Here is a 575,841-nt window from a genome sequence, read left to right as displayed (position 1 = left end):
ATATAAGATATTATTTATATACTATAGGTGGTGAAAATAACATCAGAACAATTATATCTTAGTTATATTTTTCTGCCAGTACGCAAAAACATTTTCCTTAAAGTACATTGATGGATTTTGGCTGTTGATTTGGTCAAACATGGTGCTATTCGGTAATGGTAATAATGGAGAAAGGGGAGGATGGAAGTAGAAGAAATAATTTAAAAATATATATATAACCATAATTGCATCTCAAATTAATTAAATTTTACCAGGCATGTCTCTGTTCTGCTCTGGGCTACCCTTGGTACAGATATGCCTCTGTTTCATCTAGATTAAGGAATGATTTTTTATCTCCCAATCAATACTAATTTAAGTTTGATTTTAGGTTGGAATTTATATATATATCTACCAGTAAATAGGTGTACTGTATATGTATATATGTATACGTAGGTCTTGGCATATTCGGGTCTTTCCCCGTGTAAGATTGAAAGAATCTTACACAGGAAAAGACTTGAATACACCAAGACCTACATACTTATACCTGTGAAAATCTAAAAAACGTGTGTGTGTGTATACACACACACACACACACACACACACACGATAATGGAATATGTAGAGAAACAAAATACCCATAACTAGATTATTTAGGAACCTGGACTGGATAATAGATGATTATTATGACTTTATTGGGCATAATATATATACCGGTAGATGAAGTGAAGTAAAATCCTATGATAGAGAGTTTTTAACATATTTGTCACTTTAGTAACATTTCCAGTTTTTTCTTGTTTTCCAGGATCTTGTTAATATTTGTCTTTTAAAGTATTGCTTGCATTATACAGAGAAAGAGAGAGAGACCAAATTAAGATCTAATGAAATGACCAAAGTTATGGCTTGCCTATTTAATAAGAACTTAAATCCAAAAGGATTGAAATATTTCACAGATCATTGATTTATGATCAGTTGCTTAGTGCTTTGATTGTTCAAAGTTATGACTAACCTCAAAAATATTTATGGTAAAGATTGGAAATTGGAAGGCTGGGTCCCCCTGAGGTCACATGATCTCATTTTGGCAGTTAGCAACCAGCTGACATTTACGGGCAACATATTGCATTCTACAGTCACTACACTTCCCCCCGCCCCCCCTAAAAAACTCCTGTGTTTGCTTCCAGGCAGTAGGTTTGCCTAACAACCATTGTTTGCTTAATGACCACTGCATTTGTTTAGTGACTGCCTCAAAAAAAATGTAAAATCGGGTCAGTCATGTAATGACCCACTTAACCTTAATTATGGGCTCAAAGTCATAAATTGAGGGTTAACTACAGAACAACCATGTAGTATAAAATCTACCTATTTCTTTATATTTCCTCAGATAAAAAGGGCTTGGAACACATGTTGAGTTTCTTTAGTTTTTAATATTTATAAATTGCTTTTGTTGAGTGTTTCTTAATTTGGGACAAATTGATTTGAAAGATTTTCTCAGCCAGAAAATAACCGTTAAGTCAAGGTATTTTATTTTTATATCTGATTGCAATGTTACCTTTAATCAATTCAAAAATTTTGGTGACATAATATTGTAAATTTTTGAAATTCTCTTTTTCTCCTACTGAGTGATGAATTTAACTTAATTTCAAATTTAGTCATGGCTTTAGCTGTATAGGTTCTGATTGCTAAAAGAGGAAATGCCCAAAATTTTCATACTATTGCTTAAACATTCCATCTTAAGTATCAGTTCTTCTGACTATCAAGCTAAAATAATAATGATACAATTAATATCATAAGATATTATGGAATTGCAAGGGTACCTTTTGATTTGAATTGCTAATAATTTCCTCAATACTGTATATTTTATATTGTTGTAGGAATATTTATCTAAATAGTGAAACACTGTCATAAACTTGTTAATTTTTCAAAAGTTAGAAGTAGTGTTGGGCGAACCGAACCCGCACAATTCGGGTCCATACTGAATTTTTTGGTGTTTGGCATGCCGGACCTGAACCCGATTTTTTTTAAAAAATTGTGCTTTAGTTCGGCGTTTGTGCCGAACACCGCAAAAACCACCGCCCGGCTGTCATCTGCTGAGAAGAGGAGGAGGAGCCAGGCGCCGGTGGCAGCGGAGGAAGGCGAACACCGGGGAGCTGTCAGCCGGTCGGGAAGCCAGTCGGGAGGCACAAAAGGAGGTGGGGAATCCCACGAAGAGATTCTGGGGGCGGAGCTTTGACGTCACGTATACCAGCAGGTTGCTAAGGATGCCAAAGTGATCACTTCCAGGAAGTGATCACTTTGGCATTCTTAGCAACCTGCTGGTATATGTGACATCAAAGCTCCGCCCCCGGAATCTCTTCATGGGAGGGATTCCCCAGCTCCTTCAAAGGGAGGTCTTTTCATGTAAAAAAACCAATTTATTTTTACGAAAAAGAACACCGCAGCAGCGCTGCAAGCAAAGGGAGGTCTTTTCATGTAAAAATAAAAGTTTTTACTTTCACGTGAAAGGACCTCCCTTTGCTTGCGGCGCTGCTGCGGTGTCCTTTTTTGTAAAAATAATTTTTTTTTAACATGAAAAGACCACCCTTTGAAGGAGCTGGGGAATCCGTCCCACGAAGAGATTCCAGGGCTGGAGTTTTGGCGCCACGAACCGTTTGAGTTCAGGTTCGGCCAAATTTTGTGTAGAGTTCGTCCGAACTTGCAGAACCCGAACACCGTTAGGTTCGCCCATCACTAGTTAGAAGAGTATTCATAATTGTAGAAAATCCCTTGTGTATCACACAATTAGGGCATTATCATTAATAAAAAGATTTATAAATGCCATTTGTTTTTAATCCTTGTATTTCCAAACACATTCTGTTTCCTTTGTTAAGGATTCTAATGAAATCACAATAAGTGAACATCCTTGTTTAGCATCTCTTTTTGTCAAATTTTGATTTGCTTTGTTTTCCAATAGCTTTTCAAACTGATTTATTCCCATCCCAATCCATTAGAAAGCAAGATTAACCACCAATTATAATTTATTCAGCAAACTGTATCTTAAAATAAAAGTAAATAGTGGTTTAGTGGTATGTGAACCCAATCTTCTGATTATTTTCTTCTCTGATTCTATAAACAAAATGAGTATATTAAGTAAAACCTCTCTCTTCTTCCTACTGTTACATTGACGTTACCAGCACCTATTTTACTAAAATAAGCAAATTAATTTTGTGTCAAACTAAGATTTGATCTGGTTGGTTGGTTTTTGGCTAGCTAAAAAAAATGTATATGCTTAGATACTGCAGTATGTAAAGCATGTTTATAGCAATATATAAACTGTATTGTGGCTTATCCAGCGATTATTATAGCTAATGTACGTTATTGACAACTTAGCCCCTAACAAAAATAATAACAAATTAAGGTTTAGCATGCTATGCTATCCCAATTTATGAATGTTGGAAGGCATTCTATAGAATTAAATGTTATTTGGAGGGGAGCTAACAATGGGTTTGTTCCTTCAAACTATATTTCACTTAAAATTTTTATTGTAATAAATGTTCATATCTTCTGGGCCATTTTGTTATGTATATTGTGAAAAAGTTTGCTTGACTTTTGTTAAAATTTATTGATTGTTTGCTAATGCTCTTGTAGTATCCAATGTTTTGTTATGAAAAGTCATGAAGAATAATTTAAACTTTTTATTGGAAATAATTAGACATTTGGAGAGGCAAACAGAATGGATAGATTAAAGGAAGGACTCAAAGACAATTTTGCAAAAAGTCTTGGAAAGTCATGGACATAGGAAAGAAACCCAAAATTAAAAGATTTAAGAAAAGAATGGCGATAGAAAATGGAACAGAGCAGAATGTTCAGAATACATTTGATACTGTTTCTTGAGAAAAAGTTTTGATTTGCATAAATTATTCTTTGTAGTGCAAATCTTCCAATGGTAAAAGTGTAAAACTGAACATTTTTACTTCTGGAAATGTTTTTGTGGTACACCATACTATTTTTTCCAAGAAATTTCTAAACAAAACATCTAAATTATAAAATATGTAAAACCTGTGCATAAAACTGGTGAATACTTCCATTCTCTATGATAACTTGCAATCTGCTCTTCTTGGTCTTTATAGGTCATTGCTAAAGCATTGCTAACTGAGATTTAACGTTAAATATGTATTAAGGAACAATAATCCATTGATAAGTAAAATGATTTGCTTAATTCTGTAATGATCCATGTTAGTAAAAAATAAAGACAGTTCTCAGTAAAATGGACTGATATATAATTAGATAAAGTCCTGCTGTAATTTCGGTAAAGTTGACAAGAAAGTGACTAAATTTTAACTTATTTTATACAATTGCTGTATATCACTATATTTTCAAAAGGCAGAATATAAACAAATAATGTGTTTTTAATCATAATTGATTTTCACTGTAGATGTGTAGGTTACAATTTGGAATGCCTATCTTGATTATATTGACCAAACATCCTGCTCCTCTGTTATATTTAAGTTTAAAAGTTACCTGTTCTAATCTCTGTGTATCTATGGCAGTGTTTCTCAATTATTTTCTGTTATGCCCCCCCCCCCAGGAAGAAGTAAACATTTTGCACCCCGTACTCTCCACCAGGACGATTGTTTGCAATATTTGTCACGTTTACACTGAAAAAACTCAAGCAGCTTATCAGTGTGATTGGGGTGTAATGTGTTTAAATCAGTGTTTTTCAACCAGTATGCCGTGGCACACTAGTGTGCCGCGAGACATGGTCAGGTCTGCCGCGAAGCTCAGAGAGAAATAAAGCAAGAGAGAGAGAAAGAAAGACAGAAAGAAAGCAAGAGAGAGAGAAAGAAAGAGAGAGAGAAAGAAAGAGCGAGAGTGAAAGAGAACAAGAGAGAAAGAAAGCAAGAGAGAAAGAAAGCAAGAGAGAGAAAGAAAGCAAGAGAGAGAAAGAGCGAGCGAGAGAGAAAGAGAATAAAAAAGAAAGAAAGAAAGAGAAAGAGAGAGAAAGAAAGCAAGAGAGAGAGAGAGGGAGGGAAGGAAAGAGAGAGAGAAAGACAGAGGGACGTAGGGAGAGAGAGAGAAAGAGAGCAAAAAGAGAGGAAGGAAGAGAAAGAAAGAGGAATGGAGAGAGAGAAAGAAAAAGGGAAGGGAGAGAAAGAGAGAGGGACAAAGAAATAGAGCGAAGGGGAGAAAGAGAGAGAGAGAATTTTTTTGTCCAAACTTTTTTTAGCCGCCCCTCCAACCCTCGGTCAATGTGCCCCAGGGTTTCGTAAATGTAAAAAATGTGCCGCGGCTCAAAAAAGGTTGAAAATCACTGGTTTAAATGATGCCTTAATTTATTTGGCTTCATGCTGTCCGCTGCCAACATTTTTAGACACAGTGGATATACCAGTCTTTCATCGTCTTCCATTGTAGTCACAATGAAGCCAAGCGCTACATACGCTTTGTCATATTTCCTCGTCTTAGCTTTCGGGAGACTTAATGTTTGTCACATTATCTCCGTCTCTCTCCTTTCTTTTCATCCCTGTTAAATATTTTTTCATGGTGTCTCTTAAGGGTTTGTATCTGCACTTCATATCTCCTGCTCTGAGCTGTGTGCTATTGTTTGGTGCAAAAAACCCCTACTTCCTGCGGCCAAAAAAAAAGCATGTTCCCCCAGGTCATGCGCCCCACTGGCATCACTCCACACACACCCCCGGGGCCCACCCACTATTTGAGAAGCACTGGTCTGGGGTAAAGGCTACTTACTCATGTTTTTCTATTGTTCTAACTAGGTTGAAAGGTTAAACTAGCAATCATGAGCTCATCTATATGTTTGACATGATCTGTCTGTATAATTCAGAGGTTTCTTTATATTAATCTGTTACTAATTAGCTATCTTTGAGGTAAGTCAATAATTGTGATTGTGTGCACACAAAGTTTCTATAAGAATAAACGCAGCTGTCCAAGCTCAAAGAGACTTTCCAGAGAGAACTTCTTAGCTCAGAAAAGCTTTGCTCAGAAAGCATGTCGCCACATCTAAGATTACTACATAGATGTATTCATTATATAGTTCATATACAGTATTTTTCAAACATCCCTACTTTGGAATTTATCATTAGCACAGTTGATAGGGAAAGAACAGACACAGGAATCTTATTCTGATCAGAAACTTTATTTCAAAAAGTGCCACTGATAACTAGGAAATATGTACAGTACCGGCAAGTGAAATGACAGATAAAACCATTACATTTTGCAAAAGGTAAAATTACATTGAGAAAATCCTGCCCTTATGTAGACTATAGAAATTTTTCAGATGAAGATCAATAATGAGACACTGCTTAGGAAAATAAGATTTGGAGATAAGTGATCATGTATAGGTCCCAAGTGATTTGATATATTGATACAGTCATCCCTAAATGCAGCTTACTGTTGAGTAGATTTACGATTGCAATCTCAGTCTTTCAAAGATCGAATAATCTGAATCAATTTATTTTAATCCATAAATTCCTTGCCTACAGAAGGAATCCCCACCACAATTCTTGGCAATTGAGCTATTTTACTAATGAAGGTTTAGCCCCCTATTTTAAAATCACTGCAGTGATCTCTAGGACTGTTAACCGTAAAATATAATGTACATATCTATGATATGCCTAAATTGTCTTATGCTTTATGAGATTAACCAAAGGATTACAATATATTCTTTCTCATCAATAGTATTCTTGAGAGAACAAAATATTAGAGGAGACTGATTTATTTTAATCAGAAATTCATGAAAATCAGCATCAATGGCTGACCTAGCTAAGCCACATCATTATAGCAATATCTGTGCTTTATTCCCTTAGAGAAATCCAACCTTTTTCAGGCTAAAAGTGATTCTATCATTGAAGTGTGATTACAACAAAAACTAAATCTGTACCATAATTTATTTCATTTATTTGAAAATTTCCTCTTACCATCTTGAAAATTAAAGAGTGGATTGTGTTCTGTGTGAAGAAATTGTGTGCAAGCCATTACATCGAGATCGCTAACAACAGCAGAAATGTGTTTACGGCTGAGTTCACATCTCATGCTTAATCACAGCAGGCTTGGTTTTGGTTTTGCTATAATATTATTGTGAACACAGTCACCGAGTTGTGCAAAATGCACAAAACTGTACACATTAGCATATATGGCTCAGGCAAATGAAGCTTGTCCAACAAACTACAGCTCAGCATGATTGGGAATTTGGGAATTCATGGGGATCCATGATCATCTGAAAAGGAGGAAGTAACTATAAAGGAAGAAATAAAGAAAAATAATGTTGGTGTATATAAAGAATAATGTTGGGGGCTTATCCTAATAAGCTATTTTCCAGCTAGGAATCTCATTATTGTGTTATTTAGCTCTACACATGCTTTTTGAAGTAGAATTACCAATTTGGAAAAAAACTGGTCATTGATGTGTATGAAACGTATTGGAATGCATAATAATATGTATTCGTGAGTACTATCATAAGGACCAACTCTGGTTTCTTAAACAACCCTGTTGCCATAGTTTAAATGGTTATAAAATTAAATATGTAGTTTTAATCATGCACTACGCTAATAGTTGAAAATGCAAATTATCTGGATGGTTTCATAGTGAAAGTCAAGGAGTACAGTGAAAAACTAGGACAATTGAACAAAACTTAAGACAACAGGTTTATCAACCATTCTTATAAGGGACAACAGAGATATTGAAGTGATTGATAGTTTCTGCCTTTTAGAATCAACTATCAACAGTAAAAGAACAAGCAGTCAAGAAATGCACTGCAGACTAGCACTTGGTAGAGTATAGAAAAGATATTCAGATGCCATGATATATCTGTACTGACAAAGGTCATAATTGTGCCAACAAGGGTTTTCTTTGTGACGCTCTATGGAAGTGAAAGTTGGACTTTGAAAAAGTAGGAATAAAAGAGACCTTGCTTTTGGAGAAGATACTGAAAATACTATGGATTGCCAAAAACAAACAGATGGATCATAGAACAAAGTGACACAAAAATGTCAGTCAAGGCACAAATATCAAGGCTCAATTTGTTATATGAAGATCCAGCTTCTTTGGGAAGTCTATAGAAAGGAAAGCGAGAATTGTTATCATAGGATTGTCATCAGAAAAGATTCACTGAAAGACATATAGGGCCAGATCGGAGAATTGATCATATATCGGAGAAGGTCTATACATTTGGTGACCAAGAATCAACACTGATCTAGTGGCATGTAATCACGCAATTTTGATCAAGCAGGGAATCACATTTCTAAGAAAGTGACCAGACAAATAAAAAATATGTTTTCATGTAAATAAATATAGACCATATTTTTGCTTCTATATAAGATTACAGTAGTTAAATTTGGCTTTATGGATTTTTATCAGTTTTCCTAAGTGCTAAATTTAACTTATGGTTTAACTTGCATCTGTAGCTTCTAAAGCAGTTTGCTTTAGAAAAAGGAGGCAGCAACAGTTTTTGGCTGCAACTTTACAGTTTAAAACCTACCGTAAGTCTAATATAATTTCTAGCTATGGTTGCATTATGCCATGACAGTTTACAAAGTATCTCATCATTTGTGAGTGACTTAAACTTTTTTTTCTTATTTTGATCTTCATTAACAAATCATTTAAATTTACAACTTTAAGACAGAAGCAGTGTTACTGAGCATAAAACTGATATTTAAAAACTGATTTTAGAGTGGACAGAACTGATTGAGGTTATACTGCACTTCCAGTTATAAATCAAGATGTATAAAACCAGAAAGCTTTAAATCATATGGTTAGCCAGTAGCCCCAGATTTGGGGAGAGAGTGAAGGCATGAAATTCTGACAACAGTGTCATAGAACTAGAAGGGATTACAGATAATTCTCATTTAGCAAACAGCCCTCACATTTATAACTTGCAGGTTTGTAAAATATAAGAAAACTGAAGTAGAATTATAAGTAGAGTTTCAGTTTCACTTAGTGATTGCATCACCTAAACAACTGAGTTGCTGGTCTCAAATGTGGTTGCTAAATGAGGACAACCTCTATTATAGAAAACTCCCTAGTACTGTATACATTTTTGCCTTTCCCCCCACCTTGAGGTAGAGGTATTTTCAGAGAAAGCAATGGGTTTAATTAACTCTCATTTTAATTTACTGAGAAAGCTTTTGAGGCTCTGGTGCAAGGGTGTTAAGCTCAGGGCTGGCTCACGGAGCTGCAAAGGACCGGCCTGCAGTGCCTCTGCCAGCAAAAATGGAGCTCGGGATGTCTTCCCAAACTCTGTTTTTGTTGGCAGAGGGTTGCAGGAGACCATCACAGCAAAAATGGAGTCCAGGAGCCAGTTTTCACTGGTAGAGTACTTGGGACATCATAGGCACCCCTGACATGAGTGACGTCGAGCTGGCCATGCCCCCCTCTCCCCCCCTCGAGGTCAAACACAACTTTGATGCAGCCCTCAATGAAATCGAGTTTCCCAGCTCTCCTGTGGTGGAACCTAAAGGCATTTGGAAATAAGAATGATGCAAGATTCCTTTACAGTTAGCCAGCTTCCCGTTACTGTAATTAAAAAAGATAACAGCTAGGTTGAGAGCTCGTAGGCAGCATGGGTGATATTTGCAGGCACTGCATTTTTCTTCAGAGAAGGGGGCATACAAATCTAATGAATAATAATAATTTGTGATCCCAGCACTAAATTAAGTCACAGTGTGGCTCAGTGTAATATATGAACCCATGCATGCATTTATAGAGGCACAATTTTCAAAAAGTCAAGGATCTGGGTTGCCACACAGAGCCAAGGAAATAGTCATTTCCTACAATCTCTGAAATCTTGCTCTTCTATATCTCTGACAAAAAGTCATGTGCCATCTTAGACCATTTTCTGCAAATGATTTATTGGCTATCAACAAATTACTAACAGTAGATCTCCATAAATTATGGTAATGTATAGCATTTCATACAATCCGGAAATTATAGCAATAGATCTTCTACACACTTGATTAAGAATTTCAATCATTCATGCTTGCATAATTTCATGTGAGTAAAAAAAAAAATCACCTGCTCTTTCACTTTTACTCTCTCAGAATAATTTTTTTAAAGTCCTTAACCAGGGGATAAAATAATGTGTTGAAGCTGATCAGACTAAGGACGCTAGACAAATGAATACCTGGTGGGTAAGCAGATTCTTTTCTCTATTTCTCCCCAAAAACTAAGGTGCATCTTATACTCCGATGTATCTTCAAAAAAATACGGTAGTTTTTATCTTAATTGGCCTTCAAGTGACCCCTCCTTCATTTGTAGTTCTCCTCATGGTTCATGGATATTTATTTATTTACTAGTCATTTTAAAGCCTGCCTTTATTACTTTATAAATTATTCAAGGTAATGAATGTACATAATGTTCCTTCCACCTCCTACTTTGCTCACAGAAACAATCCTGTGAGGTGTGTTGGAGAGTGACTGACTGACTCTAAGTCAGCCAGCTGGCTTTCATGTCTAAGGTCGGACTAGAAGTCTTAGCCTCCTGATTTTTAGACCAATATTTTAACCACTACACCAAACTCTCTCTCTCTCTCTCTTTTTAAATCAAACAGGATCTGTTAAGGGGTGGGGGACAATACTCCCATAGTTATTTTCTTTGATGGAATTAGCAATTATCCACCAATTATCCACTAGTGCTTGGATTATAATGTTGACTGGCAATAAACTCTAAAAAAATTGCATCGTTTTTCCACATAAGTCTTCTTGCATCCTTAATATACAAATCTTCTTTTGGCTTTTGTTCTATTATTTTCCTCTGTAAGTGATTGTTAACTCGCTAAACACAGCATATTTTAAAGAGTTGTCCATTAATATCAAGTACTGAAATAGTATGGAACCAGTGGTGGTTTCTAAATTAGTTTGCTACCGGTTCGCACACACGCTCGCGACATTCTGCGCATGCACAGAGGTGTCCCAGGCTGGTGGGCAGAACATACCTAAGTCTAAGAACCAGTCTGAATCGAGAGCAACTGTATTGAATTAATTAGCATATACAGTATTTGTGGATGAGTACAGATTGGGGGTAGGTACGGAACAAAGTATAGTTTGAATTTTTCTGGGTCTCTTCTTCTTGGCCACCAGAGGTCAGTATGGTTCAACATAAATTGCCAAGATAGCCACAAATTTAACTTGTGGGAAGAGGACCATCTCTGGTCTTATTCTTGCCCATTATTTTACCATGTTGCTTGATTTCAATAAAGGCATTATCCAGCTGAAGTAGATAGTTATGATTGCTTTTCTATGGCTGCCTCCTATGCTTGTAACTTGTAATTTAGGGACATTGAGTGTTCTCAGACAGGAATGTATTGTGTGATTATTCTGCAGTTTACTCCTTAATGAATTTCCCCCCCTGTACAAAAAGATTGGAAAAGCAATGTAAAAAGCAAGAAATACAACAGATTAAATGTGGCAGTGCCTGGATACTTTATAAAATTATTTAAACGAGGAAAGGTGATAGCCTAATAAAAGCCTTGTCTAGATTGAAAGCATTTTCTGCGTTACAATCTATGGTTAACAGTCACTTTTTAAAAATTATGCAAGTATAATAAATATGCATTTTTAAAAAATTTAATTGAAACTAATAAAAACCAAAATAGTGACACAAGAAACAGTGTAGCATTTGATCATGTCTATTTTGTTTTCAACAGATTATGTTGTATTTATAAATTGTCATAATATATAGTTTTTGTTTTTAAGAATGATGATTGTATGATTGTCTAAAACAGGTCAGTTTATTACATTGCTACAACAAAATATTAGCTGTTATAACAAAAATCCTTAACTCACCATGTCTTGGGATAGCTTTTTTTTTCCTGATACGAAAAAAGACTAAGACTGAGAAGAGACAGAATAGAGATTAGGAAAATGTATGGGTGTTCACAATCAAACAATGGTTAGGATCATATACCATGGTAGCCTAAACCCTATTAATGAGGTCATATAACATGCTATGGCCAACAATGGTATAGTTTAATGTGAAGCCCTTGTTCATATTAAGATTTGGATAAGATCATAGATAGATTTCTATCACACTGTGAACTACAAGCTCCCTGATCTTATTTTAAATTACGTAGTCCATTGTGTATGAACTCACCCACTGAATGTGTTGGTTGGGGAAAATTCCCTATGCAACATAAAAATCCACCCCAAGGAATAATTCAAAGCAAATTACATGTGACAGACATCTTATGAAAGCATGCAGACAACATAAGAATCTGCAAAAAGTTATGATGATGCTAATCTCACTATATGTCAGAGCTGTTGGCCATGAACACAGTTCAACTTGTATAGTAAAAGTAGAACCTCATGAAAACATGCAAGTAGTTTTCATCAATTGGTTCCAAATTGACATAAACAGAATGGGTTCATTAGTTCGAAAACCAAATGGAGTAAGATAATAACAAGAGAATTACTAAATATCATCTGCTGTAGAACAAGATCTTGAAAGCTGTGTCTGTGTCACGGCAATCAACAAAGTGTTGGGTCAGTTGGGTATCAGCACTTGGGAATCCTTGGTCTTATTCAAAAATCAATAGTATAGCATCTGCACACAAGACTATACTTAATATCTTTCTAACATACAGAGGAAGAAAAGCCACCGGTGAAATAAAATGAGAGTGGCATGAAAGAGGAATCTTAGATTGTAAGACATTTTGTGAGACATATTTGAGGACAAGTTCTATTTATCCTACCCTTTTTAATACCCACTAGCAGCTTAGTATCTAATGGCTGTCATGGAGGCTGATGGTGGTGTTCATGCTATTTTCCAAACCACCAGAAAGCCAGACAAGGAATAATGGATGGAAGCTGATCAAGGAGAGATTCAACCTGGAAATAAGGAGAATTTTGTATTTGCAGTGAGACAGTCAACCAATAGGATAGCTTGCCTTCAGAAGCTGTGGGAGCTTCATCAGTGGAAGCTTTCAAGAAGAGACTGGACTGTCAGAAATGGTGTAGGGTCTCCTGCTTGGGTGGGAGGTTGAACAAGATGACCTTCAAGGTCCCTTCCAATTCTGTTGGTTCTGTTCTTTTATTTTGTTCTAAATCCCTTGATGCATAACTGAACAAGATCTTTTATAATGGATTGCAGTGTGTTCTTGTATCTAGAAAGAAAGATCATGGGCACTATTTCTAACCTTACATTTAAATGAGCATTCTTTTATTGTCATGCTTAATAGTGCAATTTCCTTCCACTCATATTCTGTCCCAAAGGTTAGCATACCCTACAGTAATTTGACAGCAAAGAATAACCAAATTAAAAAAAAATTTAGGGAAATATGAGTTAAAGAAAATAAATGTGTTGGCGTTTCTTTTAATCAAGGTAACAAAAACATCAGCTACAAAGAGAGTTATGCTTAATTATTCCTCATAATTCCTGATATAGATAGGACAAAGAGGAGACAAACAATAAATCAAATGAATAAAGAAAGATACAAAAGATCTCAAAAACAGCATCGGTTAGAAACTAAGATGCATGTATCTCCCCCACAAGAAGGAATATGTAATCTTGAAATATACAATTTACACAAGTTTACTACCCCAACTGGAATCTAGCTAGGGATTTATTAATAATTTTACCTCTATTTCAACAACACTGTCTAAGAGAAGGCATTTATATAATATTTATATATATATTTATATCAATGAAATTAAACTGTGCCAAAAATCATTTTATGTCTTCTGGAGATAGATTTCAGTACTGAAATTGAGCTACAGATTAGATACATACAGATTTCATTTACAAATTATTGTCAATTTTCTTTCGGTACGTATGAATTTCTATGAGAAAATCTCTTAAAAGAGCAACTTGCGGTTCAGCTGGATATGCAGTCAGAGATCTTGAGCTTTTCAAAATGAGAAACTATGGTAATGTTCTGAAGAGAACAGGGCACCCCCCCCCACCCAAGATTATTTATCAGTGTTGAATATACAGGACTAAATCAAATACTCCTTATATGTTTCTTAAAAGAGTTTCTGGAAAAAAGCCTTAGGGCATTCTGGTCTAATCAAGTCTTTCCATTCTTATGAAAAATCTTGGTTGTCGTTTTGAACTCAAGGCTCTTGTAAGCTAACCAAATTTATTTAAATAAATAGTTTGCTCACACAGATCAAGTGAGACTAAACAATAATGTATTGCATAGCTATAGAATAGCATTCCCTTTGTGTTTCCTCCAAGATCAAACAAGACTAGAGACAGTAATTAGCTTCGTTCTCATAGGAACTAAATTAGCTGCAGTGAAACACCTTTGAGGCTGAAACTATTTATTTATTGCTATTCTGGTCTAACTGCCAGTCTTAAGAACTTATCCAATTGATATATTTAAGAGAGAGCACACAACTCTATGATTTCTTATTCTCTATTTTCTCTTTCCATTTTTCTTATTCTTTCTTAACAGAGATAGATGATAGATGGATGGATGGATGGATGGATGGATAGACAGACAGACAGACAGACAGGAGAGGGAAGGAGGGAGGGAGGGTCAGGGAGGAAGGGAGGGAGAGAGAGAGAATGAATGAATGAATGAATGAATGTTGTATACCCACAATTTCTGCCCATTTCTGGCTAGAGGAACAGATGAGCAGATAAATGATATGCACTAAAAGCCATCCATGGTCATGGAAGAGGTCTGAGGGAAGAGCTAACTGGTATGTATCTGATGTATTCCTGACTAACCATCTGCTCTGCTTATCTTGTTGTCTGAACATATTGAGTCTTGTTGAAATGTTAGTAGGAATTTATTCTATATTAGGAAAATAGTTTTCTGTATTCTCACCAACAAAGCTTAGAGCAATTCAGGGCCATGTCTAATCTTGCAGTTTCCACTAAGAATTTTGGATCCACATTAAGGAGCTTCTACCGCAAAGATAATTATCAAGGTAAGGAAGTCATGCAATCTATCAAATGAGAACCTAAAGTCAGGGCAATACAGAACACCAGGACTTGTGCAGAATATAATTTCTTGCCTAAACACAACCATTCATAGAAGTTCAAAAAAAATTGCTGCCCACGAAAAAGATGCCTTAGCCTAACCGCTTGCCCTTCTGTGGTTGAGTACATGGAGGCTTTAGGAGAAAGCCTCACAAACCTCCACTAGGACAACTGAGCAATGGGATCAGTGGTGAATTGACTGACGGTATTAAAGTTATATCCCAAAGGAATGTGCATTTTTCATTGTGACTTTTCCTATTGCACTGTTTGAACACAATTCTTCCGCCTGTTCTATTACCTCCATCAGCAAATCTTTCAGGAAGCATCGTGTTGGAGCATCACACCATTTATTTTTCAAACGTGGCCATTCCCTTCTTCTACCAAAAGACTAGAGCAAGTGCATCTTAATGTGATTAAAGCATTGGCGCTACTGACAGCAAGAGACAAACATGCCCACCCCCACCCCACCCCCTTGGCTCAGGGTGGCCCTTCTGGCTCCAGGACTGTGCTAATGCTTCAGAGAGAATCTATTCCAGATTGGGGGGGGAAAACGAGTTCCTGAGGAGCCACCCTCAGCTTTCGGGCTTTAAATCAAGCGCAAGTGCAATCCCACAGGTGGGGTCCTCCTTTAGAGGTGGGTGTCTTCTTCAAACGCCTCCCCCTCTTCGTTTGTTTGCTTGTTAATTAGAACATCCCAGCTCTCTGGTCCATTAACAGCTCCCCCACCATTTACACTCGGCTTCTTTTCTTGCATCTCAGAGTGGCTATCGCTGGCTACATCCAAGGTGGGATTGTCATGGCAACCGTTTTCAACAAATCGTAGTTCTTCACCGTGTGACTGCAAGAGAGGAAACAGGGATGGGAGAGGAAAATGAAAAACCCCTTTAAATAAATAAAAAAAGCATTTGGGAAATAAGGCAAGCAACCAGGAAGCTTTTGTTTGGAAAATAAATAAATAAAAAAGAGCTTAACCCATAAAGGGACTCACCATGTTCTTCATTTTGGGCATGCGTCTCTGCCAACAGTTGTAAATCAGTCCCATGATAATGATGATGACACAAATTGAGCCGATAATAACCAGCACCACAAAGAGCTTCCCATAATCGCTGTGCGTCTGGCTGGGACGTGACTGGCAACTTGATGTAGTGGTATAGTTCTGGATTCCAATCTAAAAATGAATTGTTAAATACACTCAATAGTAAATTACTGCAATAGTAATTTATGTATTACATTTATATGCCTGCCATTTAACTATCAAGTGACTCTGGATGGCTTACAATACAATAAAAAAAACGGTATATGACAATTAAAAGGTTAAAAACATTGGGCACTAGAAGCTAAATGTGAGGTTTTTATAATAAACACACAGGGGAAAATCCCATTCTTGCAATGTCTTCAGTGATCCTAATTCAACTGAAATGGGGGAAATAACTGGTGAAGTGTATTGACATTTTATGGAACAACCTTTCTAAGATAAGATTGCTTAGCAACAAATTTATGGTCTGCTCAGAACCACATGAAGTCTTTTTAATTCTCCCTGTCCTTGTAAACAGGTTTCTTTAATTGGATTTTTCTATTTGAAATTCATGCTCTAAGAGTGAAGCTAATTTTAATTATATATGTATGTATGTATGTATGTATGTATGTATGTATGTATGTATATATTTGTTTTCGTAGATTTTCACATGTACAGGTATGATGGTCTTGGTATATTCGGGTTTCTTCCCGTGTAGGATTTGGAAATTTCTGGCGACGTTTCGACGAGGTCCCAGGGCCATGTCTAATATATGTATCAGATGTTTTTGCTGCAATATATATATGCTTCCTTTAGACTTTCAAAAATGTAAGTTTGAAATATATATATTTCAAAATTCATATATACAGTATTTAAAAAATTGACAGGAAAAAAAGCATATAACTCTTCCCTGGTACAAGTTGTGACGGAGGAGAGCCTATGGTCTAGAGGTTAAAACATTGCCTTGCAAGGCAGAGTCTGCAGGTTCAAATCCCAGTAAGGATATGGCTAGCTGATGAGAACAAATAGAACTATAAATCTCCCTTCCTTTTCAATATCAGCAAAAATATGTTGCACGCACGCACGCACACACACACACACACACCAGGCATTGGAGTAGGTGAGACAGGAGCTCAGCAGATGTATGGTGGAATTCTCTTTCTGGGTCTCCATGAGACATGGGCTTGCAGTTAATGTTACTGTTTCTTTTAATGTTTTACTGTTATGCTATCAACTATCCAGTATTATTGTATATAAGAAGGCCTGTTATACCCATCTCTTAAATACATCATTTTAATATTGTGAGCCAGAAAACATGTGCTATGACAAAACATTGAAAATAAATCAATGAAATTTATTCGTTTACATTTTAAACATTTACATTTTTAATATAGAACACTTTGACCCTGGGCGGTGGCCTCCAAGACGGTAAAGCCATCAAGTCATCTCCTCCAAAACTGAAGAAAGGGTTGAGATTGTGGAAGACAAAAATTCAGCAATAGAGCACCCTGCTAGATACCCAATATTAGCATTTACAGTTAGACTTATATATAGTGCTCTGTAGTGGTTTGGAGCATTGTCTGAGTTGTTTACAGAATCAGCATATCACTTCCAATAATCTGGGTCCTCATTTTACCGACCTCAGAAGGAAGGGAAGTTGAGTCAACCTTGAGCGGGTGAGGTTTGAGCTCCTGGCACTGGAATGCAGAGTCATATTGCAACACTGCATTCTAACCATTGCGTCACCACTGCTCACAGTATTACTCTTTGAATTATTGTTGAATATTTATTCTGGAAGAGACATTATGAACTCATCCTGGCTACCATAGTGATGCTGTCTTCTACATGTCCATTTGTACCTCCTTTGTGTGTTTTACACCAAGGCTATAGTTAGGCAAAGAGGTTTAAACCTCAGCTTGTAGACATTCTTGAGGAGTGGGTGTTTGGCAGTGTCACTGGGCCAGAACAATTGGTAATGTGATTTTATTGCAGGTATGCTGCTAGAGAGGCATATACTGTACTTCACGACAAGGACATTGTTTCCCTCTGGACATTGTTACAACAACAGCAAGTAAACATTTAGAGCAGGGGTATGAAACTCGATTTCACTTAGAGCAGCATCAGGGTTGTGTTTGATCTTGGGGGGCTGGAGTGAAAGTGGCCAATTTGATAACACTTGTGTTGGGGGCACTAAGTGCTCTGCCAGCAAAAACAGGCTCCCGAGTTCTATTTCTGGCTGTGGTGGCTTCCTACAACCCTCTGCCAATGAAAACATATCTCAGAACAACCATAATAGCCTCCTGCAGCCTGCTACCAGTGAAAATAGAGCTCGGGAGGACTGCACACAGCTCCATGGGTTCCATTTTTACTGCCAGAGGCACCACAGGCTAGTCTTCCATTGTTTCCAGGGTGGCCTTACAAGCCAGATCTAAGTGTCCCATGGGCCAAATCTGGCTCACTAGTCTTGAGTTTGACACCCCTGATTTAGAGAATCGGCCTTTTGAAGCAGTGAGGTTACAATCAAATCACCATTTCTTGAATGTTTTCAAGGTTCAAGGAAGTTAGTTGCTTAGTGTTAGCAAAACTTCAGAAGAGAAGGATTTAGGGGTAGTGATTTCTGACAGTCTCAAAATGGGTGAGCAGTGTGGTCGGGCAGTAGGAAAAGCGAGTAGGATGCTTGGCTGCATAGCTAGAGGTATAACAAGCAGGAAGAGGGAGATTGTGATCCCCTTATATAGAGCGCTGGTGAGACCACATTTGGAATACAGTGTTCAGTTCTGGAGACTTCACCTACAAAAAGATATTGACAAAATTGAACGGGTCCAAAGACAGGCTACAAGAATGGTGGAAGGTCTTAAGCATAAAACGTATCAGGAAAGACTTAATGAACTCAATCTGTATAGTCTGGAGGACGGAAGGAAAAGGGGGGACATGATCGAAACATTTAAATATGTTAAAGGGTTAATAAGGTTCAGGAGGGAAGTGTTTTTAATAGGAAAGTGAACACAAGAACAAGGGGACACAATCTGAAGTTAGTTGGGGGAAAGATCAAAAGCAACATGAGAAAATATTATTTCACTGAAAGAGTAGTAGATCCTTGGAACAAACTTCCAGCAGACGTGGTTGGTAAATCCACAGTAACTGAATTTAAACATGCCTGGGATAAACATATATCCATTGTAAGATGAAATACAGGAAATAGTATAAGGGCAGACTAGATGGACCATGAGGTCTTTTTCTGCCGTCAGTCTTCTATGTTTCTATGTTTCTAGTGAAACCATCTCCCCCCCCCTTTTTTTTTTCATGAAGAAACAAATTATGTAAAAAAGTTTGGGTTATATGTATCCATCTACTCAATTAATCACCCCAAAAGAAAATGGAATCGGACCAAGTTTGTTGTGATGGGAGAAGCTGGCAGGGGAAAAAAAAGAACTGAATTGGAAAATGGCCTCACCCTTCCTAGGGGAAAAGGAAAGAGCTTCAAATTCTCCATTCCTAAACCCTCCTTTCTTCTGAACACAGGGCTATAATCCAGGGGTGGGTTCCACTTACCCTCACCCCCAAATGGCCTCACATCACGACATTGCATCCCTTTGTGTGAATTCCATTCCATGCATACTCAGAAGGTGGTTTCAAATCAAAACACAGCTGAGGAGTTGCTCAGCTGTGCTTCGGGTGAAGAAAATAAAGGTTGGTATTAACCCAGGGGTGGGCAGAAAGGCTTTTTTCATAGCAGAGGGCTAGGAGAAGCAATCCAAACACTGAAAAAATTGCCTAAAATTACAAAAAAAAGATGGCTGCGTGCACGGATTGGCACAGACAGAACCGGATCCATGGCACCATCTTCACATCATGAGTGGATCGCTAATAGTTCGGGTGATCTGTTCCGAACCAGAAGGAACCCACCCCTGCTATAATCAAATGCATGGGAGGGATTGCAGAAACCAGCTCTGTTTTTTCTATTTGTTCAATTGAAGGCTCATTTCCAGTACACAGATTTTATTCCAAGTGACAATCTGCAGAAATGATATGTCATATTTAAATTCACAACATGAATTTGTCCTAATAATAGGCATTTCCAGACAGCTTATATTACTATAATTGGAGGGAATTGTGCAGCTAATTCAATTTCTGTCTCTTTAGTGGAGTTTTGGTAAACACGCAGGAAGGTTTCAGACTGAAAAAAAATGGACAGCCATTAGTACATTTCCATGCCTGAAGCAAAATAACCATGTAATGAAAATGTCACTTGGAAGTATCCAATGAATTCATGACTATTATATATTTATAGATCAAAAATTCTGGATATAATACTGCACGCCAATGTTTGTTTTGTGATGACATTTTTATCCAGTGAGACAAATTTGCTCTGTCTTATTTTAAAATATATTGAGAGATAGGTTTTGAGGAAGCAGGATTATCACCCTTGTACATCAATAAGCCATTGCTTTGATATTGCCCAAATGTCCAATGAGAACATTGTGCAAAGCCCTCTTATCTTCATATTGTCCCTTTAGAGCTTTCTAGATTCTGAGTGCAAAAACAAATTTCCATAAGGAAACACAACACACATCACATTTGGGTAGAGAATGAGAAGGCCAAAACAACGTTCAGCCAATGAGGATTTCCTACAGACAGAACAGAAAAATCCAATTAATGGAAAAAACCAGAGTATCAATTCTCTGTATACTGTGAGGAATCTAGTACCTAGGCTTAATTTATATATTTATTTTTATATCAGATTTAGAAACCCCCCTCCCCATCTCCATCACATATCAACTCCAGACTGTTAATGTCACATTAAAAAAATTCACAGTCTCTAATGTATTTGCTGACAGGTCCAATCAATTGTAATTGGTCAGATAAACAGAACCAATCTGGTACTTCTTCAATAAGACCATATCAGATCTCAAGAAATCATGGTAGAATGCCAGAATACAAACCCATACAGTCATTCACAGCTAATGAAAATGTAATCAGTAATCAACAAGCAGAAAAGAAGAAACTGCTGTGCATGGTTACAGGAGAAAAATCAATTAATTTACCCTATACAGTCTAGCTTCTCCTATAGAATTAAATAAGGTCTTACCTCAGCTAAGCTTTTCTGCACATCACCTAGTGCCAAGAGGACATCGTTTGTTGGAAGAACCCCTAGGAGATGAAATGTATCAGTTTTTTTAAAAATGCATTAATTTGTGGTACTCTTCTGCTTGATTTCTTGAGTAGAAAAATATGTCTACATGAAAGTATTATTTCCTGTTTAAAAGTAATACAATTGAGAACACTTATTTTCAATTTAGCTTACTAAATATGCTTTAGTATTCAGAAACAATGTTCACATCAGGGCTGTTGGTCTACATGGATAGAAAAACATTATAAGCATCCCATAGTCACTGTTATGAGAACCAGTGGGGACTGTAATTACTGTGAAATATTGATGTTCAATATAGTAATTTCATCATGTCAATTCTGCAGTTGTATATTTATGTCCCATCATCTGAAAATTGTTGCATTTAGTGATAACATTGTCTGATATTTCTTGTTTTTTGCACCTTCCCCATTTATCCTCTATGAATACACAATCATAAAAATGAATTCTTTGTAAACATTATGTAGGCCCACTTATTGCAAGCCTACCTCTGCATTAAAACTCCTTGAAATAAGCAACCATTTGCCATTTTAACGTTAACAATTGAGAAAAAGATGTTACGTCATTCTAGAATTTGTTTTTATCCATTCACTGTTTTCCTGAATAAGATGTAGATATTTTAATTTTGGGTGGCAGACCAAGAAAAAGCAAGAACCAATAACACATATCAACCCAAGAGAAATTGTTCTGCGCAAGAGCATCAGTACTGTGAAATGAAAATAAATGAACCAGAGTGCAAACTAGTTAAAAGCAATCACTGCTGGCATATGAGCCCTGATGAGCTTGCTTGGATCAGAACCATTTGTGCTCATAAAAACACAAACATTCTGTCACTATACCTCATTGTAACATTGAGTGGTATTTTTGAAGTACTGTAGTTCACTATTGGGGAGGTGAAGGGCTTGTTTTCTAGAGAGAAATGTAAGAATGGGGTCTGAAGAAAACATTTCAGACTAATTGGGGATGCCATTAATTCTCCATGGCTGGGACAGAGTTTGTAAATGCAACCCAAAATTTTACATACATAGAAAATTACATCCCAAACCAGGTCAGGCTATAAGATGTAGTCATCAAGGAATATCTTAGAAATGCTGCACGAACAAAAACATGTAGAAGAATATATTTATTTATGTATTTATTTATTTATTTTGTCCAATACACAATGAGGGTTTTAGTGGGTATATATCTATATACACATAGTAAAATACATGATGAAGGTTATAGAGGAGATACTCATAGTAAAATATATCTAAGAAAGAATAGAAAAGAAGATATAGTAATAGAACATATCAATGAGAGAATAGAAGAAGAGATATAGGAATAGAAGAAAGGTATAGGAGATATAGGAGAGCAATAGGACAGGGGACGGAAGGCACTCTAGTGCACTTGTACTCGCTCCTTACTGACCTCTTAGGAATCTGGATAGGTCAACCGTAGATAATCTAAGGGTAAAGTGTTGGGGGTTTGGGGATGATACTATGCAGTCCGGTAATGAGTTCCACGCTTCGACAACTCAGTTACTGAAGTCATATTTTTTACAGTCAAGTTTGGAGCGGTTAATATTAAGTTTAAATCTGTTGTGTGCTCTTGTGTTGTTCTGGTTGAAGCTGACGTTGCAGCATATGATCTTGTGGGCAATACTTAGATCTTGTTTAAGGCGTCTTAGTTCTAAACTTTCTAGGATGAAAGTAGGATGGCAATGATTTATATAATAACTGAAGAAGTTTGGAGAAAATATAACAAGTTTCTAATGCAAAACAGCAGGCAGAATCTTGTAAAAAATTAAAAAGGAAGAAATACTGTAGTTTGAAAAAATGACAGAATAAGAGTTAATATACTGATTCATGAAGCCCTGAAAGTCCCTTTCCGAAAACAGCCACTGCACTGAAATTTTAATTTAATTTAATTGGAAATACATGTGGAATAATTATAAAGTAAATAAGATTCAGGTGTTTATCTTTCTCAGCTATTTGTGCTACAGCATGACTCCTGATATAACATTCAAAATACAATCATAGTTCACACTTTTGTTATAAGGATGAGCTGATAAAGTTAGGCAGAGTGGTAGTACTGTACTTCAGTGACAGGGAAGCAGGGAATTTTCTGTACCAGCTAGGAAGTTGAAAAATATTCTAGAAAAATATTCTAGGAAAATATCCACAAATCTTTTCTATGGTGTTGGCACAAAAATTACATGGACATGGCTATAAAGTTAGCAGAAAGTGAGCTCAGTTTGAGAGAGACTTGACTTTATGGCATTCTATAAGGTTGAAACAAGTAGTAAAATGCAGGATCTAATCAGGTTTGGTCATGTTTAGCCCAAATTTTTGGACTCATGCTGGAGCCCATCTTCAAGGAACCTCTCTCTCAGAACTTCTCTAACTTTCTGCTAGAAAGAAGTTTCCTGATGCAGGATCCAATCTGGTTTGGTCACTGGGACCCTAATATACTAAGGCAGGTATATTTGCCTTCATTTGTGAAATAGTAAAATCCTGTTGAAATGATGTCCAGTTAGATGCTTTAACTGCGTGAGAGATATTTTGTATAGGGGAAAGATCAGAATTATCACAATAAAGGTCAGATACGCTTTATTTTTCACCAGAATCTTACCATGTTCTCCCGCCAGGGTCATCAACAGATGTTTGTCGTTCTCGTTAGGTTTGCTTAAGGAGATAATCCATTGACCTTGCAATCCATTGTCATATCTAGAGAAGGCGTCCTCCATTAGGGCCAGCAACCGGAGGCCTCTCTCCACTCGGAACTCTTCCTATAGCAAAAATAATGTTTTTTAGTCCCCTAAGTAAAAACAAACCGATTTCCTGAATACCACTTTCTCATCCAAATACAGTATATTAAAGAAAAAGAGATCTTCTAAAACCAAGGCTTTAAAAGACATCCATTTCCACTTTACTCCATCAACTTTATTGTTTCAAAAGGTGTGTTCATATATTCCCTAGTAGTAGTAGTGGTGGTAGTAGCGGTGGTAGTAGTAGTAGTAGTAGTAGTAGTAGTAGTAGTAGTAGTTGTTGTTTTAGAATAGAATAGAATTCTTTATTGGCCAAGTGTGGACACACAATAAATTTTTCTTTGGTGCATATGCTCTCAGTGTACATAAAAGAAAATTTATATTTGTCAAGAATCATGAGGTACAACACTTAATGACTGTCATAGTGGTCAAATAAGCAATCAGGTTATTTATTACTTCCATCCTAACTTCTACTATTCTTGAATTTTGTTATTTGTTGGCTGCAACAAATAGTATAAACTGGTTGAAGTTTATGTAAGCACACAATTATTAAATTCATTTTTGTCACCTGGTCATATATTTATTTATTTATTTATTTATTTATTTATTTATTTATTTATTTATTTATTTATTTATTTATTCATTTATTCATTCATTCATTCATTCATTTATTCATTCATTCAGTTTCTAGGCTGCCCAATCCCGGATTACAACAATCAAGATGATTGGGAGAGTTTCATTTCAAATGTCCCGGTGGAAGAAAAAAAATTATTCCCTTTTGAAGTATCCTGAAACCTCACTTCTTTATAGGTTTCAAATGTGGACAAAAATGCAAAATTACTAGGCTTGAGGTGCTGAAGGAAACACATAAGAATCTAACAAGACGTTGCCTTGATTGATGATAGAAGGACATATCTACCTACAACACTATTGCAATCCTTGGACGAAAGGAAAAAACATATAATATTACTATTTTTAAAAAGAGCAAGAGCCTCATCAATTGTACCCAGATTCAGGTCAAATAGAGATGGTCCTGTTCTTCTAAGATCTTGCACATCAATTGGCAAGGTCATCCTCACATCTATTCTGGCTCAGTTGCTGTGCCAACTCAAAGGCCACTCTAGTTATTAATATGAGCTAACACTACCAGTTGCTATGGAAACCTCAAATGCTTGGGGCTGGCAAAGGGTGAATGGGGAAAGACAAGGAGGAGCCAGGCCTGAATCACAAGGACCACCAGAACCTCAGCTCATAAGGCAAAACGTATGAACAGCAGAAGATAAAAATATGGGATAGCAGAGTAAAACAGGCCCCTTAAAGGAAAGGAAATTAGGCAAATACTAGTACTACTTCGTAGTAAGCAATCCCTAGCCCCCACCAGTAGAACTATTGCAGACATGATAGGCCTCCTTCCATCACCATAGACTGAGCAGTGAGAGTGTTATGGGGAACAGAGAAAAATGTGTTCCTGAGAAAAAAATAACATTTCCATTGATATGACTGAACAGGAAAATACCATCCCCTTTCTATAGAATTTGATGAATAAATAGCCAATGCATCTTTCTCGCAATCTCTAATTCAGAAATGTCAATATAAATAATGTAACACAAGGAGAGCTCAGAGAACTGTATTTCATCATGATATGAAGTAAAAGACTACATGCTTGTTCAACCAGAGCTGATAACTTTAAAAAATTAATGAAAATGGCTACAATTCCTTTTACCATTAGGCGTATATGTGATAGAAGAAAAGGTACATTCTATCCATTCCATTCCTGTTACTCAAAACAGAAACACTCCACTCCTTTAAATATTTTTGAAACATACTGCATTGGCAGAAAAGATTGGATGCAAAGCATGATCTCTTAATGCATTGTGCAGTAAACCTGTTTTGGCAAGGCCAGATTTATTTCATGGTATCATTTGAAATTTCTTATTCCCTTGATAGTCTCTGATATACATCTTTTAAAAGCTAATGAACATGTTTATTTTTATCGGTCTTGGAACACTGAAACATCCCAATAGCTGACTAAGCCTCCATTTGGATATAAATGATGCCATTTTGCCTTCCTAAAGATCAGAATTGTACTGGCAATATATCTGATACGCCTGTAAAATAAGAACAACTTAGCAGCCCTATTGAAAACCCAATTTAGACAGGACTAAACATATTTAATTTGTTTTTTCAGTTATTTTAAAAATACTGCGCTACAAATTGTTGAAGGACAGTGGGAATACTCATTAGCAAGACAGTGATCAGAAAAGTGTGGCTTAAATCCATTTCAAGAAATGAATTTAAGGAAGCATCTCAAACAACACCCCCCTCCCCCGCCCTACGTAATTCACCCATAGAAAAGGTAAGGCAGAAAAGAAGCACATTGAGACTTGCAATATTCGGTTACCATTGCTATTGCCATTCTGTTACCATTGCACTTGCCCAGGTTTGCCTGGTGCACCAGTTGCGGCCCTATTTGGACCGGGAGTCACTGCTCACAGTCACTCATGCCCTCATCACCTCGAGGCTCGACTACTGTAACACTCTCTACATGGGGCTACCTTTGAAAAGTGTTTGAAAACTTCAGATCGTGCAGAATGCAGCTGCGAGAGCAATCATGGGCTTTCCCAAATATGCCCATGTTACACCAACACTCCGCAGTCTGCATTGGTTGCCAATCAGTTTCCGATCACAATTCAAAGTGTTGGTTATGACCTATAAAGCCCTTCATGGCACCGGACCAGATTATCTCAGGGACCACCTTCTGCTGCACGAATCCCAGCGACCAGTTGGATCCCTCAGAGTGGGTCTTCTCCAGGTCCCGTCAACTAAACAATGTCGCTTGGCAGGACCCAGGGGAAGAGCCTTCTCTGTGGCGGCCCCGGCCCTCTGGAACCAACTCCCCCCAGAGATTAGAATTGCCCCCACCCTCCTTGCCTTTTGTAAGCTGCTTAAAACCCACCTCTGCCGCCAGGCATGGGGGAATTGAGATACTCTTTCCCCCTAGGTCTTTACAATTTTATGCATGGTATGTCTGTACGTATTTTTGGTTTTATAATAAGGGTTTTTAACTGTTTTAGTATTGGATTAGTACTATATGCTGTTTTATTGCTGTTGTTAGCCGCCCCAAGTCTGCGGAGAGGGGCGGCATACAAATCAAATAAGTAAGTAAGTAAGTAAGTAAGTAAGTAAGTAAGTAAGTAAGTAAGTAAGTAAGTAAGTAAATTTCAATAAAATATGTTTTAGGCCAATTCAGCATTGGTTTCTTAGTCTGGTCTACCTTATAGGGCTTAGTCTCATGTGTACCTCTTTCCTTTTAAGTGCATGGAATTCTATACAATTTTATTTTTTGATGTAATGATTCAGAATACAATGCAGAATAAAATAAGCATTTATTGTACTCACTGCAAAAACCTCATACCTTGGTCCAGTTTCAAGATACTGGTTTTAACGTCTAAAGGGAGGAATTACCTCTCCTCAATTTTATCTACCCATAAATTTGACTGGTGAAGGCAAGCTATGGGTCCTGTCTGCTAGGTAGGGAACTATACATGGCAGGTCCCAGGAAGTGGGTCTTTTGTGCTTTGGGAATATTCTGCATCCCTTTCTCCAGAGTGAGGTTAGCTCCATCCAATGTTTTGGAAGTCCCTCAAGACCTGTCTTTTCACTAAGCCTGTGGTCCAAGGGGACCAGTGATGTTCTATGATGGCTCCATTATTGTGTTTGATGTGTCTTGTGGATTTTTTGTATGACAATAATGACTGTTTTATATATTTATTGCTTTAATTGATGTACGCTGGCTAGAGTCACTTCATGTGAGATACATGGCTATATGAATTTTATAAATAAACTAATACTTTATCCTTACAGCCTCAGTAGTGCAGTGGTTAGAGTACAGTATTGCAAGCTACTTCCGTTGATCACCGGCTGCCAGCAGTTTTGCAGATCAAATCTCAGTAGGCTCAAGGTTGACTCAGCCTTTCCTCCTTCCAAGATTGGTAAAATGAGGACCCAGATTGTTAGGGGCAATATGCTTACTCTCTGTTAGCTTACCCTCTACTTGCTTAGAGAGGTCTGTAAAGCACTGTGAAGTGATATATAAGCAGTGATGGGCTCCTACAGGAACGGTCAGGAACGCAGTTCTGGTAGCAAAATTTGGAGCTCCACCCCAGAGCACCCAATTTGCACTGAAAGAAGTTGAAACAAAATGCATAAGCCATGCTCACAGTGTGGTAGTAAAAATGTTGGTAGCCCATCACTGTATATAAGTCTAAATGCTATGGCTATTGCTATTCGTAGAGTAGGATGATTGTTTGCATCCTCAACCCGATTAACCTTGAGAGACAGATATTCCATCCCTGGCACCTGTGACCTACTCCTGCTGGCTTACAAACAGAGCAATACAATAAATGTTCAGCATGAGCAGATTTCTCCTTCATCACAGATATAATTATCCCTCCGTGACTTATTATACTGAATAACTTCTTGCTCAATCACCACCACTTGATTATTAAACCTTTTGAACTAAATCTTTTTTTGTCCATAACTGTAAAAAGCATCTCCCTCATTTGTCAACAGTTCAAACTCCAGGAAATACTAAATACTGAAATGGCTGACTCGCTGGTCTAAATAATGTCTGGAAATGTGCTCGATAGCTAGCATATCAATTGATGAGAGAAAATAACCTGTTGCATTTTCTAGGTCCTGCTGTGCTTTGCTGCTGTCAGAAAAGAAAAGAAAACTCAATTTCCCTCCTTCCTGTTCTTTATATTAAGAAACAGAAAACATTTTGTCCTCTTATATGCCTTACCTAAGAAACTAGGACAAGGAAACAGCTTCTGCCAACGGAAACTGCCTATTTAAACAGCCTGTTTCCAAACTGGAGGAAAGATATAACTCTAAAGCCTACCGTGCCAATTACCAAAACTGCAGGTAGTTTACCAGTCTATCAGCAAACTTCTCATCAAGCTCTAACCTATATAGCTATCTGAATTCCATGTCTGGCTGTCACCTCGCTTCTGAAAAACAGCAGAAGGCAACTTATAAAATAAGTTTCATTTAATGGGAGGGGAGCACATTTAATCCATCCCAATCGTCTGATTCTCTCTCCTGAGTCAGGTGCAGATATTCTCCCATCCTAAGCCTATTTCACTGATGGTGAACCTATGGCACAGGTGGCACAAGTGGCACGCAGAGCCATATCTGAGGACATACGAGGCTTTGCCCTATATCAACTCCAGCATGCTTGTGTACCCTGGCCGGCTGATTTTCGGCCTTCTGTAAGGCAAGGGGAGGCCGTTTTCATCCGTTGGGCTGTTTTTCAACCTCCCCCAGCTTCAGGAAAGCCTCTGGAGCCTGTGGATGGCAAAAAATGACCCAACAGGCCAACCAGAAGTTCAGAAACCTCTAATATTCCTTTGTTTTGCTAATCAACTCATACAAAGCATACGCACGCAAACACATATAGATACACATACACAGCTTCTCCCATTCACTTTCATGCAGCATCATATGTTTCCTAATCCTAACATAAAATGTATCCCCCAAAAGTAATATTGTGGGCCTATTCAAAGTAAAGTATATATTGGAAATTAATGCTATATGCGCGGGACTATTTAATAGCAACATCTTCGTTAAGGGTATCATAGCAACAATCTGCCCAGAAATATTATATAAAACATTTATCTAAACCTCTTAATGTGCACATATTTAATTGTTTAGGAAATATTATGGCCATATTTTGTTAAATGCTTTAAAATCTACAGTAATGGAATGCTATATTTGCATACATGATATTAATAAATAAATCCAATGCAACATTCAAAATGTTGTTCTGGATTATGAAATAGCATTTTACTACTTGATGGAGATAACAAATCACTTTCATTAAGTATTAGTGAAAGGGAGGGGAAGTTGTAGATGACAGAGGCAAAGATTTAAATATAGAAGAAAGTGACTCACACAATCAATGTTATCTGACATGTTCAGGATGATGTAGTTTTTGCCTGCCAGGTTGCTCCAGTCCTTACAGATAATCTACCAAAAAAATAAAAATGAAGACCTTTTTGAGTTAACATAGAAATATTTTGGCAAGCAACATGACCATTAAAAAAAAAAAAGAATATGAAGTTTTATCCCAAATCAGACAACCAATTGTTTTATCCCTAATTTTACACTCTATCTGGTAGCATATTTCTCAGATCTGATGCGGATATTTAAAGGTGCTGATTAGTGTTCGGGTTCAGCAAGTTCGGACGAACTTCAAGCAAAATTCGGCCGAACCTGAACCGAACCTGAACTCGAACCTGAACGGGGAATCCCTCCCACGAAGAGATTCCGGGGGCGGAGCTTTGATGTCACCGGCAGGTTGCTAAGGATGCTAAGGTGATCACTTCCTGGATTTCATGGAATCCAGGAAGTGATCACCTTGGCGTCCTTAGCAACCTGCTGGTGACGTCAAAGCTCTGAATGCCGAACACGACCCCGAACTTTGCACAAAGTTTCAAAAAATTTCAGGTTCGTGTTCGGCATACCGAACACCGCAAAATTCGGTATGGACCCGAATTGTGCGAGTTCGATTCGCCCATCACCAGTGTTGATACAGTAGATGAATCTGAGAACAGGAGCCACTGTAGCTCCAGAGAGCTCAATAAGCTTAAGACATGGATCAATAACACAGGTGTGTAAAATTCAAACTAAATTTTGGGGCATTGTAAGGGAAAAGTATCTCCATGGGCCACATTGTATTTGAAGCCCAAGAAAATTACTTATACAAACTGGCATACACAATATAGGTGTTCAAAGTTTTGTTTGAGCACTGACAAACAAGTACAACGTTTGTGCTAGTAATATGTAAGCAGTCTGCATACAAATGAAAAATGAACTGAGTTACTCATCTGAAACAAAATGTTGGGGTGAAATCTCAGAGAATAGACTATATAAAAGCTAGTTGGCACAATACCTTCTTGAGGGTGAAACACTTCTATTCCAGTACCATATAAACAATATAATACATATGGATATATTCTTGTATGCTCTGTAGCACTTTTTTGGAACTAAATCCCATAGGTTTTCTACTCAATTGTCCTAGGTGTGTACATATATCTCAGTCTTTCTCTAAGATCAGATTATTTGAATCTTTAAAAATATAAAGAGTCTTCGGAGAGGGGCGGCATACAAATCTAATTAATAATAATAATAATAATAATAATAATAATAATAATAATAAATCTAACCTAAAGAACATCAGATGAATAAATACAATTAAGGTGGTCTTCATAGTATCACAATTACAATTACAATTAAAAGAAAAAAAGAAAAAATATTTCAAATATCTCAGTTCAGTTAATTTAAAAATTAATACATTAAATGGATCAATTAAGACAATAAACCGATTTTAAAAAACTGGCAATTTTTGCATCTATAATGAAACAATACATTCAACTGAATCAAAATAGTTGACATACCTACAGAAGTCTTACTGTTAAAGAGTTTTAAGAATTCTAGAATTACCGGTTCATGACTTTAAGCAGAAATGCTAACCTATCAATACTAGACTATTCTAAATATGTGAGTTTTATCATAGTTTTGAAAAATGTATCTCAACTACCCCAAATTAGAACTTGATAGCTTTTTATTAGCCAATTAATTAATTACTCAATTAAGGTTTTTTACAAAATTGTTTGTTTTACTGATAGGGAGGGCTATTATAACATTTGCAGTACAGTGTTCCCTCGATTTTCGCGGGTTCGAACTTCGCGGAACGTCTATACCACGTTTTTTCAAAAATATTAATTAAAAAATACTTCGCGGTTTTTTCCCCTATACCACAGTTTTTCCTGCCCCAATGACGTCATATGTCATTGCCAAACTTTCGTCTGCCTTTAAAAAACATTTTTTTAAATAAACGTTAATAAATAAACATGGTGAGTAATAATCTAAATGGTTGCTAAGGGAATGGGAAATTGTAATTTAGGGGTTTAAAGTGTTAAGGGAAGGCTTGGGATACTGTTCATAGCCAAAAATAGTGTATTTACTTCCACATCTCTACTTTGCGGAAATTCGACTTTCGTGGGTGGTCTCGAAACGCATCCCCCGCGAAAATCGAGGGAACACTGTATACTGATTTTCACATTTGTTTTAGTCATATTATCGTATTCACCAGCTTGAGAAGGTTTGGGCTTTAAAGATAATCTGGAAATTAAATATCAATTACAGTGGTCCCTCGATTTCCGTGGGGGATGCGTTCCGAGACCGCCCGCGAAAGTCGAATTTCCGCAAAGTAGAGATGTGGAAGTAAATACACCATTTTTTGCTATGGATAGTATCGCAAGCCTTCCCTTAACACTTTAAACCCCTAAATTACCATTTCCCATTCCCTTAACAACCATTTACTCACCATTATTACTGGTACTCACCATTGAATAATAGTGATCCTGATATTTATAAACATAATTATTTATTAACAATAATTATTTTTTTGTTATTTATTTGCAAAAATTATTAGTTTGGCGTGACATATGACGTCATCGGGTGGGAAAAACCGTGGTATAGGAAAAAACCGCAAAGTATTTTTTAATTAATATTTTTTTTAAAAACGTGGTACAGTATAGGCTATTCGCGAAGTTCGAACCCGCGAAAATCGATGGAACACTGTACTTAGTTTTAAGCCCCTTTATAGGAAAAAAGTTACACCTTTTTCAAATAAAATTTTGATCCTGCAAATCTGTGGCAATTTAGTACTATGGTTCTGGTTTATGTTTGTGTTGGTTATGAAAATAACCCCCTGTAAAGAAATTAACAGGCAAGTCATGCTGGATGAAGAATATAAATAACATAAAACCATGTTAAATGATTTGTTTCTCCCAGCCTTTAACAGGGGTTTCTAAGTTTAAATACTCATCACCCAATGGCCCCCACACAATTTTCTTACCTGTGTCAGACTCCAGGGGACTCCTGAGGCAAGCAGGAGATCTCTGTTTTGTGCTGTAAAACTCTTTTCCGCTGCAGCAGTTGTGATGATTGGCAGTTTTGTATCCTGACTATTCTGATTAGCAGCTGGAGTTGGGGTTTGTCCACTGGTCCAGTCCCAAAAATGGCTCAAAGAGCTGGGATCCCATAGGCTGTTAGGAGTCCTGGAAACGGTCTCGGTTACTTGGAAATTGTCCTCGTGAGAGCCTTCTAGATCTTCTCCTGTCAGTTCCATCTCAGCTGCAACTGTTCCTGACACTGGTTTTAGCGTCTCCTCCTGTGTTGTGGCCTTTCCTTCTGGTAGATCGCCTTCTACCGCAGCTACGGTTGCTAACTGTTCCCCTGCTATTTCTATCGCAGCCACTGAGCTCTCTTGGGTAATCTTGGGAGGAAGTTCTGAGACCAGCCGGGAGTCTGTAGTAGTCTCAGTTGAAAAGATGGGAGATAAGGGCAGGAGACTGGGCCCCATGCTGCTTCCCAAGTCAAAGCCTGAAGAAGAATAGTCATGCGCAGTTTCTTTCCCATGCTTGTTCGTGGCTGCTTCGGTCGCTGGACCCATTCTGCTGGCCAGGGTGGAAAAGAGGATAGAATATAAGGAATCCTCCTGAGGTGCTTTAGAAAAAGTTGTTTTTGACATTTGACTGCTTTGAGTCATTCCCTTTGACTGGTTGATTGGAAGCAATCCTTCTTCCTCTTCCTCCAGGACCCTGGTGGGAGGGGCTTCCGAGTCTGGATCAAGGGAATCAGAGATGGGATGAAAAGTGGGTTCTCCTTGGGGGTCTTTTGCCTGTGTTCCATTTTCTTTGGGCAAAGCTTTTTGAGAAGCAAGTGGAAAATTGTAATCTGAAAATAAACAGAGGAGGTTTCCTTAAACCACATAGCAGAAATTTAATCTAATTTATTTGACTTCTATGCTGCCCGGGGGACACAGGGCAGCTTACAACAATATACAAATAATACAATAGTAGAAAGAGTCAAATATTAATACTAAACAATAAAATCCCATTATAAAACCATAAAACTATAAATCAACAACATACATACCAATCAACACCATTCGGCCGTGATAAGCTGTTAACATCACAGCCCCCCAGGCCTACCGGCAAAGCCAGGTCTTCACAGCTTTTCGGAAGGCCAGTCAGTTGGAAGCAGTATGGACATCGGGGGGATAGTTGATTACATAGAACCGGGGCATCCACAGAGAAGGCCATCCCCCATGGTCCTGCCAACCTGCATTGTTTAGTCGACGGGACCCGGAGAAGGCCAACCCTATAGGTCTCTGGGAGGCATGTGGCAGGAGATGGTCCTGTAAATTCCACAAACACCCCCTCTTTAAAAAAATGTATCTTGAAAAAATTAAATAGCTTCTGCTTTTTTCATGACTCTGCAGGACATTTTATGAAATCTTAACTCAGGAGTAGTCATAAGAACATAAGAAGAGCCATGCTGAATCAGGCCAAAGCCCATCGAGTCCAGCATTCTGTGTCACACAGTGGCCCATTAATTGTCCTTGGGGATCTTGAGCAGAAAGAGAAGGCAAGACCCTCCCTTTCCTTTGACCCCCAACAAATGGTACTCAAGGGAATCCTGCGTGCCTCAACTAACATAGAGGCGGCACATGGACATCCATTTCAATAACCACCGATACACTTGGCATCCATGAATCTGTCTAATCCTGCCTTGAAGCTATCAAGGCTGACAGCTGTCACGATCTCTTCTGGAAGTGAATTCCATAAACCAACGACCCTCTGGGTGAAGAAATATTTCCCTTTATTTGTCCTCACTTTCTTGCCTATGAGCTTTAGGGAGTGCCCCCTTGTCCTAGTATTGTGTGATAGAGAAAATAATTTTTTTCTATCCACCTTTTCTATCCCATTTCGATCAAGTCACCCCAGTCCTGGAAATTGGAACAACCCCTGCTCCATTTATTTCCAAGGAAAAGGTCAAGATACCTAATGTGTTTTTTTTATCCTGTGCTCTGTTTAACCTCAGTTTCTCCTTCTGCCTCTCAAAATACTTCAGCAATTCTCCCCCATCCCCAGCTCCTTCTGGCAAACCTTCCCTATGAAATTTCATCTTAGTCAATTTTCTAAAATGGCCCTTTTGATCTACAGTGCTAGACAATATTCACAAATCAAACCTTTCCAAGTTATGTGCACATGCCCATTTTATTTAATCCACACTAGGCACACACCCTTGCTGTGATATTTTATCCTATCTCATATACTCGCTAAAATCTGGCCATTAAAGATATGTATGTTTTTTAAAAATTGTTGATTTTAAATTGTTCTGAGGGTTTTAATATTACATTGTATGTTTTATTCTTTGGTTATGAGCCATCCGTAGCCCATAATCCCTCGGGAGTTGGGCGGCATACAAATTAATAATAATAATAATAATAATAATAATAATAATAATAATAATAATAATAATAATAATACGCAAAGCGTTCTCTGCCTCTAATACAAAGCATATTGGTTGTATTATTTAAATGCTGGATGTGCTATGCTTTGTTTAATAATGGTTTATGGATTAAATAAAAACTGCCTGCATTTACACAATTTGAAGCATATGCTCTATTTTACATTTATTTTAATCACAGTGGTTGGATTCACACACACAGGGTGGAAAAGGAGCAAACCACATCTTGGTTCAGGGTGAGATGTGAGCTTAGTCTATGAATTACAATAGTTGTAGACAGCCTGCAGAAAAAGAGTCATGGGAACAATTTGCCTTAGTAGTCCTAATGTCAGTTACTCATTCACTTCAGTATTAAATATATTTGCTAAGAAGACATGAAACAGTAGGATCAGTAGAGTGTTTTAAAGATTGCAGGAATAGCGAATACCTAAGTATTTGGTGTAGAAGGGAATTTCGTTATTTTACGTTCACTCTGCATGCCTGATTCCTGATGTACAACTGATAATGATATAGTATTCACATAGCAGATAGGTGTAATCTCAGAGGTTACATAGAGAACAGCCTGCAGAGCCTATTTTCCACCTCACAGATTAATGTATTCATGTTCTTAAGAATAAACGTATCTCACATGGAGAGATGACTAAAACTTAAAAGTACCCCCTCTTGATTTTCGTATCTGTATATTGTTCCTACGCATAGTAAGTGTCTCTCTTCCAAGAGACACAAAGGAAGAAGAGCAAATCTTTGAATCCATTGCGGTGGGGGAGTAGCATTAAGCAGGTAGGAATGAAAAGAAGGACCAGGGAAGACATGATAGCAGTGTTCCAATATCTCAGGGGTTGCCACAAAGAAGAAGGAGTCAACCTATTCTCCAAAGCTCCTAAGGGTAGAACAAGAAGCAATGGGTGGAAACTAATCAAGGAGAGAAGCAATTTAGAGCTAAGGAGAAATTTCCTGACAATTAATCAGTGGAATAGCTTGCCTCCCTCAATTAACTCAGGTCACATTGTCTAATATCATCTCTGGATAGTGTTGTGGGAAAGACTTTCCAGATTTTGTAAACACCTGATGAAATGTCCTTAGTTCTCACACTGACATCTTGATGTCTGGCCCATGTTCTGTCTCCCACTCCTTCCTCCCCATAGTTCTTTGGCAAGCTGAGATGTAATAGTAGTGGCAACTTGACAGGATCTATAAAATATTCTGTTCTGGGATAAGAAACAATACGCAGAGCACAAAATGAGAAACAAGCCACAGAAATGAAAGAGAAATACAACTAGTTTATACTACTACTGTTCATTATAGTTATTCATATTTTGCTATCCTTGTAAATCATCTTGCTTCCCTCTTGTATATACAATACATTGCCTTCTGTTCTATCTTATGCAAATATCATTCTGTGCTAAACTACCCTCAGAATTCAGGCACAACCTTTTATTGCCTAATCTTTTTAGGGATAATGTGTGAAACAGTCCTACGACCAATACTCTGATAGGAAAAAAAAATACTTGCACTGTATTTTATGATGTGGCAATAAATAAAATATTTATTTCTTACTCCTGTACAGATATCTCATATAACACAGCCTTGAAAGGAGATGAGAGAACAGAATTAAGGAAAGAGAATGCCAGTATCAGATGTGGAATCCAGACAGGATGTTTAGGGCTCATATTCTAGTTTTAAGTGATAATATTTCTTACAATAATGAGTAATTGGCAGGTCCTGGTACGTCTTGCACTACATGAACCGTGTAATGAACTATATTAAGTATCCTCTTAGGAATAGTAACTTTACTTAAATCTTTCACCTAGGAATAGCACTTGGCTCATGATTGTATGTGGGGGGAGAGACTTCTTTTAAACGTTATTGTGTGTTTAAGTCTAGGTAAACAAGTCTGAGCATGCCAGTAGCAGCTGGGCAGTGGACCACTTGATATTAAGCTTCTTAGGTGTTGTCTTTCCACAGTGCTTAATTTCTTTGAGCCGCAGATGAAGATGAGATTAAAAGATGTGCACGTAATGTCAATCTGTGCTAAAAACATAGCTGCAAAACTAGAGGTAATGTCATAACATTAATTAAACCATTCTTATAAAAAGTAGCCTAATTACTTCTTCATAAAAAATGATTTTAAGGTGTATAGTAGATAAGGGAAAAAAAACCTGTTATGTACTCTGCATGGCATCAGAGCCGCCTAGAATACCTAAGGAGTTGGGTGGCATAAAAATTGAATAAATAAATAAATCAGGAAGGGCATCCTGCCTGTAAATACTCAGCTTCATCCAGTTACTCCAATTCTATCCTAAATTAAGGAATTGCAGAATAATAAAAAGTGAGGTAGGTATTGAATATTCCCGAAGGTTGGGAACCAAGCCAAGTACAGTATAAATTCCTGCAGTTCTATAGTTCTCTTGGTATTTTCCTGAATATATTAAGACTCAGAAGACTCAGATTTTTTGTGGCCTTCTGACAAATGGGGAAGCCAATTCCCTTAACAATCAGATGACTGCAGTGTTTCACTTAACAACTGCAGCAAAAAAAATTGCAAAAGGGGGCAAAATTCACTTAACAGCAGTCTTGCTTAGTAACAGAAATGTTAGGGTTTAACTGTGGCTATAATTTGAGGACTACCTGCACTAAGATTCAATATCCCATTGATAGGTTGGGGCTAGGCCCAGGAATCATCTGGCCTTGCCACTAAGAAAGTTAAAGAGCCTGCCTCATTAAGATTGCCATTATGCTTACAAAATTACTAATTCCTATGGTTTAGATCATTGATGCCACCATCATAGTGGAATTATTGCAATGTTCCAGACCAGTGGTAGGCAAAGTTGGGTCTTCTATGACATGTGGACTTCAATTCCCAGAATTCCTGAGCTAGCATAATTGGCTCAGGACTTCTGGGAGTTGAAGTCCACAAGTCATAGAAGAGCCAACATTGCCTACCTCTGTTCCAGACAAATACATTTTTATGTGCAGCCTCTGCTTCTCTTGGTTTTCTTATCTTTAGCCCAGCACAGCCTTGATTCACTGCAGAAAGCAAGATAATTCTCCTACGAAGGACCAAATGTCCCATTTTCACATGTACTTGCACCACTTAGGTCTAACACAATCGAAATATTCACCAGCAGAAGTAGCCAGTATTTGGAAAAATTCCACAACCCCCATGGAAACATTTAAATTTTTCTGTCAGTGAATTCGATACACACCTCTGTTGTACAAGGCAGCCTGCTTTCACATCTGGTTTTTGAAATTCAAGGCTTGATGACGCCTCTCTCCTTTCAACGGGTGACTCAGCAAAATGCAAAATAACCCCAGTTGGTTGCAAAAGCTTATACCTGACAGAAGAGAAGACCTTGAGACTGGGAGTGCGGGGGAAGAATGAAGGGTTTTGCTAGACTTAGCAAAGAGGTGCTTTCCCGCATCCAAGTTGTTTATAACAATTTATCCCAGTGCACAAGCCAGAAAATTTAGTTCATCTCTTCCTCAATGTCTCATTTTTATTTTGCATGAGATTTTCACTTGGATATAAAGAGAGGTAAAACAAGAGTCTTTTCCATCATTGCCTAATAGATGCTGGGGTGGCGCAGTGGTTAGAGTGCAGCACTGCAGGCTACTTCAGCTAACAGCAGTTCAAATCTCACCACCGGCTCAAGGTTGACTCAGCCTTCCATCTTTCCATGGTGGGTAAAATGAGGACCCAGATTGTTTGGGGCAATATGTTCATTCTGTCAACCGTTTAGAGAGGGCTGTTAAAGCATTATGAAGTGGTATATGAAGTCTAAATGCTATAATAGTACACCTAGGATTTCACTCCCAGGACCTCACTTGAGGCCACCATTACTCCTCATTAACCAACAGCACCACAAAACAAGCGAATTTGATGAGTACATGCATTTTTATAAAGAGACTTTTTATGTTTTCAATGTGTATTTTTTTGTCGGTGTTCTCTTATTTTGAACTCCTTTAGCCCAAGTTCTAGGTTACTGTAAACCACTTCTTAAACTTTATTGACCTAGATAGAATATTCGTTTCAGTCTAGGGTTAACACGCACAAAAACATTTATGTTAAATAATCTAATTATTTTTCATCCAACCCCCTGCCAGGACAATGAAAAGCTTCTCATATGTCTGGTGTGCTGGAACTCATGAATTGATTATTGTAATAATAGCACATAAGTTATGTGCTTAGAAAAGCCCAGTTGAAGTTTCTCATTTAGAACCACTTTTCATTCACTGTAAGATGATAAGCAGCGGGTTTCTAATAAATTTTTAAAAAGAAATCTATTGAATAATTCAATAAGTTGCATTAATTAAGAAAGTGAAATGTCACCGAGAAATAGAGTTAACTCGATAAAGTTAACTCCAAATCATTTTTGAAAGTTTATGAATAAGTTTAAAAAGGAACATACTTCCTTTCTCCCACAACTGATCAGTTTCATATATAATTTCCTATATAATTTATGCTGTCACAGTTGAACAAATTGCAAATTGTTGGTTTCTCAAAACACCAATACCTCTCCATGAATTTCTAAATGAAAACTATTAAGAAAATATTTGCTCCAGTTTAATGATGGCTCCCTTAGCTACCTGAGACAAAAGACTCCTTTTCTTCCATCAGAAAGTGTCTAATCAAATTGGTTGTTTAATATTTATTTCTGCATCTATGGACTTTCAAGCAATTTTTGCCCAAGGTGCTTTCAGTGGAGATAGTTAGGTTCATACTACGCTTTAATTATGGTGTGTTCCATTTATTCTAGTGCCCTGGTTTTAAACAGTGTTTAGGTTCTTAAAGACATCAGCCCAAACAAATTATTTTATTTTGCTCACTTTATGTACCTAGTCATTTATGTTGAACTTCAACTTCCCCTGTTTTCTTAGAGTGGTCCATGGAAAAACACTGTAGGAATGTTAGCCTAAACAATTGGAGGCCACCAGGTTGCTTGCCAATACTTTAATGGGATGTGTAGACAAAAGTGAGTGCAACTACTAAACCTACAATGCTATAATTTTGTATTAGCTATTTCTAAAGCCAACAGAGGCATGTAGTATATGCAGCAACATATATTTCTAATAGGAAGCAGATAGCTGAATTTATCAAAGGAAAAACAGACAAAGGAGATTTTGAGGTATTCAAACATGCATGATTGCAATACATTAAAAGCTTTTTAGGGAAGATGATGGTTGTACAACTTCCACATTCTTACATCCCACCCCACCTAAGTGTACTTCCTATATCATATGGGAGGGAGCATACTTTCAGGTGATAAGGGAAGAGAAGTTGTGGTTTTAAGGGTAAAAGCATTGCTAACAAGGCAAGCAGCCCAACTTTGAATCCTAGAAAAGTAAGGCTAGCTGATGAGAGCTAAATAGCTTGAAATAGATCTATTCTAGTCTCCCTTTATTTCTTTATCAGTTCTTGGTAAGTTTGAGTGTGTATGTGTGTGTGCGTAACATATTTTTGCTGATAAGTGAAAAGGGAGGTAGACTAGTATAGATCTATTTTGAGTTCTTTTGCTGTCTTCAGTTAGATATACCCTTGCCAGGATTTGAATCAGTAGACTTCTGCCTGAAAGGCAGGATATTAACATCTAGGTTACATGCTTGTCTCCAAATCAGCTTGTACAAGGGAAGAGCCATATGTTTGTTTTCTGTCAAATCATCCTGCTATATCCAAATATGGGAGGAAGCATCTTGCTTTACTTTTGCCTTATTTTTATTTTATTTAAAATAAAAACAATTTATCTGCCTTGGATATGGCCCCAGGTGGGGCTGAGAGGCAAAAGAAAATGGGAACTTTGGGAACGCCCGCCCCGCCCTTCTCGCAGTCCCTTTGCCGAGAGCACTTTTGTCCCGGGCTGTCAGCGAGAGGGCTGCAGGAGAGGCGGGGCAGGCGTTCTTCTCACACCGGAGGCAGGCAAAGGTGATTTTCAATGTCGGGCGTGGGGTGCGCGCGCTCCCCATAATAGCCGGTGAAGGTTTTTCTTATTTTGAATGTTCCGGGCAGGCTGGCAGGGGGATGGGGAGCGCATGCACCTGCGCGCCTGACATTGAAAATAACTTTCGCGGGCCTCTGCTGTGAGAAGAACAGAGAGAGAACGAGAGAGACTGAGAGCAACAGACAGAGCAAGATAGAGAGAAAGTGAGAAAGAGAGAGAGAGAGAAAGAGGGGGGAGAGAAAGAGAGATAGCAAGAGAGAGAGAACAAGAGAGAGAAAGAGTGAGTGAGAGAGAGAAAGAAAACAAGAGAGAGAGAGAGAGAGAAAACAAGAGAGAGAAAGTGAGAAAAAGAAAGAGAGAGCAAGAGGGGGAGAGAGAGAAAGAGAGAGAAAGGAAGCAAGAGAGAGAGAGAGACAGAGAGAAGAGAGGAAGGAAAAGAGTGAGAGAGAGCAAGAAAGAGAGAGAGACGAGAGAGGAAGGAAGAGAGTGAGTGAGAGAGATTGAGAGAGAGGAATAAAGCAACAGAGAGAGAGACAGAGAAAACAAGAGAGAGAGAGAAGAGTGGAAGGAAGAGAGAGAGAAATGCTAGAAAAAAGGGGAGAAAAAAAGAGAAATGAGATAATGATTGAGGCAGAGAATGACAGGAAAGAGAGAGAAACAGAGAGAAAAGTGACTCTTGATTTAAAGCATGGTAAAAGCACTTAAATAATAACAGAGAAAAAAACCCAGCCCTCACCTGTTTTTATTAATAGTTGTTTTTGGTTTTGCTGGTTGTTTTAGTTTTAATAGTAATGGATTTTGGTTTTTTTAAATTATTAATTTCTTTTAATAATAAAAAAGGGATTTGTTTGTTTGTTTGTTTGTTTGTTTGTTTATTTATTTATTTATTCTTCTATGCCGCCCAGTCCCAAGGGGACTGCCGCTCAGACAATATACTTTTCCGCCCACACCGGAAAAAAATTAGAGGGAACATTGCTCCCAGACTGAAATCTCCATAGATGCATTGCTTTCATTTGAACACATATCTCTTTCTAGTGCCAGATTAGAACCAGGCTGGGTAGAAACCAACCAAGATTAAATGAAAGCAAAGAAGGCAGTGGGGGCGACAGCAAGACTGAAGGTCACCTTCTCATGTTGCCTGGCCTGTAAATCAGGTCAAGATTGGGCAGGATAATCTGATAAACTCTTAAGGAAAGCTTGGATATGCTCACTCCTCTCCAACACATTCAATGGGCATCTCAAACGTGCCTCATAGGTCACAATTACATCATAACATTAAACTAACGTTCTGACTTCTGAAAAATAATATGAATGAATTGAATGTATACTGCTAAATAATAATAAATAATAAATAAATAAATATTTAAATAAATAGCAATCTATTTAATATCAATTAATTTATCCTGGTTATATTATTTTGTTTACTCAATTAATAGATTAAATGAGATTACTAGATTAAATTAATTGAAAATGTAACCGTGTAGTCCTTAAAGAAGCATTTAAGGATTCATTGAATGCATAAGAATTTATCTTCTAAAGCACAGGCAGAATGATATGGCAGGTAAATACTGCTGAATATATTATTTTGTGGTGGGTGGTTTTTTTTTTGCAAAAGAACATTCTAAGAGGACTTGAAGGCTGCTCACTCCTTCAAGAGTTAACTTTATTGAACAAGATAAATTTTGTCCAAGTAATTTCACTCAGGATAATGCTCAACTCAAGGTAAGTGAACCTAGAATGAATTTGCTGAGTTCCTTGATTAATCATCAGAATGTTTAGAAAAGTTATAAATGCCCACTTAATTAATATCAGGCAACAATGCCTCTGCCTTCGAATGTCAGTGGTAATGAAATAGCTTTCACAGCTTTACCTTCTTTAAGTAACTCTTTTGTCCACAGTGAGAGCTTTCATCGTTAACGTGTGCAATTTATTGTCAAAAAATATGATGATGGCTTTAAAAGAGGATTACCGTAAATGGTTTGACAAAGGAGAGGTCTGTCAAGGGCCATTAATTCTGAAAATGCATTGTTACCTCTGAGTTGGGAGTAGCATCCAGGGCCACAGGGGTGGAAAAAGAATTACATCTCCATCTCCTGCTTATGAACAGATTCATCTAGTTGGGCATTGTGAATAACAAATGCTGAAGTAGATGGTCCTTGGACTGATGCAAAAAAATTATCCCATGTTCTTTCAAAACCTCTAATGCCCAAATTCTTTCCTATTAAGATGATGATGATGATGATGATAATGATTGTTGTTGTTGTTGTTGTTGTTGTTGTTGTTAATTAATTAATTAATTTATTTATTTATTAGATTTGTATGCTGCCCTTCTCCGAGGACTCGGGTGGCTTGATTGGCACTTGATACAAAATTGCTATGTTTCATTTCCTACAAGGCTTCATCATGACATTGTGGTTATATAGAAACATAGAAACATAGAAGACTGACGGCAGAAAAAGACCTCATGGTCCATCTAGTCTGCCCTTATACTATTTCCTGTATTTTATCTTACAATGGATATATGTTCATCCCAGGCATGTTTAAATTCAGTTACTGTGGATTTACCAACCACGTCTGCTGGAAGTTTGTTCCAAGGATCTACTACTCTTTCAGTAAAATAATATTTCCTATTAAAAACACTTCCCTCCTGAACCCTATTTAACCCTTTAACATATTTAAATGTTTTGATCATGTCCCCCCCTTTTCCTTCTGTTCTCCAGACTATACAGATTGAGTTCATGAAGTCTTTCCTGATACGTTTTATACTGTACTTAAGACCTTCCACCATTCTTGTAGCCCGTCTTTGGACCCGTTCAATTTTGTCAATATCTTTTTGTAGGTGAGGTCTCCAGAACTGAACACAGTACTCCAAATGTGGTCTCACCTGCGCTCTATATAAGGGGATCACAATCTCCCTCTTCCTGCTTGTTATACCTGTAGCAATAGTATCACTATTGTCTCCTTTTTTATCAAAGGTTTTTTAAATTTTGTTTCCTGGTTGCAAATTTTTTCCAAAGCATTCTTTATTCCAAAGAATGGGCTGCATACTTATAAGTTGATTTACCTTTCTCCATGCAGATAACTATATGATATCTATTAGTATGGGGTAAAAATAATATACCGTACATTCGATTTGGCACTGAGAAAAATCTACAGGTTGGGGAGAGAGAATTGTTGAAGTCTGCAGGAATTCATTTTCTCTCCACTTGTAGCCCATAATAAGCACTCAGGACAACTTGTTTAGAATTCTAAAAGTATCTTGCTCTATTTGTTATTCATGAGTATTCCTACCTGAACTGATGGCAATGCAGTTGAAGATCCCTAAATGCTGGTTCAATTTATTTTATTTTATTTTATTTATTTATTTAAATTTGTCAAATATTTATTTGTAATATACATGAATATAACATTGTTTATATATATAAGTTGTGTACTGATAAGAGGGAATAATTGGACAAAGACGGTAGGCACACTGGTGCGTTTATGCATGCCCCTTACTGATCTCTTATGAATCGGGTAAGATCAACAGTGGACAGTCTAAGGGTAAAGTTTTGGGGGTTTGGTGACGAAACCACAGAGTCAGGTAGGGAGTTCCAGGCATCAACCACTCTGTTGCTAAAGTCATATTTTCTACAGTCAAGTTTGGAGTGGTTCACTTTGAATTTGTATCTGTTGTGTTTTCGTATTGTTGTGGCTGAAACTGAAGTAGTTGTTGACAGGTAGGACGTTGTAGCAGATAATTTTATGAGCTATGCTTATGTTGTGCAAAGACAACGCACTTCTAAGCTTTCTAAGCCCAGGATTTCAAGTCTGATTGCGAAAGGTATTCTGTTGCAAGTAGAGGAGTGGAGGGCTCTTCTAGTAAAGTATCTCTAGACACTTTCTAATGTATTTATGCAACAATGAATACAATTAGACAGTTTTAAGATGTTTTAAAATGGTCTGTGCGTGGCTCAGGCTCTAATTAAATAATTAATTAATTAATAATTAATTAAATAATTAATTAAAATTAATTAATAATTGGTGAACTAATTAATTAGTTCACTAATTAGTTCATTAATTAATTAGTGAACTAATTAATGGAATAGCTGGTGATCAATCAATTATTAATCAGTTTCATCAGTCATTAATCAATTATCTATCAATTTTATCAAATATCTATCATTTTCATCAATTATCAATAGTTTCCTAAGTTTCATAAATTATCAGACATCTAATATTAATCTATTATCAATCAATTTCATCAATTGACAATGAACAGTTATCAATTCTGGGAGACTTCAACATACAGGCCAGCCTGGTTAAAATAGCACAGGATTTCACAGGACTAACAGAGATCTTTCCAAATTCTTACCAGCCTGACATGAATGGCTGCCTACACTTTTTGGTTTTTGCTCTTTAGCTTTGGTTTAAACTTGCCTAAGTGACTTTCCTCTATAGAATAAGACAGAACTTCTGAGAGGCTCTGTCAAACAGGCTTAGGGAGAAGGACAGTCCAGTAGAAATATACTGTAGATCATTTTAAATACAGAATGGGCTAACAGGATGGCTCCTGTGCCCACTTTGCAGAGAACATTCAACGTTTTGATAATTATTCAAACTGAGACCAATGAAGAAAAATGGGTGCTGACTGAAACACAGGTGGAGGCAATTTAATCCTAGCAAAAAGTTCATTATCAAGCCAATCCAGGGCTAACAATGGAGGGGGGAAAGCCCAATAGTTCTTCTTTCTCATTGTGTCATGCTAAATTATCATATTATCCAGCCTAGCTTTTCCAAATGGTTTAGATTTCTTGGGGTCTAGTCAAACAGGTGATTTAGCAGAATCTTCAGTAGATCACCATGCTTTGTTTGCACAAAATTTGGAGGGGGAAAAATATCATAAGCATTTAGAATACACAATTCGGTCACAATTCAAGGTGTTGGTTATCACCTATAAAGCCCTACATGGCTTAGGGCCTGACTATTTATGGGACCATCTCCTGCCACATACTTCCCAGAGACCTATTAGATCACACAGAATCAGCCTTCTCCGGGTCCCGTAGACTAAGCAACGTAAGTTGGCGGGACCATAGAGGAGGGGCTTTTCTGTGGCCGCCCTGGCTGTATGGAACCAACTCCCCTCCAATGTTCACACCACTCCCACTCTACTGGCCTTTCAAAAAGCTGTCAAGACCTGGCTTTGCCGACAGGCCTGTGTGCGTGTGTGTGAATCTTAACATTAGGCATGGCTGAATCAAGTTCAATTGGTATGTATGTTGTTGTTAGATTGGAATTTTATTGGGTGTTATTTTAGTATATGGGTTTACAATGGGGTTTTATAGTTATTATTAATATTTGACTTCTTTTTATTATTGTATTGTTTCTGTATTGTTGCAAGCCGCCCTGAGTCCTACGGGGCTGGGCAGTATAGAAGTAAATTAAATTAAATTAATTACTTCGATTCTGCAACTTTATCAAGTCAGATGTTCTGTATAGAGGATGCATTGTTTGGATTCTTTTGAATGTATTTTATTCTATAAGGTTTGATGCAGTGGTGAAATCCTGCTGGTACACCCTGGTACAGGTGTAAACAGTAGTGGTGGCCGCATGCACAAAGGGTGAGAAAGCATGTGTGATGATGGTGCATGCGCGCAAAGCACGCACTTCTAAACCAGTAGGAATGGTAAGTAGATTTCACCACTGGTTTGATGATATCCATAGGCATATCATCAACACTTGCTCCTAAGGGTTTCTTTCAACAAGGAGAAGGTCAGCTGAATTTAATTATAAATTCCTCTTTACAAGAAGGAACGCTCCCCAACCCAGTAAAATAATTCATAATGAGACCACTCCTGAGATAATCATAATTATACCCAGAACATGTACATAATAACAGCAAAACTATACCTAAAATAACTTTCCTAGACAGTGTCCCATTTGAAAACTGATCAACCCCAAACATTCTTAAATGAAATGGAGGTTTAGATTCATTACCATCAGAATTTAGACCTGAAAATGGCACCAAAACAGATTTTGTTACCATGTGGAATGATTCTTTCTAAGAGAAATTTGGGGAATGCAACTCAGGTGACTCTACTTATTTATCAAAGGCTTCCAATACCATTGTTATTACCATATCATTATTTCAATATCATATTCTTCTGTACCACAATGATAAGGCTAAAGAGATACAGTGGTTCTCAACCTTTCTAATGCCATGACCCCTTAATACAGTTCCTCATGTTGTGGTGACCCTCAAACATAAGTCTGGTGCCAATTCTCCCACCAGAGCTTTAAGATGTTTAGCAGGAAGGTCAGAGGGACCCCTACTATAAACACTTGATTGGCCAGATTGCAAAAATATGTTCCAAGGCGCGAGAATAGAAGCTTTGGTTCCTAACACCATGGGAAATTTGTCTTTTCCTGTGGTCTTAGGTGACCCCTATGAAGCAGTCGTTCGACCCCCCAAAGGGGTACCGACCCCCAGTTTGAGAATCACTGGGATAAGGGAAAAAGCCTCCCACTTGAAACTCTAAATTAGTTTCCCTCTAAAAATGTATGATTTGAAAAGCTGTTTAAAAAAACTGAAACACCCCTTCTCCCGTTTTTTAACAACAAAAATATCTAATAAAACTTAGAAGAAAATAGTGAAAAGATGGTTACCTGCTGCAGGCCCCATATACACACTGGAATCATTGCTGTCTCCACCTTCTTCCCATAAATAGTGAGACTGGAGGACTTTGGAGTCTTCCTTTTCCTCACTGAAAAAGCCTGAACCAGGTGAGACTTGGAGGGCACCAGGACCAAAATCGGACTCCGATAATTCTAAGTTGGTCTGTTCACTGGAATCCAGAGACTTAAAGTGGGACAATTTTATGAAGTCTGCCAAGGAAGTTGAGCTCAGACCTTCAGTACTAGAATCTTCTGACGTAGCTAGACAAATGCACAGGCAACCTGTTAAAAAAGAACCACATCAGTTTTAGTTTGTTTGAACCTAGAAAGAAAAAGAAAAAAACTTTGCTGAGGGCCTCAAAAAAAAACAACCCCACGCCTCATATGTAGAAGCTATAAAATATCAGGCTGTGGAAAACTTTTTTAAAATTATTTTTATATTACTATGTTCCCAAGGTAAATGCACAATAATGATGATGGATATGCTATCTGGGAAAAAGTCATTCTCAAGTGGAAAAATTATATTGCATTTATAGCTGAGAAAAAATATATTGCTACCATGGAATCAATTTAAAGAGTTTTAAACAAAGCACAAACTCGGGCAACTCTGTATATGAACATTGAAATGTTAAAATGTTACCCATAGTTGCATGAATCTCTGTCTGTAGGATGGATGTAACCACATGCATTCAGATTTACATTTGCAGTTATGCCAATATTTGTATGTTTCTAATTCCTATTGATCATGGAAAATTAAACGGTATCAAAGTCCTAGTCACATTGCTCCTTAAAACAGCCATCTTACTGTCGACTTAATTTCAAAGATTACGCTCTTTTAAGTCTACACTTTTTTCTGCGACTAAAGTCTTCCTATGTTGGTGGGAAAGTCAGTATGTTTAGTCACTGTATCAGTGCAACTTCTAAAACCCAGTTTTTCTTTCCAAGATCATCCTCAATTATTATACTGTCAGTTAACAGTCCACCATTCATTACTATTTCCAAATATTCTACAGACAGACCTTTCATTAATTTAGCACTGTAATTCACTGTAAAAGAGCCACCCTTGAAAGCATTTTCCTTGACTTGAAAGGCCAAGTTTCCATAGATAAAGAATGCATGTAACTCCCTTTGCTGGCTGACTCAGATAGATAATGGATGGTGTGTACTATGCAACACTAGGAATTATAGCCTGACTCATTAGACACAGCATTGTTATCCAATATCTTAAAACCCTATATTTTGTTTTGCTGAATAAATTCTCCTTTAAAAAAAAATTAAATCAGCAGGGGCATTGGAAACCAACGCAATCTCTGGATTAGATTTAGTTGTATGTGAAGTCAGTGTAGGAACAGGAAAAGAATCTATAAAAGAATCGGGTGTCCAGTAATTCTGAGCACCTGAATAGTAAGAAGATGTTCATTTAGATTAGATTAGATTTATTGGATTTATATGCCGCCCCTCTCCGCAAACTCGGGGCGGCTCACAACAAGGTAAAAACAATACATAATAAGAAATCCAATACCCACCAATCCAATTACAATTTTAAACTAAAAAATTCATAAAAAACAACCCCGGAATATTAAAAAACATGCATACAATCAATCTAACACCAAAACAACATGGGCAAGGGGGAGATGTTTCAGTTCCCCCATGCCTGATGGCAGAGGTGGGTTTTAAGGAGTTTGCGAAAGGCAAGGAGGGTGGGGGCAATCCTAATCTCAGGGGGGAGCTGGTTCCAGAGGGTCGGAGCCGCCACAGAGAAGGCTCTTCCCCTGGGTCCCGCCAGATGACATTGTTTAGTCGACGGGACCCGGAGAAGGCCAACTCTGTGGGACCGAACCGGTCGCTGGGATTCGTGCGGCAGAAGGCGGTCCCGGAGATATTCTGGTCCGGTGCCATGAAGGGCTTTATAGGTCATAACCAACACTTTGAATTGTGACCGGAAACTGATCGGCAACCAATGCAGACTGCGGAGTGTTGGAGTGATATGGGCATACTTAGAGAAGCCCATAATTGCTCTTGCAGCTGCATTCTGCACGATCTGAAGTTTCCGAACACTTTTCAAAGGTAGCCTCATGTAGAGAGCATTACAGTAGTTGAGCCTCGAGGTGATGAGGGCATGAGTGACTGTGAGCAGTGACTCCCGGTCCAGATAGGGTCGCAACTGATGCACCAGGCGAACCTGGGCGAACGCCCCCCTCGCCACAGCTGAAAGATGTTTCTCTAATGTGAGCTGTGGATCGAGGAGGACGCGAACCCTCTCTGAGGGGGTCAATGTTTCTCCCCCCAGGGTGATGGACGGACAGATGGAATTGTCCTTGGGAGGCAAGACCCACAGCCACTCCGTCTTGTCTGGGTTGAGTTTGAGTTTGGGGCATTGGTAACCAACGCAATCTCTAGATTAGATTTAGTTGTATATGAAGTCAGTGTAGGAACAGGAAAAGAATCTATAAAAGAATCGGGCGTCCAGTAATTCTGAGCACCTGAATAGTAAGAAGATGTTCATTTATATAATGTTTATCTGGAAGAGAGTTTCCACAACTGACTCAATATTATTTTTGGAAACCTTTATTGCTCCATGTTCTTCTCGTCCTGCTCCCATTCCAATCATGTATCCCATCTTAGATCAATAAAACAAAATTAGCCAGAAGGAGAATAGCTTAGACAAAACAAAGGCTTATGAAAGCAGAAGTATGACAGAGACAACAAGCAACCCTAAAAGAAAAATCATTGCAGAATAAAGCAGCCGACATCTCTGGGCATCCCTGGAGATAGCAAACTTCGTCAAGTGTTATTTTCACATGGTTGAGTCAGTCAGGCACTCAGATCAAAACATTTCCAAATATACTTGATTATAGAACGTATCTTTGCAGGTCAGATTATATTTTGCTTCAGTGCACTTCTTGCTTAGTCTGCAAGGAAGCTACAAAAAGAAAAAAGGGGGTGGCAGAACTGTCTAGGATTGTTTTTATCCTCACCTAGCAGCTGTCACTCTGCTATTATTAGCACCTCACTCTAGCAGCATCCAGAAAACCCTGGAAGCAAGGAATAAAAACATTGGGCTAGGATTATAAACACGCATGCAAACTCATAATCATATGACTATAACCAAAGACACTAATCCTATCTGCCTGAGTAATGGAAGGGCAAACTATTATGATGCTAGGATCCTTTGATTTTCAAATTCAGTAGCACCAGTACCCATTTCCAATGACCTTCAAGTAAAAATGGAGTACCATGCACCCAAACAGCCATAAGTGGCTACACGATGCCCATATAATTGAACTTGAGCCATGACATAGGACCAGACTATCTCCGAGACCACCTTCTGCTGCACGAATCCCAGCGTGCTGTGAGGTCCCACAGAGTTGGTCTCCTTAGGGTCCCGTTGACCAAACAATGTTGGTTGGCAGGACCTAGGGGAAGAGCCTTCTCTGTGGGGGGCCCCGCCCTCTGGAATCCGCTCCCCCCAGAGATTTGCACTGTCCCCACCCTCCTTGCCTTCCAAAAGAGTTTAAAAACTCATCTTTGCTGCCAGGCCTGGGGTTTTTTAGATCTTCCCCCCTGACCAATGAATGTTTTTAGTATGATTGTTGAATGAATGGTAATGATAGCTTTTAAATTAGATTTTTTTAAAAGAATTGTTTTTCAATGTATTATTAATTGGATTGTTTACTATTGTTTTCTGTTTTTTGTATATGCTGTGAGCCGCAACGAGTCCCTGGAGAGGGGCGGCATACAAATCCAATTAAATCTAAATCTAAATCTAAATGGGAAGGACAGCGCTATTTGTTTATATTATTCTAGTATTGATACTAGTATCTAATCTAGTCTGGAAGACATGAATTAAGCTCAGGTCTTAGGGAAACCAGAGACATCTGCATAGTTTTCTGGACAGGTGTACAAAAGTACCTGGCTGTTACTGTCTTCCAAGAGTGAAATTCAGCAGGTTTTGACAGTTTCTGGAGAATCGGTAGCGAAAATTTTCAGTAGTTTCTGGAGAACTGGCAAATACCACCTCTGGCTGGACCCAGGAGTGGGGAGGGAATGGGGATTTTGTAGTATCCTTCCCCTGCCACGCTCACCAAGACACACCCACAGAACCAGTAGGGAACATTTTTGCATTTCACCTCTGCCGTCTTTCCAGATGTTTGTTCAATTTCCAGAGCCAGCCTACAACCCTGGGTTCTCTAGGAATATCTTATGCAAATACTAACCAGGAATGACCGTGCTTGGCTTTACATCCTCCAGTAACTGCCATCTGATGAAGACACATATAGTGGTTCACTATTACTCAGTTCTATTGCATAGTTTCATAAGATGCAAGTATGAGTCATTGTATTGTAATGCAGAACAAAAGCACACAAAACATAAATTCTATTACTGTTCATACACAATAAGAAAAAAAATTGCCATGTGTAAACATGGGACAGACCTAAGACAAATCTCAGATCCTTAATGCATATGCTTCTTTGGTAAATAATAGACTTGAAGAAATGATCAGTCTTTCCATTCTTTTTAAAGTATTACCATTTTAAATACAAACCACCAAGAGTTGTTGTGGTGGAATGTGGAATACAGTAAATGTAGTAAACCAGCAATTAAATATTAATTCCAATATAAGATCCTAAGAAGCTAGCAGCAGAGTTCAACTTTTACAATCTGTACCTTTACTGCTCGAAAAAGAATGAATAGTTGTCTTGAACTGAAGGAAAAACAGTCATTCTCTATTTTCTATTCTAATCAGATTTTATTTATATGAGATTAAATATAATTCTATTTCCAGTGAAGCACTGAATGTATTATACTCCTAACATAGTTCTGTTGAGTCTGATTGAGAATATTGAGAATTTCAATTCTAGGTCAAGAAGTAGTAGGAAAGGTATGTACGTTTAGAAAAGTTTTGTATTGTTTTATTCTATTAATTATTATATGACCATTAGCATTTCAAAACCTAGCTTAGAAACATGATTACTTGAAAAACAAATTGCAAACTTGACCTCAAGGATCTCTGTTTACATTTAAACAGATCCGCAGGGACCACTTCAGATCCGTTTGTCACTCTTTCTTTATTCTCCACGCCAGCCTTGTGGAAAGGACTAAAGTTGAATTAAATCCCAGACGCTTGTGATGAACTTGGCCTGCAGGAAAACTAATCCCATTAGTGCAGGAGATCAGGTCTCAGCAGTTTATTTAGCCTCATTTAATACTGAACTGTCTACCTAGTTTAAACTCCTTAAGATGCATGATCCTATTTACCAAGCAGACTACTACTGCATCTTGCTAAGATAAAACTATACTAATGATAACACTAAAAGGAATCATTATGGAAGGACTGTATAAACATTCAGCACAGGTTTCAATCTGCAGTTTTTAATTCAAATATTGATTTATCTCTAAGTATTACAAGGCTGGTGTCAGAGAAAAATACAGTATGTATAAATGTGAAAATTTGCTTTTGTTAAAAGCAACCATATTACTTGAAGCATGATCCAGGTATGATTAAATAAGAGGTAGGGTAAGATAAAATAAGAAGTAGCGAAGGTAGGTATCAGAGAAAAATATGTATAATTGTGAAACTTTGCTTTTGTAAAAATCAAAAATCTTACCTGGAGCATGATAGAAACATAGAAACATAGAAGACTGACGGCAGAAAAAGACCTCATGGTCCATCTAGTCTGCCCTTATACTATTTCCTGTATTTTATCTTACAATGGATATATGTTTATCCCAGGCATGTTTAAATTCAGTTACTGTGGAAGTTTGTTCCAAGGATCTACTACTCTTTCAGTAAAATAATATTTTCTCATGTTGCTTTTGATCTTTCCCCCAACTAACTTCAGATTGTGTCCCCTTGTTCTTGTGTTCACTTTCCTATTAAAAACACTTCCCTCCTGGACCTTATTTAACCCTTTAACATATTTAAATGTTTCGATCATGTCCCCCCTTTTCCTTCTGTCCTCCAGACTATACAGATTGAGTTCATTAAGTCTTTCCTGATACGTTTTATGCTTTATGATCCAGGTAAGATTAAATAAAACAAAGTGTTAATGCATGTATCTAATTGGACTATCCCAAAATGGTGCTTTCTGCGCCAGCAGTGGAATCTTATAATAACAATTTAGCCACACAGCTCAAACTCCTCACAAAGGATGCTATGGGAAAGGAGTACATATGTGACTTAATGCCTTTCATCTATTTAGGAGTCGTAGCAAGATTCTGACAAGGAAACTTTATTACTGCTTTAGCCGTTGTGGAAACGGCTCACAGAATTCAGCTGGCCAAGTAAGTGGGTGCAGGCGAGGTCAGTTCCCTCTGAAAAATAAGAATTGGGAATAGAGAGGAAATCAAAATTCCACCACTGGGGGCAAGAAGATGGGTATCAAAGAAAGGGAGGCTTGTTCCTCCGGCTAACAGCTGTGAGGGGGGGTGGAGAGACCGTTCTAAGAGGATGGCAGATGCAAGGGTATCTCCCAAGCAAGGAAATAGTAAGAGAGCAAAGAACAAAACTCCCAAGGAAATACTAGCCCTGCTGTGGAGCCAAAAAGGTCTGTCTGAAGGAACCACCTGTCAGATGGATCAAGACAGGAGGCTTAAGACTGGAATCATGTCAGGAGCCGGACTAGCCGAGGGCAGGGGAAAGCTCAACCCAGGAATCTATCGAATGCCATAAGGAAGAGAGAATCAGCAGAGGTTGATTAAAATCCGCAGAAGGAATGCTGTAAGATTTATAGCCAGAGTCTAGAAATGCTATCTGAACATCACAACTCCTTTGAAAAGCCCTCTGCATCATCAGGCCTAAATGCTTTGTGCTCAGCAAAAGAGCAGCCTGAAAAATCACGGTTTAATTTGCTAGCACTTCACAATGATTATCAGCTTCCTAGATTTATCATGGAAGAAAGCAAAAAGAAACAATCCAAGGAATTTTTTTTTTAAAAAAATGGTTTTCGGGAGATCTTTGATCTACGACCATTTATTTAGTGACCATTCAAAGTTACAACAGCACCAAATAAAGGGATCTATGACCATTTTTCACACTTAGAACTGTTGTAGCATCCCTGTAGTCACGTGATCAAAAGTCAGATACTTGGCGAGACTGTATTTATGATAGTTGCAGTGTCCTGGGATCATGTAATCACCTTTTGCAACCTTCTGATAATCAAAGTCCATGGGGAATCCAGATTCATTAACAACTGCAGGGATTCATTTAACGACTACAGCAAGAAAGATTGTAAAGTGGGGCAAAACTCATTTAAAAATCATCTCAATTAGCAACAGAAATTTTGGGCACAAAAGTACAGGAGGTACTTATGACTTATGACTGTGTGACTGTAACTTTGTTGTTTGTATCCTTACGATTTATATTGATTGTTTCCTAGTATGATTTGATTGCTTATTTGTACCCTATGACAATCATTAAGGGTTGTATCTCAAGATTCTTGACAAATGTATCTTGGTTTTATTTTTATGTACACTGAGAGTATATGCACCAAGACAAATTCCTTGTGTGTCCAGTCACACTTGCCCAATAAATAATTTTGTTCTGCACTGGTGTGCCTTTCGTCCCCTGTCCAATTGTCTTTCCTTTCTCTCACTTATCATATATATTTTCTTTCTTTCATATATCCTCTCCTCTAAGTTCACTTTACCTTTATATATATTACTACATGTCTATTTTTCTTCCTATGTATTTGTGTATTGGACAAATGAATGAATGAATGAATGAATGAATAAATAAATAAATAAATAAATAAAATAAACTTTGTGGCCTGATGGAAAAGAGGTCAGTAAAACTATGTGAAGCCCCTGATCTCTTGGTTGTCTGGTTTGGATGCCTCGTACTTATGAGACTATCAACATGGGTATCTTGCATACAATCCATTAAAACCGAACCTCTCGGCTCCATTATTGCAATGGGGCTATCCTTAAAAAGCATTTGGAGACTACAATTAGTCCAGAATGCAGAATGCAGCTGTGCAGAAGCCTTTGTGCATGCACAGAGAGGGTTTTTTTTAGCAATCTGCAGTGACTGGAGGCCCGGTTCAGGAGTGTGGACCACCGGTTATTGTTGCCGGTTCGGCGAGCAGTGGGAAATTTCTGCTACCAGTTCTGTAGAACTGATGCGAACTGGCAGTAGCCCATCACTGGTTGCTGGTCAATTCTGCTCCACCTGAGTGCTTTATATTAGTAAATAAATAAATAAGTCTCCATCACCACCTTCTGAAGAAAAACATTTCTTTCCTGTAATCTTTCTGTTTAAGTGGAACCATCTCTGCGGGTGGGGCAGAAATCTTAAAAAGGAAATAAAGCATGATGACAGTTGATTAAAAATAGCAACATCATCTGGTTGTCCCACGAATTGGGGAAGAAATTGTACACAGACTTTAAAAGGTATGAAGGGAAGCAGCCTTGTCTGAATTTTTTTCCTGTTCAGATGTCAGTTTAAAAAAATAAAATCCAGGAAAGTAAAGGAAATATCAAGAGTCATTGACGGTTTTGTGCAATGTGTAAATCCCATCATCTTGGCTTATTTGAGAAATCATAGGCTAAGATGCAGTGCAACTTATTAGTCTAACCAGGGTATATGCATCAAAACAATGTGAAGAGACTTCAATTGGATTGGGGAAGGTGCCTGACACAATGGCACAAAGTCCATTACATACAAGGCCGGCGGAGAAGCCGGCCGGGCTCAGCCCTCTCCCGGCTTCCCCAATTGCCCTTCCCCAGCAGCGCGGCTTGGCTTCCGGAGGGCCGAGCCACCCCCGCGATGAATCCTCCCTCCGCGGCTGCCATTGGGGCTCCCTGCCTGTCTGCCGGCCTCCCTGCCTTCTTTCCTCGCGGCAGGGGTGGGATGAAGGTGCGGGCCGCAGTTGGAGAAGCTCCGCAGAGGCGGAGTTCAGCGAGGTGTCTCTGGTCCTTTCACTCGCCTTGGCGCGCTTTTCCCCATTGCAATCGGGGTTGGAGAGTTTTTGGCGGGCGCCGCCCACCCCGCACCTCCATTTTTCAATTTGGCCGGGCCCCTGACGCCAGCCCCAGTAGTACCGGCCTATCAGTGGCCCTGATTACATACAAAGGAAAAGTATCTTCACAAAAAGGCACAATCAACATATGGGATCCATTGCCCTCCAACAGTGGGATTGCTTTTGAAAGTGTTAGGCAACATTGTGGAAGTTGTTTGTCAAGTTTGATTAAAGCATAATACCAGACAATATCTCAGTGGTACAATGCATCTAGTTATCATTCAAGATATCTATCAGAAAGTATTTGCAATATTCATCAGCATCTTCAGAAAACTGGAATGACATCTAAATGTTACATGTACTATGATGTATTTATACTGCATTGGCTGCCAATTGGTTTCCAAACTCAATTCAAAGTGTTGGTTATGACCTATAAAGCCGTACATGGCATCTGACCAGTTTACCTGCATCATCGCCTCCTGCTTCATGAATCCCAACGACCGGTTAGGTCCCACTGTCGGCCTTTTTCAGGTCCTGTCAACTAGACAATGTCATTTGGCGGGACCTAGGGGAAGAGCCTTCTCTGTGAGGGCCCTGACCCTCTGGAACCAGCTCCGCCCCTAACCTATTGGCCTCCTGTAAGAGTCTTAAGACTCATTTATATTGCCAGGCTTGGGCCGATTAGATCTTAAGCTCTGGCCAACGAATGATTGTATGGTTGTTGTACGAATGATTTTTAATATAGCTTGGAATTTTAAATAGTTATGCAGTTTTTAATTTAATTGGATTGATTTTCATTGTAATTTGCTGTTTTTTTAATATGTTGTAAGCCACCCCGAGTCTTCAGAGAGGGGCAGCACAGAAATCCAATTAATAAAATAAAGAGATAAATAAATTACACAAATGCTGCAACTTACATACTCATGTAAGACAACCTAACATGGACACAAAAATAGCGCTTCTGTGATGAGGTCCCTGTGGTCACTCAGTCTACAGGATACCCATAGCCCAGCCACAGCACCTCAAGCTAGTCTCTGCAGACAGAATTTTATCCTGATCAGATAAAACTGTTCTTGTTCTTTTACTGCCAGATGGATGAAAAACTGACCCAGAATTAGTGCTAAAAACAAATGATTTGCCAACCCACTGTTGCTGTTCCTCTGCTATTATCTCTTTCCTTTTGTATAGAAAGAGAGCAGAGGCGGGAAGAGATTCGTTTCAATCCCTGCTCTAGAGCTGACAAGAAGATGCACAGAATATCGGAGCAATAAAAGAGAAGGTCTGGTTGGATGAAAACTCCCCAGAGATTAAGATGACTTTCCACGGGAAAACCATTTTTATTACAAGGATATTGGGGACATATTGGAATACGCTGGGCAGTCTTTTCCCCGTTCATACTTTTCGCAGCCCATTGCAACTTCACACTCTCAAATCTGTGACTCAGCACAAACTTTCCACTTCAATAATTTGCTACCTTCCTTTCTGCAGTCAAAGCAGAAGCATCGTAAGTTATTTGTCTTGACAGGGAAATTGTACAGTGTGGATAAATATATGCTTATATCATTCTTGTAACAGTGCCAGTGCTCCTTTGGGGAGTGACATGCACACTCACAAGCAACAGGGTAAAAAAGTAGCGATCGTAGCTCCCATGGGGGACCTCCTCCCAAATTTAAAGCAAAATGGACCGATGTCAATGACTTTCTTTGTGCACACAAAGATCGGGTGCCACATTGAACTCCTCTGTCTGTTACTCCAGGATTATTGCACAGCATCTCGATCTTGAACTTCTCTTGCACTCCTTTCTCTACCTTCTTCCTTTTGTTGACTGTCTCTTATTTAATGGTAAAACATTCTGAATGCAGAATAAGGAAGCCCAGCAGAGCAATTCGTTCTAATTAGGACTGCAGAAAACATAGGCGAAAGGCCAGCATGCTTCTGATATAGTCCAAGCAGGGAAAAAGAGACTCCCCACAGAGATATTAGCACACCTTCATTCCCAGGAGCCCTAAATATTTTCTGACCTTGAAACCAAGAGGGGAAGCAAATGCTAGTTAATGATTCAGGATGTAGCATAGGGGATAATCACAGAGGCTTGTAGAAAACTCACAAGACTATAAATATGTTTGAAGGAAGGAAGGACGTTTAAAGGAATGTCACCCAACTCTGTCTACCTGTGTAGATGGAAGTTACTACAATGTGCCCATTTTTGTTTCCATGTATGAGGTGTGCACATATGCAACTTACCTTCTTTAAATGTAGGATTTTTTTTTATTTATGAAATCTTAGGAATCTAAGGAGAATGGGAACAAGGAGGAAGAGACAATGCCAACTTCAGCCCCTGATCTTTACAAAAGTAAGAAGGACTTCACATGAACTCTCACCAAAATTGTCTCAAGATGATTTTGAAAGGACCCTTGTTCTAATGCCACCAGGAATGACCTCTGGCAGCAAAGGAGAAGAAATGAAGACCGAATCTGTAGAACAGACAGACCAACCAGAATCCTAATGAGAGAGGAATCTGTGGAGATCAGTGTTAGTCCCAGGGCATCTCAAATTGCAAACAGAGTCTTTCTGGGTCACCTCACCTGCTGGTTTGCTGCCAGTCAATATTGGAAAGAGCTCTAAAGTAGCAAGTTCTAGCCTGACAGCTCAGTTGGATGGCAGCATCTGGCTGAGCTAAGCAATTTTGTTTAATCCCAGGAAATCCCAGGGCTGCAGACTAAACACAAGAAGTCCAAAAAAACCATTCTGAAGGGCTGGCAAACTATGGGACCTTAGTTAGAGGACATCATGAAGTTGCTATTTCTCTATTCAGGTGGTCCCTATTGATCCATAAATCTTTTTTTCAGGTGTGTCTATTTTGACTTATGTTCTCTCGTGCACTGCTCTTAGTGGCTTCAATATTCAAAGGGCTGAGTTTACAGGACAAGCCACGACAATGGTTTGCCACTGCACCATAAAACTAACGACATTAGAGGAAAACTAATTCAAGCCTTTGGACTGTGGCAATTTTCACTGGATATTAATTAGATCAAGAATTTAGGAAGCTTCAGATTGTGTCTGCTATTTCTCATTGCTATAATATTATGGGATCTAGAAGTCATTCTGCCAATGAGAGCCCATGGGAATTAAAAGAGCCAAAATACATTTTAGCTCCAGCAGATGAAGAAGTTAACAGCACAACTTTGAAGGAAGCAATTTCTATATTTGCCAAAATGAAATGTGGGCAAACAATTTTAATAGTTTTATTTGATAACATCACAATAAAACAGTCATGTGTGACAATTACCTTTGAGAGGATGACTATGACTACAATTATTAGCTAGCAGATCTATGCTACTAAAATGCAGGTGTCTACTGGGTGGCAATGGAGAGGTGATGGGGTAGGATATTTTTTTGTACCTATATTGTCATCTCGAATAAGGTTTTTCTGGCTATGTGCTGTAGAACATTACCATTCTGCAAGAGCTTGATTAAGTTTTCTGAAAGACCCTGGAAGTTAATTTGGATAGTGTCATTTTTTTAAAATCACCAGAGCTTTGACTCTTGCCTTGATCAGGGATTCCTTTTCTGAAAAAATTGAAGCCTTCTGAACTAGCAGTTGTTTCAAAGTTGTCTGGTAGGTCCACCTGAGGATCCAGAAACTACTTTCTTTCTTTCTTTCTTTCTTTCTTTCTTTCTTTCTTTCTCTTTCTTTCTTTCTTTTCTTTCTATTTCTCTTTCTTTCTTTGTCAAACATGTATAGGATAGTAGTTATTTGTATAAAGATAACATAAGTAAAAAGTAATGATAAAAGAGGACAATAGGACAGTCGGACAGGTACAATAGGCATACTGATGCACTTATGCACACCCCTTACAGACCTCTTAGAAAGGACAGGTTGACTGTAGATGACTACTGTCTTTTTAATTTTCAATTCAATGATTGAGCCTGGGGTTTATACATTACAGCATGCTAAAATATAATATAGTTTGCCTCTCTGGCTTAATGTATTTGTATGAAGTCAGATAACTGTAATTTATTCCATAGCTAATAAAGCTGCCCTAGCCTGTTTTGTGAACCTAGTCAAGACATAAACATAAGGGAATGATGCATTTTTAGGAAGACTTTATAAATAGAAAGCCATCTGTGGAAGATTTCAGACTTCTACTTGTACCTTCCTATTAAAAAAAAATATGAATTCTTCCTTTAAACGGAAGAGTTGGCACTTGTCTAAGAATTTGATCATAACCTGGACTGTGAATTCCTCATCTTTCTCTGCTCTCTTAGCATTTCCTGCCTTCTAAAGAAAGTATCCATTTCATATGTTATTGGTCTACCCATCAGCTTCAGTTACTTGCAGGCAATTTGAAAAGGACATTACGTTTATACAACACATCATCAACTGCTTTTAGTTGTTCTGTTTTTTTCTTCCTGTATATGAAAATACTTCATTTTTATAAGATCTACTTAATTTTATTAGAGTCCTCACCACAGTAGCCTAAGATTTGAAATTCAGAAGTAAAGGATGATGGAAATTCTTTTCTATAAAGCCATCTTAGAAACTTCCCAGAGGCCATTTTCAGAGTCTGCCTATAAACTCCAGGAAAAAGAAACTATGCAGCAAAATAGTTTCACCAGAAATAGTTTAGCGTTTCATAGTCCCTGTAGTTGGAGCCTGGAAAGTGCATTTCATTTCATGACCTCTTTTATCTTTACAAATGTTTACTGAGAAAAGTCAATGGTACCTCTACTTTACAAACCTGGAATCACAAAGAGAGTACAGTACTGTATATAACAGGTTACGATCCATTGAAGGAAGTCTAAATCTTACCTGACCTAAGCTGAGTTCTGGAACTTGAGTTTAATGCTTGGACTGACTTAAATGTGTATACAAAATATACACTGATGACTTCTATAGAATGATGCATATGCAGTGATGTCATCAAAGATATGTCATCATGTATGGTTTATATTTTGCTCCTCATTACAGTTTCAACTTTATGATCTGGAAGAGCCCTCCTTAAAATGCTATGGAACAGATATTAGATGTGCTGTTGGTTTGAGCTCCAAGCTTGGCAATTTATTTGCAAATGTTTCATCACCATTCAAGGAGACATTGTCAGTGCATTTTGAGTTGAGCTTGTCTATCAAAACACAGGTTTTTAAATATCTTTTTATGAGATGCAAATTAGTCTGTTGTTTGTTCAGATATTTCTGAATCATGGTCTGTTAAGATTAATTTGCATTTCATAAAAAGGTATGTAAAAACAGACCAGCACAACTCAAAACATACTGATGATGTCTCCTCAAATGGTGATGAAACGTCTGTAACCAAATTGCTGAGTTTGGCGCTCAAACCAACAGCCTAACTACCAACCTGAGTTACTAATATTGAAACACATTTCAGGTATTAACTATATTTGAAATTATCCATGCTGGCTAGGGATGAGAGGACTGTCATCCAACTCGGTTAAAAGAGTTAGATTTCAGACTAATCTGCTCTGACATCCCAGGAAAATATATACTCTTCCATGATCATGACAAGAATCAGCCTCAAATGGTAGTGAACAGTGGAAGATATATATAGGTCTAGCCCATTGAAGAGAAGGATGAGGGGGATACATGATAACTACATGAAACCGCTGGGTGAGATCATCCAAGGGCATGGGGTGAGGTATCATCAGCACACTGATGATACCCAGCTTTACATCTCCACCCAATGTCCAGTCAATGAAGCAGTGGAAGTGATGTGCTGGTGTCTGGAGGCTGTTGGGGCCTAGATGGGTGTCAACAGACTCAAACTCAACCCGGATAAGACGGAGTGGCTGTGGGTTTTGCCTCCCAAGGACAATCCCATCTGTCCGTCCATCACCCTGGGGGGGGAGTTATTGACCCCCTCGGAGAGGGTCCGCAACTTGGGCGTCCTCCTCGATCCACAGCTCACATTAGAGAACCATCTTCAGCTGTGGCGAGGGGGGCGTTTGCCCAGGTTCGCCTGGTGCACCAGTTGCGGCCCTATCTGGACCGGGACTCATTGCTCACAGTCACTCATGCCCTCATCACCTCGAGGTTCGACTACTGTAATGCTCTCTACATGGGGCTACCTTTGAAAAGTGTTCGGAAACTTCAGATCGTGCAGAATGCAGCTGCGAGAGCAGTCATGGGCTTATCTAGGTATGCCCATGTTTCACCAACACTCCGCAGTCTGCATTGGCTGCCGATCAATTTCCGGTCACAATTCAAAGTGTTGGTTTTGACCTATAAAGCCCTTCATGGCACCGGACCAGAATATCTCCGGGACCGCCTTCTGCCGCACAAATCCCAGCGACCAGTTAGGTCCCACAGAGTGGGCCTTCTCCGAGTCCCGTCAACTAAACAATGTCATTTGGCGGGCCCCAGGGGAAGAGCCTTCTCTGTGGCGGCCCCGACTCTCTGGAACCAACTCCCCCCAGAGATTAGAATTGCCCCTACTCTCCCTGCCTTTCGTAAACTCCTTAAAACCCACCTTTGTCGTCAGGCATGGGGGAACTGAATCACCTCCCCCGGGCATGTACAATTTATGCATGGTATGTTTGTGTGTATGTTTGCTTAGTAAATGGGTTTTTAAAAAATATTTTAAATTATATTTAGATTTGTCATGAATTGTTGTATCCTGCTGTGAGCCGCCCCGAGTCTGCGGAGAGGGGCGGCATACAAATCTAAATAATAAATAAAATAATAAATAAATAAACTCTCTTCCAGTAGTTGAGAATTATTAATTAATGAAATAGCTTGCCTCCAGAAATTGTGGGTGCTCCATCACCCATTAAAAATAGAGTGGATAAACATTTGACCAGGATGGTATAAGGTCTTCTGCCTTGAGCTGGACTAGAAGACCTCTGAGGTCCTTGCAGACCTAAGAATCTAAGATTCAAACAAAAGGAATCTCAAGGCCCAAGTATCAGTCCTTACAATCTATGGGCCTAATTCATATTTTGTATCTCACCATTTTTAAGAGGAAACAATACAGCAATCACCTCACGGTTTGACTACTGCAATACTCTCTATATGGGGCTACCTTTGAAGAGCCTTCAGAGATTGCAAATAGTGCAAAATGCAGCCACGCGAGCTATCATGGGTCTCACAAGATCTGCCCACATCTCAACATCATTCCATGAGCTGCATTGGTCTCTGGACACCATTCAAAATGTTGGCTATGACCTATAAAGCCCTACATGGCTTAGACCAGATTACCTATGGGACTGCCTTCTGCCTCATATATCCCAATGACTGGTCAGGTCCCACAGGGTCGGCCTTTTTCAGGTCCCATCAGCCAGGCAATGTCATCGGGTGGGGCCTAGGGGAAGAGCCTTCTCTGTGGTGGCTCAGGCCCTTTGGAACCAACTCCCCTCTGAGATTCATATTGCCCCTACCCTCCTGACCTTTTGCAAGGCCCTGAAGACCCATCTTTGCCAGCAGATATGGGGGTGTTTTTAAGATAATGGGGGTTTAAATTTTTTTTAGATTTGTAATATTAGATTTTTACATGTCTTGTATTGCATTTATTATGTTCTAAACTGTCCTGAATTGGTTGAGAAGGGTGGCATAGAAAAATAGATAGATAGATAGATAGATAGATAGATAGATAGATAGATAGATAGAATGATAGATAGATAGATAGATAGATGATAGATAGATTGATAGATAGAATGATAGATAGATAGAATGATAGATAGATAGATAGATAGATAGATAGATAGATAAAAACAGCAGCAACAACAACAACAACAACAACAACAGAGTTGGAAGGGACCTTGGATGTCTTCTAGTCCAACCCCCTGCTTAGGTAGGAAACCCTACACTACTTCAGACAGACAGTTATCCAACATCTGCTTAAAAATTTCCAATGTTGGAGCACTCACAACTTCTGGAGGCAAGCTGTTCCACTGAGAGTCTATGTTTTAGTACAGAATACTTTTGACTAAGAACTTCCAAATATCTGGGACTTGGAGAAGTTTCCAAGTTAGACTATGACATCTACAGAGGCTGAGTTCCTAATGTTTAACATTAAAGTGGAATATTTTAGAGCTAATTTCCAACGTATATAGTTATTTCTCTACAGATTTGCTCCTTCAGAAACATAGGAAATTAAGATGGAGTCTATACTGTAGATAAAAGTAGTTTAAATCAATATGATGACCAAAATGGCCAATTTGCATCTTTCCAAGTATATCACCCATAAATTTGTTAAAGGAACTGTTTCGAAATATTAAAAATTACAATCGTGCATAGCGAATTAAGATTATAAATTGAGGTTGTTTGCTCAGACATTTTTGTTAAAAGAAAGGTCACTTTTTTTTCTTGGAAAGATGTTATAAACAATCAAGTTACCTTGAAATGGAAGAGAAACCAAAGGTTAAAATTTTCTCTGTGTGGTACAAAATTACCCAATCTCCTAGACAGAAGTAAAGCAGCAATTTCAGCTCAACTATGGTACAGGAAAGTGAGCTACATCAAAGATTTCATTTCATTGTTTTCAAGGTAAATTAGTATATTCCATGAAACAAAATGAATATAAATTGACAGGCAAGCAATACTGGAGATTCATTTGACTACATTAATACTCAAATTGAGACATAGGTTCATGTATGTACCAATGCAATTATGGGTGTTTCAACATTATATGATATGGCTACAGTTTTCCAAATTGCTTTATAATTTGCCACTCCTTGCAGTCAGTTAATATATGTAGATAAAACTTGCTTGACAAGTGCCCTGTTTAGTATCTGTTTGAAGTGATGACAATGCTGAAAAAAGTAACTTTATGATTCAGTCCACACAGTAACATGATTGACATTCAGAGGATTCACAACAGCCTTTTGACAAATCTTCAATGGAGAAGGTGGTAATCAAATTGCAGGTCATGGTGACATGATATTTCACTTAACCACTGCAAGTGATTCGCTTAATGATTGCAGCAGAAGGGAGGTCTTAAGTTTGTCATGTTTTGCTTATCAACTGTATTATTTAACAAGAGATTTGCCAGTTCCAATTATAGCATATATAGCAGGGGTGGACTTGTGGACTTCACCTCCCAGAATTCCTTATCCAGTAAAGGATTCTGGGAGTTGAAGTCCACAAGTTTTAAAGTTGCCAAGGTTAGAAACCCCTGACTTATAGAACACTGTTTTCCCAGAGAGCATATAATATGTAGAATGACCCTTAAATTTCAAATTGCTGAAAGTTAACAAGTGTTTCAGTAAATATTTTTGATAGGCAGAGGTTTCAATTTGTGCAAGAAGAATAACACAAAAGACAGACAGGCAAAATTTCAGGTTTTCCACCTTAAGAAACAAATATTTAAAACAAATACTGTGATTATGATTTTCTTTTCTCACTGTACAATAAAGCTTAAACCGTGGAGCCCTTGGTGCTCTTTAGAGTTTGGTTATTTGCTTGCAGACATTTCATTTACCCAACTAGGTAACAACATCAGTGCAATTGTGAATGTACAGTTTGTTCCCTGTTTATATACAATAGCTTGCCCCCTCTGTGCTGGTGGGATTGGTGGGGTTTTCTCCTTGGTAGTTCCTCGATTAAGGCATTACTTTCTGCTTGATTATTTTTCTGGTATTAATCCTTTTTTATCTGGGTTTTGATTGGCAGAGAGGATATATTCTGTTTGGTTTTTAGTGGTTTTTTTAGTTTTTATTTAAATGATATGTAAATGTGGTTTGTCTTTGTGTGTCTATTTTTGGCTGATTCATCAGCCAAGCTTCTAGGAATTCCCTGGTGTTTTTGAATTCAGCTTGGTCTAGGATTTGGATTTAGCTTGATCCAGCAACCAACATCCAAATAAGCAGGGATTAACACCAGGCAGTCAGGCAGAAAATAATACACAAATCAAGGAACTACCAAAGAGAAAACACTACAGGCTGGACAAGCTATTGTATATTAACAGAGAGCAACCCCAGACTCATTAGCATTGATGACTTTACCTAGTCAGGTAATGAAATGACTGTTAGCAAACAACCAAGCTCAAAGAGCACCAAACCCTCCTCAATTCATTCCCTGGGCTTCTATTGTTGAGATGTTTCAAACAAAGGCTTTTACCTTACAGACACAAGTAATAATATGATCACACGTAAGCATTAGTTTGTTTAAGAATGAATAAACCACATTTGTCAATCCTGAAGCAAACCTGGCTGGGGCCAACAATGAGGGTTCAGGGCTGCCACTAGATGGGAAGGGTAGTGGGAGGAAAATAGTTAACTGGGATTTTGAAGTCAAAAGAAAAAGTTTTCCTATGGGAACCAAGGTCATTCCAACAGGTAGTTGGGAGAGGAGGAGCAAAGTAACCAAGCAACAGGCCAGCACTTCTACTGGAGCATGTGACTGAGGCCTTGGGGACCTTTTATTTAGGTGCAAACCACAGGAACTTTCAGAATCAGTCTTCACCAGTTGTACCAATACGATGTTGCCAATAAATTTGTTCTTTGAGGAATCTACCTGCTTCAAAGTTCTGCTTTCTATGGGTGCATATCTCCGAGACCGCCTCCTGCCGCACGAATCCCAGCGACCAATTAGGTCCCACAGAGTGGGCCTTCTCCGGGTCCCGTCAACTAAACAATGTCGGTTGGCGGGCCCCAGGGGAAGAGCCTTCTCTGTGGCGGCACCAGCTCTCTGGAACCAACTCCCCCCGGAGATCAGAACTGCCCCTACTCTTCCTGCCTTCCGTAAACTCCTCAAAACCCACCTTTGCCGTCAGGCATGGGGAAATTAAACATCTCCCCCTGGGCACGTTTAATTTATACATGGTATGCTTGTGTGTGTGTCTGTTACTATATGGGGTTTTTTAAATCTTTAAATATTTTAATTAATTGGATTATTTATGATTGTTTTCACTTGTTGTGAGCCGCCCCGAGTCTTCGGAGAGGGGCGGCATACAAATCCAAATAATAAATAATAAATAATAAATTACTTGGAACGCTGACATCACACAAGTAATAATGTGATCACACATCAGATATCACCATAAATAGTAAGTTTGTTTAAGAATGAATAAACCACAATTAGATGAGGTGGCATAGCATGTTAATTTACAAATATCATGTGCTCTCATTTAAGACAAGATTCATACAATCATAGACTTGAAAAAGGCCACTGGATTAACTCGCTGCTCAAAGCATCAATCAAAGAAACAGCCATGCATGTCATAAGAAACGTATATTGCTTTGAATCCCAAACGAAGAATGGCAGCAGACGTGGTTAAAATAGCCCAGGGAAGACATTGGAACAGGCTGGTCATTTGGATATGCATACTTGAATTTGGTGGCACACAGAGGAGGTTACAAATCCTCCCTCTGATCATTCTCAGTGTCTTCCTTTCTCTGTGTCTGCTTAACCCCCACTATTGCCACTGACCTTGACTTTTTTCTGTTTTCACTATCCTGTTTTCACATGTGTCTGGGGTCCATGCTCAAACCAAAGGCATTTATTTCAGCACCCCAAGCCAGCTCCTCCATGCCCAAAACATTTGGCTTGTGCATACAAATTAAGGTACACCAGATACATTATTGTGCAGACTTTGCAATTTTTCTGGGAAATTGATTCCACTAGAAAATTGTTAAAACTTTTTTTTAAAACGACCTTCCTCCCAACCATTCAGCTGGAATTTGGCATCCAGTACCTGAAATCCATTATTGTGAGTCTTTTATTCTAGAAGGAAAGTTAATATATTTTGACTTTTTTCCCTATGTGATGTCCATGTATTTGAAGAATGCTATCATATGAAGAATGCCCTTCAGTCAATCTTTTATAATCTTTTTACAAGCCTATGTGCACCCAGCTCCTTCAGTGAGCCATGCTGCCTTTCACTGAACCTGTTCCAATTTCTCTGACTCCTTCTTGAAGTATGGTGTCCAAAAGTGGATACAATACTAGACACGAAGTGTGATCAAGCTAGAATCAAGGGGAACACTTACTTCTCATTACTAGAAATTGATACTTTTGCTGTTGCAGCCTAAAATTATATTTTGCAGCCACATTATATTGCTAGCTCTTACTGTACATTCTCTTTGCAATTAACTTTTTCAGAAATATCATTACTAAACCACATACGGGTGTGCCCTATATTTGTTTATTTGATCTTTGTTTCCCAGTGAAGAATGTCACACTTGTCTCTGTTAAATTTCATTGAGTTTTATTTCAGCCTTCTAGGATAGTAGCTAATCCAGCTAGTTTTGTGCCATCTGTCAATCAGACAAACTTTTTAGTCACCTTTCATCCATGTTATTAATAAATATGAAGCTGAGGATCCAGATAATTCATTGTGCCTCCTCACTTTATATCAGTTTGATGAGGAGCCACTGATATCTGCATTGATATGTGCAAAACCCTTTTTGAAAATTACAGGGTTCAGGCAGTCTCCACATTAATATTCATTTAATTGTTATGCCATCCACCCCACATTTAGTTAGCTTAGCAATTTGTATGTCATGTGATGTTTCAAGCAGTTGAAATAAACCAATAAGCATCCTGACAATCTATTAAGTTAATTGATCAAAGAAATGAGACAAAGCTATCAGCATTTGTTTTTGATAAATCTATGCTGAGTTTTGGTAACAATTGCAAAATATTCATAGCATTAAAGATAGATCTTTTTATGATCTGTTTTACAATTTCCCCAGACGCCGATGTTTCACCAATCTATAGTTTGCTTCAACGTCCTTTCCCTCTTTCTCCTCTTCTACCAGCTATCTAGGATACATGAATGAAACCGAAGAAGTCTTTTTAAAAAATCATTTTGCTTTCCCTTGCATTTGTCAAGTCATTTTTAGCATTTGTTTGCTTGGTGCCAGCTCTATAGTTTCGATCCATTGTCTCTTCTTTTCAGATGTGTCTACTTTTCATTTTTAGATTTTTACAAAGCTTTTTGGTAGCCCCACTGGCTTGTGCTGCCTCTATTTTTCCCTCACTGAAATTAAGTATTTGTAAGTGTGCTTTTAGTATATCCTTTAAGAACACCCCCCCCCCATCTTGAGGTCCTTTCACCCTTAGCTTCTCCTGCCAACATATGTTATTCTTTACTGTTCAGTTTATTAAAATCTGGCTACTTTTAAGCCCACACATTTTTATCTAAGCAATTCTGGGACTTCTACTTATTCAGTTAAATCTTCCCTATTGATTGGCATCAGTGCCATTAAAATCTATGCGGATGCCACTTTTACTGAGACTTTTGCCCAATGCTCTGTGGGAACCTCTAGGTAATTTAGAAACCCTGCTTCCCATCTCAGAATGTTGTGCAAACCTAGCCACCATGGTGAAACAAGCCATGACTTAGCCTCCTAATGTCTTAAAAGTCGGATGTCATCATGGATTTGGGTTCCCATGAACCTTGCTTTTCCAATGGTTTATTCAAGAAGGTCAGGTTTCTGGATTAGGTCGAGACCCTGAACCCTAAATCCAATCAGATTGGGCATAAAACACGTTTATGTATGTATGTATGTATGTATGTATGTATGTATGTATGTATGTATGTATGTAGGTATGGTATTTATTTATTTATTTATTGGCTGGCTGACTGACTGGATTTTTATGCCTCCTGAATAGAATAAAGAAGAGTTTTCAGGGGAGAAAAAAAGTCTGACTGTGGCAGCCGGGAGGAAAGTAACTTCTTACAACCCTGAGGTGACAATCCTAGAGAAACCTCCAGGGAAAGAAATGCCTTTTTGTTTGTTTTAAATCGAGTTAAAACGAAGAAGTCCTTCCTCCCGGCGGGCTCCTCTCCCTCCCGCCCCCCTCCCTGACGAGAAAGCCTCCAGATCCCACTGAGGAGTCCCACCTCAGCCGAAAAAAGACCGACCCGCTCTCCCGTTCGCGCCTTAAAGGAGCCCGAAAGCGACGAGCCAGCGAGGTGAGCGGCGGCAGCAGTTCAAACCGGCCCAACTCCCCGCAGGGGACGGCTGGGAAACCCTCCCACCGCGCAGCTCCTTAAGACTCCATAGGCGGCGGCAAAGCAGACAGCCCGGAGCCCCGTTCTCAGCTCCGCGCTGCCGCTCGCCTCTTTGTCCAGGACGCTGGGCTGCCGAGCGACCCTCCGCCTCCTCCTCTTCCCGGATCGAGCTGAAAGCACCCCACGGCCCGGTGGGTTTTTTTTTAGGAAAATGATGAGGGAAAAGCTCACCCCAGGCCAGAAGCAGCCGCAGCGCCCGACGCCTCACAGAATTCATGATGCTTCCACTCCGGTGGCGCCGCGTTCCCTTCTTCTTCCTCCTCCTCCTTCAGTCGGACGTAGCTTCTGCTGCGGCAGCTGCCCGCGGGGCTCGGCCCCTTCTCGTTCCTGAAGAGCCCTCTCTCTCCCGCCGCTGCAGCAGCTCGGGCTCACACGGCATCGCCCCCGCGACACCCGCCCCCCTCTTTCCCTGGTGGTGACTCGCAACTTTGCCCGCAAACCCTCTTCTAGGTCCTCCCTCCCTCCCTCGGGGGGAGCTTCGAGCTGGAGGGTGTGGGCGTGGGTGAAGGGGGAAAAAATAATTTAATTTTTTTTAAAAAAAATCGGAGGGCTTTTACGTTTTCATCGATCAATTACACGAACGGCTCTGGTCCAAAGCCAGCAAATCAATGCAGCATCCCCGTAGCAAAATGTGCACATACAGTAATGTAAGAGGCTGCTGGCCGGTTCAGTCACTCGACGAAGCCATCGCGCGCATCTCTCTCAGACACACTCACTCCCCCTCTCTCTCCTCTCCCTCTCCCTCCCTTCCTCCCTCTTTCTTTCTCTCTCTGTCTCCTTCCCTCTCTCTTTCTCTGCCCCTCCCTCTCTTTCTCTCTCTTTCTCTCCCTCTCCTCCCTCTTTCTCTCTCTCTTTTCCCCTCTCTCTTTCTCTCCCTCTCTTTCTCCTTCCCTTTCTCTTTCTTTCTCCCTCTCTCTCCCCTGCCTCTCCTTCTCCCTCTCTCCCTACCTCCGCCCTCCTCTCTCTTTCCCTCCCTCTCTGTCTCTCCCTCTCTCCCTCTATCTTTCTTTCTTTCTCTCTCTCTCCACCACCACCACTCAGATTTTTTAAAAAAAAGATAGATGAAGGAAGGAAAGAAAGAAAGAAGGGCTCTGCGCGGCCAGCTGCAGCAATGGCTTGGCTGGGCTCCTGGAAGCGAGCCTCCACGCCTTCTCCGCCAGCCTCCACGCCCCCTCTTGGATCGGTGTGGCCGCTGCTGTGGGTCTCCCAGGTTTCCAAGATGCTGAAGTATGAAATCCGTGTGTGTGCATTGCGCAGTGGGCTGCAATTCTGGCCCTTCCCGGCTTTCAGGTTTTTTTCACCCGGGTCTTAGAGAGAGATGGTGCCGAGGATTCCGTCTTGGGCAACTTATGGGGGAACAACAACTAAAGCAAGAGGCAAAACTTGGTCTTTTGCCTGAGCGGAATCCACCAAGGCTGAGATCAAATGATGGCTGGATCACTTTGTATGGCGGGGACGATTAATGTTCTTTGTCTGGACGGGCAGGGCTAATTTTCCCATGGGGGGTGCTGTCTGAAGTATGCCCTTCTTTAATCCGCAGCTGGGGAGATTCTTCTGAATATTTGCCTCCATACAAAACTCTCCCAGTGTCACTGCAGACCCAGCAAGGGGTTTATTCTGAAGGAGTTTACTATAATCTAATTTTATTAAGAATGCAATATTGTGCATTGGGGGGGGCAGTTGAAATTGCAATTGATGTATTCAGATCATAATTACAATTGGCTTGTTCTCTGCCATGGACCCATGAAAAAATGTGATTGAAAAAAAAAGCTCCAAAATTAAGGTGTTTTATATATAACATTAAAAAATTGAAAGACAATCTTTATTGACTTAATCTCATAAAAGATTCAGATGAGAAAGAAAGGCTTGCAGAATACCAGTCTTGTCAGATATGTACAATGAAACGAAGGTTGAATACTGGTTCCCTGCTAAAACATCTGCTTCTAAAACTGGTACTTGAGTGTTCACATTTTTCCCTTGAAAACCCAATAAAATGATTCTGAACCTGTTGAAAGTTGCTGGCTTCTAATCATTTCTACTTTGCTCCAGCAAATTCTCCCCAAGGCATTTATTTCTATTTTGCTTCTTTCCTCCAAAACAATTCAGTCTCCTAAATCTGCTGAAGAGGAAGAAGATCTCCAGTGATCCTTTTGTATGTAAGTCAGAGCCATACAATTTCCAGAGTTCATGTAGATTGATCAACAGAGTTTTACAACTTGCATTTTGCAAAAGTCTGGCATGGAGGCGAGAGATTATACAGTATGTATCAGAGATTGAGGCCTACTATTCACAAAGATAATTTTGAAGAAAGAGGAATTAAAGAAACTAGAACAAAATAAAGCAGGGGAGATGTCAGCAGAGAGAAGTAGCTGAAATCTTTGAGATATATCAGCTAATTCCATGAACTTTGACCACCAATTGAATCCTAGGAGTATTTCATATTAAAATACCTCTAGCTAGGCCTTGGGTGCATTAAAAACACATTATCACTTAAGATTGGTGTGAATTGTTCTATGAATTAATTCATAATTTCAAAACAATCATTTGATACAACCTGTCGTGGACATGATTTTCCAGATACAGTAGTTGAATAGTTTGCATTAAAAATAACACCTCTGGATTAGACTATTGTTAGCTTTTCATTAATGGAAATGAAATTTCATTTGTACAAGATTCTAGAATTCCAGATGAGGCAAAATGTTGATCACCTGTTCCCATTGCAATACTCCATGCATTCTCCCATATTTCCCATATTGCTAATCTCCAGATATGCTAATATTACAACTCCCTCAAATATTTGAAAAATGGTTTATAACTGAAGTCTCCCTCCCCACCCCCACCCTCCAAATTATCCATAGGTACTTGGGCTTTATCAGGGGCATCCAAGGAGATAAAATAAAAATAAAAATGGTGGTAATTCCTGTGCAATGGCAGCTGCCATCTTGTTTCTTCATCTCACCTTAGACCTTAGATTGATGGGCTGCACAGTGTTTAATGTTTGAAAGTGAAAAGATAATCTGGAGCTCAGGTAACACTGTTGGCATTTTTTCCTATGCTCATGTGCAACCACATGAAAAGTCTTATTTGACATCAGGATGTCTGAAGGTTGAGTCATGGCAACTGGATGTATTTTTCTTCTTAGTTGGAGACTTTTTGTTGTTCACGCAAGCAACTTCATTGTCAGTCAGAGCGAGCTAGAGGTGGAGCTCTTGCCTCACAATCAGGAGGTTGTGAGTTCGATCCTAGGTAGAGGCAGATGTAAGGGTCTTCTGCTTGGGCAGGGGGTTGGACTAGATCAGGGGTGGGCAATTAATTTTGCCATGGGGCCGCATGAGAAATTGGAATGGTTGTAGAGGGCTGGATTAATATAATTAACTCAGTTCTACCCAATACTGTAAAGACCCAAACCCTGGCCTGACCTAAACACCCAGACCCACTCTACAGACCCCTAATTGTTTGCTTTATGGAAACACAGTGCACCACAATCACTGTGCTGGAGTGTTTGGGTGGTTTCTGTTCTCAGCTGCAGGAACCGGAGGAGTCCTGGCAGATGCAGTGAGCTCTTTCATCCTTGCACTGGAGTGGACCCCGACCTCTGTGGACCAGTCACAGATAGCGGGCAGGCCGGTCACAGACAGTGGGTGGACTGGATGCGGGCCGCGGGCTGCCCCTTGCCCAGATCTGGGCTAGATGACCTGCAAGGTCCCTTTCAACTCTGTTAATCTGTATCTGTTTTGGGGAGCATTGTCATGTATTTTGGGAAGGAAACCTCTGAAGTTGGCCCAGGAAGAGTTGGCACATTTCAATGACTCTCTCTCGGTAATCAACTTCATGCCCTACTTCAGTGGACCCCAAACTTTCTGGCACCAGGAACCAGTTTTGGAAGAAAAATTGTCTTCCATGGACCAGGGGGGAGCAGATAGTTTAGCACATAACCTAGATCCTGTGCATGCACAGATGAAGTTTCACCCACTTGCCTGCTGCTTGTGTGGCCTGATTGCTAACAGGCTGTGGACCGGTATTGGTTCCCCGGGGTTTGGGAACCCTACCTTATATGTCCTACATGTCTTAACAATTTATTCTCTTCAATCTGCTTAATCTGGAGCCCCCAGGTCCTCTAGTTGTCCTTCTTAGCTTCTAAGTCATCACCTTCCCCATTTTTCCATCCCAACCTAACCTAAACTGGCATGCTGTCGTTTTGATCTTGCAGTCTAGTCTTTGACTTTCATAGGTTCTGGTGCCCTCCAGATGTTTTGTGTTACAGCTTCCATCAGTTTCTGTCCTAGTATTTCTTAATCCAGAATGTCTAGAGGACACTAAATTGCCTACCCTAAACAGCTGATAAGGCCTTTGCCTTGCAGAGATTGTAAAATTGATTGTTCTCTGCTGATAGCCCATCTAGCATTGCTCCTGCTGACTGAGACTTCTGGCATTTGTAGTTCAGCAATGCTTGCAGAGCCCCCAGGCTTCCCATCTTTGCCCCACGGCTTATTCCTTTATATTTCAACATGAATGCTACTGACTGCAAGAGCAGATATCAATTGCATGCAGGGCAATGCTGACCTTGTGTGGTATAGCAGCTCCTTTGAGCCTCAGCCAAAATGCTTTCTATCAGCTTCTTTCCATTCAAGGCTCTCCAAATGACTGAACAAAAGAAGCACGAATCTAACCAACGTATCCATGATAGCTGGGGCCAGCTGCATTGGCAGGGAATAGAATTCTCAATGGGTATCCTCAAATTATTCAAATGAGAAAAAGCCATAAAGGAGAGGATGTGTATGTTTGGAGATCCGTGCTTTCCTAGGAAGTGTATAGTAAACAGGAACAGGAATACAGGAAACGATCTTAAATTAACCAGGCACTATCTCAGCATAATTTGTACTGATAGATAACTTCTATAGGATATAGGGGGCATAAATGGATAGGTGGGAATGAAACAAGAGAGTAAAAGCAACCGAGCTATTATGGATTCCAAGAATGAATGAGAATGGTAGCTATCTGGTAGATTTAGCTTTCCCTTTATCAGATAACAAGCCTAACTTTACCTATAAAACAGCTAAATTTTGTATCACAGCTATTAAAGCATACAAATGATTTGCCATAGGATTAGATTAGGGTAACAAAGAACAGCTATTAAACCAAGGGTGAATTATGTTATAAGCCATGTCATTAAAATTTTACGTATGATTTTAAGTGCTGTATTATTATTCTGCTATTTTGTTCTGCAATTCTCTCTACTATTCATTGTTTGAATATTTAATTTTACCTCCTAACTTTAGATACATGATTTAAGCATAGTTCTATTCATACATAGCATGAAAAAGTACATCTAAAAAGCAATGCTGATTTTATTGTTTATTATGAAAGCTTGAGAGAATTAGTAACAAATGCAAAAGGAATGAGAAGTTTGGCAAATGATACAGATTATTTCTTGGTGGTGGTTGTGTGGAATAAAATAGATAGGGGAGAAAAAGCAAAAATGGAAGCAAAAATGAAAGCATGAATGTTAGACTTGAATATGCCAGAGGAGTCTTTGCTGCCCGCAAGCCTACAAAAAAAATGGTACAGAGAATCTTGTGTTAACCAAAAGTTTGCATAACCTGCTAAGCAAAAGCAGAACCAACACTACATAAGGCAGACAAGATATCAGTTATAGAAAAGAACATAAGACCATAAGAAGAGCCATGCTGAATCAGGCCAAAGCCCATCGAGTCCAGCATTCTGTGTCACACAATGGCCCACCAATTGTCCATGGGGATCTTGAGCAGAAAGAGAAGGCAAGACCCTCCCTTTCCCTGGACCCCCAACAAGTGGTACTCAAGGGAATCCTGCCTGCCTCACCCAACATTGGATATCCATTTCAATAACCATCTATATGCTTGGCGTCCATGAATCTGTCTAATCCTGCCTTGAATCTATCAAGGCTGACAGCTGTCACAACCTCTTCTGGAAGTGAATTCCATAAACCAACGACCCTCTGGGTGAAGAAATATTTCCCTTGATTTGTCCACACTTTCTTACCTTTGAGCTTTAGGGAGAAAAGAAATTTTCTCTATCCACCTTTTCTATCCCATGCATGATTTTATACACTTCAACAAATCACCCCTTAAATGCCCCTTAAAAGAAACAAGGGGGAGGGAGAGAAACTACAATAAAGGACCAAGATCAGAAATACCTAGCAGCCACCCATGCCCTTAAAAAAAACCCCACATTTGACTAGAATAGCACAGAAATAATCAACCAAGCAAAAAGCAGAATAGCCAGAGAATTCCTGGAAGTGTGGCACTCAAATAGCACTCACTCAAATGATTCATCAACAGAATAATAGAACTAGATACAATTTACCACCAAATCAGGTGTAAAATCCAAACTATCCACAACAGACTGACAAGGTGGACCAATTAGAACAGTACTAACACGACGTCCTACTTGTAATGGGTTCTTCATCAAATCACCAAACACCATTCCCATAAAATTCAAACCCACCCAGATTATAAAGACAGCAAGGCAATCTTGACTTCTCAATTCTTGCATAAATGCAGTTTTGGTGAATCCCATAATAAAGTGAATTTTAATCAGGATGCTGCGATGGTTGTAGGTGTGAAAATGATCGTAAGTCACATTTTTTCAATGAATGTTGGCTTTATTGCCTTAAATCCAATGGTGAAATCTACTTATCTTCCCTACAAGGTGCAGAAGTGAGGAAGCATGCACTTTTTCACCCTCTGCACATGCATAGAAGGCTTTGCACATGTGTAGAGGGTTAAAAAAAGAAAATGGCAGTGTCCAGGCAGATGGGCGGAGCCTCATGCTGTCATGTTATTGGTTCTCTGAACCACTGGTGGCTGCTGCTACCAGTACGCCCAAACTGGGCTAAACCGGAAGCATTTCACCCTTGCTTAAATCTATGCTGCTTTATTTAATAAGAGCTCATGTTAAGACTTACAAAGTGGCGCTCAGGGCAGCAAGATGTGCATATCATGCCGCCTTGATTGCATCAGCGAAATCCTGCCCGGCCGCTCTGTTCAGGATGACCTGCTCCCTTCTCAACCAGAGGGGAGTAGGGGAACCCTTGCAGAGCAGTGCCGAGGACTTTAACTCATTTTTCGCTGATAAAATCGCTCAGATTTGGATGGACCTTGACTCCGATTGGATAGCAGTGTTGGCGGACAATCTGTTTGGGAGGAGTTTGACCTGTTGATACCTGATGATGTGGACAAGGCCATGGGAGCTGTGAGTTCCACCACCTGTTTACTGGATCTGTGTCCTTCTTGGCTGGTTTCGGCCAGCAGGGAGGTGACACGGAGCTGGGTGGACTGCTTTCTGCCGCACGAATCCCAGCGACTGATTAGGTCCCACAGAGTTGGCCTTCTCCAGGTCCCGTCAATTAAACAATGCCATCTGGCGGGACCCAGGGGAAGAGCCTTCTCTGTGGTGGCTCCGGCCCTCTGCAATCAACTCCCCTTGGAGATTAAGACTACCCCCACCCACCTTGCCTTTCACAAGCTCCTGAAAACCCACCTATGTCGCCAGGCATGGGGAAATTGATATACCCCTTAGCTACTATGTTTTTATATATGGTTTGTTAGGGTTGTGTGATTGTTTTTTATAATAAGGGTTTTTAAATTGTTTTTTAAACATTGGATTTGTATACTGTGTACTGTTGTGAGCTGCTCTGAGTCCTCGAAGAGGGGCGGCATACAAATCTAATAAATTATAATAATAATAATTATTGTTGTTGTTGTTGTTGTTATTTTATTGTAATTTGTTTTTGGTCTTGTGAACCCCTTAGAGTTTTGTGATATAGTATGATAAATTGTGATATAGTATGTAAATGCATAGGACTGTCATTGACAGAGGAACCCATTCTGTGAGACTGTGCCATTACTTTTAGAGTTTAGGAAAATTATGAGTTTGGTTACTATTCTTATGAGGAGTTTTGGGTTTGTTTTTTTTAAATTGCAATTTAAAATGACATGATTGTCATTTTAAACTGATAATTTTTTCAATTTTTCAATTTTTATGTGATCCGTTCAGAGTTTATGAAATTAAATAGGGTATATTAGTTAATCTTGGGATTATGCTGAATGGTTTAACAAAAAAAATGAATGTACTGTAAGTTTGAAAATGGCAAAATCCATTTTAGGGATCATTAGGCAAAAGATCAAAAATAAGCCTGCCTTTTGCAGATTTATGATCCTATTATTATTAGAATCCCATGTAGAATTCTGGTTAGTGCACACCATAAAAATCCCAGAGACCTGGAGAGTATGCAAAATATAAGAACAAGTGAATAAGTGACAGAATGCTTTTGAGAAAAGGTTAGAATGCTTAAGACTATCTGTCTAGAAAAATTGTGACAAGAAAGATGATCGATACAAGAGAGAAATACAATTTTTTTCCCTTTATCCAGTATTTAGTGAAACTTAATGCAGTGGGAAAAATTGAGTAGAGGTAGAAGAGGATGAGAAGAAAGCATTGTTGAACTTTGAAACTGAATACACCAACTGTAGCAAAGATCATTAATTTAGGGAACTTCCAAAGGGGTCAGTTATTTATTTACAATGTTTATTTTTTTAAATTTTCCCTTAAGTACAACCCTGAAATAAATTTAGAGAGCTTCATCAGCAATGCTTTTCCTGAGTAGGCATCTAGTTCCTGATATCTTTCAGGCTGAATTGCTCTCATACGTTACATGTAGGGCACCTGGGAGATGTTAAGAATTAAGATAGAACCACATTACATAAAGTCTGGAGGGTTTACATTCATTCCCTATTTTTTGCAAAGTCCAGTTCAAAATGCTGGAATAGTCTTTAAAGTACTAATGCTGTAAGCTTTACAAAGCTGAAGGAAGTTATATTTTCCCAGCTCATACTTGGCTGAGCCTTTAAGCCATTCCCCAAATGCCATTATTGGAAGCAGTGCATTGCACATTTCCAAAACGTCAGATATTTTCTGTGATCTAAGTTCTATCATAGAGACTGGCCAGATTTAGTTTTGTTTTTTGGCGTTAGTTGATAATAGTCAAGAACTGTTTTGAGGTGATGAACATAGAAGATAAGTTGAATTACCATTGATATACATGACTTCATATATCTCCACTGACATAATATGCACAGAATAACCTCATACAGTAGTGTAACATTTTGAAGTGAACTCTCCAGGGTCCTGAAAGTGACTGGCTCATTTTTCCAGTCTCAGTGAGTACCCAATCTAGATTTTCTAATTGTTGGAGTCCTCTAAATGTGTGAACTTGAATTCTGGCCATTAGTGTTATCAATGAGAATTCAGGGAATTAAAATCAGTATATCTGGATTCTGTTTTGTAATAATCCAGTAAAGATTGGTAAAGGCTGGCACATTTTAAATCTGACTTTCTTGGATCCTGATATAGAGAAAGAAACTTCAAATCATTTCCAGGTAATGGAATTACTCCTTGGTTTATGGATGAATAGGAAAACAGTCATATCAGTTTTTCCTTTCTATACATTTAGACATCAAGGAGAAAAATACGTCTTTAAAGAAATACATGCTAGCCCAACGTTTGAACATAAATAAAGGAAATCCTTGACTTACAACCCTAATTGGGACTGTAATTTTGCTTGTTATGTGATGAAGTCATTAAATAAGTCATTACAATCCAATTTACAACCATTTTTTACCATGGTTATTAAATTAGCCACTGTGATTGTTAAAGTTGATCCAACTTCCCTTATTGATTTTGCTTGTCAAAAGCTGGCTGGGAATGTTGCAATTCATGATCATGTGAATGTAAAACATGGCAACTATTGTAAATAGTTGGGCTGGTTGCATCAGAATTGCAATCACATGAATATAGGGATGGTGTGATAATCTTAACTTCGGATGGGCTCCATCCCAGAGCTCCACCCAATTTGCACTAAAAGATGTTGAAAGAAAATGCAGGGCGTCCTGCATAAGCTACGCCCACAGTGTGGTAGTAAAATTTTTGGTAGCCCTTCACTGGTCATAAGTCACTTTTTCTGAGTCTGTCATAACTTTGAACCAGAGGTCCCCAAACTTTTTACACAGGGGGCCAGTTCATTGTCCCTCAAACTGTTGTAGGGCCGGACCATAAAAAAAAAAACTATGAACAAATCCCTATGCATACTGCACATACCTTATTTTAAAGTAAAAAACAAAATGGGAACATACTAGTTAGAGGGAGGGAAGAAATCTGAAATGCATATATGTTTATGTTGTGTTTTTAATTTTCTTTTGTTAACATCTGATTGGCTATACAAGGTTTTCTTGGTTTATAGAAAAATGTATAAAGAAAGAAGGAAGCACTTTGGCATAATGCTTAATAAGTTAGAAATATAATTGGTGTTGTACTTTTTGAAGGAACATTAAAGAGAGAATTTAATTAAAAGAAAAGTATGTACCTGTGCTCCTGTCACTCACCCGTGGGCCAGATAAATGTCCTCAGCGGGCCGCATGCGGCCCGCGGGCCATAGTTTGGGGACTGCTGCTTTGAACCATTAAAAATGCATTTATAAGTTGAGGGCTACCTGTATAGTTACGAAATTTAAGTATATTAAAGAAAAGGGGAGGGAATGGACTGTGTCAGGGAAAGGAGGCAGCTATATAATCATTAAAAACGAATGATACAATATCTCAGAGATTTTGATTTATATAAAACTAAACTAAGACTTATTTCTAGGCCAATCTACAGAAGTAAATAGAATAATGGGGAAAAGGCAGAGAAGTGTAGCCAGAAACCACAGGATGCTCAGGTATCTTTTGAAAGCTTGGTGCATGTTCAGTCAAATAGTATTGCCACCCAAGTCCCTTGCTTTCTTTTCCAGTTTATTCTCAAATGAAAAACATTTTCATACAGTTGGAAGAATATCTCTATTTTCTCCCCACAAGGGTATTCTGAACTCCATTAGTGCATGGTAGTCATAGTAATACCCTTCATGGGGATTCTATAAATGTATTCATGCGGTAGGGTTAAGCTAAATCTGAATAATTCTTTTTAAATAGGGAAGCAAAATTAAAATTAAGTATTTTAAAATATTTTGTTCTACATTTCACAGAAATATTTTAAATAGCTTCCTACATTATAGGCCAGCAGCAGCTGCACAAATCAGTCAATTCCCACCTACACACCCTCAGCTAGGTTTCTTGTCAATTAAGCAGATAAACCAATGTGGCAGTGAAGTGTTGATTCTGAAGAATTACTACAGACTGTGTAGTAATTCGAATGTACCATCCCTCTGCAGCTATTTAAAACAGGAGTCAGCCACGCGATTCTGGGGCAAGATGTGACTACTTTAAAAAGCTGCAAACTGTAGTATGTTCCTGCCCACCCCAAGGCATCTTTTCCAATTGATTCCTGTAATACTGCAGTTTTAATGACCAGACATAAACTTGGTTTTGCTGACTTAGCAACTTTACAATTTTCTTCCTAATAAATGCAGTTATGAATAAATTCATAATGCAGTTGTTTTTCCCTGTAAAGCTTCAGGCCAAAATTGTAGTTGTGTGTGAAGGCAATAGCTACAAAAGTCGGCCTTTTGCTCAGTGTGTAGTGAAGAGTTTAAATCATATCTGTAGCAAGAAGTAGCAACTGCACAGCTGATGAAAAATACCCTGTGAATCATATACAAAATGTGGTATGGATTGGTTAAAAAGCCCCTTGGAGATCAAGGGGAAAAGTACTGAGACATTTTGCACAAGACGCAACACTGCTGTGAGATGCGGTTGTATATATTCAGCTTCAGGGCCAGATAAAATAAACACAGAGAAGTAAACACACTCAGCAAGGCCTGTCAGTGACCTTGCCTTATTAACATTTTATTCTGTCCTAATCACAGCTACCCAAGGACTTTAGGTCTGGCTCCTAAAGCAATTTCTACATATTTTAGGGATGTTTTTGTGAATTCAATAGATAGAGAAGTACTGTATTACAAAACCATTGGAAAACTGCCAGGTCACCCAAAGTGAATTGGTATAGCCTATTGGGTAGCAGAAATATTGGAAAATATTTCTCAGTCAACATGGCCTAGACCAGTGATGGCAACCATTTCCCCCCCCTCGGGTGCCCAAAGGGTGTGTGTGTGCGTGCACTAGTGTGTACCTACACCCATAATGCAATGCCCTCCCCCCATGCATGAGCACAACCCCCCCCTCGCTGCCCTCCTGCGCATACACACAGGCCTCACTGAAGCCTCCAGACTCCTGAAACCTGGATTATTATTATTATTATTATTATTAATACTTCTGCCGCACAAATCCCAGCGACCGGTTAGGTCCCACAGAGTTGGCCTTCTCTGGGTTCCATCGACTAACCAATGTCATTTGGCGAGACCCAGGAGAAGAGCCTTCTCTGTGGCGGCCCCGGCCCTCTGGAACCAGCTCCCCCCAGATATCAGAGTTGCCCCCACCCTCCTTTCCTTTTGCAAGCTCCTTAAAACCCACCTCTGTCGTCAGGCATGGGGGAATTGAAATTTCCCTTCCCCTAGACTTATAGAATTTATACATGGTATGCTTGTATGTATGAGTGGTTCTTTAAATTGGGGTTTTTAAGATTATTTTTAATATTAGATTTGTTTACATTGTCTTTTTATATTGTTGTGAGCCACCCCGAGTCTTCGGAGAGGGGCGGCATACAAATCTAATAAATAAATAAATAATTAGATTTCTATGCCGCCCCTCTCTAGAGACATAGGGCAGTGATGGCGAACCTTTTTCCCCCAAGGTGCCAAAAGATCGTGGGTGTGCACAATTGGGCATGTGCGAGTGCCGACACCCATAATTCAATGCTTGGGGAGGGCAAAAACTCCCCCGGAGGCTGGAAACAGCCTGTTTCCCAACTTCTGGTGGGCCCAGTAGGCTCATGTTTCACTCTCCCCAGGCTCCAAAGTTTTCCCTGGAGCCAGTGGAGGGTAAAAATGCCCTCCCCCATCTCCCTGGAGGCTCTCTGGAAGCCAAAACACCTTCCAAGAGCCTCTGTGAGAACTAAAAGCCATCTGGTTGGCAAACACATGCACGTTGGAGCTGGGCTGGGACAACAGCTCGCGTGCCAGCATGGTCTCTTCAGCCTTGAAAGACGGCGTTTAAGAGTTGACTTGATTGAAGTGTATAAAATCATGCACGGGATAGAAAAGGTGAATAGAGAAAAATTATTTTCTCCCTAAAGCTCATAGATAAGAAAGTGAGGACAAATCAAGGGAAATATTTCTTCACCCAGAGGGTCGTTGGTTTATGGAATTCACTTCCAGAAGAGGTCGTGACAGCTGTCAACCTTGATAGCTTCAAGGCAGAATTAAACAAATTCATGGATGCCAAGTGTATCGATGGTTATTGAAACGGATGTCCATGTGCCGCCTCTATGTTGGTTGAAGCAGGCAGGATTCCCTTGAGTACCATTTGTTGGTGGTCAATGGAAAGGGAGGGTTTGCCTTCTCTTTCTGTGCAAGATCCCCATGTTCAATTGGTGGGCCACTGCGTGACAGAGAATGCTGGACTCAATGGGATTTGGCCTGATTCAGCATGGCTCTTCTTATGTTCTTATATAGCTCCGTGTGCCACCTGTGGCACCTGTGCCATAGGTTCGCTATCACTGACATAGGGGAATGCCTCGCATGCTCTCAGATATGGCTCTGTGTGTCACTTTGTAGCATGTGTGCCCTAGGTTCACCATCATTGGCCTAGATATTAATATTGCATTCAAAATGCATGAATGGGACATATACTGTATACTGGATGGCATCAACACGATCTTCTGGTCCTCAGAACTGCATGCTATACAGGGAATAAAATTTTGAGCCTTTAACCTTATGGACTTCACTGAGGATACCAGATCAAGACTTCTAGGTTCAAATACAGGGTCACCTGGAATTGAGCACCGGGGGTAGGAAAAATGAACTCAGTTCTTGTAACAATCCAAGTAGCTCTTTCAGCAGCAATAGAGCCAACAACATATTGCTAAAAACCTAGGTCTGTACTTCTACTTTTCCAAAGAAAATATTTATCTACTAACTATTGTATCGCAAAAAAGGATATTCTATTTTAAAGTTTTTTTATTAGTCTACACAAGGCATCTGGCAATGTTGAACATTCTGGAAATTAAAGGTAAACCATTACGTTTACCGTTGCATATACAAACACTAGAGCTTATTAAGAAAAAGGTTAGAATTTCTACATTGCACCGATATGTAGGCTATGTTGCATAATTACCTCTCAAGGATTATCTCTCAGGTAGCCTTTTCTGCAATCCCCTTAAAAACAGATCCAACATGAACTACAAATACAGTAGAAGAGAATGACCATTCCATTGCATAGACTAGATTGGGTTGTGAACATTCAGAAGAACTCTAAACAGGAAATAATTTAAAGCACAAAAATGGAAATAAAATCTCTTGATTTGGTGATTTAAATCACGGGTAGGAAAACCTAAAGCTTGTTGTATTTACTTCTTTATTTACTAATCTCTCAGCACTAATCAACATCTAGTGCAAAAGAAACATTTTGCATTAGGAGGGAGATACAGATGTTGTGTCTTTAGCATTTAATATATGCTAAAAATCTATCAAAATTCAGGACAAATATTAATTACTGTTGAGCAACTCATTCCAGCTATTTTTCCAGAAGAAATCTTGATTCTGCACAAAATTTGGGCTTTAGACATTCACTCTTTCTGACTCTGGTTGCTAAAAAAACTGGGGAGAACCCAGATATTTGGTGAAGTGCCATCTCCAGCCAAAGCCGATATAAAAATGGATTTGGAAAGTTTAAGAGTTACACTGGATTTAAGTTATCTTTGTTTATTACAAAAGGAGTTCAAACAACAGAAGAAAAATGATAAACATTACCTAAAAATATATTGTTAAAAAACGCAGCGCTCATAGTGAAGCAGCTGATTTTGGAATACTGTATAGCCCTTTTTAAACAGCAAGCCAATTTCTCCCTTTATTTTTAAGAAGTTATTTTAATATCTTTGGGGATAATTTTTAGTAAATGTGTAAATATGGTAAATACTTTAGTAAATATATTTGCCCATCTTTATGAGAAAAAAACATTATTTTCAGGAATGTGTAAAAAATATTTACTTTGGAAAGATAATTTTTGCAGAACTGGGCTAAGCCTCCTCTGGCCTATGCTATTGAATGGCTTCTGACAAGATTTCGAGGTACTTGTGGCATGTCAGTTCCACCCAAACTAGTTTTTCACATCTTTGCTTTGGGCATAAAGCGTAACATAGTTCTAAAAGGAAGACAAAATGTGAATATCTACGAATCTTCAACATAGGCTGTTTTCAACTTTTCACACACAAGCACATGAAACAATAAGCAGGGTACAATGAGAGGGAATGGAAAGCCGCAGATGCTTCAAAGAGTACATGAGCACAGAGTTACTGCTTGTTGGAGATGACCCATTGGCCAGTGTCAAGTCCAATTTCCAAAATGAGGCCAATAGGAAACAATTCCCCTGGGGCTTCATCCAGCAAATGCAACAGCAGGTTTTGTTTTTTTTCTTAACCACAGGACCATTCCATTCTATTCTTATTCTATTTACAGGCCTTTCAGCAGAGCAATTTCCTACTTCTTTTCCAAAGTATATAAGGAAAAGCCTTGAGGATCGCCACGTGTTGCTGCAACAGAAGAAAAAGCATAGCTCTTAACTGCTTTTGTCTTCAACCGCTTGCAAAGTCATTGCCTCAGAAATTTTGCACAATTAATTTCCGCTTGACATCGCGGCTGAACTTGTTCGTCTTGAATAAATCACTATCGAAGAAGGCAGAAAGATTGTGGATGTTGATTTGACGGGCCTGGCAAAGAGAAAGGGAGAGGGACATGGATAGTTAAATGACAATCACACTTGCTGAGAGAAGTTGTGGCAGATTCTCTGCATTAAGATATATTACTCACTGAAATATATAATTTGGCCAAGAGAAAAGTTTACATATGATTATTAATGTGCAATATCTACTATTCACAATATCTCTGTGCCTGTCTAATTTGAATGACTGCCCATCTCACTTTAGCAATTCTAAACAGCTCACAACATATATAAACGCAATACAAAATGTGACTTTGTTTTATTGAATTTGGAATTGAATCTGGAAGATCTATGGACCAGTTTACCTCCGGAACCGCCTGCTACCGCACGAATCCCAGCGACCGATAAGGTCCCACAGAGTTGGCTTTCTCCGAGTCCCGTCAACTAAACAATGTCGTTTGGTGGGCCCCAGGGGAAGAGCCTTCTCTGTGGCGGCCCCGGCCCTCTGGAATCAACTCCCCCCGGAGATTAGAACTGCCCCCACCCTCCTTGTCTTTCGCAAATTACTCAAGACCCATCTATACCGCCAGGCATGGGGGAGTTGAGACACCTTTCCCCCAGGTTTTTTTATATTTATGTTTGGATGTGTTGTTTGCTTTTTAAATTTGATAGGGTTTTTATGTGCTTCTTAATATTAGATTTGTTTTCGCTAGAATATTGTTTTTATTGTTGTTGTGAGCTGCCCCGAGGCTTCAGAGAAGGGCGGCATACAAATCTAAAAAATTGAATTGAATTGAATGCTTTCTGATAGTTTGAGGGTCAACCAAATCTTGGGGGGGGGGGGGGGGGCACAGTGTTCCAAAAGGCAGATGCAGCAGCAGAAAAAACATACTTCCTGGACCTCGCAACATAATATTCCTTAATTATCAGAATTGCCAGCTTGCGTTTTCTATCAGACCTAAACAGGCTAGGTAAAAACAACTGGAGAGAGGCAGTCCTGCACATAAGCAATCTAGGTGACAATCATCTAGTCCAGGGGTAGGCAAAGTTGGCTCTTCTATGACTTGTGGACTTCAACTCCCAGAATTCATGAGCCAATCATGCTAGCTCAGGAATTCTGGGAGTTGAAGTCCAAATGTCATAGAAGATCCAACTTTGCCTATGCTTGACTTAGCCGCACCTGAAAGCATAATGAAAGCCAATACAGCTTGCAGAGCAGAGACTAACCAAGGTACACCCATAACTGTCCATGATGCCACATTCTGGATCACCTGCAATTTTTGGATATTTTTCCAAGGGCAGCCTCATCACAGTAGCTCATTACTTGTTCATTTGGAGGTGAACAAGGCAGATTGTTCTATTGAGTGGACCGTATGGGAAAATATATAATTAAATTGAAATAGATAATTTCCTCTTCCCAGGTAACACTGACATTTGAATAACAAACTGCCAGCATGCACTGCAATCTTCGTGTGTTTTTCACAGATGTGGGTCTAATCAACATCTCAAAATCCTGTTGAATGCAAAACTGCAGCACAGCGTAGCATAGTACATAACATCTATAAGAAAAAAAACATTTTTCCAATTTCTCTCCTTCCAGTGAGATCATTCCCTCTTCCTGATGTCCTTGTGATCACGAGCCCCTCAAAGCCTTTGCACTAATTTATCACATTTGAGGGTTCAGAATAATACAAAAATGTATTGTTTATGAAGTGAACAACTTTTGCCTGTTGTTCTAACATGTCATGCTTTTTTTTTTTTGCGCTCACTTATTCAAAGCTTAGAAAGGGAAACCCAGAATGACTAGTTTTAGTCTTGGTGCAATGTCCACAAAAGGAAATGATGTTCCATACCTTATCAATTAAATCTTTCTCTGGCACTTCAATGCTGTCCTGCTGGGCTCCATAGCGATTCCTCTGATACATCACCTGTTCTGACACAAGTTGCTTCAAAATGAACAGCAAGAGCTCGTTGTTATCCCGCCTGAAGGCAAGGTACCGGGAAAAAGTCTGTGTGCAACAAAGAATGAGAAGGGAGGTCAGGAATGAACCAAAAGCCAAACCAAAAAGTGTTTTCCCAGTTGCATTTGATTGGATTGGATTTGTATGCCGCCCCTCTCCGTAGACTCGGGGCGGCTAACAACAGTAGTAAAACAGCATATGACAATCCAATATTAAAACAGTTAAAAACCCTTATTGTAAAACCAAACATACACACAGACATACCATGCATAAAATTGTAGAGGCCTAGGGGGAAAGAGTATCTCAGTTCCCCCATGCCTGGCGGCAGAGGTGGGTTTTAAGAAGCTTACGAAAGGCAAGAAGGGTGGGAGCAATTCTAATCTCTGGGGGGAGTTGGTTCCAGAGGGTTGGGGCCGCCACAGAGAAAGCTCTTCCCCTGGCTCCCGCCAAGCAACATTGTTTAGTTGATGGGACCCAGAGAAGACCCCCTCTGTGGGACCTAACTGGATGCTGCTCCGAGCCCAGAAAAGAAGGCAGGCAGGGTGGGGCAGGGTGGCTGCATGAGTTCTTGTTATTCTTGGCAGGCGCTGCAATAGCCATGAACTTAAGCTGGCCTGGCCCGGTGTCAAAAAAGGGCCCTAATCACCGTAGCCTATGCCTACCTGACCAAAAACAGGCTCCACTGTATTCAGTGTGACTTACTCCCAGGTAAGTGGGTAGAACAGCCTTCCTCAGCCAATAGTTTGCTTGCAGCTTATAAATATTAACACTAACATTCCATTGGGGCCCAGATCAGAGAGTTGGGGAGGCGCGTGAAATGTTTACTTCTTCATGTTGTGAGTGCTCCTTGTCCACCTCTGAGGAGGATGAGCCAGGCCCATCTTGGTACCCTGGGCCAGTGGTGTTGCCAATTGATGCAGAGAGTGAGAGAGAAATAGACCTGGATGAACCGGAAGGACCACCAGATGCGGCAGATATGCCAATGACAGCAGAGTTAGACTTAGAGGAGGAGGAGGGAGAGGAAGATCTGGAAACTAGATGCCTGCTTTAGAAGAAAGATACAAGAATACTTGTATGGAAAAAGGAAATAGTCTGTGGCTTGTTAGTTCTAGGGAATTGTGACCACTTCCTATAGGTATTTAAGGGTGGTTTATGGGTAATTCGGGGTGGAGTTACAACGTTTTGCAATGGAGTCGGATGATGATTTGAGGTCTCAGCCAGGTTACGGTAGCCATCTGTTATTTCCTTGCTAAGAATCCTTGGAGAAAAAGGTGCCTTGTTTGCTGAAATTTGTGAAGTCTGTGAAACCAGAGAATCCTTATCTCACGGAGGAATGTGCCAACAGCCTAGCCATGAAACTGTTAAATCTTAGTTAGCCTCACTGAGAAACTGCCAAGATTTATCCCATGCATGCCTTTAGCTTGTAAAAATTAGACTTTATGTATAGAGACTGATTCCTCCTTTGTTTTCAAGCTGTGTAGGCTGGGATAGAACACTTCCTAACAGAAAATAATTGAGAAGCACTGATTTAAAGCAAGGAGCACAGAAATGATTTTGCCAAATACTGGGCATTAGAGGGGTTCCCCACCCTCCTACACCTGAGTTTTCTGGGGGAGGGCAGAAAGATAAAGAGTAAGAAATAGCCTTCAAATTTTTGGACCTTCTGGACATTTAAAAATGTTTAAGAAAGCAGGCAAAACATCATTAAAGTACTCACATTGTTTCAGCAGACAACTGATTCAAAGTTGCCTATAAGCTGCCTACACACAAATATACAACATATTTTTTCATTCATTGTATGTTTTAATCTTACCACTCCACCAAGAAGTTCAGGATAACGAGTATGGTTATTTATTCATATTTTAGTCTTCCAAACTAAGGTTGATCTGAGATCACTCAATAAACTCCCCAAAGAGTGGATTAGAAATTGATCTCTCTGATCACATCAAAGGCCTTTCAAGTTGGCCCAATTCTCATATTAACTTCAGTGTCTCCGGTATCCAACCCCCATCTCAAAAGCTATTTCATTCATCAGGAGTGCGGATGATAGGTCTCTTAGCCTATTCCTTTGCCATCTGGCAGCATTTTCCAGGATTCATTACTGGGATTCATTGAGGCCCAAGCAAGGCATTTACTCATCTCTTGAACAGTCCAAAAGAAATGCTTTGAAATAATGAATAATATTCTTGAGATTTCGTCATCTTCGAAGATCAAACTGCTAATATAGCTGACAGTCTTACTTGTCCTAAGGGACTCTTCATGGATATCTAGAGACCCTGGATATTTTTGGAGAATTATTATAATTTCTCTATCAATCTTCTCCTGCAATTTTGAGTTGACTAGGGTAGGTTTCCACATACTACACACACAATAATGAAAGAGACAACAGAAAGAATCTATAATAATTCTTGACAAATGGATATTTTCTTCTATGTACACTGAGAGCATATGCACCAAAGACAAATTCCTTGTGTGTCCAATCACACTTGGCCAATAAAATTCTATTCTATTCTATTCTATTCTTTTATTTATTTATTGTTAGAGTTGAAAGGGACCATGCAGGTCATCAAGTCCAACTCCCTGCCTGAGCAGGAATCCTAAAGCACCCCAGCCAGGTGGCAGTCCAATCTCCTCTTGAAAGTGTCCAGAGTTGGGGAGTTCACCACCTCCATAGGCAGGTTGTTCCACTGGTTGATTGCTCTGACCGTCAGGAAGTTCTTCCTTACTTCTACATTGAATCTCTCCATGGCAACCCCTCATATACCTGTATACAGCTATCATGTCCCCTCTGGCCCTCCTTTTCTCTAGGTCATCCATGCCCAGTTCCCACAATCTCTCTTCGCAAGTCTTGGTTTCAAGTCCCCTAATCATTTTGGTTGCTCTTTTCTGCACCTTCTCCAGAGTTTCAGTGTCTCTTTTGAAGTGTGGTTACCAGAACTGGATGCAGTACTCCAGATGTGGTCTGACCAGGGCGTAGTAGAGTGGTATTAATACTTCCCTGGTCTTGGAGTGTATCCCCCTGTTGATGCAGTGTGCAGTGGATAAAAGTGTACAGTGATCCCTCGATTTTCGCAATCTCGATCTTCGCGAAACGCTATATCGCGATTTTCCCCACCCGATGACGTCACTCTCTTCCTTCCTTTCTCATCTTTCTTTCTCTCTTTCTCTATCTTGCTTCTTCCTCTCTCACACTCTCTTCCTCCCTCTCTCATCTCTTTCTTTCCTTCTCTCTCTTTCTCTATCTCTCCCCCTCTTGCTGGCGGGCGGTGGGCAGCGGTCGGGCGGGGGCATCAGCGAGGAGCCGGGCTTTCCCCTTTGTGTGGGCGGCGGGGAAACCCCGATCTTCGTCTGCTCGCTGCTGCTGCAGCAGCAGCGAGCAGACAAAGATCGGGGTTTCCCCGCCGCCCACGCAAAGGGGAAAGCCCGATTCGGCTCCTCGCTGCTGCCGCCGAGCAGATCAGCTGCTGGGCGGCCGCAGCAGCAGCGAGCAGACAAAGATCGGGGTTTCCCCGCCGCCCACGCAAAGGGGAAAGCCCGATTCGGCTCCTCGCTGCCGCCGCCGAGCAAATCAGCTGCTGGGCGGCCGCAGCAGCAGCGAGCAGACGAAGATCCGGGTTTCCCCGCTGCCCATGCAAACTCCACCATCTGCGCATGCGCGGCCATGGAAAAAGGGCGCGCATGCGCAGATGGTGTTTTTACTTCGGCAACCCTACATCGCGAAAAATCGATTATCACGAGGGGTCTTGGAACGGAACCCTCGCGATAATCGAGGGATCACTGTATATGCATAGCACTGGAGTCCTTGATTAAAGCCAGCTCCCTGAATCCTCACTAGAGTTCTATCAAGCGTTAAGTTCTCATAGTACTTTCCCATCATCCCAAATAAAACCACCATCACTACGAAAGGCTCCACATCTCTGCGTACCTTCCGCATGCTTCTCATAACGCTAAACTTCTGTGTGTCGATGAAACTCTCCAGCATGACCCGGATGGCCATATTGACATCGTCCTCCACCACGTAATCCCGCAGGTGCATGCGAGCATGAGCCTCCGCCATCCGGATCATGGACTCTATGTGGCGCACTGTAATGGGGATACTCCCGGTTGCCTGCAGGAAGAAAAGGGAAAGGCCCTGTTGACTGATTCCAGCAATGCAAAACGGGCATCCCAAGAATGGCATGTGACAGGCCAGCATCCTTTTTATGCTCCCATATGCCCCACCTAAATGTGCCCTAAAAAGCAGCTGGGGAGCTTTGAAGAGGGATCAATGGATGCTTTAAAGACTGACAGGCTTAAGGCATCTACTCTACCTCTTTAAAACATCTGAGCTTACCCATAGTGGATCCCCAGCCAATTTTAGAGTGTGGTCCTTGTTCTGCCACACAAAGTGATTCAGAAACTGACCGAAATTGCACACCATTAAGTTACAGCCTGCCTTTCTACTCTGGGGAGCTGTTAATGCTGTATGGTGCTAATTAAAAACAAATAATGGCGCACAGGAGATAGTAAATGGGGGGGCACTAAAAAAAGGTCTGCTTAATAAGGCATCAATGATTCAGGGAGGACTCTGCCATCTGCTGGCAAACTAGTACATTGCACACATGATAAGGAATATGCCTCCTTAGGTGTTGTTCCCACTATTTTCTTTTGTTCAGGAATCAGGACCTTTCTTCCTTTGATCCTCGATCCAGTTCTCTCTATTAGACAAGTTGTCAAACCAAACCCCAAAGATGGGAGAACAAAGTCCAAAGATCAGGCTATATATTTCACACAACTCAAAGACAATTTTAGCAAATGTTATATACACTGATGCAATAGTTACTGCCAGATAGTTTGATGAACAATTGTATCTACCTTTCAGGGACAAATTAAGCAGTAAAGAATTCAAAAGAAGATAAAGACTTGCATATTCTTTGGGTGGGTTCTACTAAGGCCAGTACTCATTTATAGATTTGGGATCTTTTTCATGAACTGTAGTAATTAAAGGGCTGCTTCTAAAAAGAAACCAGATTTCAGATTTATTGGGACCAACATTTCTTCCAGCTCCATTTATCGCATTTTCAGAGTATAAGACGCACCGGAGTATAGGATGCACCTTAGTTTTTTGGGAGGAAAATAGGGAAAATAATATGCTTACCAGATATTCATCCTTAGTCTAGTCAGCTCCAGCACATTGTTTTATCCCCTGGTTAGTACTTTTAAAAAACCTTATTTGGAGAGAGTAGCAATGAAAGAGCTTGCAAGCCAGTGAGCTGGGAATATTGTTAGCACCTGGTTAGGGTTGGAACGAAACATTTGGAGCAAGTTGGAGCAATGAAAAAAAACCTATTAAACAAGTTTGGAAAATATTGGTTTGGAAAACATTCTTGACAAAGAGTAACAATGAAAGAGCTTGCAAGCAGGTAAGAGTTGGGAACATCGTTAGCACCTGGTTAGGGCTGGAAAGAAACGTTTGGACCAAGTTGGAGCAATGAAAAAGCCCCTGCAAAGACTTAGAGCTTGGAAAACATTCTTTGCAGAGAGTAACAATGAAAAAACCTGCAAGGTAAGAGCTGGGAAACTTGTTAGCATCTCGTTAGGGCTGGGGAAAAAAGCTTCGAAAAAAGCTACATTCAGAGTATAAGACGCACCCAAATTTTCAACCTCTTTTAGGGAGGAAAAAGGTGCATCTTATACTCTGAATAATACAGTAATGGTGAGAGGGGTAGTGATTCTGCAGGTGACAGTCTCACTCTGAAACATAGGATTTCCCACCTCCCTGGTTGCTTACCATGGATTCTTTCCTGAGTTCACTGTACATCCTGGCCACTTTGTCCTGGTCCATCTGGTTGAGTTTGGGATGGACTTTTTCCTTTGCGTAAATAATGTATTTCTTCAGGATCTCCTGTGGAATAGGCTCTACGCCATAACTGTTAGGGAGGATAATCTCTTGAGGATCTCCATTCACTTCATCCTTGTTGTTTGGGTGGTGCTTGATGTGGCTACTGACAACAAATCGAGCCAGCATCTCATCCTTCCAGAAAAAATTGAAAAAGAAAGAATAACATTACATTTGATATACTGATTTTATATCATTTACTATAAAATAATCTCAAAAGTTTCAGTTTCTCAGATTGCCTAACTCTTATTAAAAAACAAACATGTTAGCAATAGCACTTTTTTCACAGAGCCAGCATATTGCCCCCACAATTCAGGTCCTCATTTTACCCACCACGGAAGGATGGAAGGCTGAGTTGAGTCAACCTTGAGCCGGTGATGAGATTTGAACCGCTGACCTTCAGATCTACAAGTCAGCTTCAGTGGCCTGCAGTACAGCACTCTACCTGCTGCGCCACCCCAGCTCAAGTTGCGTTATATGCAGTTATAAAGTTGCTTAACAACAATCTCTGCAGCACCCAGTTATTGCACAATAGTTAAGGTGTTGTGGCCTTCCTATAACCAAAGTCAATAAGAAAGCCATCTGGAAGTTGCAAGTCCCTGGACAACAGATAGGTGAGTGGATGCTGCCAGGTAAGACAGGAGCAGAGGAAGAGGGGTGAGGCAGTTGCAGCGAGGTGTAGAGAGGGTGCATGGGGGTGCAAGAGAGGCACAGCGCAGGTGTAGTCCAGAAGAGTGTGCAAATAGCTGGCATGGTATGAGTACAATGTTGGAAGAGCATACAGATAGGGCAGTGATGGTGAATCTTTTTTTCCTTGGGTGCCAAGAGCGTGTGCACGCACTATTGTGCATGTGCGAGTGCCCACACGCACAATGCCTGGGGAGGGCAAAAAGAGCTTCCCCCGTCCTCCAGGAGGCCCCCTGGAAACTGGAAACGGCCTGTTTCCCAACTTCTGGTGGGCCCAGTGGAGCCAGGAGAGGGTAAAAACGCTCTCCCGCATTAGAGGCTCTCTGGAAGCCAGAAACGTCCTTCCAGAGCCTGTGTGACGCAAAAATCAGCTGGCCAGCACACACATGCGCATGGGAGTTGAGCTATGGCAACAGATTGCATGCCAGCAGATATGCCTCCGCCTGCCACCTATGCCATAGGTTCGCCATCACTGGACTAGGGAGACCAGCAACTTGCAACCTTCTCTGCAGTTTTCTCTTATTGACTTTTTGGGGAAACCAGCAGGAAGATTGCAAATGCTGATCATGTGATTGTGGGAGTGCTACAACCAGTCCTATGTGAGAACTGATTGCCAAGCACACAGATTGCAAACACACCTCATGAGAGTGCTGGGACAGCCAGAATATGAGGACTGGTTGTAAGCACCTACAAAAAGATATTGACAAAATTGAACGGGTCCAAAGACGGGCTACAAGAATGATGGAAGGTCTTAAGCATAAAACGTATCAGGAAAGACTTAATGAACTCAATCTGTATAGTCTGGAGGACAGAAGGAAAAGGGGGGACATGATCTAAACATTTAAATATGTTAAAGGGTTAAATAAGGTCGAGGAGGGAAGTGTTTTTAATGGGAAAGTGAACACAAGAACAAGGGGGCACAATCTGAAGTTAGTTGGGGGAAAGATCAAAAGCAACATGAGAAAATATTATTTTACTGAAAGAGTAGTAGATCCTTGGAACAAACTTCCAGCAGACGTGGTTGGTAAATCTACAGTAACTGAATTTAAACATGCCTGGGATAAACATATATCCATCCTAAGATAAAATACAGGAAATAGTATAAGGGCAGACTAGATGGACCATGAGGTCTTTTTATGCCGTAACACTTCTATGTTTCTATTCGTTCAGCAAAGTTGCAATTTCAAACTGATTCAAAGGTTGCAAGTCGAGGACTGCCTATATGCTTATCAAAGTGTTCCTGTGAGCTTTACTTTCCCAGGCTAGACAAGAGGTCAATGATATTAGCTAAATCCATCTTATGTACCGCCTTTCTTCATTCAGTAAGTATTAAAACGACAGGCCCTTCATTAACCTTCCTTAAGTCTAATGATCGGCAGAATCTACCTGAACAGGATCCACACTATCCCTGACCACACACAGGATATCAAAGCGAGATACGATGGGCTCGGTCAGGTCAACATTTTCCGAGAAAGTCAAAGAAGGGTCGTAGCGGCCACCTAGAAGAGAGAAAAGAAGCATTTTTTTAAAAAACCAAAACAAAACAAGAACATAAGAAGAGCCATGCTGAATCAGGCCAAAGCCCATCGGGTCCAGCATTCTGTGTCACACAGTGACCCACCAATTGTCCATGGGGATCTTGAGCAGAAAGAGAAGGCAAAACCTCCATTTCCCCTGACCCCCAACAAATGGTACTCAAGGGAATCCTGCCTGCCTCAACCAACATAGAGGGGGCACATGGACATCAATTTCAATAACCACCGATACACTTGGCGTCCATGAATCTGTCTAATCCTGCCTTGAAGCTATCCAGGCTGACAGCTGTCACACCCTCTTCTGGAAGTGAATTCCATAAACCAACGACCCTCTGGGTTGTTCTGTCTGGGTTCCCCCAGACCTCAACACCAACTGGAAAAAACAGCCAGACACTCTGGTAAAAGCCAAAAGTATTTTATAGCTGGAAAAAATAAACACAGAGGAAAACCTGTTCTTCCCAACAGACAGGCTATAATACGTTACAGCAGAGTCCTGATGTCCAGACAATACAGCAAGCTTCTTGCTGGCACACTCCCCCAAGGTTTCAATAGTCAAAGGCACAAACCAGGATTCCAAAACGCCAAAGTTCACAGCCAGGTCCCACGACTCTCAAAGATAAAACTCCACAAGCCAGGAAGGGTGGGTCTGCCTTTTAGCCTTTCCCAAGAGCACCACACCCAAACCCAGCTGTTGCCTCTTTAATGCTGAAAGTACTTAGCCAATTGATTTCTTCTCTGAGTAGCTCTTCTTTGTCGCAGATCAATTATGGCTTGTGCATTTTCCTCTAAGGAATCCAGGCTGCTTGCTGGGGAGAGCTCCCCCTGGTGGGACTCTGGCTGTCCTCCCTCTTCTTCAGCCTGGGATTCCTCCTCCTCGTCTGTCTGCACCTCCTGTTCCTCAGCCTCTCCCTCTGAGCTGGAAACCGACAGAAGATCAGCCGTTCCCTGAGGGGCCTCAGACGGAACCACAACATGGGTGAAGAAATATTTCCCTTGATTTGTCCTTGCTTTCTTGCCTATGGGCTTTAGAGATTGCCCCCTTGTCCTAGTATTGTGTGATAGAGAAAAGAATTTTTCTCTATCCACTTTTTCTATCCCATGCATGATTTTATACACTTCAATCAAGTCACCCCTTAAACACCGTCTCTCAAGGCTGAAGAGACCAAGGCGTTGCAACCTGGTTCCATAAGGGAGGTGGCTCCATTTCCTTGATCATACTTGTTGCCCTTTGCTGCATGCTCTTGCTCCTTTCAGGATCCAAAAGGCAGGAAGTGTAACGCAATATGTGGAACATTTTGCCATAGTTTGAGTTTTTCTTCCACGGGCCCCACATACCTATGGGGTTGGCAGCAGCAATAACAGTGCAGCGAGCTTGTAGAGATGTGACAATGCCAGCCTTGGAGATGGAAATGCTCTGCTGTTCCATGGCTTCGTGGATGCTGGTCCTATCCTGATCGTTCATCTGAAGAATAAGCAAAGGACATTAAAACTCCATTGAAACTTTTTTCTCCTCTTTACACAATGAACTAGTTTAAGTATACAGTGTTCCCTCGATTTTCACGGGTTCAAACTTTGCGAAAAGTCTATACCACGGATTTTCAAAAATATTAATTAAAAAATACTTCATGGGTTTTCCCCCTAAACCACGGTTTTTCCCGTCCGATGACATCATATGTCATTGCCAAACTTTTGTTTGCCTTTAATATTTTTTTAAAAATAAACTTTAATAAATAAACAGGGTGAGTAATAATCTAAATGGTTGCTAAGGGAATGGGAAATTCCAATTTAGGGGTTTAAAATTCTAAGGCAAGGCTTGTGATACTGTTCATAGCCAAAAATAGTGTATTTACTTCCGCATCTCTACTTCGCGGAAATTCGACTTTCGCAGGCGGTCTCGAAACACATCCCCGTGAAAATCGAGGGAACACTGTACAGAAACGGACAACTATGTAACTAAATAAGAACAAACGATTGTGAATACACTTAGCTCAGTGGTTCTCAACCTGGGGGTCGGGACCCATTTGGGGGTTGAATGACCGTTTCACAGGGGTCGCCTAAGACCATGGGAAAAGACAAATTTCCCATGGTGTTAGGAACTAAAGCTTCTATTCTGTCGCCTTGGAAAATATTTTTACAATCTGACCAATCACGTGTTTACAGTGGAGGTGTCCCTCTGACCTTCCTGTCAATCAGCATAAAGCTCTGTTGGGGGAATTGGTGCTAGACTTATGGTTGGGAGTCACCACAACATGAGGAACTGTATTAAGGGGTTGCGGCATTAGAAAGGTTGAGGACCACTGACTTAGCTGATATAAATCATAGATAGAAGGGAAAATGGTAAATTGGTGAAATGCATGCTTATGAAATGTAACCATGTTTAGTATGTTTGTAAATTGAATGTTATTTGTTTGTCTTATTTTAAATGTTTAATAACGACTACTTTTTATTGGAACCCCCCCTCCAATTAGCCCCAATAATAAATAAAGCAGAATTCAGATGTACACATTCAAAGCTCTTAAGAAGTTCAGTGCCTCTGGATATAGAAATATTATCAAGGACAGGAAATATCTTCCAGTTAGAATTGTTAATTCTGAGTTTCAAAGCAATTTTCTCCCATCGCATATTAACCGGCACTGTGCTATGTTCTTCTCCCCAAGGTATCCTCACTTATAGATTTCATTACATTAAAGAATCTTCGAACCAGCATCCTCCAAACCTATCAAATTCCCCCGCCAGCTTTAATATTCTGAGCAGTTTTGCCTCAGTTTATTTATTAATTAAATTTGTATGCCGCCCCTCTCTGCAGACTCAGGGCGGCTCACAACAGCAACAGAAAAACAGTGTAAAATACAAATTCAATAATTAGAAAGCTAAAAACCCATAATTTAAAAAACATTCACACAACATACCATACATAAACAGTATAGGTCTGGGGAAGATATTTCAATTCCCCCATGCCTGACAACAGAGGTGGGTCTTAAGGAGTTTACGAAAGTTCAGTTCCAGATCTCAGGATTGACTCCTTCTAGGTAGGTCCTAAAACTGTGTTCAAGGTCTTACCTAGAGCAACTTATACTGTTGGAATATGGAATCTGGCTTGATCAAATCAGGCCATGCCTCCAAGCCAATACTTGCCTTGTCGAATTCATCTATCAAGCACACTCCTCTGTCTGCCAGCACCAGGGCTCCAGCCTCCAAGGTCCATTCCTTGGTTACAGGGTGTCTCTGCACATAGGCAGTCAAACCAACAGCAGAAGCCCCCTGGCCGGTGGTGAATATCGCTCTGCTGGCTACTTTCTCCACATATTTGAGGAACTGAGACTTGGCTGTGCCAGGATCGCCACAAAGCAACATATTGATGTCTCCACGGATTTTGTGTTTTCCTCCTGTAGGGTTTTAGATGGAAAGAATAGTTGAGCCAAACTGCAGATGGCACAATGAGAATCTTAAGATTATAACTTCAGAGGCTTGAGATCAGATGGTCTATCGAAGCTCACCCAGTGATCATAAACCAGGATTCATAATGTTGCTCTGAATAAGGACTACTAGGTAATAAAGGAAGGGAATCAACTATATAGAAACATAGAAACATAGAAGTCTGACGGCAGAAAAAGACCTCATGGTCCATCTAGTCTGCCCTTATACTATTTCCTGTATTTTATCTTAGGATGGATATATGTTTATCCCAGGCATGTTTAAATTCAGTTACTGTGGATTTACCAACCATGTTTGCTGGAAGTTTGTTCCAAGGATCTACTGCTCTTTCAGTAAAATAATATTTTCTCATGTTGCTTTTGATCTTTCCCCCAACTCACTTCAGATTGTGTCCCCTTGTTCTTGTGTTCACTTTCCTATTAAAAACACTTCCCTCCTGGATATAAGAGAGCTGGTGGTGCAGTGGTTAGAGTGCTGCACTGCAGGCTAATTCAGCTAACTGCTAGCTGTAGTTCAAGAGTTCAACCACTGGCTCAAGGTTGACTCAGTCTTCCATCCTTCAGAGGTGGGTAAAATGAGGACCCGGATTGTTGGGGGCAATATGCCGATTCTGTAAACCGCTTAGAGAGGGCTATAAAAGCACTATGAAGCAGTATATAAGTCTAAATGCTATTGCTACTGCTATGACTGTTTCTGTTTTCACTGGAAGGACAGGGTTAAAGCATACCATATTTTGGTGTATAAGACGCACACCAAAAGTGGGTGAAATTTAGATGCATCTTATAGACCGAATACAGGCATTTTTACCCTTCTGAACCTCCTGCATGTCGTGTTTTTGCCCTCCTTGGCCCCCAGTGCTCTGCACAGCCCTTTTTGGCAAAAAATGGCCCTGCTTTGGGCTCCCAAGCCCTCCATGCATTGCATTTTTGTCTTCTCCAGAAGCACTCTGCAGGCCAAAAACAAGCATGTCTTTGGCAAAAACAAGGCATCCAGAGCATTGCAGAGTGTTTCTGGCAGCTGGGAAAGGCAAAAATGTGACGTGTAGAGGGCTTGGGAGCCCAAAAACGGGCCTGTTTTTTTGGTGGAAATGGGCCATGTGGAGCACTGCAGAGTGCTTCTGGGAGCCGCGGAGGGCAAAAACCCGACACATGGAGGCAAAAACCTATTTTTCTTGTTTTCGTCCTGTAAATTTAGGTGCATCTTACAATCTGAAAAATACAGTGATATTTGAAATAAAACTCATTTACGAATTTTAAAATATCTGTTTCTAAGAGAAGTAGTCAGATAAAGTGATATAGCAATATGAAGAAATAAACTGATTGAGAAATAGTCTGATTTATTAGTACTCCCCATCCCAGTAAATATTCATATTTTGATTAATAAGACAAAGGACATTAAAACAAAAAGAAAAAAGAAAAAGAATCTCTCCACCTCATTTCAGAATAAGGTGATTTCTGATAAAACTTGGTAGACGGAAAAGAAGGAGATGTGGTGTATGCATACTTTATAACATATATTTATTTACAAACTAGATAAAACTGGAGAAGCTTCATGTTTGAACTTTTTGGTGGTAAAGAATTGCTGTTATTTTCTAGAATAAATTACTAAAATGGAGAATAGCTTATTAATAGGAAAATGTGCAAGTGTAAAAATAAAAGTTGAATATCTTTTAAAACTTTTTCTCTCCAGGACTGCCTTCAGCCGCACGAATCCCAGCGACCAGTTAGGTCCTACAGAGTTGGCTTTCTCCAGGTCCTGTTTACTAAACAATGCCGTTTGGCGGGACCTAGAGGAAGAGCCTTCTCTGTGGCAGCCCCGACCCTCTGGAACCAACTCCCCCCAGATATCAGAGTTGCCCCCACCTTCCTTGCCTTTCATAAGCTCCTTAAAACCCACCTCTGTCGTCAGGCATGGGGGAATTGAGATATTCCCTTCCCCCTAGGCTTATAAAAAATGTATGCATGGTATGTCTGTATGTATGATTGGTTTCTTATATTGGGGTTTCTTTTTAAATTAACTTAAATATTAGATTTGTTTGTATTGTTTTGTTACTGTTGTTAGCCGCCCCGAGTCTGCGGAGAGGGGCGGCATACAAATTTGATTAATAAATAAATAAATAAAATATAATACAGGCATCCTCTCTAGCAACTTGAAGCTCTTCATCTAAAAGCAGCATTGATCACAAAGTGTCTTTGGTCAACTTACCTGGGTTTTTGGCTTCTCCTCCAAACAGGGCTAAAGCCAGCCCCCTTTTGATATCTTCATGTCCATAGATGGAAGGAGCAATGCTGGCAAAGATCTTGGAAAAGGAAATACACAGCAACATATTTATTAACAAAGACACTAAAAATGAAACAATACTACTACAATGGAAATCTATTAAACTTGAATGATTACACACCGTGTAGTTATTAGGCAAGTTGTATTTTGAAAGAATAATTTTATTATTGAACAACTATGGTACTCTTGGTCAATCCAAAATGTTAATAAACCTCAAACCTGAATATTTAAGAAAATAAAAGTGAGGTTTTGGCTTTCTTAGGAGAATATCTATGTGTGCAAAATTATTGGGCAACGATTGGTGTGCAGAATTATTCAAGCCTGAATTTGCAACAAAACGTTTGATGGTTCTCTGATCACACCCCAATATCTTAGCAATTTCAAGAGTGTTGCATTCCTCTGAAAGACTTTTTATAATTTTTGACTTTTCAGAGTCAGTTAAATTCTTTTTTGGCCCATTTGCCTTAAGAAAAGAAGCTGCCTAATAACTATGGACACAAATAACACATCTCCTGATACGCTTATATTCACTAACCCAGGGGTCTATAACCTGCAGCTCTCAACACGTGGCTCTTTCATCCCTGTTGCTCAAAATATGTGTCACAACTGCCAATGTGTGATACCCGCCTGGCATGCGATTTATTGAGCTTTTTGACCCATCTTTTTTTCCCCCCAGAGTTCAAAATATTTTTGTTCTTTTCTGTGGGAACCGAGTCCAAATGAGTGTTTTAAGGTTGCCAACCCCTGCACTAAGCATTTAAGTTTATACAGCTTGGAGGTGGAAAATATACATAAACATGATATGATCAAAATACCCACTTGCCTAATAATTCTGCACAGAGTTTATAGTAAAGTCCTGTTAAACCTACAATGACTGTCACCAGGAATCAGTCTGGGAAGTAAGAAATAGTAAGGCCTTGCCCTTTCAAGAATGCTTTAATTTCCCTGGCTAGACTATACCATGGGATTTTCTGGAGGTCTCCCTACAGGAGATGATTTTTAAATGGAGACTACGTATATCAGCTATGATTACATGCCAGCATTCTACAAAACAGGCAATAATTTGTATTTCTATTTGTATTTATTAGATTTGTATGCCGCCCCTCTCCGAAGACTCGGGGTGGCTCACAACAATATAAAAAGACAATGTAAACAAATCTAATATTAAAAAACAATATAAAAACCCCCCAATTTAAAGAACCACTCATACATACAAGCATACCATGTATAAATTCTATAAGCCTAGGGGGAAGGGAAATTTCAATTCCCCCATGCCTGACGACAGAGGTGGGTTTTAAGGAGCTTGAGAAAGGCAAGGAGGGTGGGGGCAACTCTGATATCTGGGGGGAGCTGGTTCCAGAGGGTCGGGGCCGCCACAGAGAAGGCTCTTCTCCTGGGTCCCGCCAAACGACATTGCTTAGTCGACGGGACCCGGAGAAGGCCAACTCTGTGGGATCTAACCGGTCGCTGGGATTTGTGCGGCAGAAGGCGGTCCCGGAGATATTCTGGTCCGATGCCATAAAGGACTTTATAGGTCATAACCAACACTTTGAATTGTGACCAGAAATTGATCGGCAACCAATGCAGACTGCGGAGTGTTGGTGTAACATGCAATTAGCTGGAAGAAATATATTGTTTTTCTATTACCAGTACTATGGAACTTTGATAAAGAAAAGCTAGTGCTGAGTTGCAACTGACACAGACTTTTTGAAAGTTTCCATTTCATAGGTGGTGAATGAAGGAAGCCAATGAGCAAGTCTTCTGAAGACTTTTGGGAGGAAACCTTCTGACTGACCCATCTTTGTAAAGGATTTTGTGGTTACCAACTAATGAAAACTATATATGTAGAAATAAGAAAGGAGAGAAGGTTCATCTAAACATTTAACACCCTCTCTTCAGTTAGGTTTTATTGATAGAGATTAAATTTTGGGATAGACTTAATTTAGTTGGATTTAATTGTTAAAGCTTACTGATGTTCTGAATATTATTATTCTTCTTTCTGGGAGACAGTAAGAGTCTATATAATGGAGGACAATAACAGCAATAATAATTTGTTTTAGTAAAAATGTAATGTTTTTACTAAAAAAACCTATTTGTCATGAAACTATTTGTTAAATGTATTCCGAGTATGGATAGTGTGAATCCTGTACATTAAAGTAGACAAAGCACAAATTGAACAGATCCCATAGTTATACTTTCACAGAAGTGCCTACAGCCCCTTGAAATCATCTGGGAACAGAAGGCAAACCGCTACTGCTATGGTAGTAAATCTAGTAATTAGATTCTAATAAACTAGCAATCTCTGGAGCTTTCATACTGTTGAACTGGAAACAAGAAAACCAGAATCTTGGATCTTGACTTTCAAACTCACCTTCTCGCCAATCTGCTCATCTTTGGACAATCCTACAATAACTTTCATGTCCTCATCTGTGAGCTCCCCAACGGCCACCTTATTATCTTTCTTGGTAATGTGATTGGCCAGGATCACAGTCGCAAATACTGGAAACCCATTTGCAGTATTCAAAGAGCCATCATAATTATTATGGTATATTCCAGTTAGCTCCTAAAAGACAAGATTTTATTTAGTCATTGGCACTGCATTAATTTGTATAATTTAGGGAGAAAGCAGACAAAAAGAGGGAGAAAGGAAGTGTTTAAGGAGCATGAACATAAGCAGACACCTCATATTTTTTGTGAAGTACTAATAGAACAAATAACTAATGATAGGTAGACCTCAAACTTGTGATCACAACAGAGGCTGGCCACCATGATGTTAAGTTGGGATGGTCATAAAGTGGGTCAGTCGCATGACCAAGCTGATTTTTTTTTTGCAGCAATTGTTAAATGAAACTAATGATTCACTATGGTTTTATGGAAAATTAGAATGCTGGGTTTTGGCAAAACTATCATAAAATGCAGTCACGTGGTACTATAATAATAATAATAATAATAATAATAATAATAATAAATAAATAATAATAATAATAGTAATAATTTATTAGATTTGTATGCCGCCCCTCTCCAGAGACTTGGAGCGGCTCACAACAATAACTGGCTAGAAATTATTATTATTATTATTATTGTTATTATTATTTATTAGATTTGTATGCCGCCCCTCTCTGTAGACTCGGGGCGGCTCACAGCAATGATAAAAACAATATACAATAACAAATCTAATAGTTAGAATCTAAAATAACAATAATACATTTAAAAAGTCTAAAAAACAAGAAACCCCAATACTGTATATAAAAAACATACATACTGTCACATCATACACACACAAAAAACCCACTACATAGACAGGGGGAGATGTTTCAGTTCCCCCATGCTTGACAACAGAGGTGGGTTTTAAGGAGTTTACGAAAGGCAAGGAGGGTGGGGGCAGTTCTAATCTCTGGAGGGAGCTGACTCCAGAGGGTCGGAGCCGCCACAAAGGCTCTTCCTCTGGGTCCCGCCAAACGACATTGTTTAGTTCACAGGACCTGGAGGAGACCAACTCTGTGGGACCTAACCGGTCGCTGGGATTCGTGCGGGAGAAGGCGGTCTCGTAGAAATGCAGCCATGTTGCCAAATGCCCAAGGTTGACCATGGGGGTCTCCCCAAGTGTCAACATTTTAAATGTGGGTTGTATGTAGCTCCCAGGTAGACCTGTTATAATGTTGAATAGTCGCCAAGAAACTGGACATAAGTCAACAATAACATGTATATTCTATGCCATTTATTGTTATGTGTTGGAAGCATTTCTATGTTATGGTCTTAGGATTTTTTTTTTATAATGCAGATAAAAAAACATTTTTGGATACATAGAGTACATTGATAGCAACGATAATTTATATAAAAAACACACACAGAGATTTATTGAAACAATTCTGTGAAAGATGCTAATTTTTTGGAACTTCCTTTCACATTTTTAAGTAATTAAATCCAGGGATGAGTTGACTGCTGAGAATCTCAAGATGGGGAGAAATGATGATCATGCAGATAAATGAAAAGGGAAGTGCAAGGAAATCAGACTGAAATGTGCTACACGCACAGTGAAAGATGCAGCCATTCTGGTGGACTTCAGAAAACGAAGTTGCACATAGATTGTGAGTTCAGGTTTCAGCTATGAAAGATAGCTGGGGGTCTTTGGGCCAGGCACTCTGTCTTAGTCCAATCTCCCTTACAGGATTGTTATTAAGGGGAAAATAGGAGGAACAAGGTCTGTTGGATACAGTATGGTTTGCAGCCTTAAGTTATTTGTAAAAATAATAGAAACATAGAAGACTGATGGCAGAAAAAGATCTCATGGTCCATCTAGTCTGCCCTTGTACTATTTTCTGTATTTTATCTTAGGATGGATCTATGTTTATCCCAGGCATGTTTAAATTCAGTTACTGTGGATTTACCAACCACGTCTGCTGGAAGTTTGTTCCAAGGATCTACTACTCTTTCAGTAAAATAATATTTTCTCATGTTGCTTTTGATCTTTCCCCCAACTAACTTCAGATTGTGTCCCCTTGTTCTTGTGTTCACTTTCCTATTAAAACACTTCCCTCCTGGACCTTATTTAACCCTTTAACATATTTAAATGTTTCGATCATGTCCCCCCTTTTCCTTCTGTCCTCCAGACTATACAGATTGAGTTCATTAAGTCTTTCCTGATACGTTTTATGCTTAAGACCTTCCCCCATTCTTACAATAAAATAATGCTTCTTCCAGAAGTAGATTTATTTTCATTAAGGCTGTTTCCTGGATTCTCTAACCAGGATAGTTTTTAATTTGTAGTCAATGTGCCTCAATCCATGATCTTTTCTGCTTTTTTGGGCCTTATACTTACAATCTCATCCCCTGGCTTGCAACTGTCAACCAGGTCAGCCAATAAAATAGCATCCTTTGATCGAGGAAGCCTGCCAGCTGCCACCTTTCCTGGGCTTTCCTGGATTTTGATGCGTTGATAATTTTGGTAGACTGTCTGTTGGGACATCAAACACTTGAAGTTAGGAATTTCATGGAGCACCAAAAAAACCTCCCTCTCCAACCAAAATTTTCAGCATATTCCTTAAACCAGTGTTTCCCAACCTTGGCAACTTGAAGATATTTGGACTTCAACTCCCAGAATTCGCTGGCTGGGGAATTCTGGGAGTTGAAGTCCAAATATCTTCAAGTTGCCAAGGTTGGGAAACACTGCCTTAAACAACTGAACACAAGATTCAAGAGGTTTATACAAGACTGATTTTCCTCACATCCATATGAAAAACTTCAGCTTAGGCAAATTTGTATTTAACTGCAAAAGGACAAACCTCAGCACCATCTGAATTACATAGAGCAGAGTAACCTATGTTTCAACTCACATCTATAAAAGTTTCACATTTTTTTTGTTTTGAATTTTGATAGTTTAATTTTGGCCTTGTAAGTCTCACGTGCAATTTAGCTGGGCATTAAATGAACCCATACCTTCCTCATACACATCTTTCAATCTAAGCTCCTTATGGAGTGAGTTCACTCAGGAACATGGCAATCCTGAGGTTTGCCATGGGTTCTGCTTTGTTGCCTCCAATTTTCATATTGGAGGCCTGATTTTCAGGCCTCAATCGGGCAAATTGATCCTATAATTTCATTTAATCTAGCTCTATCACAGAGATTGTATTGCTTCCTATTGTGATATGGCTGTTGTTTCCTTTCTCCATTCAGCCATTTAGAACTATTCAGAATATCAGTGCTCTTACAGGATATTATCTAGTATTTATGAGCACCTGGAAAAGCACTACAGTGATACCTTGTCTTACAAACTTAATTGGTTCCGGGACGAGGTTCTTAAGGTGAAAAGTTTGTAAGACGAAACAATGATTCCCATAGGAATCAATGAAAAAGCGATTAATGTGTGCAAGCCCAAAATTCACCCCTTTTGCCAACCGAAGTGCCCGTTTTTGCGCTGCTGGAATTCCCCTGAGGCTCCCCTCCATGGGAAACCCCACCTCCGGACTTTGTGTTTTTGTGATGCTTTGATTTCACTGAGGCTCCCCTCACTGGGAAACCCCACCTCCGGACATCCGTTGCCAGAAAAGCACCCGTTTTTGCGCTGCTGGGATTCCCCTGCAGCATCACAAAAACACGGAAGTCTGGAGGTGGGGTTTCCCATGGAGGGGAGCCTCAGGGAAATCCCAGCAGTGCAAAAATGGGTGCCTCGCTGGCAACAGAAGTCTGGAGGTGGGGCATCCCAACAGCAGCGGTGGGTTTGTAAGGTGAAAATAGTTTGTAAGATGAGGCGTTTGTAAGACGAGGTATCACTGTACTTCTTTGCTTGTAAAGCAGGGGATACAACCTAGACTCCTCAAGTAACCAAAACTCTTCCAAGACATCAGACAGTTGCCCTTCCAAAGGATCTATGAATTATGGCGTTTTAACTGTCTGAACAAAGATATGGTAGCCCTCCTAATATCACATCAAGCACATCAAGGACAGCTTACCTCTTCCATGTTGATTTCAAAGGGACCAAGTGATTGACACTCCGGGCAAGATCCTGGTTTTACTTCTTGGTTTTGAGACTGTGAGAAAGGCCCCAACACAAAACCACATTTGGCACAATTATACTTGACCATGCTGAGCTGGGGAAGGACCCCTGTACAGCTTGTCACAACTCCACTTGTCCGGATAAGCTGGTTTAGATGTAGTTGCCTATGAGTAGAAGCAGGAACAAGGCTCCAATATAAAGGATCTAAAATAGTTGAATTTTTTTTACATTTCTGCAAGACTTTGAGAAGCAAAAAGCTAATGAATGGAGGCCAGGAAGGGAATTTAAATCAATGGGAGAGGACACTTTTTGAAGGAGGGGAACCCAGTTTTCATATTCAGACATTCCCAGTTAAAAATGAGCTCCAATAAGTATCCACCTGAGATCCTGAGGACCAGCTGCCAGAGCAAATGCTACAAATTAGATCAGTGATTTTCAACCTTTTTTGAGCTGCGGCACACTTTTTACATTTACAAAATCCTGGGGCACACCACCCACCTAAATGACACAAAATGACACTCTAAGACAGTAAATATTATTTATTTATTTATTCAATTTTTATGCCCCCTTCTCCTTAGACTCAGGGCGGCTTACAACATGTTAGCAATAGCACTTTTTTTAACAGAGCCAGCCTATTGCCCCCACAATCCGGGTTCTCATTTTACCCACCTCGGAAGGATGGAAGGCTGAGTCAACCTTGAGCCGGTGATGAGATTTTAACTGCTGACCTTCAGATCTACAGTATTTCTACATGTATTTATACTCAGTGTGAAACTTGGGCCTGTTTTGATGAACACAAAAGGGATGTCCTGGCAGGAATGGTAGAAAGACACACACGAAGCTCTTCCTCAACAGTTCTCATTCTCTCCCTGTTTTTAGTTTTTATAGCAGTCAAGCTTGAGAAGCTCAGCTCACATAGATATGTGGTTGAAAATGGAAGCAATGTCAAAATAGCTTTGTTGGCCAGAATGGGGAACTCCTTGGCAGCAGATAACCAAAAACTGTCCAAAGGAAGATCAGGAAACTTTAGCCTTAAACCACGATCTTGTTTCAGTTCAATGAGTTCCTCTTGTTCCTTTAAAGTCATGTCTTTTCCAGCAACAGATGCTGAGCTGTATGGGTTCCTAACCCAGTCAAGGCATTCTGTGAAGTCTGAAGAGAAATAAAATGACAACTTCTCCTCAAGAGTTTTCAAATGTCTGCCAATCACCTCGCACATTGCAGCAGTGTAGCCATCATACTGTTTCTCGGTGAGCGGGAACATCTCAAGGTTGCCACGCTGCACATGTTGTTGCCAGAGCTTCACCTTTGAACGGAATCCGTTCATTTTATCAGTGCTTGTAAGCAGGTTTTCATTTCGGCCTTGCATCCGTGTGTTCAGTTCATTCAGATAATGAAACATATCAGCCAGGTACGCCAGCTTTGCACACCACTCACCACTTGCAAGCAGCTTTGAATAATCAGACCTCTCGTTGGTCAGAAATACTTTAAGTTCCTCTCGCAACTCATACACACGGGCCAACACTTTGCCGCGGGACAGCCACCGGACCTCTGTGTGGAGCAATAAGATTTTGTGTTCCTCTCCCATTTCTTTACACAAAGTCGCAAATAAGCGACATCTCAAAGGTCGCGTCTTCACAAAGTTCACTATGCGCACAACATCATCCAACACAGGAGCTAGATCGGCTGGTAAGGTCTTTGCAACGAGGGCCTCACGGTGCAAAAAACAGTGCGTAACAATAACATCTGGGTTTCTTTCTTTGACCCTACTTAAGAAGCCTTTGACGCGCCCGACCATGGCTGCAACTCCATCCGTGCAGACACCTGTGCAGTTTCCCCATGTAAGCCCGCTTTTATCAAGATATTCCGATGTGACTCGAAATATTTCCTCTCCTGTTGATTTTTCTGGCAGTGCCTTGCAAAATAGGAAGTTTTCTCTAATGGCTTCTCCATCCACAAAACGCACGTTGGCCAAGAGTTGACAATGTCCACTAATATCCGTTGACTCATCAAGTTGCAAGGCAAATTTCTTACTGATGTGCACCTTTTCCAAAACAACAGTTTCAATGTCCACAGACATGTCATCAATACGTCTGGCAATTGTGTTATCTGAGAGAGGCACTTTAGCTATCTCTTTGGCTGCGTTAGGGCCAAGCATCTCATTTACAATGGCTTTACAAGCTGGCAGTATTAATGTTTCTGCCAGAGTGTGGGACTTTTTTGATTTAGCTATGAGTTCAGCAACAAGGTAGCTAGCTTTGAGGGCGCTCTCGTTTACCTTTGTGGTTTTTCTCAAAAAAGGTGCCCCTTTCTCATTGTTTGTACGTAAGCGTACAAAATAGTCCATCGGCTTGTTTTGAACAGAAGGGTGTTTCGTTTGGAGATGGCGTTTAAGCTTGCTTGGCACCATGGCACTGTTGGATAGCTTCTCACCACACACCAAGCACAGCGGAATCGGTGTTGTCTCATCCCTGGTGAAAGTAAATCCTAATGCAAGATAGCTTTCGCTGTATTGCCTCAAGCTCACTATCTTGTCTTTTTTCTTTTGTCGACCACTCATACTAGGGCCTTCATCTGGGTCAGAATTTTGTCCAGGACCCTGTTCGGCATTTGCATTTTTCCTTCTCAAAAACTTCTCCATCACTGTCACTTGCTTGTCTTGCTGAGATCCAAAGCTGTCAGAAGAGTTAAATAAAAAAGGATAACCCCCTCATATATACAATCCCATGTAACATCCCCTTATAAATACAGTCAATCATCAATCATCCCTCCTCAAATTTATACCACTGTCTCATTTCTGTCTCCCCCCCCCCACCCTATATGTGTGTGTGTACTCAAACCATTTCCAAAACCAGGTGAGGGCTGGGGTTTTTTTCTCTTTTATTCTTTTCAAAAACAGGTGAGGGCTGGGGGTTTTTTTCTTATTATTTGGGTGCTTTTTACCATATGCTTCAAGAATCACCTCTCTCTCTTTCTTGTTTCTCTCTCCTCTCATTCTCTGCCTCAATCATTTTCTCATTTCTCCTTTTTTCTCCCCTTTTTGTTCTCATTCCTCTCTCTCTCTCTCCTTTCCTCTTCCTATCTGTCTCTCTTGCTTTCTTTCTCTCTCTCTTGCTTTCTTTCAGTATCTCTTGCTATCTCTCTTTTTCTCTCTTGCTTTCCTTCTCTCTCTCGTGCTTTCTCTTTCTTGTTCTTTCTCTCTCTGTTGCTCTCTCTTGTTCTCTCTTATTTTCTCTCTCTCTCTTTTTCTTTCTCTCTCTTAGTCTCTCTCTTGTTCGCTTATTTTCTTTCTCTCCATTGTTCTCTCTTTCTCTCTCATGCTTTCTCTCTCTTGTTCTTTCTCACTCTCTCTCTCTCTGTTGCTCTCTCTCGTTCTCTCTCTTCCTTTCTTCTCTGTGGAGGCCAGTGAAGGTTTTCCTTAGTTTGAATGTTCCGAGCAAGCTGGCAGGGGGATGGGAAGCAGCCCCTTTACTAACAGCCCGGGACGGGACTCTGAGAGGGGTGGGCGTTCCCACAGCGCTTGGAGCGGCTAGCGGCCGGATCGCCAGCGCCGCTGCAGCCACCGCTGTGGGAGAAGCCGCACCCCAAGAAAGCCGGAGAGGAGGACGGATCGGGCGGGCGGGGCAGCCACAAGTGGAAGCCTCAGCCCTGGAGCCCCCTCGCGCCCATGGCTTCTCGCCGCTGCCCCTGCCTGCCTGATCCGCGGGAGTGCTAATAGCACCGGCGGCGGGCAATAGCCGGGGGGGGAGGCTTCTGCAAGTGGGAGCCCTTAGCCCTGGGGGAAGGGGGCTTCTGCAATGGGAGCTCCAGGGCTGAAGCTCCCACTTGCAGAAGCCGCCACCCCCCGGCTATTGCCCGCCGCTATTAGCACTCCCACGGATCGGGCAGGCAGGGGCAGCGACGAGAAGCCATAGACGCGAGGGGGCCTGGGCAATAGCCGGGGGCGGCTCCTGCAAGTGGGAGCTCCAGGGCTGAAGCCTCAGCTCTGGAGCTCCCACTTGCAGGAGCCGCCCCCCCATGGCTGGAGCTCCCACTTGCAGAAGCCACCACCCCCCCCGGCTATTGCCCGCCGCTATTAGCACTCCTGCGGATCGGGCAGGCAGGGGCAGCAACGAGAAGCCATGGGCGCGAGGGGGCCCGGGCAATAGCCGGGGGGCGGCTTCTACAAGTGGGAGCTCCAGCCCTGGAGCTTCCCCTTGTGGCGTCGTGAGCTGCCGCGGGAGTGTTGGTAGCAGCAGCGGCGGCAGCGGGCAATCACTGGGGGGGGGGGCAGCTTCTGCAAGTGGGAGCTCCAGGGCTGAAGCCTCAGGCCTGGAGCTCCCACTTGCAGAAGCCGCCCCCCCAGGGCTGGAGCTCCCACTTGCTGAAGCCGTCCCCCGGCTATTGCCCCCCGCCGCCGCTGCTGCTATTAGCACTCCCCCGGCAGCTCACGATGCCACAAGTGGAAGCCTCAGCCGCTGCTATTGCCCTCCCGCCGAGTCCCAAGCTCACCTGCTGCAAGGAAGGCAGGCACGAAGAAGAAAGGTGCGAAAATGAAGGTGCAAAGAAGGAAGCCGGGAAGAAGGACGCTCAGCTTCCGGTCTCGGAAGCTGAGCTTCACGGCACACCTGACCATGTCTCGCGGCACACTAGTGTGCCGCGGCACACCGGTTGAAAAACACTGAATTAGATGGTATAATAATGAAGTATTGGATTAACTTCATCTATGCAAAGGCCAACCTCCCTTAGAGGTCATTGTTGTGGGTGGAAGGAATGCTACACAGCAGGGCTGTCAAACTTGCTGCGCGTGGGCTGGATGTGTCATGTGCTGCACACGTCAGGTTTTGTGAAGGGGAAAAAAGCTGCAATATGTCACTTGACGTCGCAATTATGTGAGTTTGACACCCGTTATGCAGATTACTCTGAATTCCAGAAGGAATGGCAGGTTATAAATGTAACAAACAAATAAGAATTAATAGCACTATAGAAATAGCATTTAGACTTATATACCACTTCACAGTGCTTTACAGCCCTCCAAGTGGTTTACAGAGTCAGCATATTGCCCCAACAATCTGGGTCCTCATTTTAATGACCTTGGAAGGCTGAGTCAACCTTGAGTCTGGTGAGATTTGATCTGCCAAACTGCTGGCAGCCAATGATCAGCAGAAGTAGCCTTCAGTACTGTAGTGTAACCATTGTGCCACTGTGGCTAAAAATATGATTTGACTACAAACATAGCAGCTTTATACCCAATCAATCCTCCCATGGTTTTGTACTCAGAAAGGGAAACCTTACTTTTTAAAAATAGAAACTTAGGAGATTACAATACTTCCAAAGCAACAAAATAATTTTAAGCATGTGATATAACTTTTCTTTCAGGATTTGGCAGAGGAACATTTAATAGGCAGTCTCTTTATTTTTGTCCTTGATGCAGTAGTGCTACAAGAGACCTATTTAATAGTTTATCATCTGGATTACTTACATCCTAATCAACTATGGGTCATAAATCATTAAACAGCCTTGATAGTTTTTGCTAGTGCTGCCAACCTCAATACTAAACTGCCTGCTTACCTAAGTGACCGTAACTCCTCCACCAGAGGTAGATGTGAGATGCGAACATGGATTTCCTGAGCAATTTGGTTATATTTAGGATACATAGCCATTACTACTTCCTTGGCTGCTTCATCAAAGATCTTCAACATTTCAGCTGGGGCTTCTGGAAGGAAGTAGGCAAGTACATGTTCCCGGGCAGCCAAATCTTCATAATTCACCACCACACTCTCGTTATTTTCTGCCAAGAGAAGACATTTTTTTAACCTAGGCCTATCACTGCAGAAATGCAAAAATCGGAGTTTGGGGATTTTGTCTAAAATATATTTGCAATCATTATATGGCAGCCCTTTTTATGTCTTATTTGGCTTACAGTATTTTTTTCCAAAAAAAACCAACTATGTTTTTTGTGTGAAAATAGTTCTACTGAAGAAATTTTATTCATGATGGCTAAGAAAAGTGAACCTTAAGAATAAAGGTATTACTATAATAGATGTGTTCCTTAGAAAACTGCTGGCCAATATTTTAGTAACTTAAACACTGGCATAATAATTTAAAATAATTACGTAGTTGTTCAATAACTCTTGCAGCACAATTCACCTAAAAAAAAGTATAGGGATGGAGACAAGAGAAAGTGCAGCCCATACAAGTGTAATTCTAACCATGGAAAAAAGAATTAAACTGAAATATTCCACACACATATTATATTTCTTCTGTAAAGGTGTCTTAAGTGGTTTGTTAGGATCCACCTGAATAGCACAAACAGGAACCTTAATGAAAAGTAAGTTAAAAAATATATATCTCAAGCAATGCCTAACATACTAAACCCATTATGTGGTTTGTGGTTTAACATGTTGTATCAATCCAGCAAATAGGGCTTGTAAACAATGGTTTGACTTACAATGTATTATTCTACTTTGAAAACTGGCTTAGTGCAGTTATGAAACTGGTCAATATGAGTCATCACCAGAAATATTTGAAAATAGTCCTCTGATGGTTTTCTAAACTACCTTTCCTGCATTTCCACAGTTGTACCTTTACACATGTCATTGATCCTCTCTTTGAAGACATTGTGACCATGATCATCCACGTGGGTCTTTAGGAAGTTCTTGAAGCGATGGTAGATCTCAAGACGGGGAGCTGCCATGGATACCCATTCTCTCACCGAATGCCCCTTCATGTCTTCCAGATTCTCTATGCTTTCGATCATGTCTTCCTCCTCTTCTTCCATACCTTCAGCAGCCCGTTCAGCTAGGCGCCTCTTCCTCAAAGGACGACCCTCATCTTCATCATCATCACTCTCTAGAATTTAAAAGGTGAGCAGAAGCAGAGGAAATAAAAAGGGATTATCAGACAACTGCAAAAACCTAGAACTGTTAGTGAAACTAAAGCAATTCTCTGAGATAGGATTCTCAGATGGATGTCCTCTCTTTTAATACCTTTCCGCAAACAATCACCTTAAACAATCACATTGGATTTCTACAATTTCTTGTTGAACATAATGCTCATGTCTTATGAGGCTATGTGTAACTTCTCATTGGGAAATTATGAGAATTGTATTCCAATACATCTAAAGAGTACCAGTGGAATCTATGGATCTTCTGGTTTAATGCTACTTCAAATGCCAAGCAATTTTTAATTTTTTTTTGCTACATTCTAAAAATTCAGTTTTTATTTTATTTGCTTTCATATTTGTTGTAATTTTAACATATTGAAGACTTTTGGTTAAGAAGAGCAATCCCATTCATATGTATTTATTAATCAAATTTATACACTGCTTATCTCATTATCTAAAGTGAGTTTGAGCGATTTACAAATTAAAGACTATTCCATTTACATATGAAAGTAAATAGTAAAATGATCAGCTATATACCCTGCATATCTCATAAGCAGTGGGGGATTGACTTTTATTAGTAAGAAATAAATCAGGTAGGTATTCAAATTGCTCATGACTTATTTGGCCAGATATTTTTAAAATTGCTCATGCCTTGGATCTTTATGGATGCCATATACTTTCATGTCTATATCCCCAAACCAAACAGAATCAATACATTAAACATGATTCCAATCTGGTTTACTGCCATAAAATTGTCCTTGAGCTATGGTAGCAACAAATTTCGATCACTAGCAATGCAGTTGTAAAGCTTAATGACCACATTAGACAACCCCTGAAGACCCAATTTCCATTGAAGATCATGGGGTCAGGCCAAAGTCATATTTTATTGAAGCCTCTGGCCTGCCACATTTAAATGCTTTATAATGTTTCTTGTTGTGGGGACTTGGCAGGGGTGGGGTGGCTGCATGCCATGACACATTCCTTTTAGGTTCTCAAGGTCAGCTTTTGCTCATCATCTGGCTGGAAGCTGCGGAGAGTTGCAGGATGTGCTGGCAGTAAGATACAAGATTCATTTCTTTTGTTTATTTATTTATTCGATTTTTTTATGCCACCCTTCTCCTTAGACTCAGGACGCCTTACAACATGTTAGTAATAGCTTTTTTTAAAAAAACAGAGCCAGCATATTGCCCACACAATCCGGCTCCTCATTTTACCCACCTCGGAAGGATGGAAGGCTGAGTCAACCTTGAGCCGGTGATGAGATCTGAACCGCTGACCTGCAGATCTAGCAGTCAGCTTTAGTGGCCTGCAGTACTGCACTCTACCCACTGCGCCACCTCAGCTCAGGTGATGGGCTTGTGGGAGGAGATGCAAGGAAATGAACTCTAATTTCATTGGAGATACCCCCGTAACTTTAGATTCGGGTTTCTCCAGTTGTGCTAACATGGCCGTTAATAAGCTGGAACTTTGAAGAAGGCGAAGCCTTGGATTTATTTTTCGAATGCTATTTGGAATACTAACACAGGGATTGTTAAGTCAGCACCTTCTCACAACTACTGGCTGTCAACAGCCAAAGTCAATGGGGAAGCTGGCAGGAAATTGAAAGCCTCAGATGGAGGCAAATGGCTACTGCCCCGGCCCTCTGGAACCAACTCCCCCCAGATATCAGAGTTGCCGCCACCCTCCTTGCCTTTCGTAATCTCCTTAAAACCCACCTCTGTCATCAGGCATGAGGGGATTGAGATAAGTCTAAGTCTAAGGAGAAGGGCGGCATAAAATTGAATAAATAAATAAATAAATATTCCCTTCCCCATGGCTTATAAAAAATTTATGCATGGTATGTCTGTATGTATGATTGGTCTCTTAAATTGGGGTTTCTTTTTAAAATTAACTTAAATATTAGATTTGTTTATATTGTTTTATTACTGTTGTTAGCCGCCCCGAGTCTGCGGAGAGGGTCGGCATACAAATTTGATTAATAAATAAATAAGAGTACAAGAATGAGAGGAAAATATAGTGCAAGAACAGTGGGAGGCTTCTGTCAGTGGGAGAGAGTGTGTGAGAGTTGTGGGGGTATTGTGGCATTTATTTATTTGATTTGATTTGATTTGATTTGTATGCCGCCCCTCTCCATAGACTCGGGGCGGCTAACAACAGTAATAAACAGCGTGTAACAAATCTAATGTTTAAAATAATTAAAAAACCCTTATTAAAACCAAACATGAGTGTAGCGAGGCTTCAGGAGGGTGTGCAAGTGAAGAAGGAGGCACAGCGTAGCGTGGTGGGAGAGGCTGCACAGATGGCCATGAAAATGTGATACAAGCACCGGGGGGGGGGGGGGGGGGGCTGGGGAGATTGCCCAGGTGGTGGAGACTATCATGAACAACTTTTAAATTTTCCTTCCAAGCTTCCCCCTCGACTTTGCTAACAGAAAACTGACTGGGAATCGTCATCATGTGACTGTGGGACACTGCAACTGTGACTTAAGGAAATGCATAAAGCAAGCCATCACTACCCATCCCTTTAAAAATGTACCATAAAGCAGTCCAGCCCGCATGCGGCCCAGGCCTCGACCCATCTCACGGTCCCTCTGCCTCATCGCACGTTCTGCAGCTTCTCTTTGGCTGGCAGTTAGCTCTTCCAGATCGTCATCGTTCAAGGCTAAACCTTCAGCTTCATAGACATCGAGTTCAGGGATAGGACGATAGTCCCTGGACAAAGCAAAAATCCGTTCATCAACCTACACAAGCATCCCGAGTACCTAGCTTGTTTTTTCAAAGCACCAGATCTGACATTTAAATTTGGAGATCATAACTTGTACAACACCCCCACATAGGAAATCCAGTGCATATATGGAATATATAGTGGTACCTCTACTTACGAACTTAATTCGTTCCGTGACCAGGTTCTTAAGTAGAAAAGTTTGTAAGAAGCAGCAATTTTTCCCATAGGAATCAATGTAAAATAATAATGTGTGTGATTCGGGAAACCACAGGGAGGGTGGAGGCCGTTTCCTCCCAGGAGATTCCTAGAGAGGCCCCATGGAGGCTTCTCCCCACCTCTTATGGCCCTGTTTCCTCCTAGGAGATTCCTAGAGAGGCCCCATGGAGGCTTCTCCCTGCCTTTTCTGGTTACAGTTTTGGAAGCTCGGGTTTGTAAGTGGAAAATGGTTCTTGAGAAGAGGCAAAAAAAAATCTTGAACACCCGGTTCTTATCTAGAAAAGTTCGTAAGTAGAGGCGTTCTTAGGTAGAGGTACCACTGTATGTGGATGAAACTAATCAAGGAGAAAAGCAACCTGGAATTAAGGAGAAGCTTTCTAACAGTGAGGACACTGTAACCAGTAGAACAGCTTTACCTTCAGAAGTTTATTTATTTATTTATCCCATTTATATGCCACTCACTCCGAAACGGACTCTGAGCAGCTAACAACGGTTATAAATATAATACAAGTAAAAAAAACCAGTAAAAACATCACTAAAATCACATATATAATTAAAAAAACCATACATACTAACAATCAATCTTAATTCCAGGACTGCCGGAAAAGCCAGGTTTTAACAGCTTTACGGAAAACCGGTAAGGAAGAGATAATGTGAATCTTTCGGGGCAGTTGATTCCATAGGGTCAGAACCGCCACAGAGAAGGCTCTTCCCCAAGGTCCCGCCAACCAACATTGTTTGGCGTACGGGACCTGGAGAAGGCCGACTCTGGGCCTTTAATTGCCACAGCGAGGTAGGTGCTTCATCACTGGAGGTTTTTAACAAAAGACTAGATAGCGAACTATCTGAAATGATATAGGACCGTGATGGCAAACCTATGGCACATGTGCTACAAGTGGCATATGGAGCAGTCTCTGCAGGCACACGAGCTGTGCTTCCTGCCGGCCAGCTGATTTTCAGGTCAAACAAGCTCAAGCTTTCTCCTCACTTTCTGTGCCCATGCCTGCTGTTTGGGAACGCAAGGCCTCTTCTCTCCCCCCCTCAGCTATATTTGGGAAAAGGAGGCTCCCCGCCCCCAGCTCTGTTTGGGGATGGGAGGCTTTTCCCCCTCATAGCTCCCTTCGGTGAAATGAAGCATTTTCTCTCTCCTAGCTCTGTTTGGGGAGGGGAGGCTTTTCCCCTCTCCCACCACTGTTTTGGGATGTGAGGGCAAAACAGGGTCACATGTGAATGCACAGTGGGTTGCGCACACCGGTGCAGAGGGTGGAAGGGGCATTACATTATGGGTGTGGGCACTCATAAATGTGCGACCGTGCACACACACACACACTTTCAGCACCCGAGGGGAAAAAGGTTCACCATCACTTGTATAGAGTCTCCTGCTTGAGCAGGGGGCTGGTTTAGAACAGTGTTTCCCAACCTTGGCAACTTGAAGATATTTGGACTTCAACTCCCAGAATTCCCCAGCCAGCATTCGCTGGCTGGGGAATTCTGGGAGTTGAAGTCCAAATATCTCCAAGTTGCCAAGGTTGGGAAACACTGGTTTAGAAGACCTCCAAGGTCTTTTCTGATTGATTAATTGAACAGCTGGCTTCCTCCCCAATCTCATCCTAAATGGTTATAATATTCCATTACAAGATTCATAGAATGCAGCTGGCCAGAAGTTATTACAAAGAAGAGAATTTCTCTCTCTCTCTCTCTGCACCTAGTGTGGGTGAGCCTCATTTTTAGATATTCCATTCTACAGAATTTATCTTATTCCAAAAAGGAGTAAGAAGTAATCTTGCTATTACTTCTTATTTCTTTCTGTAATCAGCTACAAGCCAACTTTTAGTATTGATGGATTATTTAGATAGCTTCTTTGCTTCTATCACATATTAAATAAATTTATTAACTATTTTAAATGGATATCCATTTCGTGAATGTAACTTTGGGTGGATAACAACATATTAAAATGATAAAATTTAACAGAATTAAAACAGTATTCACAGAATAAAGTTGAAAACATATTTTAATCGGTGAGCTATGCTTCTAATTACTTGTGCTAACACTAAATGGGATATATCAAAGAGACAACTACAGTGCAACTGTGAGTTAATAAAGCTTGCAATTGTACTGTTGAATGCACTGGAAAGAAAAAAAAGGTGGAAAAATATTAATGCTTACAATTCATCTGTACATGCAGCGTTACCATTTTTCCAACGTTCTCACGATGTTTATGACTCCATTTTCATATTTTTTCTCATTTGCAGCACTGATTTAATGTGGCCATTCAGTGTAGTAATAGTAATGTTCTAATACAAATCTCTGAAATACCACTTCTAGCATTTTCACATTTGTTTAATCCCAGATAGTATCATCACTTTTATTTTCCATTTTATTCACTCTGTAACAGGCTTTAACTCTCTTCATCTCGTTGCAAAGTAATTTGTTATTTCCATCAAATTTGCTATATACAGTATTCTCTCTCTTCTTTAGTTATTTCTTCCTCTGAGTAAATAAGGTGACACCAAACTGGCAGGAATAGCCAACTCTTCAGAAGATAGGTTCATGATACAGAAGGATCTTGACACACTTGAACATGGAGCGTTATCAAACAGAATGAAATTTAATGGTGAAAAAGTAAGGTTCTATATTTAGGCAAGAAAAACAAAATGTACAGGTACAGTATATGTGGTACTTTGCTCAACAGTAGCAATTGTGAGAGGGATCTTGGGAGTCCTAGTGGACAACCATTTAAATATGAGCCAGCAGTGTGCAGCAGCTGCAAAAAAAGGCAACACAGTTCTAGGCTGCATTAACAGAGAGATAGAATCAAGATCACATGAAGTGGTAATACCACTTTATAATGCCTTGGTAAGGCCACACTTGGAATACTGCATTCAGTTTTGGTTGCCACGATGTACAAGGATGTTGAGACTCCAAAAAGAGTGCAGAGAAGAGCAACAAAGATGATTATGGGAATGGAGACTAAAATATATGAAGAACGGTTGCAGGAACTGGGTATGTCTAGTTTAATGAAAAGAAAGATTAGGGGAGACATAATAGCAGTGTTCCAGTATCTCAGAGGTTACCACAAAGAAGGAGTCAAACTATTCTCCAAAGCACCTGAAGGTAGAACAAGAAGCAATGGGTGGGAACTAAATAAGGAGAGAAGCAACTTACAACCAAGGAGAAATTTCCTGACAGTTAGAACAATTAATCAGTGGAACAACCTGCCTCCAGCACTTGTGAATGTTCCAACACTGGAAGATTTTAAGAAGATGTTAGATAACCATTTGTCTGAAGTAGTGTAGGGTCTCCTGTCCAAGCAGGGGGTTGGATTAGAAACCTCCAAGGTCGCTTCCAACTGTTGTTATTATTATTATTATCATTAATGGAAGCACTAAAGTAGATTTAATTGGAGGAATACTGCAAGATATAAGGATATTTTAACTGATAAGGGGGAATTGAAATCTACCCAAGAATTGAAGAAACAGGATAAAGATGGATTGATATGAGAATGAAAATGCAATCAAGATATGATAATGATGTTAAAACAGAGGATATTAACCTTGAACAAACAGAATTAGTTGAAATTCTCACAGGAATAAATGAAAGATTAATTTTAAAATTGTATAATTATTTATTGTATATTAATTTAGAGCAAAGAGAAGTTTGGCAAAGTTCGGGTTCAGGAGGCTGCTGAGAAGCGCTGCCGCCCAGCTGTCACCATTTGAAACAGCCGGACGCTTCTCAGCGTTCTCCCGAATGCCGAACCTGAAAGTTCGGCAAAGTTCAGGTTCGGGAGGCCGCTGAGAAGCGCTGCCACCCGGCTGTCACCTTCCGAAACAGCCAGGGGGCTTCTCGGCATTCTCCTGAACGCTGAACCCAGAAGTTCGGCAAAAGTTCGGGTTCGGCGTTCAGGTTTGGGAGAACGCCGAGAAGCGCTGCCGTCTGGCTGTCACCTATGCAGAAGAGCCGTAGAGCTGTCGGTCGGTTGGGAGGCTCAAACGGAGTTGGGGAATCCCAATAGGGAATTCCAGGGGCGGAGCTTTGACGTCACGGAGACATCTTTCCTGGAGTCTCGGCGTTCTCCCAAACCTGAAACCGAACTTTTGCCGAACTTCTGGGTTTGGCGTTCACGGCGGCGGGTTCGTAAGGTGAAAAAAGTTCATAAAAAGAGGCAAAAAAATTCTGAACCCCGGGTTTGTATATCAAAAAGTTCGTATGACGAGGGGTTCGTATCACGAGGTACTACTGTATATATCTTATCATTCATATAATTATAACAGCAGGGATTATATTTATATTTATCCAGAGGAAAAACGTGAGTTTCCAGCAGATATACAGGATATGAGTAATTATTCAGTCATACAAAACAGATATTTTAAATTGAATTTAGTGTTTACTTCTAGAAATAGCATAGTCAAGTTAAACAGTCTGGCCATACAATTGTTTAAAAATATTTTTTTTTAAAAAAAGAAGAATACAACTGTATATTAAATAAATGAATATTCCAAATGAAGTGATCTCCACCTGATAATCAAAATAACCCAACATCCAATCATAATATTTGTGAAAAATAGAAAGTCAACAGGTTGGCTCAAACATTACATCAATCTTCAAATCGCAGGAATCCTGCACATTTTCTGACTGATTTGTGTGGAGAAAAATAGTTACTAGTTACTATTAGCAGGAAGCCAAGCAATGCAATTATAATCAACAAGTTGACAACGGAAGGTGATTTAATTGTTAGAGCACCAATTTGCTGATTTCCTTTTGCTGATAACAGCAATGAGAAAGATCAAGGTGAATGACAATGTGTGTGGAAGTATCCTGTATGTGAAATGCAATCCGAATTTCCTGCCACACCAATATGATATTTAATATTATAAGTATTAAATATAATTTTTACATTTGCCCCTTTAAAGTCCACCTGATTCGTATTGAATTGATGAAACAGGCAAGAAAAGAGAACCTATCTAGTTGGCCAGAGTAACAAATGTTTCATTCTAAAGTTTCATGTGAAAAACATGAACCAGGCAGGAGAAGACCCATACCTTTCCATTCCTTCACCAATCAACTCCTCTCCATCTTCATCCTCTTCATCAGGGAGTCCTTCTGTCCCAAGGAGTCCTTCAGACTCATCCTCGAAGGGCGGGAGATCTCTGCCTGGACTGGACGTAAAGGCCTCTCCTCGCCGAGAGTTCTGCACTGGGCTGGTAGCCATGTTCGACTCAGAGGAATCCTAACACAGCAGATAGAGTGCAAAATATACCGTGAATTTGGTTAGTACACAGCTAGGCCTCAATTTACAACTGTTTGTTTAGTGACTGTTCAGAGTTACGATGACATGAAAAATGAGACTTATGACTGTTTTTTATAATTAAGACCTTTGCAGCCCCCTCATGATCATACAATCAAAATTCAGACACTTGGCAGCCGGTTCATATTTATGACTTTTGCTGAGTCCTGGGCACTGTTTCCTGTAAGTTGCGCGCGTGAGTGCGCGCTCCAAAATACTCCCGCGCGCACCCTTTTCCTCGGTCGCACGCTCCCCATCCCCCTGCCAGCCTGCAGGGGGGGGGCGGGGGAGGCGCGGGCAGTAGAAGGGAGCCACGGCCGCCCCTGCCTCTCCATGGAGCCTCCGGCCCCCTCGCACTCCTGGCCTCTCGGCCCTGCCCCCTGCCCGCCCGCTCCGCCTCTCTTTCTCCTCCGCTGCAAGAGAGGCAGGGCAGGCGTTCTACTTTTCCGCCCACACCGAAAAAAAATTAGAGGGAACATTGGTCCTGGATTCTCTTTTGCATCCTTCTGACAAGCAAAGAGCAATGGGGAAGCCAGATTCATTTAAAGACCGGGTTTCTAACTCGTCAATGGAAGTGATTCATTTAACAACCGTGAAGAAACCATCCAATGGGCCAAAACTCACTTAATCAATGTCTCACTTAGCAAATGTCTCACTTAACAACATAAATGTTGGGCGCAATTGTGGTTCTAAGTAGAAGACTACAGTCGACCTCACCCCATTCATAAGAGATGTTGGTAAGGAGCGTGCATAAGCTCATCATTGTGCCTACCGTGCATAAGCTCATCATTGTGCCTACCATCCCTGAGTTACTGTCCTATTGTCCAAATTTACCTGTACCTACTTTGCTTTTATGTTCATATTAATAATAAAAACAACAAGAACAGAGTTGGAAGGGACCTTGGATGTCTTCTAATCCAACTCCCTGCTTGGGCAGGAAACCCTACACTACTTCAGACAGATGGTTATCTAACATCTTCTTAAAAACTTCCAGTGTTGGGGCATTCACAACTTCTGGAGGCAAGCTGTTGCACAAGAAATTTCTCCTTTGTTCTAAGTTACTTTTCTCTTTGTTTAGTTTCCACCCATTGCTTCTTGTTCTACCCTCAGGGGCTTTGGAGAACAGTTTGACTCCTTTGTGGCAACCCTTGAGTTACTGGAACACTCCTATAATGTCTCCCCTGGTCCTTTTTGTTAAACTACCCATGCCCAGTTCCTGCAACCTTTCTTCCTATGTTTTAGCCTCTAATCCCCTAATAATCTTTGTCGCTCTTCTCTGCACTTTTTCTAGAGTCTCAATATCCTTTTTGCATTGTGGCGACCAAAACTGAATGCAGTATTCCAAGTGTGGCCTTACTGAGGCCTTATAAAGTGGTATTAACCCTTCACGTGATCTTGATTCTATTCCTGTTTATGCAGCCTAGAACTTTTTTGGCAGCTGCTGCACACTGCTGGCTGATATTTAAATGGTTGTCTCCTAGGGCTCCAAGTTCCCTCTCACAGTTACTACTGTTGAGCAAATTTGTCAAAACGTGCAGAAAAGAGCAATATCTGCTATCTTGTACATATTTTGATAGATAGATAGATAGATAGATAGATAGATAGATAGATAGATAGATAGATAGATAGATGTTCTATTTTCCTAGGACTTAATTTGGTTCGAATTTTCCAAACTTGTCAATATGCAAAAGGAATAAAGATCATTTTCATTGAATTTCAAAACAGCGGCTCCTGAGAACATTTCTTTGTACTGCCATCTTCTAAACTCCTCCTGGGGTTTGACACGGGCAGCACAGACCTCCCAGTCATGGGCTGGTCAGGAATTTTGCACGAATGAAGGGAAAATGCCTAAAATGTCACTCTTCCTGCAAATTTCCTCCAGCCAAAAAAAAGGTCTGGAAAAGGTTTTAGATGCAGCTTCTAAAACAAATCAGCAAAAACTACGAAATGAGCAGCTAAAAGGTTGAAAACATACTAGACGATGCCAAACGACCCCCCCCCCCCCCAAAAAAAAACGGCCGACCAAAGGGACACAAATACAAATAATCAATACAAGGAAAGCACTTGCAGATCAGTTGCGAGAAGCTCTCTTACCGCCATTTCGTCTGCTTTCCGTGCTTCTTCCACCAACAGGGCCCCCCTGCAAAACTACAAACACCGCCGGAGCCTGAATCCCGCGCGGATGAAAGATCACGTGGTCAAAAGCCCGCGAAAGCTTAGGCCTCCTGACGCAACCCTCTTATGAATATGCAAATAGGCTAGAGACTTAGCGGAACGCGCTCTTATGAATATTAACGAAGGGGCGGGGCGGTCCATCGCTGGAGACGGAAAGACGGTGGGGAGGGAATCTTATGAATATTAACGAGGGGGTGGGGGGCTATAGGTTGGGAGAAGGTAGCTGAAAAAGAGGAAATGAAACGCGGCTCGAAGGTGCTGGGAAGTTTGCTCCGACGTCCTTGGTTAAAAGAAGAGTCCAGCACGCTGGAGAGCTTCGTGGGCTCTTGTAGGCCGGGAACGTTTATTATTTGTGGCTGCCTTCCAGCCGTGTGGAATGCAGTTCCGTTGCCATTTTCATTTCGCGGAATTGTTTTAGGCGCGCTTCTGCGAATTTCTTTCCAGAGGCGAAATAAGCAACGAGAGACGGCGCGCTGAGGGTTCCTTGTTTGCCTCCGTCAATAAAAGAGTTTGCCCTCGCTTAACAGGGAGGGATGCCAGCTTGAGGATGGGAGTACTTTTTTTGGGGGGGGGGGGGGCACCCTCAAAAACGTCGAATTCGCCAGAGTAACCCAGAATAAAAATGCACATTTGGAAGCTGTCTTTTTTTCTTCTTTTGCTTCGATTCCTCCCCTAATATAAAATAGAATGGAATTTTATTGTCCAAGTTTCTTTAATGTTTCTTTTATTTTTTACTAGTACCATTCATATGAATACTGTATTAGTACAGTATATGTAATGTTTCTTATTTTTTTCTTATTACTAGTATGTATACAGTATTAATATTATATCTTTACATGCCTCCAATATGTAATTGACAAAACAAATAAATAAAATTAAATTAAAAAGTGAGATTGGACACACAAGGAATTTGTCTTTGGTGCATATGCTCTCAGTGTACATAAAAGAAATGTTCGTCAAGAATCATGAGGCACAACACTTAATGATAGTCGGGGTACAAATAAGCAATCCAATCATATTAGGAAGCAGTAATTGTAAGGATACAAGCAACAAAGTTATGGTCGTACAGTCATTTGTGGGAGGAGATAGATAGATGAGAAGATTAATAGTAATAGTAATAGACTTAGTAAATAGTTTGACAGTATTGAGGGAATTATTTGTTCAGCAGAGTTTTGGGGGAAAACCTTTCTTGGGTCTAATTGTTCTGGTGCGCAGAATGACTGTATATGGGGTTTTAAATATATATTTTTAGTAATTTGTATAATTCTTTTATAGTCATTTAGATTTCTTTACATATTGTTGCATTTATAATGTACGCCGCCCTGAGTCGCCTCGAGAAGGGCGGCATAGAAATCTAATAAATAAGAGTCTTAAGTAAGCGTCTTAAGACTCACCTATGTCACCAGGCTTGGGGCAATTAGGTCTCAGCCCCCTGGCCAACGAAATGAGATATATGTTGTATGATTGAACTGGTATGATTGTTTTTAAATATTGGATTTTTAGATTGTAATTTTAAATTTAATTAGATTTACCGTTGTATTGTATTGTTATATGCTTTTAGCCGCCCCGAGTCCTCGGACAAGGACGACATACAAATCAAATCAGTAAATACGGTAAATAATAATAATAATACTGTAATAATAATAATAATAATAATAATAATAATAATAATTTATTAGATTTGTATGCCGCCCCTCTCCGAAAACTCGGGGAGGCTAAGTAAGTAAGTAAGTTAGCGGCTTGCCAAAGAAACCGGCTGCTTAACTTTTCTCGGCTTGCGCACCCAAGGACTTCCTCAAAGCCTCGGAAATAGCCCTGCCGGGGTGCGTGTTTGTGTTTGCCCCAGCCCGCGACTCCGCCCCTCCGCTCCCTTGATTGGCTCCTTTCGCCCCTTTTGTTTCGCTTTTTGAAGCCCGGCTTCTTCTTTAGGGGCCTCGTGATTGGCCGGCGACGCTGGGATCGAACGCTCAGGTCTTCCTCAGCCAGCCGGCAAGCGGGGAGGGGAGGAGGGGGGGCGGAGTGTGTTGGGCGGGGGGGCGAGCGAGGCTGCTCTTCCTCCGCGCGCCGCTCGTCATCCTGGCTGTGGAGGCTCCGATGGCGCTGCGCCTTCTTTCCACTGCGGGCGCCTGTCTTCTGAGCGGCGGCAGGAAGTGGATGGGTCGCCCGGCCGCGGCTTGGCTGTTTTAGCTCCCTCCGGCCGGCTTGTCAACGACGCCCCACCTCCAACCCTCCCTCCTTCCCTCCCTCCCGTATTCCGGACCTGGGACGGAGCCTTTGCTCTGTGGCTGCAAGCAAGCAGGATGGTCGGTCGAGAGCCCCGGGCATGAGCCAGTGCCAGCGAAAGCGGGACAGGCCTCCTCCTCCCTCGGGCTGCGAACGAAGGTAACAAGAGAGCTGCGGAGGGAGAGCCCGGCTTACGGCCGGAGGAAACGAAGACGAGAAGGGCTAGGTAAGGAGCTCCCTGGTGGCTCCTTTTTAGGTGGCCTTAATTTTAAGAAGCCCCCATTGGCCGGGCATAGGGGATTGACCAAGATTTCTCTGGGGGGAAACTTTGGGGCCGGGAGGAAAGAGCTCTCTGTTAAACAAGCAGATCTCCCGGGTTTGAAAGAAGGGGTTTGTAAATCCACTCCCCGTTTCCTCTCCCGGCACTTCTGGGCTAATCTTGAACCTAGTCTGCTTTTCTGGGAATGGTCCTGTGTAAGAAGGAATGGGGATCGTTCGCTGTATTGAAGATTTCGTGTGTGTGTGTGAGTGAGTGAGTGTGAGAGAGAGAGATCCCCCTTTGATGTGTTCCAGGGTTTTGAGTTAATGCCCCACTTGAACCGTTTTATTTCCTTGAGAGTCCATAAGGAGTTGGGCGGCTTAGAAATCCAATACATACATGCATACATACATACATACATACATACATACATACATACATACATACATACATACATCTTCAGAGAGAGGTCTGTGCATCTCTCTTGAGTTGAAACTCTCCTTCCTGAAATAGCATCCTTAGTTGTTGTTCAGCCTGGCTCTTCAGGACCCCATGGACCACACAATTCGCATGCATGGTCGTGGTCCAAAATATTTTGATGTCAACACTCAACCCAAGGCCCTTTTTACATCAGGAATGAATCTACAAGGGAAAAAATGCCTCCTCTTGTTCTTGTTCTCTCTGGTGATGTTTAGACAGAGATAGGTAACTCCTACAATCATTTACAAACATTTTGTTGTAAGCCGGCCAGAGTCCTTTGGGGGTTGAACGACATATAAATAAAATAAAATTTTAATCTGGAGTATGTGGAGTTTTCTAGTCAGAGATTAAAAAGTTGCCTCCTATCTCCACTAACCCATGCTGTGGCATTTCGTGTCTATTCCCTTCTGTAGTTTGGTAACATCTAGCAGCTTCCCATTTATGTTTACAATTGACTTGCTATTGAATGAGTGTTTAGGAGGTTGGACAAAATATGCTTTTCACTGAAGTTAATGTTCCAAAGGGCTTTCAGCGGTCTGCATGAGCAGGGGGTGTTTCTGATTATGAAGAGTTATACATTGTGGTAAGTTAAAATATAGTTAAATCCACAATATAAACTTTTTAAACTAATTAAGACACATAATTTTATCCTCTGAAATTGTAAGTCGGTTAAGATAATGTTGAGTAGCAGTGAATCAGAGGAGGCTCTCATTCTACTATAGGGATATAGATCTTTAATTCAGTCATAGATCTTTAATTTTGGTTTTGGACTATACAGATTCCTTTCAGGGCATACAGTGGACTGAATAATTGCTTGGGTTTTAGGCTGAGATTCAAAGGAATCCTGAGTTAATTTTATATGTAAATATCCCTTCTGCCATATTTTCTGCTTTTTTCCCTTTCTTACTACTGTACTCTACTTAGTTTTATGAAAGCTTGCCTTCTGTTGTGATTTCCAAACTGGTCACATAACTTTGCTAATATATTATGATCTAATTAATAATGAATTTCTATTGTTTTTCTGCTGTGGCAGTGCAGGAAAGGGGTAACAAATTGGAGGGACAGTATTGGCTGCTTTAGTTTAAATAGAAAGTTGTTTCTCTTTCATTTCTCTTTCCTTCTTCCTGCCTCTTTTTTCTGTACATAGAGATTGACTCTGTTGACAGTAAATCTTAACTGACATTAGGAATGTAAAAAGTAAATAAATTTGTTCCCATGATGGATTATCTAAATACCTGCAAGGGACATGTTCAAAGCAACCAGCAAAGTCTTTTCTTTCTAAAGAATCCCAGAAGGAGTTATTCCAGTCCATTGTTCATTATCATTGGTGCTGGATCTGTTTCCCACATTTTCTTTATATAGCTTTAAAAGCATTTAAATTAAAAATACAAGTTACTAATAAAAAGAGGGTATACTGTATTGCTATACTACAGAAATATTTTCCTTTAAAAAAAAGTTCTAATCTATTATGTAATGAACTAAATGGTGATTATTATTTTTTTTACTAAACTTGGGTGGGAAAAATCCATGAAAAACAAAGAAGGTATAAGAAATAACAACTGAACAAAATTATCCTCAAAAGATCTAAATATGTAGAAGAAAATCAAGCCATTAGGATGAAAAACGTTAGATTGTTGAAATCATATAATTTTCCCAGTTTCATTGTTATGATTCAATTTTTAAACAGAGAATTATAGGAAGTTTTCAACATACAATCACAATTGAGCCCAACATTTTTCTTGCTAAATGAGACATTTGCTAAGTGAATTTTGCCACATTTTATGATCTTTCTTGCAATGAGTGAATCATTGCAGTTGTTATGTTTTTGACAGGATTAACCCTGCTGTTCTGTTCGGGTCGTATGTGACCCGAAGCCAAGTTTGAGTCCCTGTAAAAAATTTTCCCTGCATATCTGAAACTTGAAATTTCATGACTTTTCATCATTTCAGGGGTTCTCTCTATGAGAATTTTTTTGGGGGGGTGGGGGGCTTAGTTTTTGCTGAGCAAAAAAAGTTCCTAATGTTATGTTCGGGTCACATACGACCCGGACCGAAAACACTTCATTTGAAGTGCTTATGTTTGGTCAATTTGAAAACTTTTTTCACTTGGAAAGTAGTCTGAACATTTCTGCACACAATGATATGAAAATTGAAATGAAAAAATTAATCCTTATTGGTTTATTTTGCACATAAATGTGCCCCCCCCCCGTTTTTGTGATTTTTTTTCAATTTATGGATAGTTTTGCTTGCAAAATCCATTCTATTTTACTGGAGTTGGTGTGGGATTGGTAGCTTGAACATTTCTGAATATAAGAAAAATATAAAGGAACTGAAAAAAATGATTCTTACTGGTTTTTTAACATCAGAAATAAGGCCTCCCCCCCCCCTCGGCTGCTTGCAATCATTTTCACTTTTTATTTTTTTATGCTCCAAATCCGAAATATTCTTTAAAATCTTAGGCATTCATTTACTCAATTTAACAATGCTGGTCATCAAAAAATATTTTTGGGGTGGTGGCTAATTGTTTTCTGGGCAAAAAAAAATCATAACTTCAAATCTGTTTCTGTTCGTATATGACAGGACCATAAATATTTTTTTTAGGTACTTGAATTTAATCTTTTTGAAAACTTTTTCAACTGGAAAACTAGTTTGAACATTTATGAACATAATGATATGAAAATTGAACTGGAAAAATTGAGACTTACATTTTTATTTTGATCAAAAAGCCCCTCCCCCCATCCTTTTTGAATTTCGTGTCAATTTATATTTTTTAAGGCTACAAATCCCTAAGGAATTTTCCCCCAAAAGGTTTGATATACTAAATTGAACAATCCTGAACATAAGAAAAATATAAATGAACTGAAAAAAATGACTCTTATTGGTTTATTGTTTTATACTCGAGTATAAGCCTACTCGAGTATAAGCCTATTTGAGTATAAGCATGGGGGCCCATTTATGAGCAAAATAAACCAATAAGGATCATTTTTTCAGTTTAATTTTCATATCATTATGTTCAGAAAGGTTCAAGCTACCAATCCCACACCAAAATAGAATAGTAAAATAGAATGCATTTTGCAGGCAAAATTATCAATAAACTCAAAAGTTTTGATATACTAAATTGAACAATCCTAAACATAAGAAAAATAGAAATGAACTGAAAAAAAATGATTCTTATTGGTTTATTTTTGAATATAAGACCATATCATTTTATACTCGAGTATAAGCCTACTCGAGTATAAGCCTATTTGAGTATAAGCATGGGGGCCCATTTATGAGCAAAATAAACCAATAAGGATTAATTTTCTCAGTTCAATTTTCATATCATTGTGTGCAGAAATGTTCAAGCTACCAATCCCACACCAACTTTAGTAAAATAGAATGGATTTTGCAAGCAAAACTATCCATAAATTGAAAAAACTTTCACAAAAACGGGGGGGGAGGCACATTTATGTGCAAAATAAACCAATAAGGATTAATTTTTTCAGTTCAATTTTCATTCCATTGTGTGCAGAAATGTTCAAACATGTTTCCAGGTGAAAAAAGCTTTCAAAAAGACCAAACATAAGCACTGCAAATGAAGAGTTTTCGGTCCGGGTCAGGGTGACCCGGGAACATAACATTAGGAACTTTTTTCGAACAGAACAGCAGGGTTTTAAGTGAATCTGACTTTCCCATTGTCTTTGCTTGTCAAAAGGTTGCAAAAGGTGATCACATGTCTCTGCAGCCATTATAAATATGAATCCATTGCCAAGTGCCTGAAATTCGAACACATGATCATGGGGATGATACAATAGTTGTAAGCAGGAAAAATAGTCATAAGTCACTTTTTCAGTAATGTTGCAACTTCAAGCAGTCACTGAACGAACTGGTGTCAGTTGAGAGTTCCTGTAGCTAGACATATGATGGTGAACCTATGGCATGAGTGCCACAGGTGGCATCGCTCCAGCTCAGCTCCACTGCGCATGGGGGCACGCCTCTCACTGGCCAGCCTGTTTTCAGGTCTCTGCCATGCATGATGGAGCGAGATACATGCGGGAGATGTGTGTGCATGCATGGGGAGCAGGGCACATGCGGAGGTCACTCACGCATTCACAGGAGAGTGGGGGGGTCGCATGTATGCATGGGGAGCGTGGCATGCACGGGTGGAGTGCACATGTGTGGGACACACGGGGGGTCATTATGGTTGCGTGCATGCTTTTGGCACGTGATAACAAAATGATTAGCCATCACTGACCTAGACTAGTGGTCACCAATCAGTGGTCCGTGGTCACTGGTGGTCCGTGAGAAAATTTTGGTGGTCTGCAGAAAAATTATTAACAGTTTTTATATTGCAATAAATACTATTTATCATTTTAAAACATTCGTATTAGTGGTCTATGGCAGTGTTTCCCAACCGTAGCAACTTGAAGATATTTGGACTTCAACTCCCAGAATTCTGGGGAATTCTGGGAGGTGAAGTCCAAATATCTTCAAGTTGCCAAGGTTGGGAAACACTGGTCTATGGGACTTACAATTCTTACTTTAGTGATTCCTGAGGTCCAAAATGTTGGTGACACCTGACCTATACTGAAAATTCTAACCTTTAATGCATACGGTAATTGCCTCAAAGGGTACAGGGTGATGATTTGTTTAAAAACTTCAGATATATTCTTCAGATATGGAGCACAGTATAATCGTGCACTTCAAATTTGTTTAAAGACTTTATATGTTTTGTTCCAATTTTTGAATCCTTTCCAAGGAATCCCCAACTGGAATTTATCTCTTTCAGGCTAGCTGCATATCTGCCTTATAAATAAATAAGTAAGTAAGTAAAAAAGAAAGAGAGAGAGAGAGAGAAAGAAAGAGAGAAAGAAAGAAAGCAAGCCACGATTCTCTCATTGCCCATTTTCCTGGTCAGTTTCCCCCCAGCTGAAAGCAGTATTTTTTAATTATTAATGAACCATGTGATGGTTTGATATTAATTTAAGGAATTTAGGTCGGAGTTGAGTGGTAACCTAGCTTTTCCTTTGGCTTGGACTGTCCACTTTTCTAGAAATAATCTTTAGGGGTTCTATCTAATGGTATAACTAGTTCTAAACTGATTGGAAAAAACTCAAGTACTGTACTAATCCTAGCATGACAGGAAGTGTGATCATTGTGACAGTCGCCTTAAATATTAGGACACTTGCTTGCACAAATTACAGGATGATTAAGTTGTTGACAACGCAAGTATTGACCTGAAATGGAACTGTATTATTATTATTAAGGCAGAAAGATCATCTCAAAAGGCAATCACTCAAGACCTTGGCATATACACGCAGAAGGAAAATAAACTCTAAGGGGGATGAACTGAGATACTGGAATCATAGAGTCAAAAGGACCAGATAGGCCATTGAATTTAATTTCCTGCTTAATGCAGAAATCCAAATTAAAGCACTCAAGGCAGATGTTGCCCTCTGAGAGCACACATCCAATGAAGAAAAGATCACTATTTCGAGTAATTGGTTCAATTGTTGAACTGCTGTTACTACATGGAAGTGAAATTAATGAGATGCCTAATGCATTGCAAACCTATCAGAAATGCACATTGTGCATGCCACATTTAATTTATTTTGCAATTGTGTTACAGTTACAGTGTGAATGGCCCTGGTATATTTCGGATATTAAAATTAAGCCAGTGGTGTCTCCCAATCTTGGCAATTTTAAGATATGTGGACTTCAGAATTCCCCAGCAAGCATCCTGGGAATTGATGTCTATATAGCAATAGCACTTAGACTTACAGCCCTCTCTAAGCACCCACAACAATCTGGGTCCTCATTTTACCCACCTCGGAAGGATGGAAAGCTGAGTCAACCTTGAGCCTGGTGAGATTTGAACTGGTGAACTATAGTCACCAGTCATCAGAAGCAGCTGGCAGTACTGCACTCTAACCATTGCGCCACCAAGGTTATATAGGTAAACTTCAACTTAAAACTGTTCATTTAGTGACTGAAGTTACAACAGCACTGAAAAAAATGACATGACCATTTTTCACATATAACCATTACAGCATCCCTGTGCTCATTTGATTGAAATTCAGATGTGTGGCAACTGGTTTATATTTATGATGGTTGCAGTGTGCCAGGATCATATGATCACCTTTTGCGACCTTCTGACAATCGAAGTCAATGGAAGGGCCCGAAATTGTGATTCTACATCTACCTGTATATCTTAAAGTTGGCAAGGCACTGAATTTATGGACGACCAGTAAAATATGCCCACTGGATACAGCTTGAAATGCATCTGTAATACAGTACTTCAAAATTCCTTCTGTTCCTTAAACCACAGCAAATGTACTTAGATGATAATCTTCAGATAGAGTACAATTGTCTCTAAAGCAACAAGTTAAATATTTCAGAAATCTTTATGGTTGCACTCTAAGCAGTCTTTCTATGGGTCACTATGAGATTGTTTCCAGCAAACATGCATAAGGTTGTGCAGTCAGTGTAATGAAGAAAGGATCAAAAATTCAGACTAGTTGAGCTTTTCTCCTTTTACTTATTGTTTGTCACACAATCAACCACATGTTCAGATCTGGGACTTTTATCCACTTTTCAAGGACCTTGGACGTTTGATGATGTTTTGTGGTATCATCGCAAGTTATATGTAGTTTTAGTGCATGATATGACTGTTTCATCGCAAGTTATATGTAGCTTTAGTGCATGATATGACTGTATGTAATTTTTTAATATATTGGGGTTCCTTGTTTTTAGATTTTTTTAAATGTACAATTGCTATTTTAGATTTTAAATTATTAGATTTGTCAATACATATTGTTCTTTATCACTGTTGTGAGCCGCCTCGAGTCTGCGGAGAGGGGCGGCATACAAATCTAATTAATAATAATAATAATAATATAAACTGTTCTGAGTAAAGCAAACATTTGCAATTGAGTGGTGAATCATCATCATCATCACAGTCAGACAGATATTTAGACTGGATTTGGCACTTTTATCCACCAATCGAGCCCTTCCTGAGAACCTGAAATAGGCAGATATTTGTTTGACATTGTTAAATACCACTGTCACAAAACATAAGCTGTCCTTCAGAAAGCTGCCTTTGCACAATTGCGTGAAGTTGATTTTATCAATAGTGATGGTGCTTCAGAAATTTGGTATTGCACCCAAGGCACCTATTACATTGGCTTTCTTCTGTCACACTTATTCCTCCTGCCCTTTGTATTTTGCAATTTTTCTCCTTTTTCTCTTTTCTAGTGATTCCAGGTATTGCAATATCTACTATCCAATCTTTTTTGGCTTTTTAAAATCGATAATTGTTAAGTCTACGGTATTACATGGCAATATCTGCCTGTTTGAATTCTAAAATCCCAGAGCAATTTAACTTTTTCTTCTTTTGTTACTTTGTTTTGTGGTCTCCACCAGTTCTTACTGAACAGATGCTTGTTGTGAGGCTGAAAGATTTAAGTCACGTTATCCTTGGATAAAATGAGGAAGTTCATTCGAGTGAGTGAGATATGAATGTCATGGTCAGATAAAAGACTTCCCTTTCTTTTTCAGTATATTAGCATGACTGTTTATTTCAAGAATTTATCAGTATGTTTCCTCTGAAATGGAGTCTGAGGGTTTTCAAAGAACATGTTTCAACTTACCAAGAAAATGTGACTCTTTAAACTGTAATTCTAGATGGAGAAAAATATAGAGAATGATGAAACATTTGCCCATATCATAAGAGCAGTAATCCATTTGAAATCTATTTCACTCCTTATGTACCAGCTTCATTGCTTTCTTATTAATTTCTGTGCAAAGTGTAAAAGTGTTAACTTGAAATATTTCTGGACAGTTTTTATCAGCTTCAACAGCAACAACACAAGAGCACACAATAGATTGAAACTTAATATCAATCGCTCCAAACTTGACTGCAAAAAATACGACTTTAACAATCGAGTTGTCGAAGCGTGGAACTCATTACCGGACTCAATAGTGTCAACCCCCAATCCCCTACACTTCTCCATTAAACTCTCCACGATTGACCTCTCCCGATTCCTCAGAGGCCAGTAAGGGGCGTATATAAGTGCACTGTTGTGCCTATCGTCCCCTGTCCAATTCTCTCTTCTTACCTCTTTTATCTTATATATTCTCTCCTCTCTATATATTCTCTTCCTATCCACTTCCCTTCTTTTTACTTCCTATCTTTATATATATATTCCTAATGTATATTCTCTCTCATATGTATTGTATATTGGACAAAGAATAAATAAATAAATAAATAAAATAATCAGAGAGCCAATTTTGTTACAGTAGTTAAAGCAACTAGCTAGGAGCCTCGAGTTCTAGTCCTGCCTTAAGCAGGAAGCCAGTTGGGTGACCTCCAGCCAATCATTCATTCTCAGTCCCAGGAAGCAGGCAAGTAGGGACCATTTCCAAAAAACTTTGCCAAGGATGCCCTCAGGGACTTTTCCAGGCAGTCACTAGGGATCAAGACTGATTCAAAGGCAACCCCTGGTCTTAAAATGGGTGCCTCAACCCATTGAGAGTAATTGGATTCTGAAATACTGTACCAGCAAATACCAGCACTCCTCCACTCGAAACAGAATACCCTATGAGACTAGACTTTCAATCCTGGGCCTAGAAAGCATAGAACTAAGACGCCTTAAACAAGATCTAAGTATTACCCACAAGATCATATGCTGCAATGTCCTGCCTGTCGGCGACTACTTCAGCTTCAACCACAACAACACAAGAGCACACAACAGATTTAAACTTAATATTAACCGCTCCAAACTTGACTGTAAAAAATATGACTTCAGTAACCGAGTTGTCGAAGCATGGAACTCATTACTGGACTCCATAGTGTCATCCCCAAACCCCCAACACTTTACCCTTGAATTATCCAAGATTGACCTATCCAGATTCCTAAGAAGTCAGTAAGGGGCGAGTACAAGTGCACTAGAGCGCCTTCCATCCCCTGTCCTTTTGCTCTCCTATATCTCCTATACCTTTCTTCTATTCCTATATGTATCTCTTCTTCTATTCTTTCGTTGATATGTTCTATTCCTATAACTTCTCTTCTATTCTTTCTTAGATATATTTTACTATGAGTATATCCTCTATAACCTTCATCATGTATTTTACTATGTGTATACCCATTAAAACCCTCATTGTGTATTGGACAAAATCAATCAATCAATAAATAAACAAATTGGACCCTTTCTGTCAGGCACTCTTCATCTTTTGTATTGCCCTGGGAAAAGTCTTTCAGCTTTTCCCCTATGCTACTTGCCACTGTTTTCGGGGTAAATGAGAAGTAGTTTGTGGTTCAGTGGGCCATGCAAACAAATAGAAGATTTTTAAGGGACCCCTAATAATTTTGCTGTTCCAAAAAGCAATTTTATAATCCAGTATGACTGTGTTCATTTGCTATTTTAAATATTGTTTTGCTTTTTTAAAACTTCAATAATTTGTGACTTTATTGTAAGTTTGTAATTCCCTTGGGAGAATAGATATCCTTCTGCTGCACGAATCCCAGCGACCAGTTAGGTTCCACAGAGTGGGTCTTCTCCGGGTCCCGTCAACTAAACAATGTCGCTTGGCGGGACCCAGGGGAAGAGCCTTCTCTGTGGTGGCCCCGGCCCTCTGGAACCAACTCCCCCCAGAGATTAGAATTGCCCCCACCCTCCTTGCCTTTCGTAAGCTGCTTAAAACCCACCTCTGCCGCCAGGCATGGGGGAATTGAGATACTCTTTCCCCTAGGCCTCTATAATTTTATGCATGGTATATGTGTATGTATGTTTGGTTTTTATAATAATGGGTTTTTAACTGTTTTTAGTGTTGGATTATTATTATATGCTGTATTATTACTGTTGTTAGCCGCCTCGAGTCTGCGGAGAGGGGCGGCATATAAATCCAATAAATAAACAAACAAACAAACAAACAAACAAATAAATCCTAAAATGTGGGCTTAATCAATCAAACATGATTCAGATGGTAACTGGAACTTGATTGTTGTATAGTACTTACCGTAGATACTTAACAAGCTGAACATTGTTGAGAAAAAGCAACAACATGTGAAGAGTTGTTCTTAACAAGCAATTGCTGACGATTGTTTTAAGTATATCTGAGAGACAATGATTTATACATATTCTTGCTGAAGAATGTGCTTTCTTGGAAACTAGACATTGCTATATTTGTCACTTTGATACAGTGGGACGCATCACTGGTTATTTTGGCTAGTGCTTGACTTAATCAGCAGAAAATACAAAGGAGACATTGAAATAATATTGCTGAAAGATAAACTGAAGAAAAAGATGGCAACTGTGTTGATTTCCTAGGAAAATGTTTAGATAAAATCAGTAATAAAACAGGTTATTAGGCTTAACTAAATATAATTAGCTTATGTAAATTAGCCTTTGAGTCTCTTAAAAATACGTAGGCCTGATTAATTAATTTTTATTTATGCAGTGCTTCAAAAAAAAGGAGAGAAAAGAAATTTGTTTGTAGATGCCCAGTCCACAAGAGACAGTAATTCAAGAAGCATTTTTTGATTCTAAAGGAGATTTTTTTTGGAAGCATTGACTTAATTTTTAAAGGTAAATGTAATGTAATAAAATATTTCCAAATGTAAAATGCACTTGGGAAAAAGGAATCCTCAATCTGAGTATTGTATTGGTAGTTCTGTGTTACCAAAAACTTCAGAAGGGAAGGATTTAGGGGTAGTGATTTCTGAGAGTCTCAAAATGGGTGAACAGTGCAGTCAGGCGGTAGGGAAAGCAAGTAGGATGCTTGGCTGCATAGCTAGAGGTGTAACAAGCAGGAAGAGGGAGATTGTGATCCCGCTATATAGAGCGCTGGTGAGACCACATTTGGAATACTGTGTTCAGTTCTGGAGACCTCACCTACAAAAAATTGAATGGGTCCAAAGATGGGCTACAAGAATGGTGGAAGGTCTTAAGCATAAAACGTATCAGGAAAGACTTAATGAACTCAATCTGTATAGTCTGGAGCACAGAAGGAAAAGGGGGGACAGATCGAAACATTTAAATATGTTAAAGGGTTAAATAAGGTTCAGGAGGAAAGTGTTTTTAATAGGAAAGTGAACACAAGAACAAGGGGACACAATCTGAAGTTAGTTGGGGGAAAGATCAAAAGCAACATGAGAAAATATTATTTTACTGAAAGAGTAGTAGATCCTTGGAACAAACTTCCAGCAGATGTGGTTGGTAAATCCACAATAACTGAATTTAAACATGCCATATATCCATCCTAAGATAAAGTACAGGAAATAGTACAGTATAAGGGTAGACTAGATGGACCATGAGGTCTTTTTCTGCCGTCAATCTTCTATGTTTCTAGGTAGAAACTAAATTAAATTCTGATCTTTATGTGTTTCTTTATATCAAAAATTGGCACTCTACTTTGAACATGTGCAAAGGTGTCTTCAAATAACTGAAATGTAAAAAATATTTCATTTCTGATCTTAATCACATCTTATGGATGTGTTTGTTCATAGCTGCATTATTCTACCTTATTTATTTCGACCTGGAAACAGTTTGCTTACGGTAATTAAAAGTAATTTCTGTTGCTTTAATAGTTGTTTTTCATTTTCAAAAAAGGGTAGGAGGGTGGGAAGGACTTGTAGTGTGGTCAAAGTCTAATCACTGTAAAGTTGTTTGACAAGTGTGGTTATGACCTTGTTTCGGTTGTGAATTCAGGGTGAAGTTTCTTTGTTTAAAACAGCCAAGGGAAAGAGGAATGCCATCGCTAGCTTTATGTCTTCGTTACATAGAACTCTGGAAACCTCTGTGAATAAAGTACAAGTTTAGCAATACGGGAAGCCAGTTTAAAGCCGGTGAGTTCACAAGACATAAAAAAAATAAGCTATGTATGGCTTTGTGTCTCCAGGGCCGCTGTTTACCTTTCCATTCCAGAATTGTTATAAGATAAATGTCTTATGTTAATTATAGTCTTCTGCTTCAGATGAAAAAAAAATCTAATCGCAGCTACTAGCCTGAAGTTGTTGGCTTGTTTTCATACTGAGTGATACCTGTGGCTTTCTGATTCAGCCATAATTAGGGTTCATGATTCCCAAGGGATGCTAAGGAAAGGGAGAAGGCTCATTCTGTATAACAGTGATGGCAAACCTTTTTTTCCTTGTGTGCCGAAAGCACGCGCGCATGTGCTATTGCGGACGCTCGAGTGCCCACACCCATAATTCAATGCTGCCCTGCCATCCATGCATGTGCACACAATCCCCCCACCCACTCCCCCATTTCGGATGAGCTTCAGATGAGTCCAGAGGCTTTCCTAGAGCCTGGGGAGGGTGAAAACACGTTCTCCTGCCCCCCAGAAGTCCTCCAGAGGCCAAAAACGCCATCCCAGGTGGCTGGCACGGACATGCATGCTGGAACTGAGCTAGGGCAACGGCTCGCGTGCTGGTAGATATGGCTCCATGTGCCACTGTAGCACGCATGCCATAGGTTCGCCATCATTGCTATACAAGATGTGTAATATACAGTGTAATATATACAGTAATATCCCAACAAGATGTGTAATATACAGTACAGTGGTCCTTTGACTTTCGCAGGGGATACGTTCCAAGACCGCCCCTCGAAAGTCAAATTTCCGCTAAGTAGAGACACTCCCTTCCTTCCTTCCTTCCTTCCTTCCTTCCTTCCTTCCTTCCTTCCTTCCTTCCTTCCTTCCTCCCTCCCTCCCTCCCTCCCTCCCTCCCTCCCTCCATTCCTGGTTTTACTTACCCCCAGAAGCCGCAGCGGCAACCTGGGGGCTTTGCTGCATGGCGGCAGGTGGCAGTAACGCTCGCCTTCAAGTGAAGCGTACCAATGCTCCAAGAATTAAAGAGGAGGGATCGGGAGACTGGGGCGTAAGTGGAGCTTTTATTTAAAGAAGCAGGACAGCTGGGGTGGGGAAGGAGGAGGAGAGTTAAAACGCACACTATTGTACATCGGGTGACCATTGGAAAGCATTCAAATGTTCAAAAAAAAAAATCACGGAGTATTTTTTAATTAATATTTTTTTGAAAACCCACGGTATAGCCTTTTCGCGACAGACAGACCCGCGGACGTCAAAGGATCACTGTATGCCCAAACTGGCTATTGGTTAAAAATAGTCTGCATCAGCCTTTCCGATCATAGTCCAGCATAGTTACCTTGATGCTGATCTCTTGTATGAAGAATTTTCTGTCTTTGTAATAGAAACATGAAAACATTTTTGTGGTAGAAACATTATTTATTATATTATCATTAATACCTTTATTTGTTAAAAACTGCAGCTTTTACCTACAAACTTTGGCTTTTTTATAGATGATATTGTTCCATCCTATTTTATTTTAGTAGGAGTTAAGGTTTATTTTCGTCTCCTCAAAGAGACATGCTAATCAACCACGAATACTGGTTTTATTCTACACAGCTAGATTGCAGCATGAAAAGCCAGAAAACACCCTGGAGTTAGTTTGCAGACTGCTGGTTGCTAAAGATTTATTTTTTCTTTATTGTTGACTGCCCTTCACCTATTTTGTTACAAGGTTAAGCCATGGCAAACCTTCGTTATAGAAGCTTGCAGAAAGAGACTTGATTCACATATGGTGCTAAGTCATATAATATGATTTCTTTGGTTTTCACTTCATATTATAGAGATCACCGTGGTTTGTAAACTAGCATATATTTTTATATTTATTAGATTTGTATGCCGCCCCTCTCCGAAGACTCGGGGCGGCTCACAACAATAATAAAAAACAATATTATAGCGAAACAAATCTAATATTAAAAAAGAAACATATAAAACCCTATTATATTTAAAAACCAAACAACACATACATACCAAACATAAAATATAAAGAGCCTGGGGGAAAGGTGTCTTAACTCCACCATACCTGGCGGTATAGGTGCGTCTTGAGTAGTTTACGAAAGGCAAGGAGGGTGGGGGCAGTTCTTATCTCCAGGGGGGAGTTGATTCCAGAGGGCCGGGGCCACCACAGAGAAGGCTTTTCCCCTGGGGCCCACCAAACGACATTGTTTAGTCGATGGGACCTGGAGAAGGCCAACTCTGTGGGACCTTATGACCTTATCGCATGTCATGTGATTCTCTCTGTTTGAGTTTATTCAGTCATTCCAAATATATGGACCAGCCTCTTATTTGAGGAATTTCTTTTATTTGACAAAGGTGATAAATGCATGGCTGGGAATAGATTAGGGGTAGATCGTCTAGGAGGAAATCAATCTATGTGGTCACTAAGACAAAAAAGACTTGATGGCACATAATCAATCTTTTATTTGAAAACTCTTTGTGCACTTCAGGATTTTGTCACAACTCAATAAGGCATTTTAAATGGTCTCCCTCTCCTAGAATTCATAAAGAAGGACACTTTATAAATGCCAAGCCACTATTTTACAGACATTATTTATAATCTAAACTTCTGAAAAAAAGCATGAACAGATAACAATTGTTACTTATTAGGTTCATTCCAAGGATCATCGTTCTAAAAAATGGCAAAAACAGATCCATATATGTCACGCATATCTGTCTGTCTGTCTGTCTATCTTTCTTATCTATCTATCTATCTATCTATCTATCTATCTATCTATCTATCTATCTATCCATCCATCCATCCATCCATCCATCCATCCATCCATCCATCCATCCATCTGATTTATATGCCACCCCTCTCTGAGGACTCGAGGCGACTTACAATTGCTTATGCAATTCCCAGAGCAAATGTAGAATATCTTTATTTTGCAGCTGTATAATGACAGCATCATTTAGAAAGAGGTGGGGAATTACAGATAGTACTCGACTTACTTAATTGAGGCCAACGTTTCTGTTGCTATGTGAAACACATATTAATTGAATCAATGCAATTGTTAAGTTAGTAACACAGTTGTTAAGTAAATCTGGCTCCCCTGCCCCCTGACTTTGCTTGTCAGAAGGTTGCAAAAAACTGATCACATGACTCTGGGACAATGCAGCCTTCATAAATACTAGCCAGTTGCCAAGTGTTCTAATTTTAATCAGGTGACCATGAAGACGGCTGACCATCAAATGGTAGCCATTATAGGGAATAAACATCTGGAGAATCCCAACTGATCATAACTCTTGCTTATCAGGATACCCAGTTGTCAAGATCTTACTTTCTGGTGCAGGTCTACCCGAGAACTCTTTTTACCTGGAATAACAGTCCAGAAAGTATTTAGGAAGCAAGTCAAGATTAAAACCACTATTTTTTGTTGAATATTTACCATCAATATTTACCACCATAAGATAAACTTAGAAGTTAATGAATATAGTTGATAGTAGGTTTAAGTGTCATTATAGACAGCACTATTTTGTTTTGTTTTCTTTTTTTAAACTTGTTGTATATGTTGTTCTGTTTATGGCTTTTGGTTTTTCTGTATTGTTTTTAAATGTATATATAAATTCAATTAAAATTATTATTTTTGTAAAAAACCACTATTTTGAACTGTACCCTGGAACGTGTTGAATGCCAATGTAGCACTGTAGCAAAAGGTTTAAAGGCAAGCTACCAACTTTATTTTGTACCACTTGCAGCTCCTGAAAAGACTTTAAATATAATATGATGTGGACCAAATTATGCTTATCTGTGAAGGGTATAAGCTTCCTGTTCCAGTCTCACCTGGTCTTGTGGCCATAGATGTCCCTAGTCTTTTGCTTGCCAAATGTTTTAGTCTAACTCTCCTGATCTACTAGCCAATGAAGTCAAAACACATAAGGAGTACATGATTGAGATTATCTCAGGGACCGCCTTCTGCTGCCCGAATCCCAGCGACAAGTTAGGTCCCACAGAGTGGGTCTTCTCCGGGTCCCGTCAACTAAACATTGCCGCTTGGCAGGACCCAGGGGAAGAGCCTTCTCTGGCGGCCCCGGCCCTCTGGAACCAACTCCCCCCCGAGATTAGAATTGCCCCCATCCTCCTTGCCTTTCATAAGCTACTTAAAACCCACCTCTGCCGCCAGGCATGGGGGAATTGAGATACCTTTTCCCCCTAGGCCTTTACAATACTATTATGCATGGTATGTCTGTATGTATGTTTGGTTTTTTATTGTAATGGGTTTTAATTGTTTTTAGTATTGGATTATTGTTATACGCTATCTTATTATTGCTGTTAGCTGCCCCGAGTCTCTGGAGAGGGGCGGCATACAAATCCAATAAATAAATAAATAAAATAAATAAATAAATAAAAGTTGATAAATGTTTGGATTAATAAAGGATAAAATTCTCTGTATTTTTTAAAACAAGTCCCTCATGTAGAATTGTTCAAGATTTATTTTATGATGAAAACATCCTTTTGGCTCTCCCTCTCTTCAGAACGGTGGCAGAATGTCAGCATTGGTGACATCAATACCATTATTTGAGGAGGATAATGCCACTTACTCATCTGCTTCCACGGCCGTGACAACAGCTGACATCCTGACAACACCTTTGTTTTTTAATGCTACCAACACTACTGTGCCACACAAATGCTTGGTGCTGCTGTATGAGGACATAGGCAAATCCAGGTGAGATTCTATTATCGATGGCTTCTGCTTCATCTTCTGAACAAGGTTGTCTGTATCACCAGAAGTGACATGGCACTATTTGAAAAAATGTATCTTTGTCTTATTTTTTTAGAGTTCGTTACTGGGACCTTCTGCTATTGGTTCCCAATGTACTTTTCTTTGCATTTCTCCTCTGGAAATTGCCTTCTGCCAGGGCTAAAATCCATGCCACTTCCAGTCCCATTTTTACTACATTCTACATACTGGTAAGTACAAACTTTATTTTCAGAGAACCTGGGGGATCTGGATATACTGCATTTTTTGGAGTATACGACACACCTTTTTATCCCCCAAAAGAGGGTGATTTTATTTTATTGGATTTGTATGCCGCCCCTCTCCGTAGACTCGGGGCGGCTAACAACAGTAGACAATCCAATATAAACAGTTAAAAACCCCTAGTGTAAAACCAACATACATACAGACATACCATGCATAAAATTGTAAAGTCCTAGGGGGAAAGAGTATCTCAGTTCCCCCATGCCTGGCAGCAGAGGTGGGTTTTAAGAAGCTTACAAAAGGCAAGGAGGGTGGGAGCAATTCTAATATCTGGGCGGAGTTGGTTCCAGAGGGTCGGGGCTGCCACAGAGAAGGCTCTTCCCCTGGGTCCCGCCAAGCGACATTGTTTAGTTGACGGGACCCGGAGAAGACCCCACTCTGTGGGACCTAACTGGTCGCTGGGATTCGTGCAGCAGAAGGCGGTCCCTGAGATAGTCTGGTCCGGTGCCATGCCTGGAAACCCTGGATGCATCTTATATGACCAAATGTAGCCCCACCCCCACCCTTTGGCCTCTGCCTCCCAGCAATTTACTTCCTTGCAGCAAACAGAACAGTGCCTGTTTAAGCCAAGCAACTTATTAGCAGCTTCCCAACCCTCAGCTGATTTGAGACCATGTGCTAAATTGAAATTGAAACTAGCTGCAAGGAGGCAAATTGCTGGGAGAGATGCAGATTTTTATTTTCTGCTGAACTGGATGCACTTATCTATAAATGTAGAATGTTCAAATTATTAGACTTTTTAAAATATTGCTTTATTATTGTCTAGACAACAAAATGAAGCTTTTTAAAATAAATGCTTTTGATCTGAAGAGGCCCAGTGCTATTGTATCTTCTTTTAAATAGCAGAGAATAACTATACTTCCAGAAATGTACATTTCTCCAATTCTTTGCTATTTCTATTGTTCAGGCACACACATGCATAAATACACAGCAAACAGTGTATATCATCTACTGTTTGTTGGGAGGCAGAATTTTTTCCCCTTGTTTTCCTCCTCCAAAACTAAAGCGCGTCTTATACTCTGAAAATACAGTATATTCACTTGGCTTCTTTAGGATTGGTGAAAGGGCTCAGGAGTTAGTAATGTGTCTCTCTACAAATCTTTTATTTGGAAATGAGACATTCTTGTGATTTAATATGATCATTTACCTGCTTGATATTTCTTATGCTGTTTCTGTGTCTTTTGTGTTTCCGGAAAATCTGACCTTTTAGAGAATAGCAGCCAATCTCCAAAAGGATAAATGGCTTTATTGCCACTTCTTTAGTTGTTAACTTGATTTGACATGGGCAGTCACATTTTGCAATTGAACTTATCTGACTTACGCTCTGTCCAGTGCCTGGCATTTGTTAGCTAATGTAATTCTCATTGTTCAAGGAGAGAACAAACTCCTTTTCTCTTTGACATACTTTCTCCTTGCAAAATGGCTCTCCCTTTAAATAACTCCAGATATTAACCAATTTTTAAAAAATGCAAGTAAGTTTGACAGCTCTATTTTTCTTCGTTGTTTTCTAATTTTCTTCCCTCCATCCTTCTGCTGGCCGATCTGTGGCAACGCCATCCAGTGTGGATGATAGAGAATGAAATGGGGAATTATAGGTCAGGAGCATGTAGATCATTGCCTTTCTCTGACCTAGACCAAGAGACAAATCAAAACCCTGACTGTCAGTATCATGGTCGCTTACCACTGACTGAGGGACAGTGGTAAGAGGGAATTGATAAGTCTGTGTTTTCTGATGTTCTTTTTTAATTGCACAATTTCTACATTGCCACATTTTAAGGCTATTTCTTGTTAACGGTTGCAAGGAGATTAGAGAGGAATTCAAATGAGGAGGAAAACATTTCCTTACCCTTGCCTTAAAGCTTCTAATTATTATTCTAAGTGAAAACTCAAGTTAACTTTAAAAAATTCTACTTTCTGTGTGATGTGTTTGTGAATCTCTCTCTTTGCCTCTCTGGGGTGTGTGTGTGTGTGTGTACTGTATTGGGATAATGCTTCATTATTTTGGCATTTGTGATACTCTCTCTTCCCATTTCCCCAAGCAGTTTTGTGTTTCTGTTCTGTAGTTTCCTTAGAATTTCTTCTTCAGAAAATAAGGAAGGAAGGGATTTGCTTGCCTCTTGCAGAAAGAGGATGATATTGTATTAGCATTTTACACAAGGGGGAATGAGGCATGTTTCTGCCAGTGGATAGGTGAAGCTATAGGGGCAACAGCTATCAAAGGCTGGTATTAACAGGAGGCTGGTATTTCTTACCTGCATGGCCGTTTTCATGCCTGCTAGGTATGACATAGATATGGCACATGTTCCAAAATTGAATATGTAAAACCTTGATGGTATAAAATTCCACTTAAAATACAAGAGCAAGGAATAAATTAGGACCTGTCTTCCTGGAAAAAACATTACAGGATTTTCTTAATGTTCTTTCTTCTCCATGGAAAGGTTATCCTGTTAGAAGGAACTCAGAAATCACCATCTTTGAACTCTGTATAAAATTCTGTTCACCCAGGAAAACTGGTCAAAATTGCAAATGACTTAAGTGCCAAAGCCCACAGTAACAATATCGCCAAAAAGGCTTCTAGAGTTGTTAACCTGATCCTGCGTAGCTTCTGCTCTGGCAATCTCATACTATTCACCAGAGCTTACAAAACTTTCACCCGACCCATCCTCAAATACAGCTCATCTGTCTGGAACCCATATTGCATCTCGGACATTAACATCCTTGAAAATGTCCAAAAATTCTTCACCAGAAGAGCCCTTCACTTCTCCACTTGAAACAGAATACCCTATGAAACTAGACTTACAATTCTGGGTCTAGAAATCTTAGAACTACGACGCCTTAAACATGATTGTCATATACTGTTTTATTACTGTTGTTAGCCGCCCCGAGTCTGCGGAGAGGGGCGGCATACAAATCCAATAAATGAATGAATGAATGAAAAATGATCTAAGCATTGCCCACAAGATCATATGCTACAATGTCCTGCCTGTCAACGACTACTTCAGCTTCAACCGCAATAACACAAGAGCACGCAACAGATTCAAACTTAATATTAACCGCTCCAAACTTGACTGTAAAAAATATGACTTTAGCAATCAAGTCGTCGAAGCGTGGAACTCATTACTGGATTCTGTGGTGTCATCACCTAACCCCCAACATTTTTCCTTAGACTATCCACGATTGACCTCTCCAGGTTTCTAAGAGGTCAGTAAGGGGAATACATAAGTGCACTAGTGTGTGCCTTCTGTCCCCTGTCCAATTGTCTCTCCTATAACTCCTATATCTTTTCTTCCATTCATATATCTTTTCCTCTATTCTTCATTGACGTATTTTATTCTTATATCTTTTCTCCTATCCTTTCTTTGATATATATTAATACATGTTTATTCTCTTTAACCTTCATTGTGTATTGGACAAAATAAATAAAATAAAATTAAAATATATATATAGGCTTTCTGGGAGAGGCTTGTCCTAATCCCAGACAAATGGCTTCTTATCTTGTAGAACAGCGCACGTGCCCAACCCCCCAAAATGCAATGCATGCTTGCCCCACACATGCGTGCAAGATCCCCCATGCATGTCCCACCCTCTGTATGCCCCCTGCCCCCTGCACATGTGTGTGTGACCCCCCCCGCCTGCTCCCCATGCAGGTGACACCTGAACGTACCCTGCCCGCTTCGCATGTCTGGCAGAGACCTGACAACCAGCTGGCCAGTGGGAATTGCACACACATGCATGACAGAGCTGAACTGGGGCAATGGCTTGCATGCCCACACAGAGGGCGCATGCCTACCACAGGTTCATCATCAGGGCTATAGAGTAAATTTAGAAGTAGTGGAACTCATTAAGGGAGATCTCAGATAATACTGAACTAAGCAACAGTCATTCCTTTTTTCTCTGCAGTTCTGTGTCACTTTCAAGTTTTCTTATACTTGCCGACCTTGTACAGTGGTACCTCTACTTAAGAACGCCTCTGCTTAAGAACTTTTTGAGATAAGAACTGGGTGTTCAAGGTTTTTTTGCCTCTACTTAAGAACCATTTTCTACTTAAGAACCCGAGCCCAGAAAAATTTCCCAGGAAATTTGAGAGCGGCACGAAGGCACAGCCAGTTTCCTGCCATTCCTCCTTTAATCCCGGCCATCTCGGGCTTTTCTGGGCTGCCAGAGGAGCCTTTCGGTGGTACTTAAGGAGGCTTTCGCAGTCCAGAGCTAACGAAGCATTTTCCTTTCTCTGGGCGCTTGGACAGGGAATAAACCTTTGCCAGCACCCAGAGAAAAGAAATGCTCCATTTGCTCTGGGCCGCCTCAGAGTCCCTCATTTTTTAAAAAAAAGTCTTAAAGTTTTGGGTTTTTTTGATTCGCCTCACCTCACCTTCTTCCTTCGGCAGTGACTGTCCTCCTCCTCTTCTTCTTCCTCCTCCTCCCACCCAAATTTGGAGCTTTAATTTCTTTCCTAATAGGTTTGCACACATTATTTGCTTTTACATTGATTCCTATGGGAAAAATTGCTTTTACTTACAAACTTTTCTACTTAAGAACCTGGTCACGGAACAAATTAAGTTCTTAAGTAGAGGTACCACTGTACTGTACTTACTTCTCTGCTGGATCTTTGGGAATGTCTGCTGGTATTTTTTTTTCCTGGCTTTTTGAGTAATTTCCTCTTTTTAAAATGGACTTATGAAACAGATTCCGTCTGTCTCCTTGCTTTCCAAATGCCCTCTTTGATGGCTTCTTGTAGAGCATTTTTGCCACTTACTCATTTACTCAGCGAAATGTGTGTGCTGCTTTTTTTCCAGGCTTGCGGTATTTGTTAACTGAGTACTGTATAATGGAAAATTTGGAAGTGCAGCTCTAGTAAAAAGCCACAGGTCGGAATAAGGAAAGGTGTTTGGAATCATATATTATTTAGACCTTAACTGAAGCTTAGCTGCAGAACCGAAATGACTTTACGGGACAGAACAAAGACGAAAGAGGCTTGGAAGGAAGACAAATAGGTAACCTACAGCTTAGTGATAAAAGCGATTGAAAAACAGGAAATTGAGGCAAACCAAAATAGACTTTGTTCTGCAACAAAATTGTATTGCTTTGGGATTGCAGGGATGTACTCACTAAACACAATTTATAAACATTGTGTGCAGGGTAAATGTATAACACCGCAGGCTGTAAAAATTATAGTGAAATATTTATGCAAGTGTCTACATTTGAGGTTAGTCAAATGTAACTTATTAGCCTTAACAGCATTTCTGGTCCTATAACATTGGAAGCGTTTATCCTGTAGGGATAGCATTCTGCAATGGCTGTGAGATTGCCTAGCAATGTAACATTTCAGTAGTGATTGGAAAGGCAGGAATATCTTAGAGAGAAAGTAGATCTATTTTATTGGTGCAGTATAAGAAAGGATCCTGTAGACATAGTTCCCTCTAAGCTGCGCAGTGCGCTATGGCGCAGAGGTTTTTACCTCTCAGCCCAGGGAATTTCAAATTTAGCGCGGAGGACTGACCTCCGCGCTGAAATTTGAAATGAGAACTGCTGCTGCTCTACAACATAGGGCAGCAACAGTTCCTTAGGAAAGGCGGGAAAGAAAGGGGCCGGCCAATTGCAGGCCGGTTTCTTCCCGCCCCTTAAACTCCGGATTTTCCCCTCCCCGGCCACGCCCATCGGCAGCCGGCCGGGCTCCCGGGAGGCGGAGCGTGTTCGGCCGTCGTGTCTTCGCCTCCACACGCCGCCTCCGCCCAGCCGAAAACAAAACAGCTCCAAAAGTCAGCCGGGCTCCCGGGAGGCGGAGCGTGTTCGGGCGCCGTGTCTTCGCCTCCGCGTGCCGCCTCCACTTGGCCGAAAACAAAACGGCTCCAAAAGTCGTCCGAGCGTGACCGGGCGCCGGGGATGCCTGAGAAAGCTAGGGGGTGCATGGCTGCTTCCTCTTCGCTGCAGAGCCGCCGGGCAGAGGCGAAGACAACAGCACCCTCCACTCTCTCTCTGGCTCTCTTTCTCTCTCTTTTTCTCTCTGTTGCCGGCGTGGTGAACGAGAGAGAAAGAGAGGGAAAGAAAGCAAGAGAGAAAGAGAGGGAAAGAAAGCAAGAGAGAGAGAAAGAGAGGGGGGAAGGAGGGAGAGGGAAAGACATGGAGGGAGGGAAGGAGGGAGAGAGAAAGAGCAAAAAAGAGAGGAAGGAAGGAAGAGAGAAAGGAAGAGGGATGGAGAGAGAGAGGGAAAGAAAGATGAAGGAAGGGAGAGAGAAAGGGGGAGGGAGAGATAGAAAGGAGGGAGAGGGGGGTAGTTAGATAGGGAGAGGGAAAAGGAAGGGCTTGGAGAAAGGCAGGGGGAGAGAAAGATAGAAAGGAAAGAGGGAGGGAGAGATAGAAAGAAAAGAGGGAGGGAGGAAAGAAGGAGGGAGAGATAGAAAGGAAAGAGGGAGGGAGAGATAGAAAGGATAGAATTATGGATGCAAGAACTTGCTCATGTGTGATAGCGCACGCCCACACTTCATTTATTTATTTATTTATTTATTTATTTATTTATTCTTATATGCCGCCCAGTGCCAAAGGGACTGCCGCTCAGACACTATACTTTTCCGCTCACCCCGAAAAAAAATTAGAGGGAACACTGCCTGTAGAGTCAACTTAGGAGAACTTAGGTGGTGGAGGGGCTCATTATATATTATAATATACAGTATACAGTGTTCCTTCAATTTTCACAGGGGATGCGTTCTGAGACCGTCTGTGAAAGTCAAATTTCCGCGAAGTAGAGATGCAGAAGTAAATACACTATTTTTGGCTATGAACAGTATCACAAGCCTTCCCTTAACACTTTAAACCCCAAAATTGCAATTTCCCATTCCCTTAGCAACCATTTAGATTATTACTCACCATGTTTATTTATTAAAGTTTATTAAAAAAAATTTATTAAAGGCAGATGAAAGTTTGGCAATGACATATGACATTGGGCAGGAAAAACCGTGGTATAGGGAAAAAACCCACGAAGTATTTTTAAATTACCGTAATATTTTTGAAAAACCATGGTATAGACTTTTCGCGAAGTTCGAATCCGTGAAAATCGAGGGAACACTGTATACTGGTACATCCTCATATACTGAGGAAGCTTCATTTCCATGAATATTGTACAAATGTAACCAACAAATGTCAACATTTTCTCTCTGTCTCATATATGTATGTATGTGTGTATATGTGTATATATGTATGTATGTATGTATACATATCTGTCTGTCTATCTGTCTTACCAGGAAAGCATATACAGTGTTCCCTCGATTTTCGCGGGTTCGAACTTTGTGGAAAGTCTATACCACGGGTTTTCAAAAATATTAATTAAAAAATACTTTGCGGGTTTTTTTCCCTATACCATGGTTTTTCCCACCCGATGACGTCATATGTCATCGCCAAACTTTCGTCTGCCTTTAATAAATATTTTTTTTAATAAACTTTAATAAATAAACATGGTGAGTAATAATCTGAATGGTTGCTAAGGGAATGGAAAATTGCAATTTAGGGTTTTAAAGTGTTAAGGGAAGGCTTGTGATACTGTTCATAGCCAAAAATAGTGCATTTATTTCCGCATCTCTACTTCGTGGAAATTCAACTTTCGCGGGCGGTCTCGGAACGCATCCCCCGTGAAAATCGAGGGAACACTGTATAGTGGTGTGCTTTGGTGAGTAAGGTTGAGCAAGGAATTTCCCTTAATTGACAGTGCTTTCTGAGTCTGTACATTCCTTGTGTGTATTCAGGTGTATCTTCATAGCCTAAAAGGCCTAAAGTGAGGGTTGGGAATTTTCTCAAGGGGCCACATGAGAAATTGGGCTATTGTGGAGGGCCACTGTCTCTCCACCGCCACCACTTCAGGCCGAACAGGGACAGCAAAGGGCCAGATGTGACCCATAGGCTGTGAAATACCTAGGTCTGGTCTAAGGAGACTTCCCCAAGTCTCATAACTGTAGATACAAGACATTTGTTGGTTGAGCCACAAGACTTCTGAGATTCTGGTCATAAATGCACTATAGACATCCTGTTATAAGTGGAGTAAAGTGCCATTGCCAAATTGTGACTGTGGGGCTGAAAAACTATCCGACATATAGTGAGAGAGCGCCAAAACTGAGCCTATAATGGAGACTTCGTTGATTTCCTGGCTGTAACAAATGAAGTAAAAACATTTATCTGTAATCTAGATATAGATATTTATAATGTATTAGACTTCTTATTTCATATTTTGTATTTTTATCTCTTGTGTTTTTAACGAAAATGTGATATGAATGTGCCATAGGATAAATAATAATAAAATAATGAGACACTGGTGGGCTTTAGCAAAAGTCAAGTTAGGTTTGAAAGCAGCCCAATTGCTTGGGAATTATTTACTGTTTATTTTTCCTATTTCTAAATCCTTTTGCATTTTTATTTTCTTTTAGTAGTTGACTTTTGGAGTATATCCAAGCTCAGAAGTTTCTTGATAACTTGTGGGAGTGACGGTTGATATTTACAGTATTTATTGTATTAGAATATAAAGAAGCACCACAGTGCTTTGAAATGTTATTAAGTTTAAAATAAAAAAGAGAATAAGATACAATACAAATCTAATAAATAAATAAAATAAAAAACCCTCAGCCATGAGGCATTTCTGTAGCCCTTAATGAAAAAAGAAATCTACTATAGGTAACCTGATGCTTATTTCTCTATAGCTTTCCCACCTACAGCAAGACATCCTATTTGTTATTTTCTCTGCTGTCTTAAGTTTTTATTTTTAGGAAGGTACTCTCAATGTGTTAGCTCTGTACAACACACTTCCTTAATTCGTAGCTATTTGGGGCCTGGATGGGTGTCAACAGACTCAAACTCAGCCCGGATAAGACAGAGTGGCTGTGGGTTTTGCCTCCCAAGGACAATCCCATCTGTCCGTCCATTACCCTGGGGGGGGAATCATTGACCCCCTCAGAGAGGGTCCGCAACTTTGGCGTCCTCCTCGATCCACAGCTCACATTAGAAAACCATCTCTCAGCTGTGGCAAGGGGGGCGTTTGCCCAGGTTCGCCTGGTGCACCAGTTGCGGCCCTATCTGGACCGGGACTCATTGCTCACAGTCACTCATGCCCTCATCACCTCGAGGTTCGACTACTGTAATGCTCTCTACATGGGGCTACCTTTGAAAAGTGTTCGGAAACTTCAGATCGTGCAGAATGCAGCTGCGAGAGCAGTCATGGGCTTACCTAGGTATGCCCATGTTTCACCATCACTCCGCAGTCTGCATTGGCTGCCGATCAATTTCCGGTCACAATTCAAAGTGTTGGTTATGACCTTTAAAGCCCTTCATGGCATCGGACCAGAATATCTCCGAGACCGCCTCCTGCCGCACGAATCCCAGCGACCGATTAGGTCCCACAGAGTGGGCCTTCTCCGGGTCCCGTCAACTAAACAATGTCGGTTGGCGGGCCCCAGGGGAAGAGCCTTCTCTGTGGCGGCACCGACTCTCTGGAACCAACTCCCCCCAGAGATTAGAACTGCCCCTACTCTTCCTGCCTTCCGTAAACTCCTTAAAACCCACCTTTGCCGTCAGGCATGGGGGAATTGAAACATCTCCCCTTGGGCATGTTTAATTTATACATGGTATGCTTGTGTGTGTGTCTGTTAGTATATGGGTTTTTTTTTAAATCTTTAAATATTTTAAACTTATTCGGATTATTTATGATTTGTTTTACTCTGTTGTGAGCCGCCCCGAGTCTTCGGAGAGGGGCGGCATACAAATCTAAATAATAAATAAATAAATAAATAAATAAATAAATAAATAAATAAATAAATAAATAAATAAATAAATATTTTCTTTCAGGTGTTTGTGGTTGCTGTGGTTGGCATACAAACCTAAATAATAAATAAATAAATAAATAAATAAATAAATAAATATTTTCTTTCAGGTGTTTGTGGTTGCTGTAGTTGGCATTGCTCGGGCTGTTGTCTCCATGACAGTCAGTGCTTCTACTGCTGCTACCGTCACTGACAAGGTGAGATCAGCTTTCATTTTACAGTAAGTGGTGGATCTAGATTTGATCCCTTCCCCTCTCCCATTTTCAAATTTAATACTAACTTATAATCAGATATGATAATACAGATATGCTCAAGTATCTGGCATATATCTCTTAAAGAAAAAGTTGGAATTACTAGTCTGATATTGTTGGAGAGATTCAGAGGTGGTTAAAATACAATCAGGGTACATTGTGGGTAGGAGGAATCCACTCAAAGTGGGCCAATAATAACTAATTTAGAACGAGTTGTTAATGCAATTTAGGGCTAAGAGAAACACTTGAAAGGAAGTGTCAAAACATGAAGTGCAAAGCTGAAGTTCATCCTCTTGAGTAATTGAAGCTAGAGGAAAAAGACAGCATTCCTGATAATTAATTAGGAGTTTATTGCTGCCTGAATAATTTGATAATAAGCACTTATAGTTGATGTATATGTGTAAAAAAGAAATTAATGTTGATACATCATAGGCGGATCCTACCAATAATTCTGGTATATTATTATTTAAATAAGTGGAAATGTGCTTAATACATTTATTTAAAAATGGAGAATTGGTGTCTTTTAATGTTCTAATTACTAATGCTGCACATTTAATGACCTTTGGCTTGCTGAATTTGTCTCTCTGATCTGTGTTGTCATCTCTAGATCCTATGGGAAATCACAAGATTTTTCCTTCTGGCCATTGAGCTGAGCATGGTGATTTTGGGCCTTGCATTTGGTAACAAGTCTTTCTTAATATTTTTTTCCTTTTCTATAAATTTAAATATTAGGTAGTAATAAAATGCAATATTAAGCAGAAATCGATTTATACAAGAAGTAGTATTTCAATATAAATATTCCCTACATTCAAAGAAGAACTAAATAAGTAGTAGATGACATCCACATAATGAGTCATTGTGGCACCGTGTTTAGATTGAAGTATTGCAACCTAACTCTGCCCACTGCCAGGGGTTCGATCTTGACTAGCTTAAGGTTGACTTAGAATTCCATCCTTCTGAGGTCAGTAAAATGAGGGACCACATTGTTGGGGGAAATATGCTGACATTGTAAATCACTTACATGGTTCTATAATTGCTATTGCACTTATACAGGTAATTGTAATTGCTGTTGTAGAATTAGATAGTTCTGCTATTACTATGCTATTGTTTTATTGAACATAAACAGTTTTAAGTTATTGATTCTGTTCCAATGTATTTCTGCTTAGTACATATTTTTATAAAATCACAAATTTTATTTATTTTGCATTTCTATAACATTGGCCCTCCTATTTACAACAATACTCTAGGTGTATGTTAGGCTAAGAGCCAGGCCTCCAAGTATCTGCTCTGAAATTTGAAAATGTACCCTACTCTTACAGTTAATAAGGCATATACTGTATATTGTAGGTTGCAGTGACCATCTATGTTTGTGGTTTGATGTAAAAACTCATTGTGAGCAATCCTATAATGCAACCAAAGTATTGGATTTCAGAAAAACAAATTTTAATGCAATGGGAGAATATTTAGATAATGAATTAAAGGGGAGGGATAAAATGGCAGGAGCGAGCATCCAGTGGACTGTATTAAAAAAGGCCATCTTAAAAGCCACTGGACTGTATGTAAGACAAATAACTAAAGGTAAAAGGAAGAAGAAACCGCTATGGTTTAGCAATGATGTAAGGGCTATAGTCAATGAAAAAAAGGCTGCCTATAGGAGGTATAAAGAGTCTGGAAGTATAGCTGATAGGGAGGTATATAAAATGAGACAGAAGGAGGCGAAACAGATAATATATGCTGCTAAAGCCTCAAAAGAGGAAGAAATTGCCAAATCTGTAAAGAAGGGGGATAAAACCTTCTTCAGATATATTAATGATAAGAAGAAGAAAAACTGCGGCATCACGAAGCTTAGTACCGGGAATAATACATGCATTAATGGGAATAAGGAGATCGCTGACCATTTCAATAGCTACTTCTGTTCAGTTTTCTCAAAAGACACCTTACAAAATAATACTATAGAGGGATATAGCATTGCTTCCAGCTGTACGGATTCAGCTCCAGTGATCTTAGAAGCCGATGTCTTAGAAGAACTTGAACGATTAAAGATAAATAAGGCAATGGGTCCAGATGGCATCCACCCCAGAGTTCTTAAAGAACTCAGATCTGTCATTGCTACCCCCCTGACTGATTTGTTTAACCAATCCTTGTTAACAGGAGAAGTTCCTGAGGATTGGAGAATGGCCAGTGTTGTGCCTATTCACAAGAAGGGCAGTAGAGAAGAAGCTGGTAACTACAGGCCAGTTAGCTTGACATCAGTTGTAGTTAAAATGATGGAGACTCTATTCAAAAAGAGGATAAATCAGCACCTAAAAAACAATAACTTATTAGACCCAAATCAGCATGGCTTTACTGAAGGCAAATCATGTCAGACTAATCTCATTGATTTCTTTGACTATGTCACAAAGGTGTTGGATGAAGGTGGTGCCGTGGATATTGCCTACCTGGACTTCAGCAAAGCCTTTGATACGGTTCCACATAAAGAGCTGATAGATAAATTAGTGAAGATTGGACTTAATCCCTGGATAGTTCAATGGATTTGCAGCTGGCTGAAGCGTAGACATCAGAGAGTTATTGTTAATGGCGAGTATTCTGAGCAGAGTCAGGTTACAAGCGGTGTGCCACAAGGATCTGTTCTGGGTCCTATTCTTTTTAATATGTTTGTAAGTGACATAGGGGAAGGTTTGGTAGGGAAGGTTTGCCTATTTGCCGATGACTCTAAAGTGTGCAATAGGGTTGATATTCCTGGAGGCGTCTGTAATATGGTAAATGATTTAGCTTTACTAGATAAATGGTCTAAGCAATGGAAACTGCAGTTTAATGTTTCCAAATGTAAAATAATGCACTTGGGGAAAAGGAATCCTCAATCTGAGTATTGTATTGGCAGTTCAGTGTTGGCAAATACTTCAAAAGAAAAGGATTTAGGGGTAGTGATTTCTGACAGTCTCAAAATGGGTGAACAGTGCAGTCAGGCGGTAGGGAAAGCAAGTAGGATGCTTGGCTGCATAGCTAGAGGTATAACAAGCAGGAAGAGGGAGATTATGATCCCACTATATAGAATGATGGTGAGACCACATTTGGAATACTGTGTTCAGTTCTGGAGACCTCACCTACAAAAAGATATAGACAAAATTGAACGGGTCCAAAGACGGGCTACAAGAATGGTGGAAGGTCTTAAGCATAAAACGTATCAGGAAAGACTTAATGAACTCAATCTGTATAGTCTGGAGGACAGAAGGAAAAGGGGGGACATGATCGAAACATTTAAATATATTAAAGGGTTAAATAAGGTCCAGGAGGGAAGTGTTTTTAATAGGAAAGTGAACACAAGAACAAGGGGACACAATCTGAAGTTAGTTGGGGGAAAGATCAAAAGCAACATGAGAAAATATTATTTTACTGAAAGAGTAGTAGATCCTTGGAACAAACTTCCAGCAGATGTGGTAGATAAATCCACAGTAACTGAATTTAAACATGCCTGGGATAAACATATATCCATCCTAAGATAAAATACAGAAAATAGTATAAGGGCAGACTAGATGGACCATGAGGTCTTTTTCTGCCGTCAGACTTCTATGTTTCTATGTTTCTATATTCTTACATTTCTTTAAAAAGAAAAACATCTTGAACCCTCACCCCACTTGCAGCAGTGTCTCTGTATATATTGCAAAGTTTTTTAAAATTAGATTTAAGATTCTTCTTTTCACCAAAATTTGAGCCTGCATCCAGTCTTAACACAATAATAACAAGCATAGGAATCCACCCCAAGATGACAATATTCAATCAGTAAGGAGGGTTAATATGTTGGGTCACAGCTGGAATAAATTTAACAATGAATGCAATCATTTTTAAATAAGGCTGAAGAAGCTCCAGATCCTGGCACTGGGCTTTCAAATTATCTAAGAGTTGTGATTAAAATACTGGCTCCACAATGTCTTTATTATTTCTAGAGATGTGCAAAATGTTTCAAATTCAAATCATTTCAGGTCGAAAATGCATTTTACACTTGGAACAGAGTGAGAACTTGTTTTGAGCGTGAAACACTTGCCAAAGGGGGAAACAGTCCATTTTATTCGTAAAACAACAGAATTTCCCCTGAAATGAGGCATTTTGAAACCAAAGAAGCAGAACGTATTAAATCCTAAACAGTTCACCCTTGAAATGTCTTACGCAGACCTAAGTATTTCAGATGCTAATTTCATGCCCTTCAATGAGCTGGGCCATAAAGCTTATCATTTCTAGCTGTTTTATGTTGTGTGTATATTAACTTTGTTAAAAATCAATAAAAACATAGAAACATAGAAGACTGACGGCAGAAAAAGACCTCATGGTCCATCTAGTCTGCCCTTATACTATTTTCTGTATTTTATCTTAGGATGGATATATGTTTATCCCAGGCATGTTTAAATTCAGTTACTGTGGATTTATCTACCACATCTGCTGGAAGTTTGTTCCAAGGATCTACTACTCTTTCAGTAAAATAATATTTTCTCATGTTGCTTTTGATCTTTCCCCCAACTAACTTCAGATTGTGCCCCCTTGTTCTTGTGTTCACTTTCCTATTAAAAACACTTCCCTCCTGAACCTTATTTAACCCTTTGACATATTTAAATGTTTTGATTATGTCCCCCCTTTGCCTTCTGTCCTCCAGACTATACAGATTGAGTTCATTAAGTCTTTCCTGATACGTTTTATGCTTAAGACCTTTCACCATTCTTGTAGCCTGTCTTTGGACCCGTTCAATTTTGTCAATATCTTTTTGTAGGTGAGGTCTCCAGAACTGAACACAGTACTCCAAATGTGGTCTCACCAGCGCTCTATATAAGGGGATCTATATAAGGGGATCACAATCTCCCTCTTCCTGCTTGTTATACCTCTAGCTATGCAGCCAAAGCATCCTACTTGCTTTTCCTACTGCCCGACCACACTGCTCACCCATTTTGAGGCTGTCAGAAATCACTACCCCTAAATCCTTCTCTTCTGAAGTTATATTTTTTTTTAAAAAATTCCAGCTTCAAAATGTATATATTGGGGGTGATGGGCATTATAGTTCAGCACATCCATAAATTATCAGATTTGGGAAGACTATTTCAGAGTAAGGTGTGATAGTTAGGCTTATGATTCATATATGGTTTGATAAAATCTGTATGCAAACCTAATTTGTCCTAGAAACTACCACCATCGTGTAATGTTCCCTGTAGATAGCAGGAATTAATCCTGTCCCTCCCTTGCGGCTCCCTGCAGGCAGGTGGAATACAAATAGGCTGCTTGTCCCATGGGCTGCTCTCCCAAGGCATTTGAATTACTCCGCTTTGATCCTTACCTTTTCATCCTGAGAATAGCTTGAAGAAATACTTATTTGGTGTTAGTTAGACAGGGTACATTACGTATTCTTTGCATGCACAAATCAATGTTTTCTAGCTTAGTGCAGCTAGATGGAGGATGAGTTGAAGGAGAAAACTCTGACACTCTTTGAAAGTATGTTGATACAACAATTTAAAGTTTACCAGTGTGTTGATTGTTAATGCTCATATCTTAACTTTATGCTGCTCATTTCTGCATCAGGCAATGTAAGGGAGAAGCTTGATATATGCAAGGTCAATATCGCTGGATTGGTCTGAGGCCCTTCTGATCTTCAGTTAATGGGCAATCTTGCACTATTTATTTATTTATTTGCAAAATATATTGGCCACCTGTATTAACATTGGCTTTTAAAAGGGCCAGTATCCCCCTTCCCTTCTTATGTGATACTTTCACTCACAACAGCAGTACTTATAATAAAAGGTTCATGAAGATTATTGGGATTGATTCATTATGGGGTTTTTTTTCAACCATGCGGTGTTTACTAAGCTATAATGGCCTGGTTTCCATACAGTGCCAAGCCAGAAGGGGTGGCTGTTCTCATTTTGTGACCCAGCAGGATTACACTGAGTAAACCTAAAGGCTTGCAATTCTCTGACCTGTAAATAGTTAAAATGAATGCTGGATTCTTGCATTTAAAAGCTAAAAAAGCACTGAGTAGATTGATGTTAGAGGCAGGGATTGACTGAAGAGTATGATCTTCATTCCATTAGGCCACCTGGAGAGCAAATCCAGTGTCAAGCGTGTCCTGGGTATCACCACGGTTCTGTCGTTGGCCTACTCGGTGACACAGGTAAGCATCATTAACACCTGCCTGTCTGGTTGATGCTCTCAAGGAAAGGCAATTCTTTGGTGCAGAATTCTGGGAGTTGGTTTAATGTGAAATAAAGCTGGAATCCACTTAAGATATATTTTGTGATAAGTTGGGAAGGGAATAATCTTCCTGAATGTTATTTTGAGTTCAAGAATCTCAAGTTGAGAAAATGCATTAAGCCAGGCTGTCAAATCCACTGCTCGCAGGCTGGATGTGTCACGCACTGGCCACACCCACATATGGTTTAGCGAAGGGGGGGGGGAAGTCATGATACATCATGTGATGATGTGGTGACATAGTGAGTTTGACACCCTTGTACTAAGCCATGATTAGTTTATGGACTAAACTACAGTACTCGCATACATCATGGTATACAAATCACACTGGCTTTGCATGAAGCACTAACTAAGCTTCCATTACTATATTGCCTTGTCTAATGCTGGTAAGAATAAAGCATCTAACATGAAAACCATAAGATGTTGAGAAGATTGCGGTGGAAACCAGCAGTTCTCAGGCCAGAGGTAGCAATTATGTAAACATACAATAAGCCTTTGATATTTTGGCCATCATGCATGGTGCCAGATATCCATTAATTTGTACAGTGTTATCCTACCCTTCTCCAGTTCTTTCTGCTGGTTTTAACTTGCACAGTTTTGGAGGCTACATTTTCTACAGGATTGCATCTGTCCCCTGAGTTAGTCTAACACTTTTGATCATGCCAGGAGAAGTAGCTAGTTGTTCCTTATTTTCAAGTGCTGGAGGCAGGGGTTGGGCAAACAATCTAAGTGGTTTTCCATGATGTGGCTGACTTTCTGGAATCATCTCCCATTATAGTCTGGATATCAGCTTCCGGAAAACGTTAAAATAGACTTTTTCTGGGGGACTTTGGGGTTCAAATTCCATATATTACATTTTAATATATTTATACGATTATTGTGCTTTGTTTATTCATGTGAATTACAGAGAGTGTAGTACAATTGTGGTAGGATATAAATCTGGAAACAAAGGTACAAATGACTAAATAGACTGTTTTGTAGGACATCATTTTTTCTGCCATAAAGATTCTTTTGCAGCTAAACTATGAGACTTCTGTTTGGTCTAGAAGAAACAAATACAAAAGTTGTAAAAGCAGGAAACCCATGACTTCTTGTCAAACCCTGGTCAAGGTTAGGGTTATGTTAAATATCTAATGTTACTTAGATTGTTATAGATGCCATTTTCTTGTACAATAACTATTATGGATTTTTTAAATTTTCACCAAGCAACATGGAAGTAATTTAAAGTAATCTAACAATTTAATGGAATCTCATTTGTCTCTGTCTCTATCCTGGGAATTAAATGCAAAGGATAACATTGTTCCACATACAGCAAATATTCCCAAACTTCCATATTCCAAAATAGGGCGAGAGATGGTGTGATGCAAAGCGCTAGCTTTTCAATGATGCCTCTTCGTCAAAAATGAAAATAAGAACATTTTTTGTAAACATTTACGGAATGTCCTTCTTCTCGTTGCCCCTTATCAATTTTCAGGGAACTCTGGAAATCCGTTATCCTGATGCTCAACTCTCAGCAGAAGATTTTAATATTTATAGCCACGGAGGAAGGCATTTCTGGCTTGCCAGCTCTAGTTTCTTCTTTCTGGTAAGTAATAAAGTAGGCATTTTGAGCACCAGAACTTTGGCATTTTCCTGGATCAGTATGATCGGTAATTCAAATTCCTTATAAGGAGGAGGTTCGTAAGGTGAAAAGTTTGTAAGATGAAACAATGTTTCCCATAGGAATCAATGGAAAAGCGATTAATGCGTGCAAGCCGAAAATTCATTTGCCAGCCGAAGTGCTCATTTTTGTGCTGCTGGGATTTCCCTGAAGCTCCCCTCCATGGGAAACCCCACCTCCGGACTTCTGTGTTTTTGCGATGCTGCAGGGGAATCCCAGCATTGCAAAAACACCAAAGTCCTCGAAACCCCACCTCTGGACTTCCGTGTTTTTGTGATGCTGTGATTTCGCTGAGGCTCCCCTCGCCGGACTTCCGTTGCCAGCGAAGCGTCCATTTTTGCACTGCTGAGATTCCCCTGCAGCATCACAAAAACACGGAAGTCCAGAGGTGGGTTTCCCATGGAGGGGAGCGTCAGAGGAATCCCAGCAGCGCAAAAATGGGCGCTTCGCTGGCAACGGAAGTCCGGAGAAGGGGCATCCCAGCGGCGGCAGTGGGTTTGTAAGGTGAAAATAGTTTGTAAGGAGAGGGAAAAAAATCTTAAACCCCGGCTTTGTATCTCGAAAAGTTTGTATGACGAGGCATTTGTAAGACGGGGTATCACTGTACCGTGTTTCCCTGAAAATAAGCTCTCCCCTGAAAATAAACCCTCCCCCGAAAATATTTAAATGCATGCGCAGCCAATCCCCACCATTTCCTCTGGTTAGGGTTAGGGAGACAGAGCTGGAAATCAGGCAAGACAGCAAGAGAAGCCCCATTTGCTCCATGCACCCCAAACTAATAAGACCTCCCCAAAAATAAGGCCAATCGCTTATTTCAGGGTTCAAAAAATATAAGACAGGGTCTTATTTTCGTGGAAACACGGTATTGTTATCTTATAAATACAATATATTGCCAAAGAAATTAAGGCAGGATCTTGGGTACTCTCTTTGTGGCATTAAGAGCTTCTACTGCTGTTTCTCTTCATGATAGGTTTATTCCTTTGTGATGATGCTTCCCAAAACTCCCTTGAAGGATCGTATTTCTCTGCCATGTAAGTCAACTTTTTTCTCTTTAAGCTCTTTAAGCTACTGGTAGTCTTATTTTGTCCAGTTCAGCAGTTTTAGGATTTCCATAGTTCCCAAAAACAGACAGCAGCAGCTGCTGCTGATTTGCAGGTTAAACCCAGGCATTTTCTTCTTTAAAGGTCTAGGGAAGTTTGTAGGTGTAGCTATAGTAGCACTGAATTTCTTTTATTTCATGTCAAGTGAAATATATTCTTGGTGAGAGAAGCAGCCGTGCCGCGGGTGTTTTCAAAAGACACCCCTTTTCCGGCCTTCAATTTTACAGTTTTAAACTGTGGTTATACGTAGCGCGAAATATATAATTGTGGTCTTTGTTAACTTTATAATGAAGTTATTGGCAGTTCTGTGTTGGCAAATACTTCAAAAGAAAAGGATTTAGGGGTAGTGATTTCTGACAGTCTCAAAATGGGTGAACAGTGCAGTCAGGCGGTAGGGAAAGCAAGTAGGATGCTTGGCTGCATAGCTAGAGGTATAACAAGCAGGAAGAGGGAGATTATGATCCCACTATATAGAATGCTGGTGAGACCACATTTGGAATACTGTGTTCAGTTCTGGAGACCTCACCTACAAAAAGATATTGACAAAATTGAACGGGTCCAAAGACGGGCTACAAGAATGGTGGAAGGTCTTAAGCATAAAACGTATCAGGAAAGACTTAATGAACTCAATCTGTATAGTCTGGAGGACAGAAGGAAAAGGGGGGACATGATCGAAACATTTAAATATGTTAAAGGGTTAAATAAGGTCCAGAAGGGAAGTGTTTTTAATAGGAAAGTGAACACAAGAACAAGGGGACACAATCTGAAGTTAGTTGGGGGAAAGATCAAAAGCAACATGAGAAAATATTATTTTACTGAAAGAGTAGTAGATCCTTGGAACAAACTTCCAGCAGAAGTGGTAGATAAATCCACAGTAACTGAATTTAAACATGCCTGGGATAAACATATATCCATCCTAAGATAAAATACAGAAAATAGTATAAGGGTAGATGGACCATGAGGTCTTTTTCTGCCGTCAGACTTCTATGTTTCTATGTTAACCTTCAAGTGCAGCGGAAGAAATGAAATGGATGAGTGCCGTTCAGGATGGTCTTTTGAGATCATAATAGGAGCAGTATAGCAGTAGGAGAATGAGCAAATTCAAATTATGTTAAAATTGCACATAATTAGATGGTCCAATCATAAATGGAAAATGCTATGAAATTGGCATTTTGTGCTCAAGTGCTTTTTAATGGTGGGTTTACCATGTTCCTTTAAAAAAAAATCACACAGTAAATGGTTGTTTCTGTCTCTTGTGTTTTTCCAGCAAGGAAGAGTTTCTATGTCTATGCAGGAATTCTTGCTGTGCTCAATTTAGTGCAAGGTATCGGCAGTGCTCTGCTCTGTGCCGGTATCATTGAAGGCTTATGGTAGGTATTCTGAAGTCTGATAGAGTCATAAAATCATCCGTCCATCCACCCACCCATCCATCCACCTCTCAGCTCCCCATCACCGGCCGTGCTGCTGCCATTTGCCCTGAGAGCGAGAGGCGAGCGGGGCGAACCGAGGTGAACAGCGGCAAGCGGGTGATGGGGGGGAAATGGCAGCAGGCAGCGGTGAGCGGGCACTTACCTATATGCCCATTTCCGGGTTCTTTTAGCTTCTGCGCATTCACGGAAGCTGAATCCCATACGTGCACGCACGTGTGCGCACATGCTCTCTTGCACGTGGGGTGGGGGAAGCAGGGGCACGCTCCCAGCCCGTTCTGGTAGGGCTGGGAACGGTAGCCCACAGCTGGATAACAGGTAAAAGTATAAACGTGATATGAGCACAGGAAATGGGTTTGAATAAATGGGAACAGTAGGGCAGGGATGGGGTGAAGTCCACAGGTTTAAGGTTACAGTTATGGAGTTTGATGAAGTAACAGCGGAGTCAGGTAGAGCATTCCAGGCATTGACCACTTTGTTGCTGAAGTTGTATTTTCTACCATCGAGTTTGAAGTGGTTTACCTTGAGTTTGTATCTATTGTGTGCTTGTGTATTGCTGCGATTGAAGCTGAACTAGTCAGTGTTCCCTCTAATTTTTTTTGGGGGGGGGCGGAAAAGTATAGTGTCTGAGCGGCAGTCCCTTCGGGACTGGGCGGCACAGAAAAAATAAATAAATAAATAAATAAACAAATAAACAAACAAACAAACAAACAAATAAAAAACCCACCCTGTTTTGTCTCAGAGAATTTCAAAATAAAATACTGTACTGTGTGTCTATAACAATGAGCTCATAATAGGGCAACTCTATCAATATCAAAATGCCACTTAAATAGTTGAGCTAGTTTCAAACTAGATTTTGATTTTCTTTCTCTCTTCCTTACTCCCATTCTTTTTCTTTCTCTTTTCCTTCCTCTCTTTTTTCTATCTGTTTCTCTCTCTTCCTCTCTTCCTCTCTCTCTCCTTCCCTCTCACTCTTTCCCTCTCGGCTTCTGGGCAGGTTTGGAAAACTCTGAGTTGATGATGATTTTTAAGCGAGCGATTGCTCACTGCTCAGCTTAGAGGGAACTATGGAACTAGTCATTGACAGGTAGGGTGTTGTAGCAGATACTTTTGTATACTACGCTTAGTCAGACCATAGGTGGCGTAGTTGTAGGTTGTCCAAGCCCAAAATTTCAAGCCTGGTGGCCTAAGGTATTCAATTGTGCGCAGAGGAGTAGAATATTCCTCTCGTGAAATACCTCTCGACTCGCTCAATTGTATTAATGTCCATTATACAGTGCGGGTTCCAGGCAGACAAGCTGTATTCGAGAACTGGTCTGGCAAAGGTTTTGTGTACCCTCGTTTGCAGTACAATATTACCGGAGAAGAAGCTTCGCAAGATTAGGTTAATAATTCTTAATGTCTTTTTGGCAATCATCAATTTTTATTGAAAATTGTCTGAAGTTACTGAGGGACAGCTCTTTTCCCATCCCCGTCGAGCCCCTCAGGAATGGCCCCATGGAATGGAATAGAATAGAATAGAATAGAATTTTTATTGGCCAAGTGTGATTGGACACACAAGGAATTTGTCTTGGTGCATATGCTCTCAACGTACATAAAATAAAATATACATTTGTCAAGAATCATGTGGTACAACACTTAATGATTGTCATAGGGGTCAAATAAGCAATGAAGAAGCAATATTAATAAAAATCTTAGGATATAAGCAACAAGTTACAGTCATACAGTCAACATGGGAGGAAATGGGTGATAGGAATGATGAGAAAAACTAGTAGAATAGAAGTGCAGATTTAGTAGAAAGTCTGACAGTGTTGAGGGAATTATTTGTTTAGTAGAGTGATGGCGTTGGGGAAAAACTGTTCTTGTGTCTAGTTGTCTTGGTGTGCAGTGCTCTGTAGCGACGTTTTGAGGGTAGGAGTTGAAACAATTTGTGTCCAGGATGTGAGGGGTCAGTAAATATTTTACCCGCCCTCTTTTTGACTCGTGCAGTATACAGGTCCTCAATGGAAGGCAGATTGGCAGCAATTGTTTTTTCTGCAATTCTGATTATCCTCTGAAGTCTGTGTCGGTCCTGTTGGGTTGCAGCACCAAACCAGACAGTTATAGAGGTGCAGATGACAGACTCAATGATTCCTCTGTAGAACTGAATCAGCACCTCCTTGGGCAGTTTGAGCTTCCTGAGCTGGCGCAGAAAGAACATTCTTTGTTGTGCTTTTTTGATGATGCTTTTTTGATGATGGGTTCTGTTTTCTGACACTGAATATGGAAGCCATAATTTCTGCCCTGGGCCCTTTTCTCCTTTTGATGGGGAGTGAATTCTGTTCCATAATAGAGAGTGATCACTGAAAGGCTGATTCCTAAACCCCAAGTCTTTTGCTTCTGTCCTTCTGTTATCTTTGTAAAGGTCAGTGGGAGGATGTCAAGACACTTGGTCCCTGTTGCTTTGAGCACTGCTTTGTTTAAGTAGGCTGAACCTATCAGTGAGTCAAAGATCCCTTTTATGTCACATGCAGGGGGAGCGCTCTTTGGAGCCTGGAGTAATTCATCTGGTGGCATACTACTTTTTTGTGGTTGCCATGGCAAATGCTTTAATTTCTCATCTTCGTCCTGGGAACATGTGAGAATCTTCTGGCAGGTTTCTTAGGCCATCAGCTCCTCCTTCCCTAGTTGAAACTGAGTGACATTGGAGCTACCCTGTTTCCGCGAAAATAAGACGGACCCCGAAAGTAAGGCATGTCAGAGGTGTTTGCAGAATTTGCTAATATAAGGCACCCCCCCAAAATAAGGCGTAGTCAAGTTTACATACGGTACGGTGGAAAAACATACGGTACCATTCAAAGCTGTTCATAGCGATAACGTAATTATATGGGGTCCCCTGCTGGCCCCTTCCATCGCTTTGTACCATCCAGTACAGCAGCTGTCTCACCGCCATTACAGTCTCCACTACAGTGCGTAGACTGTAGTTCCTCTGGTGGCTGGAAGCTGCAATAGCGGGAGTATACTGTTGTACCATATAAGTGCCGTCATTTGTGTTAGTGGGTGCCATACTGACAGGTACCGTACCGTAATCAGTGTACTGTACGGTACACTTTCTTTGGGGGTGTCAGCTTTTCTGCCTGTGAATTTGTCTTATTTGAGAAATATAAGGCACCCCCCGAAAATAAGACATAGCACAACTTTTGGAGCAAAAATTAATATAAGACAGTGTCTTATTTTCGGGGAAACACGGTAGGCACAGGCAGTCAATTTGATTTCAACTTTGTGTGTCTTTGCCTTAGGCCAACTTCCCAAACATTTGGCCAGTGAAAGTGACAAAGGGGAGACCAGGTTACGTCGCGCAAGTAGGTTAGGTCGCGGAGGAAAAAGAAGAGGAAAAAGTGAAACTCTCACAGAAGACCCCCTTTTTTTCCACTGTAAAAGAGATATTTATACATTTTTCCCATAAACGAATGATTCTTCCTCTTGGATTTGAGAACTGCATTATCAAGTACCCCAAGAGCATTGGTTCAGTTCTTATAGGAAGCCTATTTAGCAGACTCCTTTGTAAATTACACCACTTAACTACATTCTCAGTCTGAAAATTATGTACCACTTAATAAAACTTACTCCAAGTAGTAGTGAAGTTAGCAACTGCTTACTTCTGTTAAAGTCACAGAAACGAGTTAGCAGAACATGTGCAAAGTGCAGAGAGGCACCATTAAGAACCACTGTCTGCTTGGCTCAGTCTTATGGAAAATCCAGATTACCACATTCAGTTTATCCCTACTGTAAACACCTTGCTGTCAATATCCTGTACTGCAGATGGATTTAACGACTTAAAACTTAATCCATAAGTAAAGGCAGGATTCAGACTTTGCTTTAGACTCCTACACAAGTAAGGTTGTGTGCATGACTTCACAAACAAAGCTCCTCATGAAAAGTAAACCAGTAAACGAAAAAGCAAAAGGAACCCCAGACTTCCTTGCCATGACTGTGTTTGATTATTTAAAGCATTTATGTAGTCGCCCATCTTACCACAAACTCTGTTAAATGCAATGAACAGCGTGAACTGTAGAAAAATAAATAGTTTTTAAGGAATGGCATCTACTATTACCCAGGGAGCAGCTCCCCCTAGTTACAGAGCCTGCACCTTGGGACAGAATCTCTCCAGAGCTTTATTCTGCTAAAACCCACCTATTTCCGAAAAAGCCCTAAAATATGGCTTTTTCCTCAGCCTTACATTGGAGTAGCAACAGGTTGTGCACCATAGAGAAGATTGGTGTTTTCTTTTAATTTGTTCATTTCAGGTAATCATGTGTGTGTGTGTATTATATAATTTTTATAAAACACTATATAAACACTAGTCCAGTAGCAGTCCAGTCTTTTCTTAAAAGTCTCTAGTGTTGGAGCGTTCACCACCTCTGCAGGCAACCATTCCACTGGTTGATCGCTCTCACTGTCAGAAAGTTCCTCCTTATTTCCAGGTTGAATCTCTCCTTGGACAGCTTCCAACTGTTGCTCCTTGTCTGGCTCTCTGGCGCTTTGGAAAATAATGTCACCCCCTCCTCCCTGTGGCAGCCTCTCAAGTATTTGGAGACTGCTATCATGTCTCCCCTGGACGTCCTCTTTGCTAGACTATCCGTGCCCAGTTCCTGCAACCTTTCCTAGTATGTTTTTGTCTCTAGTCCCTTTATCATTCTGGTTGCTCTCTTCTGCACTTTTTCTAGAGTATCAGTGTCTCTTTTGTAGTGTGGTGACCAAAACTGAATGCAGTACTCTAGGTGTGTTCTAACTAGGGCATTATAGAACGGTATTGGCACCTCCCTTGTCTTGAAGTATATTCCTCTGTTTATGCAGCTCAAAATTGTGTTGGGTTTTTTAGCCGCCGCTGCACATTGTTGGCTCATGTTTAGTATGTTGTCCACTAAGACTCCAAGATCTCTCTCACGTTCACTGCTATTGAGAGTGTTTTTGCCCAGTTTGTATGTATGTTTTGGGTTTTTCTTATCTAATAATATATAATTTTAATAATAATAATAATAATAATTTTAATAATAATAATAATAACAACAACAACATAATCTTATAAATTATATATTATTTATAATATATAAATTGTGTTTGTGTCTGTCTCTCTGTCTGTGTGTTTGTGTGTGTGTGTGTGTGTATGTGTATACAGTGTTCCCTCGATTTTCGTGGGTTCGAACTTCGCGAATAACCTATACCATGGTTTTTCAAAAAATATTAATTTAAAAATACTTCACGGGTTTTTTTCAATACCATGGTTTTTCCTGCCCGATGATGTCATACGTCATCGCCAAACTAATATTTTTTGCAAATAAATAACAATTTTTTTTATTGTTAATAAATAATTATGTTTATAAATATCAGAATCACTAAGTGTCTTATTCAAAGGTGAGTACCAGTAATAATGGTGAGTAAATGGTTGCTAAGGGAATGGGAAAGGGTAATTTAGGGGTTTAAAGTGTTAAGGGAAGGCTTGTGATACTGTTCATAGCCAAAAATAGTGTATTTACTTCTGCATCTCTACTTCGCGGAAATTCAACTTTCGCTGGTGGTCTCAGAACGCATCCCCCGTGAAAATTGAGGGAACACTGTAGTTGGAAATTTTGTAAAGCCCTCCTGAAGTTATTTTTGGACAGCCTAGAAATTGGGTAAATTAACAAAAAGCTTAGACAAATGTGCAACTTTTTGAAGCCCTAGACACAACTTCTCCCCCTTTGCTGTAAGAGAAACCAGATTGTGCTTGTGTGGCATAAGAGTAGCATTCATTTACCCCCTAGTAGTTGGGTATAGATAACCTTACAGCTAGAGAATAATATTGTGATTTGTTTTGAGGATATTTTGATTTGGCAATTGCTGTGCTAGGATGTAAGAAAAAGAAGAGGGAGTGGGGGGAGGGAGGAGAGAGAGAGACCTGATAGCCCTAGGCATTATTGAGGGTAGGTTTAGTACAGTCATTGAACTGTGTTTGTGGCTCCTTTGTCCCCTAGGCTGTGCAAACACTGTGTGATAAAAGACTTTTTTGTGGGAAAACTCTGAAAGTATAGTAGGCACTCTGACCTTGACTGCCTGCAGCCCTTTGAAGGGAGAAGCCCAGCTTGGGAACTCTCTGAAATCATACTGTATCTTTATTAAGCTTTCCTTCTTGGCTTCTCTGTTGTCAAGGAATACAAGCCTTTCCTGAAGACTGAGCCCATGCTCAGCAGGGGCGGTTCCTCTCACCTCCTCCTACCGGTGGGCATTGTGATGTTTCGTGTGCATGCGCTACCTACACTAGTTCTCACGTGTGCGTCCCCTTGTGTGATTTTGCTTCTGCACATGCGCAGAGGGACGATTGTCCTTCCGCGCATGCTCAGAGAGACAAAAATTGGCTGAAAATATGAAAAAAAGAGATGGTGGCGCACACGGACCGGCAAAGATAGCACCAGAGCCATTGCGCCAAAATTGCATCATTGGCGGGTTACTACCGGAGTGGCGCACTGGACTGCACCGGTAGGGACCCACCTCTGGTTAGCAGTGTAGAAGCAGATGCTAAATGTTTTTGTGTTTTATCTGTTCACAGCTGTGTGGATGCCACCACCTTCCTCTACTTCAGCTTTTTTGCTCCACTCATCTATGTGGCGTTTCTGAAAAGTTTCTTTGGGTAAGCTTTTTCATTTGTTTTATTACAGTCCCTTGATCTTGGTTTTTTGGTTGTGTCTCCATGGAAATTTAGACTAGAGCACACAAATAACCTCCTCATTACACAGTAACTGAATTGAAACTCCCAATAACAGTAATGAGAACAGCAATTTTAAAAAGTGTACAAGTCATCCTCCATTTTCCATCATAGTTGGGACCAGAATTTACATTTCGTTATGGAAACAGTTATTGTGTGAGTCATGTATGATTTTACAACCTTTTCTGATAGTGTTGTTAAGCAAATTGCTTCAGTGGTTAAGTGAATCATGCGGTCATTAAATGCACCCCACTTCTCCATTGGCTTTGCTTGGATAGATACACTAGGATAGATCTATTTCAGCCTTATTTTGGCCTCATCAGCTAGCCATACCCACTGGGACTTGAACCTGCAACCTTTGCCTTGTAAGGCAGAAAATTATCCTGTAGGCTACAGTATCCAATCCCTTTAGCTAGGCACCAGGGAAGGGTTACATATTTTGTGTCGAATCACCCTGGTGTATTGAAGGAACATCACAGCTCCTTATTTGTCTCTCGGCCCAACCCAGGGCCATTTCCAAGGCAGTTAATTTTATTGATAGCCGACAATTCTATCTGTATGTGTCACATGTTTTTTTGCTGAATTTGAAAATTAAGGGAGACTAGGATAGATCTATTTCAGCCTTATTTTGGCTTCATCAGCTAGACATACCCACTGGGACATGAACCTGCAACCTTTGCCTTGTAAGGCAGAGAATTATCCTCTAGGCTACAGTATCCAATCTCTTCAGCTCTGCACCAGGGAAGGGTTACATATCTTTGTGTCAAATCACCCTGGTGTATTGAAGGAACATCACAGCTCCTTATTTACCTCTCAGCCCAACCCAGGGCCATTTCCAAGGCAGTTAATATATATATATATATATATTTAAAAACAGAGTAACCTGAAGTGAATCATTCTTTAATTAAAAAGTTAGAATATTTTAGTTCAGTTACACTGAAAATTTTAAAGAAAAGATTGGACAACCATTTGTCTGAAAATATAGGGGGTTGGACTAGAACAGTGATGGTGAACCTCTTTTTCCTCGGGTACCAAAAGAGTGTGTGTGTGTGTGCTGTCGCGTATGCACGAGTGCCCACACCCATAATTCAATGCCTGGGGAGGACGGAAACAGCTTCTCCCACCACCAGTCCCGAAGGCCCTCTGGAGGCTGGAAACGGCCTGTTTCCCAACTTCTGGTGGGCCCAGTAGGCTCCTGTTTCCGCTAGGGGAGGGTAAGAACGCCCTCCCCCATCCCTCCGGAGGCTCTCTGAAAGCCAAAAATGCCCTCCCTGAGCCTCTGTATGAGCCAAAAATCAGCTAGCCAGCACACACATGCATGTTGGAGCTGAGCTAGGGCAACCACTTGCGTCCCAGCAGATATGGCTCCGCATGCCACTTGTGGTACTCGTGCCATAGGTTTGCCATCACTGGACTAGAAGGCCTCCAAAGTCATTTCCAACTTTGTTATTATGTTATATAATTTAATATGTAATAATTTTAAAAGAAAATATAAGATGAAATAGTGACAAATGCAACTAATTTCTAAGTGCTGTAAATTCACGTTTTCCTTTATGCCAGTGGTTCTCAGCCTGGGGGTCGGGACCCCTTTGGGGGTCGAACAACCATTTCACAGGGGTCGCCTAAGACTATGGGAAAAGACATATTTCCCATGGTGTTAGGAACTAAAGTTTCTATTCTGGCACCTAGGAACATATTTTTACAATCTGACCAGTCAGGCGTTTACAGTGGAAGTGTGCCTCTGGCCTTCCTGCCAATCGGTTTAAAGCTCTGTTGGGAGAATTGGCACTAGACTTATGGTTGGGGGTCACCACAGCATGAGGAACTGTATTAAGGGGTTGCGGCATTAGAAAGGTTGAGAACCACTGCTTTATGTCAATGTTTCTCAGTCTTGGATTTCAAGTCCCAAAATTTCCCAGCCAGCAACATATATACTTTATTTTGCTCTGTGAAATGGAGACAATAAGGCCGTTACAAATTTTTTTTAATAAAGTGCAGTTTAGCTAAATTTGTGAACAGAATAAAGCAATTCTAATTCCCAGGGTTAGTAAATACAGTACCAGGAATTCTTTTTGCCAGTCTTCTAAAAGAATATCTATTGAATTTAGACTGCCATCTAGTGGCCACATGGAAGAATTGAGAAATACTGTACTTGAAATACCAGTCATTTAAATTGCTCTTAAATATTGCTGATCAACTATTCTGTCTGTTTTACGTCCAAGCAGATTTGTCCAATACTTGTATATTTTTTATAGTTAGCGTTTGATTTACTGGAAATGTATCTGTAGGATTGCTTAGTAAAAAGGAAGAGGATTCCTCATCAGCTGGTAATCTCACTATTAAAAGGGCAGAAGCTCAGCCTTTTTTCTGCTTCACACAGCTGTTCCTTGTAGCAGATAGCACAGGGAAATAATGCTACAGGCATATATAATTTTTTTTAAAGCTGAGCATTGTGGTAATTAAGTAAGGGTACAAAAAGGAGCATTCCGAAACAACATTTTCACTCTGTTGTTGCTTGAGGGGAGTATTTTAATTAATGAATTAATTCTAATTTATATAGCTGCCCATCTCATATTTAACTTTGGGTGGTTTTAATTTTAATTATAATATACATAGTGTGACTTTTAGGGCAAGCAAAGCCCTAAGTCTCTTTTATTACTCGATGAATTAGATGTAAGTACAGTGCTACCTCTACTTATGAACTTAATTTGTTCTGTGACCAGATTCTTAAGTAGAAAGGTTTGTAAGAAGCCATTTTTTCCCATAGGAATCAATGTAAAACCAAATAATGTGTGCGATTGGGAAAACCACAGGGAGGGTGGAGGCCGTTTCCTCCCAGAAGCTTCCTAGAGAGGCCCCACGGAGGCTTCTCATCACCTTTTCCAGCCCTATTTCCTTCCAGGAGATTCCTAGAGAGGCCCCACGGAGGCTTCTCCCTGCCTTTTCCAGACCTTTTTTCCCCAGGAGATTCCTAGAGAGGTCCCACGGAGGCTTCTCCTTGCCTTTTCCAGACCTGGTTCCTCCCAGAAGCTTCCTAGAGAGGCCCCATGGAGGCTTCTCCCTGCCTTTTCCAAACCTGGTTTCTCCCAGAAGCTTCCTAGAGAGGCCCCACGGAGGCTTCTCATCACCTTTTCCGGCCCTGTTTCCTTCCAGGAGATTCCTAGAGAGGCCCCACAGAGGCTTCTCCCTGCCTTTTCCAGACCTGCTTTCTTCCAGGAGATTCCTAGAGAGGCCCCACGGAGGCTTCTCCCTGCCTTTTCCAGTTACAGTTTCGGAGGTTCGGGTTTGTAAGTGGAAAATGGTTCTTGAGAAGAGGCAGAAAAATCTTGAACGCCCGGTTCTTATTTAGAAAAGTTCGTAAGTAGAGGCATTCTTAGGTAGAGGTACCACTGTATTTTTATGCCTGTTGAAGTTCGATAAAACGAGAGCTTCTTTTACCAGTGCTAGGGGTATAGCACATCAAAGCATAACCTAATTCAAATAAAGAACTAGAGGAGCTACTCTTTTTTTCTTTCTCATTATTTTAGGTCTGAACCAAAGATCCTCTTCTCCTATAAATGCCAGGTGGACGAACCTGAGGATGTCGATGTGCACCTTCCCCATGCTTATGGGGTTACCAAAAAAGAAGGGCTAGATTCTGGCTTCTATTCCAGCACTCAGATTGACACCACGGCATACCTGGACGATGTGGCTTCCATGCCGTACCATGTGGGCAGCATCAATAGCATTGACAGTGATCGATGGAAAGCCATTAACTCCTAAAGGCAGATGTGGTTGAAAGAACAACTTTCTGTTGCACCCATTGTTCCATTCAGATAATCTTTTGGAACTCTAATGTGTTCGTCTTCTCTTTTCATTGGAAGTGTTTTTTTTTTAAAAAATATATATTTAAATTCTGTATGGAACACATAAAATTCACAACTGTAGTCTTCCTGGAAGGACAATACTCATCTTTGTGAGACAACATACGGATCAGCTTCATTTTGAGACATGCATAAATGCTGACTTTTCATATTCTTGGCATTCCAAATCTACATGGTTAGACCGTTTATCACCTTTTGTTTGTGATAAAATGCACATCACATTGACTGTTCCTTCGGATAGGCATCCATTCACAAACAATTTGAAATTAAGGTTCACATTTTTTTAAAGGTTTGTTTTAGCTAATTATTTATATTCCAAACAAGTTCAAATACCCAGCAGTAACCTTCACTTTGGAATTGGAGGATAATGTCATAGTTCCTACATTTTGAGCAACTGGCCTACGCTTGAAATGGAGGTGAGATAAACTGTAGAAGCTTTTGAGCATCTCACTATTCTTCCCAGGGAAGTTGGGAATATACTGCGTTTTAAAATGAACTTACATCTAGAAGGAGAGGGAAGGAAAGTAGACAGCAAGGAAAGGTCTCTGGAACACGCTGCTGTGCTACTGAACTACTGTGATTTATTGACATGCAGGCATGTTTCATACACTGTATAATTTTCAGAATGAGAATGTAGCCAAGTGAGTGTTATGGAATGATGTACTGTAAGATCAACAGCACTTCTTTGCAAATGGGACTGAGTAGGGAGAAGATGGCTTGTATGGAGATTTAAAAAACGAAAAGGGTAGAAGGGCAAATAGAAATATTTCAGGAGCCTGTTTTAGACAGATTGCTATTGAAGCTTGGGATGGCATGTTAAATAGAATGCAAACCTGAAGTGACTATGAGGTCTAGATTAAAGAAAAGCTATTTATAATATTAGCTATGGTCTGGGCCTCCAGGTAAGGACCATATTAATAAGAGTAGCATTGGACCTGGGTTTTTTTCTGAAACCTTTGGTAACACTTGGCTGATGATTGCATTAGTGATATTAATAATGCCTGAATTTGGAAGACTTCTGAGAGATTAGTAAAGCAAAAGAATATTAATTTCTTTTATTTTATAATAAAGATGTCTCTGGAAAGAGAATAACCTAATATAAGATTGGCTATACTTGGAAGGCAAGAAGAAAAATAGCATATCTTAACACCTTCTAAAAAGCTTGCATTTTGTGCCCATGCATTATGCCTAGCTTTCGTTGTTGTTAATGTTCTTGCTGTAAGATTAAATGGAAAATGCCGAACTATGGGCACCCTTAATAGTCTGCCAACTGCGGGTAAAATGATTTGAATAGAGACTGGCTAGGAGGCAAATGTAGGCATAGCTAATTGGATTTAATATTCCATAAAATAAGAATGACAAACCAGAATGTCTCTTTCCTATTGTTACAGTGGCATTAATTCAGAATCATTTATGTAACAAATGGATGAATAAGGTTAGGATTCCAGAAACCCACAGCAATTTTCTTTGAAATTACAGGATTTGCTTTAAGGAAACCTATTTAGATAGAACCAAGGCACAAAAAAAATAATATTTTGTCTCCTAAATGCAGACATGGTCTTCCCTTTTTTCCTGAAAATCCTGCCATTTGTGATTTCTGCTTGCCAAGGCAACACCAATGTATACAAGACCTTGTTTTTAGGAGTTTCAAAATAATCTAAATTCAGAAAAAGAAGACTCGTGCTTAAAACTACCAAATGGATATACAGTGAACCCTCGATCATCGCGAGGGTTCCGTTCCAGGACCCCACGCGATGATCGATTTTTAGCGAAGTAGCGGTGCGGAAGTAAAAACACCATCTGCGCGTGCGCAGATGGTGTTTTTGCTTCCACTGCCGCCCGCCCTTCGCCCGCCCACCCCGTTGCTCGCGCCTGGGGTGCGTGCGCGTTTGGGGACTCCCTAGATCCGCTCCCCAGCTGGGGAGCGGATCTAGGGAGTCCCCACCCCGCGCGCGTTGCTGGGGAAAGCGCGCGCGTTGCTGGGGAAAGCGCGCGCGTTTGGGGACTCCCTAGATCCGCTCCCCAGCTGGGGAGCGGATCTAGGGAGTCCCCACCGCGCGCGCGTTGCTGGGGAAAGCGCGCGCGTTGCTGGGGAAAGCGCGCGTGTTTGGGGACTCCCTAGATCCGCTCCCCAGCTGGGGAGCGGATCTAGGGAGTCCCCACCGCACGCGCGTTGCTGGGGAAAGCGCGCGCGTTTGGGGACTCCCTAGGATCTAGGGAGTCCCCACCGCGCGCGCGTTGCTGGGGAAAGCGCGCGCGTTTGGGGACTCCCTAGATCCGCTCCCCAGCTGGGGAGCGGATATAGGGAGTCCCCAAACGCGCGCGCTTTCCCCAGCTGGGGAGCGGAGCTGGGATGTCCCCAAGCGCTTGCCGCCCGCCCGCCCACGCCGTTGCTCGCGCCGCCGCTGGGGTCTTACGGGGGCAAGAGGGGGAAGACCCAGGGAAGCCTCTGCCCGGCGGGGAAACTCCACCATCTATGCATGCGTGGAAGGGCACGCATGCGCAGATGGTGGAGTTTACTTCCTGGTTGAAAACTCGCGAAATAGCCCTTTCGCGATACTTGAACACGCGAAACTCGAGGGTTCACTGTATTGTTAATGAAGATTAGCATGTTTGATATGATAGCGAGCAGAAATTTGTCCTTAATTATGCTGTTGGCCAGAGTAGCTGTTTCTAAATATCACAATTTGGTACTGTAATTTGACTTGCTGGTTTTAGCAGTATTATTGTCTTGTGGCAAGAAATCTTACATCATTTCTAATTGACACCTCATTAATCTTTATGATGTTAATTGGAGTTAGGCTGCTGGAAATCTCTGCTCAGAAATGAGAATTTATTGCAGCATTATGTGACCTGGATCATACAAAACCTGTATTCCTAGGCAACTGGTCAGTTTTGATTAATTTCTCAATTCCCTACTTCTATAAGCTATCCCAATCTGTTTCTTCTCCCCAGCCAGAATGCCCCAATATCTTTACATGGGCTATTGTCATTAGAGTGGATTGGTATGGACCCACAGACTTGGGAGGAATAAAGTTGGAGAAAGCTTCTGGTATGTTTAGGTGCATATGCGAATTGAGAGGATTCTTAATATGAAGAAGGATAACTTGGATAATGTGAATCGGGGTGAGATGACATTTCAGATACTAACCATGGTCTGCATCAAATATCGGCCATTCACTCAGCTATGATCACTTTTCCACTGTAGAATCCTGTCATTCGTCACCATGATGACTTGATTGTTAAGCACCTCTTTATATATCTACCTTTGTCTTCTGCTACTGAGGAGAAACTGCACTAAGTGAAAGGAATGTCTTCTTCCAAGAATACTGATTTTAAAGTGTATATAGATGATGCCTTCCATGTTCAGAGCAAAATGCCATCCATAAACGGGCAATGTTTGTGGAGGTGAATGTATTGCATGTCTCATGAAACGTTGGAACAAACTTTAAAAATAAAGCTATGTATATTTTTTTTCCCTGTAAAATAAATGATCTTTGACGTAAATGAAGATATCTCCCCCACCATGGATGATCCGCCTGCATGTCCCCATATTTTGCTGCTAATTTCCCCCACCCAGCCCCAAACTAAGGTAGCCTGCTATACTGTAATGAAATAATAATAATAATAATAATAATAATAATAATTGCTGTGAGCCGCCCCGAGTCTACGGAGAGGGGCGGCATACAAATCTAATAAATAAATCTAATAATAATAATTATAATTATAATAACAATAATAATCACCATTATTATTATTATTATTATTATTATTACTATTATTATTTCTTTAATTTCTATGCCGCCCAACTCCCTAGGGCAGTAATGGTGAACCTTTTTTTCCTTGGGTGCCAAAGGCATGTGTGCGTGTGCTATCGCACATATGCGAGTGCCCACACCCATAATTTAATGCCTGGAGGTGGCAAAAATGGCCTCTCTCCACCCACCTGGAGGCCCTCTGGAAGCCTAAAACAGCCCACTATACAACCTCTGGTGGGCACAGTAGGCCCGTTTTTTGCCCTCCCCAGGCTCCAGAGGCAAAAATGCCCTCTCATTCCCCCCAGAGACTCTCTGGAAGCCAAAAAATGCCCTCCAGAGCCTCGGGAAGAGCCAAAAATCAGCTGGTTGGCATGTACATGCATATTGGAGCTAAACTAGGGCAATGGCTTGTGTGCCAGCAGATATGGCTCCGTGTGCCACCTGTGGCACCTGTGCCATAGCTTCGCCATCACTGCCCTAGGGACTCTAGGCAGCTCACAGCAAAAATATAAACATCAATAATAATACAAAACCCCTAAAAAAATAGTTTAAAAACAATTTACAATATGAACAATGAACCCCTGCATATCATTCATGGCTGGATCTCCCTGGTTACCACCATAAGATCACTGGCCCCAGGCCTGTCGGAAAAGCCAGGTCTTTACTGCTTTCCAGAAGGCCAATAGGGCGGGGGTAGTCCAAAATGCTTTTATTTTAAGGGAAAAAAGTCATTAAGTTTATTTTTCCTCAAAAGTTGGTCAGGTTTTAGAGCGTTTTTTTCATATTGTGATCACACCTTCAGAAAGGGCCCAGTGTCACACCAGCCTAGAACTGAGTTTGATATCGTTTTCAATTTTATTAAATAAAGAACATGAAAATGAAGAAGGACAATATTAAACCTTGTTATTTATTTAAATACAAATTGATAAATAAATGGAGGAAGGAAACAATCACTATAATACAGGTAGTCCTTGATTTATGACTAGAGTTGAGCCCAAAAGACTAGAGTTGAGCCCTAAGCAAGATAGTTGTTAAGTGAGCTTTGCTCTATTTTACAACTTTTCTTTCCCCAGTTGTTAAGTGAATCACTACAGGTGCTAGGTTGGTAATATGGTTGTTTAGCAAATTCGGCTTCCCCATTGACTTTGTAAAAGGGGAATCACATGACCCTGGGACCTAGCAACTGTTATAAATACATGCCAGTTGCCAAGCATTTGAATTTTGGTCATGTGACAATGGGGATTCTGCAACCGTGGCTAACATGGTCATAAGTCACTTTTTTCAGTGCCATTGTAACTTTGAACAGTCTTTGCGGAGAGGGGCGGCATATAAATCCAATAAATCTAATCTAATCTAATCTCTCAGTAAATGTAGTGGAGGACTAGCATACTACTTTTGGGATTCATATGTGAAACGGATCCAATTTAGGTTGCTTAGCTCAGTGTTTCCCAACCTTGGCCACTTGAAGATATTTGGACTTCAACTCCCAGAATTCCCCAGCCAGCGAATGCTGGCTGGAGAATTCTGGGAGTTGAAGTCCAGATATCTTCAAGTGGCCAAGGTTGGGAAACACTGGCTTAGCTAGATGTAAACAGGTTATGGTAAAACTATTATTTTCCCCTCAGTGCTTGCTTTGAGTAAGTCCTTCTGGCTCAATAAAGTGAACTATTTGAAATTCCTGTCATTTTATTAAACTTGTCCTTCAGCTTCATGGATAGCAGGTTTGTAGAAATATAAAATACTATGATTGCTATGGCAGCAACGTTACTGGTCCATAATTAAACATCTGGGTAAATGAAAAAAGTATGAAATCAATAGTTGCAAGATTGGTGCTGACTAACAACTGAGAAAGCAAAACTTCCTTTAACCACAATAAAGCACACTTCCCTGTTTATCTTTGGCTGTGGGATACAATTATTGAGTCATACAAGCTGTTTTTGACTTTAAACCAGGGATGGCGAAACTTTTTTCCCTCGAGTGCCGAAAAAGTATGTGTGTACACTATCACGGATGTGCCCATACCCATAATTCAATGCCTGGGGAGGGTGAAAACAGCTTCACCCACCCCCAGAGGCCCTCTGGAGACTGGAAATGGCCTGTTTCCCAACTTCTGGTGGGCCCAGTAGGCTCATGTTTCACCTTCCCCAGGCTCCAAAAGGCTTCCCTGGAGCCGGGGAGGTTAAAAACGCCCTTCCCCACCCTCCTGGAGGCCCAAAACATCCTCTCAGAGCCTCTGTGCGAGCCAAAAATCAGCTGGCCAGCACACACATGCGCATTGGAGCTGAACTAGGGCAATGGCTCCACATGCCATTTGTGGCACCCGTGCCATAGGTTCGCCATCACTGCTTTAAACTAAACAGCAATACATTATTTTGAATAAGTTTTTTAAAAAACCCAGGCAGCTAGTATTTTATACTAGTACTTTATTCCATTATTATTCTGAATGACACAGAATATAAATTCAAAACAACCATTCTATAAATTGTATTGTTCCCTTTAAAACTCAGGCACCTGACTTTGCTCTGGAACTGATAAAAACTTGATCTTGAATTTGGGAGAGTCTAACTTTGCAAAACTTTTTTTTTAATCCTCTCAACAGTACAAATCCTGAATAAGGCAAAGTGAAAATGTTTGTTTATTTATTTATTTATTTATTTTTTATTTATTTATTTTTTATTTATTTATTCATTCATTCATTTATTTATTTATTAGATTTGTATGCCGCCCCTCTCCGTAGACTCTGTAGACTTATTATGAGGGAGAATAAAGTCTTCATATAGGATACAGAATAAGATGCATGGGAGCTAAACAAGAGAAAACATTGATCATAGATAACATTTCACACGTGGCAAATTAGTGGATTTCATCACTCCTATTCACAATTTAGATTGTATGTTTCTTTATGTTTGAAATCATATTCAAGGACTTCCAGAATAGATTCACTGTTGTTTAATTGTTTTAACGTGATTCGCGACATCCGATGACGGATGTGGCACAAGAAGAAGAGGAAGAAATTGTTTAATTGCTGAAAAAGCTAATTCTTGTACAGTAAAACAAGAGAAATGCCATTGGCTAAAAAGAAAATATAGTTCCCTGAATTTCCAAAGGAGGCATGGGTGGCATGTTAAAATCAGTTTTATTAACAAGCCTATAAATCCAGATTGATAATCAGTGTTCCCTCTAATTTTTTTTGGGGGTGGGCGGAAAAGTATAGTGTCTGAGCGGCAGTCCCTTCGGGACTGGGCGGCACAGAAATAATAAATAAATTAATAAATAAACAAACAAACAAAAAACCCACCCTGTTTTGCCTCAGAGAATTTCAAAATAAAATACTGTACTGTGTGTCTATAACAGTGAGCTCATAATAGGGCAACTCTATCAATATCAAAATGCCACTTAAATAGTTGAGCTAGTTTCAAACTAGATTTTGATTTTCTTTCTCTCTTCCTTACTCCCATTCTTTTTCTTTCTCTTTTCCTTCCTCTCTTTTTTCTATCTGTTTCTCTCTCTTCCTCTCTCTCTCCTTCCCTCTCACTCTTTCCCTCTCGGCTTCTGGGCAGGTTTGGAAAACTCTGAGTTGATTATGATTTTTAAGTGAGCGATTGCTCACTGCTCAGCTTAGAGGGAACTATGTTGATAATATTAAAGCAAAATAAATAAATGCTTAAGTCTGGCTGTTCTGATTAGATTTTTGCATGGCAGTTATTATTTTGGCTGAAAGGAAGATAGGATATACTGTATATTAAATAACAGCCATTAAATCCTTAAATCAACACAGACTGTGGAAACTTTACACTGAACCTCAATCATCTTGCAGTGTATGCCTCTCCATTCTTCCTCCATACTCCATACTCTGGGTCCTTGGTTGAGATGAAAAAGTTTCCACAGTCTGTGTTGATTTGGGGAGCAATGTCGTCTGCAGGTGTTGGTCCACTGTGCTTCATTAAGTACCAGGTCAATGCAGCCGTCTACCAGGAGATTTTGGAGCACTTCATGCTTCCTTCTGCAGCTGAGCTTTATGGGGTTGCTGACTTATTTTCCAGCAGGCCTTGGCACCTGCCTACACTGCCAAAAGCACCAAAACCTGGTTCAATAACTGTGGGATGACTGCTTCATTAGCCTGATTCACCTGATCTGAAACTCATAGAAAATCTATGGGGCATTGCCAAGGGAAAGATGAGAGACATAAGACCGAACAATGCAGAAAAGCTGAAGGCCGCTATTGAAGCATCCTGGTCTTCCATAGCACTTCAGCAGTGCCATAGGCTGATAGCTTCCATGCCACGCCGCATTAAGGCAGAAATTGCTGCAGAAGGGGCCCAAACCAAGTTCTGAGTGCATATGTATGCTTCTACTTTTCAGAGGTCCGATATTGTTCTGTGTACAATCCTTGTTTTATTGATTGCATCTAATATTCTCATTTTTTGAGATGGTGGATTTGGGGTTTTCATGAGCTGTACCCCATAATCATCACAATTATGACAAATCCTGGTTTGAATTGTTTTTCCTTGCATGTAATGAGTCTCTCTCATATATTATATTTCACCTTTTAAGTTGCATTACTGAAATAAATGAACTTTTGCACGGTATTCTAATTTTTTGAGTTTCACCTGTAACATAATTTCAACTGTTTTGGAGGGAATCTTAGAAGATCCTTGAGGTTCGACTACTGCAATGATCGCTACATGGGGCTATCTTCCAAGAGTGTTCAGAAACTGCAAATTGTGCAGAACACAGCCGCACAAGCAGTCGTGAGCTTGCCCAGACATGCACATATCTCTCCAACACTCCGCGGATTGCATTGGCTGCCAATTGGTTTCTGGATGCAATTCAAAGTGTTGGTTATGACCTATAAAGCCCTACATGGCATCGGACTAGAATACTTACAGGACTGCCTTCTGAGGCACAAATCCCAGCAACCGGTCAGATCCCACAGAGTTAACCTTCTCCAGGTCCCGTCAACTACGGAATGTCGCTTGGTGGGGCTTAGGGGAAGAGCCTTCTCTGTGGGGGGCCTGGACCTCTGGAATCAACTCCCCCTGGAGATTCGTACTGCCCCCATCCTCCATAAGAGTCTCAAGACTCATTTATGTCGCCAAGCTTGGGGCTATTAGACTTCTGCCCCCTGGCTAACAAAAGTTATGTGAGTTAGTGGACTGAATGGGTATGAGTGTTTTTATGATCTTTGGGTTTTTAGGTTGTTAGTTATTAATTGGTTTCAGGGTGTTATATATTGTTATTTCATATGTTGTATACCGCTCCGAGTCCTTGGAGAGGGGCGGCATAAAAGTCCAATCAATCAATCAATCAATAAATAAATAAATAAATTTGAGCAGGCTCTTTCTAGTATTATGATTGATTAAGGCCCTGTGGGCCCAAAGTATAAATTACAGGGATTTGCCAATAAATGCTATTGTATCTATGCTGGTTTGTTCTTGCAGCCCACTCACAATACTTTTCATGTTTAGTAAATATTGGAAGTTTTCTTTAGATTGGTTGCTATGGTGATACAAGACCAAATCTCTTTACAGATTAAGAAATAAACTCCTCCTAAACCTACAATTAGATGTTTCATGTACTCAAACAGATAACAAATATTCTATTATTTTGCATTGGAGGCAGTCAGCTTTCATTATAATACAACAGAAAAGTTTCTGCTTTGAATACGTCTTGAATTTTGAAACTTCAAGTTTTATTCATTTTTAAGGTGCTATCAGGAACAACAGAATCAAATAAAAGGCATTCATATTCATTATGACTCCCTAAGCATTGTTGTTGCCACACTTTGTACCAGTATCTCAAATATAATTGTTACTTGGCTTTGCAATAGGCACAAATGTTCCTCCTTCAACTTTTTAAACGATATGTTTTTTCTATTTTTAATTGCCAGATTTGATGGATCCACTTTAATTAGAAAAAAATGAAGCTTTATTGTGTAGTGCACAAATGTTTGGAAGCTCAAAAATGCCTTTCAACAGAGATGGAAAGTATTTAAATGGAAACATCTACAGTATCGACTAGATTTTATCAGTTACAGAACATTATGTTTTATCTCAGTACCTTCAATAACCATTGTTTCTCTCAGTGGTTGACAGCGCATTTTAGAATTAAGTGAATAATTAGTCACAATCTTATCAAATGACCTTACTGTACAGAGTTAACATTATGAGAAAGAAAATGGGAGAATTATGACACTCTTTGTTCTTGAGGAAAGATAGGCTATAAATTAACAAATGAATTATGCATAGTAATGAGACTCAATACACAGCTTCTAACTATCTGTCAACATTTGGAAGGCTACAAAGTTTTGATGCCCAGGTTTTATTTAAAATTGTCACTTCAACCATTCAAAAAAGGAGACCAACCATAAGAACTAGCAATTTGGAATATTGATTGATTGATTTACTGATTGATTGGATTTATATGATGCCCCTCTCCGAGGACTTACAACATATAAAAACAATAGAATACAATAGCTGAATCCAATTGATTAAAACTGAGCAAACTGGTCTAAAATCTCCTATTATGTTAAAAATCAATCATACCCATTCAAACAACAATCATACAACAATTCACCAGCTAAGATCTAATCGCCCCAAGCCTGGTGATATAAATGAGTCTTAAGACTCTTGCGGATATTAACAAGTTAATTACAATTAACTAACTTGTAGTTGGTTAATACAATTAACCAGGAGTGGGCGGGGTGGGGGGTATAACACAGTGGGGTAGCAAAAATGGAGCTCCACTCCAATTTGCACTAAAAGATGTTGAAAGAAAATGCATAAGCCACACCCACAGTGTGATAGTAAAATTTTTGGTAGCCCTTCACTGCATGTATAATTGTTTATAATTTTCTCACTTTTATTTTTCTCTTTGCATCTGAGTCTCATTTTTAGTTAGTGAATTGCAGCCTTTCAGTAAACATTCTGTAGAATTGCATTTAATGTCAATTTTTAAAGCATTCACTGCAAATAATGCTTACTTGAATATTAATTAAATTTCTATATTCTCCATCTTTTTATTTTTTGCAGCAACTTGGAGGGGTTATAAAAGGATGCAATATTTAATAAGTATTATTTAAATACTAAATAATTTTAATGAAGTCATTGGACAAGTGTTTTTTATGCTTATTTTAGCTCCAATTATTTGCTTTCCATCTGTAGGAGTTCTGTGTGGTGGAGAGATTTGATTTAGGTATTAAAACTAAAATTTCATTCAGGTAATATTGGAACATATGTTAAAATGAAAAATAGAAACTCAATGATCACATTATTCATATTTTAAAAAATAAAAAGCAGACTGGCTTATTTTCTGTCCCTCTGCTGGTGACTTGCAAATTTACATAGGATTTGCAAACTACATAGCGCCAATGGACAGCAATGACTTGGTTCTGATAGGTTTATTTTTATTTATTTATTTTGTCTAATACATAATGTAGGTTTGTGAGGATAAAATCATAGAATAGAAAAACATTAGGAATAATATAGAAGAAATAATCATTGGGAATAATAGAGTTCATATTCATGAAGCTAGGTGAAACAGAACGCAGAAATAGCATCTCAAACAAGTTTAGTCTTGCAGAAAAGGAATTAAAATATGCAACCGGCTTATATCTTCACCTTGAGATAGAAGCGTCCTCCGTCATCTGGAAAAAAAGCCTAAATTCCGGATGCGTCTAATCTCCGGTCCAATCGTTGAGACAAACGTAACCTTAAGCCGGTTCAGTTTGTGGGTCATTTTATCCAATTGAACTTAACAGCAGCAGCTGCAGCAGCATTTTTGGAGGGAATGTGGAAAAGACTACGACTTCCAGCATGCTTCACGGCCACATCCAAGACTGCGTAGCGCTATTGGAAATGTTTTCCGCGCTGACCAACCAGGAGCGAGTTTATAAAGCGGGTGGAGTGAAGCGCGCTGGCTGGATAGCTATCTTGATTTTGAACTCGCCTCTGAATATTCTCCCCCCCCCTCCCGGGTGCTGCTATGGGTAGCAGCGAGAGCATCCATGGCAGAAGGAAGGTCTCCTTCGAGCTGGACGAGCAGGAGCAAGTCCGGGTGTTGCAGGGCATCAGAGTGAGTGGAGGATGGGAGGGATCCAGAGGGCGGAGTGGGTGGACGGCGTCAGAGGGGAGGCGTGTGGGTATTGCTGAGCGGCAGGGTTTGAATTGTAAGGGCCAGTTCAACCTTGCATTATATATCTCAACCTTGGCTGCTTTCAGAGGTGTGGACTTCAACTCCCCAACTAGAATGATGTCCATTGCTATCTATTTGCATGGCTTGGGAATTCTGGGAGTTGAAGTCCATAACCTCTAAGCAGCCAAGGTTAAGAAACCCTGTATCTGATTTCCCCCCTTTTCTTTTTCTAACCAGGTTCTAATAAAACTAAACTATTACATAATTTTTGTTGGTTTCAACAGAAGTGTGTCTTTATTTAGTAAAATTTATATGCCACCCCACTCCAGTGGACTCTTGCTGACTTTGGTTTTGTTATTACAAATGGTAATAACAAATGATGCACTACCGTCCCTGTGTTACTGTCCTATTGTCTTTATTTACTTGTGCTTCTTTGCTTATATTATGTTTATACAAACACCCATTATCTTGTACATGTTTGACAAACACATAAATAAAATAAAAATAAATAACAAGGTTTCTGTCCCTGTTGAAATGTGGAAAAGAGGCTTGGTAATCCTCATGATCTTTATACTGCTTTTCAAAGGAAAGCACTGTACTTTTTGAATGACTTGATGGATGGAAGGAAGGAAGGAAGGAAGGAAGGAAGGAAGGAAGGAAGGAAGGAAGGAAGGAAGGAAGGATTTGATTTTTAGGAGTTTTAATTGTTTTTTATATTTTTTAAATTGTTGTAGCTGTTCAAAAGGAATTGGCAGCTTATAAATTGAATAAATAAATTAACCAAATTAACCCAGCTTTAGCATCATTTGATAGATTGAGGAAAATACCAAATTCCTTCCAGCCTCTGTTATTTTTTTAAGCAAAATGATAGGCAAAGATGATAACCTTTTAGTACACTTTAGGGTCAAGCCAGACCTCCTGAAAAATATGTGGTGGAGAAAGAAAAGACTTGAAACATTTAATGTGCAAATGGGCACAAGTCTATCTTCAATAAGGCCTTTGAACATTTTAAATGTATATTCTGCACAAGAAAGATAATTATGTACTTTCTAGGATAATGCATGCATATTAGGAGTAGGAAAAATCAGTGTCTCCAATAGTTTATGACTACACAGCTCAAAGTAAATTTAAATCAAGTTTGTTTAGATAACTGTAGAGTTTACTTTTTCTCTAGAGGACAAAGAATGTAATGGAGCATAATCAGTATAGATTGTATAAATAGCAAGTCACTCTAAAATTAAGAAACAGAAATTTAAGTGAACCACTGATAGATTTAATAAGATTTTTAATATAAAAGCATTAGTGTAAAAGTTAAAACTCCAATGTCAGATACCTCAAGAAAAAATAGTTTTGGAAGGAGCCAGTTTGGAATGAAGAACTGACTACTATGTATTTTTTCACTGCTGTGGAATAATTGAGAGTGGAGAGTAAACCCCAGGATTAAAGCTAAGGGAAAATCAAAACCTTTTCCCTGAAACTTTTTTTTTGGGGGGGGGGGGGATAATTTGTGTTGGGATTTGATATACACTTTTGCATGTAGTACATTTATTTCAGAATTTGAAATTCCTTAGTTGTAAAAAATTCCTTAGTTGTAAAAAACCAACATCTGTCCATCTACCCACCCAACTCTATTCAACTTCACAGAATTAAAACTCAGGAAAGGATATAACAAGTATAATTGCCATGTGGTATAAAAAGAAGCAATCACTTTATTTATTTTATTAGAATTGAAAGGGAGCCTGCAGGTCATCAAGTCCAACCCCCTGCTCAAGCAGGAAATCCTACACCTTCCCAGCTAGTTCACAGTCTAACTCACATCATCCCCATTCTAGAGTGGCTGATTCTAATTCAAGAACTAGAAGAAAAACACTTTTTAGGGCTTTCTTGAAAATGCATAAGTGGGAGTAAAATAGGAACAGCTGAGAAGCTGCACAAGAATGCAGGTCTTAGAACAGAGAAACCTGTTTCCTTGATCTCTCCAGGTGACATTGCTGAATAGAATAGAATAGAATAGAATTCTTTATTAGCCAAGTGTGATTGGACACACAAGGAATTTGTCTTGGTGCAAATGCTCTCAGTGTACATAAAAGAAAAAGATACATTTGTCAAGAATTAATCAACAGGAAGAGAAATTGAAAAAAAAGTGGTCCTGTTTCAACTCTTGAATTAGGATTTTACTCCTAGGTCATTAAACTGAGGAGTTCTGGGAGTTGAAGTCTACAGGATTTAAAGCTGCCAGGGCTGGACATCTCTGATTTAGCAATTATTACAGGCCAGTAAGCCTAAGAAAATATATCAATTTATAATTGCTTATATACATCTCACGACAAATTAATAACAACTTTATTAAATAAATAAATTAAATAAATAAATAAACTTTAATAAGATAAGTCAAGCATATGAATTATTTTGACATTGAATAATTATTTTATATTTGTAAATATTTTTGTATTAACGACTAGCGTTGAATTTCTTGAAAGTACCATGTGATACTGTGAGTCTTACTTTCCTCCATGGTATATGACTCGTGCTAAAACAGAATTTATTGTTTCAGGTTTTAGATTAATAACTTTTATGAATATATCAGTTGTAATTTATAAACCATGCCAATTGTGTTTATCACTAATCAAAACATAACTTTTAAGAAAACGTGTGACATAAACTTTCTTACATTCCTGCTATTATTTTTATTTGGGCTAGCTTTCTGAAGATGTAGTAAATAGAATGAAGGAAAAAAGCCAACCTAAAGAAGACCAGTCATGTCAAGAGAAATCTAAAGTGTCTACAGGTATTGCATGCTTTTATTTAAGGGATGACTTATAAATTAATGAATCTGTTCCATACTACTAGAGACGTGTTTTGTGATGGAATATTATTTACATGAATATATGATATCCTCACAGCCGTAATAATATGCTTAGATTTTTCAAACTTCGTAATCTCTTTTTTGTTGTGAGAATTCTGCATTATTTCTGTTGGCACTCTGAAATATTTTAGCATGTTCCTAATTCACAAGCAATTTATCTACCTAATATGTTAGATTTCATAGATTTGCTTTTTTGTTTAATCTTTCTTCTGAAGTAGAGAAGATTGCTTTGTAATTTAGCTTAGTGGCTTTGTTTCTTTTGTATCTATACCTCCTATAAAAACGAAATGGGAAATTTATTTTTCTATAATAAAAAGAGAAGGAGAAGAGCGGCATAAAAATCAAATAAATAAATAAATACATAACTATTTACTTTTATTTGCCTAGGGATCTGTCCACCTCCCACAGAAAGTTTGGGTCAAAAGCCTTCAGAAGTAAAGGAGGAACTATATAAGAGGTATGAAGTTTCAATCACCACTTTGATGGTTTTGTCATCTTAAAATTCTTTTTAAAATGTATTTAAAATTTTATTCAAGACTAATGGGAAAATATACACATTCAGTAACATTAACCGAGTAATAATATTGTAGAGTAACAACATTAGTTTTAAAAAATTCCTGAAAAAAAGTCACAAACAGAATTCTCCTTCTCCAAGATGACCAATTGTTCAAAAGCCATTTTTTGATTTGATTTGATTTGATTTATATGCCGCCCCTCTCCGAGGACTCAGGGCAGCTTACAACATACAAAAGGAACAATAAAATACAGTGTCTAAATCTAATTAATTAAAATTAGGTAACTAATCTAAAATCCCCAATAACGTAAAAATCTATCCTACCCATTCAAAGAGCAATCATACAAAACATTTGTCGGCTAGGGAGCCAAGATCTAATTGCCCCAAGCCGGGGGCACTTTTCTTGTCCTTTGTTGAAAAAAATCCTAAATGTTAAAAAGGAGAGGAGAGTGACCCAAGCATTGAGGAGTCCAACATTATAGGGACCTAGGATTTGATCTCTGTACCCAAAAACACACATCAAAATTGGGCAAAAGAAGGAGAAACAGTACAAAACAGTGCCTTCCATTTCCAATCCCTGAACCTGTTTCAAAAAAATACCATGATCAATGGTATCAAAAGCCGCTGAGAGATCTAGAAGACCCAGGATGGTTGCTACACTCTTATCCTGAGTCCTCTAGAGATCATCCACAAATGGTGCCAATGCCATCTTGATGCTCTACTCCCCGACTGAAAAGGAGCCAGGTAATCTGTTTCATCAATGGTCCTCTGAAGCTGAGTGCCCACTGCCCTCTCAACAATTTTCTTCCAAAAGGAAAAGTTGGAGACTGGACAAAAGTTGTCAAATATGGTTGGGTCTGTTAATGTACGTGCAGAGTATTCCTTGTTTAACCAAGGTTGTGCACACAGAAACTTTTATATTGAGATTAGTTGTGAATAATTACTCAGCCACACACAGTTACACTAACTTGAGTTAAAATTTACTTTGAGAAATAGCATATTCCTATAAACAGTCTAAAGTCATACATGTAATAGAATAACAATCCAAATATTATCAAGTACAAAGTCGTTCTTACCAGTTGTCTTTGTCATAATCAGTAAACAAAGATATCAAGCCTAAACACATTTTAAGCTATAATACATAACTATAATACAGAGAGATTGAGAGAAAATGCAGAGCTAACTATCAGTGAGTTGCCCTAACAGTGAATAGCAGAGACAAAGAGAAACAGACTCCAGAGATATAAGCTATGAACTGTAGTTCCCTCTTGTGGCAGTCTGCAACACCTTCAGCCAATCAGACATAGCTCAGTTAAATCTATATACATTAACACACATTGTTGGTTTATATATTGCCAATCCAACTGTTTTAGACAGAGTCCTAACAGAGTCCAAGGGTCATCTCTTGAGAAGGAGATGTATTCACTGCCGCCTTTAAGGAGGGAGGTAGTTTTAGTCCCACAAAGAAGCCTCAATAATTACTTGGGCCCAACCATGTACCATCTCCAGGAGGTCTTAACTAACCAGGAGGGACATTGGGTCAGCACATAGGTACCTGACCCCACAGACACAAGGACACTGTCATTAGGGTGGACTGTTTCAGACTTCTCCCAGATAACGGCCAGATGTGTCTCAATCTTTCCAAAGGTTCTGCCCAGCTAGGGTCCACCTCAGAGTGAACCTGAGGAACTTTGTGAGAAAGATGCTGAGAATATTCTTTATAGTGGCTCTCCAAAAGCTGTCCCTGCTTCTTATCTAGGAGGGATATGTTCTGTTTTGACCCAGCTCCCCAAACATGACAATTATCTGAAGTGAACACAGATTCCTTTAATCAGGAGTGTTGCAGCCCCGGCAAAAAAAGTTTCAACGTAAGCTAAGAAGGTTATCCAGTCGGAAGATAAATAGTGGTCTGCCACATCTGTCCATCTCTACCCCATGTCTTTTATCCCCAGAGCTGGAGTGAGGCTTCATTAGTGGCACTGGCTCTTCCTTCCCAAGGATTCGCCCACGGATTTCCACTCTTCTCTGCCTTGTGCGTCTTAAAGGTCTTATAGTCCTATACGTTCCTGCTCAGGGATAGGGTTTCAGGCAGGAAAGCCTATCCCAGGGGTTGGCAAAGTTGGCTCTTCTATGATATGTGGACTTCAACTCCCAGAATTCCCGAGCTAGCATGATTGGCTCAGGAATTCTGGGAGTTGAAGTCCACAAGTCATAGAAGAGCCAACTTTGCCTACCCCTCCCCTATACCATTTAAGACAAATGGTGGGAACCCTGTTTGGATCTTTGCTGGGAGCTCAACTAGCAACTATACTGAAGCAACACCTCATCCCAAATAGAGTAGCGACAGCACTAGTAATAGCACTGAGACTTATATACTGCTTTACTGTGCTTTACAGCAGTAAAGCAGTTTACAGAATCAGCATATTGCTCCCAACAATCTGTGTCTTCATTTTACCCACCTTGGAAGAATAGAAGGTCAAGTGGGTCAGCCTTGAGCCGGTGAGATTTGAACTGCCAAATTGAAATCAGTCAGCAGTCAGCAGAAGTAGTCTGTGCCACCATGGCTCTTAAAAGTAAGAACTCTAGAAGGTTGTATAATATTTTACAGACTAATAGACTTTTGCTGGACTAAGTATTAAAGGACTAAGTATTAAAGGTATATTTAGAAGGGTGGAAAACAATAGCCTTTTGTTGGGGAAGGTGTATGGCTGCGGTAAAGCATAAGGGAATCTGTAATATAATCCAAAATCCTGATACATAGGATTTTTTAGTTAATGGCCAGCATTTTAAGTTGGGTCCAGTACTTTGATTGCTGTATTCTGTATGTTGTAACCTGAGCAGAGGCACTATTTTCTACTTACTACCTCAACGTGAACTACAAATCAAAGAGAATCTCCAACTCACAATTCCTCTACTATAAGGAATAAAGCCCTATCTATAACTACAACTAAACTGGGCCCTATTTATTTTCTTTGTCTGTTAACACTGGAGTAAGCTGGTTAAGACACAATGCAAGTTTATTTATTTCTCATTCCGTTACATGAATAGAATGGGCATTTTGTAAAATACCATTCCTTGCAGAAAATCTGACAAATTTCACTATGTATGACCAAAAAATATCAACCATCAAGTATAAAAAAGTGAACATAGGGGGGTCTATTAATATTTATAATATCTACATTTAGATTATAAACCAATATTTCATACTTTAGAATTTACATAAACACTGGCTGGTATATTCATTTTGATTGTGATATTATGTTTTTCAGATTATGACGCTGTAAAATAATTTGTCAGTTTTAAAAATTATTTATTTGTTAATTATAAGGTCTCATTTTAAGCCAAAGAAACAGTATAAATATTTCAGAGTCCAAGCTTCTCTAAATCGTTTTATATCTTTTATCCTTCTCCTTGGTTAATCATTGAACACTAGAACTGGCCATGATCATGCTGTAAGTTGACTGGGTTTTTCATTGCAGTGAAATTTAATTTCTGTTGCTTTCTACAATGTACAGTGATGACCTACTGACACCAGTTCTTGGATCTAGCAAGACTGATGCCTCATAATAAGCCGCCCCGAGTCTATGGAGAGGGGCGGCATACAAATCTAATAAATAATAATAATAATAATAATAATAATAATAATAATAATAATAATAATTTGACAACTTTTAGCCAATAGCTGCTGATAATTTTCTTCTTTACAGGTATGAACAAGAGCAAGCAATGGTCCAAGAGGAACTACTTCAATTGGCAAAAAGAGAGAAAGAGGCTGTCTGTGAGAGTCTGGATGCTGCCCTCCAACAGGAGAGAATTAGTGCCCGAGAGGATAAGCAGAAAGCATCCCAGTTGGTGAGTACATACTGTACCGATTCCTCAGTTTCCTGGAATAAAATTTGTCATACTCAGGATTTTAGCATTGCAAAATTATTAGAATATAAAGACTGCTGTGGCTCCTGTATCCAGCTCAACATTTTAATTCCTTCCTCTCCCCATACTTTCTATAGTCCACCTATTGTTCACTTCTTCATACCCTGAGCCTATTTGAGTAACCTGATCCCAGGAATAGACATGCATTGATTGAGGCATTCATTTAATTTATTAGATTGATATGCTTACCTGATATCCAGGGGTTCAAGGTGGTGAAAATAGTGCTTCCTTCTACACCCCCCCCAACAGCCCCCCAAAGAGCTTTTGCAATGGGCAGGGGACTAAAACCCAAGTCTTCCTACTGTTGGTCCAACACTTAGCCACTAGTTCATAGTTTCGGGAGAGCTACTGTGTTCATACTCCTACAGTCTCTGAAGCACATTTTTGCCATTGAATATAAAGTAGTGTGCACTCATGGTGCATTTGTAGGCATCTCTGTATATATAAATAAAGCTCAACCTATTTATTTGCAAGCATATTTTAAAATACAGTAGTTAAAGTAAACAGAGTACCTTGTTCTGTAGCTTGTCTTGATGGCTATTCTGTGATAAAACAATTTAGAGTATAAAAAAAGTTGTGTTTCTGCTAGACCTGTCTAATCTGATGAGAAATACTAGTTGTAACTAGTGATCACAATGCAGAAGGTGTCAAACCAGTGTGAGTAGACATGAAGAATTAAACACATTAAAAAGGAAATATCTCAGGCAGGTAAAAGGTGGGTGAGACATCATAGTGGCAGCAGCACTGTTAACTCTATTATCACTAAGTGCTATTTTTTTTTCTTGTGTGAAAAGTAATTATCAGGCTCTTATACAAAAAAAATTACTATGAATTGTTGCCAAATTCACAGTTTATGATTAAGCTACTAAGGAATGCTTTGCTTGATCCTGCTTATGGAACATTCTCTTAAAGTCATGAGAAGAAAGTTCAAGAAACTTTCCATACCACTGAGAATTTCATAAGTGCAGGCAATTCATTTCAGTATAACACCTATATTTTCTTGCAGATAGATTTCTAAACCCCGAGTTGCTTTTAGATTAATACAGGCAACAGAGTAAATTAATAAATAAAAGATCTTGATTAAAATCAGATAGTATAATAGAAAACATGTAGACTAATGAAGCTTTATTGAAACAATGATAGACTGACTCAAATAAATGTGAGTAAACTCTGGTTTTGCAGCATGAAATCATTGGGCAAGATCATTGGGCAAGATATCTGGGCTAGTAAAATTTTGTCTGTCTCTCCCAATTAATTCTGCCACAAAATAGTCAAATTCTAACACAGGAATTTTTTGTCACATTTAGCCATATATTTTATCAATCACCTTTTATAAACATGTACTGTAGCAAAGATGGTAGAAGAAACTTAACCGAAATTAGTCTCTCTTGCAGGAACTTTAAATTCATGACATATAGGATAAATAGAAAATAGATTGGTTTTTTTGTGGTACTAAATTTAAAAAAGTGTAGTTGAAAAAAATGGCAGATCTCCAACATAGTACAGCATAGTACATAGTATAGCAGTGTATTATCTTGTAAGGCTGTAGGAACGTATACAGCATATGAATGATTTTATATAAATAAAAAGAATTGAAAAACGCTTGCACATAGATTGCCTTCATTTAGCCAATGGCAAAATGGTTGCTAGGTGCCAGTCACCAAATTAACCACTTGATTGAGAGAGAAAGAGATGTGGAGATCACTAGTTACTGCTAACTCATTCAGATAAAATTATTTTGTGCAGCAACATCAGTGTTACTCTCATTTTGATGTGCAGTGATGTCATGTGTAGAAACGGCTGAAAAATGAGTTGTTTTACTACTGTTTACTATCATTTATTACTCTTGTATTTGTAGTCACTATCCAAGGCAGTTGGTAAATGAGTACCTGCATGCCTTTTCCAGATGTTGTAATTTCAGGGTACAAATTCTGAATTTCACAGTTGTTTAATTGGTTTATAAACTTGGGTAAACCTATAAAATTTGAATGGTACATGTTTAAGTATAGCAGTCACAAAATAAAAAGCTGTTTACTTCCCATTGTTGGAAAGCATATTAAAATAATCTGTATTAACCAGAGTATTAAGTGTAACCCAGACTGCTTAATATGTATTTAGTAATTCTATGTAAGAATCCCTAATACAAATCAACGAGGTTTTAATGAAAAAAGCATTTTTAAACTGTATTAAACACTGCCCATGAATGCATTTTTGTATTGGGGCATGGTTACTAAATTGACACACATTTTTTTAAAAAAAATAATTTTTATTCCGTTAAAAAAAAACACAAAGAAAAAACAAAGACAAAAAACATAATCACACACAAACATCTTTACGTTTTTACATTTCTGTATCATCAATGTAAAATTACCGTACTATGTATATATAGCCATCTATAAGATTATTAGTATATCACATTGTTAATTTACATTGATATTGGTATTTATATCTACTAATTACTTGTGATTTTTTTTAATTTCTAGCCAATTATAGAATTTATCACACATGGTAAAAAATTCTTTCTCTTGATGATTCTGTAATTCTAAATTAAGTCTTGTCATTTCCGCACAATACATCATTTTATTCATTATCATATTCTCTGTCGGAGGATTTCGGTCCTTCTAGGTCTGCACGAAGGATAATCGAGCAGCAGTTAAGATGTGTATAATTAAATATTTGTTTGCTATAGTATATTACTCTCTAACAATCCCTAATCGGTATGTTTCTGGCCTTAGTTCTATTTCGCAGTCTGTAATTTCTTTTACCTATTCTGAGGGGGACAATTTCTCTTCCCCCTCCCAACCCTAGCTCTCTTAGTCATAGAAGTATACACAAGGATCAATGGTATCGAAAGCTGCTGAGAGGTCAAGTAGCAACAAGATAGAAGAATGACCCCCATAATGGGCTCGCCAGAGATCATCCATCAGTAGCTATAGCTAGGTCTGAAGCCAGATTGACAAGGATCCAGATACAGTAATCCCTCACCTATCGCTGGTGTTACGTTCCAGACCTGGCCGCGATAGGTGAAATCCGCGATGGGGAATTTATCGACTGATAGTACTTATTTAAGTATTTATATTGTAATTGTTTGGTACGTTTTCATTGTTTTAAGTGTTTATAAACCCTTCCCACACAGTATTTATTTTAGGTACAGTCTTTAAATACAGTATTTACAATTTTAGATATATTTTTTTTGTTGAAAAACCTGCCGATCGAGTTCGGTGGGCTGTTTAAATCTGCCGATCGACTTCCTCAGAAACCCGCGATGAAGTGAAGCCGCAGTAGGTGAAGCGCAGTATAGCGAGGGACTACTGTAATCCGTTTAATCCAATGTCCGTAGGAGTTGAGGTGCCACCACTTTCTCCACATACAATATTTCCCACAAAGGGAAGGTTAGAGACTGGATGGAAGTTCTTTAATTCTGCTGGGTCCAGGGAAGGCTTCTTGAGGAGGGGTCTCACCACCGCAGTTAAAGGACTGTTAACTAAAGCCTGAAACCAGCCTTGTGTCACCTCCCTGCTCAATTATTCTGTCTATTAAGTGCAAACAAAAAAGATTGAACTTGATTGGATCTTACTACCTTGTCTCTTCTTGCCTATCAAAGCCATATAATTTTCAAAAACTGATGCTGGGCCTGGATCATCATTTTTGAAGAGGCAGTATCATATTAATGATATTATTTTTTATACTGTATATTCTTTTATCAACAATCGTATTTAAAAACAACTGATCACCATGCCCTTTGCATTTTTAAAAATGTTTTGCTTGTTCACTTTTGAGACTTATGAAGATTCACTATTGACTTGTATGCTCCTACATAGACTGAATTATAGTAGCATATTTTAGATCAGGGGTGTCAAACTCAAGGTCCATGGGTAAAGTCTGGCCCACGGGGTGCTTAGATTTGGCCCGTGGGGCCACCCTGGAAACAGTGAAGGACCGGTCTGTTGTGCCTCTACCTGCAAAAAATGAGCTGTGGAGGGTTGCATGTGGCCCTCCCAGGCTTAGTTTTCGCTGGCAGAGGATTGCAGGAGGCTATCCCAGCCAAAAATAGAGATTGGCAGCCCGTTTTCACTGGCAGAGCACTTGGGCCACCATAGGCACCCCTGACATGAGTGATGTCAAGCTGGACAAACCCACCCGGGCCCCTGAGGTTAAACAGAGCCCTGATGTGACCCTGATTGAAATTGAGTTTAACATTCTTGTTTTAGATGGTTAGGCTCCTTGGATGTTACATAAATAGAAAATAATATAAATAACAAAATAAACATTTTCTGCTTTCCCTATGCTATAGAAAAAAATCTTTTTTTTCTTTCATATTAGTATGGAGACATAAAATAGTTCTCTCATAAAGTTTTGCCCAATTTGGAATCTTTCTCATCATTCCTGAAACACGCTGTGGTGTGCTTCTAGCTTCGCTTTGTTTCTTACATGGCTCATTTGACTTCACTAGGGGAACCTTTAGGTTTACTCTTACTCTAAATCTTAGTTTCATTTCTGTCAGTTTCATTTCTCCTGTTCCTTAATAACATTTCCTTATCGGAAGAAGGAATCCATTGAACAGGCCTTATCTATCATTGTGTCTTGAGTTCCTCAGTGACACATTGGTCACCAAAGAAAATATTGCTTAGTGACTGGGCTGCTAAAAGATTTGGAAGGATTTCTATTCTGATGAGGCGGTTATAAATGATCTAATAAAATAAACAGAATGTGAAGGACAAATTAGCAGGCCTTCAAATGTCTTGCTTGTAATGATATGCTGGGAAAGAATATGTCAGTGGTAGCCTGTGGCTTTTTCCTGAGCTTTGGGAGGTGAAGGTCATGTCATGTATCATTGGAAAGATCACCTGGAGACACTCTTTGTCCTTGCTCTAACAGTAATTTAGTCCTTAATACTCTTTCCCCAAAGAGTCACCTCAGCTGGAATAGCAATATTCTTTTAAAAATGATTTTGCATTGATTGCATTGAAAGCTATTTGGCATTTAATCTGTGTTCTTTATGGTTTTCTTCCACTGACTTTTATTATTATTAGTATCTGTGTGAAGTGATGATTCATTCTTATTACCCTGTAAGCTTTCTGAGACCAGAGAGCAGATCACAGACTGAAAATTAACTGGCTGCTGGGCATAATTATTTACTTATTTGGTAAGAGACCCTTTGCTTGGAAAATAGGCTGAGCAATAAGCTCGTTTGGGAGTCGGAGAAGCACTTTATATAACATTATATTAAGGGTCCTTAAAATTTCAACTTTTGCTGCTGCTTTGGTTGAGTTAGAAACAAATGTGTTTTAGGGATCGTATGCAGCATTTTTACACAAAGAAAAAAACAATGGTTTGATTGTTTAGACTTCTAAAGAAGAGGAAACATGACCTTATTGATTCTCCTAGTTTTTGATACTTGTTGCCGTAGTTCTTCTTGACCGGCCCTGTGACTTGATAACATATTTCTGTCTATAGGTCTGGATTCCTAGAATCCATTCACTGATATGGGTTACCATATCAGCTTTACAATTGTTTAATGTCTGAATAAAGTTGCTGGTTATTAGGAGATTTATAATAACCCAAACTCAGGCCTGAACACAATAAGGGGCTGGATCCTGGCAGGTTGTAGACATTATCATTTTTTCAGAGTATAAGATGCACCTTAGTTTTGGGGAGGAAAAAAATCTACCCACCAGGTATTAATTTGGCTAGCGCCCTTAATCTGGTCAGCACGTCATTTTATCCCCTGGTTAGGGTTGGGAAAAAACCTTTTTCGGAGCAATGAAAGCAAGCTGGCAAAAATTTAGGGCTGGAAAAAAATTTCTTCGGAGTAGCAATGAAAAAATCCTGCAAGCCGGAAAGATCATTAGCATCTCATGAGGGCTAAGAAAATAGATTTAAAAAGCTACATTCAGAGTATAAGATGCACCGAAATTTTCAGCCTCTTTTTTTGGAGGGGGGAATCTCCGAAAAATACAGTAAAGGGGGTCCTCGGGTTATGTCAGTCCCGAGTTACGATGTTTCGTGGTTACAACACAAAACCGGCCTCGCTCCTCCTGCCAAGCCGCACTCGGTTGGCTCGCTCTCACCATGGGATAAATACACAAAACAGGAAGGGGGTTACGTGCATCTCATGAGCAAATTGATGCGCAGCATCGGTATTAAGCTACAAGATGTTTTGGTAGCAGTAAAGCCCATTTGGGGAAGCGGGGGTAGAATTCCGAGGGGAAGTTCGCATCGTGCAGTTGCTCCCTGTTGTACACCAAAATCTGGTTTGGAGCCGAACCTTGGCGAAGGGTTTGGGGGATGGGGGGCTCAGGCTTGTAACCTAGCGAACCCTCCATACAGCTATTATTAACCCTAACCTCCGCTCCCCTCCTCCTGCCATGCCGCGCTCGCTGCACTCGCTTGGCTCACTCTCACCAAATTTGCGGGCTCCGGTGCTTTCTGAAGCGTGGGGTTGGGAAGAAGGCGCGGATGACGCGCTTTAGCAAGCAGACATTTCTTTAGTAGTCTAAAGTACCTGGTTACATGTGGTGGTGACGTCATGATGTGGCGAGCCAGGGGCAGCAAGGCCCTTCAAACGTGCAAACTCAGTGTAGCTGGCCATGCTTCAGGGTTGGGGGGAATCAGGCAAGAGAGCATTAGAGCGAATTGGAGGAAGGTCAGGAATGTTTGGAAACTTCAGATCGTGTAGAATGCGGCCGCGAGAGCTATTGTGGGCTTACCTAGGTTCGCCCATGTCTTTCCAACACTCCGTGGCCTGCACTGGCTGCCGATCCGTTTCCGGTCACAATTCAAAGTGTTGGTAATGACCTATAAAGCCCTACATGGCATCAGACCAGAATACCTCCGAGACCGTCTTCTGCGACATGAATCCCAGCGGCCGATAAGGTCCCACAAAGTTGGCTTTCTCCGGGTCCCGTCGACTAAACAATGTTGTCTGGTGGGCCCCAGGGGAAGAGTCTTTTCTGTGGTGGCCCCGACCCGCTGGAATCAACTCCCCTCAGAGATCAGAACTGCCTCCACCCTCCTTGTCTTTTGTAAATTGCTTAAGACCCACCTATACCGCAAGGCATGGGGGAATTGAGATATTTCCCCCAGGCTCATATAGTTTTATGTATGGTATGTTTGTGTTGTATGTTTTTTATATAATGGGTTTTTAGATATTTTTTCTTTTAAATATTAGATTTGTTTACTGTACACTTTATTATTGTTGTGAGCCGTCCCGAGTCTGCGGAGAGGGGTGGCATACAAATCTAATAAATAATAATACTAATAATAATTATTTATTTATTTATTTATTTATTTATTTGTTTATTTATTCAATTTTTATGCCGCCCTTCTCCTTAGACTCAGGGCGGCTTACAACATGTTAGCAATAGCACTTTTTTTAAACAGAGCTAGGCTATTGCCCCCACAATCTGGGTCCTCATTTTACCCACCTCGGAAGGATGGAAGGCTGAGTCAACCTTGAGCCGATGATGAGATTTGAACCACTGACCTTCAGATATACAAGTCAGCTTCAGTGGCCTGCAGTACAGCACTCTACCTGCTGTGCCACTCCGGCTCATTATTATTATTATTATTATTATTATTATTATTATTATTATTATTATTTGTGGCCTTGAAACAAATTAGTGAGAGAAGTGGAAGGAGGAGAAATAAACGTGATTAAGCAAAGACACCTCATTAGAGCTCCAGAAAGGAAGGATTATATCATATAAAGTAGGAGGATCTCCTTCAGGGAAGAGTGAGTACAGACAGTGTTATCTGGATAGAAGGGAGAGCAAATAGAATAAATGAAATTAATACTCTGAAAAGTAGTATTACAGTACTTGGATTTAGGCTAATGTGATTTTGTGCATACCTCTTAAGTTCTTATCTCATTTAATCCCCCCACGATAATGGTTTCGTCAGATATATTGACTGAAAACACTTAAATTTTCTTCCCTGCTTACCGCCTGCCACACTTTTATTTGCCCCCAAAAATTATGTGGGTGAAAATTTTATAAATGTCAAGATGGGGGGAAAAGGCATAGGATTATGTGTGGAAAAATTACTAAAGTTTTGTTAAGTTGTCTAAAACAATAATAAAGCAGTCTTTAAAAAATAAGTCTAATAATTTGAGCATTCTACAGACATTTATAGTTATCAACTTACCTCCTTGTATCCAGTTTCAACAGTCTCATTAGCACAAGAAAATAAAAATCTGCCTCTCCCTCCCAGCAATTTGCCTCCTTGCAGCTTTATAGTTTCATTTTCAGTTTAGCACTGCTTACAGCCTCAAATCAGCTGAAGGTTGGGAATCTGATAATGAGTTACTTGGCTTAACAGGCTCTGCTCTGCTTGCTCCAAAGAAGTAAATTTCTGGAAGGTAGAGGCCAAAGGGTGGGAGTGGCTGGGGGGGGGCTACATTCAGTGTACAGTAATACCTCGTCTTACGAACCTAATTGGTTCCAGAAGGAGGTTCGTAAGGCGAAAAGTTAGTAACACGAAACAATGTTTCCCATAGGAAACAATGTAAAAGCGATTAATGCGTGCATGGGGGAAAAATCACAAAATGGCTCTCTGCTGGCCGCCGCCGCCTGGCTGTCACCTTTTAAAACAGCCGGGGGGCTTCTCGGCGTTCTCCCTATCCCAAACTTTTGCTGAACTTTTCGGGTTTGGAAGGCCGCCGAGAAGCGCCACCGCCCGCCTGTCACCTTCTGAAACAGCCGGGGGGCTTCTCGGCATTCTCCTGAATGCCGAACCCCGAAGTTCGGCAAAAGTTTGGGTTCGGGTTCGGGTTCCGGAGGCCCCTGAGAAGTGCCCGGCTGTTTCAGAAGGTTATAGCCAGGTGGCGCCGCCCGGCGGAGCGCCGTTTTTGCAATCAGCGTCATCGTTTTCGGCCGATCTGGAGGCTGAAACAGAGGTGGGGAATCCCAATAGGGAATTCCATGGGCGGAGCTTTGACATCACGAAGACATCCTTCCTGGTCGGCCGAAACGTGGCTGTTTCAGAAGGTGACAGGCGAGCGGTGGCGCTTCTCGGCGGCCTCCCGAACCTGAACCCGAAACCGAAAAGTTTGGCAAAAGTTCGGGTTCGGGTTCGGGAGAACGCCGAGAAGCCCGCCGGCTGTTTCAAAAGGTGACAGCCAGGTGGCAGTGCCCAGCGGAGCGCCATTTTGCAATCTGCGGTGGGTTCGTAAGTCAAAAAAAGTTTGTAAGAAGAGGCAAATTTTTTTTGAACCCCGGGTTCATATCTCGAAATGTTCGTATCACGGGGGGTTCGTATCACGAGGTACCACTGTATAAGGCGCACCCACATTTCCACCCTCTTTTGGGGGGTAAAAAGGTGCGTCTTATACTTTGAAAAATACCGATAAAATAATCCATTGCTTTTATAATGATATGGCTTATTCTTTAGATTGCCTTCAGTGTGTTTTGAAAACACCTTCCCATTTTTGCCTTTACTTTTTCTGTTTCCCTTTTTTTTCAGCTGTTGTACCCATTCTTTAGCCATGTTTGATGCTTTTGGGCCTTCAAGTCAGTATAGTCGCCTGTTGATTATCTATCCTTGCAGTTTTCCTGGCAAGTTTTTTTCTTCCTCTCAAAAGGGTTTTGCTGTTTTTTCCTTTCCAGGGCTGAGGATGACTTGTCCAAAGTCTAAGATACGGGACTAAATCTCACCTGCTCCTAATTTCTAGCTTGGTGCCTTTACTACTACAGTAGTCCCTCACCTATCGCTGGTGTTACGTTCCAGACCTGGCCGCGATAGGTGAAATCTGCGATGGGGAATTTATCGACTGATAGTACTTATTTAAGTATTTATATTGTAATTGTTTGGTACGTTTTCATTGTTTTAAGTGTTTATAAACTCTTCTCACACAGTATTTATTTTAGATACAGCATTTAAATACAGTATTTACAATTTTAGATATTTTTTTTTTTTTAAACCTGCTGATCGAGTTCGGCGGGCTGTTTAAATCTGCCGATCGACTTCCTCAGAAACCCACGATGAAGTGAAGCCGCAGTAGGTGAAGATGTATAGTGAGGGACTACTGTACATCCAAACTAGCTCACTCCTAAAACAGTTACAGAATTTTTAAAAGTAACAATGGTACTTTAAATTAAGGTTAGAAACAGTAGATAATTATGTAAATTATTTGAAAGAATGTATGTTAATTTTGATGGCTGAAATAGAAAGTTGGACATTTTATTTAAAGGCAGTGTTATATTAAATAAGTGAAAGAATAATTGGAGTAACATTAAATTTGAACAAACTGATCAAGTTTTAACTGGGATACTATCTGGAACCTTTTACAAACACGATTTTCGCGGGGGATGGGTTCTGAGACCGCCCGCGAAAGTCGAATTTCCACGAAGTAGAGATGCGGAAGTAAATACACCATTTTTGTCTATGGACAGTATCACAAACCATCCCTTAACACTTTAAACCCCTAAATTACCATTTCCCATTCCCTTAACAACCATTTACTCACCATTATTACTGGTACTCACCATTGAACAAGACACTTAGTGATCCTGATATTTATAAACATAATTATTTATTAACAATTATTACTATTATTTGTTATTTATTTGCAAAAATTATTAGTTTGGCAATGATGTATGACGTCATCAGGTGGGAAAAATCGTGGTATAGGGAAAAAAACGTGAAGTATTTTTTTAATTAATATTTTTTGAAAAACCGTGGTATAGGCTATTTGCGAAGTTCGAACCCGTGAAAACCGAGGGAACACTGTACTGTAAAAGGACACAATATGGGCGCCCCCAAAAAAACATTCAGTGAGGCCTCTGAATACTGTCTGTTTATCTGCTCCTTCATGTCTCTGTGCTATCTGATTGGCTGGTACTATTGCTTCATTAAGGGAAGAACTGTTCATTTTGCCCTGAATAAGTAATCCTCTGTATTGATGTTAATATTTATATTGGAATTAAGAATTTTCATATGAAAAAAATCATTGTTGATAGGCTTAGCAAACAGTACTAAAGTACTGTTGGTACTTAGCATACAGTTAATGGCTGGTTGATTTTGCCCCTTTATTTAAGAAAAATAGCATCCACATCCATTTAGAAACACATGCCACTGAGTATGTACAATACATTCTGATGCTTTTTCTCTTTTATTATAAATAAGAGACAAAGAGCAGCTTTTTCATGACGAATGTCTAAAATGCAAGCTGGAGAACCAAAGGAAGCTCTCAGTGTTAAACAATGTGAGGATGAAAGCAGGTAAAATAAATTGATGCCCTTGTATAAAGGCTGAAGGCACTCTATTTGTGCCGACAATATTTGGCTCTTCTGTTATGCCTAATATCAAGAAAGTTCCTTTGGGCAATGTAGCAACTACATAATTAACAGAAATTTCTTCAGAAGACACTCTAAAACAGGGGTCACCAACTCTTGGGCCATGGTCTGGTACCAGTCCATGACCTGTGAGGCTACACAGCTAGAGATGAGTGACAGGTGAGTGAGCAAAATCGAAACTATGGTCTCTGTGCTGTAAAAGATAAATGTTTCTCATATCTCTATCTATCGCTCTATCTCTGCCTGTCTGTCTGTCTACCTACCTACCTGTAGTATATATGAGCCTTGCTGGCGCAGTGGTTAGTACTGCAAACTGCTTCTGCTGACTACTGGCTGTAGTTACCAGTTCAAATCTCACCAGGCCCTAGGTTGACTCAGCCTTCCATCCTTCCGAGGTGGGTAAAATGAGGACCCCATATTGTTGAGGGCAATATGCTGACTCTGTAGACTGCTTAGAAAGGGCTGTAAAGCACTGTGAAGTGGTATATAAGTCTAAGTTATATATATGTAACATGTTTTTGCTGAATTTGAAAATTAATATATATGCACACACACACACACACATACATATATACATATTTGCTGATAAGTGAAAGGGAAGGGAGACTAGTATAGATCACTTAGACCTATATACCATTTCACAGTATAAAACATATTTTTGCTGAATTGAAAATGAAGGGAGACTAGTATAGATAAATTTCGAGGTTGTTTCCTCTCATCAGCTAGCCATACCCTCACTGAGATTTGAACCTGTAGCCCCTGTCTTGTAAGGCAGAGAATTAACCTCTAGGTTAATTATATATAATATTTATTTACTTATTTATTTCTGGTTGTCATATTACCACAAATTAATGCTATATTCTATTAATTTAAAACTTTGCATAAATAAATCAAATGCACAATCAAGGCTACAAATTCCTTCTTTGGTAATTCTTTTATACATAATGGGAATAGTCTGCATCATTATGAATCAAGTCATAAAAAGGAACTGTGTCTGTTGGATAGGGAAGTAGGTTATGAACTCTCAGCATAAGTTCAAAATTCTAGGTATGTTACATAGAAACATAGAAACATAGAAGTCTGATGGCAGAAAAAGACCTCATGGTCCATCTAGTCTGCCCTTATACTATTTTCTGTATTATATCTTAGGATGGATATATGTTTATCCCAGGCATGTTTAAATTCAGTTACTGTGGATTTATCTACCACGTCTGCTGGAAGTTTGTTCCAAGGATCTAATATTCTTTCAGTAAAATAATATTTTCTCATGTTGCTTTTGATCTTTCCCCCAACTAACTTCAGATTGTATCCCCTTGTTCTTGTGTTCACTTTCCTATTAAAAACACTTCCCTCCTGGACCTTATTTAACCCTTTAACATATTTAAATGTTTCGATCATGTCCCCCCTTTTCCTTCTGTCCTCCAGACTATACAGATTGAGTTCATTAAGTCTTTCCTGATACGTTTTATGCTTAAGACCTTCCACCATTCTTGTAGCCCGTCTTTGGACCCGTTCAATTTTGTCAATCTCTTTTTGTAGGTGAGGTCTCCAGAACTGAACACAGAATTCCAAATGTGGTCTCACCAGCACTCTATATAGCGGGATCATAATCTCCCTCTTCCTGCTTGTTATACCTCTAGCTATGCAGCCAAGCATCCTACTTGCTTTCCCTACCGCCTGACTGCACTGTTCACCCATTTTGAGACTGTTCATATTAATTGTAGAGTATGGAAAATAATTGGATTTTGAATGCAATAAAGAACCTTTACAAGTAATTCTACATTAAAACTGGACATACGGTATAAGTAATAAGACCGAATCTCTTCTAGTTGATAGAAAGTACATTTCATTTAGTCTGTGAAGAACTCATTCTTCCTTGCCAAAAGCCACTAGGCAGTGGCCTAACTCTTACACTGAATAATGCATAGTATGCATATAGTAGAATAGGGAGAAGATTAATTTTGCTGAGCAGGGAAGGACTAGGAGTAGGATTAATTTGCACGGCAGCTCTGAGGAAGCCATTTCCTTCATTCTGTGTCAATCAACTATTCTAGCGGTTGCTGCTTACCAAAAGAATTGGACACATTTCAGTGCTCTTCCTTTGAAGCTACTTAAACATTTTAGGGGATCTATTAAAACAGAGTTTGCTCTAGAGCAGTGATTTTCAACCTTTTTTGAGCTGTGGCACATTTTTTACATTTACAAAATCCTGGGGCACACCACTAACCAAAATGACACTCTAACATATAAGATGACCCTTCAGGAGGCCATATACAATATAGATAACATTGTGATGCATTGTATATCAGCCTCTGCGGGGGCCTTTTATAAAATGAAAAAGGTCAAATATCTATATACACCATCAGGATAGACATAACCAGCTGAGGCTGAGGCTTCATCTAGTGGTGGCAACATTTACCCCCAGTGCTGACCAGGATTAGAAATTGTGACCATGGGGAGGAGTAGCAGCTTCAACTACTTGCCATGGCCACATAATGACAAGTGCGCGGCAGCCCGAGCGGGGACCTTCCTGGGTGTGGATGAGAGGTGGCCTGCTATTGGTTCATTGCTAGTGGTCGGGATGAATCCTAGAAGGTGATTGGTCAGTGAGTGTCCCCTGTGCCTCTACTCTTCCTGTCGCTGCTAGCTGGAGGGATTGTGAGGGGAATGTTTATGTTCAGATGGAGGCGGCTGGTGGCGGGCCGGATAAATGGCTGTAGTTTGAGGACCCATGTTTAATTTCCCCACGGCACACCTGACCATGTCTCACAGCACACTAGAGCAAGCATGGTTCTGCCAGCTTTTTTGACTGGAAGGTTTCCACAAAGAATTGTAGCGAGCAACCCTGGATATTTTTTTTTTAAAGGTTAACTGTTTTAAGGAAGAATTCCTGGGGTAGAGAAACGCAGATAAGTGGAATAGAATAGGGGTTAAATTTAAACATAGTCCTAATGTGCCACAATGAACCTGAAAAATTAAAACTCAGCATCTTTTTTCTTTTTCCCTAGAGGGAAAGGAAAGACAGTATCTGGCCGAGGATAAGAGGCCTGCCACTCCAAGTGCCTTTGTGCTTTTAATTTTCACAGCTAAGAAAAGTGTGATTTATCAGACATGTGTACGGTCTTTCTTCTTTGCCTTAGAAAAAAAAAATCCTTTGGAGTTCTGCTGCTCTCATCTCCTTTTATCTCCTGACTCTGAAGGTTAATTTATATTTGGAGGGTTTGTGCAGATTTCAGCAGCTGACAGTCTCATGAGCTTCCAATTTTTATAGCTGCTTAGGCTGGAGGATGTTATCCCTGGGCTTTCCTTCCCTTTGAATAATTATAGAACTAGAAAAAATTATCAGTGGTTGTTTCATTCCCCAGCCTTTGCTTCAAGACTTCCTTTTGTATGTATGCCATGGTCTGCAGTGTTCTTCATATATAGAATCTGCCCATCCTAGAGCTTTTTAAGAATTACTGGATTGGGCATTTGTTCAGACCCTGCTATTTATTTTTCAATTGCAGTAATAGAGACTAACAGAACACCCTGAATTAAAATTTGACATTTCTCTTTTTGATCAGAGAAGAATAAGGAAAGATTTAGCAGATTATCTAGTTTATGGTAAGCAAACGGTGTCCTGATAACATAGCTCATTTACATAAAAGTGTCATTTAAGTTAGGATCTGGGAAAATATTTCCTTACAGCATTGGTTTGTATAGGGCAGTGTTTCTCAACCTTAACAACTGTGATTTTAGTCCCAGAATCTTGTAGTCCAGTTGTTACATGTTAAAGTTGCCAAGGTTGTGAAACGCTGATATAGGGAGATAAAAGATTATTTTTAAGATTTAAGATTTATTAGATTTGTATGCCGCCCCTCTCTGAAGACTCGGGGCGGCTCACAACAACAACAACACAATACATAGAACACAAATCCAATAGAGTTAAAAAATGAGATTTAAAACCCATAGATATTAAAAACAATCATTACTGCACAATCCCACCATTCTCATATATTACAGTCAGGAAAAAAGGTGAGATAGTTATTCCCCCCATGCTTGGCGACATAGATAGGTCTTCAACATCTTGCGGAAGGTGGGAAGGGTAGGGGCAATTTGAATCTCCGGGGGGAGTTGATTCCAGAGGGCCAGGGCCGCCACGGAGAAGGCTCTTCCCCTGGGCCCCACCAAACAGCATTGTTTAGTCGACGGGACCTGGAGAAGGCCAACTCTGTGGGACCTGATTGGCCGCTGGGAGTCTTGTGGCAGAAGGCGATTCCGGAGGTATTCTGATCCGATGCCATGTAGGGATTTATAGGTCATTACCAACATTTTGAATCGTGACCGGAAACTGATCCGCAACCAGTGCAGGCCGCGGAGTGTTGGCGAAACATGGGCAGATCTTGGAAGTCCCACAATAGCTCTTGTGGCCGCATTCTGCACGATCTGAAGTTTCCAAACACTTTTCAAAGGAAGCCCCATGTAGAGAGCATTGCAGTAGTCGAACCTGGAGGTGATGAGGGCATGAGTGACTGTAAGCAATGACTCCCGGTCCAAATAGGGCCGCAATTGGTGCACCAGGCGGACGTGGGCAAACGCCCTCCTCGCCACAGCTGAAAGATGGTGCTCTAATATTAGCTGTGGATCGAGGAGGACGCCCAAGTTGCAGACCCTCTCCGAGGGGGTCAATAATTCCCCCCTCCCAGGGTAATGGACGGACAGATGGAATTGTCCTTGGGAAGCAAGACCCACAGCCACTCCGTTTTGTCAAGATGATTTTGTTTTGTGTAAATAATTTGTGCTGAGGGTTAGGGTGGCACTTGGTTTATCTGATTGGGTTAACCCTAACCCAATCACATAAGCCAAGTGCATGAGCATACAGTTCCTTCAAAATTAGATGTCAGTCTACAGTTTGTAATTAGCTCAGAGGCTTCTTTTAGAAATACTGTATAAGTTAGAAACCAGCACAATGTAGTGCTGAATTCAACATAGTCCTCTGGATTATTCAAGCATGAGTGCGACTTATTTTATATTATGCAAAAGGCGTTTTCACAAGCAGATCCACACAAAGGATTCCTATTTTGGTCTACTGTGGAGAATCTCCCTTACATGTTAGAACTATAATATGATAGTCCCAAAGATGTTTTTTCAAGAGGCAACTGGACTTTTTTTGGGGTTTTTTAGAAGATGTTTCACTTCTCATCCAAGAAGCTTTTTCTACTCTTGGATGAGAAGTGAAACATCTTCAAAGAAAACCCAAAAAGTCCAGTTGCCTCTGGAAAAAAACCATCTTTGGGACAACCATGACCTGGATGTCTGAGAATCTTCATAGATATAATATGCTAGAAAACTATAATTACGTGCAGTTTCTCACAGTAATGTAAAAAGAAGACTTTTTTTTGATCCAAAACAGATGTGACATTAAATGCTTGAATGCATATGATATGATTTATTTTATTACTTAAAGTTTAATGTAACTTTTAAAATATTTAAAATAACAGCTATGAATGAACCAGAATGATTGGCAATGGTATCATGGATGGGTGGAGATGTAGCTATTTTTTTCCTCCCATGCCAGATATCTGACTAATATCCTCCTGCATTTCTTCTCCAATGCTCCCTTTAACCTTGGAGCAAGATGTCCATTGGCACCAATAGAAGCTTTTCTTCTGCGGATTAATAGGAAAGTGAACACAAGAACAAGGGGACACAATCTGAGGTTAGCTGGGGGAAAGATCAAAAGCAACATGAGAAAATATTATTTTACTGAAAGAGTAGTAGATCCTTGGAGCAAACTTCCAGCAGACGTGGTTGGTAAATCCACAGTAACTGAATTTAAACATGCCAGGGATAAACATACTGTATATCCATTGTAAGATAAAATACAGAAAATAGTATAAGGGCAGACTAGATGGACCATGAGGTCTTTTTCTGCCATCAGTCTTCTATGTTTCTATGTTTCTGGATCTTATGCAAGCTTCATGAAAGGCAGAATTCATGATATCCTAGCAAAGAAGAACCCCCCACGCTTCATCTGTGGTACAGATCTAATCCTGATTGTTTCTTCTTTTCCCTCCCAATCATGAATCATGATTATTATGTTGATTCCCCCCCTTCCATTTAGTTGTATCCGATTCTCAGATGCTGCCTGAACAAATCTCTGCCGTTTTCTTGGCAAGGTTTTTCAGAAATGGCTTGCTATTATCTACTTCGTTCTGAGAAAAAGTGGTCCAAGTTCATGCAGCTGGCCCTGTGCCAGAAGGAGAATTTAGAACTAGAACCCAATCTCTAGACTGATGCCTTAACCACTACACCATACTGGCTCTCATTACTTTGATAGCCATATAATAAAAAGCATGTTTGTATACATTCATTATTACAACTCCTGTGGCTAGCAGCTTCTTTGTGGGATAAACCTGACATTCTTTTCCCAAGAAGAAAACAGTGGTGCACATCAGCAGATCCAAGGCTGGCTTAGTTGTAAGTATGAACCATCCCTCCTGGCTTCCAAGCAAGTTGCCTGCCTGCCTGCCTTAAAAAGTGTAGCATGAATAATTGTGCATTTTATTTTACTGTTTATTCATTTCCTTATGTGGAAAAAAAATGAAGATCTTGAAAATGTAGATCTAATCCCAGCGCCCGATTATGTCCCACAGAGTTGGCCTCCTCCGGGTCCCGGCGACTAAACAATGTTGTCTGGTGGGTCCCAGGGGAAGAGCCTTCTCTGTGGTGGCCCAGACCCTCTGGAACCAGCTCCCCCCTGAGATTAGAATTGCCCCCACCCTCCTTGCCTTTCGTAAACTTCTTAAAACCCACCTCTGCCGTCAGGCATGGGGAAACTGAAATAACTTCCCCAGGCCTATATTGTTTATGTATAGTGTGTTGTGTGCATGTTTTTAAATTATGGGTTTTTAGTTTAAATTATTAGATTTGTATTACATATTGTTTTGCTACTATTGTTGTGAGCCGCCCCGAGTCTACGGAGAGGGGCGGCATACAAATGTAAATAATAATAATAATAATAATAATAATAATAATAATAATAATAATAATTATTATTATTAAAGGAAAGCTGTTATTATTATTATTATTATTATTATTATTATTATTATTATTTATTAGACTTGTATGCTGCCTCTCTCCAAGGATCCGGAGCAGCTACTAGTTTGGCCGGTGACCATTATGTGCACAGTTTACCCCTTTTTAAATAAACATGTTTGGGTTCATCACAACAGGGTTCATACAGATCAGTTTATATTTAAAATTCCATTCTTTTCTTTACTTGCTGATTCTTGGTGTTTCTGAAAAGTCTCATTTAAATCTGTAGATTAATCTGATGTCTGAAGGGGCTGTTTTTGTCAAACTAATTTAAGAGGGATATTGGGTTTAAATGAAGTGTTTATCTTTTTGCTGTTGTCAGGGTTGTTTTGACTATAGGATTTATGGTTTTGATTAATATGGAAAAGTCACAAAGCTGTTTATGCCTGATTTCTTACGTCTTCTCAAATTGTTTATTGGGTGTGATGGTTCATTCTTTAATTATTAATTTTAACTGAGCATGCTTCATACTTCAGTTTCTAGCTCAGGTTAATCCTTGATAAACTTGTCTGTTCTATGTTGATATCTAGGAACACACTTTTTTCCCCATCAAAAACCTATATGTTTACATCTAAAAATAATAAACAATATTTACACTGAATGTTTTTAAATTGTTAGTTCTTAGTTGCTTTTGCTTTTCTTCTATATACTTCTGAAATATTTAGTATTTAAAAAAACAGTAAATTAGAGAATATTGAGAATAAAACCCAGCCCATATGTCCCAGCAGTGAGCCCACCAAGAACACACAAGCGGATTTAGACACTAATTATTTACTACTAATATCTTCTTAGCAGTTGAGTCTTTATAAATGTTCAGGAAATCATAAATAAAGTCTTTTCAGTGAGCCAGCTGTTAATTTAACTTCTTAACAACTAGCCAGAGTCCAAGCACAAAGCAAAACAAACAGTATCTACTTTAGTCAAGCAGATATTCTTCACAGAGACTTACAAAGGCTGGCAGAAAGTTTGGAAGTCATTAGCAGAAGCAGGAATGCCATTTTGAAATCATGAGCTGAACAAGAAAGTCAGAGCTAAACAAAAATCTGAAACGAAATGGCTTTGTCTTCTGCACTGAAGCGTGGTGTGGCTAAGCCTTAAATAGTCTGAGGGTGTGGCCAATTAACCTGCAGCTCTATTCATGAAGAGACCTCCTCTTCCATAGCCACTCTTGCCTTCTAACAACCCTGCATGCCCTAGCATCAAGAAGAGGCTTCTCCTCTTCTCCTGAGTAACTGATGTGCACCTCAGGAGGTGCGGAAGACCCTGGTTGGCCTTCAGCTCTGTCACCAAATCCTCTCCGACCTCCTCGCTATCGGACTTGGATGCCAGATGCATGGGCTGCTGATACCACGCCACAACAGCCTCTCGATCCTCAGGATCTGTGACCAGCTGCGCGGGATGTGGATGGACCACAACAGTTGGTATTTAAAAGAAAGGAAAAGAGGAAGAGTGTTTAGGCTTTTTCCCTTAGCTATATCTTTGCACGCACACTTAGCGTGATCTCTTCTGAAGCTTTGTGTGTCATATAATGCATATACTTCGTAGAAGTCAATTTGCTGCTTTATTTTATGATATCCGTTCCTTCACAGGATTTAAAATTAATTGCCTTTACAGCAAAGTTCACTCTCCTCAGAAAAGAATGAAGCCCAATCCTTCTACAAAGCTCTGCCTGTAATTTGCAAAAAAAATATAAAAAAATTCTGTAACAGATTATAGCAATTACTCCATGTCGGAGATGGGAAAAACTACCCTCTGTCAAGCCAAATATATGAAGAATTTGTGGCTTGTGAGTCAGAAGAGGTCACCCACATGTGAAACGAAAGCATCTTTTCAGCTTGTGTGTGTCCAGGATTGAGTCCTCGGAGAAGGGCGGCATACAAATCTAATAAATAAATGAATGAATGAATGAATGAATGAATGAATGAATGAATGAATGAATAAATACATACATACAAACAATAAAATAAAATAAAATAAAATAAAATAGATTCGTTTGGGAAGAAAATTGTACTTTTTTTATAGTTAAACACAGACTATCATTCTGGCACAGCTGTCAAAGCTAACGTTAACTACTTATTCTTGTTCACTGATCAATTTTTTTCTTATTAGCTTCTTGCCCCCTCCTTCTCAATTGCCATTTCCCCTTACTGTTTGATGGTTTCATTGTGTGGTTCCATCTTCCCCCTGTGGTGGTGTTACCAAGCAAGCAGGTGTATGTGTGTGTGCCTATCTGTGTGTGTGTATGTACACATGGAGGGTGAGACGATAGGCAGCCTCGTTTGGTGAGATTCGTAGTATCAGACAATGTTTTACACAGCATTCCATTCTCTACCGGGCTGCTTGGACATGCTGTTGGTGCCTTATCTTCCTGCTGACACACACTGGACATTAATAGAAATACACTGCTGAGGCACATGTGTAGAATTTCAAGCAGCCTCTCCAGCTATTGCTTTAGAAAGTCTTTTGTGTGCATAACCTCCTTGGAAGAAGCTTTGATTAGAAAAATAAACGATTTAACTCTTGAATGGTAGATTTGGGTTTTTGGAAATATTATTTTCTGACGAATTCATACATATATTTAAGTATGTTTATCCATCCAGGAGTTTAAATGTTCACTTAGGTATTACTGAATCCTTTGTGTGAATTCCTGGAAAGAGCTAATAATGACCAGAAAGAAAGTCATGGACAACATATAATCAAACATTACATTCAACCAGGGTTGGGTTCCTTTCAGTATGGACCATTCAACCGAACCGGTAGCAACCAGCTGGTGATATCACGATAATGTCACGACCTGGTTCGGTCGGTGCTGGTCCATAGGTGCCACCATCTTTTTTTATTTTTTATTTTTGATATTTTTTTCTTTTGAGCATGCGCAGAAGCCGAGTTTCCAGCACTGTGCATGTGGTTGCCATCTTGTTTTTGGCTTTAAAAAAAAATCAGACTTTTTGGCAATGCATATGCGCGCACCCATGAACACGCAAAGAAGCAAACCAGCAGCAATGTGAGTTAGAACCCACCCCTGTATTCAACATACAAGACTGAGCTCAGTTGTTTGGTATATATGCATACTTCTGCATTGGTAACATTCTCTGTCGGATCCCAAAGAGGATTCAGAATAAATAAAAAAAATGACAACTTTGTGAGCACCATTTAAAATTTATTAGAATTTACTTCCTTGGCTACTGGCTGCCAAACCAGCACTGTCTGCTTTAGTTTGCTGCTAGCCTAGAAAACTAAACTCTGATGCAGCTGTCCATGTAGATCGTCTGCACCATATCAGGAAACTGAGCAACTGCTTTCCATTGCTAAATTATTGCTTTCCCCCCTATATTTCTGTAGTCTTTAAGACAGTGTATAAGGTCTTTGCATATCTTTCTCCATACCGACTGTGAATTAGGAATATATAAGGCTTTTTGTGATACAAGGCTCACGTATAACAATGTTCTGATGCGTATTCTACATGGTTTTAAAAATCTATTTTAAATCTATTGAATATAGATTCCAATTTTATCAACAAGGTTTACTTAAGTAAGTGTTTTTACACATAGTTTTATTGTTGGGTGTATTATACAAATAGATTTCTATCCCCTACTCCTCACTTTATATCGTGCAAACGAGTTCAATTGCCACTGCTATAGACTATAATTATTTTAAAGTCTCTGGATTTTATTAAATATATGCCCAGGGTTTTTTACTCTTGAATACTCAAAGTAAATAGCAAAGTTAAAAATAGAAACAAGGCAAAAGATTAAAATTATCAGTAAAGTGTAGATTAAAAATTACCAGTAAAAAAACCAACAACTCTGAAAATGACATATAGACAAAAGGGTTGAATCTTTGGTCTATATATCAGTATAGTGTATATACCTTCTATTTGATAGAATGTGGGCAACAGTAAATTTGCTTGCAAGATGGCTTCTAGATTAGAGATCCAAGGTTGCCTGACACAGCATGAACATGCTTGGATAAACACAGGATGCTGGTAGCAAGCTGGATAAAGCCGCCCCGAGTCTGCGGAGAGGGGCGGCCCACAGATCAAATAAATAAATAAATAGATAGATAGATAGAGAGAGAGAGAGAGAGAGAGAAAGAAAGAAAGAAAGAAAGAAAGAAAGAAAGCCAGAACCAATTTTATTGTTAGTTATTTTCTTGTCTATATCATTTCTTTATAAGAGAAAGAAATGTACTGATTAACCAAAATGGGGAATATATATGGACACATACAGTGCTCACTACTATATAAAAGTTTGCTATTTACAATATTTGAAGACTAAATGAATTAAGGAACGGAATGAAAATAGATACATTGTATTTCCATTACATTGCAAAAAAGAGAAGGTATGTAATGGATCTGAATGAAGGTAGCCAGATCTGTACTGGATTTGATGAATATATACAGAGAAGTGAAGACACCAGTTTAGTGTATGGAAGTATAAAATATTACAAAATATGAATATATTGTTGAAGGGATATATTCATAGGTTGGTGACAGGTGCATGTTACGCTCCAGTTAAAGGTGATAATGAAAGAATCAGGAATGAGTTTTGGGGGAAATTGTGCAATATTCTAAACGAATGAAATTAATTTTCCTAGCTATAATTAATGATAGGTGAGAAGAAGAGAGAATATAAGAAAGTAATTGGCCCACTGAGGTTCAAGAGTGAATAAAAATGGCAACTGGCGAATATTTGCTTAGAAAAACCTGTTCGCTTAAAATATATGGTTTAAGCATTATTAGTCTAATCATACACAGACATTACAAAGGAATGAATATAATTTAAAGCACTGTTCGATTGTTTATGATGTAATATTGGTAGCATTAAGATACAAATGTAGAATGGACCTTTTTTTTTAGTGAAGAATGGCTCTTTGGATGAACTGGACATGGATAAAAAGAAAGGTAGTAAAAGAAATAGAATGCCAGTATAAAAATATTAGATGAAAGATTGATCTCTCAACAAAATAAATGGGAAGTAGAGGTAAGAGAAGAAGATGTAGAAAGAATTAAGTGGTGGAGTGCCATTGAAGTGTGTGGAGTTATGCTAATAAGATGTACGAAAAAGGATGCCTGGTGGATTAATGAAATGAAAGGTGTTGTGCATGAAGGGAAAAAGGTGCATCTAAAACATTCCAGTAAAAATGAAGTTGAGAAAAAGAAAAGATATTGTGAAATGTTGCAAAGAAGGTAGGCAAAGGGTGTTACAAAGGAAGGTAGGGAACGGAAGACGAGGACCATTTAATATTAATGTAGAGAAATATGTTCTCATTTTATATATGGATAAAGAGGGTGAAAAGAAGGAGCCTCGAAGAGAATGAATGGAATTAAAATTGATTTAATAATCAGAGCTGAATCTGAAGTGAAAAAATGCTAGAAGGACTATTTTTGAGATTTGTATGATAACAATATGATTGAAACAGGTGCTTACAAGCAACAAAGAAAAAACTTCATAAATGTTATAAGAATGTCAAAACTCTGTAAGATTGGACATGTAGATAGCATAACTGGAGAAATGTGAAAATACAGTTGTGTTTTCTTTTTGAAGTAACTAACCTGTTTAGTTCGTGTTTGTGAACTCCATCTGTGGATAAATGTATAAGGAATGCTGGGGAGGATGGTATGATTATGGGACATGAATGTAGATGTAGTTTTGCATAGAGATGATGTTGTGTTGGGAACCCAAATGATTCATAACAAAGAGAGTTATAATATTTGAGTATGGATCTGCTGCTAATGAATATTTCAAAGACCAAAAAAATGGAGTAAAATATTCAAATTGTACATATGTTAAAAAGATTATTAATTTGTGTATCTTATATAAACGAAAATATAGCAATGGAATAGGAAATAAACTGCAGTGCTTTCTACCTTTTGTAGCATACTTCACAAAACCACCAGTGACTTAACGTTCATCATAGAGCATTTGATTGCTGCACTCTAATTGAAAGCTAATAATTTAGAATATATTTCTATCTGTAGTGACTATTTTTGTATATTTAATCAGTAAATGTTAGATTGTGAAATTAGTTTTAGAGAGACACTTCTTGTTTGAATATGTTCTACACAGATTTTTACTTAATTACAGGAATTTTTATATAAAGAGTTATAAGGCAGGGCAACCTTTAAAAATATTTATAACTTTCTCTTTGAAGAGTGAGTTGTAAAGGAAAATGGGTGGAAATGCTTGTTAAATACTTAGAATTTAGTCAAGGAATATATATCTTTGAATAGCATTTGTTTTTTTGTTTATTTATTATACACATACATATACACATACATTTATATGCTGCCCACTGTAGTAGTTCTGAATGTCTTATATAAATATATGAACTATATATCTACAATTCTAAAACTATTATAAATATTAACTTATGTTGGCAGATACTGTACTGAGGTGTTCTGTGGCTGCAATAAGGCTGCTCCATAAACAAATGCTCCAAAAACTTAATGAACTCAATCTGTATTGTCTGGAGGACAGAAGGAAAAGGGGGGACATGATCGAAACATTTAAATATGTCAAAGAGTTAAATAAGTTTCAGGAGGGAAGTGTTTTTAATAGGAAAGTGAACACAAGAACAAGGGGACACAATCTGAAGTTAGTTGGGGGAAAGATCAAAAGCAACATGAGAAAATATTATTTTACTGAAAGAGTAGTAGATCCTTGGAACAAACTTCCAGCAGACGTGGTTGGTAAATCCACAGTAACTGAATTTAAACATGCCTGGGATAAACATATATCCATCCTAAGATAAAAATACAGGAAATAGTATAAGGGCAGACTAGATGGATCATGAGGACTTTTTCTGCCGTCAGTCTTCTATGTTTCTATATGGGTGACTGTGTATTTTACCAGTTGAAATTTCCAGGTGATTTTGTTGGACAGTGCCATCTTATATGGATTACAGTAAAACCTGTTACAAGATGACAAAGGCAAGAGTGACCTTCTTTAGTCTCTTCTATTCTAGGTGAGACCAGAACAGGCACATCAACCAAAATTGAACAAATGCTTTCTTAGTTGCAGTTTTCATATGCTCTTTTTAAAATTTGTGTTAAAACTGAACACCTAAACATCACAAAACCATTAAAATTCTAAAAGACATGGGTAAAAAGATAAGTTTTAAGCCCTCTCCTAAACTGTAATAATGACTGACATTGCTTGGACTCCAGTGGCTTTTTTCCCACTGTATGCTCCATGCCATAGAAGCAGCAAAATGTATTGCTGATTTTAGATATGTTGATGACTTGACAAAGTGTTTGAAAAATGTTTGGAAACTTCAGATCGTGCAGAATGCAGCTGCAAGAGCAATCATGGGCTTCCCTAAGTATGTCCATGTTACACCAACACTCCGCAGTCTGCATTGGTTGCCGATCAGTTTCCGGTCACAATTCAAAGTGTTGGTTATGACCTATAAAGCCCTTCATGGCACCGGACCAGAATATCTCCGGGACCGCCTTCTGCCGCACGAATCCCAGCGACCGGTTAGGTCCCACAGAGTTGGCTTTCTCTGGGTCCCGTCGACTAAACAATGTTGTTTGGCGGGACTCAGGGAAAGAGCCTTCTCTGTGGCGACCCCGACCCTCTGGAACCAACTCCCCCCAGAGATCAGAATTGCCCCCACCCTTCTCGCCTTTCGTAAGCTCCTTAAAACCCACCTGTTTCGTCAGGCATGGGGGAATTGAGATATTCTTTCCCCCCCAGGCCTATACAATTTATGCATGGTATGTTTGTGTGTATGTTTGATTTTTAATAAGGGTTTTTTAGTTATTTTAATATTAGATTTGTCATATGCTGTTTTATTATTGTTGTTAGCCTCCCCGAGTCTACTGAGAGGGGCGGCATACAAATCAAATCAAATCAAATCAAATCAAATAAATAAGTAAATAATAAATAAACAAACAAATAAATAAATATTTTTTTAAAAAAAGAAAAAAGACAAGAAGGCCACACCGAAGAACTAATTGTATGGGGGAAATAAAGAAATGTAGGCAATCCTACACATTATTCTGAGGGATCCAGAGGAATCCAATGGTCAGTGGTTCCAAAAACCACAGTGATATCAAAACCCACAAGTAGAATAAGAAGGTATGTATGAAGCACATCCATGCAGAAGCATAGCCAATAGCATTTCCATCCTGTAATAAGGCCTGAATCTTGACTGAAGGGGATCTAGATAAGGTCCTCTGAAGCTGTTCAATAAACCATCTTCTCAGTTGCCTTCCCCCCAATGTGGAGGTTAGATAATAGATAGAATTGTCTTAATGGAGTTTAGCAATAGCTTTTTGAGGGGAGAAGGATGAACCAAAGCTTCCTTAAGAGGTGAAAGACCAATTCCCTCAACTCAACAACAAATTATTGCCGGAATCTACTCACATGACACCTCTCAAGCCATTTTAAGCAGTCAGGAGATACATGAGCTGATAACTGAGCTCACAGCTCCAAGGATCCTGTCTCGTTCCCACAGGTTCAAACTGTTTCTACATACAGTGTTCTCTTGATTTTCGTGGGTTCGAACTTCGCGAAAAGTCTATACCACGGTTTTTCAAAAATATTAATTAAAAAATACTTTGCGGTTTCCCCCCCTATACCATGGTTTTTTCTGCCCGATGACATCATATATCATCACCAAACTTTCGTCCACCTTTAATAAATATTTTTAAAATAAACTTTAATAAATAAACATGGTGAGTAATAACCTAAATGGTTGCTAAGGGAATTGGAAATTGTAATTTAGGGGTTTAAAGTGTTAAGGGAAGGCTTGTGATACTGTTAATAGCCAAAAATAGCATATTTACTTCCGCATCTCTACTTCGTGGAAATTCGACTTTCGCGGGCGGTCTCGGAACGCATCCCCCGCGAAAATTGAGGGAACACTGTAATAGATGTCTCTAGCTGTCTCTTCTTTCATCCCTTTCAAGTTTTGTGTAAACCATGGGGAGTACTGAGATCCCCAAGAAGTGGGAGGGCTCAATATAAAACCTCAGCTACCTTCTTGTTCCAAATTGTAAACCAGAGTTTTAGATGAACCGTGCAACAGGCCAGTAGGAACAACCCCCCAGTTCCCTCTGAGATCCATTAACCGCCAGGAGTGGACCAGTCTAATGTGTTGAGCCTCTTTTCAGTGGTTATACCGTTGCAGAATCCTATGCAAATCAGGGAATGATCTAACCATGACGGGAGACAACAAAGCTTTCCCAATTTTTACTGACCTCGGAAGGATGGAGGGCTGAGTCAACTTTGAGCCTGGTGAGATTCAAACTGCCAAATTGCAGTCAGCCGGCAATCAGCGGATGTAGCTTGCAGTAATGCATTTTAGCCGCTGTGCCACCACAACCACCACCCCTGCCTTGGAATCCTTGTTGACGTCATACCCTCAACACAGCAGGGCATATATTTGAAAGGAGACCTCCCTCTGCTTTTTGAACCCAGCCAGGTCTTGGTGATACATGCCAGGTCATCCCTGTCATCCCTGTACTTAAATCAGACAGACCCTGCTGCAAAATCAAGATGATTCTTAGTTGTTAAGGCACCAGGCTAGAAACCAAATGATTATGAATTCTAACCCTACCTGAGGCATGATTTTGTTTTTTGTTTTTAATATGTATTTATTAATTTTTTCCTTTTTTTAAAGTACATAGTCATATTTACAGATGAATCTACATCGTATATACATTCCTATCAACATTGTCTTCTAATTACTTTTAGATTTCTTGATGTTTTATTTCAATGCTTCTTTTAAGTTTCTTTTTTTTGTCCATTGGTACCATTTTGTCCAGGTTTCATAATAGTCCGATTCTTTTGATTATTAAGTTCCATTGTCAATCTGTCCATCTCTGCACAGTCGTATATTTTCTTGATGATCTCATTGTCTTCAGGTATTTGCGGATTTTTCCAGTTCTGTGCAAATACAATCCTTGCAGCTGTTGTAATATGCAAGCTTAAATATTTTACATTTTTAGAATAGTTACCTCTCATAATACCCAATAGAAAAAATTCTGGCGTATATTCTATTTTTGTATTTGTTATTTGACACAACCAATTATTTATTTTTTTCCAGTATTTTCTTGTCTCTGGACATAACCACCATAGGTGAAAGAAGGTGCCTTGAGTGTTTTTACATTTCCAACACATTGGGCTGTAATTTTTGTGCATTTTAGCTAGTCTTTTGGATGGAAGATGCCAACGGTATAGCATTTTATATTGGTTTTCTTTATATATTGTGGATTTTGTTAATTTAATATTTCTCTTCCAAATCTGTTCCCATTCTTCTATATATATATTGTGGCCAACGTTTTTCACCCAGGCAATCATTGGACCTTTAACTACATGATTTTGAATCAGAAACTTTCTCAGCCCATGATTTCAAGCTCAGACCACAAGCAGTTGATCAATTCCTTTCACCACACTTGGTTGGTCCAGGGAAAAAAAAACCTCTGCACTTTCTGGAAAATTGTAGGAAGAAAAAAATAAATCAGTGACACATAACTTTATTTTGACTGTAAGGTTCCTAAGAAACGACAAATATTTAATCACATGAAAAGACAAAAATGAAAAACATAGTTTACTGGCACTTTGTACCCAACCAGCAGAGCTGATGATCTAAAGGGGCAGAGCTTTCTATCTTCTTGCAACCACCTGAGTTATCTTGCCCCATTATTTTCTTGACAGGGATTTGTAAGTAATTTGTGTGGGCAGTCGTGCTTTACATATTTAAAGCAAAGTCCAGAAAATTTGAAGTTGAATGCTTAATTTTTGTGGTAATGATTCCAGCAGAAAGAGGAACTTATTCCATGCACCAATTAAAGCAACACCATTAGCCATATCCCTGCTGTAATAATATAACTTTGTCATTACAGTTTCTTTTTCTAGTGTTAATGAGGAATCTATTAAATGCCTCAAGGGAAAGATATGTGAATAGTGTTAATTTCCTTTGTTTGGAACTTGAACAAGGTTAGTTGGTTGTTCTTTAATGCTAAATGGAGATTTCAAGACAGTCTTCAAAGCAGTTATAAGGGGGACCATCTGTGAAGAATTCAGGAGAGGCTTTATTGATTGGAGAACAAAAAGAACGCATTAAAAGGTTCACATGGAATCCATCTTGTCATTGGCAGTGCCTGTGGACTGCCTGTAAGTAAGTAAATAACTTTATTGTTGTAGCCACGTTAAGTGGTAGACTGCTTAAAGACTGACACACACCCCCTCCAGTCCTGGTATCTGAAATTATTTAACTGAAGAAAAATAAACCTTTATTGCAGTAAAAAACTGGTACATGTTTTACTGGTGATGCTGTGACTGGAATCTTGGGTTGTCTGCTTACAAGATATATACTGTTCCACTGAGATAGGGCCTTTCCTAAATTTCAGGTAATTCATAGATGGCTTGATCCAGAATTACTGTAGTATAAATATTTGCAGTTTTCTGATCAAATTCCCGACATAGATGAAAACACACATATGGAAAGCTGCACAGGTAATCCTCAATTTATAACTGGTGGCTTAGTGATCATTCAGAGTTACTACAGACCTCTGCAAATACTTATGACTGAGATTTTAAATTATGATGGAGGTCAGTAGTCTCCATTTCAGGTGGTAGGCAACTGGACTCTGTTTATGGCCAATTACAGCATCCTGCAATTCGCAACATTTTTGCCAAAAGCTTGAACTTCTGCATTTTGGCAAGAAAGACCCCACAGCGAACAATCGGCTTGTTTAAAAACTTTGGCGTTTGCTTAACAACTGCAGATTATATAATGATTATAGTGATTTATTTAATGATCAAAAAAGAAGGTAGTATTAGGTCAGTCATGTGATGATCTACTTTATGATAGTCACAGCTTACAACAGTTGTTAAGAACTGTGAAGATGAAAACTAAAATGTTTTCAAGTACTACTTATGAACTTAATTCATTCCGTGACCAGATTCTTAAGTAGAAAAGTTTGTAAGAAGAAGCAATTTTTCCCATAGGAATCAATTTAAAAGCAAATAATGCATATGATTCAGGAAACCACAGGGAAGGTGGAGGCCCTGTTTTCTCCCAGGAGATTCCTAGAGAGGCCCCATGGAGGCTTCTCCACACCTTTTCCGGCCCTGTTTCCTCCCAGGAGATTCCTAGAGAGGCCCCACAGAGGCTTCTCCCTGCTTTTTCCAGTTACAGTGGCTCAGGTTTGTAAGGGGAAAATGGTTCTTGAGAAGAGGCAAAAAAACTTGAACACCTGGTTCTTATCTTATAAAAATTCATAAGTAGAGGCGTTTGTAGGTAGAGGTACCACTGTACTCCGTTTGATACAGTACCATTCTATACCATAATAGGGGTATTGTTTGGTTTAGATTCAAGGGAATTGTGTGAGTCTCCATTGTAGGTTTATAAAACTATGGTTCATAGCTTAATGCTTTGTGCCAACTTTATTTATTTACTAAGTCACGCTTGAACAAATAATGCTTTACTAATTACTGTGTGTTTTTGCTCTTACCAATATGACAAACACAAGTAAAATGCAGCAAGTATTTAAGCAAGTATGACTTGCTGTGGAAGAAACGTACTTTTGAATGTTTTGGTGTGTTTTTGAAGCTAAAGGTAGCCTGCCTTTCTTCATCAGGGCATCTTAAATATCATACTGTAATCTTTCTGATCTTGTATTTTTGTATCATATGGTAATAAAATAAATTCAAGCAGAATGTGCCTTCCATGAAACTTGAAATTCCAAAAAATGTTCCTTTTCTGGATTGTCCTGCAGGTGTTGCCCTTGAGCTGTGATGTTCTCACTAAAGGAGTTTAGCAATAGACTTCAAAGTTAGGCTAGAATGTGAGGTTGCTATCATCCCTTACTAGCAGGCTGTGGCTTTTCAAGTGGTAGATCTTATTTAGGCATTTAAAAAAAAATTAAAGGCACACCCAACTGTGCTACAAATGTTTTTATTTTCTTGCCAAGAGATGAGTCAGTTATTGCTTATCCCGTAGGCACATACAAATACTTGTGCTTCTTTTACCTGTGTGTACACATCAATCTCCATATAGCAAAAAGAATGTTGTAGTTGAAATTATTTAAAATTTTTTTGTGGTTAAAAATTAATGTATCTGACAGTCATGCTTGCATTGTCTTCCTTTAAGGTAGCCTGAAGCTTGTTTTGAATGCTTAGTTAAAAGCTTTTCATGCTTGGTACCATGAGATTTGGAATTTTTGTTCCCCTTTCTTTTTAACAAAGGGTCAAATAAGAGCCATAAACAAACAAGCTAAATAAATAAACCCAAATTGAATCTAAGATTCACTTGCCTGATTTGAAGAATTTGGAAACAAAATAGCTATGTTCAAAACAAAGCACAACTTTATTTTTTTTGTAGTTCCCAAGTTTAATGGAAATACTGTATAGTGCTTGCCTTTGTGATTATTGATAGTTTGTGTGTGTGTGTGTGTGTGTGCCTGCCTTGGCTGATCACTTTTCTGACGTCTTTAGAATGTCATCCTCCACAGAGGGTGGCAGTAGAAAGACAGTTTGGAATTTTACTTTTCAGCGGAAACATCTTAACTGCATTTCTTCTTACATATCAACATATCAATTTAACTGTTCATCTGGTGCTAGGTTTTCTAGAAATTGAACTACCGAACAATATTTTACATTTTAATCCCATTTTAAGCATCTTCTGCAATGCCGATAGGCTTAACTTTTCCCTAGTTTTCAATTAAGTCCATAAGATTTTCATTTTATTTATTTTCACAAATTCTTATTACATATACCTCTTGGATCAACCTACTTTTAAAAAGTATAATATTTGCATTAGGAAAAAGATGTAGATGTTTATTGAAGAGGCAACTGGACTTTCTTGTTTTTCTTCGAAGGCGTTTCATTTCTCATCCAAGAAGCTTCTGCTCCAGCTGGATGATGGGGAGTGGAAGGATTTAAATTCCTTGCAGACAGCTGGTCATTTGCATTATTTTATAGAGTCTTTCAGGCCACTTGGAGATTTGTCTGTATCTTCGAGGTCACCTGAGTAGTGCAAAGGACACAGACAAACCTGAGGACACAGGCAAACCACCTACTGTTTTCAACCTTTCTCTAAAAGAATTCAAAAGACCAGCTGTCTGCAAGAAAGATAAATCCTTCCATTCCTCATCATCCAGTCAGAGTTGAAGAAGCTTGTGGGATGAGAAATGAAACTTTTTCCAAGAAAAGCAAGAAAGTCCAGTTGCCCTTTTAAAAAGCACCTTTGGGACAACCAAGACATGGATGACTGAGAATCTCCATAGACATGTATGTAGTCTGATAATGACTATGTGCCATCAGGTTGATGTCAGTCCTTAGTGATCACTGATTTCTGAAATTATTTCAGGTCTTCCAACGATGCACCTGTCACTGATACAATTGAGATTATTATTGCAGGTCATCTTTTTCTCTTTCCTTCCATCCTTCCCCACATTCTAGACTTCTCTAGAGAACTAGTCTTCACATAATACACTCAACATATAATTTGAGCCTGGTCATTTGTGGCGTAAGTGCGAATTCTGGATTTGATGACCCATTTGTTTCCTTGACTATCAGTGGCATACTCAGGAATTCTCTCTAGCACCAAGGTTCAATACATTTTGTTGATTGCTTCTCAAAGTACAGCTGTCATAGGATGTACATAGTAAAAACCGTTGCCTGCACAATTCTGTTCTTCATAGGTAAAGATACATAATGGCATATGAGCATCTTTTTCAAAGCCTTAAAAATGATTGAAAGAAGAGTGGTTGAAAAAGCGGTGCGAGCAAGAGCAACTTAAAGCTTTTTGCCAGCCTCCCTTTGATTTTGCTTGTAGGGATCCTTGGAAATTGTTGTCAGATATCTGTATCTTACTGCAACATAGTAATTGTGGCACAAGCGCCAAGCTCACAAATTGCTCATAGGCCATGATGTGTCTTTACCTATTGTGCAGGCAACAGTTTTTATTATGTACATCCTATGACAGCTGTACTTTGAGAAGCAAGCAACAAAATGTATTGAACCCTGGTGCTAGAGAAAACGCCTGAATATGCCACTGATAGTCAAGAAAACAAATGGGTCATGCTGCAAACATCACAACTGCAAAGACCAGTCATAAGTTCCCCTTTTTCCATGCCATCATAAATTTGAATGGTAACAGCCTGAACACTAACTGTATCTCCTTGTCTCTCTTTGCCAATGTGGAATCAGCTTGTCTTAGTAAATTCCATGCTAGAGATTATTTTCAATCCCTGAACATACCACAATTTAGACAAAGACTTTATACAAGTCTTTATTTTAGTACACAAGATTCCCAAATAGAAGGCTACTGTCCGAGTTGGGCAGGGTTAAGTCCATTTTTGCTGACTGGATTTGCTGGATTTGTTTGATGAGGACTTTTAATGTCTATGTATAGTGGTGTTAGCAATGAAGATATCGTTGGATCATAAGAAATTGAAGTCCTCCTTTATTTTGGTTTCCTTGGGTATAGAATTCCTTCCCAATATCTACTCTGTCTAGTAAGTTGGAAAGAAAATATATTTGTGTAACAATTGGGTAATATTCCTGATGCATAGTTATATTTCCTTCGATTTCTAGTATTAACGTCACAGTGTGTTTTGAGGATTACGGGGTACTAAATTTAGAGGATTCATTTAAGAGTATTATAGTAGTTCTTAAGGGAAATTAGTATGGGTTTGGTATAATTAGTATATTGCTGGCCGCTCAAAAACCCAGGGATCTGGCCCACATGACACAAATTTATTTATAGCTCTGCTATTGATACTTCTATATTCTTCATTCTCCACTTTCCTTGCTTTAATTTGTGCCATGTCACAGAATATTAAATGCATTTCGTATTCTTAATTATTTTGAATTCCAATAAAGAATTCTTTTTAATGTTTTTTGTATCTCTCAGATTGTTGCTGAAATTAGCAGGAGGGAGGAACTTTTCTTAGCCTTGGGAGAGAACCTATAACAGTGCTAGGTACCCACCTCTTCTCCTCCCATATATGATGAAGGACAGAGTATCAAATGTGTGTGTTTAATGGAATCTTTGAGTAGTTGTATTGAAAAGGTTTTGTTTTCTTGCAATAAAACAGAATGGCTCTAGGGTTGCACATCAGATCCACAGCATAAGAATAATTTAATACGATGTCACAGTCCTAGAGTTACCATATTTTTTGGACTATAAGACACGCCGGACTATAAGATCCACTTAGCTTTTGGGGAGAAAAACGAGAAAAAAAAAATCTGCCTTTTCTCCCTTTCCTCCTTGCAGCAAACAGCAATCAGCCTGGTTAGCTTCAGCACGGCCAGATTTAGCACAAGCAGCTAATTGGGGGTTGGATCAGCCTCCAGGAATACTATCAGCTTTCCAGGCTGCGGGGATTGCTGCTGCCACCTATTGCCCCCTCTGTGCACACTATTTTCGGTCTCCGCACATCCCATTTTTGGCCTCTGCATGTCTGGTTTCTGGCTCATTCTAGGTGGTGGGAATTGCCACCGCCACCTATCCCGGCTGCCTGGAATTGGCGAAAAATGGGGTGTGTGGGTGCTAAAAATGGGGCACGCAGAGGCTGAAACGGAGTACGTGGAGATGGTGATAGGTGGCAGCAGTGATCCCCGCAGTCTGGAACGGCTTATTATGGGATCCAACCACCAATCAGCTGCTTGTGCTAAATCAGTCTGTGCTGAAGCTGACCAGGCTGTTTTCTGTTTTCTGCAAGGAGGAAAATTCCAATCAATCAGTCAATCAGTCAATAATTGCTGGGAGGCAGAGGCTGAAAGATGGGGGCCAGCAGGTGGGCGGGGCTTCAGCAACATTAGCTCTATAAGACACAGACATTTCCACCCACTTTTGGGGCTGGGAAAGTGTGTCTTATACACTGAAAAATAAGGTATTTATTATTTAGTGCTTAGGCAAGTTAAATAAGAGCAGGTTGAGGAGAGGGGTCCATGTTTTGGCAGATATTTGGTCTGTCATTTCACTTTCTCTCTTCACATGATGCATCTATAATGAGCAGACAGTGATAAGAAAACAGTAACTGCCGCCCCAAGTCCTTGGAGAGGGGCAGCATATAAATCCAACAAACAAACAAACAAACAAACAAACAAACAAACAAACAAACAAACAAACAAACAAACAAACAAACACTGGCTATAGGTTAACCAGGAGCACTATTCAATTACAGAGGAGGATAATTGAGATACTGCCACTTATTACTTTCAGATTGGACTAAAGGTGGTAGCAATATCTAGTGGATGGAAATATAGATACTGTACGAGGAACATGGTTTTGGCCATCAACTGTCGACAGGTAATACATAGTACAGGTACAAACTGCAGCAAAATAAACTCTTAGTTCATTTTTCTCAGTGCCACATCTATATAATAATAATAATAATAATAATAATAAACAACTCATCGGAATTGACAAAATCTCCATCTGTCAATTGCAAAAGGCCGCTTTACTGGGATCGTCAAACATAATTCACCGCTACATTACGCAGTCCTAGGTGCTTGGGAAGCGCCCGACTTGTGATGAAATACGAAATCCAGCATAGTGATCTCGTTTGCTGTGTTGTATTGAAATAATAATAATAATAATAATAATAATAATAATAATAATAATAATAATAATAATAATTTATTAGATTTGTATGCCGCCCCTCTCCGAAAACCGAAGACTCCGAAATAGTGGAAAAGAAGACCTATCAATAATTTCATGTATAGGCAGTCCTCACTGACCACAGGAGGGACTGGCAACTGTGTTGCTAGGTGTCACAGTTACGCTTAATGACACATGGCCACACCAACGATGTCTGCAGTTAAGTGAATAACTGCTGGTTGTTAAGATTAATGTAACATAACTTCAACTTGCAACTTTCTGCCAACTTCACAATTGATTTTGCTTGTCGGAAGCTGACTGTCAAGGTCACAAATGATGATTGTGTGTTTATAGGACACTCTGGCCATTGTAAACACACGCTGGTTGCCAAGTGCCCAAATTGCGATCACAGGACTATGGAGATACTGCAATGGTCACAATTTCAAGGACCAGTTACAAGACTTATTTTTCAGCATGTTATTTAACATTTTGAGTAGTTGCTGAACAAGTGATTACATATATAATAATAATCGAAATGAAATGGGCTGGTTATATAGCAAGAAGAACTGGTAGTAGATGAATCAAGTCAGTCATAGAATAGATCCCATTTGATAAAAAGCGTCCACGAAAGAGACCTAAAACAACTGTGTCCTCTTTGCCGATGATGTAAAACTCTTCAACACCACCGATAACACAACTACTCTCCAAAAAGACCTTGACGCTGTTTCTGAGTGGTCTAACACATGGCAACTCCAAATCTCAACTAGCAAATGCTCTGTCCTACACATTGGGAAGAAGAATCTGAACTCCAAATACGAACTGAATAATCAAATTATCACAGATAATCCCCACTCGGTTAAAGACCTTGGTATACTAATAACAAAAGATTTAAGTGCCAAAGCCCACTGCAACAATATAGCCAAGAAGGCTTCAAGAGTTGTAAACCTAATCCTACGTAGCTTCTGCTCTGGCAATCTCACACTACTTACCAGAGCTTACAAAACTTTTGCCAGACCCATCCTCGAATACAGCTCATCTGTTTGGAACCCATATCGCATCTCAGACATTAACACCCTTGAAAATGTCCAAAGATACTTCACCAGAAGAGCCCTTCACTCCTCCACTCGAAATAGAATACCCTATGAGACTAGACTTTCAATCCTGGGCCTAGAAAGTTTAGAACTAAGACGCCTTAAACAAGATCTAAGTATTGCCCACAAGATCATATGCTGCAATGTCCTGCCTGTCGGTGACTACTTCAGCTTCAACCACAACAACACAAGAGCACACAACAGATTTAAACTTAATATTAACCGCTCCAAACTTGACAGTAAAAAATATGACTTCAGTAACCGAGTTGTCGAAGCGTGGAACTCATTACCGGACTCCATAGTGTCATCCCCAAACCCCCAACACTTTACTCTTAGATTATCTACGGTTGACCTATCCAGATTCCTAAGAGGTCAGTAAGGGGCGAGTACAAGTGCACTAGAGTGCCTTCCGTCCCCTGTCCTATTGCTCTCCTATATCTCCTATATACCTTTCCTCTATTCCTATATCTCTTCTTCTATTCTTTCATTGATATATTCTATTCCTATATCTTCTTTTCTATTATTTCTTAGATATATTTTACTATGAGTATCTCCTCTATTACCTTCATCATGTATTTTACTATGTGTATATTGATATATACCCACTAAAACCCTCATTGTGTATTGGACTTTTATATCCTTTCTTTATATATAATAACTCATGTCTATCCTCTTCAATATGTATTGTGCATTGGACAAAATAAATAAATAAATAAATAAATAAAAAAGATGGATCAACAATGGATCTTGATGGATCAATCACAGCAGCAAGTATTGCGGGTCTAATTGGGAAAAGCAAGTTCCGCATTGGTTGGAAACAATACAGAAGAAGCCTGCATCCTGCAGTGGATAAACAATGGCTAAGATTATAATGATTGATTGATTTAATTATTCAATTATTTATTTATTTATTTGATTTGTATGCCGCCCCTCTCCGTAGATGATGAGACTATTAGTATAGTACTTTGTGGTTAGGCTTAACATTGCCTTATTATTATTTTTTTACTAAAGGCTGTGATAGGAAAATGAATAGTTTACTAAGGGAGGCGAAAGGAAAAGAAATGGTTGATTTTGAGACCTCTGTTGCACAGAACGTCCTACACTATGAAGGAATTAATGGAGAAAATTGGATTTGCAACTTGCAACTCGCAATTTTATCAGCGTGTTCAGTGAAGTATGATAGACGGCTCAGGGAGCCTTGGGACCTTTGTGGCAACACTCTCTGCTTCTTGAATAGATACATGAAGGTTCTTAAATACTGTACCTGATTTTTGTCATTCTGTGGCATTCAAAGCAGCCCAACTCTTTTATTGCTGTGTTTCTGGTAGTCAGTCTATAACTCTCAAATTGTTTCATAAATTAACAACACGATCTGACCCCTCATATAAGAGTTTCAATTTTACTAAAGACCGTGGTTATTGTACATATTGAAGAAATTGAGGCATTATATCCTTCCTGCAGTCTTGAAAATGAAAATAGGCTAATCATCCATCTAAGAGAGGGCAAAGATAAAAGGAGTGGTGGGTTGATTGGAAGAAAGGGTAATGAGCGATAGTTCATAAGGCAAACTTATATCAATTGTTACTGAACAGGCTTTTTGGAAAAGATGGGATTTAAAGAAAGAGAAACTGACTAGGAGCACCTGGAAAAAAATGTGAATGAAAAGATCAGAGGGAATAAATGCCATTGAAATGACAAGGCACAGAGAAAACAAATTTACAGAGGCAGTCTGTTACTTTATTAAGATGGAAGTTGCTTACAAGAAATATTTCATTTTTATGTTCCTGGAGACCTATTAGTGATGCAGAGACATTCTACGCACCAGGGAAGATCCATGTGAAGCTGCAGCCAGATTCAGGGGAGAATCACTATTTGTGGAAAACTCATAAAGCAATAAAATTACAGTAACCACCTGCAGTTCCTGAACTAGATGACTGTTCAGTCTACTCTAGTTTTGTCTCTTTTAAGTGACAATCGCTTTAAAATGTATGGCAGATGCTTCACAATATTCTTAACCAGTGGTGAAAATTATTATTTAATGGAATTAGAATTTAGAAGAATGCTGTATAATTTTCTTGCCCTTGAAAGAGAATTGAAATGATGGAATAATAGAATAATAAAAATAAAATTTGAAGAATCATTGTGAAAAAATTGTATTTCCTGGGTAAGCACAGCATATGAAAGCAGTTACATGACGTGGGGTTCCTTTCGGCCCAACATACCTCGGAAAGTTGTTATTGTGGAGAAAAGAGAAGGTGGAAAGTGCATTGGATATGTTCGGTGCCTTGACTTATTTGTAAAAAATAAAAAATAAAGCTGTGATACAAATAAATAGATAAATATAAAAATAATATTCTCTGCTCCTTTTTGATCCTATATCTGCTGTAGAATGCTTGTAATATTTTGAATTGGAATATTTTTGGCAGAAAAAATATATTTTCTGCCATAGAGGTCAGTATTAATTTTTTTTTTGTTTCAAGTTTCAAGTTTTTTATTTTGCTTTTATATCATAATCTTATATCACCCAGGCTGGATCTATCTCTATTACAATGCATCCACTCCCATGAAGACCACGCAAAACTCAAAAAATGACAGGATCTAGGTGAAACAAAATTATACATAGATTACTGTGCTGAATGCATCAAAAGCAAGACTCGCAATCCATCCCACAACATCCAATCCACTATCCCCAAACAACAAATCAACAAATCAACATTCCACACACCACCAGCCAGGAAAGCACACCCCTTATTTCCTCAATCCAATCCAGTACTAATCTCATATGCAAACTAATCAATGCAAGAAGCGTACTTAACAAGATATCTGAATTTCTCCTGCTAGTAAACACTGACACCTTTAACATTACTTTTGTCTGCGAAACATGGTTAAATGCTTCCCTCCCTAACTCCATCATCACAGCAGGAAACTACCTTGTTTTCCAGTCTGACTGTGAAACCTGCAGAGGAGGTGGAATAGCTATATTCTACAAAAAGACACTAAACCTAATATGATCTTACCTTTCCTGAAACCATCGTCTGTGATATATCCTTATATGCTACACTTTGCTTCCTACTTTGTTACAGAGCCCTAGACTACGACATCACACATGCAAACAAATTAACCTCATTTCTAACATGAGCAGCCTCCTGCCCATACCCCCTTATTTTTCTTGGAGACCTCAATCTACCTCATATTAACTTGACCCTAAATGAATGCATGACTGAACCCATCTGTACAACCCTGTACAATGCTGTTACCAATCTGGGACTCGACCAACTCATAATGAACAATATTAGACTCAACAATTGCCTCGACCTCATATTCTGCAACAGCAAAAGTGCAACTTATGGACTACAAATAAAAGAACCATTTTCCAACAGTGACCACAACATGATAGACTTCAGCCTCAATCTACCCCATTGCAGGAATCACCTTAAAAATGAACTCATAGACGCTGACCTCTCAACTCTTGACTGGCAGACCATTCTCTGGCTATAACACTGCCGATAACCTCTATAACATCTTCTTGTTTGAAATCAAAAGAACTATCAGACTTCATATACCACTAATAACCATCATAACTAAGAGAAACAAACTACCCATATCAATAAGGATGCTACAATGCAAAAAAACAGCAACAATCCCTCTGGCGATAAAAGCAAAACAGGCTATGTAACCAACTTCAAAAACTGCTACAAAAATATATGCCACCAAATAAAAATGGAATGCTTCAACTATCACAGCAAACAAGAGGAATACCACCTGCACATCAAATTGATTTCCGGACACAATTTAAGGTGTTTCTTATCACCTATAAAACTCTACATGGCTTAAGTGCTAAAGCCCACTGCAGCAACAATGCCAAAAAGGCTTCAAGAATTGTTAACCTAATCTTATGTAGCTGCTTCTTCAGTAATCTCACACTACTAACCAAAGCATACAAAACTTTCGCCAGGCCAATCCTTGAATACAGCTTATCTGTCTGGAAACCACACCGCATTTTGGACATAAATACATTAGAAAGTGTCCAGAGTTACTTTACGAGAAGAGCCCTTCACTCCTCTACACGCAACAGAATATCTTATGCAACCAGACTTGAAATCCTAGGCTTAGAAAGCTTAGAATTACATTGCCTTTGACACGACCTAAGCATAGCTCATAAAATCATCTGCTACAACGCCCTTCCTGCCAATGACTACTTCAGCTTCAACCACAACAATACACGAGCACACAACAGATACAAACTCAAAGTAAAATGCTCCAAACTTGACTGTAGAAAATATGACTTCAGCAACCAATTAGTTAATGCCTGAAACTGTGTAGTTTCACCCCTACCCCCCCAAAACTTTACCCTCAGTCTATCCACTGTTGACCTCACCCAATTCCTGAGAAGTCAGTAAGTGCACTAGCGTGCCTACCGTCCCTGTCCTAATGTTTCCCTCTTATTAGTACCCATCTCATGGATATAAACAGCGTTACATCTATGTATATTTCCAATATGTATTTGACAAAATAAAATAAATAAATGAATAAAAAAATTTTTTTCTGCCATAAAGAGAAGATATTGGGTCAGTATTAAATTCTTGAATGGTCAACGATTAATGCAAGGTGACTATTGGGATGTCCTAGGCAGTTACAGAATGACTAATATATTTTTAAAAGTACAAGTGGGGCATCAAATGATAATTGTGCATACACACTGAAGAGTCTTTTGTGATTTGGCTGCTGTAAACTTTATGACTCGTAGGGGAGATTTTGCTGCTTCATTTGACTGGCTGCAAATTCCTTGGGGAAAACGTTCTGTCATGATACTGTCTCTTCAGTTAGAAAAAAAGAAACCAGAGTTAGAAAAACCACTTTAAAGATTTAGCCAATATTAATTCTGGCTGCATAACTGTCGCCTATAATAACCCTAATGTGCAGCATCCTAAAAACTCTTAATTGGCCTTAGTGTTGGCAGGCCTTTCGAGCCCAGCAGAATCTCTAGCGTTCAGCAGTTTTTATGGAGAAAACTAGCCAGAGAATCAAGAGAGATGAAACGGCTGCCTTATAAATCCTGACTGACCTTGAGAATCCTCATTTTAACAAGCAAACTCTGGAAAGCTGATCTAGGTAAGAACATGAAGCAAAAGGAGAAAGTTCAGTTTTTTATTATTTTGAGAAAGTATGGAATAAAACTTTCAGAACTTCAGTGAAAGAGAAAAGCCTTAAGGTATCGCTGCATTATTTGCCACTTAGGTGTTTAGCTTGCCTTTCATCTCAAAATGAGTATTGTTATGGAGAAATAGCAAAATATGCCATATTTTAGTCAGCTTAGGAGGTATTCATAATAAAATGAGCTTTATGTTAAAATGGACATCCATTTGTTTTGGATGACTACAGTGAATGAAAAACGTGACTTGTTTACTTCAGTGAATTACAAAGATATGGAATGCAGGATAAAAAAACACCCCAGTTTCAAGGTTGATATATGCTTATACCTATTTGTTAGGTGCAAGAAATCAGGAACCAGGGTTAGGTCCAAAATGTATACAAGTTTATTCAATGCTAGTCTAAAGAAGAATATGAACTACTAATTATTGATTGATTGATTGATTGATTGATTTTGTCCAATACACAATGAGGGTTTTAGTGGGCATACACATAGTAAAATCCATGATGAAGGTTATAGAGGATATACTCATAGTAAAATATATCTAAGAAAGAATAGAAATGGCCTGTTATTAGAAATGGCCCGTGGTGATTCTCACTCATCCAGATCATGGTTATCTCAAAGGTGCTTTTTCAGGAGGCAACTGGACTTTGTTGTTGTTTTTTTCTCTTTTCTTCAAAAAAGCATCTTCAGGTTATTAGAAATGGTTTGAACAAAAACCAAGAATTACAGAAACAAGGAATGATTATAGATCGGTGACCCTATTTACATATACAAATTAAATACAAAAAGGATTTAGAACAATTTGGTTTCCAAGATGAAAAACAAGAAATTGGGGGTTGGACCCGATGACCCTGGAGGTCCCTTCTAACTCTATGATTCTATGATTTTATGGAAATTGACAAAATATTTACAGGCACAGAAGAAAAAATGATTACTAAATTTTATAATTGCTTATTAAAATGCAAAATGGAGGACGAAGTCAAATGGAGGACGCCTGGCCAAAAAACTTTGGGTATAGTATTGATTTGGAACATTGGAAACAAATCTGGGAGGAAAACTATAAACTATCTATGTCTACTGCATACAAAGAAAACATATTTAAAATGTTTTATAGATGGCATCTACCACCGGCAAGATTGGCCAAAATATATCCATCTATTAAACCAAATTTCTGGGAGTGTAGTCAGATTCAAAGGACATTCTATCACATGTGATGGACATGTCTCAAAGCTTACAAATTTTGGAGGAAATTTAAATATTGGCTTGAAGAAATAACAGAACGAAAATTTGAATTAAAACCGGAATTATTTCTTTTGGGAATAATGAAAGAAAATGTGAAAAAGGAAATTTATTACAACAGATATTAACAGCAGCAAGAATCACATTTGCACAGTATTGGAAGAAGGATAAGACCCTGTCAAATGCAATGATTGTGAAAAAGGTGCTAGAATGTGCAGATTAACCGTGGAACTAAGAAAGAGAGAGAAAGAGGAAAAAGGGTATTATAAAATTTGGGATAGATGGTATGATTGGCTTAAGAAGAAAAGTAAAATCAATGTATAAATTTAAATAAGAAGGGATTCCACCTTTTAATCAATATCAGTTTTATTCAATGGGGCTTGATCCTCTGCAGTTATACCAGCTAATGGTGAAAAGAAGTTAAATTATTCAAAAATCTACTGTGCCATGAGTCAAATGTTTCTTTTAAAGTAGCCACCTGGTGCCCTCTACTGTCAATTTTCTAAGGCTTTTTATCAGTACAACCAGGTTTTTCTCACTCCTTTCAATCAACATCAGAATCTTAAATCAAACCTATAATCCATATGGAATTTTCCAAAATGATAAGTAATAATCATCTTTCTATATATTTTCCCCAAACACAGAACTTTAAACTTAAAGTTATACTGTTTTGTTTTGTTTATAAAAGGATTGAAGGATGTTCACCCAGTGATTTCAATAATACTTGCAATTGTCCAATGTGGTTGCGGGATAGTCCAGTTTTGCCTATTTATTTCACAAAAGATGGGGTGTTTTTGCCACCCCCCAGCCCCCAGGAGTACTCTGCAGGCCTCCCAAACTCTCAGCGCTCCCCGTTTTTATGAAAAACGGGCCCATTTTTCACAAAATGTTTCACAAAAATGGGACATGAGGCAGGGCTTTGGGAGGACAAAAATGGCTGTATTTGATGTATAAGACGCACTGACATTTCCACCCCATTGGGGGGAGGTACATCTTATACTCCAAAAAATACGATAGTTTGGGATCCAGAATGAATTGGTGTTTCGCTATGGACTCCAAAAATAGGCCCTGGTTATGGTTCTAAAGAGGAGCCACCTGCTGCTGGTAAATCCTCCATTAAGTGGGCTGTGGCCTTTGCTTTATGTAATAAAGATTTAAGCAGCTCTGGGGGAAAAGCCCAGTGAAGGTGGAGGTGTCAGGGGAGATCCCCTCATCCTCAGAGAGGTCCATTTCCCTCTGGGTTTCCTCTCTCAAGAAGGAATCATCAGTACCTATGGAGTGATTGGATGACTGATGAGGAAGTTCCGTTAAACATGCAGAGAGTGAAATTGCTGAGAGCGAGAGGGAGATTCTGAGATCAATGAAGCTGATGTAATCCAGTGACAGTGCCTTTTTGTTATTGCCTGAGAAATCAATTGTTTAATATTGTCAGGCAATTCTCGCAGATGGGTTTCAGGAAGACGTGAACCAGCCGCTGAGGACATATAAGTGTTATGTATGGTATGCTTGTGTTGTATGTTTTTTAAAATAATGGGTTTTTTAGATATTTTTTAAATATTAGATTTGTTTATTGTATACTGTTTTATTGTTGTTGTGAGCCACCCCGAGTCTGCGGAGAGGGGCGGCATACAAATCTAGTAAGTAAGTAAGTAAGTAAGTAAGTAAGTAAGTAAGTAAGTAAGTAAGTAAGTAAGTAAGTAAGTAAGTAAGTAAGTAAGTAAGTAAGTAAGTAAGTAAAAAAGAAAGAAAGAAAGAAGGAAAGACTTTTGGGCACAAGGCCTATCATAGATAGGGTAAGGCCATGCTGTCCTTATTTGACAAGCAAAAGGATCATTTTCCTCAATTCTTTCCCTCCTATCCAGCAAGAGGTTGACTCATCTTTGTTTTATATATGTAGAGTTTACTTCTCTTCTCTTTTCTTTTTTTTACTTTTCTTTTCTTCTCTTCCTTCTCTTCTCTCCTTCTTTACATTTTCTTCCTTACCTTTTAAATTTTTTATTAATGTGGTGTTCTTTCTCTTTTTTATTTAACTAAGACACTATCTACCTATTATGAAAGAGGTTGAATGTTATATCTAAGTTATATATTTGCATTTGTTCTTATATTCCTCATATTCAAATTTCTTTCTTGTGATTTGTACATGTAGACACATATATTTTGTGGTGGTGTTCTTTCTTCAATAACGATAAAAAAAATAAAAAAAATAAAACGAGAATAGTCTAGGATTTAAGTCTAGAAACAAACAAATCTAGAAGTCTCAAAAAAAAAGTCTCTCTAGGGCCAACTGAGTCAAAAACTGGAAGCCTGAGAGAGAGGCAAGAAGGCATAGCTGAAGATTTATTTATTTATTTATTTTTTCCAATACAAATTGAAAGTTAAGGAGAATAAAAACGTGTAGTAGTAAAATATCAGGGAAGGGATAGAAGAAGAGATATGAGAATAGAATACATCAATGAAGAGTAGAGGAGGGATATATGGATTGGAGAAAAGATATATAAAATATAGGAGAGACAATTGGATAGGGGATGGAAGGCACACTAGTGCACTTATGCTCGCCCCTTACTGACCTCTAAGGAATCTTTTAATTATGACTCAGTCTCTGGGCAGATCTGACTGTAACAACACATTCCTGGACTATCCCGCAGCCCACTGAGAAAAGGCGTTCAGGTAAGACCAACGTTCCGTCTGAAGGTTCTTAATCTTTAAAGAAAGCTAAGGAATTATAAATATATATCTCTTAAAGTGTTTAAGTGTTTAAGAGATTAGCCAGTTGAATTTAAAGTCTGTATAGACAGCATTAGAGGCTATAAGCTTGATAGACTTCCATGATTCTCCGTACTGAAGGAGCGGGTCCAGCAGTCACATGGGTTGCTCATGTCCAATCCGGTGGAACTGAGCCTAGTGTTAAAAAAGCTTGCCGGATCCGCCCCTTCCCCAGAATTCGCTCAGTTCGCATATCCTGCGGTTGTATTGTGATAGCTCGTTCAACATTCTAACACCTTCCCTTCGATCTTTTCCTTCAAAAGTAGTAAGAATTACCATTATTATTTACTTGCACTATAGCGCCAGCCGTTTGTGGCTCGGCTTTTTTCCTTTGGAGAAGTTGCGGTTTCGTTTCCCCCCGGCGGTTTTGCCGTGTACGATCCCCGCTGCCGCTTGTGGATTCCTCTAATCCTTTGGCCTGGAGGTCTTGGTGCAAGTATTGATTTATTGATTTATTGATTCATTATTGTATATTATTAAAGGGCTTAAGAAATACCTCCTGCGGAGTGAGACGTCTTGCTAGTCTCCTGGACTTAGTCGATCGCTTCCCCTTTAAGAAATATTACGGAGCGATTTTTCGGCGCGAAGGCCTTCGCGCCCTTTTTAAATTTAGGCCTCTCGTGTTGGCCTCCTGCCAGCCGCGTAGGCCTCAGTCCACCGCGTGGATCCCGGAGCGGGCCTTGGGACGCCCAGGCTTAATTCTCCACCGGCTAAGCCTCCAACCAGAGTGCCTTGGTTTACTTAATTATAAAGTTTAGGGAGGCTGGCCCCGCTGGATTTGGGGACACGAACTCTGGGTTTGCCCAGATTGCCCTCAAGTCTCAGCAGCTTCGAGGCCTCGAAGCAGGATCCATTCCTCTTGGGAAGTCCTTGAAATTCTTCTCCTTAATTATTCAGTTATTGGCTCAGCCTTGTCTTCTGTTAATTGTCAGACTATGGCTACTTTTCCCAAGAGAGGCACAACTAAAGGTCCCAGAGAGGCCAGGCCTACAGGCGATGAGATTACTAGTATCCCCCAGGCCTCTTCCTCCTCTTCTCCAGGGGCCCGCCCCTCGACCAAGGTCACCAGGGCCGAGAAGAGAAGGGACCTAGCCCTACAAAGAATCCATGACAAATCAGCAAAACGTTTGAAAGTACAGGCCCAAGTACTCAGTAGTCAAGACCCCCCAGAGGCTTCTAGTCTACCTCCTTCTGGGGTCCCTGTGTTATCTCTGGATGAGCCTAACCTAGACAGACCCCAACCTAACCTATGGGGCATAGGTCCAGAGGAACCAGATATTATTGAAGATTCCCCCCAGCCAGGATCCTCCCAGGCCTTTAGGGATTCTTCTGCCATTCCTGCTGATATTTCTACTTTACCTCCTGAGTTCCAATCTATTTTTGCTGTGTTGTCCAAGGCCATTGATGCCAAACTCTCCACCATCAATGAGCTTCCCTTACCTCCTCCTCCTCCTCGTCCCTCCCGCCCCTTGGGTTCTTCCCCAGCGGTTAGAGCTCCTATTCAGGATGATTCAGATTCCTCTCAGGACGAATATGAGGATATGGAGGATGATGAGGATCCCTTTCAAGGCCTCTCAGATGATGAGGAATCCCAAATAAAGGTTCCTTCTCCAATTACTATTTTTCCTTCTCAATTATTCAAATCTCTTCTCCTCAAAGCTAGAATTTCTACGGGATTAGCGGCCCAGGAGAAACAAGCCTCCACTTCCACTGATCCCCCGGAGGAGAATTTACCTTACTTCACAGAGGAACAGGAGGATAACGAGGTAATTCCTATGCCTAAATTGTTTAAAGATGCTTTACTCAAACAGTGGGATTTCCCAGCCTCTGGCCTTAATCCCTCCACCAAGGACAGAAAGTTGTACAAACTTTCCTCTTCCTATGAAGAGCTTCTATCTTTTCCCAAACCGGATGAACCTGTCAAGATCCTTCACTCGGCAGCGGCTGTGCCAGGCGAAGCGGAGGAAGTCCTCCGCCCAGAGGACAAGCGGATTGAACAAATGCTCAAAAGAGGATTCACCGCAGATTCCTGGGCCATTAAAAGTTCTGCAGCAGCTTCCTTTTTCTCCAGAGCCATGCTTCTGTGGCTTCGTCAACTTCAACAGCATATTCCTCCCGATGACTTGAGAGGTCAACAAGACTTCAACAAGGTCTTTGCAGCTGCCCAGTACGTGGCTGATGCCACCTTGCAATCTACTAGATTTTCTGCTAAGTCTATTGCAGCTTCTACAACGGCAAGAAGACTCCTATGGATTCGCCCTTGGCAAGCGGGAGTACGCCAGAAGTGGCAGTTATCCCAGGGACCCTTAAAGCGCGACCTTCTTTTCGGTGATCTTCTGGATCCACTCCTCACGGAAACCACGGACAAGAAGAAAGTTTTGGGTCCAACCACAAAAAAGGCTACCAAAACGCAGTCCTTTCGTCGCCCAGGGCGCCAGCAAGATCAAGCGGCTTCCTATCAGAGATCTCCAGGTCAGTATTCCCCCCGCTTTCGTTCCCAAGGTAGGAACTCCAGGGGCAGAGGTTTTCGCTTCCAAAGGGGAGCGTCCTCTAACAGGGCTTCAAAAAAACCTAGATGGTAATCTTTCCTCAATTCCCATAGGGGGTCGCCTAGCCCATTTCGCCTCTAATTGGCGTCTCACCTCCAAGGACCCCTGGGTCATTGACACTGTTCAAACAGGCCTTCTTTTAGAATTTATTTCTCCTCCCCCGAAACGTTTTATTTCCTGCCCTTCACCCAGGTCCTCCTCAGATTGTAACCGTATGGAGGAGGCCATTTCTCATTTATTGTCCATCAGAGCCATTCAACCGGTTCCTTCCGGTCAGAAGGGCCTAGGTTTTTACTCCATCCTATTTATGGTTCCAAAGTCCTCCGGAGGTTGGAGAGCTATTTTGGATTTAAAGAAGCTAAACCTATTCATCAAATATAGGAAGTTTAAGATGCACTCCTTATCTTCTATTTTGGCCGCCATCCACACGGGAGATTTCATGGTCTCCTTAGACCTCACTGAGGCCTACCTCCACATTCCTATAGCCAAATGCCACAGAAAATTTTTACGTTTTTCCTTTCAAGGCAGGCATTTCCAGTATAGGGCGATGCCATTTGGCCTTTCCTCGGCCCCTCGGGTCTTTACAAAGCTCTTGGGGTCCCTGGCGGCCTATATCCGGGCGTCTCCCATCCACATTTTATGTTATCTTGATGATATTTTGATTCATGGGAACTCCCTAGAGAAAGTGAAAACAGACCTTTCTGTCACCATGTCAGTCCTTCAGGACCATGGATTTTCCATCAACTTTGATAAAAGTCACCTCCAACCTTCCACATCCATCTTACACCTGGGATCCATTATTAATTCAGAATCCTCCCAGGTTTTTCTCTCTCCCGAGAGAAAACTCAGTATAGGGGAGTTAATTTCTAACATTTTATCTAATTCTTCAGTATCCATAGTAACTCTGTCATCCCTTTTGGGGAAGATGGTGTCATGCATAGGCATCATTCCCTGGGCTCGCCTTCATGCTAGGGAACTCCAGTGGCTCCTATTACCTTTTCAGAGATCGGGGCACAGCAACTCAAATCGTCGCATTGTCATCCCACCAAGTGTTCGCAGATCCTTCAAGTGGTGGAAGTCTCCGGCCATGGACAAAGGATCCCCGTTCAGGTGCCCGGATCAATTTGTCATCACCACAGATGCCAGTCTATCGGGATGGGGCGCCCACGCCCAGGGGATGATAGCCCAGGGCACGTGGTCCCCGGAGGAAGCTTCCAGGCCAATCAATTGGCTAGAGTTAAGAGCCGTTTCCCTGGCTCTGAAGCATTTCTCTCCTCGCATTCCCAACCGGCACGTTCTCATTCTCACCGACAACATTGCCACAAAAAGCCATATCTGCAGACAGGGGGGCACGAGATCCAAGGCCCTCATGAGGGAGGCCCTCAAGTTAGGCCTTTGGGCGGAAAAACATCTTCGGTCGCTCCTAGCCGACCACATCTCGGGGAGCCTCAACGTCCAGGCGGATTGGCTATCTCGAGCAACGATAGACCCAGGAGAGTGGAACCTCCATCAAGACCTGTTCCATCAGATCAGCCTCAGATTCGGCCTACCAATCCTGGATCTCTTCGCGACCAATGCGAACGCCCAACTCCCTCGCTTCTTTTCCAGATTTCCATCCCCGGGAGCGGAAGCAATCAATGCCCTCCGGAGTCCATGGCCTCCAGGCCTACTCTACGCATTTCCTCCAATTCCAATTCTCCCGGACGTGATTCACAAGGTCCTCACCGAGAGGGCCCGAGTAATCTTAATCGCCCCTCATTGGCCCCGCCGGCCCTGGTTCGCGGATCTCCAACAGCTGTCCGTCCAGGACCCTTGGCGACTCCCCGTTTCGGGGGATATGCTGCGGCAGGGGGCCTCATTCCATCCAGACCCGGAGTGGTTCCACCTCACCGCCTGGCTGTTATCAGGAGAGACTTAGAACTGCGTGGTCATGACCCCGATTCAGTGGAGGTCATTTTAAAGGCCAGAAGGGGTTCGACCAATCGAATCTACGACCACACGTGGTCCAAGTTTCACCAGTGGTGTCTACAGGAAGGTCTCTCTCCTCTGTGCATCCCCATACACAGAATCATTTCCTTCCTTATGCAAGGCTTCCATAAAGGACTTTCCACCAGCACCCTCCGGCGTCATCTGGCAGCCATTTCATCTGTCCTAGGGGGTCCCCGCAGACAGCCTCTCCGATCCTTCCCTGAAGTTCAGGAATTCCTCAAGGGCATAGCCAACCTCAGACCTTCCAAGGTCCACAGGTATCCATCCTGGGATTTGCCACGGGTTCTCCATTCCCTCACGCAGGCACCATACGAACCCCTAAAATCGGCGTCCCTCAGGTACCTATCCTTTAAGGTAGCATTCCTGGTGGCTATTACCTCTGCACGACGCATTTCGGAGTTGGCTGCCCTCTCAATCAGGCAGGACCTTTGTCAATTTCATCAGGACAAGGTAGTCTTGCGACTGGACCCCACCTTCTTACCCAAGGTCAGTTCCATGTTCCACAGAACTCAGGATATTGTCCTACCATCCTTCTGCCTCCAACGAGACCATCCCTTGGCAATTAGATGGCACACCCTGGATCTTATTAGAGCGCTGAGAATCTATATCCAACGCACTGGACCCTTTCGGAGGTCAGAAGCACTGTTTATAGCCTATCACCCCAGAGTCATGGGGGCCAAAGTGTCTTCAACAGTAATAGGCCGTTGGATCAGAGGGACTATATCTAAGGCCTATGAATCGGCCTCCCTCTCAGTCCCAAGGAACATCACAGCGCATTCCACCAGGAGCGCAGCCACCTCGGCCGCTTGGGCGACTCAAGCCCCGTTGGAGGAGGTCTGCAAAGCAGCCACTTGGGCCTCGCCAAATTCCTTCATCAGGCACTACAAGATTGATGCTTACGCTTCAGCGGACGCTGCCTTCGGCAGAAGGGTACTCCAATCCGTTATCTCACACGATAGCAATCTAATCCCTCCCTAGGGACCATCTATTGGGTATGTCCCATGTGACTGCTGGACCCGCTCCTTCAGTACGGAGAATAGGCGTTGATTGCTTACCTGAACGCCTCTTCTCGTACGGTGAGCGGGTACAGCAGTCACTTCCCGCCCTTGTATGTGTCTTCTTTACCTTCTATAATCCTTTTCCTCTAACAATAAGAGTTGAACACTACAGAGCTTCACAGCTGAGCCTAGTCTATGGATTCGCGAATTCTGGGGAAGGGGCGGATCCGGCAAGCTTTTTTAACACTAGGCTCAGTTCCACCGGATTGGACATGAGCAACCCATGTGACTGCTGTACCCGCTCACCGTACGAGAAGAGGCGTTCAGGTAAGCAATCAACGCCTATTCTCAACTGATCGCAAGCTGACTGCAAAATCACAATTCCTGATGCCCACTTTTAAAAAAGCAGCTCTACAGATCATATGTGGGTAATCTGATGATTTCTCTTTAATTCGAGAGAAATTGCAGCTACTCAGTTCCTTTAGTTGGTCACTGTTTGAGCCACAGTGTGTTCCCTTTTAGAGGAACATCAATTCACTATTATGGCTCACTGGAAATATCCCTTTATGACTTGCTGCAATGGTGAGAAAAGGGAAAATAAAAAGCTTGTCCTTTCCCCCAGTAAATATAATCAAGATTAACAGTTTATCACCATATTTTAACAATCCCAATTCATCCCGCTCCATTCTCCAATTCATTCCAAATCATTCTCCAAATCATCCCACACCATTCATCAAATCTTAAGGCTTCATCATTCCATCTTAACTCAACATAAAGTTCATTAAGGTTAGTAGAAATAACAAAATGTAACTGTATAAATGAAATGTACAATTACATTGATAAACCCTCTTTCAGTCCTTTCTTTTATATTTATATCTTTTTCCTTTTAAAGAAATTCCCCCATCTCATTTTGAAATAAACAAAAATTTTAGATAATTGCTACCCAATCCTACTAAAAAATGTATTAACCTCAGTAGAGATAACATCCCATCTGCATAAATAAAACCCTTAAAATATTGCCATACAGTCCCTAATTGAAAAATCCATTAGGTGTTACCTGAAATAACAACCCATTTGTATTTATCTTGATCAAATGATCCAAATTTGTATTCTTTTTTCTTCTAGCAATCTTTAGTTCGCTCAGCACTCCAACATCTGCTTTTTCTCACTCTCTTTATCTTTTCTCAGTATTGCTGACATCCTTATCATTCCACTTTTGTAATTCCAGTAAAAGAAGAAAATATTATTTCTGTTCTCTTGTTTCTCACAAAATCTTTGACAGTTACAACAAGTTCTTTTTGTAAATCCATTGTAGAGAATCTATCCACATCACTCTTCTGGTTTAATTTGCGCATTCTTTGTAACTATCAAATTTTTCATTTATACATCCATTTATAGCTGTTTCATTTATATATCCATTATTTCCATCTTCTATCATTTTAAAATCCAGATGCTAATCAGTTTCAGTTTCATTCAGTGGAACTTGCGCCTAATCAATTTCTTCTTCCTATTCTATAATAACAGATAACTTTATAATTTAGCCCATTCATCAAAAATTTCCTTTCAAGTAGCCATTAATATGTTTATTTTCTTCTAGTGACCTCTGGTGGCAACCTTCAAAGTCATTTTATTAGTTGTTTCAAATAAAAATAAAGTTTTTTCCCCTTTGAGTTGTGTCCAATTCTAGAGGACCATGCTTATCTCTGATTCACAACTGAACAGCCAGTATTGTTCGAAGATGCTTCCACGGTCATGCAGCCAGCATGACTATATGCCAAAGACACAGAGAATGCTGTTTCCTTCCCATTGAAATGGTACCTATTTATCTACTTGCACTTACATGCTTTTGAACTTAGCAGGAGGTGGAGCAAGTAATAGAAACTCACTCTGTCATGCTGTACTTGGTCTTGAACTGCCAATCTTCTGGTTGACAAGCCCAGCATCTTAACTGCTCTGCCCCATCAGTTATTTAGATATTAATAAAAATGTTTCCCACAGGATAGGATTCTTTTAATTAACTTTAAAAACTTTCTTTCATTTAAACCCTTCTGAACTCTCCAAAAAACCACAAACCCTTACATAACTTAAACTTATAATTTTATTTTTTTAAAGAATTGAAGAATACACTTCATGAAGGTTTTTCTGGTTAATCTGAAAGTACACATTTAAATGAATGGTTATGAATTGAAATGAATTGTTATTTCTTCTGGGAAAGAAGAATAAAATCCAACAGTTCCCATATTGTATTTTGCTCTTTGCATTTGAGCATTGTTATAGTTTGAGAAGGAGAGAAGGATTCATCAGAAGCTTTGCTTTATCTTTCTTCTAAAAAAAATTGGCTTGCCATTTTGAATACAGTGGAAACATTTCTTCAAATCTAGTCACTCTTTACATTGGATTCTCCCTGGGTTCTTTTTGTCACCACAAAGTAATATGGCTTTCTTACAATATCAACAAGAGTCTCCATAACAATCACAGTTGAAAGAATAGAATGGATATGAATACTGCCTTTCGAGAACAAGCTGCATATTTTTCTTCTGAAAAACATCCAAGCTGATTTTTTTAGCAGCTAACCTTGACATTTAGCACAGCTGTCAGGTTGAGTCACTCCATCTGGGTGCAGCATCTCTGTGACTGCTTTGGAAACCCGGGAGACCAACAAATCCAGTTAGCATCCAAAGTTTTATTGGGCAGAATTTAATACGGTACTATATACTATACATTTTTATATTTTGTTCACCATGCTTGGGATATGAAAGGAACCTCCTTGATGATTGTGTTATGTTTGGCAATCAGACGTCCTCTTAGGAATGGAGTGGTCATTAGCAAATCCTTTCAATCCAGGAGCACCTCCGTTAGCTTTGTAGGTGCTTCCGACATGAATATAGATGGAGGTGGTGGGATATTTTATAAGGTTTAATATTAATTTACATACAGTAATACATTAAGCTAATCCATGGAAAGATTTGTTTGGCTTTGGTTTAGTGAATTGTGTGAACCCAGGGTTGTCCTACATTATTTTTATCACATGAAGCGAATATTTCAAATGATTCCTCTTTTCTTGGGTCAACGAGTCTCAGTTCTGTTTTCTTTCTTTTACTCTTCTCATCATACACCTTTTTTTGGTAAATAGCTAACTCTTGTAAAACTTCATTTAAATTTTTTTATTGACTCTTGAATAACTGAATGAATAATTTTACTTATTTGAATTATTAAGTGTTTTGGGGGAGCTTTGTTCTTTACAAAGATTGGAACTTTTTCCTGAAGGTCAGTCTGGGTCAGATAATACTTCGAATGAGTTCAGGACCAACCAGCCACTTCAGTGTCACAGTGAAGTATCTTTATTAACTTCAGCCTGGAGAATCTTCATTCTCCAATGGGAACCTGTCTAGAAAATGTTAGTACTGTGTACAGAGCAGCAAACACTCTTGGAAAACTTATTTATGACTGTGTGTTTCTGTGTGTGATATACTAGAAGCTATATGTAGTTTTGATCCTGCTAAAATGTACAGTATTTTGCAATAAGGTTTGGTTCATCACTCAATGCCTTAATTAAAATTGTGCATTTTCTAATACTGTTATTAATACTATTAATGTTAGTGTTGCTTATGATGCTGTACAATCCTGGTGCAGGTATTTAGATACCGGTATATTAAAAAGTTTGAGGATATCAGACACATTCCAAATATTGTTGGGTTCCTTAAGCTGCGCAAAGTATCCTTCACCCAGTTATTGCACAATGTTTTGTGGCTAGTAACTATATAATTTCATGTTATTCAAGGTAGTGGTATGTGTTGATTTCATGACTGGAGATTTTTAGCTCTTTCTGAAATATAACATCAAAATCAACCATCTGCTTCACAGATTTAGAGATATTTTCATTGTTCAGCTGACCGAAGTGACACAAAGTTCTAACTTTTAAATAGTATGCATACTCAAAATAGTAACAAGTCCTTTCAGAACATTTATCAGTAAAAAGAATAAATCACAATTGGGTTCCCAACTCACATTAAACATAAATCATAGCTTGCAACGTGCAAATCCAAAGTTAAACAAGCTTAGTATAATAAAAGAGGCCCTGTCTCTCTCTATGTGTATCCAGGTTCTAGAACAGGGGTGTTAAACTCGTGTTGTCATGGAGTCATCACGTGACGTATTGGGACTTTTCCCACCTTCGCTAAACCGGGCAGGGGCAGGACCAGCACATGACAACACTGGCCCATGGGCCATGAGTTTGACACCCCTGTTCTAGAAGGACTCCTTGAATTGTACCTAAACATAGAATTGAGAGAAAGGGTTGTTAGGTTCCCAGGCATCATACAAGTACATCATAAAAGTGTGAGAAGATTGCTTTGATGTCATGTCCCTGGTGACTTTTTCTTCTCAAGACATATACATATTTCAATCTCAGTTATCCTAAATACATTTCTGAAACAAATACTTAGTAATGAACAAGTTAATTTATCTTTGTTTTATAGAAGAATATTCTTTATAGAAGAATATTCTTCAAGAAATATGACTGAAAAGCATGTTGTTGGAGAAAAAATTGCTTCTGGAATTCTTTCCAGGCTTGTTGTCAGGAAGGAGTATATATTTGTGTGCAGATGTCTTAACATAGAAACATAGAAACATAGAAGACTGACGGCAGAAAAAGACCTCATGGTCCATCTAGTCTGCCCTTATACTATTTTTTGTATTTTATCTTAAGATGGATATATGTTTATCCCAGGCATGTTTAAATTCAGTTACTGTGGATTTACCAACCATGTCTGCTGGAAGTTTGTTCCAAGGATCTACTACTCTTTCAGTAAAATAATATTTTCTCATGTTGCTTTTGATCTTTCCCCCAACTAACTTCAGATTGTGTCCCCATGTTCTTGTGTTCACTTTCCTATGAAAAACACTGCCCTCCTGAACCTTATTTAACCCTTTAATATATTTAAATGTTTCGATCATGTCCCCCCTTTTCCTTCCTCCAGACTATACAGATTGAGTTCATTAAGTCTTTCCTGATATGTGTTATGCTTAAGACCTTCCACCATTCTTGTAGCCCGTCTTTGGACCCGTTCAATTTTGTCAATATCTTTTTGTAGGTGAGGTCTCCAGAACTGATTCCAAATGTGGTCTCACCAGCGCTATATATAGCGGGATCACAATCTCCCTCTTCCTGCTTGTTATACCTCTAGCTATGCAGCCAAGCATCCTACTTGCTTTTCCTACTGCCCGACCACACTGCTCACCCATTTTGAGACTGTCAGAAACCACTACCCTTGGAAGCATTGGGTAGGCTTCATGACAAGTAGGTGGGTGTAGGTGGGTTAGTATTAGAAAGAAGCTGCTGCCAATATTCCTGGCCACTGCATATCTGCCTTTCCAATAAGAATTCATTACAAAAGAAATTCAGGGATTTTTTTTTCTCTGCAGTTTCTAGCGTGTCAGCTTTAAGACTTGTGGACTTCAATTCTCAGAATTCTGTAATGCTGACTGAGGAATTCTGGGAGTTGAAACGCACAGGTCTTAAATTTGTCAACAATGAACACCCCTGTTCTAACCTGACATGTTTTTTGAACTCTTTCTCACTGACTTCTCCTTTCTCACTAAATGTAGTTCATGACAGCTGATAAGATCCCCTTTCTGCCTCCCTTGTGTAAAAAAAAGTTTATCTTTAAAAAAAGATCAGTGAACAGTAGATTACATTCTGATCCAAGTCTGGTTTAATCCATGCTGACTATAAAGATCAATTGTGCACATGGAATTCCAATCAAACTAATTTATTGCTAATCATACCTATGCACAAAAATCTTCTCAACTAATGGTTAACACTGCTTTGGATTAGATAAGGGTCAACAGAATCCAAGGAGAAGTTGGACTTAGCTTGGTTGTGACTGCTTAGGGATTCTAAACTGATTCCTCTTTTAACTCCGCCTCCAGCTTTTGCCACTCCTCCTATAAGTAGACAAAATATCAGAAGCAACTCAGTGCATAATGAATTGCAACATAGCATATGAACTCCACTCTGGAGCTTGCAGCAATGGTAACATTTTTTGTTATTGTGATAATAGCAAGCTCCTTGGGATGCCACTTCCTCCATGGAAGAAAATACATTAACTTTGCTTACCTGCATTGTAACTATTTGGGCCATTACAGAGAAAAATGAATTATTTGTTTTTAATGGAGGAGCTCTAGGAGAATTTAGGAGATTAAAAAACAAACATAGGAGCTTCCAGTAGAAGAGGTTGGTTGAGTTGAATAACACAGCTTCCATAGTCAACGGCCTACACAAGGTATTACTGAATGATAACTCTTACTGGAAATAGCCGCAGGGTTGGTCCCTTTCAGGAATAAGAATTGTCAGTGCATCTGAAGTGTATTGGTTTACAAATAAAATGTTTTAACTTGGTAACATTTGTCCATGATTATTTGCATGCCTGTGTTATTGATTTTCCATTTCAGAGAACTAAGGAGAAGGAAGTGGAGGAAATGAGTATTTTGCATTTGTATAAGGAGTTCCAAGTTGAACAAATGGGGTTTCTATCATGGAAAAGGAAGACAGACCTTTTGTTTGTTCTGAATTTGGTAGTGTGTTTGGACACGTCTGCCGACATTCACAGAATGAGAGAATACTCCAGCCTGACAAGGCAGCCAACGGCATAGCTGATGATTAATTGCCCTTTTTAAATTGCAATTATGTCACTCATCAAAACCTATGAACATTAATTCCCGATTTGCTGCACCAGGAGCTAAACAGAATGTAGGGCTGTTAGACTTGTCTGACTTCAGGGACACTAGCAAAATGTAAGTGCCAAAAAAAGGAACCTTAGCCTGATGAATTCTTTCTGTGCTGAATTTTTAAAGAAGAAAAAAATGTTATCTGTGTTCTTCTTAAGACCCTCTCTTCCCAAGTTTTAGCTTCCTTCATTAACCTTGCTGCCAGAAGTAGACAGGCTACTTAGAGAGAGTGGATAACTTTCCTTAATTCATTGCTTCAGCAGTCTAAAAAGAATCACATGCTCTTGTTACAATTTCTGTGTTGTCACCCAGGTTGTCACCTTCGGGTTAGAAATGTGTAGGAACACATCTTGCTGATATGCATGGACTGCCTGAAATGATGTGAAATCATCCCCACTTTCTGAAGCCTGGTTAGTACATAGGAGAGGATAATTCAACCCATCATTTTAGAATAAGTAACTAATGCTACTAGTATTGCATCCTGAAGACTAGTACAATGGCGTCTGGCTGGGGAATTCTTTGTGTTGAAGTCAACACATCTTAAACAGTGGTGGTTTTCACTTACCTTTGCTACCAGTTAATTGTGCATGATGTGATGATGTTCTGCCGAGTGGTAGGAGCCCACCACTGATCTCAAAGTTGCCAAGTTTGAAAATCATCACTGTAGATCATATTTAATGTCAGCATTCTAACATCAGTGACATTTTAGTCGGGTAATCAAACAATGAAGTTATGAATCTAAAACACACATTTTTTGCTATTGTAACCTGGGCTACGGGTTATATTTTATTGTGAATGAAGATATGATCTTTCTGAGTTCTGCTCTTGAGTATAATCTCTAAACGTATCACAAAAGTAGCATCAGAATTATTTCATATTGTTTAAGAAATGAGAATAAATACCCTATTTAAAAGAAAAACCCATTCTTTAAAAGAAGTTTTCTACTTTCTCTCCTCAAAGCTTGTCAGGTTTTTTTTTAATGCTTTTAAGTAATTAAAGTATAAAGCTTTTAGGAATCAATGATGTGTGCTTCTAAAGCTTTGTTGTGCCATGTTCCCTTTGGTGGCTGCATAATCCCCTGTTCCCTCAAGCAGATGTATATGAGAACAAACTCAAGACACGTTATGGGAAGACTACTTTGTGAAAGAAACTGACAGATGGTATGCAAGATGCAGGGCTGAGTGTTATTTGAAAAGATCTACTATTCCCAGTTTTGTGTGTTCAGGGTTGTGATGTCTTTTTCTAAAGACCAGTCAGACCACACATTACTATGCCTTACATAATAATTTGGGAACCAATCAAATGCCTTAAACTATTGTATAGTTTACTCAAATAAACACATCTATAGGTAGTCCTCATTGAAGAGCCACTTCCTCAGTGACTGTTCAAACTTGCAATAGCATTGAATTAATGGTAGTGAATGAGGGAGCCATAATTTTGGGAATGGATCCTTTTTTTTCAGCACCATCATTTCATTTCATTTCATTTTATTGGATTTGTATGCTGCCCCTCTCCGTAGACTCGGGGCGGCTAACAACAGTGGTAAAAACAACATGCAACAATCCAATACTAAAGTAGCTAAAAACCCTTATTTTAAAACCAATCATACATACAAACGTACCATACATAAATTGTAGAAGCCTAGGGGGAAAGAACTTCTTAATTCCCCCATGCCTGATGACAGAGGTGGGTTTTAAGAAGCTTACGAAAGGCAAGAAGGGTGGGGGTTATTCTAATCTCTGGGGGGAGTTGGTTCCAGAGGGTCGGGGCCGCCACAGAGAAGGCTCTTCCCCTGGGTCCCGCCAAACGGCATTGTTTAGTTGACGGGACCCGGAGAAGGCCAACTCTGTGGGACCTAATTGGTCGCTGGGATTTGTGCGGCAGAAGGCGGTCCTGGAGATAACCTGGCCTGGTGCCATGAAGGGTTTTATAGGTCATAACCAACACTTTGAATTGTGACCGGAAACTGATCGGCAACCAATGCAGACTGCGGAGTGTTGGTGTGACATGGGCATATGTAGGGAAGCCCATGATTGCTCTCGCAGCTGCATTCTGCATGATCTGAAATTTCCGAACACTTTTCAAAGGTAGCCCCATGTAGAGAGCGTTACAGTAGTCGAGCCTCGAGGTGATGAGGGCATGAGTGACTGTGAGCAGTGACTCCCGATCCAAATAGGGGCGCAACTGCTGCACCAGGCGAACCTGGGCAAACGCCCCCCTCGCCACAGCTGAAAGATGTTTCTCTAATGTGAGCTGTGGATCGAGGAGGACGTCCAAGATTCCATAATTTTGAAAAGTTGCTGGATGAATAATGACTTCAAAAGTTGAAGACTACTTGCACTTTAGAAATTTAATATTTTAAGTAATTGCAATCTTATTATCATCATTCCGTAGTAATAATATAATTCATATATGCTTATTTATTTGCATATACAGTAATTAATATGTTGACGACAGTAAGTTATGTATATATGGATCATGTATGTTGCATTTGTATAGTTATGCAGCTGGTCAAAGTTTCACACTTATTTTAAAAAGTGGAATAATAAATGGGCTAATTCATACAATTATGTATGCGTTTGCGTGGAAGAAAAAAATGGTATTTTTCTCTCTCTTATTCTAGTTGAATTGGCACATGACAGACCATGTAAATAGATGCCTAATTCTTTCAGATTGCATTTGTGTCTATAAAGGCATTGTCAGTGATTGGTGGTTTGGCTACTTAGTATTCAAAGTATTATGCCTCAATTTAAATTGAATCAACCCAAAAATTAACCCCACAGTCTACCAAGTTTAGTTTTTTTATTTAGCAGGGATATTTATTATCATTCTGGAATGTATTGTGGTACATTCGGTGCCCTTTATTTGTTCTTAAGGAAAAATAATAATTATCTATATACATACTTACTGCTTGCTTATCCAAACAGATTTTGAATGAAGTATTTCACTATTTTTAGTAAGAAAAGTTCTACATGGGGCTGCCTTTGAAGGCCACCTAGAAACTTTGACGGGTGCAAAATGCATCAGTGCTGTCAGTCATGCCCTGATACGCCCATGTAACACCTCTGGTTTGTGAGTTGCATTGGTTGCAACTTCCAGGTATGAATGATGGTTGTTAATCATTACCTATAAAGTCTTATATGGTATATGCTATGTTTACTTGAGGGAATCACCTGTCTTCCATCCTAATATCCAATCTAGTTGGGTTGGTGTGCTTGGGTTCTATTGATTAAATAATGCCATCTATTGGGACCTTGGAAATCCACCTTCTCTGTACAATACCTGCACTCTGGAATGACGTTCTCCCAAGATCTGGGTGTCCACCACCCTGCTATTGTTTAGAAGGGCCTCTTTGTCTACGTCTTTGATAAAAAGAGTGAAGATTCATATATATTCACCCTTCCTTACTGGGATTCGATCTGGCAGCCTCTGCCTTATAAGGCAGAGAGTTAGCAGTTGAGCCACCAGACCTTGATCCCTCCAGCTCTGTACCAGGGAGGGGCTATATGTTTTTTTTTTATGTCGGATCATCCTGGTATATTGAAGGAACGTCACAGCTCCTTTTTGCCTCTAGGCCCAACCCAGGACCATTTCAAGGCAGTTAATTTATTCATAGCCGACAACTATATTCTGTATGTATCAAATGTTTTTAGCTGAAATTTAAAATTAAGGGAGACTAGGATGGAACCATTTCGGCCTTGTTCTGGCCTCATCAGCTAGCCACACCCTTCCTTACTGGTTCTTTTTATATTTTTCTGGTTTCAGATTTTGTGAGCCTCCCAAAGTCACTGTGAGTTTAGCTGTCTATAAAGTTTATATATATAATGATATAAATAAGAAAGAAGGTTAACAAGTAAGAACAACAAAAAGAATATGACAACATAGCTGCTAACAATTACCTAATATTTTGGTCTTTAAGAAATACATATCAGAACACAACCCACTAATGGGGGGCGTTAAATTTATATTTACTAACAAAGAAATAAAGTGAGTATAGTATACTATTTCAAGCTATTTAGTTCTCGTCAGCTACTAGTCCTACCCTTCTGGGATTCGAACCCAGACAGTTTACATTTTAGGTAGATGTATTAACCTCTAAGCAGGCGTGGGCTGTTGCCCAGATTGGGGGGGGGGGAATGCAGTGGGGTAGCAAAAATGGAGCTCCACCCCAGAGCACCCAATTTGCACTGAAAGATGTTGAAAGAAAATGCAGGGCATCCTGCATAAGCCACATCCACAGTGTGGTAGTAAAGATTTTGGTAGCCCTTCACTGCCTCTAAGCCAAGGGCTGTCCTAGCTTTGTCGGCTACCAGGGGAGAAATTACCGTATTTTTTGAACTATAAGACACACTTTTCTTTCTCCCAAAAGGGGGTTAAAATGGCTGTGCATCTTACAGACTGAATATTGCCAAAGCCCCGCCCACCCACCAGCAGTTTTTAAATTTTTAAATACTGTGGATCACTAATATTATTTTTTAGTGCAATATAAAAATGCAAATAATTTTTCTGAGGACCACATAATTTTTCTCACAGATCACCTGTTGGTGACTGCTGCTCTAGATCAGCGTTTCCCAACCGGTGTGCCGCGGCACAGTAGTGTGCCGCGAGACATGGCCAGGTGTGCCGCGAGAAGCTCAAGCTGGGCGGGGCGCTGCCGGCGCCCCTGCCTGAGTGTCATCCTGTGGATGGTCTTGGGCTTCACAGTCGCTTCCTGGTTCCCTCTCCTCCCACCGCCTGTGTCTCCCGCCGTCGCCTCCCACCAAGCCGTCGCCCGTTGCCGTGGGTTCCTCGATTGGGAGCTGCCGCTTCCCTCCGTCCAGCTCAGCCACGCTGCCGTAGAAAGCACAGAGGTTATTGCCACCGCTTCTGCCTCCACTCAGGGAGCCACCGTGGTCACCGCGCCTTTTCCTCTCCCTCAGCTCAACCACGGTGGCTCCCTGAGTGGAGGCAGAGGTGGCGGCAATAACCTCTGCACTTTCTACGGCAGCGTGGCTGGGCTGCCTGGAAGGAAGCGGCAGCTCCGAGGAATGAGGCGCTGGCGGTAGACACAGGCGGAGGGAGGAGAGGGAACCAGAAAGCAACCGTAAAGCCAAAGACCAGCCACAGGACGACCTTCAGCCAGGGGCACCGGAACCGCACGCAGCCATGGTGGGAGCAGCATGAGGTAGCAACGAGGCGCGAGGACAAGCAGGCAGCTTGGCGGAGGGGAAGCGCTGAGGGGCTCTCCTCCTTCCCCATCCCCACGCTTCTCTCCCGCCCTGGCTTTCGCTTCGCCCCATGATTTCCCCGCAATTTCATCCAGGCCACCTCTTGCCTCCTTTTGAACTGCGGGGAAATCTGCAGGCGAAGCAAAAGCCAGGGCGGGAGAGAAGCGCGGGGGTGGGGAAGGAGGAGAGCCCCTCAGCGCTTCCCCTCCGCCAAGCTGCCTGCTTGTCCTCGCGCCTTGTTGCTACCTCCTGCCTTTTTCCAGGGGCCTTTGGAAGGCACCCAGGGAAGGGGGGGGGATTGGGGGTGGCTGCAGCGGCTTCTCGTCCTCCTCATCCGGCTGCTAATGCCCGCCCGGCCCCTCTTGCAGTCCCTTCACGGAGCGCTTTTGTCCCAGGCTGTCAGCGAAAGGGCTGCAGGACAGGCGGGGCAGGCGTTCTTCTCACAGCTGAGGCAGAATTTGGAATGTCGGGGGTGTGTGCGTGCGGGCTCCACATCCCCCTGCCACCCGGAACATTTAAAATAAGAAAAACCTTCGCCGGCCTCCGCAGAGAAGAAAGGAAGAGAGAGAAAGAGAGACAGAGCAAGAGAGACATAGCAAGAGAGGCAGAGAGAGAGAGAAAGAGAAAGAGAGAGAAAGAGAGCTAGCAAGAGAGAGAAAGAGAGACAGAGAAAGAGAGACAGAGAGAGAGAAAGAGAGAAAGAAAGAGAGAGAATGAAAGAGAGATAGCAAGAGAGGCAGAGAGAGCAAGGGAGAGAGAAAGACATATAGGGAGGGAAGGAGGGAGAGAGAAAGAGAGCAAAAAAGAGGAAGAAAGAAAGAGGGATGGAGAGAGAGAAAGAAGGGAAGGAAGGAAGAGAGAGAAAGAGTGAGGGAGAAATAGAGCGAAATGGAGGAAGATTTTTTTTTGTCAAAACTTTTCTTTAGCCACCCCCCCCCCCGTTCAGTGTTCCCCAGGATTTTGAAAATATGAATAATGTGCCGCGGCTCAAAAAAGGTTGGGAAACACTGCTCTAGATGACCGGGACCCAAGTCATGTAGAGCTTTAAAAGTGGCAAACAGCATCTTGAATTGCAAATGGAAGCAAACTGGTGACCAAGATAACTTTCTTTCCTTCTCTTCCCTCCTTGCAGTTTGTAGATACAGATTGAGAAAAGTCTAGAGAAAAGACTAAATAAAGCTCAAGGATTCTCAGAGCAGTCTTTGCTGATTGAGAGACAAAAGCAATTGCTCATTTTTGGTTTAGATTGATTTTCTCAAAACATACTGATAAGTTTATTTTATCACTTGTAAATTAATTACAGTTTCAAAATCTTTGTCCATAGTTCACAAAGGTCTAAGGACTGCATTAAGGTTGAAAATGTAGTGTTTTATTAGGTTCTTTTATCTGTCAGACATTTCATTTTTACTGGCTGAATGACAAATGGTTTTTTTTTGCCAAATCCTTTTATTTGAAGGCATGCTGATCATTTCAAGGTAAGATGTGGCCTATTTATCATGAGTATTAAAGTTGTGCAAATGAAAGCACTTGACAAATAAATTCAATGCAAATTGGAATCTCTAAAATTGTACATTTTTTTAAAAAAAATCACACTCAGAATATATACTGTATTTTTCAGAGTATAAGACACACCTATTTACTCCCAAAAAGAGGGTTACTTATACACCGAATGCTGTATCAGACATAACCGGGGTAGAGGCGAAGGAGCGGATCCAACAGCAGCAATAGCTACAATTGGTGGCACCAGACAGCTGATTGGCGGTATTCTAGGAGATTGATCCAACCGCCTTCGACATTTAGTCATCATTGACTTCTTCAGACAACGCTGGCTCTTTGGCTTAGAAATGGAGATGAGCACAGCTCCTAGAACCAGAAACAACTATCAAGCATATGCAGGGGAACCTTTACGTTTATATCTCTTAATGCAGTCAAGATCTTAGTGGATTTGTGTATTTGGAATCTAGCAGATGGAGACTGAAACAGTCTCCAGCAGTTGCATTTATTTTTTGAAGATATTTCTTCCAAAGATTGATCCTACCCTTATGCAAATGTATTATGCCTTCCGTATGTTGCCAAGAAGGTATCCACTTGGTTGGCATAATAGTTCTTTGTTCAAAATCTGTGCTCTGCTCTCCCTGAGCAACTAAGTTCAAATAAACCTATTTGTGCTGCTCATTACTGCTTGTCCCTTGCCTCTCTAAAATTCGCTGTAAGTCCAAGGGACTCTTGCTTAGAACACAGAAGTAGAAGGGCAATTGGGTACTATAGTAATTAATCTAAATTCCTGCTTGTGGCATCCATTGTAGTTTTATAATTATTGTACTCATGCTATTATTGCAAGAATGACACGTCAGAGATGATTGTATGATTGTTTCTAGTCAACATAGTAGTGAATGGCCCAATACATTAGATATTAATCAGTGGTTCTCTCTCTTGAGTTTCTTGATAGTTTCTGTTGCCACCAATCTTCCAGAGAGCACCTCACCTGGCCTCAGGTCTGTGAAGTAACCTCAGTTTGTCTGATTTTTTTCTATGCTGCCTTTCTATCAATTATTTGCCACAAAGTCTTATAAAAACAGATTGGCAGGATGATTCGAATTTATATTACGGATAATGATAACAGTCTGGAGAAAATGTGATACTTTCATACACATCTTATAACCTTGATGAAAGCCTAAAATTTCACCTTAATTTCATAATTTCTTCAGACAAATAATAAAAACCCAAAAGCCTTAATACAAATTCCTCATCAGATTTTTAAACCTATTTTTGCAAAACTAGAATTCCCTTGAAACAGATGTCCCTTCTGCTTTATTTTACCTGGCCTTGCCTTTATTATAGAAATTCCAAGCTTTTCTCTGAAAGAAGATAGGGAATAATATCAGATTCAACATTAGTTTAATATCATGACAGAGAATCTCCATAGACGAAGATAGGGAATAATATGTCAGAGTTTAGGCAGCGTGATTAGTATTATAAGATAAACCCAGGAGCAAAAACACAGCACACAGAGCCTTTAATTAATTAATAGTGGTTTTATTTACAGCTAAATATATACAAACTTCTACACAACTCACCTTATCATACAGCTATTGATACACGGAGAAGAGCAAAATCAGAATACATGACAAGAAGGAACATAGGGAGAAGGTACATGCCCTCTACTGACTTCCCTTATATAAGCAGCTTCTTACCCAGTTTCTTAAAGTGGCAGTAATCCTGCTCTCATATTCCCATTGTCCGGCGTTTACCTCAACACTTTGTCCCATACTTTTCTCAGCTTTTTCTGAGTTGTGCATTAGTTTTTAAATGACCAACATTTTTCTGTATTATAAGGAAAGAGATGGACTCAGATAATATGACCTTATACATGTTTAAGATGCCCATTCCACAGAGTAGCAATGCCTTCTCCATCACTATTTCTGTAGGAATGTGCTTTCCCCAGGATGTTTATATGTTTATTCCATGGGAACTAAAGGTTTTTCTTAAATTATTGCTCAGGCATTATAATATCTCTGCATCAGGTCAAGCCAGCATATTGTTGTGCATTTGCATATAAATTCATAATGTCACAACAGCTCATAATGCCACAACAAAATATGAGAATGTTTAATTCTTAAAACATGAGAACACTTTCTAAGTTACATTTTTCATAATATTCAGTCAGGTTATGGAATTCTTTACTGACAGCTGTATGGGAGCAATTAATTTGGTTCTATAAATCCACAGGGCAGAGGTCTACCAGTAGCTATTAGCAATAAGGAACTACAATATTCAATATTCAAAGACAGAATAGTTCTGAATACCACTCACTGGGGACAAAGCACTTTGTTATGAACTACCTAATGGCACCTGCGTGGTTATTATTGGAAAGGAATATTTACTTAGATTGACTTTCCCTGAGTACACATTTTGTGAGGTCTAGCAAATACCTAGAGCTGTGAAGGGAGAGAATAGTGATAAAAGACTGAATAGGTACACATTCCTTTGGTTTATGTTGATTGATTAATATTGTAAGTTGATTGTTGATTGGTTACTATTGATTGATGTTGATTGGTTAATATTGTAAGTTGCTTGGTCACTATGTGTGAGTTTATTTATTATATTTATATGCAACAGTTGAGCAACTCTGTTATACATTTGTTTAACAAATAAATAATTCTCACAAAGGCCATGGTCTTTGAAGGTCTAAGGCAGTGATGGCGAACGTATGGCATGGATGCCACAGGTGGCAAGCAGAACCATATCTGATGGCAGGCGAGCTGTTGCCCTAGCTCATCTCCAACATACATGTGTAGGCCAGCCAGCTGATTTTTGGTTCACACAGAGGTTCTGGGAGAGGGTTTTTGGCTTCCAGAGAGCCTCCAGGGGGAGGGGGAGGGCGTTTTTACCCTCCCCCGGCTCCAGGGAAGCTTTGGAGCCTGGGGAGGGCTAAACACAAGCTTACTGGGCCTACTGCAAGCTGTTTTCGCTCTCCCCAGGCATTGAATTATGGTTGTGGGCACTGACACATGCACAATAGTGCACGCACACGCTCTTTCGGTACCCAAGGAAAAAAGGTTCGCCATCACTGGTCTAAGGTCTAAGATTCATTTTTGCTTGAAGAGGTTAAATTTCTCATGATGATAACCCCTGTCAAAATAAATGTCCATTGCATAAACGTTATCATCCCCCCAAAATCTGGAGCAAGAAATTTATTAACGTTTTTGCTTTTTGTTGTATTCAAGGTGTAGTTAATTTCTCAGTTGATAAATAAAAAGTGATACCGATCTCTGGGGTGGCAGAGGGTCGGAATATCCCTGTGTTGCTGGGGAGAGGCAGATATGGCGGGGGCCACAGAGCTAGCCGTTCCAGGGGAACGAGGGACCGTTGCTTATTAACAGTCCCCTGTTCCGGCTCTGTGAGCCCAATCTTGGGTACTGATGATGGGTGTAACTCTGGCCCTGGACTCAGGTTGCTGCTGCTTAATGCCAGGTCGGTGGTAAATAAAGCTCTCCTCATCCGGGATTTGATCCTGGATGAGGAGGCCGACCTGGCATGTATTACTGAAACCTGGCTGGGCCCGGAGGGAGGTGTCCCTCTCTCCGAAATTTGCCCAGCCGGGTTTCAGATATGGCAGCAACCTCGACCCCAGGGAAGGGGGGGAGGAGTGGCTATTGTAGCCAGGGAGAGCCTTTGCCTGCGTAGACTCATTGCTCCGGAAATTGCGGGTTGCGAGTCTCTCTTGATGAAATTGGACTTAGGGGTTCAGGTGGGCTTATTTCTCACGTACCTGCCTCCCAGCTGCGTGTCTAAAGCCCTGCCTGTGCTACTCGAGGAGGTAGCCGGGCTGGCGGTGGAGTTCCCCGGACTTATAGTCCTGGGGGACTTCAACCTGCCGTCGCTCGGCGAAACCTCTGGGTTGGCACAGGAGTTCATGGCCACCATGACAGCCGTGGACCTGACTCAAGTAGTACAGGGTCCGACTCATGAGAGAGGGCACGCACCTGACATGGTATTCCTTTCCGAGCAATTGAGTAATGGTCTGAGACTAAGGGTCTTAGAAGCATTGCCTTTGTCATGGTCAGACCATTTTCTACTACGGCTTGACTTCCTGGCTCCAATCCTCCCCCGCAGGGAGGCGGAACCAATGAAGATGTTCCGCCCCAGACGCCTGATGGACCCAGAGGGCTTTCAGACGGCGCTTGGGGTTATTCCAGAGGCACTCGTCCACAGTTCGGCAGAGTCTCTCGCGGAGGCCTGGAATACGGCTGCTGCGGAGGCTCTAGACCGGATTGCGCCTTTGCGACCTCTCCGAAGCGTTAGACCCCGTAGAGCCCCATGGTTCAACGAGGAGCTCCGGGAGTTGAAGCGCCAAAAGAGACGTCTAGAGAAGCGATGGAGGAAGAGTAGGTCTGAATCCGACCGAACACTTGTAAGAGCTTTTATTAAGACTTACAAAGTGGCGCTCAAGGCGGCAAGATGCGCATACCATGCCGCCTTGATTGCATCAGCGGAATCCCGCCCGGCCGCTCTGTTTAGGGTGACCCGCTCCCTTCTTAATCAGGGGGGAGTTGGGGAGCCCTTGCAGAGTAGTGCCGAGGACTTTAACACGTTTTTTGCTGATAAAGTCGCTCGGATTCGAGCCGACCTCGACTCCAATTGTAAAACAGAGTCGACTGACAACGAGTCAGTCGAGGTGACTGGGGCACGTACTTGTCCACCTGTCTGGGGAGAGTTTGATCTGGTGACACCTGATGAAGTGGACAAGGCCATTGGAGCTGTGAGTTCCGCCACCTGTTTACTGGATCCGTGTCCCTCCTGGTTGGTTTCGGCCAGCAGGGAGGTGACACGGAGCTGGGCCCAGGAGATTACCAACGCTTCCTTGGGGAGGGGAGTTTTTCCATCACTCTATAAAGAAGCGCTTGTGCGCCCCCTCCTCAAGAAGCCCTCCCTGGACCCAGCTGTGCTTAACAACTATCGTCCAGTCTCCAACCTTCCCTTTATGGGGAAGGTTGTTGAGAAGGTGGTGGCACTCCAGCTCCAGCGGTCCTTGGAAGAAGCCGATTATCTAGGTCCCCAGCAGTCGGGTTTCAGGCCCGGTTACAGCACGGAAACCGCTTTGGTCGCGTTGATGGATGATCTCTGGCGGGCCCGGGACAGGGGTTTATCCTCTGTCCTGGTGCTCCTTGACCTCTCAGCGGCTTTCGATACCATCGACCATGGTATCCTTCTGCGCCGGCTGGAGGGGTTGGGGGTGGGAGGCACTGTCCTTCAGTGGTTCTCCTCCTACCTCTCTGGCCGGTCGCAGTCGGTGTTGGTGGGGGGTCAGAGGTCGACTCCTAGGTTTCTCCCTTGTGGGGTGCCTCAGGGGTCGGTCCTCTCCCCCCTGCTATTTAATATCTACATGAAACCGCTGGGCGAGATCATCCAAGGACATGGGGTGAGGTATCATCAATGTGCGGATGATACCCAGCTTTACATCTCCACCCCATGCCCAGTCAGCGAAGCGGTGGAAGTGATGTGCCGGTGCCTGGACGCTGTTGGGGCCTGGATGGGTGTCAACAGACTCAAGCTCAACCCGGATAAGACGGAGTGGCTGTGGGTTTTGCCTCCCAAGGACAATCCCATCTGTCCGTCCATTACCCTGGGGGGGGAGTTATTGACCCCCTCAGAGAGGGTCCGCAACTTGGGCGTCCTCCTCGATCCACAGCTCACATTAGAACAACATCTCTCAGCTGTGGCGAGGGGGGCGTTTGCCCAGGTTCGCCTGGTGCACCAGTTGCGGCCCTATTTGGACCGGGACTCACTACTCACAGTCACTCATGCCCTCATCACCTCGAGGTTCGACTACTGTAATGCTCTCTACATGGGGCTACCTTTGAAAAGTGTTCGGAAACTTCAGATCGTGCAAAATGCAGCTGCGAGAGCAGTCATGGGCTTACCTAGGTATGCCCATGTTTCACCATCACTCCGCAGTCTGCATTGGCTGCCGATCAGTTTCCGGTCACAATTCAAAGTGTTGGTTATGACCTTTAAAGCCCTTCATGGCATTGGACCAGAATATCTCCGAGACCGCCTCCTGCCGCACGAATCCCAGCGACCGATTAGGTCCCACAGAGTGGGCCTACTCCGGGTCCCGTCAACTAAACAATGTCGGTTGGCGGGCCCCAGGGGAAGAGCCTTCTCTGTGGCGGCACCGGCCCTCTGGAACCAACTCCCCCCGGAGATTAGAACTGCCCCTACTCTTCCTGCCTTCCGTAAACTCCTTAAAACCCACCTCTGCCGTCAGGCATGGGGGAACTGAAACATCTCCCCCGGGCACGTTTAACTTATGCATGGTGTGTCTGTGTGTGTGTCTGTTAGTATCTGGGTTTTTTTAAATATTTAAATATCTTAAATCTGTCTGATTACTATGATTTGTTTTACATGCTGTGAGCCGCCCCGAGTCTTCGGAGAGGGGCGGCATACAAATCCAAGTAATAAATAAATAAATAAAAGATACAAAGCCAGTGGAACAGGTTTCTAGAGGAAAATACCTTGCTTTCATTATTTGATCACAGTAACTAAACAAAAGAAGCAGGCTTAACTTCCACTTTTTGTCATCCTTTCATGCTAGCATAAAACGGGTATTAAACAAGTAATATTTCCCATCAAGTTTTGAATATTTTGAAGGTATTCGGTTAACACTAATGTTGATTTAATAAGGTTTCCTCATTTTCTTTCTTCCCTTCTACCCTGCTGCCATCCCTCATCTTCTAATTTGAAATGTCTAATTTTGTGCTTCACAGTTCTGAACACACAAAATTAGTGAGAGAAGAGAAGGGAAGGGAGAATTTTTGTTAGATACTGTCAGGGACTGAGTCAATAGGGGCAGAAGGCTTATATAGCAACCTAAAGAGGTTCCCAATTAGATATGGCTTAATATATCAACACTCAGAGTTGTTTGTGATGCTATTAGACAGAATAGTATTTTTATCATTTATATGTAGAGAGTGAAAGAGATGAGTAAGATTACTAAGATTTTAATTTAAAATTAGATGAGATATGTTACACATCCTCTTCTTAACGAGTGTAACGGGGCAACATACACAAACACACACACAAAATAAGAACCTTATTAATTAGGAAATTGTGATTATTCGTTTTTGAAAGTGATTATTTTAATGTTGCAAATGTATTGTCTGTATATATTTATGAATCTTATATTTTTGACTTTGCAGCCCCATAAATGAAAAAAACATGCTTTATTTGATCTTGAGATTAGAAGTCTGAGGCCACATATTCTCGGAGTAAACTCCCCTGAGTTCAGTGAGAATAGATGAGTTTATTTGGGTTCTCCACTGTAACTGACCATAAAGTTATTTTCCACTAAACAAAATATATACATATACTCTTTTGGAGCAAATAATGTTACAAAAAAAATAGAAAAGAAGTAATAAATACAAAGCAAAAGAAAATATAAAGACAGGAGACAATAAAAGAAAAAATACTTTTACCAAATAAATATTTTATATAAATACATTCACTTCCCCTAATTTTTTACTCTTTACAATTACCTTGTTATTTGATATATTTAATTTTCAGATCCATATTCAGCATTACATTGTTCAGTCTAATATTCACTGCAAATTATTTGGCTGGTTGGCTATTGTCATGTCTGATACAAATGATCCTACACAACCAGGGGTGGGCCGCTGCCCGGATGGGGGGGAATGCAGTGGGGTAGCGAAAATGGAGCTCTACTCCAGAGCACCCAATTTGCATTGAAAGATGTTGAAAGAAAATGCAGGGCGTCCTGCATCAGCCACACCCACAGTGTGGTAGTAAAAAATTTGGTAGCCCTTCCCTGTACACATCTAACACATTTCTAACATTACCATACCACAATGTGGTGAAATCTCCAGCTAGCTAGACTGATTGGAGATGTGAGGAGGGGACCAAGCTGAGAATCCTTGCACAGCAGGAAGCAGTACATATCTTCCATACCCTAGAATCCCTGAAGCCTTATCTGACTGTTCTCAAGAGAATGCAGTCAGTCTGATGAGATTCTTGTAAATGAGATTCTTCCTAGAATAAAGAAATCATGTTGATCAGCTTCCAGTATCATTTTGGTTCCTCATGCCTGATAATATATCTATAAATATATTAACTAGCAAACAATACTCTTTCTGGAGTGAATGGCATAAAATCAAAAACATGACATATTCCTTCCTTTTTCACATTCATATATCCCTTAGGCCAAATAACAAATATTTATTTTTTATTTTATTTTGTCAGGCAGGTAACTGATCTATGTATAAACATGATTATGAATACAGGAAATGAATGAATAAATGGGGAAAAGTAGGACAGGGACGGTAGGCACATTGGTGCGCTTATGCAAGCCCCTTACAGACCTTTTAGGAATGGGATGAGGTCAACAGTAGACAAGCCAAGCTTAAAGATGCTTTGCACTTCTGAAATTTTGCTCATCTTATCTCTCAGGACTTTTTACTCAAAATTGTGACACTTTTCTAGCTACTTAACAGATGAACACCCTGTAATTTTGGCATTCCTTTTTGGTATCATTCCATTCCATGTAAAGATATAATAAATGGTGCCCATTCTAACAGTTTTTTATATGCAGATGTAGCATTCACACACAGTAAATTAATTGCCAACTTGCACACTTACTTCATGAGATACCCATACCTACATTTTAAATTGTATTTAGTTAGATTATGCATATCTACATCACTGTGATTTAAAAAAAATATTTTAATAGCATTTGTTATTTCCTTTTTCATCAGTTTTTTTTTTCTTGGACATTAACAGAAAATGTTTATAGCTTTCATTCTTTTACATATTACAGTGGAACCCCGACATAAGAGCTGCTCTACTTAAGAGCAACTCGAGATAAGAGCTGGGAGGGGAGAGATATTTTTGTTCTACTTACAAGCCCAAATTCGAGATACAAGCGCCAAGGAGCTGTCTCCTGAAGCCAAACGCTAACTTCCGCGTTCGGCTTCAGGAGACAGCTGCAAAGCGGCGCGCGTGTTTTAAAAGGTTGCAGCCGGCCTGGGGGGCTCGGGGGGGTGCTTGCAGCTTTCTTTCTTGCTCTTTTTCTTTCTCTCTTTTACCTTCCCTTCCTCTATTTCTTCTTTTTTTTCTCCTTCCCACCTTCTTCCCTCCCTCCCTCCCTTCACTCATTCCTCTCTTACTCTCCCCTTTCATAAGTTTCCTTGCTTCCTTCCTCTGTTCCTGTCCCTTCCCCCTTTCTTTCTTTCTTTCTTTCTTTCTTTCTTTCTTTCTTTCTTTCTTTCTTTCTTTCTTGCTCTTTTTCTTTCTCTCTTTTACCTTCCCTTCCTCTATTTCTTCTTTTCTTTCTCCTTCCCACCTTCTTCCCTCCCTCCCTCCCTTCACTCATTCCTCTTACTCTCCCCTTTCATAAGTTTCCTTGCTTCCTTCCTCTGTTCCTGTCCCTTCCCCCTTTCTTTCTTTCTTTCTTTCTTTCTTTCTTTCTTGCTCTTTTTCTTTCTCTCTTTTACCTTCCCTTCCTCTATTTCTTCTTTTCTTTCTCCTTCCCACCTTCTTCCCTCCCTCCCTCCCTTCACTCATTCCTCTCTTATTCTCCCCTTTCATAAGTTTCCTTGCTTCCTTCCTCTGTTCCTGTCCCTTCCCCCTTTCTTTCTTTCTTTCTTTCTTTCTTGCTCTTTTTCTTTCTCTCTTTTACCTTCCCTTCCTCTATTTCTTCTTTTCTTTCTCCTTCCCACCTTCTTCCCTCCCTCCCTCCCTTCACTCATTCCTCTTACTCTCCCCTTTCATAAGTTTCCTTGCTTCCTTCCTCTGTTCCTGTCCCTTCCCTCTTTCCTTCCTTCCTTCCCACCCTCCGTCCATTCATTCACCCATTCCTCTCTTGATCGCTTAAAGCCGGTCCCTGGTGCAAAAAGGGTTGGGGACCTCTGTCCTACAGGATTGGGTGGCAGAGAAGTTGAACATATGTAAATTTAAAAGTTTAAGAAAGTTTACAAGTTAAGTGAAAGAAACTTCATTATTCATTTATATGTACATGTACATTTCTTCATTAAAAACATGTCTTTCTGCATAATTTAGACTAACTTTGTGAGTTTTTTGAGGGCTGGAACCAATTAAAATTATTTACATTAATTCCTATGGGGAAAAGTCGTTCGAGATAAGAGCTGCTCGACTTAAGAGCCCAGGTCCGGAACGAATTAAACTCGTATCTCGAGGTACCACTGTACTATCATTCCCACACAAATGTCTGAAATAGTCCTTCCAGCAGAAAACCACTTAAGTTTCATTTCAAACCATATAATCACTTTTATTTTTAACTTCAGTCACTCTGCTGGAGGCTCCTTGTTTAGTCTCCGCTAACTTTCAAATTGCTTTGTATTTTCTGTGCAGCATCTAATCTTAACCAATATTTGTTCTATTTAACTACATTCTCTGTAGCTATCCTTTTCTCTGTATCTACATTATTATGCAGTCATGTGGTTATAAGCATTTTTTTCTTATCCCACATCTTCTTTTATTTCATTATTATTCCACCAACCATCTTTTCCCCATTGTGTGACCGTGCAGGTATTCCTCGACTTACAACATCTTGCTTAATGATTATTTAAAATGATGTTGGGCCCTGTACAGACACTTTATAGCTCATAAAACACTTCTGGCTTTTATAAAATGTCATGAAACACCTTGTCATCCCCCCCTCAGGTTATGTGATCACATTTTCGGTGCCTGGCAACCAGATCATCTTTACAAACAGTTACAGCCTCCCATAGTCACATGACTGCAATGAGTAGATTTTTTTTGCCAGTTTCTAACAACAAAAAAATCCATCAGAATAATGGCTTCACTTAGGACCAGTGTTCCCTCTAATTTTTTTGGGGGGTGGGCGGAAAAGTATAGTGTCTGAGCGGCAGTCTCTTCGGGACTGGGCGGCACAGAAATAATAAATAAATAAATAAGCAAGCAAGCAAGCAAGCAAGCAAGCAAGCAAGCAAGCAAGCAAGCAAGCAAGCAAGCAAACAAACAAACAAACAAACAAACAAACAAACAAGCAAATAAATAAAAAACCCACCCTGTTTTGCCTCCGAGAATTTCAAAATAAAATACTGTACTGTGTGTCTATAACAGTGAGCTCATAATAGGGCAACTCTATCAATATTAAAATGCCACTTAAATAGCTGACCTAGTTTCAAACCAGATTTTGATTTTCTTTCTCTCTTCCTTACTCTCGTTCTTTTTCTTTCTCTTTTCCTTCCTCTCTTTTTTCTATCTGTTTCTCTCTCTTCCTCTCTCTCTCCTACCTTCTCACTCTTTCCCTCTCGGCTTCTGGGCAGGTTTGGAAAACTCTGAGTTGATGATGATTTTTAAGTGAGCGATTGCTCACTGCTCAGCTTAGAGGGAACTATGCTTAGGACTGTGGCATTTGTGTCACTATCTCAGTGATTTACTTAATGACTGCTGCAAAAAAATGTCATAAAATCGGGTCCTGTCACGTGGGTCCCTCAGCTTACAAGTGTAATGAATTACAACCAAAGGTAGTCCATTTAGGACTACCTTTATGGTCTTCTGCAGCATCTGTGTAAAGTTTCCTTCATTTTACTTTACATCCATTTTGTGCAGTGTTTATAATTTAATTTAATTTAATTTAATTTAATTTAATTTAATTTAATTTAATTTAATTTAATTTAATTTAATTTAATTTAATTTAATTTAATTTAATTTAATTTAATTTATTGATTGGATTTCTATGCCACTCATCTCCAAGGACTCTATCTCTATTATTCCATCCTCTAATGCTTTTTCATATAAGACCTATGGTATATTTTCTATTTCTGCATTATTTATGTTTTGGTTCTCATTTTTAAAATATTTCAATTTTCTTCCATGTTCCTATTTCCCCAAGATCCATTCTTTACATTAGTGAACAATAGTCTTTCCATGTCATTCTTATACCCTCCACTAATTTTCTCATGCTTTCATCATAACCGATGTTAATTGTTTTATCCTTTTCTATTCATTCCTTTTTCAAGTTAAACAGATCAATAAGTTTACATTTAGACGATTTTTAAAAAATAATTCTGTGTATGTGATGGATTGTCTTGTTCTTCTGCTGTCACCCCATTCCAACCCATTTCTATTCAGATATTTAATTTTGTTTTCTTTGTTTCTTCAATTTGTATTGCCACCCATCTCAATTCAATGATTCTGAGAGTAAAACAATCATAAAAACAGAAACAGGAGGCAAAGAATCATGGAGCTCAAGAGAGGAGAAAGGTGTGGGGGAAATGAGCAGAGTGGGGTGGGCAGAAACGGGAGGCAGGGACTCATGGAGCTCAAGAGAGGAGAAAATTGTGGGGGAAATGAGCACAGTGGGGTGGGCAGAGACAGGAGGCAAAGACTCATGGAGCTCAAGAGAAGAGAAAGTTGTGGGAGAAATGAGCACAGTGGGGTGGACAAAAACGGGAGGCAAAGACTCATGGAGCTCAAGAGAGGCTCTTTTCGCCTTACTTCGTTGGAACTGCCACCTCTTGCCACCTCTCGCTGTCCCTCCCCCTACTCCGTTCGCCTCAGCTTCATCCACCCGCTGCTTTTTTTTTTTTTAAAGCCTTAATGTTTTGGATTTTTCTAATGGGCTTGCACGTACTATTTGCTTTTACATTGATTCCTATGGGAAACATTATTTCATCTTATGAACTTTTCTTCTTACGAACCTCCTCACGGAACCAATTAAGTTCGTAAGACGAGGTACCACTGTACAGAAAAAATAGGGTAGCATGTTAGTTAATATTTACAGGAAACACAAAATAAGTTTGAAATATATTTTCAGGAAAATGGACCTGCTTAATTTTGTTATGGAATCATCAACATTTAAGTGACTTACAACCAGTGGATACTTTGACAATTTAAAATGGTACATTAATTATAGGATACAATGATTCTTTCCTTGTTTTCACTTTAAATTAATGGCATGAAACATTTCTGATTAAATATCTAGGAAAACAAAGAGAAATTGGAATGGAATTGTAACTCCAGTTACAATACTATTATGCAGTTCACACTTGAGATCTCCGAATTACTCCTCTGTAATCGGAAAAGACAGCATTCTAATAATATTCAAATTAGTTAAGTGTTCAGTATCAGGTTAAAATTCTTCTCTTTAGAGGGCTTTTAAATTAACTTTTTTTTCCTCATTCACTAGATGTTTAAAGTAGAATTGATATGCTTTTTTTCATACTACTGGCAATCCTTGCTTTACGACCGGTTTTTAAATGACTATTCACAGTCATGACGGGCTTGAAATAGATACTTTATAGTATAGTATATGTAAAACATTTCTGGTCATTGTAAAATTTACACTGCCCCTGCTTCAGTTACATGAATGTATTTTGACTGCTTGGCAATTGACACACTGGTTGCAAGCAAGGGCCTGTGATCATGTGATTGCCATTCACAATCTCTGCTGGCTTCACCAGAAAGTCAATGGGGAAGCCAGCAAGGAAAGTTTATGGAGAAGGGCGGCGTAGAAATCCAAACAAACAAACAAATAATAAATAAATAAAGTTGAAAGTGGAGAGGATGGAGAAGCCAAGCTTCATTCTCCCAGTTTGATGATGGGTCCAGAATGGATCTCAAATTATATTATAAAGCTAATGAACCCCATCGTTCTGAAGGCATAGATAGTATTCAGAATTAGGGTGTCCCTTAGTTTTATAGCCAGCTTTGAAATCTGCCTCTGCAACCTGTGGAAGGATTTCCCCTCCCATACCCTCCCTGAAGGCTATCTGAACCTTCAGAATGCTGCTAGCTTTGATTCTCCTCCTGAAGCTTGTGAAAGGATTTCCTTCCTTGCAAGAAGCGAGAAGGGAACTCTTCCTGCAGGCAACAAAAGCAACTTGAAAGCTGGCTACAAAATTAGTAAAGCCAGGCTTGCCTGATGAAAGGAAGGCCTGCTGATAAAGTCTGCCAAAGGATGACATTTGCTTTTGTTCTGACTAGAAAAGGAACTAAACCCTGATGGAAGGGTCTAGTTCTACTTGATGGGAGCATTTTTGTAGTAAAGTAAGAGATGAGATGCTAGCAGAGGAAGAAATTCGTAAAGTTTTTTGAGTTAAGGTCAAACGGTAAATATTTCTTTATTAGAATGTGCATTATGTATCTTAGGCAATTTACTTGCAGATGTCTTTAAATGTTTTAGCTTTGTTGTCTATAAATTATGGGCCTGTATATGGCACAGATTTAAAGGTAGATTTTGTTGTTATTATAAGTGGAGAATTCAGATGTGAAACTGCAAGCATCTCCCTGATCAGATTCATACCCAAACTCTTGTTTATCTCTTCTTTTTCAGCATATAGTTCAGAGATGCAGAAAATATAAACATAGGTTATGCTCTCTTGGTTTCTTTCTTTTTCAAGATAGAAAAGGGCCCTTGCAGATATACTGCTTGCTTCTTTCATATGTATTTTGGTTTTTTCCCTGTTAGTTTTTCTGCCTTGCTGTTAGTGTTTCATATGCTTCAAATATTTTTCTCTGAAGAGAAGCTAATTGAAATTTACTATCATTATGACTTCAGATAACATTGGGTGGGATAGCATTGCTGCTCCTGGTTTTGTTTGATATATGCCCATGTTACACCAACACTCCGCAGTCTGCATTGGTTGCCGATCAGTTTCGGTCACAATTCAAAGTGTTGGTTATGACCTATAAAGCCCTTTGTAGCATCGGACCAGATTATCTCCGGGACCGCCTTCTGCTGCATGAATCCCAGCGACCAGTTAGGTCCCACAGAGTGGGTCTTCTCCGGGTCCCATCAACTAAACAATGCCGCTTGGCGGGACCCAGGGGAAGAGCCTTCTCTGTGGCTGCCCCGGCCCTCTGGAACCAACTCCCCCCAGAGATTAGAATTGCCCCCACCCTCCTTGCCTTTCGTAACCTACTTAAAACCCACCTCTACCACCAGGCATGGGGGAATTGAGATACCCTTTCCCCCTAGGCCTTTACAATTTTATGCATGGTATGTCTGTATGTCTGTTTGGTTTTTATTATAATGGGTTTTTAATTGTTTTTAGTATTGGATTATTATTATATGCTGTCTTATTATTGCTGTTAGCCGCCCCGAGTCTCCGGAGAGGGGCGGCATACAAATCCAATCAATCAATCAATCAATCAATCAATCAATCAGGTGAGAGGTCTCTGGGAACCTAACAGAAAGGTAAAATATTTTTTCTTCCTGACTCAACGTCACTTGTAATCCAGATATATTTATTCCTATATTTAGAAAGTCAGTCAGTAGGACTCTGGCGGTGATAGAGGTTTTACCTTTATGGGTTACAAATCTAATAGAGACAAACAAGGGTAGAGAAAAATGGGAAAACTATGCCGAAAGTCTTTACAAATGAAATTATAGAATGACAAACAAGACCCGCAGAGAGAGTATATATTCAGAAGGCAACTCAACTAGAAGGTGAGGTAAAGAGGCAACAGGCCAGCTGTCAAATAGGAAGCAACAAGTGCAGGTACAATATTCCCTGAACTGTTTACAGTTGCAGGAAAGAAGGCAGTTACAATGCTTACAGCTCTAAGTCAGAAATCTATAGATAAACACACACAGACACACTTCTAGATTCTAGACCACATAGCCTTGTGCCCTATATATATGTCTATATCAAAGAAGAGAGGTGAAAGAGAAAGGATAAGCAAAGTTTTGTTTAAGGTATTACAAGACATACAGAAATTCCACATGAACTTCATGGAAGAAAAATAACTTGAATTTGACGATGTAAATTTTGTTATGCTTTTTAAAAGAGAATAGGGGACCACATCTGTACTGCAGAAAGATAAAATAAAAAATGTTGAAGGCCCAATAGGGTGCAAGAGAGAAAGAGATTTGGGTCAGGCATGAGCCAATTGTGTGTTTAGGGGTTAAAACTGAAACAGCACACTATAATGAAACAGCCACAGCTGGAATAAAAGGTAGCACTGCCTAGTACAGTGTGGCTAACCTTTTTGGCATTGAATGGCGACACAAGAATGTGCGTGGGCACGCTCCTGCCGGACTACCAAAACCTGGAAGAGAGCAGCTGACTGGTGTGCATGCATGCGTGGCCAGCCATTTTCTTATGGGTTCCGTCACATGGATGCATGCTGCATTTTGCACATGTACGCAATGGAACCCGTACGAGAGGGGCTGGCTCCGTGCTTATGCGATCCATAGCTAGCTGCACTTCTGGGTTCTGTTGTGTGCATGCATGAAGACCAGCTGGCCAGTGCATATGCTCAAGGTGGAATCTGGAAGAGAGTGCCTGACCACGTGGGCATGTGCGCAGACCAGCTGGTCTTCATGCATGCATTTAACGGAACACGGAAGTACAGCTGGTGATGGTGCGCATGCCCACCTCCATGCTCTGTGTGCCACCTGTGCCACAGGTTTGTGCCACAAACATGTGCCACAGGTTTGCCATCATGGGCCAAGACTGCCTGTGATTCAGACCAGCTACTGTCAGCCAGCAGCAAGAAATTCCACCCCCACAACGAAATTTATAAGAACTGAGAAGCAACTTGGTAAATGGGGGAAGTTACATCAGGCAATTCCAGCCTGTAGTAGGACCTACTGAAAGACGAGGGCTGGAGGGTGGAGGAGAATATAGGCCCAAGTGTAAGATAAAAGAATATAATTCTCAATCCCTAAAGTATAATTTATTTATTTATTTATTTATTATTTAGATTTGTATGCCGCCCCTCTCCGAAGACTATGACTATGTTTATTGCCATGAAATTTGAACAGTTAAAGAGAAAAGGGAAATTTGTAATCTTGATCAGTTTTGTAGATAATAGCGTTGTCATCTGTAGTTAAATTATGTGCAGATAAATACATGAGATTGCATAATGTATATAATAGGGTTAATATACTATGAGCATATGGTTTATATAATAACTCTTGTAAAGTCAGAGAAGTGTTCGGCCTCCTAGGCTGTTGTTTGTACCATACTTTATGTGTAAACCTGCCACCAACACACAGGTTTTAGAAGAAGCAAAGTGTCAAGATTCAGTGCCAAGAATAGATGGATAATGGAAAAAGCAGGATAATTTATGTTGGGTGGAGCAGTTGAAGGATCTAACTAATTTAGTCTATAAAAGAGACAACTGAGTGGAAATATATCTATTTTGGCTTTCCAGAAACTTTTGAAAACATTTGAAGAGCTTATTTGATTGATTTTATAAATATTTATGGTTTTATAATGTTTAGTTTTAATCCTGTCATGAATGTTTTCTTTTTTAAGTGCTTGTTCTTGCTTGTAACTACTGTATGCTATTGAGAGTAGTGCAATTGTAGTGGGTGTTAATCTGATTAATAAATAAGTATCTGAAGAGTTGTCAAAGTGAAGAGAATGTGTGTAGAGAAATGCAAAGATAATAATAATAATAATAATAATAATAATAATAATAATAATAATAATTTATTAGATTTGTATGCCGTCCCTCTCTGAAGACTCTAATATTGATGAAGGACTGTAATGACAACTTAATCCTGGGAAAAGTGAAAATGTGAGAATGTAACTCAGAATACTTACGTTTTTATTCTAAGTGGTATAAGAGTAGGCAAAGGGAAACTTGGATAGGCCTTGAAGATTGTGTTCTTACACCCTATGGCAGGGCTATCAAATTCAGGGCCTATGGGCCAGATGCGTCACCCACTGGACACGCCCACACCCGGTTTAGTGAAGGGGGAAAAAGTCCTGATATGTCACACACTGAATTTGACTTCCCTGCCCTATAGCAATGAAGGAACATCCCTACAGTTCTTGCAATGCCTTTTTTCTCAATGTTTGACACAGAAAGATTAGGGCATTAGGACTAGTGTGTTCAGTTTAGATTTTGGATTGGATTTCCTGACTATGAGTTGTCAGCCAGTGGAAAGGCTACCCATGAAGTGATGAATGCTCCTTTGCCAGAGGTCTTCAAACAGAAGCTAGATGTTTATCAGCAAAATTAAGGAGATCCTGAACTTACTAGAAACTTGAGCAAGATGATTATAAGCAGAGGTTGGTTCCTCCCGGTTTGGACTGGTTCACCCAAATTGGTAGCAAACCGCTGGTGACATCATGATGATGTCCCAGGACCGGTTTGGTCAATGCTGGTCCATGGAGGCCACCATCTTTTTTTTTAAAAAAAAATTGGAATTCCCCCCCCTGGAAATCTTTTTTTGCGGGGAGGACTTTCCCCCAATTTTTTTCTTCTGCACATGTGCAGAAGCTGAGTTTCCAACACTGCACATGTGTCACCATCTTGTTTTGGGCTTTTTTTTGGTGGTGATGGGGATTTTTTTTATTTTATTTTTCACCATGAAGCATGCCCATGCGGTGCGGAAGGAAGCGAACTGGCAGTGAGGCAAGTTAGAACCCAATCCCAATTATAAGACTCCATCTAATTTTGTAGATATTGTTAGAATGTAAGATTAGAAAATATGATAGATCAAAACCCCAAAAACTCACAGTCTGAGATATTTAGCTAACACAACTTTGTCCACTGAATTTAAGGAAACTTAAAAAAGCTAATTCTTACATAAAATGTTAAAGATAATTTCTTCTTCCTCTTCTTCCTCTTCTTCCTCTTCTTCCTCCTCCTCCTTCTTCTTCTTATTTATTTATTTATTTATTTATTTATTTATTTATTTATTTTTATTAGATTTGTATGTCGCCCCTCTCCATAGACTCGGGGCGGCTCACAACAATAACAAAGACAGTGTAAGAACAAATCTAATAATTTAAAGAACACTAAAACCCCCATTATTAAAAGCAAGCATACACACAAATATACCATGTATAAACTGTATAGGCCCGGGGGAGATGTCTCAGTTCCCCCATGCCTGACGGCAGAGATGGGTCTTAAGAACTTTATGAAAGGCAAGGAGGGTGGGGGCAGTTCTGATCTCCGGGAGGAGCTGGTTCCAGAGGCTCGGGGCTGCCACAGAGAAGGCTCTTCTCCTGGGTCCCGCCAAACGACATTGTTTAGTCGACGGGACCTGGAGAAGGCCAACTCTGTGGGACCTAACCGGTCGCTGGGATTCGTGCGATATTCTGGTCCGATGCCATGAAGGGCTTTATTTTAATGTAAAATATCAAAAATAATCAGCACATATACCTGACAGCAAAAAATGGCAAGTACTGTAGTTTTTCTTTTTTGGTCTGATGGTGTTCTGCTTGGCCGGCTGACCATCCAACGAAGTAGTGTACAAATACACACACACACACACTGAAGCTTTCAAAAGGCAAAGTTCTCTTTATGTAGAAAATTGGCTTAGAGCCCCAGCAACTGCCAAGGAATGTTGGTTTACGATCCAAAGGTTAGGGTTAACGGCTTAAGCCAGCAATAAAAGTCTCAAGAGCTTGCTTCTGCCAATTACTCACTTGGCTTGAGTGTCAGAATTCCAAAGTTGTCCAAAGTAAAAGCTATACCACAAAGCGTCAATGTCTCTGTTTCTCTCAAATCCAAACGATAATTTCCCACACCGCCTTTCGCAGCCCTTCCCTTTTAACCCTGCTGCAGCTTCCTTGATTGCTGACAGCTGTGCCTTAGAATCTCCGTCTGTGTCTGTGCAGCTGCTCCTGGCGATCCAGCATTCTACACACCCTGACTCATTGTTAAGCCAGACAGGTCTTCTTTGATCTGACGGGCCCAGCTCCTCTGAGTCAAAATCAGTGACCAGATGGATAGGTAAAAATGATCAGTGTATCACAGAAGACATTTAATCCTATGGAGCATGGAAATAACAGACATAAAGAAGATGATGTCAGCAAAGATAAGTTTAAACAATGGTCTTTCTGCATATCGACAAAACTGGACAAAGAAAGAAGAAATTATGGTTCATTGCACAGTCAGCCAGATGTTCAGATTGGATTTGGCATTTTTATCTACCTATCGAGTCCTTCCCAAGTACCCAGGCAGATGTTAATGTTTGATGGTGTCACAGAATAAGCTGCCTTTTGCGACTGGCTGATGTTGAATTTCTGCTGACAGTGTTCAAGTGGTGCTCCAATTGTTTTGGGCTTGCACCCAAGATGCCTGTTACTATTGATACTACCTTTTCCTTCTTCTGTCATAGTGTTTCTGTTTCTATTTACTGGTCTTTGTATTTTTCTTGTTACCTTCTTCAGTTCATTCTCTTGTATTATCTCAATATCTCCAGGTATTGCCACATTTATCATCCAGATGTTTTTGTCTTTCTTACTGACAGTTACACTTAATGAACTCAATCTGTATAGTCTGGAGGACAGAAGGGAAAGGGGGGACATGATCGAAACATTTAAATATATTAAAGGGTTAAATAAGGTCCAGGAGGGAAGTGTTTTTAATAGGAAAGTGAACACAAGAACAAGGGGACACAATCTGAAGTTAGTTGGGGGTAAGATCAAAAGCAACATGAGAAAATATTATTTCACTGAAAGAGTAGTAGATCCTTGGAACAAACTTCCAGCAGACGTGGTAGATAAATCCACAGTAACTGAATTTAAACATGCCTGGGATAAACATATATCCATCCTAAGATAAAATACAGAAAATAGTATAAGGGCAGACTAGATGGACCATGGGGTCTTTTTCTGCCGTCAGACTTCTATGTTTCTATGTTTCTAAGAGTGCTTTTCTGTTTGAAGTAAGTCTCAGACACTTTAGCTTCATTTTTTTATGACTTTCTCTACTTTATGGCCCCATCAGAAATTGTTATAATTAACAATTATTTGTTTTTATATTTATATTTATATTGGCATTGTACAAATATAGAGAACCATTTTGTATAGTGATCTGGGCATCATATACTGTAAATGAAATGAATTATTATCTAGAAAGAAATGCTAATAGCTCCATGGAGTGCACAAGTACAAATTGGTCCTCAATTGAGTACTGTAAAGATTCACTAACTTTTTGAAGTGGTAATCATTAAGCGGAAATACACATATTTGGGATTGATAGAAATGGAAGAAGAGGAAGATAACATATATTATGGGTGAAAGGAATAAACAAGATTATAGGATCAGCTTTGGAAGTATTAGATGCTGCTGGAGCTGGTTAAAATGATGAGCGTTTGTCCATGCAGTCACCCAAGGTTTAATCTGATCTGATGATACTTAACTAGATAATAATACTTAAACTGACTTTTCAGGTCATGTTTTGATTTGGATTAATTGTAAAAGTTCTAATCAAGAGTCCTTTCATTTCCAGATGTTTGACTGTCATTTTGCATTTATATTCCAGTCTTTTATATATAGTTTTTTAAAACAGAAGTCTGTTCTCTAAAATGTGCTTTCCAGATGTATTGAGACAATAGTAACAGAATGTCATTGTCTATCCTCCTTGAATATAGTGGAAACTATAAGTCTGATATAATAGGAAGGCAGATCTGATTCAGATTCAGAATGCCTGCCATAGTATAGGCATACATTTTTAGATTTTGTCAGTATTACTGGGATTGGGGTATAATTTAGAATTAATTAGTCAGTTGCTTACTATTCATCAAGCTAATCATTGGCTAATTTGGTATTTTGTTGCTGCCGGTGGTAGTTTTTTTGTGTAGTCCCACTTCGCGGTCCTCCCAAGCCACATTTCTCAGACCATAATCAGTGCTGTGCACAGAAGGAATTGTACATCTTCCTGCAAACATAAATTGGCATTGAATTCTTGTAGCTGTTAAAAATGTTAAGCAATCACATAACATGGAAACCTGCTGTTTGCAAATTGTGCTATCAAATGGAAATCAAAATTCTGCTGCCAGTGACATAGATCTGCACGTTTCCTCTTAATTCAAACATGCTCAGAAGAATACATTGCAAAAACAAAACTACTACTACTACAATTGCCGGAAATTTTCTTGCTAAATCCACACTCATGAGTTCATTAAGTTTCATTTAGCTTTATTAAAAGATGTTTCCTTGTAGCACCTCCTGATGATTAGAGAGTTGCAGAAGTTAACAATGCAGCCAGCCCCAAACCAGAGCGCTCACCGTCTAAAAAATTTACAGATGCAAGAATCAAAGTCCCTTGTGAATAATTATTTGGCTACAAGAGAAATCTACAAAATCATATTAGGAAATCTAATGGCTATTTGTCCTACCAAAGGTCAAGACTGACAAACAAATCACAGAAATAAACAATAGAAGATTGAATAGTTTGAGGCTGTGCTGGATCTCATAGAATGTAAGTACATTAGAAGTGAAATCATAGTCATTGCTTGAAGTATTTATAGCATGATTCTGAGGGTCTGCTTCAAGGAGAAAAATCTTAAAGCTATCTATAATTGAAAAAGGAGTGATTTTTTTGGTAATAGAAACAAATGTAGATGTATAGAATTTATTGTATACCTATGCACTTCATTGGCCAGTTATTTTTGCTTTCTTCTTCTCCCTTTGATTTTTAGAGGATTTTTTAAATGGCATGTCAGCTTTTTGGGGGGGGAAAAACCTTGAGAGTCATCCAAATAGATATATCTAGTATTCCCAATTAAATAATGATATATGTACTGCTATTCTATCTTTCTAGAAATGTTCAGAATTCACCTGTGCAGGGAAAGGAACATTACAGAGTTCTGTCTGTTACCAAATTAGTGAGTTTAAATATCTCTCAATCTTTTTGTTTCCTTTCAAAGATTTTTCATGGTAAGAAAAGCGATAGAAGATGGAAATGATAAGTGGGATTGTTAAAAATGTAAGATGCCTGGGCTTCCAATAAAATTGAAGAGGAAAAGCCTCTTCTGTGGGTATTCTTGGTTAGAACTAAACAACAAGCACATAATCCCTGACACATTTAAATAAAATACCGAACAACTCAAAGTTGCATGAACATTAGAATAAGAAATGTCCATTAAGTATAGGAAATCAGGATTGTACTTTTGATTGCGTGAAGCAGAACAAATGTTGGCATGATTGTCACTACCATGCTTGTAATAATAACTGTAGCATTATGACTAAGGAAGATAGCAGTGATAGAGTGACCACAGCTCTCATGAGGAACAATAACAAACGGTGGAAAGGTAATAGAAGAGGAAGGAAGCAGAGGCTGTGGAGGGCAACTGAACGGGAATGACATACCACATGTAACTACTACAGTGTTATCACTTAAGCTAACATTCTAGATTTTAGACCATAGAAGTTTAAAGGCAAACAAAACCTTCTGTTTTCTTTAGTATTGTATGTTTCAGTTTTGAACATACAGTTGTTGTTTTAAGGGGAGTTGAGTTATAACCTGGTGATACGCCTCAGCAGGATAAGGCCTCTCCAGATTCACCATCAGAAGCAGAATGGTATTACATCATGTATTAATCAAGTGACAGAAATGCAGCAATGATTGTTGGAAAAAAAGGGGAAAGAGGAAAAAAGGAGAAGCAAATATCAATTGAAAGAAGTCGTTGCTGTACAATGCTTAAAATGTCTTGGTTACTAAAGGCCTGCCTGATGGTGAGTTACATTGTAATTTATTTACTATTTATTTACTTATTTGATTTTTATGCCACCTTCTCCTTAGACTCAGGGCGGCTTACAAACATGTTAGCAATAGCACTTTTTAACAGAGCCAGCCTATTGCCCCCACAATCCGGGTCCTCATTTTACCCACCTCGAAAGGATGGAAGGTTGAGTCAACGATGGTTACGAAGAGAGACTGTGGGAACTGGGCATGGATAGCCTAGAGAAAAGGAGGGCCAGATCAGACATGATAGCAGTCTACAGGTATACGAGGGGTTGCCACAGAGAGGAGGGGATCACTTTATTCTCCAGGGCACCAGAGGGCCGGACGATGAACAACGGCTGGAAGCTGACCAAGGAGAGATTCAACCTGGAAATAAGGAAGAACTTCCTGACGGTCAAAACGATCAACCAGTGGAACAACCTACCAGTGGACGTTGTGAACTCCAATACTCTGGACATTCTTAAGAGGAAATTGGACTGCCATTTGGCTGGGATGCTATAGGGTTCCTGCAGGGGGTTGGACTTGATGACCCGCATGGTCCCTTCCAACTCTAACAATAAATAAATAAGTAAATAAGTAAATAAATAAATAAATAAATAAATAAATAAACCTTGAGCCAGTGATGAGAGTTGAACCGCTGACCTACAGATCTACAGTCAGCTTCAGTGGCCTGCAGTACAGCACTCTACCTGCTGCGCCACCCTGGCTCTCTAGATTGTAATTGTTGCTTGTTTCCTTATTCTCCTTCATACAATGTCATGTTTTATTTATTTATTTATTTATTTATTTATTTATTTATTTATTTATTTATTTATTTATTTATTAGATTTGTATGCCGCCCCTCTCCGCAGACTCGGGGCGCCTCACAACAATAACAAGAACAATGTAAAAAACAAATCTAATACCGTATTTTTCGCTCTATAAGACGCACCTGCTGATAAGACGCACCTAGATTTTAGAGGAGGAAAATAGAACAAAAATATTTTGAGCCAAAAAGTAGCTATCACACATGAGCAAGTTCTTGCATCCATAATTCTATCCTTTCTATGTCTTCCTCCCTCTTTCCTCCCTCCCACTTTCCTTTCTATCTTTCCCTCCCTCTTTCCTTTCTATCTCTCCCTCCCTCTTTCCTCCCTCCCTTTTTCCTTTCTATCTCTCCCTCCCTCTTTCCTTTCTATCTTTCTTTCCCCCTGCCTTTCTCCAAGCCCTTCCTTTTCCCTCTCCCTAACTACCCCCTTCTCCCTCCTTTCTATCTCTCCCTCCCCCTTTCTCCCTTCCTTCATCTTTCATTCCCTCTCTCTCCATCCCTCTTTCTTTCTCTCTTCCTTCCTCCCTCTTTTTTGTTCTTTCTCTCTCCCTCCTTCCCTCCCTCTATGTCTTTCCCTCCCCCTTCTTCCCCCCTCTCTTTCTCTTTCTCTTGCTTTCTTTCCCTGTCTTTCTCTCTTGCTTACTTTCTCGCTTTCTTTCTCATTCTTTCTCCCCTCCTTTCTTTCTCTCTCTCTTTCTCTCTCGTTCACCACGCCGGCAACAGAGAGAAAAAGAGAGAGAGAGAGAGGGAGAGAGAGTGGAGGGCGCCGTTGTCTTCGCCTCTGCCCGGCAGCTCTGCAGCGAAGAGGAAACAGTCGCGCACCGCCTCCCGGGAGCCCGGCCGACTTTTGGAGCCATTTTGTTTTCGGCCGGGTGGAGGCGGCGCGCGGAGGCAAAGACACGGTGCCCGGCCACGCTCCGCCTCCCGGGAGCCCAGCTGAAAACAAAACGGCTCCAAAAATCGGCTGGGCTCCCGGGAGGCGGAGCGTGGCCGGGCACCGTGTCTTCGCCTCCGTGTGGCTCTGCAGCGAAGAGGAAACAGTCGCGCACCGCCTCCCGGGAGCCCGGCCGACTTTTGGAGCCGTTTTGTTTTCAGCCGGGCGGAGGCGGCGCGCGGAGGCGAAGACACGGTGAACGGTGCTTCGAGACCTCCCCGCCTCCTGAAGCGATTCCCGTAGCCTTCCCAAAGGCTCGGAACCGCCAACGCTCCTCCGGTGCCGCTCCGCCTCCTAAACCTGCGCGGTGGAGGCGTCCCCTGGCCCAGCACTTCCGGAGGCCGAAAGGCGCGGCTCTCTTTGGGGTTGGGAAGAGGAGAGGCGGCGACAGAGGCGGCGGTCTCCAGATGAATATATCGCCGCCCCCCCTCTGCTCCAGCGCCTCCCCCCCCCCCTGCCTGCATCTTCGCTCCATAAGACGTGGCTGATTTTTCATCCTACTTTGGGAGGAAAAAAACTGCGTCTTATGGAGCAAAAAATACGGTAATTTAAAAGACACTAAAAACCCCATTATTAAAAGCAAACACATGTTTACTCTTGATATGGTATTAATGACTCTAGTCTTTATATATATTGTTAGAGCAACAGTCAGATGAATCTAGGTCAAACTCATATCATCATGGCAGCATCACATGATGTATTGGGACTTTCCCCCCTCACTAAACCACGCATGGATGTGGCCAGCGTGTGATGCATCCAGCCTGCAGATTGGAAATTTGACATCCCTGATGCAGGGGCATGCCACGTTCACCTGATTTCACATTTTTGTCATAATGGAACTGTCCTTTCATAAATATATCATATAATAATAATAATAATAATAATAATAATAATAATAATAATAATTATTATTATTTATTAGATTTGTATGCCGCCCCTCTCCGAAGACTATTTATATAATAAATATGTCATACGCATAACATTGTGTAGATCAGTGTTTTCCAACCAGTGTGCCGCGAGACATGGTCAGGTGTGCCGCGAAGAAGGAAGCTCAGGTTCCGGTCTCGCAACTTTTTGCTGAGAGACAGAGAGTGAGTGAGGGAGAGAGAGAGAAAGCAAGAGAGAGAGAGAGAGAGAGAAAGAGAGAGAAAGAAAGCAAGAGTGAGAGAAAGAGAGTGAGAGAGAGAGAAAGCAAGAGAGAGAGCGAAAGAGAGAGAAAGAAAGCAAGAGAGAGAGAGAGAGAAAAGGAGAGGAAGGGAGAGAGAGAGAGTAATGAGATAAAAAAGGGGAGGAAAAAAGAGAAATGAGAAAATGATTGAGACAGAGAATGAGAGAAAAGAGAGAGAGAAACAAAAGAGAGAGAGAAGTGACTCTTGATTTAAAGCATATGATAAAAATCCCCCAGCCCTCACCTGTTTTTGGAAATGGTTCAAGAGTGTGTATACACACACACACACACACAGGGGGGGGAGGAGACAGGGATGGAAAAAGAGAGAAGAGTGTCTTAGGGTGTCATTTTGTGTCATTTTGGTTGGTGGTGTGCCCCAGGATTTTGTAAATGTAAAAAAATGTGCCGCGCCTCAAAAAAGGTTGAAAATCACTGGTGTAGATAACAGTTATAAAAACTCCAACCAGTTGTTTAACAATTGTTTAGTGTTACAAAGAAATGGTGGAATGCCTTGGAAATGTGCCGCGAGACACCGTCAGGTGTGCCGTGGCACTCCTAGGAAGCTCCAGCTGGGCGGGGCGCTGCCGGACCGCCGTATCCGGCGTTCTCCTGCTGGGCCCCAAAGAAGGAAGGTGGAAAAAAGGAGGCAGGGGCAGGGAGGTGCGGCAGTAGGAGTAAGGGGAGCCGCGGCTGCCCCTGCCTCCCCACGGTGCCTTTGGCCAAACGCGCCCCTGGCTTCTCCGCCCTGCTCCATTGCCCGCCCGATCCGCCCACTCTCCTCCTCCTCCTCCGCCGCCTCCTGCCTTGGGGCGAGCAATCCGGGAGTCTGGGACTGTGTGGCTTTGCGCCATGAAGAGAAAACGGCCGAATTTTCCCTGCTGCCGTTTTCTCTTCATGGCGCAAAGCCACACAGTCCCGGACTCCCTGATTGCTCGCTTCTCCGGCCAGCGCGGCGCTTTCCTGGGCAGATGGCTTTGCTGACCGGAGAAGCGAGCGGCGGCGGCGATGGAGGAGGAGAATGGGCGGATCGGGCGGGCAATGGAGCAGGGCGGAGAAGCCAGGGGCGCGTTTGGCCGGAGAAGCGAGCGATCCGGGAGTCCGGGACTGTGTGGCTTTGTGCCATGAAGAGAAAACGGCAGCAAGGAAAAGTCGGCCGGGCTAACTGGAGGCGGTGCGAGGCCGGGCGCTGGGGACGTCTGGGAGGGCGAGGAGGCTGATGGCTGCTGCGCACTCCACTCTCTCTCTGGCTCTCTCTCGCTCTTTCTTTTTCTCTCTGTTGCTGGCGTGGTGAACGAGAGAGAAAGAGAGAGAGAGAAAAAGGAGGGGGAGAGAGAATGAGAGAGAAAGAAAGCAAGAGAAAGAGAGGGAAAGAAAGCAAGAGAGAGAGAGAAAGAAAGGGGGAAAGGTGGGAGAGGGAAAGACATAGAGGGAGGGAAGGAGGGAGAGAGAAAGTGAGCAAAAGAGAGAGGAAGAAAGAAAGAGAGATGGAGAGAAAGAAGGGAAGGAAGGAAGAGAGAGAAAGAGGGAGGGAGAAATAGAGTGAAATGGAGGAAGAGATATTTTTTTTGTCCAAACTTTTCTTTAGCCCCCCCGCCCCCCCCGTTCAGTGTTCCCCAGAATTTTGAAAACATGAATAATGTGCCGCGGCTCAAAAAAGGTTGGGAAACACTGCTTTAGAGCACATACAGCACTTTCAGCCTTCATAAAATGTTCTCCTTCCTTCTTAGTCACATGACACTTGGCTAAAACTGGCATTCACAGCTTCTGGAGGCAAATTGTTCTAGCGTTTTACAGTTAGAACAAATAATCAGTGGAAAAATTTGCCTCCAGAAGATGTGAATACTCCAATACTGGATGTTTTTAAGAAGAGAAGAGACATCCATTTGTCTAAAATGGTGTGGGATTTCCTGCCTAAGCGTGGGGTTAGACAAGAACACCTTCAAGATCCTTTCTAACTCTCTTATTCTGTTCTGTATCGATTAATAAATACATAATGAAGATTTGCCCTGTGAACTACATAAAGGACCCTCATAATTAAAGGATTATTCTGTAATAATTCAGCCTAGCCTTCCATGTAATGCAGAAATGCTTATTTAGTTGTGTTTTCTGCTTTCCAGGCCAATTGTATGGTTGAACACACTTAAAATATTGGGGCAAATATTTCAGTTAGAAATTTTGCATCATGAATTTTGTACCTGTGCTCCTATATAGAAATTTAATTCACTTATTGTTCAGGCTAACATTTACAACATGACTGTATGAGAGGGGTTTTTTTTAATGGGGGGCATACGGGCAAATCCCCCCTCAACCCCCCCCCCCCAGGCTGTTTTGGAGAATGGATTCAGATTTACAATTACCGGTTTTTTTTAGAGTATACGATGCACCTTAGTGTTGAGAGGGAAAAATAAGGAAAAAAGGTGTCTACCTCCCAGCAATTTGCCAAACAGTACAGATGATACCCATTGTTTGCTGTGGATTCCTGTGCATGTGTGCCTGACCCATATAAATAGCGAAAGAATTGGAGAAATGTACATTATGGCAGAATATTGATCCCAGAAAGTTTTCTTAAATGTAATCACACTAACTCCTCCCAATTATTTAATTAGATCTACTCCAAACATGACGAAGTCACAGTTTAATTTAGCTGCCTTATCTTAATACTAATACTTAATTCTAAATGGGACATTTCAGATTATACTTCTATAGATCTTTAAAATTGATGTGGTTTTCTGGAAGTATTCTCTGCTATTTAAAAGAAGATACAATACCACTGAACCTCTTTAGATCAAGCACTTATTTCAAAAAATTCTTCATTTTGTTAAGTTTTCTAGAACAATAATAAAGCAGTCTTTAAAAAATAAATCTAATTTGAACATTCTATACTTATTGACTTACTACCTTGCAGCAAAAATGAAACAGCCAGTTTCAGCCTTTGCCTCTCGCTGCAGCAATTTGCCTCAGTGCAGTTTTACTTCCACTTCCATTTTAGCATAGGGGCTTGCTGACAACTTCAATCCATCAGCTGAGTGTCAGGAGGCAGATAATCAGTGGCTTGTGCTAATCAGGCTCTATTGCTGTTTGTTACAAGCAGGTAAATTGCTGGCAGGCAGAGACCAAAGAGTGGGGATGAGTGGGTGGGCTACATTCGGTGTATAAGACGCACCCAAGTTTTCACCCTCTTTTGTGGGGGTAAAAAAGTGTGTCTTATACTCTGAAAAATACGATATGTGATAGACTTAACAGCCACCATACAAATGGACATAAAACCCAGTCTGGTCATGTAGATGCCCTATGAACAAAATTCTGGTCCCAATTGTGGTTATAAGTTGAGTTCTACATATATGTTGCCTGAGATGAAATATAAAATGAAGTACAGTAGAACCTCGACATACGAGCTGCTCTATATACGAGCATTTCGAGATGCGAGCTAGGAGGGGAGAGATATTTTTGTTCTACTTACGAGCCCAAATTTGGGATACGAGCGCTCACCGCCTGTCCCTGTCAGCGGCCCAGCCACCTTCACCCGCCCGGACAACCGCCAGAGGGGCTCCTCCGGAGGGGCGCACGGGGAAGGGCTTGAGCCGCCGCCTTCTCCTTTCCCCGTGGGAGCGCCGCACCTCTTGTCTGCCCGGCCTGAGAGGCATGAAACCGGTGCTCATGCCGGGCAGCCCGCCTGGAACGCCAGCAATGCCGCCGGGCCGATTGCCGAGCGGGGGCGGGGCGCGGAAGGAGGCGAAGGCGAGGAGAGCGCTGCTAACTGCAAGAATCTTGTAGAAGTTTGCCCGGGGGCGCTGCCCACATCTCAGAAGGGAAGAGGCGTAGGGAAAAAGCGGGGCGAAAAGTCCTGAAAACACCGCCAAAGCCAGCATCCCAAACCATATGCGAGGGAACTCTCAGGAAGAAGGATGAGTCAGAGGCAGGTCTTGCCGGGCCGATTGCCGAGCGGGGGTGGGGCGCGGAAGGAGGCCAAGGCGCCGCCGCACCGGCCCCCTCAGGCCGTTCCGTCCGGCCAGAGGGGGCACAGCCCGGAGTGAGACTTGGCCTCCGCTGTGGCTGCTGCCTGTCTGCTTCTCTCTCCCTCCTTCCCTCTCTCTCCTGACATGCATGGCAAAGGTGCAGGGAGGATCGGGAGGCTCAAGCCTCCTTCGGTGGTGGCGGCCGGTTTCTTATTTTTGGGCTTGCACGCATTAATCGCTTTTCCATTGATTCCTATGGGAAACAATGTTTCGTCATACGAGCTTTTTGACTTACGAGCCTCCTTCCCGCACCAATTAAATTCGTAAGTCGAGGTTCTACTGTACTTCCCATCCTGCATATAAAAGTGAAATCAGACTTCATATTCTAGTGTCCTTAAAGACTGAAAGTTAGCCTATTGGAAGGGTTTATTCCCTTCTAAATCAGTTGTTGCTATTTCCTAGGATCTGTTTCCTGACCAAGTATCTCAATGCGTCTAAGAGTATGGCTTAGAGTTGCGGTGGCTCAGTGGTCAGAGTGAAGTACTGCAGGCTACTTCTGCTGATCACTGGCTGCCAGCAATTTGGCAGATTGAATCTCACCAGACACAAGGTTGATTCAGCCTTCCATCCTTCCGAGGTTGGTGAAATGAGGAGCCAGCTTGTTGGGAGCAATATGCTGACTCTGTAAAACCACTTAAAGACTAAAGCACTCTGAAGTGGTATATGAGTCTTAGGGCTATTGCTATGGCTGCCCCTGGGAACATGTCACTGACGGAAAAGTTTTTCTGATTTGCAAACGGGCTATGCTATGGTATAAATATATTACAACCTACTTTTGATAAAAGCACTCCATAAAAATTGGTGGAAAAGGCATGCAAAAAACCAGAACATGTTCTACATATTTTCTAGTTTTCATCAATTTATGATTGGAATTAATTGTTTTATCTCTTTAACATTAGAAATAACTTGAGGGGGAGAAAAGTTGCAGTACAGGCAATCTGCTTGTTCATTAGTAGGTAGTCCATTAAGTTGTTTACAAATGACTAAAAAGCTAATTTGGACATTGAAAGCTGCTGACAAGTGTACCCACTGGCATCTAATGTGGACCCTATTCAAATTATCTTTTTAACCAGGAAGAAACATTAAGGAGTGAGCTTCAGTACTCATCCATTCAGTTCCCCTGCTACTTATAGAAGAGAAGTAAATAAATAATTGATCATCCTTGGATGATTTGTAATTTTACTACGATCAGATAATCTAGAAATCTAGCATAGGTAATCTAAATGACCCTTTCAGTTTAGAAGGCTGGGAGAAGGGTAGGTAAATACTTAGGTGTGTGTTGTGATTCAGCCTGAGGCTCCTCAGGGACTGGCTGGAGCTCTGCCGGATCCATGCCCAGAGGAGGAGGACAGTGACCAGGAGGGGGAGGACCAGGCAGACGGGGGAGAGGAACGTCAGGAAGAGGAGGAGGGAGAGCAGCCTGAGACCCCCGGGGGGGGGGCCTCTCCCCAGCTAGTAGCCTGGATTCCTTGGATGAAGACGCACAGGCTATAATAGGCATGAGGCAGAGACGTGCAGCTCAAAGAAGGGGCCAATTAGAAAGGTATTTCCATCCCTGAATTGGCAACAGCTGGGTTTGGGTGTGGTTCTCCTCAGCAGGGTTGAAAAGGCAGGCCCGCCCTTACAGTCTTGTGGAGAGTTATCAACTGGGAGTCCTGTGACCTTGCTTCGATTCTTGGCGTCTCTGATCTTGGCTTGTGGCCTAGAAGGCTGAAAGACTTGGGGGAGGCGTGGGTTTTATTATCACACAGCAAGAATCCTGTTTTATTGCCTGGCCTTCGTGAAACCTCTGTGAAGCTTCATAGTGTTCCTGTCTGTAAGAACAGTTTTTGTTACCTGTGTTTGCTTTCCAGTATATAAACTGCCTTTGCTTTTTACCAGTGTGTCTGGATACTCTTTTTGGTTGGTGTTGGCGTCTGGGGGGACCCAGACAGAACAGTGTGCATATTCTTTATCATTCTCTTGTTGAAGTTTGAGTTGAGATAGATGGGTCAGTAAGGATAGTTAAGTAAAGCATGTGCCTAGTTTTGTTTTTCTGTTAAAGGGAATCCTCTAGTGCAGGTGTGTCAAACTTGTGGCCCGCTGATCAGATTCATCATCTGTTGGCCGTGCCCACCTCCATTTTAGCCAAGGGGGAAAAAGTCACGATACGTCATGTGATGACAACGAGACATTGTGAGTTGGACACCCTTGCTCTAATGCCTCAGAACTGATATTAACAGTATGTGTAAGAAAAACAGAATTTTGGAAATGATTTTACTATGCTTTACTATGTTTACATCTGGCAGTTGAAATCTATATTCTGTATTGCCTGAATTGTCGCCTTCAAAAATGCCCAGGTCTTTCATATTTTCCCAAAATGGCTTCAGTGTCTGCTCAGAGTTTTTAACAATAAACATAGGGGACAAACGAAAACCTATTTGAAAAAGATGTTAAGTCTTTAAAAGAAAAGTATGAAGGTTTCATTTGTTATGGGATTTTAAGGCATCTCAATGGTACGGTTCATTCAGTAGGAAAGTATTACCTTTGAACAAAACAAGTCTATTTGCAGCCACTTGAGAAGCATTAGAGAGAGATGTTGTCCTTGAATCACAATGCAGAGCAAGCATGCACCAAAGCTTTCTATTTTTACAAAACACTACATTTCGGATATATTAGAACTGGCTATTGCGCCAAGGTTTTTTTTTTTCTAAAATTGATTATATGGTAGCTAATTTTTCTCATTTTTTTTGGTGAGGAATACATCTTTACTTACCAACATTAGTCTCAGTCATTCAATACAGTCAACATATTTGAGGCAGAAAGGAGAAAGACACTTGATACTTATCACCATAGAAACCCCTCGGCCTATGTAGATTCTTAATTTAAAAAAATAATAATCATTTTTTTATTTAAAAACTTATTTCTGATCCATGGATAATCTGGTCAGATAGAGATCCTGTTATTTTTCCTTGTAAAACAGCTATGCCGAGCTTTTTATTGTAATCTCTCTGTTTTCCTTGTGGGGCTTAATGCAGGGTTTTTGCTGTATTTTTTCCCCTTAACTATATTGTACTAGAGTAATCCCTACATAATTGCTTCCCTATCTCACACTGTTAAATAATTTATGGCTGTATTCACATATAATACCAAAAAAATAATTTTTTAGCCATAGTGGCCAGGTTGATTCATAGTTGTAAGCTATGATCAATGTGGTGCCCATGGTTATGTGTGTGGTTGCCACATTTCCCTTGGGACAGCCAGGTTCCCTGAGTAACTTGATTTTTTAAAAAAGATATTGTTTTAATTTAACCAAAAGTAAGTGAAAATCTTGCAGGTTGCAAAGCAAGTTGCTAACTATCTACTTTCTAATATCTTTAATTATATAGACTCCATATGACTACTTAGAAATTGAAGCTTTCTGATAGTTGTAGACTACTACCTTGTTTGGAAGAGTGCCCAGGTGCTCAAAATGGATCCCCAAGTAAGCTGGTTTTAGAAGGGTAGGTGTTAGCGATTGAAGGGAAAGCCAGAATATCTTGAAAATATCATATCTGGCATGGAAGTTATTTTTTGAACAAGTGTGGCTATCAGTTCAATTATTTCCCCAACCTTTGTGTTAAGCCAAAAGTTAGCATTCCAAAAAGGAACAAACATGTAATCAATGTTAGCATTATATGCAAACTGTGCCCATATATTCCTTTTGTTATGGTGTTCCAGTAAACCATGAGCCTAACTTACATTTTGTTTCTCAATAATGGGAAAATAACTTACTATGTGACTTTTGTTTCTACTAAAGAGATGAATTATTTAAACATTTAAATAATTATTTAAACAATCAATGTTCAGAAAATTGGAAGGGCAGACCAGCAGGGGAATTGTCTGGCAGTATCCTAATCTGTACAGAAGTTTGTCAAACTGGATTAGAAACCAGATGGCATTAGCACATTAAAGAAATAATTTAAGTCTTCCATGTGTCAATGCCCTCCAGAATACCCTCCCCTCTCAAGAACTGGAAATATTTTTTTCATAATCTCACCTTGCCTTGTTGGTTATGTGATCGTCCTGTTCTCTCCAGGTCTTGGTGTTGGAAGGTGAAGTCTTTTCTTGCTGAAATATTGTCTATCCAGGCTCTGGATTCATTAGATCAACAGGTCACCATGCCAAAGAACTTCACTAAGCTTTCTGTGTTTTTTGTTTGTGGTTTTCTTCATTGCATCCGTCTCCTCAAAATAAAACAAACTGTGTTTTGAAGAAAAGAAAGAAACAAGACCACAGTCACTCTGATGTAGACAGGAAAGTGCACATTGTATTTGATTTAATTTATATTGGATTTTCTGACTTCAGAATGAAAAGGGTAAGCTGCAAAATCATTGTAAACAACTCACAACACAGTGCTTACTATAGCCTGGGGTCAACTCAAGAGAATACCTTGGCTCACATAGCAGAAAGATAGGTCCCTGACAGCAGGGGCATCTTCAAAATGCCTTCTCTTTCATTGATGACTTCCTTTAACCAAGAAGCTGCTCCTATGCTAGCTGATTTAATAAGGCTGAATAGCGCTATTTTAGTAAGGAGGTTGTAGCCCTCATGTCTTCCCATACTGTTCACATTCTTGAAATCTGCAAGTTGAAAATAACCAAAATAACAGAGCAGATAGATACCATCTCTGCAAATTGCATTTAGACTTAGCATTTAGACTTTAGCACTTAGACTTATATACCACTCTATAGTGCTTTATAGCAGGGGTGCCCAATCTCTGGGCTGTGGACTTTTCAGAATTGGGCCACCAAGAAACTGGTCAATATATGTCAAGAGTTATGAACGTGGAAGATAGCCCAATTCAGTAGCCGCAGATCAAAAACTATAAGTAACTGAAGTCTTCAAAGAAAGAAAACACTGCAACAGGCTTTCTTGTAAGAAATATACTTTACTGTTCTTCTTAGCAAAAATGTTTCTTTAAATAAACTATCATTTTACTCTATATCACAAACTTTTTAACTATTAACCAATATAACAAACCATCTTCAATACTATCATACAACTACATGTAACTACTACATAACTTCCACAACTATTAAACAATTAACGCACACATGCAAGGGTGTATCCTTCCCTTATATAGTTCCCAACCAATCAGATTGCAACAGAATCAGTAAACCTACGATTACACACAAATTATTGCTTACATCAGCCATTACCTTAGTTACAGGCCATTTTTTCCTACATTGTAATGTTATCTCGGGAAGTAACTACCGTATATACTCGAGTATAAGCCGACCCGAGTATAAGCCGAGGCACCAGTTTTTGCCACAAAAACCTGGGAAAACTTATTGACCCGAGTATAAGCCGAGGTTAGAAAATGCAGTGGCTACTGGTAACTTATAAAAATGGAAACCAATAAAATTACATTAATTGAGACATCAGTAGATTAAATGTTTTAGAATATTTATTTTAAAGAAAACCAAAATTAGCTCTGTAAATTTAAAAGAGGGTAAATGAAAGCAATCTGGTAATAACAATAAAGTAAAAAGTAAAAAAAGTAGCTCAATCAGCAACCAAGCTAAAACCTATTTCTAAACCTAACCCAGGGGTCTTTAAACTTGACAGTTTTAAGACTAGTGGACTTCAACTCCCAGAATTCCTGCACCAGCCATGCTACCTCAGGAGTGGGAGTTGAAGTCCACAAGCCTTAATCTTTCCAGGTTTGAAGACTTGCATTTCTAACCCTAACCCAGGGCTCTTTAAACTTGACAGTTTTAAGACTAGTGGACTTCAACTCCCAGAATTCCTGCACCAGCCATGCTACTTCAGGAGTAGGAGTTGAAATCCATAAGCCCTAATTTTTCCAGGTTTGAAGACTCTTGCATTTCTAACCCTAACCCAGGGCTCTTTAAACTTGAGTTTTTAGAAGCCTGGAGAGAGTTCATGCTGTTTCCCTCCCCCCCCCTTTAGCTTGCTGGCTGGCTCGTTGGCTTGATCTCCCACTCCTGATCCTCCCTCCTCGTCTCCCTTTATTGCCCCATGTGTTGTGCAGGGAAGCAGATTTACTAAAGAGATCCACTTGGGACCGCAACAGGGAAAGGAGGAGGTGGAGAGCCAGAATAGCCCACAGCTGCATGGGAGGAGGAGGAAAGGAAAGAGCTGCCCTCCTCCTCCTTCTCCTCCTTCCATAGCAAGTGGATCTCTTTAACAAATCTGCTTCTCTCTCCGGCTGGAGGCTTCTAAAGCCTGGAGAGAGTTCATGCCGTCCCGGTCCCTCCCACCCTTTAGCTTGCTGGCTCTCTCCTCCGCCTCCCTTTATTGCCCCATGTGCTGTGCAGGGAAGCAGATTTGCTAAAGAGATCCACTTGGGACGCAACAGGGAAATGAGGCGAGGAGAGCCAAAATAGCCTACAACCGCGGGGGAGGAGGAGGAAAGGAAAGAGATGCCCTCCTCCTCCTTCTCCTCCTTAAATCTGCTTCTCTCTCCGGCTGGAGGCTTCTAAAGCCTGGAGAGAGTTCATGCCGTCGCCGTCCTCCCCGTTTAGCTTTCTGGCTTGCCGCCCTCTTGTGGTGATTCAGCGCCCTCTTGTGGTGACTCGAGTATAAGCCGAGGTCGGGTTTTTCAGCCCATTTTTGGGGCTGAAAAACTCGGCTTATACTCGAGTATATATGGTACTCCTGACAGTATACTCCCTCGCATAGGTTGACTTAATAATAATAATTTAATTTATTGGATATGTATGCCGCCCCTCTCCGTAGACTTGAGCAAGCAGGGGGGCTGGCGCACATGCACACACAGTTCAACTTGGGGGCTATAAATGTTGGAGACTGTTGCTTTAGAGCAGTGTTTCCCAACCTTGGCAACTTGAAGATATCTGGACTTCAACTCCCAGAATTCCCCAGCCAGCATTTGCTGGCTGGGGAATTCTGGGAATTGAAGTCCAAATATCTTCAAGTTGCCAAGGTTGGGAAACACTGCTTTAGAGCACTCGCTGGCTGGTTTCCAATGTCAGTATATTGCCCCCAACCCTCTGGGTCCTCTCAGAAGGATTGAAGGCTGAATCAGCCTCAAGCCCCATTGGTGTCGAACTCCAGATTGTGGGCAGAGTTTGTCTGCAATATTGCATCCTAACGACTGCGCCACTAGGGCTCTCCAGATCGATTGTTTATAACTTTTATGCTGCCCAGAGGTACCTTGTGGGGGGAGATGGGCGGCATAAGAGTTTAATAAATAAAAATAAATTTCAGTGTGCTACCAACTGTCTTGATTCCTTCCATCATTCTGATGGAGGAAGTATCACACTATATGGAAAAACAGTGCCGACCTGTTTTATGTGGCTGTAGTGGAGGCAGAGAAGTAAATAAAAGCCTAGCTACATCTACTCCTTATTCAGTTTGAATTCTTTCCCTTTGCACTCCAGCTAATGTTGCCTTTGATTCATCACTTTCTCTTTTCTAATAAAGCAAGGGACTCTCAGAAGGAAGAACACTCTTCGGGGGAATAGTGTAACTGTCTAGGCTGTCTTGCTATTTTAGAGATAAGCTGGTATTGGCAAAAGACAATGTGAAAAATACTAAGTCAGACCATTTTAATCTGTTCTTGGTCCCTTTAGAGGTTCATGCTAGTTATCGTCCTAAAACCGATCAAGTATTAATTGCCTGTGGGGTTCTGCCACCCTCTGATCGCCAGCTGCACCTGAATGGAATGACAAATCTATTATGTACCCTGTTGCATCAATGGGGTCAGTCACTAGCTGGACAATTGTATTATCATTATGGAGGATGTGGAATCCTAGATCTCTTAAAACAATATTGTGTATTGATAGCAATTTGAAAATTAGGGGAGCATATAAATACTAACCCAAAGTTATAATAGGTTACAGTCCCCAAAGCCAATACTACAGTAAATTCACAGGGAAAACAGTTAATAGTAGAATAAAATAGAATAACAAAGTTGGAAGTGACCTTGGAGATCTTCTAGTCCAACCCCCCTGCTTAGCCAGGAAACCCTATATCATTTCAGACAAATGGTCATCCAACCTTTTCTTAAAAATTTCCAGTGTTGGAACATTTACAACTTCTAGAGGCAAGTTGCTCCACTGATTAATTGTTCTTACTGTCTTGGTTCTAAGTTGCTTCTCTCCTTGATTAGTTTTCACCCATTGCTTCTTGTCCTATCCTCAGGTGCTTTGGAGAATAGGTTGACTCCCTCTTCTTTGTGGCAACCCCAATCAGAACACTATAATATCTCCCCTAGTCCTTCTTTTCATTAAACTAGACATACCCAGTTCCAGCAGCCGTTCTTTATATGTTGTAGGTAGCCTCCAGTCTCCTAATCAACTTTGTTGCTCTTCTCTACACTCTTTCTAGAGTCTCAACATCCTTTTTCAACTTTGTTGCTCTTCTCTACACTCTTTCTAGAGTCTCAACATCCTTTTTGCATCATGGTGACCAAAACTGAATGCAGTATTCCAAGTGTGGCCTTATCAAGGCCTTATAAAGTGGTATTAACACTTTACGTGATCTTGATTTTATCCCTCTGTTAATGCAGACTAGAACTGTGTTGGCTTTCTTGGCAGCTGGTGCACACTGCTGGCTCATATTTAAATGGTTGTCCACTAGGTCTCCAAGATCCCTCTCACAGTTACTACTGTTGAGCAACGTACCACATATACTGTACCTGTGCATTTTGTTTTTCTTGCCTAAATGTGCAATCTTACTTTTGTGTTCGAAACTATAACAGAATCCTAGGAATGTTTGTTAAGAAATTAAGGTGGGTTTTTTTGTTTTCATAAATATAGATAGATTGAACTCTTTGGCTCACAACTAGGATACCTGTATGTTGTTCCTGTTTGTACCATATTTATGTCTATATCAATAGTTAGTTTTCAGGTAGGCATTTAGGTCCACAATAGACATACTTTTATGCTAGCGATTTGGAAAATATTCTGGTTAATTAGGGGAATTTAAAATTATTTGTTTTATTTGTCATTTGTTTTATTTATCTATCAATTTCTACAATGCCCATCTCACTTAAGTGATTAATTTACACATTAATGCATTATTCTCCAGTGACCTGTTGCAACTGGAGTGAAGTTTTTATTGGGTTATTTTTCCTCCCTTAATCATAAAAGAATAAGTCTTTCCTGGTATGATTTACTGTGATGCCTCCCCAAGGTTTTTGTTGCAAAGTTTATTTTGTATCAGTTGGTTTAGCACAGAAATTCAATAATATTTGGCCAAGGCTTATTATGTGGCTAAAATACTGGCAGATTGGAAAGCTATCCTGTATGACTGGGAATGAGAGACAAAATGGTGTTTGACTCTTAGTTCAGCCTCTTAACCTTGTATACTAGCTCTTTGATACTCTGAAATTGCTATCTGTCAAGATTAGCTAATACAGGGTGGAATTTATCTCTCTATCAAAATATAAATAGAATGGCCCATGTTATATTGCTGCTCTATGAGCTGCACTGGCTGCTGTTTTATTTCTGGGTGCAATTCAAAATGTCCGCTATGACTTATGCCCTCCTTGGCATATACCAGGTTACTGCCCCAGGCTCCCGCCGCCACTTCCAGAGTGAGGGAATGGTTGAGGTGTGCAGCACGCCCCCATCCAAGGCGGTGGCCATTCCCGGGAGCAACTTTGCACTGGTAGATCATCTCCCAGATCGAAGACTGGCATCAGCTGGCAGAACGAAGCTGCTCTGCGCTTCTGGACTTCTGCTGGTGCAAGGTTGATTCGGAGAACAATGTCTGGCTCTCCAGCCCATGTCCTTGCTCTCTCATTTGCTCGCTTCTTCTCCTCTTCTGCTTTCCACCCATGCCCATCCCACAACCCCCTCACTACCAGAGTTGATCTCTAGACTTGGGGAGGGGGAAGATCTAGCAAAAGAGCAGTGGTCATTTGCGGGAGCAACCTCGCACAGCAGATCACATCCCAGATCAAAGACTGGGAGCAGCTGGCAGAACAAAATCGCTCCGTGCTTCTGAACTTTTGCCGGTGTGAGGTTGATCCGGAGAACAATGCCTGGAGCGGCACTCCGATACATGAGCTAATTTTGCCCGCAGTTCTCCAACCCACCTCCTTGCTTGTTCTTTTGTTTGCTTCTCCTCCTCTTCTGCTTTCTGCCCGCACCCCTTTCACAGCCCCCCTTGCTACCGGAACTGCCTTCTGGATTTGGGGAGGGGGGCAGATCTGGGTTCTCTCTCTGCCCTGGCACAGCTTCCCCTCTCCCCAACCTTCCTCTCCATCAGTATGCGGGGAAAACAGCAAACTGCTTCTCGCAATGGGTGGCTGGACTAGCATCCCCACGGAGAAGGGGGGGATTCTCCCATTGTTATTTGCTGGGCCGCCCGTCCCCATTCTCGCGATCGGAGTGAAGCACTTTTATCCTCGTGCAAACACACAACACACACAGAGCGGTGGTGGGAAATGGAAAGGAAGGAATGAAGGGAAGCGAAATGAAAGGAAATTTGGATGCTTTGTAGGAGGATTGGTAATAGGGCTTTCTCTGGTGGAGAGAACTTTTGAACCTCAGAGGAACCGGAGTTAGAATCTGCGCTGCGGGGTAGGGCGAGTAATAATAATAATAATAATAATAATAATAATAATAATAATAATAATAATAATGATGATGATAATTTATTAGATTTGTATGCTGCCCCTCTCTGAAGACTCTTCGAGAAGACTCTTCGAGTAGCAAGACAGGCAGTTCTCCATTGGCCCTACAATGTCTCCCCAACTCTCCAAGATCTGCCATGCTTCCACTGCCAGCTGCCGCCCTCTCTGCCCCACCGATTGCTCCTGCCATTGTCAGGGAAACGCTGCTGCCAGGAGCGAAGGGGTGGCAGCTGCAATGATGGGCGGGCTGGGTCTTTCAGCCTGAGTGGGCTTCTGCTGTAATCCCAAGCCTTTGGCGGGGAGGGAGGGAAACCCCAGCCTGCTGTTCCTGCAGCCGCCATTGGGGGCGGCAGGAACAGCAGGCTGGAGCTTCCCTGCCTGGAGCACGAGGCTGGAAGAAGGAGGAGGAGCAGTGGCAGCAGGCTGTGTTGGCAAAGTTTGGTGCAGGAGGCTTTCCAGCCCCCAAACAGGCCAGGGCACACACACACGCACACACACACACACACACGCAAATGGCACGCAACCAGAAAAAGGTTTGCCATCACTGCTATAGGTCAATGAGATTCTGATTTGATGGGGCCTCCAAAGTGGGCATTTTTAGTATCTGCCTCCGTTCTTTGGAACTTTCTCCCAGCAGAAACTCAATCTCTTCCCTCTTGGCCTTTTAGAAAAGTTTATATATTTTTTTTTCTGTAGGAGAAGGGAATGTCAGGATTTGAAAATGGATTGTTCAGTTTTTATGTCTTGATGTTTTTGTTTCGATATATACTTGGGCTTTTTTGGAAATATTATTTTGTATGTTGATGTTGTTAGCCTCTAAGAGCCTTCAGGAATGGGCAAGTGTGATCTATCTATCTTGCTAGACTGTCAAATTGTCTACTTTATTACCATGAAATAGATGATTACCGATACAGTTCAAGGAGAAAAATTAGTATATGTAGCAGCCTGTATTCTGATTTTATCATAATCTCGTTAACCACTTTATTGCTTACTAGAATTGGAGACTATTATGGCTACTTAAGATTGCTGTTTTGATGAAAATTGCATTTGATATGTGATTATTTTGTTAAGCATAAAAACATAAAATAACCTTGCAGTTTAAACTGAGGGCCAACTTAATTCAGCACCATGCATCTTACACTGAACAAAGAAACATAGGAAATAGACATAGGCATGCTCTAGTTCCCCCCCTTAAAACTGGCATTTAGATGCATTATACCTTCAACCTAGAAGAGGGTGTCAAACTCAAGACCTGCTGGCTGCATCTGGCCCATGGGGTGCTTAGATCAGACATGTAGGGATGCCCTGAAAACAGTGAAGGATTGGCCCGCGGTGTCTCTGCAAGCGAAAACTCTGCTTAGGAGGGTTGCAGAGTCTCCCAAGCTCCATTTTCAGCTGCAGTGACCTCCTGCAACCTTCTTCCAATGAAAACAGAGCGCTGGAGGGCTGTTTGTGCAGTAGTGGGTTGCTACTGGTACGGTAGAGGACGGTGCACTGGTAGAGAACTGCCCGCGCAGCTTCAGTTCTCTTGTGTGCACATGCATGTGTGTCCCAGTGTATTTTGACTTTGTGTGCATGCGCAGAAGCAAAATATCATGAGAGGACATGTGTGCAAGATTTTGGGGTTTTTTGCTTCTGCGCATGCGCAAAAACATGCTAGGACATGCATGCCTGCATACAAGAGAACTGAAGCTGTGTGCACAGCGCACTGGTAGCATTAATGAAAATCCGCTCCTGCGGTGTGTGGCCCTTCCAAGCTCAATTTTTGCTGGCAGAGCGCTTGGGCCACCACAGGCGCTCCTGGCATGAGTGAGGTCGAACTAACCATGCCCACACTGACCACGCCCAACTTGGGTCCCCTGAGATCAAACATCCCGATGAGTCCCTCAATGAATTCGAGTTTAACACTCCTGACCTAGAGGAATTGAGGTACAAGACTAATATCCCTTGATAGACCTAGTCTAAATGAATTTACCGAAGCCCCTTTAAAATTTATCCAAATTATGACTATAAATCAGTCTTGTAATGAATTCTGATAGGTTAACTATTCATAGTATGAAAAAGTGCTTTCATTTATCTATTTTAACTTTGTTTGCAAACAAATGCAAGATTTTGTATGCCCTGTTTCATTTCAAATGCTTTTCTTCTAATCTGAAGAGCCCCTGGTCCCAGTACCAGTCCTTATCTATTTTTCCTTCATATATTTGTTTTGGAATTTAATACTCATTCTTTCTCTACGACTACATATGTTTTCTCTCATTCTCTCTCTATGACTACATATGTTTTCCATGTGTATAGTCAATGAACATATGCTTACATTTTATTCAGAATGTTGCAATTTTCCCCAGAGAGTCTTCTATGATCACCACGGCATGCAATTATTGACATAACTACAACATCTTGAATTTCCAAAAACCTACTCAAGGGTCCTCTTTTGCCTCTTTTGTTCAGTATTCAATACCATCATACGGACATTCTTCTAACTAAACTAAATCAGCTAGCGGTACCCGAACACACTTGTAAGTGGGTCACAAGCTTCTTAGCAGACAGGAAGCAGCAGGTGAAGCTAAGCAAAATCACATCATATCAGATACAATAAGCACAGTGCCCCCCCCAAGGCTGTGTACTCTCACCACTTCTCTCTCTATACCAATGATTGCATCTCAAACGATCCATCTATTAAACTACTGAAGTTTATAGATGATACAACAGTGATTGGTCTCATTTGAGACAATGATAAAAAAACGCACACCGACAGGAAGTTGAATAACTAGTCTCGTGATGTGACTGGAACAATCGAACTGAACACACTCAAAACCGTAGAAATGGTGGTAGACTTTAGGAGAAACATATACATATGTACCAATGACAAATTACTTGTGTGTCCAACCACACTTGGCCAATAAAGAATTGAATTCTATTCTATTTCTATTCTATTCTATTCCATTCCATTCCATTCCATTCCATTCTATTCTATTCTATTCTATTCCAGACTACACAATTCACTTAATAACTGCAGGGACTCATTTAACAACCATTGTGGAAAAAGGTAGTAAAATTGGGTGTGACTCATTTAACAGCCACCTTACTTAGCAATGGAAATCTGGTCTCACTTATGGTGCTGCCTGCATGTGCAGCTTCTTCTACTTTAACATCCAAAACATTTACATTTTTCTGGACTACATACTAGTCTTTTTATTGTACTTTAAAGTCATAGTTTTCATATGTCATAAACTTACAGATATTGACTTAGGTCACTGATCATTGTTCTGCTCAATGGAGGGGTAAGAAATTTTTAATAAGGTAGAGAAAAAGTAGGCTAGTTCTTGTTATCCTTAGGTCTATCTGTGTTCCTTACAGTACTCAATGTTAAAAGTCAGGAAAGTATTAATCAATTTGAACACATTTTGTCATTACTGCAATCAAAAGCCTTTTTTTTTACTCCAGACCATGCTCATGCTATTCTATGCAAGTTAGGATTAGTAATCTTAGAGACTGCAAACTGACATTCTGTTGTAGATGCATCTCCCCAATTAGAAAGTGTATGTAGTGTACTGACACCCTCAGAGTGTGCACATTTTTCATTTTCAGTTACTTCCTTAATAAATTCTAGCATGCCTTTTTATAACCACATTGAGCTGTTTGCGATGATGCCAACATCATTTCCCTAGTTACTAACAGTTTTGACCTCAGCAGTCTGTGTGTGAAATGTTTGCACCAATGTGCATCACACTGTATATTTAACTGCAATATCTTATTAATTGATCTATGGTTTGCCAATATTTAGACTGTATTGAGATTAATGTTCTGCACTAAGGCATCCTCTAGGCTTCCTTTTTTTTTCTTATCCCTTTCAAATATGTGCCTTTCGTACTGATTTCCCCAGTGAAATGCACATACAGCTCTGTGTCTATATTTGTTTGTTTGTTTATTTATTTGTTTATTTATTTATTTTTTGAAATTTATAGGCTGTCCAACTCCTTACAGACTCTGGGCGGGAGTATGTAGACTCTGACTTTGAAATGCAAGTAAATTTATTTCCAGATAATATCTGTATGATATATAAGGCAAAAACATCCTTGTTTGACTCTTACCTGGGATAGAGTTAATGGCTGGTAGATTCCAGCCTTATTTGGTGGATTTACCTGAATGAGGAATCTGGAATACACAGAATGGAAACAGACTTCCATCACCACTGACCATTATGTTGACTAGAAGTAAGAGAAATTTGAAGTCCCTTTTCCTGAGATTGTGGCACTGCGGTAGCATGAAGTGTGTGACATCTGATCTTGTATAGATTTTGAATGTCCATTCCCACTTGCTCAGAAACTCACTGTTGTGGCCTGCCCATGTCCCGCACAGCTGGTCATGGATCCAGAGGACCAGGAAATGATTGGGGCAAGGCTGGTTCATCACGTGCACCTGGCACCTGAGTCCGGTAGTGAGGAGGGCTCAGTGCCAGAGGTTGAAAGGCCAGTTCATTGCTGGCACCTGAGTCCGATAGTGATGAGGGCTCGATGCCAGAGGTTGAAAGCCAACTAGGGCCTTCTGCACCTCCTCAGTTTGAGCTGAGTGACTCAGGAGAAGAGGAGGAGCCTCTGCTTGATGCCAGGGCATGCAGGGCAGGTAGCAGGCATGATTGGCTCTGTAGGAGGAGGTCTCCTCATGAGTGGCAGGCTAATTGGCCATGCCCTGAGGCTATTTAAAGCTGAAGCAGATAGAGTCACTGGCTGGAGACATAGTGGTTGATTCACTTATTTAGCTTTGCTGTGTTCTGATTTTCCTGTTTTCTGAACTCTGGATTATCGCTCATTGCAAATTATCAGTATCGAGCTGTTGGCCAACATAACTGCGGATTTAATTGCCTGTTTACTTTGGAGGTTTGATATCAGGCCAGCTCTTAAGAAGGAAAGTAACATTTGGACTTACTGAGAAAAGACAACCTTTTCTGTTTGTATGAACTTTCCATCATAGCTAATAAGAAGATTTATTATTAGTAAATAGCATTGTTTGCCAAAAGTGGTATGAGCCTCATTTCTAAGAGGACTCTGCACTGGGACACAACAACTTGCCATTTGCAATATGTGGGATTCCCTGGGATTTAATAATTTCTTTCCATGTTCAATCTCTATGGGAGTCTAATAACTCTTGTCATCCCATTGATGGGTGTGTGTATAGTCTCCTTGACTACATTACCAAAATGATTTTGTCATTGCCCCTTCTTTGGAAACTATTTTTTAAAAGTAACCACTCTAATTTACAGCCATGGTCCCTATCCAGTACTGATCAGGTCCAATTCTGTTTACATGCAAATCCAGGCAGCTTTGGTTCCTGAGACAATGTTATGAGGAAAACAAAATTAAAGCAGATAACTGATTGATAGCCAAACAAATGCTAACTAAAGCATTATACCATTATGTGGTATGAGAATAATTGTTTTTCTTGTGGGTGAAAATTGTTGGACCTTTAGATATTTGACTCTGAGTGTGTTGGCTACACAGGGGTCAAAGATTTGCTGGGCAATTTGCAGCCAAATTCTTACAATCTTTCGAAGAGTTAGTTAGTGTATGATCTCTGTGCTGTTTCCAATGGTAGCAGCTTCTAGAAATAGAGTTATTTTGCACTTTTCTGTCTGCTCCGGGCTGCAAGAGTGTTTGTCTCTTATTATTGGTCCCCCTCAGATAAATAATTGTGATAATAAAGGTCAGCTCACAGAAGAAGTTACCACTTAAAGAATAAGCTGCCAAGTGAGTGTTGCCCCAAGAAATAAGGGAGAGTTGGAAGCCCTTGACCAGAAAGGAGTGCTTTGGGTTTTTCATAAACACCTCAGTCTGAAGCCGGGATGTTTATGAGCAGGAGACATGTTTATAGTTTTGTTCTTATTCTGCTACAGCTGTGTTATTGCTTAAGTCAAAAATAATAATACTTGTGTGTATGTGGCTTGTGTGTATATGGCTTCCCATTTATTTTTTTGTGAGTATGCTGAGCTCCCCCAGTTCCATGTGGCTTTACTATTTAGTTCTTAAATAATCTTTTTGCTTTAAAAAAAAAAAGAGGGATAGAGAAAGCTTGTCATTGGTTTGGCTGTATATCAGATGTCTTGCTGAAAGAAAATCGTTTTGTTAACTCGAAAGCTTCCAACATATTTCAAAATGGTGAAATAACTAGACGCTTTGGGATGACTTTGCACTCCCAAATCCCTTCCTGTATTAAGTACACATGGAGTTTGGCACTTGAGAGAATTGTGGCTGCTAACTGTGGGAAACTTACCACCATATGTCTGATGCTGTTGAGGGTGAGTGGGAAGTACAGCTGGTTTTCTGCCGGCATAACCCAGTTCCCATTAGTTTTATATTCCAAATTTTCCTGAGAGAGTTTGGCACTGTGAACTGGTGCGTTTTCTTCCATCACCATTGTATCCCCTCAGTCTTACCTATAGGAACTTTTTCAAGATGTTCAGAGCTTTGAGGGGTTACAGATTGTGTAGAACCCTTTCAGCTATTCAGTTGGAAGCGAAATCAATCAAATTTGTCATAACTTAAGACTGTACAGTTCCAGCAATTCAGCCTGTAGAAGTATACAACTCTTCCAATGAGCTTCCGTTTTAAAGACTCAATGATGCAAACAAGATACTTGGGTGACTTTGGCCAATGCTATCTTTGCTTCATGATAGATTTCATTTCATAGGAAGAGGGTGCTCATGAGATTAGATACAGGAGTATGAATTGTTGATACTCTTATAGGGGCAATTACAGAGTTAGCAGAACTAAACCATCAAGGGGCAGAGACTAGCATCTCCTTGGGTAGATGACTGAGCCAGGCATTTTTGAATGAAAGAGATTTTCTAAGTTCATTTCAGCTGCAGTTTAGAGTTCGCTTTGGAACCAGAATTGCTTTAGTTATCTTGTTGGATTATGAGGGTCCATAAGTTTCTGTTTTATGCACCATATTGTTCAAAACATACCATACATGAAACTGATGAATAAGATCATTTGGAAGTTTAGAGTGAAATGTCATCACTCTGCTGATACCCTGTGGCACCAATCAGTTTTGGGTGGGGTAGAGATAGAGACAGAGAGGCTGTTGAGTTTTCTGCTCTGCATTATTTGGTTGTACTTCCACAGAAGAGCTAGTTCATAGCTTGATATCGCTTCTGGAATTATCTCTGTTATTAGAAGAAAAGAAGAATGGCTTCTTAGGCCGGAAGGATCTGTGTTGTCTGTACCATGGTAGTGATTGCATGGGACAGCACAAATATAGAAGTCTGACGGCAGAAAAAGACCTCATGGTCCATCTACTCTGCCCTTATACTATTTTCTGTATTTTATCTTAGGATGGATATATGCTCAATTTTGTCAATATCTTTTTGTAGGTCAATATATATTTGTGTGTGAGAGAATCTTTCACACTACTTAAATTGGAACGGAATATTTCCCTGTCCCTTATCTGTGTTCAGTTCTGGAGACCTCACCTACAAAAAGATATTGACAAAATTGAACCGGTCCAAAGACGGGCTACAAGAATGGTGGAAGGTCTTAAGCATAAAACGTATCAGGAAAGACTTAATGAGTTCAATCTGTATAGTCTGGAGGACAGAAGGAAAAGGGGGGACATGATCGAAACATTTAAATATGTCAAAGGGTTAAATAAGGTCCAGGAGGTAAGTGTCTTTAATAGGAAAGTGAACATAAGAACAAGGGGACACAATCTGAAGTTAGTTGGGGGAAAGATGAAAAGCAACATGAGAAAATATTATTTTACTGAAAGAGGAGTAGATCCTTGGAACAAACTTCCAGCAGACGTGGTTGGTAAATCCACAGTAACTGAATGTAAACATGCCTGGGATAAACATATATCCATCCTAAGATAAAATACAGTAAATAGTATAAGGGCAGACTAGATGGACCATGAGGTCTTTTTCTGCCGTCAGTCTTCTATGTTTCTATGTTTCTATTATCCCCTAACCCAGGGGTAGGCAAACTTGGCTCTTCTATGACTTGTGGACTTCAATTCCCAGAATTCCTGAGCCAATCATGTTAGCTCAAGAATTCTGGGAGTTGAAGACCACATGTCATAGAAGAGCCAGGTTTGCGTACCCCTGCCCTAACCCAATGTATCTCAAGTGATTTTTTTCCTTCCAATATCACCATTAAAATGAGAAGAGAAAGCAGGCCTTGCCTTACTCACAGAATATCAGCAGTGTTCTTTGTCTGCTTTCCAGAAGTGAATGAATGACCCCAAAGCCATTTCTTTGCCAAAGGATGCTTCATCATCCATTTCTCATCCCCTTTTGTGATTTCTGTGATATTTACATTTGTGGCAGAAGAAAAAGATTTCCTGTCACTTAAAATGCATGAAGGTGGAGGGGTGAGGGCAAAGGTCCACAAGCATTAAACCTCCCTTTAATTTATTGCTTAAAGCTAAGTAGCCGGTGATGCCTCTCGCAAGTAAAGTGCAGAACATCCCTAACCAGATTGATCATTTTGGCTCATAATACTTGTAAGAATATTACTGTGGTTTAAATGTATTTGAATGTATTTGAATGCTTGAATGTATTTGAATACGTCAATAAACAGACACATTGACATCGAACTAGTCTACCAATAATGAAAGAACTGCATCAACCGTGATCTCTAGGATAGCATTTGAAAACGAACAAACAGGCATCCTACTATGCAACCTATAACCCATCAGATAACAAGAAATTAACAACAACCAGCCAGTCAAACAGCCCAAAACCAGACCATGACTCAGAAGCATCCGAACAGACAACACTAATTTACATCACACAGATGGTACTTAAAACCAAAGACCATGTCTTGGTAACAACAGCAATCCAATCAAACAGTCTGAAATCAGACCAACAGCCCAGATTATTACTGTCTGTGGTTAGAATGCAGTATTGAAGGTAATTCTGCTGACTGTTGGTTCTGTTAGCAGTTTAGCTGTTCGATTCTCACTGGCTCAAAATTGACTCAGCCTTCCATTATTCATAGGTGAGTAAAATGAGGACTCGATTGTTGAGAGCAATATGCTGACTCTGTAAACTACTTAGAGAGGGCTGTAAAGCATTATGAAGCAGAATGTAAGTCTAAGTGCTATTGCTGTACATCCATTCTTCCATCCCAGATAATTCTTTTATAGAACTAACATTATAGAACTAACAATCTGATGTCAAGTGCAAGAAGTCACCTACCAGGAAGTAGTTCAAAAGTACTACAAGTTTATTTGATGCTAGCTATATACAAGAACTTGAATCACTAGCAGTCAAAACAATTTGGAGTCAGATAAGAATGAACAGACTTTCCCCAAGGGCTGGACTTGGGTCTCTTATGAAGATGTACAAACTCCAAACTCATGATGCATTTGACTCTGCCTTTCGGCATAACCTGGTCAGCTCCTACAATCTGCTGGCCTTTCATCACCTCCTAAAACCTTTTGCCCGAGGCGGTCAGCGCAGTTTGCCTGCAGGGTTCTTATATCTCAATTGAGCCTCATAAACGCCAATATGAAATGAAAACATAACTCACAAAATTTTTAGTTAGAATTCAGCTACGTTTCTTTACAACATCATCCTTTTTCTTCCTTTGTTGGGTATAGGTGTTTTACATAGGAAATGTCTCTGAAACCATATGGCTACCTGTGGTTTCCATACTCTCTGAAACTATAATTTCCACAAGAGTCAGTCTGTTTTGACATAGTAAAGATTTATGACTTCAGGTAGGAAATAACTGGCATGGAGTGCTGTTAATATGTATTGTCACTTGATTCAAAATATCCATGATTGCCTAACCCAATTTCATAATGTTTGTTATGATGGATATTTCTGGTTATGCCCTCTCTGGATGTACCATACATATTTCTAGCATCACAAAAATGGGTATTTTACTTTCAGCTTTAGTTGTATGTTAAAAACTAAACATATTATTTAAGCTCTGCTGAATGTTTTACAATGCATTTTCCTTTGTGCCTCCTCCCTTACTTAAGGGTCATTTTGAAGCAAACAGATTTTTGGAGAAAAGTCTTAAATTGCAAATAAAACTCCCTCCCCCCTGCAAATTTCCCATCTGTAATGTAAGTCATGCTGTAAGATTATAGAGAAGTGACCAACAGCTGTTTCAGTCCCACTCTGTTAATATCCAATCATTTCAGGTCTTGGGTTTAGTTCATTGTTATGATGAAGAAGAAATTTTAAATGTAACAATCTTCATTCATTCATTCATTCATTCATTCATTCATTCATTCATTCATATTTTGCCTTTATTATGTTTATAAATAACTAAATATCTATCTATCTATCTATCTATCTATCTATCTATCTATCTATCTATCTATCTATCTATCATCCATCCATCCATCCATCCATTTATCTGTCTGTCTGTCTCTCTCTCTATCTCTCTATCTATCGTTGATTGATTGATTGGATTTATATGCCATCCTTCTCCGAGAACTTGGGGCGGCCTAATATACTTAATATTCCTTCCTCCTATTTCCTCAAACACTTCTTTGAGATGGATTGGTTTGAAAAAGAGTGATTGGCTCAAAGTCATTCAGTTGGTTTTCCGCTTAAGGCGGGACTAGAACTCATTCATTCATTCATTCATTCATTAGATTTGTATGCCGCCCCTCTCCATAGACTCATGCTCTCCCAGTTTTCAGCCTAGTGCCTTAACCATTAGACCCATGATGGCGAACCTATGGCACGTGTGCCACAGGTGGCATGCAGAGCCATATCAGAGGGCATGCGAGGTATTGCCCTGTGTGAGATCCAGCACACATGTGCATGCTGGCCAGTGGATTTTCAGCCTTGTTTCACCATTGGAGTCTTCAGAGAAGCTTCCCTGAAGCCTGGAAGTGCAAAACACCACCAAATGGGCAAACTGGAAGGTTGGAAAAATGGACTTCTGCTTTTCCTGTTGTGCTGTTTGTCGCACTCTGTGGCTTCAGGAAGCTTCCCTGAAGACTCCGGATTGCAAAAGCCAGCACGATGGGCAAACTGGAAGTCCGTTTTCCAGAACTTCCGTTTTGCCCGTTTGGCTGTTTTTTTCACTCTCCAAGCTTCAGTGAGGCCTCTGCACATGCACAGGGATGGCGGCAATTGTGCACATGTGCAGGGGCAGTGCATGGGGGTGTGCCTGTGTGTGTGAGGAGGGAAGGAGTGTGGGCACGTTGCACGCATACTAGTACATGCACACATATCCTTTTGGCACGCCAAACAAACAAAGGTTTGTCATCACTGCACTAGACCAAACTGCCTAATGCCTCCCTCCCTTCCTTTTTATGAAAAGTGTTAAGCAAAAATTAATACAAATGAAAAAGTAAAAATAAAAATTTAAGGAAAAAGTAAAAGATGCAAGAAAGCAAAGAATGAGAAGGAAGAAGAAGAAATTGAGAAAATCTCACAATGCACACACACACACACACACAACTAGAGAAACATTCTTTGAGGATGGGCTCCAATTTAAGTCCGAAAGCTCAGAAATCAAAACCTCGGGTCCCAGTGACCAACCCAGATGGGATGCTGCAACATTATCCTGGGACATGTACACTACTCAAAAAAAATAAAGGGAACACTTAAACAACACAACATAATTCCAAGTAAATCAAACTTCTGTGAAATCAAACTGTCCACTTAGGAAGCAACACGGATTGACAATCAATTTCACATGTTGTTGTGCTCATTCAACTTTGTACAGAACAAAGTATTTCATGAGAATATTTCATTCATTCAGATCTAGGATGTGTTGAGTGTTCCCTTTATTTTTTTGAGCAGTATATATTCGCCTTCATTTCACTAAATCACCCTCGTCCCAACAATTTAACTATATAATTTCATTACTTCTTTACCTCCTCTTAGTTAACTACCGTAATATAGAACGCTTCATTCTGTAACTTAACTTTTAACTATAGCAAATCCCTTAAAGAACATCATTTCAAATCCAAGGGTCAGGAAAAGTCCAGAACACTCAAAGAGTCACATTCATTAACAGATATGAAACTCATCATTCTGTACCTCAATCCTTAACTGTAAATAAATCCAATACATAACATCTTTTCCAGTCCAGATGTCTGCAACTCTAGTTCCGTGTCCCCAAATTCCGAACTATAAGTGAATTTTGCCACTCCATACTTCCTGAAGACTTTTCATTTAATTACACAAAGTGTTAAATAGTCCACTTGATTTAAATTAAATACTGTTGGGATTGAAAATCCATTTGCATAAGAAAAAATTGCCAATGTAAGTCTAAATGGTTTTAGAAAGCCCCATTGCATCTTATATTCAACAAAGAAGTAATCAAATTGCATTGCTGTAAAGCAGGAATGGGATGCCAGATGTTGGTGAATTAGAACTTCTAGCATCTCTTGTTATTGGCTATGCTGGCTGGAGGTTATGATACTTTATTGGAATTAATTGCTAGCAGTAGTCTTGATGAAATGTGACATGCATGGCAAAAGGAAAAATATAGTTCCATGGGTTTATAACACAATCATTTGGTTTTTCTTCTTGTATTTGTTTAGGTTCCTTTGTTTTTTTCCCAATAGAAAAGAAAACTTAGATTTGGAAGGCTTAGAATAACTTTATTGTCACTTTGAATGTACATTAATTGGCATAAATTAACATGAAACTTCGTTGCATACAGCTCTCAATATACAATACACAAACATGACAAAATAAATAAATAAATACAAAATTATGCATGTACTCATATATATTATATGACACCGAGAAAAAACACAATCTAGTTTGGATGTATACATGTAGATGGAGAGGGAAACTAATGTTATGAGTTTACCAGAAGGATGGCATAGGGAACAAAGCTGTTGCAGAATCTGGTAGTCCTCCTAGAAATGCTTCAAAACTTCCTCCCAGATGGGAGCAATAGAAACAGACCATAAAGAAGGCATGTGGGATCTGTGACAATGTTCTGAGCTCTACATAGCACTTATAAGTAGTATCCTGAATGACAGGAAGCGAGTTTCCTATAATCTTTCCTGCTGTCCTTACCACAATTGACTACTTGGATTTTTTAGATGGTTTGCTTCTTTACTGGGGCAGCTGACCACAAAACGACACATCTGAACCATCAAGGAATGAATCTGCAAAGATTATCTAATCAAAGACTTAATGGTAGTTTATCATTGTGTCACGTTCCTTTTGCAGTGCTTCATGCTGTGTGTCCGTGTGTCTAACTATAATAGGAGATTTCTGTTGGCACCACTTTTCTTTTAACATTGATTTTTTTTTAAAAAAAAGATATTTTAATTGTCGGAGGCTGTTATGCTGCAAATCTAGTGCCTATTTCCAGCATCATGTTTATTGCCAAGAATTCTAGATACTCGTAATGAGTTCATTTCCCCCCTCCCCTCCCAAAATAAAAATGGTGGTACGTATGTTCATCTCTATATTTCTCCCAGGATAACGCCTATTCCTCCTGCCTCACTCGTGCGTCTTGATGGTAAGAACTGCATTTTGTGAATGCAGAAGCTCTCCCATATTCAAGTATAGATATAACACTTTTTCAAATTTCCTAACACATCCATCCTCCTAAAATAATTGGAAATGCTTCGTCTAGGAGTCTATATTTTAATGTCTCTGGTGTTATACTGCCAAAAGAAAAGTAGAGGAACAGAGGTATAGAGCCTGGTTAATTAATTAAGGGACTGGCTGTCTCAATTTGTTTCTGCCTGCCTGGTCTGTTCTAGCAGAGTAGGTGCCTTCCAGATCCCTTCAGTTAAATACTGCCCTCTTGTGGGACAGAGGAAGCATGCTTTCTTTCAGAGCCCCCCCCCCTCTCAAATAGCTTTCCTCCCAGAGACATGGGTACCCCCTACCCATTCTTCTGGATATTCCTGAAAGGCCCTAAGACTTGGTTGTGTTCCCTGATCTGAGGTTAAAGTAGTTGTTATATATTTATTGATAGGGTCCCTGTCACATTTATGTACTGTTCATTGTCCTAGTTGTTTTAGTCCAGGCTGTCTGTTTTTGTGAATTGTAAATGTCTTGATTAATTTTAAATTTTGGGGTGGATTTTATAGATTATCCAGAGTCTTCTAGAGTGGGTATCCATAACAAATCTAATAAATAAATAGGATGACATTAATTGAAAACAGCAACAACTAACTATATCATTGATCCCAGTGAATAATTTGGAAAACATTCTATGACTTTATATGCCAAATGTGTAATGCGGGATTGTTTAAACTAGAAAAATAGAAAAAACATTCAAATATAAAGTCTCCATTCTGCAGACGGAGGTAGTGTGCAATTCCTACCATCAGAGGATTCTCATTCTGCTGCGTGTTTTGGTCCAGCAATTCAACTTGATAAGTGTCACGGAGATGCATTGAAGCATTTCAGACTATTTATCTTCCTTACTCTTTTTTGTGATAAGGATTGCATTTAATAGAAATAATTCCTGGTGGACACAGCTTCTGTTTTCTTGCCAGCAACCTGGCACAATGCAGTATATTGGGACTGACACAGCTTTCTCATGCTTTCTTCCTTTCCTTCCTCTTCCTTCCTTCCTTGCTTGCCTGGTCACATTTGCCTGCTGATCACTTTCTGGGTTTTTTCTCCCCCTATCTTTTCACTTTAGGCAAAGGACCTGCAATGGAAAGATGAAGAGCTGAAGAAGAGAGACACCTTCTACAAGGAACAATTGGCCAAGATGGAGAAGAAGGTGAGGCAACATGATCTTTCATCTGCAATGGCTTTATGTTAATGGGATGAGAGTAAATCACGAGAAAAGAGAAATGAGAACCATTGTGCTGAAACTTGGCATTATTATATTTATTTATTTATTTATTTATTTGTTTGTTTGTTTGTTTGTTAGATTTGTATGCCGCCCCTCTCCGTAGACTCGGGGCGGCTCACAATACAATAAAAACAATTCCTGACAAATCTAATAATTTAAAATTTAAAATTTTAAATAGTTAAAAAACCCCATTTTTAAGCAGACATATCTACAAACATACCATACATAAATTATATAGGCCTGGGGGAGATATCTCAGTTCCCCCATACCTGACGACAAAGGTGGATTTTAAGGAGTTTGCGAAAGGCAAGGAGGGTAGGGGCAGTTCTAATCTCTGGGGGGGAGCTGGTTCCAGAGAGTCGGGGCCGCCACAGAGAAGGCTCTTCCCCTGGGGCCCGCCAACCGACATTGTTTAGTTGACGGGACCCGGAGAAGGCCAACTCTATGGGACCTAACTGGTCGCTGGGATTCGTGCAGCAGAAGGCGGTCTCGGAGATATTCTGGTCCGATGCCATGAAGGGCTTTATAGGTCATAACCAACACTTTGAATTGTGACCAGAAATTGATCGGCAACCAATGCAGACTGCGGAGTGTTGGTATAACACTGGGGAAGCCCATGACTGCTCTCGCAGCTGCATTCTGCACGATCTGAAGTTTCCCCAGACATCCCTTTTGTGGCTCTCCTGCTCACACACTATTAATCTGCTTCAAAAGCAGAACTTTAAAACAGTAAACATTTGAAAGGGAATTGGTTCTTAACTGGATTATGGTTTTTTGTTTTTTTTTAAACTTTCTAAATCTTTCATATTGTTCCCTCTCACCCCTACTTATGAAGCTTGGTTTAAAGTAGAGTTATAGTTTTTTTTTAAAAAAAAATCCTTTGTTAAAATATGTGGCTTAGACAAGCAAACACAAAGCCAGTGAAAATAACTTCATCTTATTCCATACTTATGCTGTACATTAAAGCCACTGATTTATCTATGAAAAAGTCACTAATCAAAACATGTTGCATCCAAATGTTGTCTGTCTTGCTCTACGTAACCTTTTGAAATGAGCACAATTAAAAAAGGTGCGCTACATTTACATCTTTTCAGTGTAAAAATGACCCTTTGGAAATCTAGTTTGTATATTTCTTCCTGTTGTATTTTTTAATACAATGAGTTTTTAAAATATGGATAAGCAAGAATTCACCAAGTCATAATGGCATCTTCCTGAGAGTTTTTAAATAACTCTTATGTGAAGTTGCTAACTTTCAGGTAAACATATATAACTTTCAAAATTCAAAATAGGTTTGACTAGGAAGTAGTCAATGTGACACCATTTCTTTTCTTTTTTTTTAAGAGAGGGAAATCTGAGAAATTGTAGGTCATTTGGTTTAACATCTGTTCCAGGTAACATGTAGAAACAACAATCAGTATAAAAACACATAGGCATACTTTGTGTTCAAGTATTACTGTAAAAAAATAAGCACAGATTCCATAAAGATAAATTGTATTTCACCAATCTTTTAGAATTTTTGCAAGTATTTGTACCTTGATACAAATTACTATGTTAACCTTGCATATTTTTTCAAAAAGTTTTTTCCATCAAAGGTTCCTGAGTAAATGTAGTAGCAATGGGATAAGAAGATAGTGTCATCTAATAAATTGCTCCCCTGTTCAAAGGCAGAAAGAAAAGAATAGGAATGAAAGAGAATTTTTCTCAATGAATGAAAGTAAGAAGTAGTTCCTTGAAAATCTGTTTTGGGAATGATGCTTTTTCTTAAATGAACTTGATTTTGGCCCAAATAAGGAACTGGCTAAATTTGTAGATGATATTACGATGTTCAGATTGGGGGGGAAATAATGATCAAAGAAATGACAAATAAATTTTAGCAACTATAAAAAGATGTGCATTGGGATTTTAAAACATTCTAACATCACCTTAATGGGATCTAATCTGTAACTAACCAGAAAAATGAACTTGAATCATAGTCCATATTATAATGAAAATGTCAACTCTATGTATGGCAGTTGTAAAATGGAAAATTTCATGCTAGGCTTGAAAGCTAAAAATGCTATCGTAACAATGTCCATATATAGTCTGTAGTACCATTGGTATTGGAAATACCGTGTACAATTTGGGTTGACACAGTTGACAAAGGAAGCCGTGGAACTGGGAAGGATTCAGAAATGGGAATCAAAATAATAAAGCGATCAAATTCTTTCCCGTTGAGAAAAAGCTATAATGAGATTTAGAGAAAAAGGCAGCTGTAGGGTGATCTGATTAAGATGTACAAAATCATGTATGACATGGAGGAAGTTGTAGGAGAGATTATGTTATCTACTCAGAATGCTAGAACCAGACCCTTGATGGATGTGCAGCTGAAGAAGAAGCGGGTGGGGGGAATGATGGCAGTAGCATTGTGGTTCTCCAGGGAGGAGGCAGCATGTTCCAGAGAAAGGTTCAAATCAAGAACTTCTACAGTCCTCAAATGGTGTGGGAGAGGAAAAGGTTCAAAGGTTACCTTTTCAAGGTAACACCAGAGTACATCTATTAGGTTAGAAGGATCTAAAATCTTTACTCTGGGGATATTTTATATATTAGGTATAAGCAAATTAAAAAACTGGATTCTATTCTATTGGACTTTGTTGTACTGTAGGAAGCTAGCAAGCCATGTCACAAATCATATCACACGACTGTGGCTGACCATGGCAGCAAGGTGACGCTGCGGTGGCTACAACTTTGCCAATACAACTGGTCTGAAGATACTTGAAATTTAAATTGCAGGGCAGTAATGGGTCCAATATTTTTTTGCATTATTTAAACTTAGCTCATCTGAAGTACCTTGGTTCAAAAATTGTTGCTTTCTGATACACCATTTCACCCAATTGAAGGTTACAAACATACCACCAGGAGAGTTTTAGTGGTATATATATAAAGGCAAAATATAAATACTCATAAAAACATTGGGTTATATAGGCATGAAATTGAAGGAATTATTTTCTAACGAACATGAGAAAAAACCTAATAGATCGTGATTTTTTTTTTCATAATGGCCAACCCAAGCATTCTGAAGTGTCTCCAAGCCAAGGAAGACCAAAAGACATACCATTCTCCTGTAACTGTTCCCTTGAAACCTGTATTTGAACATATGCTACTCCCAACAGAGAAGTAACATAGTGTCTTCACAACCAATAGACAATGAAAGATATACCCTTCATTTAATTCATCTTCCTTTTAAACTTTCCAAGTAGTAGCCATCAAGTCTTGCAGTAATGAATTCCAGAAGTTAATTATTTATTATGTGAAGAAGTGCTTCTATTGTCTGTTTTAAATCTCCTGTAAATCAGCCCCATTAGACAACTTTGTATCGAGATTTGTTGACAGGGTTCGTGCATCAGACTCCTATTAATGTTCATGTTAGTCAGTTAACTCATTTATATTTTCTGTGCTTCTTTTGGGACTGGAGGAATAAGTAAACCACTGATTTTAAAAAAATTAAATCTCAAATATATGAGAGACTGCTGTGTTATGTGTCATGAGACCTTCTTGATACCACCTCCATTTCACAGTTATGCATCCAGTTGAGAAAGAGTTAACAGCAACACAGTGTAGGAAAGGGCCACAGGGGCATTGCAGACTTCCATTATCCACTACGCATGTTCTGAAGGTTGGGCACTCATGCTTTAAACTAGCAGTGCGTGACTTGTGGCTCAAAGCAATATACAGCGTTCCTTCTAACATCTTTAGAATGTCACCAGAGATCCCGCAAATTGCTGCAAAACTATAATTTCTAATGTGACAGAAGGGAACAATTAATTAAATACTTAGAAAGTAATATTAACAATATTTAGGTGAATTTTAATTGAATGTTGCCCACAGTCGTTCGTTGTCGTCCCCCGGTCATTCCAGCTTAAACTACATTTTAAAGTATAGGTTCTGGCCCTTCAGAGTTGAAAAAGACTTAAATGACAATTGTCCCCAAGAGCAATGTAATCTGCATATTAGTTTTGGCTACCATCATATTAAGGGAGAGACCAGAATTCAGTACCAGAGTACATATTTTGCATTACAAGATGTTCCGGTCTCAGTCTCTGGCAATTGCATTTAGAAGGAGCTCAGACTATTGGGAAAGAGAAGTATGTAGTTTTTTAAAAAATAAATCAAGTTATTAGCTGATACTCCTGGGCTTTATGTATGAAATAGACATTTTTCAATGGAATTTACAGTCAATCCACCACACAGTCTAATGATCACAGTTGTACTAATGTTCATAAGGGAATTCAGAGTTTTATTCTATACTTGTGAATGAAATTTGGCATGGTGCTATGCTTTTTACATGCTTCTCTCCAGATTTGTATTTTATAGGAGGGAATATGTATATAAGCATCAGTTACTTACTGGCTATTGAAAAAAATGTGTCAAAGTTGTCACATTCTCATGACAATCCTTTTGATTTACTTTAAAAAAACTGGATTTCCTGTTCTCACTTCATTTTTTTTTACTTATAAGCAGACTGAAAGCTATAAACCCATAAATGCTGCTTTAGGAGGAAATCACATTGAACATAGCCTATTTCTGAGGAATTTTGCATGAAATTAAGACTAAGATTAAAACAGGCATGGAATTAAGTCTAAGATTTTTAAACAGGAGAAATTAAGAAGCTTGACCATGGTATTAAAATTAAAAGCTATCAGCTCAATTGCATGTCATTGATAATTATTTTCTTTATTTCCTTCTTCCACGTTCTGTGCACAACAAGATGTTTGTATTTTGGGTGGGATAGGGGAGTATTTTCTCACTATATGGTAGTAGATAGTTTCTTGACCATTCAAACACCAGCATTTCACTGGCAATAAAATAGAAGAATGTCTCCAACTGCTGTAGAATGAGCCTGAATTAGAGTTGGAGATGGAGGGGGCTGGCAGAGGAGAGAAATGTACTTGAAGCAGTGTAATAAAGCTTAATTGTATTAGTTCTGAAAAAAGATTTTTGATCTTCAAGGATAATTTTATTCCTGTAATAGCTGGAAAGAGAAAATGCAGCACCGAACAATCTTTTATATTAGCTGCTGCTTTTATATTATTTTACTTTCATTTGTTGAATACACACAGACCTTGACAATTTTTTTCTGCTTCCATAGATACTGCTTTAGAATTCTTTAATCCAAAAAAATAGAGAGAGAGAGAGAGAGACTCACAAGGTGAGAGACTCAGAATGTGAAGTACATTGTGGAGGAAACATTGGAATAGTTGTTTGGTTAAATTGTAATGGTTGGATTTCCCAGAATTAAAAGCTAGGCTCTTCTGGATTTGGGATGAATTTGAGATCGATGGGGTAAAAGAGACAGGAATAATTCAGTATATAAAATAAGAGACCAAAATCATCCTCTCTATGTGTTTTTAAAGGCATTCTTTTCATTTGGAGTTTAACACATGGACTGTCAAAAGTCTGTCTACTTCTCAATTTCAAATTTTACTGGCTTTAAAGGATGTTCTTTCCACATAATGAACAACTAACGAGAGTATTATGATCACACCTTTTTCAAGTACTAAATTTCATAAATTTCTTACAAAACAAGCTGTAGGTTCATTTTAAATGCTGTTTTAATAAAACTGACTACATGATTATTCAATGAAATTCAGCATATGCCTTTATTCTTTTGGCCTGCACATGAAGCATGTCCTGTTTTCCAGTGGGGGCTACTGCTGGAAGAAGAGGTCACGGAAGCTCTTGGCCAAAGGAGAACAGTTATATTGGACCATTAGAAAAAGCTATGTAGAAAACAGCCCAGTGAAATTATTGGCAATTTAGAAATGGAAACAAGGGACTAGAGCAGTGATGGTGAAACTTTTTTTCCTTGAGTGCTGAAAGAATGCGGGCATGCGCTATTGTGCATGCGCAAGTGCCCACACCCATAATTCAATGCCTGAGGAGGGCGAAAACAGCTTCTTTCACCCTCCCGAGGCTCTCTGGAGGCTGGAAATGGCCTGTTTTCAAATTTCTAGTGGGTCCAATAGGCTTGTGTTTCACCCTCTTCAGGCTCCAAAGATTTCTCTGGAACTGGGGGAGGTAAAAACACCCTTCCCCATCCCCCAAGAGGCTCTCTGGAAGCCAATACTGCCCTCCCAGATCCTTTGTTTGAGCCAAAAATCAGCTGGCCGGCACACACATGCAAGTTGGAGCTGAGTTAGGGCAACAGTTCACGTGCCAGCAGATATGGCTCTGCGTACCCCCTGTGGCATCCGTGCCGTAGATCTTGATTTTATTATTTATTATTTTTATTTATTATTTTATTAGAGTTGTATGCCGCCCCTCTCTGAAGTCTCGGGGCGGCATACAATCGGATCTTGATTATCAGAGGCTTAGAGCCATGTTCTTTGTGACTGATCACTACATTTCTTGCACTAAATAGGGAGTTAGATTAGATCAGTGATTTTCAACCTTTTTTGAGCCGCGGCACATTTTTTACATTTTAAAATCCTGGGGCGCACCACTAACCAAAATGACACAAAATGACACCCTAAGACACTCTCTTCTCTTTTTCCATCCGTCTCCTCCCCACCTTTGTGTCTGTATACACACTCTTGAACCATTTCCAAAAACAGGTGAGGGCTGGGTTTTTTCCTCTCTTATTCTTTGGGTGCTTTTTATCATATGCTTTAAATTAAGAGTCACTTCTCCCTCTTTTGTTTCTCTTTCTTTCCTCTCATTCTCTGTCTCAATCATTTTCTCATTTCTCTTTTTTCCTCCCCTTTTTTCTCATTTCTCTCTCCCTTCCTCTCCTTTTCTCTTTCTCTCTCTTGCTTTCTCTCTCTCTTGCTTTCTGTTTCTCTTTTCTTTCTCTCTTGCTTTTCTCTCTCACTCTCTTTCTCTCTCTCTCTCTCTCTCCCTCTCTCAACAAAAAGTTGCGAGACAGGAACCTGAGCTTCCTTCTTCGCGGCACACCTGACCATGTTTCGCGGCACACTAGTGTGCCACGGCACACTGGTTGAAAAACACTGGATTAGATGACTTAGATGAGATGTTTTGTTATCTATTTGGCAGTTTCATCCTTCTGTGATGATTTATATTGATTACTTGGAATCTTTCCAGTTTGACTCCGGTTTAGTTTGTGTCCTGAAATGTCGTTACTTGTCATAATGCAAAGCAGGAAATGGTAGCAGTCTATGACCTTCCAGAGATTTCCGTGCAATCTTTAGAATCCTCTGCAGGACAATTTAAACTCTTCCTAGGTTCCTGGTCTGCTTTGTTTGAGATTCACTTACACATCACCTGTCAATTTTTTGTAGCAAATTGCAACTACTGGGGTTGGGAGAAACATTAAATGAGTTCCCCTCAATGTTGTTTCTCACTCAAATTGGCCTATTTGTCAGTTATTTCTGCATGTTCCATCAGTTTAAAAAAGGTTTATATCTGCCTTAGTAGATTACATGCATCAGGAAATGGCAGCAGTCGTGTATTTGTATTCTTCTGAATTTTGAGTTTTGAGAACTTTCAATTGTACTGAGAAACATTATTTTATGATAAGTAAACAATGTTTTCAAAATAAGAAATTAGAATCTTAAATATGGATGATTATAATGTAGTTCATTGTACAACATTTTATTATTCTGATTGATTGAATAAATTTTTGTCTAAAAAAAATAAAATAAAATATTGGACATGTCAATGTCCAAGATCTTGATCTTATTATTTATTATTTTTATTTATTATTTTATTAGAGTTGTATACTGCCCCTCTCCGAAGACTCGGGGCAGCATACAATTGGATCTTGATTATCAGAGGCTTAGATCCATGTTCTTTGTGACTGATCACTACATTTCTTGCACTAAATAGGGAGTCAGATTAGATGACCCAAGAAAGTCAAGAATTATCTGTAATTCAGTTTTGTCCAGTATGAGCTTCAGTTTGTTATTCTTCATCCTGTTCATCAAAGAGGCCATCTACATTAAGTTTGAACATCCCTCTCTTAACAGAGGGGGAAGGATGCAACACTACCTATCTCTTGTTTATAACAGAGTCCTTTCAGATATTCCAATAAGGCTCCATATCTATTTGCATTCTTCAGGTGATTCTGAGGGAACAGATAAACCTCCAAATGGCCTCAGTGACTCTCAGAGAGTGCTAACGACCGGATTACTGCAAGCAATATAAAACCTTCCATTCTTCAACATTCAATCAGACCTGAGTGTCGGGTCTCCCTGTTCCAGGAGAGACAGGACAGCATCAAGGGTCTTGCCGCCAAGGTCCAACATGAGCACAGGGTCCCCTAGTTCTTCTGTCCACTCTCCTGAGGAAAATGATTTCATGTGTTGCCATCACCCCTTGGGTACACCTACACTCTAGATATCTTCAATGGGCAGAAGCACCTCAACATCCTCAACATCAACATCCAGAGTCCTGGTCCCTCCAGAGGTTCTTCGCTCCCTGTCCTGGTGGCACTCACCAGCACTGTCCTAGAGGTGTATATTCCATGAGATGCACAGAATGACCATCAGCACGGACGCCAGCTTGACCTGTTGGGGGACCCACTCACAGGGGCAGATGGCTCAGGGCCAGTGGTCGTCAGTGGAGACCATCAACTGGCTGGAACTTGGAATTGTGTTTTTGGGCTTTGGACATTTCCAATGATTTTCAGTCGTCAGCCATGTTCTTGTCCTAATGGACAACGCAACGACCAAGGCCCATGTGAACCAGCAGGGCAGTACTCACTCCAGGACTCTAATACAAGAAGCAATAAGACTGGGACTGTGGGTGGAGCGACACCTACTCTCGCTTTCGGTGGACCGTATCTCTGGGGTTTCCATATCTGATGGACCATGAAGAGTGGTGCCTGCACTCATCCATCTTTTGCAACATCGCAAGCTGCTTTGATCTTCTGGAGGTTAATATATTGGCAACCCTGGACAACACCCACCTACTGAGTTTTTTCTCTTGGTTTCCCTTCCAGGGAGAAGAGGGAGTGAATGCCTTCCGAGGACATTGGCTTCCAGGCCTTCTATACATCTTTCCCTCCCTGCCCATCCTGCCTTAGTCATCCAGAAGGTGTTGGAGGAGCAGGCGGTGGTGATACTGATGGGCACCTTATTGGCTAAGGTTGGCTTGGTCCATGGACCTGAAGACCCTGTCGGTGTCCCCTCCATGGTGGATTCCACTGAGCGAGTTGTTGCTCACTCAGGGGGCGTTGGTATACCCAGATCACCGGTGGTACCAACTGACTGCCTGGCAGTTGAATGGCGCACACTTAGGCAACAGGATTATGATCCCAAGGTTATACTTACCATCCAAGCATCTCGCCATCCCTTCACAGAAAGAATCTAATCCACAACCTGGAGATCCTCCTATGGTTGGTGCACATCAAGCTCAGATGAAGACAATATTTTATTGTCACTGTAAATCTCTGAATGATATTACTCAGCAACCTCATGTAATGATTGAACAGTAAAGGAATAAAATGTAGCCAAGTGGAATTCCATACTGTAAATCTCTCGTGGTTGAATCAGAATCCCTATACCATTCTAGAAATAACTATCTAGAGATGAGCAGGACAACTGCAAAATTGCTCTACACACATTCAGAAAATCAGAAAGACTTACAGCATTGACAACCAATATACCCCATCTCTTTTCTGACAAAAAAAAAAGATCCCTTAGAGAGACCCAGGCTATTTAGTGCTGCTCTCAAATGGAAGGGGAGCAGAGCTTAAACATCAAAATCAGCTACCATTCATAGTGTCAAAGGGATCAAAACCTGTATTTTTGATGCTTGTATAAGGGGCAGTGATCTGAAGTCAATTGGGGGCATATAACTTATCAAAGGCTTGGTTTTCTTTCATTCGAAAAGGAATCTGGATTTCTTTATTCTCCTCGGGAGAGGGATAAACTTGCATTTTTTTCTGAACAATTTTTTATTTTTTATTTTCAACACATATCCATACAAATGTCAATGCATATGTACCTAACATACATATTACAAATAGTACATTAGTCCATATTTTCCATTTCTACATCCTTATTTTCACTTAAATCAATAGTATGCATTCAAAATTCATTTCCTCACTCACCCTCTTGCACTCTCCATCTCTCTCACCAACCTTTCTTCCCCCCCTCCAACCTTCCCTTTTCCTCTCGCCTCTCCTCCTTTAACCTTCTCCAAAAAACTTACTTTGTCCCTCTCCTTCTTAATGCTTTCTTGAGTGATTCCTCCTTCCCAAGGGGAGAAAAAACCCTTTTCATTTGGCAGACTATCAATATGATATTTTTAACCTATTACCTTATCAATTTTCTTATTTTTAAATTAATTTAAAATTAATTTTTTAAAATTAATTAATTTTTAAGTTAATTTATTTATTTTCTCTCTCTTTCTTGCTGTTTTTATCTTAATCCCGATCCTAACTAAACTCACTTTCTATCCATTTATAACACTTCATCCAAACCTTGAAATACTGAGTGTCCTCTCTGTCCTTAAGTCTCATTGTCATTCTACTTATCTCAGCACAGTCCAATTTTTTTTTTGAGAACATCTTCTTCTGACGGAATCTTAGAGCCTTTCCATTTTTGTGCAAAGGCAAGTCTTGCAGTTGTCGTTATGTACACTATTAGGTATGAGTCTTCTTTACTTAAATTGTCTGGCAAAATACCTAATAGAAATATTTCAGGCTTCAATGCTAGTTTTTGTTTCACAATTTTTTCAATCCATGTCTGAATTTTAGTGCAAAAAGTTTTTGCTTCTATACATGACCACCACATATGGTAAAAAGATCCTGGTATCTGTTGACATTTCCAACTTTTCATATTCTTATCGTTGAACATTTTAGCAATTCTTTCTGGTGACGTGTGCCGTCTATAAAACATTTTATATAGGTTTTCTTTAAAAGCGTTACAAATAGCTATACAATTTCTTATTCAAATTATCATCTACACCTAGCAAAATAACGTCCAGTTCAGTCTTTTTCAACGAAATATTTTCTGCCTTATTGTCTGTTTCATATCTTGCCCTAATTTGTAGTGTCGTATACCGGTCCAAAATAATTCCTTGTTCTTTTAATTCCTGATTCGATTTTAAGTTCCCTTCCACAGTCAAAAATGTCTTTGTATCTCAATACATTCTGCCAATCCAAAAGGTTTGGATGCATTGACAGTTCTGTTATCGATAATCAATAAAACTTTGCATTTTCTATTTGCTTGGGAATATGTTTCCTGATTACTTTTCTTGAAGCTGCGCTGAGGAGAGTATAAAAATAAGACAAACAATATTCCATATAAATATTATAAAAGCAATTTAGAAACTCCCATTAAATATAAACAAAATAAATAGAAGTACAACCAGTCAAAATATAACGTAATTAAAAGAAGTCTATAAGGCTGCTTACATTATGTAATATTCCTCCTTTGACTTTGGGGTGATTTCTGCTCCTTTCTGAAGTATAATTAAAGACCAGTTATGTAAATGTCATATCCATTTTTTCGACTTTAAAAAACACTTCAATAAAAATCCTACCACCAGTTTTTAAATAGAAGTAACTCTGACTTTCCCCACCAAATCCCATTTTTAGGAGGCATTTGTATTATTTTCATGGTTTTAACTAAGCACTGAGACTTTTAAAATGAAATAACATTTTTCTTACGTCTCTACAATAACATTTAAAAAAACGTGTTCCTTGAACACCTACTTTTGTAAGTATGTTTATTAAATGTATTTGTATTCTGCCTTTATTGTTTTTACAAATAACTCTAGGTGGCAAATTCTTATTTCCCCACCATAACCCTGTGAGATTGGGCTGAGAGAGAGGAACTGGCCCCAAATCACCCAGCTGGCTTTTGTGACTAAGGCAGGACTTGAACTCATGGTCTCTCATTTTTTAACCCAGTACCTTAACCTCTAGACCAGTGATGGTGAACCTTTTTTACCTCGGGTGCTGAAAGAGTACATGCTTGCACTTTTTCTCACACATGTGTGCCTATACCCATAATTTAATGCCACCCATGTGCCACTGCGCATGCATACACAACCCCCCATGCTACCCTTCTTCCAGGCATGTGTGCATTACTCCCCTGGTTTCCAGAATTTCGGTGGGCCCGTTAGGCATGTTTTTCGCCCTTCCCAGGCCCCAGAGGGGCCTAGGGAAGGCAAAAATGACCTACCTCACCCCCCTAGAGACCCTACGGAGGCTAGAAATGGCCCATTTCCAGAGTTCCAGTGGTCCCGTTACGGTTGTTTTTCACCATCCCCAGACTTGGAGCCTGGGTAGACCGAAAACGCCCTCCCAGAGCCTCCAGTAAGATGAAAAACAGCTGGCGCACACATGTGCATTGGAGCTGAGCTAGGGCAATGGCTCACGTGCCAGCACATATGACTCTGTGTGCCATGTGTGCCATGGGCTCGCCATCACAGCACTAGACCATAACTGGCTTTTGAACAGTCAAACTGGCTTTTGAACTGCTTTGAACTGTTGATATGATATGCCCAAACGTAAAATTGGTGACAGTGAAGAAAAAACCCAATCCTGTTAATTGAAGCAAATCAGAATCTTCTTGACTTACTTATCATTATAATAGAGGGATATGATACAAGACAGAAGTAACATGTTACTGTTGAACTCTGTATTTCCTCTCTCCCTCCCTCCCTCCCCCAGAAATGGCTATGTCTATATCATAGGTTTTTTTTAACAGTATTTTTTTTGTTATAAACAAGGATCCTCTTCAGTAGCCGACAATGCCTAGGAACAGTTTTATTAGGCATTTTAACATGCCACCCCACCCTTCCCATTTAATCCCTCTGTTTACTTAGAAACACTGCTGTGTTCTTCTTTTACTGTGGCTTTTAGAGCTCTCTGCTTGATTTTCTCATTAATGCCTGCTTCACTAAAAGCTTGTAAAATTTAGTTGTTAATATACATCAGTGCACCTGTTTTCAAAGATGAGTGAATTGATTGGTAATTTGATGAATTCAAAGAACATTTATATTAGGGTAAATAAAGTGCGCTCAATGTCATTGCTGCCTGCCTGTCATAGCGTACTCAGGCTTGTGTGTGCCCTCAATATTAAGTACTGTGTTGACTGATGTACAGTGCATTACATCAAATTACAAACAGCTTCTATGCAAACAGCAGCTTAAAGTGTTTGCTTCCATTTTGGTTTGTGTGATGATTGCAGAGGCATCTGGCACTGACATGCTGAAGGAAAGCTGTCTGAGGCTTATGATATATTTATTATCCAGGAATGGTACTTCTGTATCAGTGTGTTATTTTCTATGAATCAAGTCAGTGTAAAGTTGGTTAACTAAAATATTTACAGTTGCCAAAGCTGAGTTGTAGGTAGCTCAATTCTTAAGTGGCGCCTTCACTCTTGGTAGTAATGAAGAAACTCCACTGCCTCCCCATTGACAAGTTTTTGTCAATAAATGTTGAAATACAGTGTTTATTTTTTAAATCCTTTTCTGACTTATAATATTTAGGTATACAAACTTATATTGCTATGAAATGTATGTTATCCTATTGCCAGTTCAAATTGCATTTTGGTTTTACTGAAGGCTTCAAAAATTCTGTGGAGCTGCTGAAAGTTTGGACATCTACTTCACGGGCAGCCAAGATTGAGCTACATGGGCAGGTCCTAGAGTTGTAAAGTCCTCAATCACAAAGTTGGATGCATTGCCAGGTACTTCATCCAACACCACAAAGGTGTTGGATGAAGGTGGTGCCGTGGATATTGCCTACCTGGACTTCAGCAAAGCCTTTGATACGGTTCCACATAAAGAGCTGATAGATAAATTAGTGAAGATTGGACTTAATCCCTGGATAGTTCAATGGATTTGCAGCTGGCTGAAGCGTAGACATCAGAGAGTTATTGTTAACGGCGAGTATTCTGAGCAGAGTCAGGTTACAAGCGGTGTGCCACAAGGGTCTGTTCTGGGTCCTATTCTTTTTAATATGTTTGTGAGTGACATAGGGGAAGGTTTGGTAGGGAAGGTTTGCCTATTTGCCGATGACTCTAAAGTGTGCAATAGGGTTGATATTCCTGGAGGCATCTGTAATATGGTAAATGATTTAGCTTTACTAGATAAATGGTAAAAGCAATGGAAACTGCAGTTTAATGTTTCCAAATGTAAAATAATGCACTTGGGGAAAAGGAATCCTCAATCTGAGTATTGTATCGGCAGTTCTGTGTTAGCAAATACTTCAGAAGAAAAGGATTTAGGGGTAGTGATTTCTGACAGTCTCAAAATGAGTGAACAGTGCAGTCAGGCGGTAGGGAAAGCAAGTAGGATGATTGGTTGCATAGCTAGAGGTATAACAAGCAGGAAGAGGGAGATTATGATCCTGCTATATAGAATGCTGGTGAGACCACATTTGGAATACTGTGTTCAGTTCTGGAGACCTCACCTACAAAAAGATATTGACAAAATTGAACGGGTCCAAAGACGGGCTACAAAAATGGTGGAAGGTCTTAAGCATAAAACGTATCAGGAAAGACTTAATGAACTCAATCTGTATAGTTTGGAGGACAGAAGGAAAAGGGGGGACACGATCGAAACATTTAAATATATTAAAGGGTTAAATAAGGTCCAGGAGGGAAGTGTTTTTAATAGGAAAGTGAACACAAGGACAAGGGGACACAATCTGAAGTTAGTTGGGGGAAAGATCAAAAGCAACATGAGAAAATATTATTTTACTGAAAGAGTAGTAGATCCTTGGAACAAACTTCCAGCAGACGTGGTAGATAAATCCACAGTAACTGAATTTAAACATGCCTGGGATAAACATATATCCATCCTAAGATAAAATACAGAAAATAGTATAAGGGCAGACTAGATGGACCATGAGGTCTTTTTCTGCCGTCAGACTTCTATGTTTCTATGTTTCTACTTGAATTTTTAACACACAACTGCAAGGGCATTGAAATGGCCATAAACTTCAGGCACCAGTCATAACTCATTCATTCTACACCATCATAAGTTTGAATGGTTACTGAATGAACAGTCATTGAGTGAGTATTGAAAACCATCAAAAGAAGAGCAAGGGTGGATGTACTCCTTCATGATATCCAATTTAGCTTATAGCTGCTGCACCCAACCCTGTCCAAATCAGTATCTAGACCCAAACGTTTAAAAGTGATTTATTAAAAAATGTATGTTATTCTATTGCCAGTTCAAATTGCATTTTGGTTTTACTGGTATTCACTCTGTAGCAGCATCCACAGTAGTAACTTACTCAGAGCTGTTCATCCAAACAAATACTGTATATCAATATGGGATATAATTTCCAGCTAAAAGTTTTTTTATCTCTCAAGAGACCAATGAGAGAGAATGCATATTTGACATATATCTTTGGCCGATTCATAATAGCAGTTGTAGAGTTTCATCAGCTAATAGTCACCACATTTCTTAATCACCAATTGCTCAGTGTAGCATCCGTGCTATTCTAAAATAGAGAACTTCTGAACATTGATAAATAAATATGATTGTGGGGGATTATGTTGAAAAAGTGAACATATCAAGCCCGATTATAAACATTTGTAACATTAATTATTTGATGTTGTAGACTTTGCTCACAAATATTAAAAAAGTACTCCATCAGATTAAAGCAATCAAAGGACGCCAAATTCAGCACTTACTACATTTATTATAGAAACGGCTATGCCAGCTCAGTGAATTAGGGCACTGTCAATCATGCCCCATAAGCAAGCCAAACCAAAGCAATTTTATTTTCTCATTATCTGGGAAGGAAAGCTAGGCTTAAACAGAGTTTTAGATTCTTTAAAACTACAAAGGGTTCCAGAATTACTGTATTTCAACATGAAAATGATACTTCTCAAGGACCACCTCACTTATTACACTGCTGGATCCTCAGCTCAAGAAGTAACCTGCCTAGTGGCTATCTATTTCCATATTGTTCCCAAGAAAACCACATCGATTTATGCATCAAGATCTGGAATCATCTCAAGTTTGACTCATAAAATTCTTTTATACAAGATACAAAATTTTAAAAAAAAAAAAAGCTCACCAGATTTCATAGAAATGGTTACAGGAAAATTCAGATTTTCTTCCTCTGGCATATGAATATTCAGCAAAGGGAGAAGGAAACAAGATAAAGCATTACAATACAAAACTGGTAGAAAGGTTCAATTGCATCTCAGTTGTCCTCATTCCATTTTTGGTAGACTTGGACTCTGTCTGGCTGTATAGCTGCTTACGCTTACATGAATGTTTCCATTGTTCGTTAAAAACTGAAAGATGGGGAGCCAAAGCAGTGCTGCTGAATGGTGAAGTCTTGGGAAGGATACTTTATTTGAGAATAGCGTCTCACTCTCTACTCTCCTGCAATAAGAACTAATATACTACAGTACTCAAGTCTCCAGCATTAATTTATTTAAAACATTTATATAGCTGCCTATCTTCCAATCAAGTCTAGGGAGCTCCCAAACAAAAGTTAAAACAACATCTAAAATGATATTAAAACTATAAAACTAAACACATCAAAATCAGACTTGATTAAGGATAGTAAGTCATTAGAACACGTTTAGCCTCCTGGGGAGGGGCGAGAGAAGCTGTTTTCATCCTCCCCATGCATTGAATTATGGGTGTGGGCACTCGCGCATGTCCGATAGTGCATGTCCATGCTCTTTCGGCACCCGGTGGTAAAAAGGTTTGCCATCACTGATCTAGAACATTTCTCCTTCTTCTGTTCATGGCCCAAATATGTCCTTGGAAATGAAACACAGTGTGATTTTCTTGTTTATACAGATTAGGATATAAAGTTCAGTAAAGCTATGTGCACTTAAAGTTTCTGTGGTAGGTTGCCTTCTGCATTTTTCTTCCTTTGTAGAGCATGGTATCAGCATCAAAAGCACCCATGACTTGGGAAGATAGTCCTGAACCAATAATACAGTAGCGGCGCTGAGTGATTGAATTGCTTCAGCTTGAGTGCATAATTGTGGATTTCCTCAGTTATGCAATTCCCTGCGCTTTAGCTGTGGGATGTCTGATTTGCATAATCACTCTGTGGTTACATCTTAATAGCTCTGTTGTGTGTGCATATGGTGTGTGCATGTACGGATGTAGATATATTTCTTTGATCTTACTGGTGGCTGTAATTTCTGCATTCTTAATGGCTAACCATACTGGAATTGTATGCATTGTGCCAGGAAAAAAAAGCCTCTGTGTCTCATTGTTGTTAAAATAAGTTATTCGTCTCCATAGAAAAAAAATTGGGAATATTTTGAAATATAGGCAGAATTGGTTACCAGATAATGAAGAGTGTTATTTGTTAAAAGTATATTTTAAAAACAACTTTGATTATACTTATTCAGATAATAACCTGAATTGTTTTTATGCTTTGTTACTATGTACAGTGATACCTTGTCATACAAACTTAATTGGTTCCGGGACGAGGTTCTTAAAGTGAAAAGTTTGTAAGACGAAACAATGTTTCCCATAGGAATCAATGGAAAAGCGATTAATGCGTGCAAGTCCAAAATTCACCCCTTTTGCCAGCCGAAGCGCCCGTTTTTGCGCTGCTGGGATTCCCCTGAGGCTCCTCTCTGTGGGAAACCCCACTTCTGGACCTCTGTGTTTTTGCGATGCTGCGATTTCACTGAAGCTCCCCTTGCTGGGAAACCCCACCTCCGAAATTCCGTTGCCAGCGAAGCGCCTGGTTTTGCGCTGCTGGGATTCTCCTGCTGGGATTCCCCTGCAGCGTCACAAAAACACGGAAGTCCGGAGGTGGAGTTTCCCATAGAGGAGAGCCTCAGGGGAATCCCAGCAGCGCAAAAATGGGCGCTTCACTGGCAACAGAAGTCCGGAGGCGGGGCATCCCAGCGGCAGCAGTGGGTTTGTAAGGTGAAAATAGTTTGTAAGCAGAGGCAAAAAAATCTTAAACCCCGGGTTTGTATCTCGAAAAGTTTGTATGACGAGGCGTTTGTAAGACGAGGTATCACTGTATAATACAAATGCTTTGTATTTTATGCTTTGTTATTATGTATAATACAAATATTATAGATGTTGCTGTTCTAACCATAATATTCTGAACATTATACATAACAAAGTCTTGTCTTTATTCTAAACATGCAAATTATTCACAGCACTTTCCCAAAAACCAATTGATGATAAATTCCATTAATGACTAAGTCAAGATGATCAAATTTCCAGTTAAAGCCATGTCTTTTGTGTTTTCAGTTATATATAAATGGTATGATTTCATGTTGGAAACTCATATTTCCTTATGCTTTCTTCCTTACTTGTTTGCAATACCCTGTAATCACCCATCCTCATAGCAACAAAAACTATTTTAATTATCCAACAGCATAGCATGTATGATATGGAGATTCTCAGTCATCCGGATCATGGTTGTCCCAAAAGTACTGTACTTTTTCAAGAGGCGGACGGATTTTCTGGTTTTTCTTTGAAGTCGTTTCTCTTCTCATCCAAGAAGCGAAACATCTTCAAAGAAAATAGAGTCTAGTTGCCTCTTGATAAAGCACCTTTGGGACAACATGTGTGATACTTTTCACTGCATTGCTTACCTATAGATGTTTTCTTCTGCAGTTGAGAGGCCTATACAGCCTATCTGAGCTCGTTCTGGTTACACCAGATATTCTTTCCTGAAGATTGTTCATTAATGACTTTGAAAGCCTCTTGAACTGCCACTCAACTTCAGAAGCTTTCCAAAAATCTGCAGTAACAGGTTCTGTTCTTTGGAAGCCTCCATATGTCCTACATGAATTTGGAATGGTCTGTGCAAGCTCAACAGCCCTTTGAGAATGGAACCAGTTCTTGTATGGGGCTTCCAGAGGCTTCCAAAGAATGCAGCCTCTTTGCATGGTATTCAAAAGGCTTCAAAAATTATGTGGAGCTGCTGAAAGTTTTGGGCATCTACTTCACGGGCAGCCCCTAGGCTTATAAAATTTGGATATGGTATGCTAGTGTGTATGATTGGTTTTTAACTTGTGGTGTTCTTAAAATTAATTTAATATTGGATTTGTCTTGTATTGCTGTTGCTGTGAGCCGCCCCGAGTCTGCGGAGAGGGGCGGCATACAAATCTGATTAAACTAAACTAAACTAAACTAAACTAAACTAAACTAAACTAAACTAAACTAAACTAAAGATTGAGTGACATGTGCAGGTCCTAGAGTTGTAAAGCCCTCACAGTCATAAAGTTGGGTGCATTGCCAGGCACTTGATTTTTTAACACACAACTACAAGGGCATTGAAATGGCCATAAATTTCAGGCACCAGTCATAACTCCATTCATTCTACACCATCATAAGTTTGAATGGTTATTGAATGAACAGTCATTGAGTGAGTATTGAAAACCATCAAAAGAAGAGCAAGGATGGATGTACTCCTTCATGTTATCCAATTCAGCTTCTAGCTGCTGCACCCAACCCTGTCCAAATCAGCATCTAGACCCAAACTTTTAAAAGTGATTTATTAAAAAAATACTTTCATAAGTATTTTTAATTGCAAAACTTAGAGGGAAGATGTGGGGGTAAACATTTTAAAAAAATAACACACTACAGTTTCATTTAAACTAGTTTCTTGTCTATTTATTTTTCTCAGACTTCATTTAAAAATAAAAATGCACGCTAAAATCAATACATGGAATGTTGCCTTTATTCATGAACAATTGTTTTGTTTGCTTAATAATAGATATTTGATTTGGAGGCTTTGTTTACTTTTCTTCATAAAAGGTTTATAACTACTTTAAGAATTTTGATTTTTTTAAAAAGAGGTTTTCTTGATAAAGTTTTCTGTATTTTGACAGAAGTAGATACTCAAAACTTGACAGCAATACGTCATTACAGTTTTTAATGTAGCAACTAATTTCTTTTTTCTTTTAAAATGCAGTACTAATTCTATATTTAATGGGAAATGCTATCCAATATATTAACATCAGATAAGGATTCTTGTCCTATTTCTAAACTTCTAATTGTAGACGGACTTTTTTTATGTGTGATATATACAGGTAAAGGATGCCATCCCTGTAACTATATCATTTCTATACAGTATTAGTGGATCCTATTTTTTAAATTATACAAGTTTCATTTAAACTAATTTAGAAAGAATTTGGAAAGAATTCCATGAATGGAAATCTTCAAGTGAAAAACAACTCAGGATGCTTGGGAAACTCTGAAATATGAGATTATAAAGGCCCAGTCTAGTACATTACCATTAAAAAAGAAAGGGAGATCCCAGAAGAAACCAGCATGGTGGCATAAGGAACTCTTTCATAAATTAAGACAAGTATAAAAAGTGGAAAGAGCACATAACTGCACATTGCAGAAAGCAAACAGCCAGAATATGCAAAGATGAAGTCAGGAAATTTAAGGTTCAAAATGAACTAAGACTTGCAACAAATGTCAAAAATAATAAAAGTTTCTTCCAATATGTAAAAAAAACAAGACAAAGGTGGGAAACGATTGGTTCACTAATGGGATGTGATGACATGAAAACAACAACCAGTGGTGAGAAAGTAGAACAACTACTTCTATTTCTATTCTTCTATTTAGATTTATATACCACTTCATAGTGCTTTTACAACCATCTCTAAGCGGTTTACAGAATCAGCCTATTGCCCCCAACAATCTGGGTCCTCATTTTACCCACCTCGGAAGGATGGAAGGCTGAGTCAACTTTGAACCGATGGTGAGATTTGAACTGCTGAACTACAGCTAGCAGTTAGCTTAAGTAGCCTGCAGTGCTGCACTCTAACCACTGCGCCATCCCAGCTCTTAACTCATTAATTGCACCTGTCATTAGACAAAAGGAAAAAGCAGGCCAGCTTTTCAAAAACAGTACCGTTAAAGACAGATTAGCAATACAAATCAAAATAGGCAAGAAAATGATAAGAAAACAGCTCTCCTGTCTAGATAAGTTCAAATCACCAGATCCAGATGGATTCTATCCCAGGGTTCTGAAGGAGCTGGCAGATGTGATTTCACAATACTGAACCATATCTTTCAAAGATCCTGGAGCACAGGGGAACTACCAAAGGAATGGAAAAGAGCCGATGTGGTTCTCATCTTCAAAAAATGGGAAAAAACGAATTCAGGAAACTATAGGCCAGTCAACCTAACATCAATACCTGGGAAGATCCTGGAAAAGATAAGCAACAAATCTGCAGACACTAGAGGCAAGCATAATTATAATCTCAAGCCAACATGTGTTTGTCAAAAACAGATAATAATAATAATAATAATAATAATAATAATAATAATAATAATAATAATCCCAGTGAATCCCAGCAACCGGTTAGGCCCCACAGAGTTGGCCTTTTCCGGCTCCCGTCGATGAAACAATGTTGTCTGGTGGGACCCAGGGGAAGAGCCTTCTCTGTGGTGGCTCCAACCCTCTGGAATCAACTCCCCCCCAGAGATTAGGACTGCCCCCACCCTCCTTGCCTTTCGCAAAATCCTTAAAACTCACCTCTGTCATCAGGTATGGGGAAATTGATTCCCCTGGGCCGTTTCCGCTTTATGTATGGTTTGTATGAGATGTATGATTGTTTTTATATTAATGGGTTTTAAATTGTTTTAATTTTGGATTTGTATTGTTTCTGTTGTTGTGAGCTGCCCCGAGTCTTCGGAGAGGGGTGGCATACAAATCTAATAAATAATAATAACAACAACAACAATAATTGTATGCCGTCCCTATCTGAGGACTCGGAGATCATATCCAAGATATCTTATAGCAAGGTGTTGTGGGCATAAATTGTTTGAATTTCACTAATGCATTTGATAAAGTAAGCCACAACCTATTACTTGGTAAAATAGAAAAAAATGGGTTAGACAATATCACCTGATGGATTCATAATTGGCTGACCAACTGTACCCAATGTGTATTCAGTGGAATAACACCAACATGGGGGGAAGTTTGCAATGTTGTACCTCAATGTTCTGTCAAGTATTCTTCAACTTATTCAGAAATGATTTAGATGAGGGGGTGGGATCTATCTCTACCTACCTACATACCTATCTCCCGTTTTGTGAGATTATTAATTTTTGTGAGATTTTAATGTACTGGCCTGAGTTTTTGAAAGGTCTTGCTTTAAAATGACAAAATATCCTAATTGGATAATTTTGCTAGCTTTAGATTTATTTATTTATTTATTGGATATGTATGCCACCCCTCTCTGAGGACTTAAATGATCTTAAATCTTTAAATTGTTTTGGAGGTAGTATCTATTACTCCTACAGTAAGGATTAAGAGGAAAAGGCAGTTATTTCCATCATGGGAACATATATTTATGCATAGGTGTCATTTTTTTGTTATAGATGTAGAATAACATAGGATGAAAGAAAGGTCTTTTAGAGAAACCAAATGGCAGTTCTAAAGTAAAATGAAATCTGACAGCTTGAAGACTTGGTATGATTTTGATATTAATAAAATAATGTTTGAAAGATCCAGAAAATGTTGGGGCTTTCTTAGTTTAATGCTAAGATCATACATGTATCTTCCTTTAACCAGAAGCTTATTGAATTTAAATGAAAGGTCTGCCTTTGTATTCATAGTGGCTCTAGAAACTCAGCTAACATCATTAAATGCTGATCAGATGATCAGAATAATTTGGAGTAAAGTTGTTACTACTTCCCAAATCTTTTTAGAGACATTCAAACTGAGAACCATTACTTGTTCAGACCTCCTGCTGCACCTAATCCATCCATTCATAAAGTTGATCTTTTAAATTTATTTTATGCTATATTTCAATCTATTTATGATTGTCTTTAAGCCCATTCTCTAGGTTCTGATAATACCTTACTCCTGCAGCCTCCGCAGTATGATTGGGGTTTTTTTTTTTTAATGACAGTTGCTTCTATGCAAAAGTTTGTAGCTTTGTAATATCTTCCAGCTTTCCAATTTCCTTAAAGGCTTAAAAAAATAAATAAATTACCGAATCACATGACAAACTGCTGCACAGAACACAGCAATTTTCATAGCAAGCTGTTTTAAAATGGTTTCCTGATAGTAACTAATCACTAGAATTCACTTGAGTTGTTGAGCACACCAGGAATTTTGTGTATCAGTTCACTTGAATAGCCAGTTGCTACCCCATTCCCAAATATTTTAATAAAATATTTGTTTGGCCCAAAATGTTTCCCCTGATCAGGTTATCCACTCTCAATGTCTCTTTTACAAAGATTGCATTCCATTGTCGTGTACTACAAGCAACAATGGTAGTCCACTAGTGGCTTTCTGAGGAAATCACTGTACAGTGATACCTCTACCTACGAATGCCTATACTTACGAACCTTTCTAGATACGAACTGGGTGTTCAAGATTTTTTTGCCTCTTCTCACGAACCATTTTTCACTTACGAACCTGAGCCTCCGAAACTAACCGCTCCTGGAGGAGAAAAGGAAGGAGGGGCCAGGGCATCCCCCTCCTCTCAGGGAGGAAATAGGACCGTAAAAGGTGGGGGAAGCTTCCGTGCGGCCTCTCTAGGAATCTCCTGGAGGAAACAGGGCCGGAAAAGGTGGGGAGAAGCCTCCATGGAACCTCTCTAGGAATCTCCTGGGAGGAAACAGGGCCTCCACCCTCCCTGTGGTTTCCCCAATCACACAGGAAGTGCAAATTGTGTGAAGGATGGAATACTTATTTTAGTTAGAACAATTAATCCATGGAGCATGAGATAGCTGAGAAAAAGGCACAGGTAGGAAAACAGCTGGCCAAAGAAAAATTTGAAGTCAAAAAGTCCAAGGTCAAGCCAAAGATATGCAGTGCCAAGCCAAAGGATGAAGTCTTAGTCAATTAACAAACCAGGGTCATAAAGAACTAGATCCCAGGCAAGAGTCACAGAATGTGAAGCCAGATGCTCAAGTTGCTTCTAGCAAAAAAACCTATTACCCTGAGGTTTAATTTCCCTCCTTGCTAAACATGCACAATATTTCCTTAAACTTTGTTGGTTAGTTCAATGTCTTGCTGCTGGCTTGCATGTAGCACACTTTGGCAGGTTGCAAAGATGCCAGTAGGAATTGGGGGTGGGGGGGAAGGAGTGAATGCCTGAAGCAGCCTGCATTGCAGCTGACTGTGATGGCAAGAGAGAACCATTATGTCAGCCTTTGGGGAAAATAAGCAATATCACTGAAGATCAGTGGTGGTTTTGTTGGAAGGAGATATTCAGATGTTAATAAACACATTACTTTGTATTAGTTTAAAAAAATCTGGCTGGCAAACATTGTCAAATACGTTTGTCTTGTTCACACAAGAAACTAAACTAGCAAAGATGAGGTCATTCTAGGTTTTCCATATATACTTCCCATTGAAATAAGGGAGGTGGTGGCAGGGAGAGGCTTCTGTATCTCTGCTGAAGTATGGCGAGAGACATTTTAGCAGCAAAGATTTGAAAAACCTGGCATCCTGGTTTGATATGCATATAGAATTGGTGCTTTGAAGTGTGAGACTGTTCAAAGTGGGCAGCAGATATGTGTTGATGTGTGTGGATGACTGTGAAGATGTATTCTAGCCTGTCTGCAGAGGCACTCTGCATGAGTTAGTCTCAGAAGAATGGATGAATAGTGAGAGCTAAGTGGAGCACTGGAAGAAAAGGGATTTAAGATTAAAGTCTGAGTTCATGGTGGCTGCTATGGAGAACTTTATAAGAAGATATGGTGGGTAACTGTAGCTAGATTGTTCTAGCAAAAGAGGTTATAATGCATGTCCTCACCAGTTCTTCTCATCCTGTGCCCAGGTGGTCAGGTGCCATGAATTTATGAGGTTGCTAATAAGCACCAGGTTTGTTTGCAAATAGATTCCATCCAACCAAGATATGAATGGACAACAGACCAAATGTATATTATTGTGATTTGACTTGGGTATAGAGGGATCCATTTGATGTATCCACTCAGTACTGGATGAGGTTGCTATAGAAAGGTCTCTGCATAAACTTTATGAATCCTGGACAGTTCCTCGATTAGTGAAAAGTTACAAAGCTTTGGAACTTCCCCAGGCACAACACCTTTGCTGACTATTAAAGTGGTACAATTTGTACTATTCTTAAATACCTTGTAAACTACCCTGAGTCCCCTGGAGAAGAGCAGCCTAGAAATATAAATGAATGAATGAATGAATGAATGAATGAATGAATGAATGAATGAATGAATGAATGAATGAGATTTTGAAAAAAAATTCAAATGTTTTATGGAATCATAGTTCATATGAGTTTTATAGTTGCAACACTTTTTCTGTCTGTCATGGAATCCTGACAAAAATCAGACTGGTTTAATGAATGGCAAAGGGCTTCTTTAATCATAGCTGCACAAGATCGGAGGCACTTTTTCAAAGCGTGCTGCTCATTGATACTAATATTAATAACTATTGGGCTGTATCAGCTTCATACAATCCTCTCAGGTTTGAACTTGAGTATTGGTTCGTTAGGTGTAAGATGGCAGTAATAATAATTATCAAAGTTCTCCCAACAAATTGGAGTAGAAACAATTTCTTGAGTACGCAAGAATCCAGAAGCTTCTGAGAATGCCTAAGCCATTATGAAAGAGTTGGTGTATCAAATGTGAAATGTATGTACAGTAAAATAAGTTATTCTTGTACCTCTTCCCCCCATTTAAGCTATGCAGTGGCCTGGGTGGTATATGGGAACAGGATCTCCCACCCAAACCCAAAGGCCATTCAGGCCACTACATAACTTAAATAGGGAAAAGAGTTGCAAGGGCTGTTTTTGTCTTAACTCTAAGAATTGATTATTAACAATCACCTCCCCTCACAATATTGTTAGGAGGAAAAGTAAATAGGGATTGTATGCATACATGGTGTATGCTAATACTTCTAGATGAATTACTCATAATGCTAACAATAGTTCCTTTGACAATCTACATACATATACTCCCTCTCTCTTATAGACACACATGCGCATGCACATATATATATAGTATCTTGAGATAATTCAAGACAGATCCTTGCTACCATAAATTATTATTATTTCCCAGAGAGGGAAAGCAAGTAGGATGCTTGGCTGCATAGCTAGAGGTATAACAAGCAGGAAGAGGGAGATTATGATCCCGCTATATAGAGTGCTGGTGAGACCACATTTGGAATACTGTGTTCAGTTCTGGAGACCTCACCTACAAAAAGATATTGACAAAATTGAACAGGTCCAAAGACGGGTTACAAGAATGGTGGAAGGTCTTAAGCATAAAATGTATCAGGAAAGACTTAATGAACTCAATCTGTATAGTGTGGAGGACAGAAGGAAAAGGGGGGACATGATCGAAACATTTAAATATGTTAAAAGGTTAAATAAGGTCCAGGAGGGAAGTGTTTTTAATAGGAAAGTGAACACAAGAACAAGGGGACACAATCTGAAGTTAGTTGGGGGAAAGATTTAAAAGCAACATGAGAAAATATTATTTTACTGAAAGAGTAGTAGATCCTTGGAACAAACTTCCAGCAGACGTGGTAGATAAATCCACAGTAACTGAATTTAAACATGCCTGGGATAAACATATATCCACCCTAAGATAAAATACAGAAAATAGTATAAGGGCAGACTAGATGGACCATGAGGTCTTTTTCTGCCGTCAGACTTCTATGTTTCTATGTTTCTAATGAACCAGTGTCTTCATTCTGGAAACAATTCGTTTTTGGATTATAGTTATTTGTATGCCACCTACCTCAATATCTTGAAGTTGTAAAACATAGCCAACTCACACATCTTTATTGATTAATTTAAAATAATCAGAGGTTGCAGATGTCAATCTTTAAAAAAACATACTTTCATTTAAGATTATAAGCCACATATAAATCTCAAATTAAATAGACAAGCCTGGTCTTCTGGAATTTAGACAAAAATGTTCCCTAGAGAAGGCATTTCTGAGGAGGAAAATGGCCAGATGAGGCCTGTGTTGGCTGCTGCAGGAGCTTTGTCCCAGCAAAGCTTTTCTGTGACTGATATTTGTGCTTTCCGAATGACTGCTACAATTATGCCACTAGTTTCAGCATAAAAATGAAAGAAAGCGACAGCTGTAAAGGGTCTTAATTTCCAATTTAAATAGCCCTGTTTAGCTCCAGACAGCCTGAAAAGCTTCACAATGGAAATTAGCAGCAGAGCTGGTCAGTGCTTAATTACTCTTGCTTTTGCTGCATTTTCCTTTGCTTTGTTTCCTGATACAAAAGAGTGTGGTATCCTTGCACAGAGAGGGGCACATTTTTTTTCAGATGGATATGGGGTCTTATTCTGAAGGGGAAAGGGTGTATCTAACAAGGGAGGAGAGGAGAGATTCTGTCAGGAATTGACTAGGCAGATTGTATATATCATCCTGCAGCTGTTGTCCCCTGCTTGTCTATTCCACTCTCTCACAGGGATCACTACAAGTTATCCTCTTGATGTCTTTGCCAGGACCACAGGCAAGATACTGTCCACCATCATTTCAAAATTATTAATAGAACTTTGGCGTTTCTTTCTTCTTTGAATCTAAGGAGATTCATATCAACTTCTAGAGTTGTTAACCTGATCCTACATAGCTTCTGCTCCGGCAATCTCACACTGCTCACAAGAGCTTACAAAACTTTTGCCAGACCCATCCTTGAATACAGCTCATCTGTCTGGAACCCATACCACATCTCGGACATCCCTTGAAAACGTCCAAAGATATTTCACCAGAAGAGCCCTTCACTCCTCCACTTGAAACAGAATACCCTACGAAAATAGACTAACAATCCTGGGTCTAGAAAGCTTAGAACTACTGCGCCTAAAAAACGATTTAAGTATTGCCCACAAGATCATATGCTGCAACGTCCTACCGGTCAATGACTGCTCCAGCTTCAACCGCAACAACACAAGAGCACGCAACAAATTCAAACTTAATATTAACTGCTCCAAACTTGACTGTAAAAAATATGACTTTAACAATCGAGTTGTCGAAGCGTGGAACTCATTACCGGACTCAGTAGTGTCAACCCCTAACCCCCAACATTTCTCCCTTAGACTATCGACGATTGACCTCTCGAGGTTCCTAAGAGGTCAGTAAGGGGCGTACATAAGTGCACTAGTGTGCCTTTCGTCCCCTGTCCAATTGTCTTTCCTTTATCTCATATATCATATATATTTTCTTCCTTTCATATATCTTCTCTATTTTTACATATTATCTTTATATATATTACTTCATGTCTATTCTCTTCCATATGAATTGTGTATTGGACAAATTAAAATGAAATGAATGAATAAATATCCAGTTACTGTATTTTGCAGAATATAAGACTCACCGGAATAGAAGACACGCCTTAGTTTTGGGGGAGGAAAATGGGGAAAACCTACCTATTCATCTGGCTAGCGTCCTTAGTCTGTTCAGCTTCAGCACATTATTTTATCCCCTGTTTAGGGCTGAAAAGGCCTTTTTCAGCTCAAGTAGGAATGAAAACAAGCCTGCAAAGACTTAGGGCAGGAAAAAAACCACATTTGGAAGGAGTAGGAGGCCAAGAAGATCGTTAGCACCTAATTAGGGCTGGAAAAAAAAGAAGCTTCGAGAAAGCTGAATTCAGAGTACAGTGTTCCCTTGACTTTCGCGGGTCCGACATTCACGAAAAGTCTATACCACTGTTTTTCAAAAAATATTAATTAAAAAAATACTTTGCGGGGTTTTTTTTATACCACGGGTTTTCCTGCCTGATGATGTCATACGTCATCACCAAACTTTCGTCCGCCTTTAATAATTTTTTTAAAAATAAACTTTAATAGATAAATATGGTGAGTAATAATCTAAATGGTTGCTAAGGGAATGGGAAGTTGTAATTTAGGGGTTTAAAGTGTTAAGGGAAGGCTTGTGATACTGTTCATAGCCAAAAATAGTGTATTTACTTCCGCATCTCTACTTCGCGGAAATTTGACTTTCGCGGGTGGTCTTGGAATGCATCCCCCGTGAAAGTAAAGGAAATACCATATACTGTATGACACACCCAAATTTTCAGCCTTCAGGAGGAAAATGGTGCTTCTTATACTCACAAAAATACAGTAATCTGTCTCCAACTAAAGAGATACATTTCTATTATATCAATATTTTGTTAGAATTTTCCCTCCTTTTCCACCCGTGCTAAATTCCCTTTTCCATTGTTGCCCCAGAAAGCCAACAGAGAACAACAACAACAACAATTGATTACTGAATTTGATTTTTCTTCAGCTACCGGAAGAATTATATTTTATAAACACAAAATGAAAGAGCCTTTCTGATAAGCTGGAACATTCTGGACATTGTCTCTTTTACTGTGAATGCGTAATTAACCTTGAAGTTCAGCTTTGATCTGCCTAACACTGGTGAGAGTCAATGAAATGTCATGGATTCAGACAAAAATTCTTTAGTAATTTGAGTGTTGTAATTAAAATTTCTTCTCATGTTACTAAAAAAAAAAACCTTTCCCACATGATTCGTGCATTGAGTCTGTTCTCTTTCTCTCTGCATCTGTAATGTGAAAAAAGTAAATAAACATACTGCTTTATCTGTGGTTAACTGGGAGGGTTGCAGGACAAGCTAATTCTATCTTAAGGGAATTGGATTGATGGCAGAGTAGTCTAGTCAAAGGAGGCATAATCAATTTGCAACTCCAGGGCAGGACAGCTCTTGGGTAGGCATTAAGATCACTATTGTTACCCATCTGCTCTCCCTTTTATTTTTATTTATTTATATTATTTTGTCCAATACACAATGACGGTTTTAGTGGGTATACATCTATATACACATAGTAAAATACATGATGAAGGTTATAGAGGAGATACTCATAGTAAAATATGTCTAAGAAATAATAGAAAAGAAGGTATAGTAATAGAACATATCAATGAAAGAATAGAAGAAGAGATATAGGAATAGAAGAAAGGTATAGGAGATATAGGCGAGCAATAGGATAGAGGACAGAAGGCACTCTAGTGCACTTGTACTCGCCCCTTACTGACCTCTTAGGAATCTGGATAGGTCAACCATGGATAACCTAAGGGTAAAGTGTTGGGGGTTTGGGGATGACACTATGGAGTCCGGTAATGAGTTCCATGCTTCGACAACTCGGTTACTGAAGTCATATTTTTTACAGTCAAGTTTGGAGCGGTTAATATTAAGTTTAAATCTGTTGTGTGCTCTTCTGTTGTTGTGGTTGAAGTTGAAGTAGTCGCCGACAGGCAGGACGTTGCAGCATATGATCTTGTGGGCAATACTTAGATCTTGTTTAAGGCATCTTAGTTCTAGGCTTTCTAGGCCCAGGATTGAAAGTCTAGTCTCGTAGGGTATTCTGTTTCGAGTGGAGGAGTGAAGGGCTCTTCTGGTGAAGTATCTTTGGACATTTTCTAGTGTTTTTGATTAGATTCTAAACAGAGACACACCTGATTTTGAGGTCTCAGAATCTTGAAGGTTTGTGATTTTGCCACAACTTAATCCTACAAGTAAGAGATCAATGTCCTAGGAAGGCCTGATTGAGATATGAGTTGTGAATTCCTTGAGGAAGAAGCATAGCCTTCATTAGAATTCTCTGCAGCATTTCAAGAATGCTCGGTATGAGACAGACCTACTTTTCCACCTTATTAGGAAAGAAGTAGCTACTTATTATTTGGGGTACTTAAAAATAAGCCTGATTTTAAAACTCTACCCACCCCCCCGATAGAAATTTTATTCCTAAAATCAGTTACGTCATATTTGGTTTCTAACATCACTTTCTAGGGCTGAACTGTGTGTGGTCCTTGGTTTTGTCTCAACTTGGTTGTTTTCTTGTAGACATTTCATTACCCAACTAGGTAACTTTGTCAGTGCCAGATATTATTTATCTCTAGGTGCCAGGCACTCAGATAAATCTGACATCAACAGGCACATTGAGATAAATAATATTTACATACCCTTCAAAAGAGTTTATTATTATTATTATTATTATTATTATTATTATTATTATTATTATTAATCAGATTTGTATGCCGCCCCTCTCCGAAGACTCGGGGCGGCTCACAACAGTAATACAAAAACAATATAACAGTGAGACAAATCTAATATTAAAATAAAACATATCTAAAACCCCAACAATTTAAAACCATACAACACATATATACCAAACATAAAATATAAAAGCCTGGGGGAGGATGTCTCAGTTCCCCCATGCCTGGCGATAAAGGTGGGTCTTGAGTAATTTGCGAAAGACAAGGAGGGTGGGGGCCATTCTATTCTCTTGGGGGAGTTGATTCCAGAGGGCTGGGGCCACCACAGAGAAGGCTCTTCCCCTGGGGCCTGCCAAACGACATTGTTTGGTCGATGGGACCCGGAGAAGGCCAACTCTGTGGGACCTTATCGGACGCTGGGATTTGTGCGGTAGAAGGCGGTTCCAGATGTATTCTGGACCAATGCCATGTAGGGCTTTAAAGGTCATTACCAACACTTTGAATTGTGACCGGAAACTGATCGGCAGCCAGTGCAGGCCACGGAGTGTTGCAGAAACGTTGGCGAATCTAGGGAGCCCCACGATGGCTCTCGCGGCCACGTTCTGGACGATTTGAAGTTTCCGAACACTTTTCAAGGGTAGCCCCATGTAGAGAACGTTACAGTAATCGAACTTCGAGGTGATGAGGGCATGAGTGACTGTGAGCAATGACTCCCGGTCCAGGTAGGGCCGCAACTGGTGCACCAGGCGAACCTGGGCAAATGCCCTCCTCGCCACAGCCGAAAGATTAAAAATCTAAATATGAAACAAGAAGACCAAAAACACTTAATCACACTTAGTCAACACTGCCAACTACTGCCAAGAAAAAAACAACACTCCCATCAACACTGAGAGAATAAAGCCACCTGTATGTAGAGAGCAAACCAAAATCTTTTCTTAGTACAGTACTGAAGTTGCCTAGTTGAATAATGAAAGAAAACAACCAAGCTTAGAGAGCATTAAGGTCCCCACAATGTAATATTTGATCCAACGTACAAAATTGAGAACATAATTATAAATGTCATTAATTATATATTAAACATAAATGTATAGCCATTTAATACAGGTAGTCCTCAATTATAGCAGTTGGTACCAGAAACTCACAAAGTGCCAAGATCATAAACTGCAAAATCATGTGATCTTGCTAACTTATAATGGCAGTGATGGCATTTTTTCCCCCAGTCATTAGGCAAATTCTGCACGGTTGTTACGCACAACAGCATTTATTTGCTATTTGCGATATCCTGCCAGATTTGCCCATGACTTTGCTTGTCAGAAGCAGACAGTGAAGGTTGCAAATGGTGATTGAGTTATCTCAGGATGCTGCATTACTGTAGTGACTTTCCAAGGGCCCAAATTGCAGTCTATGACCTCATGACTCCCCCTTTTGGACTGTCATAGTTTCAAATAGTCGCTGAATTAATGAATGTTAACCGAAATATATTTTAAAAGGCCATTACTTAAAATAAAATTAATTTAATCTGTATTTTAAAGTGTGCAACAGGAAATGTATGGCAAATTACATGTGCTCTGTTCTGGTCACATAGCTGCCTGGGGATGGGTGAAGAGCTAAGAATGGAGGATTTTGAGCTACACCTTCTCCTGTAGGAATACATTGGATATTAGGTTCTGGCGGGATCCAGTCCATTTTTAAACTCTTACTTTTTACAGTCTTTCCTGTCATGTGACAATCAATTCTGTTTTGACAAGATTTACCTGTCAGCTCACCTCTACTTCAACTTATACCCTAACACAATTAAAATGGAGTTGCTTTGAGCTATCTTTTCATATTTTATTATTTTCCCAAACTCAGATGTCTTTTCTTTAACAGTTTGGATTACCCCTCTCCTTTCTCTGAGTAAAAACAACATTACAGTATTTTATAGCAGTTTTCTGAAAGAAGCTGCAGAGGCATCTAGGTGCCAGGAAAACAGATCCTCTCTTTGTTCTGTGAATCCCAAGTCTTACCTTGGAGTGGGAGGTTTCCTCCAACCACCAAAATCTTTCTGGTTTTTGGTGGTTGGAAGAGAGGAGAGAAAATAAAAGTATGTGGCATGGCATTGGATGTTACACATAAATGTTTTTATTCATTTGGAGAAGGAAAATAATTGCAGCTAACAGAAAGAACGATAGAACAGGTGTAAGGGAGCCAGTAGTGAAACAACAGCAAATGAAGTGGGAGTTTAACTATTATTAAGTGGCAATTACTGTTATAATTTTCTGTTAATATGTAATCTCATTTGAGAAGTACTATATTCCTTGCTACAACAATTTCCTTGTAGGAGGTACGGTTCAGCTTTCCTGAAGTTGAGTGCAAGTATTATTATTATTATTATTATTATTATTATTATTATTATTATTATTATTATTAATTGGATTTGTATGCCACCCCTCTGCCGTCCAGACTCAGGGAGGCTCACAACAGTGACAAAAACAATATATATTGACAAATCTAATAATTTAAAATCTAAAATAACAATTGTACATTTAAAAAATCTAAAAGCAAGGAACCCCAATATAAAAAACATACATACAGTCATATCATGCACTAAAACTACATAGGCAGGGGGAGATGTCTCAGTTCCCCCATGCTTGACGACAGAGGTGGGTTTTAAGGATTTTACGAAAGGCAAGGAGGGTAGGGGCAGTTCTAATATCTGGAGGGAGCTGATTCCAGAGGGTTGGAGCCGCCACAGAGAAGGCTCTTCCCCTGGGTCCCGCCAGACGACATTGTTTAGTCGACGGGACCCGGAGAAGACCAACTCTGTGGGACCTGACCGGTCGCTGGGATTCGTGCGGCAGAAGGCGGTCTCGCAGATATTGCCCCTGGAAGTTGTGAATTCTCCCATTTTAATCTGAATTTACTGTTCCAAGGATTCAATCTTTATTTGGAGAGGGTGTATTTTCTTATCTACTTAGCATATGACTTTCTTCTCTATTTTCAGAGTCTTGTTACTATCTTTACAATTTGCAACAATAATATTTCCCTTCCTTGTCCTCTGGACCTTTTTCTCCCATCTCCTACTCGTTTCTTTCCCCTCTCAGTGATTCATGCCATTTTCCTACTCAGGGTGTTTTGGGATGTGCGAGATAATCAGTGCCTGGTTGTTGTTGTTGTTGTTTTTACTTCGTTCATAATGCAAGTATAGCACTGCTGTTGCTAGTGTAAATTCAGCCAAAAGGTTACGGCAAACTAGGGGAGGGTGAAAGTCAATCAGTCAGAAAAGGAACATTGGTGCTGAAACTCACAACTTATGAAATTATATCTATCTATCTATCTATCTATCTATCTATCTATCTATCTATCTATCTATCTATCTATCTATCTATCTATCTATCTATCTATTTTGTCCAATAGACAATGAGGGTTTTAGTGGGTATATATCTATATATACATAGTAAAATACATGATGAAGGTTATAGAGGAGATACTCATAGTAAAATATATCTATGAAAGAATAGAAAAGAAGATATAGTAATAGAACATATCAATGAAAGAATAGAAGAAGAGATATAGGATTAGAAGAAAGGTATAGGAGATATAGGAGAGCAATAGGACAGGGGACGGAAGGCACTCTAGTGCACTTGTACTCGCCCCTTACTGGCCTCTTAGGAATCTGGATAGGTCAACCGTAGATAATCTAAGGGTAAAGTGTTGGGGGTTTGCTTACTGGTTTCTTTTAAAGCAGTAACAAACTATTAAAACCTTTCTACTTTTTGAATTACCACTTTTATTGATTTTTCATTATTTGTGTTGCATTTGGTTTTTCAGGGCTGTTGTTAATGACAATGATAAGTGGAAAGAGGACAGAGAAGCATGATGGTTAAATACGGAGCAATAGATTTCCTTGCACTTTTGATATTCTTGAGTGCTATGCTGATTTATTCCCTTTTTTCCTAGTCAAAGTTTCTTCTACAACTATTTAAAATTATATCCTGACTTGATCATATTTTGTCTGCTAGCTTTCTTATCTTTGTTATGAGCTGCATGTGTATGGGGATTAGTCTTTTTTAAGTGGGTTGAAGTTCATGCTGAAGTTCAACTATACCACATTTGTTCTTGCTTTCCCTTCCTGTTGCTGTTTATTGCTTGCTTATTGCTATTTAATGGCATCTGATGAGATAGATTCTTTCTGTTTTCCAGGAAAATGTTTCATTTTGCTACTTTCAACTCTTGCCTCTCTCCGTTCTTTTTCTCATATTTCTGATCATGCAAATCTAGGTCCTGTGAGAAATCAGACGCTATGAAATATGAAAATTGCTTGGGAAGTAATTGGAGAAACAGTGTGACATACGAAACCCGTGGAGATAATGCTCACACCTACTTATTCACAATATTTAATTTTTAATGACAGTTTTAATTAATAGAGTATAGGTCTTTGGGCTTTTCAGAGGCAAGGAAGAGGTGGCAGAGAGTTGCAGGACGGTGAATAAAGGGCGCCATTAAAAATATGTGAACTACACACATTTGACATGAGTGGATGGTTATGTGTGTGTGTGAAGTCTTCAAAGCAATGTAAAAGTTACCATTATGTGACAAAAAACAGATTAATCCCTCAGCAGCTTTCTACCAAAATCCATTTTGAGACAAGGCCTCATCTGCAGTTTGCTAACTCCTGAGAGATTTTTAAAAAAAAATAAAATCTATGAAAACAATTACCTGCTGTGATTTCTTTCTAGAATATATAAAAATACTAACAATAACATTTCTATATAGCTAGTATGGAAGGAATATCACAATCCTGTTTGTTGATAAATAAACGGTGCCTGGAGGCTGTTGGGGTCTGTATGGGTGTCAACAGACTCAAGCTCAACCCGGATAAGACGGAGTGGCTGTGGGTTTTGCCTCCCAAGGACAATTCCCTCTGTCTGTCCATAACCCTGGGGGGGGGAGTCACTAACCCCCTCAGAGAGGGTTCGCAACTTGGGCGTCCTCCTCGATCCACAGCTCACATTAGAGAAACATCTTTCAGCTGTGGCGAGGGGGGCGTTTGCCCAGGTTCGCCTGGTGCACCAGTTGCGGCCCTATTTGGACCGGGAGTCACTGCTCACAGTCACTGATGCCCCCATCACCTCGAGGCTCGACTACTGTAATGCTCTCTACATGGGGCTACCTTTGAAAAGTGTTCGGAAACTTCAGATCGTGCAGAATGCAGCTGCGAGAGCTATCATGGGCTTTCCTAAATATGCCCATGTCACACCAACACTCCGCAGTCTGCATTGGTTGCCGATCAGTTTCCGGTCACAATTCAAAGTGTTGGTTATGACCTATAAAGCCCTTCATGGCACTGGACCAGAATATCTCCGGGACCGCCTTCTGCCGCACAAATCCCAGCGACCAATTAGGTCCCACAGAGTTGGCCTTCTCCGGGTCCCGTCAACTAAACAATGTCATTTGGCGGGACCCAGGGGAAGAGCCTTCTCTGTGGTGGCCCCGACCCTTTGGAACCAACTCCCCCACGATATCAGAGTTGCCCCCACCCTCCTAGCCTTTCGTAAGCTCCTTAAAACCCACCTCTGTCGTCAGGCATGGGGGAATTAACATGTTCCCTCCCCCTAGGCTTATAAAATTTATGCATGGTATGCTAGTATGTATGATTGGTTTTAATTTGTGGTGTTTTTTAAATTAACTTAAATATTAGATTTGTTTTACATTGTATTGTTATTGCTGTGAGCCGCCCCGAGTCTGCGGAGAGGGGCGGCATACAAATCTGATTAAACTTAAACTTAAACTTAAACATATAATAGAAAAAGGATAAATATGCAAAAAAAAAAAAATCTGCTAAGGGGTTGTAGGTAGGCAGAAAAAGTAAACATTTTGCAGTCAAGTTTTCTTTTTTCCCCAAAGAGAGAAGAAGTAAGCCGAAGAAGGAAATTTTGCTCAGTGACTGCAAATTAATTGGAATAAAATACAATATTTACTGTAAAAGTAAAATATTTACTGACCCCTCACATCCTGGACACAAATTGTTTCAACTCCTACCCTCAAAACGTCGCTACAGAGCACTGCACACCAAGACAACTAGACACAAGAACAGTTTTTTCCCGAACGCCATCACTCTACTAAACAAATAATTCCCTCAACACTGTCAGACTTTCTACTAAATCTGCACTTCTATTCTACTAGTTTTCCTCATCATTCCTATCACCCATTTCCTCCCATGTTGACTGTATGACTGTAACTTGTTGCGTATATCCTAAGATTTTTATTAATATTGCTTCTTCATTGCTTATTTGACCCCTATGACAATCATTAAGTGTTGTACCACATGATTCTTGACAAATGTATATTTTATTTTATGTACGTTGAGAGCATATGCACCAAGACAAATTCCTTGTGTGTCCAATCACACTTGGCCAATAAAATTCTATTCTATTCTATATCATGAAAGAATCACTTGCAAGAATTAGGGCTTTTGTTGCTGCTTTTGATTTACTTGCTGTGCTCTTTGACAATAACTATAAATTACTAGTTACATTGCACCTACCATATTGCTGATCTCCCAAATTTGAAGCACATGTCCTAGGAAGGTAAGACAGTTCAATCCTTCACAATATGAGTTTCACAACAGACTCATACAAATCACATCTCTTTAAAACATTAAAGTAGGCAGGTCTTTCTCAGGGTGTTGCAATTGCTACAAAATCTGATCTATTCCTGTCTGTTTAACTATGCGTGAATACATGCTGAACCACTTAGCTTTACATTTTTCCTAGGAATGAAGGATTTGCACAGCCCTAATTAATTGTTTTCATTGCCCAGGTATTACATGGGTTTATTTCAGTTAAGGGTGTAGATTGTTAATTTACTTCTTGTCCCGGTCTAAAAAGTATGGCTCTGTTGGCTGTAATGAAAATTAGGGAACCTTGTATATTTCTGGTATCTTTTCTGCATATTAAGATTGTATATTTCTGGTATCTTTGGGGCAATCAGTATACATTAAGGCAACCACTAGCATTTCCAATGATTGCTTGTGATAGCTAGGGCTGTTTGAAGTGGCAGCCCAAGCTCATCTGGAAAGTACCAGATTGAAGAAATATGCAGAAAAAGTCCAGTTCTCCTTAACATTTTAAGGCTTGTTCTGTATGATTGAATAGTTTAAGATATTGTTTTTCCTTTATGCTGAATGCTACCTCTATTCATTTTCAGAATTCTGAAATCTACAAGTTGACTTTGGATCAATACAATGAAGCAATCACCAATGCAGAAGAGCAAATCAGGTAAAAAAAAGAAACAACAACCCTATTTTTACATGTATCCTTGATACATAGAAATATAATGAATTCCACAAAGTGTCAGTGAAATGTAGGTCACCTAGAATATTTTCTCTAAAGTCTAGATTGGAAGTGGGATGCAGTCATCGTAAGGGCCACAACACCAAACCTTGATACATTTGTATAAGTCTGTAAGAGTAGAGAAATCATTGTCTCTGTTGTGGTTCAGCCTGAGCCAGATCAAAGACCAGCTGCGTCTCTACTGGCTCCATGCCCGGGGGAGTCTGAGAGCGGAGGGGAGAGTTCTTTGCAGCCGGACAGTGGAGACAGTCAAGAAAGTGAAGATGAAGCAAGGCCTTGGAGCCCTGGGGAAGGGCTATCTCAAGCAAGTAGTTTGGATTCTCTGGATTCCCTGGAGTCCCTGGATGACGAAGCACAAGCTATCATTAGTATGCTGCAGAGACGCATAGCTCAAAGGAGAACGCAAGTGCATAGATATTATCAGCGCTGAATGAGGAGCACCTGGGGGTTGGGTGTGGTCCTCATTAGCAGGGAAGGGTTTATAAGGCAGGAGAACCATTTCGGCAGTGTGGATTGTTATCAAAGAGGAGTTGGTGTTATCTGCATTTTCTCTCAGCGTTTTTGTTCCTGGCTCGTGGCCCAGCAGTCTTGAAGACCGGTGGGAGGGTTGTGTCTGTTAGCTCAACAGCCTCGCTTGGCATTAAGGATCCTGTTTTTCTGTATGAACAATGGCTTTCGTGTTTCTTTTGGAGTTCCAGTGCTTTCCTGACCTGTAAGGACATTTTCTGTTGGCTTTTTTCTCTTTACCATTATAAAACTGTGTTTGGATTCAACCGGTGTGTCTGGCTTATCTTTTTGGGTTGGTCATAGCTTCCGGAGTGACCCAGACAGAAGAGTCTCTATAGGGGACAAAAAATCCAAGAAACCCAATAAAGAGAATAGCACTGAAACTCAAGGCAAATGTATCTGTCGCCCATTCCTACCAGACCGATCCCAGGTTTTTACACTACTCTAGCTTTGTGGATTTTGCAGTATCCTTTGTGTGAAGCCTCCCTTCCCCTTGAGACACCCTGAGAGGGCAAGGGCGAAAGATGATCACTTCTCCAGTTACTGGCTGCTCCTTCTTGCTCTTCCTGCTTCCCTACTTCTCTTATCACCTCTACCATCTCACCTTATCTATATATCTATCTGTCTGTCTTTCTATCATCTGTCTGTCTGTCTGTCTGTCTAACATCTATCTATCTGTTTTGTCAAACATTATCTATATACATAAGATGGGTACTGATAAGAGGGAACAATTGGATATGGATGGTAGGCACACTGGTGCGCTTATGAATGCCCCTAACTGACCTCTCCTTGTTATGACTTTAGAATGAGAAAAAAACTATATCTCCAGAGCGCAGATTAAGAGCAGAGCAAGCAGGCAGGTATGGAATAGCAAGCCCCGTCCCTAACTGTGGTTATATTTAAATGAGGAGCTATGCTAAGTGTGTGGTTACTCTACTGCTATGTATGCCTTGTTCTGGTTTGCCAGAAAACTGGCATCTTTACTTTTACTCTCTTCCTGTCTCCATCAATCTACTTTGCTCTACTCCAAATTATTCACCCATTGAAATGGGCGTGAAACAGTGTTACCTTCTTATTGGACTGTCCCTGCAAGTTGAGTGATCCATGCCCCACGTAACTCATTTTTTCCTATGTCTCATTCTCCGTACTGAAGGAGCGGGTCCAGCAGTCACATGGGTTGCTCATGTCCAATCCGGTGGAACTGAGCCTAGTATTAAAAAAGCTTGCCGGATCCGCCCCTTCCCCAGAATTCGCTCAGTTCGCATATCCTGCGGTTGTATTGTGAATGCTCGTTCAACATTCTAACACCTTCCCTTCGACCTTTCCTTCAAAAAAGTAGTAAGATTTATTGTCTTTATTCAATTACTTGCACTAATTGCGCCAGCCGCTTAAAAGAAAAAAAGAAATAAAGCGGCTCGGCTTTTTTCCTTGGGAGAAGTTGCGGTTTCGTTTTCCCCCGGCGGTTTTGCCGGTTACGATTCCTGCGGCCGCTTGTGGATTCTTTTAATCCCTTGGCCTGGAGGTTCTGGTGCAAGTATTTATCATTGAATTATTGTTTTATTATTGTATACAAATATTTAAGGGCTTATAAAATACCTCCTGCGGAGTGAGACGCCTTCTAGTCTCCTGGACTTAGTCGATCGCTTTTCCCTTAAGAAATTCTACGGAGCGATTTTTTTCGGCGCGAAGGCCTTCGCGCCCTTTTTTTAAAATATCTAGGCCTCTCGTGTTGGCCTTCTGCCAGCCGCGTAGGCCTCAGTCCACCGCGTGGATCCGGGAGCGGGCCTTGGGGGTCCCAGGCTAAATTCTCCACCGGCTAAGCCTCCAACCAGAGTGCCTTGGTTTTACTTAATTGCAAAGTTTAGGGAGGCTGGCCCCGCTGGATTTGGGGGCACGAACTCTGGGTTTGTCCAGATTGTCCTCACGTCTCAGCAGCTTCGAGGCCTCGAAGCAGGATCCATTCCTCTTGGGAAGTCCTTGAAATCTTCTCCTTATAATTTAGTTATTGGCTCAGCCTTGTCTTCTGTTAATTGTCAGACTATGGCTACTTTTCCCAAGAGAGGCACAACTAAAGGTCCCAGAGAGGCCAGGCCTACAGGCGATGAGATTACTAGTATCCCCCAGGCCTCTTCCTCCTCTTCTCCAGGGGCCCGTCCCTCGACCAAGGTCACCAGGGCTGAGAAGAGAAGGGACCTAGCCCTACAAAAAATTCATGACAAATCAGCAAAACGTTTGAAAGTGCAGGCCCAAGTAATCAGTAGTCAAGACCCACCAGAGGCCTCTAGTCTGCCTCCTTCTGGGGTCCCTGTGTTATCTCTGGATGAGCCAAACCTAGACAGACCCCAACCTAACCTATGGGGCATAGGTCCAGAGGAACCAGATATTATTGAAGATTCCCCCCAGCCAGGATCTTCCCAGGCCTTTAGGAATTCTTCTGCCATTTCTGCTGATATTTCCACTTTACCTCCTGAGTTCCAATCTATTTTTGCTGTGTTGTCCAAAGCCATTGATGCCAAACTCTCCTCCATCAATGAGCTTCCTTTACCTCTTCCTCCTTCTCGTTCCTCCCGCCCCTTGGGTTCTTCCCCAGCGGTCAGAGCTCCTATTCAGGATGATTCAGAATCCTCCCAGGATGAATATGAGGATGTAGAGGAGGATGAAGACCCTTTCCAGGGCTTATCAGAGGATGAGGAATCCCAAATAAAGGTCCCTCCTCCAATTACTATTTTCCCTTCTCAACTATTCAAATCTCTCCTCCTCAAAGCTAGAATTTCTACGGGATTAGCAGCCCAGGAGAAACAAGCCTCCACTTCCACTGATCCCCCGGAGGAGAATTTACCTTACTTCACAGAGGAACAGGAGGATAATGAGGTAATTCCTATGCCTAAATTGTTTAAAGATGCCTTACTCAAACAGTGGGATTTTCCAGCCTCTGGCCTTAATCCCTCTACCAAGGACAGAAAGTTGTATAAACTCTCCTCTTCCTATGAAGAGCTTCTATCTTTTCCCAAACCAGATGAACCTGTCAAAATTCTTCACTCGGCAGCGGCTGTGCCAGGCGAGGCGGAGGAAGTCCTCCGTCCAGAGGACAAGCGCATCGAGCAAATGCTCAAAAGAGGATTCTCCGCTGATTCCTGGGCCATTAAAAGTTCTGCAGCAGCCTCCTTCTTCTCCAGAGCCATGCTGCTGTGGCTTCGCCAACTTCAACAGCACATTCCTCCCGATGACTTGAGAGGTCAACAAGACTTCAACAAGGTCTTTGCAGCTGCCCAGTACGTGGCTGATGCCACCTTGCAATCTACTAGATTTTCTGCTAAGTCAATTGCAGCCTCTACAACGGCAAGAAGACTCCTATGGATTCGCCCTTGGCAAGCGGGAGTTCGCCAAAAGTGGCAGTTATCCCAGGGCCCCTTAAAGCGCGACCTTCTCTTCGGTGATCTTCTCGATCCACTCCTCACGGAGACCACGGACAAGAAAAAGGTTTTGGGTCCAACCACCAAAAAGGTTACCAAAACGCAGTCCTTTCGTCGCCCAGGGCGCCAGCAAGATCAAGCGGCTTCCTATCAGAGATCTCCAGGTCAGTATTCCCCCCGCTTTCGTTCCCAAGGTAGGAACTCCAGGGGTAGAGGGTTTCGTTTCCAAAGGGGAGCTTCCTCTAACAGGGCTTCAAAAAAACCTAGATGGTAATCTTACCTCCATTCCCATAGGGGGTCGCCTAGCTCATTTCGCCTCAAATTGGCGTCTCACCTCCAAGGACCCTTGGGTCATTGACACTGTTCAAACAGGCCTTCTTTTAGAATTTATTTCTCCTCCCCCAAAACGTTTTATTTCCTGCCCTTCTCCCAGGTCATCCTCAGATTGTAACCGTATGGAGGAGGCCATTTCTCATCTTTTGTCCATCAGAGCCATTCAGCCGGTCCCTTCTAGTCAGAAGGGCCTAGGTTTTTACTCCATCCTATTTATGGTTCCAAAGTCCTCCGGAGGTTGGAGAGCCATTTTGGATTTAAAGAAACTAAACCTATTCATCAAATATAGGAAGTTTAAGATGCACTCCTTGTCTTCTATTTTGGCCGCCATTCACTCGGGAGATTTCATGGTCTCCCTAGACCTCACTGAAGCTTACCTTCACATTCCTATAGCCAAATGCCACAGAAAATATTTACGTTTTTCTTTTCAAGGCAGGCATTTCCAGTATAGGGCGATGCCATTTGGCCTTTCCTCGGCCCCTCGGGTCTTTACAAAGCTCTTGGGGTCCCTGGCGGCCTATATCCGGGCGTCTCCCATCCACATTTTATGTTATCTTGATGATATTTTAATTCATGGGAACTCCCTAGAGAGAGTGAAAACAGACCTTTCTGTCACCATGTCAGTCCTTCAGGACCATGGATTTTCCATCAACTTTGATAAAAGTCACCTCCAACCATCCACTTCCATTTCTCACCTGGGATCCATTATTGATTCAAAATCCTCCCAGGTTTTTCTCTCTCCCGAGAGAAAACTCAGTATAGTGGAGTTAATTTCTAACATTTTATCTAATCCTTCAGTATCTATAGTTACTCTATCTTCCCTTTTGGGGAAGATGGTGTCATGCATAGGCATCATTCCCTGGGCTCGCCTTCATGCTAGGGAACTCCAGTGGCTACTGTTGCCTTTTCAGAGATCGGGGCACAGCAACTCAAATCGACGCATTGTCATCCCACTGAGTGTTCGCAGATCCTTCAAGTGGTGGAAGTCTCCGGCCATGGACAGAGGATCCCCGTTCAGGTGCCCGGATCAATTTGTCATCACCACAGATGCCAGTCTATCGGGATGGGGCGCCCACGCCCAGGGGATGATAGCCCAGGGCACGTGGTCCCCGGAGGAAGCTTCCAGGCCAATCAATTGGCTAGAATTAAGAGCCGTTTCCCTGGCTCTGAAGCATTTCTCTCCTCGCATTCCCAACCGGCACGTTCTCATTCTCACCGACAACATTGCCACAAAAAGCCATATCTGCAGACAGGGGGGCACGAGATCCAAGGCTCTCATGAGGGAGGCCCTCAAGTTGGGCCTTTGGGCGGAAAAACATCTCCAGTCGCTCCTAGCCGATCACATCTCGGGGAGCCTCAACGTCCAGGCGGATTGGCTATCCCGAGCAACGATAGACCCAGGAGAGTGGAACCTCCATCAAGACCTGTTCCATCAAATCACCCTCAGATTCGGCCTACCAGTCCTGGATCTCTTCGCGACCAATGCGAACGCCCAACTCCCTCGCTTCTATTCCAGATTTCCATCCCCGGGAGCGGAAGCAATCAATGCCCTCCGGAGTCCATGGCCTCCAGGCCTACTCTACGCATTTCCTCCAATTCCAATCCTCCCGGACGTGATTCACAAGGTCCTCACCGAGAGGGCCCGAGTAATCTTAATCGCCCCTCATTGGCCCCGCCGGCCCTGGTTCGCGGATCTCCAACAGCTGTCCGTCCAGGACCCTTGGCGACTCCCCGTTTCGGGGGATATGCTGCGGCAGGGGGCCTCTTTCCATCCAGACCCGGAGTGGTTCCACCTCACCGCCTGGCTGTTATCAGGAGAGATTTAGAGCTGCGTGGTCATGACCCCGATTCAGTGGAGGTCATCCTAAAGGCCAGGAGGGGCTCGACCAATCGAATCTACGACCACACGTGGTCCAAGTTCCACCAGTGGTGTCTACAGGAAGGTCTCTCCCCTCTGTGCATCCCCATACACAGAATTATTTCCTTCCTTATGCAAGGCTTCCATAAAGGACTTTCCACCAGCACCCTCCGGCGTCATCTGGCAGCCATTTCATCTGTCCTAGGGGGTCCCCGCAGACAGCCTCTCCGATCCTTCCCTGAAGTTCAGGAATTCCTCAAGGGCATAGCCAACCTCAGACCTTCCAAGGTCCACAGGTATCCATCCTGGGATTTGCCACGGGTTCTCCATTCCCTCACGCAGGCACCATACGAACCCCTAAAATCGGCATCCCTCAGGTACCTATCCTTTAAGGTAGCCTTCCTGGTGGCTATTACCTCTGCCCGGCGCATTTCGGAGCTGGCTGCCCTCTCAATCAGGCAGGACCTTTGTCAATTCCATCAGGACAAGGTAGTCTTGCGACTGGACCCTACCTTCTTACCCAAGGTCAGTTCCATGTTCCACAGATCTCAGGATATTGTCCTACCTTCCTTCTGCCTCCAACGAGACCATCCCTTGGCAATTAGATGGCACACCCTGGATCTCACCAGAGCGCTGAGAATATATATCCAACGCACAGGACCCTTTCGGAGGTCAGAAGCACTTTTTGTAGCCTATCATCCCAGAGTCATGGGGGCCAAAGTGTCTTCAACAGTAATAGGCCGTTGGATCAGAGGGACTATATCTAAGGCCTATGAGTCGGCCTCCCTCTCAGTTCCAAGGAACATCACTGCGCATTCCACCAGGAGCGCAGCCACCTCGGCCGCTTGGGCGACTCAAGCCCCGTTGGAGGAGGTCTGCAAAGCAGCCACTTGGGCCTCGCCAAATTCCTTCATCAGGCACTACAAAATTGATTCTTACGCTTCAGCGGACGCTGCCTTCGGCAGAAGGGTACTCCAATCCGTTATCTCACACGATAGCAAGCTAATCCCACCCTAGGGACCATCTATTGGGTATGTCCCATGTGACTGCTGGACCCGCTCCTTCAGTACGGAGAATAGGCGTTGATTGCTTACCTGAACGCCTCTTCTCGTACGGTGAGCGGGTACAGCAGTCACTTCCCGCCCTTGTATGTGTCTTCTTTACCTTTCTATATCTTTCTTCCTCTAACAATGAGAGTTGAACACTACAGAGCTTCACAACTGAGCCTAGTCTATGGATTCGCGAATTCTGGGGAAGGGGCGGATCCGGCAAGCTTTTTTAATACTAGGCTCAGTTCCACCGGATTGGACATGAGCAACCCATGTGACTGCTGTACCCGCTCACCGTACGAGAAGAGGCGTTCAGGTAAGCAATCAACGCCTATTTTCTCCAATAATGGAGAAAGCTGCATGCAGTAATTCTGAGCCCTCAGACAGTGGCTCATAGTCCGCATATTTGAAATGTGTAATCTAGATGGATTTATGTGGCTGAGGATTAAATCTGTTTAATTGTGCTTCTTGGAGATTCTGTAATTAGAATCAGCCAAAACAGTTATGTGGTTTAGTAGCATCTAATTTTCATCTCCAGGGGCAATCTGTTCCATATAATGCAAGGCTACTCTTGAAAAGACATGTTTTCTTATCCTGGATCCTTTGAATTCAAATTGGTATGGGATTTCTAGCAAGCCCTCTCTAGATGATTGGACAACACAAAGAGAATCATACTTGGGAGTGCTATCCTTGATTTATCCCAGTGCCATGCCATACAAGGCTTCATTACATAACCAGCATTTTGAAGGGACTCCTACCTGTAGTTAGTGCAGTCTGATAATCACAATTTGTACTAGTTGCAGCTTCTGAGTCATCTTCTAAAACAGCTCCACGTGGGGCTGTGGGGGTGTCTAGTTGTAAGGGCATCTCAGTTTATGTATGATTATAACAATGTACTAGTTCCAGCAGGAGGTGTGACTCCAGAAGGATCCTTGAGTCACAAAGCAGGTCTTTTGGGAAAGTGCCACTCCATTGAGGGCAACTATTGAAGCTGATGTTAGATAGCACTGATTTTTACAAGCATTCAAGACATCCAGCAGCTGTCAGACCCATTCGGAAAGAGTTCAGTTAGCTTTTGAACTCAAACAACAAAGGGCCATCGTAATACAGTGATTGGAATGCAGTATTGCAGGCTAATTCTGCTGACTGCCAGTAGTTTGATCCTCACTGACTGAAGGTTGACTCAGCCTTCCATCCTTCCGAGGTCATTAAAATGAGAACCCAGATTGTTGGGGTCAATATGCTGACCCTGTAAACCGCTTCGGAAGAGCTATAAAACACTATATAAGTCTAAGAGCTATTGCTGTTGTTGTTCAAGTCCATACTCAGGAATCTTCTCAGACTGATAATTTGCCACCTGGGTCACTAGTTAAGGTTCAAGGCATTAAAAGGGATCAGACTTTGCCCTCTTGTTCCCACAAAGCGACTCCAGACTAATTCCCTGTTTGATTCCTCCCTCCAGCTGACAGGATTTGCAGCTTGTCCCTAAGTAATGATATACAACTGGTACATTATCATCTCTATCTATGATGTACATCACACTGGCAACATGTAGAGAGATAGGAAGATGAACTTGATAGAGATATGCAAGATTCATTACTAAAGTGATGAGAGGTTAAATATATCTTACAACAGACTGAAAATATATGGAAGAGGTTTAGAATAACGCATAGGAGAATAAAAGTCAAACTTACAGGATTCTGTTATAGCCACTTTTAGTAAAAAATAGTTTTGGCCTTTCAATGGAGTTGATGTCCCAGTATGGTCTACTTGATGGGGTTAACATACATCATCCCTAACATCATTTGCCAAATGCTTCATGGACAAGGACCAATCCCCTTGACACTCAGCATTGAAGCATCCAAGGGCTGAATTTTTTTCCCTCTTCAATAACCAAAAGGAATCACTCACTCAAATAGGAGACAGGTTTGACAATTTAAAAAAAAACCCTTAAGGATTTGTAGCTGTACTCTGGGAGAAAAATGGGGCTGAATTTAGGTCAATTTTGATTTATTTTAACTGTAGTTAAAATAGCAATAGCACTCAGAGTTATATACCGATTCATAGTGCTTTTATAGCCCTCTCTAAGCGGTTTACAGAGTCAGCATGTTGCCCCCAATAATCTGGATCCTCATTTTACCCACTTCAGAAGGATGGAAGAAGTCAACCTTGAGGCTAATGAGATATGAATTCCCAAATTGCATGTAGTTTTGTAGTGTTTTTAATCTTGGCTAGTGAGCTTGATAGGAGCTTCAAGAAATCTAAATCATTGCCATTTATAACTTTATTATAAATAATAGAGTCCCAGGTATGTAAAGCATAACAGTTATACGGTTGCTTAAGTAGTTATAGTTATAGTTTATTAGATTTGTATGCTGCCCCTTTCCGAAGACCCGGGGTGGCTCACAACATGCATGCATTCTATTTTTGGTATTACAGACAGTATTGGGCAACTGTTGGTGCCCTTAGGTGCTCCATCCCAATAGGATTTTGCGAGCAAGCAAAATCTTGTGTGGGAATGCTCGCATGAGTGAGATTTCGGCAAATTTCATCAATTTTTTTCTTCTGTGCATGTGTGGAAGCAAAAATATCCATGAAAATTGCTGAAATCTCACTCTCGCGTGGGTCCTCTCACAAGATTTCTCTTGCACAGGAGCCAAATCTCACACCGATGCGCCCATTGGATGTGTACCTGCCCACAACAGCCTCAGAGGACACACTGGTAGGGGGTAAGACGAGCAGCCCTTCGCTGATTACAAAGTGCTTTATGTGGGCCTAACCTTGAAGGGTTGCAACTGGAACAAAATTAGTAACTAACTAGTGCAAAAAATATACAGATTCCGCTCTGGTTGCCAGTTTGCTTTTAGGCATTATTTAAAATTCTAAATATCAGATGGATAGTCTTCTGATCAGAAGCTGTAAGGCCCGTACGTTCTGTAGACAAGGCCCTTGTGAGCTGTCAGAGGCTCATTCACCTGGAACACAAGACGTGGCTTTCTGCATCATTCTTAGGCTTTGGAATGCATTCCCCGAGTCAGTCAATTCTTCTGGCCCTATATTTAGAAAATCCATAGACACCTGTCTCTGGTCAGGATTCAATTGTTGTCTGCTTTTATTACTAAATGTGATTTTCAAACATGAACTTCAGTATTTTAATAATTGTTAAGCTGCCTTGAGTGCTTCACTAGAAGGGCAGGACATGTATATAAATAATACACTTCTTGGTGATGCATTGAATCGAATCACAGAATTGGGAGAAGCCACTTAGGCCATCAAGTCCAATACCTGGTGCAGCACATGAATCCAAATTAAAACATTCCAGACAGATGCAATTGCTATCATTGTTCAAACTACTCTTATTCTTAGGAAGTTCTTTCTAACATTCAATTGAAACCTGTCTTCCTATAACTTTAAATCCATTATTCTACATCTTGTATTCTGGAAGAATAGAGAGCATGTCTGACCTTTCATTTGGCACTGTTTCAGGCATCGCCCCCTTTATGGCTGATAATCCAAGAATGGTTATGAAGTCTAATCAACTTTAGAGTAAGTTTGGAGTTTGGGATATGAACTGCCCTTTCTAAAACATCTGCCCCAAATATGAGAAACAAAATTTCATCACCAAGAGATAACGATCACAAATAATTATCAGTCAACATTCCCATTCCTAAGTGGTCTGTAAGTGGGCGTGTATAAGTGCACCAACATGCCTATCATCCCTGTTCTATTGTTTTCATTTGTATTAATTAGTTATGCTTATACTTATACCTGTTTATACTTATATGTTTATATGTTTTGTTTATACTTATACTTATTTTCTCACACATGCTTGACAATAAAATAAAATAAATATAAAACAAAACAAAACCTCAGGGATCGCCTTCTGCTGCACGAATCCCAGTGACCAGTTAGGTCCCACAGAGTGGGTCTTCTCCGGGTCCCGTCAACCAAACAATGTCGCTTGGCGGGACCCAGGGGAAGAGCCTTCTCTGTGGTGGCCCCGGCCCTCTGGAACCAACTCCCCCCAGAGATTAGAATTGCCCCCACCCTCCTTGCCTTTCGTAAGCTGCTTAAAACCCACCTCTGCCGCCAAGCATGGGGGAATTGAGATACACTTTCCCCCTAGGCCTTTACAATTTTATGCATGGTATGTCTGTATGTATGATTGGTTTTTATATAATGGGTTTTTAACTGTTTTTAGTATTGGATTATTGTCATAACTGTTTTATTACTGTTGTTAGCCGCCCCAAGTCTGCGGAGAGGGGCAGCATACAAATCCAATAAATGAATGAATGAATGAATGAATGAATGAATGAATAAATAAATTAAAAAAACATCACTTCCTTCAGATTTCAACCTTTGCTGCTCCTCCTAATCATGCATATGCTTTCTTAATCTGTCAGACCTTTGTGGTAGCCAGATCAGGAAGCAGACTCCAGAAAAATTACTGGAATATATGTCATGTTACATTACATTACGTTACGTTATATTATATTTCAATACAGCATATATAACAAAAACTTGGAAGATTAGCAGTGTCTCCTCTTTCCTTGCTGTTATACTAAAGAGAATCAAGGCAAGGCCATTTCAGTTTTCTTTCTCATTCAAGTTTTGCTTAATAGCCTTTGCATTCCTTCTCCAAAGTTATCTCTGTAGTTCTCTATGCCATTAGTTTTACTTTTATTTGCCAAGGGACGGGATGAAGAAAGCTAATACAGCCAGCTATGAATGTAACCATGTCCTTGAAAAAGGCCAGAGGGTGGCTAAATTAGGCATCTGGAAATTCATCTTTCATAAGGGTTTATGTGACCTACTTATTGGCTTGGAAAGCCGAAATAGATATGTGTGAAATGGGATTGTTTCAGTCCAGGGATGTCAAACTCAAGGCCTGTGGGCCGGAACTGACCTGCAGTGCTTAGATTTGGCCCACGGGAACATGGAAGGACCGGCTCACAGTGCCTCTGCCAGTGAAAATGGAGCTCAGGAAGGCCGTGTGTGGGTCTCCGGGCCCCATTTTTGGCCATGATGGCCACCTGCAGCTCTCTGTCAGCGAAAACAGAGTTCAGAGAGGCTGTGTGTACTCCCGAGCTCCATTTTTGCTGGCAGAGAGCTGCAGGAGGCCATTGCAACTTAAAATGGGGCCTGGAGACAGTGGAGAGGGGCCATGTGTGGTGGCTGAGCTCCGTTTTCACTGACAGAGGGCTGCAGGAAGCCATTGTGGTCAAATATGGGACCTGGGGAGGCTGCATGGTCCCATGGGTTCTGTTTTTGCTGGCAGAAGACTAGAAAAGCAAACTAAAACAAAAAAAGGAGAAATGTTTCCCCTTTTGCACTTAAGAATTCAAGAAAGGAGAAAGGGAAAGAGGAAAAACAAAGAAAAAGAAGGAAAGATGGGAAGAGAGTAAGGAAGGAAAAAGAAGAAAAGAGGAGGAAAAAGAAAGAAGGAAGAGGGAAGGGAAAAGAAGTGAAGGAAGGAAGGAAGGAAGGAAGGAAGGAAGGAAGGAAGGAAGGAAGGAAGGAAGGAAGGAAGGAGAGTCTGAGGGAAATCTTACTTTAGCACTTGGCCACCATAGATTCCTCCTGACACAAGTGATGTCGAGCTGGCCATGCCCCACAAAGCCCTGAGGTCAAACAAAACCCCGATGCTGTTCTCCATGAAATAGATTTTGACACCCCTATTCTCATCAGTTTGTCTTTCTTAGCAGTCTGGAAAGCTCAAGGTGGATTTCCTGGCAAATACTGCAGTGTAGTTCCCTTGGGAAAGGTGTCAGGATAGTAATCTAGGCTGATTGCTTTTTCCAACTTGACTTTGGAAGGCTACTGTTGCTACCTGGCAGTGCTGCCTCTTTTAAATGCAGTGGGGTACTTTTAGCCATGCATGTCCCTCTTCTCCCTTATAATCAGGAGAAAGGTTTGGGTAGCTTTGTTTTGTTTTCTGTGGCCATTTCCACATGAGTGTGACAGTGTCTTCTAGAGTCGTTCGACCCATATTATGCCAATGAACACAGGCTTTGTACCTTTCCGTGATGGTTATGAAGATGATGTAAGTCATTTCTGGGGAAATGGCTTATCTTTCTAGCTAAGCAGGAATTGCGCAACTAGGTCCAAGCATCTGTTATATTTCAGAACCTTCTATGCTTCTAGCGTGTTTATCACCAGCACAGATGAATATACTTATGCTTTGATTTCTACCAATAATAAGTATCTACGTAAAAAAAGATAGCTGATGGTCTCTTTCCAAGTTGCACATAAATGTACATCAGTTCTAATAGACTTAAAAAAAAAAGCCAGGAACCATTGACTTTAGAATTTTCACTTTATTGAGAGTGTGAGAGATTGGTAATCTAAAACTCTTCTAAACTGGGTTCCATCCTTTCTACTTAATGTGAATGTGACACTCAATCTCATGTGTCATGATTCCAGCAAACAGATTGCAGCTTGGTAGTAAAGTCTATATTGTAGGTCCAATAATGTGTTCCCATAGGCTTCTTCATACAGATGCATTTTGAATTTTCTTACAGTAAATTTCCTATTAGGACTCTGCAAAAAAGTAAACAGTGTTTACAAAATCCACTTATTTGAGCAGGGAACATGTCTATGAATCATTAAAACAGCCTCGTCCTTTAAAACGGGCAACTGGGGATAATCTTCATAGCATGTGTTCAAGCCTTGCAAACAACATAGCAGCTTTCAGTTTCAAAGAAATGTTCTATTCTAATGCAGTTTGCAAAGCACTTCATTCAATTGCTTTGCACAGCCCTGGTGATTACTTGCAACATTTGGTCCCTCTATAGCTTCATAGCCATTGCAAACTATTAGGAAACACTTTATAGGGGGGGGGGGGGGGGGATGAATTGGGAATCAGAATGCCCATCAGAAAGGCTCAAATTGTGCAGAGGTTTTGTTCAGAATTACTTTAGTACTTACTCTCAGCAGAAAACTTGTTTTATCAGCAGGAGAATAACAGAATGTTCAGCTCCACTAGGGTAAAAAAACCCACCACCAGATAAAAATATCAAAGTTCTGGAAACTAAGGAACTATTTAAATATTATTTTGCACAATGTCAGCATGATATATCTACTTTAAAACTGAGCACGGAAAACAAAGCTGTATCTATATCTATATGCTTGACGTTGTTAGCTGTTGGAATTGGTTTAAGGAAGTATGAATCTTGAAAGGTATCCTGCTTAGGTAGATTGCCTCTGTAGCCAAAGTATGAATTGAAAGAGTTTTCATGGTTTCCTCGCAGGAAAGTATTCAAGAAGTGACATTAAAAGGTAGCCTTTCTTTACTGAACATAGATGGAGTTACGGTAGTGTGTCACCTCTTCCACCTATAAGCTGTTGCTTCTGATGTGGAGGAGAAGAAGCAGCAGCCCTTCCATAGGGGTTAGACCCAAATTCCTGAATTCTAAGATTGGCTTATTTTTTAAATTTGTTCCAAATAGGCACTCAAAATGGAATGCCTTTAAAAAAAAAAAAAAAAGAGGTTAAAGCACCAGCCTGAAGATGACGAGTGGGACCCATAGTTCCCTCTAAGCTGAGCAGTGAGCAATCGCTCACTTAAAAATCATCATCAACTCAGAGTTTTTCAAACCTGCCCAGAAGCCGAGAGGGAAAGAGTGAGAGGGAAGGAGAAAGAGAGGAAGAGAGGAAGAGAGAGAAACAGATAGAAAAAAGAGAGGAAGGAAAAGAGAAAGAAAAAGAATGGGAGTAAGGAAGAGAGAAAGAAAATCAAAATCTAGTTTGAAACTAGCTCAACTATTTAAGTGGCATTTTGATATTGATAGAGTTGCCCTATTATGAGCTCATTGTTATAGACACACAGTACAGTATTTTATTTTGAAATTCTCTGAGGCAATACAGGGTGGGTTTTTTATTTGTTTGTTTGTTTGTTTATTTATTTATTTATTATTTCTGTGCCGCCCAGTCCCGAAGGGACTGCTGCTCAGACATTATACTTTTCCGCCCACCCCCCCAAAAAATTAGAGGGAACACTGGTGGGACCTCGTCGAAACGTCACCAGAAATCTATGAAACTTACCCTGGGAAGAAACCCGAATGTGCCAAGACCTTCATACCTGTAACCGTGAAAATCTACAACACACACACACACACACACACACACACACACACACACATATATACAGTATGTATGTATATATATGAAGTTGCTGACACATTGCATACATTTTTAGAATATGCGCTGTTAAAAATTAGTTCCTGTTAGAATAAATATTTCAGAAATTGGAAAGCAGTAATTAAGTTGTGACAACCTTTTTCTCCAGTTGTCTTTAATCTTGGAACACAGGAAGATGATATCGAAGCGAAGCCAAGTATGTTTCTAAAAATCATGTTCCTAGTTGCCAAAAACCCCCCAAAACAATAATTAGAAATATATATTACTTTTTTTTTAGGATTTCCTTCAGGAAGAGATTGAGATCTGAAACTGCCTTTTTTTCCAAGACTTTTTTTTTTAAATGAAAGCCTTCAGTACATTACTTTGGTAATGGGGTAATCTGATCTCTGTACATCTTATTGTTATATTGGGACAAGTACAACACACTTAAATTATTTCTCAATAGTTGAAATGGTTGCTAATGAATTTCTGATTGGTAACTGTTCTGTCTGGGTGCCCCCAGACTTCAACATCAACTGGAAAAAGCAGCCAGACACGCTGGTAAAAGCAAAAGCACTTTATAGTTTGAAAAATAAACACAGAGAAAAACCTGTTCTTCCCAACAGGCAGGCTATGAGGCTTCACAGCAGAGTCCTGATGGCCAGACAATACAGCAGACTTCTTGCTGGCACACCCACCACTGTAGAGAAGAAGACCCACACCTTTTCCCCCCAAGGTTTCAGTATTCAAAGTCACAAACCAGAATTCCAAGACGCCAAAGATCACAGCCAGGTCCCAGGACTCCCAAAGATAATACTCCACAAGCCAGGAAGGGTGGGTCTGCCTTTTCAGCCTTTCCAGAGAGCACCACACCCAAACCCAGCTGTTGCCTCTTTAGTGCTGAAAGTACCTGGCTAATTGTCCCCTTCGTTGTGTTGCTCTTCTCTGCCGGAGATCGATTATTGCTTGTGCATTTTCATCTAAGGAATCCAGGCTGCTTGCTGGGGAGAGTTCCCCCTCGGGGGACTCTGGCTGTCCTCCCTCTCCCTCAGCCTGAGATTCCTCCTCCCCGTCTGCCTGAACCTCCTGTTCCTCATCCTCCCCCTCTGAGCAGGAAGTCGGCAGAGGATCAGCCGTTCCCTGAGGGGCCTCAGACGGAATCACAACAGTAACCTTTGAATGTGATACTAGAAACATATTACGAAGAGTGGGAGGATTGTGGCAGAGAAGTGAACATGGCAAAGAAAAACCCAAGTTTTATGGAATCCATATTTGAAAGCCTGGGAGCTTTTACATGCAAAAGGGCATATTTTCCTTGATTTTCATTAGTTGAAGTCTCTGAGTCAGTCAGGCTTGATTTCTGGTAATTTTACTGATCCCTCATGATAACTTAGTTGGCAACAGTTTGGGAATGGTTTGTCTGTGACGATTTCTCGGTTTCCTAGTCTAGCTTACAATCCTATTTCAGATGGTTTTCCATCTAAGTTTTCAAATACTTCAAAATGTGTGTGGCAAAGCAAGAAGAGGTAGAGTCACAAGTAAAGTGATAAGATCCCAACTGAACTGATTGAATGTGGATTGAATACAATATCCAAAGTAACTAGTATCAAAAGAAGTTAAGATAATTTGATGTATAGAGAGAATGAATGACGTACAACTTGCAAAGCAAATATATGAAAGAAAAGGAAATGAGCGAAGAAGAAAGAAGAGAATCATTAAAATTATAGTTGGACGGTATTGATAGGTTCTCGAAAAGAGAAACCAAAGAACCAGAAACAATGAAATAAGCAGTGTGAATGGATATAGTGGATGCAGGGGTAGGTTTTACTTACCTTTGCCACCAGTTAAAACCACAACATTTCGCATGCACGTGCATTTTCACTTTCACGCATGCTCAAAAACAGGATTCAGTCTGAAACACAGCTAAGGAGATGAACAAATGTGCTTCGGGCAAAGAAATAAAGGTGAGTATTAACCTGGGGCGGGGTAGGAGGCTCTTTTTTAAGCAGAGGAAGAGGATAAGCTATCCAAAGACAGAAAAAATTGCCAAAAATTCTGAAAAAAAGATGGTGGCGTCCACAGACCAGCACCAAACAAACCAGATCCATGAAGTTGGAATTGATTGTCAGCGAACCAAATAGCATCTGAGAAAATAAGTCAACTTCCACGTCTATGCTTTTTAACGCAGAGTCCGATTTGTTAGCAAAGCCAATTTGGATTCTGCATGATTCATTCCAATTTAAGGTCCCTTAAGATTACATCCAGGTCAAAAGCTCATCTCCCATCCCCACACCCACAAGTACAATCATGAGGACCAATCCGATGCAGGGATTTCTAATTCCTTCCTGTGTTCAGTTTACTTTGGATTCTGCGTAAAGGAAAGTGTGCTGAGTGGCATAAATCTCTCACTCTCTCACTCACTCCTCCCCCCCTTCTTTTTTCACTACCAAACTGTGTCAGGCCAACCTTTGACTTCACATATTACTTTGGGCCTGACATGAAGCCTTTATCATGTCACTAGCAGGTTGTTAATGGTTCAGGAGATCTGGTCTGAACCAAGAGGAACTCACCCCTGGATGGATGGTTTGAAAGAATAGAAAAGAATGGAGAGTTATAGTGAGTAGTGCTAGTGTAAATTAGACTGAACTGTTTTTCTTTGTAAAGTTATGCCTCCAAATCTTTTGACTTATTATTTCTTTCTTCTTTCCTGTGCTTTGCATGTTTTTGCACCAAGAAGAAATGATATGGTGGGTATGTTATTTATTTTATTTATTTATTTTGTCCAATACACAATGAGGCTTTTAGTGGGTATATATCTATATACACATAGTAAAATACATGATGAAGGTTATAGAGGAGATACCCATAGTAAAATATATCTAAGAAAGAATAGAAAAGAAGGTATAGTAATAGAACATATCAATGAAAGAATAGAAGAAGAGATATAGGAATAGAAGAAAGGTATAGGACATATAGGAGAGCAATAAGACAGGGGACAGAAGGCACTCTAGTGCACTTGTACTCACTTGTATATCTATCATTTGGAGAGGTCTTGACCGAGAAGGGTTAGTATGATACTGTTGATTTTGTGGGGTTAGGAATAGTTGTCAGACGTTCTCTTTATATCATTAATTTCCACTTAAAAGCTGACTGACTCTAAGGGGTGAAGAAATAAGAGAAAAAGAAAAAGAAAACAATATATGTAAAATAGAATATGACCAGACACTAATATGAATTCCATGTTATTGCACAAGGGTGGGTTCTAACTTACCTTGCTGCTGGTTCGCTTCTTCCCGTACCACATGGCCACGTTTCATGGGCAGTGAAGGGCTACCCAAATTTTTACTACCACACTGTGGCCGTGGCTTATGCAGGATGCCCTGCATTTTCTTTCAACATCTTTCAGTGCAAATTGGGTGCTCTGGGGTGGAGCTCCATTTTCACTACCACACTGTGTTCTCCCCTGTCCGGGCAGTAGCCCACCCCTGCTCATGGGTAAGTGTGCGTAGTGCTGAAGAATCTCAAAAAAAATATTTTCCACCAAAAAAGCCAAAACCAAATTGGTGACGCATAAAGCAGAAGAAAAAAAAAACAGGAAAAATTGAAAACAATAATAATAATAAGTAAATAAAAAAGATGGCGGCATTCACAGATTGGCACCAACACAACTGGTTTCGTAACATCATTGTGATGTCACCAGTGGCTTGCTACTGCTTTGGGTGAACCAGTCTGAACCGTGAGGAACCCATCTCTGTTATTGCAAATCCTAGTAGGCAGATAAGGAATCCCTGGTGTGGCAAGCTGACTGTGCTGTATCCACCAGACATAATCATCTGCTCATGGTTTTGTGCTCATATATCACTACATTGCGATTCATTTAGCTGCACTCAAAATCCCTGAATTTGTTGACCGTCACCTTAAGTTCATTTCAATTGTAACTCATCCCTTTAAAGTGTACACAACATGGGTTCAGAAGATGGTTAATTCACTGATAACTAAGCCTTAGGAATGAACTATATTTGACCCCTTAAACTGACCTTTTACTGATGCTGCAGTAGTGTGATGAGAGGTCATTGGATTTATTTCTATTTTCCTCTTTGTCTCTTATTCAGCAAAAGATTTGGAGCTAGCTTTGAGCGTTATGTTCACTTGACAAAAACATAGCTTTTTTTTTTTAAAAAAAATCTAATAGGGAAAGGGTTTCCTCTCTCCCAGTTCTAATGTTACCACCCACTTGTCATTACTCGTAGTGAATTCTAAGATGAGATCTTAATTTTTTCTTCTATCTACACTCTCCCCCTCATTGCTATTCCTCTCCCCTTTAGGCACACATGTGGCCTCCTCTAACATCTGTTTTATTTTATTTTTATTTATTAGATTTGTATGCCGCCCCTCTCCGAAGACTCAGGGTGGCTCACAACAGTAATTTGCCCCTGATCGTGTGATGGGCCTGCATTTTGCTCATAATCACAAGATAGAAGTACCTTCAAAGCAATACCTGATAGCTCTGCTTTAACACCCCAGGCAGAGAAAGAAGCAATACACAAGGGGAAAAGAGACCACAAAAATCCCTTTGTCATCTGTCAGCATGAATAAGGCAGAAACGACAAAGTTAATTACAGGAGAGAAGAAAGGGTGTGTCCCTATTATGCATGCAATGACTCAATTGAATGGCATCACATAAAATCAAGCATCTCTCCAAAGGAGATTTTACACTCTGACGAAGTCAATAAGGATTGACAAAAGCTTAGTAACTTTTTAGTATTTTTAAAAAGTAGTAGTTTTAAACGTTCCAGAGATCATGAAGTCTACTGCCTCTTTATTTATACCTGGAACTTGCATTTTTAGGACAACTCTCTCTCTCTCTCTGTCTCTCTGTCTCTCTCTCAATAGATAGATAGATAGATAGATAGATAGATAGATAGATAGATAGATAGATAGATAGATAGATAGATAGATAGATAGATAGAGTCTATATGGATTATATATAGATATATAATCTATGAATGTACTCTGTGTGTGTGTGTGTGTGTGTGTGTGTATATATAGACACACACACACACACACACACACACACACACACACACATAACATAGAAACATAGAAGATTGACGGCAGAAAAAGACCTCATGGTCCATCTAGTCTGCCCTTATAAATATTTCCTGTATTTTATCTTAGGATGGATATGTGTTTATCCAGGCATGTTTAAATTCAATTACTGTGGATTTACCAACCACATCTGCTGGAAGTTGTTCCAAGGATCTACTACTCTTTCAGTAAAGTAATAATTTCTCATGTTGCTTCTGATCTTTTCCCCAAGTAACCTCAGATTGTGCCCCCTTGTTCTTTTGTTCATTTTCCTATTAAAAACACTTTCCTCCTGAACCGTATTTAACCCTTTAACATATTTAAATGTTTCGATCATGTCCCCTCTTTTTCTTCTGTCCTCCACACTATACAGATTGAGTTCATTAAGTCTTTCTTGATAAGTTTTATGCTTAAGACTTTCCACCATTTTTGTAGTCCATCTTTGGACCTGTTCAATTTTGTCAATATCTTTTTGTAGGTGAGATCTCCAGAACTGAACACAGTATTCCAAATGTGGTCTCACCAGCGCTCTATGTAGCGGGATCACATTCTCCCCCTTCCTGCTTGTTATACCTTTAGCTATGCAGCCAAGCATTCTGCTTGCTTTCCTTGCTGCCTGACCACACCGTTCACCCATTTTGAGACTGTCAGAAATCACTACCCCTAAATCCTTCTCTTCTGAAGTTTTTGCTAACACAGAACTGCCAATACAATACTCAGATTGAGGGTTCATTTTCCCCAAGTGCATTATTTTACATTTGGAAACATTAAACTGCAGTTTGACCACTTATCTAGTAAAGCTAAATCATTTGCCATATTACAGACGCCTCCAGGAATATCAACCCTAATGCATACTTTAGTCATCAGCAAATAGGCAAACCTTCCTTACCAAACCTTCCCTTATGTCACAAATATATTAAAAAGAATAGGACCCAGAACAGACGCTTGTGGCACACCACTTGTAACCAGGCTCTGCTCAGAATACTCGCCATTAACAACAACCCTCTGATGTCTATGCTTCAGCCAGCTGCAAATTCACTGAACTATCCAGGGATTAAGTCCAATCTTCACTAAATTATCTATCAGCTCTTTATGTGGAACCATATCAAAGGCTTTTCTGAAGTCCAGATAGGCAATATCGATGGCACCACCTTCATCCAACACCTTTGTGACATAATCAAAGAAATCAATGAGATTAGTCTGACATGATTTGCCTTCAGTAAAGCTATGCTGGTTTGGGTCCAATAAGTTATTGGTTTTTAGGTGCTGATTTGTCCTATTTTTGAGTAGAGTCTCCATCATTTTAACTACAACTGATGTCAAGCTAACTGTCCTGTAGTTACTAGCTTCTTCTCTACTGCCCTTCTTGTGGATAGTCACAACACTGGTCATTCTCCAATCCTCAGGAACATCTGTTAACAGGGATTGTTTAAACAAATTAGTCAGGGGGGTAGCAATGACAAATCTGAGTTCTTTAAGAACTCTGGGGTGGATGCCATCTGGACCCTTTGGCTTATTTATCTTTAATCATTCAAGTTCTTCTAAGACATCGGCCTCTAAGATCATTGGAGCTGAATTCCTACAGCTGGAGGCAATGCCATATCCATCTATAGTATTATATTGTAAGGTGTCTTTTGAGAAAACTGAACAGAATTAGCTATTGAAATGGTCGGCGACCTCCTTATTTCCATCAATGTATGTATTGTCCCCAGTACTAAGCTTCGTGATGCTGCAGTTTTTCTTCTTCCTATCACTAATATATCTGAAGAGGGCTTTATCCCCCTTCTTTACAGATTTGGCAATTTCTTCCTCTTTTGAGGCTTTAGCAGCATATATTATCTGTTTTGCCTCCTTCTCTCTCATTTTATACACCTCTCTATCAGTTATACTTCCAGATTCTTTATACCTCCTGTAGGCAGACTTTTTTCATTGACTATAGCCCTTACATCTTTGTTAAACCATAGCAGTTTCTTCTTCCTTTTACCTTTAGTTATTTGTCTTACATACAGTCCAGTGGCTTTTAAGATGGCGTTTTTTACTACAGTCCACTGGTTGCTCGCTCCTGCCATTTTATACCTCTCTTTTAATTCATTATTTAAATATTCCCCCATTGCATTAAAATTTGTTTTTCTGAAATCCAATACTTTGGTTGCAGTATAGGATTGCTCACAATCAGTTTTTACATCAAACCACAAACATAGGTGGTCACTGCAACCTAAATTTTCTCCCACCTTAACCTCTGAAACCCAATTCCCAATCGTAAAAACTAAATCTAGAATATTCTCCCCTCTAGTGGGTGTCATACATACATACATACATACATACATACATACATACATGTAACATATTTTTGCTGATAATGAAAAGGAAGGGAGACTACTATAGATCTATTTTGGGCTTAGTTGCCTTCATCAGGTAACCACACCCTTACTGGGATTTGAACCCTTACTGGGATTTGATTGGATAAAGTAAAAAGTTTTTTTTTACTATAGGAAACAGGTCTTGCTTTTTAGAAATCTTAAGTGCAGCAAGAATAGAAGAGGAATACAAATTACAGAAGCTATTTTCTTAGTCTATCTAAACATCTGTAGGATCTCTTTCTCATTCATTTTCTTGTCCTCTTGACCATCAGCTTCTCTGGCAGAAGTAATCTAGTGTGTTAAAAGGCTTTTTATTTCCTCTGCATGAATAATGCCAACGTTTATGATAGCACTTCACTATTTCAGAGCATTCCGTAGAAATCCTCTGACAAGGTCACATAATAGAAATGTTCCTCTAAATTTGGTGGACAAACCTGGCTCTTTGAGTGAGCAGAGGAGACATGTATTCAGAAAAGAAAAGCAGTGTTTTTTGTCAAGGCAGATGAAAAAAAAAGCGTGCGGTAGAGAGGTCGTGTAGTTATTGCTTGGAGGATTATATCAGTTTTGATTCAGGGTGGCCTGATCTGGTACGATCAATACTTTCTAATTTCTGTTGGGATCTCTAACCCCCACCCTTGTTCCCTGGCAGCACCTTAATAAATCTCCTCTCTTTCATTGTGTTGGAAGTTAACCAGCCTCTTTTTGTTTTAAAAGACAAAAGGAAAAAAAGAAGTACCTAGCAACCACAGTTTACCAATCGTAGCTTGGAAAAACCACAGCTTTCTCTGCTGCAGCCTTGTTGCAGGGCTATGTTCGTTTGGTGAACTACCACATAATGCGCTACCTGCTTTGTGTGTGTGTGTGTGTGTGCAAAAAAATGGTCATGTTATTATGTGTTTATACAGTTAGCAGTGGAATTATGGACAGGAGGCTTAGATCTAAGCACTAACGTGCACACATTCTGCTGCTTAACAAATTCTTCACATCACCAATCATCCACAAAAGAAGCGGCAGCATGGAAATAAAAGGCTAGTCCCCCCCACCTCTTACTTTAGTTGCTGTCCTTTCCTCGGTGTTCACAGAGCTGTGAAGCAGGCTGGGTTTAGGGAAGGCAACTTGTTAATCTCCTCACTGCTACAGAGAATAAAATGGCATTTCATTCCAAGCTCTGCTAATGCACTCGCTCCTCGGATAATACCGAGACTCCCTGAAAATAGTGGCCAATTCTGCCCCCACCCTCCTGCCGCCTCTTTCTGCATCCTCTTTGTCTTCTTTGGAGTGCTACATTGAGATTAGCTTCTGAGGATTAAATGTTTTTCCAGGCTGAATCTGTTTAAAGGGTGGTGGGGATGGAAGAAGGAAAGGGAAAACAATAAGATGCTCCCTCTTAATGTAGGTGTTTCCAGTAATTCTCTGAAGGCTGGTTTAAAATTTTATTTCCTTTCTGAAATGTGATTGTTTTCTTATTAAATTTAGATACAACGGGAGTTGTGTGTGGGATATACGTCACTTGCTCTCTAAAAGACAGTGCTGCATAAGCATGGTGGTGTTAAGGGGGATTACAAACTTGTTAAAAGATAAAACTTTCCTCGGAGACCTACCTTCTTTCTATGAGCTTCCCAAGCTGCTTATCAAAACCTCTGTGTTTGCATGCTTTTCTGGCAGTGCCATAACTCTTGTCCTCTCTTGAGCCGGTTTTTTTTTAATGCTGTTGGTTAAACAATATGCTTTTTTGGGTTGTCCCACTAGAAATCAACTTGAATCCAAGGCAGCATTCCAGTGGATTGATTGCTGGAAAAATGAACTCCGCATGGGACCGTATATCTGGGAGTTCCATTTAATTATCATAGGATCTTTAAATTAAATGGGCATGGCTATTTAAAGTTATGTTGGGGAAGCTGACATGTGGTATGCATCCCATGGGCTCTGTAGGGAAAGAAAAATGTATAAACTTTACACACAGGCATGGGGCTCTGAAGTTGAAATAGTGAAATATGACTGATTTCTAAAACTTTAAAATGTACTCTGGCATATGTCTAATGATTCAGTAATTTTTGTAAAAAAAAAAAATAGGATACTTATTCCTCTTAGTGGGGAATAAGTATCTCTAAATACATTAAAGTCATGGGGGGGAAATAGTTTTGATGTATGTAGGGAAAGGAATGCTTTTGATTTATGAACAGAACTCTAAGCAGGGGTTGCAGAACCTCTTATTGTTATTTGGGCCAAACAAATGTTAAGTGTTATGCTTAACAAAACCCTATCAGATTTATTAAGAGAACCAAGTGGTAAAGTTAGACACATATTCCAAAGGATTTCTTGGGCATTTAAGCATTGCAGCTTGATTTTAAAACGGTTAAAGAAAACCTTTCTGGCCTTTAAAGCTTTAAAACTATTTACAATCCTGTAGAACTATGGCCAGAAAGGGGATTGGAACTTCATTTAAATCCTATTAGCAGAAAAACAAACAACACACAAAACACTGCATTGTGTCATGTCCTTATCGAGTACATTGAACCAACATTTACAGTCTTGATTGGAAAAGTATATGAAACTCTGGGATAATCACCTCTCTTTGGGAAGTACAGTATTTGTGTCAGATGTTTCAATCAATGAATTAACACGCAAGGGTGAATTTGAAAGACCTTCCCTTTGTGAAATAGCATACACTAGTTGCCACCATCAGAGTCTGTTCTTCATGATATGGGCTTGTAAAATGAATCATGTACAAATCAAAGGAGACCTCCGCAGACCTTAGAAAAAGGGATATTGAACTCAGGACCCTGAGGATGGCTGGAGCCAATTTTTGTAGTCTTCTACAATTGATTGACAGGCACAACATCACAGATGGGGAAAATACAGGATCCAATCTGGGTCAGTTACTGGGACCAGAGGGTTAATCTTCTGAGCTTTGGACTCAGCCATCTTCAGGGAACGTCTCTCTAGCACAGCAGTCCCCAATCTTTGTGGCATGGTGGCCTAACTGAGGGGTGGAGAGGGGAACTGTTGTGGTTCAGCCTGAGGCTGCTCAGGGACCGGCAGTGTCTCTCCTGGCTCCATGCCCGGAGGAGGATGACAGCGAAGAGGAGGGGGCTGAACAGTCGGAGGAGGGAGAGGAAAATCAGGAATGGGATGAAGGAGAACAGCATGAGAGCCCCGGGGGGGGGGGGGCTCTCCCCAGCCAGTAGTTTGGAGTCATTAGGTGATGAAGCTCAAGCCGTCATTGACATGCGACAGAGACGGTCAGATCAAAGAAAGGAGCAATTAAAGAAGTATTATCAGCACTGAATTAGGAACAGCTGGGTTTGGGTGTAGTCCTCCTTAGCAGGGTTTAAAAGGCAGGCAAGCCCTTGAAGCCATGTGGAGTGTTATCAGTTTGGAGTTGCGTTATCCTGTCTTGTTTCTTGGCGTCTCTGTTCCTGGCTTGTGGCCCAGCAGCTTTGGAAGACCCATTGGAGGTGTAGGTCTGCTATCTACAGCCTCGGCTTGGCAGCAAGAATTCTGTATTGCTGCATGGACTTTTGCCTTCGTGGATATATCTGAAGATACAGCATTTTCCTGTTTGTAAGGACATTTTCTGTTACCTGTGTTTTTCTTGAATTTTATAAAACTGCCTTTGCCTTTTACCAGTGTGTCTGGCTTCTCTTTTTGGGTTGGTATTGGCTTCTGGAGTGACCCGGACAGAACAGGAACCAAGCTGCATGAATAGAGCTGCTGTCCCACTGCTTCTGGGAGTGGAGCTGTGCTTGTGCCACTCATGCAGCTCAGTTCCGTGCACCACTCATGCAGCCCAGTTCCGAATAGGCCATCACCCAGCCATAGCGTAGGGATTGCTGCTCTAGCAGAGAGAACTATATTCACCTTCATTCATGGAGAAAGTACAACATCATTATTACTCTTCCCAAGAATGGTCAACCAACAAAAATCAGACCTAGAGCAAGATGTATGTTAGGTGCAAGCAACCAGAGCCACTTATGCAGGGACCAAGTCAGCAAATTTATTGTGTTCGAGTATAGCACAAGAATCTCCCCAGGCTGCTTGCCTTTTCTTGGGAACAACCAGAAAAGATTTATGGAACTCGGGGTGTTTGTGTGTCAGGCTTATGCCTCTTGCAACTGCACAGGGACTCAAGGCTAGTTTCCTGCTTGACTTCTCCCTGCCTGTCTGGCTGAAAATTTCCCAATGGTGTATAATACTTGTAGAAGTTATAAACTGTTGAGGAACCTGAGTTCTAATGGCAAAAGATCTATGGGCCATTCTTCTATTGTATGACATCACTGTTAATGAGTTCACCTTAAGAAGAATTTGTTTGGGAGCTACCCAAAGTTGATTAGAAGACGGGTGTCAATATAAATATTTTAAATAAATAAGCCGGGGTACAGTGCATGGAAAGATACTAATGAAATCATTGTTGATCAGTAAACACACTGTTAACTTTGAGGTTGCCTAAGGCAATCTGAGTGTTCAATAAGCTATTCGAATAATGTCCTATGAAAAGATAACAGTACAACTTTGGAGCATTAATGAGAAATGTTGGTTTTTTTCAAAAAATGAAACACTATATTCCTGAATAAATAGATAAATATAATCCCAATTGTGAAGCATGGTAGTGGGAATATCATGATTTGGGATCCTAATAATTGTAGGGTCCATGAATCTTATTGTAGTTGCATTGGGATAACAGTGTTTATATATTTAAATCAGAGGTGGGTTCCTACCATTTCTGACTGGCTATATGGAACCGTTAGTAACTTGGTGGCCTGGGTCACTGGGACTGGCAGTGACCCAGGCCTTCCTCACCCCCGAGTCGGTTCTCTTGGCGTCAGCATAAGTGTCGCCATTTGGGTTTGTTTTTTTTTACTTCTGTGCATGCACAGATGCTTTTTTTAGTACTGTGCATGTGTGCAAAGCGCGCCCACCTGTATGGTGTATCCTGAGCAAACCGGCAGTAGCGAAATCTGGAGACTACCCCTGATTTAAATGCGTTGATATTTATATCCACCTAATGAAGGAATATACTTAAAATGATAATACAAAATAAGAAAATTAAAAGTTTAATCAATTTAAGTGGAAAAAAGAAAACTGCATCTATATCTGGAGTTGTTCCTTGTGCCACAGTAATACATGTTGTGTTATTCCAAAAAATTAATAGGAAAATATTTCAACTTCAGCACGAACAAGGATATTTTAAAGGGAAAACAAAAAGTTTGAGCCTTTGATACTCATGTCATCCAGACTTAATGTTATACAATTTCTTGCAGGTGACCTGTTTGGGCCTTTTAATAAGAGCTGTCTGTTGTTTCCAATGGCCAGTTGCTTGGAAAAGATAAATGGGGGACAGAGAGGGGGAGTGAAAAGAGAAAAAAAACAAAATTCAGATTAGGCTTCCATTCCATATTCTCTGAGCTTTGGGGCAATGTGATATTCAAGAAAAAGAAGCCCCAAAATTTTAGGAGCCGAATAAGAGATTTCTTGGTATATCATCTTGGGTTCCATCACAGAGGAAAAGAAACATATACTGTAGGTACTCTGTAGCACTTATATAAAGAATCCAAGTGTTGATGTATTAGAAGAACTTGAACAATTAAAGACAAATAAGGCAATGGATCCAGATGGCATCCCAGAGTTCTTAAAGAATTCAGATTGGTGATTGCTAACCCGCTGACTGATTTGTTTAACCAATCCCTTTTAACAGGAGATGTTCCTGAAGATTTGAGGTTGGCCAGTGTTGTGCCTATCCACAAGAAGGGCAGTAGAGAAGAAGCTGGTAACTACAGGCCAGTTATATTTAAAATTATGGAGACTACTCAAAAATAGGATAAATCAGCACCTAAAAACCAATAACTTATTGGACCCAAACCAGCATGGCTTTACTGAGGACAAATCATGTCAGATTAATCTCATTGATTTCTTTGACTATGTCACAAAAGGTTGGATGAAGGTGGTGCCATCGATATTGCCTATCTGGACTTCAGCAAAGCCTTTGATACAGTTCCACATAAAGAACTGATAGATAAATTAGTGAACATTGGACCAGATATCAGAGAGTTGTTGTTAATGGTGAGTATTGAGCAGAGCCTGGTTACAAGCAGTGCGCCACAAGGGTCTGTTCTGTGTCCTATTCTTTTTAATATGTTTGTGACATAGGGGAAGGTTTGGTAAGGAAGGTTTGCCTATTTGCCGATGACTCTAAAGTGTGCAATAGGGTTGAGATTCCTGCAGGGATCTGCAATATGGCAAATGATTTAGCTTTACTAGATAAGTGGTCAAAGCAATGGAAACTGCAGTTTAATGTTTCCAAATGTAAAATAATGCACTTGGGGAAAAGGAATTCTCAATCTGAGTATTGTATTGGCAGTTCTATGTTAGCAAAAACCTCAGAAGAGAAGAATTTAGGGGTAGTGATTTCTGACAGTCTCAAAATGGGTGAACAGTGCAGTCAGAGGGTAGGGAAAGCAAGTAGAATGCTTGGCTGCATAGCTAAAGTATAACAAGTTGAAAGAGGGAGATTGTGATCCCGCTGTATAGAGCACTGGTGAGACCACATTTGGAATACTGTGTTCAGTTCTGGAGACCACACCTACAAAAAGATATTGATAAAATTGAACGGATCCAAAGATGGGCTATAAAAATGGTGGAAGGTCTTAAGCATAAAACTTATCAGGAAAGACTTAATGAACTCAATCTGTATAGTTTGGAGGACAGAAGGGAAAGGGGGGACATGATTGAAACATTTAAATATGTTAAAGGGTTAAATAAGGTTCAGGAGGTTCTTTTTCTGCCGTCAATCTTCTATTTTTTCTATGTTGGGTTGAAAAACCTTATCCTGTAGTGAAATGCATATTACATTTCTATAGTAGGGTAACTGTTACTACAGAATGGACAATTTTGGAAATCATGCAACAAACAAATGTCTTCTATAGATTGATTGATTATCTGTAATCAAATTGTCTTTTACTCCTCACATCAACAGATTTTCTCCATGCCCCTGGCATGATCTTTCAGGTTTTTTAATGATGCATTCATCCCCACTATAACTGAGCTCATCCACTTTGTAGTTTATATTGGCCACTTTCATACATCATGCTATTGTTTGAAATCTGTCTTCGTTCACAATAAATAAGACACTTTTAAATCCTTTTCTTTTGTTCACAAAAATATTCTGTAGGCAGATGTATTTTAAACACAAAGTATAGTAATGTGGATGCTAAAGGCTGATTTTGAGCTGGAATCTTTTGGGGATGCACTCCAAAAAAGAATAACAGAGTTAACTATGTTAAAAGTGGTGAAATTCCAAAAAAATGCTTGTTATCTGAGAATTAATTGCCTATTAGTTAATTATCATCACCCCTTCTCACAAAAGCTGTGGTAACAGTGTTAACAACCTGGTCATTCAGGAACAATTTATTTCAAGGACATTGTTTGCTTCTCTGAATACTAATAATATTCATAATTTTCAATTATGCACTCAATGTGAATATCTGAAGCTTTTATTATACAGAATTATTTTTCTCCCTAGAGGAAACTAGGTTGAACAGGACAAGATATTAAGGCTAATATATAAAATATTTTATAAGAGAGAAATTAAGACTTGCTGGATGTTTTTACAGAAACATAATGATACAATTTTCCCAAAAGTAGCCTCATCTGAACTATATCCATGCTAGTTAATTAACTAAAATTGAATCTAGTAATATTAGTAAAATGAATAGTCGACTTATTCATCAACAAACATCAAAAGTTATATTTTGTTTAGAAATATATTTTCTTGAATATTTCTGGAAAATACTCAAATGTTCACATTTCTCTTCCCAAGGAGATGCAGAATTATTTATTGATGCATTGCTTTTTTTATATACTTTGTTTTATGTTTGGTGTGAATGTGCTGTTTGGTTTTTTTAAAAATAATGATAGGGTTGTATATGTTTTTTAATATTAGATTTGTTCCACTGCTATATTGTTTTTATTACTGTTGTGAGCCGTCCCGAGTCTTCGGAGAGGGGCGGCATACAAATCCAATAAATAAATGATAGATAGATAGATAGATAGATAGATAGATAGATAGATAGATAGATAGATAGATAGATAGATAGATAAACAAATAAACAAACAAACAAATAAATTGCTATTGTTTGCAAAATAGGTTTTAATCTTATTAGAAGCAAGCCCTTCCCAAGTCTCAAGAAATAGCAAGCATACTCATGTTCTGAAAACTAGTTTTGCTAGTATTATCTAAGGCTTTGTTGATTGGTCAGAAATTAATATCTTGATAAAGGAGACTTAAAAACGGATAAAATGAAAAATATCTGCAAAATGTGCACGTTTGCATTGTTTCTTCCAGCAGTTAGGTCAGGCCATTAAGAACAAAATATTAAAGTTCTTATTGGCAATGAGATCCCAGATAATCTGTGAAATAAGATCGTTATTTAAACTTTGTGTAGCCAATCAGGGCTGATCCTAAGGGACATCCTTGAATGTAACTGAAGGACTCATATTATTCTTTTGGAAGGGGAGAAGAGAGAATTCATGACCCTACGGAAATTTTCTTCTCTTCCTGTGTCATTCCAACCAAGCGTAGAAACCACCATGCAATGCAGCTAGATATTAGTAAATAGCAGCAGATTAGAAGTATAATTTAATGAATTAAAAGCATATATTTAAAAGGATGGACGTTTAAATATAGGGACAACAGTATATGCCGATTATCAAGCATAAAAATATCCCGTGTTCATACTCTTAAAAATAATGCCAGGAGGATAACAGTTTTTGACAACAAATTCTGCTTTCCCTGTTCCTTTTAATACATGTTTTGATTTATGCATATACAGTATATTTAAATAAAATAGTATATCATTCTCTTGTTCCTCTATCTCAGCCCATTATTTTCAGATGCTATCACATAGTTGCTTATATGTGCTGTTGACAAAGAATGCTTTTACCAGTAGTAGAGTTTAGGGTACTGCAATAATTTGTCCCTTTCCTTGCTAAAATGTTTATTATTCTCTTTATAATACAGAATTTTAACCATTTTCGTTTTTGATTCAAACTTGTTTTTTGCAACAACAGAATTCTGACACATTTCTGTTTGACAACTAAATTAGAGCCCATGTGACTTTGATTGCTTTGCCAGTCAATCTTAAGAGCTTAAAACTTTGGTGTTCCCAAACAAGGGGACTTGTCCTAGCATGGCATAAGAACTAATATCAATTTTCTTTTCTTCTTAGGAGAAAATTTTAAGTGCAAAATTGAGGAACATTGCCAAATTTGAATTACTCCACAGACACCTGCAGAGCCAGCATTTTATTTTTTGAAATAACTTCTTTGTGGCATTTAATGCTACAATGCTGGATAGCAACCATTATGGTATCTTTTTATCCAGCTGTTAGACCCCTAAAGAAAGTAGTATTTTTGCATATTGAACTTGGTATGATGAGAAATTGAAAAATTTCATTTTAAGACAGTATATATTGCAAAATATGGTATTATCTGTACCAAGTACTATACACCAGTGGTTGCTCCATTAATTCCTCCACTAATAGCTTCTAAAATTTTACCTTCCCATTTGCATTTAAGGGTGGGTGTTATATTTGGAGAGGAGCTAAAGGGGAAGATTTTTAAATACAGTAGTACAGTGATCCCCCGCTCGTTGCGAGGGTTCCGTTCCAGGACCCCCCGCAACGAGCGGGTTTTCGCGAAGTAGCGCTGCGGAAGTAAAAACACCATCTGCGCATGTGCAGATGGTGTTTTTACTTCCGCAGCGCTAGCGAGGAGCCGAAGATTGGGGGCGGCGCGGGTGTTTTAAAACGTCGCCGCCGACATGGGGGGCTCGCTAGCACCCCCCTAACCTGGGTTGGGGGTTCGGGGGGTGCTAGTGAGCCCCCCATGTCGGCGGCGACGTTTTAAAACACCCGCGCGGCTTTCCAATGAGTCCCGAAGACAAATGTCAAACTTCCGCGTTTGTCTTCGGGACTCATTGGAAAGCCGCGCGGGTGTTTTAAAACGTCCCCGCCGACATGGGGGGCTCGCTAGCACCCCCCCAAACCCCCAACCCGGGTTTGGGGGGTGCTAGCGAGCCCCCCATGTCGGCGGGGACGTTTTAAAACACCCGCGCGCCTTCCCAACTGAGCCCTCAAGCCAAGCGCCAAAGGCGAACTTCTGTGCTTGGCTTGAGGGCGGCTCGCGGGCAGGCAGGCTGGGGACAAACCGTTCGCTCGGGCCGCTTCCCAGCTGAGTACTCAGCTGGGAAGCGGCCCGAGCAAACGGCGTGGGCGGGAGAAGGGCGCGCGAGCCGCGGGCGCGCGGGCAGGCAGGCTGCGGAGAAGCCGTTCGCTCGGGCCGCTTCCCAGCTGAGTACTCAGCTGGGAAGCGGCCCAAGCGAAGCGGCAGCAGCGAGGAGTTTGCGTGGGCGGTGGGGAAACTCCTCGCTGATGCCGCCGGGAAGACCTAGGGAAGCCGCCCAGCAGCTGATCTGCCCGGCGCCATCTACGCATGCGTGCCCATAGAAAAAAAGGGCACGCATGCGCAGATGGTGTTCTGACTTCCGGGTTCAAAAATCGCAAATTACCCTGTTCGCAATGGTCGGGGACGCAATAACCGGGGGATCACTGTACCTCTAGATACGAGCTGCTCCACATGCGAATATTCCAAGTTACGAGCTGTGATGCGAGCGAAATTTCTGTTTGACACCCGAGCTCAAATTCGGGATACGAGCCGAGCTTCCGCTAGGTGGCGCAAGAATCTCCTTGCTTCCAGTTATCTCGGCGCGAAAAACAAAGTCTAAAGGCATTCGTTTGAGATGCGAGTTGATCGACTTACGAGCTCAGGTCTGGAACGAATTAAACTCGTATGTCGAGGTACCACTGTATACTTTGTTGAGTTATCTCCAGCAAGGAGTGTCATAGTATCTCTGATGCCATAAGAAAGACATTGTTTTGAAATTTGTCCTAATTTGCAGTTCATGCAGAGAATTGGCATTGTCTCACTGCATCAAGCTACAGTTTTAGAAAACCTTATTCTTACGGGTTAATTCAAGCTAAACTTTCCACAAAGATGCTCTCAAATCCTAATTCTACTCTTCAAGTTCAGCCCTGGAATATTTTCATAGCATTATAAAGAATAGTCCCTCTTCATTAACCGCACACGGTCACTTATCACACAGATATCACTTTTGACATGTTTCTGAAAACAATCTGCTTGCCATCTGTGCAGTGTAATACCATATTTCCCAAAAAATATGACATGTCCTCTTAATAAGGCCAATTAGCGTTTTCAGCGCATGAGCTGAAATACAACCCCCTGAAAATATCCCCCTTCCAACTACTTTCCGGGGAAAAGAGGGGAACATGCAGGGAGCCACTCTTTTTGTGGTGGGCACTCTTTTGGCTGGGAGTGCAAGAGTGGTGGGCGTGCACAGCCCACAGGACTAGCTTGGCTCCTCTGGGGTCTGCCTATGGCAATTGGAAATGCGCTCCTGCCTGTGAGGAAGACGGGGTGCATATCAATCCCTGCCTCACCGCCTCCTCACAGTCAGGAGCGTGTTTCAAAATGCTGCCGTAGGTGTGCACGTACCTGCCTCTCACTTGCAATCTCTCTCTCTCTCCCGGCCAAAAGAGTGCCTGCCACAGAAAGAGCGAACCCATGCGTGGGAATCCCCTGCAGGGCGGCTGATGGCAAGATTCCATCAGTAAACACAGCTTTCATGACATGGCTAACTTCAGTTGTTTGCTGTGTATCACTAATCCATATTAATCTTTTCTGCATCAACCTGCTATTACGGGAGAAAAATTCTTTTGTGGAGCAATCCAGTTAACTCACGTATTTATACCTAGCTTTTAGCATATGACTTGAAATGGGTCTTCAGAAGCATTTAAGGGCAGGAGCGTTTGCAAATATTAGACATAAAATATTATAGGTAAAACATAGAAACATAGAAGTCTGACGGCAGAAAAAGACCTCATGGTCCATCTAGTCTGCCCTTATACCATTTTCTGTATTTTATCTTAGGATGGATATATGTTTATCCCAGGCATGTTTAAATTCAGTTACTGTGGATTTATCTACCACGTCTGCTGGAAGTTTGTTCCAAGGATCTACTACTCTTTCAGTAAAATAATATTTTCTCACGTTGCTTTTGATCTTTCCCGCAACTAACCTCAGATTGTGTCCCCTTGTTCTTGTGTTCACTTTCCTATTAAAAACACTTCCCTCCTGAATCTTATTTAACCCTTTAACATATTTAAATGTTTCGATCATGTCCCCCCTTTTCCTTCTGTCCTCCAGACTATACAGATTGAGTTCATTAAGTCTTTTCTGATATGTTTTATGCTTAAGACCTTCCACCATTCTTGTAGTCAGTCTTTGGACCGATAGTGAATTTACACTTGCACAGTACTATAACAGTATACAGAGTTACTGTCTATCTCCTTGTCAGTTGAGGGCAGAGCATACTGAGACTTCCAGTGGTGAGCAGTCCTACCATGGGAATTGCAAGTCATGGTTTTATCCTCATTTACCAAATTCCCTTCCATTACCTGTGTTCTTCAAGCACAATTAATAAGGATTTTGCTTACCTGTCATGAGAGTCGAAAATCTTTCTTGACAAGGATCCTTTTAATCTAGCCTTCCTTCTGCGCTGAACTCCTTGGGCTATCGTTGCCAACGGCACAATAAGGGCACTTATTTTTTCCCTTATCGCCTACTTCCTAAGCCATTGTTTTTTCTTCACCACAGCAACATGCTAGGCACACAACTGGCTAAATTGTTGACTTTGTCTTATGTGCTCTTTGCACTTCTAAACCATGGATGTGATAAATTAGCTTCAGCCAGAAAGTGAACATTCAAATTGACATTTTGTACAATGGACTAAAACAGTTTTTTTGATTGATGGAATCCTTTGAGTAGCATTAAGAAACACAATAATTGGGAATTAAAATGTGAAGATTCCTATTATAACTTTGAAGACATTTTAATGTTTCTGTTCTGGAAGGTCTTAAGCATAAAACGTATCAGGAAAGACTTAATGAACTCAATCTGTATAGTCTGGAGGACAGAAGGAAAAGGGGAGACATGATCGAAACATTTAAATATGTTAAAGGGTTAAATAAGGTCCAGGAGAGAAGTGTTTTTAATAGGAAAGTGAACACAAGGACAAGGGGACACAATCTGAAGTTAGTTGGGGGAAAGATCAAAAGCAACCTGAGAAAACATTATTTCACTGAAAGAGTAGTAGATGCTTGGAACAAACTTCCAGCAGACGTGGTAGATAAATCCACAGTAACTGAATATAAACATGCCTGGGATAAACATATATCCATCGTAAGATAAAATACAGGAAATAGTATAAGGGCAGACTAGATGGACCATGAGGTCTTTTTCTGCCGTCAGTCTTCTATGTTTCTATGTTTCTATAACACAAATCTGCTGAGACAAATGAATGCGGCCCTTAGCTGCCATTACCTACCACTGTCAAGCAGTCAGGAGAGAGTTAAAGAGGAAAGCTCTTCTGACCTCCTACATTGGCCCTATGATGAATGTCTAATTTACTCCCACCGTCCTTGTTCTGCCAGTAATAAAAAGGCTTGCTTCACATATTCACCCCACTGCAAACATTTCTCTTAAACATCAAGAGGACATATAATAGCATGATGCCAAGCCAAGCCAATATTATCAGATTGATGGGAGCAATGATAATAGAAGAAGGATAAGTTGATGAGATTCCCTTTATTACCTAGAGTGACTGCATTAAAAGAAAGGGTATCTCAAATTCAGTCATTCTTGGTGTATCATTTGCTCAGTGCTGATCGCAAGGGACAGTTAAGGAAGAAGAATTTTAAGACTGGTATTAAAACACAAACTGATTAGCTGCAGGACTTTCCTCAATTACATCACCCTGTCCCATTAGATTTAGCAGGGAAGCCATGGTACAGCTTCTATCAGCCAGTGACTTGCATTTGGTGGGTCCTAGCAGCTGGACCTTTTCTGCCCTTTGTGGCACATTCTGCCCCCTCTGCAGTTAAGTTTGCTTCTTCTTTGTTGCACCAAAGGTGCTTTTTCAAGAGGCAGCTGGACTTTCCGGTTTTTCTTTGAAGATGTTTTGCTTCTCCAATGCACTTGCAAGGAGAGTCCAAGATGGGTATTCTTCAGTCTGATTGGTAGGGACTGAGTTTTAATTTAAATATTAATCACTAGGCAGGCACCGCCTCCCCCTTAGCCCTCCAGTCTAAAAAACTCAGTCGCAGTAAAGGGACTCCTGAGTTACTTCTCTTAGGTATATTTATTATTATTAAATAGTTTATACCTTTATTGTACTAATTTTTTTCTCTCTTTTTCCTTTTTTCCCTTAGGTGCAGCTGGGGGAATAATTCCTCGGGCGGGCCTGGGTTCCAAACCTCCAGTGGGTTAACCCAGTTGCCTGCAGCTCCTCCCAACTTCAGACCCTCACAGAAAGATCTACAGATGCCAGCCTGGGTCTGGGAGTGAGCGCCCGGGTAGCCTACCTCCGCGGTGGCACCCGGAGGACGAGGAGGTGGTTGCCGCCTCGGGGGGTCCGTCCCTCCCCTGGCGAACATACCACGGGCCGGGATACACGTTGCGCTCCGAGCGGCCCGCAGGGGAGGCTAGCGCCCCCCCCCCCCAACGGAAGGCAGGCGGGAGTGATCCGCGCCCTCAGTCGAAGGCTCGCCGCGGCGGATCGGCTCCTCAGGAAGGAGGCATCGCCCAGGAGAGACAAAACGGGCGATTGCAGAGGGCGGGAATCGGCGGTCCTTTCCCGCCCGCCTCCCAGAGTAAGCGTCCGGTTGCCTAGGGAACCGGCTGGCAGCCATCTTGGTGGGGTCAGGCGGCCATCTTGAGATGGTCCGTAGACCCCCGGCAGCTGCTTCTCGCGCCCAAATTGAGCCCGGTTACCATGGGAACGGGCCGGCGGCCATGTTGGTGAGGTCGCCGGCTCGATACTGGGCACGCAGGCGCAGAAGGGGGTTTCATCCCCCAATTTCGTTTTCGTTTCTCCCGGAGGCTGCCGCGACACTAAGGAGCTCGGTGGGGAACGCAGGTGCATTACAGGCTGCAATCGGTGATCGTGAGTTACCAATCCGGCCATGGCAGACCAAGCGCCACCTGCTGGGGATGAGGCTTCTGCTAACAAGCCCAGTACCCCCAAAGAAAAAGCCTCTAAGGCAAAGTCAGCCCAGGGATCTTCCTTGAGGGATGCGGAGAAGCGCATTAGAGCGCTGGAAAAGCAACTAGAGGCCTCACAAAGGGCAGCAGGACCGGCCTTGCCCCCTAGCCAGCAACTGTCTGCCAATTCCTCCATATCTCCCCCTATGGTCTACCAGGGGATGGGGACCTCAACATCTGAGAGGGATTGGTCCCCTGAAAGAGGAGCCCAGGCCTGGTCATCATCCAGGGCGGACCCTTATAGCCTGGGGAGGCACCCAACAGGCTGGCCTCCTAATTACTCTTCCTCTCCCCATGCGCAGGCAGCCACTTTCACTCCTACGGCTGCAGGCCTTCGTGATTCTCAGGATACCTGGCAGAGCATGCCCCAGGCCCTCCAAGACCTGATCACTAATACATATAACCAAGGCATAGCTACGGGAGCGCAACAGCTTCAGCAGGCTCCAGTGGGACCCCCTCAGATGAGACCCAGAGACCCCTGGAGGGACCCGGCTACGCAGTCCTGGATGGAATCAGCTGAGGAGGAGGATTCCTATAGAGATGACTTCAGCGCCGCTGAGGATGACCTGTCTGGTGATGACCAGCCACCTGAGCAACCCAGTTACACGGGCTTGTTTAAATCCTCCCTCTTCAGGGTGCTCCTGAATAAGGCTAAGTTAACCATCGATCAGGCGGGAGAGAGCGGTCAGGCGGTACCCTCTGATGAGGCACAACCCGCGGGAGGTCTGTTTGTCTTCCCCAAACAGGAGACGGTGAACATCCCATCTTCCCACCTGTTTCTAGAAACCATCCAACGCCCATGGGAGAACCCGGCGGCGGCCCAGGGACCCTCCAATCTTGACCGCAAGTTCTATACTTTCGACCAGCAGATGGAGGAGCTGCTGGAGTTTCCAGCCGTGGACAAGCCTGTCACAAGCCTGGTGTCCAATGCCCTCGTGCCGTCTGAGTCACAGGAAGGTCTGAAGGCCGAGGACAAGAGAGCGGAAAACGTGGCTCGCAGGACTCACCAGATGGCAGCCTGGGCCGTGCGAGCCGCTTCGGCGGCCTCGTTCTTCAACAGGGCCATGATCCTCTGGATTAAAGAAATCCAGGCCAGAGCTGACCCAGAGGACGGCAGACTTCGTCAGGACCTCAACAAATTGTTGGCGGCCACGGAGTTTTCGGCGGATGCCACAGTGAATGCCGTGAAGTTTGCATCACGAGCAATGGCCTCTTCTGTGGCGTCACGCAGACTCATTTGGCTCCGCAACTGGCAGGCGGACGTCAAGTCCAAATGGAGTCTAGCCTCTTCCTCGTTTAAGGGGAAAAAGCTGTTTGGAGAGGTCCTCGATGATGTCCTAATCGAGGACAAGGACAAGAAGAAGGTGATGCCCAGAGCTAACAGACGACAAGATAGGCGCTTCACCCCCTATCAGCGGAGACAACCCTTTCGGACGGAGCCCTCCTCGAGCAATTCCCAGACGCCGAGGCCATACTTCCAGGGCTCCTTCAACCAGGGATCCTTCAGGTCGGACAGGACATCCCAGGCGGATCGAAATAGGTCCTACCAGGGACGCCGCCCCTTCAGAGGGGCCAACAGAGGCTTTAGAAGGAACAAATGACTCACTGGGCACTGCACCCCTAGGCGGCAGGCTACTGCGGTTCTCGGGCATCTGGGAAACCACGTCCTCAGACGCTTGGGCGACATCCACGGTTTCCCGGGGCCTGAGGATCGAGTTTCTTCGACCTCCCCCTCAACGCTTCCTGCCTTGTCGCATTCCGTCAGACCCACAAAAAAGGAAGCTCCTATACCAAGAGGTGTCCCACCTTCTAGAGATAGGGGCTATAGAGGAGGTACCCCCAGCTCATCGAGGCAGGGGTTTTTACTCGGCAATTTTCCTCGTGCCAAAATCCTCAGGAGGAGTCCGGATGATCCTCAACCTTCGGCAGTTGAATCTCTACGTAAAATACAGAAGATTCAAAATGCACTCACTAAAGTCCATCCTGGCATCCATAAGGCAGGACGACCTTATGACATCTATAGACTTGAAGGAGGCCTACCTCCATGTACCCATATTCCCGAATCACAGACAGTTCCTGAGATTCTCTTTCAACGGGGCACATTTCCAGTACAGGGCAATGCCCTTTGGACTGTCCTCCGCCCCCAGGACGTTCACCAAACTATTGGACGTCCTCACGGCCAGTCTCAGACGCCAGTCGGTACGCGTGATGGCGTACCTCGACGATATCGTCATTTTGTCAAGAACCAGGGAACAGGCGCACAGAGACTCACAGCTAACGATCCAGACACTACAGAACCACGGTTTTACAATCAACTGGACAAAAAGTCACCTAATACCTACACTCCGTCTTGCCCACCTGGGCACCACTATAGACTCCAACCTGGGTATGGTTTTTCTGTCCCAGGAGAGACAAAAGACAATCAAGAACTTGATGAGGGAGCTGGAACATCATCGATATCCCAGTCTTGCACTACTGTCAAAGATTTTAGGAACTCTGGTCTCGTGTATCGATATAGTGCCATGGGCAAGACACCATCTACGACCACTCCAATGGTTTTTGCTACCATACCAAAGACGAAAGACAAGCCACTCCCACAAGAGAGTCTCCCTCACCGCCAGAGTACGCTACTCTTTAAAATGGTGGAGTTCCCCCTCACTAACCAGGGGCTCCACGTTCCTGGATATGGACCCTATCATAATAACAACGGACGCCAGCTTGATAGGGTGGGGAGCTCACCTCTCCTCGCACATGGTTCAGGGCCTCTGGGAACCTCAGGACCTGCAAGAGGTCAATATAAATTTCCTGGAGCTGAAGGCTGTTTCTTTGGCCCTCCACAGTCTTGCTCATCTAGTACGGGGTCGACATGTACGTATCCTGACCGACAATGTATCCACACGTTCCCACATCAACAGACAAGGGGGAACACGGTCAAGGAGACTGATGAAGGAACCAACATCACTTCTCAGATGGGCAGAGGAAAACTTGGCCTCTCTGTCAGCGGAACACATCTCGGGAGTGGAGAATGTGTGGGCGGACTGGCTCAGCCGACAGACACTCGACCCGGGCGAATGGCGGCTGGATCCCGAGATCTTCCAGGAAGTGGTGAGGAGGTTCGGAGACCCGGTGATGGACTTGTTTGCCACCAGCCTCAACACCCAGCTTCCTCGCTTCTTCGCTCGATACCCATCCCCCGGTGCGGAAGGAGTGGACGCCCTAACTCTTCAATGGCCTCGGGGCCTTCTATATGCATTCCCGCCTCTATCTATTCTCCCCAGGGTGATACGGAAGATCCTGGAGGAGAGAGCAGAGGTGCTACTGATAGCCCCGTATTGGCCTCGCCGCACCTGGTTCGCGGACCTGGTGCAACTTTCGACGGCACCCAGCTGGAGGATCCCAGACCGACAGATCTCCCTGACCCAGGGGTCCTTGTCTCATCCGGAGCCACAGTGGTGGCAACTGACCGTGTGGCACTTGAGCGGGAACATCTAAAACGCCAAGCTTTGCCAGACACGGTCATTGCCACTATTCAAGCAGCCCGCAGACCCTCTACCAGGAGGATTTATCAGACCACTTGGGCCGCTTTCTACAAGTTTTGTGAACAGCGGGGGATAGATCCTCAGACGGCCTCTCCGCTTGTTGTTCTAACTTTTCTGCAGGCGGGCCTGGAGAAGGGCCTTGCCCCAAATACATTACGCCGTCATGTCGCCGCTCTGGCCACCATCATCTCAACAGATAGCTACCGTTCCCTTACCAGACATCCCTGGATCAGGGATTTCTTGAAAGGAGCGGCCAATCTAAAACCACCAACGGTTCATCGCTTTCCTTCCTGGGACCTACCCTTGGTGTTACATGCATTGACAGGTCCCCCGTTTGAACCCATACGTCAGATTTCGTTACGGCTACTGACCTTCAAAGCAGCCTTCTTGGTTGCTATCACTTCAGCCAGAAGGGTCTCTGAAATAGCCGCTTTGTCCACAAGACCAGACCTTTGCCGTTTTGAGCCAAACAGAGTGGTCCTTAGACTGGATCCGGCGTTTATTCCGAAGGTAAACACATCCTTTCATAGGGCTCAAGATATAGTGCTCCCTGACTTCTGTTCTCATGGGACTCACCCCTCTGAATTGAGGTGGCATAAACTGGACGTGAGGCGAGTCCTAAAAATTTATGTTAGGAGGACTCAGCCTATTAGACGGTCAGAAGGCCTGTTTGTGTCCTTTTCCACTAGAACCATGGGCACCAAGGTGTCCTCTCAGACTATCAGCCGCTGGTTGAGGGAATGTATTTCAGAGGCGTATAGGACCAAAGGCTCCCCAGTTCCACCGGGGATAACTGGACATTCAACTCGAAGTGCGGCTACTTCATCGGCCTGGAGGACCCAAGCTTCCTTAGAGGACATATGTAGGGCGGCCACGTGGGCAGCTCCGTCCACTTTCATCAAACACTATCGAATTGACTCGTTTGCTTCGGCGGAAGCAGCATTTGGGAGGAGGGTACTACAAGGGGTCTGTTCCTACTCGGAACCCCTGGTCCAGTCTTGTCCCTCCCTGTGATTATAACTTGGGCATATCCCATCTTGGACTCTCCTTGCAAGTGCATTGGAGAAAGACCGTTGAACTTACCTGAACGGTCTTCTCGATGCACTGCAAGGAGAGTCCAAACCCTCCCGATTCTGGGACCAGGGTTCCCGTGGGGGTGTGGTTTCTGGTTACGGTTCAAGGTTGCAGTTTGATATTGTTTAATAAATGGTTTTTGCTTTACTGCTCCTTCGCTTTATTTTAGACTGGAGGGCTAAGGGGGAGGCGGTGCCTGCCTAGTGATTAATATTTAAATTAAAACTCAGTCCCTACCAATCAGACTGAAGAATACCCATCTTGGACTCTCCTTGCAGTGCATCGAGAAGACCGTTCAGGTAAGTTCAACGGTCTTTCTCACCCAAGAAGCTTCTCCAGCTCTGTTGGAGCGGTGCTTTCCGCTGGATATTTTCTGCCCTGTGTTCCTTCACTGTTGAGCACAGGTGCAGGCTGTTGGGGCATGAGTCTGTGCGGTTTGCATCTCAAACTGAAATACAAATGATTCCGTAATCTCTATTTTTTCTGGAAATCCGTTCATACTCCGAAGGATGTTCATCCCAAAAGTGCATCGCTAAATGTGTATGGAGATTCTCAGTCATCCAGGTCATGGTTGTCCTAAAGGTGCTTTTTCAAAAGGCAACAGGGCTTTTTTTGTTTTTCTTTGAAGATACTTTGCTTCTCATCCGAGAAACCTATTCAACTTTATGAGAAGTGATATGCCTTCAAAGAAAAACCAGAAAGTCCAGTTGCCTCTTGAAAAAGCACCTTTGGGACAACCATGACCAGGATGACTTGAGAATCTCCATAGACTTCCCTGCTATCATTTAGAAAGATCTAGCTATGTCTTCCAGTTTGGGGATCTTTGGGCTCCATTGTGCTTGATCTTCATGCTCTCTTTGTGAGCATGGGCAGCCTTATAAATAAAGATAATAAAACAAGGGCACTTTCAATTAGAAAGCTCTTGTACAATGGTTCCAACTTTTTCTCTTAATGGATTTTCTGTTGAAAGAAAAAAACATAGCTATAGGAAAACGAAGAAGGGTTGCAAATGGGAGAAGACATCATGATTATGTACCCATTTCTCACAAATGAGACAGGGTAATTGCAAAATGAATGCCTCAACTGGAAACATAGAATAGAATAGAATAGAATTCTTTATTGGCCAAGTGTGATGGGACACGCAAGGAATTTGTCTTGGTGCATATGCTCTCAGTGTACATAAAAAAAAATATAGATTTGTCAAGAATCATGTGGTACAACACTTAATGATTGTCATAGGGATCAAATAGGCAATGAAGAAACAATCAATATTAATAAAAATCTTAGAATACAAGCAACAAGTTACAGTCATACAGTCCTAAGTGGGAGGAAAGGGGTGATAGGAATGATGAGAAAAAACTAGTAGAAATAGAAGTGCAGACTTAGTAGAAAGTCTGACAGTGTTGAGGGAATTATTTGTTTAGTAGAGTGATGGCGTTCGGGGAAAAACTGTTCTTGTGTTTAGTTGTCTTGGTGTGCAGTGCTCTGTAGCAACATTTTGAGGGTAGGAGTTGAAACAATTTGTGTCAGGATGTGAGAGGTCAGTAAATATTTTCACCTCCCACTTTTTGACTCGTGCAGTATACAGGTCCTCAATGGAAGGCAGGTTATGAGTTATCTTACAAGGCTCTAGGACAGGGATAGGCAAAGTTGGCTCTTCTATGACTTGTGGACTTCAACTTCCAGAATTCCTGGGCCAATCATGCTAGCTCAGGAATTCTGGGAAGTCCACATGTCATAGAAGAGCCAACTTTCCCTACCCTTGCTCCACAAGGAAAGATGGAAAACATTTTTCCTCCAGTTGGCTAATGTGCATATAAAACTCAAGCAAGGAATAAAAACTTGCATCTTAAAAAAAGTAAGATTACCAGGCAGTCAAGGTAGTTATAGAATAGGAGAAATACCAATGACCTCATTAGAAAATATCACATATTTTGCCTGTCTTGAAATTGTAATTGTTAAGATATTCATGAACTGGGAGGGCCACAAGGTCCGCCAATGAATAGGCATAGCAGCTAAGTCAGCCAATGGGAGCTAAACACATCTGAGTCTGTGCAGAGAATCGAAACTGAAAACTTAAGCTTAAGGCTGGACGTGGCTCACTCCATTCTGCTCTCTTGTCCACTCTGTACTCTCTATGCTTGTCTGCTCTGCTGAAATGAAACTGTTTGTATTCATTAACTTCTTTATAAATATCTGTTACACGGGGCAAAACCCGAACTCAGAACAATCTACATATATATATATGGTGTTCATTCTGATGATTACAAATATATGTATGTATGTATGTATGTATGTATGTATGTATGTATGTATGTATCTATGTATGTATGTATCTATGTATACAGTATATATAATGTTTATAAAGAAGTTAAAGAATTCAGCTGAATTAGTTATCTGTGTGTGCTTCTGTTTTTGATTTTTGCAACATACTCTAAAAGTAATATGTTCTCACAGGTTTTTAAAATCAACTTTCAGAGTTAAAACCTAATTTTAAAAGTCTTAACTTGCCAATGAACTAAATGATATTATGTTGTTGCCTGACAGTTCTTGTTTTCGAGGTGTTCATTCTGATGATTACAAAGACATTAAAATTGCAGTGACAGAACAGAATGCCAAACTTATGAGTTTTTGAAGCCTCCTATTAGGTTTTTCCTATTCTAAAATTTTGGGAAATATTACATGGAACGTTATGTCTCTGAAATACTGAGCTCCATTAAGTTTTTGTAATTTATATCTAGGATTTTCCAATGAATGCGAATTTGTGAGAAGTATGGAGAAGTCTGTTATAATTGTATTGTTATTTGATATTGATTTCTGGACTGTATACCGTAGTAAAGCTGTCACTGATTAATGCTGGTGGTTTTTTTGTTCTTCATTCTCTGGTGTGGATTAGAACTGAAATAGAATAGAATAGAATAGAATTTTTATTGGCCAAGTGTGATTGGACACACAAGGAATTTGTCTTGGTGCATATGCTCTCAACGTACATAAAATAAAATATACATTTGTCAAGAATCATGTGGTACAACACTTAATGATTGTCATAGGGGTCAAATAGGCAATGAAGAGGCAATATTAATAAAAATCTTAGGATATACGCAACAAATTACAGTCATACAGTCCTAAGTGGGAGGAAAAGGGTGATAGGAATGATGAGAAAAACTAGTAGAATAGAAGTGCAGATTTAGTAGAAAGTCTGACAGTGTTGAGGGAATTATTTGTTTAGTAGAGTGATGGTGTTCGGGGAAAAACTGTTCTTGTGTTTAGTTGTCTTGGTGTGCAGTGCTCTGTAGCGACGTTTTGAGGGTAGGAGTTGAAACAATTTGTGTCAGGATGTGAGGGGTCAGTAAATAAATAAAAAAATAAGAAGAATAAGAACAGCATGGAAGTTATTTTGCTTGAAGACTCAGTAATGGTATTCTTCAACTTGTTATGTTTATTGTAGTAATAGTGAGAGGGATCTAGGTGTCCTACTGGACTATCATTAAGATTGCTGCAGCTGCCGAAAAAGTGATGCAGCCCTAGGCTACATTAACAGAGCTATAGTATCAAGATCATGAGAAGTGATAGTGTCATTTTATACTGTACTAGTGAGACCGTACTTGGAATACTGTATTTAGTTTTGATCATCACATCATTTGAGATCCTAGAAAAGTACAGAGAAGGGCAGTAAAGGGTTTGGAGACTAAACCACATAATGAATGGTTATGGGAACTAGGTATGTCTACTGGTCTAACAAAGATGAGGACTAGGGATAACGTAATAGAAGTCTTAGAAACATAGAAGTCTGACGGCAGAAAAAGACCTCCTGGTCCATCTAGTCTGCCCTTATACTATTCTCCAGTGCATCTGGAAGGAGAGTCCAACATGGGTATTACTCCAATCCTATTGGTAGAGACTGAGTTAATTTTTACATACTAATTGAGCACCGCCCCCTCTGCTCTCCCCATGAGCCAGTTTTAAAAACTCAGTCAAAGAGTAGAGACATGCTGAGTTTGTTAAGAGAACCTTTAATGGGTTAAATTAGATTACTAATAGTGAATAAAATGTATAAACCTGTTTTAATCTGTTTCTTTCTCTTTCAGGTTGGAAGACAGAAGAGGAACAGGAGGATGGGGTCTCTGCCCTCCGTGGGCAGCACCCCCAACGATCCTCCTCAGGGGTTTTGTATTCCCCCCGAGGGAACACCCCGCAGAGGAGCAGCCAGCCTGGGGTCCCTGACCTTCGAGGTCATACCAGGGCTGCGAGCCGAAGGTGGAGGGGAATGCCCCTCCACTGGGAGGCTCGGAGGCGTCCCGGATCGGCCGGCATGGAACCGCCTCACAGCTGATCAGGAGATCAGCGCGGCGGCTGCCGCTGTGGCCACAGGAGCCGCCGGAACAGCCGCCGAGAGCCGCGAGCAGATGGAAAAGCCGCGGTCCCTCTCACGGAGCCGCGGAGGCCAGAGAGAAGCGGGTCCAGGCTCCGACCGCCGGAGCGACCCGGGAAACGGCCCGAACGCCGCGCAGGCGCGGGCGCCGCCATGTTGGGGCTGGAAATAAGCGGGCGTGTCATTAGGCGCGAAAACCGCTCCCCCCCCCTCCGACGGCGGAAAGAGCGCGAAGGGCCAGGAAGCCCAGGGCGCAGGCGCAGACTCGAGAAAGACGAGGCGCCATTTTGCATGACTCGAAGGAGGCAGCAAACAGGCAACCGGAGGCAAAAAAGTCGGATTTCTGGACTTAACGAGCTTGTGGTTACCAGGCACTGTGAGTACTATGGAGGATCGCCAAGTCAGCGATAAGCCCGCTTCCCCTAGACCACCAAAAGACAAGCCCAAGGGGAAGGGAAAGGAGAAGGCAAAGGCCCCTCATTCCCCTGCTTCCACCTCTTCTATTAAGGAAGCCGAAAAGCGCATCAAAGCGCTTGAAAAGAAGCTGGAAGCTGCCTTACAATCCTCTCCAGCAGGGCTACCTCCAGCACAGCGACAGGCATCAGACCCTGTGTCACCTCCAGCTGCCTTTGGGCCCATGGGGGTCCATCAGGAAGGGGACTGGTCCCCAGACCGACAGTTTTTGCCCATGCCTCAAGTCATGCCCTCCCCCAGCACTTCCTGGGCCAGACCAGGGTCAGCGGGGCCTTTGGAGAGGAGCTCCCAGGGACCATCTGCCACCTTCACCCCCACTGCAGCTGGATGGAGATCCCAGCCTGGGGCGTGGCAGAATTTGCCCCCGGATTTGCAGGACATTATAGCCAATGCGTATTCGCAAAACATGGCCATGGGAGCACAGCAGCATGGCAGGCAGTCCCATCTGGCAAGGGATTCATGGTCGGCACCGCCCCCCTCGGGCTTGGGGTCCTTGTTGGAAGAGCCAGATCAATTGGAAGGCAGTGACCCAGAATATGGCTTCTCAGAGGATGAGACAGCGCCAGAACAACCACCCACGGTGGGTCTATTTAAACCAACACTGTTTAGGCCCTTATTATGTAAGGCCAAGCATGTGATGAACCTTCCCGGCTCAGCCAAGGCAACAGAGACCACAGAGACTGGAAATACCTCGACCACCCTCCTTCAGGAACCTCAACCTGAGTCCGACCACTTTCCTGCCTCGGACATTTTTGTGAAAGGGCTCAAAAGACCCTGGCAGTATCCTGCAGCGGCACAAGGGCCTACCAACATCGAAAGGAAGTTCTACACCTTCGATGAGGAGGTGGAGAAGCTCTTGGAATTCCCTCCAATCGATCAACCTGTCGTGACGCTGGTATCAAGCGCTTTGGTGCCTTCAGAGACGGGCGACAGCCTGAGACCTGAAGAGAGGAGGACAGAAACACTGCTGCGCAAGACGCACCAGATGTCAAGCTGGAGTTTCCGAGCCGCGGCAGCATCCTCGTTCATTAACCGAGCCGCACTGCTCTGGATACAGGAGATGCAGTCACGCCTCGGCCCGGAGGATGGACGTCTCCGCCAAGATCTAAGTAAACTGCGAGCGGCGACAGAATTCTCCGCGGACGCTACCTTACACGCGGCCAAGTTCTCCGCCAGGAGCATGGCAGCCACACTGTCATCTCGCCGCCTCCTGTGGTTGAAGAACTGGCAAGCGGACCTAAAATCTAAATGGCGGCTGGCATCCGGTCCATTCCAAGGATCCACCCTGTTCGGTGACCTGCTAGAAAAAGTCCTCGTGGAGGACAAGGACAAGAGAAAGGTCCTTCCCAGGTCCAACCGAAGGCAGGACCGTAGATCCACGCCATACTCTAGACGACAGTCCTTTCGTTGGGACACTTCAACCAGCTCCAACCAGAACCAGCGACCCTTCTCCCAGGGTCAATACACTTCACAATCCTACAGGAGCGATCGCGGCTCCTTTCAGGACAGGCCACGGGGCTACCATCAGTCCAGGAGGCCGTTTCGTGGCAACAACCAACGTGGGTTCAAACGTAACTCCAAGTGACTCAGCCACTTTACAGCCCTTGGGAGGCAGGCTCCAGGGATTCAGCACGGCCTGGCAAGCGACCTCCTCCGACAAATGGGCTGTGGCTACCGTGACACACGGACTCAAGTTGGAGTTTATTCAGTTACCTCCCAGTCGGTTTGTAAACTGCCCTCAGATAAAGGATTTTCAAAAAAAGCTACAATTACGCATGGAAATCGCGCACCTGTTGGACATCCAAGCCATAGAGCAGGTCCCCCATCAGGAGGAAGGCCAGGGATTCTATTCCATGATATTCATCGTTCCCAAGGCCTCCGGGGGCTGCAGGTTGATTTTAAACCTGAAGCAACTGAACCTCTATATACGATACCGGAGGTTCAGGATGCATTCCTTACAAACTATTCTGGCCTCTATTCGACCACTGGATCTTTTAACATCCATCGATCTCAAGGAAGCCTACCTACACGTTCCCATTCATCCGGAACACCGCAGGTTTCTTCGCTTCTGCACGGAAGGCAGACATTTCCAATACAGGGCCATGCCATTCGGCCTTTCATCGGCACCGCGGACCTTTACCAAGCTCCTCGACGTGTTAACAGCCAGCCTACGGGCGCGGTCCATCAGATTGATGGCTTACCTGGACGATATCATCATTTTGTCCAGGTCCCCGGCAGCGGCCAGGAGAGACCTTACAGAGACCATTCACACGCTGCAACGACACGGCTTCACCATCAATGTGGAGAAAAGCCAGCTCACGCCCACCACCAGTTTGCTACACCTTGGTGCAGTCATAGACACCCAGACAAGCACGGTGGCGCTGTCAGCAGAACGACAGGACAACATACGGCGTCTGGTAGCCAACACGCGACGGGGATCAATCCCCTTATCCCAACTGTCAAAGATACTAGGCACCCTAGTGTCGGCAATTGGTATCGTCCCTTGGGCCAGATACCACATCAGGACATTGCAATGGTTCCTGCTCCCAGCCCAGAGGACAAAGGTGAGCCACTCACACCGGTTAGTACACCTGCCTCAGAAGGTGAAGGACTCCCTGGGATGGTGGACATCGACAGCAATACCCGTCGGATCTCCATTCCGAATACAAGACCAGATCATCCTGACCACAGACGCCAGTCTTACAGGGTGGGGGGCCCATGTTGGGTCCCAGATGGCTCAAGGTCTGTGGAGGGCGGAAGATCTATCGCCCATCAACATCAACTTCCTAGAGCTAAGAGCAGTTTTTCTTGCTCTACAGACATTCTCACAGTTGGTTCAGGGACGGCACGTGTTGGTGCTCACGGACAATGTCGCGACCAGGGCCCACTTGAATCATCAAGGGGGTACGCGGTCACAGCGCCTCATGGAGGAGACGAACAATCTCTTCAATTGGGCCAAACGTCATCTACAGTCCCTGTCAGCGGAGCACATTGCGGGCGTCAGCAATACGCAGGCAGATTGGCTAAGTCGGTCTACCTTAGACCCATCAGAATGGAGGCTAGAACCGAGCATCTTCCAGCAGATGATCGTCAGATTTGGAACCCCATCAGTGGATCTGTTTGCAAGTTCCCTGAATGCCCAGTTGCCAAGGTTCTACACAAGGTTTCCAGACCCGAGGGCGGAGAGGGTCAACGCCCTGTTGACACCGTGGCCCCCGGGACTACTGTACGCCTTTCCACCAACGAACCTGGTACAGAGGGTGGTGGAAAAGATCTTGCAGGAGAGAGCGGAGGTGCTGTTGGTGGCCCCACACTGGCCTCGCCGACCGTGGTTCTCCGACTTGGTGGCTCTGTCGGTGTCACCCCCTTGGAGGATTCCGGATCGGATGATTGCTCTCAGCCAGGGGAACCTACAACATCCAGACCCCCAGTGGCTTCAACTAACCGTCTGGCACTTGAGCGGCTCAGACTACGACAACTGAATATACCTGACAAAGTCATTGATACCATACAGGCTGCAAGGCGACCCTCCACGTCTCGCATTTACCAAGCAACGTGGGCAGCCTTTTGTGGGTTTTGCGAAAAACGCCGAGTAAACCCTAAGACAGCGTCGGTGATCTCTGTCCTCGAATTTCTACAAGCAGGACTAGAGCGTGGGTTGGCGCCTAATACACTAAGACGACAGGTGGCGGCCCTTTCCACCATGATACAAGTGGAAGGCATACGATCATTGGCTTATCACCCTCTGGTGAAAGACTTTTTACGGGGAGCGTCAAACCAACATGCCCCGCCGGTTAGAAGATTTCCTTCGTGGGATCTCACGTTAGTGCTGAAGGCCTTAACAAAGCCACCATTTGAACCTTTAAGATCCATACCAATTCGTTTACTGTCTATAAAAACAGCTTTTCTAGTCGCAATCACGTCGGCAAGGAGGGTGTCGGAACTGGCCGCCTTGTCAGTTCGGCCTGATCTCTGCATCTTCTACCCAGATAGGGTGATACTGAGACTGGACCCTTCCTTTATTCCGAAAGTGAACTCGGAATTTCACAGGAAACAAGAACTGTGTCTTCCTGATTTTTGTACCCACGGTAGCCATCCATCAGAGTTAAGATGGCATAAGGTAGATGTCCGCCGTGCGGTCAAGATTTACATTAGACGGACGAGGTCGTTTCGGCGAACGGAGAGGCTGTTCATCGCATTCTCTCAAGGGAAGAAGGGACTTGGACTTTCATCTACTTCAGTCAGTCGTTGGATCAGGGACTGCATCGCAGAAGCATACAAGGCCCGAGACCAACCCGTACCAACGGGAGTGACTGCTCACTCTACTAGGAGTGCGGCCGCTTCAGCTGCCTGGGCCACACAGGCGTCCATAGATGATATCTGCAGAGCTGCCACGTGGGCAGCTCCCTCGACCTTCATAAGGCATTACAAGTTGGACTCCTTTGCTTCGGCTGAGGCAGCGTTTGGGAGACGTGTTTTACAAAGAGTTTGTGTTTCTCCAACGTCCCTGACAAGACCTTCTCCCTCCCATGGGCCGTAAATCTCTGGTATATCCCATGTTGGACTCTCCTTCCAGATGCACTGGAGAAGTACCGTTGTACCTACCTGAACGGTCTTCTCAGTGCACTGGAAGGAGAGTCCAAACCCACCCAGTATGATGAAGGGTGCAGGGACGCCGGAGTGGGCAGTTGAATCAGTTATTAGTTGTTGTTAATAAAAATTGGTTATCCTCTATCTATGTTTCGTTTTTAAAACTGGCTCATGGGGAGAGCAGAGGGGGCGGTGCTCAATTAGTATGTAAAAATTAACTCAGTCTCTACCAATAGGATTGGAGTAATACCCATGTTGGACTCTCCTTCCAGTGCACTGAGAAGACCGTTCAGGTAGGTACAACGGTACTTTTCTGTATTTTATCTTAGGATGGATATATGTTTATCCCAGGCATGTTTAAATTCAGTTACTGTGGATTTATCTACCACGTCTGCTGGAAGTTTGTTCCAAGGATCTACTACTCTTTCAGTGAAATAATATTTTCTCATGTTGCTTTTGATCTTTCCCCCAACTAACTTCAGATTGTGTCCCCTTGTTCTTGTGTTCACTTTCCTATTAAAAACACTTCCCTCCTGGACCTTATTTAACCCTTTAATATATTTAAATGTTTCGATCATGTCCCCCCTTTTCCTTCTGTCCTCCAGACTATACAGACTGAGTTCATTAAGTCTTTCCTGATACGTTTTATGCTTAAGACCTTCCACCATTCTTGTAACCCGTCTTTGGACCCGTTCAATTTTGTCAATATCTTTTTGTAGGTGAGGTCTCCAGAACTGAGCACAGTATTCCAAATGTGGTCTCACCAGCATTCTATATAGCGGGATCATAATCTCCCTCTTCCTGCTTGTTATACCTCTAGCTATGCAGCCAAGCATCCTACTTGCTTTCCCTACCGCCTGACTGCACTGTTCATCCATTTTGAGACTTTCAGTATTTGAGGGGCTGTCAGAGAAGAGGAGTTTAACCTAGTCCCCGAGTCCACGGAGAGGGGCGGCATACAAATCGAATAAATAAATAAATAAATAAATTCTCCAAAGAACCTGAAGGAAGGCAAGGAGTAATGGGTGGAATATCACTAAAGAGAGATCCAGCTAAAACTAAAGAGAAAGTTTCGGGCACTGAGAACAATTCATCACTGGAATTGCTTTTTACCAAAAATTGTCAGTGCTCCATCACTGGAGGTTTTCAAGAAGAAATTGGACAACCATTTGTCTGAAGTAGTAGAGGTTTGGACTAGAAGACCTCCAAGGTCCCTTCCAACCATGTTATTCTGTGTTCTATGTATAATCACTGTTTGAAATTACAATAGACTTAAAAAAACCCACTTATGGTTCATTCAGGTTACGTTTGGTCACTTGACTGCATTTTAATGCACCTCACATTCATATGATCACAATTTGTGATTTTAAAAAGTGTTTTCTACCAGAAAATGGCAAAAACCTTCCACTGGATAGCATGGATTTGCTTAATTGCCACGTGGTTTGCTTAACAATCACATGATTTACATTACAACTCACTCTATGGCCATCATAAAAACTCTATGACCATTATAAAACAGTCATAAAAATTGAGTCCAGGCATGTGATCTATGATTACAATGACTTACAACTAAAATTCTGGACTCCATTGTACTTGTAAAATGAGGACTATCTTTACTACCACTGAAAAAGTGTTGTATTGCTGTTCCGTTGCTTTATCTTTTATAGGTGTATGTCTGCGTAAAGAAGACAATGAAAAGATTCATATGAAAATGTTGCAATTAGAAGTAATAATAAAATTTTAAAAATTCCAATAAAATTGCATTAATGAGCTGAATTGACTGGATGATAAAAGCTTCCTTTTAACATGTCTTCCAATAAAGCATTTTGGGGAAGGGGTTAGAAAACTGTTCAATTTTTATTTGGCTCGCAAAGAAGGTTTTTGGTTTGTATCCTTCTGCTTGTCTCACAATCCCCTCAAATCTGAAACCAAGAACAATTACCAACCGTGGCTTAGCTGAATGATTTCTTATGGATTCAAAAGAAGGAGGATGGGATTAGTGGACTTGAACCAACACACCTGTCATTATCAGCACCAGAATCTATGTAACCGGGCTGTGCATTACTGTGGGTCAAAGAAAGCACTTTGGAGCAGACATGTACTGTATGATCTGATGGAAAGTTTTACAATTAAATAGTTATAGTTTCTGTAATAGTTGTTTTGGCTTTTGAAGGACATCCACCCAGCCCTTGGGGAAATATGCAGTTGCTTTAAAGAGTTGCTCATAAATGCTAAGTAAGTGTGCTCAGAGCGACTTTTCCCATTCAAATTCAAAGCGTTGTAAGGCCTTACTGGATAGCAGCGATGAAACAAATGAGAAACCTGTCAATAAGAAAATGCTGTTTTAATTTTCCTTTGTCTTTACAGGAAGAGGAATACACAAGCAATTTGTGCAAACTTTCAGGAAGCCATTATGATGTGCTACAATGAAAATAAGGACCAAGTGCTAAACTGCTCAGAGCTAGTCAAGGAATATCAGCGTTGTGTTAGGCTAGCACAAAAGGTATCTATAATTTTATTTCTGCTTTACATCAAGGACATTTCCTGACTACTGCTCTGTCTTGTCTTGCCCTCTCTCCAGATTCTTTTGCTCCTCCAGGCACTGATGGAGTCATTTCACATACTGTGAAAACCACCATGTATGAAGGGAACAAAACGTAATAATAACAAGCTTATTTTATTAATCATTCAGTCAGCACATGCAATCTTTAGAATTCTTACCTTGTCAACGTATTCTAGCAGGATATTGAAGTTCAGCACACTTAGAGGGAAAAAGGTTGGGGAAGCTGAGGCATTTGCCTTATCAAACTCATTAGTAAGGCTTACATTCAGTCTTGAATTTGGGCCAGAATTTGAAACCAGTTCTAAATTTTCATGTTATAGCTTCTGCTTTGATGAATTTACATATTTCCCATATTTATGATCCCTCTGGTTGTCCTTGATTTCTTTATAAATATTTAAATTCTTTTCTTGTACTTCCTTCTCAAGTTGTATCCTTTTCATCCTCCCCATTGGACCTAGCATTGGTTTTTCTTTTAATTTTGGTTTTTATTTTGCATTAGCTTTCAATAGACCAATTATTAAGGGAAAATTTTGAATCATTCTCAATACTGTATGATTTCGTATTTCAGTGATAAAAGCATTTGCTTATAGAGAATTTGACCACTAATATGAGTCAAAGGTAGGTTACAAAATATATTATAAATTGTTCCAAGCATTTCAATCAAACCAGAGTAGATACGTCAGATGAGCTGCTGTATGTAACTATCATATATTTTCATCTTGTCACAATTTTACCACAACTTTAATTTAGATATAGTTACCTACTAATTATTTTAATAAATATAAAAAATCACCTGTAGATTAGGTAAACTTAGATTATTGTCATTTTCTTAAAGTCACCCAGTTTTTATTTGCTTTTTGCTATTTTTTTGTTTGCTGTCTTTCTCTTTGATTTATACATCTATGTCCTGTTTTCATAGAATTATGATACTATAAAACAATATTTTGTCTATTTTGTTTTATCAATTTTTATCAGTACTATTTAACTTTTATCAATACTATTATCAATTTAAATGAAACTTTGTCTAATAGATTAATTCTCAGAGATTTTAAATCTGCCAATACGTATTTTAAAACCTGTTCTTAATAATGCATATGTTTAAACATTATCTAGCAAAAGATCTATTTGCTACTAAAACTATGAGGTCGGTAACCTTTAACTAGACAAAATGGTATACCATAGGCAAAATATTTTCAACCAAAGTGCCTCAAAAGGGTTAATTTAAAGAATGAAGGGACGCATTACATCCACGAGAAAGGAATTTTAGAAAGTTTTTGCTGTTCAAGAACTTTACAAGTATCTTGCAAACCATATACTTTAAAGATCATGTCAGATATTTCTTTTTCTAGAACTGAAGAGGCATGCATTTCGCACTATATGAATAATAATATGAATAATATGAATACCCTGCTTATACCAGTGAACCACAAAGCAACCCTTCTGATTTGCATTTACACAACAAGGACATGCAGATCAAAATGTTTGTGTTACAAAATATACGCTTCTTGTATCAGGAGAGCCCATGACCCTATGGAATCTAGTATTTGGGGTCATGTTGTAGCTAAGACAGTCTCCTCTCGTTTTCTCCAACATCAATTTGGTAACATGCAATGGATTAGCCTTAAACTGACCCTATTCTGAACACTTTTTAATGCACAGGCTGGGAATCGTAGAATATATCTTCTTATAAGCACTACAGTAATCTATTTACGGTAGGATTTATGAGGGATTTCAAACATTCTCTGAAATTTCCTGTGTGAAAAAGAAGCATCACTGCATTTACTATGGGATACTCGGCTGACCAAGCATTTCCTCTGTGGCTGTCATGGATCAGGGGCTTTCCGGTTTACAAATGAGGGACATGTGCTTGCAGGCAAGGCTTCGCGGCTGGGGTGATTTCATTGGGGATGGCGTTTTCATGCAGAAAGGGGAGGGTATAAGAAGAGAGCCCCTTTCATTTCTATTAATATTGTGAAGACAAGAAGCCCTGTGTCTGATTTAAGGATAACATGAAACAAACTGCCAGCCAGGTCCCAGAAGAAGCTTTGTCAGAAGGAAATGGGGAAAATTGTCTAAATGTATTAGCTCAAATATTGTTGCAAGTCCTGGTGGGTTTTTCCTTTCCTGTTTACCAGGAAGATCTTTATATATCTGCAAATCAGCAAGGTTAAAGCTACTGGGGGAAAGGCTTTTCTCTGGTACCTTTTGAGATCTCCAGCTTGAAGAATGTGTGATTTTCCCCCCACCCTCCCAATTCCCCCAATCTTGCATTAAAATATAGCAAGTCCTGAATCGCCACGGCACAGTTGTCTTCTCTAAGCAGCTCTCTGCGGAACTTGCCTTGTCCCTTGCCAGACTTCTGTAGATGCGAGTCTTTCCCTCCTGCCTCCTGTAAATCAGACTTGTACGGGGTGGGCAGAAGCAAGGGGAAAGTATATTTTTAGCAGATACATTTACCAATACATCTTTATAGCACATAGCGCAGAAGGAATGTGATTACCAAAGAAGACAGATTGCATTAAACTTCCACATATTTGCAGACTGCTGCTCCAATCCACATGAGAAAGAGGCTGGGAAGCTGCCAGCCAAAGCTTCAACCTGACAGTATTATAGAGTAAATTGAAAGCTGAGCGACTGGTAACAGCAGAGGGCACTGAAAAAAATCCTATTAACCTGAAGTGTGTGTGTGTTTGTGTGTGTGTTTATTTTTTAAAAAACTTAACTCCTTAAGTTGGCTAGTTCACAAGGACTTCTGTGTACATAAAAGCTGGTGGAAGTCTTTTCATGTAATTAGTGAAAAAAGATATTATACTAATGGCTACTTTACATTGATTTGGTACAGGGAACACCAAAATGGCAATAAAATCTGTGTCTGCTTCTCTTTCACTAAAACTTTTGCTGCGCAGGTAATTCTGGAATAAGATACAAGCTCAGCAGAATTGGACAGGAAACAAAAAATATACAATGTAAACCTTTTTATAGCATGTTTTCTGAACTATTGTTTATTGAAAAATATACTTGGGTAAGAACAGCAAATTCTGCCCAAAAGATTGAAAAAAGAGGGATAAGAGAAAAAAGTAGAGGCAAGGCTTTGGTTTGGGACCAGGCTCCAAATGCAGTTTTATCAATTGTTTCTATAAGTTTGTAGCTGTCTATAAGAAGGCAATTTAATTGTTCTCACCTTGAGGACAATACTGTCTTTATTTTTATTCCCTTGAGGTAGAGCTCAGAAATCCTCAGAGCATGTGAGTTGCATTTCTGTTTAATAGTGTTAGATACTGTTGTGTGAATATTGTATCAGTGATGAAAAATATAAATAACTACTGGTACTGGTTTGCTTGCTTCTACCAAGGTAGAAACAAGCAAATTTTGATAATGATTTTTGATTTAAGTGGCTTTTCCAAAAGAAGCTAAGTACAGTTAGGTCATAATTGTGAAAAACAGTCATAAACCACATTTTTTCAGTGCCATTGTGACTTTGAACATTCACTAAAATAATTGTTGTAAGTTGAGGATCACTGATGACACTCATGGAGATGTGTGAATTGGATCCATATTGGACTCATTTTGTAATATTTGTTTTGAGAAAAAGTGTAACTTTGCTGTTTTCTGAGAGACCAGATAGAAAGTTGACAGAGAACAAATACTTGATAACTGCTGATGCCATAAGCTGTATAATGATATCATAAAAGAAGAACTGTGTGGCTAACAGTTCAACTGGGAGGGAGGGGGAACTACGGGCAGTTTTGTAAAGTATATCTTAAAATGTAAGTACAACACCTAGACAAACAATAATTATACTGTGAAACGATATAATATGTACAATACTATATGTCTGCTCTTTTTAATCCTTGTATAATTAAAAAAAATATTTTTTTTAAAAAAAGAAAGTTGATACTAGTCTTCTGGTCAAAGGAAAAAGTGGCGGCATTTATTTATTTATTTTGTTGTAGTCTAGTGCTTATATTTAGGCTTAGGTTCTCTTCTATAAAATACATTATTTGCAAGCTAAGAACAAAGGTTTTATCTTTATTCATGCAGAAAGTTCTTTTGGTAAGAATACAAGAAGTGATTTCTCAGTGCCTTCTTCTACAATTTAATTTAATTTTTATTTCCCATTCAATTAACAATTCTGGGATTTGGTGTTTTCCCATATAACAAGGGAACAGGTCTAATTCTGCTTAGTGTTTCAGGATAAGCTAACTATAAGTTCCCATCTAGTTTAGTCAATTGGAAAAAGAATTAAGCTAAACTGATGTGTTGAATGTTTGGAGATGAGATCTACAGATTGTCCTTGACTTGTGACCACAATTGAGCCCAACATTTCTGTTGTTAAGTGAGACATTTGTTAAGTGAATTTTGCATCATTTTACAGCCTTCCTTGTTGTTAATAAGTGAATTATTGCAGTTGATAAATTAGTAACCCAGTTGTTAAGTGACTCTGATTTTCCCATTGACTTTGCTTGTCAGACGCTTGCAAAAGATGATCACATGATCCCGGGAAACAGCAAATATGAACCACTTGCCAAGCATCTGAATTCTGATCACATGAACATAACAATGCTATAAAGGTCGCAACTGTGAAAAACAGTCATAAGTCACATTTTTTTCAGTGCTGTTGTGACTTCGAACAGTCACTAAATGAACTAGTAGACTCGGGGCGGCTCACAACATATAATAAAACAATTCACAACAAATCTAATAAATTAAAAAATTTTTAAAAACCCATTATTAAACCAGACATACACACAGACATACCATACATAAATTGTATAGGCCCGGGGGAGGGGGGAATGCCTCAATTCCCCCATGCCAGATGGCAGAGGTGGGTTTTAAGGAGTTTACGGAAGGCAAGGAGGGTGGGGGCAGTTCTAATCTTCGGGGGGAGCTGGTTCCAGAGAGTCGGGGCCGCCACAGAGAAGGCTCTTCCCCTGGGACCCGCCAGACGACATTGTTTAGAAGGCCAACTCTGTGGGACCTAATCGGTTGCTGGGATTCGTGCGGCAGAAGGCGGTCCCGGAGATATTCTGGTCCGATTATTATTATTATTATTATTATTATTATTATTATTATTATTATTATTATTATTATTATTATTATTATTACTATTATTGTTGTTGTTGTTATTATTATTATTATTATTATTATTATTATTATTATTATTATACACTCATGGAGATGTGTGAATTGGATACACAATCGAGTCATCTTGTAATATTTGTTTTGAGGAAAAGAATGTAACTTTGCTGTTTTTAATGGTTTTTTTTTAATGTTTTGGGGAGGTAGCTTTACATCTCTGGAGAATTTCATATAAGAGCTCAGAAATTGCTACTTTTTGGTCTAAATAAAAGCTGGGATAATAGTGCAGCTGTAGGAGTGGTTGAGTCTATTGTGGATTTTTGCATTATCTGTAGTTTATTGACTGCAAGATTTATCAGGAGTGTACCACCATTTGTAGGCAATTAGATAGAAACTTGATGCTGCCGTCTTTCCCCAGTATTTTCTCTCCTGCTGATTGAAAAGCGGCGGGTGAGGGAGAATCAAAATTTTATTTAATTTGTGTCTTGGATACCCAAAAAAAAAAAAAAAAAGGAAATACTTGTGCTTATGTTAAATAACAAAACCTCTCTAATTTTTCCACACCTAGTGAAGAATCATTGTATTGTGATTGGAAGGCACTACAAAAATCATTAAATCCAATTGGCAATGTGGAGTAAAGCCAAATAAACTATCCCCAAGAAGTGCCTATCCATCCCCAGCTTAAAAACTTCATGATATGGGAAATTTTCATGGCTGGACTGTTCTTCTGATATTAACTGTAAGGATGGGTTTTTCCTCCCTTAATATCTAGGTAGCTGAAATTATTTCTGGTTCTAATTTTTGCTGCAGTGGAAAATAATTCTTAAATTTCATGTTTCCTCATTAAGATATTAATGCAGCATCATAACTTTTTGTCAGTTTGTCCTTGTAGGGCAAATGAGCTGAGGTGGCGCAGCAGGTAGAGTGCAGTATTGCAGGCCACTAAAGCTGACTGTAGATCTGTAGGTCAGCGGTTCAAATCTCAGCCTTCCATCCTTCCGAGGTGGGTAAAATGAGGACCCGGATTGTGGGGGCAATATGCTGGCTCCGTTAAAAAGTGCTATTGCTAATATGTTGTAAGCCGCCCTGAGTCTAAGGAGAAGAGCGGCATAAAAAATCGAATGAATGAACGAATGTCCTTGTCCCTGTATCATCATCTTCATTCTCCACCCTACCTGAACCTCAGAGGTGGGTTCCTACCGGTGCGGTTTGGTGTGGACACTCTGGTAGTGGCCCACTGATGGCACAATTTTGGTGTGACGGCTCCAGTACTGTCTGTGCCGTTCCTTGCGCGCCCCCAAATTTTTTTGTAATTTTTAGTGATTTTTTGGCTCTCTGAGCATACGGAGGTAAAATTATCCCTCTAAGCATACATGGAAGTGAAACGTCACGAAACGTCGCATTGCACACCGGTAGGAAAAGGTAAAAGGAACCCACCCGTGATGAACCTATGAATATCATTCTGGAAATGTTTATAGGATCATACACAATATTCCTGTCTCACCGCTGCAGAGTAGAAGGGAACAATGGCCTCATATGTCTTTGACTCAGTCCTGTTCCTAATGCAGTCCAGAACTGACCCAGTCCTTAAAGCAGTTGGCTCACACAGAAGGTTCACGACCAGTTTGGTCCCACAGAGTGGGCCTTCTCCGGGTCCCGTCAACTAAACAATGTCATTTGGCAGGGCCCAGGGGAAGAGCCTTCTCTGTGGCGGCCCCGGCCCTCTGGAACCAACTCCCCCCGGGGATTAGAATTGCCCCCACCCTCCTTGCCTTTCATAAGCTCCTTAAAACCCACCTCTGCCGTCAGGCATGGGGAAACTGAGATACTCTTTCCCCCTAGGCATTTACAATTTATGCATGGTATGTTTGTTTGTAGGTATGATTGGTTTTAAAATAAGGGGTTTTTTTAGTTGTTGTAGTATTGGATTTACATGCTGTTTTTATTATTGTTGTTAGCCGCGCTGAGTCTACGGAGAGGGGCGGCATACAAATCCAATAAATAAACAAACAAACAAAGAAAGAAACAAACAAATAAATACTCACTCACTCACTCACTCACTCACTCACTCACTCACTCACTCACTCACTTGTTGTCAATTATCACATTCAAGTCCTTCTCTAATGTGGTGTCCCAAAGGTGCTTTTTCAAGAGGCAACTGCCGTTTTTCTTTGAAAACGTTTCGCTTCTCATTCAAAAAACTTCTTCAGCGCTTTGGGACAACCATGACTTGGATGATCGAGAATCTCCGTAGACTCCAATGGGGTGCTTTCAAGTTCACATTCTTGCATGTGCCATGTAGCTTTCCTCACCAAATGTAATAACTTGCATTTCCTCCTCCCCACACTTTGAAAGACATCTTCCTCTCAGCCAACTCTTCCAACCCGTCCAAATTAGATTGCAGTACCATTCTATTTTCCTAGCAGTCGCCAGATATTCCAGTTTTTTCTCATCTGCAAGTTTGCTCAGCAGCCTATGAGTCCCATTATCCAAACCATTAATAACAATATTGAATTATATCACCCCGGGCCAGGTCCTTGTGGGACTGGACTGTTTAGCTTTCGGCAGATCAGCTTAAAGCCATTAATATTGACTCTTTGAATGTAGTTAGCCAGCTCTTTGTGAAACGACCTTAGTGTGGTCCCATCCAGACTTTTAACAGCTTGTAATGAGAATGTCATACATAACCTTCTGTTCAACCGCATGGGCTCCTTCAGATGTCTCCTATTTTTCTTCCTTGTTAATGCTCTTTGAGACTGCCCTGTCTTTAACTCCCTTTTCAAGAAGTCTCTGCTGGCTTCACCTTTTCACCCTAAGGCTTTCTTTTCTGGGCATCTTCCATGCCATCTGTCTTAATAAAACCAGTCCTTTGAAAATATATAGAACATACAGTAAGTGTATAGAATCTTGGGCTTCAGAAGAATGCTCTAGTAGTTGAACGTCCTGCATGCAACTGAAATTCTTGTATCATCACAGATAAGTGGCTGTCCAACCTTATCTTGAAAGCCTTGATTTATGAATCCTTGAGGACTTCAAAAGGCAGGCTGTCACATTTCTAAATGCCTTTCTGGGTCAGAAAATCCCTCCTTATTTTGAGTTTGGATTTCCCTTTGCAAAGCTTCTACCCACTGCTTCTTGTCTTAATCGTAGACATTATTTACAATTCATGTAGTAAATATACATAATCTCCCTGCTTCCTCCTATTTTCCCCACAACAATCCTGTCAGATGAGTTGGACTGAGAGAAAGGAATAACTCAGCCAATGTTTCATGCTTAAGGGGACTAGAACTCACAGTCTCCTGGTTTAACTACCACACCAAATTAGCTCTCCTCTTCTAGGCTTGTCACTTTATGGACTCTTAGTAATTGATCTCCATCATCTACATCTCAAGCTCAAGCCAGAAATCAAGTGAAACATGGATTTTAGGAAGGTTTTTTTAATGATAGTTTAGATTAAAAACAGTCTTCAGAAGGTTATTAAGTAAGGTGGAGTCAGTTTTAAGAAATTTCTCACAATTTCTCATACATCAGGACTTTAGTCAGACAAAGCTTTTGCATAACCCTTTTAGTAAGACAAAGAATATATAAATGAATTTATAAACTTTAATAATCTCATGCCATCTACAATTTTTCCTGCTAGTATTTGACTATTACAATATTACAGGTGCAGAATATGTGCACATTCTTCCTTTATCAGAAAAAAACAGATAGCCAACTCTTCAATGCATCAGTGAATGGTTAGCAACAGAAACATAAAATGCCTGCCCTAACAAATTTAGAGATAAATTGAAAGCTAAAATAAACATATCCAATTGCCAGCATTTTTGTAACATAATTTTCTTTTCCTTGACAATAAATCTGGTTAAAGATAACTCTGGAAATCATGTTAAGATCTGCTAACAGCTAAAGGCTTGACATGGAAATCAATAAATTCTTGCACAACTTAGTCTCAGAGATTGTGTCAGTCAACATTATACTCAGATTACTCAGAAGACTAGCCCTGAAGATTAAGAATTTATTCCAAAGGAGTTTATAATTTATTTTATTCTGCAATTATTTTTTTTAAAAATAGTACTGTGGCTAAAGAATCAGGAGCTTTAGAAGCACTGATTTATTTATCTGAAAAATAGTAGATACACATCTGTGATAACCTCATTGTCACAATTTACCTATAAGTATTTGAACAAATAGGAGCATTATAACCTTATCCCCCTATCCTCTGTGTGTGTGTGTGTGTGTGTGTGTGTGTGTGTGTATGTGTGTTTTATATTTTATTGTGTAGCTGTAAATGTAAATGTAGTTCACCAGATCTTCTCAGAGCCAGTTTATGAAACAAATTGTATGTGATATATATTCCCTAATGCTTATGGTTTTCTTTGCAACAAAACAGTTTTCACAGTGAAAATACTGTATATTGAGCCTGAGCCATTCAAAAATGCTATTTCCTTTAACGTTTAGAGGAAATTGTTTACAGCACTGTTTACCCAAAGTCTGGTTTTATTTAAGGGAAATCATTGGAAAGTGATGGCATTTCTGTGATCACTTTTATTTACACTTGTATATAGACTTGTGATGGTGAATCTATGGCACGCATGCCACAGGCAACACCCAGAGCCATGTCACCTGGCACGCCCGGTGTCGGCCATTCATCTTCCAGGTTTCTGGCATTAATGTGCTTGCAACAATCAGTGGCCAGTTCATTATTGCCCGCACATGTGTACAGTAATCAGAAGACTAGCGGAAACTGAAGTTAATTCAGCTCCTCCTACCGATAGCAGGGATGTGAAGGTGATTGGCTGCTTTCTGAATCCTCGCTGTCTCTGCTTGCTGTTCCCGCTCCTTGCCCGCTAGATTGTAAATTGCCCCAATCAAATTTGGCTGGTGTGCAGGGGGAGGAGTAGGTCTAGCTGGTACCCACCACTATCGCTGCTTCTGTCTCACGCTGCCCCGATTGAGTTAGGCTGGTCCCCGCCGATGCCGTCTCTGTCGCGGTGGTGGGCTGGCACACTGGGGTGGCGAAAGCTGGCTGTCACAACAATGGTGAATTTCATTATGACTTGTGCTCTGAATTATCAACAGTTTATAGTGCTTCCTGAGGAGATTCAGGCACAATATAATTGTCTATGTGGCTGAGCAGAGGAAGCATCCTGGAGAGATTTGTACCCTCCTTGGAGGAAATTAGGCTGTTTATGAATGAAAAAGGGCAGGAATATCCACAACTCACTGATATGGCCTGGGTTACCAACTTCGTGTTTTTAACAAATTTTATAGTACACTTCAATGTACTGGGGGAAAAAAACAACTACAAGGTTTTGGGAAAACAGCAGAAAGGATATTTTGGGATATCAAAACATTTGAGAGAAAACTGCAGGTTTTTGACAGACTTTGAAAGTGGGTAGCTGAAATAATTTTCAAATCTAAAAATGCATTTAGAAAATTCTACTATTTGCTTGTTTGCTTGTGTGTTCGTTCGTTCATTCATTCATTCATTCATTCATTCATTTGATTTATATGCCGCCCCTCTCTGAGGATTCTAGGCAACTTGCAACATATAAAAAGAAACAATAGAATACAATAGCCTAAATCCAATTAATTAAAACTGAATAAACTAGTCTAAAATCCCCAATTATATTAATATTTACAGACAATCAGGAAATCTACAAGGAATTTTCTAGCATTGTAGCAGCTGCAAAGGGGAATTTAATAACAGGTTTCTACAGTTCCCTAAGATGGAGACGACACCTGTACTTTCTTACTTTTCCAGATAAAGCCAAATTTGAAGAACAATCTTTCCTTATTAAACTGTTAGATTTAGGAAATCTGAAAATGGAGCTATTGGAATTTCAAGAAAGCTCCATGTGAAAAAATAAATTTTGTGACTGGCATGAAACACTTGAGAAGATAGAAAGGATGACAGAGGACAGGACAGTTAGTTCTGACAGTTGCTTGTACTTCTGAAAATGAAATCCTTAAAGCGTGGAATTCTCTGCCAAATAACTTTAAGTCAATGAAAGCATTTGGGATTGCTTTCCTTACTTTGTTTGGATCATCTTATGCTTGTGAGCAGCTGTTTTCAGCTTTGAATTATATCAAATCTAACTCCAGAAACAGACTTCGAGAAAACCTGTGTGCTGCATATGTTGCTCTCAAACTTACAAAATATGAGCCAAGGTTAGAAAAATGATCAGTGGGCATACAACAGCAAAAGTCACATTAATAAGAAGCATGCAAAATGCAAAGTTTTACATTTCGATAAAAAGTTGTTTGTATCATTGAAAGTGCTGTTATTGTGGTTTTTTCCCCAGGTTAAATTGTCATATTTGCACTCCGAGATAAATACGTGGGTTTTGGGTTGCAGTTTGGGCATTCGGTCTCAAAAAGGTTGGCCATCACTGATATAGACTGACCATAAATGGAAACAGGTTTTTCACATATACAGTAGTACCTCTAGATACGAGCTGCTCCACATGCGAGTATTCCAAGTTACAAGCCATGAGGGGAGAGAAATTTCTGTTCCAGACCCGAGCTCAAATTCGGGATACGAGCCGAGCGTCCACTAGGTGGCGCAAGAATCTTTGCTTCTGGTTATCTTGGAGGGGAAAAACAAAGTCTAAAAGCCATTTGTTCCAGATACGAGTTGTTCGACATACAAGCTCCCTTCTGGAATTAAACTTGTATCTAGAGGTACTACTGTATTCCTATTCCTTGCATAATACTTTCACAGATTCTTTGAAGAGGACATGCTGACTTCCTTGCTGGACTGGGAACTAAGTTGAACAGGGGTGGAACTTGTTGCTTATACTTTGTAAAGAAGTTGAACTATCTTATGGACAGCCATTCTGTCATTTGAGTTATAATTCTGTCTCGGTATTATTGGGGACTCTGTTTGAATTTCTGTATTAAGCTTTCAAACACCTTGTATACTGATATTGAAGTTTAACACTCCTCAAAATCTTCAGACTGATTATTGATTTGTGACAGATCTCCTCCTCCTCCTTGTTTCACCCAGCATAGGTATCTGCCTTTTTTTGATTAACTCCTGAGCATCTTCTAGTGAAACAGCTCTGTTGTCTAGTATAAATCTACATTCACTTAATGAACTCAACCTGTATAGTCTGGAGGACAGAAGGGAAAGGGGAGACATGATCGAAACATTTAAATATGTTAAAGGATTAAATAAGGTTCAGGAGGGAAGTGTATTTAATAGGTAAGTGAATAGAAGAACAAGGGAGCACAATCTGAGGTTAGTTGGGGGAAAAATCAGAAGCAACCTGAGAAAATATTATTTTACTGAAAGAGTAGTAGATCCTAGGAACAAATTACCAGCAGACGTGGTTAGTAAATCCACAGTAACTGAATTTAAACATGCCTGGGATAAACATATATCCACCCTAAGATAAAATACAGGAAATAGTATAAGGGCAGACTAGATGGACCATGAAGTCTTTTTCTGCCCTCAAACTTCTATGTTTCTATGTTCATTCCTGTTTCATTCCTGTGCATATGCATATTTGTATAAAATAAGTCCTGAGGGAAAGAAAACAGGTAATCATGTCCCATTACCAGCGTTTCATCTTCCGTTTGGAGCCATTTAAGCAACTGTCATTCAAAAACGTTTTGTAGCATTTTGACCAAATTCATGACTCATGTTAATCTATACAAATACTTAGCAACTAAAGAATGTTGTTCTGAATATGCTTGCTGTTTTCCTTGAATGGGCATAGATAGCAAACTATGGACAGCTCTATCCATGGTTTGTTTAATACATTGTGCAAACCAGGGATCCTAATTGTTTTATTTATTTATTGTTAGAGTTGGAAGGGACCATGCGGGTCATCAAGTTCAACCCCCTGCCTAAGCAGGAACCCTATAGCATCCCAGCCAAATGGCAGTTCAATTTCCTCTTAAAAATGTCCATAGTATTGGAGTTCACAACGTCTGCTGGTAGGTTGTTCCACTGGTTGATCGTTCTGACCGTCAGGAAGTTCTTCCTTATTTCCAGGTTGAATCTCTCCTTGGTCAGCTTCCAGCCATTGTTCCTCCGGTGCCCTGGAGAATAAAGTGATCCCCTCCTCTCTGTGGCAACCCCTTGTGTACCTGTAGACTGCTATCATGTCCGCTCTGGCCCTCCTTTTCTCTAGGCTATCCATGCCCAATTCCCGCAGTCTCTCTTTGTAAGTCTTGGTTTCTAGACCCCTGATCATTTTGGTTGCTCTTTTCTGCACCTTCTCCAGAGTTTCAATGTCTTTTTTGAAGTGTGGTGACCAGAACTGAACACAGTACTCCAGGTGTGGTGTGACCAGGGCGTAGTAGAGTGGTATTAAGACTTCCCTGGTCTTGGAGTGTATTCCCCTATTGATGCAGCTTAGGATTGTTCTTTTCAACTACTGAATAATGCCCTGAACAAACCATAGATTTATTAGTCTTGTGTCAGGAATTAACACAGCTGAATTGAAATTGTACAGTAGCACAGTTTTAATTGTACACTAAGCTGCTTAAGTGTATTATGCAAGCTGGCGATTACCTCAGAATATCTATTTTGACGCTTGGCTTCAACAATTCACAGAAAGGCATCAATCCAGTAGGATCATCTTGACCATTTCTATTCTCCAACTCCCAACACTGAAACCAGTGGTGGGTTCTAAATTAGATTGCCGCCTGTTCATGCGCACGTGACGCTTCAATGCATGCGCAGAAGCATCTCGGGCAGGTGGGTGGAGTCTCCTGCCATCACTGCTACTGGTTCTAAGAACCAGTCTGAACCAGACGCAATCCACTGCTAAGTGAAACTATTTCTTTTTCTTAGCCCTGAATGCCTTAAAACAGCTGCAAACCTTGACCAGATTGGAAGTTTGAAAAATAAAGACTGGGATATCTTATTGTATTGGCTGACATGTATAAAAGGTCAGTACAGGAAACTGCCTTATTCCACTAAAGGATGATTTGCACGTCTGACCTAACTTTACCTACTTTTAACTGGCATTAGCCATTTGAAATACAAGGTAGACAGTTTATTTAAAGAACAGGTTCATTTGGAGAGCATTAAAAAGTAAGCAAAATAATTTACATTGAAATTGGTTTGAGTCACTGCGATATTTTTGTTTAAAGCATCAGGTAAAGCATACCTACATTTGAATAAGCCTTATCATTAGAACATAAGAACATAAGAAGAGCCATGCTGAATCAGGCCAAAGCCCATCGAGTCCAGCATTCTGTATCACATAGTGGCCCACCAATTGTCCATGGGGATCTTGAGCAGAAAGGGAAGGCAAGATCCTCCCTTTCCCCTGACCCCCAACAAATGGTACTCAAAGGAATCCTGCCCGCCTCAACCAACATACAGGCGGCACATGGACATCCATTTCAATAACCACCGATACACTTGGCATCCATGAATCTGTCTAATCCTGCCTTGAAGCTGTAAAGGGTGACAGCTGTCACGACCTCTTCTGGAAGTGTGAATTCCATAAACCAACGACCGTCTGGGTGAAGAAATATTTCCCTTGATTTGTTCTCACTTTCTTACCTATGAGCTTTAGGGAGTGCCCTCTTGTCCTAATATTGTGTGATAGAGAAAATAATTTTTCTCTATCCACCTTTTTTATCCCATGCATGATTTTATACACTTCGATCAAGTCGCCCCTTAAATGCCGTCTTTCAAAGCTGAAGAGTCCAAGGCGTTGCAACTTGGTATCATAAGGGAGGTGCTCTATTTCCTTTATCATTCTTGTTGTCCTTTTTTTGCACCTTTTCCAGTTCCATTATATCTTTCTTGAGGTGGGGTGACCAGAACTGTACACAGTATCCAAGTGTGGTCTCACCATTGATTTGTACAGAGGCAATGCAACACTTACCGACTTATTTTCGATTCCCCTCCTAATCATGCCAAGCATGGAATTTCCGTTTTTTTTTTACTGCTGCTGCGCACTGTGTTGACATCTTCATTGAGCTGTCCACCAAAACCCCAAGATCCCTTTCTTGGGTTGTCTCCAAAAGTTTGGTCCCCATCAGTTGATAGGTATAATTGGGGTTTTTTGCCCCGATGTGCATAACTTTGCACTATTTATTTATTTATTTATTTATTTATTTATTTATTCTTTGTCCAATATACAATACATATGAAGGAGACTAGACATTAAGTAATATATATAATGATAGAAAGTAAGAAAGAAGAGAGGTTGAAGGAAAGGAGAGAAAATGTATGATATATGAGATAAGGAAAGAAGATTGGACAGGGGACGATAGGCACATCAGTGCACTTATGTACGCCCCTTACTGGCCTCTTAGGAACTTGGAGAGGTCAATCGTGAAGAGTCTTAGGGAGAAATGTTTGGGGCTGGGGGCTGACACCACTGAGTCTGGCAATGAGTTCCACGCTTCGACAACTCGATTGTTAAAGTCATATTTTTTACAGTCAAGTTTGGAGCGGTTGATGTTAAGTTTGAATCTGTTGCGTGCTCTTGTGTTGTTGCTGTTGAAGCTGAAGTAGTCATTGACCGGAAGGACGTTGCAGCATATGATCTTGTGGGAAATACTTAAATCGTGTTTTAGGCGTCGCAGTCCTAAGCTTTTAAGATCCAGGATAGTTAGTCTATTTTTGTAAGGTATTCTGTTACTAGTGGAGGAGTGAAGGGCTCTTCTGGTGAAGTACCTTTGGACGTTTTCGAGAGTGTTGATGTCTGAGATGTGGTGTGGGTTCCAGACAGATGAGCTGTATTCGAGAATGGGTCTGGCATAGGTTTTGTAGGCTCTAGTCAGTAGTGAGAGATTGCCAGAGCAGAAGCTACCTAGGATCAGGTTAACTTGTTTAGGTTAAAATGCATTTGCCACTTTGTTGCCCACTCACTCAATTTCGAGAGATCCTTCTGGAGCTCCCGACAATCAGTTTCACTTTTCACTACCCGGAACAATTTAGTGTCGTCAGCAAACTTTGCTACCTCACTATTTACTTCTACATCCAGATCATTAATGAATAAATTAAAAAGTAAAGATCCCCAAACTGAACCTTGGGGTACACAACTTCTCACTTCTTTCCATCTAGAGAATTGTCCATTTATTGCCACCCTTTGCTTCCTACAATTTAGCCAGTTACCAATCCAGAACAAGACCTGTCCTCTAATTCTGTGGCTGAAGAGCTTTTTTAGGAGCCTTTGGTGAGGGACTTTGTCAAAAGCCTTTTGAAAGTCAAGATATACAATATCAACTGGGTCCCCTTTATCTATGTGTTTATTTACACCCTCAAAGAATTCTAACAAGTTAGTAAGACATGATTTGCCTTTGCAGAAACCATGTTGATTATCTTTCAGCAATGCCTGTTTTTCTATGTGCCCAGTAATTTTATCTTTAATAATGGTTTCCATCACTTTACCTGGAACTGAGGTTAAACTGACTGGTCTATAGTTTCCTGGATCACCTTTGGATCCTTTCTTGAAGATCGGGGTTATATTTGCCTCCCTTCCATCCTTAGGTACTGTGCCTGATCTTAGAGAAAGATTATATATTTTAGCTAGACGTTCAGCAATTTCACACTTGAGTTCCTTGAGAACTCTAGGGTGGATGCCATCTGGACCCGGCGATTTGTTGACATTTAGTTTAGAGAGGCATGCAAGAACATCTTCCTTGTTTATCTCTATCTGGTTTAATTCTTCTAATTCCCTCCCTGGGAAAACTAATTCAGTGGCAGGCAAATGCTCTTTATCCTCCTCAGTGAAAACTGAGGCAAAAAAGTCATTTAGTCTCTCAGCAATCTCCTTGTCTTCTCTGATTATCCCCTTCTGACCATTGTCATCGAGTGGCACAACTGTTTTTCTGGTTGGGTTCCTGCATCTGATGTACTTAAAAAAGGTTTGGTTATTATTTTTAATATTCTTTGCTATATGCTCCTCAAAATCTCTCTTGGCTTTCCTGACTATCGCCTTGCATTTGGTCTGCCAGAGTTTGTGATCCTTCCTGTTCTCCTCCTTAGGAAGAGCCTTCCATTTCTTAAATGAGTTTTCCTTCTTTCCAATAACCTCCTTTAACTAGTTCGTAAGCCATACTGGTATCCTCTTGGACTCTCCAGTCCTCTTTCTTCTTTTAGGAATGCATTTTAGTTGAGCCTGATGTAACATATTTTTAAACAGTTTCCAAGCATTTTGGAGGGATTTGACTTTTTTTAACTGTCCCTTTTAGTTTCTTCTTTACTATTTTCCTCATTTTGGCAAAATTCCCTCTGTCAAAGTTTAAGGTCTCTGTGTTAGTTTTCACTGACAATTTGCTATCCATGGTTACATTGAAGGTTATTGTGTTGTGATTGTTGGTTCTTATGGGCAAACACATCATGAACCAAATCATGTGCATTGGTTAGAACCAAGTCTAGGATCCCCTTTCCCCTGGTTGGTTCCATGACCATCTGCCCAAGGGAATAATCAGATAATATGTTGAGGAACCTTGTCTCTCTTTCATGTGTAGAACAAGAATTTACCCAATCTATTCGGGGATAGTTGAAGTCCCCCATTATGACTACCCTATTTCTTTTTGAGGCTACCTTAAATTCATTTTCCAAATAGCAATCTGCCTCTGGAGTTTGATTGGGAGGGCGATAGCAGATCCCTAACGTCAGATTAGTTTCCTGTCCTGGGATTTTTATCATTGTCATATATGCAATGCAGCATTATTATTCTAGTGCACTGTTAACTTTCCCTGGATTCCCTATTGGGCTTTTTGTACTGATTCTTTCTTCCACCCTCCATGTGGACAATTGCTCTGGCAATAATATTATTAAAGGAGTTTATGATTCCATGAATTCCCTCTCACAAGGGAACAAGTGAAGAGGCCACAAGCAGCTGCATTTATTTAGTCATAAATACGAAGGAGTGCATTGCTAGATTAATTGTAGCAGGGTTTTTTTCCTAGTTTTTTTATTTTCAGAGGTCACTCTAATCCTCATTGTGCTTCTAATTGTAAAGAGCTGAACATGGGTCCCTGTTTAATTCCCTAAAGCAGAGATTCATATTTCCTGAGCATTTCTGAGATTTTTTTTTGCATGCACTGACATTCATTGACAGATAAACTGAAAATATGGTGCTGCCTGAAAGGACATAAACTGCCTTTTTAATATATGAGGCATGTCCAATAGTAAAATACTGGCCTGCTTAAAATGGAAATGGTTGCTGCATTCATCCAGCAGTTATGAAACTGCAGGCATAAGTTCTTCATTGGCTTTTCTGTTGCTGAACACCAGATACCTGGTGTTTCTGTAGCTATATTATAAACCATCTAATGGACCACAGATATAAAGCACAGTTGTTTCTTCATGCAGAACTTTACAAAGGTTTCAGAAACAACTTCTGGGATGTTGCTGTTTCCAGGCTCCATTGTTGTTCTTCCTTTTGTGGATCACACAGCTAAGTGCCATGCCTGACACCAGAAATCTTGGTAGTCACAGAGGCAAAAGGCATCTAATAAAGCTTCAGATGAGCTTTAAAATTCACTTGATCATACTGACCCTGAGGTTACACACACACAGAGACAAATATGTGCTCACATGCCCTCAATTTTTTCTTACACCATGAAGAGAATTGAATTCTGACAGGCCAGAAGGCATGGTCATGGGTATAAACAAAATCTTACGAAGAGGTTTATTCTTAACTCAGATAAAACAGGGAGAAGATATTATTCTTAAAATACATATAATGCTGTACACCCCCCCCCCCCAGAAATGAGTATCAATGAAATTCAATTACAGAATGATTTTTGTTTGAACTTTACGAGTAACTGTTCTTTATCACTTAAATATAATCAAATTCTGCTTTCCTGCACTACGATGGGGTTGGACTAAGTGGTCTATACCATTCAGGGTTCACTGGAGGTTATTTAGCCTTTCAATGGACTAAGAAAGTAAGAGAAGTTCCACTCAGATCACTAAAGGATGTGTGTGATATCTGTATACATGTATAGATACTTGAGTTCATTACACTTCGAAGTCAATAGCAAAATTTTGAATTGGCGCTCCAATAGATGTGAAGTACAGCAACTCCTGAAACATTGGTGTATAGGGCAATCTCTCTGAGTAAACTAGTAGCTCGGCATTGGCCTAGTTGAAGTCTATGAATAATTTTCAAATCCAACCCTATGTACAATGTTCTGTAATAATAGAACACATTGGTTTTCAGAGAGCAAATAACCGGACATTTGACTGAATAACTGGCATTTTCCATTACCCTGGGGGGGGAGAATTATTGACCCCCTCGGAGAGGGTCCGCAACTTGGGCGTCCTCCTCGATCCACAGCTCACATTAGAGAACCATCTTTCAGCTGTGGTGAGGGGGGCGTTTGCCCAGGTTCGCCTGGTGCACCAGTTGCGGCCCTATCTGGACCGGGACTCATTACTCACAGTCACTCATGCCCTCATCACCTCGAGGTTCGACTACTGTAATGCTCTCTACATGGGGCTACCTTTGAAAAGTGTTCGGAAACTTCAGATCGTGCAGAATGCAGCTGCGAGAGCAGTCATGGGCTTACCTAGATATGCCCATGTTTCACCAACACTCCGCAGTCTGCATTGGTTGCCGATCAACTTCCGGTCACAATTCAAAGTGTTGGTTATGACCTTTAAAGCCCTTCATGGCACTGGACCAGAATATCTCCGAGACCGCCTGCTGCCGCACGAATCCCAGCGACTGATTAGGTCCCACAGAGTGGGCCTTCTCTGGGTCCCGTCAACTAAACAATGTCGGTTGGCGGGCCCCAGGGGAAGAGCCTTCTCTGTGACGGCCCTGGCCCTCTGGAATCAACTCCCCCCGGAGATTAGAACTGCCCCTACTCTCCTTGCCTTTCGTAAACTCCTTAAGACCCACCTCTGTCGTCAGGCATGGAGGAACTGAAACATCTCCCCCGGGCAGATACAATTTATGAATGGCATGTTTGTATGTATGTGTGTTTAGAATATGGGGTCTTTTAAATATTTTTAAACAGTAATTTAGATTTGTTGTAGATTGTTTTTTTCACTTGTTGTGAGCCGCCCCGAGTCTGCGGAGAGGGGCGGCATACAAATCTAAATAATAAATAAATAAATAAATAAATTTTACTAACCCTGTTCTGATAAGGTGACAGCTGGTATATCAGCCTAAAGTAACTGATAAAAGGTGTCCCTTGCTTTTAACCACTAAGGCCACCTGAGCCTTTTGTGACAATGATGGATTCAATGCATCTCCAAGCAATGCACCGGATTCTTCAGGACAGATTGAACAAATGAGCTAACCTCTCCATAAAGAGCAGTCCCAACTTGTATGAATTGAACTTCACTTATTCCCCTTCATTCCGTCCATTACTTTGCTTAAGCAACAATTTAGAACATCCTCTGCTCCGGATGTTCACTGAGAAAGATGTAAAACTGTCACCTGCACATTTTTCATATGTTAAGAATCCCCTGCAAAATTGTTTATTGAAATAATTTATTTCTTTTTTATTTTCACATAGATGGTTCTGCTTTCCAAGTTGATAGGTTAGTCTTTGCTAAAGGATGTGTAGGAGGAATTTCCCCTTAATGAGGACCAGACAGATTTCATTGAAGCACAAAATGTTATTTATGATAGGCAGTTCAAAAACTTATAAGCAAGGTAGAGATGAAACTTCTCTGTTATGCAAATTAGAATATACAGAATTGATATGTTCTATACTTTAATGATGTAAAGTTAGGGAGAGACTTGAGTGCTATGACTGTGTACGTGTATGTGCTCCCAGGTTTGGCTTATGGAAACTAATAGCTCTGGAAAATAGCTACGTGCTCACATCACTTTCAACTGAACATTGAATATTCAGATACCCGATGGATTTAAAATAACAACAAAATTTTATTGGTTACAATGTGTGTGGGTGTGCATACATACACACACTGTATGTAACATATTTTTGCTGATAATGAAAAGGAAGGGAGACTAGTATAGATCTCTTTCAAGACAATTTTGTCTTGTTAGCCATAACAGTTTGGATTGCCTTAAATATCATTGTATTAATTAAGGTCTCCCTTCCTTTTCATTATCAGCAAAAATATGTTACACATATAGAATATAGTTTGTTGGCTGTAAAAAAAATTAACTACTTTGGATATGACCCCTAGAGGGGCCAAAAGGCAAAAAGGAAGCAGTATGCTTCCTCCCATATTTGAGTATACCAATTAGACAGAAACACACATGTATGTATGTACGTATGTTCTTTCACACTCATGCATACATGCATGCACACCAACTCACTGACATATGTACATGCACGCTCATTCACACTTAGTACTTGAGTTCTCAACTGGGCTGACAGGTAACAAGCCAGAGGGATGGAAGCCAATCCAAAGATAATTCAGCGAGTGGGTGGTCTTCAAGCCCTTTTTGTTTCTCCCCTCCAAGTCCTTGCATTGTTGTTGTTGTTGTTGTTGTTGTTGTTGTTATTATTATTATTATTATTTATTATTTATTGGATTTGTATGCCACCCCTCTCCGCAGACTCGGGGCGGCTAACAACAGCAACAAAAACAGCATGTAAATCCAATCCTAAAAATATCTTTAAAAACCCCTTATTTGTAAAACCAAACATACATACAAACAAGCATACCATGCATAAATTGTAAAGGCTTAGGGGGAAAGAATATCTCAGTTCCCCCATGCCTGATGGCAGAGATGGGTTTTTAGGAGCTTACGAAAGGCGAGGAGGGTGGGGGCAATTCTAATCTCTGGGGGGAGTTGATTCCAGAGAGTCGGGGCCGCCGCAGAGAAGGCTCTTCCCCTGGGCCCCGCCAAATGACATTGTTTTGTTGACGGGACCTGGAGAAGGCCCACTCTGTGGGACCTAACTGGTCGCTGGGATTTGTGCAGTAGAAGGCGGTCTCGTAGATACTCTGGTCCGGTGCCATGGAGGGCTTTATAGGTAATGACCAACACTTTGAATTGTGACCGGAAATTAATCGGCAACCAATGCAGACTGCGGAGTGTTGGTGTTACATGAGCATTTTGGGGAAAGCCCATGATTGCTCTCGCAGCTGCATTGTGCACGATCTGAAGTTTCCGAACACTTTTCAAAGGTAGCCCCATGTAGAGAGCATTACAGTAGTCGAGTCTTGAGGTGATGAGGGCATGAGTGACTGTGAGCAGTGAGTCCCGGTCCAAATAGGGCCGCAAGTGGTGCACCAGGCGAATCTGGGCAAACGTCCCACTCGCCACAGCTGAAAGATGTTTCTCTAATGTGAGCTGTGGATCGAGGAGGACGCCCAAGTGGCGGATCCTCTCTGAGGGGGTCAATAATTTCACCCCCCAGGGTGATGGATGGACAGATGGAATTGTCCTTGGGAGGCAAAACCCACAGCCTCTCCGTCTTATCAGGGTTGAGTTTGAGTCTGTTGACACCCAGACTGAAAATTACACTTGCCTTGCTGATTTACAGGTGTGGTAGCTGTTGATGGGGTTTGGGGAATGGTTTCCTATGTGATCAAGCTTCTCTTGTTTGACGGTGACATTTTGCCCTTGTTTCCTTAAGCATGTATTTTCTTCTTATCTATCTGGTGAAGTGTTCCTTAGACAAGATTCCTGGCTATCCAGCCTGCTTATGACCTTGCACCATCTCTAGGTATCTCAGTTTCAGCCTACACTACATCCATTGACCCTTGAGTTAGGCAGTGCTTCATGGATAAAGAGATAATTTATACTCTTTTAAAAGAAAAAAAAACTATCAATGACTGATAGTGAGTTAGTTGTGATTACTCTTTAACACTACCAATTTTTATCTATGTCACCTGGGAGGCATTTACCAAGCCACCATTCTTTATGTTCCATACTTCATATGTACTTCATTGCAAAGATGACACTTTAAAATATTTGTTCTCAGTCTATGGTGCCATTATCTTGGCAGAATGCTCTTAGAGAAGAAACATCAGAATTTGCACGGATACATTTCTCATCTCTGTTATGTCAACCACCATTTTATGGAGTTGACCACATTAGAGAATTGCTATGTAGGAAGTATTTCCTAACAATTTTGTCTTGTTAGCCTTAACAGTCTGGGTTGCCTTAAATATCATTTTATTAATTAATGTTAAAATTCTTCCCATATTGCTATTAAAAATTGAAGTATGTAATAGACTTCTGAAGGCTGATGCATACAAATTTTGACCAGGCTCTATCATTCTTTTTTCCCCCTGATCTTTATTAGGGTACTGATATTGAAGTCTGTGTATCTTTAAAGAGTATTTAGGATAACCCAAAGGGCTTTAATGGATGTAAAGCGTTCTTGGAATTTATCTGTAACTTCGCCCACATGCTAAGATGTGAATTTATTATCGTTCGTAATAAAAAAAATAAACTTGTAATGCAAAGCTTTTAGTAACCATAATATGAATTGATTCCTTTGTAGTGGTATTGTTCTCCCATTATGATGGTGTATTTTAGAATGCAAACGAATTAAAACAAGTATCTTAAGACCTGTCTAAAGATATTTTTTGTCTATAGAGACTGAGCGCAAGAAGATAGTGTCTACAGTTTAATGGATCACTAAATAAAATGGAAAAATGGCTAAAAACATATGTTTTATTTTTTGTAGTGAAATGTTATGTTCATTTTTATTACACTTTCCCAGTTAATCTTTATAATATTGAAATTTCATTCGATTCATGTGGCTGCGTCGATCCATTTCCTTATGTCCAAGGAGGTAGATGATTTATTTCACCAAGCAATCCCTGGTTGGGTTATATACCCCAGAAGAATGGATAATCCTGATCAAAGAAAAAAAATGATATTGTTTTTTATATATTGAGTATTTTTAAGACATGGTTTGCCCTGTCAAGTGATTTGCAAAGCGCTGGTGGGTTTTTTATTTTTCTCATTGGAAAAACATCCTGTGCTACCAGATGTCTTAGTACTTTCCAAAACAGCAATCTGCTTTGTATATTCCTGCCACTGTTTTAATTAAAGCAACCTGACTGCACCATTTCTTAAAGCCTGAACTCAGCACCGATAAAAGATAGTTTATAATTAGAACTTAAAAGAGCAGTTACTGGCATTTTATTTTTCGTTCACTTCAAGAGGCAAAAACTTAGCTTAAACCCTGACCTGGTTTAAGGACTGACTCTGGAAAAAAGTTGGTTTCCCCATCTCTGTTGCCATTCAGAAATTATCTGCTATGACATTTCTAGCCAGATTTTCAAGCTGAGCCCACCATTCCGTTCCCTAAGGACATTCCAGTGCTGTTAAACATAAGTGATTTCTAGCCAGATTTTTCCCCCCAGTGAATTAATGGGCTTCCAATGCAAGTGTCCTTACCAGCCTGCTGAGCCTTCATTTTGCCTTTCCCGAGATTTAAATGTTCTCCACAGAATAAGTAAACTGAACAAAATTTAAAAATGGCAAGATGCTAACTGCCTCTGACATGCTGTGCGTCTTTAATTCAAAGTAGCCTAGTTGGTATGTGTTTTAATTTAATTCCCTTCACGTTGTTCCCTATCCATAAAAGAGCCCTCTGCATTTTATTTTCTCTTGTTTTAAAGCTTCGGATAATAATAATAGAGAACCATGAAGTTGTCCAAAATAAATGCTTGTCTTCAAAATGTGTTATTAAGATGCATGGCTTTGATACTTCACATTACATAACTATCAAAAATATGCACTATGTTTTGATCCAGTACAGGAAATACACTAAGTTACCTAACAGTCCGAATAATTCAAAATAGTGCTGCAAAAATATTATTTGGATAATTATTAATTTAATAAATGTCTTAATTTTTAAGGTATTGACAGGAGAGTTTGTACTATAAAAGGACTGGTTTTCACATGATAATCTTTTCATTCATTAAATACCACATTACAAAGAATTCAGTAGCTATAATAGCAATAGCTACTACAACTTTAGTGTACAATATGTAGAACAGAATCCAAACCTGAATTAATGGCAACTTTGCATAACATTTTTTGTATGCCGTTGTTTGTGCTATTTAAACTCACCTTTACTAATATAAATCCATATTTTGCTTAAATCATATTTATTGATGATATTGCTTATAAGTACTCAACCTAGAGACTCTTTAACATTGTTGATGGAATACACACACACACACACACACATCCATGCACGTGCGTGGATACACACTCTCACACAGTGAGACAAATAAAGACAAAACTCAGGTATTGATTTGAAATTTGACAGAAATTTGACAGACAAACAACAGACTTTAATATTTCCATTTGGAAGGTCAAATATTTAGGGAATTTTAGCTAAAAATAAGGATTTATTTAAGAATAATTACTTAACATTCTGAAAAGCATATTAACAGATATTTCTGGAGAGAGAAAAATTAAATCTGTCTTGGTCAGGGGAAATTTGGAGCTGTCAAAATGATTACCCTACTAAGATTACATATTCAAATAACTCAAATATTTTTTGTGAAAAAATGTTAAATACTTTGCACAGGCAACTAAGGAGATACATGTGATTGAATAAAAAGCTGAGTAGAGTAGAATAGAGTAATGGAATGGAATGGAATAGAATACTGGGAAAGGGCCTTGGAAGTCTTCTATCCAACGCCTTGCTCAGGCAGGAAATCCTATATACCAGTGATGGCAACCCTTTTCCCCTCGGGCATGCATTATTGTGCATGTGTGAGTGCCCACGCCCATAATTCAATGACTGTGGGGGGGGGGACAACTTCCCCTGGCCCGTGGAGGCCCCCTGGAGGCTGGAAATGGCCTGTTTCCAACTTCTAGTGGGCCCAGTAGGCTCATGTTTCACCCTCCCCAGGCTCCAAAGGCTTCCCTGGAGCCGGGAGAGGGTAAAAACACCCTCCTACATCACCCCAAGGCTCTCTAGAAACCAAATACACCCTCCCAGAGCCTCTGTGTGAGCCAAAAATCAGCTGGCCAGCAAACACATGCACATTGGAGCTGCGTTAGGCAATGGCTCACGTACCAGCAGATACAGCTCCGTGTGCCACCCGTGGCACCTGTGCCATAGGTTTGCCATCACTGCTATATACCATTTCAGGCAATCTCTTTAATCTCTTCTTTAAAACTTCCAGTGTTGGAGCACAACTTATGGAGGCAAGTTGTTCCACTGGTTGATTGTTCTAACTTACAGAACATTTCTTCTTAGTCCTAGGTTGCTTCTCTCCTTAGTTTCGACCCATTGCTTCTTGTCCTGCACTCAGGTGCTTTGGAGAATAGTTTGACTCCCTCTTCTTTATGGCAACCCCTGAGATATCAGAACCCTGCTCTCATGTCACCCCTAATCCTTCTTTTCATTAAACTACCGAATTCAAGCAAATGTTCTTGTGTGTTAAATTCAAAAACGTGTGGGATACAAGAGGAGGAAGTTGTGCCAACCTAATGAAATCATGCATTAATAAGTAACCTACTGAATGTTTGGAAGGAATACAGGAAAATGATAAATATGGACTTTTCTCTGTTTTCTTTATAAAAATGAAGGCATTAAGAAATTTGCTCAATGTAGAGATAATGAGTTGTTTAGATTATAAATTTTTATTGACAACGGCACAAAGATTAAAATCTCTTGATCATGTTAATATACAGTGCTTTCTACGTTTAATTGGTTTCAGTATTTTCAAATAAACACAATAACAAAAGGATTACAGAAACAAAGGAAAATACTGAGTAGGTTGACCAAAATTGAACATATAACACTATTATGTGTTCACATAATACTGATTATTTTCAGCCACAATTTGCAACTTATTAGTGAAGAGACCCAAAATCCTAACAAATCAAAGGCTTTATGATTAAATGGATGTATAATATTAATATAATTATGTAGATGAAATAATGGGAATTTCAATTGAAGAATATCAAATTTACTTTGAACAATTTATTTAGAATCTGTATAAGATGTTATATTGTTGATATATTAGCCTAAGCTTAATTGCTAAAATGACTAATTATCTTTCTGAAAAAAAGTGTTGTAAAAATTAACAAGTTAGATCAGGAGTATTGAATTGGCAGCCCACAGGCCAGCTCCGCGAATGAGAAAAACATCATGAAACATCTCATGAAGTCAATATGAAGCTGCAAGTTTGAATTTTGTGGGTTAGAATATTCTTTTATAGTTACTTTCTGCACGCTATAGTTCAGCTGTTCAAATCTCACCATCAGTTCAAGCTTGACTCAGCCTTTCATCCTTCTGAGATGGGTAAAATGAGGATCCTGATTGTTGGGGGCAATATGCTGATTCTGTAAACTGCTTAGAGAGGGCTGAAAAAGCACTATAAAGCAGTATATAAGTCTAAATGATATTGCTATTGCTCTTATATGTGGTGGGAATTCTTTAAATGCCATTACGAGGGAGGCATGTCTTGAGTAATTCAACCCAGTTATAGAACTAGAGAACTAGAGTAACCCATCCTCGACTCCCCTATCGATCCACATGAGAAAGGATGTGTCAGGTAAGAACCGATGTCCATTCTCCTCCTATGGTCATAAAGTTAAGCACCATCTTCTCTTGAGAACAGGCAGAAGCAACCAAGAGTTTTGTTTTTGCCAAATGCTTGTAAAGGCAGACAAGTTCTACATGGCATAAAATCAAGTCAGATCAATCCAAATAATTAACCAAAATTAACCATTTCATGAAACATATTTAAATAAAGAAGGTATAGCTTTGACTGTGACTGTCTGAATGATAAAAATCATGACAACCCACCTTTCCTCTATTATCCTCTAACATTCATCTCCTAAATTATGGCTGTTATTTCTATTTCCAGTAGCATATTGCCGATTTTAATATCTCAAGAAAAGTAGATCACAGAGGTCAATCCAGAAGTCTAAATAATTGCTTGCAATTTACTTGACAAAAAATATAAGGTAGAGAGCATCCATTCCAAGTGTAACATCTTTCATAACAATGGCATAAACAGCATTTTTTCATATTCAAGGAAGCATGAGGGAATAATGAAATCTCAAAAGGAAAGATTATATGAATGCCTCAGAAATCAAGTAGCTACTCTACAGTACTGCCACAGTAATTTAATCCACTACAAGCAAAATACATAATTTGAAAATAGCATATTTCCTTTGTCCTGATACATGGAAAGCGGAATTATTCACACAAAAAATACTTTGACTATAGTGCATATAGTAAAATAGTAAACTTTATGAGAACAATTTCACCTGGATTTATGGTCAGTTATTTTATTACTTTGGCTTAATTTGTTTTTATTGTCTCAATAAATGTTTGAGACACCCAATGCTTATACTCAATGTTTGAGGCAATATAATTTATCTCTAAAATTGTAGCTGGCTCTCCTTTAGTGTGATTTAAATCTCACTGCTAAAATCCAGGGAACAATAAAGAATTAAAAGAAACCAAGTTATTATTGAATAGGCCAGAATTTTTAGTTCAAGCAATCCTCAACAACATTTTTGAGAAAAAATATTTATGTGAAGGAAAGAATTTGAGTTCTTAGTTTGATAGTAGAAAAGGAAAGGGGAAAATAGAAAATTATTATGAAAAAGGGAAAAATCTAACAAAGATGCATAAGTGCGGAATTGAGTTGATGGATAAATGGAGGGAAATGAAGATACAAGTTTAATTATGAAGAGAAATATCAAAATATATGACAGTAAGTATGGATTAGTGCCATTTAGGTTAGAGTGGGTAGGTATTGTTCAGCCAGGCTCTATGGCATAAGCCTCCCGAAAATTCAAGGGGAAAAAATTCAGACACACACACACACACACACACTTGAAAAGTCAAAAACAATGTTTTTTTATCACAAAATGCAAAAGAAACAAAGCACCCTTTTGTATTGCAGAGCACTCTTTCCAAAACAACCTTGTAGGCTGTAAAAACCCCTTAAACAGTTCTTAAGTACTTAGTTAGCAGCTGTGAAGAAATGTCACAGCCCTCCTTCTTCCACACGCTTTGCTCTGCCTTGGTTTCAAAGTCTTGAAAAATCAACAGAGTCCTGAAACAGCAAGTCACGTCCCAAACCAGCACGATCAGATAATCTCCACACTGCGAGGCCAGAACGCTGCCAACTTAACAGCAGCCCTAATTACTTGAACCGCACCCAACCACAGGTGGACTCAATTACCTCCTATAATACTTTTCACTCCTATGCATAGCTCTACGCATGCGTGGGTCTATCATTATTTCCTCATCCGAATCTAAGGAACATAAGGGTGATTGATTGACTTCTTCCTGGCTGTCTTCCAAGCCCCCCCTCCTCCATCTCACTTCCTTCTGCAGAGGACAATTCACTGTCTGACTCTGTCGGCAGCAAAACAGGCCTATGACATGTTGATGTTTTCCCCGCATCCACCTCCTCAGTCTTTGGGGCAGGAGCTGGGCCAGAGCTAACCACAACAGGTATGAGGGTTGTAAAACATAGATTAGCACTAGTGTTATCTTATACTCCAGGAAATGATGAAAATGGAAAGAACAAAAAATGAGTCTGGTGAAACCTTAGGCAACATTCTGAATAAATGAAACAGAGAAGGGAAATAGGGAAATATACTCTGCTGACATGAAATAAGAAATAAGACAATAGGGTACGGAAAACAGAATGTGTCATGTGGAGCCCCAAGAATAAATAAGAATGGTGACCATTTAAAAATGTTGGCCTTTTTAAAATGTATGGTTAACATATAATGTTATTTATATACTGTATACACATGGCAAAATAATATAAATTTTAAAGTATGATGAATTTGATTGTTTTTCATGGAGGATTAAGAAGCTTAATATGAAGAATTGAATAAAATTACTAAATATTATAAGAGTAATGTCTGGTTCTGAATGTGAGACAGAACATTATTAGTAGACTCAAGAATCCTGCTAGGAAAGAATGGAGAAGGAAAGGAAATAAGACACTACAATAAAAGTATAAGGATTGTAGGAATAATGTAAAAGGCACAAAAACACTACACATAAATTAATCACCCATCAAAAATGGAAAGTGGACATAGGTAAGGAAAGACTGTGGAAACTCTTTGAAAAAATGTTACAGTTACACTATAGATTAGAGAAAATGAATATAAGAGGATGTTTGCTGTAGGAAAATTAGAATGTAACATATTATTTAATACATATATATATATATATATATATATATATATATATATATATGTATTAAATAATATGTTACATTCTAATTTTATATATGTATATATATGAATGATATATATATATATGAATGATGAGGCAGCAGCCATCTCGATCACCGGAACATAGAAACTTTAATAAAACCACTTAGCTTTCGTTAGCGTGCTGCTAACTTCGTCACAGTTTTAAAATGCCGTGGGAGACAAACATCTTTATAAAGCATATGCCATGATTAACAACTGTCATAGGCAGATCAACGCACAAACGGCAACTATCGAACGGTGCCGCATACAGTGTTATAGGATCTTGACAAACACCTGTTTCAGCACCCTAAACCACAGGATACTCCAACTATCATGGGAACCACGCAGGCACAAACTCAACACGCTTAAGAAAAAGGCAGAACTACTATGTGCACGTAGGATCCACCAGACAGAGAAAACGTTGGTGCACAATCTGTCCTCAAAAGCACTTACAGACACCCAAACCTGGATCTTACAACGGGATGCTGGCTTCAACTTGACTGACGCTAAGGTTGTTGACTTTGCGGCAGCTTTAGAATCAACCATACATCAGATTGAAACCACGGAGGAAACAAAGAACTCCATTAGGCAACGTATAACAGGACTCCTCGCTAATCACAGACCATGTAAGACTTTGTCAACATCAGAAAGATTAGCCCTCCAAGAATTAAGGAAGGACAATTCGATCATGGTGCTACCAGCAGATAAAGGTAGGGCAACTGTAGTTATGGATAGGGTAGATTATAACAGTAAAGCCCACAACCTGCTCAATGACAGGAGTGCTTACCAGCTTCTTGATAAAGACCCCATGACATCATTCAAAAACCAAATTAATAAAATGGTGGATAAACTTAAGAGACAAGGCAAATTGGATGAGGAAGCGTTAAGAAGGATCCGTCCGAAAGACTCAGCCATGGCACGATTCTATGGTGGATAAACTTAAGAGACAAGGCAAATTGGATGAGGAAGCGTTAAGAAGGATCCGTCCGAAAGACTCAGCCATGGCACGATTCTATGGCTTACCCAAAATTCATAAGGCGGAGGTACCCTTACGCCCCATTGTCTCTCTCCGTGGCACCCCTACATTTGGTTTGGCCAAATGGCTATACGGCCAACTACAATATCTGGTTGAAGAGACCACCACCACCGTACGTTCAGCTACAGACTTTTTAGAACGGCTTAAAGGGGTGGTAGTGGAGCAAGATGAGGTAATGATATCATTCGACGTTATTTCACTATTTACATCTATCCCCCAGGATCTAGCAATTCAAACCATTAACAACTTGTTGGTAACAACTGAACCAAGACACTGTAAGGCCCCCAGCACGGATGACCTCATCCAACTATTGAAATTCTGCCTAAAAACATACTTCACATTCAACGGCCAGATATACGAACAAGTAAAGGGCACGCCGATGGGATCCCCAATTTCGGGCGTGATTGCAGAAGCAGTTCTCCAGCAATTGGAAAGAGAAGCCATGGAAATATACAAACCTAAGTTCTGGACACGCTATGTCGATGACACGTTTACCATCATCAAACAACGGGATAAAATCAAGTTCATGGGAATTCTTAATTCCATATATCCGGATATTCAGTTTACGGCGGAGGAGGAGGCCAATGGCAAACTGGCCTTTCTAGATGTACAGATTAACCGGAACCCGGATGGAAGCATCGACACGGAGGTGTACCGCAAGACCACCAGCACGGACCGCATGTTACACAACGAAAGCAACCACCCCAACGCACATAAAGTCAGCTGCATACGGACATTATTCAACAGGATAAATACCCATTGTAGTACACGGGCAGCCAAACAAAAAGAACGAGCGTATCTTTACCAAACTTGTATACGTCATGGTTACTCGAGGGATTTTATCCAACGGTGCATTACACCTAGACTCCGGCAGCCTACTGAAAGCACAAACGAAACATCAGCATGGAGGGTACTCCCGTACATACAAGGGGTATCCGAAACAGCTGCACGCATACTGGCACCCCACGGGGTCAAAGTAGCGCATAGGCCGGATCAAACTTTGAGAAAATCAGTAATGCGCCCGAAGGAAACCCTAGTGAAGGAGGAGTCTTCCTCGGTAATTTACCGTATAAACTGCAGTAATTGTACACACCACTATGTGGGTGAAACAGCTAAAAGGTTGAGAACCCGTGTACACGAACACAAACTAGCGGTCCGGCGTCAGGAACAGCGCTCCCAGATTTGGATACACATGGAGGAGCAAGGTCACGGCTTCGATTTCCAGGGAACTGAGATTCTGGCACGGGATGAAACCAAGGGAGGTCGCCTCCTAAAAGAAGCCTGGTTCTCGAATGAAAATTCTTTAAATAGACACATCGATATGCCATCGGCATACCAGGCTTTAAGGCACCAACAACGACTTAAAGGAGATGGGTCATTAAGATTGGACACAGCCCCCAGCAGAATTCCCCAGGCCAGACATAGAAACCAGCCAAATGAGGGTGGGATAACCCCCCACGAGAAACAAGGGAACATACTGGAGCAATACGGAGGTAGAGGTGGAGGGGCACAATTTAAGTCTAACATAGAGGACAAGGGGGGATTAGAACAGTGTAGACCTAGGACGAGGACATGGGTAAAAAAATTGCAAGAGCAGACATGTACCATTATAAAAAGTAACAACGACAATGGGGGGAAGAAAGGAATACCAAACACCTCCGAAGCATTGCCTCACAACTCCACCCCCTCCCTTGGGGAGGGAAAAAGGCAACAGACACGAGTAAAAGCGGCAGGTCTCCCTACAGCCAGCAGGATTAAGCCCACAATTAGGCTTACCGCAGGGGGGAGGGAAGGGTGTGGCCCCGTGACGCGGGCAATGAGCAGACTGAGTAATGCTTTATAAAGATGTTTGTCTCCCACGGCATTTTAAAACTCTGACGAAGTTAGCAGCACGCTAACGAAAGCTAAGTGGTTTTATTAAAGTTTCTATGTTCCGGTGATCGAGATGGCTGCTGCCTCATCATTCAGGTATGTACCTGGAACTCGCATTTTTAGGACTATTCTTGATATATATATATATATATATATATATATATATATATATATATATATATATATATACCGTATATACTCGAGTATAAGTCGGGTTTTTTTAGCCCAAAAATGGGCTGAAAAACCCGACCTCGACTTATACTCGGGTGACTGACGGGTCACCACAAGAGGGCGCAAGCGGCTTAGGGAAAGACAGCCGTCTTTCAGCTTGAAAGAAGCGGCAACTGCCCGTTTAAGAAGGGAGAATCCACCCACTAGCCAAATGGCTTTTTTCCTGTTTAGCGCTCGAACGCTGCGGTAACAGTAAAAAAGCCGTTTGGCTAGGGGATGGATTCTCCCTTCTTAACCGGGCAGCTGCAGCTTCTTTCTGTTTAGCGTAGCGTTCGAGCGCTAAACAGAAAGAAACGGCAACTGCCCGCTTAAGAAGGGAGAATCCACCCACTAGCCAAACGACTTTTTTCCTGTTTAGCGCTCGAACGCTGCGGTAACAGTAAAAAAGACGTTTGGCTAGTGGGTGGATTCTCCCTTCTTAACCGGGCAGTTGCCGTTTCTTTCTGTTTAGCGCTCGAACGCTACGCTAAACAGAAAGAAGCTGCAGCTGCCCGGTTAAGAAGGGAGAATCCATCCCCTAGCCAAACGGCTTTTTTACTGTTACCGCAGCGTTCGAGCGCTAAACAGGAAAAAAGCCGTTTGGCTAGGGGGTGGAATCTCCCTTCTTAACCGGGCAGTTGCCGCTTCTTTCAAGCTGAAAGACGGCTGTCTTTCCCTCAGCCGCTTCCTGGAGACCACTAAGGATAGCGCTCTGGGAGAGGGGGCAACTGCCCGGTTAAGAAGCAAGAATCCAACCCCTAGCGAAACGGCTTTTTTCTTGTTTAGCGCGGCGTTCGAGTGGTTGGCTCTTGCGTGCAAGCAAAGGAACCTGCCAACCACTCGAACGCCGCGCTAAACAGGAAAAAAGCCATTTGGCTAGGGGGTGGATTTTTCTTTCTTAACCGGGCAGTTGCCCCCTCTCCCAGAGCGCTATCCTTAGCGGTCTCCAGGAAGTGGCTGAGAGAAAGGTGGTGGTCTGCCTTTCCTTCAGCTCGAAAGAGGCGGCAATTTCCCCGCCTTCCTCCAGCCGCTTAACCGAGCGCTTCAGGAAGGTGCCGCCTCTTTTCGTTGTAGGAAAGGAAATCGCGACCTGACGGTGATGGGGGTTCCAAGCAGGCAGCAATCACCAAAAGAAGGTGATTATATCCACGGAGGCACCTCCCCCGCCCGCCCTGGGATTCCTTGCTGCAATCCCAGCTTCTCAGCTTTTTAAAAAAATGACCGTTTGGGATTGCAGCAATGGATTTTTCCAATAGAAAATTACCGGAGTGGCCGATGGAGGGAGGTTGTCCTCTGAAATGGCCAGGGCAAGGGGCGGATGGGAGCGTGTGGTCCTAGCCAGCTATCCATTTGCCGGGACTTCACTTTCTGCCTGCCCCGCACCAAGGCTCCTGCCAGGTGAAAAACGTTTGCCAGACTGCATGATCCCCCTCGTCTCAGTGGGAAGGGGCTGGCTGGGTGGAAAAGCAGTGAGCCATTCCCTCCCGATATTCCCTTCCCTCACTCACTCGCCTTTATTTTGCCGACTTGACTGCCTTTTCATTCTATTCCCACGACCAACTCCGCGGGCGCCCGCCCCCTTCGCCCACACTTCCCTCCCGGTGCCTCTTGGGAGTTGTAGTCTTTTCGAGGAGGCGGGCTCAGCCGCTCTGCCCAAAGAGACACTACGGCTCCCAGAAGGCTAAAGGGAGCGTGACGTAAACTGTGGATGCAGCCGAAAGAGACACCGGCAGGCGTTCTGTCAATGGGTATTTCCGTGGTGAGAAGGGGGGAGGGGGATGCCAGGCTGAGTTGTTTTTCTAGAATGAAAAGCACCGGTGCTCAAGCCTTCCAGGAAAATTACGGTAGTTCTCTGCATCTTTCATTTGGAGACTTAGCCCTGCTTTGTGCTCTGCACCTGAGCAGGGGTGCCCCCCTCCTCTGTCTTAAAGTCCCAGTCTTATACAGTTGGCATTTTACTCATTGCCAGTGTCAAGGCATTTTAAGGGTTATTTATGCATTTTATGCTATATGCTGTTGTATTGTTGTTACATTTTATATTGCTTTTTAGTTGTTGTGATTGTTGTGAGCTACCCAGAGTCCTGTTGGAGTTGGGTGGCAAGGAAAGAGGGAGGGAGAGAGGGAAGTAAGGAAGGAGTTAGGAAAGAAGGAAGACAGAAAGAAAGAAAAAAAAGATGGTAGAAAGGAAGAGAGACAAAGAAAGATGGTAGGAAGGAAAAAAGACAAAAAAGGAAAGGGAGGGAGGGAAGGGACTGAAGAAGGAAAGAAAAAGGAAAGAAGATAGGCAGACAGAAAAAGAAAGGGGGGGAAGAAGGAAGAAAGGAAGGAAGGAGAGACAGACAGACAGACAGAAAGAAAGAAAGACCTATGACCACAATTGAGCCCAAAATTGTGGTTGTTAAACAAAAGCGTTGTTCAGTGAGAATCACCACATTTTACTCAATCCATGGCATTTCCTAGCTCTAACAATGATGTGCAAGCTAGGGAAGTACTGGTACATCTGAAGGTACCATATGTGTAATGTTCTAGTTATGGTTAAATGTGTGGCAGAAAGTGGACTCTGGGTTTGTTTTTCCTATTACAGTAAGTGAGGTTGAATGTACCATATACAGTATACCGGTAATTTTACAAGAGCTCCCTCCCTCTCTCTCTCTCTCTGTAAATATACCGTACATATACAGTTTATATAGTAAACAATGTACGGTATATTTTTGTGTGCCTGTGTGTAATATGTATGTATACATATGGCATATATACATAGAATTAAATACGGTAGTATATTTTGGATGTTCAGTAATAGTAAATAGAGAGGGAAATTGTATCTCTTTGAGGCAAGGAGAGGCCAAATATCATAACCCTAACCCAAACCAGCAGGAGCAGTGGGGGCTTGAGGTAAGTACAGTACTTGCAATTTTTTTGCCTATACTGCCTTGGGGTACATATACCTTTTTACCCTCTTTTAAACTTACAGAGCTAGTTTACTGGTTTTCTTTGAAATAAATATTCTAAAACATTTACTCTACTGATGCCTCAATTGATGTAATTTTATTGGTTTCCATTTTAATAAGTTACCAGTAGCCGCTGCATTTTCCATCCTCGACTTATACACGGGTCAATAAATTTACCCCAATTTTGTGGCAAAAGTAGGGGCCTCGACTTATAGTCGGAGCGACTTATACTCGAGTATATACGGTATATATATATATATATATATATATATATATATATATATATATATATATATATATATATATATTTGTTTTCGTAAATTTTCACGGGTATATGTATGTAGATTGTTCTGAGTTCGGGTTTTGCCCTGTGTAATGTTTTCAATGTCTATGCGACGTTTCGGTGAAATCACATTCACCATCTTCAGGCTGGAGTTCCAATCTTTGTGTTGTTGTAAATGGAATATTCCATTTACAACAACACAAAGATTGGAACTCCAGCCTGAAGATGGTGAATGTGATTTCACCGAAACGTCGCATAGACATGCAAAACATTACACAGGGCAAAACCCGAACTCAGAACAATCTACATATATATATATATATATATATATATATATATATATATATATATATATATATATATATATATATATATATACAGTGATACCTTGTCTTACAAACTTAATTGGTTCCGGGACGAGGTTCTTAAGGTGAAAAGTTTGTAAGACAAAACAATGTTTCCCATAGGAATCAATGGAAAAGCGATTAATGCGTGCAAGCCCAAAATTCACCCCTTTTGCCAGCCGAAGCGCCCGTTTTTGCGCTGCTGGGATTCCTCCGAGGCTTCCCTCCATGGGAAACCCAACCTCTGGACTTCTGTGTTTTTGCGATGCTGCAGGGGAATCCCAGCATCGCAAAAATGAGCGCTTCGCTGGCAACGGAAATGCAGAGGTGGGGTTTCCCAGCGAAGGAAGCATCAGTGAAATCGCAGCATCGCAAAAACACCGAAGTCCTTGAAAACTCCACCTCCAGACCTCTGTGTTTTTGCGATGCTGCGATTTCACTGAGGCTCCCCTCGCTGGGAAACCCCACCTCCGGACTTCCGTTGCCAGCGAAGCGCCCGCTTTTGCACTGCTTGGATTCCCCTGCTGAGATTCCCCTGCAGCATCACAAAAACACGGAAGTCCAGAGGTGGGATTTCCCATGGAGGGGAGCCTCAGGGGAATCCCAGCAGTGCAAAAACGGGTGCTTCGCTGGCAACGGAAGTCTGGAGGTGGGGCATCCCAGCAGCGGTGGTGGGTTTGTAAGGTGAAAATAGTTTGTAAGAAGAGGCAAAAAAATCTTAAACCCCGGGTTTGTATCTCGAAAAGTTTGTATGACGAGGCGTTTGTAAGATGAGGTATCACTGTATATATATATATATATATGTAGATTGTTCTGAGTTCGGGTTTTGCCCTGTGTAATATTTTGCATGTCTATGCGACGTTTCGGCGAACCAGGAAATAATAATCCTCCCAGCCGATAAAGGAAACTCCACTATAGTGATGAACACAGCAGACTACAAAGAAAAAATGACAACTCTACTACAAAACCCGGCCTACAAACTCCTAAGCACAGATCCTACCACCTACCTAGAAAAAACCACCAAATCTAAAATCAAGGCCTCTCCCATCAGCGAAGAAATCCAGCAAAAAATCATCCCCAGAGAAAAATCTTCCATATGTCCAAAACTCTATGGCCTTCCAAAAATACACAAGGAAGGAATACCTCTCAGGCCAATAGTCAGTTCTATAGGCTCCCCTCTACAAAACCTTGCCAAATTTTTAGCCAAATACCTTCAACCATATACAGAAACTATTACCTCATATGTTCAAAATTCATTCCACTTTATACAAATAATTAAAAAACAAAACCTACAACCCGATGACCTACTTGTAAGTTTTGATGTCGTGTCCCTGTTCACACAAATACCTATTAAAGAAGCCTTGACAGCTATCCAGGACAAACACAAACCCCCCAAATATATCCTAGACCTTACCAACCACTGCCTGACCAATACATACTTCATCTATAATGAACAAAGATATAAACAGATAGAGGGAGCCCCCATGGGATCACCTCTATCACCTGTCATAGCCAACCTCTATATGGAATATTTCGAAAATAATGCATTAGAGCAAGCCAAATACAAACCCAAACTTTGGCTGAGATATGTTGATGATACCTTTGTAATTTGGCCACATGGCAAAGAAAAACTAGACAATTTCCTCACACATCTCAACAGCCTACACCCCAAAATACAGTTTACCATGGAAACAGAAATCAATGATCAACTTCCCTTTCTAGATGTACTGGTCTATAAAAAACCCAATGGCAGCCTAGGACATACTATCTACCAAAAGAAAACCCATACCAACCGTTATCTAAATGCACACCCACACCACCACCCCGCACAAATCACCTCAGTGGCCAAAACTCTCATCACCAGAACCAAACGCTTAGCTGACCATGAGCACTTAAAAACTGAATTGAACAAACTCAAAGATGTATTAATTTCTAATGGATTCAAAGAGAAAACAATAACAAACCTAATCAAAAAAGAGACACCCCCCAAAAAACAAGATCAAGAACAGGACAATGGCACCACCATCCTTCCTTACATCAAAGGCACCACGGATAAAATCAGTAAAATTCTGCACAAACATAACATCAAAACTTCATTTTGCACTAACCAAAAAATATCTAATATCCTAAGGAGCCCCAAAGATAAAATCCAATTGGAATACCAAGGAATCTATGAAATCCCTTGCAAAACATGTGCAGCCACATACATTGGACAAACTAACAGAAGAGTGAGCCAACGCATAGCAGAACATGTGAATGCAGTCAAAAAAGAAGAAAAGACCTCCTCCCTTGTCCAGCACATTAAAAAAACAGGGCACGAAATTGACTTTGAAAAAACTAAATTACTCCACAAAACAGAGAATTTATATAGAAGAATTTCTCTAGAAGCTATAGAAATTGAGAGGAGACCCCTTTGCATAAATAAAAGAGATGACACGTCCCGCCTACCAGAAATTTGGAAACCAGCCTTAAACAAAAAAAACACTTCATAACAATCAGCATGTCAATCCTTCTAATAATTATGATTTTAGAATTTTATATTTGGAAATCAGCCTTAAACAAAACACTTCATAAAAATCTCCATGTCATTCCTTCTAATAATTATGATTACACCAACCAATCAGATCACTGAAACATAATCACCCAATCTATTTGCTACATTCAAAACAAATCTCCACCCCCACACTATATACTAGGAAGAAATGACAGTTGCTAACATTCCATTTACAACAACACAAAGATTGGAACTTCAGCCTGATGATGGTGAATGTGATTTCGCCGAAACGTCGCATAGACATGCAAAATATTACACAGGGCAAAACCCGAACTCAGAACAATCTACATACATACATACATACATACATACATACATACATACATACATATATATATATATACACACACAGTGATACTTCATCTTACAAACGCCTCACCACACAAACTTTTTGAGATACAAACCCGGGGTTTAAGATTTTTTTGCCTCTTCTTCCAAACTATTTTCACCTTACAAACCCAAGCCGCTGCCACTGGGATGCCCCACCTCCGGACTTATGTTGTTAGCGAAGTGCCCGTTTTTGCGCTGCTGGGATTCCCCTGAGGCTGCCCTCCATGGGAAACACCACCTCCGGACTTCCGTGTTTTTGCAATGCTGCAGGGGAATCCCAGCAATGCAAAAATGGGCCCTTTGCTGGCAATGGAAGTCCGGAGGTGGGGTTTCCCAGCGAGGGGAGCCTCAGCGAAATCGCAGCATCACAAAAACACGGATGTCTGGAGGTGGGGTTTCGAGGACTTCTGTGTTTTTGCGATGCTGCAATTTCGCTGAGGTTCCCCTTGCTGGGAAACCCCATCACCGGACTTCCGTTGCCAGCGAAGCACCCATTTTTGCGCTGCTGGGATTTTCCTGCTGGGATTTCCCTGCAACATCACAAAAACACAGAAGTCCGGAGGTGGGGTTTCCCATGGAGGGGAGCCTCAGGGGAATCCCAGCAGTGAAAAAACGTGCACTTCGGCTGGCAAACGGGTAAGTTTTGGGCTTGCACGCATTAATTGCTTTTCCATTGATTCCTATGGGAAACATTGTTTCGTCTTACAAACTTTCCACCTTACAAACCTCGTCCTGGAACCAATGAAGTTCGTAAGACGAGGTATAACTGTATAGAGAAAAAAATTGCAAAAAGATATAGTAGAACCTCGACTTATGAATTTAATTGGTGCCGGAAGGAGGCTCGTAAGTCGAAAAGCTCGTATGACGAAACATTGTTTCCCATAGGAAACAATGGAAAAGCGATTAATGCGTGCAAGCCCAAAAATCAGAAACCGGCCGCCACCACCGAAGGAGGCTTGAGCCTCCCGATCCTCCCTGCCCCTTTTCCATGCATGTCATCCTGCATGCAGGATGCCATGCAGTCAGGAAGGTCATCCTGCTACCCCCCCCAGCCAAAAACACAAAGGCTGCGGAGGGAGGGAGGGAAGCAGATTGGGGCGGCAGGCGAGGCGACCGCCTCTCCGTTCGCCAAGCATCGCAGGGAAGGAGGGAGAGAGAAGCAGACGGGCAGCCGCCGCAGCAGAGGCCAAGTCTCGCTCCGGGCTGTGCCCCCTCCGAGCGCTCGCCGCCTGTCCCTGTCAGCGGCCCAGCCACCTTCACCCACCCGGACAGCCGCCAGAGGGGCTCCTCTGGAGGGGCGCACGGGGAAGGGCTTGAGCCGCCGCCTTCTTCCTTCCCCGTGGGAGCACCGCACCTCTTGTCTGCCCGGCCCGAGAGGCACGAACCCGCTGCTTATGCCGGGCGGCCCGCCTGGAACGCCAGCAATGCCGCCGGGCCGATTGCCGAGCGGGGACGGGGCGCGGGAGGAGGCAGCGCCGCACCGGACCCCTCAGGCCACTCCGCCCGGGATGGGGCTCCTCCCGAGCCCCCGTGCGCCCCTCCGGAGGAGCCCCATCCCGGGCGGAGCGGCTTGAGGGGTCTGGTGCGGCGCTGCCTCCTCCCGCGCCCCGCCCCCCGCTCGGCAATCGGCCCGGCGGCATTGCTGGCGTTCCAGGCGGGCCGCCCGACATAAGCAGCGGGTTCGTGCCTCTCGGGCCGGGCAGACAAGAGGTGCAGTGCTCCCACGGGGGAGGGAGAAGGCGGCGGCTCAAGCCCTTCCCCGCGCGCCCCTCCGGAGGAGCCCCATCCCGGGCGGAGCGGCTTGAGGGGTCTGGTGCAGCGCTGCCTCCTCCCGCGCCCCGTCCCCACTCGGCAATCGGCCCAGCGGCATTGCTGGCGTTCCAGGCGGGCCGCCCGGCATAAGCAGCGGGTTCATGCCTCTTGGGCCGGGCAGACAAGAGGTGCGGCGCTCCCACAGGGAAGGAAGAAGGCGGCGGCTCAAGCCCTTCCCCGTGCGCCCCTCCGGAGGAGCCCCTCTGGCGGTTGTCCGGGCGGGTGAAGGTGGCTGGGCCGCTGACAGGGACAGGCGGTGAGCGCTCGTATCCCGAATTTGGGCTCGTAAGTAGAACAGAAATATCCCTCCCCTCCTAGCTCGCATCTCGAAATGCTCGTATATAGAGCAGCTCGTATGTCGAGGTTCTACTGTATTCAAAAAGAACAAGGTGTAGTTAATATTTTTAAAATGTAGTGAAAAGTGCAGAATTATTTTGAAGGAAATAAAATTTAGTCTTGGAAACTTATAGAAAAATGTAAACAATGAGCCACCAAGGGAGCGCCTGAAATTGAAAAAAAAAGATTGAATTATTGAGCGATGACTGGAAAGTGTTAAGGCTATCAGGGAATAAGATTAATTTCATGCCTTCCAGTCTTTTTGTATTCCTACCAACTACATAGATTTTTTAAATGTAGATCTATCCCTAAGTATTCTTTCGAATATTTCAAGAGTGCACACTTCGTCACTTACGGTAACTTAATCCATTTACCTTGCTGTCATTGTCTTCTCTTTCTTTCTAACTGTTCCAGCATTGCAGCCTTTTCCAGAGAGTTGGGTCTTTGCATAATGTGCCTGAATTGGAATAAGATAAGCATGTGATATTTGATTAATGTACTTATATTATTATTTATTTATTAATTATAAAATTTATGTCCCACCCAACTTTCCAAGAGGCGAGTTTGTTTAATATATTGATGGTTTAATTTATCCACCTACTAATAAGAGAGGGTCAGGAAAAGGACTGAATTCCTTATTTATATATGATTCACATTCCTTTAAAAAGAAAAAGAAAATAAGATACAGGCATGCAAGGAAATCATTTGAAAAACGACAGCTAGATAGAGTTTAAGAAAAAGGAAGAATTGAGGAGAAGGAGCCAAAATAAAGCACTGAACAATGGACTAGTAGGTCTTTAATAGCAGTTTGTTGTGGGTTTGTGACTATGACAGGGGTAGGCAAAGTTGGCTCTTCTATGACATGTGGACTTCAACTCCCAGAATTCCTGAGCTAGCATGGTTGGCTCAGGAATTCTGGGAGTTGAAGTCCACAAGTCATAAAACTTTCCTACCTGTGGGCTAGGGCGATGGCCAACTTTGCCTACCCCTGGGCTAATAGATGGAACCAAATTGCTATGGCCAGAAAGAACATTGCTTCAAATCTACGTCTATCAAAATGCATTTCTTTGCCAAAGTAGCTATTATTTATTCTATTCCTTCCTCAATCCTTGTACATTATTTGAAAACCCTGGTTGACTTTAATGGTACAGAAAATATAAGTTGAGTGGGGATAACCAAACATATGCATGATGCAGTACTTCCCAAAATAAATTCAGCCTAGAAGGAAAATTCTTCACAAGTAAATTAGGCCAATACCTTGATATCAATAAGACTTCACATTATTTACTCTAGGTTTGAATTTATTTTATTACGGCTTTGGGCCAGCATAAGTAAGTCAAGCAAAACTCCCATTGGCTTTGTGGACACATACAAATAGCTTTCTTGGCAACGTGTCCCAGTCTTTTTCTGGGATATCTTTCTATAGAAGTGTCTAAAACATCCTATTCAAATCACAAAATTTTGGGGAACACTCTTGTTTATGAGCACATACGTTTGACATTCATTGAAGATTAACTGCTTTATTTCATTTCATTTTATTTATACAATTTATAGTGAAGTAAAGCAAAAGATCCAAAAGACATCATAGAAAGCGAAAAATACCATCCACCGGGAAATCAACTTTTGCTTGTTTAAAAGCCTGGGAAAATAGCCAGGTCCTTAATAGCTTCCTAAATAAGAACAGGTAAATAGAATCTTAGAAAATAAAGGCATGATAAGAAGTGGAAGCCAGTCAAAATTAATGGATGTAAAATGCAAAGTAACTACCAAGCTGATTGGTCTGATCAGATTAATAGGTATTTTGTACATGAATCATAGAAGCAATAATAAAAAACATGCAAGCTTTTTCAGAAATTGCTGGAATCTGCTCTGATAAAAGGAAAGATACATAAAAGTCATTGGACCTGGCTGGTGCATTCACTAGAATGGAAGTAATTAGAATAGAGCAGTTATCTTTGTAGTCTAAGCAATACAAAAGAACATTCTGGGCTTTAATGAACATGAGAGTTAATACATTCCCTTTCTCTATCATTATACTAAACATATTCGTAAGAAGAGAGGCACTATTTTTTATACGCACTCCATTCTACTAGGACTGCCTTCCTTTCTCATGCACACAAAAGAAAATTGAAGCATGTTGGATAGGAAGATGTTTTTTCAAACACATCCCTATTCCCTGTGAATTGTTGTTGTTTTTTTTTAAAAAAAAAACCTTTTGTATGTGTGCCATGGTTTGAGAGCTAAAACAGTTGCATTGTACCTTTGTTATCTTCTGAGTCAAAGCAGAAAAAGGAATTACATGTTCTACAGCTGGCAGCCAAACAGTTCAGTTCCTTATTTAAACTAAGTAGGGTAGGCAAGTTGGTACTCTCCAGATATTTTAAACTACAGTGTCCAAAATCCTAGGCCATTGGCTGTATTGATTGAAAATTATGTGAAGCATAGTCCTAAATACTGTATGTTGAAAAATAATACCTTATAGCATAACAATGTGATCAGGTAACAAAAAATGGCATTGATAGGTTCAGGAACCATTTTGAAATCTGTAATTACCTTTTTGGTCAATTCAAAATTACAAAACATTGAACACGATTTTGAGTTCTCCAGAATTCTTCATCAGAAGACAATGTAACCAAAATAGTAGAGCCTGGAACAGTGATGGTGAACCTATGGCACAGGTGACACATGGAGCCATATCTGCTGGCACACGAGCCGTTACCCTATCTCAGCCTCGGTGTGCAGGCCAGCTGATTTCTGGCTTGCCTGGAGGCTCGGGGGGGGGGGGGCATTTTTGCCTCTGGAGCCCGGCAAGGGTGAAAAATGGGCCTGCCAAGCCCACCAGAGTTTGGGAACTGGTCTGATTCAGGCCTCCAGAGGACCTCGGGTGCTGGGGAGGCCATTTCCGCCATCCCCAGGCATTGAATTATGGGTGTGGGCACTTGCGCGATAGCACACACACACACTTTGGGCACTCAAGGAAAAAAAGATTCGCCATCACTGGCCTAGAAGAAGAGAATATAGCTTGACTTGAACTCATTATATCAAAATTGGCCTTCTCCGGGTCACGTCAACTAAGCAATGTCGTTTGGCGGGACCCAGGAGAAGAGCCTTCTCTGTGGCGGCCCCGTCCCTCTGGAACCAGCTCCCCCCAGATATCAGAGTTGCCCCCACCCTCCTTGCCTTTCGCAAGCTTCTTAAAACCCACCTCTGTCGTCAGGCATGGGGGAATTGAAATTTCCCTTCCCCCTAGGCTTATAGAATTTATACATGGTATGCTTGTATGTATGAGTGGTTCTTTAAATTGCGGTTTTTTAGATTATTTTTAATATTAGATTTGTTTACATTGTCTTTTTATATTGTTGTTAGCTGCCCCGAGTCTTCGGAGAGGGGCGGCATACAAATCTAATAAATAAATAAAATAAACAAACAAACAAACAAATAAATAAATAAAAACTAAGATGAAAGTGCAGATATTCTGATCATTTCCCATTATGTGCAGGACAGAGGTGGGCTCCAACTTACCTTGCTGTTGGTTCATTTCTTCCTGCACTGCGTGGCCACTCTTTGTGGGTGAGCACATACTTTGTGCATGCACGCGCAGTGCAAAAAAAATCCCAACTAAAAAACCCCCCAAACTACCAAAACCAAAATGAAAATGCATGCACAGTGCCAGAAGCTCGGCTTCTGCGCATGCGTAAAAGAAAAAAATTCAAAAAAAAAATATGGCAGTGCCCACAGACCGGCAGTAACATCACTGTGATATCACCAATGGGTCACTCCCGGTTCTGGCGAACTGGTCTGGCGAACCGGTCTGAACCTGGAGGAAACCACCGTGGTGCAGAAGGAGTTTTAAATTGCTCCTAGTACTGACAGTTGAATAAACAAAGAATTCTTTATGCTTTAACTATGAAAGTATGAAATCCAGAACATATAAAATCCAATACCTCCACTCAGACTTGGAATACACAGCTTGATAGATGGAAGAAGAATTATGTATATTTTCATTTTAGCAATGCATGCAATTTTTTGTAACATTTCTGGGCACAATTTCTTTTTTTAAAAAACCTCCTTGCTGCATTATTTGAAAATGGTTTGGATTGGTTTTAGTTTGGCTGAATGTAAATATCTAAATGGCATTTTGGCAGGACATCAAGGTTTTGACTGTTACAAAATGCAGTTTGTGGCTTAGTGGTGAATTTTTTAAAATATTCCTTCTCCGCCTATTATAGATTTTGGGACTGGCAATAATATAGATTAAGCTTACAAATTTGCTATAAGAGTTACAGATATCTTAGTTTAGAGTAGGACTGGAAGATAATTATTATTTATTATAATTATTACTCATTGCTGATATAACACAAAGAAATTGCTGTAGGGAGCTATGAAATAAAGAGCAATTCCAAATTATAAGGCAGGTATTTTTCTAAGTAAGTGCAGCCCATCCACAACAATTAGCTTGATTTCCTCTGAATGGTGTCACTCCCTTGGGAAGAAAGAAAAACAATGCCCCTTCTTCAGCGGTGTGTTCTGCCTGGTTCTAAGAACTAGTAGTGCTGGCGGTGGGAGGCTCCACCCACCCACTCAGGACGCTTCTGTGTATGTGCAGAATCTTCTGCACATGCACAGTAGCATAGTGCGCACACATGAACGTGCGCACAAACCAGTAGCAGAAACCTACAGGTTCAAATCCTAGTATGGGTCTAGCTTTATGATGAAAGCATAATAAGCTCGAAATAGATCCATACTAGTCTGCCTTCCTTTTCACTATCAGTAAAAATATGTCACACATACATATTTTTGTGCATGTGTGTGTGTGTAACATATTTTTTGCTGATAAGTGAAAAGAAAAGAATACTCGACAGAAATATGTGTGTGTGTGTGTGTGTGCGCGCGCGCGCAGATAATAGCAAAAAGAGAGAGATGGTGGCTGCCACGGAACAGCACTAACAGAACTGGATCTGTGATCTATAGATCTATATAACTGGTTAGAATCAGTAGGAACCCACCTCTGATGACACCAATTGATGGATCCTGAGGAACAGTTATTAAAGGGGAAGAATTGTTTAGTGCAAACAATGCAAAAAAATAAATTCCTAACTTCATGTATACTATAATTGGAAAGGGTCTGAGCTGAAAAGGAATTTATTTATTTATTTATTTATTTATTTATTTATTTATTTATTTATTTATTTATTTATTTATTTATTTATTTATTTATTTATTTATTTATTTATTTATTTATTTATTTATTTATTTATTTATTTATTTATTTATTTATTTATTTATTGGATTTGTATGCCGCCCCTCTCCGCAGACTCGGGGTGGCTAACAACAGCAATAAAACAGCATATAATAATAATCCAATACTAAAACAGTTAAAAACCCTTATTATAAAACCAAACATACGTACAGACATACAATGCATAAAATTGTAAAGGCCTAGGGGGAAAGTGTATCTCAATTCCCCCATGCCTGTTGGCAGAGGTGAGTTTTAAGCAGCTTCCGAAAGGCAAGGAGGGTGGGGGCAATTCTAATCTCTGGGGGGAGTTGGTTCCAGAGGGCTGGGGCCACCACAGAGAAGGCTCTTCCCCTGGGTCCCGCCAAGCGACATTGTTTAGTTGACGGGACCCGGAGAAGACCCACTCTGTGGGACCTAACTGGTCGTGGGATTCGTGCAGCAGAAGGCGGTGCCTATCTTATGAACATCCTCTATGGCAATGATGTAAAATTCTAGTTAGAAAATAAAATTCCTTTTGATAATAATAATAATTTATTAGATTTGTATGCCGCCCCTCTCCGAAGACTCGGGGCGGATAGATGAGCATTTAATTTGTTGCCACAGCTTATTTAGTCTGTGTTTGAGATAATATTTCCTCTTATATTTAGTTTTTTACAATGTAAAATAATCCGCAGTAACTGGCATGCTGTAGTTATTTGGTATTGATGTGTAATCATGAATTTGGGTTCCTATATTCACATCAAGAAAAAGATTCATACTATTTATGAATAGGTCTTCTCTGTTGCAGGTCTCCTGTGATCTACACCTGCAAAGGTTTGAGGCTGTGATTTAACTTTTCTTATACTTGCACATCATGTAGATTCAAACTGTAAAAAAATACACAAACACCACTGAATACCCAGGACCATTAGAGCTTTTACTTATTCGACCTTCATGCTTGAAATAGTTTTCCTTTAAAATATTTTCCCCTTTATCAGTTATTCATTGAAGAGTCTCTTTGCATCTGTAGCATTTTGAAGGGTGACTATTATTTTACCATTTTAATTTTCCCAGCTGTTTAAATAATTGTTTTAACCTCTCCATGCCTGAAAGCTTAATATTTTTTGTCCCCCACCCCCCACTGTTGTGAAACGGTTGCATTTTATTGCTGGAAAATACTTTTTTAAAACCTTATAGCTCTCTTTTTTGGAAAATAAATGTTTACAACTTTTGGTTAGTCTGAACCTAGATTGATGTACTCAGAATTCTCATTTCCTATTGACACATATCAATGAATTTTAATTTTTACCCTACCTGAATCTGAAGCATCTGTATTGGGTATAAATTGATTGTGTTTCAACAAGTCATATCTTAGTGATCACTTAAATAGATTTTCTCTTTGTGACAATCTGCCCCACACCTGATTTTTCAGCTTTTCCATTATTACAACCATCTCTTGCAACTGAATTGCTGCTGACATCCTCTTCTCATTCCTTGCAACATTTTTAACATTATAGATTTCTCAGAAAACATGGTCTTCATGTAATGTGTAAGAAGCAGAATAATTTGTGGTTATTTGTGCTTCAAGGAAGAACTCTGGATTGATTCAGTTGTTGATCCATTTATTTTCTTGTTATTCTCAAAAGCCTTTTCCAACATCAGAATTCAAAAGCATTGAAAATTTGACATATAAATTGACCGCTTTCAATCGGTTGGTCACTGTGTTGTTGTTCTTCAGACTTGATGGAATAGTTGAGTTAGAACTCTTACCGATTTTCTTCTTGCCATATTTCTACAGATATTACATGAATACCTGTAGCCTTCCCAAATGGTTATTTAACTTCATTTTGTAGTATTAGAGGCTCTTGTAAACAAGAAATATCTTCGTAATGTTGATATTTCTAAGGTACAAGATTTCAGTACATTCCTCCCAAATTTGTTTGATCTCCTTTGCATTCGTTGCTATTTGTTCATTGACATACTTTAGGACAGTGTTTTTCAACCAGTGTGCCAAGGCACACTAGTGTGCCGTGAGACATGTTCTGGTGTGCCGCAAAGCTCAGAGAGAGAAAGAAAACAAGAGAAAGAAAGAAAGAGAAAGAGAGAAAGAAAGCAAGAGAGAGAAAGAAAGCAAGAGAAAGAGAACAAGAGAGAAAGAAAGCAAGAGAGAGCAAGAAAGAAAGCAAGAGAGAGAGAAAGCAAGAGAGAAAGAGAACAAGAGAGAAAGAAAGCAAGAGAGAGAGAAAGAAAGAGAGGGAGGGAGGGAAGGTGGGAGAGAGAAAGACATAGAGGGAGGTAGGGAGGGAGAGAGAAAGAGAGCAAAAAAGAGGAAGGGAGAGAAAGAGGGAGAGAGAAATAGAGCAAAAGGGAGGAAGAGAGAATGTTTTTGTCCAAACTTTTTTTAGCCCCCCCCCCCCCCCAAATGTGCCCCATGGTTTTGTAAATGTAAAAAATGTGCCACGGCTCAAAAAAGGTTGAAAATCACTGCTTTAGGATACCAGTTTGAAGTCTGAACTTCCTTCTAGTTCAGAGATTATTTAGAGATCTTTGCTTTTTTCATGTCTGCTTTCAACTTCAGTGTCCTTACAGATGTTTATTCATTATATATTTATTATTTGGACTTATATGCCGCCTTCCTCACAAAACACTCTGGTCAGCTCACGGCCAAATACAGATAAAAATAGCATAAAATCTCCTAAAAACAATGAAACAATCTAAAAACAACTATCAAACAATTAAAACCGTTCAGAACAACCATGCATACCTCAAGCCTGCCAGAAGAAGCAGGTCTTTACGGCTTTTTGGAAGGCCAGTAGGGTAGGGGCAGTCCGGATCTTGTGAAGAAGCTGGTTCCAAAGAGGTAGAGCAGCCACAGAGAAGCTCCTCCTCCACGGACCCGCCAGTCGACATTGTTTAGCTGACAGAACCCGGAGAAGACCAACCCTGCGGGCCCTTATCGGTCGCTGGGAGGTATGCAGTAGGAGGTGATCTCACAAATAATCTAATAATAATGTTTTAATAATGCTTCTTATTTCTTCTAATTGATCTCTAAAATTCTTTAAATTTGTTCCTGTGATATTTTTCTTAGATATTTCCACCGTCTGTTCTGATATCCAGTTTGCTTTCTTTTATTTCTTGATCTTTGGCAGATGTTTTTTTTTTTTTCATATTCATCCTGAATACCTTCTTTAAGTTCATTTCACAATTCCTCTGGTCCCAATCAATGAGTTCGGGATTTTCAAGTAATTTCTGATCTTCTTGAATATATTGGGTAACACAATAATATTTTAACGATTTAAAATATTATTGCATTTGAGAAATTGAAGAACAGATCAATGATAGATTAACTAGTGTCACCTAAAGTCTTTCAAAAATGTCTAAAAAAGAAAACATAAGAATCAGGCCAAGGATCTCTTTCATCTAACATTTCGATCTGGTTGCCTGTAGTAGCTTTACAAGTAGGACATAAGATAATAGGTCTCTCCTGCTATTGTTTCTGGGAATTAGTGTAATATGCACACATATCATACCTTTAAAAAGGCAAAAATTCAATTATCTGATAGAAATAAAAGCCATTTCACATATTTTTCTTAATCCCGTCTCCCAAATATTAAAGTGATACGTAAATTGCAACCCATGCATGCAGTGGTGGGTTGCTCCTGGTTTGGACCAGTTCTTAGAACTGGTAGTGCTAGTGGCAGGAGGCTCCGCTCATCCACCCCAGGATGTTTCTGTGTATGCGCAGAAGTGTTACGAGTGCATGAATCAGTGACAAAATATTTTACAACCGCCACTGCATCCATGTCTTTTTTTAGGGCTTCTAATATTTGTCGCCTGGCCACATGGCAGATCCCACATTGCATCTAATACTGTCCTAGCCGATATTAGGAACTGCTGATATGTGTATTTTTCTATTTTGTAGAGGGAATTTTATCATTCTATCATAAATGTAAGGATTCTGGTTTAATGAGAGCTTGAAGTCAATGAGACAGCAGAGGTAATAACTTCAGCTCAGATGGGAAAAACATACAACGCTTATGCATTATCCATCTAAGCTTTTCAGATAATCGAAGCCAAATATAGAATCTCACAAGAACAGCTTTGTTTTTTGCTGAAATTTTTGCTTGTATGGCCATGATGAAAAGAATGAAATTTGTACCTGGGCTATAAATAAGTTGTGTAGAGAGAAATGCAATTATTGTATAAGAATGTCTGTTTTGGGAGGGGGGGGAAGTATATTTTTTGGCTTCTTAGTTCAGACAAGCCATTGACATTCAGAATCAGAACAATTTTCTGCTATTAGATTAAAAGGTCTGATAAGTGACTTTATGCTGCTATTTAACATAATAATAGAACAAAAGATTTGGAAAGGATCTTGGAGGTCTTTCAGTCCAACTCCCTTCTCAAGCAGGAAACTCTATACAATTTCAGATAAATGGTTGTCCAATCTCTTCTTAAAACCTTCCAATGTGGTGGAACCTCATCTTCTGGAGGCAGATGGTTCCACTGATGAATGGTTCTGTCAGGAAATTTATCATGGTCATAAAGAGCAGGAATTATTTCCCTTGTATCAATAACCTCAGTCATGACTACAATTAATGTACAGAAAATAAACTTTCATAATAGCACGAATCCCAGCGACCGGTTAGGTCCCACAGAGTTCGCCTTCTCCGGGTCCCGTCGACTAAACAATGTCATTTGGCGGGACCGAGGAGAAGAGCCTTCTCTGTGGCAGCCCCGACCCTCTGGAACCAGCTCCCCCCGGAGATCAGAGCAGCCCCCACCCTCCTTGCCTTTCGTAAAGTTCTTAAGACCCATCTCTGCCGTCAGGCATGGGGGGAACTGAGACATCTCCCCGGGCCTATACAGTTTATACATGGAATGTTTGTGTGTGTGTTTGCTTTTAATAATGGGGTTTTTAGTGTTTTTTAAATTATTAGATTTGTTCTTACATTGCCTTTGTTATTGTTGTGAGCCGCCTCGAGTCTACGGAGAGGGGCGGCATACAAATCTAAATAATAATAATAATAATAATAATAATAATAATAATAATAATAATTCCTTATCTCACACATCAATTTTAGGTACAATCAAAAGTTCTTTTGAAAGTCAAAAAAGAAAACCACCTTCCCTGAAAAACACATTGATTCTGATCTTTAGGAGGAAATAGTAAGGACATATACAATGGAGTTATGCACGCTAAAGAAATTATTGCAGATTGTTTCAGTCCTTGGTTAGGCACAGTACTTCTTTGCTGTTCATTAAAGAAGCCTGACTTTTTCAACGTACTGCTGCTTTAAGAATTACTTTAACTTTTAAGGAATTGATTTCTTAAGTAGAATCTTTTTTGTTCAGATATGCATTGCTCTAACACACAAGTTTTATGCTGATGAATCAGTTCTATGTGGGCTGTTGCATAGTCTTAGGTGTATCCTTAGCAGTGGCAAGCTGTTTTACTGAGCAGCAAGATATTTGACTCCCCAGCAAAACTATAGTGTGTTAGTAATTTAAGTCACAAAACCATTAGACAAGGTCACAGTACTAAATCAGTCTAAATTCAAAAGGAGTCAAAGTTCTCTCCACTGTCATCATAGAAAGAAACTGCATAGGTAAAGGCTAAACATAAGGTAATTCAGTATTAAACTGTAATAAAGCAACATTCCAACTTTAAACATATTTGAATGTCTCTTTAAATATAAAAGGCTATCCTTCACCACCTAAGTAAAGCTGGTGTTGTTCATCTCTGATTTTTAGTACTATGCTGTTCCTCAGTAGATCTGTTTTAGAAGTTGTTCAGCATATGGTAGCTGTGCATTTCTCAGCTTCCTTATCATTTTGTCAATATGGGGAGATAGCAGTTTTCCCAGGGATGAGGTAGACAATCTTCTGTTCATGATTTAAGTCCACAAGGTCCAAATAAGGGACTGTGAAGGCTCATGCTGTCTTCCTGTTATTAGTCGATAATAAGATTTTTGTCCTCAGCTTGCTAAAGACATAGCCCTTTTTAAAAATCATAATCTATATTTCTAAGAACACTTCTAGACTCCGTCTAGAGTTTTGCTTGCCTTCTGATAAATATTTTATGATTTAGCCATATCCATGATGCCAAACATTTGGTGAGATTGCTCATAGATTGCTTTTAAAATTCCAAATGTTCCCAGTGGCTTTACCTGATGGCAAATATTTAAATAAAAATAAAACTATGCTGTTTAAGTGATTTCTTAAGAGAATGTATTTCCTTTGGTGATTGGATACTGTATTTTTACTGTAGTTGGGATTTCATGCTGTATTACTGTCAACTTATTTGAACAGTCAGCATTTAGGACAGCTCTTGACCTAGCTTTGCTGTGCTATTAAAGAGATAGTTAATTAGTGACAAATAGAGCTAACGTATACATCTGCCCCAAGGCTAAATTAACTATTACACTAATTACACTTTAGTGTAGGGCCTAAATATATTGGAATCCTGCTGTGTAATGATTTGAAGAGACAGTGCCTATCCTTTCTCTGCTTAAAAAAAACAACCACAGATCTAACTACTGTATAGCAGCTGATGCTTTAAGAAAAATAAAAATAAAAGGGGAAAGTGCCAACATTCCCATCTCAGGTACACTGCAGTAGCCTGACAAGGTGGATGAATGGGATAGCTATACTGCTGATATTAGAGTTGGGCAGTGGTTAGAAAAAGAGGGAAATGGACTTGATCAGCATTATACCATACTAATCTGATAGATCAAGGGGCATCAAGGAGTCCTCGGAGAGGGGCGGCATATAAATCAAATGAATGAATGAATGGGAGAATGGGAGAATTATACTAGGTGCAATATGGCGCTAAAATTAAAATGCTTTATAGCAGGCTGGGATATTCTGGCAATTGAACATCTTAAAATTATCAAATTTGAAAAATACTGCTTTATACTAAATCAGGGGTGTCAAAATTGCTCTGGTTTCTGGTAGAAGTTTAGTAATTACAAATAACTCTCATTAAATGCATCATTTCATGAATAAAGCAATTCCATTTATTTCTCTGCTCTCTTGTACTTCAACACATTTCCGACATCAATCGGTCCGTTATCTCTCTTCTAGCCGCATTCCTCACATTCTTTTTCCTGCTTAACTTAGACAAGATTTATTTTCTAACTGCATAGCTATAAAAAACAGCCACTCTGACTAAATGCAATACAAAATACTTTGGCTTACTTTAGCATGGCGAAAACACCCCTCCATATTTCTTTACGGCAAGGTTGAAACTCTACCCTTTTTCTCCACTAGCCCCCTGACGCGCCAATTACCTCACTACAATATTTAACCCATTCCTCTCCTTAATATCTTCTTCCAGACCTTTGCTCTCTACGTTTTGAATTCTTCTGAATTTAGGATTAACCCAGCGTACATCTGATTTTCCCTCGCTAGACCCTGAACTCATAGCCCCATCCTGTGGCTGGCCTCCCAGCTGTTCTACTACCTGTAAACCCCCCCCCCCCCACTACTTCATAAACATTATCTGAATCTGAGTCCTCAATATCTTCATCATCCTCCAACTGATCACACCCATGGTGGCTCAGTAGAGACAAAAAATGTCATATGATATCATGTGATGCAATCAAGTTTGACACTCATTTACGAAATCATGCTTTCCAAAGCACATAAACTTACATTTCTCTATAAAGCTTTTATAGCTTTTGTAGTAATCCTCTATTGCTTCCTTTTTTGTGTTTTGCAAAAGATAAACCAGAGTAAGCTTTTGGGGGTCAGATTGACTTCAGTCTGATATTTCTAGGTACGGTCCTGTATTTAAATCTTATACAAAACAGACCATACATTTCTTGGCCAGAGTTTTCAGAGACAAAAATCAGAAACCAATTGTTGTAGCAGGATATTTTGACTCTATTCCTATATTTCTGCACCCTCTTTCTTGCAGTGTCGTGTGTGTGTGTGTGTGTGTGTGTGTGTGTTAAGATACATTCTGTGAGTGATTTATATTTCATCAAATCAAGTGTGAAATATCTGACTGCAAAACCTATCAATCTGATCTCTATCTTCCCCTGTTTCTTTAATTAGGGAAGGCCTGCTGAAAAATGTACCCATCATCTACTGAGAAATTCTGTGTTCCTAGACCCTTGGCATTAATCTTGAGTTATTCAGGTGCCAACATGCTGTCAAAACTGACAGATCTTTGAAAAATATACCCATAGGCAGAATACTATCCATTATTATAGCACAGAGCAGTGGGCAGTAAAGAAAATTGGCAGCGCATGTGTCTTTATCAACATTAATTGGTATTTCCATTGGTAAAAATAGGCACATCCATTGAGGCAAGAGAGCCCATTTGATCCTTTGATCTTTTCATATCAGAATTCAAAGGTTTCAATTTTGTCTTTGTTTATGTGCAATGTGGATCTATCTTGGCTTAATTTTTTTATAGTATAGCATTTTCTGTTGCCCAAAATGAAAGTTGTTTGCTTGATATGCTTGATGGTTGACCATATAAAAAATTCAAGGAATGACTTCCCCTGAACAAAAGTTTGATCCAGTTTTGTCTAGAATCTTAAGAATCTTCATAAATACAAACTTTTTCTAGACTTTCAGTTAGATTTTGAACTATTTTGAATGCGAGTAGGATGAACATAATTGAAATAAGAAAAAGCAGTCAAATATATAAAGAAGATATTATAGTACATTATGTAGACAGGTGAGAACAATTGGAGAGAACAATTCTGAAAATATTTGGGATAGAACAAGCAAAGATTATCCCTAAAGTTGTGTATTTATGGGGAGGTAGAGTCCTATGCGTGCTTTGGGAGAGTTAATTTGAAATAACTCACTAGGATGCTCTTCTAACTTCCTTGTTAGAAAGGAAGTCTAAGCCATTTCTATGACAGGTTATTCAATTACCTATGTACTCTTTAATTGGAAAGCTCTTGAAGAGATTTCCTTGTTCTGGTTTCAGACTCTTGCTGTAGACTTTATGAAGACTTTTATTAGAACAAATAGCAAAGTAAACTTAATAGCAAAGTGCATTGCTGCTTGTTTTTGCTTTTTTACATTGAGAGTAATTGATCTCTTCTATGCAGTGAAAACAGTATGCCTATCTAGAAAGCATGCAAGATTTCCCTGTCCTTTAATTCATATACATATACGTATACTTATACTTATATGTATACGTATACATATACATATACATACTTGGCTAGTTTTGATGTTATCTTCTTTGGCAAAATTCCAGTCTCAGTTGTATAAATAATACAAAACATAAAGAAAATTATTTATACACACTCATTTGCCTACTCATCAGCTTTATATCTGCATTCTGCTTTCCATCCCACAATGTCACTTAAAATCATGCTAAGCCATGTTGTTGATCAGTTGAAGCAGATAATATATCATGTTTCCCCGAAAATAAGACAGGGGCTTATACACTGCTCAAAAAAAATAAAGGGATCACTAAAGTAACACATCCTAGATCTGAATTTGGATCATCTAAAACAGCGGTCCCCAAACTACGGCCCGTGGAGGCAATTTATCCCGCCCGCGGCAGCGCACATGATTTTATCAATAGATATAATAAGCTCCCGAATCTCCTGTCCACTCACCACAGTCTGCTGCTGAGGGGGGAGGCGGTACAGAGGCAAGGGGCGGGGAGGAAAGCAGGCCTGCAATTGGCCCCTTTCTTTGCCGCCTTTAGAGAGAGAAACTGTTGCTGCCCTATACATAGGGATTTGTTCATAGGGTTTTTTTTATAGTCCGGCCCTTCTTAATGTGGATGAAGGACTGAGTCAAGTTAGAGGCCTATCCAACTTGCAATAATTGATAGAATAATAACTATATTGTCTGAACCACTGAAGATCTCCTCGGAGAGGGGTGGCATATAAATCCAATAAATGAATGAATGAGTGAATGAATAAATAACTTTTTCCCCTCGAGTACTGAAAGTGTGTGTGTGCGTGGGCTAGCACACCCATAATTCAGTGCCCCCACATGCCCTGCACATGTACGTGTGACCCTCTCATGCTGCCCTGTCCCATTCATGTGCACTCAATCCCCTGCACTTCTGTGCATGTGTGTGACCCCCCCCCCAATGCCCCATTTTGAGCCTAGCAGGCCTCCCTGAAGCCTCTGAAGCCAGAAATGGCCCGTTTACTGATTTCCAGTGGGCCTGTTTTTCACCCTCCCCAGGCTCTAGAGGCTTTCCTGCCCCCTTTTTCCCAACATCCAATGGGCCTCTTAGGCCCCTTTTTTACCCTCCCTAGGCTCCAGAGGCTTGTACTTATCTGGTAAATAAATCTCAGCGGCCGGTTAGGTCCCACAGAGTCGGCCTTCTCAGGGTCCTGTCAACCAGACAATGTCGTTTGGTGAGGCCTAGGAGAAGAGCCTTCTCTGTGGGGGGCCCAGCTCTCTGGAATCAGCTCCCCCTAGAGATTCGCACTGCTCCCACCCTCCCTGCCTTCCGCAAGTGTCTTAAGACTCATCTATATCTCCAGGCCTGGGGCAATTAGATCTTGCCCCCCTGACCAATAAATGTGATGCATGGCGTGATTGGATTGTTTGATTGGTTAATACATTGGGGGTTTTAGCTGTAGTTTTTTAATGTATTAGATTTGTCTTGTACAATTTGTTTTTATATTTATTCTGTGAGCCGCCCCGAGTTTTGGGGGAAGGGCGGCATACAAATCTAATAAATAATAGTAGTAGTAGTAGTAGTAGTAGTAGTAGTAGTAGTAATAGTAATGATGATGATGATGATGATGATCCAAAGAGCACCACGTGGAGACTCCTGGGAAGGGAGGAGTGCCATTGGAGGAGACAGCCTACAATCAGTTGGCCAATGCATAGATGCATACTGGAGCTGAGCTAGGGCAATGGCACATATGCCATAGGTTCGCCATCACAGTCCTAGATGTCATGCAGTCTAGGTTTTGAGCAACCACATTGCACACTGATATTTTTTTTCTAGCTCAGATTTTTTTTAATTTTAAGTTCTTTATATTTGAAATTATAGAATCTCTTATTTCGACCTTTAAACTATTTTTAGACATTCCTGATGCACCATGTAATTTTATAGATACTAATTACCATTTAGAAGTGTCTCTCAGTCATTTAATTTAAGACGATGTTGGAACCAACATTTGTATTAAAGTATAATATTTAAGAATGAAACAAATTATTTCCTGACTTTAAAAACAGAAAGATTTGAATACTTCTCGGAGAAAAATGTGTGTTTGAACATAGCGCTTTCATTTTTAATATTTTCTTTTAGGTTCATGTTAGCTCACCCCTATATTAAAGATAAATAGGTACAAAGGAGATTTGGGGGATAGATGGATACAGTTCTTTCAGATGGATATAGTACTTTCATAAACACAGTGCTTCTTTCAAAATACATTCCTTTATGTACATAATTATCAACAATATTAATGTACAATATGCCAATGAAATAATATTTTTCATGAAAATTTCATTCTCTTTTTTCTTGGAAGGCATTCCCATGTATCACCTCATTGTGCATTATTCATTAACAGTAGCTAGCCTTGTTCTTTTCTCCCTTTTTTCTTTTCAACTGATCCTTGCATTTTTTTAAAAAAATGTCTTCCTATTGTTCTGGTTTCTGGTAGAAATTTAGTAATTACAAATAACTCTTATTAAATGCATCATTTCATGAATAAAGCAACTCCATTTATTTCTCTGCTCTCCTGTACTTCAAACACATTCCCTACAGCACTCGGTCTGTTATCTCTCTCTTAGCCGCATTTCTCACATTCCTTTTCCTGCTTCACTTAAACAAGATTTATTTTCCTAACTACATAACTTTGAAAAAACAGCAGCACTGACTAAATACAATACAAAATACTTTGGCTTACTTTAGCGTGGCAAAAACACATCCATTATTCTTTTCGGCAACGTTGAAACTCCACCCTTCTTCTCCACTAGCTCCCTGACGTGCCAAATACCTCACTACAATATTTAACCCATTCCTCTCCTTAATATCTTCTTCCAGACCTCTGTTCTCTACGTTTCTGGACCCTTCTGAATTTAGGGTTAACCCAGCGAGCGTCTAATTCTCCCTCACTAGATCCTGAACTCATAGCCCCATCCTGTGGCTGGCCTCCCACCTGTTCTACTACCTGTAACCCCGGGCCCCCCACTACTTCATAAACACTATCTGAATCCGAGTCCTCAATATCTTCATCATCCTCCAACTGATCAGGAGTATGTACAACACCCATTATGCCAACTTCCCACTGACAGTCTTCACTAGATTCCCAGCATAGAAGAATGAGCATGAGATTCTTCAATAGAGATACATCAGGATGTGAAACAAAGGAAATCATTCAAGTTAAACTCATGTGATGAAAAGTTTTGAAACTTGATCCGAATGTCTCTAATGGCTTTTAAATGGTTAGTGGACTATTTCAGAAAGGGATTAGAAAGTCTGCCAATGTAGTGTCCTTTTAATGGCTCTGCTACCATTGTGAGCAAGATGGCTAATCCTAACACAGAGACTTCTAGCAAGCCATTGAACTGTGATTTTCTCATGGGGAACAGTTGTCTGGCATAAATGTAGGTGATCTCTGTCATGTACTCATTCCCTACTCAACAGCTCTTTAGTGGTCAGATCCACTATCTCAGATACCTTCGGATTGCCCTTTCTCCCCAGAGGTTCAACTAATATTAATTTCCGTTTTATACCCCCTATGTCTACTGAACAATATCATGACTTATCATGTTTTTGGTAATCCACTTTTTAATTTCATTATCACATTAGAGTGATCAAAATAAGAGGTTTGGGCAGTTATTTGATCAATGATGATATATTTTACAAGACCTGCTTGCTGCCGCCATGTTCATTTTTCCATTCTTAAGAATAATTGGAAGCTTCAAGGGAACCAGATCTGGTTAAACAATTTAATCCAACAATCAAGAGTTTGATTCTTTTATCTACAATAATTTGGAAATGTGGATGGTCTTTTATTATTTTGTATGTTTCTGGATTGGCTTTGAAATGTGTCACCGAGTCTACGGAGAGGGGCGGCATACAAATCTAATAAATAATAATAATGATAAAAATAAATGAAAATGAGCAAGGGCTCTCAAATTATTCTTCACTGCCTATTAGCATTGGATCAACCAGTTCCATTTAATAGCGTAGTAATGTTTTATAAAACCAATTATATGGTGGGGATGGGTTTTTTCCCAGTATCATATACAAACATTTTTAATTGATCTCTGAGCAAATGTCTGCATAAAACCTCAGAATTTTGTCTTGCAAAGAACTCTATGGATTTACAGAGCTCTTGTTTCGGCAGGTGTGGGTAGGAGGAGCAAATACAGCAAAAGTCTTTCTCTAGGGACAATGGAAACATGATAGCACAAGGAATTGTGGGAACAAAATCAGCTTTAACTACCTTCAGCATCACCTTTTTAATAACACAGCTATTTATAGAATTTATAGAATCAAGCTGAGGCATTGTCAAATAGATTGTTAATATTTACAGGCTGGCTTCATTGTGCATATGATTATTCTCTCTCTCTCTCTCTCTCCATGTAATGAATAAATCAAAACAAATGAAAATTCCAGGCAGTGGGGAAACGTTCGTGTGTGTCTCTCTCTGTGTGTGTGTATACACACACAAAAACACAATGCATTTTCCCAATGCCTGGAATTTTCATTTGTTTTGATACACGAAAATGAAGGAAGCATTTTCATCTGCCAGGAACAAAAATACTTGAATGATACAGACAGCAGCTTTGCAGTATTTTTTTTTTTAAATTCTTGACAATCTTCCTGTCTTGCATTAATATAGGTGAGAATCTTTCTTTTTTCCTGCTTTCATGTTCCTCAATTTGCTACATCCTCACCAGCTTTCTGGCTTCTTTGAGGCAGCTTTTGCCACTTTCGCATAGACCCTTCCAGATTTCTTAAGCGGGTAGACAAGAAGCCAAGTCTTGAGGCTCCTTTTATTACTTTTTTGTGTGCGTACCATATTCAGGCAAGGTAGCATATCCGCACCGCAATTCCCGTTTTAATCTCTGCCTCAAGGGGATAAAAGGCTAAAACTGCAAAAGGTCTGTGGGTAATTTGGAAGTTGACAGACAAAATGGGATATGTGGAAGGCGATTACTTAACCCAGATGTGAAATTTTAGTCCTTAATTTGCATTTTGCAGAAAAAGCATATGCAATGTGAAGGCTTTGGTGTTTTATACCTTTTAGCACAAATGAGCCAGCCGTGAGAATAATTGCTACTCGCTGGAGCCATATAGAATTCAGCAGGCTCTGCACACCTGGATAAGCAGTGTAAACGGCTGTGTTTCAAGGAGAGAGCATGTTATCTGGCTGTTTAGAAATTCCTAGCTACATGGCTGCTTAGTGACCTTGAACAAGTTATTTAACTCTTCTCTCTTTTTCTCTATCTTTACATAAAAATACTATGTGGTGGGAATTTGGCTGCTGGGACCCCATGAGCTTTTGATGGAAGCAACAGCTGAAGAACAAAGGAAAATGGTCTTTGCTCTACTTTTTCATCTTGGTGACTGAATGGTATTCTACCCGAGGCTTTGAAGATGGTTCAGTAGTTTCTGCTTGAACTGAAAGCAGGAACCTTTCTGTTGGCCGATGAAAATGAACAAGGCCGATCATGATGGGTGTAGTATTTCTTACAGCCCTAAATTATGGGTGGCTAAACCAGGGGTGGGTTCAACTTACCTTCGCTACTGGTTTGGGGTCGTGCCGGAAGTACGCTGTTTGCTCGTTGCTCTTGGGTTAAACTCAACTGTGCATGCGCAGGAGGCTTTGCAGAGGGTTATTTCCACATAAATTTGGCTCCAATGGACAGATTTCAAGCCAGAGAACTAGTTTGGGTAGCGTGTCCAGCCGACCATTGCTGCTGGTTCAGCGAGCCGGGGTAGGGGGGATTCCCGCTACTAGTTCCAGCCCTGCCTATGTTTGCTATGCCTCCACTACTTTGTTGCGAAACTCAGAATGGTTTCTCATCTCAACGTGATCTTTCTAACCCCCCCCCTTTTGTTTGCTATAGGATGCTTGTACATTTGCGGAATGCAAATTATGACAGTTGTTTTAACATACTGCAATTTGGTGTATGTTGTATACATGTACAAAACATGCTCTATAGATCACAATGCATATTTGATCATAGAAAGGTGACTCAGACATTTTGCTAATAGCAAAGTTACTAAATTGAGGATTGATCATGATCCTAATCCGGTGACCTATAGGTTGCCAACTATACATAAGAGCTTTGAATTATATAGGGTTGGGGTTTTTTTCATTATTATCCCAAACATTGCTATAAATCAGATATGTGAAAGGAAAATCAGAATGACTAATAAACTAATAACTAAACTTAAGAGAGACAGATGTTCAAATTCATTCTGACTATTCTACATGTAGTAAATTCTAGAAGCCACAATTGGGAAACTATTATTTAATCTCCCAGCTAATTCTATTAGTGCTTTTAACTTGTGATAAGACCCTTTAAGACAATTCTAAAATTGTCTTAAAGATCAGTGACCCAATTTTTCAAGGCTTATTTCAAAGTGAGGTTTATTAGTACTACATAGGAAGAAGCTATACCAAGCCTAATCTATCCTGTTACCCACTGAGCACAATACTGAATGCTCTGACTGGAACACAGCTCCAGAATTTGAAGAGTTTTAACTAAAAATGTTGTAGACTGATCCTAGAACCTGGTACACACGAACCATTTATGTACCACTACCTACCACCTCTCTGGGACCCAAATCTAATTTTAAAATCCTTTATCAAAACTTGTACCCTATAATACTAGTATCTATATTTGTTTTTGACTGAAAATGGATACTTGTCTGAGAATCTGTGAAGCGTTTGTCCACTAGTACTTAGCCAATTTATGTCCATGTCAGAGAAAATATGATTTTGTAGAAAAATATGATTTTGTAGAGAACTCTAGCATTTTCCCTTCATAAATACTAAGGGCCAGTTTATACTCCATACTTTACACTAAGCTGAGCATTGTTTGAGTGATGCTTTTAGTTGTCAAACAATATTCATATATCAAGTACAATTCTCACATTTCTTTTAAGCTTCCCCCCTCCTTTGTCTTGTGAAAAGGAATATGACATTAGTGACATAATGAATTGATCAGTGGATGGGGTGTTTAATGGGCTGCTGAGAAAGTAAGGTCTCAGGAGGGTGACAAAGTGTAGCTAAATGAATTCTTTATGAATTGACATTGGGGAAGTTTTCATCATAGGACCTTGAACACTAGCATGTGCTATTTTGTGCATGTAGGAAGAACAGAGATGACAGCCAGAGAATTTGATAAGGAAGGAGGAAGGAGGGAGGGAGGGAGGAAGGAAGGAAAGAAAGAAGGAAGGAAGGAAGGAAAGAAGGAAGGAAGGAAGGAGGGAAGCAAGGAAGGAAAAAAGAAAGAAAGAAAGAAAGGAAAAAGAGAAGGAGAAAAAGAAAAAGAAAGAGAGAAAGAGAAAGAAAGTAAAAGAAAAACACAAAAGGAAAAAATAGAGAAAAAGAAAGAGAGAGGAAAAAATGGACCTTTTGGTCGAGGCACAAAGAGTTGAAGCACTTATTTCAGTTCTGATTTACTATTTGATCCTGGGAGAAACAGTTCACCTCTGACTTTTTTTTTTAATTTCCTAAGTGGTGCATTAATTTCTGCCTTGGCATCTTATACATGTATATCTGGGCTCCAATAGCTCACCAGAGGATTGAGAGGATATGTTGTTCGTGTTTTGTAAAAGCAATTAAAGAGTTCTGCTTAAATGGTCACTGCTGAGGAAAATTGATGGATTAGGAATCTATGGCTCTTATATGTTTGACTCATCAAGAAAACTAGCTCAGTATTTTTATTTATCCTTGCCTATGGATATGCAGCAGCAGCTATTTGTGGCTAGAAAATCTCCCCCTCTCTCTTTCTCCCTCTCCCTCTCTCTCTCTGCAACCAGCTAGGGACCAGAAAAAGTCAGCTTTGATGTGTTAATTGTGGAGAAGTCAGTTAATGCGACATTGGGTTTTTTGTACAGTAAAAGTCAGGTAAACTCTTAAGCAATAAAAGTAAACCAATGAAGCAGCATAAATGTAAAATTTTATATTGTGCTTTATCTTTCAACAGTTTGCTTCTCTGTCAGAAAGAGATAGCCCATCACTTATTGTCTAAACCAGTGATGGTGAACCTTTTAGAGACCAAGTACCCAAACTTATTTATCACAAAGTGCCAATACGGCAATTTAACCTGAATACTGAGATTTTACTACCTAAAATAATGATAAACAAGGCAGATTTCAGCTAATTGTTCTAAGAAAAATGTGATAAATGCACTTTTATGCCCCTTCATTTTTTTCTCTGCTTTTGAAACATTACATTTAGCAACAATAAAAAAGAAAAACTTTTGTAATATCATTAATCTCTTTCTCTTCCCTCCTCTTATCTCTCTCTCTTTCTTTTCCCTCCTTCTCCCTCTCTTTCCCTCACTCTCTCTTTTCCTCTCTCTTTCTTGCTTACCCTCCCGTCTCTCTGTCTCTCTCTTTCCTCCCTCTTTTTCTGTGTGTGTCTCTCTTTGCCTCCATTAATATTGTTTCCTCATTGCTTATTTGACCCCTATGACAATCATTAAGTGTTGTATCTCATGATTCTTATATTTTTTCTTTTATGTACAGTGAGAGCATATGCACCAAGACAAATTCCTTCTCTGTCCAATCACACTTGGCCAATAAAGAATTCCATTCCATTCCATTCTATTCTCTCTTTCCCTATCACTCCTCCTCTCTTCTCCCCACTCCCCCTATCTCTTTCCCTCCATTTCTCTTTCTCTCTCTCTCTTTCCCTCCCCCCGGTCTCTTTCTTTCTCTTTCCACTGTCTCTTCCCCCCTCTCTCTTCCCCTTGGGGGAGGAAAGAATCCCTCAACTGATGCTGGGTGGTGGGAATCTAATGAATCATCTGAGACCAACAAGCCCAGGAGCAGGACTCCAAAGACCAGCTGGCCAGTGAGGAGGAGGGAACCTCCCGACACTGGTGGCTCTGCAAGAAAAGCTACACATCCAAGAGGCAAGAGCGAGTCCACGACAATGCAAGGTCGCATTGTAGCTTTGCATTGTAATGGGCTCCAGGAGGAGGGGACCCCATTTTCTCCATTGTGAAGCACATTAAATTTCGATTCCAACTTCGCGAGATCTTTTTCTTTCACGAGAATTTGGAATTGGCTGAGTGAACTTTTTTTTTTAGTCCCACAAACTTTTGTTTTCATGCAAACGACGGTGAGAAATGCGGCGGAGAAACACGATGGAGAAATGCAATGGAACTGGGCTGGGGCAATGGCACTCATCCCCAGAGAGAGGGCTCTGAGCACCACCTCTGGCATAGATTTGCAACTACAGGTCCAGACTGGTAACTCGGGTTGCTGAGCCCAGATTTCCTGCAAAAAGCAACTTAGAGGAACTTAGAGTCCTAAATGAACCTTGACCATTCTCTTGCTGGAGAAATTGCCCACTTTTTTTACTCCGCTTGCCTTTACAGATTTTTAGTCTCTTTACCTTACCTTGAACTCCTGTACCCTAAAATACAATTAAAAGTGCATGCACTAGAAATGCACTTCAGTTGGTTGGGTATATCTTGAAATACAGCCTTGGGAGGAATCCAGAAAAACAATTGGAACAGTTGCTGTTTCTTGTGACTGTGAACTTCATAACAACACTGAATATAGTAAAAGTTTCACAGCTGGATTTATGAATCCAAGGGAGCTTTCCCTTTTTTTTTTGGAAGGTTCTTCTGAAAAAGTTTAGAGTTCAGGTGTATACTCACTCATGGTCTTTTATGTACACAGGCAACATTTGTAAGTAATTATGAAAAGACAAATTTACACTGCTGGATACTAAATCATATTTTAGTAAAGTAACTGGGCTATTCACGGGCAGTGTTGCTCACCTGCCTGTGTTACACCTATGCATGGACATATCCTGCCAGACTCGCACAACGGAAAGGTTTCCAATATAATTGAAACATGGTAGCTTTGTTTGCCCAATCACTGGCAAATGCAGAGAGTTATTGTGTCGACCTTGAGGACCCCCAGTGCTTTATTCTTTGCAGGTTGAATGACAACTGCAGATAATAACACACGATTTAAAAAGCTAACATTATAGGGGCACTTACAGCCCACTGTGAGAGTGAAATCTTAGTGTGGCTGAGATGTGTCTCGAGTGATCTTTCCTTTTTCCTGTTTGATAAGAAAATGATAGGCAGCCTTAGAGAAATGCCCACCGCAGAGTGCATGAAAAGGGGAGCAAGTTGTCTGGACCAATGCCATAGTAACTGGAGTGGGACAAATGAAAAAGCTTGCCACAAGTCAAATAGCTCTCCTTGTCCTCTTTGTGTTGGGTGGGTTGGCTTTGCAGGGAGAGTGATGGTGTTTTGATTACTTTCATTGTAGACCAATGAAAAAGCAGAGACGGACTTATTTCAATTCTGTCAGTGCTGATTGCTGTAATTTAAGGCCTCCTGTTGAGAGCTCCTAGTTACTAACAACTCTGGCATGGTTGGTTGAAAATCAAGGATCCTTTGAAGGCCATCCATAAACCTGCCTACATAAGAGTGTGTGGGGAGCGGAGGAGCTTCTGGCTGTGCTATAAAGCTAAATAATATAATAATATGATGCATTTTTCTTCTTCTGTCACAGTGTCTTCTAATGCACATCGGCTGTGGGTATCATTAAGCATTTTGATACTGTTTCTTCTACCGTGTTGATTCCAGTTTAACAAGTAGAAAGCTATGGCTTAGAAAGTTATCATCAGCAAGTTCAAAGCAAAGTTTGGATTTATTTCAGTACTAAAGCTGCTCTGTTTCTCCACTATAGACTGTATAACAAGTAGTAAATCATATCTGTTTCAGTTTGTGCTCAAAGTTCTCCTCTAACATGCCTTACGTTCCTTTCTTATATTGATATCAAATATAATGGAATTATATCTTCAGGCATAGAGTAGAGAAGAGGGGTTTTTTTCAATACGATATAATCAACTGCAAATGCTCCCAGTATGGCAGAGTGATCCATAGACGATAAGAATGAAAGAGAAAAATAAGGCTTTTAGAGTGAGGAGTTTACCTGAACAGTACAAAAGTTCATTAGTATTTTCTGCTTCATTAAATAGTTAATGAACTTCTCAATTAAGGCAAAATTAGATCTTTCAAAACAATTGGCGTTTTGAAACTACCGGTACTTACTTTCTTTGCTGTTTAGCGTAGGTGTTAATATTTCTCATGTTACATCACTCAAATGATTTTGAAATGATCTGTGGGTAATTTTCATTTAAATTCCTACCACCTGTTTTAGTATGAGTGAACAGAAACACACATTTGGACATTTCATCTTATTTAACTTGGGAAGAATAGTTAGCATTATCATTAGCAAGAAAGAAGGAAGGAAGGAAGGAAGGAAGGAAGGAAGGAAGGAAGAAAGAAAGAAAGAGACATGGTATCCTTCAGCGCAGGCTGGAGGGGCTGGGAGTGGGAGGCACTGTCCTTCAGTGGTTCTCCTCCTACCACTCCGGTCGGTTGCAGTCGGTGTTAGTGGAGGGTCAGAGGTCGACCTCTAGGTCTCTCCCTTGTGGGGTGCCTCAGGGGTCGGTCCTCTCCCCCCTGCTATTTAACATCTACATGAAACCGCTGGGTGAGATCATCCAAGGGCATGGAGTGAGGTATCATCAGTATGCTGATGATACCCAGTTGTACATCTCCACCCCATGTCCAGTCAGCGAAGCAGTGGAAGTGATGTGCTGGTGCCTGGAGGCTGTTGGGGTTTGGATGGGTGTCAACAGGCTCAAACTCAACCCTGACAAGACGGAGTGGCTGTGGGTCCTGCCTCCCAAGGACAATTCCATCTGTCCGACCATTACCCTGGGGGGGAATTAAAATTTCAATTATTTTAAAATCTTTCGAATATTTTCTTTTTCTTTTAAAATTTGCAGATTCAGTGTCCATCTACCTTTTTTCCATTTTTGTCCTTTTCATATTATTTTAAAAGGATTATGGTCAGACCGAGTATTTGGCCTAATCTTTACTGTTTCAACCTCTTCAATCTCTATTTATCTAAGCCATAGCAATCCTGGACCAAGACCTATGAGAATTAGAATAGAAAGTAAATTTTGTTTCCTATGGTTTTTGTACTCTCCAAATATCTAATAAGTTTAATTCTTCTGCCATTTTAAAGAACATTTTTGATAAGGTATTTCTTTTTATTTTTGTTTTTTTGTTATTTGCATAATCCTTTTTAATGTCCAGTGTTGTATTGTAATCATCAATCAAACAAACATTTTCATTTCCTATTATTATTATTATTATTATTATTATTATTATTATTATTATTATCTTATCATAAACATTTTTATAGAAGTTCCTTTGATTCTTATTGAACACATGTATAACAACTAACAAAATATTCTTTTGACCCATCAGTATTTCAATTATTAACATTCTTCCTCTTATGTCTTCATATATACATTTAGCTATTAGCCCCACAACAGTACATTTTAAAACATGTAAGTTTGAAATGAACTAGGTTCAAACCATTTTAAGACTGATCCTCCCATTCCCAAATCAAGGATGGAGAAAACGAGAAGTCTTTCAACATCTTGAAATATTCCTTGCCTTAAATGTTTGCCTTTCATTTCTGACACTTGGTAGTTGTTGTTTTTTTCTTTTTCCTCATTTAATTTTAACACTTGTCTTGATCAATCTCAGTACCTTTCTCAGAGTAAATCATTTATTTTCAAGTATGTAGCCAAGGACAGAAATAGATCCAGCAAATATGCAGAATTCAAAGTTACATTTATGTCATTATGGAAATGAAATGTAATAATTTTCATCTCTTATTGATCCTACTTTGGAATTCTCCCCATTCCTGCAAGTATCAGCCTTGTCTTACTAAATACAAACCTGTTTCCGCATACTGCCTAAATGTATGCTCTTTCCAGCCCATGTTCCATTTCAATTTCCCCCCTCCAAAATAGCTGGTTTATTTCTAAGAATTTATTTTTTCTTAGAAACAGATTTTTTGGGGGAGGGGGGGGGTTGCAGATGCCATATTCCCATTACATTAAAACCAGATTTTCTTTATTGAGTGAATGATAAGAAGCCCCTGTTCATAATTAGGTCATCATTGGTTCCTGTCATAAAATTCAGTCATCAAAGTTATTGATTTGGGGAATATTTTGTGGGTTGTGGGAATTTCATCTCTGAAATATTCTTTTTGTGATTTAGAAGTTTAGACCTTCTCTTCTGTAACTGGTTTTATTTTGACAGTGCAAGATTTACAAGTGAAGTGTGTGTTGTGTTCAACGATAAAGCTAGGAGTTGTAATTTTGTTTGCTATATAAACTACTAAACCTGTCTGATTATAAGTATAACATAAGACATTGCCACATTGGAGGACGTTCTAGGATTAAGACCATAGAAACATAGAAACATAGAAGACTGACGGCAGAAAAAGACCTCATGGTCCATCTAGTCTGCCCTTATACTATTTCCTGTATTTTATCTTACAATGGATATATGTTTATCCCAGGCATGTTTAAATTCCGTTACTGTGGATTTACCAACCGCGTCTGCTGGAAGTTTGTTCCAAGGATCTACTACTCTTTCAGTAAAATAATATTTTCTCATGTTGCCTTTGATCTTTCCCCCAACTAACTTCAGATTGTGTCCCCTTGTTCTTGTGTTCACTTTCCTATTAAAAACACTTCCCTCCTGAACCTTATTTAACCCTTTAACATATTTAAATGTTTCGATCATGTCCCCCCTTTTCCTTCTGTCCTCCAGCCTATACAGATTGAGTTCATTCAGTCTTTCCTGATACGTTTTATACTTAAGACCTTCCACCATTCTTGTAGCCTGTCTTTGGACCCGTTCAATTTTGTCAATATATTTTTTTAGGTGAGGTCTCCAGAACTGAACACAGTACTCCAAATGTGGTCTCACCAGCGCTCTATATAAGGGGATCACAATCTCCCTCTTCCTGCTTGTTATACCTCTAGCTATGCAGCCAAGCATCCTACTTGCTTTTCCTACCGCCCGACCACACTGCTTGAGACTGTCAGAAATCACTACCCCTAAATCCTTCTCTTCTGAAGTTTTTGCTAACACAGAACTGCCAATGCAATACTCAGATTGAGGATTCCTTTTCCCCAAGTGCATTATTTTACATTTGGAAACATTAAACTGCATGACCATAGCTTCTTTGTAGTTGGTAAAAAGGAATTGCTTCATCCTGTATCTTTATTATTGTTTTCATCTTTTAAAACTACATTATAATATGTAAATGTCTTGATCACATAAGCAAGAACATTCAGTTGAAGTCTCTATTCAGTTACGTTTGGCCTGGTGCAAAATGTGACTGTTTCTGAATTGCCAGGGTGTTCTTAGGAAGGTGCCCATGGGGTATGGAACTGTTTGGCCTTCAATAGATTAATTTTCAGATCTGTGCAGATCATTATATCTTGTATATGTAACATTCACTGCAAAGCACTCAGATGCAACAGCATAGATTGTGTGCATATATTTTTGAACACACATGCATGTCACTAGTCAACATGTCTCTGAAGTCACCACAAGTGTTCCTTGTATATTTTCTTCATAAATACATAAGAAAAATGAAAGATCACATATTTTCAGCTTATTCCCTTATAAGCTTTCCATTTATTCTTTAGTTCCATTATAAAGTATATATCAAGTACCTCTCAACTCTACATTTGTGCAAAATGTTTCAGAATGCAACCCTATTGACATTTTCATATGCTTTCTCTGAATCAACAATATAAGAGATACTTTCTTTTTATCATATTTATATTTCTCATTAATTCTGGTCTTCATATTCCACTGGCTGGTATAGAATCACACCAGATTTCTCAGATTTTGCTCGTTGTCACTTCTCATACCCTATCAATAGGAAATCTGTCAGCCGCTTTCTCAGATATACTGTAGCTAACAAAGTAATCCCGGAGTAGTTTTTTCATTCACCTTTCAGTTTATAAAATAGAACAATAATTTAATTTTTCTAGTCATCAGATACAGATATGCATTCACACACATATTGAAAAGTCAGTCACTCTATAAGTAAACCTTATTCATATTGTTTGTTTGATTTTTATGCCGCCCTTCTCCTTAGACTCAGGGCGGCTTACAACATGTTAGCAATAGCACTTTAAACAGAGCCAGCATATTGCCCCCAGAATCCGGGTCCTCATTTTACCCACCGTAGAAGGATGGAAGGCTGAGTCAACCTTGAGCCGGTGATGAGATTTGAACCGCTGACCTACAGATCTACAGTCAGCTTCAGTGGCCTGCAGTATAGCACTCTACCTGCTGCGCCACCCAGACTCCTTCTCCAGGAGGTCCATCCATTTCTCCAGAAGATCTGATTTCCTTTTTGAATTTGGTTCTTGTACGTAGTATTCGTTTCAATTATACCGCATCATTTCTAAAACAATCCTCCTACCATCCTCTTCAGCCACAGTCAATCATTGCTTCTAATTTTAAAGTAATCCTTGTTGGAGAATCCTTGTTTATCCCTCTTCCAAAACAATTTAACATCAAAACCATTCTTCATTTTCTCTGCCTTTGCTTTTACTCTTAGCGGTTCTTTGTTCTTTTTAACACCATTGTTTGCAATTATCTTTTTATTTGCATTGTGGGATATATATATCCCCTTCTATGTTTTGTATGCTTTCCCCCACCACCCGCCTTATTCACAACTTCTTTCACTTCATTCCACTAAGAATCAGATTTACTGATTAACAGAGTGGGAAGGAACTTTATAGGCCATCTAGTCCAACCTCCTGCTGCATCAGGAGACCCAGCACCATTTCTGACAAATGGCACTCCAATCTTTTCTTGAAAGTCTCAAGTGATGAAGCTCCCATAACTTCAGAAGGCTAGCTGTTCCATTGGTTGATTGTTTTCACTGTCAGAAAAAAATCTCCTTCTTTCCAGGTTGAATCTCTCCTTGATCAGTTTCCATCCATTATTCCTTGTCTGTCCTTCAGGTGCTTTAGAAAATAGCCTGGCCCCTTCCTCTCTATGGCAGCCTGTCAAATATTGGAATGCTGCTATCATGTCTCCCTTGGTCCTTCTCATCACTAGACTTACTCAATAGTGTAACTCTTCTGTGGCCCTTTTAAACATTTTTTTTCATTTTTCTACGTGTTCTTGTCTTGTGGCAATTTTCTATTTATTTTGTTGGGAGACTGATTTATTTTCTATATTCCATTCATGTACTTTCTCTTTGTGAAGTCTGATTAGGTGATTATTTAAATATATATTTTTCTTCCTTTCTTTCATTATAACATATCCTAAATGTCATTGTAAACTGCCCAGAGTTCATTTAATGATCATTCAAAATTATAATGGCACTGAAAAAAATTACTTATGACCACACTTACAACTGTTGCAGCATCCCCATGGTGACATGATCAAAATTCAGATACTTGGCAACTGGTTCATATTTATGATGGTTGCAGTGTCCCGGGTTCATTTGATCTCCTTTTGCAACCTTCTGACAAAGTCAATGGGGAAGTAACAACTGTGTTACTAACTTAACTATTGCAATAATTCACTTAACAACTCTGGAAAAAAAAGTCATAAAATGGGGCAAATTTCACTTAACAACTGTCTCACTTAGGAAGAGAACTTTTGGGCTCAATTGTGGTCATAAGTGGCGGACTATTTGCATTCAATGACCTCATTCCTGCCATCCATTCCTGCCGTCTTTCCCCCAAATTACGCATTTCACAGTTTTTCCCCAAACATATCTCAGGTTCTTTCATGATCACAGTTTACTAGAGTGTAATGTGAAATTGTCACAATCTGTTTAGTTTCTATTAACAATTTAGATGACATCAATACAGATATCATCTAAATATTCATAATGTTGAATCAAACTTTCTGGCATGCATACGCATATAAATGTATGTATGTGTGTGTATCAACGGTGGGTTGCTCACAGTTTGGACTAGTTCTTGGAACCAATAGCAGGAGGCTCCACCCACCTATCCAGAATGCTTTTGCGCATGTGCAGAAATGTTGTACGCTCGAACCAGTAGCAAACTAATTCAGAACTCACTACTGCTGTGCATGGGTGTGTGATAGAAGTTAGGGGAGAGAGAAAAGGCATAGATTTCTTTCATTTATGCATCTGTTTTTTCATCCCTGCATTGTATATACAGTATATTCATCAGTTCCCTTCCACAAGATTAGGCCAGTTTCATATCTATTATAATCTCCATCTTTCACTTATTTTTACAATTACACATTTATGTATGCACGTTGATTCTTTTATACAGTAATTCATGTCCTTTGCATTCCATATTACAATCTTCTTGCTCATCAGAGTTGCCCCATGACTATTATTATCCTTTGCAGCCCATCATGACTTTGTTTACAATTTTTGCATAATGCTTTTAAATAATGACAGAGTAGATTGGTCTTTCAGTTCTGTTAATGGCAAGGACTAAATGCTGGTCAATTTTGGCAGATTTTGATGCAGTCTTCTCAACCTAAGCCCAATGTTTGTGCTGTTCTATGCAAGCTAGGATCTTTAATCCAGACTCTGTCTGACAAACTAACATACTGTTTCCCATATGCCACTGGCTAGGAGATTCATGTACTGTACTGCCATGCTGAGGATACGGCTTCCTCTCAGTGTTTCATTTTAGTAGTCACCCAATTGGTCATCGTCCTTATATTTCATAGTCTTGACAAAACCAGTCTATTACATCCCCACCCTTCTCTGACTGATTTCCCAGAACCTACTGAGGAATTTAAAGTAGAGCAGGTAAAACCATCTGATTTGTTTTCAGTTTTGTATACTGGTGAGTTTCCTGTCCTTTGGGGGACAGCTCAGATATAAGCAGAATATCTATACAGTGGTACCTCTACTTACGAACTTAATTCGTTCTGTGACCAGGTTCTTAAGTAGAAAGGTTGGTAAGGAGAAGCAATTTTTCCCATAGGAATCAATTTAAAAGCAAATACTCCAACACTCCACAGTCTGCATTGGTTGTCAATCAGTTTCCGGTCACAATTCAAAGTGTTGGTTATGACCTATAAAGCCCTTCATGGCACCAGACCAGAATATCTTCGGGACCGCCTTCTGCCGCACGAATCCCAGCGACCAGTTAGGTCCCACAGAGTCGGCCTCCCGTCGACTAAACAATGTCGTCTGGCGGGACCCAGGGGAAGAGCCTTCTCTGTGGTGGCTCCGACCCTCTGGAACCAGCTCCCCCCTGAGATTAGGATTGCCCCCACCCTCCCTGCCTTTCGTAAACTCCTTAAAACCCACCTCTGCCGTCAGGCATGGGGGAACTAAAACATCTCCCCCTTGCCCATGTTGTTTTGCCGTTTGATTGTGTGCTTGTTTTTTATATATATTGGAATTGTTTTATGAATTTCTTAACTTAAAATTGTAATTGGATTGATGGGCATTGGATTTGTCACTATGTACTGTTTTTTACTATTGTTGTGAGCCGCCCTGAGTCTGCGGAGAGGGGCGGCATATAAATCCAATAAATCTAATCTAATCTAATCTAAATAATGCATGTGATTGGGAAAACCATAGGGAGGGAGGCCCTGTTTCCTCCCAGGAGATTCCTAGAGAGGCCCCACGGAGGCTTCTTCCTGCCTTTTCCGGTTACAGTTTTGGAGGCTCGGGTTTGTAAGTGGAAAATGGTTCTTGAAAAGAGGCAAAAAAATCTTGAACACCTGGTTCTTACCTAGAAAAGTTTGTAAGTAGAGTCGTTCTTAGGTACAGGTACTACTGTACCTAATTTCTCAATTCCAAGGCTTTATTGCTAAATGAGGCTTTAGTAACACTATAAGAGAATGACTTCATTGTAATGGAGTTTTGCTTGTAACAACTGGATTACTTTCCTTCATTTCCCAAGTCATTTTTTCTACTTGCAAGCTCGTTAAAATTTAAGATTATCTTTTTCAGATACATAGAGAGATGGGTGGGTATATTTTCTGTCTCTGATTGCTTCCATCTTCGCCAACACATTGCTTTTCTACCAAAGAGGAGCAACATTGCCACCTGCACACACAAGATAAATATAGCTCTCATACAAATAAAATTAGAGACTTCTGTATGGCAACAACTTAATAAAGGTGTGAATAGTTAAACAAAGGGAGTTGAGCTCATAATGCTTCTGGGCGATATTTCGTTGTGTCACTAAGCAGAAAAGAATTAAGAGCAGCATCCAAAGCATCATTCTCTTAGATACACACCATCCTGCCACCTATGCTGCATTTTACTGTAGGGCACGATGTCAAACTTGCGGTATAACATTGCCATCACATGATGTTTTGCAATGTTTTCCCATTGCTGGAGTTGGGATGGAGGTGGCCTGCGTGTGATGCATCTGCCCCTGGTCCACCAGTATACCACATCCCTGCTGTAGGGGTTTAAAGTGCAAAAATGGCTGATTTTGGAAAGGTTAGCTAAGCTGAAATTGAAACATATAGAAAATTTAAAGATGCTTAAATGAATTCAACTGTGTAGCAGTTATGATAAATTTCCCTTATAGGTTCCTAATTCAGACGTTAGAGGAGAAATGGTGTTTAATAAAAACAAAACTTCAAAATGTTGACAATTTCTTTCACTGCCACTATTAAAGATTTGAGATTTGAAATCTTATAGACCCTTGACATAAACAATTCTATCCTATCCTATCCTATTCTATTCCCTTCTACTTATTTTTCAAAGAAATCGGAAATCATGTCTGTACGCAAATTAGAGGAAAATGTGGTGCATTTCTTGCCAAGATTCTTGGTGAAGCCTCTCTTAACCCTGCTGCTATTTTAGAAAGGTCTGAAGACCCTTGACATACAAGTAGTCCTTGACTTACAACCATTCATTGGTAACCGTTGGAAGAACAACAGCACTGAAAAAAGTTACAATCAGTCCTTGTTAGAATCCCTAAGGCAGTGATTTTCAACCTTTTTTGAGCCGCGGCACATTTTTTACATTTACAAAATCCTGGGGCACACCACCAACCAAAATGACACTCTAAGACAGTGTTTCCCAACCTTGGCAACTTGAAGATATTTGGACTTCAACTCCCAGAATTCCCCAGCCAGCGAATGCTGGCTGGGGAATTCTGGGAGTTGAAGTCCAAATATCTTCAAGTTGCCAAGGTTGGGAAACACTGCTCTAAGACACTCTCCTCTCTTTTTCCATCCCTGTCTCCTCCCCCCCTTGTGTGTGTGTGTGTATACACACTCTTGAACCATTTCCAAAAGCAGGTGAGGGCTGGGTTTTTTCTCTCTCTTATTCTTTGGGTGCTTTTTATCATATGCTTTAAGTCACTTCTCTCTCTCTTTTGTTTCTCTCTCTTTCCTCTCATTCTCTGTCTCAATCATTTTCTCATTTCTCTTTTTTCCTCCCCTTTTTGCTCATTTCTCTCTCTCCCTCCCTCTCCTTTTCTCTCTCTTGCTTTCTCTCTCTCTTGCTTTCTCTCTCTCTCACTCTCTCTCTCTTTCTCTCTCTCAGCAAAAAGTTGCGAGAGAGCTTCCTTCTTCGCGGCACACCTGACCGTGTCTCACGGCACACTAGTGTGCCACGGCACACTGGTTGAAAAACAGTGCCCTAAGGGACCATGATCAAAATTCAAGCATTTGGCAACCAGCATTATTTATGCTAGTTGCAGCATCCCAAATGGAATTGCCATTTGCAACAGTCTCAGCTGGCTTCTGACAAACAAAATAGCAATATCACTTAGACTTATATACCATTTTACAGGGATTTACGAAATTTAAGAAATTTACAGCATATGAGTCAGCATATTGCCCTCAACAATCTGGGTCCTCGTTTTACCCACCTCGGAAGGATGGGAGGCTGAGTCAACCTGGAGTCTGGTGAGATTTGAGCTGCCAAACTGCAGCTAGCAGTCAGCTGAAGTAGCCTGCAGTACTGCATTCTAACCACTAGGCCACTGGGGAAAGCCAGATTTACTTAACAAAAGTATGCTTCACTTAATGACCGCAGTGATTTGCTTAACAACCATGATAAAAAAAAGTTGTGAAATCAGGCATGACGGACTTAACAGCTTTGCTTAACAACAGAAACTCTGCCGGTACAGAGAAAGATAACCTTTTCTTCCCACTGAACCTTCTTGTATGTGCCTTCCCTTGAGATGAAACAGTTTGCTCGTGTTTGCAAAATGTACAGTCATAGTGCTTCATTTAGTGACCTTAGGAAAACATTTTTTCCGACCCGTCCTGATTTTGTTAACCTGCCTTCCATTTTGTAACTGTTTGCAAGTTACACTGTGCATAAAGGAGGTTCTGTTATATCCCTGGGTGAGATTATCCGAACTTTATTTAGAATTGAAAGGAAAGAATTCCTTTCTGTGTACTACTAGCTGAGGTTTACTCATAAATACTTATAAAGCTCCTGTTAATCCCCTTAAAACCTGAAAGGAATCTTTGCAGGTTTTCATTATTCCACTTCAGAAAACATAATGTGTCAATTGGAATCCTTTATCCCTTCTGGGGTCTAGGGAACACGGAGAGCAGTGGGGGTTAATCCAGTTGAATTGGAAAGTAGTAGATGTTTTTTGCTTTATAAAGTTTTTCTATAAAGTAATGATAGTTGTGGTGTTTTATGCCACGTGATTACAGAAAAATGTGGGTGCAGAATGGAAAGAGGGCTGTAACGGGTGGGCATAAGTGCACCATTGTGCCTACTGTCTCTGTCATACTGTCCTATTGTCTTCCTTTATCATTACTTTTTACTTATGTTACGTTTTTACAAACTACAGTGGTCCCTCGATTTTCGCGGGTTCGGACTTCGCGATACGGCTATACCACGGTTTTTCAAAAATATTAATTAAAAAATACTTTGCGTTTTTTTCCCCTATACCACGGTTTTTCCAGCCCGATGATGTCATACATCACCACCAAACTTTCGTCCGCCTTTAATAAATATTTTTTAAAATAAACTTTAATAAATAAACATGGTGAGTAATAATCTAAATGGTTGCTAAGGGAATATGAAATTGTAATTAAGGGGTTTAAAGTGTTAAGGGAAGGCTTGTGATACTATTCATAGCCAAAAATAGTGTATTTACTTCCGCATCTCTACTTCGCGGAAATTCGACTTTCGTGGGTGGTCTCAGAACGCATCCCCCGCAAAAATCGAGGGAACACTGTACTACTATCCTATACATGCTTGACAAATAAATAAATAAATATAAATAAATAAAAAATAAATAAAATATACTGAGGTCAATTTGGCTCACTGTCATTTTGGACTGCTAGAGACAATTCAACTTTTCTTTGTGGTTGATGTAATCTTATTGCCTCAAACCAGATGAACAAGTCACCAGATTGTAAAATATTATGTATGACCGGCTATAACTATTATTTAAGATTTCAGATTCTGTTGATTAATGATCTGTTCAATGAGAGGTACTCAACGTCCTGTTTTCCTGATTGATAAAACATACATATTTAACAATAAATACGATCTATCAAACATTAACTTCTTAAAATCAGAACAGATAATGGTTACATATACAATTATCACATCTTTAATTCCCAAATGAATAATCAAGTTTTTAACAACTTCCTTAAAGGAATCTTATTAAAAGTTGCAATCGCAACATAAAAACTAATACAAACGAAAATTTTAAAATATAAGTAAACAAAATTGAAGGTGCAGCAAGGAAAGAAACTTTTGTAGTTAAAACTTTTTTTGTTAAAGGTTGAAGGAAGCTCACCCAGTGCTATAAAATGTGTTGATCCAAAGATTTCTAATCCCTGAAAAGTAGTTTACAAGCAGTTTCCAAAAGTGATTAGGAAAGGAAGTATGCAAACATAAATGTCCTTTCAAAGGTTCAACTGCAATTTGAGCAAGATGGCTCGTCCTTCATCTCCCAGAATTCTAAACCCATGGAAACTGCTATTTGGCAGATTACCCATACAAGGGGCTTTTTGGAGCACTGGTGAGTTATCTCAAGTCCTTTTCTTATCTAGAGTGGAGCTAATAAAAAGCCATTCTACTAACCAGTTCTTTATTCTTTTGCAGTTGTTGGCCCCATTTTACAAAGAATGATCTTCAATCTGCCATTTCTTCTCTGTAAAATTTTTGCAACTTTTAAAATATTAATAAATACACAAGTTTTATATTTCAGGGTAACCGGCGAAGAACTTCCAAAGGTGCTTTTTCAGGAGGCAATTGGACTTCCTTGTTTTTTCTTTTGAGGTCGTTTCACTTCTCATCCAAAAAGCTTCTTCAGTTCTGACAGGATAGTGAGGAACAGAAGGATATATATATCCTGTCAAAGCTAAAGAGGTTTCTTGGATGAGAAGTGAAAGGTCTTCAAAAGAAAAAAACAAGAAAGTCCAGTTGCCTCCAGAAAAAAACCACTTTGGCGCAACCATGACCTGGGTGACTGAGAATCTCTACAGACTTTTGGCAAAGAACTTCATCATCAGGTCTCCTTCTGCCATACTTTAAAGTTGTGATACTTACCGTGTTTCCCCGAAAGTAAGGCAGTGTCTTACTTTCTTTTTATCCCCAAAAGCCCCACTGTGTCTTACTTTGGGGGTATGTCTTATATTGTCCTGGGCAATTTTTTAATTTTTTTATTTCTTATTTTGAAATATGTAATAAATAAAATCTAGACTTTACAATTTGCGGGGGGGGGGGGCAATGTAGCCTGCATGATAAATCATTTAAGTATACAGTACTGTACCTCTTTTAAGGACTCAGAAGCGGGAAGATTTTGGTCTTATTTGGCCACCGTAGCTGGTGCTAGGAAGTGCTGATTGGTCCTTTGAGCTGCTCATCATCCTTGGTTCGGGGAGCTTGATGAAAGAAGTGGCAGAAGCGCGGGTGAGTGGAGGCGGGCAGGAAAGGCACGAACCGAGGGTTTTAAGCAGAAGGCAGGGGCGGTTCAAGCAGCGTTCCGCCGTCGCCGCCGCTCCTGCGTCTTTCGCAGAAGTTCTTGAATGGTGGCGGCGGCCCTTGATCGCAGCCGATGAGGTTCAGCTTTCCTCGCTTCTCCTGCTGCTTCCTTTGCTTTTCCGCTGCTGACTAAGGCGATGCCGGCCGGGCAATTGGAAGGTACCCGATAGCCCTTTTCGTCGCCTTTCCCGGCGGGGAGAGCAAAGGCGGCGGCGGGAGTAGTGGAGGCGAGGCGGAGAAGAAAGAAGCGGCGGATAGCTGGCGAGGCGCCGGCTAGAGGGCTGGACCCCGCCGCTTTGCCGCCGCTCCCGCCGCCGCCTTTGCCTCTTGCCCGGCAGGAAAGGCGACGAAAAGGGCTATCGGGTCCCTTCCAATTGCCCGGCCGGCGTCGCCTTAGTCAGCAGCGGAAAAGCAAAGGAAGCAGCAGGAGAAGCGAAGAAAGCCGAACCTCATCGGCTGCGATCAAGGGCCGCCGCCACCATTCAAGAACTTCTCTTCTCCTGCTGCTTCCTTTGCTTTTCCGCTGCTGACTAAGGCGACGCCGACCGGGCAATTGGAAGGGACCCGATAGCCCCTTTCGTCGCCTTTCCCGCCGGGCAAGAGGCAAAGGTGGCGGCGGGAGCGGCGGCAAAGCGGCGGGGTCCAGCCCTCTAGCCGGCGCCTCGCCAGCTATCCGCCGCTTCTTTCTTCTCCGCCTCGCCTCCACTACTCCCGCCGCCGCCTTTGCTCTTCCCGCCGGGCAAGAGGCTGGGCGAGCAAGAGGCTGGGCGAGGTGCTGGAACTGGGGCTGCCTGTCCTTGGCGTGAACGGCGGGCAGGTGGCGCTTGGCACCCGGAATCCTGTCTTCTCGCCACCGCCCGAGCTCCCTCCGGAGCCTGCTGCCGCCGCCACGCTTCCTCCGCCGTCCGAGGAGTTCTTATCCGCGCCGGGTTTGGGAGACTCTCCTGGGTGCGAAGCTCCCTCGCCAGCGCCGCGAACTGCTCCGACGCCTCCCTCGCTTTTAGTACCGTGTTTCCCCGAAAGTAAGACATATGTCTTACTTTCGGGGTATGGCTTATATTAGCCAACCCCCCTGAAACCCCCCATATGTCTTACAATCGGGGGGGTCTTACTATCGGGGAAACACAGTACATCTTTTAAATTCATTCTTTAGCTCCACTCCCACATATATCAATGGCTTCTCCATGCTGAAATTGATAATACAGTGGTACCTCTACTTAAGAACTTAATTCATTCCGTGACCAGGTTCTTAAGTAGAAACGTTCTTAAGTAGAAGCAATTTTTCCCATAGGAATCAATGTAAAAGCAAATGTAATGCATGCAAACCTATTAGGAAAGAAATAAAAGCTTGGAATTTGGGTGGGAGGAGGAGGCCTTTTGGCTTTCCGTGCGCAGACACTCCGGGAGGCAACCTCACACCGGATGTATGGGAGGTAGCACGCGGGAGTCACCACAGTGAAGTGGTTTATTCCCTCTCCAAGCACCCAGAAAAGGAAAATGCTTTGTTCGCTCTGGGCTGCCAAAGCCTCCTTAAGTGCCACCACTTAACTGCCAAAGCCTCCTTAAGTGCCACCTGGCAGCCCAGAAAAGCCCGAGATGGCCGGGATTAAAGAGGGAATGGCAGGAAACTGGCTGGGCCTTCGTGCCCCTCTCAAATTTCCTGGGAAATTTTTCCGGGCTTGGGTTCTTAAGTAGAAAATGGTTCTTAAGTAGAGGCAAAAATGTTTTGAGCACCCGGTTCTTATCTAGAAAAGTTCTTAAGTAGAGGCGTTCTTAAGTAGAGGTACCACTGTACATGATTAAAAGCAGCTTGAAATGAAAAGAGATGCCTGTAGCATGCATGCATCACTGTTTTGTTACAAGTTAAGGCAATCATTATAGCATTACCTTAGACCAAATGGCTAAGAAATGGGTGAGGCTTGGGAGAGTTTTATATTCATCAAATGATTTTATATTCTGTTAAATAAGCACATTATTATTTCATCTCACCAGATCACTGAAGTACCTAAAGTTTTATATAAATAATAACTTTTTTCATTTTTTTAAAAGTGAGGAGAAAATAAAATAAACAAAAAACACCTGCAGTTTTTAGCATTCTCTTTTTGTGTTAATTTGCAGTTATTGTACAATAGTGGCCCATAGCAGAATGAGACAGTATTCCTTTCACAGTGCTTTTCAATTTTCAGAGGGCTTTTTTCCCCCTTGCCATGAGTCATTGGAAAAGGCTGTTTGGAAGAAGCCTGAGATATTCAGCCTTTGGCCTCTCTTTTTGACTGTTTCTTGAGGATGGGTGAGATTTAACGGGGAGGGGGAAGAGCTTGTTTGAAGTAGAGCAATAATTTAGGCTTTCCCCAGGTGATAACAGTGATCAGAGCAATTGTGCTAGGAAAATCAATATGTTGTAATGCATGAACAAACAGGTGATGTGTAGAATATCTAGAGATCAATAGAGGATATAAATTATTCCATCGTGTGAAGATGTAAGGGGGCATAGTTGTATGTCGCTGCCTTTTCTATGCTGTATGAAAAACAGGAATGATTCAACACAGAGATTCTCCTTAATAAATAAACATACACGATCGGGCAGTGGGCACTACTGTTCGCTGTGATATTTGGGGCAGAAACTATTAATACAATCATGACATCATCCCATTTTTATTCTCAGTTACATTATTTGGAATATCTAAATTGTGATACGTAAATATACTGGTGGTCACATTGCAAGTGGTGTAAAAATTTGTAAAAAGGCTTTACAGATAGAGCCGGGGTGGCGCAGCAGGTAGAGTGCTGTATTGCTGGCCACTGAAGCTGACTGTAGGTCAGCTGTTCAAATCTCATCACCGGCTCAAGGTTGACTCAGCCTTCCATCCTTCCGAGGTGGGTAAAATGAGGACCCGGATTGTGGGGGCAATATGCTGGCTCTGTTAAAAAGTGCTATTGCTAACATGTTGTAAGCCGCCCTGAGTCTAAGGAGAAAGGCGGCATAAAAATCAAATAAATAAACAAACAAACAAACAAATAAATAAATAAATAAATAAATAAATAAATAAATGGATGGATGGATGGATGGATGGATGGATGGATGGATGGATGGATAAATAAATGAATGAATGAATAAATAAATGGATGGATGGATGGATGGATGGATGGATGGATAAGTAAGTAGGTAGGTAGATAGGTAGGTAGGTAGATAGATAGATAGATAGATAGATAGATAGATAGATAGATAGATAGATAGATAGAGAATCATGTATTAAGTACCTGTTAGTCCCACTAGGTAAAACCAGATGTAGGAAGCAACTTCACAGGTAGCTACAATACCTTTATTGACACTGACTATAATAATAGAACATTGCAAGTCTGATTGTATTCTATTTATATTTATACTTCCGTGAATTAGGAAGTTGTCTGAGCCACTTCAAATGCTATTTGGATATTCATAGTTTTAGAACAAGTGTTATTCCTTGTCAACTTGACAATGAAGTTTGCATATCTCTGGCAAGGTTATCTTCCTTATTTTCCATAGGTCCTATGCTGTGCTCTTCATTATTTTTCCTCAACTAAAGAAGGAACTTGTAATCTTGAATATAAATAAATTTATCACAGAAGAGAAGAAATTCTGTACTAAACTTTTATGTTAAAATCACCTTACTTATGTGGGGCCATTTTTCAGAAGAAATGGCAGCTGTCCAAAGCAAAACTGAGCAAAAAAAGTTTTAAAAGCATCAGGTATTAGATTTGAGTAGTTGCTAAAACATTATTTTGAGAAATTGGAAGAGTAGTAATATTCCAATATCAAGGATTGGATTGAAAAAAAAAAGTGTTGCTTGTGACTGTTTTTGAAGAGGTAATTTTATCTACTAATAACATAGAAACATAGAAACATAGAAGAGTGACGGCAGAAAAAGACTTCATGGTCCATCTAGTCTGCCCTTACACTATTTCCTGTATTTCATCTTACAATGGATATATGTTTATCCCAGGCATGTTTAAATTCAGTTACTGTGGATTTACCAACCACGTCTGCTGGAAGTTTGTTCCAAGGATCTACCACTCTTTCAGTGAAATAATATTTTCTCACGTTGCTTTTGATCTTTCCCCCAACTAACTTCAGATTGTGTCCCCTTGTTCTTGTGTTCACTTTCCTATTAAAAACACTTCCCTCCTGGACCTTATTTAACCCTTTAACATATTTAAATGTTTCGATCATGTCCCCCCACATCATAACAGAATGGCTTAGTGTATTTTTCTATGGCACAGTTTTATGACACATTGTGATCTTGGAAAAAGATTAATTAATTTTTACACCAAGGTAGATTTGAAAATACAAGTAGTCCTTGTATTTAGTGCCGTTGTAACTTTGAGGAATCATCAAATTAATGGTTGTAAAACCATTAATTTGATGATTCCTCAAAGTTACAACGGCACTGAAAATAGTGACGTGTGACTGTTTTTTGTTCTGTCTGGGTCCCCACAGACGCCAACACCAACCAAAAAGAGTATCCAGACACACTGGTAAAAAGCAAAGGCAGTTTATATAATTCAAAGCAAACACAGGTAACAAAAACTGTTCTTACAGACAGGAACACTATGAAGCTTCACAGAGGTTTCACGAAGGCCAGGCAATAAAACAGGATTCTTGCTGGCAAAAACAACGCTGGAGATAATAAAACCCACACCTCCCCCAAGTCTTCCAGACTTCTAGGCCACAAGCCAAGATCAGAGACGCCGAGAAACGAAGCAAGGTCACAGGACTCCCAATTGATAACTCTCCACAAGACTGTAAGGGCGGGCCTGCCTTTTCAACCCTGCTGAGGAGAACCACACCCAAACCCAGCTGTTGCCAATTCAGGGATGGAAATACCTTTCTAATTGGCTCCGTCTTTGAGCTGCTCGTCGCTGCCTCATGTCTATTATAGCCTGTGCGTCTTCATCCAATGAATCCAGGCTACTAGCTGGGGAGAGCCCCCTCCCCGGGGGGGGTCTCAGGCTGCTCTCCCTCCTCCTCTTCCTGACGTTCCTCTCCCCCATCTGCCTGGTCCTCCCCCTCCTGTTCACTGTCCTCCTCCTCTGGGCATGGATCCGGCAGAGATCCAGCCGGTCCCTGAGGAGCCTCAGGCTGAATCACAACAGTTTTTCACACTTATGACCACTGCAGCATCCCTGTGGTCATGTAAACATTGTGCTTTTTTCTATTTATGTCCGTAAAACTCATTAATATAAAATATTTAGACTCAAAATATGTAAGAAAAAGGCAAAGGAGTTAAACACATAGAATAAAAAGAATAAAGGATGTGCCTCCCAGGTTTTTTTAAAAAATACTGAAGGAAATGTATAAAGAATTCTACCTGCGATACCGGTGATAAGAGTAAACTACCATTTCAGACAGAGCTCATAGTTCCCTCTAAGCTGAGCAGTGAGCAATCGCTCACTTAAAAATCATCATCAACTCAGAGTTTTCCAAACCTGCCCAGAAGCCGAGAGGGAAAGAGTGAGAGGGAAGGAGAGAGAGAGGAAGAAAGGAAGAGAGAGAAACAGATAGAAAAAAGAGAGGAAGGAAAAGAGAAAGAAAAAGAATGGGAGTAAGGAAGAGAGAAAGAAAATCAAAATCTAGTTTGAAACTAGCTCAACTATTTAAGTGGCATTTTGATATTGATAGAGTTGCCCTATTATGAGCTCACTGTTATAGACACACTGTACAGTATTTTATTTTGAAATTCTCTGAGGCAAAACAGGGTGGGTTTTTTGTTTGTTTGTTTGTTTGTTTGTTTATTTATTATTTGTGTGCCGCCCAGTCCCAAAGGGACTGCCGCTCAGACACTATACTTTTCTCCCCCCCCCCTCAAAAAAAAATTTAGAGGGAACACTGACAGAGCTTACATAATTAAACTCTGCCATTCCAATATATTTTCGTATATGTGTAACACTAGTCACCAGAGAGTACGCTAGAATCCATCGGTAGCTGGAATCAAATAATTAAGCAGAAAACATAGGATGAAACTTGGCAGAATAATATTTTCCTGCTGGGTTCATTTTCTCACTCCCCACCTGTTCGGATGCTCATAGTTTTCTAGATGGATTAAGGTATGAGTATGCTGTCTACCTTTAGTATCTCAAACTAGATTAGAAATATTTACAAATAGCACATTGACTTCATAAAATAATGTATCGTACAGAATGATAAGCTGTGATATTAAATGTAATGAAGCTGTGAAACAAAACAAACTTGTTTCATAACATTGCCAACTGTTTCAAGCTGTAAGCTTTTCCTGTCTGGGTGTTTAGAAAGGAACGAATGAAGAAAGAAGGGAGAGAGCTGGTAGACATACCCACCATGGCAGATACTGCAATGAAACGCAAGGGAAAAGGCCAGGGAGACAAGGCAAAACAAGACCATTAACAAACCCTGGGAAATGTGAATTCTTAGACTTCAATCGCAGAATCTTGGGGGACTTACGGGGCCGTTACCGCAAAACATCTGGAAGCGATAAGCAGCCTGCTGTCTGTGGATTATATCTCTGAATTACTCAAACATTTACAAAGACTGTGGCAATTTAGCAATGTAACTATTGAGGATTACATAATGGATTGCATAACAACCATTCATTTAGTGACTGTTTGAAGACACAATGGAACTTAAATAGTGACTATCCCTGGTTCTCATACTTATGCAGCAGCCTCACAGCCACACGATCAGAATTGGGGTGCTTGGCAATTGGCATGTATTTATGATGGCTCCACTGTCCTGGGGTCACGTGACCACAATTTGCAACTTTCCCAGCTGGCTTTTGACAAGCAAAGTCAATGGGAGAAGCCAGATTTGCTTAACAACCATATGATCAGTGTGCATTGTAATACATTACCTGAATGCTAAGGGCATAACCGCTGCTGCGATGGCTGCTCAGGATTTGTGCGCAATGGATGCCCAAGATTTTTTGGCCGATTGCTGAGTTTTGAATTTTTTAGCTGAAGGATGATGGGTATGGCTCCACTGCGTTGATTGGCATTTGCTCTCTGGACTATGGTGATCCGCCCACATTTCATCTCCTATCACTATACAGTTGAGAAAAGCCTCACCTTCAATCTCAAAATAGTCAAGAAATTCTCAGGCAGCACTGTCTCTGTCGATTTTGTGCACTTCAGTAAGCATCTTGGGCACCTATCGCAACAGCATTCATGCCCTTAGCATTCAAGCCCTACATGGCTTTGGACCAGACTACTTCCGGAACCACCTGCTACCGCACGAATCCCAGCGACCGATAAGGTCCCACAGAGTTGGCGTTCTCCGGGTCCCGTCGACTAAACAATATCGTTTGGCGGGCCCCAGGGGAAGAGCCTTCTTTGTGGTGGCCCCAGCCCTCTGGAACCAACTCCCCCCGGAGATTAGAATTGCCCCCACCCTCCCTGTCTTTCGTAAATTACTCAAGACTCATTTATACCGCCAGGCATGGGGGAGTTGAGATATTCCTTCCCCCTAGGCCATTACAAGTTATGCATGGTATGTCTGTGTGTATGTTTGGTTTTATAATAAGGGTTTTTAGTTGTTTTATTATTGGATTGTCACATGCTGTTTTTATCATTGTTGTTAGCCGCCCCGAGTCTACGGAGAGGGGTGGCATACAAATCCAATAAATTATTATTATTATTCAGGTAGGTTATTACAGCGCGCACTTCGCACTTGGAGGGAAACGGAATGAGACACTCATCTCTAACCTTCACCACAATGACAGTCAATGATCTACTGACCACTGGCACTGCTTGTTCTCTTCTGCTGGCTTCCCGCCACATTATAGTAATACCAACTTCTCCCATGAACATTCCCCGTGAGAGCTACGTGCCTTGTAACTTTACTTTCTAGATAATACTCATATGTATATACACAGTATATCCATACAGCGAAATTCACATAACGCCAAAAGACCAAGCCCAACACACATAACAATCCCAAAACATGCCCTCTACTCGCCACAAATTCCCTACCCTGAACCACCCAAACATCCACACAACAGACCAAGTAATACAACAGCTCTCTGATGGTGACCCTTTAGTTCATTGTTGAGTGCAATTATAGGTCTGGGGATAAAAACCATTCGGAAAGCATGTGGTTCGAGTTTTAATTGTTCTGTATCTTCTGCCAGAAGGCAACAGTCCAAAAAGATTGTAAGCAGGATGAGAAGAGTCTCTGAAAATGTTGTGCAACTTGCTAGAACAGCAAGATGCAAAGAGATTGTACAGGGCTGGTAGCTGGAGCCCTATTCTTCTGGGCAGTTTTAATGATTCTCTGTAGAGCTTTTTGTTCGCTACCGAGTTGCTCCCGCAAGAATGCCATATGTCAGAATACTCTCAATGTGATAGTAGGACAGCAGTAATTATTATTAATGGCTATTGTAATTATTGATCTTTATTGAAGTACATATTGCCATGATTGCTTTATTCTGCTTTCTTGCAAATATGCAAGAATAATTACTAATCAATAACATGTACAGGTTGTCCTCAATTTACTACTGGTTGCTTAACAACCATTTTAACTTACAATGGACCCCCCCCCAGGAGTACCTATGACTTATTTTCAAAGTTCTAAGACTTGCCCCCCTGTCACACAATTGCATTTTTGGTGCCAGGCAACTGGCCTTCATTTCTGGCTATTTGCACAATTGTGTGGTCATGTGACTGCATTTTATGATGCTTTTGCTGAAAACTGGCATTTATATCTGGTTTTCGGCAAAACCGACCCATAACAAGCAATGTACAGTGGTACCTCATCTTACGAACGCCTCTTCTAACGAACTTTTCAAGATACGAACCCGGTGTTTAAGATTTTTTTGCCTCTTCTTCCGAAGTATTTTCACCTTACGAACCCAAGCCGCTGCTGCTGGGATGAAGGGGTTTCTTTTTTCCTCCTTTTTTGAAGAAAGAAAAGGGAGGGGTGGCTTGGAGGGGGAAAAGACTGCATTTAAATAACTAGGAGAACAGCGTGTTTGCAGGCACTGAAAGGGTGTCTTTTGAAGAAAGAAAAGGGAGGGGCGGCTTGGAGGGGGAAATGACTGCATTTAAATAACTAGGAGAACAGCATGTTTGCAGGCACTGAAAGGGTGTATTTTGAAGAAAGAAAAGGGAGGGGCGGCTTGGAGGGGGAAAAGACTGCATTTAAATAACTAGGAGAACAGCGTGTTTGCAGGCTCTGAAAGGGTGTCTTTTGAAGAAAGAAAAGGGAAGGGCGCCCCCCTTCCCTTTCTTCCTTCCCACTCGCCTAGCCTTGCTTCTTCCACCTGACCCGTTTAGCTGCTCCTCCCTGCCCTCTGTTTGCCTCCCTTCTAAAGTTTGGGATTTTCCTGAAGGATTTGCACGCATTATTTGCTTTTACATTGATTCCTATGGGAAACATTGTTTCATCTTACAAACTTTTCACCTTACGAACCTCTTCCTGGAACCAATTAAGTTCGTATCATGAGGTACCACTGTATTTGTGTAATTACGTAATGTCTGCAGCATTCTCTTTACAACCATATTTACTTAATGACAGCTGCAAAAAAGGTCATAAAATAAAAGGATTGGCCTGCTTTATAACGGTCATGACTTATGGCATTGATGGTCAGGTTTCATTAAGGCTGTAAGTTGAGGACTACATATACACTGCTCAAAAAAATAAAGGGAACACTTAAACAACACAATATAACTCCAAGTAAATCAAACCTCTGTGAAATCCAACTGTCCACTTAGGAAGCAACACTCATTGACAATCAATTTCACATGCTGTTGTGCACATTTAACTTTGTACAGAACAAAGTATTCCATGAGAATATTTCATTCATTCAGATCTAGGATGTGTTATTGGAGTGTTCCCTTTATTTTTTTTGAGCAGTATATATTACATCTGTTGTAATGTTAGCAAAGACTATTAAAATTTGAACTCCTTATCTGGAGATTATATGCTCATTCCCATAATTTGTTCTATCTTCCATTGCAGCTTGTTTAGTGTTGGAAGTGTCAGACACTTCCTAACCTGTTATATACATTGTCCCCATAAATACAATTTATTCTAAAATTATTATCACTTTAGTCTCATTACTTTTATCTGATTATTTCTACAGCACATACCCTGCTTCCATCTTTGTTTGATTCTGTTCTTCTTAGGAAGTTAATAAAAGAGCCTTGGTGGTGCAGTGGTTAGAGTGCAGTACTGCAAGCTACTTCTGCTGATCACCGGCTGTCAGCAGTTTGGCAGATCGAATCTCAGTAGGTTCAAGGTTGACTCAGCCTTCCATCCTTCCAAGGTTGGTAATATGAGAACCCAGATTGTTGGGGGCAACATGCTTACTCTCTGTAAACCGCTTAGAGAGGGCTGTAAAACACTGTGAAACAGTATATAAATCTAAATGCTACTGCTATTATTCAATGAATCATTTAAAAAGTATTTTTATTTTCCTTAATATACAAAAGGGGGAAGGGGGTGAAAGAAAAACGGGAGAAAAAAAATGAGAAAGGCAAACTCAAGAAATAAAACCATTGAGTCTAATTGTTAAACACATCGTTAAATGCTGACCCTATGGAATACTATTGATCAGCCTTTCCACTGCATTAGTAAAGTTACTTTCATTAACAGAAAGTAAAGACCTAGCAGCAATCAAAGGGAGCAAATCTGAGATCTCGCTGTCTTTCCAATATGGACTTTACTATAGTTTAACCTTGCAAAATATTCCACAAAGTCTCTCATGATATCCTCTTTAATGAAATAATAAAACCAAGCTTAGATTATTTTTATTAGTAACTTGAACGGAGGGATCAAGGAGATAATGATCAAATCTGCAGGCGATACAAAATTAGGAGTAGCTAGCACTTTAGAAAGGAAAGGAATGCTTATAAAATGCCTAGACAGTGTTGAAGAGTGAATCAAAATATGCAGGATGATATTTGAAAGAGAAAACTTGCATCTGGGGCTGGGGATGGAGGATTAAAGGGGTATGGAGGGCAGAGGTGTTTGATTATGATTTTGGATGCTGGCAAAATGATGCCCAGGCTGTCAAGGGTCAGAACAACAAAATAATGACTATTGCCTAGATGAGAGATGAAAAGGAGCTTGCGTTAAAAGAAAAAACCAAGTGGATAGGTTAACAGGCAGACAATGTATACACCAGAATTTTCTTAATTCAAAAATGGTACGTGGGTTTTTACATGTTTTTTAAATTTAAAAATAGCAAAAATTAAGAACAAAGAAAAGATTGAATACGTGCGTATGTCTCATGATACACATATTGGGGAGTCAATTGTGTTGCCAGCATCCTGCCTTGTAAGTGCCCTGCACTCGCTCACACCTTTTCCCTGTACCTGAAAGGGATTCAAAGCCACCTTGGTGTTAGTGCCGGTAGGAATGTTAAACATAAAGGACCAGAAGATTTTTTAAAAAGAGAGATTTCATAAACTGCAGCTGGGTCCAGGCTGTCAAACGCTTCAGAACAAGGGATCAAAAAGATTTATTAAACTCAGTAATAAATGAGGGCTGGAAATTCCTATTGCGATTTCCAAATTCTGCATCTCACTTTTAATCCTGGTATTAAACGTGGTTTATTGAAGTTGTGTTATGATTCTTGCTTCATGTTTGTGCCTTTCCGTGAGGGCACTTGAACCTTGGCAACACAACCTCCTTAAAGAGGACTGAACAAAAGCATTTTGCTACCTGGCAATATTTTACAGTATTAAATATTTTGGCACCTGAGCCAGATAATTCCATAAATGTTTCTCTTCTACCTCATTGTAAATATAATGATAAAGAACAATTTAGCCTTCAGCATAGCCTGATAAGATGCCTTAAACACACACAAAAACACACACACATTATAGATTGTAGAAAATCTGCTCCAATTTTGCACCAGCCCATATATTTTCAAATAATTGATGGAGAGAACAGTATTGCAAAACTCCACATCAAGCATTTGCCGTCTTATGCTCATTTGCACGACAATAAATGCAAGGCAGGGGCATTTTTACATCTTTTAGACGGTGGGTTGGAGAATTTGTCTGAAGGCTCTGGTACTTGACACACATTAGACTTGCAAGTAATAGTGATTTAAATGTGAACAACAACCAGCGTGATGAGATGTCCAACTGAGCATCAAAGAAATAGGAGAAAACAAATTACATCTTCTTGCATTTTACAACGTAGATTAAATCTATTTATTATAAGCATTATAATTCCAGGACGGCACTGTAGAAATATTCAAATGAATGTGATATATAAATAATAAAAACCATAAAAGTGTAGGATTAAAAATCATTTATAAAGTACAAAAGGTAAGGGGAAGTTTTGGCTGTCAAAAAGTAAGATCAAAACAATCCGTGCATCTTACATTAAAATAGCTGTTCTGCAGTAGACTATTTTCTTAATATAGTTCTTCTTAAATTTACAATTTAAGTGAATGAGGTTTTGGCAGTTCTTGGAGTCAGGGAAAGATGGCAACATCAAACCCCAAATCTCTGTTGTTAAGTGAAACATTTGTTAAGTGAATTTTGCCCCATTTTGTGAGCTTTCTTGCCATTGCTGTTAAGTGAAGCTGGCTTTCCCGTTGACTTTGCTTGTCAGACGGTCACAAAAGAGGATCACATGATCTTTTGATCACATGACACAGCAACAGTCATAAATGTGAACCTGAATTTTGAACCGGCGTCTGAATTTTGATCATGGCGATGCTGCAAAAATCATAACTCTGAAATAATGCTCAGGAGTCATATTTTTTCAATGTTGTTGTAAAAGGTCACTGAACAAATTGTTGTAAGTCGAGGACTGCCTGCATTTGGGTGATTCTTATAGCAATATTTTCAGGATTGGAATAGTCCAGGCTAAGAGATGGAGCTGGAACCTTAGATTATGTCACTATAAATGACCTGGCAGTGACTAATGAGTACTGAAAGCATTTTGGCTTCCAATCAGTGTCAGTTCCACAACCTTCATGAATCCAACTTGTCTTTTTTAGGATGAGGGAGAAATAGTAATTAGTCCTTCCACCCACAACTTGTTCTCAGAAGTAATTTTATCAAGTGTCTTGTTGAGTGCAGCTTCTACTGATTGATAGTGCCATCAACTGCAGCTTTTGTTTGCAACAACCTTTGGGGAAATGAGCTACAGATTAGGAAGCCAGAGGCTGGCCCTGATTTCGGACTTTTTTAAGGACTAGAATTTGTTTACGAGGCAGTTTTGTTTTTGTTAATCTAATGCCAATAAGATAATCTAATTGGCATATAAACCTCAACAACTCTCATCACCAGATTTGTGCAGACAATTTTCAGCTTGAAGAATTGTATTTATTGCAATATACCAAGTGATATTATTTTCCTGAGTTTCTGAAAATAGAAGAATACAGATTGTTGCTGCAGATTTAAGAGTCAACAACATATGAGGAGAAATCAACACTCCCATATTTTTAAAATGAACATCATGAGCATCTTAACACTTTAAGAAGATCAAGTAGTTCAGTAGTTTAACAGATGGATCCTTTGAGATGTAGTTCTTGGTATATAGAGAGAAGAGAAGTGGAGAGAGTACACAGCCTTGGGTAACCCCTGTGCTCATTGTACAAGTATCTGATGTGATTTTGCCTACCTTCACCTGCTGCTTCCTGTCTGTGATCCGAAATCTTATGAATAAGTTTTTAGATTTATTAATTGATTTTAATTATCTTAATCACAATGTTAAAATGGAAATACTGAAGTAGATGTTATATTACAGTAGTATATTAAGAATTATCTTTCTGTATTGATCTGAATTACAATCAGCCTTCTTTTTTGTGCAGTAGTACCTCTAGATATGAGCTGCTCCACATGCGAGTATTCCAAGTTACCAGCTGCGACGCGAGCGAAATTTCTGTTCGACACCTGAGCTCAAATTCCGGATACGAGCCAAGCTTCCACTAGGTGGCGCAAGAATCTCCTTGCTTCCAGTTATCTCGGCGCGAAAAACAAAGTCTAAAGGCATTCGTTCGAGATGCGAGTTGATCGACTTACGAGCTCGGGTCTGGAACGAATTAAACTCGTATGTCGAGGTACCACTGTATTAGTAAGACTTCTATATTTAGTGGAGCAATGGTAGCTCCTCTAAATGTTAAATGTTGTCTGTCTTGTTTGTCTTAAAGAAAAACCAATATATTTTTTTTTTAAGGAAGCTTGTGATCCACTTACAAGTGTGTTCAGGTACCGCTAGCTGGTTCAGCTTAGTTAGAAGAGTGTCTGGAATGATGGTATTGAATGCTGAACTAAAGTCTATAAAGAGGACCTTAGCGTAGGTCTTTGGAGATCTAGGATATAGTAAGATGTAGTGCAGAGCCATATTAACAGTATCATCTGTTAATCTGTTTGCTCGGTAAGTAAATTGCAGGGAGTCTAACAGTGGATCCTTGATGGTTTTCAAGTGGGACAGCACTAGCCTTTTAAAGGTTTCATAACTTCAGAAGCAACTGGTTTGTAGTCATCCTTGATGGTGGGCATCTTTGACACTGGGATGATAGTAGAGTTTTTCAAGCAAGAAGGAACATAGCACATCTCTAGGAATTTATTGATGATTCAGGTGAAGATGGGGGCCAGTTAATCAGCACAGACTTTTAAGCAAGAAGAGGTTATCTTGTCTGGTTCCAGAGCAGTCATTCCCAATCCTCACCTAAGCATTTCTAAAATCCTTATGTCCCCCTCCCTCGGTGACATATAATTCTTACTATTCAAAAAATGAACTCCTACTCAGGAAGAAGTCTAAAACAAGGTTACAATTGCCCCCATTAAAAATCAAATTGCCCCCTCCCCTGTGGGGCGTGGGCCCCACGTTGGGAACCACTGGTCTAGAGCTTTCATGGCTTTTGTCTGTGAAATAGGCCTTGCACTTCCTTTTCTGTGATCAGATTGTAGGAGGTTTGGCTGTTGTTGGTGTGTCTGAGATGGGGGTTGTGGACATAGGTGGCTGTAGTTCAAGTCTGCAGTAAAATACGTTCAGGTCATCTGCCAGTTCAGCCTGGGACGGTGGTTTGCCATAACCAGTGGTATTTTTAAGAGTTCTCCACATGTCTGCTGGTTCATTTGTTGAGAATGGATTCTTTAGCTTCTTTTTGCTGCTCTGATCTCTCTTGTTAATAAATTTCTGACCTGATTGTACAGCATTTTATGCTGTACCTTTTCTATAGGCTTCCTTTTTGGAACGACGTAGGATTGGACATGTCCAATCACACTTGGCCAATAAAGTATTCTATTCTATTCTATTCTATTCACAAATTCAGCAATGTGCTTAAAGTGAATATTAGAATAGCTTCTGAAGCTACATTCTTGAAATAGAATTGAAATTTTCCCTTCCCCCTAGGCTTATAGAATTTATACATGGTATGTTTGTATGTATGATTGGTTCTTTAAATTGGGGTTTTTTAGATTATTTTTAATATTAAATTTGTTTACATTGTCTTTTTTATTGTTGTTAGCTGCCCCGAGTCTGGAGAGAGGGGCGGCATACAAATCTGATTAATACATAAAAATAAATAAATAAATTCTCCAGTTTTGAATCTGTGAAGAATGTAACTTTACAATTTGATACTCTTTCTGCCAGCTTCTAGAATTTCCAAAATGAATTTCCCCAAGGATACAACTTAGAGGTCAAACATCATAACCATTTGTCAATATTGGAATGACCAGATTCTGGGTTGTGTCTTTGTTATATGTCCATAGAAGTAGTTTGTCTATCCTTTCCACTTCATTGACCGAAACCTTTCTAGCTGGCTGCTGATCTTGCAAACTCTTCATTTCCCTTCTCCTCTTAATGTGAATCTCTGAAACATGATCATTGAGCTGCAAGGGACTCACTTTGATTGGAATAAAAGAGAAACAATATATTAAGTGGGCTGTCTTGCTTGAAGATATAATAAAGGATTTCCTGTTTATTCCAAGATAGTCTTTGTTTAAATCATTTATATAGTATTTCTTATTTAAAAAATCCCAAACCAAATTATAAGAAAGTAGGTTATAGAAATCTGATAGCACCAACATGCGTAGATTAGGATAGGAGAGGGACAGATGATGAATTCTTTCATTCACCCAACAATTTACTTAATATCCATGATTACTGGGGTGAAACCTTGACACTCTGTGTGTGTGTGTGTGTGTGTGTGTGTGTGAGAGAGAGAGAGAGAGAGAGAGAGAGAGAGAGAGAGAGAGAGAGACTTGTACAAATATTAGCAGATAATGAAATGTAGTATTCAGCCTCGGGAGCCAATCACTGCTAAAGTTTTAGTATTTTTTTTTATTAAAAAACACTATACACCACTGATGTATACGCTGTCAGCCTTCTTTCATAGTATTTTGCTCAAGACTTTCCTATTCATACCATAAATGAATAGTAATTGTAATGAATGAATAACCGTTCCAACAGAGTGAAGAATTCCAATTAATCAATTGACACAATATCATCCCATCTCATGATTCTGGGTGTTTTATAATAATATCAAACAGCTGTCTTAACATACAAACCAAACATAATAATAATTTTAAAAAAACACTAAAGGTAGTCATGCTCTCTCCTCCCCAGGAAAAAATGATCCAAATCTGTTTCTGAATAATCCAAACCTGTTTCTGAATATTAATGGTCCATAAGATTGGAACTACAACAGAAAAAGCTTGTCCTCTATTCCATGCTGCCTTCAATCCCCAGAGTATGACACCCTGATCACTTGATAACTTGGAATTAAGCAATCTGGAAGTAAAGAGAAACTTCCTAATAGTGAGGACAATTAACCCATGGAACAGCTTGCCATCAGAAGTTGTGGGTGTTTCATCACTAGAACAGTGGTGGTTTGCTGCTGGTTTGGACCGTTTCTTTAGAACCGGTAGCAGAAATTTGGCGCCACTTGCCAAACCAGCAGCAATGACCAGCGGTCCATACTCCTGAACTGCTCCTCCGGTCACCGCAGATTTAAAAAAAACAACATCTGCGCATGTGCAAAGACTTCTGTACATGTGTAAAGACTCTGCGCATGCACAGATCATCATTTCCAGTAAGGGATGTGTGTGTAAAATGTGCACTTCTGTCTCAATGTGAACAGGTGGGGAAGGTAAGTAGAACCCACCTCTGCACTGGAGGTTTTTAAGAAGTGTGTCACGTGTTTGAAATAGTATAGAGCAAGGGTTTCAAACCCATGGCCTCATGTGATGTATCGGAACTTTTTCAGCTCTATTCTGATCGATTGACCTCACCCTAAACTGATAGCTTTATCCTAGCAGTTCCGTTCAGATATTAAACTAATTTTCCCATCTAGGAGACTGTTGATATTGATGCAATGATAGCAAACACCATCTCAATATAGTATTGTTTCATGATTTCAGGGGAATTTTCCAATGCAAAACAAACTGTAAGAACTTTTGCTTTCAAGATTTAAAATATAAAACATGTATTTCCCTGCGTTCTGTGTTACATTGCCAACCCAGTTACTGGAAAGACACATACTCTTTCTCTTTCTTCTCTTCCTCTCAGGAATTGTTGGTACATTTTGATTAAAATCCAACTGCTAAAAGAGGTGAAGACAGCAGAAGTTCTTCAGAGGCCAGCATATTCTTCGGTGGCTGCTGTCAGTGAGTGCCTTCTACCTTTAGCAGTGCAAAAAAAGCACCCCGTGCCCTTGCACAGATGCCTCTATGGGTCAGGTGCAATCGTTGAATTCAGAATTAAGGGCCAAATGGGTTTGGGCAAAGCTATGCTCTTGAAAAGTATGTTGCCAACAATCCTTCCTCTGACACCCTTTCACGAAAAAGGAATGCTGCAAGCCAATATTGTTTCTAATATGGAATATTAAACAAAAGCTTCCACTGAAAAATACAGAAACCAAAAGTTTGCCAAATGTTCAATGTTACTATTAGCCAATATTTCAGTTTGTGTCTTGTTTTTTAATTGAGAATTACAGATCTACAGAATAATGTCTGTGTGTATGTGTATATATATATATATATATATGTATTCACGCATATATATGTATATGTGTATACATATATATGTATGTATGGCTAACCATGGGCAAGGCATTCAAATAAAACAATAAAGAGTGTTTAATGTTTACTTTATATTGTCAAGTGTTTTTTTAAATTCAAACTTTAAAAAATAACTTAAAAACTGAGCATCAGTTCTTCTATTGAAGAATCTGCTTTCCAGGCCCCATGTAGAGAGCATTACAATAGTCGAACCTCGAGGTGATGAGGGCATGAGTGACTGTGAGCAGTGACTCCCGGTCCAGATAGGGCCGCAACTGGTGCACCAGGCGAACCTGGGCAAACTCCCCCCTCACCACAGCTGAAAGATGTTTCTCTAATGTGAGCTGTGGCTCAAGGAGGACGCCCAAGTTGCGGACCCTCTCTGAGGGGGTCAATAATTTCCACCCCCAGGGTAATGGACGGACAGATGGAGTTGTCCTTGGGAGGAAAAACCCACAGCCACTCCGTCTTATCAGGGTTGAGTTTGAGTCTGTTGACACCCATCCAGACCCCAACAGCCTCCAGACACCGGCACATCACTTCCACTGCTTCATTGACTGGACATGGGGTGGAGATGTAAAGCTGGGTATCAGATATTAAATAGCAGGGGGGAGAGGACCGACCCCTGAGGCACCCCACAAGGGAGAGACCTCGGAGTCGACCTCTGACCACCCACTAACACCGACTGCGACCGACCGGAGAGGTAGGAGGAGAACCACTGAAGAACAGTGCCTCCCACTCCCAACCCCTCCAGCCGGCGCAGAAGGATACCGTGGTCAATGGTATCGAAAGCCGCTGAGAGGTCAAGGAGCACCAGGACAGAGGATAAACCCCTGTCCCGGGCCCACCAGAGATCATCCATCAACGCAACCAAAGCAGTTTCCGTGCTGTAACCGGGCCTGAAACCCGATTGTTGAGGGCCTAGATAATCGGCTTCTTCCAAGGACCGCTGGAGCTGGAGCGCCACCACCTTCTCAACAACCTTCCCCATAAAGGGAAGGTTGGAGACTGGGCGATAGTTATTAAGTACGGCTGGGTCCAGGGAAGGCTTCTTGAGGAAGGAGCGCCCAAGTGCCTCCTTGTAGGGAGCCGGAAAGGACCCCTTCCCCAAAGAAGCGTTGACAATCTCCTGGGCCCAGCTCCGTGTCACCTCCCTGCTGGGTATACTGTGTGCATACGTACAATGACAATAAAGTATACACACACACACACTCACATAAATGTAAATAATATAAATACAAATGCAAATACAAATATATATAAATCATATAAATATAAATAATAAAGATGGGATACAAATAATAAAAAATATAAAATTACTCAGAGGAGCTAGGAGTCAGCCTGCATCTTAGAAAATTATCTTCTATGCTGGAAGCAGCTGTAGTATAAACCTGGAGACAAAAATAAACATCTCTTTGCAGGTTCTATTTCCTTGAAAATATGTCTCTTTGGCCAGGTTGCCTTTGACTGAAATTTGCATTATGGGAGCTCTACATTGTAAAGTTTAAGTTGCCAAAGCTTTTTTATCTACCTACTTTGGATATGTTTTCCCCTCAGGCAAGCGTAATAACATTTTCCATGTTCTTTATATTATGAGCTTTATTTACCAAATTGGCAATTCCTCTGTTGAGAAATAACTGATTACAGCGTTCGAGCAGATGCTGTCATCTCGAGATATGCAGGTGTCTGCGGAATATAAACAGATGTGATCATTCAGAAAATGAACCTTGAATTCATTTGTAGGCAAGGAGGAAAGCTAATCCAGTCATAAATTCAAATATAACCTCTTCAGCCTGACTCTAATAAACATAAGCATGGTGTGTTGCATGTGCTCTACTGCTCCAAGCACAACAGAACATCAGCCTTCGTGCCATTCAGCAAGCAAAACTCCTAGATCAGAGAATAGGATGGATTCCATGCCTGAAATTTTAACTGGAAGTCTTGGTAAGGCTCAGCAACAACATTTAGGATGGAAAACGCACAATCTTGGAGAGCCACTGCCCCTAGTTCTTCTGACAGCATATGGAGCACACTTCGATAGGATCACTTAACATTTAGGTGCATGGTAAAAATGATCAGCTGCATTCACAATATAAAAGCAAAACATATGATCTTGCATTTTGTTAAAATTGCCTTTAGTTAATATTTAATACTTGATTGTTTAAGATGTTTATTGACTATCTTTGTGTTTGTGCAGTTTCCCCCCCAGTGCTGCTGACTTTGTAAAGAGGGAGGCAATTGTTGAGTGTATCTAGTTTTAAGAGTACTGCTGGGTATTGTTGGAAAGAAAGAGATATATTTTTATTTATTGTTGGCTGAATCTTGCAGTCTTGGGCTCTATTAATCCTTTGCTGAACATACTTTTTTAATCATTTGTGTTTTTGTGATATCTATGGCTTTATAACTGAAATGGTCATAAGTGCTTGTCTGCCACACTGTCTGTCCAATATCAGATAGAAAAGGTGGTCTGATGGCTTTTCCTTATGACCAGCGCTCAGTACGTACTCTGCTCCAACCTTCCCTAAATATATGACACTGTGACTTCTATCATGTCAGCTAGGATAGGATTCTGGCTGGAAATTATAATATTTGTAGACCACTAAATTGGAAAGGAACCAGGTTGTAGGAGGCATCTCCATGAGTTGTGGTGGTGCAGTGTTTAGAATGCAGTATTGCAGACTACTTATACTGACTGCTAATTGCCAACATTTGGCAGTTCGAATCTCACCGGCTGAAGGTTGACTTAGCCTTCCATCCTTCTAAGGTCAGTAAATTGAGGATCCAGATTGTTGAGGGCAATATGCTGACCCTGTAAACCGCTTAGAGAGGGCTATAAAGCATAGTGAAGTGGTATATAAGTCTAAGTGCTATTGCTATTGCTATATCTAACTCTCCTAATTCCACCTGAAATGTATTTGTTATCAATCACATGCAATTTCTAAATTATGCGTCTTTAGTAGGCATGAAAAAAATGCCATTCTAACTACTACTGAGTTTTACTGCTCGGCAATCTGGCTCTAAACTGGAAGGTAGCTTTTTCCTCTTGGTGGACTTTCTCTTCCACTTCAATGGGCTTAAGAATATTGCTTTATGATATACGCAAAGGGCTTCTTCCAATGTTGTGACACTGGGTCATGAACCTGTCAATGCGTGTGATTTTTCTGTGCTACTGTACAGCCAGACCAAGCACGCTAACTTGTGAACAAGCTCACAGTGGTTTCATGTCTTTTCGGTTGCAGAAGTTAATTGCTTTGAAAACAAATGCTTCATTGTTACAGAATTACAAGTGCAATAATTTTGCAAAGAAAGGTTTGCGCAGGCTTTGGAGAGAGTCAATTGCTATGCTAATAAGGAACTCTACCCATAGGAGTGGTGAGAGTTGCTGCAATTAAGTAAATTAGAGTACCAAGATTCAATACAATCTGTTGACTTCTTAAACTACACTAAGCAGGGGCAGGGTAATTGGATGAAAAGGACTACAGTAAAGTATGTTTTTTGTTTGTGTCTGCTGGACATTGCATTTCATGAAAAGAAAGTCATAATAAAAAATTATTAGGAAAATCATTGCAGCAGATTACATTGTAAGCATCATTATTCAGACAGCATGGGTAGACATGATAACTGTGGACTACAGTGTGCAATAGCTCAAGTAACATGGCCGATACATTGTAGACTTTGTAGTCCAAAATGGCTGGGGGGGGGGCATCAGGTTGAACCTCTTCACCCATTAGGTGAAGATGATTAAACCCTTTTTTTCTTTGTTCCCCTTTACTATTTTTTTTTGCAGTTTCTTTGCATTTAACAATTTGTAAACTTCCTATTGTGCTTATAAGCATATACATGTTATAAAATAATAATAACAATAGTAATTTGTTGTTGCTTGGGCCTTCTATTAAATATTGAATATTCTATTAGATATCCAGGCTGGTTTCACTGAATGTTGGCTAATCCTTAAAAAATTAAGCAGGATTGGATATTCAGTGGAAGATTGCAAATCCCAATCTGTAAAGTCAATTAGAAAGTTGAAAAAAATATCCCAGAATAAGGCAAAAATAATTCATTTTTTAATTGATGCCAAGACATCTTTAGCATGTCCACAAGGGATTCAAATCCATCCCCCCTCTTGAATTATGTTGATCTTTATCTAATGTCATTTTAGTGCTGGCAGTTAGTTGAATAACTTCTTGTATATAGGCTGTAACCACCATTCCCCGTAAGCTGCGTGCATGCGCGCATGCACGTTTGCACGCCCCAAAATACCCCACACACACCCTATTCCATGGGCGCGCGCTCCCCATCCCCCTGCCAGCCCGCGGGGCGGGCGGGGAGGTGCGACAGTAGGAGGAAAGGGAGCCGCGGCCGCCCCTGCCTCCCCACGATGCCTCCGGCCACCTCTAATTGGAAATGGTTCAAGAGTTCACACACACACACACAAGGGGGGAGGAGACAGGGATGGAAAAAGAGAAGATAATAATAGTACAGTGATCCCCCGAGTTTCGCGATCTCGATCTTTGCGAAACGCTATATCGCGATTTTTCCACCTGATGACGTCACTCCCTTCCTTTCTCATCTTTCTTTCTCTCTCTCTTTCTCTATCTTGCTTCTTCCTCTCTCACACTCTCTTCCTCCCTCTCTCATCTCTTTCTTTCCTTCTCTCTCTTTCTCTATCTCTCCCCCTCTTGCTCTCGAGCGGCGGGCGGCACCCAGGGAAGGTTCCTTCGGCCGCCCACCAGCTGATCTGCTCGGCAGCGCAGTAGCAGCGAGGAGCCGAAGATGGGGTTTCCCCTTTGCGTGGGCAACGGGGAAACCCCATCTTCGGCTCCTCGCGGCTACTGCGCTGCCGAGCAGATCAGCTGGTGGGCGGCCGAAGGAACCTTCCCTGGGTCTTCAACTCCCAGAGCGGCGGACAAGCGGCGGCCGGACAAGTGGCGGACAAGCAGCGGCCGGACAAGAAAAGCGGTGGCCGGACAAGCGGAAAAGCGGCGGGCGGACAAGCTGCAGGCGGACAAGCGGGGGACAAGCGGAAAAGCGGCGGACAAGCGGGCAGGCAGGCGGCTCCCCAGCTGCTGGGTCTTCCCAGGTGCGGAAGTAAAAACACCATCTGCGCATGCGCGGCCATGGAAAAAGGGGCGCGCATGCGCAGATGGTGTTTTTACTTCCGCACCACTACATCCCGAAAAATCGATTATCGCGAGGGGTCTTGGAACGGAACCCTCGCGATAATCGGGGGATCACTGTAATAGATTTTGGTTTTGTTTTATTATTAATTTCTTTTAATAAAAAAAGGGGGATTTTTTTCTTATTTATTTATTTATTTATTTATTTATTTTTATTTTCTATGCCGCCCAGTCCCAAAGGGACTGTCGCTCAGACACTATACTTTTCCGCCCACACCGAAAAAAAATTAGAGGGAACATTGGCTGTAACAATAAAACTTCTGTCCTTGGATTTAGTGAGTGTTCCTGATTCTTTGCATCTTACATTAATACCGACAAATCTAGTCAATTAACAGTCAGCACTAAATTGGCACTAGATAACGGTCAACAGAATTCGTGGGCAGGTGGACTTGGATGTCTTGTGGCAACGTAAAGACTCTGAATTACTGATGTGTTTAACTCCACCCTCCAGCTCTGTCTACTTTTCTTCTATATCAGCTGTTGTTCTGCAAGGTAGGAATATAATAGATATCAAAATTGCAATGGAAAGATAATTTGCAAACGCACCAAAGACAAATTCCTTGTGTGTCCAATCACACTTGTCCAATAAACTATTCTATTCTATTCTAAATTATGCATAGCTGACCTGACACTCCAAAAATCTTAAAAGCTTTAAATGTTTCCAATGCCTCGATAGGTGTCCTGTATGTTGAGAAGAATGTTGAAAAAAGTCTTTCATGTCCAAAGGTTCCTTGATAAAAATCTTCATATTTTCACTTGGCTGGAAAGAGCTTCTGGGGAATAATGCTCAGGCAAAGAGCTGTTGTAAGCTCTAAAGTGCTTTACAAAAGTACAGTGCTAAGGTAAAATCAAAAGCATCAATATATATAAGGTAAAATCAAAAGCATACACACACACACACACACATACCCTGTTTCCCCGATAGTAAGACACCCCCGATTGTAAGACGTATCGGGGGTTTCAGGGGGGTCGGCTAATATAAGCCGTACCCCGAAAGTAAGACATATGTCTTACTTTCGGGGAAACACGGGGGTATTGCCGCCTCCCTCTCATCTAGCTGGACCTGGAGAGCGAGAAGGCGGCGAGGGCGAGGAAGGTGCTTGGGAGCGGCGCGGCGGGGAAAGCAGCGGGGGCGGGGGCCGCCTCCCTCCCTCCTTCCTTCCCAGCTGGCAGTGCACTCTGGGCCTCGCCGGCCGGCCGGCTCCCTCCCCGTCTGTCTATGTCTTTTTCTGACTCCAGCACGCACCGTTTTTTCCAATACTGTATAAGACATACCCCGAAAGTAAGACATAGTGGGGCTTTTGGGGATAAAAAGAAAGTAAGACACTGTCTTACTTTCGGGGAAACACGGTATATTGCAGGGCAGGGCAGGAAACTTTGAAATCGAAATAGATTCATATATAACTTACCATGCAGGATCTTTGGTATCTTCCAAACTTGACACTGAAACCTCACCATAAATAAGTTCCAAATAGGCTACTGGAAAAGCTACCAAAAAATCCTGGGAAATATGCTACATTGATCTTTGGAAGACCACTTGGATTATCTGGAGATGAAGAGACATCTAATCAAACTTTCTGTAATGAGTACCAAAGGCAGTTAAATATGTGTGTCCTTCTTTTATGCAAATTGAATTGTAAGCTCCCCTGAGATCTAATTTGGTAAAAATGTGGGCTTTCAGCAAATGTTGCAAAAGCTCAAAAAGGCCTCAGTTCTTTGGCACTCAGCATTTCTTATGGTCTGAGAAAAAGTGGAAGCTGATAAACTTCCAGACAATTGAAACATGTTGCTCCTAATTTTGGGGGAAAAGAAAGAAGACCCAGGGAAGAGATCAGTCAGATTATTATATCCATAGGGGAAGGGATGAATCAGCAAACTAGTGGTAGAAAGCCATGATGTAGTGCAAATTGTACGGCTTTTGTATGTGCATTGCATACATTTTAAAAACAGTACGGCTTGCATCACAATGCATCATCAATCATAATGCCAATTTTGACATATGCATTGGATGGATTGCATTGTAGTCTTGACATTGATATCCATGAAGATTCTAAAACAGACTATAGATTGATCTTTAAGAACATTGCAAAAAATTACCAAAAATCAACATGGATGTCTGAAGAACAAATCTCACCATTAAAAAAATCTTAGGTAGTGATTTTGAGCTTCCTTAGTTGATTGTGAGATTGCGTAATAGGTATCAGTATAATAGAATTGAATGTGAATTGACAGTGTAATGTAGCTGCAAAAAATTGTGATTTTTAGATTATATAAACAAAAACACAATTTCCAAATTTGGAGGGTAATTGTTCCACATAAGTTGTATCCCAATTTTAATATTATTATGTTCAACACTTGGCAAACATTTCAAGAAGGATTTGGGGGGAAATGGAACAGGTTCTATAAAGAGCAATCAAGATGATTCTGGGGTAGAAACTAAAGTTGTAAACTGAGATTGAAGGAAATGGGCAAGTGTAGCATTGAGAAAATATAACTGATGGGTATGGTTACATTCGTCAAATAATTGAAAAGGATGGCACATTAAAAAAAAAGATAACTGAAAAATACTGTATATTTATTATGGAAAGACCTAGTTAATGAGTAACTTTTCCTTAGGGCCATAAATGGGAGCTCTTGTTTTATCTCAGGTTGGATTGAGTAAATGTAGGGTTAATTGGCAATCTTCAGAGCAACAGATTTGGTCTGCAACACGAAGTGGTTTCGGCTGATTTCTAACAAAGAAATCCAAAACCATCTGTAGTGGCCAAGGCTTAGAAATCCATTACTGAATCTCAGAAAATAAATTACATTCTGGTCTCTTCCTTTGATATATAACCAGGATAAAAGGGTTCTGAGCACAATCCCCTACAATGCTAAAATAATATACTTATTACACGTTCCCAGGAATATCCACATTTACCATTTGTTTTGGGGAAACACACTTGTGCTATTTGTCTTGTATCTGTGCCTCCTGGGTATCATAAAATTGTATTTCATTTTCATCTCAAACAGAAGGAGTGGGGTGGGGGCAGTGTAAAATTAACCAAATATTGTTAAAGATAGGCAGAGTTATTAATTTTAATGGGCTGTTTGTTATGACCACTATAAAGTGAGTAAACAGGGAATCCTGCCAGAATCTGTCACACATTCTTGCATTGAAAAGAAGAGATCTTCAACTGTTTGATAATGTAATGATTGGGTTCGGCTTGTCATTTCATATGCCAGAGTGAGAAAGCAGTCATGTTAAAAGAGAGTGGAAAAAACTGTGCTGTCTCTGTAATCCCATTACCAAACAATAAGACTTTTTCCCATGGAAGTAAATTGCAAATGCCAATACAAGTTTCATTTCCAGGAATACAGATCGCCAAATGTTCTTTATTATCTGATCAAATGAGAAATATGTAGCTGCTCCTTTCATCTGTATTAACTGTCCTTTGTTTTCAGCTTGTCTCTGTAAACTACTGAAACTGCTGTCATTTATTGAAAACCAGAAAATTAAATGAATTGGTGCTATGCCCTTGCGAAGGCCAGGGTTGCGTGTGATAGCAGACTCGCCTTCTTAAGGCCACACTGGATACTCTTTGTTTGACTTGACCTAGACTAGAGGTATCAAACTCAATTTTTATTGAGGGACGCATCTGAGTTGTGTTTCACCTAGGGGACCAGTAGATTGGGGTGGCCAGTGGGCGTGACCTGGATTGATTTGGCCGGGATGGGCATGGCCAGCTGGATATCACTGGCTGAGGCTCCATTTTGGCTATGGAGGCCTCCTGCAGCCTTAATTTTTTCATTGGCAGAGGGCTGCAGGAAGCCATCACAACTGAAAACGGAGCCCAGGAGAACTGCATATGGCCTTTCCAAGCTCTGATTTCACTGGCACTGATTTCACTCCAAGTCTTCGGAGAGGAGTGGCATACAAATCTAATAAATAAATAAATTTATTTATTATTATTTATTAATCAGATTTGTATGCCGCCCCTCTCCGCAGACTCGGGGCGGCTCACAGCAATAACAATACAATGTAAAACAAATCTAATATTTAAGTTAATTTAAAAAACCCAATTTAAAACCAATCATACATACTAGCGTACCATGCATAAATTTTATAAGCCTAGGGGGAGGGGAAAAGTCAATTCCCCCATGCCTGATGACAGAGGTGGGTTTTAAGGAGCTTACGAAAGGCTAGGAGGGTGGGGGCAACTCTGATATCTGGGGGGAGTTGGTTCCAAAAGGTCAGGGCCACCACAGAGAAGGCTCTTCCCCTGGGTCCCGCCAAACGACATTGTTTAGTTGACGGGACCCGGAGAAGGCCAACTCTGTGGGGCCTAACTGGTCGCTGGGATTCGTGCGGCAGAAGGCGGTCCCGGAGATATTTTGGTCCGGTGCCATGAAGGGCTTTATAGGTCATAACCAACACTTTGAATTGTGACTGGAAACTGATCGGCAACCAATGCAGACTGCGGAGTGTTGGTGTGACATGGGCATATTTAGGAAGGCCCATGATAGCTCTCGCAGCTGCATTCTGCTCGATCTGAAGTTTCCAAACACTTTTCAAAGGTAGCCCCATGTAGAGAAGGACTAGCCCATGATTTATAATAAAATAAATCATGGGCTAGTCCTTCACTATTTCCAGATCCAAGCAGCCACGAGACCGGATACAGCCCACAGGCCTTGAGTTTGACACCCTTCATCTAGACTTTATTGCTTGACTCTAATTCGGACAAATTGTGCCCCTTAGAAACACATTAACCATCTATTTGCTCTGCTTGGAGGAATTTTCCATGAATTTTCCAATCATGTTTTATCTCTAAGCAATATTCATGATTATATCTCAAAGAAACAGTGGAATTATATTGTTGGAATTAAAAACATTTTAATACATTGTGTCTACTTTGCTTTGTGTCTAAGAAAGGGAACATGGCAAATGACTCATTTTTAATAACAATTTAAGAAAAGGTTAGATTGGGATTAGAGTTTGGAACAAGTTCTCCACTGAACTTCATGGCTGAGTGAGAGGTGAACTTACATATTTTCTCATATTTGTCGGAGGGAAATTAAAACTAGAGCAGGATATCATCTGCTTAGATAGACACACAAAACCATTCTTGTGTGCGGTGTTATAAAAAGGAAAAACCACGTTTATGAGGTTTGGAGTTTATGGAGCATTATCAAGTATTTAGTAAAGTTTTGATCACTAATTAGCTATAGCTGATTCATGCAATTCAAATAATGAGTTTGGAAACAATTGCTTTTAGCTACATAGGGTCTTTATTACGGTACTATTTACAACGGATTTTAAGATCTAAACAACTAAAATGGCAAATATTAAATGTAAATAAATATCGAAGTCTTAATAGCTTAGAAATATTGTTGCTTAAATATAACTATTATGTATTTTGAGCACATTAGTAAACTATTAAATCAGCATTCTTCATCTATGTCTGCAATAATGATAGATACTGTTATACAATATAAGACTCCAGGCTAGAGAAAATTATTCAGTGTTACTATACGTGGATTGCTTTATATTATAACCCCCTTCTGCCTAATTTAGCTACCATAGCAATCAAACTCACTGTTAAAGTATTTCTTTGCCCTTAAATTGAAATAATATGGAAGGTAACAAGTTGTAAATGAATGCAATTTTGAGTGCTCCTCAACTATCTTTTAATTGTCACATGGGTAAACTTAGTTGACATGTTCTACCTATTCATACAATGCATTAATGAGCAACAGTTATTGGCTATTAATTGACAAAAACTTTAACTACACATAACCTAAAACTTCATAAAAGGTGTTGGTTATCACCTTTAAAGCTCTAAATGGCTCAGGGACAGACGATTTACAGGACCGCCTCCTCCCTCATACCTCGCTGCAGCCAGTAAGGGCCCTCAGAGTTGGCCCTCTCCAAGTCCCGTCCGCCAAACAATGTCAGTTGGGGGGGCCTCGAGACAGAGCCTTCTCTGTGGCAACTCCAACCCTTTGGAACCAACTGCCCCCAGAGATCTGCACTATCTCCACCCTGCCAGTCTTCCAGAAAGCCATTAAGACCTGGCTTTTCCGGCAGGCCTGGAATTAGGTTGATGGCAAGTATGTATGGTTTTTTTTATGTCATTACTGTTTTATTGTATTGTTGGTTTTTAGTATCAGATTTTAACTGTTTTTATTGTGGTTGTATTTATTTCTACTATTAGCCACTCAGTGTCTGTTTTGGAGTGAGTGGAATATAAATACAATCAATCAAATCAGGTCAAATAAATCTTGAAGGATGAATGCCAAATCTCCCTAAGCCTGAGTATCTTAACCTTCACACTCTTTTTATTTGATAATTTGTATTTAATAAACATTTTCCTTGTTTAAAAAGTATTATCTGGATCAGTTTTTGAAAATACAGTAAGTTCATATATGTTGAATAGAATTCATGATGGGCCACATGTACTATCCATGCAATGGTTATATTTTTCTTATATCCAAATAATCATTCTTTTCCTAAGAAAACATAATGTGCTTCTCCACATTTTGCATTTTAAACAAAAATATAAATATGATGGAGTTGCGTTTGCAATTTTTCAAAAAATAATATTTAGCATGCCAATAAAATAAATCAAGTGTTCTCTGAAAATCTGGAACTGTGTGTTTAAATATTGAGAATATCTTATTGAAAAGTGGAGATGTTTTTATGAAATAAAAAAAATATCAATTGCAAAAACTATCACTTTTTAAATGTTTGCGATGTTTGCAAAGGCTTGAAAGCTTGTCCTCTGCAGAGCTGGCACACATATGCCAAAGATCAAACTGTATAGGCTGTATAGATTCCATGTAACCATGGAAACTCAAGCAAATGTATCAAAGGCTCTTATAAAGATCAACAAGGAAGCATAGTTATTTATTTCACTAAATATAAACCCACCCCAATCCCAAACGACTCTTGGTGGCAGAGAAATATAAAAACCAAATAACAAAACAGAAATAAAAGTCCAATTAATTCTTCTAATGGCTGCTACCGCATCTATTCACTGCGGCTGAAAGCATGTGGGAATAACAGAACGGGGGATGCATTCCCACCTTATGATGGTCAGTGCCTTAAATTCTTTCGGAGAAAAACAGATCCATGATTTGTGAATAGCATGCCTATCTGTGAAAAGAGGTGTAGATTTGTTGACCTTAGATAGCCTAAGTCAGTGATGGCTAACCTGTTTTTGCTCAAGTGCCAAAAGTGTGCATGCGCGATAGCACACATAATGCCCTCTTCCTGCACATGCATGCACAATCCTCTGTGCATGCAGGCAGGCCTCACTGAAGCCTCCAGATTTCCAATAGGCTCTTTTGGTCCGTTTTTCACAAGCTCCGGAGTCTTTCCTTAAGCCTGGGAAGGGCCTTTCCCTGCTCTTTGTAAGCCCACAAATCAGCTGGAGCTAACATAGAGTAACAACTCACATGCCCTCAGATATGGCTCTGTGTGCCACCTGTGACACGGGTGCTATAGGTTTGGCATCATGGGCCTAGATGCTCCTCTGCTTATAGGTTTGTTGTTGTTTTTTGCTATTTTTGGTTTCATTTCCCATCAAAAATTAATTACAGGAATATCAAGCTTCATCAGGACCATAGTGATTCCAGTTACTCTTCTTAGTTGGTATATGGCTTCACTTACTATTGTTCCAGGAATCCCAAAGGCAATAACAGTGATATCTTATAGACTGTGCCATCTGCCCAGTGGTGAAATCCATTTTTTTTTTACTATCGGGTTTTGTGGGTGTGGCTTGGTGGGTATGGCAGGGGAAGAGCCTTCTCTGTGATGGCCCCAACCCTCTGGAATCAACTCCCCCCCGGAGATTAGGACTGCCCCCACCCTCCTTGCCTTTTGTAAACTCCTGAAAACCCACCTATGTCACCAGGCACGGGGAAATTGATATACCCCTTGGCTGTTCCGCTTTATGAATGATTTGTTTGGATTGCATGATTGTTCTTAATAAGGGTTTTAAATATTGTTTTTATTATTGGATTTGTATATTGTATTGTTTGTTGTGAGCTGCTCTGAGTCATCGGAGAGGGGAAGCATACAAATCTAATAAATTATGATGATGAGGATGATGAGGATGAGGATGTCAATACAACACAGCAAACGAGATCACTATGCTGGATTTCATATTTCATCACCAGTCGGGCGCTTCCCAAGCACCTAAGACTGTGTGATGTAGCGGCGAATTATGTTTGCCGATCCCAGTAAAGCGGCCTTTTGCAATTGACAGATGGAGATTTTGTCAATTCCAATGGTTTTCAAATATCCACTGAGATCCTTTGGCACTGTGCCCAGCATGCCAAGTACCACTGGGACCACTTTCACGGGCTTATGCCAGAGTCGTTGCAGCTCGATTTTTAGATCTTCGTATTTCACTAATTTCTGTAGCTGCTTCTCCTCAATTCTGCTGTCTCCTGGGATTGCGATGTCGATGATCCATATTTTCTTTTTCTCCACAATCAGGATGTCTGGTGTGTTATGCTTCAGAATTCGGTCAGTCTGAAGTCGGAAGTCCCGCAGTAGTTTTGCTTGCTCACTTTCGACCACTTTTTCAGGCTTATGATTCAACCAGTTCTTTGCCACTGGGAAATTGTAGTTCCGGCACAAATTCCAGTGGATCATCTGTGCCACAGCATCATGTCTATGCTTGCAGTCAGTCCGTGCGATCTTTTTGCAGCAGCTGATCGCACAAACTGACTTATTATTATTATTATTATTATTATTATTATTATTATTATTATTACTACTACTACCATTATTAGAATACTGCAACTCTCCTTTCTCTACCCACTTCAGGGGATGAATACCATAAAAATACCCATTCTCTCCCCACTCCTGGGGGGAAGGATATTGCAAAATTTCCATTCCTTCCCCACTCTGGGGCCATCCAAAGGTGGTATTTACAGTACTCCGAACCATAGTTCCCTCTAAGCTGAGCAGTGAGCAATCACTCACTTAAAAATCATCATCAACTCAGAGTTTCCCAAACCTGCCCAGAAGCCGAGAGGGAAAGAGTGAGAGGGAAGGAGAGAGAGAGGAAGAGAGGAAGAGAGAGAAACAGATAGAAAAAAGAGAGGAAGGAAAAAAGAAAGAAAAAGAATGGGAGTAAGGAAGAGAGAAAGAAAGTCAAAATCTAGTTTGAAACTATTGAAACTATTTAAGTGGCATTTTGATATTGATAGAGTTGCCCTATTATGAGCTCATTGTTATAGACACACAGTACAGTATTTTATTTTGAAATTCTCTGAGGCAAAACAGGGTGGGTTTTTTATTTATTTGTTTGTTTGTTTGTTTATTTATTTATTTATTTATTATTTCTGTGATGCCCAGTCCCGAAAGGACTGCCGCTCAGACACTATACTTTTCCACCACCCCCCAAAAAAACCTAGAGGGAACACTGCTCCGAACTACTCAAAATTTCTTCTACCAGTTTTCCAGAACCTGTCAGAATCTGCTAGATTTCACCCCTGTATCAGCCTGAAAATTATCAGCAGAAAGAGACCCTGTACTACAGGATGCACAATTCTAAAACATAGTTCAGAATTAAAGCACTCAATGCAAACATACATGAAAGAGAATCTTCTTATAGCATATCTTTTAAGGGAGAATAATGCACTCTTCCTACCAGGCAGAAAACAGTACCAACAAAGCATGCAACATAGTGAATTAGAACAGTGTTTGTATTTATTGTACAATGTAGCAAATATTTATGATTATTACCTGTGATAATTCACATGTACCTCTACTTACGGACTTAATTCATTCCGTGACCAGGTTCTTAAGTAGAAAAGTTTGTAAGAAGCAATTTTTCCCATAGGAATCAATGTAAAAGCAAATAATGTGTGCGATTGGGGAAAGCACAGGGAGGGTGGACGCCCTGTTTCCTCCCAGGAGATTCCTAGAGAGGTCCCACAGAGGCTTCTCCCTGCCTTTTCCGGCCCTGTTTCCACCCAGGAGATTCCTAGAGAGGCCCCACGGAGGCTTCTCCCAACCTTTTTGGTTACAGTTTCGGAGGCTCAGGTTTGTAAGTGGAAAATGGTTCTTGAGAAGAAGCAAAAAAATCTTGAACACCCAGTTCTTATCTAGAAAAGTTCGTAAGTAGAGGTATTCTTAGATAGAGGTACCACTGTATAGGTTACTTTTGCTGCAACCCAATCTATAACCATAATTGAACAATAAATGAGAAAAAATTCTTGTTTTACAATTTTTTGCCTGGTCTCCAACATCTGCCATTTTATTCAGTTAAACACATTCATGAATCAATGAATGTGTTTAACTGAATAAAATGGCAGATGTTGATTCATGTGTGCCTCGTGCTAAATTGTACAGACAACCCAGATTTAAGCAATACCAATGTCAGGCTACTTTAGTGAGTTTCTAAGCACCTGCTAGCAGTTCTGAAATCACTCATTTTTAGGATTTTCCAAGAAATCGGCATAAGGAATGAAATAAGGATTATCGAAAGTCAGCAAGTGGGACCAAGGGCCAGGACGTGATTTGTGCCCAGGAATGTTTTCCTTGCCCAATGGCCCAAGACAATTTGGAACTGACACCATATATATAGTATGTGAATGCTACATTGTAAATTCAGAGATGCAGTGTGTATAGTGGTCAAATTGCTAGGACTAGGAGTGGAAAGATGCAGGTGTTAGTCTTTGTCTACACACAGAAGGCAAATAGATGGCCCTGGTCATCCACTCAGTTTCAATCTTATTCAGCATCAAGCTCTACAATAAACTGACTGAAAAACAGAAGTCTTCATTACAGCATACAGGTAGTCCTCAAATTACTGTATAATTGTAGCTTTGACTTTCCATTGAAATGATGGCCATCAAGTGAGTTGCACCCTATTTTATGACCGCTTTGCCACAATTGTTAAGCAAATCACTATGGTGCTTAAGTGAATCATACACACATTAAGTGTATCTGAGTTTCTCCATTGCCTTTACTTGTTGGAAATCTCCACAAATGACAATCACACCATCCCGGGAAGCTGCAACAGCCCTAAATACAAATCACTTGTCAATTGCCCAAACTTTGATCACTTAACTGTGGGGATGCTGCAATAATTGTAAGGGCAAACCCTAGAGGGTTTTAGCTCGGATAAAAAAAGGTACATGCCAGTAGGACCAGCGGGGATGTCGATGGGGATGTGGGTGGGTTCAAAAACTCAGAACAGCATATACGGCTGTGTGATTTAAGCCCCACCACCTGAGATTAGAATTGCCCCCACCCTCCTTGCCTTTCGTAAACTCCTTAAAATCCACCTCTGCTGTCACGCATGGGGGAATTGAGACATCTCCCCCGGACCTATACAATTCATGTATGGTATGTTTGTGTGTATGTCTGTTTTAATAACGGGTATTTTTAATGTTTTTAAATTATTAGATTGTCTTGAATTGTTCTATTGTTGTTGTGAGCCGAGTCTATGGAGAGGGGCAGCATACAAATCAAATCCAAATCAAATCAAATAAACAACAAACAAACAAATATCCTGGGTGTCAGTTGTGTAACTGTGGCTGCCATCTTGATTTTACTCCTTCTGGGGACACCCCTGAACGTCAACATTTTCCCCTGACTTATGTAATCATTCCATGCTGTTAGCTGTTGATTTTACAAATCAACCCTTTCTTTTACCTGACTTAAATTCTTGGCATGAGGTAGTTAGATAAGTACAGAAAGTCAGATAAGTACAAAACTAGTCTGAAAATAGGACAGAAGGAGACAACAACACTGACATTTTTTTTTCAAACATTACTTCCCGTCTTTTTAAAAGTCTGAAATGGAAAAGGATAATCTATTGTCAAAACATTCCCACACAACTGCTGGTTGTGAACTGCTTTTGCTTTTTTTTTTTTTCTTCTCCTGTGAAGAACACAGGGAGGAGAAGAACTAAAAGACTCAGTTCACTCCATGGGAAGATGTTGTAAGGCTGTAATTCATGCTAAAGGTTACCCAACTAAGTTTTAACTGACGTGGTGATGATTTTTGCATATCTCATTTTTTCTCTAGTGATAATTTTTGTATATTTTGTTTCAGTTTTCTTCTTTATAACTGCTATTCTAATAGCAAACCCTTCATAAACATTATTGCATTACATTTTTCATTAAATTATCTTTCCATTGTTACCCGAGGTGGGTTCCTATTGGTTGGGTCCGGTTCTATAGAACCATTAGTAACTTGGCAGCCTGGGTCACTGAAACTGGCAGTGACCCAGGCCTGCCATGCTCTTGAGCCTATGGTGCTGCCATCTTGTTTTTTGCTTCTGCTCATGTGCAGAAGGTTTTTTTTTTAGTACTGCACATGTATGCAAAGTGCACCTGCCTACGCAGCATATCCCTGAGCAAATCAACAGTAGCAGAGTCCATAACCCACCCTGATTGATATATACTTTTATGGTATTACTCCAAAAAAACCCTGATGTTATTAGCTAGTTTTAGAAAATACACTTGTCCCAAAAGGTTTCCACAATTTTGGCCACGACTGTAGATTCGTAAAGTTAAAATCTTCAGTGGCTACAGAAATAGAACCCAAATACTACAAGGTGGAATATTTCTCTTCAGCATTTTAGTTGGTCAGCCATCCTCCAGCTTTCTTCATCGTATCACCCTTCAAATATCTGAAAGAAGAATGGCTCCTTCAGGCTTAATAACTTGCTTTGGCAAAACAGTCTTCGCGTAGAACTTCAACAGCTGATAAAGAATCTACTAGAGCAGTGTTTTTCAACCAGTGTGCCGTTGCACACTAGTGTGCCGTGAGACATGGTCAGGTGTGCCGCGAAGCTCAGAGAGAGAAAGAGAACAAGAGAGAGAGAAAGAAAGAGAGAAAGCAAGAGAGAGAGAGAGAAAGAAAGCAAGAGAGAGAGAGAAAGAGAACAAGAGAAAGAAAGCATGAGAGAAAGAGAGAGAGAGAGAAAGCAAGAGAGAGAGAGAAAGAGAGTGAGAGAAAGAAAGCAAGAGAGAGAGAAGGAAAACAAGAGAGAAAGAAAGAGAGAAAGAAAGAGAGAGAGAGAAAGAAAGAGAGAGAGAGAAAGAAATCAAGAGAGAAAGAGAACAAGAGAGAGAAAGAAAGCAAGAGAGAGAGAAAGAGAGAGAGAGAGAAAGAGAGAGAGAGAGAGAGAAAGAGAGGGAGGGAAGGCGGGAGAGAGAAAGAGAGCAAAAAAGAGGAAGGAAGGAAGAGAGAAAGAAAGAGGGATGGAGAGAGAGAGAAAAAAACAGAGGAAGGTAGGGAGAGAAAGAGGGAGGGAGAGAGAGAAAAATAGAGTGAAAGGGAGGAAGAGAGAGAGAGAGATTTTTTTTGTCCAAACTTTTTTTAGCCGCCCCCCTCCCTCAATGTGCCCAGGGGTTTTGTAAATGTAAAAAATGTGCCACGGCTCAAAAAAGGTTGAAAATCACTGTACTAGAGTATATTCTGCCTACTAAAGAGTGCACAGAGTGCAAAGTGAGGCCTTTGACTCAGCTGGTGGGCAAAATGTTGTGCTGGGATTTATAGCTATCAAATGTTACTGTTGCCCTCTGCTGTGTGCCGACTCTTGACTCCAATCAACAGTCCCCATTGGCAATAATACAACTGCACTAGATTATTTTAAAAATGAGTTTATATACATCTCTCTAACTCTGCTCTTAAAACAAGACTGGGATTATTTTTTTCCTCTTCATTTGAAGGAGCAAGAATACAAAGGAACCTGGATGCCTCAAGGCAGTGAACCGAAAAGGACTGAATTTGCAGATCCTGCAGCTGCCCCTTCTTTGATCAGCCAAGCTGTTCATGAGAGAATCATCACCATGAAAGGGATCTAAACAGTCCAGTGATGTCAGCAACACGCCATGATGGCATCAAAATGAGATGGGTGCTATGAGCCCCCCCCCCCGAGTTCTCAGAGAGGAGCGGCATACAAATCTAGAATAATAATAATAATAATAATAATAATAATAATAATAATAATAATAATATGCAAATGCAAATGCTGTCAAAGCCAGAATTGAAAAATCAACAGACGATCCAAAATGCAGACTCTATAAAGAAACAGATGAAATAATCGATCACATACTCAGCTGCTGCAAAAAGATCGCACAGACTGACTACAAGCATAGACATGATGCTGTGGCACAGATGATCCACTGGAACTTGTGACGGAACTACCATTTCCCAGTGGCAAAGAACTGGTGGGATCATAAGCCTGAAAAAGTGGTCGAAAATGAGCAAGCAAAACTACTGTGGGACTTCCGACTTCCGACTGACCGAATTCTGAAGCATAACACACCAGACATTGTGATCGTGGAGAAAAAGAAAGTATGGATCATCGACATCGCAATCCCAGGGGACAGCAGAATTGAGGAGAAGCAGCTAGAGAAATTAGTGAAATACGAAGATCTAAAAATCGAGCTGCAACGACTCTGGCATAAGCCAGCGAAAGTGGTCCCAGTGGTACTTGGCATGCTGGGCGCAGTACCAAAGGAACTCAAATGACATTTGAAAACCATCAGAATTGACAAAATTTTCTTCTGTCAATTGCAAAAGGCCGCTTTACTGGGATCGGCAAACATAATTCGCTGCTACATCACGCAGTCCTAGGTGCTTGCGAAGTGCCCGACTGGTGATGAAATATGAAATCCAGCATAGTGATCTCATTTGCTGTGTTGTACTGACATCATAATAATAATAATAATTATTATTATTATTATTATTATTATATTATATTATATTATATTATATTATATTATATTATATTATATTATATTATATTATATTATATTATATTATATTATATTATATTATATTATATTATATTATATTATATTATATTATATTATATTATTATTATGTATGTATGTATGTATCACATGTAATAATAATAATAATGTTGTGATTCAGTCTGAGGCTCCTCAGGGAACGGCTGGAACTCTGCCGGCTCCATGCTCAGAGGGGGAGGATGAGGAACAGGAGGAGGAGGACGACCAGGCAGACGGGGAAGAGGAATGTCAGGACGAGGAGGAGGGAGAACAGCCTGAGACCCCCGGGGGGGGGGAGCTCTCCCCAGCGAGTAGCCTGGAATCATTAGATGAGAACGCACAAGCCATCATAGATATGAGGCAGAGAAGGGCAGCACAACGAAGGGGACAATTAGCCAGGTATTTCCATCCCTAATAGGCAACAGCTGGTTTTGGGTGTGGTTCTCCTCAGAAAGGTTGAAAAGGCAGGCCCGCCCTTCCTGTATTGTGGAGAGTTATCTTTTGGGAGTCCTGTGACCTTGCTTCGATCCTTGGCGTCTCTGATTCTGGCTTGTGGCCTCGAAGGCTGAAAACTTGGGGGAGGCATGGGTTTTATTATCTACAGTGGTGTGTGTGCCAGCAAGAAGTCTGTTGTATTGTCTGGCCGTCGTGACTCTTCTGTGAAGCTTCATAGCATTCCAGTATGTAAGAACAGTTTTTGTTATCTGTGTTTGTTTTCAAAGATATAAAATGACTTTGCTTTTTATCAGCGTGTCTGGATACTCTTTTTAGTTGGTGTTGGCATCTGGGGGAACCCAGACAGAACAAATAATAATAATAATAATAATAATAATAATAATAATAATAATAATAATAATTGTTGTTGTTGTTATCTCATCAGATAATGGTGTGATTATGGGGAAGGCTGTTTTCCTGTTTTCACCCTCCCCAATCTCCTAGAAAGGTTCTGGAGCTTGGGTAGAGCAAAAAACTCCCAGTGCCTATTTCCCAGAAGGCCCAAAAATTGCTGGCTGGCACACATATGCCTTCCGGATCTGAATTCGTGGGCCCACCGATATGTGCCATAGGTTCACCATCATAGTAGTAGGCGGTCAAGCACCTGAGTTTTGGTCCTGTGTCTACATGGGTGTTGTCAATTCAACATTGCCACAATCACAGGGAGCACCTGGGCAGCCATAGCTGATCTCAGGAAGAAAGCAGGTTTTGCTGTGATTACCACCTGAGTGGGGCAGTTCAGAAACAATTCTATAAGTAGAACAAAAAGAAGCAGCAGCAAAACAGTCCAGCCACACGAGCAAGAAAATATAGATAGGCGCAGTCACTTGGGGTGACCTCAGCTTGAAGGTAGCTTTACCACTTTCCCCTCAGCCTGAATCAACTCCCAGACAGCGGAGCCAAAGGCTTCAGGTTGAGAAAGAGGCTGGTTTATTTATAGCTTTTTCCATTTCCTTTCCTCCCACTGAAAAATAAATTGATGGATCTTCCCCACCGTTTAGCTGGTTTCTGGCTCCTCTGCTTCCCTTCATCGCAAAGGAAGGAGGGAATACATCAAACAGCTGGTGTTGATACAGAATGGCAAGATATTTTCTACAGAGTAAACACATTTCCTAAGACCCGGAAAGAAATTCTTTCTCGTTTCTACAGACTTGTGTCTGCCTATAAGACATGATGATATTCCCTGCGCATTTCCTTTCCCTTCTGTTTTCCCTCTTCAGTGGAAGGGGGGAAGTTTGGTCCCTCTATCTGGTTCTGCTCACTATCCCTCTTAATTCAAAGAGGCCTACTTTCCCTACAGTTAGGAACAACAAACAACCTATTTATTACTGTGTAGTTCAGAGTAACAGATTTGCTCCCCCCCTTTTTTCTTTCTTTCTTTCTTTCTTTCTTTCTTTCTTTCTTTCTTTCTTTCTTTCTTTGTATGCTGCCCACTCCAATAAGACTCAGGGTGGTTAACAATAATTACTAATATATATATACTGTTTTTGTGACAGAAATCTGACAGAAAAAACATATATATATGTTTGGTGCCATCCTAGTCTCCCTTAATTTTAAAAATTCAGCAAAACATGTGATACATACAGAATATAGTTGTCGGCTATGAATAAATTAACTGCCTTGAAATGGCCCTGGGTTGGGCCCAGAGGCAAAAACGAACTGTGACGTTCCTTCAATATACCAGGGTGATCCGACATAAAAAACATATAGCCCTTCCCTGGTACAGAGCTGAAGGGATCAGATCTGGCGGCTTAGAGGTAAAGCTGCCAGATCAAATCCCAGTAAGGGTGTGGCTAGCTGATGAGGCCAGAACAAGGCAAAAATGGTGCCATCCTAGTCTCCCTTAATTCTAAAAATTCAGCAAAAACATGTGATACATACATACATACATACATACATATGTGTGTGTGTGTTTGTTTGTGTTTTCTGTTGGATTTCTGTCGCAAAAACATGCAATACAGACACACACACACACACACACACACATATATATAAAACGATGATTAAACTCTGACTATAACCTTCTCCCTTACCCAAGCCCAGAGGCTGTTAATTTTCTCTTTATATTTGTATTTAATTAATTTTATGAGAAGATTCCAACCTTGCATATGCATACATACGCACACAGATAGACAGACAGACACACATTCTCGCTCATCCACCCACCATTTTTTTCCTCGCTCCCCCGCCTAGTCTCATTGTTTAATCCTCCCATATTCAGGGCTTTCCCCCACCTCTTTCTCTCCTGTCTTCCTCAGATTTGAAATTCTATTACCATTTCAGGAGGCAGCCTTTGAAGAGCAAATTGAATGCCCATCCCAGCCTTGATAAGGAGAAACACTCGGTACTCCCAACAATTGGCGAAGCGGTTTTTTTTTTTAATTGCGGCTCTCAGCCCGCCCTTACCATTCATAATAATAGAAATATGTAAGGAGGGAAAAAAAATAAAACCAATCTGTGTGTCTGTATGTGTGTACACGCACACACATGCATGCACAAGATTATGAGTGCACACACATGTGGTTGAAAACGGGTGGGGGGATGAAGTGGGCTGAAACAGGGGGGGAAGAATTGTCATCTCTCCCTTTGAATTAGCATTCCTTGTCTCTTTTCTTTCCATAGTAAATGTGTCATGGCAACAAGGCGTTGTGCTTCTGTCTGGTTTTCTCTGAATAACATATTGTGGCTTGCATGACAAGCTTTGGGGAGAGATCAGTCTCTCCTCTCTCTGGTCCAAATGCCTCCTCCGTATCCCTCTTCCTTTATTACTTCTGGAAATTCTTTGCGTCCTCCATACGCATGCACACACATATTAAATGAGCAGGGATTGGAAGTCCATGCTAATCATCTCCCTTCTTTTGGGGGCAAATTGATGTTTTTGACAGACTGAAGGATGAAAATCCTCTGCAACTGGACAACTCCTTTGGCACATGTTTCCCATGCTTCCTCCTCCTCCTCCTCCTCCTCCCACCACCATCAAATGGGCTCCCCAAAGCCAGCCATTCAACAAAGAGACAAAAACTTTCTTTGGCCAGCTCTTCTCTGGCGCCCTACCAATACACAGACTTTCTGCAGCTTGTGTCACTCAGGATTTAATGAAATAGTTTTCCCTGTAAATAAGGGCCCTGCTTCCCCTACCCCATTATGTCAGGCTCTAAATAATAGGAAGAGTCCTTTGAACTGAACTAAGAGAACATGGAGAATGCCACTGAATTTTCTTAGCAACAAACTGATATTGGCTTGCTTCTGCTTTTTTCCTGGGTGTGTATTTATTTTTTAAAATTCACAGGCTAGCCATTTGCTCGTGGTCTCCCATCCAAACATTGGCCAGGTCCAATCTGTTTAGCCTTTGGGGGATAGGACAAGATTGAATAGGAGTTGCCCCCTTTTTTGTCCTTCTGAGCTCTGGGTATGTTTTTCCTATCGCAGTAAATGAGGTTGAATGTGTGTAATTTTAGAAGAGCTGTCCATGCATGTGTGTACATACACTTTATATCAGGGGTGGGCAATTAATTTTGTCATAGGCCGCATGAGAAATTGGGATGGTTTTAGAAGGCCGGACTAATATAATTAACTCAGTTCTATCCAATATTTTAACATTTCCTTCCTCCCTCCATTTCTCCTTCCTTCCTTCCTTCCTTCCTTCCTTCCTTCCTTCCCTCTTCCTCCCCTCCATTCTCAGTCTTCCAATTCTCTCCCTGCACCCCAACCTGATTTCCCCTCACTGGGAGTGGGAGAGGCTCCACCACGAATTCCCAAAGAAGGTTAAGTCAACTTATGGGAAAGGTGGAGAGGGCGAGGCGAGAGCTCCAGTGTAGGCAGCGCCGTCAGCAGAGCAACAGGCACCATGCAACTGTAGCTTTTTCACTTTTTGCTTCTGGGTGCAGGTGGTGAGGCCGTCCAACTCCACTGCGCAGCTTTTGGAAACGCCGCACGGCTTTTGGGTTTTGCCTGCGCGTGAATGTGCGCATGCACTGGTTGGACTTACCTCCGCGGGCCGGTCACAGAAAGCAGGTGGGCTGCATCTGGGCCTCAGGCTGCATCTTGCCCAGGTCTGCTTTATATAGTAGATAATCAGGGGTGGTCTACTGCCCGGATGGGGGGGAATGCAGTGGGATAACGAAAATGGAGCTCTAACCCAGAATACCCAATTTGCACTGAAAGATGTTGAAACAAAATGCATAAGCCATGCCCACAGTGTGGTAGTAAAAATGTTGGTAGCCCATCACTGGCTACAACTCAGTGGAGGGTTCTAAATTAGTTTGCCACTGGTTCGCGCATACGTTCATACGTATGCAATGTTTCTGTGCTGAAGTGTCCTGGGCTGGGGGGGCGGAGATCCTCCCGCCATCTCTATAGATTCTAAGAACCAGTCCGAACCGGGAGCAACCTACTGCTGCTACAGCTCCTACCTCCAATGCCCTAGGTCAGTAATAGCGAACCTTTCTTGGTTCGCGTGCCAAAAGGGGTGTGTGAGGGTGTGCTAGGATGCATGCACATGCCAACACTCCTTCCCTCCCCCACGCATGCACACACACCGTGCTGCCCCCCGCGCATGCTCACAGGCCTTTTTTGAAGCCTGGTAGGTGAAAAAAAATGTCCAAACAGGCAAACCAGAAGTTTGGAAAAACACACTCCTGGTTTGCCATTGTGTTGTTTTTTGCACACCGGGGGGTTTAGGAAAGCTTTCTGAAGCTCCGGTGTGCAAAAAACAATACAATGGGCAAAACAGAAGTTTGGAAAGCACACTTCCGGTTTGCTCATTGTGCTGTTTTTTGCACTCTGAGGCTTTAGGAAGCTTCCCTGAACCCTCCAGAGTGCAAAAAACAGCACAATGGGCAAACTGGAAGTGCATTTTTCCGAACTTCCAGTTTCTCTGTTGGGGAATTTTTTTGCCTCCAGGGCTTCAGGGAAGCTTCCCTAAACTGTCCAGAAGATGTAACGGCTTTTCCCAAGACCGAAAATCACCTGGCCAGCGCAGGTATGCACATTGGAGCAGAAACATGGCAAAGTCTCACATGCCCTCCAATATGGCTCTGCATGCCATCTGTGGCACACGTACCATAGGTTTACCATCACAGCCCTAGATGAATTACAAGCTGCATATCAAGCCATTGCAGAAGTTGGTGACAAATTGGATAAGTTGCCTACCTGGAACCTTGACACTGCAGTTTGCAAAGTTCATTTCAAAGAGCCAGGAGGTTAAAGATGAAGCAAGACCTCCCCAAACTGTAATCTGAAGTTTCACATTTTCAAGGACGTGGATAGAACAATTGAACCTTACAGTAAGGTTCACCTGCCTCTTGGTTATGGTTAGCAATGGTCAATATGATAAAACCAATATATTGTCTCCTGCCAAGATAAACTATTATCTTCATGCATGTGAACCTTGGGTGATGAATTGGAAAGTTGTTTATTTATTAAGTAGTCTCTCCCGCCCCATATCTCTTGCTATCAAGATTATACATTGCTCAAAAATAAATAAATAAATAAATAAAGGGAACACTTAAACAACACAATTTAACTCCAAGTAAACCAAACTTCTGTGAAATCTAACTGTCCATTTAGGAAGCAACACTGATTGACAATCATTTTCACATGCTGTTGTGCACAACAGTGTACAGAACAAAGTATTCCATGAGAATATTTCATTCATTCAGATCTAGGATGTGTTCTTTGAATGTTCCCTTTATTTTTTTGAGCAGTGTATTTAGAGAGGCCCTGGGGGTGTGTGAACTTCCTCTGCTCTATCTTCCACTAACTATCCATAATGGCGAAGAGCAAAGCTTTGTGGTTTTAAAGCTGCACCTGCTCTTCTCTGGTATCTTAGCAGCTGTAGCCAAGCAGGGGACATCCCTGAATCAGACTGAACAGGACAAAGTAGGCACCAAATAAAACAGGCAGGTATGTGGATTAATACAAACATTATGCTTCTACCATTGACCAATACTGTTCTCCCACACATGTGGAAGAATGGAGTCTTTGCAAGACATGGAAGCATAATCTTTTTTTTTTTTGGTCTCAAAACCAAAGATGTGCTCTTTGTTGTTCTGGAATTGTAACCCATTTTTCCATCATGAAAAAGAAGTAAAGCTGGAGCCTAGAAAGAAAAATAAATTAATATTGCCCATCCCCTAGTTTTGACAGTGTAACGTAATATAAAGTTCCTTTTTCAGTTCATTTCCTCCGGGATATTTGTTTTATTTGTCAGTTTCTTTTTTAAAAAAAAACTAGTTCCAGCTCTAACTCTTCAGATAACTATCCCCAAACATTACAGGAGGGAGAAGGATGTTTCCAAAGAGTTTATTGGCAAAATATACAGCAAAGGGCTGGCAGTTGAAATTGGTGGGAAACCGTGTCACAGTTCTGAGAGCTTCTTCAAAGCCTAGGGCAAATCACAGACCACAATTTGTTTCATTCATTTTGAAAATAATCATAAGAAAGATGGACCAAAAAAAAAAAAAAGATACAGAGGAAATATAGCTCATGAAGGTTTGGAGATTTACATTTCAGGAGCTAAATTTAAAATGAGACAATTCTACAGAATTATAGCAGGGAAATCTGAAACTGCAGCAAACCTGAATTAGATAAAGGCCTGTGGCTAAGTTAATAAGTTCAGTGGAGCCTCCAAAAGTGAGAGAAAGCTTAACCTGGTGTTATTTTCCCAGGGAAGAAGAGAAATATACTCTTAGTGTCCGCTGGCTTGAATCAAGTTTAGAAATGGGATAAAGATAATACTGACATGGATCACAGTGTAATCTTAGCCACTGGAAACCTTTTCTTCTGGAGCAAATCAGTGGTAGGTTGCTAACCAGTTCAGACCATTTCGCATGAACCGGTGGTGGAAATTTGGCTACGGTTGCCAACTTGCCATGCCAAATTTGGCTACGAAGGCCAGCTTGCCATGACTCCGAACTGGTTCCCTGGTCGCTGCTGCTTAAAAGCAGTGTCAAATAACCTTCTGTCAGTGGCGGGTTGCACTTACTTGCAAACCGGTGCGCTGCACATATAATCCTTTTCATTTGGACACGCTTGAATGCGAAGGATGCAAAAATATTCTGAAATCCCAGAAGGAATGCTCATAGACCTGAGAATTCAACGATTTTTTTTGGTTCTGCACATGTGCAAAAGGAAAAAAAATCACCAAAATCTTGTGTGAATGAGGGTCCCCTTGTGAGATTTTGCTGCTGTGTATGCGCAGGAAGCAAAAAAAATGAAAATTTAAGAGAAAAGATGGCGCCACTTGACAGACTGGCACCGGAGCGGTTGTTCACAAATTGCGCCATCTGGTGGCCGGTACCGGTACTGAGTCACCTATTGCACCGGTAGGCACCCACCACTGCAAAGGCTTCATGTGCAAAGGCTTCAGTGCATGCGCAGAGTGTTAGTATCCGGATGCTTCTCACATGGAAGTGAAGTGCATACTTCCAACACGACATATGCACTTCTGAATTGGTAGGGAAGATAAGAGAAACCCTCCCCTGGAGCACATGTATAGGCTTAGATTCCAATTCAAAATCAGCTCCAGGTTTTCAGTGATAATGATTGTTGTGGTTCAGCCTGAGGTTGCTCAGCGACCGGCTGTGTCTCTGCTGGCTCCATGTCCGGAGGAGGATGACAGCGAAGAGGAGGGGGCTGAACAGTCGGACGGGGGAGAGGAAAATCAGGAATGGGATGAAGGAGAACAGCATGAGAGCCCGGGGGGGGGGGCTCTCCCCAGCCAGTAGTTTGGAGTCATTAGGCGATGAAGCTCAAGCCGTCATTGACATGCGACAGAGACGGTCAGATCAAAGAAAGGAGCAATTAAAGAAGTATTATCAGCACTGAATTAGAAACAGCTGGGTTTGGGTGTGGTCCTCCTTAGCAGGGTTTAAAAGGCAAGCAAGCCCTTGAAGCCATGTGGAGTGTTATCAGTTTGGAGTTGTGTTATCCTGTCTTATTTCTCGGCGTCTCTGTTCCTGGCTTGTGGCCCAGCAGCTTTGGAAGACCCGTGGGAGGTGTAGGTCTGCTATCTACAGCCTCGGCTTGGCAGCAAGAATTCTGTATTGCTGCATGGACTTTTGCCTTCGTGGATATATCTGAAGATACAGCATTTTCCTGTTTGTAAGGACATTTTCTGTTACCTGTGTTTTTCTTGAATTTTATAAAACTGCCTTTGCCTTTTACCAGTGTGTCTGGATTCTCTTTTTGAGTTGGTATTGGCTTCTGGAGTGACCTAGACAGAACAATGATTAACTATAAATCAGGTATGTAAAATGTGTACATCGTAGATCTTAGGAACACAGTTATAGGGGATCATTGTAATTCCCAATCTTCATTTGATATTTAAGAACATCAAAAATTGTCTTCAAAGGGAATTTCTCCCTCCCTTAATCATTTTGGCTCTTATTTTCTGCTTTATTTCTAGCTCTGCAATATATTTTTAGAGATATGGTCACTAGAAGACCAATATTTTTCTGTGCATAAAAATGTTCCCAGTTCCTTTCCTAATGATAACTCTATGCTTTTTTTCAGAGCAAACATGTATAAGTAAAACTTTGCAGACCATTATTTCCCGAGGCCCTTATTACCTGTTTTCCACTTATTTACCATCAGGTCAACTCCACTAAAAATATATACTGCATTTGGAAAAGCAAGATCGGAAGACCATTGGCACTTTTGAACTTTGGTGTTGGAGAAGACTCAGGGGTGAAACGCTATCAGTTTGGCCTGGTTCAGGCATACTGATGGTTCGGAGAACCAATAGCAGCGGCAGTGCGTGGCTCTGCCCACCCACCCGGACCCTGCCATTTAACTCTCTGCACATGTGCAAAAGCACTCTGTGTGCATGCAATGGGGGTGCGCATGGAACGGGGGGTGGAAGAAGTGGGCACTTCCAAACCAGTAGGAAAGGATTTCACTGCTGAGAATACAATGGAAAGTCAAGAAAGCAAACAAATGGACCATTGAGCATATCAACCTAGAGTTCCCATTTGAGTCACAAATGACCTACTTTGGACACTTCAATTTATCCTAGTTGACACATGACGCAAAGACTTAGTTCTCTGGAGAAGGCTGAAAGGAAAGAGAAGAGGATGACCAGCAGCAAGATGGATGGACTCAGTTAACAATGTGTACATTGTTAAAAGTCCTGAAAGATCAGGATGGATGGATTTTCATGGAGAAAACTTGTGGAAAAATCATAGAGGTAAAGAAAAGATTTTAAAGAGTTGACAATGACTTAATGGCACATAATCAATTAACCTATCAAGATTCTCTTGTCATTTATTATGGGTTGTCCTCGCTTAGTGACCAGAATTGTGACCTGCAGCTCCATTACTAAGCTGCACAGTCACTAAGCAGAAAAAGATGTGACCATGGGAGGCTTATGAGCTCACTTCCCATACGTGAGACATCCCATGGCCTTGACTTGTAATTTTTCTTCTGCGTTTTCCTATTAACTCCGTTTTTCAGAAGCTGGTTATGAAAAGCAGACAAATAGCTATCGCATGACAGACATAAATAAGAGCATTGATTGCAAAGCTATTTTTTCACACCATTGCAATTTGGTTAAATGGTTGTTAAATGATACAGTTGGTAAGTGAGCATGACCTGTAAATCTCAACTGCACTTTCCACTTTAATGTCCATTGCCATTTCAAAGAAATCCTTTCGGAGTCCACTGTACTTTTTTTTTTTAATCAGCCTAAAGAACTCCAGATAATTTCTGTACAAATTAAACCACATTGTCCCTGTTGCTTCTCTATATTTAGATATTCTTATCTCCTTAATTTGTTCCACTGCCTGCTCTTGGATCCTAGAGGCTGTGCCAATGATGTCACAGCAAGACTAATTAAGTGGGTCTTTATAGCACCTGCAGTGATTCCAGTTTTTCATTTATCAAGAGACTTGGGATATATAGAAATCAATGCAAGGTTTATAACTTTATTCGCCTTCTGAACTCCCTGTTTCACTCACAGGCACACCAATGCACCCATGGCTGGCTACCTATTTAAAGACAAACTGGGCAGCTACTTTGAGTTCCAGAAGAAGTAAGATGGTGGATTCACCATGCTTGATACCTTGTTCTATGCACTGGCTCCAAGGTTCTACATTTCCTAACTATTTTTATAACTTATGGCAAAGTTTGGTCAATCAAAGACTAATACTCTTCACACAGTACCTAGTACTATTTCATACTATTTTTTATAAATTATAAGCTGCCCAGAGTCCTCGGAGAGGGGTGGCATAAAAGTCCAACCAATCAATCAATCAATCAATCAATCAATCAATCCAGAAACCACCTCTCATTCTGAGAACATGACTCAATTACCCAGCAGTACTACTTATGAGTGACTTTTCTCCTAGCCAACCATTCATGTCTTTTCCAGGACCTTCGCACTCTGGCATCCAGAGGAGACTCCTCCTCTTCCTCTGAGTCACTCAACCCTGGACATGCTAACTCATCACTTACAGGAAGTGCTTTTTCATCCCTAGCAGAAAATTCTGAATGTCTTGTCTGTCATTCCGCCCCTGAGCCCTCATCACTATCACTGTCACTCTCAGGTGCTAGGAATACAGGATGCCTGCCTCACTTCCCCACCGTCTCTAGGTCCATGGAGTCCATAACTATTTGCGCAGGATGCGAGCGAACCCATCACAAGGCGTTTAAAATCCACATTGCCTTTTTTTGTACCTTTTACATCATTGTATAAAACTGGTTGAATCCTATGCCAGAAGATAAGGCATTTCACATTTGAGTTCTTTAAAACCTCCCCAATGGAGAGTAGGATTTAGTAATTTGTTCATTTTCAGTTATCTAATGATTTGTTTATTTTCGGTAATCAAGATGATTTAAAACTTCATTTCTGGCTACCACTATTCTTGTCACATCCTATATCTTTGCCAGTTACAAAGAATGTACACAGATTTCTCTGCAAAGTTCTGAATCTCCTTTAGTAATCCCTATTGGATGGCTTATCATCTTGAATTTGCATGTCAGAATGTCTGGTGCTTACATATATTTCATGTTTAAATATCCATTAAAATAATAATACAATAAATACAAAATAAAATAATAAAAGACATTTGTTCCAGCACAAACAGTAATCTTCCAAGTATTTTAGAGGTTCTACTTTGGTTTTTAAAGAGATTTTAGATTGTGGTTGTATTAAACTAAGTGGTTTCTGGGGAAAGGCATGGGAATATAAAGGCTGGGATTTTAAAAAGGTGAAAATAAAAGAAACCACTTTCCCCCATAATAGCTAGCATTGCATCTAATACATGAATGGTTTTATTAACGGTTGCATTGGGGGGCTGGCATTTTCTACCTATAGATTTGTTGCTAACTGTATGGATCTTTTTTTGTTCCTTCCTGGTCTTCACAGTCCACCCGGAGTTGCTCATGAGCATTTCTCTAGACACAGTAGAGTTTCATTTCTGTCTTTTATTTCCCTATTAAAAGTTTTCTCTGTAAAGAGAAACTTTAGAGGGAATTCGGGTTCACTCTATATCTATCAAGCCTGGATAACCGTAAGCAGCCAAGTCTCGTTTCCTCTGTTGTCTTTGATCAAAATCAGTATGAGTAGCCACATGGGTATTTTCAGTGTCTCTGCGTTTGCTGTGCTCTTATCGGGGGAATGCAGCTTTCTTCTTTGCTGGCAAAAGTGTTCACCTTAAGGAAGAACAGAGCTTCTGCTATTTGAGTCTTACTTTTGATTCTTGTTAATAACATATCAGAACAGATGGGCCTTTGGCTGCCATTTCAGTTCTTCCATTACTATTTCCTAGAGCATCATATTTTCATTTGTGGTGCAGTTGCAAAATAAGGATTGCTGCCTAGGGTTTCGATGATGCATGAACATGTATTAGCATAAGAAATATATTCTCTTCTTCTTCTTCTTCTTCCTCTTCTTCTTCTTCTTCTTCTTCTTCTTCTTCTTCTTCTTCTTCTTCTTCTTCTTCTTCTTCTTCTTCTTCTTCTCCTTCTCCTTCTCCTTCTCCTTCTCCTTCTTCTTCTTCTTCTTCTTCCACATTATCTAGGTTTACAGTCTCTGATACCTTTTCAGGAATTAACAATTTTTCAGAACAGAACATATGGCTGGGGCTGGTCATTGCTGCCAGGAACGGAATGAACTCCCTTTCATCTGGTGATGGAGTTTTCACCTCATTCCCATAGTCTCATTCTCTGGTCTCCCTCAGCCCCAAATCACATGCAAATGGAATGAGAAGGTTGAGGAGTTGGCAATGTTCCTCCATCGACTTTCTCCTTTTCAAAGAACACTTGGACCAGCAGAAGGTTCCGAGAAGCAACCTGCTTCGTGTGTGAACCCATTTCTAAGCTGAGAGGGAAAGAGGGAGGGTGGGTGGGTGGGAGGGAGAGAGAGAGAGAAAGAGAGAAAGAAAGAAAGAAAGAGAGAGACAGATGGCATCATGAATAACTGCCAAGATTGGAGAAAAAGGTTCCTCAAGAAAACTGGCATGCAAAACTAGCCGTCCTGCCTATGGGAATGCATTTGCAATCCCAGGGAGACGAACAGAAATATATTCATCCAGGCCAGAGTTAGCACTTGCCTCCGTAGAAAGAAGAAACTCGAATTCCTAAGTTGACAGGAGAAACACACATGGTGTGTCCGAGGCTGTTTCATGTTTTCAGCTTTGCCAGGCAATGATAGCTGAATACATCGTCTAAACTAGCAAAGAACAGACGTGCTTTAGAAATGAAATTGAAGCCTAAAGGGATTCGTGATTACTGCTGGCTTGTTAAGCGATATTTGTGGCAGATGTCCTGCAGAACCACTGAGGGGTGTGTGCAAGTGTTTATTGGCTAGGTGGGCTTGCTTATTGTTTTTAGAGGCCCCAAGGAGAATAGAGTTAGCAAATTATGAACTGACTGAGTGAACATCTCAAGGCTAGCATTATGATGTATGCTGGCTTCCCCAGCCAGGAATCCTCCAGTTGACTTTGGACCGTAACTCCCAGGCCTCAGCCAGCAGGAGGCACATCACTTTCTCAGTGGATCCTAAAGGACCTCAATTACTGTTTTCTCATCTTTCAGGTTTTTCTGAAGGGCTTAATGCTTTCCAGCTGGCATATGAATGAGACTCTAAGAGTTTCTTATTTTCAGCAGACGGGGCTGGAAACGTCACTGATCTTGCCTTATGAAATGAATAGGATTTCTCTTGGCTTTTTAATGCCACAATACATGTGATAAATTTGGCTGGTTTGTTTCTTGTTTAGCACAATAAACGAACCCATCCATTGTAGTTTATTCAATAAACTATGATAATCAATCAGTGGTTTAGCTTACCCCGAACCACTACGTTTTTATCTGTAGATCCTTGTTTTGTGTCTTGGATCAAATAATAGTATCAAGGGGGAAATGATGATCCATTTATAACAGAAGCAAAATGTTATGAGCTGAATAAATTTGAATTCCAGCTCACCTAATTATGATTATTAGTAACCTGCCTAGGTGCAAATGAGTTAGCATCATTTAGACAAACATTTGTTGGTGAAATACTTTGTAGTCACTCTGAGTCACAAAAGAGGTGATCCTTTGTCACCTCTAATGAGATTACGTAGGTCAGTGGTTCTCAACCTTTCTAATGCCGCAACCCCTTAATAGTGGTGACTCCCAACCATAACACAACTATGTTGTGGTGACCCTCAGCCAGTGGCAATTCTCCCAACATAGCTGTAAGCTGATTGGCAGGAAGGTCAGAGGGACACCCCCACTGTAAATGCCTGATTGGTTGGATTGTAAAAATATGTTCCAGGGCGCTAGAATAGAGGCTTTAGTTTCTAACACCATGGGAAATTTGTCTTTTCCCATGGTCTTAGGTGACCCCTGTGAAATGGTCATTTGACCACCAAAGGGGTCCCGACCCCCAGGTTGAGAACCACTGACATAGGTGAATGGACAGAGTTGTTTATGATACCCTGTTTCCCCCAAAATAAGACATCCCCTGATAATAAGCTCAATCGGGCTTTTGAGTGCATGGCAATAAGGCCAAGCACTTATTTCAGGGTTCAAACAAATATAAGACAGGGTCTTATTTTCGAGGAAACATGGTATTACTTTTGCTAATGTGGAATTACCTCTGTTTGGTCAAGGAGGAGATGAGGAGGTGGATCCTAGCCATTCTTAAAGTCCTCTTTATCTGCCCACTGCTCAACAGGTCAGCCTTAAATCCAGTATGAATAGGTAAGGAGCCATGGTGGCATAGTGGTTAGAATGTGGTATTGCAGACTAATTTTGCCCACAACCAGGAGTTCGATCCTGACCCACCCAAGATTGACTCAGCCTTCCATTCTTCCAAGGTCAGTAAAATCAGGACCTGGAATTTGAGAGCAATATAATGACTTTGTAAATCACTTAGAGAGTGCTGTAAAGCATTGTAAAGTGGTATATAAGTCTAAGTGCTATTGCTATTGTTAATCACTGTCCTATCTTCAACCTCTTCTTTTGGGGGACTATCATTATAAAGGATGTATTGGAGAAATAACTAGATACAGAATAGATTTATTTTTATATAATTTTTTACTGAAGTTTAAAACTGCAAAGAAAAAATTAATACAAACTATTAAAAATTAATACAAATTATGGACAATATAAAAGGGGAAAAAAGAAGGTTTGAAGGGAAAAGCCTGGGAACCCTGAAGCAGTAGCTTATTGATTTATTTGTTTGTTTATTTGTTTGTTTGTTTGCTTCCTTGTTTGTTTGTTTGTTTGTTTGCTTGCTTGTTTGACTTATATGCTGCCCCTCTCCATGGGCTCAGGGCAGGTCCACGGAGTTGATGATGGAGTTCCCCGGCCTGATGGTACTTGGGGACTTCAATTTGCCATCACTTGGCAAATCCTTGAAGGTGAAGCAAGATTTCATGACTTCCATGACATCCATGGACTTGACCCAAGTACCCAAGTAGTTCAGGGTCTGACCCATAGGGGGACACACACACTTGACCTGGTGTTTTTCTCGAGGCAGTGGAGACATATCTGAAATTAAGGGGTGTAGACCTTTCTTCTCTGTCTGGCATAGAAATTAAATAAATAGATAGATAGATAGATAGATAGATAGATAGATAGATAGATAGATAGATAGATAGATAGATAGATAGATAGATAGATGTTCTGTCTGGGTTCCCCCAGACCTCAACACCAACTGGAAAAAACAGCCAGACAAGCTGGTAAAAGCAAAAGTACTTTATAGCTTGAAAAATAAACACAGAGAAAAACCTGTTCTTCCCAACAGGCAGGCTAGGAGATTTTACAGCAGAGTCCTGATGTCCAGACAATACAGCAAACTTCTTGCTGGCACACCCACCACTGTAGAGCATAAGACCCCCACCTTTTCCCCCCAAGGTTTCAGTAGTCAAAGTCACAAACCAGAATTCCAAGACGCCAAAGATCACAGCCAGGTCCCAGGACTCCCAAAGATAATACTCCACAAGCCAGGAAGGGTGGGTCTGCCTTTTAGCCTTTCCAGAGAGCACCACACCCAAACCCAGCTGTTGCCTCTTTAGTGCTGAAAGTACCTAGCCAATTGGTCCCTTCTTTGTGTTGCTCTTCTCTGTCGCAGATCGATTATTGCTTGTGCATTTTCCTCTAAGGAATCCAGGCTGCTTGCTGGGGAGAGCTCCCTCTCGGGGGCCTCTGGCTGTTCCCCCTCTTCCTCAGCCTGGGATTCCTCCTCCTCGTCTGCCTGCACCTCCTGTTCCTCATCCTCCCCCTCTGAGCAGGAAACCGACAGAAGATCAGCCGTTCCCTGAGGGGCCTCGGACGGAATCACAACAATAGATAGATAGATAGGTAGGTAGGTAGGTAGGTAGGTAAGTAAGTAAGTAAACAAACAAACAAACAAAGAAACAAATAAATATTGTTTCTATTATTATTATTATTATTATTATTATTATTATTATTATTATTATTATTTGGATTTGTATGCCGCCCCTCTCTTGTTGTGGTCAGATCATTTCCTGCTGAAGTTAGACTTTAGGGAATCCCCCCCCCCCAACCACAGGGAGTTGGAGCCAATCAAGTGATTCCGTCCCAGATGCCTAATGGTCCCTGAAGGGTTCAAGAAGGAACTTGGGGAGATGCCTGTCTTCCTTGTCCACAATCTGGCTGAATTACTGGTGGTTGCCTGGAATAAGGCGGCATTGGGGGCATTGGATTGTGCCTTTGTGACCTTTCCATGGCAGTGGATCCAGGAAAGCTCCTGGGTTTAACGAGGAGCTCTGGGAGATGGCAGTTCTAGAAGAGATGTCTACCACAACAAAAGAAATATGGAAAGAAATGACCTCTCCCTTCATCAAAACAAGTACAGGCATTTTCAGTAACTCAACATCTTCTCTAATATTTCAGCCAAAAATGTCTTCATCCCATGTCTCATCTTTTATCTATTGGAAAATAATAAACTCTCATCTTTCAGTCTTAATCAGCAAAAGTCTATTAAGAGTTATCAGAAATAACAATGTATGTGCCCTGGATGCTTTCATGGATGAGTTGTGGTGAAACATGCTAATGAAAATATCATCATTCTTGTTCTGCTAGTTCTGTCAGCAGCTTTCATGGCTGTCAATCACAGGATTTCTGGATCTCTTTCAAGGACTGAAAACTGGTCGCTCCATTCCTTCTTCAGTGTACAAGCCCAGTTGCTGGTTCCACAAGGGAGAAATTAGACCCTCTGGCTGCTCCATCATTTAAAAAAAAAATTGCAGTCAGAATCTATTTTCCTATAACTTCAGGTTGTTATTTCAAGTCTCGAACTCAGGAATCACCTTATTCTGTGTGACATGCATTCAAGTATTTAAAATCATGTCCCCAGTCTTCTCTTTGCAAGGCTAAACAGGCCCATTTCTTATAGATATGAAAGAGGCCAATCTCAATGATCAATTAATAAGTGGTTGCTTGAAAGCAATAGGGGACAGCATAAGAAAGCCCATTCATACATTTGCTTAAACAAATGGAGAATTCAGAATGGGGAGAACCAGGCACAATAAACAGGATAGAACAGCTATATGAAAATGATGGAAGAGTCAGTAGAAATCGGATAGAATGGTGGTTGGGCCAGCAGAGATGGTTGTAAATAAATGCAATACGCACATAGTTGAATGAAAGAGAAAATAAAGAAACACTACTAAATTTAAGCAAGAATTAGAGAGAATTTTAAGAGAAAAAAGCAACTACAAAGGTAATATAGGTAATATGTACAGGATGTTAAGGCACGCAGATGTGTGTGTAATCCAGGATTAACTAGATGGTGGCAAAGTGAATTGCAGATAGATGTACAAGAGTTGAAGAATATAGTGGAGAATATAAGGAAAGGTAAGAATATAAGGGTTAGAGAAATTAGGAAAAAGTTTTTACATAAGTGGTATCATACACCTGCAAAACTTGTGTATATTTATTGGAATGTTAAGGGTGCCTGTTGGCATGGATGCCAGGAGAGAGGGGTGTTCATGCACATGTTTTTGGAATGTTTGGTAGTGCAGAAATTCTGGAAAGAGGTGCAAGAGGAAATTGATAGGATGTTAAACAAAAAATGGGTGATTACAAAGGAGATGGCGGTATTAGTAATAAGGAGTGACATGGGTGAATTCAGAGAAATTAAAGAAGCAGCTATAGAAAGTGCCCAAGTGGTAATAGTTTTAGGTTGGAAGGATGCAACAAAATGGACAATACAAAATTGGTATTGGTACATGGTGGAACACATTCAGTTTGAAATTATGGATACAAAGATAGAATTAATGATTAATGAAAATAAAGTGAAAGAACTGATGGGAAGATGGGGCAGGGTTAGAGGTTTTATGGTTAGTAGAATTCGAGACCAAGGTATAAAGAATAAACTGGAATCACTCTATAATTTGTAAATATGGTATTGTTCTTGGTTTAAAATAATATTAAAAAGTACACCCTCATTTTGGTGGAGGGAGTCTGAACGAATGATGTTGGGTGGTGGGAGTACGCATCATTGTGCACTGTTTGTGTAGTGTGTATCTGTTATTATTAAACATTAATACAAAAATTATTTTAAAAAAATAATCAGTTAATAACTCAATCTGAGTGGTTGTTTGAAAGCAACACGGGACAGCATAAAAAATCCCATTCATACATTGGAGAACAAGTGGAGAATTCAGAATAGGGACAACCAGGCACAATCTGGTCCTTTCTGCTTTCCAAGCCTCCATGTATTAGGTAGAAGGTCTGAAGGTTTCCGAGTATCTGCTGAAAAATGCATAATGGTACAATTTCTGAGCCGGGGTGGCGCAGTGGGTAGAGTGCTGGCCACTGAAGCTCACCGTAGATCTGTAGGCCAGCAGTTCAAATCTCATCATCGGCTCAAGGTTGACTCAGACTTCCATCCTTCCGAGGTGGGTAAAGTGAGGACCCGGATTGTGGGGGCAATATGCTGGCTGTGTTAAAAAGTGCTATTGCTAACATGTTGTAAGCCGCCCTGAGTCTAAGGAGAAGAGCGGCATAAAAATCAAATAAATAGATAAATAAATAAATACATTTGATAAGGCGAGACTCCTGGATCATGCTCAGTTCTGCTTGCGTTTAAACAAATGTGAATGCAAGCCCCTTTGAATCTCCTACCTTTGCATGTAAATTTTGGAAAGAGTGATGCAGGGGTGGGTTCCACATTCCTTCATTACTGGTTCACGTCGTGACATTTTACGTGTCCCCCCGTGCTATTTCACTTCCGCGCATGCTCAGAAGGTGGATTCAACCCGAAACACAGCTGAGGAGCCGATCAGCTGTGCTTCAGGTGAAGAAATAAAGGTCAGCATTAGCCCAGGGACAGGCAGGAGAGCTTTTTTCAAAGCAGAGAATGAGGAGAAGCCATCCAAACACAGGAAAATTCAGAAAAAAAGATGGCGACATGCTTGGATTGGCACTGACAGAATTGGATTCGTGACTTCAACATTACATCATCAGCGGGTTGCTAACGGTTCAGGCAATTTGGTTCAAACCAGGAAGAATCCACCTCTGGAATGATGGTAGTTTGTATGTATAATAGCTTGCCTATATTAGATGTGTAGGCTTTTAACAGGTCTTTAGATGGATGAGTGGATGTCGGTATAATGAGTAAATCCTGCCTCTCTTCTCTTTTTGTATTCACTGAATGTATAACATTAAACCTAGTGTCCACACAGTTGTTGAAGGTCTCTCTTTCTCTTTTCCCCCTACTCTGCCTCCCTCCCTCTCTCTCGCCCCTCCTGCCCTCCCTCCCAACAATGGATGTGCAATAACCTTCCTTCCTACTTTAGAATTATGAGCCAGCAAAATCTATAGGTGTATATTGAGATACAGAAACAGGCGCACACAGTCCTACACATATGGAAATTCAGAGGAACCCTGACAATACGTGCCTTTGTTCACAGAATAGTGTCTGCATATGTCAGAATATATTTGGGATTGATAAAAAAGTGTAGCTGTTTCTACACTAGGAAGAAAAAAATGATTTATGTCAGAGGGCATAAACAAGAATTGTTTAAATGTGCCGGCAATCTCTGTGTCCAGCAGATGGCGCCTGTGCCTCCATAGATCTTCACCTCTCTCAGCTTCTCCTGCCTCCCCCCTCCTTTATTTCTCCATTCCCCTTCCCTTTGTGTGGTTTCTTTCCACATCACACCTGCCTGTCCGTTTAAAAACCTTTCCTATACAAATAGTTCTGGCTGTGTTCATGTGCTGCAGAGGGGCACTAACCATCTAATTTAATATACACACACACACACACAAAGCGCGACTGCAATGTTATTTGTTAGGACTCCTTCAAGATAAATGAACATCAGAAGGGACCAGTTCTGGGAGTATCCAAAAGAGACCACTTTCTAATTGCAAATCAACCTTGATTATGGCATCTTTTCAATCCAGCACTGTTTTCTACAATAGCTTATTAGATTTTCTAGCATTGAATCTAGTCAATTAAAGTAACAATAATGATTGTTTGAAGTGAGAGGGGGAGAAAAATTACATTAAGAAAGCAAATGGGAAAATTGAAATCAGTTGCAGGTATATTTGCCTATTAACCCAACTCCAATTATTGTAAAGGCACATTAAAAACAAAAACAAAAAAAACCCAACCTCCCGTGAACAAAGCAGCTCTGTGAAGACGATGCTGGCATGTTTTAGACCTGTTTCTAAAACAACAATGAAGACTAGAAACCGTGCCACTGAATAAGCCGAAGGCCTGGCACCAGTTGCCAGGAAACTGGATCAAACAATACCGATTGTGTTGGCTACTAAAAACATCGCTGGCTGTTTGTTGGGTTAGAGTTTAATGCTGGCATTTAAGCTTTGCTTCAGAGTTCCTCAACCTTTGCAGAATGGTGAGTGGGGGAGAGCAGAATGATTCCATGCACACAGCTCTATTTGGGACGGTGGGAAACATGTGTGCCCAGCACCAGAGGTGGGTTCCTACCAGTTCTATCTGGAACCGGTTTACTACTGGAGACGTCACGGAGAAGGTTCCGTCGATTCTGGTCCGTGGCCTCTGCTATCTTTCTTTTTTTCCTTTTTTTCCATTGGTATTTTTTTTACTTCTGTGCATGCGCAGAAGCCGAGTTTTCGTTACTTTCCAGCCACCATCTAATTTTGGTCTCTCTCTCCCACCCCCATTTTGTGCTGATTTTTGCTGATTTTTGTTTTCAGCAGTACGCATGCGTGCATGCATGGGAAGAAGCAAACCAGCAGCGAAATAAGTTAGAACCAGGGGTGAGCTACTGCCCGGATGGGGGGGGGGGATGCAGGGGTGTAGCAAAAATGGAGCTCCACCCCAGATCACCCAATTTGCACTGAAAGATGTTGAAACAAAATGCATAAGCCACGCCCACAGTGTGGTAGTAAAAATTTTGGTAGCCCATCACCGGTTAGAACCCACCCCTTCCTGGTACCTACACAAATAGATTGTGTGTGACTACACTTGCCCACTGCTTCCATGAGTGAGGTTGTGTGTGCAGCTCTCCCACCATTTCCGGTCCTGATTCCAAAAGACTCAAGGACTGATAGTGGGCCACTGACCGAGGGTTGGGGACTCCTGCTTTACTTCATTGATTCTCTTTGTTAAACTTCTATTATGTTGTTGTTTCGTGGTCAAAAAGCAGTATACACATAGAAATGCTACTGTATCAGTACTGGCATTCATGATGTTACTAAGTTTGGTAATGAAACATCTGTAACAAGAAAACGGCCAGGCTCGGAGAGTGTTCTGTCGGGCTCTCTGGTAGACGTCTCCCCAAAATTCACAGGTACAAATTTCAGACACACACACGTTTGAAAATTCAAAACAATGTTCTTTATAATGAAAATTCACTTAAACCAAGCCCTCTTTTGGTATAGCAAAGAGCACTTGTCTCCAAACAAACTGGTAATTTGTACAAGTCCCTTATCAGTTCTGTGATACTTAGCTTGCAGCTGTGAGGCAATTCACAGTCCTTCTTCTTTCACAAAGTGAAACACACTTTGCTCTGGTTTAGTTTCAAAGCGGGGGAAAATCAGCACACAAAAGGTCAAAGTCAGTAAAGCAATCACGAAACACAACGATCAGATAATCCTCCACAATAGCCAAACCCACAGGCTGCTATTTATAGCAGCCTCACTAATTACCACAGCCCCACCCAAACACAGGTGGCCTCATTTTCTTTGATAATAATCTCTCAGTTGTTGTTGCCTATGCATCACTCTCCGCATGCATGGCTGTATCATTAACTCTTGTTCTGAATCCAAGGAGGAGCTAGATAATTGATCTCCTTCTGAGCTGTCTGCCACTCTCCTCCTCCCTGTCACTCATGTCTTCTTGATCAGAGTAGCCTTCATCAGCAGATTCCACCAGGGGCAAAACAGGCCTGCAGCATGTGGATGTCTCCCCCACATCCACAGTCTTTGGGGCAGGAGCTGGGCCAGAGCTAACCACAACAGAGAGTATCAAGAATCTCACAGTTCAAAACTGAGCTACAAATGTCCTCTTCCATCCCTACATATAATAGCAGTTTTCTAATTGTCTTCTAAGGCAAGTAGATTTAAGGGACAACGACTGGCCCAAGATCACTCACTGCATTTCTATAACTGATGGTGGACTTTAAACCTAGGTCTCCGCTGCCTTAATTTAGCACCTTGAAAAACCAGCTCTCAGCTTTATAGGTGTCTGTTGTGGAATGAGATGATGGGAACATAGTTGTTAAGTATTGAGACTGCATAGTTTATTCTAAGGTCTGCAATTCAAGCGGGAAAATGGAGACGGTTGATTGGTTGAGCCACCTGACAGCTCCCTATAACAGGGAGAGCTGTAAGCCTGGCTAGTTGCTGGATCTTACTCATTGCTGCAATAAAGATCTATTGTTTAAAGTCTGTCTCAAGCCTCTTCAGTCCCAGGATTTAACAATCGTGATTTCCAGTCTAGATGCTGCTAAATCAGTGTAAAAGACTGATTTAAATTATGGAAATGCTTCTCCATCTGAGATTTACAATTCTAATTAAAACAGATATTCTCTTTGCAGTGACTCAGCCTCTGTTATGCCTCAAGCAGAGAAGTCTTCATCACAACTGTCTCTAAATTTTCAGGCTTGGATATACTGGAGAAGTATCTGGCTTCAAAAGCCCTAAGGTTTGCGAGGAAGTCCTCAGATGCTGTTGCTCGGAGCCAGATTTCCATGAGCTGAGGACCACACGATGAATCATCAGGCATTTTTAATTCACCTCTCTATCCTTCTGACAATGCTAAAATACCAACCAGAGCAGAGATGGTATTCACTTACTTTCCCTATCGGTTTGCAAATGTGAGCGTGTGTGGAGGCTATGACCTTTGGCTCATGCACTTTGCTTGTGTGTGTGGCTTATTTGTAGGGGTGGGCTGCTAGCCAGAACACTAAATTGGGCACTAAACGGGCCATGGCTCGTGAGTGCTAGCGGGGCCAAGGCAATTTTGCTTCTGTGCCTGTGTAGGAAGCAAAATTGCGCATGAAGCTGCAGGTGCTTCCGTATTTCGGTGAGTTTTTTTCTTCCGCGCATGCCTAAACATGGATGCACCTATGGCTCCATGCGTGATTTTGCTACCTACACAGGTACAGAAGCAAAATTGCGCTGGCCGCGCTAGTGCTCACGAGCTGCTGTGGTGAGCCCAATTTAGCGTTCCAGCTAACAGCCCACCCCTGCTTATATGCATGAGTTTGGCTTTAAAACATGCAGAAATAGGATGGTGTATTATCAGGGTGGATGGGCAAGGCAGACCCATCCCCACCCACAGGTCATACTACCAGTTCACCTAAACCGGCTGAATGCCACCTCTGGACTAGATCCCGGAAGGAATGGGTAGAAGGTCTCATCAATGGTATTGCAGACCTCCTAAATAATGCAGAATCATTAGGAAGTCAGGTTTATGAAGAATTCTCTCCAACAGCCATAACTGCCTTCAACTGATCCCTCGATGTGGATCCAGTAGCCCTGACTATTTTTCAAGAACTCAGCTTTTGAACAGAATTCATGACTGGTTTGCACTGTGTTGTGAGCCGCCCTGAGTCTTTGGAAAGGGGTGGCATACAAATCTAATTAATAATAATAATAATAATAATAATAATAATAATAATAATAATATTTTGTGCAACTAACTACTTTGGTCTTTATCCTGCATTCTTGTTAACTGGACCAATAGACTGCTTCCTGAAGTTTCATTGGTCCCTGATTCTATCTATTATTCAGGCTGAACATGCTTAGCTTCGATCTGCCATGAGTCTTTGGAGAAGGGTAGCATACAAATCTAAATAATAATAATAATAATAATAATAATAATAATAATAATAATAATAATATAAATGGTATGTTTGTATGTATGTTTGGTTTTATAATAAGGTTTTTTTTAGTTGTTTAGTATTGGATTGTTACATGCTGTTTTTTGTTAGTGTTGTTAGCTGCCCCGAGTCTGATGAGAGGGGCGGCATACAAATCCAATAAATAAATAAATAAATAAATAAATAAATAAATAAATAAATAAATAAATAAATAAATAAATAAATAAATAAATAAATAAATAAATAAATAAATAAATAAATAAATAAATAAATAAATAAATAAATAAATAAATAAATAAATAAATAAATAAATAAATAAATAAATAAAAAAAAATAAATAAATAAATAATAAATAAATAAATAAATAAATAAATAAATAAATAAAAACAACAACAACAACAACAATAACTTCTGTGCATCTCCTAGCATTATATACAACTGTTTTGTCATCTTGGTCCCAGAACTGACACACAATGAGTTTATATAGCAGTGATGGCAAACCTATGGCAAGTGTGCCACAAGTGGCATGCAGAGCCATATAGCAATAGCACTTAGATTTATATACCACTTCACAGTGCTTTACAGTCCTCTCTAAGCAGTTTACAGAATCAGCCTATAACCCCCAACAATCTGGGTCCTCATTTTACCCACCTCAGAAGGATGGGAGGCCGAGTCAACCTTGAACCTGATGAAATTCGATCTGCCAAACTGCTGGCAGCCGGTGATCAGCAAAAGTAGCCTGCAGTATTGCACTCTAACCACTGCTCCACTGTGGACATGCAAGGCATTGCTCTATGTTAGCTCCAGTGTGCATGTGCGTGCTGGCCAGCTGATTTTTGGCCTCGGGGAAGGGCATTTTCACCCTCCAGAAGCTTCAGGAAAGCCTCTTGAAGCCTGGGGATGGTAAAAAAATGGCCCAACAGCCAACCAGAAGTTCGTTTCCAAACTTCCGGTCTGCCCTTTTGGCTGTTTTTCACAGTCCCCAGGCTTCAGGAGTCTGGAGGCTTCAGTGAGACTAATGCACGGGAGGTTGTGCGCATGTGGTGGGTGGCAGTGCGGGGATTGTTTGCATGCACGGGGGGCATTGCATTACACACACATGCTAGCACGCGCGCACATGCACACATACACACACTTTTGGCACCCGAGGCAAAAAAGGTTCCCCATCATTGTTATATAGCCTCAAGCAGCTGTAATAAAATGGGGTTTGTTATTCTATTAATGGTTGTAGAGAAGCAGATCTGTTCCAGAGGCCTTTGGCTGCACTGTAGCTTGGTTCTTTCATAGCTTTAGAAAGGATGCTGCACTGGAAAAAGATTTGCTGGTGCTTCTATCCATATCCAGATAAATACCGCCGGGACCGCCTTCCGCCGCATGAATCCCAGCGACCGATTAGGTCCCACAGAGTTTGCCTTCTCCGGGTCCCGTCGACAAAACAATGTCATCTGGCAGGAACCAAGGGTAGAGCCTTCTCTGTGATGGCCCCAGTCCTCTGGAATCATCTCCCCCTGGATATTAGAACCGCCCCCACCCTCCTTGCCTTTTGCAAATTCCTGAAAACACATCTATGTCACCAGGCATGGGGAAATTGACATACCCTAGCCGTTATGATTTATGTATGGTTTGTCTGGATTGTATGGTTGTTTTATAAGGGGTTTGTAAAATTGTTTTTTTTAAATTGGATTTGTAGATGTATTGCTTGTTTTGAGCTGCTCCGAGTCCTCGGAGAGGGGCGGCATACAAATCTAATTAATAATAATAATAATAATAATAATAATAATAATAATAATAATAATAATTATTATTATTATTATTATCATTATCATCATTGTGAAGGATCTCACATGGCCTCTAAATCTGTTTGTTTTATTGTTGTGCAGTAGTATGTCAGCAAATGTGATCCCCTTTAATGTGTATATTTCTTTGGACCTAGTTCTTCTCTGACAGTGAGCCTGATGGAAAGTTGAGGCAGCTTTTCTTGAGCCAGTAGTTGACCACAATTTCTGATTACCCAAGGGCTTAGCTCTTTTTGCTCCTGAGCTTGAATGTATTAGTCCTCTAGAGTAGGAACTCAGAGTGATACACAATTTCTCCCATCTTTTATCTTGCAGCTGCTGAGTTCCCTGTGTGAAATGGTACCTTCATTGTTTAAAATGAAGAGGCATGATGGATGCTTTAGGATCTGCTAAAGGAAAAGCATGACTTTTTCTTAAGTCACGAATTATATTTGTAAGGAAGTCCTGCAGTTTCTCATATCAGCAAAAGTCTGCTTTCATAGAATCCCAGAATCGGTTGGAAGCCTGCATGACTAGCTGATGGGAGCCTGATTTGTAGAAATTATTTCTGTGATATCTTAAGACATGGTTATTTACAAATAAATAAATAAATAAAAACTGATGGACTGGTAACATCTTAAAATTGCAGATCATTACATGATTTGATATCCATTGCATATTCCCCAGACTGTATGGCTAAAAGGGGGCTGATTCCCCATTTAAAATAGATACCAAGTAGGGTATGAAGGTCTTGGCATATTCGGGTTTCTTCCCATGTAGGATTTAGAGAATTCTGGCGACGTTTTGACGAGGTTCCACTCGTCATCTTCAGGCTGGTGCTTCTGTCCTTGTTTTAGGGTGAACACAGCGAGACCTGAGCTGCCTTCCCTCTATAAATAGTGGTGGTGGGTGTGGTTTGATGGCTCAGAAGCTGCAAGCTGTGTTGAAACTTCCTGGTGAGTCAGTGGGGTAACACCTGGGGTCGTTGATGTAATTGATGTATGCTGATTAGTTGAATTTTGTGGATTGGGGGTTTGTTCATAGCTGGAACAGCCACCGAACGACTTTTCCTCGATGCAGCTAAGCAGTGGAAGAGAATAGAGTTCTTCTTGGATTGGGAAATGCAGAATGCAATGTTTTTGAGCCTCCTATGATCAAAAATTGGGAATTGGAAGACAGAATGATCCCAAACTGGGCTAGAATCAGAGCAAAGCCAGCCACCCTAGAGCAAAAAACCTGGCCTGTCCATGTTAGTTTCCCCTGGTGCTTTTCAGGCATCTCGGAGCTTTGAAAACCTTCTCTCTCTCCCCATTGTAACCTGTTTATTGTGTGGGGGTGTTCAAAAGAAGCTTTCCTGCTAATGCTGCCAAGCCCTTGGAGATGGTATTTTCCCCTCCTTTCCCCCTGTACCGAAGGCTGAATAAATCAAGATGGTTTTGGACAAAGCCGAAGAGAAATATTCCTTGTTTCCTTGCCCAGATTGAATGCTTCGTTCCAACTCTGAGGCACTGGCCCATATTGCACATTTGAATTTAAAGTCAAATGTACATTTTGGCATCCAGGTTTTTTTTAAAAAAAAGTCAAAATGGAAGTGGAGGGGTGGGGAGATGATACTTTTCCCCTCGGCTTTCTAGCTGTATCATTTTTATTTTGCCTCCATTTCCTGCATAGGAAATGTCGACCCTGGCAGACCTTGCTAAGCAGGGCAAGCGTTTTTCATTTGGGGGAGGGGGCTTCCCTTGGGGAGGGCAGGCAATTCAGCAAGCAAGCGGACAGGGGGCAAAGGTTGGTCAGGGCAAAGCGGAGTGAGCACTTAAAAGAGGCAGATAGATGACAGGTTAGCGCCTAAGCTAAATTACCAGATAGCAAAACTGGACCTGTCTGTGTTTTCTTTCAGCCCGAGGATGCTGTGCAGCATAGTTAGAGTGCCATGCACTGACCACCAGGGTGAGGGCATGATGAATCATTTCTCTGCCAGCACCAAAGGTTAGCCATACTTGCCTGCCATTATAAACACATTAAGATCTCCCAGCGGTGATCAAGGTTAGCTGTGTTTGGTTTAGTTTCTCATCTGGTAACTTTGAACGAAATGCCGTCTTTCTAAAACGTTAGTATATCGAAGCTGAAACTGGAATGTTTCCTCCCAGCTTTTTGCCTGCTGCGGTTTCCTAAACCAGTAAGCAGTGAAGGGCTACCAAAAATTTTAATACCACACTGTGGGTGTGGCTTATGCAGGACACCCTGCATTTTCTTTCAACATCTTTTAGTGCAAATTGGGTGCTCTGGGGTGGAGCTCCATTTTTGCTACCCCACTGTGTGTGTCCCCAGCCAGGCACCCCTGCTGGTAAGCCCAAAATCAAAACAGTTCTTTAGCTGGATGACATCTTTACCATACTAGAACACAAACAAGGCTCTATGGAATCAACTACCCCCCCCCCCCCCGATGTCCGTACTGCTCCCACCCTACTGGCCTTCCATAAGGCAAGGAAGACCTGACTTTGCCGGGAGGCCTGGGGGCCATGATAGCTTTCATGACCAAGCTGTATGAATGGTGTGTATGCATGTGATTATGACTGTTCTTTTTAAATAGCAAATGAGTTTTTATTATGGGGTTTAGTTTTAGATATTATATTCAACTTTTTCTATTGCTTTGTATCTTTTTGTATTACAATGTCCTCTCGCTTTTCGCGGGGGATGCGTTCCAAAACCGCCCGCAAAAGTTGAATTTCCACGAAGTAGAGATGCGGAAGTAAATACACTATTTTTGGCTATGAACAGTATCACATCTAAGAAGCTTTAAACCCCTAAATTGCAATTTCCCATTCCCTTAGCAAACATTCAGATTATTACTTACCATGTTTATTTATAAAAGTTTATTAAAAAAATATATTTATTAAAGGCAGACGAAAGTTTGGCGATGACATATGACGTCATTGGGTGGGAAAAAACATGGTATAGGGAAAAACCCCGCAAAGTATTTTTTAATTAATATTTTTGAAAAACCGTGGTATAGACTTTCCGCGAAGTTCGAACCCGTGAAAATTGAGGGAACACTGTATATTGTTTTGTAAGCCTCCCTGAGTCCTTCAGGATTGGGCAGCATAGAAGTTGAATGAATGAATGAATGAATGAATGAATGAATGAATGAATGAATGAATGAATGAAAGGCTGGTTTTCAAGGGTGTGGGCTGATGGTTCAAGTGTCAGATTTGGTGGTTCCTAGCACTGATGGTTTGGACAAGTTCTATAGAACCGGTAGTAGAATTTCCTCCCACTCGCTGAACGGGCAGTGGTGGCCAGATGGACATGTCCCCTGAATCGGCTCTCTCAATGGCGCCATAGGCACCACCATCTTGGTTTTTTTGCTTCTGCACATGCTCAGAAGCTAGGTTTTTAGCACTGTGATGTGCTCAGGTGTGCATGCGGCACGTGAGGAAGTGAACCAGCAGCGAGGGAAGTCAGAACTCACCCCTGGTTCCTAGATATTTCATTTATTTATTAATTATTTATTAATTAGATTTGTATGCCACCCAACTCCCGAAGGACTCTGGATGGCTTTTAACAAGCCAGGCCTGATGAAGTCTTCTCAGCAGGATTATATCAAGACCCCCTGTAGCTGGGTGAGATCCAGAAAGCAAGACCTACACAGGTACCTCTAAGGCCTTTTTAATGGTAGATGGGTGTAAATGCAGAATCTTTGGAGACCGAGGCAGGCATTTCCCAGCCTCCTTTGTATTAAAAGGTGGAGTGTCTTTGAGTGATCGTTCAGGTGGAGAGAAGTTGCCCCATCTTTGAGACAAGCTGTCAGTTCACTCGCTTGCTTTCTCTTGGTTATTTATGTCTGCTGTCCCTTCAATTTGTTGTTTTCCAGCCTCTACACAAGGTTATTTTAGCTGATTCTAATAAAGATGGCACCTAGCTGAGGTTCTATATTTGCCTTACCTGGATTAAGGTGGTTTTCAGTGGCAAGGCAGGATCTCTGGATGCTATTCGGTTTGATGTTGTGGAGCTGTTTTTCATGCAAGCTGTGTCTCTTTAAAAAGCTATAAAACTGGAGAAGTAAGCTGGAGAAACAGCTCGATGTACATCTATCTTTCCCTCTGTTTAGCCTGATTCTATCAAATTAGTGTTGTTATTGTTATAGACCCATTCATTTCTAAAGCATAATGAGAGAGAGGTCCAACATAAATTATTTTAAAAGGGACAAACGCATCCTATATAAAAAATAATAAGAAGCAAAAGAATGGCTTGCCTCCAGAGGTTGTGAATGTTCCAACACTGGAAGTTTTTAAGAAGATGTTGGATAACCATTTGTCTGAAGTAGTGTAGGGTCTTCTGCCCAAACAGGGGGTTGGAATAGAAGACCTCCAAGGTCCCTTCAACTCTGTTGTTGTTATATTAGTATTATATAGGTAATGGGAAAAACTCTAGAAACCTGGGACCTCTTTATTATTATTATTATTATTATTATTATTATTATTATTATTATTTATTTATTGGATTTGTATGCCGCCCCTCTCCGCAGACTCGGGGCGGCTAACAACAATGATAAAAACAGCATGTAACAATCCAATTAATAAAACAACTAAAACCCTTTATTATAAAAACCAAGCATACATGCAAACATACCATGCATAACTTGTAATGGCCTAGGGGGAAGGAATATCTTAACTCCCCCATGCCTGGCGATAAAGGTGGGTCTTGAGTAATTTGCGAAAGACAAGGAGGGTGGGGGCCGTTCTAATCTCTGGGGGGAGTTGATTCCAGAGGGGCCGCAACAGAGAAGGCTCTTCCCCTTATGTATAATGTGGAATCCCTCAGAAGCTGTCAACTGAAATTAATTGATGTGGACTATTGGTTATGTTTGTGTTAGCCTTGAAAATATATATTATTTCTAAATTATATATGTTGTCCTATTCCAAATATGGATTAAATATGAATGACTGGAACAAAGTATCTCGATTTGCTGCCTTTCACAATACCTTTAACTACAATTCTCAGAATTCCCAACCAGCATGCTGGACAGTATAATCAGAGGGGGGTTGCTAAGGTGGAACGGTGACATGTGCTCGCCCCCATGGCTCTGAGTGCTAGCGTAGTCCAGCGCAATTCTGATACTGCACCTGGGCAGGTAGCAGAATTGCGCTGGACTCCGCTATCACTCAGAGCCACGGGGCGAGCACACGTCACTGTTCCACCTTAGCAGCGCACCTCTGATCATAATATACTGGAAGTTAACAGGTTGGAGAAAACTGAACTAGGATTCCCTCTCCTTTCTCCCCCATGGAATTTAGAAAATAATATATTAGTGAGAATACATGAGATTGAATTTATTTCATTTATATCCCTTCTTTCTTCTCCAGTACAAGCCATGATGACATCATCATGATATCATTGCATAGCTTCTGTCATCTGTTGATGATATGATAGTACACAGAACATCATCACTTCTACTAAGTTTCCTGTTAGCTTTGAAGCTGACTCACACCTGACTACCTGAGCAGTCCTGAGCAGTTCAGATATTTAACTGTCTCTAATATGGAAGTTGCAATTCATGTGCAAATGTCTATGGAGAATCTCAATCATTCAGCTCATAATTGTCCCAAAGGTGCTTTTTTTCAAGAAGCAAGTGGACTTTCTGGATTTTCTTTGAAGACATTTTGCTTCTCATCTAAGAAGCTTCTTCTGCTCTGACCTCCATTCCCCACCATCCAGTCAGAGCTGAAGACGCTTCTTGGATAAGAAGCGAAACATCTTCAAAGAAAAAACAGAAAGTCCAGTTGCCTCTTGAAAAAAACACCTTTGGGACATTCATGTGCAAATATTTGTTTGGAGCCAGGTCCATGTATGTGAAAAAGACAATAGAACACAACAACATTCATACTACTGAGTATAATAATAATAATAATAATAATAATAATAATAATAATAATAATAATAAGTTCCACTGGAACTTGTGCCGGAACTACCATTTACCAGTGGCAAAGAACTGGTGGGATCATAAGCCGGAAAAGGTGGTCGAAAATGAGCAAGCAAAACTACTGTGGGACTTCCAACTTCAGACTGACCGAATTCTGAAGCATAACACACCAGACATCCTGATTGTGGAGAAAAAGAAAGTATGGATCATCGACATCGCAATCCCAGGGGACAGCAGAATTGAGGAGAAGTAGCTAGAGAAATTAGTGAAATACGAAGATCTAAAAATCAAGCTGCAACGACTCTGGCATAAGCCAGTGAAAGTGGTCCAGTGGTACTTGGCACGCTGGGTGCAGTGCCAAAGGAACTCAGCAGACATTTGAAAACCATTGGAATTGACAAAATCTCCATCTGTCAATTGCAAAAGGTCACTTTACTGGGATCGGCAAACATAATTCGCCACTACATCACGCAGTCCTAGATGCTTGGGAAGCACCCGACTGGTGATGAAATACGAAATATAGCATAGTGATCTCATTTGCTGCGTTGTATTGACATAATAATAATAATAATAATAATAATAATAATAATAATAATAATAATAATAAAATTTACAGTACTTCGGACAAGATTCTCACCCTTCCCACTATTAAATAATTGTATTGGTAAACGGCTAAATTGGTGCATATCCATCCATTTTCCAAGGTATGTTTGGTCTCAACAAGTCTATTGCAGCTCCTGAAGAGAACTAGATGTTCACCAGTTCTTGGGGATATTATCTCACACTATTTTAATTCTTCAGCTACGATGAAGCTTGCAGGGGAATTGCCAGCAGACAAACCTACCCACCCATTTCTGACACTCCACTGACAACCCAAGCATCTCATTGGGGGCCTGTTACCTACAGAAGCCTTCAGCGGGCATTGGGAGGCACTTGTTTAGTTCCTTGGTGCAGAAATGAGGGTGCAGGATAAAAGCAATTAGCCTGACCCAGGGCTTTGGTGTTGGGAGCTTCCAGACATCTGCCTTGAAAGCACCTTTCTTGCCATCTTCCTTTTCACTGGCCCCATCACCGTCAGTGACTGCTCGAACAGGCTGTGAATTAGCTGCTTCCAAGGAGCTACATTGTTCATAAATGGTCCCGAAAGGGTTTCAACATTTCTGCCGTAACTTTTTCTTTAGCACTTTGACTCCGCTGTGCTTTGTGTATTGTTCTTGCTGCAGACTGCTGTGGTGTGGCTTTACTTCTAGCAATCTGCCTCCTGAACCGAACATCATGGCTTTGTGCTAGGGCAGTAATTATTTTATTATTCGTTAAGCAAGTGAATATTTTCTACAGGGTCTTTGCAGGGCTAGTTCTCCGTCTGGGCCAGCTTTGAAATGGAGGGTGTCAAATCATTTCCCCCCACTCTCTGTAGGGCTTCCAGGAGTTCAGGCACGTTATGCCATTTAAAACAATAATTTTAAAAGGAAAAGCATTGAGGTTTAGCAGCCGAGAGTGCTCTCAACGGTCTAAGGGGCAGGCAGGGAAATTTCAAATGTCAGGGGAGAACTGTTTACAAGTCCCCTGTGATTTTTCTAGCCTGCCAGCGAGGCTGACATTTCTCAAAATAAAGTTACCTGTATATGCATGCCCGACGGTGTGTGTGAGAGAGACAGAGAAGACACAGACAGCAAGGATATAGAACGGAATGAAGAGAAAGAGAGAAAGACAAGTGAGAGAAGGTCTTAAGCATAAAACGTATCAGGAAAGACTTAATGAACTCAATCTGTATAATCTGGAGGATTATAGGGGGGACATGATAAAAACATTTAAATATGTCAAAGGGTTAAATAAGGTTCGGGAGGGGTTTTTAATAGGAAAGTGAACACAAGAACAAGGGGACACAATCTGAAGTTAGTTGGGGAAAAGATCAAAAGCAACATGAGAAAATATTATTTTACTGAAAGAGTAGTAGATCCTTGGAACAAACTTCCAGCAGACGTGGTTGGTAAATCCACAGTAACTGAATTTAAACATGCCTGGGATAAACATATATCCATCCTAAGATAAAATACAGGAAATAGTATAAGGACAGACTAGATGGACCATGAGATCTTTTTCTGCCATCAATCTTCTATGTTTCTAAAGCAAAGAGAAGAATGAAGGACGAATGGACTTAGAAACTGAAAAATATACAAAAGAGATCTTGGAGCAGCAAAAAGCAATTTGATTTGACATCAGCAAAGTAACGTTTGCCTTGCAAAGGATGCAATCATTCTACTTCTACATCCCCTTAAAGCCTCCTCCAGTAGCTATGTAGGGCATATGCAAACACATATGCACACTTCTGCATACTTATTTGTGCTTAGAAACAGATAATAGGCCACGCTGCTTTGCCTTGTTGCTTTTCTATCCTACTTTTATTCTTCCCTTCCCCAAATGGATGCACAGCTCGGTTGGTTGAGATGACTGTTTATTTTTATTTATTTATTTTGTCCAATACACAATAATACACAATGAAGGTTATAGAGGATATAGTAGAGAAGAAATATGAGATATAGGAGAGACTATAGGACAGGGGATGGAAGGCACTCTAGTGCGCTTATGTACTGACCTCTTGGGAATCTGGAGAGGTCAACTGTGGATAGTCCAAGGGTAAAATGTTGGGGGTTAGGGGATGATACAACAGAGTCCGGTAATGAGTTCCACGCTTCGACAACTCGATTTCTAAAGTCGTATTACTTACAATCCTGGGTCTTGAAAGCTTAGAACTACAACCCCTTAAACATGATCTAAGCATTGCCCACAAGATCATTTGCTGCAATGTCCTGCCTATCAAAGACTACTTCAGCTTCAACCACAACAACACAAGAGCACACAACAGATTCAAGCTTAATATAACCGCTCCAAACTTGACTGTAAAAAATATAACTTTAGTAATCGAGTTGTTGAAGCATGGAACTCATTACTGGACTCCGTAGTAGCATCCCCTAACCCCCAACATCTTACCCTTAGACTATCCATGGTTGACCTCTCCAGATTCCTAAGAGGCGTACATAAGCGCACTAGAGTGCCTTCTGTCCCTTGTCCTATAGTCTCTCCTATATTTATTTATTTATTTATTTATTAGATTTGTATGCTGCCCCTCTCCGTAGACTTGGGGCGGCTATATTTCATATTTCTTCTCTACTATATCCTATATAACATTCATTGTGTATTATTGTGTATTGGACAAAATAAATAAATAATAAATAAATAAATAAATGTTGGAGCTGAGCTAGAGCAACGGCTTGCGTGCTAGCAGATATGGCTCCGTATGCCATCAGTGGCACCCGTGCCATAGGTTCGCCATCACTAGTCCATACTGACTCAAGCCATACTTACATGGCTGATAGCAGCCTTTTCCAATAAAGGGCCCTTTGCAGGTTTTCAGGCTATATATAGTCACAACGCTGGCAGCCCACATATTTCTATGCCGCCAGGTTAGGAAAGGCTTCACTGTGGCAATGTTTTCTCATAATAGAAATTATGTCTTTATAATGTTGTCATTCTGTAGAACAACCAAATATTACTCCACTTTTCAAACAGCAACAAGACTGCTATAAACATTACTGGTTTTATTGCATTACATGTAAAGTAGCAATATTATTTAGTGGTGTTTTTTCCCCCCCTTTCGCTTTCAAAGATAGCTGCACTGCACAAGCTAGAAGGATGGGATGACCAATCTTAATCATATACTTGTTTTTATATATGCCGACTCTGTTCTTTCTGGGTATATTGCTTCCTCACTGCCAGTTAGCTCTCCAAAATTTGGTTATTATTGGTCCTTTTAAAGTAATGCAACTTCCTTTGTATCTTCATTGTTGTATTCAGTGAAGCGTTGATGGCTCTTGCTGCTACCAGTGTGCACCGCACCACACCACATCTCTGGTGGGTCCAAGTTAGATTTTGCTTCTGTGCATGCGCAGGGAACATAATCTCATGAGGAGACACGTGCATTCATGAGATTTCGGCAGGTTTTTGGCTTACATGCATGCGCGGAAGCAAAAAATTGCCAAAAATTGTTAAAATCTCATGCGCCGGTGCATCCTCTTGACAGGTTTTGCTTCCTGTGCATGTGAAGAAGCAAAATCTCGCTCAGGCCCTACCTGCCCGCCTACCACTCACCTGGAGCTGTGCATGCAGCTCCATTTTCAGATCATCCAAAATGCAGCCGCACAAGCGGTTTTGGACCTCCCAAGACATGCCCATATCTCGTCACCACTCTGCGGACTGCATTGGCTGCCGATCAGTTTCTGGACACAATTCAAAGTGTTGGTTATGACCTATAAAGCCCTGCATGGCATAGGACCAGACTATCTCTGAGACCGCCTTCTACCGCACGAATCCCAGCGGCCGATTAGGTCCCACAGAGTTGGTCTCCTTAGGCTCCCATCAACAAGACAATGTCGGCTGGTGGGACCTAGGGGAAGAGCCTTCTCTGGGGGGGGGGGCGTCCCTCTAGAATCAGCTGCCCCCAGATATTCACACCCTTCTTGCCTTCTGAAAAAGCCTAAAAACTCATCTTTGCCGCCAGGCCTGAGGCTGATAGATCTTTTCCTGACCAACAAATGTTTTTTTTAGTATGATTGTTGAGTGAATGTTAATGGAAGTTTTTTAAAACCAGAATTTTAAGGATTGCTTTTTATGTATATTAATTGGATTGTTTTATCATTGTTCTTGTATATGTTGTGAGCTGCCCCGAGTCCTCGAAGAGGGGCAGCATACAAATCCAAATAAATAAATAAATGTTCAGGTAGGAACCCAATACTGCTTGTATTGTGGAAGAGGAATACATGAAGTAACATTTGGGACTGAATTCTATTTGGTTACACTAACCTCATTTTCTTTCTATAGGAGGATGTCACTGACTCTGAGGCAGAAAGGATATTCCGGAAGTGGCAAGATGTGGCTAACCTCAGAGTTAAGCACTAAGCACTGCAAGTGACAGAATTCCTCCAAAGCTAAGCACGAACCCACCACATAACCACAAGAAAAACACTTTCTGGTTCTTTGATAGCTCAGGAAAGAATGAAACTGACTAGATAAGCGAGAAAGTCAACACAAAATCATTTTATGCATTCCTTGTACATGGACTGTCTAGATAAGCTTGCTTGACCATGTGCTTGAGTTGTTGCCCAACAAACATTGTCAATATGTTGTTGGGGTTGTTTTTTGTGCTTACTGGGCTTTGCAAACTCTTAATAACTGTGTTGGAGACTTTACAAATGGTGGCCTGATTAAATAGAGGGACAGACTTAAAGCTCATCACTTTGGTGACCTAGAAGGGAAAAGAAGGCTGAAGGAACTCAGAAATTTTTCTCGAGCAATACCTAGTTTTTTTGTATTTTATATTGTTGTAAGCTGCCCTGAGTCCTTCGGAATTGGCCAGCATAGAAGTCAAATTAAACAAACAAACAAACAAACAAACAAATAAATAGTTGGTGTATTTTGTTTTCTATTTACAGAATCAAGGGAATTTTCTACAGGTCTCAAATTTCATTTTGGGTCATATTGACCCCGAGCAGAACAGCAAGGTTAAGGATCACTTCTTGGTTTGAAATGGACGAACACTTTACCAGCAATAGACACCATGAACATTTTACAGGGGTGCAGTTGCCCCAAGAAAAATTTATTTATTTTTATTTATTTAATTGGATTTTTATGCCGCCTCTCTCCGAGGATTCGGGGTGGCTCACAGCATATATAAAAAACAGAACAATAATATAATCCAATAAGTACTACAATATTAAAAACAATTAAAAAGAGAAGTTTAACCTAAAAAATTAACTTATTAACCAAACATTCAGCAATAATACTTAAGGCATTCAGTGGTCAGGGGAAGATCTAAGAGTCCCAAGCCTGGCAGCAAAGATGAGTGTTTAAGCTCTTTCGGAAGGCAAGGAGGGCGGGGGCAGTGCGAATCTCTGGGGGGAGTTGATTCCAGAAAGCCGTATTTTTACCATTTTTTTCAGAGTATCAGATGCACTGGAGTATATGAACACCTTAGGTTTGGAGGAGGAAAATAGGGGGGGAAATCTACCCACCAGCAGTGTTCCCTCTAATTTTTTTTGGGGGGGGGGGCAGAAAAGTATAGTGTCTGAGCGGCAGTCCCTTCGGTACTGGGCAGCACAGAAATAAATAAATAAATAAACAAACAAACAAACAAACAACCCACCCTGTTTTGCCTCAGAGAATTTCAAAATAAAATACTGTACTGTGTGTCTATAACAGTGAGCTCATAATAGGGCAACTCTATCAATATCAAAATGCCACTTAAATAGTTGAGCTAGTTTCAAACTAGATTTTGATTTTCTTTCTCTCTTCCTTACTCCCATTCTTTTTCTTTCTCTTTTCCTTCCTCTCTTTTTTCTATCTGTTTCTCTCTCTTCCTCTCTTCCTCTCTCTCTCCTCCCCTCTCACTCTTTCCCTCTCGGCTTCTGGGCAGGTTTGGAAAACTCTGAGTTGATGATGATTTTTAAGTGAGCGATTGCTCACTGCTCAGCTTAGAGGGAACTATGACCACCAGGTATTCATCTGGCTAGCATCTAGTGATTGCCTGCTACCCAAATGGTAAGGTGCTACATTCTGGTAGAGATTTTCAGGATGCGTGCAAGCAAGATCTTGTGTGAAGACACTCGAGTGAGCGAGATTTCAGCAATTTATGCTTGTGCGGAAGCAAAAATATTGGTGAAGATCACTGAAATGTGCAGAAGTGGAATAAAAAATGCACAGAAGTGAAAATGTGAACTAAAAAATCGCCAAAAGGAGCAGAAGTGAAATCTCACGCTGACGGGCGTATGTGTGCCCACTGGGCATTCATGCGTCCTCAATAGGCACAGATGGTGCACTGGTAGTGCTGGCAGGCCTTCGCTGCTAGTGTCCTTAGTCTGATCAGCTTCAGCACATTATTTTATGTCCAGGTTAGGGCCAAAAAACAACCCTTTTTTGAGAGAGTAGCAATGAAAACAAGCCTGTAAGCCAGGAAGATTGTTAGCACTTCGTTAGAGCTAGGGAAAAAAAGCTTCGAAAAAGCTGCATTAGGTTTATAAGATGCAGCCAAATTTTCAGCCTCTTTTAGGAGGGAAAAGGGTGCATCTTATATTCTGGAAAATACAGTACTTGAAGTCGCCCAATTCCATGAAATCAGGAGGGAGCCAGACCAAGACGATGGGGTGGGGTTTTTTTGATAATGGTCGTCATATTATTGACCAGCCCTCTGCAGAAAGCTAAGCTCTTGTCCTTCCAGCAGGACCTTTGGGGGATCTTTTTTTAATTAGTTGAAAGAAGCCTCAGAAATATTTATATTGTTCTCATTAGATTATTGGTTGTAATTTCTTTATTATATGGTAATTATTATGCCATAGACATTTTATGTTTATGTTTGTAATTAGTACTGTATGCTACTGAGAGTCACGTGATTGCGGACTGTTTAGAAATCTAATCAATAAGAAATCATGATTCAAAAGAGTGGTCCTTGGAGCAGCCTAATAGTCATCTGCACTTGATAGCATTCGGCTTGCAAGCCTGCAAACAAATTTTCACGCTGCACTTAAGTTAATAACCAGTGCTGAGATGGCTTGAACTCCAGCCACATTTATTCCTTGTTTTCCTCTTTTTCTTTTTTCTTTTTCTTTTTAAAGGCAAGGCAAATACAACTTAATGTTCAACTGACTAATAAAGACTTTGCCTCAGTACAGATTTTGCCTGTGTTAACTCACTGTAGCTCTTACGTTGTGGAAACAGGAAAGTGAGACAGAACGGATCCCATTGTGAAATACAAAACTCTCTAGAACAGAGGTGTCAAACTCAAGGCCCAGGAGCCGGAGCCAGATCCAGCCTATGGGGTGCTTAGATCTAGCCCCATGAGGCCACCCTGGAAACACTGAAGGACGGCCTCCACTGCTTCTCTGTACATGGCCCCCCTGAGCTCTGTTTTCACTGGCAGAAGATTGCAGGAGGCCAGTGAAAACAGAGTTGCAGGAGGCCAACCAGAGCTTGGGAGCCCATTTTCTCTGGCAGAGTGTTCAGGCCATCACAGGCACCCCAACATGAGTGAAATTGAGCTGACCACATACCCCTGGCCATTCCCATTCCCAAGGGGCAGGTTCCTCTTACTATTGGTGCACATTCTGATGTTGCGCACGCGTGCACTTGCTATGCCGCCCCGAGTCTTCGGAGAGGGGCGGCATACAAATCTAATAAATTATTATTATTATTATTATTATTAATTATTATTATTGTTGTTGTTATTATTATTATTATTATTATTGTTGTTATGCGAGCACAAGCGCACAATCGCTTCACACGATTTGGCTTCAGCAAATGGGCAGAGGGAGTATTTTACTTCTGTGCATGCTTACAGAGCCAAAAATCACCCAAAAATAGGAAAAAAATGATGGCTGCATGCACAGACTGGCAAAAACAGCACTGGAGCTATCATGCCTAAACTGCGCAATCAGTGGGCCATTATCAGATCTTCATACCTGACTGCACTAGTAGGAATCCACCTCTGATTCAGCCCTCAATGAAATCAAGGTTGCCACCCCTTCTCTAGAATAACAGTCCATTCAGGTCCCAAGGAAAGAAGGCCTGGTCATCTGTAAACGTTTCAGATAGAACTGAAGCAGAGATCCTACTTCTCGGTTAGTTGTGGAAGCTACTTGGTAAATCTCCCTCTTCTGAAAGCTGATTCTGCATGAGCATCTGCCTTTTAAAATGACACATTCGTAGGGAAGCAGTTGAATTTTACCCTGGGGTTTAATTCCAGTCATAATTTATCACTGAGGAGTTGTACAGCTGAAGCTGGAGTAGGATCAGGGCTGATCTAAAACATTTTATGCCTGTGTAAAGGAGATGGTGATACTTCTCTCTATTCTATGTATAGAGACCAACTGAACAGGCAACGGAATACCAAATAGGGATGTGGTCTTTCCTTCTACCACATCTGAGAGCCCCCAGGCTAATCTAGAGGTACAAGGCCAGCTTTGCGGTTCTATAAATTTGGTAAATAAATGAATGAATGAAGACCATATGCTAGACATAGAAACATAGAAACATAGAAGACTGATGGCAGAAAAAGACCTAGTCTGCCCTTATACTATTTTCTGTATTTTATCTTAGGATGGATATATGTTTATCCCAGGCATGTTTAAATTCAGTTACTGTGGATTTATCAACCACATTTGCTGGAAGTTTGTTCTAAGGATCTACTACTCTTTCAGTAAAATAATATTTTCTCATGTTGCTTTTGATCTTTCCCCCAACTAACTTCAGATTGTGTCCCCTTGTTCTTGTGTTCACTTTCCTAACACTTCCCTCCTGGACCTTATTTAACCCTTTAACATATTTAACTGTTTCGATCATGTCCCCCTTTTTCCTTCTGTCCTCCAGACTATACAGGTTGAGTTCATTAAGTCTTTCCTGATACGTTTTATGCTTAAGACCTTCCACCATTCTTGGTGGAAGGTCCACCTTCCACCATATTCACTCTTTTCAAACTCTTCTAATGTGGATTGTCATGTCAAGAATGCTAGGAAAAACTTGAAATCAGGAAGAGCTCCTAGTCTTAATGAGAAATGGTTTCTAATGGAGAACTGAGAAGATCTAAATCCAGGCAGGTCGTCAGGTGAATGTCAACTTTAATGACTACATCTATAGATTTTATCCAGAATGATCTGTCCCTAACCTGGTTCTTTGGGTCTTCTCGTTGTCCATCCATTACTGCCAATACTGAGTTGTTCTACCTTGCTGCTGATTGTCCTCTTTTCTTTCTTTCCTCCACTCCAGTATTCTATAACTCTTTTCAGATACCTATATTGTTAAGGTGTGTGCAGAGCAACCCTTGAGTTATCAGGACATGCACATAGAAACGGGGTACTGCAGTAGGTGTGCAGTAGATATGAGTAATTATCCAGCCTCACACACAGAGATAGTGTTTACTTTAAGAAACAGAACAATCCAAATAAACAGTCCAGATCATGCATGTCCAAAACAGTCAATCTCTAGAAATACAATAATCATAATCTTCTGATCAGTTTGTCTTTGTCATATACATTCAACAAAGATATTACAGCTTACAAACACATCAGAATAACAGAGCATAACACAGAGATCACTATCAGAATCAAACAGAATGAAACAACAGAGAGAATAAGCCATGATCTCTAGCTCCCTCTTATGGTCACTTGCATCATTACAGCTAATCAGAACATAGCATATCTTTTAAAGCTATATTACATCACTCCATACAACCATACATTGTAGGTTTGTTTATATATCATCAACCCAACCATTTGGACAGAGTACTAACATATCTTTTTGAATCTGATCATTTCTGCTTCAAGTGAGTATGATAACAATGAATTACATTTGCATGTTGCCTGACCCTCAAAGACTCTGAGTGACCCAGAGCTAATCAAACTGAGAAATTATAATAAAATCAATAAATTATAAATAAAAAAGATGATGAAGTAAGGGGCCTCACTCTCCTTAAATAAAGGCCTGGATGATGAGTCAAGACTTCATGGCTCTTCTAAAGAACAGCAGATTAGCTCAATGAACCATTTGTTGGTTTTCTTAGCTGTCAACAGTAAGTTCAAGATCATCAATATTCTTTTTATTCTGCCCTATGGTCTCTTCCAACCCTGTGATTTCATGATGCTATGATTCTTCAAAGTCCAACTTTCACTTCCATAGAGTGAATATCACAATTCTGTTCTTTGTGAGTATAAACACATCACAATATTTGAATATCTTTTCCAAAGCTTTCAATGGCTTCTTCATCAAGTGCTACTCTATTTTTGACTATTTATTCCATCACCATTGATAGCTCATCCTAATAGACAAATAAACTATCTACTGCTTCAGTATCTCCATTGCCAATTCTAAGTTTATTGCTGGACCTGTTGTCATTAGTTTCATCTGCTTTACATTTAATCTTAATCCTATTTTTTTTCTTTGTAAACAAGTGCTTAATGTATACAATCCCTTACAGCTGTACACCAGAGGGATTAGGAACATAAGAAATAATCCAATTATTTGGGCTTCCAGCCCAGGGTTATGCTTGTAGTAGTGCCTCTCTAAGAATTTTAAAGTAAGGATTTCCCAATCATCATTTATAAATGTATTTCTGAAGGATTGAATCTTGGATTTCTGGAATGCAGATAACGTGCTTAGAGATCATAGGATTTGTTCCTTGGAGTTTCTACTGTCTTTTTTTGACTTTAGCTGTGGCCAGGGAACTGTATCTTTGGGGAAAAAATATTTTCTATTTGTCAAACCTTGTATGAAGGGCACTATGGTCTCTGAACAATTTTCAAAATGGCATGTAACATCTGTGATGGCCTGTAAATTTAGGATCAGTGAAATAAAATAAATGAGAACAGAGGTCTTCAAATGCTGGGATATATACTATTTGCCTTATTCCCGAATAGAGATTTACATGTTTTTACTGTTTCTGCTTAAATTTCATCTTATCTTAATTTCTGTTAGCCTTTTTACGCTCTTCCACGTTTTAAATTAATTTTAAATATTTTGCTGTTGCGTAAATTGAAAAAAAAGGGAGTAATAATAATAGAAGGTGTGCAAAGGATGGAAGCTGTTAATTGGAACCTATTGTGTTGGGTTCTATGTCTTGCATTTCATGTATTTGCTAGCATTCAGAGAATTATTATCCAGGTTTAATGATGGCCCGGCTGGCATTGCCATGTATTACTACCACTCCCCTCACTCGCTGGCTGAGTTTCAAACTTTTGTGGTCTCCAAAGTGCAGGGCAGGTAATTTATGCACATAGATGTGTTAAGTTGTTTGCTGATTGGCAGAATTGCTACAGGACATCTGTGCCTTGTCAGAGGCAATAAATAATTCCATCAACCACTCTCAACCACACAGGATATTACTGGTGGCTATTATAATGGTTGCTTTGTTATATACTGTGTCATAGCCATCTGAATGGAGGTGAGGTCTGATTCTTCCTTAGTTACGGCCTTAAAACAGGTTTGGGGGTGTTTGCCATTGACCTGTGCAAACAGTTTTCTCAGTTCTGCCAGAGGGACGAAATCAAAACCAGGGCCACATTTATAGACAGGACAATTTTTGGGCCCCATGCAATGCTCTCTCAACAGTCTTTCCTGTTGTGAGGCATGCAAACTGCCACAGATGCTCTTACAATAATAACCCACCCTTTGTTGTGTAATATCAATTCCATCCAGACCTGTGGCTTTGAAGCCTAACTCAAAGCTTCTTGGTCCCCTCTCCTACTCAAACCTGAACAGTTCTTATGCTGTACTGGAAACCCGGCAGATCTAAAGTCTGCATCCTTAGTTTCTCATAATAAATAGCCTGTTTTGCAAATAATCTCCTAGGGCCCTATTTTGTATGGGCCTGCCCTGTGCGGGAACAATGTTTCCATTGGATTTTCTGACCTCATTTCACTTCACAAAAGCTTTGCTCCTTCCAAAAACCAAGACATCAAGAGTGAATAGTAAATCCTGCTCTGAAATGAAGGACTTTGAAGCAAACAACAGGGGAAGAGGAAAGAGAGAAGAGAGTGGGATGGAGAGAGGGAGATAGATAGAGATAGAGATAAAGGTAGATAGATAGATAGATAGATAGATAGATAGAGGTAGGTAGATAGAGAGAGAGGGGGGGGGGGAGAGAGAGAGAGAGAGAGAGAGAGAGAGAGAGAGATGGATGCCTCTAGGGGACCCTAAAGCAAATGTCGTAGCACGATATCTCCACCCACAGCATATTTCCTTCCATAAATTACACTTTCTTCTTTTAGGCAACCTGATCCTCCAGGAGTTGGGGAATTAGTTCTATGAAAGCAGATGGCCTCTGCGGTTTGCAAGCACATACCTGTCAAAAGGACAGATACTTTCCCTAATTGCTAACACCACAATTAAATGTCTAGAAGATCCATTGATTGTTACTACATCTGGTTATATTGCAGCTTACAATAGCACGTGACTACAAGCAGCATTTGCCCGTGGAAGAATTCTCAGCATGTCATTCAGAACCTAGGTAAATGTGCAAAGACATATGTTTCTACAATCTGCTTCTTTCCATCTTTAGGGTTTTTTTTGGTACAGGCTTTAGGGCCTGCTGATTCAGTGTCTGCCCATGGATCCCTTTACAACTCCAGCTTCCTCAGTTGAGCGCTCCTGCCTCTGACAAGCCTTTTTTTGCCAGACGTTGCAGCCTGTCTTCCTTCCTTAGTACATAAAGTTGGGAACTGTTTGAGAATGTAGAAGAAACCCTAGCAGTTGGGATGCTAATGACGAATAAAAGACATGTGTGCCATCTCAAGAAACTTCGGCTTACTTTATGACTGCCACAGGCAGAGGTGGGTTCCTCCCAGTTTGCACCGGCTCTATAGAACCAGTAGCAAAGTGCTGACGATGTCACAGATTCGGTTCTGTTGGTGCTGGTCTGTGGAAGCCACCGTCGTTTATTAGATTAAAAAAAATATATTGGGATATTTTTGCTGATTTTTTCTTCTGCACATGTGCAGAAGCTGAGTTTCCAGCACTGCTATGTTGTTTTTGCCTTTTTTTTTCAACTTTTCAGCACTGCGCAAGTGTGTGTGCCCATCTGAAGCATGCGTGCCTGAGTGGTGCACCCACCCAGGGTGCAATGCATGTGCAGTCGCACAGCACAGGAGGAAGCAAACTAGTGGTATGTGGCCAGGCATGGGGTAACTAGTGTATCTCCCCTCTCTGACCATTGAAAGTTATGTGTGGTTATGATTGTGTAGTATTGATTGTTTTTAAGGTAATGGGTTTTAGTTACAGTTTTTAATTATTAGATTTGTATCTGCATTGTTCCATTGTTGTTGTGAGCTGCCCCGAATCTTCAGAGAGGAGCGGCATACAAGTGTAATAAATAATAATAATAATAATAATAATAATAATAATAATAATAATAATAATAATAATAATAATAATAATTATTATTATTATTATTATTATTATTATTATTATTATTATTATTATTTAGATTTGTATGCTGCCCTTCTCCGAAGACTCAGGGCAGCTCGAAGTTAAGCATGTTCAGACTGAACAATAGATAGACTGCTTCCTGAATTTTCATTGGTCCCTGATTGGTCCAGTTAGCAAGAATGCAGGATAAAGACTAAAGTAATTAGGTGGACAAAATACAGTGTAAACCAGTCAGAACCCACCCCTGAACACGGGGATGGATGGCCCAAATCATGGCACAGACTACATGTATGATTTACATTGAGTGAGGTGATGCTAATTTAATTCTGTTTTGTTCCTCTGGAAAACTGAACTGATAATCTGAAGCTAAATGGTTGTCCAAGGGAAGCAGGAACAGGTGGCTTCATTCACTCCAGGTGTCTTTTGTGGGACCATTCCCACTAATGGGAGTGATCAACAATGAATCGGTGATATAACATGCCTCCAGAAGTAGTGAATGATGCAACACTGGAAGTTTTAAAGGAGAGATTGGACAACCATTTGTCTGAAATGGTATGGGACTTCCTGGCTGGTCAGGAAGTTGGACTAGAAGACCTCCAAGATCCTTTCCAACTCTGCTATTCTGTTAATAGTTTAAACTTATCTTAGATTTAAGATAAGTCTGTCTATAGGACCATCTCCTGCCGCATACCTCCCAGAGACCAATAAGATCGCATAGTCTTGGCCTTCTCCAAGGCCAACCCAGGTCCTGTCGACTAAGCAATGCAATTTGGCGGGGCCATGGGGGAGGACCTTCTATGTGGTCACCCCAGCTCTATGGAACCAACTCCCCCCAATGTCCATAGTGCTCCCACCCTACTGGCCTTCCAGAGTGACTAAGCCAGGTCTTCCAAAAGGCTGCAAAGACCTGGCTTTGCTGGCAGGCCTGGGGGCCATGAACTTTATATCTGTCATGGCCAAATTGTATTGAATGGTATGCATGTATGTTGATTGGATTGTTTGAGTTGTGGGTTTTTAACTGGGGTTTATCTTATTTTATAATTATATTTGAGTTCTTTTTAATTGTAATTTGTAGTTTTTATATTGTTGTTAGTCGCCTTTGGGATTGGGCAGCATAGAAGTTTAAACAAACAAACAAACAAAAACAAACAAACAAACAAACAACTGAGATTCTGAGTAACCAGGGCAGGTATTCCAAAGAAACCAGCAACTAAAACCACTCATGGCTTGTTTTTGTTCCCTCATGAATATTGGAGAAGCCTCTGAATCTGAATATCAAAATGGGGGGTAGGACAAGAGAATAGGTCACTTGGTAAGTACAAGATGCCAGATTTAACTAGAGATTCTGTAACAATGTTGGCATGGACCATTTTTGACCACAATATTTTGCTTGCTATTGTTAAAGGGACCCAAAATGACTTTGGTTTTGTGTATAAATGACAGTTTGGAACAAATAAACAAAACATAATTTAAATGCAAAGAATTAAATGTGCTTTTTAATTTTAATATTTCAAGACTAATGCAACACAAAACATACATATATTTCCATTTTTAGTAGAAAATTAAATTTATATAGACTCTGTGCACTAGGTTTTGAAAGAAAGGACACTCTAGAGCAGTGATGGTGAACCTTATTTTCCTCACGTGCCGAAAGACCATGGGCACGTGCTATTGTGCATGTGTGGGTGCCCACACCCATAATTCAGAGCCTGGGGAGGGCGAAAACAACCTGCCCCACCCACCCCAAAGACCCTCTGGAGACCGGAAATGACCTGTTTCCCAACTTCATTAGCCTTCTGTTTTGCCCTCCCCAGGCTCCAAAGGCTTCCCTGGAGTGGGGGGAGGGTAAAAACACCCTTCCCCATCCCCCAGAGACTCTCTGGAAGCCAAAAATGCCCTCCCAGAGCCTATGTGTGAGCCAAAAATCAACTGTCCAGCACACACATGCACTATGGAGCTGAGCTAAGGCAGTTGCTCACCTGCCAGCAGAGATGGCTCCGCGTGCCACCTGTGGTACCCGTGCCATAGAGCCATCACTGCTCTAGAGGAACCCAACCCTTCTTGTGTTTCACAAACAGGTTAACACCACCAAATGTGGTTTTGTCTCTTGATTGCTTTTAAGGACTTGTTACATCTTTTCCTTTCTTTTCTTTGTTCTAGGTAAGTTTCACCTTATCCAGCATACTTAACTCTTTTTGGGCTGGGATAAAAAGATTATGTGTTTGGAATGTTGGTACTTGAAGAGTTAGCAATAGTATTTAGCATTTAGACTTGTATACCACTTCACATGCTTTACAGCCCTCTCTAAGCGGTTTACAGAATCAGCATATTGCCCCTAACAATCTGGGTGCTCATTTTACTCACCTTGGAAGGATGGAAGGCTGAGTCAACCT

At 40.5% G+C, this 575,841-nt stretch overlaps 4 protein-coding genes across 5 annotated transcripts; 2 read left to right on the top strand and 2 right to left on the bottom strand.

Moving 5' to 3' along the window:
• Positions 1-13,712: 13,712 nt before the first annotated feature.
• PODXL2 (podocalyxin like 2) lies at positions 13,713-71,048 on the bottom strand. Its single transcript, XM_070738377.1, has 8 exons — positions 70,878-71,048; positions 47,763-48,053; positions 32,723-33,603; positions 29,752-29,826; positions 23,661-23,817; positions 20,991-21,052; positions 15,875-16,054; positions 13,713-15,724 (listed from the first exon to the last, which is right to left on the bottom strand). The coding sequence occupies exons 1-8, from the start codon at positions 70,921-70,923 to the stop codon at positions 15,515-15,517; spliced, it is 1,902 nt and encodes a 633-aa protein (XP_070594478.1). The 5' UTR covers positions 70,924-71,048; the 3' UTR covers positions 13,713-15,514.
• Positions 71,049-84,732: 13,684 nt separating this feature from the next.
• On the bottom strand, positions 84,733-126,026 carry MCM2 (minichromosome maintenance complex component 2). Its single transcript, XM_070738376.1, has 16 exons — positions 125,905-126,026; positions 123,566-123,753; positions 118,119-118,294; positions 115,283-115,549; positions 114,269-114,488; positions 108,675-108,882; positions 107,045-107,179; positions 104,597-104,788; positions 102,151-102,244; positions 99,646-99,896; positions 97,846-97,972; positions 96,362-96,474; positions 94,181-94,423; positions 92,336-92,518; positions 88,303-88,458; positions 84,733-86,498 (listed from the first exon to the last, which is right to left on the bottom strand). Exons 1-16 carry the CDS (start codon positions 125,908-125,910, stop codon positions 86,388-86,390), a joined length of 2,670 nt encoding a protein of 889 aa, XP_070594477.1. The 5' UTR covers positions 125,911-126,026; the 3' UTR covers positions 84,733-86,387.
• A 1,959-nt stretch (positions 126,027-127,985) lies between these two features.
• On the top strand, positions 127,986-178,171 carry TPRA1 (transmembrane protein adipocyte associated 1). 2 transcript variants are annotated; one of them, XM_070738374.1, is made up of 11 exons: positions 127,986-128,434; positions 145,261-145,451; positions 145,564-145,696; positions 155,671-155,757; positions 156,419-156,491; positions 161,880-161,959; positions 163,511-163,621; positions 164,667-164,727; positions 166,064-166,166; positions 172,789-172,869; positions 176,472-178,171. In XM_070738374.1, the coding sequence occupies exons 2-11, from the start codon at positions 145,273-145,275 to the stop codon at positions 176,704-176,706; spliced, it is 1,143 nt and encodes a 380-aa protein (XP_070594475.1). In that variant the 5' UTR covers positions 127,986-128,434; positions 145,261-145,272; the 3' UTR covers positions 176,707-178,171. The 2 variants fall into 2 exon arrangements, with proteins under 2 accessions (XP_070594475.1, XP_070594476.1); XM_070738375.1 differs by having other exon boundaries at positions 128,007-128,367.
• Positions 178,172-188,443: 10,272 nt separating this feature from the next.
• Positions 188,444-507,688, top strand: CHCHD6 (coiled-coil-helix-coiled-coil-helix domain containing 6). The gene is made up of 8 exons (XM_070738373.1): positions 188,444-188,638; positions 191,399-191,486; positions 191,952-192,021; positions 195,786-195,930; positions 316,721-316,804; positions 354,901-354,971; positions 409,363-409,498; positions 507,110-507,688. Exons 1-8 carry the CDS (start codon positions 188,549-188,551, stop codon positions 507,131-507,133), a joined length of 708 nt encoding a protein of 235 aa, XP_070594474.1. The 5' UTR covers positions 188,444-188,548; the 3' UTR covers positions 507,134-507,688.
• Positions 507,689-575,841: the final 68,153 nt, after the last annotated feature.

This window comes from Erythrolamprus reginae, chromosome 2 (genome assembly GCF_031021105.1).
Source record: "Erythrolamprus reginae isolate rEryReg1 chromosome 2, rEryReg1.hap1, whole genome shotgun sequence".
Lineage (NCBI taxonomy): Eukaryota > Metazoa > Chordata > Lepidosauria > Squamata > Dipsadidae > Erythrolamprus > Erythrolamprus reginae.
The sequence above is the reverse complement of the archived record's forward strand: the minus strand, read 5'-3'. Positions and strand labels throughout refer to the sequence as shown.

Excerpts from the sequence above, each read along its gene's own strand:
- PODXL2 (XM_070738377.1), bottom strand. The coding sequence starts at position 70,923 with ATGAATTCTGTGAGGCGTCGGGCGCTGCGGCTGCTTCTGGCCTGGG. Across the intron at positions 33,604-47,762 it reads GTATATGGGGCCTGCAGCAG|ATTACAATTTTCCACTTGCT; the intron begins GTAACCATCTTT and ends GTTTATTTTCAG. Across the intron at positions 29,827-32,722 it reads TCCCCTGGAGTCTGACACAG|ATTATCTGTAAGGACTGGAG; the intron begins GTAAGAAAATTG and ends TTTTTTTGGTAG.
- CHCHD6 (XM_070738373.1), top strand. The coding sequence starts at position 188,549 with ATGGGTAGCAGCGAGAGCATCCATGGCAGAAGGAAGGTCTCCTTCGAG. Across the intron at positions 192,022-195,785 it reads AAGGAGGAACTATATAAGAG|GTATGAACAAGAGCAAGCAA; the intron begins GTATGAAGTTTC and ends TCTTCTTTACAG. Across the intron at positions 316,805-354,900 it reads TGGCCAAGATGGAGAAGAAG|AATTCTGAAATCTACAAGTT; the intron begins GTGAGGCAACAT and ends ATTCATTTTCAG.
- MCM2 (XM_070738376.1), bottom strand. Across the intron at positions 99,897-102,150 it reads AGGAGAAGCCAAAAACCCAG|GAGGAAAACACAAAATCCGT; the intron begins GTAAGTTGACCA and ends AAAACCCTACAG. Across the intron at positions 86,499-88,302 it reads AGAAAGATTTAATTGATAAG|GCCCGTCAAATCAACATCCA; the intron begins GTATGGAACATC and ends TCTCTTTGCCAG.
- TPRA1 (XM_070738374.1), top strand. The coding sequence starts at position 145,273 with ATGTCAGCATTGGTGACATCAATACCATTATTTGAGGAGGATAATGCC. Across the intron at positions 156,492-161,879 it reads GATTTTGGGCCTTGCATTTG|GCCACCTGGAGAGCAAATCC; the intron begins GTAACAAGTCTT and ends TCATTCCATTAG. Across the intron at positions 172,870-176,471 it reads TTTCTGAAAAGTTTCTTTGG|GTCTGAACCAAAGATCCTCT; the intron begins GTAAGCTTTTTC and ends TCATTATTTTAG.